At 39.9% G+C, this 576,716-nt stretch overlaps 2 protein-coding genes across 2 annotated transcripts; one reads left to right on the top strand and one right to left on the bottom strand.

Annotated features, from left to right (window-relative positions):
• Positions 1-120,681: 120,681 nt before the first annotated feature.
• PDGFD (platelet derived growth factor D) lies at positions 120,682-399,871 on the bottom strand. The gene is made up of 7 exons (XM_036260183.1): positions 399,550-399,871; positions 203,786-203,990; positions 199,444-199,624; positions 150,002-150,064; positions 145,976-146,174; positions 133,242-133,456; positions 120,682-123,636 (listed from the first exon to the last, which is right to left on the bottom strand). The coding sequence occupies exons 1-7, from the start codon at positions 399,671-399,673 to the stop codon at positions 123,511-123,513; spliced, it is 1,113 nt and encodes a 370-aa protein (XP_036116076.1). The 5' UTR covers positions 399,674-399,871; the 3' UTR covers positions 120,682-123,510.
• Positions 244,291-245,439, top strand: DDI1 (DNA damage inducible 1 homolog 1). The gene has a single exon (XM_036260182.1). It carries the CDS (start codon positions 244,291-244,293, stop codon positions 245,437-245,439), a length of 1,149 nt encoding a protein of 382 aa, XP_036116075.1.
• Positions 399,872-576,716: the final 176,845 nt, after the last annotated feature.

Genomic DNA, 576,716 nt, shown 5'->3' with positions numbered 1-576,716 from the left:
ATCAGCTGTGCAGGGGCCCAAAACACAGAGCAAGCTTTACTTCAGCAGGGCTCTGGTACCCACTGAGTCCACTCATTGAGTATGTCACTTGTGGAAGTGGTTGGGTGGTGGTTCTTTGATATGGTCTGAAGCTGTCCACTTGATGTGCTGGCTCTGGGGCAAGGTCAACCTCTGCCTGTGTTCTACCCAGGGCCACCCGATATAAGCTACAAAATTATCTGCAGATGGCTGCTTCTTGTGCTGTGCTTAAAGGTGCCCAGGAAAAGCCAAGTTGTGAACCAAGGCTGGCTGCTTTTAGTGCCAGGCCTGGGGCCACTTAACAAGAGGTATGGGGGAGAGGTATGGGACCAGATACTGAGACGAGATGCTGCTTGTTTGAGAGATTTTAGGAAAACTTGAAGCAGGATCCAAGACAGGCCAATCCTATGGTAAAGTTATTAGAAACAGCTTGGGTGGGCCCAAAGGTTGGGTGGGGCAGGGCCTCAGGGAATCACCAGGGTGGGGAAAACAGTGTGAGCCAGGTTGCTGGAGTCCTAGATATGATGCCCCTTGTCTGCTGCCTAAGGGAAGGGCTCAAAGGCCTCCCACAGCAAGTCTGACTAGGAGAAAGCTGCCTCTCCAGCTCTCACCCTGATGCCAAACAACTCAGTTCTTCCACATATGTCTCTGGTACCTTTCAAGCTGCCTCTTTAATGCTGGAGCCCAGAAGGAGTGAGTCTGAACAAGTCCGTGCACAGACCCTTTAACTGCCTGGGACTCTAGAAACTTCAGACTCCCTCAGGCTCAGTTCCTGCTGTTTTTTATAAGCAGACATTATGGGGACTTCTCTTCCTGGCACTGGAAGCCTCAGCTGGGAGCCTAGTGTGGGATGGGGACCCCTCACTCATCAGGGAGGACCTTTACAGTGGAGGTGTCCCTCCTGATTTTTATTTGCCACATGTTCCCACTTCCACCCTCCTACTTGTCTCCATGTGGCTTCTTATTTAATTTCATAGTTGTAGGACTTCCATTCATCTCGACGTCAGGCGGTTCTGAATGATGGTTGTTCTGCAGTTTAGTTGTAACTTTGGTGTGGTTGTAGGAGGAGGCAAGACCATGTTTACCAATGCCATGGTCTTTAAGATTTCATTCTTTTTTAATAGTTGAAGAATACATCACATTTTCTTCATCCATTTATTCATAGATGGACATTTAGGTTGTCTCCCTATCTTGGCTATTGTAAATAATGCTGCAATAAACATGGGGGTGCATTTATCTTTTCAAATTAGTGTTTTTGTTTTCTTTGGAGAAATATGCAAATTCCACACAAATTTTAGGATTGTTTGTTCTATTTTTGTAAAAAATTCCATTGGGATTTTATTTTTATTTTTATTTATTTATTTATTTATTTTTATGAATTTTTTATTTATTTTTTTGTTACAGATATTTTACCTTTTTAACCCATTGGCACCCCCCACCCCACCCCACCTCCGCCCCGTCCCCGGCTTAGTTGTCCATGTCCATTGGTCATGCATACATGCATATAAGTTCTGTGGTTTATCTCTTCCCACGCCCCCACCCCCCCACCCCCTCTTCTGAGGGATGTCAGTCTGTGCCCTACTTCCATGTTTCTGGGTCTACTGTATTCCTCAGACTGTTATGTTCATTATATTCCGTATATAAATGAGATCATGTGGTATTTGTCTTTTTCTGCTTGGCTTCTTTCGCTTAGGATAATACTTTCCAGGTCCCTCCATGTCGTCTCAAAGGAGAGGAGATCTTTCTTTCTTACCGCTGCATAGTACTCCATTGTGTATATGTACCACGGCTTTTTGATCCATTTGTCTACTGGTGGACACTTGGGCTGTTTCCAGATCTTAGCTATTGTAAATAGTGCTGCTATGTACATGGGGGTACATATATTCTTCCTGATTGGTGTTTCAGGCTTCCTAGGGTATATTCCCAGCAGTGGGATCACTGGGTCAAATGGAAGTTCAATTTTTAATTTTTTGAGGTAGCACCATATTGTTTTCCATAGCGGCTGCACCAGTCTGCATTCCCACCAGCAGTGAACTAGAGTCCCCTTTTCTTCGTACCCTCGCCAACACTTGTTGTTTGATGATTTGTTGATGGCGGCCATTCTGACAGGTGTGAGGTGATACCTTATTGTTGTTTTAATTTGCATCTCGCGAATGATTAGTGATGTTGAGCATTTCTTCATATGTCTTTTGGCCATTTGTATGTCCTGTTTGGAGAGGTGTCTATTCAGCTCCTCTGCCCATTTTTTAATTGGGTTCTTTGTCTTCCTTTTGTGGAGTTGTATGAGCACTCTGTATATATTGGAAATTAACCCCTTATCTGATATATCATTGGCAATGATGTTCTCCCATACAGTGGGTTGCCTTTCCATTTTGATGATTGTTTCTTTTGCTGTGCAGAAGCTTTTTAGTTTAATGTAGTCCCATGTGTTCATTTTCTCCTTTATTTCTGTTGCCTTAGGTGATGTATCAGTGAAAATTCTGCTCTGTATGATGTCCGAAATTTTGTTGCCTACATTTTCTAAAATTTTTATGGATTCACGGGTAACATTTAAGTCTTTTATCCATTTTGAGTTTATTTTTGTGTATGGTGTAAGTTGATGGTCTAGTTTAATTTTTTTGCATGTAGCTGTCCAATTTTCCCAACACCATTTATTGAAGAGGCTGTCTTTACTCCACTGTATGCTCTTGCCACCTTTGTCAAATATTAATTGAACATATTGCCTTGGGTCCATTTCTGGATTTTCAGTTCTATTCCACTGGTCTATATGCCTGTTCTTGTGCCAGTACCAGGCTGTTTTGGTTACAGTCGCTTTGTAGTATAACCTGATATCTGGTATTGTGATCCTACCTACTTTGTTCTTTTTTTTTCAAGATTGCTGTGGCTATTCGGGGTCTTTTTTGGTTCCATATGAACTTTTGAAGTATTTGTTCTAGTTCCATGAAATATGTCGTTGGTATTTTGATGGGGATTGCATTGAATCTATAGATTGCTTTGGGTAGTATGGACATTTTAATGATGTTAATTCTTCCAATCCATGAACAGGGTATGTGCTTCCACTTTTTTATATCTTCCTCTACTTCTTTTTTCAATGACTTGTAGTTTTCTGCAAATAGGTCCTTTACTTCTTTGGTTAAGTTTATTCCTAGGTATCGTAATTTTTTTGGCGCGATGGTAAATGGGATTGTTTTTTCAGTTTCTCTTTCTGTGAGTTCATCATTGGTGTACAAGAATGCCGTCGATTTCTTGACGTTAATTTTGTATCCTGCTACTTTGCCAAATTCATTTATTAAGTCTAATAGATTTTTGATGGAGTCTTTAGGGTTTTCTATGTATAATATCATTTCATCTGCAAATAATGACAGTTTCACTTCCTCCTTTCCAGTTTGGATCCCTTTTATTTTTTCTTCATGTCTGATTGCTGTGGCTGAGACTTCCAGTACAATGTTAAATAAGAGTGGCGAAAGTGGACATCCCTGTCTTGTTCCTGTTCTTAATGGAAATGTTTTTAGTTTCTGTCCATTGTGTATGATGTTGGCTGTAGGTCTTTCATATATGGCCTTTATTATTTTGAGATATGATCCCTCTATTCCTACATTGCTGAGCATTTTTATCAGAAATGGATGCTGGATTTTGTCGAATGCTTTTTCAGCATCTATTGATATGATCATGTGGTTTTTATTCTTCATTTTGTTTATGTGGTGTATCACGTTTATTGATTTGCGAATATTGTACCAGCCTTGCATCCCTGGGATGAATCCCACTTGGTCATGGTGAATAATTTTTTTGATGTATTTCTGGATCCGATTTGCTAATATTTTGTTCAGGATTTTGGCGTCTATGTTCATCAGGAATATTGGCCTGTAGTTTTCTTTTTCGTAGTATCTTTTTCTGGTTTTGGAATTAGAATTATGCTGGCCTCATAAAATGTGTTTGGAAATCTTCCTTCTTCCTGAATTTTTTGAAATAGTTTGAGGAGAATGGGTGTTAGTTCTTTTTTGAATGTTCGGTAAAACTCCCCCGTGAAGCCATCTGGGCCTGGGTTTTTGTTTGCTGGAAGAGTCTTGATTACCTCTTCAATTTCCTTAGTTGTTATTGGTCTGTTCAAGTTTTCTATCTCTTCCCAGAATAGTTTTGGGAGATTGTGTGTTTCTAGAAATTTGTCCATTTCGCTTAGATTGTCGAATTTGTTGCCATATAGTTGTTCATAGTAGTTGTTAACGATCTTTTGTATTTCCGTGGTGTTGGTTGTTACTTCTCCTCTTTCATTTCTGATTTTGTGTATTTGGGTTCTCTCTCTTTGTTTCTTGGTGAGTCTAGCTATGGGTCCATCAGTCTTGTTTATCTTTTCGAAAAACCAACTCTTTGTTTCATTGATCCTTTGAATTGTTTTTTTGGTCTCTATGTCATTTATTTCTGCTCTGATCTTTACTATTTCCTTCCTTCTACTTGCTCTGGGGTTTTCTTTTTGTTTGCTTTCTAATTCTTTAAGTTGTGAGGTTAGACAGTCAATTAGAAATTTTTTCTTGTTTTTTGAGGTAGGCCTGTAGTGCTATGAACTTCCCTCTCAGAACTGCTTTCGCTGCATCCCATAGATTTTGTGTTGTTGTGTGTTCATTTTCATTGGTTTCCAGGAAGTTTTTAATTTTTTCCTTGATCTCCTCGGTGACCCATTCATTGTTTAATAACATGCTATTTAGCCTCCATGTGTTGAAATGTCTTTGCCTGTTCTTGTTGCAACTGATTTCTAGTTACATGCCATTGTGATCTGAGAAGATGCTTGATATGATTTCAATCTTCTTGAACTTGTAGAGATTTAGTTTGTGTCCTATCATGTGGTCTATCTTTGAGAATGTCCCATGTGCACTTGAGAAAAGTGTGTATTCTGTAGTTTTGGGGTGTAATTCTCTGTAGATATCTATTAAATCCATTTGGTCTAGTGCTTCATTTAGAGTCTCTGTTTCCTTGCTAATTTTTTGCCTAGAGGATCTATCCAGTGCTGTCAACGGAGTGTTGAAGTCCCCTGCTATGATTGTATTGTTGTCGATTTCTCCTTGGACATCCTCCAGAAGATTTTTAATATATTTTGGTGCTCCTATATTGGGTGCATATATGTTTATCAAGGTTATATTTTCCTGTTGGATAAATCCTTTCAATATTATATAGTGGCCTCCTTTGTCTCTAGTTATGGTCTTCATTTTGAAATCTATATTATCAGATATGAGAATTGCTACCCCAGCTTTTTTTTGCTTTCCATTTGCTTGGAAAATTTTTTTCCATCTCTTCACTTTCAACCTATGTGAGTCTTTTGTTGAGAGGTGGGTCTCTTGTAAACAACATATAGATGAGTCATGCTTTCTTATCTAATCAGCTACTCTGTGTCTTTTTATGGGAGCATTCAATCTGGTAAAAATCCATTATGTTTAAGGCTTCTTGGAGAATGATGTAATGTAAAGCCAAACTGGAAATGCTTATCTAGCTGTAAATAAACAAAAACTTTTGACTTGTAAGAGAAGCCTTGTTTTAACCCTTTGAGCAATTCCCAGTAGAAGATTTACTCCTTTATAATGTGGGAGGCTGGAGAAACTCATGGAGTCATTCTTCTTGTAAATGTTTTTTTGAGGGCTACTACCTGTCAGGTGCTGTTCTAGATCTGAAGATATAACAAACAAGGTCTGTGTCTTCCTGATGATTAATATTCTAGGTCAGGGGTTAGAACACTACAGCTCACAGGTCAAATGTGGCTTGCCACCTGGTTTTGTACTGCATATCAACTAAGAATGTTTTTGTTTTGTTTTGTTTTCTATTTCTAAATTCTTGAAAAAAATAAAAAGATGCATAATATTTTGTGATGTGAAAATTATATAAAATTTACATTTCAGTGTCCATAAATAGAGTTTTATTGGAACACAGCCATCCTCACTTGTTTATATATTGTCTTTGGCTGTTTTTTCAAAAGCAATGTCAGAGTTTAGCAGTTCTAACAGATGTATTGCCTGCAAAGCCTAAAATTTTTGCCATCCAGTTTTTTACAAAAAAATTTGCCAGCTGCTATTCTGAGGGTAGAATAGATAATAAATAGATTATCAATTAAGTGAGATAATTATGAATTGTGATAAGGGCTTAGTATGAAAGCTACTGAATGATAAAATTTCTTAATCATCATTATTTAAAAATACCCAAGAAGATATTAAACTGTTAAGATGATATTTCAACCAAGACTGGAAAGAAGAAAGGCAAAGAGGAATTTAGTAAATTCACTGCACATGTAGGGGAAGAAGCGTTCCAGACCAGGGGAGCAGCACGAGCAAAGGCCCTGTGTCAAGTGCGCGCTTGAAATGCTTGAAGATCAGCAATGAGGGGACAGATGCAAAAATGAGATGAGGGTGACAGAAGGAGCCCAATGTTGTAGAGCTTTGAGGGTCCTAGGAAGACTACACTTTTACTCAGTGAGATGTGTGCCGCTGAAGGGTTTGAGAAGCCGGGAGCAGTAGGAGCTGAAATACATCACAAAAGAATAGCACTGAAAGATTCTAGGCAGCAAGGGCAGGTAGTGAGGGACCAGCAGAGAGAAACACAGCAGGGAAATCAAGCAAGAGCTCTATTTTGAACATGTTAATTTTAAGACCTCTACCTAGTTTATGCCTGAATATAAAACAGCTCTAGAATAGAACTCAACTTCAAATAAAAGATGATATTTTCCTTTTCCCAGGAAGAATATCTACTACCCTTAAAAAATATTTTTGGCCAACTTGTCTATATATTTAATCTAATTTAATTTAATTAAACACACATATTAAAAATTACATATCAGGGTGGTGGGCATACAATGCAGTATACAGATCATGTATCATAGAACTGTGTACTTGAAATTCATATGACCCTATTAACCAATGTCACCCCAATAGATTTATTAAAAAAAGAAAGTCACATATTATATAAAATACTTTAAATAAAAAGTGTAACTTTAAAATAAAATACATAAAATTTACAAATTCTTTTACTAGGTCCATGCTGGTTTTTACTTTTACAGAATCAAACATTTTATTGTGTAGTAGCAATATTATTTACTATTAGGGATTTTGACTTGAGAACTATTTTCTCAAAATCTTCAAAGACATAAATGTAAAGTGATTTCCTTTTTCTTCTAAAGTATGATTTTGGGCAATCACTAACTAGGTGAAGGAATCAATCAATCAATTATCTCATTGTTCAGGCCCATACTGTAACCACCCGAGAGTGGACAGCAAAGATGCTGGGAGGGCCAGGAAGAAGGCGGGAGCAGTCAGCATGGGCGGGCAGTCATGAACACTAAGTCCAGCTCCGGGAGGTTGACCAGCAGCATTCACTGCCCAGCAGCAGAGAGGGGCTCATCCAGAGCAAGGGTTTTGCTGCCATGGTTGAGAGCCGGAAAGAGTTCAAGTTTGAGGGCATTGGCATGAGAGTGGTTTTAGATGATAAAAGACCAAATGGTTGACAGCAGAAAGAGAAAACCCAAAATGACTCAATTTCTCTTTCCTCACTTCCCTGGGCCAGAATTATAGGAGAACCTTGGGAGAGCTGGTAAGTCAGTCTGTCAATCAGCACAACAGGGCACTGGAACTCCATCAAAAAAACTTGAGTGACAGGACCTGAGCAGATCTAATCTCAGCTCAGCACTCAGTTCTCATTTCTAAAAAAAATATTTTTAAATTGAATTTTAGAGAAAGAGGAAGGGAGGTGGAGAGAGATGAAGACATTTCATGTGAGAGAAAAACATCGATCGGCTGCCTCCTGCACACTCTGTACTGGGGATCGAGCCCACAATCCAGGCATGTGCCCTGACTGGAAATTGAACCAGCAACCTTTTGGTGTGCTGAACAGTGTCCTAGTCTGGCCTCTGAGATGAGCTGTAGAAAGAGGCCTGGGGGGGCCTCAAGGCTGAGGGGCTGGCCTCCCCTCCCCCACAGCCCATCCATTTCTCCCTGCTGCCTCTTCACATCCCTGTTTTCCAAGAGGCGGTCCTATAACTCATGGACAAGTTATAGTTCACCATCATAGCACACATATGTGTTTGTCTCCCTGACTGCACTCAGAACCCTTAGCAGGCAGGGTTAGTGTCTTCATTTACTTTTTTAAAAGATCAAAAAGCAGAAAGAAAGAAAGACTGAGACAGAGAGACAGGGGTGGGTATAAAGAGAGAATTTAAAAATACATTGGAAAGCTTACAAATACAAAAGAAAGATGACATGTATTTTTGTGAAGCCATTTTTCTGTGCGTTTCTTTTCCTCTGCATACCCAATTTTGAATCCTACTTTTTTCTTTTAATTTCTTTTTAAAGACATTATTTTAAGAACTGCACAGTTTTCCCTCTAATACTCAGTGATATTCCATCCCTTCTGTGCACTCTCACATGTGAATGGGAAAGGGAAGCTGTGGCAAATGCCCCCAAGGTCCGGGAGTGCGTGGCAGCACGCTGTCCCGCACGGAGCTGCCACGGCAAGGACCAGAATGCACACCGTGTCTTCACGGTGCCCTGCCCAGAGCTGCTGCTCCCTAGCTGGCGTCTAGAATCACAGCAGGCAAGTGCCAGAGGGAAAAGAGCATGGCCCTTGGGGGGCAGCCAGCCAGCGTTCAAACCCAACACTACTGTTGTTTTCCACACGACCTTGACCAATTTAGTTCACATCTTTACTTCTGTGTGAAAATTATGTAATACCTATGTAGAATAGACTCTAAAGTGATAGTTTTTATCATTACTATTATCCTAAAAAATGATGACTTTGCTGATAGTTGTTCTAAACACAAACTTCAAACATGGCTGGCATCCCCGAGTGGGGTATGTATATCTGTAAAGGGAGGAGGTTGGTGAATCAACGTCCAATGTCTGGTTGTACCTTGCATAGGAATAGGTAATGGAGAGAATGAGAAAACAGCCAGTTCTACTTCGCCACTTTTATCTGAGAAGGTTTTAGTCATCCTCCAGAGAAGGCCAATAGCTGGGGAATTTGAGTTAGGGGACAGGGTGCAGGAGAGGGATGGAATGGGTGGGGAGCTGGGGTCACAGGTACCGAGGGTGAAAGGAGGGCAGACAAGTGTATTGCTCTTCCTTTTTATTTACACAAGGTCTATGGTTCACTTCTTCATGAATCATTTACCTTATTAATTTGCATGTTCCATTTGGTTGAGGCAGCAGCAAGCAATACTGGTGCATTTTATATTTCCAGACATCATCAATCCTCCAGTGCTTTCAATCTTTGCTGAGTAATGCAACTTTTCCTCTTATTTCTCATGTGGGGCTGAAAAAAGTAAACTAAATTATGCCAACCTGTGTAGGGAAGACAACATTTTGTAAGCAACAATCATTTAACCACATGGCTATTTGGTAATAATTCTTTTTAGGAGCAGATATTTATATTTGTCTAATCAGAGAGACAGTATTACACTTCATTGACTGACATGTTAAAATTACCTATAACTTCTACCTCTTCTACTTGGAAACCTAAATGTTGGATTAAGCTAGGTTCAGTGACAATCTGGCCAAATGAGTTATGTTTTGCAATAAGCAAAAAGAAAGAATCAGGCAAAAAATAGTCTTCAGAAGTAGGAAGAGTAGTCTTCAGTTCTCCTTATATCATTTGCTAGTTTTGCAGCCTTGGGCATCAGGCTGAGTTTCTCATCTCTAAATGGAGTCCTATTTACAGCCTCTCTCAGGATTGTTGTGAAGATTAAATGAGATTATTATACATAAAGCACTTAGCACAGTACCTGGCATACTACAATTGCTCAGTAATTGTTAACATCCTATTTCCTCTCTTTCCCTTCATTCTTTGCAGTAATCTCTGTGCTCAAGACCATTTGGCTGCCAGCAGAACTGAGGAGCAACAACGTCAATGTCAGCAGACACAATGTGACAACTTTTATTGGGATGGACTTGGGCCCATGAGTCACCTCTCTTAATTTTTCTGCCTGTACACAATGAGGATTGGTATTCTAGCATTCTAATTGATGAGACATCATTGGATCAAAGAAGTAAGGAGTGATAATGTACCTTTTAAATGGCAAAACCCTAATATCTGTATTTTTTTTAAATCCTCACCTGAGGACATTTTTTGCATATATCTTCAGATAGAGCGGGAGGGAGAGAGGAGGAAGAGAGAGAGAGAGAAACATTGATGTGAGAGAAACACATTGACTGATTGCTACCCACACGACCCCAACCGGGGCCAGGCAAAAACTGCAACCGAGGTACATGCCCTTAGCGGGAACCGAATTCAGTTCTTTCTGGTCTGTGGATCAATGCTCTAACCATTGAGCAAAACTGGCCAGGTCAGTACCTGTAATTTTTTGAGTAATCACCCAGGGAATAGAAAAGTAGCTGATATTTGTTTTTATCACTAAATGTTTATGTCCCCCTAAAGTTGTAGTTGAGCCCTACCCCACAATGTGATGATATTTGGAGGTGGGGCCTTTGGCAGATAAGTAGGGTTAGATTAGGTCATGAATGTGAGGCCCTCCCAATGGGATTAGTGGCCTAATATGAAGAGAAGAGGAAGAGAGAGAGAGATCCCTCCTCTTTCTGTCTCTCTCACCCTTTCTCTCTCTCTCTCTTACACACACACGCACGAGGATAGTCCATGTGCAGACATATCCAGAAGTCTACAAGCCAGACAGACCGGACAGATCAGACAGACCAGACAGATCAGACAGAGGGCCTCATCAGGAACTAAACACACACACACACACACACACACATACACACTCTGAGGATAGTTCATGTGCAGACATATCCAGAAGTCTACAAGCCAGACAGACCAGACAGATCAGACAGAGGGCCTCATCAGGAACCAAACTGGCAGCACCTTGATCTCGGTCTTCCCAGCCTCCAGCACGGTGAGAAGTAATGTCTGTTGCTTAAACCACTCAGCCTGTGGTATTTTTTATATTAGCCTGAGCTAACTAAGCATATCACTCTTTAAATTGCCAGTCATTCCCAGAGAAGTTCTTTCAAGGAAAGTCTCTAATGGTTAGAAGTCGAGAGCAGTGGTTCTCCACTTTGGCTATGCATTGAAATCACAGGGTGCTTTCCTAGAAAACAAAACAAAACAATGCCTGTGCCCCAGTCCCATTGGTCTGGAGTGTCCCCTGGGCATGGAGCCATGTAAGAGCTCCCAGGTGTGACTGTCATGCGCAGTCAAAGCCGAGGAGCATGGTGCTAGTACAATCTAGCTATTGCTTAGAGACCAGTGCTTCTCACACTTTTAACGTGTATATGAATCACCCAGGCATCTTGTTGAAATGTTGGTTCTGATACAGAGTATTTGCAACAGAGCCTGAGAATCAGCATTTCTAATGAGTTCCCATGTGATGTCAGTGTTGTTGGTCTGTGGACTACACTTTGAGCAGCAAGAGTTTAACAGAGATTAACAAACAAGTCCACAGGCCAAAGCCAACCCATTGCCTCCTTTTGCATGGCTTGTGAGCTAAGAACAGTGTTCACATTTTTTTAAAATTTTAATAAATCACTAGAACAATATTTCTGTCACATGCAAATTTTATGCAGTTGAAATGTTAATGTCCCAAATGAAGTTTTACTGGAACATAACCACCCTCATTTATGTTTTTGTATATGGTTGCTTTCATGTTATAATGGTAAAGTTGAGTTGCTATGACAAAGACTAAGTGACCCACAAAGACTAAAATATTTACTCTCTGGCCCTGTACAGAAAATGTTTGCTAACTCCTGGGTTAGAGGGTACTTGGACTACTTATAAGGGAGTAATGTTATTCTCTAGAGGTTGTGGTTTTGTTTTGCTTGCTATCAGTTTCTCACACACCAGCCTTCTGCTTGTTGGCAGCAGACAAATACACTGGCCTTCTCCCTCGTCAGGTTCGCAGCACTGTGTATGTCAGTTTCTGCAAGGCTCCTGCGGTGGGAGTGGTTGAACAGGCCAGGCCTTTCCTCTTGGAGCCCACACCAGGCTATCGTCAGAAAGTTTGCGTCTCCCCCAAATTCATGTGTTGCGATCCTATTCCCAAAGGTGACGGTACTAGGCCCTGGGGCCTTTGGGAGGTGATTATAAAAGAGACCCCAGAGAGCTAGCTCGTCTCTTCCACCATATGAGGACATAGCCACAGTCAGCATCTGGGACCGCCAGCTTTCAGACTATAGGACATACATTTCTGTGCTTTACAAGCCGCCCAGTCGTAGCGTTTTGTTTAAGCAGCTCTGACAGACCGAGGCATACTCATACCATTAAGGTTTTCACACACACTCAGCACTTGTCTAATGTGCAGAGAAAACAGTGATTTAAAGCTTTGAAAACAAAAACACATACTTCTATTTATTAATCAACAATCCATTAAAAGTAGACATCAAAACCTACATCTTTCTGCCTAAAAAACAGATGAATCTAACCTACTTTAAAGTAAAATAATAAGTCATCTGTGGAAATTTTTCGTCAGTGTAGGAGCTGGTGATCTTCAGCTGGGACACTTACACCTAGTTCCTTCTCATCATGGAGGGTCCATTTTACCTCATGAGAGAAAATGATTGAAGATTTCCACCCATCTCTCACACCAGTATTTTAATATCTAATATGTTTAGAGAAGTCTGCAAGCCTGAAGTACTCAAGAACAAACTGTAGTTGATAAATAAATGGAAAAAAATCTGTAAAGCAGAAGTGAGAAATGTACTGCAAACACTCTGTAAGACCGTGCCCTTGAGGTTACAGAGAACTTGGCAATGGGCACACAATAGTTTGTGTCTTCCGCAGTCAAAAGGATGGCGAAAGCTATTTCTTACCAAGTGGTTATCTTGAAAATAGTTTAAAAATTTAACTTATGAAAAGTCTTGAACCACATCCAAGCAAATAAACCTACTTCTTCCTAATGGCCGAGGTTGAGACTAGTCAACATAATCATCTCCGGTTTGGGGACTGTCAGGAAACCATGGCTGCTGGCTTCAATGGTGAGTTCTCTATTATTTTTGGCTTTCAAAACCATAGCTAGTCCAGACATGCTGCACCAAGGTAGCCACAATAACAGGGCAGCTTCCTTTCAGTTCAGCAACTGTAACATCTACGTGCCCAGAAGGAGACAGTGCCCGTGTCTTTCTCTGAGAACTCGTTTTCCCAGACACGCCGCTCTTTCCTTGTTTCAGACACTTGTGCCATTAATAAGAATAATAGTTTCAAAAATAAATAAAGTAAAAACAAATAAATATAAATTTAAAAAGCTATTTATTAGGTAATTCACATCCTCATTTGCTATAATAATACAATAAAATAAGTGTGATTATTCCCAGAGCAGTTCAGTGACTGAAGAGGCAAAATTCAAACCCCGAGCTCAAGGGCTCCAGAACAAAACTCAGTGTGAACCAACATTTGCTCCTTCTCACAGAGTATCTCCCACATCCTGCATTTGGAGTCTGTTGTCATGGAGATGGGAAGTTCTGCAGATTGGTAATGTACATTACCTTCTTGTAGACTGGTAATGTACATTAGCCTAGTGACGACTCCAGGCTTCTTAGTGACTTCTCTGTATAAATCTATTTATATTTGCTTAACTCTGCACTTCTTAAATTTATTTCTCCATGGACCCCAATCCCCCCTTTTTCACATAACAACTATTAACAATGTGCAAAACACACATTGGGAAATGTTGCATTGAATAATTCATGATCTGGTGCTGATGCTGTAAGAATTTGAAATCAATTGAGAAAATATTCCAGGACAAAAATGAAACAAAGAGAGAAGAGAGAGGGGGGTTTAGAAGATGAAAAAGAAAAAGAGGAGGAGGTAGAAGAGGAAAAGTAAGAAAAGAGGGGAAAAAAAAGAAAAGAAAGAAAATGGTATATTCTGAATGAACTGAACACAGGATGAGAAATATTCCTTTGTTAAATCATTCATGGACTTGAGAGCATCTTAGGAGAAACAGATTTTTAATATGCCAGTGTCATGAAGCAATTAAAAAAAAGGTTTTGGAAAGCAGCCAAAATATCTGCCAGCATGTTTTGAGTTCCTTATGGAGGACACCAGGATTCAGAAGCTACTGTCTCTCTTCTCTAGGGCTCATAAAATATTAGGGTATAAAAGAAAAGATGCAGATAGTATTAATAGCACTGAGTGCATGACAAGTGCCTTGGGTATGTACAAGGCACGAGCCACAGTAGTTCAGGGGGGACTTCCTTTGGACACATGACTGTAAAGGATTCTGGTTCTTACAAACTGCTGCTTAGAACTAGATTCCAGGGGCTCCATCTCTTAGCTGTGTGCCCTTAGGCAACTTAACCTATTTTGCCTCAGTTTCTTTACCCGTAAAATAGTGATAATAAGAAAGCCTACTTCATAGGGGCGTTGTGAAGATTAAAGTGCTTAGAACATTCCTGCACACAGTATGATTTCTAAGCCAGTTATTATTATGTCTTAAATTACTATTTTGAAATGAGTTGGCAACAAAATAGAAATCTGAGAAAGGGAGAAAAGCCCTGAGAATGCCCTGGGAGACCCAGATGCACAAAGTTAGAAGTCACATTTTGTCCTGAACTATGTGCAGAAGAGAAGGAAGGGAAGGTTGGGGGGAATTTAGGGTTTGAATGGCTGGAGATAGGCATATCGTTCCAGAATGGGGGTTTGGCCACTCATGGAAGGTAACTACCATGATCAAGTATCCCAAGGACTGTAGTTAGAGTTGTGAGCAGGTGACATGGAGGGCAATGGGTCATTAAGAAACATCAGGCCTATAAGAGCCAAAGCAAGCAACTGGGGTCCCCCACCGGGACTTCAGTCCAGCAGCCTCGTGCTGTTCCCAGCTCACTGCATTTGTGTAAGAGAGGTGGAGAGGGATGCAGAAGGAAAAGGCCGCCGTTGGTAGGCATGAACGTGGTAGAGGATTGATCCTCTGAGGATTGGAGGATTGGTCTGATTCCATCTCAAAACCAAGAAATACGTTCAGTCAAACTAAAATGCTCTTTGTATCTTTTGTTGGCAGAGGGGTGGCTTATTATTATTTGTCCCACAGATGTGTTTGGAAGTAAAAATGCACAAGGTTAGCAAAATTCGTAACTCATTTCCCCCCAAATGTACTCAATATGCTGTAAATGAGCTTGCTTTCAAAAGTTCAGTAAAGTATACAGATTCCAGTTACTGGCAATGACTTAAAATAAGGCAATAAAAATGCCACAGCTGAGTGTGGTTTTGCCCTTTACTCTCAGTTCTTGATGTGGCTCACTAAAAACTGTAATTGAAATTGACTGGATGAGTTATGACTGCCCAAATCTGTCTTTGTTAACGTAAAAGTAAGCGAAGGTGTGGGGGTAGGGGTTGAGAGAAGAGGGGTGCTGGGGAGGGAGCAGGTTGCTGTGGATGAGGGAGAAGACTCACTTGTTTCTGGATTCCTCATCATAATTAATGGTGGGTAAATCCCCAGGGCTTTTGGACAATCTGTTTCATGAAGATTGAGATTAGAGTCTCTCACATCAGCTAGTTCACACTATAACTGCATTCCATTTAAAATATCTCCACTTGAGCAATGTTACCAAACCTTGTGACATAAAATTTACAATAATTGTAAGAGGAATTTGACTATTTCTCTATCCACATGGGTTCATATATCTGAAGAACAAATTAAAGAGAAATTTATCCCAGGAGATTTTGAAATAAATTGCCAGAGAAAAATGGAACAGAATGCTGAAAGTAACACAATAGAAAACTCCAAAAAATGATAGTTAAAGAAGGCTACTCTAAAAAATATGTAACCAGGACACAAAAACCGATGCCTCCAATGGTTCACTCCTTTGTCGTGGTTCTCTATTGGTCTCAGGTGGGGGGAACAGGGTTACTGGCGTCTGGTGAACAGAGGTCAGAGGTGTTGCTTAGCCAGCCTCCCACGGCAAAGAGTTATTCCATTATCCACCCCAAAACATCAAGCATGCCAAGATGGAGAATTCCGGCTTCATATTATGCAAGATTTCTCCTTGTCCAGTTTTTTTCTAGCTGAAGAAAATGATTGCTGGTACATTGCCCAAATCTTTCACAAACTTTTTTCCCCTCTTTTAACAGTATTGGGTAACATAATATTATAGAGAAATTAAATACAATATGAATTTACAGATTAATGAACTACTATGTAGTGAACACTTACATAATCACTACCCAGGCCAAGATATAAAATATTGGCCCTGGCTGGTTTGGCTCAGCAGTTTGAACATCCACCCGTGGGCCAGAGTTGTGAGTTTGATTTTGGTCAAGGGCATGCACCTCGGTTGCAGTTTTGTCCCTGGCTCTGGTCTGGATAATGCAGGAGGCAACCAATCAATGTGTCTCTCTCATGTCAATGTTTCTCTCTCTTCCTACTTCCCTCCCACTCTATCTGAAGATAAATGGAAAAATGAGTGAGGATTAAAAAAAAGATATAAAAATTGATGATAACCTAGAACTCCCCTTCCAACCCCAGTGCTCCTTGCCAGTTGGGGCCCTTTCTCTCCTCTCATTCTCCTGACTTGGTTCCTAGGTTTTCTTTGTAAATTACCAGCCAATATTTACTCTTCAACATTTTAGTTTTACCTACGTTTGAACTTTATATACATGAACACATAGCATGTATTCTCCTGTGTCTGTTTTCTTTCACTGATAATTTTGGTGAGTTCTAGCTATGCTATTGAATGTAATAGTGATACGCTTACTTTAATTTCTGTGTTACATGCTATTATGTGATCACAGTTCATCCCTTGTGATGGCATTTGGGTTGTTTTCCTTTTGGAGCCGTTGCAAATGGTGTTGGTGTGACCAATCCTGTATATACCTGCTGATGAACACACGCACGCTGTTCTTTTGGGTTTATGCTTAGGGGTAGAATTCCTGGCTCACAGTGTTTAAGGACATTAGTAGATAATGTCCAGTGCTTTTCATAAGTGGTTGTAAAAAGTTGTGGTTAAACATGCTGTACTCGAGAATACGAGTTATTATACATTTTCTCCAATACTTGGTATTTTTAGTCTTTATAATCCCAATCTGATAAAATTGCAGCTTTAATTTAATTTATTTTTTTCCTGATTACTAAGAAAGTTTAGTACTGTTTAATGTTTATTGACCATTTATATATATTTCTACATATCAATGCTTTTTTGTACAGTGTCTCTTTCGGTTCCTTGCCTACTTTTCCACAGGGATATCTTTTTCTCTATAGTCCTGACCCGTCCCGCAGGTCGAGCAAGGAGGACTCTAGAGGGGGAGTGAGGATGAGGAGGGACAAGAGACACGAGAAATGGAGACAAGACAGGGCTCTGATCAAGTCTCGTTTATTCTGGGGAGATCCACAGTATATATAGGGCAAGGAGCAGAAAAACAAGAACATTTGTTGCCAAGCATGTCTGTGGTGACCACCCCAAAGCAATTTCAAGTAAATATCACATAAATATCCCGGGTGGAACAAATGATAAACAGAGCAAAACTGGCTGAGTAAATGGTTACTTAAAGGAATGCAGAAACATTGTATGCAGAGATGCACACAGAGATATCCTGCCTTGGGGCAGGAGATGGCAGAGCAGATTTTTGCAAAATGGATGCCATGCAAACAGTCTCCCACATATCCTTTATATAATCTTGACATAAGCCCTTTGGAGCTTATTAAGCTGCATGTATTTTCTAACCATTGGTGGCTTGCCTTTTCACTCCCATGATTGTGTCTTTAATGAATAGAAGTTCTCAATTGTGGTCAGTCAAATGTATACATCTTTCTATATCTTGTTTAGACATTTTTTTCCTGACTTGCAATCGTGAAGACAATCAGTTACGCTATGTTACACAAATTTTATTATTTTGCCTTTCATTTTAGGACTATGCTCCACTTTGAGATGATTTTGATTTATGGTATGAGATAGACGTTTGTTTGTTTTATCTGTTTATTTCAGGGCACAGTCTCAGCAATACTCATTGAAATAGATTCCTTTCGTCACTGCTTGCAGGGACATGATAGTCATAAATCAAATGTCCATAAATATGTAGGTATAGTCTTTTGATCTTTGATTTAATTCTGTGGCATGTTGATTTTCAGCTAATCTTGCATTATCTTAATGACTGCAGCTTTATAGTAATCTTAACGTCTGTAGAGCAAACCCTGACACCTTCTTCTGCAAGAATGTCTCAGCTCTCCATAGCTTTTATATTTCCTCAGAATCTTAAAATCAGCTTTTCAATTTTTTACACCACACATTTTAGAAATAATAATTTTATTTTATTTAATCTATAACTTTTCAACACTGAGTTTTCCAATCCATTACACAATATATCTCTCCATTTAGGAATACATCTTTCCATTTAGAAATGTTTAGTTTATCTCATTTGCGTTTTATAGTTTCTGTTTAGGTCTAAGATAACACAAAGGGTAGAATTGTCAACACAGACCCACACACAATAACAAACATTACTAATAATTTAATAGTGAAGATTACTAGAATTCAAAGGATACAGGATCAAGAATATAAGAATCAGCCTGGCCTGTGTGGCTCAGGGTTAGAACATAGACCCATGCACCAAGAGGTCGCCGGTTTGATTCCCGGTCAGGGCACATGCCCAGGTTGTAGGCCTGATCCCCAGTAGGGGGCATGCAGGAGACAGGCAATAGATGTTCTCTCTCATTGATGTTTCTATCTCTCTCTCCCTCTCTCTAAAATCAATAAAGAAAAGGAAAAAAAAAAAAGAATCAGGCAAAGTGCCCTTCCTTTGGAAAAGCCCCAAATCATCAGTACAGATCCCTAAAGATTCTTTCTCTTCTGTGGTAGGGTGTGCTCCGGCTCGGATTTTACATGTGGTATCTAACCGATGCATGTGAAGTATTGCTCGCACAAAGGGAGCCATTTGGGTTAGAGATCATCCTCATTTTGAACTCAACACATTACACAGCTTATGTGAAATTCTCCAGCCTGTCATGCCTGCAAAAGGCATATGCTCCATGTTTTCTTTACAAGAGGTAAATAATGCTCAAAGCATTTTAGAAAAGGACTCTCATTTATCTTTCTGCTACTAAACGCCAGTAGCATGCTTACAAGGAGGTGGGGTTGCTGGCATGCTTGCTAGGGGATTGATGATGGCCATTCCCTTTTCTAGGCATTTCTAGAAAAGAGAGGGGATTATTTACAGACCTGTCATTACAATTTTCTTCCCAAATATCTTTGTTAGATATATTTCTAATTAAGTGATTATATTGGTGCTGTTTTAAAGATATATATATTTTTTAGTATCACTTGTTCATTATTGGTATATAGAAATATGATTATTTTTTATATTGATTTTATTTTCAGTAATCTTAAAAATGCATGAATTCTAATAATTTATCTGTAGATAATGTTATATTTTCCACTACCTGGTCATATCATTTGCTGTGATGAGAACTTTCTTTCTTCTTCCTTCAATTCTTATTTATTCATTCATTTTTATCAGATTTCACTGGCTAGGGCCTCAGTACAATGCTGAACAGAAGTAGTGCTTCCTTCCTTATTGCAAAGGAAAATGTGTCAATGTTTCATCATTAAGTCTGATGCTTGCTGTAGTTTTTCTTTAGACAACATTTATCAGATTAAGGAAGGTCACTTCTATTCCTAATTTGTTAAGACATTTTATAATAAAGAGATGTTGAATTTTCAAATTTTTTTTTTTGGTACCCATTAAGATGATTATATATTTTCCCTTTATTTTATTTATGTTGCATCATATTGATAGATATTTTTAATATGAAGACAACTTTACATTTCTGGAATAAACTCAACTTGACTATGATATTAAGTACTATCACTGTGAGGAATTGAATTTGCTAATATTTTGATAGCAGTTTTGCATCTGTATTCATGGGCGAGATTGCCTGTCATTCTGATTGTTTGTTTGTTCGCATTACTCCTTATGAGGCTATGGCAGCTGCATAAAATGCATTGGGTAGTTCTCTTCTCTCTTTCTTTCTTTCTTTCTTTCTTTCTTTCTTTCTTTCTTTCTTCTTTCTTTCTTTCTTTCTTTCTTTCTTCCTTCCTTCCTTCCTTCCTTCCTTCCTTCCTTCCTTCCTTCCTTCCTTCCTTCTTTCTTTCTTTCTTTCTTTCTTTCTTTCTTTCTTTCTTTCTTTCTTTCTTTTATTTTTGTGTATATTGTTATTATTTCTTCCTCATGTGCTTGCGAAATGGGCTGGTAAAAACACCTGGGTTTCACAGCCTCTTTAATCTAAGCTTCCTAATGTCAAGTGACTTCAGGGCTAATCCAGTGATGTAACTATATAAAGCAATAGGAAATAACTATATAAAGCACCACCAAAATTAAAAGTGGTGATCATTGCAGTTAATTTGAAAATATCTCAGTGCATTTAAGAACAAGTAAATTTATAAATAGGCACATAAACATACAGATGGATGGGCAAGTTAGTGACCTTTGCTAGTAGTCATCAGTTTTGAGTTCCTACTTTAAGGTCTCATCATACAATCAATGCAGCCTTGTAGTATTTATAGTCTTAACCAAAATTTTTTGTTTTATCTCACTCTACATAGCACATTCCAACCTATTCCTAAACCTAGATATTTCAGCAAGAATTTCATTCTAAATGATCCTTGTGAGACTAAGACTAATGTGGATGGGATCTTCTAAGACTTCATTACTTTTTATGCCCTTTTGAGAAGACAGAACCAAATTCAAACAGATAAGAACTATTGGCTTTCATTTTTAATTTGTAAAACCTTTTTAGATATGAGCTCCATGATCTCTTCTGTCCATACCATCTATACTAACCATAGTAATGCCCATACAATTAAAATATTCTTCATACTTCTTCTTTTTTTTGGTGGTACGTGCCCCTTGCGGGAACCGAACCTGGGACTCTCTGGTCCACAGGTCGACGCTCAACTGCTGAACCAAACTGGCCAGGGCTCTTCATACGTCTGAGATTGCCTACACCAAACAGCAAGTAGATGGTGGTATAATCACGCAGAAACTTCATTTCTTTAATAAGACCTTTTCTCTTTCCTTTCCTTTTGATTCAGACTGAACCTTGACTCACCTGCCTCCTCTCCTTTGCACATCCACTTCCTTAATCATTAAGCCTTCAGGACAGTGAGGTTCTGGTTGACATCAAATAGTCTTAGGAACAAAGCCTTGAGTTTGTTGACCAGAGACAGAGTTTTGGTCAAACTAAAGATAACCTCTAGGCCTCAGTTGTGTTTCAGCTCCAGACCCAGAAAAGTGGCAAAATCAGATGAAGTGATGCCATGGCTGACATCAGGACCAGATACACTGGTCAAAGACCCCCTACCCTAGTGATGACCAATCAGTAGAGGCCACGACTCTGACCATGACCCTGACTCCCTTAGTCATCATGATTATTGATTTTTTTCACCTACATAAAAGCCAGGTCTTTGAGCACCTTGGGCCACTCCCTAAAAATAAACCCTTACTTTGCTGGAAGTCTGTTTGTGTCTTATTGGGCTTTGATGTGCACAGGTAAACAGGCGCCTTTAGTCCTGTAACAGAGGTATGGCTAAACCCAAATTATTTGACCCAGCCCAACAATCTTTCCAATAGAATCCTACTGCTTCCCTGACCTTCCTGACATTATACATTCAGAGGCCATCAACTGGCCTAATAGGAAGTTAGTCCTGACATAAAATTCAAGGGAAGTATACACAGTGAGAAATGGAAAAAGGAATTATTGAGTTGATGCATAAGGATTATACTTTATGTCTTCCATGGTACAGAGAAAGAATCTGAGCATAAAGAGACTTTTCTTCTGAGAAATATACTTTCTTATTTGCCCCAGGGAGAAACACTCTTATCATTTCTTCACTAGCAGCAAAATTAAAGAACCTAAATGAAGACAATCACTTCTCAGAACTGACAATAATTCCTTCCATTTTGATAAGCACCTGGTTTCTAGCTGCAAAATTCTGTCCTTTAGCCTACTATTAGATAATTTTAAAAATAAAATAACATTCTACTAATATATGAGATGGTTTGACTCTTCATGTTAAGCTGGCTTCTTCAGCTTTCTCTTTGAACAATTATGTCAATGACTGGAAAAGAAAGTGAGATGCAGAGGCAGCTTGTAGGTGCGCAAAGCACCTCTGATCAATAGTGGAATAATCAAAAAATAATCACAAAACACCCATAATGAGGTTTTAAAGAGCCTATTCATGAAGTGGAATCTTTCTGCACCAGACTCTCTTACTAAATTCTGCAGCAGGCAGTGGAAACTATATTTATGACTCATTAATAAAGATGGCTTTTTAAAAAGCATGTCTTTCACATAATCACAGAGATGAGGAAAATTTTTAAAGGAATAATATCACTGAAAAAGTGATTGATGTATCAGCAATGATTCCATTCTTAACTCATCTGAGATTTTATTTTTGAATAATTTCTGCAAGTATATCTTTTATGCAAATATGTTTTTGATTGGTCATGAATGTTACTAGTTATTTAGTTTTTAGCCTACAGACTTATCAGATCTGATCCTCTGTCTTTTATATGTAGCCTTGATTGGCATTCCAAAAATTCATGTTGGGAGACCACAAAAGAAATTGTCTGACATACCACCTGAGGGGACAGTGTGAGGAAACTGCATCACTGGATGAAACAGTCACTCTGGCAATTATGGGACGTGAGAAAAATATGCTTCTCTGTGCTTGAGAGCAGTGAGAGAAATTGCTTTTCTCTTTCCTACGTGATGTATTAAAATGGATCTCAGAACCTCTCAAAATCTCCTTCCTGTTGATCATTTTGTGAAATGGTACCATTAAAAAACCTTTGTTAATATTTCCAAAGCTGTGTGTATCTGAAAAATATTCCCAAACTAAAAAAAAATATATGGGTCATTGATCTTGACATTTGACTGTCAGGATTTCTAGGCTGTTAATGCTTATCTGTAAGATCCTCATGGTCCCCATTATTACTATCACTGTGGCTACCACCCACAGGACCATTACCTGCTGCCATTATTAGGGGCTCACCGTGTACAACATAGCGATGTGATTTGTAGGCATTGCCTCATTTAATCCTCATGATACATGGATCAATATTCTATGGACCTTACATGTGAGAAATCGTATTTAAACACATTAAGTAGCCTGAATAAGGTAACCCAGGTAAAAAGTTGGCAGTGCCTGGGATTGGACCAAGGCGTTCTGATTTCAAAACTCAAGGCTTTTAACCACTGAGATATTCTGCTTCTAATCAGGTGGTCAAGCTCATGAGAATTGTATCTAAGGGTAAAATACATAAGTGCTGCATTTAGTTTAAGACATTATCCTGAAAGCAACATTTCTGAGCTTTCCAGTAGTGGTTTCAGTTATTGAAGAAGGCAGAATTATTAGGTCTACGAAATGATATGTAAGATAGCTTTTAATACACATTACTACTTTTCAGACATGTGTATTTAAACATAACAATAGATTTAAAAGCAGTAATAAATGTATAATCTGTTTTATTTATTAGCAGAAGGGAGCATCTTATAGCAGTTTGGTTAAGCACACAGACCCTGGAGCCAGATGTCCTGGGTTCAATACCCAGCTCTATCACTTTGCAGCTGGGAGACCTTGCTTAAATTATCCAATCTCTCAAGTCTCAGTGTCTTCATGTATAAAATAAGTTTAACAATAGTAAGTACCTATCTCAGAAAACTTTGGTGAGGATGAAATGAATTAAATTTGTAAAACACTTAGAACATTGAATTCCCATAGTAAGCTCTTTGGGTTCTGTTGGGTGCTAAATGTTAAATTGAAAACAAGGTCTGCAACTATTTATTTGATTAATCCAAAAACTTTGAGAACCACTGCTCTGGAACAGATTCACGGAGACAACTTTTAGCATTTTTATAAGTTCTTCTTTGTGTTCTGGGTAGTTCAAAACACGGGGAAAATACCTTATAGTGGGATGCTACTCGGAAGCCGTTAGGAATTCACATACATAGAACTTGCATGTGAGTGCGGAATCAAAGCCAATAACAAAAACAACATCATCTCTGGAGATGAGCTTCTCATGCAGAGGCAGCATGACAGACACCACCTAAATACAATGAACAAAGAAACAGTTAACAAACTATATTCTTTTCTTTTTTCAGTGTTTTATTTTTATGTTAGGCCAAGTCCTAGATGATTATTGTCTCTTTTTTAGGGGGGCGTTTCATTAACCCAGTTTGTACAATCTACTCCTCTCCCTGCCCATACATACACACAAATGTACAAATAAATAACTCTCTCATTATGTGAATTTTGAACTTCTTGAGTGAAAACTGGTCTATGTTCTGAATGCTATTTGATAAGCCCCTGTATTTATTTGTATCCAAAGATTCTGCTGCAGACTTCTTAAAGTCATTTCTTGGCAGCCTTGGGTAATTGCAGATGAAAAAGCTGCAAGTATAATTTTTCCCCTACAGGAAAGTAAGGAAGTATCCTTGCCAAAGTTAGGCAGAGGATTCCAAAAAGGAAATAATGAAGGGTGGGAAGACATTGTGGCTCTAGCACACACACACACACACGCACAATTTTGGAGCTAACAAAAATGAAGGCAGCAGTTAGTTCAGACATCACGTCCCATAGCCTGAGAACCGAGGCGCCAGTTTGTACAATTCTCCTTCAATCAAATGGCGTGTCCTATGGGGTCTGGCCTGTAAAGCCTGAACAAGGAGCAGGAACTTGGAGGTGCCACAAAGAAAATGCTAAACATTTCCTGCTTACATTTTCTCTCACCTGAAGGACAATGCACTCATCTTTGATCCAGGAACAGAAAACAAAAATGTGAGTCTGACGTACATACAAAAGCAATGTCCAGCCAGCCTGTGTGTGTGGCACCGAAGTGGACAGTGCCAACACCTCCTTTGTCTTTCTGGTCGCTCTTTACAATTGTTTGATGGTTACCTAGATGACATTCTTTACGTCCAAAGGACATTTATTGTCCACATTCCACATGTAGCAGTTTCCCTTATCCATGGTTTCACTTTCCAAAGTTTCAGTTACTCACAGTCAAGCTCAGCTAAAAAATTATCAAGTGGAAAATTCCAGAAATAAATAATTGATAAGTTATAAATTGTGTGCCATTCTGAGTAGCATGATGAAATCTCCCACTGCCCTGCTCTGTCCTGCCTGGGATATGCATCACCCTCTGCCCAGCATCTGCTCCCTGCCCAGCATCTGCTCCCTACCCGGTAGCTGCTCCCTGCCCAGCAGCTGCTCCCTGCCCAGCATCTGCTCCCTGCCCGGTAGCTGCTCCCTGCCCGGTAGCTACTCCCTGCTCACTAGATTGGTTATGAGAAAGAGAGAGAGATAGAGAGACAGACAGACAGAGAGCACAATTACATCACTTTTATTACAGTATACTGTTACTATTGTTCTATTTTATTATTATTGTTATTAAGCTTTTACTGAGCTTAATTTATAAATTAAACTTTATCATAGGTATGTATGCAGTATGAAAAACCATAGCATATACAGGGCTCACTATTATCCACTGGGGGGTCTTGGAATATATCCCCCTGGGTGAGGGAGGACTACTGTACCACAGGGAAAAAAACAGGGTTGACTACTTCCAACCAATTTCTTATGCATCACCAAAAGCTTTTTATTTTATTTTCTTTTAAGAGCAATGGTTCTCAAAATTGAGGGTGCATTAATCACCTAACGTCTTGTTAAAATAAAGCTGCTGAGCCTCCTCCTCAGGGTTTCTGATTCAGCAGGTCTCAGGTGGGGTCTGAGAATTTGCATTTTTAACAGGTTCCCAGGTGACGCTGATGCTGCTGGTTGTAGGATTACACTCTGAGAAACACTGGAGTAGAGATTTATGCTAAGGGCACAGAGATTTCCAAACGTGTATGCACTTTGGAATTATCTAGAGAGCTTTAAAACTACTGACCCAACCCCACAAGTTCTGATTTCATTGTTATGGGGTGTGACCTGACCACTGGGATTTTACAAAGCTCCCCAAGTGATTCTAAAGTGTAGCAAAGTTTGGGAACTGGTATATTAGGCTATACTTCTCTCCACCTCTCCTTGTAATTAACATCTAAGAAAACCCCGATCAAAATCTTTAATGTACTTATTCCCTCATTCTTTGTTTCACTCACACTTAGCTGGCAAAAATCCCAAGCTTGGATTAGTCCGTTAGCTGCATTTCTCATTTCTTCATCCATGTTGCTGTGCCCACCTGCAGGAAATAATGCAATCATGGGCACGGATGCCTTGCAGCACTGCAGATTCACTCTTACAGATCAGCAGGGTCCTCAAATGTTTCTAATTGTCATTACATAAAACCTGATTCAGTTCATTTACCATCACACATTCTCTCTCACATATGGCTCTCTTTCTTGCTTTCTCATTTCTCATAATATTTTTTTTCACGCATTCACAACATCTTAAAATCTATCTCAGTAGTGCTCAATTTGGGAAAATTTTGCCCACCCAGAGGACATTTGGCAATGTCTGAAGACAATATTGTGGTGACGGCTCGGTGCAGAAGGCTGTGCCATTCACATTTAGTAAGTAGAGGCCAGGGATACAGCTAAACATTGTACAATGCACAGGACAGACCCTGCAAAAAGGAATTGTTCATCCCCAAATGTCAGTGGTGCTGTAGATGAAAAACACTAGAACCTCTACACCACCTCTCCCAACCCTCAGCAGACAACCATCACTTGAACTTCACAAAGAAAACAGGAGCCATTGCCCCTCAACTTTCACACTCACCTACCTAGACACACTCTATTCTGCTTGGCTTATTGTCTGTGGACAGGTGAGTCCTCTCCAGCTAACAGTTGCACAGGTGTTCCTCCTTCAATTCTTAATCGTTCTAATCATTTCTGGAAGCTAAAAAAGTTTTTAAATGAGTACTCTTTTGTTCATTTATTATTTTATTTACTTGGGGAATATTTACTACGTGTCAGGTATTGTGCAAAGTACTAGGAATATAATGCTGAAGAAACTACTTAAAGTCTGTCTTATTTGATCTTAATGTCTGATAAAGGAGACACATATTAATTAAATAATTCTCCAAACAGCCCAGCCAGTGTGGCTCAGTGGTTGAGCATTGACCCATGCACCAGTTGGATTCTTGGTCAGGGCACATGCCCAGGTAGGTTGTGGGCCCAATCCCCAGTGGGGAGCATGCAGGAGGCAGTCAATGGATGTTCTCTCTCATCGATGTTTCTCTCTCTCTTTCTCTCCCTCTCTCTCTCTCTAAATCAATAAAGAGAAAAAAAAATTCTCCAAATGTTAGTTACCAAATGTGATCAATGCTAAGAAAGCCTCTTAGTGGTGAATTTGACCTAGTATGAGGGATCAGAATAAGCTGCTTTGAGATAGTGTTGGTTTCCGGTTGTGTTTGGTTAGCTGGGCAGCAGGGGTGGGGGTGGAGAGGAGGCCAGGCTCCAGGTGGAGGGTCAGCATGCACTGAGGTCTTGAGGTCTGTGTCTGAAGCATGTCTCACTGGAGGAGGTAAAAGAAGGCCAGTGCTGCTGGAGATGGACGAGAGGGGAGGAATGCGCAGAGAAACCTGCAGAGCAAGCAAGGGCTAGTTCTTCAGTTCTTTCATTTATTCAACAAATAAACATGGACTATTTGTTGTGAGCCAACCCTTGCTATAGACATAGATTTAGCATTTGAGTATATTATTGTGTGTGACACAGATCGTAATAAACAAAAGAAATGAGAAAATGTGTTGTATATTAGATAGTGTTTGCTGCTGAAGAGGTAAAAAAATGTGTTGTATGTTAGATAGTGTTTGCTGCTGAAGAGGTAAATACGTTGAAGAAGAGAACCAGGGAATGTGGTGGGTAGTAAGTTTCTGTTTTTACACAGGGCGGTGACATTGGCTGTGCCATGTCACCTGAGGAGAGTGGGGAGCAGGCATTGCAAGGGGAAAACCCTTCCTGGCAGAGGGACCAGCGAAAGCCAAAGCCGAGGGGACACATGCCTTCAGTTTGAGGAAGGGCAGGAAGCCTGTGCGTCTGAGGCAGAAAGAGTGCAGGGGAGAACAGAGGAAGGAATGGATGAAAAGGTAAGGGAAAAGAGATTGGCAGAGGGAATTAAAAACAGAACCCAACCATATGCTGTCAGAAAACCCAAACACCATACTTTATTTATTTATTTATTTTATCCTCACCCGAGGACATTTTTGTTCAGATAGAGTGGGAGGGAGAGAGAGGAAGAGAGAGAGAGAAACATCGATGTGAAGGGACACATCGAGTGGCTGCCACCCGCACGACCAACCAGGGCCAGGGACAAACCGCAACCGAGGTACGTGCCCTTAGCGGGAACCGAACCCGGGTTTCTCGGGACCGCAGGCCGACGCTCTAACCGCTGAGCCAAACCGGCCAGGGCCAAACACCATACTTTAAACATAATGATAAAGGCAGGTTGCTAGGGAAAGGATGGAAAAAGATATATCCTGCAATCATTCATCAAAAAAAAGCAGGAATGGCCCTGGCTGGTTTGGCTCAGTGTTTAGAATGTCGGCTCGTGGACCAATGAGTCCCGGGTTCGATACCAACCCAAGGCATGTACCTAGGTTATGGTTCGTCCCCAGCCCTGGTTGGGGTCGTGCGGGAGGCAACCAGTTGATGTGTCTCTTTCACGTCAATGTTTTTCTCTCTCTCTCTTTCTCTCCCTCTCTCTCTACCTGAAGATAAATAAAAAAATATCCTCAGGTGAGGATAAAAAAAAAGCAGGAGTGGTTACATTAATATAAAGTAGACTTTGGAGCAAAGAAAACTAGTAGAGACAAAGAGGGATATTATATAATAATAAAAGAGTGAATCTACCAGGAAGACATCCTACATGTTTATACATCAAACATCTGAGCTGTGAGATTTGTATATGAAGCAACAAGTAATTTAACTAAAAGGAGAATAGGCTTGTCCACAGTTGTAGGTGGAGACTTCAACACCCTTTCTCAACAACAAATAGAACAAATACTTTAGGACATCAGCAAGTGTGTGAAAGAACTCAGCATCATCAACAAAGATCTTATTGACAGCTATAGTAAGCTCCATGTAACAACAGAATGTACTTTATTTTCAAGTGCTCACAGAAAGTATGAACCCAGATCAATCATATCCTGCATCAGAAAACAAACCTCAACACAGTTAGAATAATTGGAATCATACAGAGTGTGTTCTCTGACCATAATGGAATTAAACTATAAATCAATAGAAGAAGGATAAAAGACAAGTTTCTAAACACTTGGAAACTAAAAACACACTGCTCAATAATCTGTAGGTCAAAGGAAAAGTCTTAAGAGAAATTTAAAATATGCATGGAATTTAATGAATGTAAAAATATCAGACATCACCATGGGTGGGACAGCTGAAGCATTGTATTCATACATTAGACAACAGGAAAAGTCTCAACTTAGAAACATAAACTTCGATGTCAACAGCTTAGGAAAAGTGCAAAATAAGCCCCAAATCAGCAGAAGGAAACTAACAAAGATAAGAGCAGAAATCAATGATGGTAAAAACAGAACAATAGGGAAAATCAAGGAAATGGAGTTGGTTCTTTGAAAAGATCAATAAAATAAACAAACTTTCGGTAAGATGAACAAAGAAAAAAAAAAGACAAAATTTACCAGTGTCAGGAATGAAACAGGGGCTATCACTACAGACCTTGTAGATATCAAAAGATAGTAAGGGAAATGCTAGGAACAACTCTATGCATGTAAATTTGACAATTTAGATGCAATGGGCAAATTCCTCAAACACACAAACCAGTATAATCTTCCCAATATGAAATAGATATTCGAATATCTCTATAACTATTAAGGATATTTAATTCATAACTTTGAAACTCCTATAAAAGAAATATTTAGACAAAGATAGTTATGCTAGAGAATTCTCCCAAATGTTTAAAAAATAACCAACACCATTCTAATAACTAACACCAATTTTACACAATTGCTTCTAGAAAACAGAAGAGGAAGGAGTATTTCCCAATTCATTTTATGAAGTTATTACTTTGACACAAAACCTAGATAAAGACATAAATCCCTCTTCACACTCCCAATCAAAAAAAAAGGAAGAAAGAGAGAAAAACCATGGATCGATCTCTTACATGCATATGGCGTTGAACTCCTAAATGATTAATTTCTTATCTAGCAATATGTAAAAGAAATTATACAGCATTATCAAGTGGGGTTTGTTCAAGGGATGCAAGGCTAGTTCAATATTTGAAAATCAATCAGTGTAATTCCACCCTGTTAAGAGGCTAAAAAAAAACATCACCTCACCATGTCAATCAATCCAGACAAAGCATTTGACAAAATTCAACATCCATTCATAATAAAAACTCTTAGGAAATTAGGAATAGAGGGAAACTTCCTCAACTTGATAAAGGGTAAATACAAACATCTTACAGGTAACATTATACTTAGTGTTGTGAAATTGAATGCTTTTCCTCCTAAGATCAGGAACAAAGCAAAGATGTAGCTCTCATCACCCTTATTTAACATAATACTAGAAGTTCTAGCCAGTGCAATAGGACAATACAAAGAAATTTCTTACAACCCCATGTGAATCTACAATGATTTAAAAATGAAAACATTTAATTAACAATGTATTATCTATGCAGCTATAAAAAAGAAGGATCTCTTACCCTTTGAGACAGCATGGAGGGAACTGGAGAGTATTATCCTAAGTGAAATAAGCCAGTCAGAGAAAGACAAGTATCTTATGATCTCGTTTATATGTGGAATCTAATGAACAAAATAAACTGATGAACAAAATAGGTCCAGAGACATGGAAACAGGGAACAGATTGAGGAATTCAGAGGGAAGAGGGGAGGAAGTGGGTGGGAAGAGATTAAGCAAAGAATTAACATGCATATATGCATAACCCATGGACACAGACAACAGTTGGGTAGAGGCCTGGGCAGGGTGGGGCAGCAGGGGGGCGGAGGAGGTCAACAGAGGGAAAAAAGGAGGACAGCTGTAATCATTTCAGCAATAAGATAATTTAAAATATATTATCCATATATTAACATATGAGTATGTTGACACAGTTTCTAAATGGCACAATGATTAGGTAACAAGTCTCCTGCTACCCACCTCCGTCTTCTTCATTCTCCTACCAACAGAAGCAGAGGTTTGCTCTGAGGTACTGCTTCCCCACTGTAGTTTCTCCCCAGACGCCCATTGCCTGAAACATGAAAGGCATGTCAGTCCCCTGAGATGGGATCCTGCAACGCATTGTTATTAGAATTGACCTTAACTTTACTAAAAACTGAGAAAAAATTAAAGCAATTACTTATTTTATTTAGAAAATCTTGACCTTATTTTTTTTAACTTTTCATTTTCAATATCATGCTGTGAGAAAATAGTCAGATAATCTGAAAGAATAAATAACAATAATATGGTATTTAAACTTCAAACAATTTATTCTTTAGAGCTAGATGTCAGCCTGTGTTTTTAAAGAAAATGAGCATAGTGGTTGTTTTGCTAATCATTGTATGTTTGGAAAGACTAGGTTGTCCAGATGATGGTGCTAGAACAGTGTTCTTCAGTCATGTGAGAATAGGAAACTCATTCTGGGTCATTCAAAGTCAAAGATGGATTCTTAATAAACACAGAGTAAAATGGGTTCCAGGCCGGTCATCATGGCCATCATTTCCATCGCCAGATACTTATCGAATACAGGCTATGTGGCTTTCACAGCCCTGCCAGAAATCCTTAAAAGACCAAGTAACCCTATTCACACCAGGAATTGTTACAACAACTTTCATTTATTCATGAAGTACCTAGTTAACCTATTAAAAGGACCTACGCAAAAATAAAAGATTAAGTTAAAAATACCAGCTAATCACCCCTACTATTATGCAAATATTTTTTAGAGTTTATGAGAAAGGTTTATAGCCAAGTGATTTTTTTTCATATAGTAAAGTAGTATTTTTAAGCTTATAATTATTCATACAGTGAGTAAATTAAAATGAACGAAAAGTAAATTCAATTCTTTCTTACAAAGAGTAGAAGGAAATATGTGATACTCATATTTTATATAACCATAGTGCAAAACAATATGGTCAAAGATCCAAATAACACCAAATGTAGCTATGATTCTGCTCTGCTTTATAAAAGAATGTTGACCTTGAGACTTCTAGAATTGAAAAAAAAGAGAGAAAACACACACACACACCATGAAGAACAGAGAACAAGGAATAGGAATAAAAGTCTTTTTTTGTTGAGTGTCTTTAGTTTGCACAGTGTACTTTATCATCTCTCACCTGGGTGTTAAGTCTTGTGTCGAGCTGAAGAGCTATTAGAGAGAAATTCGAAGAAACAGCTTCTCAAGGAGCAAACTTCCTGAGTGCTTCTGAACACACACCTTGTAGGTGCCAAATTACAACCACAGCATAGAAAAGTAACCTTTCACAAAACATGAACTTTTCTCAACTCTCAGAACTGAAGGGAAATTGATTGTTTTCACACTGAATACTGAAAAATAAATTCTCATTCCTTCCTATTCTCGCTCTCTCTCTCACACAGCATTGCAGATCATTTAATGTCTAATTTTTAGTTACCATTGCTTCCTATAGGCTACAGTTTCCTAGTGGCTTATGATCCAGAACAGAGCTCTAATGATCACTTTACACTTTACATTCACAAAGCATTTCATATATTTTGAAGGCTTCCTAAATGTATTGTATTTGTTGCTGACAGCACATCTCCTGCACGGGGTGAAAACACTGGCCTGGTTGAAGGATGTCAGCCAAAGTGAAGCGAAGTGAAGTGTGCGGCACACAAAGTGTAGGGTCCTCTGAAGGGTGGTTCTCTGAAAGGAAAAACCACAGCTGAAGACATGGTCTCTGAGGGGACTCTAAGGTCCCACCCCAGACTTCCCTCCTGACCTTGCAGAGGCCTGGCTTTGGAAATGCGTGCTGGGTAGCTGCTTCTGCCTAGCGTATCTGCATCTGACCCATGTGCCTAAACCTCACATAGTAGCTCTTCATCTCTGTTTCCCACCTTGTGTTCATTTGTAGCACCTTTCTCCCTAGAACCCAGATGGGAACCCCAAACCCTTTTGGACTCTCTGTGTGTTTATTTTTACATCTTGTCCAGTCAACTGTCTGTTCCTGCAGATCATATTCTTTCTCTATAAAATATCGTCCCTTGCTTTCCTCATGGCCATCCCCACAGCTATCTCTCGTCTTCCAGGCCTGTGTTGCTTCTCATGTCGATGGTGGTAATCTCGGTCTCCTCTGCTGTTTCCGTCCACGTGCTGTTGACCACCCTCCTCATCGATACCTTCACATCTCTCCATCAGCTACTGAGTTAAGCACAATGGTCATCCTCGTGATCAGCGTCCTGGCTTATCTTTCCTTCACACCGATCCACATCCACTCTAGCTTTCTGTAATCTTGACTTTCTTAAAACTCACTCAAGCATCTTGCTGACTTCTGCTCTATTTGTGGATGAACATACCACGCCCCTCTGCCCAACTCCTGTTGAAATTCATCCCCGCCTTAGAGACTGGTTTCTAATGCCACATCATCCATGAAACTTCTTCCCACCCCCTTCTTATCCCCCCCATGCTCTATCAGATTGTCTCTAATGGTACTTTCCCTCATAGGACAATCATTTGTGTAGGTGTCTTTTCCTTCCTTCTAGATTGTAAGTTTCTCAAAGACAGAAACTTAAATTTATCATCATGTTTTCTCAAACATCCAGGTCTAAGAATTTAATATAATGGAAAGTGTATATTTGTTTAATTGAAGTATACTGAATTAAAATGGAGATAGTATTGAACATATTTAAATTTTATCTAATGAAGTCACCTTCCTCTTGTTCAGCTTTCAAAAACTGCTTCAAAAACCACTGCCTAACTGGTACAAATACACATCTTTTAGTTTTCTGGGAAGATTATTATGTTTACGTATATGTATATAAAGTTGGTTAAAGCTGGGATATCAGTGATATCAACAAAGGGCAGGAAAACATTACAAATACAAGTGCTAGTTTGTATCATCAGCAAATACACATTTGTTAACAGTGTTAATCCAAACAGACTATCTAATGTAAATCAATAATTGGTTTGGGACCAAAATAGAAATAAAATTAAAGCAATTGTCAAGTTTTTTCCTGCTACTAAGCTATAATTTTAGTTTTTACCTACTATGATAATTTCTACCCTTAATGCCTAAGAACAATTTCACAATTGTTTACCTGTCATTTATTTATTCATACTCCCTCTTACTTACCAAACATTTATTGGGCAACTGGGCACAGGGGCTCAAAATTTATCTCTATTTTTGCTCTTAAATGTGCTACAGTTTGACGGAAAGATAGACTAGGAGCTCACTCTAATAAACACATGTTAAGTTTTCCATGGATGTAGAGATGCTCAAAAGACTACAGTTTATGAGGGAAGAAGAATGGACATTATTCTAGGGAAGACAGAAAACTGTTCCGAAATGCTGCAACATTTGAGTGGAGAATTGAATTTTGAGTTTTCCATTTAAACAAGGGAGGTAATCGCATTCCAGGGAAAAGGAGAAGCATGTGAACTGGCAGAGGGTGGTGAGGCACCCTGTCAAACTTGATGACTGGCTCTGCACAGCTGGGACCCCAGCAAGAAGTGGAGGAGGTGAGTGTCTGCAGGCTGGCTAAACCAGCTCAGGAACGACCTGGTACAACCTGCAAAGACTTTTGAATTTTGTGCAGGCCTTGAGATAGGGCAAGATCCCAAGCAAGGGGATGCTTCAGATTTTCTTCTAGAAACAACACTAGATGGTGTTTGGGTAACAGGACAGAAAGGGATGAGTGAATGTGCCCATGTCTTAGCAGTGAATCAATGAAAAGTCCATTCCCACTAATGGTAGGTCAGTAGCATCAACAAATAACTCTTCATTCAGGATTTCCATTCAGGCCAAAGCTTTAAGGCAGAAGAGAATAAGTTCTATCCCAGTGACATTCAATCATTTTTAAAGCCTGAAATGATTCAAGGACTGATCCCAGCTGGGCTATAGAGAATTCACCCATATGGGTAATGCCTGTCTGTGTCCCAGACAAGGTCAGAGGAGGAAGTGCCACTGGCTTGCATGGTCACATAGACCTTTGTCTGGAAGTCCCTTTGGTCTAACCTAAATTTATTTTTCTGTAGTTTAAGCTCATTTCCTCTTTTCCATCCTTGGGGAAGGTAGAGAACAGATGGTCATAAACCACCAGATAATGACCCTTTATAGACTGAAGACACATTAAATCATCTCTCAGCTATCACTTTCCTGAGCTGAACAATTGAAATTCTCTATCAGTTTTATTCTTAGATTTGCTTTCCTAAACTTTTGTTTTCTTAGAGCGACTGTCTAGCTCTTTCGCATCTTGATTAGATGTTTATCTACAAATAGAACAAGATCTTCACGTGCACTGGAAGATTTCCTCTGGGATCTCTGGTCCTGTAATAGTCACGTGTCACGTTACATTAAAAACCAAACAAAACCAGCAGCAGCATGTTTCCGACTAACATCTTGCGTCCCCCAGGATGTCCACACACTTTTGGTGAATTTATTTGGAGCCAGTCTTCCCATCTTCTGTTTGTAAACTCTAATTTTAAAAAATTGCACAGCTAATTTGCTTCCTCTGTCCCTCGCTATTGAACTTTATTTTTTCTTTCTCATTTCTGGCACTTTTCTCCTTTGGCATTGCTTGACAATTATTTATTTTACCTTGAGTTACAGTAAGAAGTAGTTCAGATATTCCGCATCTCTGCACGTCTGAAGATCTTAGAACTCCATGCCCTTTGGAAAGTGGAATGGACTTCCCCTTGGTACCAGGCCTCACCGAGCAGGCAGAGGCCTTGGATGTACTATTCCCGCATCCCACCTGCCACCATCTCTTCCACCCTCCCTACAAGAAATGCTGAAGCTGTTGCTGTGACGCTCAGGGAGCCCTCACCCGGGCCAGAGGCTGGGATGGGCTGAGGGAATGATGGGAGTTAGCTGATCTCCAGGAGCTCACAGCCCTGGGCTGGAGGGGCTTGTCTAGCATGTTCTGCTCAGGGATTGGATGCAGCAGAATATCTCAGCAGCTTACACTCTGGATGGTTGGTATTTTCCTGAAGTTACCCGATGAGTGAGAAAACGTTAGATTTCTACCTACTTCTCCCCTGAGCTCTGACTGCATGCCTCCTTAGAGGGCTATTAACAACTATAATTTAAACATCTGTTAAACTGTCAGTGTGGTGATTGCAGGGTGGCTGAGGGGAAGGTGGAAGAGGGCATAGAGGAGATAAATGGTGATGGAAAAAAAGAAGTTAAATGTACCTCAAAGTGCTTGGGAAGTTTTTATATTTATAACCCTCAGTTAAACAGACTGGGTAGGAATGTTACCAAAGTCAATTCTGCGGAAAGTTATTTTAGAAAGCAAAAAATTCTACTCTATTGCAAAAAAAAAAATTAGTTAACCTAGGTACTCTTTTCTCATAAGATCAGCGTTTAATAAAACATATGAAATGGGAAGACAGTTCTGGAGTGAATGGTTGAAACACGCTAAGCATAAATGGTAGGGCCCCTATGTGATTATTAACCAAGCATTAAAAGAGAAAAACAAAATCTACACTTTTGTCCCCTTAATTCTCACAATCTCTCTGGATCCTTGTGGTCTCAGACATCTGGAAAGAGCCCCAGGAGAGAGCGTTCTCCTAGCCTTCCATCACACCAGTGGACAGTGAGACCCACAAGTTCCTCCTCCAGAGAGTTCATTAGGACATAGGCAGACACTGTGCTACAGACTTGGCATCTATAGCGAACATTCATGCCCACTGGAAGCCCAATTACAAGAGAACCTGATGAGTTTCTCCGTGGAGAACTCATCCTAAGAGAAGATGGTTCGCCCAGGCCGGTTTTGCTCAGCGGTTAGAGCATCGGCCTGCGGTCCAGAGAGACCAGGGTTCGGTTCCCGCTAAGGGCATGTACCTCAGTTGCAGTTTTCCCCTGGCCCTGGTTGGGTCATGCAGGTGGCAGCCACTCGATGTGTCCCTTTCACGTTGATGTTTCTCTCTCTCTCCCTACCACTCTATCTGAACAAAATATGGAAAAGTGTCCTCGAGTGAGGATTTAAAAAAAAAAATAGAGAAGATGGGTCAGACACAAAGTTTTCATCTGGGAAACAGGCGTCAGGTCTGAAGGGGTACAGGCACTTGAAATACAGAGGATTTGCCTTTGACCTGGAGCTGTTCCTAATCTTACGATGGGACTATGTCTGTATTCCAGGAAGAAAGAGAACTAAAGAAAATGATAGTTAAATCAGTAGAAAAATCTTAAGAATTTAAATGTAAGCAGCCCTGAGTACCCCCCTAACAAAGTACAATGCAAAGAGCTAAAAAGAGGCCATCGCAGTGCTGTCATCTTGCTCGGACCAGAGTGAGTGGGCGCGGGAGAAACCGTGTCACGCGCAGTCACGCACTGATCTGCACCACAGAATCTGAGGAGCGTAGGCGAATCTCATTTTACAAGCGAGGCTTGGAAAGTAGTTGCTAGCAAGTGGCACCGCTCCAGGGACCTTTCACTGTATCTGCAAGAATGGTGCCCCCTCTGCATAACTGGGGCTCTAGACTTGGAACTTAGGTCTGGTAGAGTCCAAGTTCATCCTGTTGAGGAGCCAAGGTCTGTCTGGATTTGAACCTCCTCGTTCTTCTGGAGCTACCAGACCCAGAGACTGACCAGAGCTCCGCAACCAATGGGCCTTCAGGGTATTTGTCAAGTCAATGCTACTAAGGAAGCTCTGTTTCCTCTGGTCTTGGTGTGGAGATGTTTATCCTCACCAAGAAGTGGGCTTTGTTTCAGGACATCTCAGCCTTGAGTTTTGTTTGCTGGTTTCTTTCCTCCCCTGCATTCTTGTTTAGCTTCCCAGCCATACTTCCCGCTTTGCTTATTTGCTTAATTGCCTGAGTCATTTCCTTCACCTCAGGCACAGCCTTTGGTTTGTTTTTTTCCCTATGGCCTAGGGTACTGTCAGGGCCTGTGATGTGGGGACACCGGAATGCAGCAGGCTGACAATGGGGGCACCAGCTGACCTAAAAGCAGTAGACACTTAGTTCCTGAACAAAAACAGGCCCAAGTTTCTGCTGCAACTGGCCAAGATTCCGTGAAAGGAAACATTCACACATTCCTGCATGCTGCTTGTGTGTTTGGTGTCCTCGGTAACTCAAGTGCACTTTCCCACTGGGTCCCTTTTCACCCATGTTGCTGTTTCTGCAGTTGTTTCCTTTTTAATAAAGGTCACAATTTATTAAGACAAGAACAACTTCTGGTTTTTTGAGTCTCTTGGCTCATCTATTGTTCTAAGGCCATTTGAGTTCAGCTTAACATCTTTTAAACATAAATTCTAATATAATTATTTTCTTATTACAAAAATTTTAACATATTCATTATAGAAATTCTGAAAAACTAGTAAGTATAAAGAAAAAAAGTAACCTCTAATACCACTACTTGAACATAATAGCTACCATTTAAATTTATACTTATATATTTTCTTTTTAACTTATCTTTATTGTTGAATGTATTACAGATATCCCTCCTTTTCCCCCTCTCAACCCCCTCCTCCCACTCCCACCACCCTCCTGCTTTCCCCACCCTATTGTCGGTGTCCATTGGTTATGTATATATGCATAGAAGGTCTTTGGTTTATCTCATCCCGCCCTCCCTCCCCACTTCCCTTTGAGGTTCCTCAGTCTAACAACCAATTTGTACTTCTTAATCCCTTCATCTTTTGCACCCAACCCTCCATCCATCTAGCAACCAACAAAAAGTTCTCTGCATCTATGAGTCTGTTTCTGTTCTGCTTGTTCATCTGGTTTGTAGAACCAGTTGTTGATATATATGTATTATTGCCATTTTATTGTTCAAATTTTTTTATCTTTTTTTTTTTCTTCAAGAAGACCCCTCAACATTTCATATAATAACGGTTTGGTTGTGATGAACTCCTTTAGCTTTTCTTGTCTGGGAAACTCTTTACATGGCCATTGATTCCAAATGATAGCTTTGCAGGATAGAGTAATCTTGGTTGTAGGTCCTTGCTTTTCATCACTTTAAATATTTCTTGCCACTCCCTTCTGGCCTGCAAAGTTTCAAATTTTTTCTAAGGTATAGGCATGTATATTTGCCATAAAATGGAATGATGTTCTTATAATTTTATTTCAATAGTTTACTTGTTTTAACTGTTCAGATTTTAGGTATTTAAAAAAAAAACATTTTATAGAGAAATTAATACAAAGTTTCACTCTATTCTTAATTAAAATATTACTTCCATATAATAGAATGTACCAAGTCCCAGTATTCAAATTGAGGGCATCAGGAAAGAGATGAGGAAAATTTTGTCTATGGCTGCCCATGAAATTATAAGTGGCCACCTGACTAATCTTGGAAAGAAACTTTAGCTGATACAACTTCCTCAGGTCACAAATTCTGGTATGAGACTTATTGCTTTCTCTGTTTTCCTAACATTGGACTTAATTTGTACCTTGAGACCTAACTTTGTAGGCTTCTCTAGGGCAATTCAGATCACTCAGTGATTTCTCCATCATTCAAGATGCAAACTCAGCCAAAGGCAGGAACTCCACCTTGCACCAACAGAACATACAAACCAAAACCCTGCAGCATTGGTAAGAAGAGGAAATAAGTAGTTTCTCAAATATTTTATTCCCAAATCTTTATCTCTTTCACTTGGATCAAAGCTTTTGAGCTTACAATTAAGAAGAAAAAATTGGTATCTTGGTTCTTCTTCCTTCCACCTCGAGTCTCCTAGTTAACGGGAGGGTTGTAGGATTGGGCAACACAAGAAAGGTTCCACATTTCTTGGTGGTATTTGTCATGCATCACCTCATCAGATAAGCCTGACTAAGGCTTATAAAGGTGACGTGAGGATGAGCAGGCGGAGCTACAAGAGGTATCCATGGCCTTTCTTGCGCTTCCCCCAGATCTCTCCACTTCTCTGATTCCTTGTGGAAGAGACTAGGCTTTCGCTGGTTCTCCCAGAGATTTCCACAAATGGGAGAATCTGTGTTCCTTTGTCACCCACTGTCTCCAGGATCTGAAGCCTGCTTTGTCTAGCACAGGCCAGAAGACAAGTTCCCACCTAGACTTCCTCCTCCATAATTCCTCCCCTCGCGTGCATTCACCAGCCAGGTTCCTTTGCCACATCACCTTTAACATCCTTGGGTCTAGCTCTTTGCTTCACCTCCTTCTGCATCAAGATTCCCATATATAAGTTCTGTACTTTCTAAATACTATTATTTAATAGATTTTTATTTTATAATCCTCCTTATCTATACTTATACTTTTGGACATATTGCCGTGTTTTCTACATAATTTCATCTGATTTTGACATCAGAAGAATATGATGTTGGCATGCATTTTGTAATTAGTTGTTAATGTATCTTTTTCTTCAACTAGATGGTAAGTTCCTAAAAGGTAGCGACATCACTGGAATTCAGCACCCTGTGCAGAGGCTAACACACAGTGCATGTTTAATGAACAATTAAGGAATGTATCCTTTCTGCTAATAAAGAAGGTCAGGTATCTTTTTTTTAAATCCTCCCTGAGGATATTTTCCCATTTATCTTCAGATAGAGTGGGAAGAAGAAGGAAAGAGAGGGGGTGGGGGAGAGAGATTGATGTGAGAGACACACCGATTGGTTGCCTCCTGCAGGACCTTGACCAGGGTTGAGGAACAAACTGCAACTGAGGTACCTACTCTTGACCAGGGCAGATATCTTTTTAAAAGACTCATCTGCTTATAGTGCTTGTACTTAAGGTAGAGTCAAAGGCAATCTGCAGTGATTTAAATAATGTATTGCTGATTTGCTGTAAAAGGATATGTTGTTTGATCTCCTTCCAAGCAATGATACAAAGCCTGCAGATCAGGAGACTAGATTCCTACCATAAGAGTCAATCAGCTTCAGTCCATCAGAAGCTACTGATTTATTAATATCACAACAGAGCCACAATAACAAAACTGATTCCTAAGCCACACTATAGTTTTTCTCCTATCATGTAGTACTGACTACATAACAGGTGTTAGGAACTAAATTGGCTGTTTTCTGTGCATCTATTACCATACTTCACAGAAATCAAAGGGAGAATGCAGCAGAATGTCACGGTCCTCTCCCAATGTTTTCACTGTGACTTAATTAGAGGAATTCTAAGCACTTTGTATGTTCATAGATCCCTTTGAAATTTTTTGAGTTATACATTAACTTTAACTTACATTTGAATAAGCTAGCACTTGTATTTTGACAAATTTGTTCAGTGTCACATATTGTAAGTAGTAAAGAATAGCATTTGAATTCTAAAAATATAAAAATTTGTCTGATTATATTGTCTCTTGAAAGGCACTTACACCAGTGATAAAGACTTTAAAGTTGTACTTCCAGAAGGAATTAAAAATCAGTTGAACCAAGTTTTCAAATGCAGATAATTTTAGAAGACACAGGAACAACCAGCCACTCACCAGCTCCAAAACTGTAACAACTGTGAAAGTTACTGCAAATGCTTACAACTCGTGATTCTCATTGTGCTTTAGTTTTGCATTCAAATATTCACTGATCACTACTGATTCCCTCATCCTGAAATAAGAAAAGGATGTGACTCAATGCCAAACCCAAGCTGAAGTTAATTTAGCCCATGAAGTCCTGTTAAAAAAGGCTTAGTGAAATATTATTCATATTCAAAATGTTAATAAACACCAACTGGCCTTTACTAGGGTGAAGTTAGAGATAATAATGTTACATATTAATACTTTTCTTCCAACGATGAATAAAAGCTAGTTTTCACCAACTAAAGTGACATTACTCAAAGCAGGAATTTAGTTGCAATGTTTAATAATTTCTCAGACTATGTCAACGAAACAGTTGGAATCCATTGGTATTTGTGTGACTATAAACAATTTTGGAGTTATCTCAATAGTCAGTCCCCCCAATGCAGTGCCATTATTTACTCTGTCTGACCTGTCTGTTAAGACTTGTCTAATTTGAGCACACTGGCTTACAAGAATATTCAGTCTCCTCTGCCAGGACATCACAAAGCACACGCATGTAGCAGAGCTTAGTGGTCTGGAGCCTGGGTGTTCTTAATCCCACCTCATCACTTGACTGGCTATGTGGTTCCAAGCAAGTTGCTTAATCTCGCTGAGCCCTACTTTTCTGACATGTAAAATGGGGTTAAGAATCTCTGTTAGGATGAAATAAAATAAGTGAAGTGTTTAGTATAAAGTTAATAATTAATAAATGTTATTTAGTAAGCGATTTTGATTGATGATATGTTTTCAGGTTGTGCCTCTCGTTCTACATCTCGACAGACAAACATGGCAGTGTTTGGTGTCAGCATGAAACACCAAGAGCAGGGAAATAATTCAACTCATGACTTGAGAGCAGTTATGTTAGATAGACAAGGTCGATATTAAAAGATGGAAAACAGGCGTGGAAATCTATAAGGAGAAAGGGTTTTATAAATATCTAAGAAGATTTTCATCTAAGATCTTAATTTTAGAGCAAATAGCTATTGGGAACACCCATGTGCAAGGCCAGACACTGTAAGATTCATACAGAAATGTGTTCAGTAAATGTTCGCTATGTGTCGGTCCCACTTGGATTCCCGGTCAGGGCACATGCCTGGGTTGTGGGCTTGATCCCCAGTAGGAGGCATGCAGGAGGCAGCTGATCAATGTTTCTCTCATCAATGTTTCTATTTCTCTCTCTAAAAAACTAATAAAAACATTTTAAAAAAGGAAAACAAGAAAGAAAAAAATGTGTAACTGTAAAACAAAGAACACTAAGAGATTGCGGAAGGAACTCATGGTGTTAAAGAAACCTGAGTTCAAATCCAGGTTCTGATTACACATTTGGACAATAGGCATTTTATTAGAGGCTTATATTTTCATCTGTTGAAAAAGGCATAATAATAACTACTTTATAAAATTGTTCTAATGACTAAGTAAAATTATATAAATCCTTTTATAGAGTGCATGGATACATGCATGTCCCTCTTTTCTTTATCCTCACCCGAGGACATGTTTATTGATTTTAGAGGGAGAAAGGGAGAGGGAGAGAGGAGAAAGATCAATATGAGAGAGAAACATCCATCAGTTGCCTCCTGTATATATATTGACCAGGGACAAACCCTCAACTTAGGTATGTGCCCTGACCAGGAATTGAACCCGCGAATTTTTGGTGATAAGACAATATCTTATCACCCTCGTTGTCAATTCAAATCTGAACACTCACATCCTATTAGATATTCTTTTAAAAAAGTAAAATGCGCCCTGGCCGATTTGGCTCAGGAGTTAGAGCATTGGCCTGAGGTCCGGAGAGACCCAGGTTCAGTTCCCACTAAGGGCACATACCTCGGTTGCAGTTTGTCCCTGGCCCTGATTGGGTTGTGTGGGTGGCAACCACTCGATGTGTCCCTTTCACATAGATGTTTCTCTCTCTCTCTCCTCCTCCCACTCTATCTGAACAAAATATCGAAAAATGTCCTCGAGTGAGGATAAAAAATAAATAAAATAAAATGCAGTAGATATCCTCCCCAACCCTCTAGTTTAAGTGTTGCATTTATGGCAAGAAAAAACAATTCTGAAACGACCAAAGGGAATGAAAAACAAAGGCTATTTTTCAAAAATATAATGGCATTTTGCAAAATGAACTGACTTGATGGTGCCATCTGGAAAATGCTTTGTACTCCCGATACAGTGCACTGAGCAGAACTTAGAGTTGACTAACCAGCTCTGAAATGTTCTATTTCCTCACATATGGATGTAGCCTACAGGAATAAATGTTATTCGTCCTTGGACAGGACATCTGGTGTGACTCCTCAGCAATAAGGTGTGCAGTTCTTGGGTGAATTCAGCAGAACACAGCAGCCTAACTTTGGAAACTTTTCGGGGTTGAGCCGGTCCCAGTGACTGACCATGCTCAGAAATGAGGCGTCCACACCATCTCCAGCCGAGGAGTTTCCCTCGTTCCTGCTGCTCTGCCCCCTTTCCTTCTTTCCTTCTTCCAACATCTACAGAGTGTCTGTGTGTAATGCACTGCGGTACACTCGGACAGCATTTCAAATGGATCTGCACCTAAGATGTTACATCACAGTCGGACCTGTCAGCTCCCAGGGTTGGCAGATGTTCCTCACAGTTTCTTCCTAAGTAACAACAGTCCTTTCACATAATTTATTGTAATTGGATAGTGGGATTATGGGCAGAGAAATTCTCTCCTCTCTCAAATTTAGTAATGGAACCTAATTGTGACACCAGTAGAAAAGATTTAGAAGCTCATAAATGAAAGAAACTTTCATTAATTTGAATAGGAATTAAGCTGAAGTTAACTTTGCTTTATACAAAAAGCCGCCAATAAAATAGTCTTAGCACTTGCATAGAGGAACACTTAATTTGCTGAAGAGAACAAATTGCTTTCAAACAATTAAAAACACCAATTTATGGATAAACAACCAGTGTGGTAAATACAAATTATTCTTCTCTATTTATTGAAGCAGCTTCCCAACAATTTTACTTGATAATGCTTAATTAGCCAAACTTGAATCACTTTATTTAATTGAAATTAATAAATGTTTCCTATAAAAATTATTTTATTGAGATTGACTCCCCCATTTGATCTACATAGTGAAAATTAATAAAGTTGCTTTTAAAAACAATTATTTTTTTCTTTGTACTTTACAATAATGGTCAACATATATGAGGACTGATTATTTGATTGACTAGCTGTATGGGCATTTTGCCTCAGGCTAACTGACTTTTTTTTTTTTTTTTTTTTTTGGTGAGGGAAGAGTATACTTCACAGACAACACAAAGTACATCTAGTGAGTTTGGCCAACATTCAGCTACAGCGCATTTATTGAGAAATTGATATGTGCCAGGCACTGTTCTAGGGGCTTAATACATATAAATCCATTTAATCCAACCATCAAGCCTACGAGGTAGCTATTTTAATAAATGTATATCACGGACGAGGAAAGTTATAGAAAGGCTAATTGACTTGCCCACAGTCACTCAGCTGGCCAGTGGAGCAGATTGGGTTCTAAGAGAGTCAACCTAACCAGATACCAACTGCAACTGGGTTGTCACCTATACTGACGGACAGGCTATAAGTTGGGGTTCGTGGGTTTGATTATTTGCTAGAGCAGCTCATAGTAGTCAGGGAAACACTTCCATGCACGTACCAGTCTGTTATACAATAAAGGATATTGTGAAAGATACAGATGGACAGACAGATGAAGAGACACATAGGTGATATCGGGAAGGTCCTGAGCACAGGTGCTCTGTACTCATGGAGCTGAGATGCATCACCTTCCAACCCAGAAGCCGTTGCAATTTGGGGATTATGAAGCCTTCATCACACAGGCATGGCTGATCATTAACTCAGTCTCCAGCCCTCCTCCCCCTCCAGGAGGATGGGGGATGGGGCTGAAGAGTCCAAGAGTCTAATCACGGCTTGCTCTTTCTTATGGCCAGGTCCCATCTGGAAGCTATCCAGGGGAGCCCACCAGGATCACCTCATTAGAACAAAAGACACCCTTATCCCCCAGGAAATTCCAAGGGATTTAGGAGCTCTGTGTCAGGAAACAGGATCAAAGACAACACGTATTTTTCCTTTTATTGAACAGCTCCCAGTTCTGTCTCCCAGCCCGTCAGATTCATGTACTCCACTGCCTGCTTATTAATATCATATCTAACAGGCAACGCAAACTTACACAGCCAATAACCGCACAGTCGATTTTTCTCCTTTAAATCTGCCTTTCCCTTTAGTCATCCCCGCTCAGGAAATGGCACCGCCATAAGCCCTCTGTCATGATGCCAGTCTAGGATTGCTGACCCCACACAAAGCCCACACGCCCTGCGGACTAACCTGACTTTGCTCCCTTGCGCTCTCGCAGCCTAGTCCTGCCACCACCTCTCCAGTTTACTGCAGCAGCCTCCTAACCTGTCCCTCAGCTGCCTCTCAGACCTTCCAGGGAAATCTCTGTCCACCTAGAAAGAATGTGCTCATTTTATTTTTATTGTTATTATTTTTTAATCCTTACCCGAGGATATTTTTCCATTTATCTTCAGATAGAGTGGGAGGGAGGGAGGGAGAGGGAAAGAGAGAGAGAGAGAGAGAGAGAGAGAGAGAGAGAAACATTGACATGAGAGAGAAACATTGACTGGCTGCCTCCCACATGACCCCGACCACGGCTGGGACCGACCATACTGAGGTACGTGTCCTTGACAGGAATGAATTGAACCTGCGACTCATGGGTCCGTGGGCTGTCGCTCTACCGCTAAGCCAAACTGGCCAGGGCAGAATGTGCTTATTTTAAATGTAACTCAGATCAAGTTACTTTCCGCCTTAAATGCCTCAAGTGCCTTCCCCTCATATTTAAATTAAACTCAAACTTTTCCCATGATTCATAAATCCAGCCTCTGCCAAATTTGCCCACTTCATTCCAACCACTTCTTTCCAGTCCATTGTCTCCAACAACTTGGATCTGGGTCTTACACCCTCAGGCTCACCTCAGTCGTCCCCCTATCTAGAAATATGTTCTCTTTGATCACTCAGTGGCTGACTCCTTTATGTTACTTCAAATGTCCACTTCAGAGTCACCTCCACAGAGGGGCTTCCTAATCACCCAGTCTGAAGTACTTCTATCACTTCACCTCTAAATTCCCTACACTGAGCCATTTATTATCTGATACTGGTTTTTATTATCTGCTTCCTTTTCCAACAACAGCAACAATACCACCAACAACGTGCACACATGTGTGCATGCATACCTAACAATATAAGCTCCATGAGAGTTCAGATCTTGTTTAGAGTAACTAATATAAGGTTGAATTAATGAATGTATTACATTATAGTTGCTATTATTAATGGTCCTTCTTAAGGTCAAAGACAGTTTGCCTCTTCCACACCTTTTACCGCATTCTGTAACAGGACTGGGTTTGATGCAGTGACCACACCAGGTAGACTGAAATATACAAGAGGGGAAACAGACTATTTGTAGAAACTGAGCAGCCATCTAGACCACTACGCGGAATTCAGCATCTGGTAAGAGCAGCTGAAAAGCACAAGTGATATTTGGTAAATAATTAGCACCTGTATTCCCACTTGAAGTAGTGGTAGTCCCCAACCAGTGACAAGAGCCTGGTGATTGAGAATTAGCGCCCAGTGACATTGGGAAGTGCATATAGACAGGCATGCATGACCGTCTTCGAACAGGAGCCCAGACTGCTGCCTGGGGTTCAGAGGTCACTTTGCAAGCCCAGGCAGGAAATAGAAATAACAAACACAAGGGCAGGGCCTCAGTTCTGGAAGGAGCAAGCATTATACTTGCTGACAAATTTGAGAAACCCAAGCTCAAAGAACAGAGCAGGGTTCCATATAGTAGCATAAAGCACAGAGGAGGGATGTGGCTCAAGAAAAGGCAGAAGCTCACCCTCAGGGTGGGGCAGGGTACAGGTGACTTGATGCTGAGTATCAGGCTACCCGGGGCCTGAGAGTAACAGAGGTCACATGGTGAGGCTTTGTTTTAAGCAGTGGCAGTCCAGTCAGATGGACAGGCTCTACTGATTGCCTTTCACCGCATCATAACACTGTCAGACGTGAGACCTGAAAACCCGTCTTTCTGTTGCTGTTCTTGATCAATATGATAGATCTTCCCTTCAGAGGCCTGTCTGAATCCTATTATTCTGCCTACACACATGTTGAGCTAAATTAATGATGATGACTCAGGGGCTTCAGAGCATCTGTAAACTGTTATTATTACCATCTACACCAGCACTTCATTGATCTCCTCTATTAGACACTGACTCAGTTTATTATCATACTTTTTTCTTTCTACCAATAGTTAGGGCAAATGTAGACCCAGTCAGGGGTGGTCTGTCTTTGCCTAAGTGCTAGACTAGTGACAATGATTATTATAGTTGTGTGGATTTAGGTATATCTAGTAAAACCCGAACTCCCTTGATATTCTTTCCTCAAGGGTCAGGGCAAAAGGAATTTACTTGAAGATAACTTTATCACACTGTTATGTGAATTGAATTTACCAAATGATTAAATAAAAATTACAGCTTGTTATGACTATACAAGAACAAATTTAGCTTTGACCACTGGTAACACTTGGTGCACATTTTGGGTAACATTCTCTAATCAAGGATGATTAGAAAAATATTTCAGTCCTGTTACTCTGAATTGCTATAACCTTTAGTTTTGATGTTTTCTTGTGAGATTGACAGGGGCTTGTTGACTCCCTCTAGTGACTCAGTGCCTAGTCATTTATCATTTCAGTTAGGCTTTGGATGCCCTTTCTGCAGACTCGAATGTCCTCTTTTTCATAATGAGCCTCAATCAGTAACTAGCACACAGTAAACACTCCAGAAATAATACTGAAAGAGTGATTGAATGCTCTTTCCTTGGGAACGGTAACTCTCCACCTCACATACATGGGACTTCCATGATCACATCCCTGGCCTAGGGTTTTGTGAGCATTGGAGAGATGGAGCTGTCCTGGGGCTTGGCAGGGCAGGCAAATGCAGTGCTCAGAATCTCCCATAACCACATCAAAATTACAACCAAATTAGAGAAAAACCATCATTCAGAGCTTCCTGAAATTTATCTGGACAGAAGTCCCATAACTAAGAATATAAAAGAAGCCGCATTGAGCCTGGTAGGAGGGGCAGAGACTTGGAATGAGCTGGTCCCACATCCATGTGTAGCAGTTAAAAATTGGGAGGAATATCTTCTTGCTGAGGGGTACCCTCCAAGGAGTAAGAGTTTTCGGCCCCACACCAGGCCCCCCAGCCCAGGGTTCCAGTGCCAGGAAGAGCAGTTTCTGTAACTTCTGGCAGTGAAAATCAGCATGGATTGTGTCTGACTGAGATGGAGGGTTTCTAGAGTTCCAGCTGTTCCTCTTAAAGGGCCAACACACTGACTTACTTGGACTCACTCCCTTTGAGCTCTAGCACTGGAGTAGCAGCTTCAAAGGCAACAGAGAGAAACTGAATTGTCTGGCTTCAAAATAAGAGCTGGAGGGGCAGCTTTCTTTTAGACAAAGGTGCTGGCAGAGGCCATTATTCTTTGCTGAACCTTCCCTCACCTGAGCCAGCAGGTGGGCATCATATCTGAGTCTCTATCAACCAGGATAACACTGTTTGTTCTGTCCTAGTGATTCCCTGAGACCCCAACCAACTTGTAGGCCCAACAGAGCCATTTCCAATAGCTCTCCCACACAAAAGGCCCATTTTGGCTCATGCTGTTGATTTTCCTAAAATTTCTCAAAGGTTCACAAACCCCAGAGAAGCAGCATGTGGCCTCAGTATGCCCTGTACCTCTTACATCAGGCCTGGCAATAGTGTCAGCTTGCCCTCTCCTGTGCACTTCCAAGCCAGAAAAAGTACCAACCATCTTCTTCAGATCACTCTGTAGTTCATATGGGTGGCCTCAGGCAGGGCAAAGACAGTGACTGATCTTGGCCTGCACCTCCCAGGAGGCCCCCAGAGCCAGCAAACCCAGTAGTCAGCTTCAGACCATGCTGGAGCACCATCCAACCACCTTCATGATTGACACACTCAAGGGGCAAACCCAGTGGACACCAGAGCCCTGCTGAAGTGAGTCCTGTTCTGTGAGGTTGGTCCCTGCACAGCAGATCTTCTGCTGTGGTCATTGCAAGTCCTCACAGCTAAGCAACCTGGGGGGAAATCCTTCCCACTGATGTGTCATCAACAATCAAGGCTCAACTGCAATAGGAGGGTACACAGAGTCTACCCAGGGGTTGAACCTGGAGCATCAAGTTTGGGTGACTGAGGAGGCTGCACCACTGGGCCCCTCAGGACACCTACTACATAAGGTCACTCTGTCAAGTCTTGGAGACATAGCAGCTCTACTTAATACAAAGAAACAAACACAGGGAGGCAGCTGAACTGAGGGAAAAAAGCACAATGTCCCAAATGGAAGAACAGAACAAAACTTCAGAAAAAGAACAAAATAAAATGGAAACAAGCAATCTACTAGATGCAGAGTTCAAAACACTAGTTATAAGGATGCTCAATGAACTATGGGAAGAGTAGAGGAACTTAATGAGAAATTCAACAAAGAGATAGGAAAAGTAAAAAAGGAGATAGAAAGCATAAAAAAGAACCAGTCAGAAATGAAGACTCCGATAACTGAAATGAAGAAACATTATAGGGAATCAATAGTGCAGTGGATGAAGCAGAGGATTAAATCAGTGATTTTGAAGATAAGGAAGCAGAAAACACCCAATCAGAACAGCAGAAGAAAAAAGAATCCCCAAAATGAGGATAGTTTTGGGGCAACGTTAAGTGTACTAGCATTTGCATCATGTGGGCAGCAGAAGGAGAAGAGAGAGAGCAAGGAATTGAAAACCTATTTTTAAAAATAATGACTGAAAATTTCTTTAATCTGGTGAAGGAAATAGACATACAATTCCAGGAAGAGTCCTAAACAAGAGGATTCTAAAGAGGCCTACACAAAGACACATCATAATTAAAATGCCAAAGTTTAAAGACAAAAAAGAGAATCTTAGAAGCATCAAGAGAAAAGCAGTTAGTTACCTACAAGGGACTCCCACAAGACTGTCAGCTGATTTAGCAACAGAAATTGTAGGCCAGAAGGAATTGGCATAAAATATTCAAAGTGATGAAAAGCAAGAACCTATAGCCAAGATTACTCTACCCAGCAAAGCTGTTATTTAGAATGGAAGGACAGATAAAGAGCTTCCCACACACAAAAAAAGCTAAAGGATTTCATCACTACTAAGTCAATGTTAAAGGGTCTTCTCTAAGAAGATGAAAAAAAAAAAAAAGATAAAAAATATGAATAATAAAATGACAATAAAATACATATCATCAATAATTCAAATGCAAACAGATTAAATGCTCCAATCAAAGACATATGGAGGCTGAATGGATAACAAATAAGACCCTTACATATGCTATCTAAAAGAGACTTATTTTATTTTTTAAAATGTTTTTATTAATTTTTTAGAGAGAGAGGAAGGGAGAGATCAAGATAGAAGCATTGATGTGACAGAGATACATGGATTGGCTGCGTCCTGCATACCTCCTACTGGGGATCGAGCCTGCAACTTGGGCATGTGCACTGACCAGGAATTGAACCAGGATCTCTCAGTCAATGGGGCAATGCTCAATCCAGTGGGCCACACCAGCCGGACACAAGAGACTTACTTAGATTGAAAGACACACAGACTGAAGGTAAAGGGATGGAAAAAAATCATAAAAATGAAAACAAACAAACAAACAAAAAGCTGGGGTAGCAATACTTATACTAGACAAAATTGACTTTGAAACAAAGGCTATAACAAGAGACAAAAAATGATCCAGTAATTCCACTTCTGGGTATTTATCCAAAGAAACCCAAAACACTAAATAAAAAAGACATATGCATCCATATGTTCATTGCAACATTATTTACAATAACCAAGATATGGAAGCAATCTAAGTGTCCATCCATAGATGAATGAATAAAGAAGTGGTGCATGTATACAATGGAATGTGACTCAGCCATAACATAGAATAAAATCTTGCTCTGCAGCAACATGGATGGATCCAGAAGGTATTGTGCTGAGTGAATAAGTCAGACAGAGAAAGAGAAGACAAATGCCATATGATTTCATTTATGTGTGGAATCTAAAAAAAAATAAAATAAAATAAACAAACAAGCAGAACAGAAACAGACCCATAGATAAAGAAAACATTTTTATAGTTGCCATATGGGAGGGAGGTTGGTGGGGATGGGTGAAAAAGTGAAGGGATTAGGAAGTGCAACTTAGCCATGGCTGGTTTGGCTCAGCAGTTAGAGCATTGGCCCTTGAATCTAAGGGTCACAGGTTCAATTCTAGTCAAGGGCATGTACCTGTGTTGCAAATTTGATTCCTGGCCCCAGGACGGGTGGTATGGAGGTGGAAGAGGGCATAGAGAAGATAAATGGTGATGAAAATAATAAAATTAAATTAAATAAAAAAATAAATGGAAGGGTAGGACTGTGTGATGTTCATTCTTGTCATTATATCATCTCTCCCACATGGCAAAGAATCATTGGTTATAATCTAATTCACATGCAGTGATCTAGGGAAGGCAAATAATTTTCAACTTGCTGTTCTTTTCAGCTATATCTCACTTCTCCACTTTTTCAAACACAGGTCTTTTCTCAAAATTCAATATTTGTAAAAACATTTTAGAAGAAAACCAAGTAGAAGAATTTAAGTGTATTTGGATACGAGGGAAAAAATCTAGAGGACTTCCCCATTACGTCCAAGAGGATTGGAACAGATGAGATGCCTTTTTGCGGGGGGTAGCAATGATGAAGCCATTAGCAAATAAAGGGATCCAAATAAGGGAAGATGGAAAAGCAGCTTTCAACCTAATGGGATGTGTAGTCCTCATCTAGCCAATGACCTACTTCATTGAAACATCACCTCTTACCTAACAGGTCATTTAAACATTCTTCACTTTTAAAAAATGTGTATTTCATTGATTTTAGAGAGAGAGGAAGGTAGAGGGAGAGAGAGACAGAGAAATATGGACCAGCTGCCTCCTGCATGCTTCCTACTGGGGATCGAGACCAAAACCTGAGCATGTGCCCTGACCGGGAATCAAACCAGTGTCCTTTTAGTGCACAGGATGACGCTCAACCAACTGAGCCACCACTGGCCAGGGCGGCATTTTCTACTATTTGAGAAAGTGCCAATGTATATGCTAGACAGAGAGATGATAACATTACCAAACATCTACTTCTTTGGAGATTTTCTGTTGTTAACTTTGAGTGGTGAATGATAAGCAGGGAAGCTCAGATGTTATATTCTATTTAAGCATCTGTTCAGTCAAAATGTGATTACATATTATAAATCTGATTCAACCACATTTTCAGTGTTGTTTTCATAGTTTGAATCTAAGAAAGCATATTTAAATTATTATCAACTGTTAAGCCCTTTTGAGTTTTTGCTGTGGAATGTCATATAATGGATTTTTAAGATTAAAAAAGGTTAATCATTAAAAAAATAATCTAAAAACTAGGGAAACTAAGAAACTAACAGCAAATTATATAATCATTCTTTTCCTTTAACTTGTTCAATATATTAAAAACAAAAACTTATGTTATGAGATAACTACTGAATAAAAATAAACAGAACACATTAATCTGTCCTCTTATTTTTCTTATACCATATCAGATTGAAAATATTTTTATTAACTCTATACACTTTTAACGTTTTTTGTTTTTCTACTGTATTGTTTTGCAGAAAGTATACTAATTTGTAGGATTTGCTCTCCTTGCTTACTAGTCAATAATGACATCGACAAGGTCTCACAGATAAACCCAAGTGAAAGTCTTCTACATCATGGGCCATCAGCCCTTTATTAATCATCAATATCAAGATCTAGGAAAATACTTCTGGTCAAGATGACGGTGTAGGTAAATGCGGTACTCACCTCCTTCCACAACAATATCAAAATTACAACTAAACTGCAAAACAGCCATCATTCAGAATCACCTGAAATTGAGCTGAATAGAAGTCCTATGACTACAAAATTAAAGAAGCAGCCACATAGAGACTAGTAGGAAGGGTGGAGGCACAGAGGAGCTGGTCCCATACCCACATGTGGTGGATAATACCTGGGCTGGGAAGATCTTCCCCGAGGAGTGAGGGGTCCCCATCCCACACCAGGCCCCCAGCTCAGGGTTCCAGTACCAGGAAAAGAAATCCCATAACATCTGGCTGTAATACATTCAACAATACAGATACATTTAAAAAGAAAAACAGATTTTTTTTTTTCTGTCACTTGGGCTTGATTCTTTGGTCAATTTGTATAGAAATCATTAGAACTTTTCTTGTTACTCTCTAAATAGATTTTTCTTATATCTTTTTTGCAGAAAACGGGAATCATTTTATGTTGGAATTTGCTGTGGACACACAGGAAGTGTGAAGGCGAAAGGAAAGTGACAGGAGCCAGTTCTAGTGAGAGGCACGTCTGCAGAGTTTTAAATCTGATGAGGAAAAGGAATCAAAGCTCTTTAACGAAACAAAGAAGCCGAAAAGAATCTGACGACCGAGAATCAAAACATTTTATTAGACTTTTATGAAAGGAAAGTGTATTTCTGTCTGAAGCCCATTTTTTTAGAGTCAAAGAAACCATGGATTTCATTTCTATTGAAGATGACCTTGAAGATGACTGAGGACTTGGGGAGAGCCATCTTCAGAATGAATCATTTCTGTCCTTCCCTGTTTGTGAAAAAGGACAATACTCACGTGTCGTGAAGGGTCTCAATGCTCATTGCGTTCTGTAGTTTCCTCAATCGAAGCTTAAATTATCCAGTATTTACTTTTAACTAAAGAACACTGCATTTTATCATTTTTAAGGAATCATTTTCTCATAGGTGGAAAGTACATTAATAAATATTTCTCCTCTCTCAAATTCCTTCTTGCCTAAGCAACTGTCTAGTTTCTCAAGCATGATGTGTATTACTGATTAATTCTCTCTAACCCCAAGGGGAAGAAATAAGGAAAATGTATGCATACACACAGGTTATACACAAAAGTTCACACACACCCACACCCCTTGGGTATAAATACTAATAAAGCAAGGATGTTTTGGTGTGCATGTATAACTAGCTTATTGGATAATCGAAACGTGCTCAGTTTCAAGCAGATAGCAACTTTCCTGTTTGCCGTAGCTTTTGCTTTAGACCCCCTTTTCCTTCTCTTTCTCTAGATGAAATCTTAGGTCCCAGAGCACTTTCAGCTATATTTAGATATTAACAAATTGTGTTAAAATCCAGATCATTATAATACCTCTCTACATATTCTTATCAATTTAAAGCTCTTTCCTGCCCCCAGCTTGCACCTGACTCAGTAAAAAGGAAGGTGTGGTCACCACTCTTTCCACAGACTTGCCCTTCCACCACTCTCTGTCCACTCACCAACTGCCCCAGACTCTACAGGGTGGGACAGGACAGGTAGGGGCAGGAGGATCATGTCCAACTAGGCAACCTGTGGCTGACTCTGGGTCCTCCACTTATGAAGGAGGTCAAAATGCTAGTTTTTGCCCCAGCTGGTTTGGCTCAGTGGTTATAGTATCTCAGCCCTCAGAAGGGTCTTGAGTTTGATTCCTGTTCAAGGGCATGTACCTGGGTTGCAGGTTCCATCCCCGGCCCCTGTTGGGGTAGAGCAGGAGGCACCAATCGATGTGTCTCTCTCACATTGATGTTTCTCTCTCTCTCTCTCTCCCTCCATCCCTTTCACTGTATCTAAAACATCAATGAAAAAATATCTATAGGTGAGGATTAAAAACAAACTACTAGCTCTTTTTTTTGGATGATTTTGGAGGATTTTTAGACTCAAAGTCATTGAGAATTTTGTAACTAAGAATCACTGAGGAGGCTGTCTCGATGTCTCCTCAGCTGGTTCTCACAGATTCCCCCTCAACTTTACTGTAGCTCATCTACTCCACACAGAATCCCTTGCTGGATCATCTAATCTCTCTTGGGCAATGTCTCCTTTGGGACAAACCAGATCCAGTTTTTCTTTTTCCAGCGAGAATGTAGCTCCCACCCTTTCTATCCCCCTCTCCCCTCTCTGCTAACTCTAGGTGGCCTCTCACGTTAATACTTCTGAGCAGGAGCGCTAAATCCTTCTATTCCTCAGCTCCAGGGGACACCTGGGAGCTTTTAAGCGATCCTTTGATGTCCCACTTCTTGACTTGTGAGGAAAGGGAAGCTTGCTCTCACTGATCTTCCACAGCAACCAAATTCATGCTTAATTTCTGTTCTATGTCCTGGAGGTGACCTGACTACCTGACGTGGAAGTCCTGTATATGGTAGGAAGAGACAAGGAACAGGCCTCCAGTTCCTTTTCCCCCTGTACTGTGGAGGTGGGGAGATGCTTCTAAGAAAGAAAGGAGGTTGCCCAGTTGACCGACGTCTTGGAAAACATTTGCTTGCAGGAGAGTCTTTACCAATGGCTGATTCTAGCAGCGTATGTGATCTCGCTAGGATTACTTAAGGGAAACAAACCTGGAATACGTGCATCAGGCATAGTTTCTTGGAAATGTCATTTAAGCTAAATAACTACCTGAATTTAAAACAGAGATATTTCATGACCGAAACAACACCTTTCTATGTAAACAATATCTCTGCACACAAGATTTTAAAACCTCAGCAGGTAATCGGGGCCAAAGCGCATCTTCATGCAGCAGGAAGGGGCCTGAAGCCCTGCACGGCAATCCTGGCCCCTCCTCTGCTCTGGCTCGGCCTGTGAGCACTTGTGTCCTTGAAATTAGTAGTAAACCTTGAATCTGTGTAAGATTTCCAACTCATAAGGGCCTGGACTGACAATCAACCTTCTGTGTTAGTTCAGTGGTCTAACCCTTTGCTTCAAAAGATAGGGTTAGTTTAAATCTGTTTTTTAGGTTTGATGCCTAAGAACAATTTATCTCTGCTAAACATGCCTACCTGTAGGAAATAAAAGGGTCAAGAAACTTTTAAAATTTTCTTTGGTTTTGGTTGGTAGCTCAAATCTGACAGGCACTTCCTGGACATAAGTTATTTCTTGATTCTAACATAGAGTGTAGCAAGTCTTGAATGTGGTCACTGTAATTGCTCTCCATTAGATGATGAATTCCTTAGGGTGAGGACCATGTGTAATTCATCTTAGGATCATCGATGCCTAGCACAAAGGTGGATGTTCAAATAAATGAGTAGTGATGATTTAGGTTGGAGTTTAGGGCTTGTCCCTTGCTGGAGTTTATGAATGAGAGATGGGCTGAGCCAATATTTAATCTTGATTTAGGGCCTTTATTTTTGGCTGCAGAAGAAGGTTGTGGCACAAGCCTGGGGGGAAAAAAGGCACCAAAGAATAGCTGATATATGTTCTCTCATCAAACTTCATGCATAAATTCCAGCCTCATATAGAAAAGGAAACTGTTTTTAGGAGGTGATGGTGAAACATGGGCCTTAAGTCATTTTGCTTTGATTACAAATCATGTCCCAGAGGAAGGGAGGAAGGCATTCTTCCGTGTATGCTTGGAGCAGTCTTACTCAGACAGCATGGCGACAAAAGGGATTACGCAGCATCCACAGTCAGTTTGGGTGTTTGGCTGCTTTGGAAGAACATGTAAACCCAGTCTTGGCAAAAATCAGTGTTCTCATGTAGAAAGCAGTGGTTACAGGGACGGTGCTGTCCTCGAGTGGTGTGGCAGACAGAAGATGCCAATAGAAACGACATATTGGATTATTTATGACCAGGTGGAAGAAATGTCTGAAGATATAAAACACAAAGATGCAGGGCCTTGGATTCGGTACCAATATGATTCTAAGACCTAGAGCACTAGTCATTGCCAAGAATGCTCCAATAAGCTGCTAGCTGAGCAGAGGAGCCAACGGGACACCAGCCTGCACGGCAGTTAGGGACAAAGACTTTTGGAAGAACTTGGAAGTGATATAGATATATATTGATTGATCCATTTTTTATTTTGTGATTTCTAATTTAGTATAAAAACCTTTTAAAAAAGATTTAAATGTTTGTGGGGTTTTTTTTTTTTTTACATATACATATATATTTGTTTATCACATTAAATCCTTCATAGTGCTTCCTGCCTATATTTTTGTAATCCAGAAGAAAATGAGTTTCATTGTGTTCAGTTTTAAAAAATACAAAAATGAACATGGGTTACATGTTAATATATGGAGCTGAGAAGTGCACGCAGACTGGAGGACCCGCTGATGGGGCGGAAGTGGGCCAAGGTCCTGCCCCGGCGGGAGGGGGAGGCGAGAGTGAAATGTGCGTATTCAGTCCAGGTGCCCTAGGCAGAGCTGCTGGGCTCTGGGCAAGTATTGATTATAAATATTGACCACATAAATGGAAAGCTCAAATTGTTTACTTTTCTAAGTCTGATATAATAAAATATGTTTCAGACCCACCGTTAAGGCAGATATTTATGCAAGAAAAAGTTACAAATGTACCTGCTGTGTTTTAGACAACATTCCTTGGTTCCCCAAATAAACAAGATGAAACTTGGTTCGTTTTCTCTTTCCTTTTGTTCTATTTTGGAAGGAGAGCTGGGGCGGTGTGATCCGGGGCTGGGAGTGCCCTCTGCACGAGGTGGCAGGTGGCGTTGTCGCTGGGAAAGGCGGCAGGCCAGGGAGCGGTCGCTGACTGCTCCGACCGGCTGCGGTGTCAGTGTACGGGCGAGGATGACAGGGATCGCGAGGCTGCTGGATTTCCCATCTCCGTGTACCGGGGTAAAGGGCAGGAAGCGCTTTGGACACAACCCTGCTCAGGACAGAATTTATTTAGTATAATGTTGCTTTCATAGTATCTCAGAAGCTAAGCTTGACCAGAGATGCTAAAGGGTGTTAAGAAACTGGGAACACTCGTTGAAAAGAAATGGAACACAAACCCTTAGCTAGCGGGCTGTGTCCTGAGGGAGTGGACCCCAGCTGGGGGGTTTAGCATGACTGCAAGGCTGAGGAAACCACGGTGCACAGACAGTTCACCAGTACGTCCACATACATGCAGTCTCAAACGTAAAAGAAAGCCAACTCGTTCACAAGAAGACCCTTCCTATGAATGTTTCATTATTCCAGTTTTTGGCTTTGACTGAAAATACCATGAAGAAATTAGGCTACTATATTAATAAAGTATAGGTAAAATTTTAAAAATAGTAAAAGTTTGGTAGTATTTTATTTTTTTAAATTAAAAACAATTTTTTTTTTTTTTTTTTTTTTTTTTGCTTTACTGATTTTAGAGATAGAGAAATGAGAGGAAGAGAGAGAGAAACATCAATGAGGGAGAACACCGATTGACCGCCTCCTGCATGCCCCCTATCAGGGATTTGGCCCACAACCTGGGCATGTGCCCTGACTGGGAATCGAACCAGCGACATCTTGGTGCATGGGCAGATGCTCAACCACTGAGCCACACCGGCCAGACAAGTTTGGTAGTATTTTAAAGCTTGGGTCAAATGAATTAGAATTTTAAAAAGATCAGCTAATAGATTAACATCTAACTTAAATTTTTCTTTCTTCTTCTTCTTCTTTTTTGGCCAGGATTCTTAAAGAACTTTGTTAGATGAAATTGTCCAAAATGTCACCACGAGTGCTCAAACTCCGATACATTGCATTCCTTTTGTAAGATGAGTGGAGGAGACTGAAGCATCGTTTCCATTATGTGGACTGGAGAGCCATGGGGAGAGGTGCGGTGAGTCACAATGATAATTGCTAGTGAGGAGCTGCGTAGGGTCGGCGTTGAAAGTCCTCTACTTTCATGATAGCTAATCCTCACAACATTGCCACAGTAGATATGTTTGTCCCCTTTTATGACTTGGGAAACTGAGACTGAGAAGAGGTGAAAGCAATTACTAGCAGATGCAAAGCCAACAATACTGGAAACAGCATTTAAACCTAGGCTCACGTGATTTCAGAGCCCATTTTTTCCAGTACACCACGTAGTTATCACCAAGACACTGCCATTATCACCAGACACCGCTCTGCTATCACCAGAACCGCCAACGGAATCAGCCTTGATATTCAGGTCAGCAGATGACTGACTTGACCACAATAAATATCTCTCCTAGCACACCTATATCTAATGTCCTTCTCTGCTTGGATTTCTTCCCTTTCTGTGTTCTTTGTCCTATTCTCTTCAATCATAAAGGCAGCTGCAAGGCTATTTCTTGCCTTAGAAAACATACTGTTTCCATTTGGATGGTGGATGTGACTGCTCTCTCAGAAGAAACTCTCCCGTTGCCCAAAGACGTTCATGCAGCATCTTGATGCATACGGCTCTGCTGACCGAGAGCTGGCATGGGCCAGGGACCACCAGCCTATTGCTGCTGGAGGTGGCCTTCCTAGTCCGACAAGTTTAGATCAACAGATCTAGACTTGCGTAGTTAAATTGTATAATTGGAACTTAGAAAACATTACTTGTTTGCAAACTGATATTCAAGTGCTGTCAAAGATCGAGGGCAGGTAGGAGAAAAACAGTTTTTGGCAGTGCAGAAGTAGGGAACAGACTGACACACCTCAGAAGGAAGAGTGGGGGGGCAGGAAAAGATAAATCAAAGAACTTATATGGACACAGACAACAGTGCAACAGTGAGGTGAGGGTGGGGGTGGGGGCGGGGAGGAGGGTGTCAATAGGGAAAAAAAGGAGGGACATTTGTAATACGTTCAACAATAAAGATATTTATATATATATATAAATTACTTCTCATACATGTGCAGATTGTCTTCCAAATTACTATTAGGACATTTTCAGTAATCTATTCTCTAATTTTGAAGCTAGCATTACTGAAGTGCCTTAAGCCTAAGACATTACTTGGCAAAGACTTTCATAACTAAGGATAGCTTCATCAACAAGAAGAATCAAAAGCCTCCCCAGGCTCAAAGACATAACTAACAAATCTGTTGAATGTCATTGCCTGGTCTCCCAGGTAACAGTGAACTTCCCAATGAGGTCATCAGTGGTCCCTAAGCACAACTTCCAAACTCCCTCCTACACAACAGGATTTCCTCCTTTGACAATGAAGATACGCGTTAAAATACTGAAGTCATGTGGATACATTTATTTTTCATTTTAATATTATTAAATAGAAAATATACAAATACCTAGCTGACTCCATGGCTTCCATTGCATATGGCAGGAAACAAGATTTTAAAAGTGATATTCATGACAAGATATTATGATGTTTGTAAAAACATCAAAGGAAGGGAGCTATTGTAAGAGGTTTTGTCTGGAGAGTGGTCACTGGGACGCACTCATCACCGAGAACACCTGCTTCGGCGATAGTGCTTCAACATGCTTGCTGGCTCTCTTATTGGCAACAGATGCTAAGACTGCAGGAGCCAAACAGCACATATGTTCGTTACTACTCTTAAAATTTCTGAAAGTGCAGCATTCAGACACTTGTCCTTTGAATGACTGTCTTGTTCTCCATAATAGTTATTGAGCAAAATCCTTGGGAGACTGTATATCCGGAGATTGGCTGCTCAGGGGCAGACATGGTAGTGAGCCAAGGACACTAAAAGCCAGAGCGCAAACCCAGCACATCAGCCAGGAGTTTTAATTTCACTCAAAAACTTGGAGGTAAAAATTTAGGCAATTTAACCTGTTATTAAACTTGAATCATTTTTACAATAAAACAAGTAAAGACATATTGTTGGAAAGTAGTTACAATTTGGATGCTTTTTTAAAAAGAAAACTTCAGAAGTGTCTATTCAGGTCCTTTGCCCATTATTAAATTAGATTGTTTGTTTTTTGGTGTTGAGTTGCATATGTACTTGATAAACCTTGGAAATTAACCCTTCATCAGATGTACCACTGGCAAATATCTTCTCCCATTCAGTGGGCTGTTTTTTCATTTTTTTGATGGTTTCCTTTGCTGTACAAAAACTTCTTAGTTTGATGTCATCCATTTGTTTCTTTTTTTTTTCTTTTTTATTTCCCTTCCTTGGGGAGATATATCAGAAAAAATATTGCTACGAGAAATGTCTGAGATTTTACTGCCTATGTTTTCTTCTAGGATTATTACGATTTCACGGCTTACATTTAAGTTTGTAACCCATTTGAGTGGATTCCTGTGTATGGTATAAGGAGGTGGCATAGTTTTGTTTTTTGCATATAGCTATCCAATTTTCCCAACACTATTTATTGAATAGACTATTTTTACCCCATTGTATTTCTTGCCTCCTTTGTCATATATTAACCAACAATAAAGGCATGGGTTTATTTCTGGGCTCTCAATTCTGTTCCATTGGCCTATATGCCTGTGTTTATGCCAGTACCATGGTGTTTTAATTACTATGGTCTTGTAGTATAGTTTGATATCATGTAGCATAATAACTCTCCAAAGCACAAATTAAAACCACAATGAGATATCACCTCACATCTGTCATAATGGCTATCATCCATAAACCAACAAACAAGTGTTGGTGAGGATGAGGAGAAGAGGGAACAGTCATGCACTGTTGACGGAAATGCATATTGGTGTAGCCATTATAGAAAACAGCATGAAGTTTCCTCAAAAAATTAAAAATAAAATTGCCTTATCACCCAATGTTCCAATTTTGGGAACATATCTGAAGAAAATCAAAACACGAATTCAAAAGAATGTATGTACCACTATGTTCATTGCAGTGTTATTTACAGTAGCCAAGATTTGGAAGTAGCCCAACTGCCCATCAGTAGATGAGTGGATAAAAAAGCTGTGGTACATTTACACAATGGAATACTAGTTGGCTGTAAAAAAAAAAAAAGAAAATCTTACCTTTTGCAACAGCAAGGATGGACTTGGAGAGTATAATGCTAAGTAAAATAAGCCAGTCAGAGAAAGACAAGTACTATATGATTTAATTTATATGTGGAATCTAATGAACAAAATAGAAATAGATTCAGATAGTGAACAGACTAATGGCTGTCAGAGAGGGGGTTTTGCAGGCTGGGTAAAAGAGATGAAGGGAATAAGCAAAAAAAAAAAAAAATCAGATGTGGACAATGATACAGTGATTGCCAGAGGCACAGGGGGTGGGGGTAGGTAGAAGTGGACAAAGCAGGGAAAAATGGGTGAAAGAGATTCGACATCAGGTGGTGAGTGCGCCACGCAGCGTGAAGATGCTGTGCTACAGAGTTGAACACTTGAAATCTGTATGGTTTTATTAACCAATGTCACCACCAAAAAAGTTCTTCATGTACCTGGCTATGTATTAACTAGTTATACTGATGTCAGCTCTATTTCAGATAGATGGATGACTTTTAAAAGTGTAGTATTTATACATGATGACTATTTGATTAACGGAAACTAGTATTACGTGTATTCATAATGACATAGTGGTCATGTTTGAGGATGGGAGTAGAGAGAATAGGGTTTGCCACTCATGCAGGATTAGAGCAGAAGATGGAAAACATACCCACAAGACTGTGATGCCAAAAAGATGGAAGCAAATATTCAATCATTCAATTCAATATGTACAAAATAAGAGACTGCTCTTCTATGTATTAATCACCATGCAATGTACCACCAGGCATTTACACATTACGCACTCATCCAAGTGATCTGAACACATTCCCAGGCAGTGTTAACACACACACACACACACACACTCACTCACTCACACATAAACATAAAACTTTGGGTGTCAAATAACTTTCACATTTTTATCCAACCTTTTGGGACTGGACTTCCAAATCCCTTACACTGTGTCCCATGGTTTTTCGAATACTTTCCTCTGTGTAGACAGAAAGAGTTTGAAACGTACTTCCTGAAGTTATTCCAAGATTAGAAGACAGTAGATCTTCTTCAACAATGAATCTGTGTTAGTATCTAAATGAACAAGCCAGGACACTCCAGAGTGTTGACTCCAATTAGGGATTGACCTGTTACTGGAAAATAACTTGTTATTTTTCTACATTAGGACTGTTTCACTTTCAAAGTTCTGTATACCTGGGCAATGAATAATCAGTAGGAAGGGAGAGTTTTTTGTTTTCTTTTTAATCCTCACCTGAGGATACAGTCTTATTGATTTCAGAGAGAGAGGATGGGACAGGGAGAGAGAAAGATAGAGAACCATCAATGTAAGAGAGAAACATCCATCAGTTGCCTCCTCTACATGCCCCAACTGGGGATTGAACTCACAACCTAGGTATGTGCCCTGACCGGGAATCAAATCTGTGACCTTTTGGTGTACAGGATGATGCTTCAACCAACCAAGCGATATTGGCCAGGCTTTCTTTATTGATTTTAGAGAGAGAGGGAGAGAGAGATAGAAACATTGATGAGAGGGAAAATCTATTGGCCACCTCCTGCATGCCCCCCACTGGGGATCAAGCCCACAACCTGGGCATGTACCCTCCCTGGGAATCGAACCAGCGACCTTTTGGTGCACGGGTTGACACTCAACCACTGAGCTAAATAGGCCAGGCTATTCCAGCACATTATTTAAGACAAATGACATGATCTGAGGAATTTAAAGCAGTGGCGTCTGCGTCTGTGTCCTCATTCATAGCATGCGGTGACACCCCTTGCAGGGCCACGAGGGTTCAGAGAGGTACTTCAAGTCATTTTGGACACTGTCTAGTAGCAGACACTCCATAGATGGGAACCACTGTTACTATCATTGATATCTACTTGTATGAAAACTATATTGACTTACATGTGGCAAAATAAACCCAAGGGTTTAATGATCCATGTAGACAAAGGGTGAAAGCTGTCAATAAGACACCAGCAAGGAACCACCCAGAGGGCTCTGTAAAATCTGATGCCACAGGGACCCTCAGCATGCCAAGTCTTGCGTGGGCCAGTGTGCAGCCACAGATGAACCAGATGTCTTCTCCTCCTTTTTTTTTTTCTTTTCACCTGCTCAGTCCTCATGTGGCTTCTGGCCATCCCCTCCCCTGAACCTCAGTGAAACAGATGTTCTTCCTTAAAATTTCCAGAAATCTAAGAATGGTTTTATCTATAACAAAATCTCCCTTTTAGTAAGGATATCTACCTATGAAGCTATACAACACTGCGAATTTCTTGCTGAGAAAGTTGCTGAATTTTTAATGGCTCACATCTGCTCTGCATTAGCCCCCAGCAGCAGGCCACATGCCACTCTTTTCCTCCCAGTCACAAGGGTGGAAAGCCCTGGCCCGTGGGCACAGTCTGTCCTTATCCCAGTACTTCTCAAACGCCAGTGTGCTTCAGCATTGCCTGGGGGTGCAGTGAGCATGCGCACTGCGACTCAGCAGGTCTACGGTGGATCCTGGAGTCTAACAACTCGAACGAGCTCTGAGGTAGGTGATGACATGATTGGTCTGCAGAGCACATTTTGAAGAGCAAGGCCCTAGACTCAAAGGCAGGTGAGCTGTGTTTTAGCTCATTAGTTACGTCTTCACTTCTTGAGTTTGATGTCATCTAAAAGCAGCTCCAACAGAACTCCTACATCAGCCCCCAGGAGAGACCAACATAGACCAAAAAGGCCCAGCTTGCCCACCTGCAGGGGGCTCTGGATGCACACTGGGTCGGCTAAACTAGTGGGCGTGTGGGATTTGCTCATCGGTGAACTCTGCCCTTATATCCGCTTACAGGAAAAATGACCTGCATGTTTTATGAAAACACCCTGAATTATATCTGTGACTACAAAAGATTGAGGAGAAAGTCAATTCTAAAAACTAATGTTTGTTAGCTACAAAGAATTTAGCTGAATCACTTCTTTATTCTTCATCTCTTTTATCTTTTGGAAAAACTCACCCAGCCAACCACACAATGGCTCTGGAGCCTCCGCTGTCAGCATGGCAGGAGACGGTCTTCTCCTCACAAGCTGTCCTTTCTTCCAAAGGTACTCATTTCAAATCTCTCTCTGCTATTTTCACATCAACCCTGAAGTTGTTTTCCAGCAGAGTGTATATGCATTTTAATCAGCATTATATCAAGAGGAACTGCTAGACTCTAATTAATGGCTCAAGAAATTGTGCTAAGTTAACCATCACCTGAAAGTCATAGCTTTGTGTTAACTGTGCGATTGCTGTTCGTGCTTTGTTTATTCAAAAGTCATGTTATTGTCAGGTGCAGACATTCAGCATTTACTCGCAGCACAGAGCACAACCAGGCGGTGCCACCAGGCCAATGACTTGTTTAACACGTCGCATTGCAGCGTTTCAGCCGCCAGTGCAAGGGGATCGTGCTTACTCGGTGTTACTCTGTGTGATGTAGATTAAGAGAATGACAGGTTACATTTTGCGATGCTTCAGGAAATGTAACAAATTAAAGGGAAATCATGGTGTGCCCAATATATTCTATAAGAATACTTGCCCTGTCTCTGTTCTTATTCTTCTCTATTTCAATGTCACATTAGAGAAACTACCTCTGGCCCATGGTGAATAAACATGCTGGCATGTAAAACATCAGAAGGCAACATCATTTACCAGAGCTGCCCCGAGCCACGTGGAAGCCTAAGGCAAAGGGGAAGGCAGTGATACTGACACTGGCTTTATTTAAAATTTTGATATTTTGTTCACTATGGATTTTGGGGCATTAATTGTGATGTTTTCAAAAATTACATTAAAATATTATTTATCTTGATTACTAGTTTTTTTAAAAAAATGCTAACCTCCCCTAAATTTTGTGCCCAAGACTGGTACTTCACCTTAGTTTGGCCCTATCATTTGAGGGGAGATTATCTATTTCACAGCCAAGAAAAGAACACCTATGAAGAAAGGCTGAGTATGTCACCACATGCTGAGCAAAGAGAAAAACATGACAGGTGGGTTTCACGAACTGGAGATCAAAGTAACAGGTGTGGATATTTTCTTGGTTCTAGGAGCTGCAGCAGCGGAGGAAACACTTCGAGCTCTTTCTCAAAAGGCTCTTCTGTGTCTAAACTTAAAAAAATCATCTTATAAATTGAAAGCCCTTGTTGAGATCTGACTTTATGAAATTAGTTTATTTGGGTTTTTTTTTAATCTTAATAGGTATTCTATGTAATCATTTTCAACTTTGATCAAAGTTAAACTTTTAGTGCATGTAACTGAAATGCTGAGAACCAAGCATGGCAGTTACAGGCAGTGGACATTCGCCCGAATCCAGCCAGTAGGGCTGTGCGCTTGCTTTCCTTTCTCCTGCAGCAGCCTCTTCATTTCCATCTCGAGATGTTCTCTGGGACAAGCTTACTTAAGAAGTTGGGTTTGGTGGGGAAAGCACTGGTTTCTTACTCACAGTTAACATGATTCTAGACAAGTTAACCCATAAGTTCACTGAGTTGTTTCTTTCATGTTACATGACAGAAATCATATATGACTGACACACATACCTTATTGGGTTGTTTCCAAAATAATTCACAGTATGTTGCTTTATAGAACATGCACTGCCATATTCAATATCACAGGTTGACCATAAATTTGCTAAGAGTTATTCATATGTTGAAAATTGTAATTAAGGAATACATATAGTTGCAATAAAAGTATAGTAATTTTATCTATCATCTCTCATCATCTCCTGTCTCTAGTCAACAGAAATATAGATGGGTTCACCAAGCATACTCAATCTATACCTGGCATTAGTTTAGTGACCAAGCCCGCCACGTCGTCCCCCTCCTACTAGATCGTTGCAATGGTCCCCCACTCTGGCCAGCCTGGCTCCACCTGAATACACATACCTCCCTCACTCCCAGTTCCCAGCCCCCAGCTCTGCGGGTCATTTCTTCTTAACCTAGCAGTCAGAAAAATGATTTTTAAATGCAAGTCAAATCACATCACGCTGCTGTTCAAAACCCTTCGATGGTTTATCATTTGTCAGCATAAAAGCCAAATTCCTTCCAATGGCCTATAAAATTTTCCAGAATCTTCTCTCATTACTTCACATTCATCTTCTAGCATCTCCCACTTATTCCTTGTGTTCTGTCACACAGGATTCTTCACTGTTCCTGTGTAAATTGCTTTAGTTCTCAGTTCCTCACTTTCCTCATCTATAAAATGGGTATAAAATAGTAAGAACTTCAAAGAATTTTTGTTAAAATTAAATTAGTTAAAATACTCACAAAAGTGCTTACACATAGAGGTAAATGGTTCAAATTATATTAATATCATGATTTGTGTTCCCTCCATGTGATTTGACTCCTGCTCTGACAATGCTCTCCAAGAGGACCACGTTGCTGATTCTCACGGAGCGTCTGTAGCACGTTCCTCCCTCCACTGCAAACGGTAAAATGCACTCACTTCAAACACTGGGAAGTGTCCCTGGCCTTGAAGGTATATCTTATGGGATTATAGTTTTCCCTGAATTCTCCTTTCTTTATTCTTTAGAAAAAAATATTTCATTTTCTATTCTCTCTTTTGTTCTTTTTTAATTTTTATTTTTGTTACAGATGTTTCTCTTTTTTCACCCCATTGACACCCTCCTCCCCATCCCCCCCGCCCCGTCCCCGGATTTGTGTCCATGACCATTGGTTATGCATACATGCTTATAAGTTCTGTGGTTTATCTCTTCCCACCCCCCACACACCCTCTTCTGAGGGTTGTCAGTCTGTACCCTACTTCCGTGTTTCTGGGTCTATCCCATTCCACAGACTGTTATATTCATTATATTCCATATATAAGTAAGATAATGTGTTGTCTTATTCTGCTTGGCTTGTTTCACTTAGGATAATACTTTCCAGGTCTCTCCATGTCATCTCAAAGGATAAGAGATCTTTCTTTCTTACAGCTGCATAGTACTCCATTGTGTACATGTACCACTGCTTTTTTATCCATTCGTTTACTGATGGACACTTGGGCTGTTTCCAGATCTTAGCTATTGTAAATAGTGCTGCTATGAACATGGGGGTACATATATTCTTTCTGATTGGTGTTTCAGGCTTCTTAGGGTATATTCCTAGAAGTGGGATCACTGGGTCAAATGGAAGTTCAATTTTTAATTTTTTGAGGCAACACCATATTGTTTTCCATAGTGGCACCAGTCTGCATTCCCACCAGCAGTGTATTAGAGTCCCCTTTTCTCCACACCCTCGCCAACACTTGTTTGATGATTTGTTGATGACAGCTATTCTGACAGGTGTGAGGTGATACATCATTATTGTTTTAATTTGCATATCTCTGATGATTAGTGATGTTGTGCATTTCTTCATATGTCTCTTGGCCATTTGTATGTCCTGTTTGGAGAGGTGTTATTCAGCTCCTCTGTCCATTTTTTAATTGGGTTCTTTGTCTTCCTTTTGTTGAGTTGTATGAGTACTATATATATTTTGGAAATTAACCCCTTATCTGATGTATCATTGGCAATGATGTTCTCCCATACAGTAGGTTGCCTTTCCATTCTGATGGTTGTATCTTTTGCTGTGCAGAAGCATTTTAGTTTGATGTAGTCCATGTGTTCATTTTCTCCTTTGTTTCTGTTGCCTTAGGTGATGTATCAGTGAAAATTCTGCTGCGTATGATGTCCGAAAGTTTGTTGCCTACATTTTCTTCTAGAATTTTTATCTATTTTGAGTTTATTTTTGTGTATGGTATAAGTCAATGGTCTAGTTTCATTTTTTTTTTTTTTTTGCATGTAGCTGTCCAATTTTCCCAAAACCATTTATTAAAGAGGCTGTCTTTACTCCACTGTATACTCTTGCCACCTTTGTCAAATATTAATTAAGCATGGAGCCTTGGGTCCATTTCTGGGTTCTCTATTCTGTTCTGCTGGTCTATATGCCTGTTCTTGTGCCAGTACCAGGCTGTTTTGATTACAGTCACTTTGTAGAATAGCGTGCTATCTGGTATTGTGATCCCACCTACTTTTTCAAAATTGTTGTGGCTATTCGGGCTCTTTTTTGGTTCCATATGAACTTTTGAAGTATTTGTTCTAGTTCTGTGAAATATTTCATTGATATTTTGATGTGGATTGCATTGAATCTGTTGATTACTTTGGGTAATATGGACATTTTAATGGTGTTAATTCTCCCCATCCATGAACGGGGTATGTGCTTCCACTTTTTTATATCTTCCTCTATTTCTTTTTTCAATGTCCTGTAGTTTTCTGCAAATAGGTCCTTTACTTCTTTGGTTAAGTTTACTCCTAGGTATCTGAATTTTTTTGCCGTGATGGTAAATGGAATTGTTTTCTTAGTTTCTCTTTCTGTGAGTTCATCATTGGTGTATAAGAATGCCATCGAGTTCTTGAAGTTAGTTTTGTATCCTGCTACTTTGCCAAATTCATTTATTAAGTCTAGAAGATTTTTTGATGGAGTCTTTAGGGTTTTCTATGTATAATATCATGTAATCTGCAAATAATGACAGTTTTACTTCCTCTTTTCCAATTTGGATCCCTTTTATTTTTTCTTCATGTCTGATTGCTATGGCTAAGACTTCCAGTAAAATGTTAAATAAGAGTGGCAAAAGTGGACATCCCTGTCTTGTTCCTGTTCTTAAGGGAAATGTTTTTAGTTTCTGCCTATTGAGTATGATGTTGGCTGTAGGTCTATCATATATGACTTTATAATGTCAAGATATGATCCCTCTATTCCCACATTGATGAGTATTTTTATCAGAAATGGATGCTGGATTTTGTCGAATGCTTTTTCAGCATCTATTGATATGATTATATGATTTTTATCTTTCATTTTGCTTATGTGGTGTATCACATTTATTGATTTGCAAATATTGTACCAGCCTTGCATCCCTGGGATGAATCCCATTGGTCATGGTGAATAATTTTTTTGATGTATTGCTGGGTCTGATTTGCTAGTAATGTTTTCAGGAATTTGGCATCTATGTTCATCCAGGATATTGAACTGTAGTTTTCTTTCTTTGTAGTGTCTTTTTCTGGTTTTGGAATGAGAATTATATTGGCCTCATAGAACGAGTTTGGAAGTCTTCCTTCTTCTTGCATTTTTTGAAATAGTTTGAGGAGAATGGGTGTTAGTTCTTTTTTGAATGTTTGGTAAGACTCCCCCGTGAAGCCATTTGGGCCTGGGGTTTTGTTTGCTGGGAGAATCTTGATTACCTCTTCAATTTCCTTAGTTGTTATTGGTCTGTTCAAGTTTTCTATCTCTTCCTGGTCCAGTTTGGGAGATTGTGTTTCTAGAAATTTGTCCATTTTGCTTAGATTGTTGAATTTGTTGCCATATAATTGTTCATAGTAGCTGTTAACGATCTTTTGTATTTCTGTGGTGTCAGTTATTACTTCTCCTCTTTCATTTCTGATTTTGTGTATTTGGGTTCTCTCTCTTTGTTTTTTGGTGAGTCTAGCTAAGGGTCTATCAATCTTGTTTATCTTTTTATTGATCCTTTGAATTGTTTTTATTTTTGGTTTCTATGTCATTTATTTCTGCTCTGATCTTTACTATTTCCTTCTTTCTACTTGCTCTGGGGTTTTCTTTTTGTTTGCTTTCTAATTCTTTTAGTTGTGAAGTCAGACAATTAGAAATTTTTCTTGTTTCTTGAGGTAGGCCTGTAGTGCTATGAATTTCCCTCTCAGAACTGCTTTCGCTGCATCCCATAGATTTTGTGTTGTTGTGTGTTCATTTTCATTGGTTTCCAGGAAGTGTTTAATTTCTTCCTTGATCTCCTCGGTAACCCATTCATTGTTTAATAACATGCTATTTAGCCTCCATGTGTTCCAATGTCTTTGCATATTCTTTTCGCAATTGATTTCTAGTTTCATGCCATTGTGATCTGAGAAGATACTTGATATGATTTCAGTGTTCTTGAACTTGTAGAGATTTAGTTTGTGTCCTATCATGTCGTCTATCTTTGAGAATGTCCCATGTGCACTTGAGCAGAATGTGAATTCTGTAGTTTGTGGGTGTAATTCTCTGTAGATATGTATTAAGTCCATTTGGTCTAGTGCTTCATTTAGAGTCTCTGTTTCCTTGCTAGTTGTTGTCTAGAGGATCTATCCAGTGGTGTCAATGGGGTGTTGAAATCCCCTGCTATGATTGTATTGCTATAGATTTCTCCTTTGGAGTCCTCCAGAAGATTTTTAATATATTTTGGTGTTCCTATATTGGGTACATATATGTTTATCAAGGTTATATCTTTCTGTTGGATAGAGCCTTTCAATATTATGTAGTGGCCTTTTTTGTCTCTAGTTATGGTCTTTATTTTGAAATCTATTTTATCAGATATGAGTATTGCTACCTCAGCTTTTTTTTGCTTTCTATTCGCTTGGAACATTTTTTTTCCATCCTTTCACTTTCAACCTATGTGAGTCTTTAGTTGTGAAGTGGGTCTCTTGTAAATAACATATAGATGAGTCATGCTTACCTACCCAATCAGCTTCTCTGTGTCTTTTTATCACAGCAATCAGTCCATTTACATTTAAGTTGATTATTGATATGTACTTATTTATTGCCATTTTTGTTTACTTTGGTTATATATTTTTTTCCTATTTTTTCTACTAATTACAACAGTGTTTTTAACATTTCTTGTAGTGCTGGTTTGGTGCTAATGTATTCACTTAGCCTTTTAGCCTTTATTTATTTATTTATTTTGTCTGGGAAGCTCTTTATTTGACCTTCTATTTTGAATGATAGCCTTGCTGGTTAGAGTAGTCTTGGATTCTGATCCTTGTTTTTCATGACCTTTATTACTTCATGCCATTCCCTTCTGGCCTGTAGTGTTTCTTGTGAGAAGTCAGTTGAGAGCCTTATAGGGTATCCTTTGTAAGTAACCTGTTGCTTATTTCTTGCTGCTTTTAGAATTCTCTTTGTCTTTAATTTTTGGCATTTTAATTACTATGTGTCTTGGTGTGGGCCTGTTTGGGTTCTTCTTACTTGGGATTCTGTGCTTCTTGAACTTGAGTGCCTTCTTCCTTCACCAAATTCGGAAAGTTTTCTGTCACTATTTCTTTGAATATATTCTCTAACCCTTGCTCATTTTCTTCTTCTTTGGGGACTCCTATGATGCGAATATTGTTACGTTTCCAGTTGTCCCACAGTTCTCTTAAGCTGTCTTCCTGTTTTTAATCATTTTTTCCTTTTGGTTTTCTGATTGGTTGATTTTTTCTACACTGTGTTCCAGTTCACTGATCCAGTCCTCAGCTTCCTCTACTCTGCTCTTTAGACCTTCCAAAGTGTTCTGTATTTTTGATATGTCACTCTTGATCTCTTCTTGGTGGTTTTTAATTTCCATTTGGTTTATTTTCAGCATCTCTATGTCCTTACTCATGCTGTTGAGCTTCCTCAAGGTCATGGCTCTGAATTTTAGCTCTGTTAACGTGCCTAACTGCTCCACATTGATATCATCTTTGGTGGAGGTCTCTTGTTCTTTCATTTGGCTTTTCTTTCTGTGTTTCACCATTTAGGCTATCGCAGTGGGCTTTGGAACCATCCAAGTTTTCCCTGTGGGTATTGGTGTTCTGCTGTTTGTGGCTCCCTCCCCTGAGTTTAGATGAGCGAGGGAGGACCCACGTTAAACACCACTGTCAAGAGTTACTTTCCTGGTTAGAGTTGCTAGGCCAGCAATGGTACTATTATCCTCTAGCTTTTTGCCTGGAAGCTAGCAGTTGAGGTTACTTGTAGAGTTTTGGGTTGTCAGTTAATTGAAAAACTTCCTCAGATGCTCAGCATAAGGGGATTTCCTGAGGGTGGGGCAGATGCTGGTTGTTAATGAGCCTCAATTTGCATTTCAGTGGCCCACAGGGTGGGGTTGAATCTCCGAGGGAGGGGCTGCTGCCTCTCCCCAGAGCCCTGGGAAGGAGCAAGATGGCCACTGTCCTGGGTGGCTGCAACTCAGCAAAAGCTCTGACTGCCCTCCAAATCCCAAGTGTCCCCTCAGTTTCAGTCCAGTCTGCCCTCCCTGTGCCGCAGCCCAAGGTGAGTGGCTGTGTCTATTTTAGCCTCTGTCTTGCTCTGCGCTGTGAAGTCTCTTGGAAATTTAACCCAAGGGCGCTGCTCACAGCTAAGGCCGCTACCAAGCTGCGGACCGTGGGCTCCCAGCACCCCTCTTGCGCCTTTGCAATCCTACCAGGATCGAGTCAGTGTCCCTGGTTATATGGTCCTTGCAAGCTGCTATTCTGTTGCTTTTTCCTGTTGATTTGTCTGTGTTTTAGTTGTAATTCCAGTTTGGTCCTGGGAGATGGTCTGTGTAGCTTCCATTCGCTCCCCTGCCATTTTGGAATCCTCTCTTTTGTTCTTTCTCTCCATTTCAATGTAATGGCATTTTCCATTTGCTTCACGTTCCCAATCCAATTTCCCCTCATCTGGCGCTCTGCCGCCCCCCCCCCCCATCTGCAATTCTCTCAGCATCTTCATTTCACTGCGCCTCGTTTGCGCTCTCTTGTAGCAGCAAGGGCAACTTGCTGCAACATTTGTTGAAATCCTGTGACTTGGTGGGCAGAGCTTTCTGGCGGTGAGCACAGAGCACCTCCTGGAAAGATGCTCCATGGGGCCAGACCCTGGAAAGATGCTCCATGGGGCCAGACAGCAATCCCATGGATGGAACGTGGGGACAAGGTGACGGCGGCATCATGAGGAAACTAGAGACTCACTGGGTCCCTGTCCTGAGTCACAGTGAGTGGAGCAGGAAGGCTGACCTGATTATAACACAAATCCATCAGTCTTTCTGTTTTCTTGCCCAGGAGGAAGACTGGAACTGAATGGGAACTAAGCCCGTGGGTGGCGGTAAAGCAATCAGCCGCAGGCAGGAGTGCAGAGGGCAGAGAGTGCTGGAGGGACAGGTGAGAGCAATGAGTCCGGGCTGTCACTAAGTCACTTACATTTTGTGGAAGAGTTTAAGCCTTATAATGTTAATAGTCGGGTCTGCATTCAATTTTTCAAAAGCACAGTCAAGAGGGGGAAAAAGCCTCCTCAGTGGCTTGTTCCTATATGAAGCCAAATGGTTTGAACCAAAATACTTTTATCAAGCACCAGCCACAACCTGTACCAATAAAACTACAAAGATAGAGAAAGCAATGCAGAGGACAGAGCATCGCTTGGGGAGAGGACTTACACGTTCCCATGCAGGCATGCCTTGGAGACGTGTGAGTTAAGTTCCAGACCTCCCATAATAAAGCTAATATCGCAGGAAAGTGAGTTATAGCCTCCTTGCTGGTGGAGGGTCTTGCCTTCCATTTGTAAAAATGCGACACCTGGGAAGCTCAATAAAGCAAAGCCCAGTGAAACAGGGTATGGCTTTACAGTGAGAGTGCATGTGCAGTATTTACCGTCTCTGCTGCTTCTGTTCAGCAAACCGCAGCCTCTAGTTTGGTTACCTCTAAGTCAACTGATTAGTAAACACTGGACTAGTAGCCCAGCAGGCAGAGGCCCACCCACAGGTGCGCAGGAGCAGGGATGGGAAGCGTGGCAGCCATCTGAGAATTCTGCCTACAACAATGCCCATTAAATGATTTCTATTGATTTTTGTTACTGAGGCATAAATTAAGTAGACTCCCTGGGTGGGGACGCCGGTTCTAGTCAGTAAGAGTTCTATATTGTGTGGTGAGGTATTCCAAAGAAGTAAAACATGTACATAACAGATTCTCATAGCTAAGGACAGCCTGTACCAATAAAATTGGAAGGACAGAAAAGCAATTTGGAGGACAGAGAATCACTTGGGAGGAGGTCTTACAAATTCAAATGCAGGCATACTGAGGAGATAGTCTGGTATAAAGCAGACACTCCATAAATGGAAGCCACTTTTGTTATCATTGATATCCACTTATATGAAAACTATATTGACTTCAATGTGGCAAAATAAACCCAAGGGTTTAATGATCCATGTAGACAAAGTGTGAAAACTGTGAATTAAACACCAGCAATGAGCCACTGTGAAGGGGATTAGGACTTCTTAATTTAGAGGTCTGAGAGGTGACTTAATGATCACCCAACAACAGTATGTGAAATAATGTTTGGCTTCAAAATCCACTGTAGGCAGAAAAGGAGAAAACCATTGAACTAGAGCATACAATATGGTATCCTCTGGAGGGAGAGATAAAGTTAGGTATAAAGATTGTAAAACTAAACTTAGTTGCCAAAGGAGCTGCTCTGTCTCTGTGTCTAGAACTTTTCTGAACCAGGACAAAGGACCTGGACTGGAGATGGCTTTGGGTCTAGTCTCCCTAAGGCCAGGGGGGAGGAAGTGTGGCATTCTCTTCACCCAGCGCTGACTCTGTGCCCAGGGGGTGGCCAGCCTACTGAATCAGACCTCTGCCAGGATCTATCATAGCACTGAACTGTGCCTGGGAGGAAGACTAGGTATAAGTCAGGTTCCTGGATGAACACCAGTTAATGCCAACACCGGAAAGTCCATGTACTGCCAGCAGAGTTTTGGCAGCAGTAACAGAAAGAAGAAAGAGCTGTAACAGAATAACAACAGAAATAATTTCTGGTCCTGCCCCCCCACACCCCCAAAACCCATTTGGTGATGTGAGGATCAGAACCGCGCAGAGCTTAGATGATTTGCTCTCACATGTCATTGTTGTCTTGAACCTTTCCAGGCGTGTACAGAGCCCATTGCTCAGGAGATTAACTTTCCAGAGCCAAATGCTTCACCAATTTGAAATCTATTTGTGGAATTTATTATTTTCATCATTGAACCATGAAAAGTAAATTCCACAAATACCCTTACCCATCATAAAATATCTCAAACTTTTTAAAGTGTCCAAGAGTTAGAGAGAGCTGGCAGATATATTATTGTCTTAGTCTGATTACATAGATCAGGTTTTTTTGGTATATATATATATATATATATATATATATATATATATCTGGAAGGTTTGACTTAAGAAAGAGAAATTGGTGTTATGATTACTGTCAGTATCTCTGGATAATGTGGTGGACTCACCAGCAACCTTGAATACTTTTTAACTTGATAGCAAAGAGAAAGCATGATAGTTTTCTTTCACAACACTTAGACAAAGTAAACCATAAAGTAGTAGAACAGGAAACACTGTATATAGGGAACAAAAGAGCTATGCTCATTTTTGTGGGGAGGGGTGGAATGTGTTCCTCCTGAGAATTTTCAGCATTTGGAAAATGAGTAAAAAATCCTTGGATACATTTCAAGAATCACCTTGAAAGTGAACTTTTTATTCTAGTCATTTCATAAATAAGGTGAGTGCAAAAAGGGGGTAATGTGTGTGTGTGTGTGTGTGTGTGTGTGTGTGTGTGTGTGTATTCCAATAAATAGTTTCAGGTATACAACATAATCATTCAATGTTTGTATGTACTGCAAAATGATCATCACAATAAGTCTAGTTAACTAACACCTGTCGCCATACATAGTTACAAAAAAATTAATACATTTACTTTTTAAATTTAAAATTTTCAATTATAGTTAACATTAAAAAACATTTTTCTTATGATGAAAACTTTTAAGCTGTAGCAACTTTCAAATGTATAATACAGTGTTATTAAGGATAGTCATCATAAGTATATTACATCTCCAGAACTTATTTTATAACTAAAGTTTGCTCCTTTGACCCCCTTCAGCCATTTTACCCACCCCCCCACCTCTTGTCTCCGCTCCCTCTTCTGTGAGGTTGGGGTTTTTGTTATTGTTGTCTATTTGTTTAATATTCACCTATAGGTGAGATCATACGGCATTTGTCTTTCTCTGTTTTGATTCTAATGAAGTACATAATTTTCTCCTACCACTGAAAATTAAAATATCTGGTCTTGAACTTCAACAAGTATTTTTGATTTGTTGATCTACTTATGGAGCTAAAAGAATATTCTGACAAATATCGTCTGTCTTTAAGTAACTCATTAAAGAGTTAAAGAAAATGGAACACTAATGTGATCACGACAGTTAGTGAAAACTTGTGAACACTGAAGAGTCTCTGGATAAATGTCCAACAACAAAAGAAGGGTTATGAAGATACTTCAGACTAATGATTTACTGGGTATTCTGGAAATACATTGCTTTGACGGTGGGTCCAAAAGGAAAAATAGCTAATATTGGTAAAATATCTACAGCCTATAAAATCTCTTTTTGTTTAGATCTCCTTCTTTATTGGAAGGACGGTCAAGGAAAGAATGCTTATTGAGAGCCAGTGATGTACTACACATTCTGGCCCTTTTCAGGGACCCTCTCAGGTACCACTAATTTCTCACATTGATCCTATAAGGGGAGGTGTGACCTCAGCTTTGTAGATAATCTCCCAGAGTCTCAAGTCATGTGAGTTGCTGTTCAGATTACTATTGCTGCATAAGAATTTGCCCCCCAATTTAAAAGTTTAAAGCAACTTCTGTTTTTTCTCTCTCTCAAGATTTGTTGATCAGGAATTTGGAAAGAGGTGGGCTGGGCAGTTCTCGCCTAGTCACTCAGGTGGTAGCACCCAGATGTCAGAGGGCCCCAGGCCTTGAAGGCTGCCCTGGGCTGGGCTTCCCAGATGGCCAGGCATATAGCGGCAGAGGTTACTGGCTGTCAGGTGGGAGCTCAGAGCTGCCTGTTAACCAGCAGACCTACCTGTGGCCTCTCCAGTATGCTGATCTCAGGATAACTGGACTTTTTACATGATGGTCGGCCCCGCCTAAAATGAGTGCCCTACAGGACTGAGTAGAAGCTACATAAGCCTTTCTGACGAGCCCCAGGGATCACCAGCATCACTGTCCACCATACTCCATTGGTTGAAACAATCAGAAGCCCACCTAGACTTTAGAAAAGGAGCCATAAACCTATCTTTTGATGAAAGAAATGTCAAAATACATGGGAGCAATTACAAAAATTAACATACTTGCTCAACAACAGACATTAAGAGCCCACTAAAACTTATTATAAATGAAACCTCTGGTTGCAACTTGGGGTATAGAGTGAAGGAGTTTTTAACTTTGCAAATGACAGAAACTTAACGCTAATGAGGTTAAGCGTGAAAGGCTCTAGGTTTGTGAATCAGATCTGAGGGCAGGCAGGATGGACCTGGCTCCGGCAGAGGGGGACCAGGTGGTCCTGTGGAGCTTTATCCTCTTACACCGCACCTGCCTCCCTCTGCGTGTGGGTCCCGCCAGGCCCCTGGGGCACTATCTTCACAGTTCTGGACCAGCCAGTGCCACCCAGAAGGAAGGCGCTCTTGCTCCTTCGTTCAAGTTTGACATTTTGTAGGGAATGATACGAATGCCCATGGTCACATACGCATACACCTGTCCGACCCGTGGCAGGTCCTACTTCAGTGATGAGGCTAGAACACTCTTTGCTAGAAGGTTGAGAGCTGAGAGAATGGGAGAAAAATAATGAAAAAGTTTTCACTGCATAGAATCAAGAGAATTTACAGTAATTAGTGAGTGACCAGTTTCTTGGCTGAGATCTGCTTCAGGAAACTTCTGTAAACCTTGCACAGAAAGGAATCAGCATTTCACTCTCAGCAAACCTTGTGTTGTCAAGACAATCCATGGAAAACTGGGTGAGAGGCTATTTGATTTAGGTGGTAGGGCAATGCACCAGGAGTTAGAGCTAACACACACACACACACACACACACACACACACACACACACTGCTTATCAAGTATTTTCACTTGATTATTGCATTTATTCACACAATAGCTAAGTGTTATAAGGCAAGTTTTAGCTTCAATTTGCAGGTAAGAAATCTGAGACCTGAATTTTAAGTGACTTAATCCCAGTCACGGAGGGAATAAATGGTAGAGCTAGGGCTCACACTTCGATTTCCCCTCCTAATCCAGTACTCGGTCCACTCTGCTGCAGACTCTCCGGATGCAAGCCTTCAGGTCCCTCGATGGCAGGATAGATGGGACAGGTATGCTCCCCTGGAGGATCCCACCGCTCAGTGATTCAGTCTTAGACTAGCTGCCAGTTGGAGCATTTTGGCTTCTAGAGAATAAATTAAACCTGCCATTTTTTAAAATGTAATTTATAAAAGTAAATTTCTCTTACCAAGATTATCCTTTTCAAACATGTCATCCCCTTTCTTAGACACAGTCAATAGCCTCCCATTGTGCACAGAATAGAGTCCAATTTCCTCAGGAAGGTTTACAAAGCCCTCACCATCTGATTATAACTCACTGTCAAATTTGTTCTCCTATCCGTATTTTACCCTCTCCCATAGGCCAACCCACAATCTAATGTCTCAGTGGAAACTCAAGCTTTCTCTGTATACCCTGTTGACGTAGTAAGCTCTACCACCCGGAAATAAGTTCTCTATATAAGTTAAGAATTGACTGGGCTTCAAGAAAAATAATTGGATAGTATGCTTTGAGAGGGGTCTTCTAAAAGGAAGAGCAAACATTTTATTATCACACCTGAGAGCTCTGTTTTCTTGACCCTTGCTCATTGCCTTACCTTCTCATCTGCTTTTTGTTCGCATTTGACTGAGGTGGTGAGGTATGCCTGGGATGCCTTTTGTCTAGGACGGATCCCTGGAAGACTTAGCAGGACCAGAACACAGTCTAGGAGAGAAGGCATGGAGAACAGTGAATGTCCTGCATCATTACAGCCCTGGCACTAGTTCACCCCTCAACCCGCCCTCCCAGGAATTGGTAGTAAAGACTCAATGCTGTCTTTAGCTCCTTTCATCCTCGAAGTTCCTACTAAAACATCTACTCTTCAGAGTGTTACTGAGGTAGACACCAGTGCTGTCCCTGCTCTTGCATTTCCTTCATATTCCCTTGTCTATCATATCCTTACAGTGACTGCATCAGAGGGTGCCTGAAAAGTTATTTAGATGAAAACCATACTTGATACTTGAAACTCCCAAATATTATTACCAAATGCTCACCCAGTGTAATAGATGATTTGGGGGTGTCTTCCCAGCACAAAGACCCAGAATGTCCCCCTCTGTCTACAAGTTGTTAGCCAACCCAAGTAGGACCCCAAGCAGATGACTGTGTACAACATGACTCCTCACCACATGGATGCTGATTGGACTGGGCACCGAGCTGGTCCAATTGGAGTCCCTCCCTCCACAGCAAAGAATGAGAATAAAGTTAATGCAGTAGCAGCCTGGACTGTTCTCTTGAATGGAGTCGATAATCTTGGAAGTGGTGGTGCATCTACCTTCCTCTGCGAGACAATCTACAAAAGTAGAACTATAAAGCAGGTGTGCAAAAAGGAACAGCGATGAAATGTAAAGAAAAGAGTACTCCCTGAATTTCCCATCTGTTTTCAATTACTGGTTCTAATTCTCAGCTGAACCTCCACATCTGTGTCAAATTAGCATCTTCACTAGTTCCTCCAGCCTGTGCTTACACAACTCTGGTGACAGAGAGCTCACTACATTTTTCTCCTACTATCTTGGACAGCTCCCTATTCTTTCCTGTCCTTCTCAAACTCTTTGAGTTCAAAGAAATACTTAGGATTCAGGAGTTGTTCCCCTTTCCTCCAGTTGGGGTGAGGTGCAAGAAGAGATAAGGAGAATAAGAGTATTTTTCTGTATTTCTGCTGGCTCTTTTTGAGTTTATTTCTTGCCAATGGCATATTGTTTCTCACTTCCTATCCAGGATGACTGTCACAGTTATATCCATTCTCTGCAGCATTGGTATAGAAAATGGCAAACATAAACCCACAACCTAATTGCTTTGCAGTTAGTCATATAAGTGGAAAGAATGGAAATTTTAAAATAGCAATGAATGGTAATATTTTCAAGTGTATGCTTTAAGTTTTCTACTTAATTGAACCAATCCTCTAAGTTTTTAGGTTGTGCCAAAGCATGTCTTAAAATCATGGATTCTCAGACAAAATCAAATGAATACTGTATTACTTAAAGTTCACTCAACTGTAAATCACCTGTTTCTGAATCTCCTGCCGGATGCAACTAGGAAATTACTACCAATAAAGCCTTAAAAAATGGATTTACAATTGGTAGCAATAACACCTTAGTGGAGCCTGCAAATTTAGTACAGCAGGTCCTCAGAAAATGTTATTTTATTCAACTTCATTTGATTATGATGTTGATAAAGAAACAATGGCTTCCCGTTGGGGGTCACTGTCTGTGTGGAGTTTGGACATTCCCCCAGCACTGCATGACTTTCTCCAGGTACCCTGGTTTCCTCCCTCGTCCTGAAGATGTGCCCGTTAGGTAAACTGGCATGTCTAACTTGGCCCAACCTGAGTGAGCATGGTGAGGGTGTGAGTGGCCCTGTGATGGAAGGACATCCTGTGTCCTGTCCAGGGTTGGTCCCGCCTTGGGTCCTGAACTGTGTGGATGACTATAGCCACCTGCGACCCTGAGCTGGAAAATAATTCTGTTTTTTTTCTTTTTTTCATCCTCACCCGAGGATACTTTTCCATTTTTTGTACAGATAGAATGGGAGGGAGAGAGAGGAAGGGAGAGAGAGAGAGAAACATCGACGTGAAGGGACACATCGAGTGGCTGCTACCGGCACGACCAACCAGGGCCGGGGACAAACTGCAACCGAAGTACGTGCCCTTAGCGGGAACCGAACCCGGGTCTCTCTGTACCGCAGGCCGACGCTCTAACCGCTGAGCCAAACTGGCCAGGGCGAAAATAATTCTGTTTTTATTCATCATTCTTAAGTTTATGTGTAGCTTCCATGTCGATGTTTAATATTAGAAGTGCTTTGGCTCTTTATTTAGACATGTGTGATGTTTTTGTGACCAGAAATATGTGACAGAAACTTAACCTTTATTTATCAATTAGCCTGTGTTAAAATTGGTTTTGTTACATGTTGTTTCACTTTAAGCCGCAGTTTCTAAGAAACTATCAAAGATGATAAGTGAAGAAACCCATGGTTAGGTTTTGAAGTGTCTTTTGCCTGACCTGACGTGAATTGTCTCCCTCTTTCCTGCCCCACCTCCACCACCCCACCCGGAGGGTGACCTTGGAGGCCAGGTCTGGTGGTGCCATTGCAGGAAGGGCCTGGGCAGCCCGTGAATAAAGGGTGTCAGGAAAGTTAAGTGATGGGTGTAGGGAGCTCTAAGGAATGGAGGTCTCCGGAGCCAAATTAAAATTCAACCTCTGTCATTGCTGTGCCCTGACCTGGAGCATGTGGATGGGCATCAGAGCCCACCATCCCTCTGTCTGTCTAACATGGGCCATCATGTACTGGGCAGTAGAGAACCGGGCCCACCCAGGGTGAATAATGAAGTTCTCCTTAGAAAGACAAAGGGTAGGAAGTTCTCTTCAATATCCTCTCAGAACATACTTACTAGCTGACCTTGGCTGATGACTTTCATCCGCCTCATTCGGGTCTCCAAATCTTTTCCTTTAAATGAGCTCCTACTACATGGGCACTAATGGCTGTTATTTATAGAGCTGTCTCTGTAGTGGTCCTTAAAGTGTGGTCCCTGCATCTGCATCAACCCCATGATCTGCAACCTGACAGAAAGGGAAATTCTGGGCCCTCCTTCCAGATCAGCGAGATTAGAAATTCTGGGTTTGGGACGGAGCAGCCTGTTTCAACAAGCCTTCCAGGTGATTTTGACGCCAACTGAAGCGGAAGACAGTGCTCCAGAGACCTTAAACTTCAGCCAGGAAGTCTCTTCAGTCCAGCTCCTTGAAATGAGACAATTCCCCATTAGCTGTACAATGATGAATTATGTTGGCGCTTAAGGCACAAGTTAAAAATCAATACATTAATTCTGTCTTATTTAAAATTTAGATATTTTTTTTAGCATGCATTTTTGCCCTTAGTTTTGATTTTTTAAAATATCTGTCCTGATTGTTGAGATTTTTAGTGACCCCCGAAATTTTGCATCTGGGATGAATGCCTGCTTGCATACCCTGGCCCTGCCCCTTGAGAAAGCACTCACGTCAGGGGGAGAGAGCAGACAGCACCGTCAACCTGATGCCACCCTGAATTAGGGAAGGGCAGCAGGGGAGCCCTTCTGGTGGTGGGCTTGTAGGACGCGCCCTCAGCACAGCTGTGTGGTCAGGGTGGAACTTCTGTAGAACTGCAAGGTCAAGGAGATACTTTTTCAACTTCAGGGATTTAAACAATATTTTCCAAAGTAGTCATAACATCCCTCATACCTCCCTCCATGTGAGCACAATTTCAGCCAGAGGTGATTACTAGTATATTTGTGTCTGAGTGAACTCATGTATTTATTTATTTTTTTTAGTTTAACAAATATTTATTTCCTTTAATTGATAATAATAGAGTCATCACTCTTTCAAAAAGATCAGCTTACTTTCATGGTTCTAGTTAATTATATATATATATATATAAAACAGTAACTTATATATATATACATATATATATATATGTATATATATATAACAGTTACATTCTCACCAACACTTACTACTGTCAAACTTTTTTATTACTTTTTTATTTTAAGAAATTTTGTGGATGAACAATAATTTGCTGTAGTGATTTTTTAAATGAGTAGCTTCTTCTGAAATGCCTATTCTTATCATTTGCTCATTTTTTTTACATTTTTATTGACCTTATTGGGATGACACTGGTTAATAAAACCAAAAGGTTTCAAGTGAACAACTCTACAACGCACTTTCTGCGTATTGCTTTCTGCACTTACCACCCAAAGTCAAGTCTCTGCCCACTACCATTTATCCCCCTTTACCCTTTTCCACCTTCTGTGTCTATGAGGTTTTTGTTTTTTTACTTTTTTTTTTTTTTTGCTTAATCCCTTCTTGTTTTTCACTCAGCTTCACAACCCCCCTGCCCCCTGACAGCTATGTCTGTTCCCTATATCTACGAGTCTTTCTATTTTATTTGTTGGTTTATTTTGTTTATTATATTTCACATATAAGTGAAATCATATGGTGTTTGTCTTTATCAGACTGGCTTACTTCACTTAGCATAATACTTTCCAGGTCTATTGATGTTGTCACAAAAGACTTCCTTCTTTTTTACAACCAAATAGTATTCCATTCTGTACATGTACCAGAGCTTTTTATCCACTCAACTGATGGGTACTTGGGCTGCTTCCAAATCTTGGCTATTGTACATAACACTGCAATAAACATAGGGGTGCATGTATTCTTTCAAATAGTGTTTCAGGTTTCTAGGAATATATTCCCAGAAGTAGAATTGCTGGGTCACAAGGCAGTTCCATTTTTAATTTTGAGGTAACTCCATATTGCTTTTTCACAGTGACTGCACAATCTACATTCTCACTAAGAGTGCACAGGGTTCCTTTTTCTCCACATCCTCTCAAACACTTGTTGTTTGTTGATTAATTGATGATAGCCATTCTGACAGGTATGAGGTGCCATCACATTGTGGTTTTATTTTGCATTTCTCTGATTAGTGACATTGAACATCTTTACATATGTCTGTTGGCCATCTGTATGCCTTCTTTGGAGAAGTGTCTATTTAGGTCCTTTGCCCATTTTTAATTGGATTGTTTGTTTTTTGGTATTGATTTGTATATTTTTATAAGTTTTGTAAATTAACCCCTTATCAGATATATCATTGGTGAATATGTTCACCCATTCAGTGGTTTGTCTTTTCATTTTGTTGATGGTTTCCTTTGCTGTGCAAAAGCTTTTGTTTGATGTAGTTATATTTGTTTATTTTTTCTTTTGTTTCCTTGTCTGAGGAGATATATCAGAAAACATAATGCTATAAGAAATGTCTGAGATTTCACTGCTTATGTTTTCTTCCTGGATTTTCATGGTTTTGTGACTTACATTTAAGTCTTTATTTTCATTTTTAGTTTATTCTTGTGTATGTTGTGAGGAGGTGGTCTAGTTTCATTTTTTGAATGTATCTTCCAATTTTTCCAATACCATTTATTAAATAGACTCTCTTTACCTCATTGTATGTTCTTGCCACCTCTGTAAAATATTAATTGACCATAAAGGCCTGGGCTTATTTCTGGGCTCTCTATTTTATTTTATTGATCTATATGCCTGTTTTTATGCTGGTGTCATGCTCTTTTGATTACTATGGCTTTGTGGTATATCAAACTATATATAACTATAGTTTGATATCAGGATGAACTAACTTGATTTAATCTGAGTATCATATGTACCCATAGTTACTTTCAATTTTCTTCTGCAGTCATGGATGATTAATCACTGAACTGTGACAAGTGAGAGGTGATTAATGCTGTAGGCTGGGAACTCATGTCAAACTTTAGTTATATCTACAAAAGGGCAGAGTTGCCAAGGACAGGGCCTAACACCCCAGTACTCAATAAACCACTACCTTCTTTTCCATCTTCCTTCTTTTAAAAAAATTTATCTTTATCATTGAAAGTATTACAAATGTCCCTCCTTTTTCTCCCTGCTTCCACTCAACAGACACTGTTGTTTGTGTCCATTGGTTGTGCATATATGCATATAAGTTCTTTGGTTTATCTCTTCCCACCACCCCTTTGTCCCCCTTCCCTCGGAGGTTTGTCAGTCTGTTCCCTACTTCCATGTCTCTGGATCTCCTTTGTTCATCAGTTATTTTGTTCACTATATTCTTTTCATTCCTCTTTGATTCCAAACTGCAGGATCAAGAAGAAATAAACTAAATGGCTCTTTCTCACTAAGTTTTTATTCTGGAAAGATGCAAGCTCTCAGTCCTTTACCTAGCTAAGCTCGTCTTCAGGCACTGAGGACATGGAACCTACTGGCAGTATGTTCTGTAGGACATGTCTTAGTTATTGGAGTAGTAAGCACGATGGTTCCCCCAGTCCTACCTTCCTTGCTTCCTGAAAGTTATTTCTCCTGAGAGCCTCTTCCCACACTCCAGCCAGGTGGGTATCTCAATATCTGTTGCCAGAGAATCCAATCTAAGTACCAGAGGTGGTTCTAGGAAGCCAACTATAAATGGCATTTTAGAGATAGATCATTCACTGGCTGTCTGGCAATGAGGACCCCATCACTAGTGGTTGGTGGAGAATAAATAGCCCTTGTAGCACTGCAGTTGTTAAAGGTGTCACTGGTGGTGATCTGGGATAGATTTTGGTCAAAGAAGGTGCATTGACTGGTACAATATTCCTAGTTCAGGAGAACTATGAAGGAAATGATAGCCATAAGAACCATGGAATTGAGTGGTTGGTGATGTCTGTCTGACTTCATCACAGGCCTAACTGGTGACTCAAATGGAAACATGCTAGGTATCACCACCCCTGAAATTTTCAAATATTTAATGGTGAAATTGACTTCTGTAATTTCCTAGGAATGAGGTATTGCTTCTAGTTTACTGTTTTGATGGAGAGGGAATATTCCAGGGACTTTCACTTAGTCATTCTTATAATGACTCTTACCTTAGGTCAGAGAGCCAAGCTGCAGATTAGCTGAGCCTACTGTAAGTCAGATTAGAACTATGTCTTCATGTATTATTTGATCATTATAAGCCTCCACTTTGGTTGTTGTGCCCTAAGGGCATTTTGAGTCTTCAGGAATTAGTATGAATTCAAAATTATTGTCCAATGATTCCTCAAAGACCAGGGGACCATTCTTTAGGCAACAGGATTCTTTTTACAGTAGGTGCTTATAACAGTAGTACAGGGTCCCTCCTCAAGTTAATTTGTCCTCTCTTTCAGTCCAAGGGCTCTGGGTCTATGAATTGACTAGGGTCTAGAAATTTACAGAGAGACCATGATTCTTCACTGTGGTAACATGAGTCAAGTTTTGTCTCCAGATCCAGAATTTTTTCTGTTATATTGGTCAACAATTACTCTAGTAGTTTATCTATCTGTTTAATTCCTAGGGACACCATGATCAATTAGCCCACTGCCTAATATCATTGTGGGTCAAAGCATTTTGATTACTGGTAATAGTATCTATGTTACCCTTTAGGGTAAGTATTTCCACCTTGGCTTTGTAGCGAAGTGCTGCCCTTGATCTAACACCCTTAGAATTTACTTCTGCTCGTCTCCTCAGGGTTCCTGTTCATATGGAAGGGAAAGTTTCGCAATGATTTTGGTGTGCCAGCTATGTTACTCTTGGTTACAGCCTCTCAGCACATGGCAAAATTTGACCATGGGTTTCATGGCAAGAGAGGATGGTTGTGGGGTATATTGAGGAGAATGAGAATTCCTTTTAAAGGCTTCTTCCCCAAGTGAGGTTATCACAGTATTTTCAAGCAAAGGTAGGCTGTTCTTCTGAGACACTGGAAGGAAAGCTAATTCTAGTGGTAAGGGAGACTCAAGATTGTTGGCTTTATATGTGCTTGAGCAGATGTCCCATTCTAAGCTTCACGATTCTGTTCTCTCTCTTTTTTTTTTATCCTCACCCGAGGACATTTTTCCATTTTTTTTGTACAGATAGAGTGGGAGGGAGAGAGAGGAAGAGAGAGAGAGAGAGAAACATCGATGTGAAAGGGGCACAGCGAGTGGCTACCACCCGCACAACCAACCAGGGCCGGGGACAAACTGCAACCAAGGCACGTGCCCTTAGTGGGAACTGAACCCGGGTCTCTCTAGACCGCAGGCCAACGCTCTAACCGCTGAGCCAAACCGGCCAGGGCTGTTCTCTCTTAATATCCAAAATTTCACTTGAGAAACATGATAAGTCTGTGAATTTAACTGCTGCTGCAATTCTTCATTCCTCATAATTAAATGTTGCATTTTTATTTTAGGCAATATTAACTTCATGACTATAAGTAAAAGGGGACCCATTTAAGGCTGCCATGGAAGCTCTTAGCAACTGAAGCTAAAAGTTGAAGGAACTGAGATGTCATTTTCTTTTTGTAAATGCTCAAGTGCATTGAAAAAATTATTCCCAAATGTCAGTCCTTGTAGTCATCATTACTGCTACAGAAGTCAAGTAAACAACCACTTGAAATCCTAAGGCACTTGTTTCAATTGGTATTTCATCAAAATCAAACACAGGTTATAGCTTAATTATAATGCCGCTGTGTGCCATGGATAACCACTATCCTATTCCCACTGCCAAGGAGCTCAGCACTGCACTCCAGCCTAAGGACATGGCCACACCAATCATTAAATTCCACCTTTGTGGGACTGCTCCCTCTACCAATTCTTTACCAATCAGGTTCCTGTTTGGAGACAGAAGCCACACAGGGAAAGCTGAAAATAAAGCGTTATTTACTATAATATGGGAATAACCATAAATGTGTAAAGAGAACTTTGAAGAATCCTCTAGGACTGAGAAAGAATACCTAAAGGAGGAACAAACTTAGAATAGAGGCCCCATGCCTAATGCTAGGATGTCGACATTACTGGAGGTTAAGGTGTAGTTTCCATCTACTGGATGGAGAAGAAGTTCTCTTCGTTGCTCCAGGACCAGGCAATCAGCAGACACCCCCTGGCGTGTGGCTGGTTGACGCTGAGGATGGGCAAACAGAGGGAGTCCAGGGTGGGAGCCCATTCACCATCAGGACATCGTGAGTCCTGAGGTGCATGTTGTCCACATTGAGAGGTGGACAGAGAGATGATCCCCTGGGAAGGGTCAGGGCTGGAACTGCAAACTTGCCAGGGGACGAGCACTCTAGAAAAGTGGCTGGGGAAGAGGGCCATGGGATTTTCCTCACTGGTATCACTGGCAGCCTTGTGACAGAAGCAAGAAGGAGACAAAACAGCAGCTTCCAGAAGCAGAAAGAGAAGCCCTTCCCTTTGTAATACCCTCTCACCGCCATTGCCCTTGACCAACAATGTCGTGCTCTCTGCAAAAGGGAAATGCTTAACAAGGATAGAGCTCCACTATCGCTGAAGCAGGTGATACATGGCAGATTTAGAGCTGAAAACCGGCCTGTCCTTGAACTTGCTTTTTGCTGTAAGGTTGACATTTCACACTTTCCCTCGCTTCCCTCCTCCTCTTCCCCATGCTGCCGCGACCTTGGTCGGCCACACGACGGCTATGCACAATCACTGCTCTCATTGTTGGTCTGATAACACCTGGAAGGGGAGGTTACAGAAAAAGTAGATGGAGGGAGGCCCAACATATGAGCTTATTATTTTAAATATATCATTTCATTTAGTGATATTGAGACTAAATCAGTGGTAAACATTTAGTTGTGATCTTAATCATCTTTTTCCTCTATTCCTATGCTGTACCACAGATAATACAGTTTGAAGGAACTGAAGATACCCTTTCCATTTCTTCTGATTTGCAGCAGCGATGATTGGAATTTAGCCCAGAAAGTTACAATTACCTGGTCCCCAGATGGCCTATGGAAGTGTTATCAATTTAACAAGAGGGATTCTTTTAGGACGAGCAGCCTGTGTGTGGGGGCCCAGCGGACCGGTGGGAGTGTTTGCCTACACCTAGTCTGCACGTGAGCTGGCTCAGTGCAGAGGGGTCACTAACCTTACATCACTTGATTGTGGGGGGTCATCACTGAGAATAGCTTGCACATTTCTGGGACAAGTCTTTTCTGCTAAACTGTGGTCATTTCAACTGCAAATAAAAATTTCCAACTTTTGAGTCAATAAACAATATGGATTTCTAGCAGTGAAACCATTGTCTTGGACTCCCAAGCTGAACCCCTGCTGTTTCTAGGTGTGCACAGCGCACGCAATGGCCCTGCTGGCGAGGGCAGTGACGCACCTGCAGAGCGGATGCGGCAGGGAGACAGCGATGCTGAACTGCGGGTTTGTGCTGTGGTTTTCATGGGTGTGGTCCTGGCGAGGGTTAAATGCATAGCCATTTTTTTTCACTGCTCTTTTAGTTCAAGTGGTTCATACGATTTTGTATCAGTTGCAATTTTTGATGGCTAACTACAAAAAATGTCCAGCAATCTTGGCTCAAAAAGGGAGTATGTCGGAAGGGTAGCCCAGACTCACAGGGCTAAGAGGAGACTAGAACCCCAGACTGAGAACGGGAGCGGACACCAAGGTGCTCCAGAGGTTGGCAGGAAGCAGTTGATGTGCTGCTGCTGGAAGAGACCTCTGGCCTCCCGGGAGGCTCCGTGTCATTCACTGCAGACTCACAGTTGTAGCAGTGAGTCTGACACACTGAGCTTAAGGCACGTGCTGCCACCGACGCAGGGGATGCAGAGAGCAAAGGGCCTCTGCCTGCCTTGGGAGTGAAGGACGCTGGTTCACTCCGGCCTCCAGTGTGTGGGGTTCCTGAGAGATCCCAGGGCTCAGAGGACCGAGGGCGGCATGCTGGACAGCCGAGACTGAGCAAGCTCCCTGAAGCCGCTCCTGTTTCTCACCCGCTTTCAGGTGTCTGGAGGTACAGGCTCCAGGAACTGCGCACTGAAGCCGAGGTGTGGTACATGCGAAAGGTGAGCTGAGGCACAATTCCTAATTGTTTATTTAGTCAGTCAGTCAGTCCGTCAGTCCGTCAGTCGTCTCTTCACGAACACGCAGTGTTTGGGTAAAGTGCAAAACCCTGCCCTGGAGCAGTTAAGTCCCTGGTGCCCATTGGCAAGCACGCCTGTCCTTCTCCCCCTCCTCTCATTTTCCTCTTAGATTTTTAACAATTTATATCCTGACCCCAAAATGTCCTCAGTTACTGAGTCTCTGAGGGTACCCTTAAATTCCCCATCTCCCCAGCACCCTCCCTGCAGCTCCCCCATTCCCACCTTGGTCATTGGGAGGTGGTCTCCCCAGCACCCTCCCTGCAGCTCCCCCATTCCCACCTTGGTCATTGGGAGGTGGTCTCCCCAGCACCCTCCCCGCAGCTCCCCTGGTCCCACCTTGGTCACTGGGAGGTGGTCTCCCCAGCACCCTCCCCGCAGCTCCCCTGGTTCCACCTTGGTCATTGGGAGGTGGTCTCCCCAGCACCCTCCCCACAGCTCCCCTGGTCCCACCTTGGTCATTGGGAGCAGATCTGAACCTCTGTTCCAGGAAGGACAGGAAGGGAATGAAGTAAACTCAGACACCTCTCCAGACTCCTTTGGACAATTCTAGTGGGATATTATAACACAGGACATCACATTAAGTTCGTTTTATGCATTATTTTGGGGTTCTGTGACCTGTGTTCTCCCTGGCCCAGTCCTGAGAGCTCACTGGAAACCGGTGGGACACAGGCAGGCAGCGTGGCCACGGGCAGAGCACCAGGCCAGGGGCTCTGGCTACGCCTCTACTGACTGCATGAGCTGTTGTATTTTTTTAGAAAACATGGTGAAGTATAATGTGTGCACACAGGTATTCACATGTGTGTGCCCATGCATGCTTATATGGGTGCAAAGCAGTATAGGGCAGCAGCATTTAGCATGTGGGCTTTGGCTTCCAGTGGACCTGGGGTTGAAATCTGGCTCCAAATTTTGAGCAAGTCTCTTACCTTCTTTATCCATTAATTTCTGCAGATATAAAATGGGAATGATTATAGGACCTATTTCATGGGTTGTTGCAAAAATGAAAAAATACGCATGCAAAGCTCTGCATTTACACTGTAATTGCTTAGCATGTAACAAGCACACACAATAAACAGTAGCTATTATATATATATATATATAATATATTTCCTTAAATTACTAGCTTGTAACCTTGAACAATTCCCTTATCTCTCTGAGATATCTTTACACTTTAATATTAACCACCTTCCAGGTTTGTTGTCAGGATTAAAGAAAAGAGTAGCTAATGTTTATTGAGCCCTTATTACAGTATATGAAAGAGCTTCATACAATATAAAGGACTTGGAGGTAGAAGATATTACAGTGCAAGCAGCTACTTAGAGGATTCTCAACAGAAGAATGAAGTTCGCATTCCTTTCACAATCACTTCTGATTAAAATGCCACTTGGGAAGCATAGACCTTTCATTCTGAAATGATCCACGTTCCAAACAAAAGGTTAGAAAGCAAGTCACCACTCTGACTTTGCAATCAAAGGTAAGATCAATCTGTCGGCCTGTATTTATGAGGGAGCGACGGAGCACTGACAATACTCTGAAATGAAGTTCACCTTATTCTAGAGACACTTTTCTGTGGAACACTGAAAACCAACAGTGTAAGTCTCTGGCACCGCTGAACTCTCCCTCCAGGTGAGAAGGGCCATGAAGTAACTCAGGGACCATGCCAGGGTCTGAGTGGGGCTGGGGGCAAGATCCTGAAAGAAAAGTCTTTCAGTCTGTGTTTCAAGAGGAGTGAAATACTACTAAATACCAGGTCCCAGAGCTGGGCTCTGGAGTTGTCGGGGGTCAGTATACGGAAACACCAGATGCAGGGACTGTTCACGGAACCTTATGGAACCTTATAGATTAGAAGGGCAGGTAGGGGAGCTAAGCAATGATTATGTGGGACCAACAAGCAGGCTGCACAGTGCTGGGAGGAACCCAGGGCATCGCCTGTGTTTGCAGAGAAAGCAGCCTTCCTCCTTTAACCCAGGGGAGCCTGGGAATGGTGCCAGGGAATAGAAGATTTTCATTCCTCTCTACCCTGGGCAACTGGTTAGTGGCACTGGGAAGACGCTTCCTGCTCTTCTCTCCAGGAAAGGGCTGATGCTGTGACTAACTTGAAGCCTTTTCTCTCCTATAAGTTGTCCATCATCTTAACTCTAAGGTCAGTAAAAGTGGTGGCATAATAGTCAGGTGTATTAATTAGAGTTCTCCAGAGATAATCTAATAGTATATCTATCTACCATCTATCTATCTATCTATCTATCTATCTATCTATCTATCTATCTATCTATCTATCATCTATCTATCTATCTATCTATCTATCTATCTATCTATCTATCTATCTATGTAATGTGTATATATTTAAAGAAATTGGCTAATGTGATTGTGGGGACTTGGCAAGTCTGAAATCCAGTGTGCAGGCCAGCAGGCTGGGAATTCAGGTAAGGGTGGTGTTGCGATCTTGAGTCTGAAATCTACAAAGTGAGCCTAAAGGCTGGAAACTAAGGCAAGGTTTCCATGTTCAAGTCCTGAGGCAGAATTTCTTCTTCTTTGAGAAACTTCAGTCTCTGTCTTTAAGGCCTTCAACTGATTAAGGAGGACAATCTGCTTTATTTAAAGTCAACTGATTGCAACCGTTAATTGCATCCACAGAAACATGTAGGTTAGTTTGAGCAAACAACTGGGCACTATTGCTTAGTCAGGTGGACACATAAAATAAACCATTATTGAGGGGAAGAATGGGAACTAATTTTGCTGGGGATGGTTAAGAAAATGCATAGAGAGGGTGATGATATGAGATTTAGTCTTTAAAATGTAGTAGGAGAAGTTTGTTCTCTAAGAAAACAAAAAAAACAAAAAGTTCTTGTTAGAAGGAGCCACAAATCCAGAAGAGGTATGACAAAGAGAGCGTGTCTAGGAAGAGGTGACTTCTCAGTGTGGCTGAGTAGGGCCGCTAGCGAGCAGAGGACAAGGGGGCTGGAAAGGCTGGAGCACATCTAACTGTGAGCTACTTGGAAAGCCATTTCACCAGATGGAGTTTGTTTTACATGCAGCTGAAAATCACTTACAGTTTTCGTGCATGAAAATGCCCAGTTACCAAGTTCTGTAATAATGGTTCTCAAACTTGGCGCACGCAAGAATTACGTAACTGTTGATATAAATGACAATTCTGGATGTTCACCCAGGTTTTCCTAGGCTATAGGGCCTGTTTGAGGTCTAGCTGTCGAACAGATTTTTAACAAGCAACTAATTATTCCTATTCAGGTATTTTGGAAACCACACGTTGAGAAGCACTGTTGTAGAAAGGTCAATCTGGCAGTCGAATGAGAGAAGAGTAGGTGAGCAGGACAGCAAACTGTTCAGGCAATGGTACATAGTGTGCTTCATTCGTCTCAGTGTCTTACAGAATGGTCAGTACCACCACCCTCTGAATTTTTACTTAGAACTTACCCTCTAACACCTAAGTCCCCGGAAGGACAAGGACGGGAGGCAAATCCAAGAGGCAGAAAATATGCTGAAAGCAGAATCCCTACCCCACATCCAGCTCTGTCCAAGGTTTTCATAGCATAAATTTGCTCCCAGATTCCTTGGCTCCTGATACAAACTAGTTCCTGATGGTCCTTCTCTACTAGTTTATCGAAAATTACCAGATGTTTCTGAATTCCACTGGGGAACTAGGTTTCAGCAATTCACAGCCCACATAAATACCAGTAATTCCACACAGTATGTGGTTAATGGGTTTGTCCTCTTGTCTTTTCTTAGAACCATTGGTCTTCATACTTAGAGCCATCTGGTCTAAGTATGAATCTGAAAGCTCAGATCCACATCAAAGTTAATCTTGCTGCCACTGTCCCTAGGATGAGCCCTCAATATAACTTTAGTCTTCTCTCTCACCCCTACCCCCATGGTCAACCAATTGTTGCTTAAGCCTTGGCTTGCTGAATGGCTCTCCAATTCGTTCTTGAGACTGGAGCTCTGCTCTGAATTACATCCACTTACTTGGGCCTCCACTCACAGCCTAGCACTCTTCAGCTCCCTCCCCCACAGGCTGGACTCTGCTCCAAGCCAAGGGGTTTGTCCGTCTCCATGCTGTGATCTGCAGGTGCTTGTGTGTCTCACCTGTCTGGGGCCAGACCAAATTAGAGCTCTTGAATGGTGATTTGTCTTAGGTTAAGCCATGTGTTTACTTGTTCTTGAGGATATTATAATTTGCATTTCTAGTCAACCCACTTCATAGTCACATTAGTCCCCAGAACAAGCTCTGCCCTTTTCCAGCTCTGTCCCTTACAAGATTATGGAGAGATGTTAATGGGTTTCAATTCTAAGTCTAACTAGGATGTGGCATTATATAAAAAATCAAAATGCTGTGCTTATTCAAAGATGTTAAAGTTTAATATTATATTTTAAGTATTCTCATTATTCAATCATTTAATGATGTACCTTAAAGAAAATCCAAACTTGTAAATTGTTTTTCTGGGAATATGCTAGCAGAGCTACCTCTATTCCTGTTTGAAACTGGGCAGGTACCCCAGAGTAGACGTTCTCTGCAAACCTAACTGTCTTAAATTTAGGGGAGGAGGAAGAGGAATCTCCAGACTTCCTGGTCTGTATCATGTGCCCCAGCACAGAAGTTGTTAATAAAATGGTAGTTTCCCTACTGTTTGGAAATTGTTCTTTGTGCATCCGGCTCTTTGGGTTAGGACCCCAGAGAGAGATGGGGTCAGTGGTAGGATCTGAGTACTCAAAACCCACTGTGAACTCTGAGATTATGTTTGTGAATGTAATTGTGACCTTCAAAGCACTCTTCAAACTGTGATGTCACAGTTGCTTCAGATTCAACATAAACACACCAAGAATAGTCAGTCTGTCCTTGACACTGTCGCTCTGCAAGGGTTTGGCTCTGCTGCTTAACTCAGCCTTTGGAAAGGAGGAGATCATCACTTCTTTAGGAGTCCGAGAGAAGGTATGGAGCAAGGAGACTCTGGTAATAAGTGCTGTGAACCCTTTGGCAGAAGGCTACCATATAAATATCGAGTTTCATTTTATTTTCCAACATTCACAAAGGAAACACCTTTGCACTATCACCTTAGGGGCAGGGAATAAGCAACCATTTTATTAGCACCTGTAAGTCTGCCACAGAAACTTTCTCCTGAAAAGCTGTTGCATTTTGATAGACCATCAGTCTCAGATCTTGGGCAATTGGCTTCCATCTATGCTGATGTGGAAAATCAATCTTGATTCCCAGAAGCAAAGCAACTGTTACCAAAGGTCACAAAGCAATTGCAGTTGCTTTTCTGTAGCAGCGAGTGTAAAAGAACTTCCATCAGCCTTGGGAAAATTTATTTCTGTGCTCTGCTTCTAGCTCCTCTCCTGGTCAATGCAGGAAAAGGAATGGTGGAGTCTAAATCACTGACGGTGGGAAAGTCAAACAAAAGGGCCGTCATTTTCTAAAAACTACGACAGAGGTTAAATTGAACTTAGAAATATGGAAAATTATGCTCTTTCAAGTTTCTCACATATCTGCCATGGATTCAGCCTAAAGCCAAATTCAACACATTTCAGCTTTCTTGAACACTGTAAGTTCTGACAGGAGACAGTATCATTCCAGCAGGGCACTTACAATCAGCCGGGGCTTCATCTCCATACTTCCTGTCCTTAACCCAGTAGACTGCCGATTCTGCCCCTTTTCTCCCCTCCAGGGCATCTCTCCCATGCATCCCTTCTGGTGAAATAAAAAAACTAGAATTGCACCTAGATTATTGAAATAACTTATATAAAGAATCTCTGCTTCAAGACTCTCCCCTCCAATCCATTTCTTTAATTCACTATCACAGGCCTGCTTTGTGCCAGGCTTTTCCCTCCACAGCTCAAGAAGTACATATTCTATGACCACTTAACTGAAAATATTGAGGCTCAGAAAGGTTAACGTGTAGAACACTCAAAGTCACATACCTAATACGTAGCAAGGCAGACTTTGACCCTGGATTTGAGGATGCCAACGTCTGCTGTTTTCTATTCGAACACAACTATATCCCTTCCAACTGACTTCCCTATTTACCTTCTCCAACAAAGTGCTTCCTGTTTCACAACCCAACCAAAGCTCCGCAGTGCCTTCACCGTTGCCAGATGCCTGTCTGCCAAAACCTGGTGCCACAGTATCCCAGAGATTTTGTATTCCTTTCCTTTGCTTAGAAACGTTTCTCCTGAAAAGCTGGTCTACAAGTCGCCATATTGGACAGTTCATATATTTTGTCACTACTAGACCATTGTTTTCATCATTTCTGCTTAATTTGAAATGTTTTTCCAACTCCGTATTCCTATTCAATTCATACTGATTTTTGAAGGTCAATCTTCATCTCACATCTTCCTAGAAAGTTTATGATTTTTCTGATTCCTAATGACTTTTCCTTACTGTGAACTCTGGAAACACTATTGTACAGATGGCAGGATTCCGTTTATACAGACTCGGTCTCACTGTAGGTCTCTCTTGGGATTAATCTTGCCAACAAATCCTCACTGCCCATAGGGCATCTCTGTCTGAATAGCTTGATGTTACTTGACAGAAGGTGGACTAATTATTTCCTTCCTAAACCCTACTTTCTGCATTTCTATAATTTGCTCCTTTTCTCATGGTATGTTTTTGGCTGATTTCCATGAGGCTCACTCACACGAAATCTCTTGGAACTCTTGGGATTCTCTTTCTCTTTTGTTCCCACTTCTAATTCATCTTTAAATCCTGACTTCTCTCTTTATGTTTTAGTCTCTTGTTCCTTCTGTCTTTTTCCCAAGCCTTTATCTTAATTTAAGACCCTTTTACTTTACTTAGACACAGCATCTGCCATCTAATCTCTCCCTACTTTAATTTAATTTATGCAATATATACCAGCCAGAGGAGTCTCTCTCTGTGATGTGTTTTGTTTCTTTTTATTAAATTTATTGGGGTGGCACTGGTTAACAAAATAATACACATTTTAGGTGCACAGCTCCACAACACACATGATGATTTATTCTATTTACAGTCTTTTCAGGTGATTTGGTTCACAAGTTTGAACAAGTATGCAAGTCTCATCTGATAAGAGTGAATTATAAATTACATGTGACCTTTTTTGCTAACTTTCAATCAAATGGTTCATGCTTTATTAAAACCTGTTGCTTGGGTGAACACCATTCTCATCATTTCACTACTCTCTTTTTTTTAAATGTTTTTATTGATTTCTGAGAGAGAGAGAGAGAGAGAGAGAGAGAGAGAGAGAGAGAGAGAGAGAAATGTCAATGTGAGACAGAAACATCAATCAGCTGCCTTCTATATGCCCCTCACTGGGGATTGAGCCTGCAACCCCGGCATGTGCTCTGACTGGGAATGAAACCAGAACCTCTCAGTTCATGGGACAATGCTCAATCCACTGAGACACACGGGCCAGGCTCACTGTTCTTCTTAAAGTCTTATAGTATACCCATTGCCCATTTTAGTATGACATTTCTACTTGCCGAGGCTCATTGTTAAAATCAAAAACCAATTCTCTGTCTTGATGTTTCTCAGTCACGAATTGGCACACCCCTTTCACATTTGGTCCTACCATAACCTCACTGCTTCAATTCAGTGACTCTGTACACTCTTACTTAGCCTAGTCCTAAATCTTACCCAAGAGAGCCTGCATTTTCCTCTCACCTGGATAAGTAATTGCTACGAAATAAATATTTGTGTCCCCCCTGCCCCAATTCATATATTGAAACTGAATTCCCAAAGTGATGATAGTTGGCAGTGGGGCCTTTGGGAGGTGATTTGGTCATGAACGGGATTAGTGCCTTTATAAAAGAGACCCCATTGGATCCCTTGCCCCTTTCTACCACGGAGGACGAAGGAAGAAGATGGTCATTTACGAGGAAGTGGTCCTCACTGGGCACCAACATCTGCCACTGTATGACCTTGGACTTCCCAGCTTCCGAGCTGTGAGAAATACTTTTTCGTGGTTTGCATGCCTCTCGGTTTACGGTATGACTGCTGCAGCCGACCGAATGGATTCAGGCACTGACGTTCAGGCAGCGTACGCGGTAGCAGCTGTGTGCTGTGTGGCAGTGCATGCCGAGCCTGAGACGGCAAGCCACAGTGAAACACATACTGCAATGTAAAAGCACACAGGAGCTAAAAGTGACAAAATAGTTTTTTTTCACTTTCTCTCTCTTTTTTAAAAATTAATTAATTAATTTTTGTTACAGATGTTTCTCCATTTTCCCCCACTGATGCCCCCAGCTCCCTGCCCTGTCCCCAGTTTTGCTATCTATGTCCATTGTTCATGTGTACATGCATATAAGTTCTGTGGTTTATCTTTCCCCCACCACCCCCTCTTCTGGGGATTGTCAGTCTGTACCCCACTTCCAGTATCTGGGACTCCCCCATTCCTCAGACTGTTATGTTCATTATATTCCACAAATAAGTGAGATCATATGATACTTCTCTTCTCTGCTTGGCTTGTTTCGCTTAGGATAATACTTTTCCAGGTCCCTCCATGTTGCCTCAAAGGATAAGAGAGCTTTCTTTCTTTCTTTTATTTATTTATTTATTTATTTATTTATTTATTTATTTATTTATTTATTTATTTTTATCCTCGCCCCAGGATATTTTTCCATTTTTTGTACAGATAGAGTGGGAGGGAGAGAGAGGAAGGGAGAGAGAGAGAGAAACATCGACGTGAAGGGACACATCGAGTGGCTGCCACCCGCACGACCAACCAGGGCCGGGGACAAACTGCAACCGAAGTACGTGCCCTTAGCGGGAACCGAACCCGGGTCTCTCTGGACCGCAGGCCGACACTCTAACCACTGAGCCAAACTGGCCAGGGCAAGAGATCTTTCTTTCTTACAGCTGCATAGTACTCAATTGTGTATATGTACCACTGCTTTTTTATCCATTCATCTACTGATGGACATTTGGGCTGTTTCCAGATCTTAGCTATTGTAAATTGTGCTGCTATGAACATGGGGGTACATATATTCTTTCTGATTGGTGTTTCAGGCTTCTTAGGGTATATTCCTAGAAGTAGGATCACTGGGACAAACGGAAGTTGAATTTTTAAGTTTTTGAGATAACACCATGTTGTTTTCCATAGTGGCTGCACAAGTCTGCATTCCCACCAGCAATGTACTAGAGTCCCCTTTACTCCACACCCTCGCCAACACTTGTTGTTTGATGATTTGTTGATGGTGGCCATTCTGACAGGTGTGAGGTGATACCTCATTGTTGTTTTAATTTGCATCTCTCTGATGATTAGTGATGTTGAGCATTTCTCCATGTCTCTTAGCCATTTGTATGTCCTGTTTGGAGAGGTGTCTATTTAGTTCCTCTGCCCATTTTTTAATTGGGTTCTTTGTCTTCCTTTTGTTGAGTTGTATGAGCACTCTCTATGTATTGGAAATTAACCCCTTATCTGACATATCATTGGCAATTATGCTCTCCCATACAGTGGGTTGCCTTTCTATTTTGATGGTTGTTTCTTATGCTGTGCAGAAGCTTTTGAGTCTGATGTAGTCCCATGTGTTCATTTTCTCCTTTGTTTCTGTTCCTTAGGTGATGTATCAGTGAAAATTCTACTGCATACAATATCTGAAATTTTGTTCCCTAGAGTTTCTTCTAGGATTTTAATGGATTCATGAGTCACATTTAAGTCTTTTATCCATTCTGATTTCATCCTCATGTATGGTGTAAGTTGATGGTCTAGTTTCATTTTTTGCATGTAGCTGTCCAATTTTCCCGACACCATTTATTGAAGAGGCTGTCCTTACTCCACTGTATGCTCTTGCCACCTTTGTCAAATATTAATTGAGCATATTGCCTTGCGTCCATTTCTGGGTTCTCTGTTCTGTTCCACTGGCCTATATGCCTGTTCTTGTGCCAGTACCAGGCTGTTTTGATTACAGTGGCTTTGTAGTATAACCTGAAATCTGGTAATGTGATCCCTCCAACTTTGTTCTTCTTTTTCAAGTTTGCTGTGGCTAATTGAGGTCTTTTTTTGGTTCCATATGAACTTTTGAAGTATTTGTTCTAGTTCTGTGAAATATGTCACTGGTATTTTGATAGGGATTGCATTGAATCTGTAGAATGCTTTGGGTAATATAGACATTTTAATGATGTTGATTCTTCCTATTCATGAACAAGGTATGTGCTTCCACTTTTTAATATCTTCCTCTACTTCTTTTTCAATGACCTGTAGTTTTCTGTGAATAGGTCCTTTATTTCTTTGGTTAAGTTTATTCCTAGGTATCTTAATTTTTATGCTGCAATGGTAAATGGGATTGATTATTTAGTTTCTCTTTCTGTGAGTTCATCATTCATGTATAAGAATGCCACCAATTTCTTGACTTTAATTTTGTATTCTGCTGTTTTACCAAATTCATTTATTAAGTCTAATAAATTTTTGATCGTCTTTGGGGGTTTCTACGCATAGTATCATGTCGTCTGCGACTAATGACAGTTTCACTTCCACCTTTCCAATTTGAATCCCTTTTATTTTTTCTTCCTGTATGATTGCTAAGACTTCCAATACCATGTTAAATAAGAGTGGCGAAAGTGGGTATCCTTGACTTGTTTCTGTTCTTAAGAGAAATGTTTTTAATTTTTGCCCATTGAGTATGATGTTGGCTGTAGGTCTTTCATATATGGCCTTTATTATGTCAAGATATGATTCCTCTATTCCCAAATTGCTGAGCATTTTTATCAGAAATGGGTGCTGGATTTTGTCGAATGCTTTTTCAGTGTCTATTGATATGATCATATGATTTTTATCATTCATTTTGTTTATGTGGTCTATCACATTTATCGATTTACGAATATTGTACCAGCCTTGCATCCCTGGGATGAATCCCACTTGGTCATGGTGAATAATTTTTTGATGTATTGCTGGATCCGATTTGCTAGTATTTTGTTCAGGATTTTGGCATCTATGTTCATCTGGGATATTGGCCTGTAATTTTCTTTCTTTGTAGTGTCTTTTTCTGGTTTTGGAATTACAATTATGCTGGCCTCATAGAATGAGTTTGCAAGTCTTCCTTCTTCTTGAGTTTTTTGAAATGGTTTGAAGAGAATGGGTGTTAGTTGTTTTAAATGTTCAGTAAAACTCCCTTGTGAAGTTATCCGGGCCTGGGCTTTTGTTTGCTGGGAGAGTCTTGATTACATCTTTAATTTCTTCTGTTGTTATTGATCTGTTCAAGTTTTCTATCTCTTCCTGGTCCAGTTTTGGGAGACTGTGTGTTTCTAGAAATTTGTCCATTTCGTTTAAATTGTCAAATTTGTTGCCATATAATTGTTCATAGTAGTTGTTAATGATCTTCTGTATTTCTGTGGTGTCAGTTGTTACTTCCTCTCTTTCATTTCTGATTTTGTGTATTTGGGTTCTCTCTTTGTTTCCTGGTGAGTCTAGCTAAGGGACCATCAATCTTGTTTATCTTTCCGAAAAACCATCTCTTTGTTTCATTGATCCTTTGAATTGTTTTTTTGGTCTCTATGTCATTTATTTCTGCTCTGATCTTTACTATTTCCTTCCTTCTACTTGCTCTGGGTTTTCTTTTTGTTTGCTCTCTAGTTCTTTAAGTTGTGAGGTTAGATAGTGTATTAGAGATATTTCTTGTTTTTTGAGGTAGGCCTGTAGTGCTATGAAGTTCCCTCTCAGAACTGCTTTTGCTGCCTCTCATAGATTTTGTGTTATTGTGTCTTCATTTTCATTGGTTTCCAGGAAGTTTTAATTTCTTCCTTGATCTCCATGGTAACCCATTCATTGTTCAATAACATGCTATTTAGCCTCCATGTTTTCAAATATCTTTGCATGTTCTTGTTGCAATTGATTTCTAGTTTCATGCCATTGTGATCTGTGAAGATGCTTGATATTTTAATCTGCTTGAGCTTGTAGAGACTTAGTTTGTGCTCTAACAAGTGGTCTATCTTTGAGAATGTCCCATGTGCACTTGAGAAGAATATGAATTCTGCAGTTTTGGGGTGTAAGTCTTATAGATATCTATTAAATCCATTTGATCTAGCACTTTATTTAGAGTCTGTTTTTTCTTGTTAATTTTTTGTCTAGAATATCTATCCAGTGATGTCAGCGGGGTATTGAAGCCCCCTACTGTGATTGTATTGCTGTTGATTTGTCCTTTGAAGTCCTCCAGAAGATTTTAAATATATTTTGGTGGTTAAATTGGGTGCATATATGTTTACCAAGGTTATATTTTCCTGTTGGATAGATCCTTTCAATATTATGTAGTGGCCTTCTTTGTCTCTAGTTATGGACTTCATTTTGAAATCTACTCTATCAGATATGAGTATTGCTACCCCAGCTTTTTTTGCTTTCTGTTTGCTTGAAAGATTTTTTCCATCTTTTCACTTTCAACCTATGTGAGTATTTTATTGTGAGGTGGGTCTCTTGTAAACAACATATATGTGAGTCATGCTTTCTTATCTAGTCAGCTACTCTGTGTCTTTTTATCGGAGCATTCAAACCATTCACATTTAAGGTGATAATTGATATGTACTATTTATTGCCATTTTTATTTAGTGTGGTTCTATTTTTCTTCCCATTTTTTCTACTAATTACAGCAGTTCTTTTAGCATATCTTGCAGTGCTGGTTTGGTGTTTATATATTCCCTTACCCCCCGCCTTTTTTTTTTTCTCTGGAAAGCTCTTTATTTGACCTTCTATTTTGAATGATAGCCTTGCTGGAGAGAGTCGTCTTGGATTCAGATTTTTGTTTTTCATGACCTTGATTATTTCATGCCATTCCCTTCTGGCCTGTAGTGTTGCTGTTGAGAAGTCAGCTGAGAGCCTTATGGGGTTTTCTTTGTAGGTAACTTGTTGCTTATCTCTTGCTGCCTTTAGGATTCTATCTTTGTCTTTAATTTTTGACATTTAAATTACTATGTTTCTTGGTGTGGGCCTGTTTGGGTTCTTCTTACTTGGGGCTCTCTATGCTTCTTGAACTTGAATGCCTTCTTCCTTCAAGTTAGGAAAGTTTTCTTTCACTATTTCTTCAAATATATTCTCTAACCCTTGCCCATTTTCTTCCTATTTGGGAACTCCTGTGATGCGAATGTTATTACATTTCCAGTTGTCCCACACTTCTCTTAAGCTGTCTTCCTGTTATTTATTTATTTATTTATTTATTTATTTATTTATTTATTTTCGTTTGGTTTTCTGATTGGTTGATTTTTTCTACCCTCTTTTTAAATTTACTGATCTGGTCCTCAGCTTCCTCTACTCTGCTGGTTAGTCCTTCCAATGTGTTCTTACTTTCTCCTATTTCATTCTTCATTTCCACTTGGTTGGTTTTCAATGTTTCTATATCTTTTCTCATGGTGCTGATGTCTTTACTCATGCTGTTGAGCTTCCTCAAGATCATGGCTCTGAACTCTTATCTCTGATAATTTGCTTAGCTGCATTTTATTGATCTCATCTTCGATAGAGTTCTCTTGTTCTTTCATTTGGGATTTGTTTTTTGTTTCACCATTTTTGCTATCTCAGTGGGTTTTGGAGCCTGCCAAATTTTACTTGTAGGTGTTGGTGTTCTGCTGTTTGTGGCTCTCTTTACTGGGTTTGGAAGAGCCTGGGTGGGCCCATGTTAAACACCACTGTCAATTCTTATTTTCCTGCGTAGATGTTCAAGCCCAGAAAATGTTCTGTTATCCTCTTGCTTTTTCCTGGTGGCTAGTAGTCTCAGTTACTCAATGACTTTGAATTTAGCCCTATATTTCTGCATAAGACGATTTCCAGGGGGTGGGATAGATGCTGGTTATTAATGAGCCTCAATTTGCATTTCTTTGCCTCACCTGGAAAAGGCTGAATCTCCGAGCGGGAGGAGGGACTGCTGCTTTTCCCCACAGCTTGGGGAAGGAGCACACTGACCACAGTCCTTTGTGCCCCCAACTCAGCAAAAAGTCTGAGTGCCCTCCAAATCCCGGCTGTCCCCACAGAGTTCCAGCCCTGTCTGCCCTCCCTCTGCCATAGCCCCCAGGTGAGTGGCTGTGGCTATTTTAGCACTCTGTTCCTGCTCTCTGCGCTGTGGAGCGGGCTTGGTCTTTATTCCCTAAGGGAGCTGCTCACAGCTACGACTGCTGCTGTCTGTGGGCTCCCAGCCCGCCACTCTCTCGCACCTCTGCAGATCCTACTAGTGTCCCTGGTTATCTGGTCCTGTCCTGCTGCTTTTCTGTTGCTTTTTTCTGAGGATTTGTCTTTATTTTAGTTGTAATTCCTGTTCCGTCCTGGGAGATTTTCCGTGTAGCTTCTGCTCACTCTGCCTCCATTTTCACATCCTCTAAGTCTATCTTGTGAGCAGCTGGGTCACACAGGCCTTCCTGGTGCCCCCGCACCCTGCAGGTCCTGCGGGTAACTGGATCGCACAGTCCCTTTGGGGTCCAAGCTCTATGCCTGTGTTATGGGCTGCTGGGTCGCACAGGCCTCTCTGGTGTCCCTGCAAGCTGCAGGTCCCGCGGGCGAGCAGCTGGATTGCACCAGTCTCTCTGGGACTCTGGCTTCCCACTGCTCTTGTGAGCTGCTGGACCACACAGGCCTCTGTGGAGCCCCAGGTCATGCAGCTTGTGGCTGGGGAGTGCGCTGCCCTGTGGGGCTCAGCTCCTGCTCAGCTTTCGCTGTAGTTTTTGGGGATGGGTCTCAGCTGCTGGTCTGTGCTTCTGTTCAAATGTGACAGAATTTTTATGTTATGTATATTTCCTTTTAACTCAATTAAGAAATATTCAAACTGATAACTTGGTTCAAGAACCCAATCCTCAAACTAAGCAGAATAGAGTCACATATTACCCAGGGGTTATGTTGTAAAGAGAGCATGTAAGGTAGAAACTATGCAGAACATTTCTTAGAAAACGTGGGGCTGACTTTAGTAAATTGGACATGGACATTTTTTCTGGTGTTTTTTTGTTTTTAATGAGGAACTACAAAAGTGTTTGGCTTGAGTGTAGGGGACATGTTGTAGAAAAAAACTGTGACATTAAATAACTCTCATCATTCAGCTCAGCAAAAAGCTCACATTGTTAAAGGCACATGAAAAATAAACCGGCCTTAGCAAACGCAGGTTTACATTTATTTTAGAGCCTAAATTCATTGTCAGAATGGAAAGCTCTGCCCACTTATCATGTTGCATGGAGACTCGACAGCTTCTTTTTAACAAAGCACCATGCAGATGACAAAGCAGGGACTCAGTAAGTGCTTGAGCTTAAATTCATTCGTGCACTTGAGGACTCGAGTCCCTCCCTGCTCTCGCCTTCTTGCCCTCAGTTCCCCACCTCTGTGCCATCAGGCACCTGACTGCTGTAGACCCCACACTGCCGTGGCACACAGCATTGCAGAACGCTGAGGGCCGAGCCCGGCGGGAGTATTCCTGTGTGGCCTGGGGTGATGGGGACACGTGCACTAATATTTTTCCTTCAAAGCAAGAAGAATTGGAGGCCCACTCAGTTAGACTCCAGAGGAACGTGCTTGCTAAGGAGAGAGTGTCTCAGGGAAGCACCGCCTGTGACAAAGCTCTTTAGTAATATCACAATGCTGTAGGTCTTAGAAAAAGCACGCCACCCTCATGTGAGCGATAAAAGCCCATGGAATCTTTAAATTTCCTAACAATGAGCAGTATTCATGTAGTGGTCACACCCTTACATTTTCATTAAGCTGGAAAAATGTATGTTCTTGTTATATGTATATAGGCGGTCCTGAATTTATAAATGGAAGAGTCCCAAAAATTTACTTATAAGTCACTTCTTTGGAATTTGGAACTATTTCCCATCAGAACAATGTCACCCATGATAGCTCAGGTGCCAGGCCAGCCCACAGTTGGCTTTTTAAACACAATATAAGTAAATAAGGTTGTAATAAATAAAATTTAGTTGACATACAGAAGTCCTTTTTGTTTGTTTGTTTTGTTTTTTATCCTCACCCGAGGACATTTTTGCATTTATCTTCAGACAGAGTAGAAGGGAGAGAGGGGGGAAGAGAGAGAGAGAAACATCGATGTGAGAGAGACACATCGAATGGTTGCCACCCACACGACACCAACCAGGCCAGGGACAAACTGCAATGGAGATACATGCCCTTAGCGGGTCTGCGGCAGATTCTCTAACTGCTGAGCCAAACTGGCCAGGGTCACACACAGAAGTCTTTTAATACATAACACCTAATTATTATTATTACAATAACTATTTACCTACTGAATTATATAAGAATTTAAAACCTTAGGCAGTTTTCACAAGCAGACAGTGTCACTCTTGTGGAATTTCTGTAAATTTAATGTATTAGGTATGAAGCCAATGCACAGTCAGCCCTGGAGAGGAAAGAACAGAAAGAAACACTTGAAATGCAAAAGATGCATAGTGTATTCTCTTCCCTGAGGACAACTCTGCTGACCTTGCTAATGATGAGCAGTCTCTTGAATTGAAAGAGACTGCCCTGGTCAGAAGACAGGCTCTGAGTTGTTGCTCCATTAGGGGCCCGGGTTGACCAGAACCCTCTGTCTTCATGAGGTGGCCTATTATTGAAATCATCAGTGAAATAAAGGTGCTAAACACATAACCCTGTCTCATTCATTCTCAACATGATCTCACCTCATCCATTGACCTACTGGAGATGCTGCCCAGGCCTACCTTCTACATGATAACTCTAGCTGCATGGAATTTTCAGCTTAGCCTCTTTGACTTACAGGTTTACCCAAACTGTCACATAAAGAAAACCTGTGGTTTTCAGTTGTCCTGTGTCTAGGAGTCCTGGAAGCTACAACTGTTTCCAGTCATGCACTGTCTGCTGCTCAGAATTCTAAGCCTGACTTTCTTAGTTCTCTATCAATCTGGCCCTTCATACAACCTTGGAGACCGGGCCATTGCCAGAACAATAGGAAGAGCCTTAGGAATCAACTAACCAGTGCAGCTGAAGTAGACGCTGGTGACCTGCCTCTTTCACTGTTTTAAACTTTTACAGTTGATAACTGAGAATCTCATGGCACATGGATAACAGATCTATGTCATGAGGTGGTGTAGAGTAACAGACAGCATACTGCCCACGGGAAAGTGGACTCTGAGCCTACCACTACTTAAGGTGTGACCTTGTACTTATGATTTGCTGGACTTCAATTGCATTATCTCAAATAGAAATAATAATACCTGCTCCAACTATCTCTGTATCATTTTCTGAATCAAATTAAATACCGGGCAATGATATATTTTGGAAAGCATACAGCATGTTAAGCAAACACAATACATTATAGTGTTGATCACCGTCATTATAAACCTATTCCACAGCCTTTTAGCAGCTCTGAAGACATAAGCCGTGCTGGCCTCCACACATGCCAGTTACTTTTCCAAAGGAGATGCTGACCTTTCTGAAACAGTTTTCTATTTTTTGGTCTACTGTATTCCTTGTGTACTGGCCCATGTCCTGCATTGTCAGGAGTAATCAGCTTTTAGCTCTGTGTCTAAATGTCTAACTCCACTTATTTTTTTTTTCTTAGTATATATTGGCATCCATTTGTAAATGTTTATTGAGCACCTACTATATGTGTTAGACACTTTACTAATTCTTGAGAATGCAAAGATGACTAAGGCACAGTCCTTGAACTTAGGAAATTTCTAGTTGCTCTCAGGTTGCTATAGTAAAGGGGGAAACAGAAGGTTCCTTGGGATATTCTCAAGGGCTTCCTTGGCTCCTTACAGTCTGTTGATGAGGATCCAGTGCATTACCCCGTATAGCAATAAAGAAGGCTGGGAAATCTATTCTTCCTATCTGTCATGGAAAAGAAAAATGCGCTAGAATGTGCTGACTTCTTAGCATTGTCTCTGACATGTGATCGTCTAATAAAGATGGTACTGGTTGTAGTGTGTACCTATGACCAAAGGAGAAGAGAGGATGCAGGGGTTGGGGAAACTAACATTCAAGTGGAGCCTTGAAAGATGAATGTCCTTTGCTAGATGAGTAAAATAGAGGAAGGTACTTCTCACAGGGAGAGAGTGTGGGCCATTGTTGAGGCCTGGCCATGCATAAGTTTTCTGAGAAGGTAGAAGATTCATTAAATTTAATTGCACAGCTTCACAGAATATGACCAAACATAGAACTGGAAAGATAGGTTGAAAGTAGATATCCAAGGCCCTTGGATGCTGCACCTTTGCCTGGTAGGTGAAAGTCCTTCACCCCTTTAACACCTGCGGTCAAATACAGTATGTCACTTTCTGTTCACCTGCTCTCACGGTCTGGAACACCAATAGGCATCTCAAGGTTCCTCACAGCAACAGGCAAATTAGTATTCAATAATGCTCCTGGTTATAGCTGTTTTTCTCTATTAACATACCAGCCTCTTTTGTGGGCCTGTTGTGTATTTTAAACTTCATACTAGAGTTGTAAAATGTGGGGACTTAATAAACATCCTTTAAATAAAAGATGGTCACTAAATGTCTTACCTAAGTTCCTGCCAATGATCTCTGGGGAACTGAATTTTCTTTATTTTTATTTATTTATTTTTATCCTCACCCGAGGACATTTTTCCTTTTTTTGTTCAGGTAGAGTGGGAGGGAGAGAGAGGAAGAGAGAGAGAGAGAGAAACATCGACGTGAAGGGACACATCGAGTGGCTGCCACCCGCACAACCAACCAGGGCCGGGGACAAACTGCAACCGAGGTACGCGCCCTTAGCGGGAACCGAACCTGGGTCTCTCAGGACCGCAGGCCGACGCTCTAACCGCTGAGCCAAACCGGCCAGGGCTGAATTTTCTTTATATAAACAGCCACCCCCTCATGAAGATGGTGTCAGATGCTGCTTAGGCTGCAGGATTTGCAGCTGGGTGTTCCGTTCAATAGCTTGGGGCTGGTTCTTCACTTCTCATTGGCTAATTCCCTCCTGGGAGTGTGAGGTGTGGGGAGAGCTGCAGCTGTCTGTCTCCAGAGCTCTGCAGAGTAACTCGGTGGCAGCTGCTGCATTCAGAGCTGCTATGGGCTGCTGTGCTGAGCAGCTGGAAAGGAAGCTGCTGAAAATTCTGACTGTGGTTATTCAACATGTTATGGGTCTTCAAGTCCCGAGTCTTTGGAGAAAACATGAGAGGAATACAAATCGTTGACATCACACTTAGATCTCTTACAATCTTTCAACATTGCTTTCAAAGCAAAACATTTTCACTTCATGGGAATCTGAAGCCAAGTGTGAAGGCTGGTGTTCTCATTTGCATGTCAGTCCCAGGATGCTTTTCCAGCCTCAGCTCTGTGGAGTTGGCTGTTTCAGGCAGAATACAGAAAAGGTTGAGGTGCCCCTGTGTCTTTTCAGTTTTGTGTACATTTACCTCTGATATGCAAACAGGAGGCTGGCCCTTTGCCCTAAGTGTAATGGGACTTCTAATGAAAACGTGAGAGTGTGGAACAAAGACAATGGTTACCCTGTTCCCACATTACTGTCCTGAAACAACCTTTGAATGCTTGGAGTCATTCAGTTTCTTATCTCTTCCAGCTGCATACATCATGGTTTCAGAGCGGAGCCTCCTTATCTGTGTTTTCCATCACCCGATTGCTGGATGAGAGAGGTCAGCCGGGACCACCATTTCTCACTGGCTCAGGGGCCAGTAAGGACTTTTGACCATTCCACCAACAACTGCCTTGCGAATGTACAGCTTCAGAGCCATGACATCTCCTGTCTCTGCATCCACAGAAGTAAAACATAAACTTTTTTGGTCTTGATTGTTATTCTCAAGGCAATAAAACAGGCCAGAATGGGTAAGGTTTCCCCCAGGTTTTATAGAAAGTTGGCAGCAGAGTTCATATATAAACTCATGTCTCTGATTCTGGAAGGTGACTGGGAGCACCTGCTTTGTGCCCATCACTGCCCCAGGCGGGGGATACAGCAGTAACCAAGGGAGAGAGAAAGGGAGCTATGCCTTCCGAGGGCTCTCCTCCCGCAGCAGTGCAGACATAAGTTACAAGTAATTGCAATCAATGTGAATGAACGGTGTTATCAGAGTTGAAGTCAGTCTTATTTTTAAAATTCTCATCCGAGCATATTTTTCCATTTATCTTCAGATAGAGTGGAAGGGAGGGAGGGGGGGGGATGGAGGGAGGAAAGAGAGAGAGAAAGAGAGAGAGAGAGAGGAACACTGATGTGCAAAGACATATCTACTGGTTGTCTCCTGCACGACCCTGACTAAGGCCTGAGAGCAAACTGCAACCAAGGTACGTGCCTTTGATCAGAATTGAACTGAAGACTGTTTGGTCTGTGGGCAGATGCTCTAACCACTGAACCAAACCAGCCAGAGCAAAATAAGCCATTTTTGTAATCCTTCAATTTCCGGAAGGGAAAATTCTCCTGCATTTATTTTTCTTACAGGCATCCAGATAAAGTGTCTAGTTGGTGAAATATAATGTTGGCAACTCAAGTGCCAAGGAAGACAATGCTTTTTAGGACATTTAATTGATTGTTTAATTAATGCAGTTTATGGACACTTTTTATTTGTCACGCACTGCATTAGGCATTGTGATTTCAAAGGAAATAAGGGTAGGCTCTCTCAAGGGTGCAGAACACCCGGAGAGCTGCGTGAACGAATGGATACCTGGGATGAAATGTTGTGATCGCTGCCGGAACAAGGTTTGCAGAGAATCAGTGGCAGAGCAAGGCGGACAAAGAAGACAAGGTAAGGTAGTGGTTTCAGGTGACTTGGAACGATGTGAAATGACCCACCCCACAGAGAAGGGTGAGTGCGTGAGCTTCACACAGGAAGAGGCAGCAGGAGAAACCGGCAGACGCGGGGTTGTCTGCAGTCCCCGAGGGGTCCGCAGTCCACCCTCTGCACCCAGCTGCTAGCCCTGGCCAAGCGGCAGAGCCCAGGGACACGGCCTCCTCTCAACGTCTGTGTGGCGTGAAGCGTGGTGGGTAAGAGCACAGGCCCCCAAACCACACCTCCTGGGGTTAGTTCTGGCGGTGAACCTTTTGAGCTTTGTGACCTACAATTTTCCTTCCTGGTTTTCTCATCTTTAAAATGCGCCTGCTGGAAGAATGAGATTTTTGTTACAGAATGAGTGGTAAGTACTTGAGCAGTTCCCGGCGTGTTCTCAGTGCGTGTCCGGGACTGCTGCGTGGCCGGGATTGCTGCGTGGCCGGGACTGCTGCGTGGCCGGGACTGCTGCGTGGCCGGGACTGCTGCGTGGCCGGGATTGCTGCGTGGCCGGGACTGCTGCGTGGCCGGGACTGCTGCGTGGCCGTGCTGAGAGCTCCCGGCAGGGGATGGTCCTGTTCGCCGGGTGCGGACGAGTCTTCCCCAGGGCCCAGCAGGGAGAGGCCGGCTAACGAGGCGGTCAGTCCGCGGGCTCCGAGCGGACACGGAAACTGCTGCTGCCTCCACCTGGGCACCGGCTGGGGGAGGTAGGAGTCTTCCCCCCTCCCCATTTCTATTTTAGCTCAATGTTTTCACCAACATCTGTTTTCAGTGTGAAAATATCTGACTCAGATGTGTGGGCAGCCCGAGCGCCCAGTGGAGGGGAGCTGGGTGCAGGCCAGGCCTCCCTGGCCACTGTGGGCTCGGTCAGCTTAAGGGGGGACCGAGGCTGCCCGCCCGCGCGTCCTCCGGGCTCTCCGAAGTAAGGCCGTGCTTGGTGTGGGCTGGCCATTCTGATCCCGCCTCCTGCTGTCCTGTCCGCAAAGGGCAGCGGCTTCCTGCCAGTCTGCCGGCTGAGTTCCTCCTTGGCTTCCGACAGACTGCTATCACAGTTGCCCTCCGGAGCCGACTTCAGGGTCCTCGGGCTGGTCTGGGTGCGAGCTGTCACCGCACCCCCCATTTCAGTCTGGATCCTCGGCGCTCCGTCCTCCTCCCTCCGTCCTCTCCACCCAATGAGCCCGCACAATCTTCCTGACCAGATCCACGCTCATGAAAATTACAGTGACAACGGTTTTCTTCCCGTCTCCTAACTTACATTAGATGGAGCTACTTTTTCTGAATTGATTTTTAAGTTCTTCATAAATCCATCCACAACAAAAGGAGAGCAAATAATTTTTTTTAAAAAAATTCACTTTTTACCAACAATAATTTCCTTCTCTGGACAGGATACTTGAAAAGCTGATAACCTACTTTCTTACAAGTTTGTCAGCTGCCCCATACATTTGGTCCCCAGCCACTGGCTCTTCTCAGATAAATGTTGATACAACTATTAGCCTCTCTACAGATTAAATTCTTGGTCTTGGACATTTTAGGGATGACTCTAAATCAATATATAATTTTGTGAAGACTGAATATTTATCTTTTCAGAGGATTTGAAGCTATGCTTATATACGAAAGATTGGTCGACCATAAAAATACTGACAGTTTCACACAACTGTATTTCATCAGCAATACAGAAACCCACTCTAATCCTGCACACACAGTCTATCTGGAGAGATAACCTTGCTTTGTACGTTACAGAAAGCTTGCCTGTTCATTTTCTGTAAGGAGGTGAGTACTCTCTCACAGGAAAAAATGCAACTCTTTATACAAGATAAGTTTGGAAGAAGTAGCATCTTTGAAACAATGATGAATCACATAACTGGTAAAAAAAAAAAAAATGATTAAAGGACTCAGAAATAATTTTCAGAGCTCCTTAAGCCTTGTAGTTCCCAACAGAAGTTTAAAACCACATTTTGTCAAATAAACAACTTCAGCATTCAATGTTGCTCTTGTTCCCTAAAGGTGACTTTCAGGGAAAGGAAAGGAAGGAAAGCTTAATAGATTTCCCAGGTAGACGAACTTATCATGGGGCCTGTGAAATCAGAGATATCACACACACACACACACACACACACACACACACAACTCTAGCACACAAAGCATCGGATTCCCAAAGCTTAACTTTTCCAACTTCCGTTTTTTCTATGACTTGCAAGTCCCACAGGGATTTCCAAAGTTTGGTTCCATAACCAGCAACATTAGCATCTCCAGTGGACTTGTTAAAAATGCAAACAATTAAGTTTAGTCCCAGATATATGTAATCAGAACTCAGTGGTAGGGCGCATGATTCTGGTTTAACAAGCCCTCCTGATGATTCCAATACCTCCTCAAACTATCTAGCCCCAAGTGTCAATAGATCTGAGCTTGAGACACTGTCTAAGGGGGGTGGAGAGCCCCTGATCTCAATGGTTCTGAAAGTTGCTTCAGATAATCAATGTTGTACTACCCCTCAGTAGTAATCAATGATGTACTACCCCTCAGTAGTAATCAATGTTGTACTATCCCTCAGTAGTAATCAATGATGTACTACCTATTAGTGTTAGACTACAAGTACCACAAGGGCAAGAATGAAGATGGTGTTATTGGCTCATCCCTAGCACCTTGTACAGTGCCTGAAACACAGTAGTTTCTCAAAAAATGATTGTTAAATAAATTAATAAAATTTTTTTATAAGACCCTAGATATATATTCTAGACACAATACTATGATGGTGATTAGGCATTGCCTTGCTTCCTTTATTCTGTTTTAAAATCAAATTTAGACCTATGCTATTCACAGCTCTGTGGCTTGTAGTCTATTTTTGATTTCTGTGAGAAGAAAAAGGAAAGTCACCTTAGTTCCAGTCTCGCTCAAAAGCTCATCCATTTCATTAAAATGTCTGCTGGAGAAATATGTTTCCTCCTATGGATTAAACAGGAAATGATTTCAGTTCCTGTAAAACCTAATGGGGTGAGCTTGAGGTTTTGGAATTCAGAGAACTATTTTTAGTTTGTTTTTGAAAGCATGTTTTTGGTAAATAGTTGACCAAAATATTTTTTGTCCCCCCCCACCCCCCATTAATCCGCCTGCTGACTTGGTCTGGGTTTGTCCCCTGAGGCAGGCGTCCGGTGGGTGGGGGCTGTCTCTGCAGAGCTGCTTTGTTCATCCGGTCACCGCTTCTGGTCAGAGCTCTGTTACACGCCAGTCTTCATTTACACACGTGTGCGTGCAGGGCAAGCAAGCAAGCAGTGCATCACACACACCTTCCATTTTTAATTAAGTCATAACCATAGTTGTGATTGGTGTTAAGATCATGTTTAACTGGGGGGAAAAGTGTTTTTTTTAATAAAATGAGGGTTTTGGTGAGTAAGTAGGGTGACTTACTCCTACATACTGAGGGCACACTTTTCCAGGAGACCAGAAATCAACATTAAACAAACAAACAAAACAATCCCAGATCTAGGAGTTAGCAAAAGGCTATGGAAGTCTGAAGAAACTGCTGAATCTTTCACCCCCAGCCCTCCTTCAATCACTGTCTTCCCATTGTTAACAGATGCTAGCATTAACCTGGGAGTCTGGGCCTGGGTCCTTGAGATGTCCGTGACCCCTCTCTTCCCCTTACACTCTAATTCAGAGCTTTGCTCTCCAAATGCACGCTGAAACGGCTGCTTCCCACCTTCTCTGCTTTGGCCTTCCTAGATGAAGCTTCGCTCTCTCCTGAGTCTGCTTCTTTAAGCTTCTTCCACTAGTGAGAATTGCACAGTGAGAATTTTTTGGAACAACTTGTTACATTATTTCACTTTCCTGCTCAGAACTAGAGACTTCCTAACACAGAATCTAAACTCCTTACCATGACTTGGAAGACCCTATGTAATTGGCACTGCCTATTTCTTTCACCTCTGTCTTCTCACCAGTGAGCTCCTTGCCCACTCCATCCTACCCCTCTCTCTGTTCCTGGCACCATCCCTAGTTTGTTTTTGCCTCAGGGCCTTTGCACTTGCCATTCCCTTTGTATGGAATGTTCTTCCTCCAAATAGTTCCACCCATTATTTCCTCTCTTCCTTTAGATCTGAGCAAAATGTCACCTCCTCAGAAGAGAGAACTTCCTTAGCTTCTTTAACTTGCTTTTTGTTCTTTTAGCACTTATCACTATGTGAAATTACAGGTGTTTATTTTCTGTTTCTACCTTGGTGTAAATTCTAGTAAGCTAGAACATTGTTTAGTGTCCCTGGTGACTAGAATTGTGCTTCCCTTATATTAGATGCTTACTTATTATTAATTAAAGGTCATGAAGCTTGACCAGAATGTTCAATGACCTCAGGCTCTATGCTTCAGATTAGAGGTAAGAAAACTTTGCAAAGAAATTCTTTCTGCCTCCTGTCCAGTGACTTGGACCGACCGATGATGTCACTGTGTGATCAAGGATGTGGGCTGTAGATGAACTGCCTGGAGTTCACTGCTTTTGACCTTGGGTGACTTATTTGAACTCTCCTTGCTTCACTTTCTCTTTTCTTTAAAAACTTTTTATTGAATTTATTGGGATGACAGTGGTTAATAAAATTATAAAGGTTTCAGATCACTTTTTCATCTTTATAAAACATAATAAATAAAATAATGTTGCTTTACACTTATTTTAAATAAATTTAAATTTCAATAAATGTTATTCTTAAATCAATGAAAAATATTTTTTTGACTTCACAGAACCCATTTATTATTGAATTATTATGAGAATTAAGTGAATACATGGAAGCTTCACAAAAATTCCTAGTGCATCGTAAATACTCAATAAAAAGGAACTATTGTTATAGTCAATATCCATTATTTGCAGTTTTTGTATTTGCAAATTTGCATACTTCCTAAAATTTATACGTAACTTCAAAATGAATAGATGCAGTGTTTCATTTTCTGTGTGTGTGTGTGTGTGTGTGTGCATCTGTGTGTGTGATCATTCATGAACATTCGCAGATTGGTAAAAGTTTGAGTTGTCCAAGACACATGTTCCCAGCTAAGGTCATTCAAGGTGACACTCTACCTCTGTTTCAGCTCATAAACAAGTCTCCTTCTAATGTCCTATTTCGTGCCATGTTTTCTCACGTATGTGTGGGTTTAGTGATTTTGCCATTTAGAATGGCCTTCACGGGTAGTGCTGAAGTGCTGTGTGGGTTCCTAAGCACAAGAAGGCTGCGGGGTGCTTGTGGGGACACCCGTGCGTTAGATAAGGGTTTAGGCGTGAGTTCTGGTGCTGCTGGCTGTGAGCTTGAGGTTACCGATTCAACGATATGTATTAAATAAGGTGTCATTAAACAGAAACACACACAAAATAATATTGTGTGTGGACTGACTGAGATACATATTGTGACCGGAGGCTCCCAGTGACCTAACCTTGTGCTTTTCCTAGGAGCTGTATTCACTGTTGGCATTGGAGTAATGTTATAGAACATACACTAATTACTGTGAATAATGAGAATCAGTTGTATCTCTCCTCCCAGTCACGAATCAGCTTCTCCAGAAAGTAGTTGTAACTCAAAACCTCCATCTCATCACGCTTCCTTCCACGGTGTTTTATCACCTCACCTTTACCTGGCATCTGAGGCTCCAGGAGGGGGTCTGTCCAACATCAGCACCCCGGGAAGCAGGGGCCCCCTCGGGCTCTCAGCTGCTTTCTGCAGGTCGTTGTCGCTCTTCCCTCTCCCCCTTTGCAGGGTGACTTTCTCTGGGCCAGTTGTTCTCATGGAAGGAGAACGGTCGTCATCCGACATTGATTTTTACATCCTGCCATCCAAATAGCCAAACAGAGATTGTCGGTTCTCTTCTAGGTTCTATACATCCTAAGGAAGACTTAGGTCCCAGGCTGGATCAGGTGCTGCTACCTTGACACCCAGTTGAGGCCTGTGTGTGTGTGTGTGTGTGTGTGTGTGTGTGGTACTGTGAAGTGGTGGTTGTGCCTACAGCTCTGTGGGCGATGTCTAGAGTGTATAAACTGCCTTGGCTGATGCAGTAACAATGGCTCATAATGTGGTTATTTACATTTAAATATAAATTAATTAAAAGAAGTAAAAGTCCAGTCTTCAGCTATACCAGTCACATTTCAAGTGCTCAATAGCCACACAAATTTAGTGGCCAGGGTACTGGGACAGTGCAGATATAGGACACTGTCAGCATCACAAACTTCTATTTCACACAGTACCACTGTAGCTAAGGGCTTTTCCTAGAAAAGGATGGAGGTGAGCATAAGGAGGGGCGCTTGGGACAGTTAAATCAGTAGGTGTCTTCTACAGCCCCTGCAAATACTTGATAAAACTCGCCCAGTCCCTTTCAGGCAGTTTCTTCCTCTGGCACTCGGATATTTTTTACACTTGCAATTGCCCTGTGATCCTTTCCCCCTCCCCTAAGTGACTCAACCATTCCTATGGCATTAAATAGCTACATGTTAATGACTCCCAAATTTTTATCTCATTCCCAGACCCCTCTCCTAAGCTCCAGACCCACAGACCTGTCTATTTAATACTCCAACTGGATGTGTCCGAAGCCCACTGGCACTGCTATCTCACAAGGAATCCTCCATCTTCCCCAAATCTCCTCCTCTTCCCAGGCCCCCCATCTCAGTAGATGGCATCTCTACCTGCCCAGATTGTCATGCCAGAAGCCTTGCAAAAATCCTTGGTACCTTCTTTCACCTCCCTCTCAACACCCCTCTGGTCAATTAAACATTCAAACTATTTCTCTAATCCAGCCACATTAAAAACATTTTTCTAATGCCACCGTCTTAATGCCACATTCTCTTCCATGTTCCCCCTGGTTAATATTTACTCAACACTCTGCTTCTGCTCCAATGTTATCTTCTTAAAAAATCCCTCTCCACCTCTGATCTACATTCTACCTTTTAATGTCATTCCATGTTATGCTTTTGCTTTTCTCAAATATAATGGATTATGTGTTTCATTATTTAATGTCTAATCTTTCTTCTCTAGTTTGATAAGAGCAGAGAACATGGTGGGTTTATTGTTCTCTAAATCTGTACTACCCCTTGGGAAACAGCCCTTGCTTATTTACCAAACTTTAGAAGATGTATCTGTGAGCTTTTTGAATTCCTCTTTTTGTTCCTTTATCTGTGGTTGAAGATGTCCTTTGGTTGTTTTTATTTTCTCATGGTTTCAGTTTCTTCACTCTGAAGATGACTCCCAATCAACAGTATACACCTTAGCTCTTCTGAGAGACCTGATCTCGTCTCTAAAATTAGCCTCTCCTTTCCTGCCTCCTCAGCTTTCTGAGGAGAACATGTTCTCTCAAAATTCCAACTCATAATGATTCTGCCCCTAGGACAGCACCCAGACTGACCTCCCCTCCAGTCACCGAGACCTCTGAGTCCTCTTGTTCACCTTGGGATCTTAGTCCTTGCAAACAGCACCTCCGAGGGATGTTCAATGCACAGTCTGCCCAACCACAGGGAGCCTGCATCCTTCCTGCCTCTGAGGTCTCACGTCTGTCTGTCTTATTGCCTGGACCTTGGAGGAGCTCCCTAATTCATATCCCTATCCCTATCCATATCCTTCCGACAGACTGTCGTTTCCCAACGCTGCAAAACTGTTCTGTTGAAAAGAACTAATCGAATATTGTACTTGTCTGATTTTGTAAATGAAGAAACATAGGTACAGAAAGGGGCAGACTTGTCACTCAACCCAAAGCCTTCTTCCTTATACCAGTAGCCCCACTAAGCTCAGAAAGCCTCATGGCTTCCTCTCCTACATGTAAAAGACAAAACTCTTTCTAGCCATTCACACGAGACTTCATATAATCAGGAGCTCATCTACCCCTCTATTCTTTGAATGCCTTACATTCAACATATATATATATATATATATATATATATATATATATATATATATATATATATATATATTTGCTGGAGGATCTTAGGTCTTTTTGTTTATCCTGCCTGCAACATCCTTCTCCAGGTGTATCTGCTGTGGACCCTGGGTTTGGAACCCCAGAACATGCCTGTTAGTGTACTTAATACACTTTGTTATTGACTAACTGAAACATTTAATCACTTTCCCCATATTGAATGTGGCTACATTTCCTTTAATAGAAGTCAATAAATATCCACATATTCTAAAGTTTGTACCAAAATAGAAAATACTGGGAAACATTCATGTGATGTATTCAACTCTCAAAAAGCAGTCATTTCTTTACAGTTGGCAGTTTTAACCCTGTCACTTGTTCACTTGAAAAACCATGCATTTGATCTCCTGATCTCCGCAAGGACCTCCTGTGCCTTCCCCACGTAGACGTCGATCCTGATCCTCTCTGACCTGAAGACTGGGGGGTAGAGATGAGCGAGGAGGAGGAGAGATGTGGAAGTAATAGGGAGAAGATAGGCTAGAAGGTACTAGGAGACAATGGATTTGTAATATGACCTCAAACAAAGATATAGGTTAGAGAATATGACCCAGACTTTATTTCTTAAAAGGGATTTTGTAATATAAGCATTATTTAAAATACAAATGGAATCCAAGAGTGATTTTAACATTTGATTCGTGGCCACTAAAGCTGGAAAACAATATTCAACAGTTTAAAATAATTAGAAAGTCAAGTGGTTTTACTAGAAAATGAATATTCCTTGGCCCATAACTTGCTTGCAGAGTACATTAACCTTTATTAGGGACTCAATTCCATTCCCTTTTAATGTGATCTGCTAAAGAAATTTTAGAACTCTCTATAGAAATAAAATTTATTTTTCAAAAAGATACCAGTTAATTTGTAAATTCAGAACTATAATATAGACAGCAAATATAAAGTCTTAAATTAAGTTGTTAGTTGCTTATCCATTGTTGATGTCTAACTGTTATATTTGGGAGATATTCCAGGATGTTTGTTATGTTAAGTTTTGAAGGCCTGTGTAGTCTTTAACTTGATCTCTAAAAAAAACAGAATTTAAGTGAATGTCAATAAAAGCAGTGAATTATAAATATTCTCTCTTGCAGCATATTTGACCAGAGCTGTCGATAAACAAAATCGTATTTCCTAGGATTTCAGGCATGAATACTAATCTATACATGTTAATTTAGTGCTCTACCAGAGAATATAAACAATTTAGACATCTGTTGAGTAAAACTGGACACATGAACATTTCAATAAATGAAATAAAATTTGTATCTGTCTTAAAATATTGTTTCTATATATAGCTAGTATGATTTTTTTTTACACAAAAATCCAAGTGATCTGAATTAAGTACTAAGTACAGCAGTATTTGACCCAATTAATTCTTGCCACATGATACATATGTTTCTACTACTTTTCCCCAAACAACCTAAAACCACTAACCTAAATAAGTGGTCGGGTTTCATCCAACACTGTGCAGCTGCTGTCCAGTCTCTGGTGGCCTGATGATAAAGACTAAGCTACAAGCAAAAGCAGAAACTCTGTGGTGAGAAGAGCTCTCTTTATATTGCCCCCCAACCCGAATTATATACGGAAGTTTAGAGGAGTGTAGCCCCTAAACTGGTCTCTCTAAGCTGACACCACTGACCCACGAGCTGGGGTGTCCATCCAGATGGGAAGAGGTGTGAGGGTGGACAAAAGGGAAATGTGTCTCTGAGGTTTTTAATTTCAGGTGCAGGGGGAAGAGATGGGCTGTCAACTCTCTTAAGTGAGCAATGTTAGAGAGGACTTTATCTCATTAAAAGGCCGGAGGGGAAACAGTCATACAAAGAAGCAACAACAGAAACCCAAGTCCCACCTCGTGGCTGGGCTTCAGAACAGGGACAGAGTAGAATCCCACTGTCAGGGAACAAGGTTCTACTCTTTCAACATTCTAGAACCAAGCCTTCAGATATCCAGTGCCTCTGTGGTCACTCCCAACAGGAGTATGCATTTGCAAAAGCAAGTCTGTAACTTGCACAGAGGAGTACGAAGCAATGGAGTACTTTTGTTGAAAGCAACATTTATTTTTCACAAAGATAAGAGGCATATTACATTTGCTATGAGGGGGAAAAGCTGCATGTTACCGATATGACAAAAACAAAAATTCTACTTTTGAAAGTGTTTTGCCCTATAAGAACATATTGAATGAAAGGCATAATTTCAGGTGGATTTATTAGGGTTTGTATTGAAATGCAGTTTGTACGGTGAATGTTTGATTCTTTTCATGGGAATAAAACAGATTTATTGGAAGTGTGATAGATAGCAGATAACCAAAGGAGAAGTTTTAATAAAACAGGAAGGAAAGAAAAAAAGAAAAGTGAGTGAATATGCCTTCTTACATTTCAGCGAATAAATTAAAAGCACAGATAGGGCTTTAACTGAAAACCATGCTGGTTATTGCTGCCTGGAAGGTTTATTGAAAATTGGGTAGAACACTCTCATTTTTCCTCCTTACAGACACGGTGTAAGCCCAACAGGTTAACATGTGGCAACGCATTTTGATGTGGGTACAGGAATCCGATGTTTTCATAGGAAACTTGCAAATGGTCATGAAGGGGAATGTCTGTCTTAGCTTTTGCTGACTCTGGGATTCTGGACAACTGAACAATCTTTATTTAATTTTACTGCTCACCTCTGGACACAGTTTGAAAATATATCCTCAATAAGCATTGACCTTTCTTCTCAAAGAGCTGAGAAGAAATGAGCTCAGGATAGTGGAGAATTTGGTCCTGAGAGCACCATGCTTAGAATTCCAAGTACATTGTGGCCACTCATCTGGCACAGGGGCTTAACAAGCACCTGTCACACACCCCTCACGCAGACTGGTTTTAGTCAGTAGGGGCCTGGACTCAGGAAAGAAACCAGCTCTCCTTTCTTCATTCAAAGCAGCAAGAAAAAGGTAGTTCTCTGTGAGCAGCCCCGAGCTATCTCGATTCCGGTGTTGCTCTCTTCAGAGCCTTGCTTCGGAGAATGATGGATCACTTTTCACTCCTGGAGTCAGTCCCCTTGCGAGCAGACAGTAAGGAGCCAGAGAAGAAAAATTACTGTAAACACCAGTGGTAACCACAGGTGCAAAAACCGTTTCCTAGTGGCAGAGCGGGGCCAGGGTCATGCTCCCACAATTGCAGTGGGCTCCTTAGGACGGGGTCCCTGGGGTTGGAAAAGAACCTCAGGCCCCAGATCTGATTCACTGAGTTCAGAAACAGGGCTCAGAGATGGTGCGTGAGAACATAATTAGAAATTTACATCCATAAATTTGGGTTGTTTTAATACACAAAAGCTTTTAGGCTCTAAACCTGTCTCCAGGATGGCTTGTCAAATATAAAATGCCTTGTAAATCCATGTCTGTATATCAAAGAGACAGGAAGACAATAGCAAAATACATAAAATTAATTAGCATAGTTTGGAGAGTTTGAATCCATTATTAAATATGGATCCTATCAAGTATTCCATCCAATTTCCAGTTAGGTTAATACTTCAATGCCTAATGTTTTTACTTTCGCCTACCAAGTCTCTCAATGGACAGTATTCGGAAAGGCTCATGTAGAGACCCACGCCACTCTCCAAAAAAGTTACTTCTGTGGAGGGGTTTTTGGAAAGAAACAATGAAAATTTCTTGTACAGTTTATAAATGGTCTATTGTAGGATTATAATAATAGACCTTTTGAGAATTTCTTTTTAGGCTGGTGTTAAATGAATTACATGCCTCAGCAAGATGCACAGAAAGATGACTTCATGGCCGCGCTCCTGTATTGATTACTGTGGCATGCACTTGGAGCAGGTGTTTCCTGTCTGCATAGGCACGTCGTGTATCTCACAGGGAAAATGGTTTGGTTTGTGCCTTTTCCCCAGAAGCCTCATTTTTCCTTTCTTAGTATTAAGATGTATATATAAGAAAAGCTCAGCTATTGGTTTTTAATATAAAATCTTGCACTTCTTTAAAGAGCAAGATCCAAAATTGTTCTGTGATTCAAAATTTAAAAATAAATTAATCTTCCAAATATTCCCAAGACATGTTTCACGTATTTAATATGTCACTTATTTTGTCAAAAGATTTTAAGGCTCTAAATGACTCACCTTATGTAAGTTCTGGTGTACCTGGTTACCTGGTTATATATACTGAATGAACCATATGGCCTATGTACATGTAGACATGGATATACCCGCAGACACTATTAGTAAATGCAATCCTATATTCTTGGATATAGAGGTTGATGATACACCTTTCTACTTGCCACGGCACTAACAAAGCGAGGCTGAAACTCAGCAACCACTTGTATTCATTGCTTTGCAGGCGAGCAGTAAGTTCGGTTGCTGGTGGGAAAAGGATCTCCTTAAACTAAAGGATCTTTCATGCTTAATGAACGTGCACATTCTTTTATCGAGGTGGCCTGGAGCTGCAGATGCAATCGCACCGCTCGTGGTGATCCAGCTGGATGTCGACGATGGCCATGTACTTCGATCTGCCCCTCCTCCTGAAATGGCCAGGCTCGAGCTTCAACACCTAGGACAGTAAGCATATTCCCTGTTAGAAAGCCCTTACAGTGCAACTCAGTAGGCACCGCTCATTCTCTGGGACAGCTGGCTCTTAATGCTTTAAGAATTCACACATGTAAATATTTTTACAATCATCAACTCCTTGAAGTGGAGGGGTCAACTGATCACAGGGCACCACCTCCCGCATTGCTTGCTTGCGGTACCGAGATGACCGCAGGTGGCCCGGCGGATATTTATTGGTAGCTTTCTAAGGACCCACTTTGTCTCAGGTACTGTCCTAAACATTGTCATAATGATTCTTCTGCCAAAGCATATGTTATGGATAAATAACACTGAGCACATTATTATTTCCGTAGACAGCACAATGAATAAAGTCATGAACGTAATATACCAGTATGGCTAAATTTTTGATTGATGTAAAACATTTTGCCCTAATGAAGGTCATTAGCAGCCAGCCATAAATAAATGAAAATGTGTTCATGTTCTTACATATATGTTACCTTTTATAATACAAAACAAATCAGGTTCCACTAACATTTTTTTACATTGATATTTATGTATCAATACAGCATTTCTTAAATTAATAAAGTATATGCTCATTTTTTAAAATTAGTAAGTTTAAAAATATTTTTTAATTAATATGTTTAAAAAATTTTTTTAATTAGTATGTTTAAATAGAAGCTAACTCTTCTTCCCTGCTGTGGCCTTCGTTGAAGTCAAACAGTAGTCACATCACACACACTTGGAAAGTTGTACACTTGCTCTTATATACACAATGTGGTCACTTTAATGGCTCCTCTTTGTGTCCTCAGTTTTGGTTAGCCTTCACTCCTAGACTCGAAACTCTGTCGTCGTCCCACCATTTACTTAGGTGACATCTTACAGTTTTCAAAGAATGTGCACAGATGCACTATTTCTTTTTCCTCGGATGAATCTCCTCACACACTGGAGGAGGTACCCTCATTCCCATTCATAAATTAGTGCACGGAGACTGTAAAGAAGGCTAAGGGTCTTCTGGGGCTTGGGCGTGGGAGCAGGGCTCTCTCCCCAGGCCCCCAGCCCACTCTGACCCCAGCCTCTCCCATGTGCCTGGTTTCCTTTTCTGACTCCTCAGGTAGACCAGACCCATCTGTGTCATAAATGACACCATTATAAGCAACTTTGGAAATACTAAATTATTTTGACTTTGTTGCAACATTATTTGGTACTATTAGTCCTTTATTCATTTTGTTCATAGATAAGAAGAGAGAGAGATGAAATGACTTGCCCAAAGTCACAGAGCTAGTAATAGGTAGAGCCTGAATCTGACTTCATGCAGGCTAGCTCATGCGCTTACCTATGAAACTTTGTGGAGCTCGGCAGCATGCTGGCAACACAGTGGCTGCTAAAGAAACCTCCTGGGTGAAGATGGTGAAAACTGCCTCAATGCAGGAGGAGTGCATGTGCACGATCTTCCTTTTACCTCCTCCCTGCATCCCCTGGTCTACCCCCCCAAACACAGGGGCAAAGCAAACAAGCCAGGAAATAGAGCTGAGGCCAAAAAGTGGCCCATGCTTTGGACTACTTTTAATCCTTTCATATTTTTGAAATAAAAATTTAAAGTACTGAGAGCAGCCCTGGATAGTGTTGCTCAGTGGTCAGAGCACCAGCCTGTGCATGGAAGGGTCACGGGTTTGATTCCAGGTCAAGGGCATGGAAGGGCTGCAGGTTCGATCTCAGTCTTGGTTGAGGGGTGTGCAGGAGACAACCAATCGACGTGTCTCTCCCACACTGATATTTCTCTCTGTCTCTCTTTCTCCCTCCCCCTGCCCCCGCCCTCCTTTCCACTCTCTCTAAAAATCAATGGAAAAATATCCTTGGGTAAGGATTAACAACAACAACAACAACAACAACAATAACAAGGTACTGAGAGCAGAGTTACATTGACATTTGCCCATTGTTCCCATGTTCTCTCCTATTGGGTAAGTATAGAAAAGAAAAGATGTTGCTTTTCTGTGGAAAAATAAGCAAAAGAAGCCATGGTTGAAGAATGTATTACTTACCTTCCGAGGTATTCAACAGCCCTGCCCGTGACAGATAGGAAAGCCATACTGTGCCCTATTTGGTCAGAGTTCCTAACAAGGGGTTCGAGGCTGGGGTCCTACAGCTTTGCCAACATGAACTGGCTGCTGCTGTCCAAGACTGTCTGCATGGAAACCAGATTTGGGAGCTGGAAGATGCAGGGGAGATCAATGATTTCTAAGAAGATGAGCATATGATAAATATTCTCTGTTTAAAGAAGGCCATCGGGAAAGCCAAGGATACGTTGTAATGAGCGGCGCCGGTAAAACCAGCGCTCTGGTGATTTGCTTTTTCATTTGATGGCAAACAAAAGAGTGTGCTTTGGGACGAAGCAGAGCCTGGGCAGTTTTTCTAGCGCCTTTCCTGACTGCTCGGGGACTTTCCCTGTGTTTTATATTAAGCAATGTGAGCACAGAGTATATGTGTTTTGCTGATAAGAAGAGAAAAATGAATTGGCAGACACTTTCCCAGACAAGACAGGAAGGCGCTGTTTGAACAAAGTGGAGATTGGACTGCTTTGCTGGCTGAGCCCAGCACTGACGTCCAGAGCTTTCAGACCATATAATAGTCTTAAGTTCAGGTACACAGCACTGAGAGGAGGAAGAGCGCAAAGCTGATCTGAGAGACGGCGGAAAGTTAAAGGAAAAATGAAAAGCCTTTATCTGAGAAAGCACACTGGCGAGTTACAGGTTATCTGGCCACCGTTAAAGGGAAGGAACCATTGAATTAATTACAGCCACTGTTGGACACTTGCTAATAGGAACCATCACAAAATGATTTCCTATTTACTGAGTGATGACTCACCGCTGCAAGCACACACTGAAATACAAATTCACTGACGAGCAGCCGGCCATGTCTTATCACCTAGGGTGGAAAGAGGGCTCTCAGCCTCTTCGCCTCCTGGAGGACCCCGGGCAGCCAGGGACACCTAACTTTTACCACAGGGAGAATGACGGGGCCGGGTGGCAGTTTTCATACCACTACACAAAGCCAAAAACGCTCCGTTTGCAAATCACCATATCGCAGAAATATTTAACCACAGTTCCAATAAACCACCGAATGAGTCACGGCCATAAAGCTATTGCACTAATAAAACAATACCAGGCAGAAAAGCTGTCTGCTAAGTTGGGTTTTTGTTTATTGGGAACATTAAAAAAAAAGGTTGTTAAGGCCTTGTAACAGTTCTCAAATCAATGGCTGACACAGGAAGACAAGTACATATTTCAAGACAAATGCAATGTATAAACCTGAATCATTAGGAGTTTATTTCAAATTCTACCCAACTGCTAAAGCAATCACCGCTCAGTACACATACGGTTTCTCTTCTTAAGAAATAAAGAAACCACTTCACATTTTTGTTTCCATTCTGACTTCATTCATGCTTACAGACTATACAAAAATGTGCAGAGAGTTATCACTTTAAGGGCTGGTAGTCAACTTTTCTGAAATCTAAGTGACTACTTTGACAAGGGGTAACATTATTTTCTACCAGGGTAACGGCTCCACTCACAGGCAAGTTACCAGCAGAGGTGAACTTGTAGTGGAAAAACCGATAATATATCACAAAACACATCATTCAATAAAAAAGACACAAGTGACAAAAAGTTCAACAACGTTTTGTTGACTAAGTGTGAGGTAACCAAAGGCTGAGGTTACAGTGAGGGCCTATAAATCTCTCATAAAATTTAAAAATGCAATCTTGACATCTGTAGACATTTACTTTGAACAGAGGTTTCCGGGAGCACCCTGGGATCACTATCGGTGTACTTAGGGGTAGTCCCCACCTTTACAAAACTCAGTAGTCAAGCGATTTCGACAGTGCTTTAGAGAATTGTGTCTACATGTTCAGCCTGCCCACTGCAGAAAAGACGACGGAAGCCTAGCTGGGCACCAGGTTTCGAGCCTGGCATTGGCACTGAGAATCATTCATGACACAGACAGGTCTCGGCCACCTGAGGAGTTCCATGGCCCAAGAAGGGTCGCTAACTTTTGGCTGGAAGGCCTGATGGGAAGCTGGATCTGGACAGGAGAGAACGTGCACCTTTCGTAGGACTTCTGAGTGGTCCATTCACTCAGTAGGTGAGTTGTCAGGGCTCCGAGCTGAGGAAGCCAGACAGACTCTCAGAAAATTCCACTCACATCTGTTTTGTGCTTTATAGTCTTGAGATGCTTTTGTTCACTCAGCATCCCCAGGAGGTCAGCAGCACAGGTGTTATTATGATGAGTGAATTAACTTTTCTATACACATTAACTGCTCCAGCTCATATCTGTATTCTTTTGCATTAACTTAGCACTTCAACCAGCAATTTGTTTATATTCCTTACACAATTTCAGTAAGATGAGCTTTGGGGGCTAGAAAAGAGTGTAACAGTTAATGGATATCATGTATTTCAGGTCCGTCTGGGAACTTGGCATTGTAGGTTCTCAGGGCGGAAGCTGAGGCCCTGGGAGGTCTCACTTGCCTGGCCCTAGGCTGCCTCCCTGCAGCAGAGCTGGGACCGGAATCCATGGCCCTCTCATCTGTTCACACGGTTGTCTGGCCCTACTGCCCTGCCTCTCCCAGGAAGCACAGAAACAGCCTGAAAGAGCCATCTCAGCTTTCAGTCAAAGAGGAAGAAAAGGAAAGTATCAGGGGACTATACATAAACTTAGAAATGATAGTTCCGGAAAAAGAATGGAAGAGATTTACTAGACTTTTGTTATCAGTTATATCAAAACCCCAAATCTCTCTGCCTTAACCATAGAGTAGAAACTCTGAAAAAATGCTTTTCTGTCTTCTCGGTTTTAATTTACAATTTTAGCTAAATTTGTTTCAATAACAGATACTTAAAGCATGTAAAACCGGAAAGTATTCTTCTTTTAGCTCAAGTCTGAAGCTCAACATGTTATTACCTCTGATATTTTGATTCCTATATAAATATCTGTCTGTATCTCCAACTCAAACTGTAATAGCGATTTTTGATATCAAATTCTACATTAAAATACAAAAAGTCCTGTAAAGTCATTTTTAGTTGTGTGCAGAGACAAGAATGATTCTGGAAGATGTATATGTCAGAAACAGGCTTGTGTGTTCACTGTAGTTGCTGTTAGCCATTACATGAAAGTTAGTTAAAGGTAAATACAATGAAAATGAGGCTGCTTCTGTGCCTCACGCAAATATCAGGTGCCCTAGAACCACTCGTGATGAGCACGCTGGACAGTGCGGAGGAGAACAGCCCCATCACCACAGAATGTTCTACTAGTGTAGGGGTCATATCAGCTCTGTGACAAAATCTGAGAGAAAGGGCAAAGAAAATTAATTTTTATCTTTCTCTCTCTGCTGCTTCCTAAGTTTTTATTTATTTATATATTTATTTATTTATTCCTCACCCGAGGACGTTTTTCCATTTTTTGTTCAGATAGAGTGGGAGGGGGAGAGAGAAAGAGAGAAACATCGACGTGAAAGGGACACATTGAGTGGCTGCCACCTGCGCGATCCATCGAGTGCCAGGGACAAACTGCAACTGAGATACGCACCCTTAGTGGGAACCGAACCCGGGTCTCTCTGGACCACAGGCCGACGCTCCAACCGCCGAGCCAAACCGGCCAGGGTGCTTCCTAAGTTTTTATTGGTTGACTGAATGGACACAGAAGACCAAATGATGATAAACAGTAAATACTAAAAAAAGGTCACCGTATTTCTAGGGAATCTCCTACTCCTTCACTCTGCATTTTCAAGGGAAGATGAGAACTGATATATAGTATCCGCTGTCTACATAACATATGTTCTGGAACCTTCCTTACCTAAAAGGCACTACCTAAGGTATCTTTTTAAAAGAAATGTTTTTAATGACTTTTGAGAGACAGAGAGAGAAACATCGTGTGAGAGAGAAACATGGATCAGCTGCCTCCTGCACACCCCCTAGTGGGAATTGAGCCTGCAACCTGGGAATCGAACGGGGACCTCGCAGTCCATGGGACAACGCTCAATCCACTGAGCTACCCTAGCAGGGCTAAGGTATCTTTTTTATCCTATATATTCTAAGATGCATAACATAGTTGTTAGGGAAAAGAAAAAATAATAGGAGACCTACAAACTTTTGAGAACAAAAAGTAATAAAAATGCCAACATTGTACTGCACAGTGAAGAAGGCTAAAACCCCTACAGGAGAAATGCATAACCTGTGAACAAAGCAATGAGATTAGCTTCATTAGGAGCTTTATAATTTCTCAGTTTTATTCCTTAAACGCTGAGCACTGAAGTATTTGTGGAGAGTCACACTGGCCTGCTTAGGTGATGAGTTCCAGTCACCCTGAAGGGGCTCATCTCTCACAGACTCATTTCCCATCTCATCAATTATAACCAGGGGCTGAGGAACCTGGGCTTTCATTTCTGAGTCAAGAGTACAGACACAGAACCAATAGAACAAAGGGTGAGGATTTGCCCCTAATGAGCCTAGCCCCAGCGACCCCCACTTCTGGAAATGGAACAAGACTTTGCTCCTTCCTGCGGGCGCTGGGCAGGGATCGCTGTGACATATCCCAGGGTATTTTAGGGGTTCAGGGGAAACGGCCGGAGCTTTGTGTGGTGGCTGACTGAGTGATTGATGCTCTTGTCCCTTCCTTCGGCGCTTGGCAGGGTGATTTTGTACAGAGCTCTGCAGACTCCTAGAAGTGAAAATATTATGACACATTTCGAAGAGATGCTTCAGACAGCAGTTTCAAAGATGCCAAGATTTTTGACCTGTGTGTGTGACTGAACAGGCATCAAGGGCTTCCCCTTCTAGATATTAATTGTTTACAGGAATTTACAGGTAACAGCTATCGTGGACAGAAACAAGAAAGGAACTAAGAAAAGGACCCCATCAGGGAGGCGAGAGTCCTGTTGCGCGTACCTTTAACTCCCCAAGCCCAGCCGCACCTTGTGTCTGAGCGGAGACAAGATGGGAACCCCGCACGCTCCAAAACGTCAGAGGCTTTGCCTCCGTCACGCTGAGGCAGGGACCTTGTCACGCCCTAGATTATGTTAACTCTAACCTGATCACTGCATTCTGCACTCATCTTTCAGTTTTAACTAAACGTCCAAAATTCAGGTTCTTGACCTCAAGAACACTGTCCAATCTGAAGTTCATCAGGTCGTACAAAAATAAAACACAATGAACACAGACGACAGCATTCTCTGGATGTGAGGGCTTGTTTTTCCCTTTGACAACTGTGGGGTGGTGTAAGAAATTCTGTGACCAAAGGAGTGTGTTCTAAGAAGGTCTGCAGAAGGTGCCTTCCCGTCGGAGGTGGGCATGCTCAGGCCACGACTTCCTGCCTTTCCCAGCGGAAAACACCACTTATGACCTAGCCAAGAAATTCAACTCGGGAGTTAGCTCCTAACGTATTATTACTGTTTTATTGTTTTCAGGATAACAAGGCGGATTACAAGGCTGGAGGTTTTATTTAGGGAGCAGCACCTATTGTTTTGTTTTGGTGGATACGGGTAAAAACCAACCCAAACAGTACTTCCTAGCAATACTGTTCGCTTCACATTTCAGTTTATATTTTTAAACACATTTCTGTTTGATGCTTCACATTTTAAAAAACACATTTCATATGCAGTATATTATTTGATCCCCAGAACCACGCTGTAAGGGATTATCCGATATATTTCCTTAGTCCCATTTCACACATGTGAAAACTGAGTCTCTAAACTTGAGCGACTTATACATGCTCCCATAGCAGGGCAGTAACAAAGCTGCTGTCAACGTCAGGAGCCACTCGAATTCCCCCAAGTCTACTCTTTAATGCTCAATAAAATGCTATATATTTTATTTTATTTAAAAAAAATTTTTTTCAGTTTTATTGAGATATAATTGACAGCATATAAGTTTAAAGTGTACAGTAAAGTGGTTTGACTTATATATGTCATGAAATCATTACCATGATAAGTTTAGGTAACATTCATCCTCTCATGCAGATACAAAAAAGGTAAACAATTTTTTCAGATTTGCTCTCTTAACAACTTTCATATATACCATACAGCAATGACAACTGTAGTCATCATGTTGTACATTATTATACCCCTAGAACTTAATCTTATAACTGGAAGTTTGTACCTTTTTGTTTTTTTATAGTTTTTTCTTTTATTTATTTTTTCTTTTTTTAATCCTAACCTGGGGATATATATATATATTTTTACATTTATCTTTAGACAGAGTGGGAGGGAAGGAGGGGGAGAGGGGGAGAGAGAGAGAGAGAGAGAGAGAGAGAGAGAGAGAGAGAGAGATGAGAGAGATACATCGACTGGTTACCACCTGCATGACCCCAACCAGGGCCAGGGACGAACCACAACCAAGGTACGTGCCCTTGGCTGGAATTGAACCTGGGACTCTTTGGTCCACAGGCCAATGCTCTAACCACTGAGAAAACTGGCCAGGGCAGTTTTTTCTTTTATTAATTTATTTTTGTTACAGATGTTTCTTCTTTTTCCCCATTGACACCCTCCTCCCGATCCCACCCCACCCCCAGCACCCCCAGCATTGTCTATGTCCATTGGTTACACATACATGAATATAAGTTCTTTGGTTTATCTCTTCCTTCCCTCCCCCCTCCTGCTCTTCTGATGTTTCTCAGCCTGTGTACTTTAAAAGAGAGAGCACAGTGTTACTATTAATAAGAACCGATTCTGGAACCAGTTGATCAGAGTGTAGGTCTGGGCTCTGTGATTTATCAACCATGTAGCACTGGTCAACTTACTGGTCTTCTTAGGCCTCAGTTTACTTTCCTATAAAAAGATAATAAAAATAGCATTTCCCCCTCCCCACCTTTACAGCGGTGTTGAGAAACTGCTAAGTGAGTTAATGACTACTTATAATAATATCTGGCACATACTAAATTCTCAGGAGTGTTTGTTACTATAATTATTATTAAAGGTTACTGCTCTCTCAAATTTTTGTTCTTCATATGTCTTTTATTATTTGTATTTATTTTTTCATAATTTCAGAGCTGGTTCCCTAGGTAGCAGTCAGTAGTATTTAGGAAAAAATTGGTATTTCTAAAGGAAAAATACTTTTATGTTTACAGAATGAGAAATTTTCTGACAATGCATATTTTCTGACAAATCTTTTGCTATCTTTACACTGTTTGATTTTAATGACTTAATTGAATTAAAGTTTGGCTCTTAGCATCTTCTGAAGGGAACCTGGATTTTGCAGTCAGACTCTGTAAATAAATACCACCACATTTCCACAAGGAGGCAAGTAAGCTCCGAAATTACGCCACCGTCCATTTGCTCATACACTTATTCTAACAAGGCTGTTGTCAACCTACCGGGTATATTAGGAGGGTTAGAAAAGGGAGTCCCTTCTTCAGGACGAACTTAGATCCCCCCAGGGCATTTAGCGCGACACAGTCAGCACAAGTATGATTTCAGCTCCCAGTCATCCCCCTGGCTGGGTGCCCCTGGGCAGTGAACGACCTGAAGACTGTGAGCAGTGGTCCTGCCGTCCAGCACCCAGATTCCTGCCTTTGCAGCGGAGACCGCCACCTGAGGCACCACAGCGGAGACACTGGAGAGCGACATACCTCGTGGTACTTTTTCACAGTCTTCCCCGAACTGCACCTGCAGGACTTCCAGCCGGCGCTGCCGCAGCCACAGTTCCCCCCGCAGCGCTGCACCAGGAGGCAGCGGGGGAAGAAGACCACGCTGCTCAGCTTCAGCTCCTCTCTCACGTTCACCGAGTAGTTCCTGGGCGTGCAGCTGTACCGCTTGACATCGTCGTTGAGCCTGTCCAGGTCAACTGTAAGAAACACACTGCGTGAGCCGCGCTCCTGGAGGCACACCTCCGCACGTGTGGTGGGAGGGCGGGAGATGCTGTGAGGACGGCCTGACCCAGGCGCTGAACATGTCCTTGGGCCTCAGTTACTACTCCAAACCCAGGGGTGAAAGTCTAAATTTTCTTTGGATCCTCTCTGCCCTTCTAAAAAAAAAAAAAAAAAAAGCAACAACAAATAAATACAAAAAAACTCAAAAACTTGGCTAAATCTCTATGTTGGCTCAAATTTTCTTGTATCATTTTTTTAATACAAAAAAAAAAAAAAAATAGTGTCCTGAGGGGGGAAAAATAATCAGAAATTTAAAATAATTGCCTTTATCTCCTTGATTCTAAATAAATCCTGACTCTAAGCTATTACTTAAATATAATTTGAATTATATCAGGCACACATTAGGAGGACCATCATTCTAAAATATTTAATTGGCAATGAAATTTTACAAGTAAATATGAGAAAGAAAAAGGTTTTAGCTGATTTCAAATCACAGGTTAACCAAATCGTCAGAAGAAATGGTATTTTCTCGGTTGTGAATATGATGATATTGGTGCACTGGGTCCAGAGAGCAGGATGACTTAGTGGTTAGATTCTTGGGCTCCGTGGTAAAGTGGCCGCTGCCTTCATATCATGGCTGCACCTCCTTTTAGTTAGAAAGTTACTTAACTGCTCTGAACGACTGCTTCTGCATCTATAAAATGCAAATAGTATACCTATTTCGCAGCAGTATTTGAAGGATTGAATCTAGTGTGCATGGCTGTTTATTATTATTCCTTTCGGTTTCTCCTGCATATTTTCCTTTTAAAGTCAGGTGATCAAAACTTACAATGAAAAAATTCAGGCCTTTCTTTTCTATTTCTTTCTTTTGGCCTTTACTCCACATACATGATTGCCCAAGGGGACGGCTACTGGGCTTCTGTGAACAGGAGCACCACCCTACCTTCTCATGCTTCAGTCACAAACATGTATAAGAATTACATTTGTATTATTATATTATATCAAATACATTTTAATTAGTGGTCTCAAAATCCATCTAATCATCCACTTGACATCCGGATCCTCCGAGCGGTGAGCACATTCATGACTTTGTTCTCAGAAGAAAGTGCCTTGTCCACACAGGTCCCACCCCCTTTGCTAGTGCATCTCCCCTGCCACCAGAGAGGCCGCCACAGGAGTCATCAGGCTGACTCTGGACTCTAGCCCCAAGTCCTAGTCCTCAACCAAAACCGCTTGACGGGCAGTAAAGAGAGCTCTTTTGGGGTGGAGGTCAAAGGCTAAGGATGCTGTCAGTAAAATCCATCTGAGGGAAACCAAAACAAGGCACTAGTGGGTGAAGAGTCCTCTTAACCCCATGAAATCAGCTGAAAGACTGGCCAGATGGCTGCATGACCCCTTGAATAAAGAATTAAATGGTTCTTGGATTGGTGCCCTGGCCCGAGTGCCTTTCATATGTGCAACTACGCCCTGGTTCTCAAGGGCAGGGGCTATTCCCCAGGGTTATATGCTCAGCTCAGGACATGGTGGGGACTGAATAAGTGCTAAATAATTGCTGTGCATAATTTACTGCTGTTTTTTTTTTTTTTTTTCTGTTTCCTTTGTAAAGACGTCCTAAGTTTAGCTATAATCAATCCAGATTTAAATTGAATGAACTGTGTCTTGGGAAAGGAACCATTTTTATCTGCTAAAGCCTTGCAAATAACTGCAAGCAAAGCAGGCAGGATTACATAAATGGATTAAGAAGTGCAGCAATCATCCATTACAAGTGTCACCCTGAGATAAACGCTGATGCTGGCCTGTGCATCACCGGGCCTGTGGACAGGGCTGATGCAGAGGCCAAATCTGCCGCTTGTGATAATGGGACGATATTTCATCTAGCATAGCAGAGTAAAGAGGTGCAATTAGCAAGAAGGGGGTGTGACGTGCGGGGAGGCAGAGAGGAGTAGGCGGGAGTATCGATTCTCCCTACTTCCGCCCTCCGGTAGGCACCTGTGACTCCTTTTCCTTGTTCCTGACCCAAAGTGAAAGGTAAGTGGGAAAACTGGAATCAAAACCCTTTCCCCTTTTGCTCCGTAATCTTTGTTATAACAAGTAGAATTGTAGGCACCCAGCAGCTGAAGGAAGGGCACCCCATCTCGTGCTGTATCAAGCTCTTTTGTAGGCCGTTGGACTAGGACTGGGGTGCTGAATGGCTATATCCTTATCTCCAGAATGTATCCAAGCCAAATTACAGTATGTGTCCCCTATAGGAATGTAGCCAAACCCCAAAGTGCCCTCAACAAACCAGAATAAGGTATGTATGTCTTACCTGTCTTAAAACACAGCTCTGCACATTGTTCCAGTTTACTGACTAGCACCGGTTCCTTGCGTTTCCCACCCGCTGCGGACAGATTTCCCAGGCTGTCAGTCTCGTGCATCAACTCCCTGATGTGACTAAGAACCGAGGCCAGTGTGACTGCTGTAGAATCCAGCTGCCCTGCTTATCAGGGGATGGAAACCACCGAGGCACTCAATTTAGAACTAGAACTAAAAGGTTCTTCGGACTGGATGCAAATAACTTCAAAGCAAGATTGCAGCCGCTCAGCAGGGGTATTGAGTTTCCAGTCAAGGAGACTGATTAGCAGGCAGCAGAGCAGGAAGCCAGACCCCGGCTGGGCTGAGCGGCTATGCACTGAAGCTCTGGTGGCACTTCGTGGGAAGGGGACTCTGTGAGCCTGCTGGGAAGGAGGAAGCCAAGAGGTACAAACCCAGGGAGAAGGGCTGCCTTTCCCTGTCCTGCTTCAGTCTCCATGGCAGAACATTATAAGGATGTTCCAGATTTAATTCAAGGGCCCATTAATTTTATGTAATTTCCCCAGTTCATCCAGGGGTGCATCATGTTATAATTCCTCTTTTGCTGTTCTTTTGAATTGGAGTCTTCTTGCCTTTTCACGGCTCTTTAGTGTCAGTTAAGCTTGGGGGCTATGCACTGAGGTTGGCAAGGCTGAGGTGGTGTCACCGTCTCCAAAGCTTCCTCTGGACACGTTGATCCAATGTGGGCCCCGCACAGCGCGTGGGAGCACCCTTCTATTTGCAGCGGGCCTCGCACCGCCCAGTCACAGACGTCTCCTGGGCTGTGATAAGGGCTCTGAGCCCCGGGGTGGGAATGTGGGAGGCAATGGTGTATTGGAGAAGGCACACCCTTGTTCAGTTTCTAATCTGTTAAGGCTTAGGTGTGGGAGAAAGGAGAGTCAGATCCTGGCCACCTATATTCCTAAGTACCAGGAAACATGAAAAGTTCTGCTCATGTATGATTGCATGAAAGCCCCATAAATGCAATGAATTACATACCACTATTGCCCTTATTTTTCTAGTTGAGGGAAGGTTGAGAACAAAAGTTGTCCAAAACCACACAATCAGTAGGTGGTAGGGCCAGAGTTTGATCCCAGGCTTTTTCATGCCTCTTGTACTTACGAGCCCCAGTCTGAAGATCTGAAGGAGGGTGCAAAGAGCACCTCCCATGAGCCATGTTGGGGCCACCCCTGGAGGCCACTGCTGTCCGAATACCTGGCTGCTTAGGTGAGCTGATAGGCACTCACCTGTCATTTTCAAGATGCTGTCCACTACATATATCCAGGCACGTGCTCCTGTGCACGCACATCTATTGAATTCTACTGGAAGTGAGTGAACCATGTTCTGACTAATAAACCAGGCAAATGTAAGAGAGCATGTTGTTTTCTTTTATATTGAGCAATATAATGTATTTCATCTTTTTCACCTGAACTCAAGAGACCTTTGTCTATTCATGATCTTCATTTTGTTTTATCATCTTCTTTATTTAGATGTGTCTGTTCCACTAAACTGTAAGGTTCTAGGAAGCAAAGAGTTAACCATCTTTTTGCCCCTCTTCCAGTGCTCTGCCTGCTGGAAGGACCAATGTAGGCCATTTAAGGCCACCTCTTCTAAAAACCACTTGGTCTCAACGATGAGAAGCAGGGGACTGGTGAATGAAACAGTCTTTGTAGTCTACCCACATGGGCCATTTTAGAATATTTGATACAATCAATGAAATCCAGTGTAGAAAACTGAAGTCATTATGTACCTGTAAGACAAGTGTTTCTGATTTTCTTTAAATGCCTATCTTTTGTGACTCTGAACGAAAACCCAGAAACTTAAAATCAAGATTAGAGAGCCATGGGCAGGAGGCCCAGTTAGTTGGAGTGTCATCTCATACAGCAAAAGGTTGCGGGTTTGATCCCCAGTCAGGGCACATACGAAGACAACAGATCAATATTTTTCTCTCACATTGATGTTTCTGACTCTTTCCCTTCCTCTCTTTCTGAAAATAACTGCAAAAAACAAACACATATCCTTGGATGAGGATAAAAAAAAAAAAACATAAAAAAAAAAAGATCAGAGGAAGTCTCAGCCATTTATAGCTCTACTAAGCAATCTAAATTTTCTTTGCAAGGAATAGGTCCTCAATAGCTACTATCTGAATAAATCAAACTACTGGCGGTATTAGGTATGAACCAAGATGATTGTGCCGAGACCCAAGGGACCTACAAGCAGTGCCCAACAGGCCAGAGGACGCATCAGAAAGGCTGGTCCCTCTCACATAGCTCAAGCTGCTCAGGAATATGTCCTTTGCCAAATTAAAAATAATGTCACAATCTGTCACGTAAAGTGCTCAGATTTTGACTTTGAAGTTACAACACTAGATTTATGGTGTTTTGGGTGGAGCTGGGAGGTAAAGGGAATATATAAATAATTGTAGTACGTTTATATTAAGCAACTAGGGTGATCTCAGCCTTTTTTCAAGGTTCGTCAATTCTCCAGGAGAAGTTTTCATCTTTACAGACATTACAACCTCACTGTAATTTTCTGATTCCTTTTTCTATAAATCAGCACATAATTGTGAAAACTGTTTTCACATTTCAACCCTAATTTAGAAGTGCAAGTAAATCTGGAAAGAACAATTATATTATAACTTTTAACGAAGGAATATCAAGATATTTCAAACTTAAAATCCCGAATTCCATGACTTCATTTGTTGGTTTAATTTTTAAAGAATGGTAACATTTACCATTTATATTTATAGAAATCAACGTAAATCATTTAAAAAGTTCCCAATCAGATAATTCCTAGTTTTCGGGGTTTGAAAACATTGTTAAGCAAGGAGTGAGTGGAAATTCATCGAGTCCCCACTGTGTGCCTGGCACTGTGGGACCTGCTTTCATCAACTCCAGTATCACTGAACCCCCTAAATTGCCTTAGAAACTCCATCCCACTTGATAGTGGGAACTAAGATGCAGAAGTGAAGTGACTTGTCTAAAGTCACTGGACATACAGTGGGCATTTGGTAAATATTTGTTGAAAATGAACGGATGAGTTCAGGAATGTCTGCAAGGCACTGAATTAGGCGTGAAAGCAGCCTCCACCATCATACGATAATCCTCTGAACTCTAGGAACTCATGACCTGGGGAGGAGTATGAAATACATCTATGAAATGAAAATGAGAAAACAAGTTAGGAGAAGACAAGAATCAAGGAGATCCTAAACGTCCCTCTTCTTCTCATTAGACAAGTCTCTGAACTTTAAACACCAATGAGTTTCCCACAGTATGGGAGATGCAGCCAACAAACCCAGATTAATGTCATGGTCCTCTACACAGAAAGTTTCTGAATTTGTTTATTTTACCATGTAAAATGGGAGTAAGAATACTCTCTTGCTAAGGAATTGATTAAGATAGAATGAGTTAAGCGTGTTTAAAGCATAGGTCCAAATCCTAGCTCTCAATAGGTAATGTTGACATGAGTAAAACAGATCAGTGAGGTAAGGGTAAGAATAGAATCACCCAAATAGCCGAGGTTCTGCAATCGATGATCACTAAGAAAAGGAAGGGCATGCCCACCTTGATCTAAATGTCAGAAGGCAGTGATCGTGTGTGTTTAGTTTGAGTTAATAGGACTTAAAATAGTCTTATGCAAGTAAAGACTCTCAGTGAACCAGATCTCCCACCACCAGCAGTTTCAGCACGAGCTTGTGCTCCAGGAAGGTGCACTTTCTCCGTAAGTCCATTTGGGTCATGAGAGAGAAGGTGCTGGGGGTTCCCCAGTGCTTCACAGAAAACACAGGCACAGGCTCCACAAGGCAAACCCATTCATCTTCAACAAGAGCGACCGTCATGGAAAAGGCGCGTTTGCCCACCCAGACGCTAACAGCTACTTAAGGTTTTCCACCTCCAAATGGATTTTTCTAATCAATTTGCATTTGAATCACAGGCCTAGATTGGAGGAATGACTGTGATTATGAAAGTGAGGTTAGAATACCACAATGATGGACAACCTCAACCAGGAGAAGGCTGCACAGTAGTGGGAGGGGATCCTTGTCCCTGCACTGAGATTTTCTTCAAATGTTGTCATGCCTGTGCCCTCATAGATGTGCAACATGATAGACAACTACCTTTTTAGTGAGGCTTTCTGGAAAACAGAGTGAGCGGGGACTCTAGATACCTACATATCCTATGGGTCATAAACTGTGCCTACAGCATAGAAAGGAAAGGTTTGTAAAGGAAACATCCAGTGAGCAAAATGGTACCAGAATGTTTCTGGGTAAATAGTATCATAGAAAAGTTTAGTCCTTGGCAATCATTTTGTAAACTTTTAATGAGTATATTGATTATACAGATACTTAAATCTGACCATATTTGTATACTCTGTAGGAGGTTCTCCAGATTACTGATTAGTATCTTAGAGCCTCCCAGGGAACAGAGCAGAGGGGTTCACAGAAATACCTTGCTTCTGTGCAGACTTCTGTGTTCAAGCAATAATAGTAGCTATCATTTATTGAGGGTCCACGAGGTGTTATACACTCTGCTGTTATTAATCCTAACATAGCTTTTCAAAGTGGTTATAATTCGAGACACTCACACTGCAGAAAGCAGAGGCTTGGAATCAATGAGTGACCTCCTCAAGGTCACTAGTCGTAGGATCTGAGTTAGAATTGTATCCCAAGTTTACACTACTACAAAGCCCATGCTCCTCCCACTACGGCATTCTTTCTTTTATGCTACTTCTAGCAATTTTGTGGTAAACACATTTAATATTAATAAAGAAAGTGTTTACTTGGTGCATATCACACGGTTCAGGAAAGTCAGTGAAGCTAGCCCTCATTCAACATGAGAAATTAGAAAATAAAACCATTCTGATATAATGTGCCCAGTGCCTCTGTTTGTTGCACGCACACGTAGATAATGACAGAAGAATGACATCTCAAGACGGACTGACCTGATTCATCGCTAATGTTGGCTGAGGGCTTTTTGCAAATTCTTACCCAGATAATGTTACAAGCACTCAGCTTGTGGTGGCTTTAGCGTGTTTCTAAAATATGTTCATCTTACAAGCTCTGAAATTACTTACCACAGTCTACATCACAACTGAAAGAGCAAAACTTATATCTTCTTGGTTAGCAACCAGGGGAATGACAGAGACAGCTGTAAATGACTAATTTAAAAATAAAAGGTATTCTGACCTAAGAGAACTCAGAACTATTTCATACACTTTGGTACTCAACACATTTATTTCATTTAATCATCAGTTTATTATGCCAGTTATTTACCTATAAATAGTTGGCAAATTAAAGAGTTGAGTGTTTTAGATTTTAGAGAGAAATCACATAATTGGTATTAGATTCTCAGAAATGGGTTAATAACTGTCTCAGAGTAACAACATCTAACCACGTAGAATCTGTACAAATTATATATTTCAAACCCCATCACTTGGAATCAACTACTATTAATATATTTGCTCTACTCAATACTAAAACACTGATTTTTTAAAAGAGGGGTGCGTGCGAATTTTGGTATGTGCGCCAAAAAATGGCAACTCTTTTTTTTTTTTTTTTCAGAGTAATTATAGTTCAGAACTATTCGTATGGACTACCTCAACAATTATCTCCATATTTTTATCACAACACAAACTGCGAAAGCAGTCTTCCCCTTTGCTGTTATATATGTTGAATTTTTCTATGCTACAGACACTGTCATTCTGGAAAGTCAAGTTCTCCTGGAATAAGTAAAAGAACGTATCTCACAACATTGTTAATCCCTATAAATTGCTTCTCAAGTGATGTCCAGTCTAGTAGAACTTAAGGCCAATCATTTAATTTAGAAATGTCAAATTCTAGCCTATGATCTTGAATATATAAATACTGCCCTTATGTTTAAAGGTACGTATTTGAAAGCTATCATAGAACAGTTTCAGTTAAATGTCAGCAGTCATACAGTGACTCAGAGGGTAACTGCATAGCTCGTAGAAAGCCATATGATTTTTCTTACCTAATTATGTGCACATCTGTGGTGATATTTGAAATTTCAGAGTAAGGAAATAAGACTTGAACTTGAGACAATTTTGTAAAACTTTTGAACAGCTTTGAGGTTGAAAGCATGAGGTTGAAATCATTGGCAAAAAAATGGGTTTTGGAACTACAGTTATCTACAGATTTCAATTATCCATACTACCCTTTTCTCCATTACCCCCTGAAACACTGAAAGCTGAACATATTAACTTTTTTAATTGATTTTTTTAGAGACAGAGAGAGAGAGAGAAACATCGATATGAGAGAGAACATCGATTGGCTGCCTCCTGCACACCCCTACTGGGGATCGAGCCTGCAACCCGGGCATGTGCCCTGCCCAGGAATCGAACTGGGACCTCTCAGTCCATGGGACAAACTCAGTACACTGAGCCACACTGGCCAGGCTGAACATATTAACTTGTAATATTATCTTTAGTCCAGAAGTACTTACAGACAAGTTGGAGTTTATCTATTACTTGTGAATTTTTAAAAAGTAGATCTTATGTGCTGAATTTCTGGCTTCAGTACTTGGCAATGTTATCTGTCTCTTTTCTCTCCCTCCTCTCCCCAAATTTTTACTGCCCTCTTCCTTCCCATTTTCAACTCTTTTGTTAAAGAGACCTAAAAACTCACTGTTGCCTACTCTCCCTTCAGATAAACAACAGAAGCAAAGCATATAATTTAATTTTAAATATTAACTGTTTCTACCTCATTCATAAGTTCTCCACCAGTGTTTGTGTTTTATTTTAGAGTTTATTAAAGCCTGTGTTCGACCCTTTGACCATAAAGGGTCATCTTAGAGTCTTGCTCCTTGGTATCAAGAAAAATGCCACTTTTGACTAGTCTGGGCAAATCAGAGGAATGGATGTTCAACAGATATTTATAAATAGTGTTTGCTTCTGCACACCATCATTAACAGTTATCATTTGGATAATAGAAAACCTTTTAATGGATCATATAAAGTTCACATTTTATTTGACACCTATTGGTATCACCTTTGCTTTTGTGATACATGTAGGTTCAGCATCAGTGGGACGATCAACAATCATATGAGCACATTTACACGAGCACAGACTGGTGACTTGCCCATGTTAAATGAAATGGCACAGCTCTGCCTCAGAACCATTTTAAACAAGAAATTAAGAAATAGAATTGGCCCTGGCCAGTTTTCTCAGTGGTTAGAGCATTGGCCCGCCAATCGGAGAGTCCTGGGTTCGGTTCCCGCCAGGGGCACGTACCTCAGTTGCAGTTTGTCCCGGGCCCTGGTTGGGGTCGTGTGGGTGGCGACCACTCCATGTGTCTCTCTCATTGATGTTTCTCTCTCTCTCCCCCTCCCTCTCTCCCTCCTGCTCTATCCAAAGATAAATGCAAAAAGGTCCTGGAGTGAGGATAAAAAAAAAAAGAAATGGAATCAAAGCTAACAAGGAGAGAAATGTTTACTCTGTCAGAAAAAAGTAGAATGTCACCTTGAATGCTCCTACAAGGTTATTTCAGCAACCAAAGGCATTCTTCTTCTTCTTTTTTAAATCCTCACTTGAGGATAGGTTTGTTGACTTTAGAGAGAAAGGAAGGGAGGGGGGAGAGACATGCTGAGACATGACTGGTGCCTCCCGCAGGCACCCCGACCCCCCGAGGTGGAACCCACACTTTGTGGTGTACGAGCCCAGGCGCCAACCGCGGGCACCTGGCTGGAGCAAAGGCAGACAACACAGCTGTACTCCTTAGTCTATGGCGTGGGTTTCTGTAAACTTTAGAAGTACACGAACGCTGGGTTATCAATATCGTCAATTCCACACACATGAACTGAGCGTGTAAGTGTGTCGGAGACTGACAAGTGCTGCAGATGCAGCTGCCGATCTCCGAACGGTGGCTCCCCACGGGCCGCCTCTCGTGGTCAAGCTCAGTCCCCGGGAGCCATGAAGTAGCATCAGCACCAGCCAGCCCGGCTTCGAGACTCAGGCAGGGGGTGCTCCTCTCGTGATTTACACGAAGCCCGAGTTGCTGCCCTCAAGCCTGGGATTGAGTACCCCTCTAGGGTACACTAACCGTGCCGTGGGAGGACCCCACGCGGTGCTTTCCCGAGTACTCTGAACTTTGGGGTGGTGGGGTTCGGGGCAGGACAAAGGGGACGAAAGGTTGCAGGGGGAAGTGATGCAAACGTTCCCATTCTGAGTGCTGGCAGCTGACCTTTCTGAAACACGGCCGGGCCAGGGTTCCTCTCTGGCACCTACAGTCCAGGAAGCGGGATCATACACGCTGCCCACGAGAAGCCGGCCGGGAAGGGTCGATGAAAAATCACAAGACTTGCAAGTGGCAGGGTTAGGATTTAAGCTCAGATACCCTGCCTCAAATGCAACACGATTCCTGGGGGGGAAAAGTAATGGATTTAGGTGACTTTTAAATTATAGTATTTCCAAAAAAATACTATAGGAAGGGCTGACACTTGAATAGCTGTAGTGATTAAGATAGTAATGACAGAGTCCTGTTATATCATTTCTTTGTTCAGTACCATTTTAAATAGCTTTTCAAAACATCGTAGATATTTTACTTTCCTTTAAGTTGACCTAACAGAGATCCAGAGACAACAACACCTTACAGAAAAGTAATCTGTCCTGCGACTTGAATGGAGTCTGAGGCCCAGGGAGGTGCAGTGTGAGTCAGGGTGACGAGCATGTGGAACATCCCTGTGACATTAGGGCCGCCAGTGACTCCTGCACCTCCTAAGGTATGCATTTTAAGTATGTGAGATTATCACTCAAACCATAGCAGCAGACTGAGGCAGGACTTAACAAACTAGTCGTTTTGGTCCAGATGTTCTTATAGGTTGTGCTTAACAGAAACATTGTCTTTTATTTATTTATTTAAAAATTTTTTTTTTTTTTTTATCCTCACCGAGGACATTTTTCCAATTTTTGTTCAGATAGAGTGTGAGGGAGAGAGAGAGGAGAGAGAGAGAAACATCCACGTGAAAGGGACACATCAAGTGGTTGCCACCAGCACAACCCAACCAGGGCCGGGGACAAACTGCAACCGAGGTACGTGGCTTTAGCGGGAACCGAACCCGAGTCTCTCTGGACCGCAGGTCAACACTCTAATCGCTGAGCCAAACTGGCCAGGGCAACATTGTCTTTTAAAGTAGCCCAAGTTCTGTTCTTAAAAGTACTCCTGATATTACAAAGTATAGGAAATAAACTCTATTTTAGCTAAATGCCTTCACATCTATGATGAAAGCCAGCCTTATAAGACTTTTAGAGAAAATTTTAATATAAATCTTATCAAATAAAGCAAGGCGATAACTATAAATCATAGTTTTAATCAAGAAGAGAAAATTGTAAGTTATTTCTTTAATAATTTCAGTTAAACATTCAAATGAACATTCTCATCCCAAGTTCATATCACTCAGATATAGGACTAGGATGTTTGTTTTTTAAGAGTTTAAGTATTATTGTTTTAACTCATGTTTTCTCTGCCTATATGTTCCTCTCTTCTCCTCTCATTATACTTTCTGAACCTTACCATTGAAATGTGTGCCCTCACCCACCTCCAAACTATCCCAGACTTCTTTGCTTCTTCCTTGGGATATTGACATCCTATGAACCACCCAGGATGCCAAGCACATGGTAGACCCTCATAAAAATGTTGTAGAATGGACACTGAATGAGTACAGTTGACCATTGCTCTACCAGGAGCCTCTCCACCAACACACCGGGTCCTGGGCTAAGTTAATATTCACCAGAGAAGCACAGGCTGCCACTAGAGATAAGAGACCATAATTCTCATTTCCTCTCCACTGCTAAGCAGACACACAGGCCTTGGCCAATTATTCACCTCCCCTGACTTTGGTCACCTCCACTGTTTACAGTACCTTACTTGCCTCGAAGCACAAAGCTCATCGGAATAATTCTGTGAGGTCTCTTCTAGCTCCAAACTATGACATATCTTTGGTTGAATCAAACCTTTCTTAGTCCCACACAAACAGCAGGGTTTGGGAAAAACACAGAAAATCATATCAAGGTGCTGTGAAAAAGATATGTGATAATGGACTGACAATAATCATCTGATTTAAGTGGATTAAATAGGTTGCATTGCTCATCCCTGATTATGATTACAATTAATACTCATCTGCTTCTGAAGAACCTACAACACTGTTTCTTACCTTTTGAGTTCCTGTCATGGTATGACCGGCCTCGATAATGGGGTGTGTCCAAGTACAGATTCTCCAGATCTTCTTGCCATGATTCGGGACTGAAGTGCTTGAGCAGGTCTTCCACCTTATCAAACTGTGCAACGGTTTTGTCCAGAGCATCCGCCGTGAGAGTGGGGTCCGTTACTGATGCAGAGTGATAGGATACCCCCTAAGAGTGACATACAGCTCAGTGAACTCAGAAAAAACCCATTGCTGTGAAATACAACAGTCAAACAACTACATGGAAGAAACATACACAAGATTGTGATTATAAGATACCATGTGCATAAATATTATGCTACAGTACTATTTCTAAATAAGCAAAATTAATTGGTAAATGACAGTCAATCACTTTTTTTTGCAAATCCAAACCAGGCAGATTATAAAACCTCCACTTCATCGGAATTGTAATCATTAAAAAGGACACAGGCTAGATGGAAATATTAAAATTAGGTCATCCGATTTCTGGTTCAATGTCCCACATCATTTATATCAACAACCAATGGTAAACAATTAAATTCTAAACTCCTCCCACACAAGTTTGCTCATCGGGGGATTCTCTGGTTCAGCCTCGTGCTGGTTTACAGGTCACCCAGCATTGCCAGGGAGTGTGAGTGGGGTTTGAACACTCAGGAGACATCTTGATAAAATTCAGCACTTTAACCAGCTTATTCACTGTCAATAAGGATAATTAGCCGTGAAACTGGCTCTCTTGACTTAAGAGGGGAAGACTCACTGGGAAGCAAATGTACTTTTTTACAGTGCTGTCCCTGCTAGTGACCCGGGTGCCATGAGACCTTGTCGGGAGTACTTCATAAACGGGGAGCGCACGTCACTGGGAGCCTGGGAGGGGTTGTGTACTTTGCTGCAGAATATATCCCCATGTAAGTTTCCAAGCACTTACTTCACTAACCCTTGTACAATCTCGAGGTAAATGAGCCTTGATTCAAATATCTCTGTAAAAATTCATGACCCATTAACAAGGAAATAGAGAGCGCAGTCTCGAACAGTTTCTAAATGTTAACGGAACCACCAAACAAGTAAGATTCCCCCAGGGCAAAATGTCCTATCACTACAGGAAGATGGAAATGAATGAAAACCTGGGTTTCTGCAGCCTAACTGCAGGACCGCGCTGAGAAGGAGGGGCCCCAGAGTCAGGGCGGAGCTGGCCACCCTCCGTCTCAGGGACCCGTCTCTTTCCAGCCAGGCCAGGGGTCTGTGCGCGACGCCACCACCGCTTGCACTTGCTCTGACAGGTGAAGTCTCTCTTTAGCAAAATGAAGTGTGTAACACTTTCCACAATAAAGAAAAATTAAAAAAAAATTTGTTTTAAATGTCTGAGAAAAAAAGACCAAGTGTGTAAACAAAGTCAACTACCACTGGCGTCATTGGGGGGCGGTTTTCAAACATGCCTTTTGGGCAGAGTGAGTGGCGGGGACATGGGGCTTGGGAGCAGGGTGGGGCTCATGAGACAGACGGGGAAGGCGAGGCCTCTGGTCACACTAGCGTGTGCGTGTGTCTGATGTAAGCTGAACCCTGACTGAAGCCCCTCCTTTCCCGTTCCCGTCCCTCTTCACATTGCATGCTGGAGGGGGCTAATACTGGGATTCAGTACCAGGATTCCAAATTCCCATTCCAGTCGTGCTGTCTGGAGAATCTGCTGTCTACCTGGCTCATAGTCACCAGATGATTTACAATTAGCCTTGTATCATCATCATGTGGGTCTCAGTCCAAAAAATCAAAATAAGCTGGTCAACATTCATTGTATGGGCAGCACATAAAAGCTTTGAAATTAAAATGCTTCCCAGGGTTTTAAAAATAAAAGCAGGGATATCCATCAAGCCATTCCACACAGACAAAAGCTTCACACAATGGCTCTGGGGAGCTCCAGGCAAGGGGTTCCTGGGGTTGCTCCTAACTGTGCCTGGAATGTAGTGTGTACCCGGATAGCTCCTCCAGAGCAAGCTGTGGGGGGGCTCTTAGTCCCTGAGGGGGGAGGAAATGGAATCTCTTTAACATTAGTCTGAAAGGCAAACCCAGCCCACAGACAAAAGGTAAGATCGCCTTATGTGTGAGCTTTGCTGCTGTTTTCAAGTTTTGACTCAGGACAACGGACAGAAACACAGATGATGGCGAGGAAGATGTTTATGAGTGACTGGATGGCCGAATCAACCCATGGGATCATTTTGTTTCTGAGGTAATTATTTAAAATATATTTAACAAATTCTAAATCTAACTGAATTACCTTAAAATGATCATTTGTAAAAAATGCTTGCCCTGACCAGTGTCGCTCAGTGGTTAGAGTGTCAATTCCTGGTCAAGGGCATGTACCTGGGTTGCAGGTTTGATCCCTGGCCCCGGGTCAGGGCATGTGCAGGAGGCAAAACATTGATGTGTCTCTCTCACATCGACGTTTCTTTCCCTGCCCCCCTTCCACTTTCTCTAAAAATCAATGGAAAAAATATTTTCAGGCAAGAATTAACATAAAAATAATGCGCTGAGGACTGTAAACGACTTTCAACAAAGACAAATTATGGTTCACGCAAAAGTTAATGGTAGTCCAGGGGCCCTTGCTCCTCCTTCGGAGGTTCTTGAGAAACAGTGCTGATGAAAGGAGTCTTGTCTGTCTGTCCTGGAGGACTGCTCAGAACCTGGGTTAGCAACTCAGCCCGGGGAGTTTCCAGCGGATGTGGACCTGGGCTGGGCTTCCACAGAAACTCCGAAGAGATGGGGAGACCCCCTCTTTTAGAGGACCTGGGTGGTCCTGCATTAGCCAAGGGGCCCTGTAAGCTTGGTTGGGCACTGCAGGCAGCACTGGGTAGATAGCCCCGAGCTACCCGGTGTACGAAGCTTCAGAAGTGGGAGGACCTCTGTGCAGAGCAGCACCCTGTGTTCTGGCTGCAAAGCTGCCTCCAGCATCCGCCTTGAGCTGCCAGTCTCAGGCTCTGACCGTCCAAGCCTCCTGCTCGGCCTCCCAGCTCCGCAGTCTCACCTGCCTTGTTTTTGTCGTCACCTGCCTGGCAGTGATTTCTTACACTTGGCTGGGTTCAGAGTGCACACTCTGGACTGTCAGACCAAACAAAAAACACTCTTAAGGCCACTCTCAGAGGCCTCACTGGTCTCTGGCTCTCACCATGTGGCTCCAGCAGTCACACAGCGGAATTAAATCCCCAGTCTCCATAGCTGAGGAAGTCCTGCCATCTGAGGGAATTAAAAAAACAAATCCCCCAGAGAGCTTAGCACTTTTTTTGGAGAAAAAAGTCAACTCCAGTGACTCGGCCACACGGAGCCACTTTAGAACCATGGAAAAGCTTCTCCATGCTCCTGACCTTTCAACGAACAGCTGCATTTATTATCTTGTACTTTATTGCTACATAAGTGCTACCTATAGAATTGGTGAAAACATGGCCTGTTCTTTCTGTACAAAGTACATAAGTAGACAGAATACTGAGAAATGACTGAATTAGGAGAAAAAATAGGGGCATGAACCATTTTAGTTTCAGCATGAGTTATGTGTTATTTCCAAGTCAAATAGAACACATGCCTGGTTTGCACTTAAGTTATCTTACTGTAAACATTGGAATTTTTCACATCTAAAAAGGTCCTTGAAAATGCAAATGTTAACAGTTTCTCCTGGAATATTAAAAAAAAAAAAAAAAAAAGATTTCAAAATTCCCCTCTTGAGCTTGGGCCAAGTTTGATACATTTGATGTGTCTGCACAGACCTTTCGTTGGAATGTTCTGCTTTGAAACTGATAAATACGTAAGCCATTGTCTATTCCATGTTCCCGTATGAGTACTGGCATTTCCTGAAAGCTTTGTGAAGAGGGGAAAGGACATCTGACAGAGCCCAGGGGACCTCCGGAGAGAGAATACATCATGCTTGGAGTGTGGCTGTGGTCAAGCTGTCCGTCCTTACTCCTGCTGCTGTCTCTGGGCTGACCGGAGCTGCGCCATCAGGCTTTCTCACTGGCAACAGAAAAATAAATTACTTACTGAGATAGAGCTTGTGACCGACTCCCAGTTGGTTTCTGAGGCTGCTGCGGGTTGGAAATCTTCCTAGAAGGCAAAGGAACATCCGTGTGAGTCAGTCATTCCTCCGGTCAGTTCATTATGTGCACAATTTCAACATCGCAGCCATCGGAATCTTCTCACTCAGAGAAGCAGGAACAGGGCTGCATTCCCACTGCCCGGTCACCACTGGTCTTGAGCACCTCCCCTCGAGACGCGGCGGCGGCACCCGCAGCCACCTGTGGGCTCTGGTGACAGGGAAGTGTGCAGGCAGCTCAGGTTTCACTCGGCCATCCACTGGCTGTGGGGCCTCGGGCACCCTACTCAACCCCTCCAATCCTCCTCCTCATCTGTGAAAGGCTGGTATGGGGCACTTACATCACAGGGTTGTTTTGAGAATTGATTCCATTAATTATGTAATTATAACCAGCACTTAATAAAGTACTCAAAGAACAATATTAGTTATTATCAGTATTAATATTTATTTGGTTCGATCATATTCACTCCTGCCTGCTGAGCTAGTGTACAATATCAGTGATCTTTTTCAAGATAAATTAACTGACAAAGGGCTATTCTTGCCTGCATCGAGAAATGTCAGGAAGAATGACGAGGGAAGAAAATGACCGTGGGGGTGACAACATGCTCTGCCCTCCGGAAAGGAAGGTAAAGGGCAGACGTGAGAAAGTTATTTATCTCAGGGAAGCCACAAAGGACATGTGGTAGCAATGGACCTCAGAGAAGGAAACTTCTCTTAAAAGGCAAACTCTCTCCACTTTGTATATGACTTTCATGTTAATTACTCCTGCACCAGGAAGTTCAAAAAACACAATGGGAAGAAAAGCTGATTCTACCATTTTTACACGTCACACACAGTTTCTTGATCTTGCTAACATAAATCATCTTATTTCCTCCAGCCTGGCGAGGGGGTGGAGGTATTTTGAGATATTGCTGAGAACAATTCAACCACCAAACATGTCAACTCATTTACCCAAGTATGGTCACTGAGTGAGAACAAAGTATCAAGACTCTATTCCATTAACGTTTTGAGGAGCTGAAGCACATTTGTTACTGGTGTATATACAAATGTCTGTGATGTAGAACATTTTAACTGTTTATCAGTTACGAGTCAAGTGTGGGGTTAAAGGAATGAACATCATTATTGTAATCTCAACCTCATGGAAGATGGGAAAGAAAGAAAACATGGGCTCTGCACTCTGCAAGACAGATTGGACACGAAAGAGGACACTGAGTTCCCACAGCAGAAGGCTGTGTGCAAACAAATGAAGGTCAGAATTTTTGGAGTCTTCTAAAGCAGGTGAGCCGGTGAGCCTGGGTAAGGGCCAATGACTTCACGTCTTGAAGGGACTGTGGGTAGGAAGGCATATACTGGATAAGACCAACATGAGCAATCCTTAGATTGTAGAATTTTCATTTTCCCTCACTGATTCAGTAGTTGTTAATCACCTACTAGGTGATACATTCTAAGCTGAGGATAGACTCACAAAGGCATAAGAAACTATCCCCATGCTCAAGGAGTTAAATATGTAAACATATAAAGAGACAGGTGCAATAGACCCATGAGGGTGCTCTGATATCAGACTAATCAGAATACCATGGAAGGTAGTAGAAAATTCACTTGGAGAACAAGTGGGCTTGGAACAAGTTTACATTGGAAGGTGACTCTTGATTTGAGTCTTGTAGGTCAGATAAGTAGATAAGTAAGTAGACGGTTACTTGCAAGAAAGGTGGGGTACCAGACTCAGTCAAAAAGAGGACAATTCTAGACAACATATGGAAAATATACAGAAAAAGAAGCAAGTTACTGGGGAAAATTAATGCAGAACATAGTGTGTTTGAGGTGTCTATATGATATCTGGGTAGAGATGTGTAGGCCATTTGCAATATGAGAAGGGACCTCATGATAGACTTGCACTTCAGATGTAAATTTAGTAATTGTCATCACAATAATGGCAATTAAAGCAAGTCATGGATTATGATAACCGTGTAAAAATCAGAAAAGAACAATCTAAAGGACTTGAAACTGGAAAGAATTTTAGAATTCTCTAGTCCAGTCTCTTCATTTTAATGATTAGAAAGCCAGTTCTCAGAGAGATAAATGATGTGCTCTGTATTCCACGGCCCGCCTGGTGAAGCTCGGACCATCAGAGCTTATTTTTGAGTACAAGCTGCACGGTCATGTTGACATCATTACAACTGGCTGGAAGGAAAGTGTCTACAAGAGGAGTGAACAGAAAAGCAGGACCCACAGAAAGCAGAGTGCCTGCCAGGGGAAGGTTCTGTGATGATACCCTTCACAGTATTCTTAGTTATTTAGATTTTTTGTGTATACTTAGTAAAAAGTCTGTGACTTCAGCTTGATTTTCTTGCATAGACACATGATAAAAATATTCTGTTAAACATCTTAAATATAAAGGGCCTTTCATGCTTGTGAACCTCAATAAATTACACAAAGAACTTTTAGCTTTTTCATTATCTTGACTTCAGGATTCCAGGGACAAATTCCAGGATTTAATAGAGACAAACGATAAAAAATTTCATTAAGATCCAGATAAAATGTAAATTTATCTTCTTTTAGCAACAGGGATATTAGACATTCAAAAGAAACCAACCTTTGTATGCTATTTCAAAATCTGTCATTATTTATAATGACATTTAAAATGAACTTATGAAAGAGAACAATATCTCTTTTAAGAATAAAGCACAGAACCTCCAAATTTTAGCCCTGAAAGGGGAATCTTGTCATGGGAAGGAACATAGCAATTTTACTTTCTAATCTATCCTTAATATGATCATTTCTCATCTCTTCCATAACCACCTCCCAAGTCCAAGATACCAGCCATTTTCCCAGCTGCCTGTCAGCTTTCTCCATACTTCACTTCTTTCCCTAGAGTCTACTACGTTCTACATGACAGCCAGGTGGTCTTCCCCCTCTGCTGTACTGAGAAATAACTGACATAAAAAATTGTGTAAATTTAAAGCATATACTGTGATAATTTGATACATATATATTGCTAAATGATCAATTACCAAAATAAGTTAATGTATCCATCACTTCACATAACTACAATTGTATGTGTGTGTGTGTGGTGAGAACATCTACTCTCTTAGCAACTTTCAAGTATATAATATAGCATTGTTAACTTTAGTCACCACGCTGTACATTACATTCCCAGAATATATCCATCTTATAACTCGAAGTTTATACCCTTTAACCAACATCTGTCAATATTCTCCACTCCCCAGCTTCTGGCAACCATGAGTTTAGGTTTTGTTTTTAGATTCCACATATAAGTGTCTGGTTCATTTCACTTAGCATCATGTTCTCAGGGTCCATCCTTGTGGTTACAAATGGCAGGGTTTCCTTCGTTCACATGGCTGAATGATATTCCATGGTGTATATTACATGTAATATGTATCAAATTTTCTTTATACATTCATATAAACATGGGGGTGCAGATATTGCTTAGAAACAGTGATTTCCTTTCTTTGGGGTGTATATCCAGAAGTGGGATTGCTGATCATTTGGTAGTTCTAGTTTTAAATTTTTGAGGAACCTCTATGCTCCAATTTCTCTGGTTTCTTGTGTACATTCAGGGATGATGTTCAGCTCCTTCCTCTCAGCACAGGTAAAGCTGTAGTTTATAGCCAGAGTCATTCTGATAGGTCAGTGTCTATGTCATACTCTTTGCTTCATATTTTTAATATCATTCAGGGTAAACAGCTTGCTTTTTCAAGCTCCACACTAATGGAAGACAAACTCATTTTTGTGTGGGTGCCCTTAGCATTACCTAAGAGATGCTAAAACAGAGTGAACACTGAATAATCACTTAAAATGTATCATAAACAATCCAGCTTAAAAAATACATTTCTGTTCTTTGTTACAGTAATTTCAGATAAATTCTTTAAAAATCCATGTCCCATTCTTCTGAGGAGAGACAGCTACTTCCAAGAGATAACTATTTCCAAAAAGTTGGTACAAATTCAGCCTGAATTTCCTTGCCTCCTGTCCATGAACTGTACTTTTAGAACATTCCATACTAAAAGAAAGAAGCTGATACATTGGTTACTTTGTTCCCATTGTCCATGCAGGGAATATCTGTACTTCGGTGTGAGGCTGTCTAAAGGACTCCTTTGAGAGAGGAGCAAACTGACACTCAGCCACACAGAAGGCCCAGGATCCCCAGACTAATTATTACTGGAGTCAGGACTAGAACCCCATAAACTATTGTGCATCTCTTAGTCACATGTTCTTTTCTAAGCACAAATGCAAAAGTCAAAAACATAAAAATTGGCACACCTCACATATACAAATGTTGTGCAAATCCAAAAATACCAAAACAAAATTGAAAGCACAGTGACAAACCAGCAAACATACTTGTAACAGATATAACAGCATTTTTAAAATAAAATAAATTCACAAATCAAAAGTGTATAAAAGAGTATGTTCTACATCATACAATTTTGCTAGAAAAATGTACAGATATCTGATTGAAACAGGACTCAAACATCCTCACACACTTATTGACATTGTCGGCAATGAATGATGGGTGACTTTTTTTTTCCTATTGTGAAAATTATTAAAAGAGACCTCAACCAAGAAGAGCCTGTAGGGGGAGCTCTCATGCCCTACCACTCATCCCTGGTTGCCTGGAACTGGAAGAGAAGTGCTGTGCATCTCCAACAGGAAGGTGTTTTCTACTCTACAGTACTACCCCAGGAGGAGGAATGAAGATTTTCTCCTCCCACGGCAACAGCCCAGCCAATAAGAGGCTGTCACAGCCCACCTAATGAAAAGCCACTACAATTCAAACTCCCAGTTACCTCCAATGGACTCTCTGTTTATAACAGCCCCTCCCAACGTGCCCTTTCTGCTGTAAAGGAATGTTCCTCTCATTTGTTCTCTGGACTTGCCTGTGGTTTTTGCCATAGCTTGCATATCCCGAATTGTCATTCTCTGCTGTTCCTGAATAAACCCAGTTTTACAGTAAAATAACAAGGTTTTACTTTTAAGGTCAACACTATATACATGTTCTAAAATTTTCATAATAAACATCTTGTTTTAATAAGAAATGGTAAACTTCTAAAAAAACAATGGAAAAGAAAAAAAAATTGATTGAAGTGTGTGTGAACATTTACACCTAAAGCCTTATATGTTATATTATTATAATGAATGATGTTACCTATGTATTCTCTAGTGGAAAAGAAAAGTCTTCTTGTGGAAATCCTTTCCACCAATTACTAAATATAATATTATCTAGAGATTTGTTATAAAGAATTCTAGAATGATCACATTTGGCTCCACCTGAAACTTGGATAATGCAACACAACTTTTTAAAATTGATTAATTGATTGATTTGAGAGAGAGAGAGAAAGAGAGAGAGAGAGAGAGAGAGAGAGAGAGAGAGATGTTGTTCTACTTATTTCTGCATTTATTGGTTGATTCCTGTATGTGTCCTTACTGAGGATCAAACCTGCAACCTTAGCATAGCAAGACAATGCTCTAACCAACTGAACTACCTGGCCAGAGCATAGTACAATTATTGATGTCTTTAAAAATAGTTATGAAGCCCTGGCCAGTATGGCTCAGCTATTAGAGTATCAGCCTGCGGACCGGAGAGTCCCAGGTTCGGTTCCTGCTAAGGACACGTACCTCAGTTGCAGTTTGTCCCTGGCCCTGGTTGGGGTTGCGTGAGTGGTAACCACTTGATATGTTTCTCTCACATCAATATTTCTCTCTCTCTCTCTCTTACTCCCTTTCTCCTTCCCACTCTATCTGAAAATAAAAATGCAAAAATGTCCTTGGGTGAGGATAAAAAAAATAAAAAATAAAAATAAAACAGTCATAAAAACATGTGGTCAGCCATCAGCTCAGGAGCAGACAGGCATTTGTCTGACTCTGTTTCAGGACAGTTTACTCACAGGCTGAAAGCAAATATAGTGAGGGATAAAATAAAACTATAGATAATGAATATTTGGAATAATAATTCTTATTAAGAATTAAGATATGAATGGGATTTCCATTTTCAGAAAGCATTTCACCAGATAACCCTTCCTGCCATTAGCCCCTGAGCCCATCCCAGAGTGCAAGTGGTATATTATAAGCTCACAAGTGAATAATCCACTCATTCCTCCACCAAGGGTAGTCGGCATACATTTAATGATTGAGTGCCTGCAATAGATGTCCAAACAAATGCCTCTCCTATCCTTTGATAGTGGAGCTGGGGACACTTGTCTTTTGAGTCTTTGGAGACAGCTGTGGCCAAGCCCAAACAGTATTGCAAACACTAAGGATGATTAGTTGTACCAGCTGTTCCCAGATCTCACGGAGAATGGCTGTTCATTTTTATCCTAGGTACTTATGCTGTATGTGCGGAGATGAGCCATAAACTGTGCACTGCTTACAAGGATGTATTCCACTGTCTCTTAAAATGTATGCAGTTACTTGAGATTTTAAGAAGCTTTCAACCAAAAAAAAATCTAACTTACTAAGGATGACTTATTTGGGGAAAGTTTTAAAAGACATTTGTCAGAGTATTTTCCCTAACTTTGAAAAATATTCTCTTCTGTTTGCTGTTTCATATTAATTTTTCAGAGGAAAAAAAAAATCTCTCCTAATTGTATCCGTGCTTCTTGACTGAGCTAATGCTTTGTGAAATGCACAAAAAACATAGAGGGACTTGTTAAAGTTCATAAAACAATACAAGCAAATACACTGTCAACATTTATTCTTTCAGTGAATTCTTCATGTGTGCATGACACTGTTGTGTACGTGGCTCACTGAGGGACACTCAATGCTAAGCTCAGAGTCCTGTGCCCTGGGATCATTCCAGGGGGTGATCTTAGAGCAAAGACTTTTGATACTTCAGTACATGAATTTCTGGAATGCAGGCCAAGAAATATACATAAAGTAATAATATACTGCTGTCCTGATGTCTATAGGAACAGAATAAAGCAGAAATTGAAAACCCTCAGGATCAATCAAACTCTGTGATCCAACAACCCTTCTCAAGTATATTTCATGACATGCTCATCGTCAGTCCAGCTCTTTTCAAGTAATATGGAAAAGACCTTGGCTGGAGACCAGCTTTTATTGGCAAGAACATTTAATACAAAGATATCAAGTATTCAAGAATCAATAATTTACAAGAATCAAAGAGCATCTTTCAAAGTTAGAGAATTTGCCTGTGAAATTCAATAACATATATTCTTAGTGCTATAAGAAGCCCTGAACATGAGTCATCTATTATTGGAAATATAATTTTAATAAAATATAAACTATACCTTCATAACAAACAGCCTCTTGGATAAGACACTACCTGCCGATTTCCACTGGTTGAAGAGTTTATTTTACAATGTTTTCATTTATTGTTATAGACAATAAAATAGTTTTTTTTTTTAATCCTCACCCGAGGACATTTTTCCATTTTTTGTTCAGATAGAGTGGGAAGGAGAGAGAAAAAGAAACATCGACATGAAAGGGATACATTGAGAGGCTGCCATCCGCACGACCAACCAGGGCCGGGGACAAACTGCAACCGAGGTACGTGCCCTTAGCGGAAACCGAACCTGGGTCTCTCTGGACCGCAGGTCGATGCTCTAACCGCTGAGCCAAACCAGCCAAGGCTAAAGTAGTTTCTTAACTGGGAACTTCTAGGATTCATCAACTAATAATACATGCAATCTTGGTGCTAATGTCAAAATATTTTTCAAAAGTTCATTTTATTTCTTATGTTGTGAGACAAGGAATTTGTTTATACTTATGAGTTTCAAGTTCTTTAGACAGAGAGAACTTAGTCTGGGAAATTGTTCCCAATAGGATAAGCAAAGATTAAAGCAAACACTATTCCAATAGGAAAAGAAGAAAAGTTCCTTCAGTGAGCAGAGAGGTCATCAACCAGGAGGATGTCATGCGAGCCGTACCTGAGAGCTGCAGAGGAATGGAGGTGAGCTTGCAGACAGAGAGAGGGTTTATTCAGGCTGAAAAGGATGAGCAGCCTACAGTTATTGCTTGGGTACTACGACCTGAGGAAACATAGCGCTCCTGGAGAGGAGAGATGGATGGTCAAGAAGGCTGATTACAGCCTGTGTGTGCCAAACAAGGATGCCTTAGCACAGCCCTTCACAGAAAACTGTAAATTGCAAAATATAACTTTCTCAATATCTTTCATTGCATTTAACACAGACCAAATAATAAACAAATACTTAGTTTATATCTCCAAAAATGCTGCCAGAGGTCTCTCTACAATGTGTTGTTGAAAGCTAGTCGCAGATTTATTTATTTTTTATCCTCACCCGAGGACATTTTTCCATTTTTTGTTCAGACAGAGTGGGAGGGAGAGAAACGTCAATGTGAAAGGGACACATCGAGTGGTTGCCAACTACACGACCCAACCAGGGCCGGGGCGAAACTGCAACCAAGGTACATGCCCTTAGTGGGAACCGAACCTGGGTTCTCCAGACCGCAGGCCAACGCTCTAACCGCTCCAAACCGGCCAGGGCTAGTTGCAGATTTAAATTCTGTGAATAGCTCATGTAAACACAATAAAGTTTAATTATTAAGAAAATGGCTGCCCGGCAGTGTGGTTCAGTGGATTGAGCATCAATGGACTGAGAGGTCCCAGTTCCAATCCCATTCAGGACACATGCCCAGGTTGCAGGTTCGATCCCCAATAGGAGGCATGCAGGAGGCAGCCAATCAATGTTTCTCTCTCGCATTCATGTTTCTATCGCTCTCTCCCTTCCTCTCTAAAAAATCAATACAAACATATTTAAAAGAAGAAAGAAAGAAAATGGCATGATTATTTTGTAGTGATAGCTGTCTTTTATGGAGCCTAGATGATGAGCCCGGCACTATGTGAAACCTTTCAGTATATTATCTCATTCATCATTTCTGCAGCTTTGAGAGATGAGGAAGCAGGGAGAGGGGATGGTTAAGCAGCTTGCCCATGGAGGCAGCCTGGTTATTAGAGGCTCCATGCACATCTGAACTTGAGGTTGACTCTCGGTGCTGTCATCTCTGCTGAACTATTCCTCCTTTTATTTATAAAGATTGCTTTTATAAGATAAACAAGCACCCTTGATTTATGCTAAGTACAGGTTTTCATACATTCCATAAGTGAATTTGAAAAGAACATTTGGTTTAGTTTACCAGTAGTCTGAAAATTATGGAAGACTGTACTTTTGATATTAGTAAACTAATCTTTTTTTTTTATCCTTACCCGAGGACATTTCTGCATTTATCTTCAGATAGAGTGGAAGGGAGAGAGGGAGGAAGAGAGAGAAAAAAACAGTGATGTGAGAGAGACACATCCACTGGCTGCCACCCACACTACCCCAACTGGGGCTGGGGACAAACTGCAACCGAGGCACATGCCCTTAGCAGGAACTGAATCCGCATCTCTCTGGTCCTCAGGCCAACACTCTAACCACTGAACCAAATCAGCCAGGGCTAGTAAACTAATCTTAAAAACTATTCACACTCCCAAGGTAAAATGGATGGCTGAGGAAATTATTTTGCTACCTTAGGAAAATTGCAAGTGTAAAATAAAAGAAGATATACTGAATTGAATTAATCACATTTCGTTTCCTTGCACTTAGCACGATGCTTGGTACACAGTAAGTACTCTTTGTTCTGCTTTTGTTGTTGTTGACGGAGGAGACACTGTTTCATACTCTAAATTGAACAAATCTTTTCATTCTTATTGGTTGACTCTGTACCAAAATTTACACCCCTAAAAACTTCCAAATTTCTCTATAGTTGAATGGCACTGCATAAATGAATTTTCCTCATCTTGGCCAAAACCTAGTCATATTATTAAAACCAGTATTAGAAAAAGTTCAAATAATGAGCACTACTAAGATTAAAACCATCTCACCAAAATCCCTTGGCTAAAATAACTTCCTCAATGAATTCAAATGATTCCATTGCCCATTTCCTCAGATCTGACATTAGGGAGAAAATACCATCTGAAGTCCAGTAGACAAAGCCATTGTCCACATAGCTTGTCGCACTACCAGGGAAAAACGCACTCAGGAAACATTATTTAGCAAGTGGTAGGTTTATAAAGTAAAGGGGAACATCTTATGAGAGAACCAGGCACATCAGTTACAAAGCATTAAAACAGCAGCTCATTCTTTTAAAAATAGGAATATGCCTCAGGACGTGACTGTGTTTTTGGTGACACATTTTCCCCCGTACACATTCATCCTTAACTGTGCCCTGGACCAGTACACGTTCATCAGAGCTGCCACCCGTCATAATTACCATTTGGCATTGCAGACGACACCAAATGCAAACTATTTAACAGCCATGTTAATATGGCAGAACTATGTAAATGAAGTAACAGTTAATTCGAAGGACAGCTTATTCTTGACCTGACTTTAAGGGGATTTCCAGGCTCCTTTATGTGGTTAAACCAGAGCACTGGTTAATGTAAAGTTTGAAAAAAAATGTAGTACTCCTACCCATGCAAATCACTCCTGACAGAGGGGAGATGAGCACATTCTGACCTTGCAGTTCCTCTTTTCCCTGCCCACTCAACTAGCTGCTACTCAAAGTCGTTTTTGGGCTTTGCATCTCAAAAGCAGGCTTGCTGTCTGGACCCATTAGCTGAACTTGCTGGAGCTAGGTGCCAAGCACGCAGGTTGTGCGTTTCATTCTGATGAGAGCTGGTAAAACTCTGCACGGAGAAAAACTCGACTGTGGCCAGACTGTGGTTACAGCCAGTGAAGAACAGATGTGCAGCTCAGTCCATATAGCCTCCGCATCATTCCTCAGCCACAACTCTTCGCCTACCGGTTGGGAAAATCATTTCTAAGTAGGATAAATGGTGTTTAAACGAGAGATCCTGCAATTTGAATCCTATTGTTCCCATCGATGGGCTTTTACAATTCCTTTTTACTTTTGGTTATCATCAGGTAACAGCAGCATTTTTCACTTTTGCCTGTTATCACATTAGCAGTATTCACCAGTGGTTTCAGTGAGTAGAAACACTAGGCTTTGCACCACAAATTTTAAATACTAGATTGGCTCTTTTTGCCTCTGCTATACTTTTTTGTATTATTACATACTGTGTACTTAGTGGATGCAAATTCATGGCTGCATTAATCTAACTAAGCCAAATACAATTACAAAGGTAATGTATGATGCTAATCAATCAATCAATCAATCAATCAATCAATCAATCAATCAATAAGGCAATGCATTCCAAAGTCAAAGAGAAAATATTCTAGAGATTGGGTATTACTTTTCCTGTACTGGACTGGGAGAAGTCAGAGCCGACTATGTTGTTGCTCAGGCCCAAAGTTTAGCGGAGATAATCCCTGCACGTGGACTATCCTTCATATCTTAGACAATATGAGACATCCTTCATATCTTATATTTACACCTTATACCTATTTCTTTATTCTTAGCAGCACAGTTTTGGAGATGAAGGGATTACAGATCACTAAGTTCAGAGTTCTATTTCTATTTGACTGAGAATTTTAAATGACCAAAATATGTAACTCCCTGTGCTAGGCACTGGGTAATGCATAGACGCATAACTTGTACAACTGCCCTCGAGGAACGTATCATCTAGATTCATTCTCATTCCCTACCCTGTCATTTCCTTTCATTTCAGCAACATTATTTTCTTAATGGGGTAGCATTATGTGAAATTATTGTGTTCACTTGTTTGTACTTGTTTCGAGTCTGCGCCTCTTCATTAGAATGTCAGCACCTCATGGGTGGTATGTTTTCTACCTTTTTTATTGCTCAACTCACAGCACTTATAACAGGGTCTGCTAACTAGCGTGCCTTGAGTAAGTAGCAGCCAAGTACAAAAATACAGAGTCACTGGATTGCTGGGAGGGGATGACCGTGCAAGGCCCTAGCTTTGGCTCATGCCTAGTTGTGTGTTAATAATTATCTGTGGGATGAATAAATTAATACTATTAGACCTATTGAAGTAAATCCTCTATTAGGGCTATAAGCAAAATCTGTTTGTCTACAAAGAAAGGAATGATTTAAATCTATCTAGGAAGTCTGGGGGAAGGTCTCAGAAGAAGTGGCCTTGGTGTTGACACTTGAATAATAATTAAAGCTTTTGATAGGCAGGGGATTAAACAGGTGGAGAGAAGAGTGGGTGTAGGACTAGCATGATCTTGGACCTATGAGTTGCCTTGTGCCCACAGTATTAGGCAGGACATGAGGCTGAAGAGGAAGAAGCAGGACATATCAGAGGGTCTTCAATGCAGGCATGGCCTTTTTGTTGTTGTTGTTGTTAAGTAGGGCATTTAATCATCATTCAACAGGTTCTTATGAACCTCCACCATTGCTGACTACAGGTTGAAGGTGTTGAAGATTTGAAGATGCAGAAATGAAAAGGTCAAGGTCATTGCTCTCAGTGAGCTTTCGTGTTGACTATCCTCTGCCTACATACATGAAAACCAAGCCCCGGAAGATCAAGTGTCGGCATCACGGGCAGATCTGGTGCCCAGAGCCTAGGTCTCTAGAGACACTGTGCTGCGTTGCACTGACTTGTAGAGAGCTGGTTTTCAATTCAGCCCTGTGTCACTCAGCCCTGTTCACGTGCCTCCCTTTCTGTGTGTAGGAGAAAAAGGAAAAATGTCCTGTCATCTTGACTTTAGTGATCTTAAATAGCATAATGGACTTCCTAGAAAACAAACAGTAAACAACAAATAGCTATTCTGAGAGATGAGAGCAGTGGAAAAAGTGAAGACAAGAAATTCAGCACTGTTGCTTTGTAGAAATTTTTCAGAATGCCCATAATCTTCTAAGGCAACTTTAGAATGAAAAGTGATTCCTTTATTTTGGTAATCAAACCCCTAAAAGGATAATAGCATTCTTCACTTCCTCACTCAAATACAATTTAGTTTTATCTTATCCCTCAGCAGGGGTACAAAATTACCTTTTTTCTTCAAAGAAGAGTTAGAATGTTTGCCTGACGAGAGGATTCAGATTCAATAGATGAGAATCCCTTAAGTACTTGGTGATAACCCCCAAGGTTGGTCAGCAGGGATTGATTTGGTGGGATTACTAAAAGCTATCTCTAAACCCAGCAGGGATCATAAAAATGCTAGAATACAAATGGGTCTGGATGGCTTTCATCAGAGGATGTCTAAGTACAAATAAATAAAAGCAAGCTTCATGCCTTGAAATGAAGAGCAGAGGAGTTCAGACACTCTTTTGCTACTCACCTTGCAGTAATTTTGGTTGGTGGGAACATTTCATAATCAGTGAGTTAAAACATTTAAAAACTGTGGTTTTCGTGACAGAGCACTCAGTGTTCAATGCCACATTGAACAGTGACTGTGTGACCTTGGGCAAGGTAAATTCTCTGTTAGACATTCCTGATTTGTAAAACAGAAAACAAATCCCTACCTCCCACCCCACCCCCCAGGTTACGTGAGGATTAAATTAGGTAAGTCATGTGAAACTAACTGGCCCAGATGGACATTCATTGCATTCTTTCCCAAACTAATACACTCTTTCCAATAATATATGATCTTCCTACTGGACAGATGGTATATTAATGCCTGCACAGAGGGGGGATTCACCTTGACAGTTCTGGAGGCAGACTCTCCGGATCCAGTCCCACTCTACCACTGACCAGCTAGAGTCCTGGTACCCATTACTTAGTTTCTTTGTGCATCAATATTCTTGTATGAAAATGAAGATAACAGTAATTTGTATCTCAAAGGGATGTTCTGAGGATTAAACAGATCATTATGTGTAAAGCTGGTAGAAAAATGCTGATACATAGAGTCTTAGATTTAACACATTTTCACATTTCTTTCTTTGGGAAAAAATGTTGACTGGTCCATCCAACATATAATGGCCTAACTTACTATCATCTAAAATACACAATGAGATTTTGAAATTTTCAGAAAGCTATAACACCTCTCATCTCATTTCACTCCCCCTACCACCACAGAAACTGGGGATAGGCAGAGATACATTAGATAAAACCATTGTTTGGGTCTTTTCCTTCTCAAAGAGGAGATCTGATTTCCTGATTGCTCAGACTGCTCAATAGGCAAAGGGATGTATAATCTCTTCTTGGGCTTTTTCCCTGGGGATGGAACGCATTCCTCCAGCTTCACAACTATCTCTAGTGGCCTCCTCACAAAAGTAGTTCTGTCCTATTCCACAGCAAATGACTGAATGCTTACTACTTGCTGGGCACTGTTCTAGGCATTGGAAATACATAGTAAACAAATCAAACATGGTCAATTTTGTCATGGAGAAACAGATGAGATAGAACAGATTCGACAGCTGACAATTATCACACATATGTAAAGGACTGTTATTTATATATTCTGAAAAAAAAATCAAACAAAAAATTTTAAAGGGTAATAGCTAACTTTATAGATAGTTGAAGAAATTTAAAGATAATAACTATATATGTATATGCAAACTACTAATTCATGTAGGAGTTCAGCCCATTCTTGGACTGGGTCATTTTTTAACCAGCTTCCTATATCTTGGAAAAACATGTCTACATCCAAACTAATTATTGTTCTTTATAACTCATGAATTATAATTTGTAATGTAGAATGTAGGTGAGACTTTACAAATCATTGACAAGTGCTTTAAATTTACAGGCACTGTGCTGTCTCTCTACTGGCTCTCTCTTTTCAGGGCTTCTGCCTGGTGCCCAGCTCATTGGAGAAGTGTACTTGATGTACACTAACTTGATGTGCACTAACTTGATGTCAGGCTTGGCCATGGCACTGCCTTTGACCAACAGAATGTGAAGTGAAGCTTTAAAAACACTTTGCAGATGACATGATACTGTAAATGGAGAACACTACCAAAAAACTATTAGAACTGATAATTGAATATAGTAAAGTAGCAGGATACAAAATAAATATCTACAAATCAGTTGCATTTATATACACCAATAATTAAGTACATGAAAGGGAAAATAAGAAAACAATCCTATTTACAATTGCATAAAAAATACCTAGGAATAAATTTAACCAAGAATATAAAAGGCCTGTACTTAAAAAATTATAAGACACTGAAAAAAAGAAATTAAAGAATATACAAATAAGTGGAAGCATATACCATGTTCATAGATAGAACTAACATCATTAAAATGTTCATATTATCCAAAGCAATCTATAGATTCAACACAATTCCTATCAATATACCAATGGCATATTTCAAAAAACTAGAACAACTATTTCAAAAATTTATTTGGAACTACAAAAGACCCTGAATAGCCACAAATCTTGATAAAGAACAAAGTTGGAGGAACCATGTTACCTGATATCAAACTGTACTACAAGGCTACAGTAATCAAAACAACATGGTACTGGCATAAAAACAAACGTAAAAATGAAACTAGCCCTGGCCAGGTGGCTCAGTTGGCTGGAACATTGTCCTGTGCAACAAAGGCTTGGAGTCCAATTCCTGGCCAGGGTCCAGGTTTGATCCCCCATAGGGGTGCATTTGGGGAGGCAACCAATCAATGTTTCTCTCTCTTTCCCCCTCCCTTCTTTCTGCCTCCTTTTTTAAAAATCAATAAAAAACAATCCTTGGGTGAGGATTAAAAGAAAAAAACTAGACCACTTTCTTACACCACACAAAAGAATAAACTAAAATGGATTAAAGACTTAAATGTAAGTTGCAAAACCATAAAAATCCTAGAAGATAACATGAGCAGTAAAACCTCAGACATTTCTCGTAACAGTGTTTTCTGATATATCTTCTTGGACAAGGGAAACAAAAGAAAAAATAAACAAACAAGACTACATAAAACTGAAAAGTGGTTGCATAGCAAAAGAAACCATCAACAAAATCAAAAGACAACCCACTGAATGGGAGAACATATTCACCAATGATGATAAGGGGTTAATATCCAAAATGTATAAAGAACTTATACAGCTCAACACCAAGAAAAATCCAGTTAAAAATGGGAAGATGACCTGAATAGACACTTCTCCAAAGAGGATATACAGATGGCCATTAGACATATGAAAAGATGCTCGACATCACCAATCATCAGAGAAATGCAAATTCAAATCACAATGAGCTATCACCTCATGCTCATTGGAATGGCTATCATCAATAAATCAACAAACAACAAGTGCTGGTGATGTGGACAAAAGGGAAACCTTGTACAGTTGGCAGGAATGCAGGTTGGTGCAGCCACTGTGGAAAGCAGTATGGAATTGCTTCAAAAAATTTAAAATGAAACTGCCTGATGACCCAGCATTTCCATTCCTGGGAATACCTCTGAAGAAACACACAATACTGATTTGAAAGAATACATGCACCCCTATGTTCATCACAGCATTATTTATAGAAGCCAAGATTTGGAAGCAGCCCAAGTGCCCACCAGTGGATGAGTACATGTACACAATGGAATACTACTCAGCCATAAAAGAGAAGGAAATTTTACCTTTTGAAAGAGCATCGATAGACCTGGAGAGTATTATGTTAAGTGAAATTAGCCAGTCAGAGAAAGACAAGTACCACATGATTTCACTAATGTGTGGAATCTAGTGAACAAAATAAACCAACAAACAAAATAGAAATGGACTCATAGATACAGAGAACAGACTGGCAGCTGTCAGAGCAAAGGGGAATTGGGTGGGAGGAGGCTGGGTAAAAGGATTCAGAAAAAAACAAAAAACAACTCTCATAAGCACAGACAACAGTATGGTGTTTGTTTACTAGAGGAAAAGGTGTGAGGGGAGGCAGTGGAGGATAAAGAGGGGATAAATTATGGAAGGGGATGTGACTTGTGGTAATGAGCACACAATTCAATATACAGATGACAGATCGTACATCTGAAACCTATATAATTTTATTAACCAATGTCACCCCAATAAATTCAATGAAAATTTAAAAAATTAAAAAATATTTGTGTGGTCCCACTGTTGATTTTTTCCCTCTGCTGCATGTCCCCAATAGAGAGAATCCTTTAGCTTTAATCCCCACTTGAAGATACATGGAGCACAGACACAAGTGATTAGTAGCTGATTGTAATATAAGTGAGAAGTCAACATTTGTTTACGTAAACCACTGAAATTTCAGGATCATTTGTTCCTGCAATATAACTAAGCACCCCGTGCCTATTTCAAGAATCCATGCCCAGAGCGATTACTTTCCAGCGGGCACACATTTAACTCATGAGAAAGCTAGAACAAGATGCCAGATCTTCTGACTCGTCTAGCATGTTTTAAGAAAAGAGAGTCCTTTTTAAAATTGTTCTTCACACCTCGAGAGGACTTCTAGTCACACATTTTCTTCTTCCCTAAATCCACTGGTGGCAAGCCACAAACCTGCCCTGGCCTGTTGTGCCCTCCCAATCTCTTCTCAACTTTGCCCCAAATCTGTCAATGTTGAAGGAAGAGAAAGCAAAACATGCTGGTTTCAGAGGCAACTGGCAATGCTGGAAGGGTCAGCAGATGTCCGCCGTGAGGTGCACAGGGAGCAGGTGAGGCCCACGTGGAAAATAGCCAGAGGCAGTGGAACGCCTTGTCCTGGGTGCGAGTGAGGTATGCATCCACCTTAATCCAAGCTACTTCAAAATGTATCCCAGTCTGAGTTCTCATTGAAGAGACAGCTGCAGCACAGTGTACACTTCTCATGTTCCAGCTGATATTATCTTAGGTAGTACTTACATTTATATTTTAAAAATGTAGAAATAGTACCAAGGGTGGAAGAATGGATAGGGGGCATTCTCATACTAGATGTATTTGAAAAACACTAATTCTTCTTCCAATATTAGAACAACAACATGAGTGCAAATTCCCTCAAGGAAAAACCACTGGCATTAAAAAACACAACAACCTCTATAAAGGAAAACCTTATTTTACATAAAATGGTACGCAAGCCTCGACAAAGACACTGAACTGCATTCACTCTGCTCTCTCTGCATCTGGTGTGTGAGAAGCCAGGGGAAACTGTCGCTTAGGATACTCTCTGACAAGCATCTTTCAAAGTAATCTTTTAAAGATAAACACTTACTATGTAACTGTATTATCTTCCCTTTAACATAACATATTAAGTTAGGGAGGGCATTAGGGGTCATCTAGTTCACAGTCCTACAAATTGCAACAACTGTTTATCATTGTCAAAGTGGTCAGCCAGCCCTGGATAGTGTGGCACATTTGGTTGGGTGTCCTCCCATGCACCAGAATGCCACTGTTTCGATTCCTGGTCAGGGTTGCTTGGGTTGCTGGCTCAGTCCCTAGTAGGGGGCATCTGATTGATGTTACCCTCTCACATGAATGTTTCTCTCTCCCTCTCCCTTCCTCTCTCTCTAAAATCAATAAACTATTTTTTACAAAAGTGGTCATCCAGGGGTCTTTATTTCCAGCCATGGAAGCTCTGTTTTAATATAATTCCAACAGTTGTACAATTTCCCCAAGTTTTGTACAACATTGTGAATACTGCTATGTTAATGGGATAATTATGGGTAAATACGACACATTTAAAATGTAAAGTTCTTGTCTACATGCAGAAGAGAACCCGGTACCTATGGAGGTGCTGACAGAGGGGCTGGGGGTTGGGGAGAGTTAATGATCTAGCTCACGTTACCTACTGTGTTCAAATGCTGACCATGTTGTCTCGATCTTGGTGCCAAATTCACGGCCCTTCAGAGGTCTCGGTGAACCCCTGTCACCCTGACTGACGGGCTTAGAGGAGGCCTCCTCCGCCACAGGAACACAGGCTCAGAGAAAATGGGAAACTAACACTTCAGCAGCTCCCTGATGTGCAGGTGGGGGACAGAACAGCCCCCTCACTGCTCCCAGCACACTGGAAAGTAGCCCTGCTCCTGGCTGGTCTTAGAGTCTCTCCCTGAGCCTGACTCAGCAAGTTTGCAGAACTGAGTGTTCTGCCTTCAGCACTCGGCTAATTGCACAGAGAACGAGAGAAAGGAGGACACCTTTCTCCTATTTCCTCGTGACATGGGGAGAGAATGTAAGAACGTTTCACGTATGAAAGCCGAAAACTGCTTGGATCAGGCAAACACCGTCTAATTAGAACTGCTTTATTCTCAGCGATGTCTGGGAAGTTTCCTGTTGAGTTATGGAAGACAGAAGGAGGGTGGGAGAGGGAAGAGAAAGATAGCTTCAAGCAAAATAACATCGTATTTAACTCTGTCAAACAGTGCTGGGCTAAGAAAGACGGATGTTCGCTTCACTGCCTCTACGGTTGCCTTCATTTCTGCTCCCTGTCTGCGGGGCTCGCCAAGCTTCACCGCGCTGCTCGGCCAAGGCGCGCATTAGATTTCATCTGGGTAGATAAAAGAAAAACATCCCCAACTCTCCTGTTTAAGTGGAAGATACTATCTTTTTAGGAGCATCAACAACAACAAAATAGCCATAAACTTTTACCGACGATACGAATATAAGTTAACAAGAATCTTTGCTCTCAAGAGAACACTGTTATTCTGCCAACTTCTTAGCTTACTGATGGGATAGAGGGCTGATGATTTATTGTACACAGTAAAGAATATTGCTTTTGGGAGCTGTTTTAGCCTGTACTCCATATTCCTTTCAAAATAAAAGGAAACTTTAAATTGGATTTCTGAAACTGGTTGAGTGTTTTCAGTCTAAAAACTATTGAGCAGATTACTTTTAAAATGAGACACCATAAGAACAATATCAGTTCTGAGCAGCTACTGTTTTGTGATGCCTTTTAGACCTGTGCACCCCTGGGGACAAGCACTCTGGAAGCCCTCCTGAGCACCCGCTCCTGGTCTCCGCCACCAGCTCCCTCTAGGCTGCCAAGGAGAGCTGCCACGCTGGGAGCTGCCAGGCAGGGAAAGGTGGGCAGGCACCTCTCGCCTAGCACTTCCCAACCACTGAGATGCATATTACAACTTTTATTGGTTTTGAGAGAGAAAGGGAGAGGGAAAGAGAGAGAGAGAAACATTGACGTGAGAGTGGAGAGTGCTACATTGATCAGCTGCTTCCTGCACGCCCCCTACCGGGGATGGAGCTGGCAACTCAGGCATGTGCCCTGATGGGGAACTGAACCAGCCACTTTGGGACCACACTTAACCAACTGAACCACACCAGACAGGGCCCAACCACTGAGATATATACCTATTCCTATACCTATACCTGTACCTATACCTATACCTATACCTATACCTATACCTATACCTATACCTATACCTATCTATATCTATCTATATATATAAATATGTTTTTACTGATTTTAGAGAGGAAGAGAGAGATATAAACATCGATGAGAGAGAGAAATATTGATGGGCTGCCTCCTGCACGCCCCCTACTGGGGCATGTACCCTGACCAGGAGTCAAATCAGCAACCTCTTGGTGCATGGGATGACACTCAACCAACTGAGCCACACCAGCTGGGCACAACCACTGATATTTTTAATATAATGCATTCATATGGTCCAAAATCTAAAAGTTACAAAAGGGATGCCACTCAATGGCAATCAACATGATCAATTTCTTATATGTTATTTTAAAGATATTGTAGACATATACAAATAAATACAGGGTGGGGCAAATGTAGGTTCACAGTTGTGAGTATGCAAAACACAGAGCTTATTCCTGTATTGTTATTTATTAATTATTGTATTATTTTCCATATGAATAACTGTAGACCTACTTTTGCCCTATCCTGCATAATCAGTGACCTCCTCTGAAACCCAGACCACTGAGCTCTTATTCTATTTTTACTTTCTATATCACTGTTTCTATTGCAATCCTGGTCACTTCTCCACATTCACTAAAGACACAGCATCTGTGTTCCTGTATTTGTGTCCACCTCTTGTTCCCATCATCCCGGATGTCAGTGTACCTGCAGACATCCTTGTTACAGCCCTTTGACTCCTTCAACTAGACCGACCCTTCTTACAAACCCCACTTCGCTCTTGATCTGTTAACTGCACAGTGCACTCTGTGACTCTGCCCTCCATATCCTTGCACGCCCTTGAATTTCTTATTGCTCTCCCTCTCTCCTTAACTTCTCGGAGGCCACCACACTTAACACCTCCATGTTTCTCGAGTTATCAGCCTTCTGTTGATCTTAAAGTTCTCACAATTCATCCCTTCAAGTCTTTTCTTAGCAATACTCCCTTACCACCTGGCTGCCCTATTGCATATGCCCTGCAGAAGCCCAACCAGAGCAGTCCAATCATTCTTAAACATCTAGACTCTCTCATCTGCATCTCTGCTGGAGAAAAATGAGAAAACCAGCACCCCGTGTTGCCTTCATTTCTCCTGTATCTTTACACTTTCCCTCCACTTGTCTGTCCCGTGCAACCTGTAATAAAAGTTTGATTCTTTTATTAGTCTGAAAAATTACTTCCTTGATTCTAACTTCCTCTTTGGGTATCATTTCCTTAAATCTGGAAATGCACTCAAGCTTCTTGAAATAATTCACACATGTTATTTACTGCAATTTTGATTCTTGCTCTGTCCCATGCAGTGTGGTTTTTGCTCTATCACTCTGACGAAAAGACTCTTATTAATATTTTTAGTAGCTTCTGAATTACCAGAACCAATGTACCCTTTCCAGTCTTTGTTGCATGTGACCTCTTCCTCACACTTAACATTGTTGATGGCTCCTTCCATAAGTCTCTCTATCTTTGGCTTTTGTGACATTATGCTCTAGTGTTCTCATTTCATTTTTTTTATCTGCCTCTTCTCTGGATTCCCTTCTTATAAGGACTTCTTAAGTGTCAGTGTTTCCCAGGACTCTGCTACTTGAGGCTTGGCACCTGCGTAAACTCATCACATTTCTTAGCTTTAGCAATAATTTACACACGAATGATGCCTGACTCCATATCCCAGAACCAGAAATCTCTGCTGAGAATCCAGTTCATTTTGCCCTGTTCCCTCTGGCCACCTCCCATTGGATGCTGCAGAGCCCCCTTAAATTTAACATGTCCAAATGGTACTCATCAGTTTCCCTAGCAAACCTGCTCATTTTCCTGTGTTTCCTTTCCCGGAAAAATATAACCACTTTCACCTAATTGTGTATATCATACATCTAGGAGTCATACTAAAATACTCCTCAATGTATTAATTCACAAGTTCATGGCATTTCTTCTATATTAATATAACAGTTATGGTTAATATAACGAATCCTTCTATATTCTTGCCCAACTGCAAACTGTCCTCCATTGGCCTGCCATATTGATCTTCAAAAGTCATATCAAAATAAAAAGTGGTAGGCCCTGGCCAGTTTGGCTCAGAGGCTGAGCGTCGACCTGCGGACCAGAGAGTCCCAGGTTTCGTTCCCGCTAGGGGCATGTACCACAAACAAGCAAACAAACAGAAAGAAAAAAGTGCTAGACCATCCATGTAGCTTCCAAGCTTCAAATCCCCCAGAGTTTCTGAATAGACCGCAGTCCACTGATGAGCACATCGAAACCTTCCTGATCGGGCTCCTGCCTTCCTCTCTAAAATCATTTCCTGCCAGTCACTCATGTTTCCCGCTTTCAGAATTGCTGCATGGGGCATCAGCCCTCTTACATTTTCAGAAGCTGTTCCCCTTGCTTGCGAAGTACTCCCAACATGTTCCCATTTAGCTAACTCCACCTCATCACTGAGAACACCAACGAGATCACTTCCGTTGAGAAGCACCAGTAGTTCTCGTGTAGATGCTCTCTGTGCTTTCAGAGTCTAGGAAGACTTTTTACAGGACACTTTCCCGTTGACTTTCGTGCTTCCACAGCAGTCAGTATGGTGCCTGGACGCACTAGACTCTCCGAAGACTTGAAGAATGCCTGGCTCTGAGCATGATGACTTTCTTTCCCAGATTCTTCACGAAGATCCATTATCAGTCTGCTGGGAATTTAATCAGTAAGTTTAAAGACCACATTTTCAGGTGGCCAACTAATTTTTAAACTATCTTTATTCATAAATGTGGCTTAAAGTTAAAGATTGCCTTCTGAGTTAATGATTATTTCTATTTTAAAACATTCCTAAATGTGTGACAACTAAAGATTCTACAAACCATTTCTTGGCAGCAAGACATCAGTTGACATTTAGTTGTATCTCCAAAGGTGTTTTTCTTCCTCGTGAACTATCGAGGTGCCCCCCTGGCGGGAATGCTCTGCAGCGGGGGGGCAGGGGACTACCTCAGTTACTTGAGGCCCATGCGAAACGAGTGCCTTCTCTCTCTTTCTGCCCGTGGCACAGAGCTGCTCCTTCAGTCGCTTTAGTACTGAAATTGAAGATACTGCAACGATTCTCACAGGTTCAACTCTGATAACACGGCCAGAGTCTTTTCAAATGTATTCACAACCTATATTTGGCTTATTTTAAGGTGAAAATATTGACATTGTAGCAACAAAATATTCAGACAAAACAACAACAGTATTTTTCATAATACTGTTAGTTCTGGAGATGAAAAACTCTAAAATTTGAACATTGTGAAAAGGAATTATCATCTTATAAAACAGAACATTTATATTAAGACAGTAAAGTCATAGAAATTTAAGAGAGTTGCCCTGATATATAGGGTCATGCCTGATTTTAAAGAAACAGAAAAAGAGAGCTAATGATACACACTATGTTTTTCAGAGGGGTTATTTACCCGGTGAAGGTACTTCAATAACTTGTATATAATGTATGCATGCATAGGGCCATTGTGGGGCATATTTTAGTCACTCTTTATATGGAAATGTGCATATTATATTAGACACAAACCATCTCAGAGTTGAAAGAACAAAGGATTAGTGAAATTATTTCTCTAAATATCAATGATCAATGCAAAGTGGCTATTAAGATATATTCTCTGTAGTAGAGAGTAAATGCTTTTTAATAAAAAGCTGTTATAACTTCTTTGGTATCACTGAATCTAGAAATGTAACTACCTTGGCAGAAATTTTAAAGTAGAAAGTCCTATTATGAAAGAGCAAGTGATCACAAGCACAGCAAGAACTGTTAAGATGTCTCGAAGTGACGGAGCGCAGACGCCTGCAGTCCGGACCTGGGACTCAGCGGCTTGTCGGTGCAGGGCAGCGGACAGACAGGCTCAGACACCAATCATGTCATCAGTACTTTAACGTGCGATGCTGACAAACTTGTGGGAATTTAGAGAACTGACTAATTAGCGGGATGAAGAAAATGACTTATAAGACAAGATTATCCAAACCCAATGTGTTGTGCACCAACAAAGGAATTAAGTACTTGATGTGCACCGCATGTAGAATTTTTCTGAGACTGACTTAGGGAAACATGATATAAATTTCCAAGAATTCAAAATGCATACCACGAAGGGAAAGAATTGTTTAGGAAACTCCTCGGGGGCAATAACTAGAAGTCAGGGCATGAAATCAAATAACAGAAAGTGTAGGCTGTGTAGCTGCTATGTTGTCCCAGAAGTGGCCTCTGTTAAACCGTGGGACAGCCTCATGATGGGAGGAGGGGAAAGCCATCCTGTGAGTCCTTCCACACCAGAGTGGACGGCGCAAGCAAAGATGTGCCGTTGAAAAAAATCAGCAGCACTGCGGTGACACACGGGTGACGGACGTGCCAGGACTTTCCGTCTCTGCTTCAGGAGTGCCCGTGTTTCCCACTGAGCAAGTGTTTTCTGCTGTGAATATGTTCACATCATAGCTTTAGTTTTATGTTTATTATTTCAATCTCTTTTTTATTTTATTTTTCTAAAGGGCCTCTAGTTTGTAAATGCTTTGGTTTGCCTGGACTCTATTTTGTGAAAATCCCATTTGCAGTTAATATCCTGAGCTCCCTATAAGAAATCTGCTCTGAGGACAAAGCAATCAAAGCAGTTAGAATGCTAATCCGTTCTATGCTGCATCTTGACATGTACACATTCGGTCCTAAACGCATTGCCTTTGAAAACTAATGAGTAGAAAAAAAACAAAACACTGTATTTTATTGCTATAAATCCCATATTAGAAATCTTCCCTTTTAAGCATTTATACATATGTAACTTTTTCTATATTTTGCCGAATCCCCATTTTTTGATTTTGGGTATTTATTAATGCCAATTTCTCTCATATAAAAATTTATGAGGATAGAATTAAAGACAATGGATATAAAGAGAAGAAATATTTTATACTTTTTGTACATTGAAAACAGATGCTTAATGATTTACACTAATTTTATTATGCAGTATATATATGTATGTATGTATAAGTAAAATAAAATGAAACACTTGAGTAGGTTAAAGAATTTATTGTAAATTATAAACTGTCAAAGAAATTACAATCTAGGAACTTGTCCTTGTATATGTATTAATATTTCATCTCATGTGTCAGACCCATTCAAACTATTAAGGAAGTCTCTCACTCACTACACAGCTGTTTCTCACTTCACAGTTACTATAACAGCAAAAGAACACTTTAGTTGTACCATTTGCCAAACCTCCAGGTACACTGTTAATTATATCAGCTTCAGATTGCCCACTTTGGGAACTCACAGTATGGACATAGAGTGCAAAGAGAGCACATTTACAGTGCAGCCCGAGAGGCTGTGGTTTGTGCAAATTTCCCTCCGCTTCCTCTTACATTACATCGTCTTTCCCCTCCCCACCTCCTTGTTTAAGTCCAGTAGGTCCTCTGTTGTTCTCCATTTTTCCTCAAACCTCCCTCTCCAGGAAACCACCAGGGACTTGGGCAGGGACGTGTGTATACAGGGCTTACAGCAGGTTCCTCGACTCAGCAGTCCTGACACGGGGCCGCATCTCTCCTTCCTGGGGCCAGGGGGGCGTGGTCTGTCCACTGCAGACTGCTGACCAGGATTGCTGGTGTCTACCACTGGATGCTAACCCCTTACTGGTTAGGACAACCAAAAGTGTTTCCAGATATTGTCCAATACCTCTGCTAGGAAGAGCGGGCAAGCTCATCACTGCTAGAGCAAGGCGAAAGGGCAGGAGGAGCCACTGGGCTCACATGTCATTCTTCCTCCTTTCTGTCTCCAGGGTTCTCTGGAGAACACAGCTGCAGGGCAGCTGGGCTGGGATTGGCTGTCAAGACGTTAGGTTGCTATGCTGGCCACACGGCATCAGGGAATGAGATTCTGAAGCTCAGTTTTGTGAAAACTTGACAAGAGTATAGATAGGCTAATGTACCACCTCCCTGAGAGGAAGCCCCCCCGTACCCTTACTGGGAACGTGCCAGTGATGGGTTCATATCTAATTTTCCAAGCCAAGGATGGGATGTGCAGTGAGATGGTGCAGATATTAATACCTGTTAATGTACATATGCTTATAGTGAGAAAATGTTGACCTGGAAGTCCACTCTCTAGCAGCGTGTGTTGGTATACTTCCATTTTATGGACTAGAGTATTCTCGACCGCAACTTACGGATGTTGTACGGAGAATTCTAAAGTGTCTGCTTAGCTTCAATGAACTGGCCAATATCAAAAGAAACTTATAAAAGTCTGGCAATAACCATTTATTTGACCAATATATACAATGTGAGCGCCAAGCCTATGTCCAGGCGCTTGACCTTCCTTTAGGCTTACAGGCATCAGTGCGATTGCGCTCCCAACTCTCGGGTTAGACTAACATGTAAACAAATGCGTGTCATCTATCATTATAGATGCACAGCAGTAGAGACCACTGCGAGGTATGCAGGAGGAGGTGGTCACTTCTAACCGGGGCCCAGAAGAGGCTCCAACATAAGAGGGAAGGAGTTTGAAGGGTCAGAAGCAGGTGGCCATCCTGCCCAGCCTCTGCACCGGACACATGATCTCTAGTCTTGGTAAGGAGAATGCAACTCTCTCTTTGCACTTTATGGGAAAACCCAGGCTTGGAGAGTGGAAAGGCCTCACTGAAGGTCCTACTGAGTAAGGAGCAGGATCTGGGTTCCAATTCCAGAGCCTCCTCTGAGCAAAGAAAGCAGAAACAAATTACCGTGTCTGTGAACAAGCCCCACCTGTTTGTGGAAATAGATGTGCTCAGTGTCGCTGGGAACAGTGAGAGATGGGCCAGGGCAAAGCAGAGAGAGGGGAGCAGGCAGAGACAAGCATTACATGCTCTGTTGCCACACTAGTTTGGCTTTTATCACAATTAATGGGGAGCCACTGAAAGGTTTTAGGAAAAGGAATAGCGTATTTGTTTGGATTTGAGCCTTAGAAAGATCTCTTATGCTGCTGTGGGGAAATGGGGTTCAATGACAACCCTACCTGCAGAGAAACAAGGGAGGGAAGAGATTTTTGGGCATTGCCCAAGGACGAGGGCATGGTAGTCACATCTAGACTAACAGAGAAAGATATTAAGGCTTTAGGGAGGTGCTCAGTAATAAAGAAAAATCACTGCAATTACCCAAATAAAAAAAGGCAAGGTCTATACTCTCATCTTCAATATTTCCTTCTGCCTGAGCTGCCCCAGGATGGAATGGGGATAAAAGTGGTGGACACAGAGTCCTGGGAAGCAGGGCCCCTCTCCTGGGTAATGCGCCTCCAATGAGAAGCACTCTGTCCACCCCTCAGAGTGACCGCGCAGCACTCTGCACGTCTTCCATGACCACTGTCCCGCCCTGACTAATAACACAGCAGGTCCTTGAATAACACTCTGTTCAACATTGTTTTGTTATAATGTTGATGAGATGCTGTAGCAATTTAACTCTCATTTATATCAATTAGCCTATGGTAAAATTGGTTTCCTTACACTTCATTTCATTTAAAGTCACAGACTCTATTGACCGCGCTAGGTGAGGACTCACTGGATTGTTGAGTAGTATTCTAAATTTTCTTAGTAGTATTCTAAGGCTGGGCAAGGTCTCTTGAATCCCCCACAGTACCACGCACACAGCAGGTTCTCCATAATTACTTGTTGAATCAGCCCCTTCAAATCTCTCCTGGTAGTTAAGGCATGAGCATATATAGATGACTAAACAATGTATGCATTACCTTGTTCTAATTTGATTCAAATATACTAAGTATGTCTAGAAATAAGCCTTAAAGGCAATCCTGCACTTATAAAGAGGGGGAGGGACAGCGACCTCCTATGTGGCTGAGGACAATGGGATCCATTATGTATAAAGATTGTCCTTTTCTTTAAAAATATGGTTGCCAAGACTACCAGTCCAAATAATAAGATGAGGCAGTAGTCATTCAAACTGAAATGTTTTGAAAAGCAGAGTTTACAGAGATGAAAGCAGAGGTTATAGAATTACTAGGACAGGGGAAGGAGGCTGATACAGTCTGATGTGAACTCTCATCACCCCATAGCAGGCAGGATAGGGAGAAGGGGTAGGTGGGCTTCCCTCTGGTACCACATCATTGCTAACAGCTGAGCAAATAGCCACTGGTAAGGTTATTTTCTCCAAGCAAAGTTTTTTGTTTGTTTGGTTTTTTTAATTGCAAAATAGAAGGAATTTATCTTAACGTAAGGTTGAAACAATGTGTCTTCACAATGAAATCTGGTTTCCCGAGAGAAGAAAATGGGCAGTGTGAGGGGAAGGTGTTTGTGAGGTGAGGGACAGGTCAGAGCCTGAACGCTGTCTTTCATCGTGGCCGCTGTGTGCACACCCTCTGCTAGTGCCTCCAACCAGAAAACTAATGAATGGAAGGTGTGAACCAGGGGCTGTTTGAGTTGAAGGGAGTGTGAAATGAAGAGAACTTATTAGTTAATAGGTTTCCTTTTATGGGGCTTAAATATATTTTCTTAGATGGGTATAAAATGTGAATTCAGTGATTGAAACACTTTAGCCTACAGAGCTTTTTAATGGAATTAAGAAGCACACTCAGTAGTTTGTTACAATATCTCAAACTTTGTGGGACATTTACATTGTACAAAGTGTGTTCTCATATCTTATCTTATTTGATCCTACTATGTGCTAGTGTTCACAGATGTTCCAGAATCTTTCTGAGCATAAACATTCATTCAATCAGGAACATTACTGGGCAACCATCACATGCCACTGTGTTAAGTGATGGTGTCTGGCCACAGACACAATTTTTTTCAGTTCCTTTTTTTCCCCATCACCATTTATCCCCCATCCCCTCTTCCACTTCCACTCACCCCTGTCCCCCTGCAACCACCCCGCTGTTGTCGTGGCCATGAGTTCTTTCTCTCTTTTCCTCTTTGAAGTGACACCTTCACACGAAATGTCACCACACCAGTGTTCTAAGTAGCTCTGGTGAACTCAATGCTATCAAAGCAGTGCAATGAGCAGTAGGGTATGGTTATGGTCAGAACATAGTAACATTCTTGGCTCTGCTTTATAAATTAAGAATTCTTTTCAAAGGAAACTGTTCTTAATAGGCCAGCACATCAGCATCGGAATAGCTGAGGAGCTTTTTAAAACAGAGATTTTCAGGCCCTTTCCCTGAGGCGTTAATTCAGTAAGTCTGGGGTAAATTCTGGGTTCCTTATTTACAAATATACACATACATATACACATACACATATATATATACACAGACATACATCTGTATCCTTACATGGTTTTAATGTAAAAAATTGATTAAGAATCATTTTCTTGGAACCGCGATGCTTCATGCTATCTAAATTATACTCTATGGTTGAAGCCTGAAATGCCTTTGGCTGATTTTCTTCCTTTAACCTACAGGATTTATTACTTTTAAATGCAAATCACTTGGGATGGGTAAGGCCTTAAAGTGTTATCAGTCAGTAACTCATTTTGCTCCCTTTGCTTGGATTGAAGGACTCCCCTCCTTGGTCAGCTATCCTCCCTCTGTAAATCATTTCCTGACCAACTTCTCTTTCCCGTGACACAATTACTTCCTCTCTTCGCCCCTCCCACAACCTCACAGCTTGTATTTCAGTGACTGCTGACAGCGTCGTGTCTGCCTAACTTGGCTGTCTTAGGGGCTGGTTTCCAGTCTGATTCACACCTCGCTTGGAACTGGACATAGAAGTGGAGATCCATGAAAATCTATATAGAATGAATAAGTGATCAAATTAATTAGGGAATTAATTGACAGCCTGGTCTACATGAGAGATGCTAGTCATGTTGATTCGTGAGGAAAGAACGTTTGCACAGAGGCAGTGCTGAGCTGGATGGGCCAGAGATGCTGATGATTCCGAGAGAGGACACAAGAACTTAGGTCTACTTCACCACTCTGCCCAAAACTGACCTTAGGAATAAACCTTTAATTTTCATATCGATACATATTATATATTTTTGTTACACAAGAGAAACACTTACAAAAGGCACAGAAGAAAACAGGATCATTTGTAATAATAACAATAGTTTATTCTAACTAATTGTACCATTAAATCAAAATTAAGTGATGATTTAAAATAATAATTTAGAGCTTTGCCTTTATAACAGTAATTTTCCTTCAGAAATAATTTCTTAGTTAAGACTTTGTCATCATATTTATCCCTCATGGCTAAATGAAATGCTTCTATTACTCATTTATATTTCTTTTTTGTCTGTTACAGAGATATTTATTGTAGAGATTAAAATATTATGGGGTTTTAGTGTCTTTTTCTCCTTATAAAAATAGCTGATTTGAGCATTTCAGGGGGGAAAAAGCCAGTACATCACACTGAGCACTTGTGGCCTTGAACAATCAGCATTGCAGAGACCTGGCTTGTTTTTGAGCCAAAGGGATATTTTTAGGGCTCCTTGCACAGTGTTTTGTCGAATTAGATGAGGAATGAATGTCTTTCTATAGCAAGGACACCAAGGAACTTTTCAAATCCAACCATACTACTAAATTAGAATCTTCATATTTCTAGATATTTTCATGAATAGTTCAAAAGCAATGAAGGGAGGGTACATCTAATGCAGCAGTTAAATGGAATGAGGATGTTTGGCTTCCTGTCCTATGAAAACTGCCTCAGGTTTTGGGTTTCCAGCTGGGAACTGGAGTCATACTACATAAATGCTCCTAAGCCTGACCTTACTCTTAGTCCAAAGGTCTCGCCAGTGTTCACCTGGTACCAAGAGGCTGTAAATTGACTGTGTCTCTCGAAAATTAATATGTTGCAACCTAACCCCCTGTGTGATAACTAGGAGGTGGGGCCTCTGGGAGGTGATTAGGTTATGGGGGTAGAACTCTTATGAATGAGATTAATGCCCGTACAAAAAAAGGCCCCAGAAAGCTCCCTCACCCCTTTCGAAATGTGAAGTTATAGTAAAAATATGGCCATCGGTGAACCACAAAGCTGGCCCAATGAGACACTGAATCTGCCAATGCTTTGAAGTTGGATTTCCTAGCCTTCAAAAATGTGAGAAACACATTCCATTGTTCATAAGGCACCCAGGCTATGGTATTCTCTTACAGCAGTTCAGATAGACTAAGACACAACATGCGTTAAAAGACCTAGGACACAGCTAATTTGATTCTAAACCTCCAAAAACATTTCAGTGAAAACAGCAATAATAGTAGTCCCATCTGCTGTACACAATGTATATCAAATACATATATTTTAAGGTAATCCTTAAACGGCCTTGTGATGCAGGGAGTCCTTCCCATTTTACAAATGAAGAAACAGTAGCTTGCATAATTTAAATGATGTATCCTGGGTCTCATAGATAATACATAAATTGAACCTGACTGTTTCTGACTCTATATGCTCTACTGAGTCAAGAAAACCTCAAAAATAAATAAATAAATAAATAAATAAATAAATAAATAAATAAATCACCAACCTTACAACAAAAGACTCACATATGTTGAAAGTGAAGATATGGAAAAAAAAAATCTTACAAACAAACGGAAAGAAAAAAAAAAAAAAGCTGGGGTAGCAATATGCATATCTGATAAAATAGATTTCAAAATGAAGGCCATAACTAGAGACAAAGAAGGCCACTACATAATATTGAAAGATCTATCTAACAGAAAGATATAACCATGATAAACATATAGGCACCCAATATAGGAGCACCAAAATATATTAAAAATATTCTGGAGGACTTCCAAGGAGAAATCAACAGCAACACAATCATAGCAGGGGACTTCAACACCCCATTGACACCACTGGATAGACCCTCTAGACAACAAATTAGCAAGGAAACAGAGACTCTAAATGAAGCACTAGAACAAATGGATTTAATAGATATCTACAGAGAATTATACCCCAAAATTATAGAATTCACATTCTTCTCAAGTGCACCTGGTACATTCTCAAAGATAGACCACATGATAGAACAGAAACTAAATCTCTACAACTTCATGAAGACTGAAGTCATATCAAACATCTTCTCGGATCAAAATGGCATGAAACTAGAAATCAATTGCGAAAAGAATATGCGAAGACGTTGGAACACATGGAGGCTAAATAGCATGTTATTAAACAATGAATGGGTTACCGTGGAGATCAAGAAAGACATTAAAAACTTCCTGGAAATCAATGAAAATGAACATACAACAACACAAAATCTATGAGATGCAGTGAAACAGTTCTGAGATGGAAATTCATAGCACTACAGGCCTACCTCAAGAAACAAGAAAAATTTCTAATTGACTGTCTAACCTCACAACTTAAATAAATAGAAAGCAAGCAAACAAACAAAAAACCCCAGAGCAAGTAGAAGGAAGGAAATAGTAAAGATCAGAGTAGAAATAAATGACATAGAGACTAAAAAAACAATTCAAAGGATCAATGAAACAAAGAGCTGGTTTTTCAAAAAGATAAACAAGATTGATGGGCCCTTAGCTAGAATCACCAAGAAACAAAGAGAGAGAACCCAAATACACAAAATCAGAAATGAAAGAGGAGAAGTAACAACTGACACCACAGAAATACAAAAGTTCATTAACAACTACTATGAACAATTATATGGCAACAAATTTGACAATCTAAGTGAAATGGACAAATGTCTAGAAATACACAGTCTCCCAAAACGGACCGGGAAGAGATAGAAAACTTGAACAGACCAATAACAACAAATGAAATTGAAGAGGTAATCAAGACTCTCTCAGCAAACAAAAGCCCAGGCCTGGATGGCTTCACAGGGAAGTTTTACTGAAGATTCAAAAAAGAACACCCATTCTCCTCAAACTATTTCAAAAAATTCAAGAAGAAGGAAGACTTCCAAACTCGTTCTATGAGGTCACCATAATTCTAATTCCAAAACCAGAAAAAGACACTACAAAGAAAGAAAACTATAGGCCAATATCCCTGATGAACATAGACGCCAAAATCCTGAAAAAAAATACTAGCAAATCGGGTCCAGCAATACATCAAAAAAATTATTCACCATGACCAAGTGGGACTCATCTCAGGGATACAAGGCTGGTACAATATTTGCAAATCAATAAATGTGATGCACTACATAAACAAAATGAAGAATAAAAACTTCATGATCATATCAATAGATGCTGAAAAAGCATTTGACAAAATCCAGCATCCATTTCTGATAAAAACACTCAGCAAGGTGGGAATAGAGGGATCATATCTCGACATAATAAAGGCCATGTATGAGAGACCTACAGCCAACATCATACTCAATGGGCGGGGAACTAAAAGCATTTCCCTTAAGAACAGGAACAAGACAGGGATGCCCACTTTTGCCACTCTTATTTAACACAGTACTGGAAGTCTTAGCCACAGCAATCAGACATGAAGAAAAAATAAAAGGGATCCAAATTGGAAAGGAGGAAGTGAACTGTCATTATTTGCAGATGACATGATGCTATACGTAGAAAATCCCAAAGACTCCATCAAAAATCTACTAGGCTTAATAAATGAATTTGGCAAAGTAGCAGGATACAAAATTAATGTCAAGAAATCAACGGCATTCTTATACACCAATGATGAACTCACAGAAAGAGAATATATTAAAGAGAAAGAGAAACTGAAAAAACAATCCCATTTACCATCACAGCAAAAAAATGAAGATACCTAGGAATAAACTTAACCAAAGAAGTGAAGGACCTATTTTCAGAAAACTACAGGATATTAAAAAAAGAAATAGAGGAAGACACGAAAAAGTGGTAGCACATACCTTGTTCATGGATTGGAATAATTAACATCATTAAAATGTCCATATTACCCAAAGCAATCTATAGATTCAATGCAATTCCCATCAAAATATCAACGACATGTTTCACAGAACTAGAACAAATACTTCAAAAAGTTCATATGGAACCCAAAAAGACCCCGAATAGCCACAGCAATCTTGAAAAAGAAGGACAAAGTAGGTGGGATCACAATACCAGATATCAGGCTATACTACAAAGCAATTGTAATCAAAACAGCCTGGTACTGGCACAAAAACAGTCATATAGAGCAGTGGAACAGAATAGAGAGCCCAGAAATGGACCCAACACACTATGCTCAATTAATATTTGACAAAGGAGGCAAGAGCATACAATGGAGTAAAAACAGACAGCCTCTTTAATAAATGTTGTTGAAAAAATTGGACAGCTACATGCAAAAATAAATGAAACTAGGCCATCAACTTACACCCTACCCAAAAATAAACTCAAAATGAATAAAAGACCTAAATGTGACCCTTGAATCCATAAAAATTCTATAAGAAAATGCAGGCAACAAAATTTCGGACATCATATGCAGCAGAATTTTCACTGATACATCACCTAAGGCAACAGAAAAAAAAGAAAAAACGAACACATGGGACTACATCAAACTAAAATGCTTCTGCACAGCAAAAGATACAACCATCGGAATGGAAAGGCAACCCACTGTATGGGAGAACATCATTGCCAATGATACATCAGGTATGGGGTTAATTTCCAAAATATATATAGTACTCATACAACTCAACAAAAGGAAGACAAAGAACCCAATTAAAAAATGGGCAGAGGAGCTGAATAGACACCTCTCTAAGCATGACATATAAATGGCCAAGAGACTTATGAAGAAATGCTCAACATCACTAATCATCAGAGAGGTGCAAATTAAAACAACAATGAGGTATCACCTCACACCTGTCAGAATGGCCACCTTCAACAAATCATCAAACAGCAAGTGTTGGCAAGGGTGTTGAGAAAGGGGGACCCTAGTACACTGATGGTGGGAATGCAGACTGGTGCAGCCACTATGGAAAACAATATGGTGTTACCTCAAAAAATTAAAAATTGAACTTCCATTTGACCCAGTGATCCCACTTTTAGGAATATACCCTAAGAATCGTGAAACACCATTCAGAATATATGTATCTCTATTTTCATAGAAGCACTATTTACAATAGCTAAGATCTGGAAACAGCCCGAGTGCCCATCAGCAGACAAATGGAAAACAAAGCAGTGGTACATATACACAATGGAGTACTATGCAGCTGTAAGAAAGAAAGATCTCTTATCCTTTGAGACAACATGGAGGAACCTGGAAAGTATTATCCTAAGTGAAACAAACCAAGCAGAAAAAGACAAATACCATATGATCTTACTTATTTGTGGAATATAATAAACATAATAATCTGAGGAATAGGGACAGAAACATGGAAATAGGGTACAGACTGACAACCCTCAGAAGATGGGTTGGTGGGGGGAGGGAAGAGACAACCACAGAACTTATATGCATGTAGACATAACCAATGGACATGGACAACAATGCCAGGGACGGGGTGGGGTGGGGGGATGGGAAGGAGGGTGTCAATAGGGTAAAAAAGAAGAAACATCTGTAACAAAAATAAAATTAAAAAAATAAAAATAAAAATAAAATAACCTTAAAAAAAATATCAAACTAATGGCTTTGGAGAATCTTAAAAACCCAGAAAGCTCTTGAGGACTCAGCAATGAGGACTAGACTCAGAATCTCAAATATATTTTTACAACTATGAAGAAGCCCCAAGTCTTTCAAAGCTGCCAAGATTCTCCATGAGAAAGGGCAGCTAAGCATCTACATGAACAGAAGACCCCCACCAGGTCTTTGATGCTGTGACAATTACATCCTGAAGCAAGAGTGACTGAGGCCAGGTTGTTCCTGATGCAATCATATACTCCTTGAGGTTAAAATGTAGCATAGGCAGATTTTAGAATCAGACAGCATGGTTTCACTCCACAATCCACTGACATCTGACCTGTACAATGGCTCTCACACCTCCGTATCCTCACCCCTAAGCCCACCTTCCCCCACCATTGCCTAGTGAGTGCTGGATCAAAGCAGCTAAGATTCACTGGTATGTTGGTGTGGTTGCAGCATTAAAGTGAGAGGGAACAAGTCCTTCAAGTCCTAACTCTGAAAAAAACATAGTCAGTGGTCTGTTAGGATATCTTCTCTTTACACATCATTGGGTAGTGCTTTTATTGATTTTATTCCCAACTATCAGATCCATCATAGGCACTCAATGAATGTTTGTTGGTTCAGCTCAAACATTTTGACACCTCCCTGGTACAATGCCCTGTGATAGACCCTGCAGGAAGAAGGCCACCCTCTACTTTCGAGGGCCTTCCCTCTGACAGAGACAGTGAGACATACATAGGTTTTATGGATTAAAAAAAGACTGAAAAGAAAGGTGCCCAAGTGTCCATAGAGGTTGCATTTTGAGTGATAAAAATTATGGGTGTTTTTGGGTCTTTTTTACTTTTATATATATACTTAAAAATATCTGGTATATGTGCACATTAATTTTTCTTTGAAAACAATATGTTGATAACAACAGCAGTCCGAGTGCCTGATGAAGGGACAGAGTGTGTGGTTGAGGCGTGAAAGACAAGCAGAATCCTGGACATGAACGTGTCTTTCCCAGATAGAGAAGGGCTTCGATTCTTCATTCTTTTTATCTATAAATTAATTGCCAGAGATTAGAGGTGGACAACCATGAGGTGGTTGGGCTATCAGGGAATAATGCTGTTTCCCCGGGGGGAAAACAAGTATAGGGAGAAGGAAGAGTGGATGCTAGGACATTAGGTTGGGATCAGAGCACAGACGGCTCTCGGTACCAGAGTGAGTTGTTGGATATGGCTCCACAGGAAACTGGAAGTCATTCACAAGTCTTCAGTCGGAAGATGATTTATCACAGTTCTAATTTGGCCAGCAACCAAGTGAAGAACAGACTGAAGGTAGAGGAAGATGGGGGTTAGGGAGACCAATCAGGAAGTGATTAGCAGGGCCCAGCCAAACAGCAATGACTACTTGCTTATTTATTCCTGTATCTCTATTTTTCAGAGGTGACTCCTTTTTACTCTCTCTCTCTCTCTATTTATTTTTGCCTATCAGGTTTTGATTTTCAGTGGCAAAAAATGGAAGTCACTTTGTAGCTCAATTTTCTCACAGGGGACAGAAGCAATGTTGAACAGAGGTCAGCCTTAATCTGTCACATTCACACTGATAAAGGGAATATTTAGGACAGTTATTATTTGCAAGGCTAGATGAGTCCTGTCTTTATGATTGATTTCTAATTATATCTTTCACCTGAGAGAAGAGACTGGAATTTCTCCCAGTTTCCAGGGATTTTCGACTTCCCACTCAGAATAGCCGATTCTTAGAGAGAGACGGAGCAAGTCAGCCAGCTGTCCTTAGAACCACAGGTGGGCTGGATTAAAGGACTTCTCCAGGCGACCAGTGGAACAACAAAAGCATAAAAATCACTACAGGGACTTCAGGTCAAAATGGTGGGTAGGTAAACGCAGTATTGCTTCCTCCCACAACCACATCAAAATTACAACTAACCTACAGAACAACTATCATTCAGAACCACCTAAAATCAAGCTGAATGGAAGTGCTACAACTATGAAATTAAGAAAGGAGCCCCATTGAGACTGGTAGGAGGGGCGGAGGTGGATGGGCTGGTCCCACACCCATGTGTGGTGGATAAAAATCAGGAGGGACACCTCAGCTGGGCAGGTCCTCCCTGAGGACTGAGGGGTCCCCGTCCCACATCAGGTGCCCAGCTCAGGGTCCCAGTGCCAGGAAGAGAATCCCCATCACTTCTGACTGTAAAACCAGAGGGAACTGAGGCTGAGGGAGGCTGTAGCTTCTGGAGTCCCAGGCACTTCCTCTTAAAGAGCCCACACACAGACTTACTCAGACCCGCACCCTCTAGGCTCCAGCATCAGGGAGGCAGCCTGAAAGGCACCAGAGACACATGGGGAGGAACTGAGTGGTTTGGCATCAGGGCAAGAGCTAGAGAGACAGCTTTCTCCTGGACAGATGTGCTGGTGGAGGCCATTGTTCCTTTGGTGAGTCCTTCCCTGGGGCAGCAGACGGGCATTATATCTGGGACTCAAGCAACCTGGCTCACACTATTTGCCCCACCCTGGGGTCCCCCCACCCCCAACTTTTTGGCTCTCCCAAGCTATTTCCAGTGGCTTTACCATAGAATTGGCCTGTCTTGGGTCCTGCTTGAGATTTCCTAATTTATCTCAAATAAGCAGCATCTGGTCTTAGTGAGCCCCATACCTCTCACTAAGTAGCCCCAAGCTTGGCACTAGAAGCAGCCAGCCTTGGTTCATAGCTTGACTTTGCCTGGGCACCTCCAAGCCAAGCACTGGAAGTAGCCAGCTGCAGATCACTTTGTAGCTTATGCCAGGTGGCCCCAGGTAGAATACAGGCAGTGGCTGACCTTGCCCCAGAGCCAGCACACCCAGTGGACAGCTTCAGACCATATTGAAACACCACCACCTAACCACCTCCACAAGTGACACACTCAAGGAGTGGATTCAGTGAGTACCAGAGCCCTGCTGAAGTAAGTCTTGCTCTGTGTTGTGGGCCCCTGCACAGCTGATCCTCCAAAGCGATCGGTGGGCACAGCAAGTCCTTGCAGCTGATCAGCCTGAGTAAATCCCTCCCACTGACATGCCAACAGCAATTAAGACTCAATTATAACAGAAGGGTGTACAGTCCATACAAGGGGTTCACCTCAGGGGCCTAGCTGGGGTGACCAAGGAGACTGTGCCACTGGACCCTACAGGACACCTACTACAATTGGCCACCCTATGAAGCCTAGGAGACATGGCAACTTTACCTAATGCATAGAGAAAAACACACGAGGCAGCCAAAATGAGGAGACAAAGAAACATGTCCCAAAGGCAAGAACAGAACAAAAACAGGAAAAGAACTAAACAAAAAGGAGATAAGCAATCAATCAGGCCCTGGCCAGTTTTCTAAGTGGTTAGAGCATCAGCCTGCAGGCCAGAGAGTCCTGGGTTCAGTTCCCGCTAAGGGCACGTACCTCGGTTGCAGTTTGTCCCTGGCCCTGGTTGGGGTCGTGTGGGTAGCAACCACTCGATATGTCTCTCTCACACTGATGTTTGTCTCTCTCTCTTTCACTCTCTCTCTTTCACCCTCTCTCCCTCCTGCTCTATCTGAAGATAAAGGCAAAAAAAAAAAATTGTCCTCGGGTAAGGATAATAATAATAATAATAATAAAAAGCAATCAATCAGATGCAAAGTTCAAAACACTGGTTATAAGGATGCTCAAGGAACTTAGTGAGACCTTCAAGGAACTTAGTGGGAACTCCAAGGAACTTAGTGAGAACACCAACTACATAAAAAAAGACCAGTCAGAAATGAAGGATGCACTGACTGAAACAAAAAATAATTCACAGAGAATCAATAGTAAAGTAGGGGAAGCCAAGAAGCAAACCATAGATTTAGAATAGAAGGAAACAAAAAACACCGAATCAGAAAAAGGAATAAAAAGAAAAAAATGAGGATGGTGTAAGCAGTCTTTGGGACACCTTCAAGCATACCAACATTTGCATCATGGAGTGCTAGAAGGAAAAGAGAGAGATCAAGACATTGAAAACCTACTTGAAAAAATAATGACAGAAAACTTCCCTAACCTAGGGGAGGAAATAGACATACAAGTCCAGGAAGCACAGAGAGTCCCAAACAAGATGAACCTAAAGAAGTCCACACCAAGACACCTTATCATCAAAATGAAAAAGGTTAAAGACAAAGAGAGAATCTTAAAAGCAGCAAGAGAAAAGCAGTTAGTTACCTAGAAGGGAGCTCCCAAAAGACTGTTAGCCGATTTCTCAAAAGAAATTTTGCGGGTCAGCAAGGAGTGGCAAGAGATATTCAAAGTGATGAAAAGCAGTGATCTACAACCAAGATAACTCCTGCAAAGCTGTCATTTAGAATTGATGGCCATATAAAGAGTTTCCCAGACAAGAAAAAGCTAAAGGAGTTCATTACCACCAAACCAGTATCACATGAAATGTTGACAGGTTTTCTTGAAGAAGAACAACAAAAGTACGAACAATAAAATGGCAATAAATACATATCTATCAACAATTGAATCTACAAACAAAATGAGCAAGCAGAACAGAAACATACTCATAGATACAGAGAACTTTTTGTTGGTTGCCAGATGGGAGGAGGTTGGGGGGATGGGTGAAAAAAGGTGAAGCAATTAAGAAGTACAAATTTGTTGTTAGATTGGTGAACCTCAAAGAAAGGGGGGAGGGGGTGGGAAGAGATAAACCAAAGGACTTACATACATACATATATGCATAACCAATGGACACCGACAGTAGTGTGGGGAATGCAGGAGGGGGGTAGGAGCGGGGAGAAGGGGATTAATGGGGGGAAAAGGGGTGGCCTCTGTAATACTTTCAACAATAAAGATAAGTTTAAATAGAAAAAAATAAGTATGGGCTTGGGTGCTATGGGCACAGGAATCTTTTTTTGCTCATCTATAGTAGGAAACCCTTCCCTCCATATCTCTGCCTCAGCTCATAGATACGGATACATCAACATTTTCGGTCTCTTTCATCATAAATTTCTTCCCTTCATCATTTCTTCCATCCTCCCTTCCTTCTTCTATCCCCATCCCATGTCCACATTTCTCTCCAGCTGCCTGCTTCTGACTCCAGCCACTGGGAAGGGTGTTGACTCCTTCACATCCCAGGTCCCTCGGCTGAGCGCAGCAAGGTTTGGGGCAGGCTTTCCTCACTGACTCTGCTGACTGCTTGTGATTATTTGTGACCAGACCTGTGATCTTTTAAGCAGTGAGAGGGGTGTGCAAGTGTACCCCAAGTCTGTTTTATAGACCCCAGACCCCTCAAAATAATCCTTGGGTCTGAAATTACATCACTGTGGTAGTACACCCCACTGGGCTTTGGGTCCCAGCCAAGTTCTCTGTCTACTCTAGTTTTACAAGAGAGTCCTGAGCTTTGGCATTTCTTGAAACCCCCCCCCCCTTTTTTTTTCATTTATCTTCAGATAGAGTGGGAGGAAGATAGGGAGGAAGAGAGAGAGAGAAAAACATCAATGTGAGAGAGAAAAACATCGAGTGATTGCCACCCACATGACCCCAGCTGAGGTTCATAGTTTTTAAAGAAAGAAAGAGTCATATCTTTATTATGCAAACCATTAATGGTCAAATGGCATTTTTACATCTTCATTTTTTTTTCATTTTCTTGATCTACAAAAATATTAATTTATCAAAGAGCACAGTTATAGAAAGTTATATTTATACAGAGAGGCACAGTCTCTTAAAATCATGATATCTTTCTGGTTTTCCAGGATAAAAGTTGACTTGCAGCATGTCTGTGTAAGCCAATGCTTGAGAAACGAGGACACTGGGCTGGCCAAGTGTCAACCAACAGCATCCCTCTCGAAGTGCACATGTGTTTACTTTGCACATGGAAAGTCATCTGCTCATGCGATCGGCACATGGGGTTTACAAGGAAAATTAATTGCATAGTAAAGTATTATTTTAAACACATGCTTGTGTTGGAAAGGATTAGTCAGCATGAAGAAAACATTCCAAAATCAAACAACACGCAGAGACAATATGTGTGGGGTTTACAGCAGCCTCTAAGAGGACTCATAGGACATCATAAATGAGATCCCTGATGTTTTATGCAACATTTTAGATATATTATTTTTTCTTTGAGGCTGATCCACAGCTTTTGTATCTCACGGATAACATGTAAATATGATCTCTGTGACCATAGGCAAACTCATAACTTCTCTGTGTTCACTTTTTAAATTGTGAAGTCACCTAACCTGTGTCTATTGCTTCACTTGTAAAATAAGGTTGGCCTAGACACTAGATTTCTAAGACACAGAAGCTCTAAATTCTATATATTTTATAAACCAGTATACATATAATGCATAATACAGCAGCAGCAGCAGATTATTTTTGATATGCCAGGCACTGCATTAAACATTTCACACACATGGTCTCATACATTGAATCTTTACAAAATCCAAAGGAGTCAATGTTATATTTTTTATAATTTTTGTTTTATAATATATTTATTGTCATCCTCATCACCATAATTAGGACTGTGCCTAGAAAATTATAAGTTCTGCCCTGGCCGGTTTGGCTCAGCGGTTAGAGCGTCGGCCTGCGGTCCTGAGAGACCCGGGTTCGGTTCCCGCTAAGGGCACGTACCTTGGTTGCAGTTTGTCCCCGGCCCTGGTCGGTTGTGTGGGTGGCAGCCACTCGATGTGTTCCTTTCACGTCGATGTTTCTCTCTCTCTCTCTCTGTTCTTCTCTCTCCCTCCCACTCTACCTGAACAAAAAATGGAAAAATGTCCTCGGGTGAGGATAAAAAAAAAAAAAAAGAAAATTATAAGTTCTGTGATGGCAGGAACCTTGGCTGTTTTGTTCACTATATCCAGTAATTATCATAGTGCACGGAACATAATATAGGTGCTTAATAAGAAGTCTATTGAATGATGCACTGAAACAAATGCATAACTAGCAACAATGCCCTGAATTAGACAGGGCCAAGTAGTATTATCATAGGATTTCATTTCACCTCACTCTTTTTTTTTTTGGTGGTATGTGCCCCTAGCGGGGACCGAACCTGGGACTCTCTGGTCTGCAGACCGATGCTCAACTGCTGAGCAAAACTGGCCAGGGCTCACCTTACTTTTTTGTCTCTTTCTTCTCCCTTAATCCTTTTTTTTTTACCCACCTCCTCTTCTTCTGTCATTACCCCCACCTCTTCTTGCAAGAGCCCACTTTGTCTTTATTCGGCTTACCCACTATCATTTGCTTCCAGACCTAGCCATACCGTTTATCAAATTATTCTTTGCTCCAGGACTACATTAGTTTCCTCTTACCTATCTCCCAAACTCTATTAAAGCTCTTGTTATGTATTCAGGTTTTAGGAAATTAATCTGATTAAAATAAGTGACTCATGAAAACTTTCCAACAAGACTCCTAGTCCATCAAGTGGTCTCTGTAATTGGTGAAATTTTAGAACTTTGGTAAAAGTTTAGATAAGACCACTTACCTCCCCTTTCCTATAAAATGCTGCAGCGATGAGACTGTCCCTCAGAACGCATGCCTCAACCATCACCTTATGAGGCTCTAGGCTTGCAGACTTGGCTGCCCAGCGCAACAACATTGACATAGGGATGTCTGGGCAGACCTTGGCCTCTCTTGCTCTGCTCTCCTCCTGTCTGACCCTGACCATGTTCCTGGTTTTTTTTTTGGTTTTTGTTTGTTTTGGTTTTGTTGTTGTTTTTTGACACAGACTTCATTTGCTATCTTTCTGATACTTTCTTAGTATCTGGCCTTACCTGACTCTCTGCTTTAGCTACAGTCGGCCCTCGTTTATCGCGGTCAGTCAGTTCCAGACTCTACCATGATAAATGAATTTCCACGAAGTAGGATTCTCTGTTTATACAGTCGTCCCTCGCCACTTGGCGCTTCCACTTTCGCGGCGCAAAGGTCAAAGTGGCGAGGGGCGACTGGTCGGTCTCAGTGCTGGAACTCTTGAGACACCTAAAAGAGGGGTGGGCGGAGAGGAGGAAAAGAGCTCTCCGCTCTCTCTCAGCCGAGAGTCGTTAGGTAGTGTTCTGCTTCACTCTCATGTTTGCTTTCTTCCAGCAGCCCAAGTCCTAAGACATCAAAAGAGTCATTACTTTCAAAGGAAAGGGCTCTCTTTTCTATTTCAGGGTCTTGGCATTTGCTGCTCTTCTGCTTCAAGCACTCTTCTGTCATCGCTTCTCATGGGTGCCTCCTCCCCTCCTTCCGGTCCCCGCTAGAACGCCACCTGCGTGGGTCTCCTTCACTCGGCCGGACTGAGCCCTTCCCAGTCCTTCTCCATCACCCTACTCTCTCTAAGCTTCTTTCTAGCTTTTACTGAACTTTAGATTATTTGTTTGTATATAAGTCCTCACCACCTACTTCCTTACGTTTATCGTGTGTCCTCCCACTGCTGTGCGAGACCCTGAGCACAGACACTCTGTGGTCGTGGCTGGTCTGCCTCACTGCGGGCACTTCAACAACAATATTGCAGATCACATAGCTCCCAACCGCCAGCGGGTATTTTCAAAAGGAAGACATGAGGTAAACAGATTTTGCCGTGCGGATCCCCACCCTCACCTTGACTGTCCTTTGCTCTGTCTCAGTCCTGCCTGAAGTGGCGGCAACACCGGTGGGTGCTCCGAACAAGTGCCTGTTTTTACCTGGGTAGGCAGTTAAGTGGAACCCTCACACACTCACAGAGAAAGGCAGTGGGGTCCTCCTTCACTCCCTAGCTGGATTCAGTGTAGGACAATGAGGGTGACTTGCCTACCATGATTTTGTTGGTGGTGATTTTGTTTCACCAACTGCTAAGTTTTAGGGAAATACAATTAGAATTTGCAAAGGCCATGGCCAGATAGCTCAGTTAGTTAGAGTGTCATCCAGATACACCAAGGTTGCGGGTTCAATCCCTGGTAAGGGCACATACAAGAAGCAACCAATGAATGCATGAATAAGCAAACAACAAATCCACGTGTCATTGTTTTTTTCCCTCTTTTTCTCTTCCTTCCTCTTTCTCTCTAAAATCAATTTAAAAAATCTACAAAAGTTGTTATAATTGAGATATGATCTTATTTAACTCCTTGGTTCTAATCTTCCTTTCTCTTTCCTGTTTTTCCATCTTTCTTAGTTTATATAGTTACTTATAATGCAAAACCATGATGCATGTAGAATTTTAATCTCAGTGGAAATCTAACTGCACCACTTGAAGTTAATTCAAACTGCAGAGATAGACAATCAAGTAGCTGGCCTAATACAACTTTTGTTATTTTAGCAAGTTTTTATAATGGGTATTAGCTTATTTCAATTTATAAAATAAACTAGCATGTTAATAAAGCAAGAAAGTTTTTGAATAACTTTAAAATTGTTTTTTATTTTTGAATTTTGAAAATGCACCTTCTATGAAGCACACACAAATGTTGTGTGTTTGTTACAGTTACAATAACCTGTGTCTCCCTTGGGCGAGGGAGTGAATCATAGTCAGAGGAGCCTGTACCTGCACACAGGTGCGCACTGACAACCGCCACTCAACAGGCTGGGCAAGTTCACCTGCTGCCTGCTATGTTGATGATGACAGCAAGGACAATGATAGTAATAAGAGCAGCAAGTACTAGAGTAATTAATAACTAGTCCAGGTAGAGTACCTTACAAAAGTTATCTAAGTTAGTCCTCACATCTGCTTAATTCTAGGCAATATTATCACCATTTCATAGATGAAAAAACTGAGCCCTTAGCCAGTAAACAGCAGAGCTGAAATTCATACTCATGCTGCTCATTTTCTGCATACCATCCCTTGGAGCCTTGTAATTGGACACCTTTCCAATAACCTACTTAATGGCCTTCAAAAAATATCCATCTAGCCCAGGCTGGTTTGACTCAATTGTTAGAACATTGACCCTTGGACCGAAGGGTCACAGGTTTGATTCCCGGTCAAGGCATGTACCTGGGTTGCAGGCTCCATCCCTGGCCCCAGTGGGGGTCATGCAGGAAGCAAACAATCAATGTGCCTCTCTCACATTGATGTTTCTCATTCTCTCTCTCTCTCTCTCCCTCCTTTGCACTCTCTGTAAAAATCAATAGAAAAAATATCCTCAGGTGAGGCTTAACAAAACAAACATACAAAAATATCTATTTATTCATAACCCAACAAGCCAGACTTGAGGTGGGAAAGCCTAATGTACTTACACAATCACATCTTGCTAACACGTGTTTGATAATATTATCCATTCTGCTTAATTGTGCTCTCTGAAAGGATCTAGTCTCCTCAATGGAATACATTAGAAAAGAAGGCTGAGCAGGTGAGCAAGAAAATGAAATTAGGCAATCCTTATTATATATCATATATTCTTAGGAAAGAGTCAATTCAACACACACACTATCTAGCCATAGATGTATAAGACACTCTATAAAGTATACACAGGAATAAGATAGTGTCCTACCTGCCAACAAGTCATTACCATTTATCTGGAACAAACAGATATGTACACAATTATTGATGATAAAGTAGGATCATTATCACTAACATTTATTGAGCAGTTTGGTTATATCCTAGTTGCTATTCTAAGTATTTATGATTATTTTAAAATCTCACACCAACTCCAATTATTATCCCCATTTTAGAGTTGTAAAAGCAAAGGAGGGTAAGAGACTTGTTCAATATCACACTAGTAGTAACCAGGAAAACTTATTCAATGCAGAACGAGCTTTACAGCACTGTTCTGGTCTCTGTGGCGGCCTTGGCCGAAGAGAGACTGTGACAGGGGCTGTAAGAAGGTAGAGATTGAATTCCGAGCACATGAAACAAAATTGTAATATAAGAATCCTTCTCAGCCAAAAATAAGTGATCTTGATGTTATCTGTTTATCTCATACACTTTGATAGACTGAGAAATTGACTAAAAATGGACCCCAAACTGGAATTGGTATTCCAAAAACATTGTACGCATGAACCATGTAGACTAGCTCATGAAAGAGGCTCCTGTGGTCTGTACACCTGTAACTTACAGTGTCAGGGGAAGTCCTTATACACCTGGAGAGTCACTGAGCAAGGATGAGGAGAGAATTTCCATGGGAGGTAATCTTGACCCATCCAAATAGCCACTTGCCATTTTCCAAAGAGCAACTGACTTCTCAAAGTATATTCTAAGGTTCAAATTTACCTGGAACCTACCATTCCTTAAAGTTGGAGTTGCAAAGCTGGAGAGGTTTTGTGGGCCTGTGTTTTACAAAATATTATTTATATACTTAAAGAAAGCTTGCCATTTTTAATCCCTCTCTACCTGTTACTTTACACCTGGCCCATTTTGAATTTTAAACCCAGACTCTATACATTTGAGTTAATAAACTCTACTTTAATGTCTGTCCAAGTAAAATTTAAACATGAATAAAATGATCTTTCCAACACATTGGTCAATCCATACTTGACCTTCTATCTCTGTGGAGCAAGACTCAAATAGAAGAGTTGTATTAAAAAAAATCACAGAGATCTGGAGTCGACCCACTGCTGAAAGTGAAGCTCATTCTACCTCTTGGAATTCAGCCATCGAAGCACTTTGACCCTAATTGATCATATTCCGTGCCAGAATCCGATTGGGAGTGGAAAGAGAGCCTAGAGCTATTCTCAATGAATGAAGACCAAGTGGCCAGTGGAGAAATACACAAAAAAAGTTATAACTATCATCATTTCTGAAAACACGATCGAATGTACTGGTGGAGGAGAATGAGTGCATGGAGTGAGGCCACACAGTTTCCATTCGAAGCACAGAGACTGCACATCGTGTCACCTACCACGGCTAGGGGGTGAGCGATGAGTCTCCACCATAGTGCAGAACCTCTCAGACAGGAGTACCCAGTCTTCCCGAGATTCACACCTGTACTGCCTTTTCTATAAAAAGACATATTTTTGCTTTAAAGGCATTGTATTTGAGTTAGGGTGTTTCTAACTGACTTTGGGCCATTCAACTCTGTCACAACCAAAGCTTCACAATAAAAGTATATACACTCACACTAACAGCACTTGAAAAAAGGGGAAGACAGGTCCTTCATTAAGCCTATCCATCACCATTCCAACACGGCCCAGCCTGTTTTTTCCATGAACAATTGAGAACACATGCATCACTGAACACATTAAAAGGCAAAGAAATGTAGAAAGCAAAGGCTCACACTTCAATCTTAATGACCAGCATTGCATGAGTTTGTAATAATGTAAATTCTTGATGGATTATTTTCAAATTAAAACTGGAACCAATGTCGCCACGTGCTATTTCCTTCATTTACAATGCTCTGATGTAGAATTCATTTAGTATTTAATGACTCTCAATAATGCAAAACAAAAAAATCCATTAGTTTACAAAAAGCAAGGTTTGTTTCTATTCTAAATTTAACTCATAAGAGGAAAAAAAGACATAAATTCATTCCATTTATAGTGCTGTGGTCTATTTTGGCACCCACAGTTTGAAAAGGGACAGAAACAAACAGAATGAGAGTGAAAATATGTTGCTGAGAGAACAAAAGACAATACTCTATGCACAGTTAAAGGATTCAGGAATATTTAAGATAATACATAGGCAAAACTGTTCCAATGTCTCCCTGGGCTTGATTGTAGCACCCAGTACTTCTGTCTTGATACTCATCATTCTCAGTTGTTACCCCTTCTTATTAAAATTTTTTTTTTTCCTTTATTGATTTTAGAAAGAGAGGAAGTGAGAGGGAGAGAAAGAGAGAAACATCAATGAGAGAAAACATCGATTGGCCGCCTTCAGCATGCCCCTCACTGGGCATGTGTCCTGACTGGGAATTGAACTGGTGACCTCTTGGTGCATGGGTCAATGCTCAACCACTGAACTACACCAGCCAGACAGTTACACCTTTTTAAAAATCCTCACTAGAGGACATGCTTATTGATTTTAGAGGGAGAGGAAGAGAGAGAGAGAGAGAGAAAAACATCAATTGGTTGCCTCCTACAAGGGCCCCAAATGGGGGATAGAACCACAATCCTTAGATGTACAGGATTATGCTCCAATCAACTGAGCCACACTGGCCAGGGCTGTTACCCCTTTTTAATTGTCATATTTATTAAACTATAAGCTCCAGGAGAAGGTCAAGAACCTGTCTTCCCTGCTTACCTTTGTATCTACTACACCTATGAAAGTGTCTAACAACAAGCAGGAACTTTACATAGTTTTATGAATGACTGATAGACTAAAGAACTGACTGTGATTGAGTGTGGCCCAACATGTAGAATTAACTACTATGTCAATTTTGGTTCAAGAAGAGGGTAGACCTTTTCTAACAGTCAGAACCATTTAAAACTGGAAACGGCTGCTGGGGTATTGTAGTAGAGGAGATATCACAAATAAGCACGGGTGTAGTAAAGAACCAAACCCGGGGGCCCTAAATTACACCATACAATCTTTAAGGAGCTCGCTAACTCTGAGGCTCTGTGATTATAACGTAGACCCTTCCCAAATTTGGGAGGTAATTTGAACTAAAATCAAGATCCTTTTCTGTGATCAGAAATACACAGATAACTTTCAAATAAAAGAGATTCAACTCTCACTTACCTTCTATTTGGCTATACATTTATCTGCTTCAGTTGAATCAAAGGTAATATGGTATCTGCATTACTATAAACTTTTACTTTTTCTATTTCCTGTGTTTTCTTTCAAACTGCCTGGGCCCAAGGGTTGACTTAATAGATTCAAAATGGCATTCCTTACTAAAAAAAGCTTTAACATTCTGGCCATAAGTAGGAACAAAGTATACCAAAGGGAATTAATAAAGTCCCTTCACCCTCACACCACTGTATTTAATCATAGAAATAATCTCTATACTTCATGAAACCAGTGTCTTTGTTTAATCACAGCAGGGGTAATCCACTTACCACAAAAGAATAATGGATCTTGAATCCAGGCTTAGCCACAAAGTAGTCATCAGACTTAAATGTTATTTTGATTTGGTTTGTTCTTGATGTTATTCTTGGAGGAACTTCCTTGTGTCCACACCATCGTCCTCTGATAATGGTACTGGTTTCTGATATATCTTCAACTTCCACAAAATCATACCTAGTATCAATTTAACAAAAATAAACACATTTTGATTAATGTAGACCTTGAGATTCATACTTTCACTGAGAAGTTAAAACCAACATATGTGATTTTTATGATCTACCAGATGAAATAAAAATTATAACCTATAGACATTTTATTTTTTTTATTATTTTTAATATGTTTTTATTGATTTTTTAGAGACAGAAAAAGGGAGAGAAAGATAGAAACATCAATGTGAGAGAGAAACATTGATTGACTGCCTCCTGTATGCCCCCAACTGCGGATGGAGCCACAACCTGGGCATGTGCCCTAACCAGGAATTGAACTGGGACCTCTCAATCCATGGGGTGACACTCATTCTACTGAGCCACACCTGTTTGGCACCTACAGACATTTTAAAAACAAGGCTAGCTTTTGGATTAGGTTTTCCAAATTCAAACTTCCACAATTTATTCTGAGAGAACCTTTATACACATTTAGCCATGACTGTTCTCAAATCATTAATAATCAAAACAGGCTACTTTCTGAGCATCTGGCTTATAAAGTTTTCCCGGAAAAACTAATAACTATACTCTATCATCATATTTGCAAAGATGCAGCTCTAATTATATGTCCAAATATTTACTATATTTAGTTTTTAAAACAAATTCCCATTAATTTACCACATTCAGTACTTTATTTAAAAAGGAAATGATCTGTATCTGTAGAGCACATAGAATCAGCACTTTCATTACACAAAATAAATCACTAACTTCTCTTTTTGGAAACTTTCTCTTGAAAGGATAATATCATAAAACATAACTTGTATCATAATGGAAAGCATATGACTTGGGTAGGGATGTGTGATAACCAACACTATAAATATCTGGGCTAGTTAAACCAGGGTGTGAATAAGCTTAAGACCATAGGTTCCCCTTTGGCACTGGTCAGAGAAACAAGAATGCCAGGATTGAAAAAGGCAGGAGAGACCTCTTTAGATATTCCATGTAACCATCTGATCCTTGAAGTCCCTCCATCCCACCCCCCTTTCCTTTACTCTACCTCTGCCCACCTGACTTCTCAATGCAAATAATCTACATTCACAGTGAACAGTAGCAAGTGAGGCAGATGAGTAAGAAGCTAGGAAAATTCTTTGACAGGTGGAAATACACATTCCAGACCATGCTTGGGCACACCCTCCTCAGTCCAGGTCCCTCTCTGGTGATATTCTTTGCAGGTGAAACTGACCAGAGAAAGACCCTAATCCATTTATAAGTTCATTTTGATACACTGCCATATTAAAGGATATACCTGGAAAGCTAATGAATAGTCTATTGAGATCCTCCTCTGAAACCTCCCTTAAAATCCCCACCTTTAGCCCTGGCTAGTTTGGCTCAGTGGTTAGAGCATCAGCCTGTGGTCCAGAGAGACCCCGGTTTGGTTCCCACTAAAGGCATGTACCTCAGTTGCAGTTTGTCCCCAGCCCTGGTTGGGTTGTGCGGGTGGCAGCCACTCGATGTGTCCCTTTCACATTGATGTCTCTCTCTCTCTTCCTCTTTCTCCCTCCCACTCTATCTGAACAAAAGAAAAAAAAAAATGTCCTCAGGTGAGGATAAAAAAACAAACAAAAAAATTCCCACCTTTAGAAAAGAGATAAAAGCCCTTAAGACAAAGGACACAATGCACGTTTTCCCTGGAACAAACCCTTGCCCCACCCCCAGTTTCCTTCCTGGGGCAGCTTTCCTTCTCCTAAGTTCTGTGGGTTCCCAGGAGACTTGCAACCAGGGAGCAGTGGGCAGTGGCAGCTTGTCCTGGGCTTACCCTCTGAACCTGTCTCCAAGGGCCCTCCGTTTGGCTCTGTAATTTGTTTCCTGAGTCCATGCAGCCCAGCTGGCTCACTTCTCCCTCTGTGACTTTCTTCCTTGAGGGCCAAGGCAGCAACGCCTAGACTTGACTCTTCCTCATTTCCAAAGGACCAAGGTTGCTCCACCCAGGCTCACTCCTGTTGCTGTGGTTTTGCCTCTTCTATCTTAAGTCCTTCCTTTGTTTCACTGTCCCCAGCTTTAATAAACCTACTCTCAGAATCACCTGGGCTCTTGTCATGAAATCTTTCCTGCGTGAAGTCAAGAACACACACATTCCAGACCGTGCCAGGGCAGACCCACCTCGGTCCTGGTCCCTTTCCAGTGACAGCAGCAGTCTCTCAAACATTTTATATTTTTCTGTCACAACTGCCAAAAGGAGTTGGCATAAAAAACATCACATCTAAATATGAGGAAAATCCAATATGGCTTTACTGGTCTTACCCGTGTACCTCAGACCTCTTTTGAGTTGGGCAGGGTAGTCTAAGGAGAAGGCGAACATGATAATATGGTGATCACATTTTGTTGGCAGTGATTTGAGGTTCTTATGTCCTTTGCCTCAGTTTCCTTACGAGCAGAATAAGAAGGTTTAAACAATGTTACCAGCTGGTTATCTCTTGGGCACTGTGTAAACTATGTACTTATAAAGTTTATATGGCGCTTGGAGGGTGAAAAGCACTAACAAAGAATCATTACCCAAGCCATAAAATAATACAGTGTAATCATCAAGGAGGCTTTGTACCAGATGGTAGAAAATCAATCGCGCTACATTTTTATATAATATGTGTAAATCATGTTTACTGCACAAAGCAAGAGTACACTTGAAACTTTGTTAATAATGCAATTGGTCATTTTTGTTTCATTTTGAAAACACATCATCACTGTAATGTTTACTCTGATGTCAAGAGTTTCCCTGGGAGAGTTCTGAGGCCACTCTCTGACCCTGCCTTTCCCTTCTTCCTTCTTCCCTTTCCACCTCTTACTCCTCTGCATTTTGAGAGGCAACTAGATCTGATGTAGGGCCAAAAAAACAAACTATCTTAAGTTCCTCTTCTGTTTTTAAGGCCTGGATGCCAAAGGAGCTCACTGACTACCAGAATCAAAGCCCTGCTCAGTAGTGGAAGACTGGCTTACCTTCCATTTCATCACCTTTAACAACCTTTTAATCGTGTTGTTGTTTTTTCTTTGTTCTCTCTCTCTCTCTCTCTCTCTCTCTCTCTCTCTCTCTCTCTCTCTCTCTCTCCAGCACAGAAAATTTAGTTCTCTCTTTCAAGGTTGAAAAGACACAAGATTTGCTCTAGTTCATTCTCTTTGTAAATACTGACTGGCTCTTCCTGCATGTATTTGAATCTGTTTTCGAGCATTTGTTACCCTCTATGGTCCTAGGAAATAATAGTCACTGCTATTATTCCTGAAAAAACAAAAACAAAAACCAGCAACATAATAAAACCTGTCAGCATAATAAACATGCAACAAAGGACAGCCAAATTTGAGGCACTCTCTTTATTATTCAAAGGAAAATAAACCTGCTGAAGGAGTTAGCAGCTCAGGAGTTCATTGGCAATGCAGAACAGTGTGTGCAGTTAGGCACAGAGAGGACAAAATCCTCCCTAGTCTTCTACGTGCTAATTAAGTGAATAAGATGCTGTGAGCAGACAATTCAAAAAACAACAGCCAGGGCTTTCTTTGATAAATATGCTGAAAAGGGAGATTATCAGCCCTGGCTGTCATCTTCTGATGCTGACTCAGAAACTGCAGGAACCAGACCATCTGAGAAGCAGAGTCCCAGGGGTTTCCTTCTTACACACACCTCGGATCTTAAAACTGTGATTTCAGGGTAAGGTCCCGTGTTCGCCATCACCCTCTCCTGGTGCTGGGGCAACCATCAGTGTGCACAGGTTACAATCCTCTGGATTAGTTCCTGGAGCCCAGCAGGGTGTACACTCTAAGCCCAAGGCAGACTTGGGCCGCCGCCACAGGACTTGGCTGCAGGTGATCTGGGGTTGGTTATCTGGCTGCAGCCATCTGCTCACCGACTCTGTTCTAGGCCTGGCCTCCAGACTCCCCCTGTTTGGGGCTGGGGGGTCATGCAGGTCATGCAGACTGGCTCTGACAGGTATGAAAGTGAGTCAGCCAGGTTACTTGATTCTGCAGCAGCTGGCTATGCTCCAATTTCTTTGGTCTCCTGGGACTGACATGTGGCTTTTTGAAAAAGAAGTGGTGTCTTGAGTAGGTCCAAAGAGCCCCAAGGGGAAGTTTATCATGATGTTTTCTAAATTCATCTTTTTTTCACCTTGGAAGAGTTCTCTAAAACGGATTATTTTTCTTCACTTACCTACAGATATCATTTTCTGCTTCCTCTAATCCAAACTGATTGTCAAAGGCCAGCTGTATCCGGGTTTTCTCCTGGGAACGGAGCCGCCAGGTCAGGAGCAGGTTCCGGGGGTAGCTGTTTGGGAAGCGGGGACTCTGCACATGGCCGTTTCCAGTCACCTGGATGGTTTCGTCTCTTCGGTACAAGTCTGTGAGGTGATTGCTCTCTGTTAGTAGTCACAACTTGTAGAAATTAGTATGTTGCTCCAATTACAGGAAAGCAAAAAGAGAACAGTTTAAAACAGTCACATTTCAAAGCACTTCTTGATTTCGTTTAAAGACATAAGACCAAAGGGCAGCCTTCTGGTTAAACAAACAACATATATATTTCTCCTATTATCCCCCAGGTCCTCAGATTCCTCACAAATCTAGACTTGGAGCTGAACACTTTGTATGTGGGGGGCTCTGTTAACATTATATTTGATACGCAGAAATTAATAATTACCTCAGAACTCAGGTTCATTTTCACTGGAATGAAAATAAGCATATAATTTCAAATAGTTCATTCTTCCTCTTTTCAATGTAATATAAATAATTGATTTTTTTTCTTTTGCAGGGTTAGTGTAATATTATATCGTCACTGATCACCACAGGAGGTAGATAATAAATATTGCTGACTAAATGAACAAGTGAGTAAAAAACAAATTTTAAAAATCTAACGGTGTTATGACCATATAACTTCCATTCAAGTGACGTTTTTCAGTGGTTTCTCCATCATAAAAATCATAATTTTTTGCATTAGTTTTTAATGACTTCAAATTGGGCCAATTCATGTTTTATTTTCTGTTTGTTGTACAGTAAAGATTTTGTCTGGTCTTTGTCCTGGGTTCCTGAGAAGAAGCTTCTAAACCCTTAGAATTTTGCAAGTAATAGAAGTGTTCTTTTTCGCAGTAGGCACCTGGGACCACATCTGAGTTCATGCTAATGAGGCAATCTACTGGGAAGCCCTAATTAGTTGCAGAATGGGTGCTGGCCACCACGGAAAGACCAACATGTGATTACGAGACAGGCCCATAGCCAGGATGAGCGGAACAGGGAGACCGAGACAGATAGTTAAACAGCAGTTTGCAGCCACCTGGCAAATCCTATCTTCCCTAAACCAGGGACTCCTAAGAGTAAATGGTTTGCAAGTCTCCCCAACCAGAGGGTAAATAGCTTAAATCACTCTACTCAGGGAGACAGAGAGCAGAATCCAATTAGTGCCATTTGCCAACCACATCGAAGGACAAATGAAGTGAAGAGAATAAACCTCACTTTGGTACATCAGCATAAAGCTGGTGAATATTCTGCTGAAACCTTCCCCTGAGACCTCCCGTAAGATTCCCACCTGCAAGAGAGAAATAAAAGCCTCAAGACAAAGGGCCCATGGAGCGCTGTCCATCCCAGGAGCATGCCCTTGCCCACGGCCTCCTTCCCCCACAGGCACATCTCCTAGACTCTAAGGACCCCAGGAGGCTTGCAACCGGGGCGCAACGGAGAGCAGCAGCTTGTCCCAGACAAACCCCCTGACCCTGTCTCCAAGGCCCCTTTTCTCTGACTTCTTAGAGCCAAAGCAGCCCAGCCTCGGCTCATTTCCCCAGCCCTTCCTTGTTTTATTGTCCTCAGCTTTAATAAAATTCGCCTAGATGCATTGTAAATTTTTTTTCCTACCCAAAGTCAAAAATCCACACACTGCCAGTTGGGCTGAGGCAGACCCACCAAGGGCCAGTTCCCCTTTCCGGTACCAATGAGAAGATCTGGGCTCTGAGCCTTGACATCAGCCTGACCTCCCAACATCCCCGGAGGCAAGGACCATGGAGATGGGGTCCAACCACACTGCTGGGCATTCAGTCAATACTGCCTGCAGGATGAAACCCTAATACAAACTCTGGTCGCTGGGGCGGGTGAGCCTCCTAGTCGGTGACACACTGTCGTGCTGGGAAGGTCACCTGTCCAAGGAAATAAAAAGCTTCATGTGTGGGACCCTTCCACACTTGCTTGCCATGTATGTCTCTTTATTTGGCTGGTTCAGATTTAGTAAAACTGTAATTTTAACTATAGTGCTTTCTTAAGTTCTATGAGTTGCTGTGTGAATGAAAAGAAAAATAAAAGGGTTCTATGGAAAGTGGCCTCACAGGGTGACATGGTCACGGATTCCTAAGTGGGCCGGTCATGGTGGGTAGTCAGGCCCCAGGCATACCACATTTTAGTTAAAAAGTTTACTTCTGCCTTAAGCAAGGCCTGTTCATTGGTTCTGGGCATCTAGGTTAACTCACGTTTGAAGTGTCACAACCACCCTCAAAAATCACATACTCTTGTTAACTGTGCTGTAATCTGGAATCTCCTTGCCTTTCCCACCTCCATGTAATCGTCCTTAAATCCCTTCCTCAATTTAAAATGCATGAAAAAGATATATTGTTCCCCAGCATATATCTTCAGTTTGGCTCAAATAAACTCTCACCAAAATTCTCTGCAGGTTTGAGGCTGGTACAATATTCGCAAGTCAATAAATGTTATACACCACATAAACAAAATGAAAGATAAAAATCATACTATCATATCAATAGATGCTGAAAGAGCATACGACAAAATCCAGCACCCATTTCTGATAAAAATGCTCAGCAACCTGGGAATAGAGGGATCATATCTCAACATAATAAAGGTTATATATGAAAGAGCTACAGTCAACATCATACTCAATGGGCAAAAACTAAAAGCATTTCCCTTAAGAACAGGAACAAGACAAGGAGGCCAACATTCGCCACTCTTATTTAACACAGTACTGGAAGTCTTAGCCACAGCAATCAGACAGGAAGAAAAAATAAAAGGGATTCAAATTGGAAAGGAGAAAGTGAAACTGTCATTATTCGCAGATGACATGATACTATACATAGAAAACCCCAAAGACTACATCAAAAATTTACTAGACTTAATAAATGAATTTGGCAAAGTGGCAGGATACAAAATTAATGTCAAGAAATCGATGGCATTCTTATACACCAATGATGAATTCACAGAAACAGAAACTAGAAAACAATCCTATTTATCATTGTGGCAAAAAAAAAAAGATACCTAGGAATAAACTGAACCAAAGAAGTAAAGGACCTATTTGCAGAAAACTACAGGTCATTGAAAAAAGAAATAGAGGAAGATATAAAAAAGTGGAAGCACATACCCTGTTCATGGATTGGAAGAATTAACATTATTAAATGTCCATACTACCCAAAGTGATCTATAGATTCAATGCAATCCCCATCAAAATATCGACGACATATTTCACAGAACTAGAACAAATACTTCAAAAGTTCATATGGAACCAAAAAAAGACCTCGAATAGCCACAGCAATCTTGAAAAAGAAGAACAAAGTAGGAGGGATCACTTTACCAGATTTCAGGTTATACTACAAAGCCACTGTAATCAAAACAGCCTGGTACTGGCACAAGAACAGGTATATAGACCAGTGGAACAGAACAGAGAACCCAGAAATGGACCCAAGGCAATATGCTCAATTAATATTTGACAAAGGTGGCAAGAGCATACAGTGGAGTAAAGACAGCTTCTTTAATAAATGGTGTTGGGAAACTTGGACAGCTACATGCAAAAAAATGAAACTGGACCATCAACTTACACCATACACAAGAATAAATTTAACATGGATAAAAAACTTAAATGTGACTCATGAATCCATAAAAATCCTAGAAGAAACTGTAGGCAACAAAATTTCGGACATCATACGGAGCAGAATTTTCACTGATCCATCACCTAAGGCAACAGAAACAAAGGAGAAAATGAACACATGGGACTACATCAGACTCAAAAGCTTCTGCACAGCAAAAGATACAATCATCAAAATGGAAAGGCAACCCACTGTATGGGAGAGCATAATTGCAAATGATACATCAGATAAGTGGTTAATTTCCAAAATAAAGAGTGCTCATACAACTCAACAAAAGGAAAACAAAGAACCCAATTAAAAAATGGGCAGAGAAACTAAATAGACACCTGTCCAAACAGGACATGCAAATGGCTAAAGACATATGAAGAAATGCTCAACATCACTAATCATCAGATAGATGCAAATTAAAACAATGAGGTATCACCTCACACCTGTCAGAACGGCCGCCATCAACAAATCATCAAACAACAAGTGTTGGCGAGGGTGTGGAGAAAAGGGGACTTTAGTGCACTGCTGGTGGGAATGCAGACTGATGCAGCCACTATGGAAAACAATATGGTGTTACCTCAAAAAATTAAAAATTGAACTTCCATTTGACCCAGTGATCTCACTTCTAGGAATATATCCTAAGAAGCCCGAAACACCAATTATGAAGAATATATGTACCCCCATGTTCATAGAAGCACTATTTACAATAGCTAAGATCTGGAAACAGCCCAAGTGTCCATCAGTAGATGAATGGGTAAAAAAGCAATGGTACATATACACAATGGAGTACTATGCAGCTGTAAGAAAGAAAGATCTCTTATCCTTTGAGGTGATATGGAGGGACCTGGAAAGTATTATCCTAAGCGAAACAAACCAAACAGAGAAAGACAAGTATCATATGATCTCACTTATTTGTGGAATATAATGAACATAACAGTCTGAGGAATGGGGTACTCCCAGAGACGTGGAAATGGGGTACAAACTGACAAGCCCCAGAAGAAGGGATGGTGTGGGAGAGATAAACCACAGAATTTATATGCATGTATGCATCAACAATGGACATGGACAACAAAGCTGGGGACAGGGCGGCGAGGGAGGGGGAGGAGGGAAACGGGGGGGGGGGAGAAACAGCTGTAACAAAAATAAATAAATTAATTAAAATAAATAAATATATAAATTTAGAAAATATTTTCCAAACAAAAAAAATACTCTGCAGGTTTGAACTGTTCTTATATCAACACTAGCAATTTCTCACACCTGAGGGGCTTGTGGGAAACTGAGTGTGTAGCCAGTAGGTCAGGAGTATGGGTAGCCTGAGGCTCTGAGTTTGTAGCTGGGTCTGAAGTTGTGTGGTCGGGACTGGCCCTTCCCCTGCAAGCTGAGGGAACTCTGGTAGCTCACGCCAGACTTACATCGCACAGTGGATCCGTTTCTCATTTCTCCCAATATCCAGAGTTCTCTGCCCTTTACATGATGGCTTTTTAGGCCTCTGCATAAGCAGACTTCCAGCTACGGTCTACTTCTCGTCGCCGCAGACCACTGACTAGGGCCTGTGTTCAGCGAGCAGGTCGGGAGCCTGACTTGCTGGGGAAACCACTGCGGGCTGGGATGTGAGGGAGGCCCTTACAGTTTCCAAAATGAGAGCAGGAGGGTGAAGGATGGATCAGAATGTGAGTGTTCAGTCTCCTCTCCTTTTACAAACGTTCTTGTGCACACGGAATTTCACCTTTGATTACTCATTCTGTATTAAAGTGGTTGTGCTCGCCCAGTTCAACTGTCAGGGAAAGTCCTTGTCAGAGTGCAGGTGGCTGAAGGGTGCACACTCCCTGCTTGCACACCAGGCCGCTGGCTCTGCGGTCCTGTCGCCACCTCCGGGAGCTCAGTAAGGACCAGGCCCAGAGACGGTTTTGCCGGTTGACCCTTTCCCTTCTCTTCCCTTGACCTGACACTGAAAACGCAGCCATGACAGTGACCTGTCTGCTCATGCAGCGCACGGTGGCGGCTGCTGCTGGGGACTACTGCCAGTGAACAAGCATCCGTCAAGCACCGACTCTAAGCAACGCATGGCAGCATTTTCAACCCTTTATCTCTTGGTTATTCCTTTCATAATTATTGTCATAGTTTTTTTTTTAAACCTCCATTACTATTACTTACTTACGATTTCTCTAAATTAATATTTTTAATCAAAAGCAGATCTATTCTAAAATAAAACTTTATATCAATAATGTAAATAGCAACTGGATACCATGTGCCAGGAATAGAAGGTAACCATAAATGTAAATACATAACTATTAAATTTTAAAGTAACCCATTTCAGCCCACTCGGTGCAGTTCAGTGGTTGAGCATCGACCCATGCACCAAGAGGTCGCCTGTTCAATTCCCAGTCAGGACACATGCCCAGGTTGTGGGCCAAATCCCTGGGGGCATGCAGGAGGTGTCAATCAATGTTCTTTCTCATTGGTGTTTCTCTCTCTCTCTCTCTCTCTCCCCCTCTCCCTTCCTCTCTCTAAAATCTATTTGATATAGTTGGAAACAGGAAAGCTCTGGAAAGGGTAAAAGGCTTGTTGAAAGGAAGATGATTAGCCTCTTGGTGCTGCAAAGGATGACCTGGAAGGAAAGCACTTGCATGGACTACCTCCTCGGAGGCACAGTAGTCCCTCCGGATCTGCAGGGGTACATCCCAAGACCCCCAGTGGAGGCTCGAAATGGGATAGTACAGAGCTCAGTATGTGCTCTGTATTTTTCCTACACGCATATACTTATGGTAAAGCTTAATTTGTAAATTAGGCACAGTAAGAGATGAACAACAACTGATAATCAAATAGAATAACTGTAACAACATACCATAATAAAAGTTATGTGAATGTGGTCCCTGATTTCGGGGCGTCGCTTGTTGATGTTTTCATGCAGATGCTTTGCTTTCTGGTGCAACACGTTGCCATCAATCAAAACACGTTTTCTATTCATGTCTCCACCCATATATGTAATACCTTTTACATCTCAACTCAGGGCTTATTACACACGGTGGCTATAAGGTTTGCAGTTGGAGGTACAACAGTAACTAGCACACGTTGATTTTCCCTCCTTACAATTTCCCAGACATGATTCCTTCTTACAGTAGATCTGAGCACCCTTGGTATACAGCTCTCTCTCTCCATACGGAGAATTTAACCTTCCACTTGAAGGAAGCACTTCGGGGCCTGTCTTTGGCACATCTGAATTGCCAGTATCACTACTCTTGCACTTTGGGTCACTGGTAAGTAAAAATAGGGTGACTTGAACATCAGCACTGGGATGCTTCCCTTCGATCTGATAACCGGGCGGCTGGGACTTCACTCCCAGGCGGAGCGGCTGCAGCGTGAGAACTGGGCAAAGGGATGTCATGTCCTGGGGGATGGACTTTTATTACACTACTCAGAATGGCGTGTGTGCCATGGAAAACTTAGCAATTGTTTATTTCTGAAATTTTCCTTTAATATTTTGGGACACAGTTGACCGTGGGTAACTGCAGCCGTGGAGAGCGAGCTCTTGGATAAGGGCTGCCAGAGACGAGGCTGGTGCCTGAGCAGGGCTCCCCTTGTCCCTTGCTTAGGGGCCTCTTCCCTACCCCCTATTTTCCATTTTGGTTTTTTTTTATTATTATTAAACTGACAGGAATTTTTGTGTTTTTATATTGACTCTGTGGCACGGGCTCTTTAATAAAGCTAGGCTACGCCTTTGGTGCAAAGAAAAAGGTTCTGACCTAGAATGCAGGCAGCGGTGCGTCCACGCCAGGGAAAGAGACTCAGAGGAACTGGTAGTTAAGAAAGGACCACAGAGGGATGAGTCAGAGGCAGGACACCCAGCTCACCCACGACCCCGCCCTGCGTGGCCCAGCAGAATGGGGAGGGTAGACAGACGTTTTTGAAGAAATGGTGTTTGGTTCTGAGTGGCAATGAGAAAGCCAGGTGGACGCCTTGGCAGGCTTCTGAGGTGGGCAAGGAAACAGAGCAGCTCGGCGGAGCGGAGAGGAGGTGGCAGTCCCCGAGCCCCGAGCCCCAGCGGTCTGCAGAGGGAGGCTCAGCTGCCGGGGGCGGGGGGGCGGGGGTGCTGACCAGAGGCTTCCTGGGAAACCAGAGGAGTGACGTCTGGGAGCGAAGCAGAGGACACAGCACTGCCACGTCTGGGTCAGGTTGCCCAGAAGAGGCGATTTCAATGACAGGGAGGTCAAGGCGTCAGCACACAGAAGACCACAGAATTTGTCAATAACAGAGTCACTGGCTCCTTCATACGTGCACTTGTAGAGATCTCTGCAAGTGAAAAGGGGGCTTATTTTTCTCTGGAACATTTCTGAAGATTAGATTGTCTTAAAAGTACTAACTCTGCTTTTAAATGGAACATCAATTATGCTTTTAAGAAAACTGTGGTGGGGTTGGTGGGAGGAATTTTCATTCTTAACATAGTTTCATAAGAAAAAAAAAACTTGTTTCCAGTTCTATGAAGTTACCACAGACCTGTGTTGCAGTAGATTGAACAGGAGGCCAAACAACCAAAAATCTTGTTTTCTGATTTATTTTCCCTTCAAAACAAAATACTGCCAAAATCTACATACATACAAGATAGACATGAATACCAGCAAACACTTTCATCGTGCTTGTTTGTGCAAGGCACTATTCTAAACACTCTGGACGCTTCATTTACAGAATCTAAACTCTTTATTAAATATGACTGTGTGTGTGTGTGTGTGTGTGTGTGTGTAACCATATATACTTCAGATCTCAGAGGGGAGGTGGGTGCGGAGGATGGAAAGAGATTAGCCAACAAATTTATATACATATATACAAAGCCCATGGACACAGACAATAGTGTGGTGAAGGCCTGGAGTGGGGCAGGGGCTGGGTAGAGGGAGGTCAAGGGGGAGAAATAAGGTACATCTGTAATATTCTCAACAATACAAATAATAAATTTTTAAAAATTCAAGTTTATTATTACCATTTGACAGAGGAAGATTCTGAGGCACAGAGAGGTCAAGAAACTTATTCAACTCTGGAAATATTCAACTATGGAAACTTATTCAACTACGGAAATATTTGAGAGCCGGGCAAATATACCTGCATTGAATATAGTTGGAGTTGATATAGTCACTGAGCTGGTGAAGGGTAGAGTCGATACAAATCCAGGCAACCTGGTCCCTGAGCTGAGTTCTTAACTTCTGATCTATGGACGGTATTCTTCCTTCTTGGTCTGAAATTTGCTAGAGGGAATTTTAGATTCTTTGCTCTCTGTAATCCACTTTGACTTTTGAATCACATTGTTTACATATAATTGATAACTTCATGCCAAGTCAGTGCTATTCTTAACTGAAGAGTTATAATGAATTATAGATACACAGAGCAACCTATAAATTAAACCTGAGATAACTACCAAGTATTGTATACAAAGTCACATTCCTGAATGAAGGTATTTACTCCGGTGTTGCAATAATAGCAAACATTTATAGAGCAATTATTATGTGCCAGGTACACCAATAAATAGTTTAAAGACCCTACTTCATTTAATCTTCACAACAACCCTACACAATTAATATCTGCAATTTACAAAGGAAGCTCAAAGAGTTTAATAAACATGTGCCCTCAGGGCACAAACTAGTAGTGGGCTCAAGATTTGACCCTAGGCAGTCTGTTCAGAACACACATAACTAGAGTGCTGTACCATCTGCATGACTACAAAAACATGATGTACACCATTTTTTATAGAATTTATATGTATGTTTATATGGCCAAAATGTAAGTTCTTATTTTGCATTTTAATACAGACAGAGGTTTATGTCTTCAAAAACTGAGTTGTGCATTTGACATTATTTTAAAAAGGCAATTGGAAAAAAAAAGCCAAAAAGTCATATCTGTCTGTCCTGTCCCCTTGAAGCAAACTAAGCTCACCCAACAGCATATTCCAGGAGCTCAAGAAAAGTCACTACCACTGTCCCTTATCTCTGGAATTCAGCTAAAAGAACCATTCTCAAAATGTGGTCTCCAGACCAGCATGATTAGCATCATCTGAGAGGTTGTTAGAAATGCAAATTTTCAGGCTCCACCAAGACCTACAGAAGCAGGGATGCTATGGGGGGAGCCCTGTACTATTGTTTTAATAGCCCTCCAGGTGATTTCGATGCTCCATAAGTTTGAGATTCACAAAGCATCTCATATTTTCTACTATTTTGCTGCTTCTTCTACACTTCTTCCATTCCTCCACTCCTTGCTTTAAAATAATAATAATAATTTATTGATTTTTAGAGAGAGAGGAAGGGAGAAGGAGAGAAAGAGAGAAACATTGATGTGACAGGACAATATTGATTGACTGCCTCCTGCACTTCCCCTAACAGGGATCAGGCCTATAACCTGGGCATGTGCCCTTCACCAGAATTGAACTGGCAACCTCCTGGTGCAAAGGACAATGCCCAACCAACTGAGCCACACCGGCCAGGGCTCCACCTCCTGCTTTGACCCCATACTTCATGTCTGATTTCTGATCTTACCTCCCAATTTATGGCTCATTGTGGGCTCTCTCTCCTGTCTTTTACCTTGGAACCTCTTCCAGGACATCAGTTGTGGTAAACAATGACCTAGGGTCAGAGACTACCGACCTTTGACACTGAATACCTGGGTCTCACCCCTTAGTTAGCTTTCCTCATTTCATGGAACAGTCATTCTAGGTCCCCAAAGAACATATTTGATAACCCACTGTCACATATTGTAATGTTTGAGGAGAAATAAAATTACAAATAAAGCTAGTATTTATTTTTATTTTTTCTCAAATGATATTATCTATGACAACATAAGATGCAAAGGACAGCTGAGTTGTTGTAGTAAAGATTAAAATATCTCATCGGAGATTCCATAGGAATGACGTAGTTGCAAGCTGCACACCTCACGCAGATTCAGTGGAACAGTGAAGACACTCGTTTGCCCCTTTGTCCCTGTAGGACATCCAGGGGCCGGCAGCTTGACCGGCCCTGTATTCCACAGCTACAAGCCTGAAGCAAAGAGTGGTCTTCGAGTCAGGAAATTCCCAACTTGCAAAGGGATTTCCTACAAAATTTCATTTGTAAAATGTCTGTTCTTTGATCATGCAATATATCGAACTGTGTATGGAAAGTAACCTCCCAGGGTGATCTCATCATAAATTCCCAAACTGAGCAGGTCATGGTGGGTAGTCACATCCCAGGCCTATAACTTCTTTAGTGAAAGTTTTTAAGCCAGCTCTGTCCATTGTCCTTGTGCATCTAGGTTGATACACCTTTGAAATGCCAGAAGTAATACCCCTCCACGGGAGCATTAACCCTCGAGAGCACATCATCTCGTTACCGATCTTGCAATCCAATCGTTGCTTTGCTTTCTCCATTCCTGCTCACATCCCTTTTTAAATTTCAAATGCATAAAAGAATCTGAAAAACTGCTATTCTGTGGAACATTTAAGATCTTGCTCCCTGGCATATGTCTTTAGTTTGGCTGAAATAAACCCTTACAAAAATTGTCTAGAGTTTTCGACCTTTCTAACACTGATCATAGACACGAGGTTTGCCCAGAAGGTAGTTGAATGATATATAAACCAGTCTCACTTCTGCTGCAAAACAGCAACCACAATGTGACCACCTAATTTTTATAGGGTGCAGTATATTTCATAAGCCAATTTTGCAAGTCTACCATAAATAATTTGACAAAAAAGTAGGCAGTAAATATCATTGTTCTAATTCTGTTTTTTTCTTTTAAATCAAATTTTGTTTTGTTCCTTTAACAGACAGAGAATCAACACAGAGAAGTTAAACTGACTGGCTGCAAGTCAAAAGAAAGAAAGGCTGGTATATGTAGGAGGGGAATCTTGAACTCAGCTCTATCATGTTCTAGTCCTGGTGGCTTTCCCCCATGAAAACAAACAGCAGCATCAGACACACCATGTCATCTTTCTGCTTCTATTTCTCAAACTAATACTTTAGACAGCTGAATAATGTAGTATTTAAGAGTTCTTTCAGGTCCAAATGACATGACCTCTCAACAGTTTTCTTTTCTTTCGAGGGGACAGAATTGCTATGGTCTGAAGGTTAACAGACACCAGTGAAGCAATAATGGGAAAAAGGAATCTGAAATCCAGTATCTTCAGTGGAGTATCTAACAATGGTATTATATATAGCTGTATGCTCTCACCTAAAATAAGAGAATAAATGGGTGATTCCAACAAGTGGGTCAAACTCATGTTATTTAATAAAATATTACTGCTAGTAAACCAGAAATGTGTCCTAGACATACAATGGTCACTATGCACATCAGTTTGAACACATTATAGAGGAAGTTAAATAAATTCTTTCATGTAGAAACAATGTAATTTATCTTTTGCTTTCCCCCCCTTTTTATTGATTTTAGAGAGAGAAGAAGGGAGAGGGAGAGAGAGATAGAAACATCAACGAGAGAGAACATGGATTGGCTGCCTCCTGCATGCCCCCTACTGGAGATTTGGCCCACGACCTGGGCATGTGCCCTGACCAGGAATCAAACCAGTGACCTCTTGGTGCATGGGCCAATCCTCAACCACTGAGCCACACCAGGCTATCTTTTGCTCTTTTTAAAGTAGAGGTTTCTTTCTGAGGTTGGTTAGATACAAGAGATAAAAACTGAAGATATTCAAAGTGCTTTATAATTTCTTTGAAAGTTTCAGAGGAAAGTAAAAAACAGAAAATCATATGTAGAATATGAAATTCTTTGAGGGAAAGAACTATGTTTTGCTCCCTAACCTGACTGCAGTGACTTGCCAGTCTGTGTATATGGAGACACTCAAAATATGCAGTATTCTGTCTTATCCCTGGGGGATACTTTCCAGCCCCAAGACGTACAGTGTGTGAAGTCACAGATAGTACATAATCCTACATGTACTATGATTTTTCTATACATGCATACCTATGGGGACTACTCTCACATCTGTTGAGCAATCAGGTGACTGACTAGATCCCACAGCTTCTCCAATTATTATTGTTATTATTATTATTATTATTATTATACTGAACTACCTCATATAAGCTTTGCACCCTCCCTCAACGAATAACAATTGGTATAAAAAAATATTCTAGGTCACAAAATAGTACCTTTTGGTGAGACATAGTGTGGTGTAGTGTTGAAGAGTGAAAAGAAATGAGGGAGAGATAGAGAATATAAAAGAGAGTCCCTAACATTACAGTGGAGAGGTCATTTTGTAGAACAGACCCTAAAATACACAACTGGGATTAAAGTAAATGTAACTAGATAATTTTCCATAAATTATCTCTTAACTTGAAATGCACAGGGTTGGAGTCTGACCATGTGAATTGCTAAAGGTAAACATGAGACTCTGTTAACAATGTTAGTTTAAAAATCAGCCTGAAAGTATGTCAACATCTTTCCCCTCGGTGTTTCCTACTGCAATGAAGCTTGCCATCAATTAACGCAGCTCCTCCTGGGCTGTTGGGGACCATCTTCATCAAGGAATTTAGGGTCACTGACACCTGGTGAGTGTTCTTAAGGCCAACTGGTCTTCCGAAAGCTGAGATCAGCTAACAACTGTTACCTGTGCTCACTCTGCTTTTAAGCAACTCAAGGGCAAAACTGATTTTATTTAGAATTATCCAGCACAGGCTTTTCTAAGAACTCAGCAGTCAAGAAAACCTTGCTGTTTATGAAAATTTGGGGAGGAGGGAATTGGTTGACAGATATATATATATATATATATATATATATTTTTTTTTTAATTGTTTTTAATTTTTAGAGAGAGAGAGAGAGAAACATCTATGTGGGACAAAAACATCTTTCGGCTGCCTCCTGCACACCCCCTACTGGGGATCAAGTTCGCAACTCAAGCATGTGCTCTGACCAGGAATCGAACTGGGACCTTGCAGTCCATGGGACAACACTCAATCCACTGAGCCACATCAGTTGGGTGTATAACTTTTCTTTTTTTTTTTTTTTAATTAAAGTTCCTTTTGGTACAGACCCATATGTTAATGTTTCATAAACAACCTTCCTCATAGTACAATTTGGAGATAATGTTTTGGAGAATCATCATTTGATAATTCCCTGAGCTGAAAATTCTTCTTCTTTAAGAATCTGAGTCCATCAAAACGGAAAAAAAAAAAAAAAGCACTAGAAAGTCCTTTTGACAATTTGCCAGAAAGAGTCACCAGGAGCAGAGTAATTGTCTGGTGTAGTACCCTGGTACTTGTTACTCCTCAGTCTATTTTCATGTGCAGGATTTGCTTCATTATTGCCCAGCACTGAGCAAGCATACTCTGTCCTTCCAAACAGCTTTTATTTATAGATGTATTACAGAAGTGATATATATATATATAATGTACTTTAGTTGTATCTCTTATAATATCTATGAATACTTCATGTATATTTATTATACTTAAATGTTTATTAAACTATGTCTTTAGTGCTATTTATAAAATTAGTCATTTTTCAATACCAAATTCCAGAAATGTTTTTACATATTAACATTTCAAATAGGAAAATATGACTATTGTGAAAGGTGGCTCTCTATTGTGAAAGGTGGCTCTCTATTGTGAAAGGTGGCTCTCTATTGTGAAAGGTGGCTCTCCATCGTTAGGAAGTGGAGCAAGTGGGGACACAGTTGTCGTAATGTGTGTGCGAGCTTAGTCCTGCTCAGGAGAAAACTACTCATCTGATTTCAACCGCAGATATTTTCACTGGTAGCATGAGATATGGATGATTTGTAACTTATATTTGAATATCTAAGTGTCACTTAAAATGCTTTTATAAAATTTGTACTAAAAGAAAGTTTTTGTGCATGTAAATGAATATAAGAGATTGATAATGCAAATATAATAAAAATAGATAAAACCTATCTCATCTATAATCTCTTGTAAAGACATAATCAAGTGCTTTATAGCACCAAGGCTGAGTTAATGAATACAAGTAAATAAAGCTGAATTTGGTTGGCCTTTGAGATTCAAAACACAGGTTCCCTTCCCACCTCAGACAAAAAAATGAAAAGCAGTAAGAATTACCATATATCTCAGACTAGGTCAAATAACTGTCAAAACTATAAGATATGAATGCAGATAATCCATGCACTGTGATGGAGATAAACATTGATTTGTCAAAAGCTGACAGTTTTCAAGAGAATTGTTGAACTCTAGTGATATGTAACTCATGTAAGCTAAAAATGATATGATAATTATAGAAAATACAGATGAATTCCCAGTCTTCTTCTGTATTCTTTAAAATTTTGAGCCCTTAAAAGTACCAAGCTAAGCAAATCAACATCACCCACTCACTGGTCATGGAAAGGTCATGGTACCTTGAAGCTGTGCGTCAACACTGAAAAAAGAAGTGATTTTGAAGACTTTTGAGAGTGAACTAAAAAGAGGCTTGAATTTGGACTTTCACTGGGACAATGAGATAAAAGAGGTTATACTTTTATGAATAAATTAATACTATTATCATTTTATTAATAAAACATTTTGTGTCCTTTCTATGTGGACCTTTTTCTGACAACAAAAGCCAAAAATCAATGCTGAATTTTACGATAAATGGCATTTTAGAAGGAAACGAGCCTTTGGTTCCCTTGTCAAAGCTCATGCTAACAAGTCTGTTCAATATTGTTACTTTGTCTCATGAGCTTCCTCTGCGGATTCTTCCCTGTGCTATGCAAGTCATAGAGTGGTCTTAGTCAGGAGAGGTTAGATTACGCTAGCCCAAACCTCGGTGGTTTTAACAACACAATTTTATTCCTTGCTCATACTGCATGTCCACGTTGGGTTGGTGAGGCTCCGCTTCCTGTTTTCTCACTCTGGGACCTAAGCTGAGGAGGCATCATCGAGGCAATGTTAACAGTCAAGGCAAGGAAATCAGGAGATGAATGATTGCCCATTGGCGTGTTAAGTGCTTATGCTTACATTTCACCGTTCAAAGCTAATCATCTGGCCAGGACTAACTTCTAACAAGGTGGATGCCCGGAAGAAAAGGAGAACTGGAGACTGATGAACAGTTCTGGTGACTGCTGCAATTCTTCCATGCTTCCCACACACTCAAGTGAAGGCTTGTCTTTTTGTTTTCTAATTGGTAGCGTCATCTATCCAGACACTGAATAACATCTCATTATTTTACTATAAATCACTGCTATGTTGGTGGGAGAGACGGTCAGGAGAGGAATGGAAAGGGGAAGAGCATTCATAGATGAAGATTTGATGACAACAGAGGAAGAAAAATAGTGCTAAGATGCCAGAAAACTATATTTGAGGAAGTGATCTTGATGGTTATTTAGAACGTGTTGTCTTGCTAGAGATGGCAAGTAGTTTACCCAGTAGGTAAACTCAAATGGCGGTGGCTTCCTGTGGTACTGTCGTGAAAAGGATTCCGAGCCTGTGTCTATATTAAGTGAGGAAAATGGAAATGATTAACAGTGTCTGGCAAAGGCCCAGAAATACAGAGACAGAAGCATGTTTTTGCCATCCCTTGTTTATATCACTCATTTTAACACTGAATCATAGTCTATGTCTCCTTGTTTCTCTACATTTAGCTCTCCTCTTGCCTGTTCAACAAGATTACACATCTCTAGATAGCACTATTATTCACAGTGGGTACCTAATAAATACTTGCTGAATGAATATTTGCTTGGAAGTAGCACAGAAAAATGGGTGGTTTACCTGTCTAGAAGCAAAGAAATCTCTGGGCAAATTAAATTTATGTAGCACAGCATTTGCATATTCTTCAGAAGATATATGAATGTAGGTTAAAATAATAATTTTTACAAAAGCAATATTTACTAAATATGTCCAGGTACTAGAAGAGCTGAATGTTGATTGTTCTATTTGAAGCTCAAAGGAAACTTATGCGTTAGTCCTCATCAGTCCACTTACTCAGAAACAGGAACTCGCTTATGTGCAACAGAGACTAATTTCATTCTATTCTTTATTTACTGACAACATGACTTATTTTGCTTGCATCACCTCCTTGAACTTTAAGTAGCAGACAATCAGATATCTATAACCAGTGAAGCAGATCAAGAGGGAAGGACTGAACCAATGAGGTTAATATCCACTAGATTTCATTATTCTCCTCATCTCAGTTCTTTACACGACCAGTTGTTTGGGTGCTGGTCACCACACAGACAAGCTTGTGCATGGTCCCAGCGTCATGCAACCATTCTCTAGCGTCTAGCAGATGTTAATTTCGTGTTTGCTGCAGGGGTAAGTGAATGAACAAATAAAAACTTATGAGGTGATACATGATATTGCAGAAGAGATTGTTTTCCATCTCAAGATCAGCCTGCTTACCCTCTTTAACCATAATTTTATTGAAAATAAATTTTTTTATAAATTTAATTTTTTTTTTTTACTGATTTTAGAGAGAGAGGAAAGAAGAGGGAGAGAGAGAGAGAAACATTGATGAGACAGAACATCGACTGGCTGCCTCCTACATGCCCCCCACTAGGTATTGGGCCTACAACCTGGGCATGTGCCCTGACCGGGAATCGAACTGGTGACCTCTTGGTGCATGGGTCCATGCTCAACCACTGAGCCACACCAGCTGGGCTATAACCATAATTTTAAAACAAAAATTTAACAACAAATAGCATTATCTTTGATAAGCAAGCTAAGTTAAACAACAAAGGCATGGCCATATGTTTAGAATATATATACATGATAGAGTCAGACTGTCAAATTTGGAACTTGCAAATATTCTAATACATATTACCCTTTAGAGAATATTAAAAATGTTTGCTATATACCATTGGCTTATGAAACATATGTCATCATAAGGCCAGCTAAATATCATGTTAAATCACTGTGGTAATCTAGAATCACTTTTTCCCAGATTCAATAGAAGAAAAGACCTGGCCTTTAATAAAGAACAATTCATATAATCATTTAGTAAATATTGAGAATGGTGTAATCGTATGTACATAAATTGCTAAAAGGAATATATTTGTATCCAAATAGGCAAATTCAGAGGCCTACTGTAGTTTATGCTAGAAAATGGGAGAGTATATAGAAAAAATGATAAACGATATACCAGCATCGGTCTGGCTTCCCTGGAAACCTATATTCAGGGGTGGGCAAAAGTTAGTTTACAACTGTAATACACAAATACTACAATAATTGATAAATAATAATACAAGAATAAACTGTTTCATGTACTCACTGCTGTAAACCTACTTTTGCCCACCCCTGTACTAATAGTAAGCGGATAATCTGTAACATGACCAGTAGAGAAGAAATCTGAGGCTATTTTCTGGGACAAGCCCCAGAGCAGTCCGCCGCTCTGCAAGCTTTACTGAGATGGTGGAGTGCCTGATGGGAGCAGGTACGGAGGTGGACAGAACAGGTTCATGGTCCGTATGATGCCCCCAGGCACAACAGGCAGGGTCTGGGTTCTTCTGTTATTCTTGTTCTTGCAAAGGAAAACATACATAACTTTCTATTTCCATCATTTTAAGGCTTCTAGAATATTGCCAGTATATCTGTTGAGCTGAACTGTTATTTTATGATATTCTAATTTTATTCATAAACCATGAGTAATTGTTTTTAAAATTTACAGGATTTTATTTATTTGTTTATTTTTTGAATCCTTACCCAAGGATATTTTTCTATTTATCTTCAGATAGAGTGGGAGGGAGGCAGAGAGAGGGAGAGAGAGAGAGAGAGAGAAAGAGAGAGAGAGAGAGAGAGAGAGACAGACAGAGACATCGATGTGAGAGAGACACATTGACTGGCTGCCTCCCGCATGACCACCGACCAGCGACCAGGGCCGGGGATGAACCACAACCGAGGTATATGCCCTTAACTGGAATCGAACCCATGACTCATTGGTCCATGGGCCGACGTCCCAACTGCTGAGCCAAGCTGGCCAGGACGGATTTTTTTTCTGAAACAGTCTCAGTAAAATTCTAACTTTTAAGTTGAGCTAGAGCTCTAATATACTGTGAGATTGTTACAGATACTGCGCTATGAAAAGCCAGTGACTAAATAAGTTCTATTTTCTTCTTAGATTAACTGCCTACTGCTTGACAAAGAAATACAGATTTCATTTATTCCCAAGGGGTCTCAGGTGTGCACACAGCTACATTTAGAGTTATTCTTAAAAAAACTCCAATTTCAGAAGCACAAAGAACTAGGAGCCATCAAAAACTTCCTGAACTTCAAAATAAAAGAGTAAATGCAGCGTTACCTTGGCATATGGACCATAAAACATGCTCGAAAGCACCTGTGCACATAGAAAAAAATATCTATTTAAAAGTTTCCTTAAATAAAACAGTACATCTAAAAGCATGATTTTCTAACTATTTTAGGTGTCTACATTAGACCTAGAGATAGATACATAATAAAACAGGGTTTGGGAAAGTGTGAAAACTGAATACATTAAAAATTACCAAAGGATTAGTATGCACAATCCTATCCAGAAAGGCGTATTTCACCAGATTCTGATACTGCGTGAGAGTGCTGCGTGGTTGTCCCATTGAGCCACTCACCCGTTTCCATTTCCACGTTCGCTCTGGTCAAAGGCCCGAGCCTTTCATGTGCAGGGAGAGCTCGCGTGAAAAATACATTGAACACCAGCTGGATTTTACTATCCGTTTCATGTCTGTGCTACCGAGTCCAAAGCATCATTAAAAAAGCATTCTCTCCTGATTTATCAGTTTTGGAAGGGTCGTCAGTGCTCAAGAATCATTTGCCGAATGAACCCTCCTGACGTTCTGCGGGCAGGGAGAGGCCTTGCAGTTATTCGTGCAGAACCGCACATCAGCCGCCACCGACCTCCCCGGTAATCGAGGCTGCAAGAAACCGGCGAGCAAACGGACGTGACCGCAAGCGCACGCGCCCACCGAGGCAGCCTGCGGGGAGAACGCCCCGGGCTCCTGAGCTCGGGCTCTGCGACCGGACAGGCTCCAGCTCTCCGCTCTGCTGTCCGGGCTGTGTCGCAGCTCCAGCCAGCTCGTCCTCACGGCCTTGGCTTCGGAGGCCAAGAAAGGGCTTTTGTCCCCATGCAGCTGTTTTAAGACAGCAGAAGCCTGGAAGCCCCAGGCCCACCCCAGCGGGCTTCCCTCCCTCTCACTGGACGGCACTGGAAACAGTCCCAGGCTCCAGAGGGCGCAGCATTGCCGCGACTGGCTCCCACGCGCAACGCACGTCCTGCGTGAGGGGGCGGGGCCTGCCCTGACGCCACGCCCGCCAGGGCTCTGTGCGCGAGGAGGAGGAGGAAGGCGCCGGTGCCGCAGGTGGCCCTGACTGAACAGCTGCTGGGCCTGTGTTTCTATCAAGCTTTAGTGGCCGCCTGAAATGTATTCAGCCAGCGTCTTCGGGGGCCGCGTGCTTCTTCAACCGAGACGCACCGCCGCTCCTGGAAGGAGAACGTCGACGTCACGCGGTCTTGCTCTGAACGGGTGTTTATAACATGTTCGGGGAAGGGAGGGAGGTTGGCAGAAATCCGTCCGTCCGTCCGCCCTTCGTGTGTAGCGCCACTTACGAAGTATTGGTCACGTTCAAGTGAATTTTAGGAAGAAATCTGGCATTTTCAGCCCTCGGGCATCTCTGTCCCTAGACTGTCCGTCCGCACCGCGGGTGTTTCCTGTCTGCTTTGGGAACTGGGGCACAGAAACAGAAAGCAAAGGTGTCAGGCAGGAAGACGGGACGTGTCGTGGGCAGTCACTTCACTGAAGCGGCAGCCCTCGCCTCCCTCCGCAGCGGCGGCCCCCGGCGGCTCGCCCATGAACACCAGGCCGCTGCGGGGCTTTCAGAGGCGGCCTGAGGAGGTGCCAGGCGGCCTGCACTCCTCCCAGCGAGGTGTCCTCTAAGCGAATCTGTTATTTTTCAGAACTTAGAAAACAGAGAGAATGGCAGGACAGCCCTGACCATAGACGTGTGCGACGCAGCCCCTCCCGCCTCCGCTCCCTCGGCTCATCGCCAGCTGCCTGGCTTCTGTACTTGCTGGCTCTCCCCCGAGGCCAACAAGAAATGCCAGTTGCAGAAATTTGTAACAAGCCTTCTATAAAATAAAAGTGTAGCTGAAAGTCGAGGCTGATCTCCGGGAACTCGGGATCCGTCGCCGGCCAGCTTTGCTCTCCACCTGGCTTTAATTTGGCTCTTGGGGCCGCTGGGTTCTGTCAGCCACAACACCGGCTCAGGTTTGTAGTCTGGCACTCAAGGGAGTCTTCATGCTGTCCCGTCCACCCCTCGCCCACCTCGCTACCAAAACAGCGGTCCATCCAGTTAGTAATGTTCGTACACCCCACGTGCTTAGACATGAAAGCGTCCCATCAACAATAACCGCAGTGTGAAGCCTGGATCTTGGTCCTCCCCTGTGGGACCCCTGGAGGGTGTCTGACACATGTCTCCCACAGACCGTTCAGCTGACACTGCCTGCCTCTTGATTATGTTACCTATAACTTTTGTAACTCATTGTCATTTATATCTCTAGGGAGAGTTGGAAACTAGTAGAGTGACTGTTGCTATTCTCACTGGTAAGCAAATATGGGACAGAGGGAATTTTAGATTAAGAAAACTAGCAGAGTACCTTATGATATGGTAAGTGGGCTGCAGGGAAGAGAAATAACACTTCTGGGGTCAGGCATTGTGACAGAAAACACGCGCCACGTTATTAACTTTGCCCGAAACACTCCTCTTACTGTCTTCCACTCCCCAGACTGGAAGCTTCTGAAAAATAACTGTCATTCATTGTTGTATCAGGACCTTCTGGGAGGTCATAGGAGGCATTCCATAAATATCTGTTGAATGAATGAAATTCAGACTCTTCTGGGAGCAAGACATGTATGTGCATTTATATACAAGGAAGCAGTACAGGAGGAATGAACAGATCAGCCTATTTGTTGAATAAGTAGGTTTATTTGCAGTTTTGAAGACAATATTCACAAAACCTTTAGACTGCTTCTGTAAACTAAGATGTCTTTTGGGGGTCTGCTCAACTCATGTGACACCTCCTTCTCTGTGAAGAGTAGTAATCCAAGGAGTTCCCACCTGGCCCCCATTCTTCAGGGGTGAGCTATGGCTAACAATGTTTGCTCCCCATCATTGGACCTCTGGCCTTGCACATTTTGTCTGCCATGGCATTCCCTTTTCTGTCTTCTTTTCATGCCCCAGTGAATGAATTCATCCTTGAGTCTCAAATGCATAACAGTGCCTGGCACAAGGTGAGGTCCAGTAATATCTGAGAAATAAATTATTCAATGATGATAAAATTTTTTAAAAAAACACCCTCTTTCTTATAGTCAAATTCTACCACATCATGGCTTGGAGCCATTTAACCATAAACTATTAATATATTTATTTAGCACTTACTAGTTTGTGCAAGGCACAGTGGTAGATATTACAGGACACAAATACAGAAAACATGATCCTAACATAGTAATATATAGAAAGGGAACATCACATGCATTTAATTCTGAAGGCCAACTCCAAAAAATTATGACACTTTTCCAAAATAGTGCACTGAGATTTCTTTTCCTTTGTTTTTTTAATTTATTGGGGTGACTTTGGTTAATAAAACCATAAGGATTTCAGTGCAACAAAACATCATCTGCACACTGTATCGTGAGCTCACCACCCAAAGTCAAGTCTATTTCCGCCACAGGTTATCCCACTTTTGTCCACTTCTAACTCGGCACCCCCATTCCCTCTGGCTATCACCATACTGTTGTCTATGTGTATCTACCTTTTCTCAGCCAGCCTCCAACCCCCTCCCCTCTGACAGCTGTCAGTCTGTTCTGTATGTCTGCGACTGCAGATATGCTCGGAGGGAAAGGGTGTCAAGTATAATTATTAATATCTATCTTCAGACTGGAAGGTGGATAAATGGTCATGCACACATTACATTTACCACCCCTATTTCAAAAGGGTTAATATAAATGAGCTGCTTTTTTTTTTTTTTTTAAGTATATTCAAATGAGTGTTGTGTACTACTTTCTAGCTTTGTGTCTTTGGGGGAAAAACCCACTGAATCTAGGTGGCAATTTCTTCATCCGCAAAATTATAATGGCATTAACTTCTCCATGGAAGTGCTATATGGACAAAAAAATAAAACAAACAAACAAACAAACCGTGGACTTTCTTTACAAAATTTAAAGCAGAAATGAGAGACATATCATTTAGTTAAGCAGACACACAGAAAAGTAACCGAAAGGAGTAAACAAACCATGAAGTCTAGGCAGCAAACGGTTTAGGAGCTCAGAGGGGAAGAGGAGTTTCTCAACACAATCTATTGCTTCGGAGGGTAGAAATGACACGCGAAATAAAAAATGTAGAGATGGTGACATTTACTTAATATTTGGCTTTTCTTTCTAGAAATGTTATGTCCTGGAGCTAATTCATTAATTATTTTCTAATAAGTTTGAGGTGACTGTTGACATAATACACTGAAAATATAAATCCCATAACGTGTGATCTAACTTTATCCACTTAATCTCCCAAAGATCTTACAAATAGTTTATTGATAATTGCTAAATGGAAATAAAAATGGAAAAATTTCCTATCTAACAAGAGCAAGAAAATACGTTAGACACGGCAGATAAGGGTCAATAGAAGCAATACTTATTTTTATTATATCACAGCTAAATTTTTATATGTACCTTGTATACATTAGGGAATACAATACAAGTTTCTAGAATATGTTGAAAAAGGCAGTGGAAAATATAATTTTCTATTTAGATCTAGGGACATTGCTATTTTAAGAGAATTGGGCTTAGGATATGGTCATCTTAATAGTACTCCATTTCCTTAGGCCTAAACATAACTGCCAAGTTTCATATATGTCCTAATATTACACTATTCCCTGCATGAATCTGTACAGCTAATGGAATCATTTCCAACAGACACGCCCATTAATGCCAGTATACAGGCATTGAATTCATTGTTTTAATTTAATTTCTAGGGATTTGTGTATTATTTATAATTAGTCAAAAAAAATCAAAATCTTGGATTAAGGAATCCATTTTTCTAGACAAGTTCTAGGGTAACGCTACTCAATGTGCCTGACTGCTATGTGATAAGGAGGTTGAGCTGGGTTGAAAATCAACATATTGCTTCCGTCATTTAAAATTTCTTGCTACAAAAAAACAATTTGCAGCACAGTAAACAATGTTCTTTGGGTCATGGTTAATCTACACTGGGTGCAATTTCCTAATCTTACTGTGGATCAATAACAAAGGATCCATAAGAATGGCAGCTGGTCCATGGATCACATTTGAGCTACACCAGTCTGGGGAAAACTAGAAATTGATTCTCTTCAGCCTGATCTACTGAACCACTGGCATTTTCAGTTAGAGAGCTATTCTGGAGCTTCCTTGCACAGCATTGATTTGAAAGAGAAAAGGGTACTGGGGTCCATTATAAAGATTTTATTATTGTTCCAGTTTTTCATCGTTCCATGGTTTCCTCATTCTTTGCCATAAAACTTTCTAGTAGTTCCTCTGGAGTCAACCACTTCCATTTCCTCTCCCATGGGTTCTGGGCTCGGAAATATGACTTGATTAAGACAATAGAACACAAGCAGATGTCTGGTATGCTGACTCTCAGTCTGGGCGTTAGGAGTCATCTTGTGTTTCTATTCAACCCTCTTGTGCTTCTGTTATTGCCATGAGAAGCACATGCATGGGGTAGCCTGTTAGGCCACGTATGAGAAAGGATGATGTAGACCCAGGTGAATGTAGGAGCCAAGAACATATAAGCCTTGTCTACATGTGTCAAACTCCATTTCCCAGACACATGAGTGAGAATATATAATTGTTGTTTGAAACCACTGTATTTTGGGATTGTTGTTACACATTGTATTCTGCAAAGAGCTAACTAATGCATGCATGAAGGGGAACTGCCAAGAGTCAAGGCAATAGATAGCTACTGAAAGGGACAGTGTTGGAGAGGGTGCACTCCACCCTGGCTATGGCCATGGAGGAAGAGGTACTAAGATTTATAAGGAGAAAATGCAGGCAAGTGTTAAAAACTCCCAATCTTACAAGTGCTGAGAATCTCCATAAGGGTTCTGATGCAAGGAAAGGACCATCCTTCCTTATTTTCTTCCCCAGTTAGTGTGGCAAAGAACAAAAACAGATTGTAATGCACAAATACCAGAAATGTGTTAATGAAAGGAGAATATTTAAACTGGGCTATAACAGACTTTGACCATTTACTAAAGAGGAGACATTTTAAACTAATAATAGAATGCATGTATGCTGACATATATAAAGTTACACTATTCAGTTTGCTTTCTTAGAATAATTATGCTAAAGTAAAAATAGAGTTTTTATTCTACAGTGTGGACTCAACTAATTTGCTACTATTCTTTGTATTTTCCTTTCAAGTTATAACTTAATGGACACCATCAGGATAATGCTCAAGATGGATATTTGAACTGAAGAGCTTAGAGAGATGACTGCATTAATTTGTGTAGCTTTTGTGAGCAGACGGGACAAACATGACTGCTCATAGAGTAATGTTTTAATAAGTATTGTTTAGAGTGTGATATTACAGCAATATATACTTTGCATAGCACGAGTAAAGAATAGCTTTTACTCCTCCAATTTTTTACATAAAGCATTTGATGCCAAACATACCATGCGGAAGAAAAAAAATCTGACCTTAAAATTTACAAAAATAAAAGTGAAACAATATTTTATCTTGTTTTCTAGTTTTATAATGTTAAGCCAGAATTTAGTATATATATCTGAACCTTAAGAAATATTTAATTAAATTTAAGTATGTTCATGCACACAAAATTACAAAATTTACAGGCCATTTTAATAGTTATCAAAGTTTCCTGGGTACCATTTAAGTAATAACTGTACAAAAATGTAAAAATTGCTTTTATTTATTTAAAGGTTTATTGGTTTGTCCTTCCAGTTAGTAAAACATGAAAACTATGGAACAAAAATTGCCCAAAGGAGCAAAACAGATACATAAATCTTTGATTTAGTAACCACAGCCAAACTCTGCAGCAACTCACTTAATAAGGAGGCGACAGCCATTCTGGGGGCTTCCCAGGGGTAGATATTCCACTTTGTATATAATTAAAAATCTGCCTCAACTATGACCTTGAATGTACTCTGGATTAAGGTACAATTAAATAACCAGGATCTCTAGTCAGTAACAGCTGCAAGATAAGCAACAAAAATCTTTTCTGAGCCCTGTTGTATTTACATCTTCCGAAACCATGAACTTCTTTGCTCCAGTGCCTTTCAGGTAGAATGTCAGCCTTCCTGTCTTTCCAGGGAGCACCTGATCTCAAAATATTCAATCATTCTTTTGCAATTAATAAGGCAAAGTTACTTCCATCTCATTCAATTCACCCAGAACAGACTTATATAATCATTCTAGAAATGCAGCTACCAACTTGGCAGCATTTAAGAAGTTGCTGATTTTGAGTACAAGGAAAAAAGATGGCACTGACTATTCTTTTATCAATAGTCTGACTTTTTCATAAAGAGACACACTATGGACCCATTCTTAGTAAACTTCATAATTTCTCCTAATGTTCACTCTTGATATCATGTAAAGATAATCCACTGTTAAGAAAAGTCACATATCTTATCCATGAAAAACATTATGCAGCTGTAGAATAGAGATTAAGTAAACATGACCACAGTAAACATTGAGGAAGTACAGATGTATTTCTCTTCCAACAATGAACTAGTGTTAGAACCATCACGGACTCTCAAGTGCAATTTTATAGGTTGTCAAAATGCCTATTACAACCTACACATTTACTGCAGAAATTTTCTTAGGAACAATTTTCCTCTAAAAGTCAAAATCAGGGTGAAATAACCTCAACCTGTGTTTCTACCATTAGCCGTGTTTTCATGTATAAACTCTGTTAACCTAAGAAAAAAAGGTGTACAAACTCAGGACACTGTGACTAGTGTTGATCTGAGCTCAAACATTTTTTCCAACATCTTCTTTGCTTTTGACAGCCTCTTATGAACTTAAACACGCATGTCATAGTGAAACATTAACTAAGACGTGGAGGGGGGATCCCTTGAGTGAAGCACTGATTTCCGTTGGGACCCACATGAACAAAAAGGTCTCAAAAAATACATAATTTGGCATTTAGTGTCCAGGTATTTTCATTGTGGACTAAAAATTTTGATGATAAACTAGGTAAATCAACAGGATTAATATCTCCAAGTATAAACAAGAATTTATTTGAATATGATAATATGATGCAAAAAGAAACAAAACAATGCATTCATTAGTTACCATGCTGCTAGTCTACACACATTTCACATGTAAGAAAAATTGTTCAGAGAATATGAATTTTCTTCAAAGAATTACAATAAATGGACTGAAATGCATACAAATAACTGAGACTTAAGTCACTGTCTCTCTAATGTTTGCTAATAATGTCAAAACAATGAGAGATGTGCAGAAGGCTGCTGTCAAAAGTTTGCATACAAATTACCTATTTGCACATATAAGTGTCAAGCCCACACAGGATCTACTGAAGAAGTGATCTCAAGAAGTTGTGGGCAGAATACAGAACTCAGCTTTAACCAAGTATCATAACATGATTGACGCCTGAAAAGAATCCCCAAACCAAGGCCAGCTGGACTTCAACACGAGAGCCTTTAAAATGTGGAGATTGATGCACAGAGCTAAAGGAGTCAAAGCAGGGGACTGAACCTTAATGTACCCAAAGCCCATGCCCTCAGCCTCAGGTCCAGCTGTCTGCCTGATACATGTCAGTATAGATTGTAAATACTAAATGTAACTGACAGGGTACTTCTGAGTGTGAACCAGCCGACTTGGAGCAACAGCTGAGAACATGGTTACAGGACATACAGACTGAATAAAAGCCACATGAATCCCTGATCTAGGCACCACGATTTTAACCAGATGGTCTGAGGTGTAAATTCATTGTGTTTATGTTTTTGTAAATCTACATAGTTGCTTGGGACTCTAGAAGAAATAATTTGGAGACACGCACACACACACACACACACACACCACAACAGACACACATGAAACCTCTGCAATTTATTTATGGTTGGTTTCTGCTCAGACACTAACACCAGTTATGTGCACAGGTAGGCTTTATTTGGGATTTTAGCCTGGGAAGCACCAGTGAAAAAGTGGATAAACTGAGACAAGACAGAGAGAAATCTAAGGAACACATTATTGCTATGGGCAACTTCAGTGCAACCCCTCCGAGGAACCACATGGAACACACTTTAGAATTGTCCCCACAGAAAGATGGAGAAGCTGGTGGTGCTTATCCCGATTTCCACCTCTTCCTTTTGGAGGGTTGATCCTGGGGACATTGAAGCCCAGCATGTCCAGGCTGAGGAGGTCTGAGCACGCTCCCCAGGGGCAGAGAAACCAACACATGAGAACAGAAATGGGAAGCTGTCAGCATGCCAGGAACCAAGTGTGGGCTCAGGGAGATGAGCCAGGGCGGCAACAGTGTTTCTTCAGAAGTCCAAGCATCACAACATCTCAGCTTTCTTTATTCAGTAGCACACTCTTTCTAAAGACTGATCACATTTCCCAGCCACTGGAAAGCCAAGGTAAAGTATTTCTGGCCCTGCTTTCTGATTTCCCCCCTTTCGCTTAGACCCACCCTCACCCGCTGACTGTCAGGTCCCACATGGACTCTCTCCAGAGGGCCTCAGATGCCCTGTGCATGTTGCCCCATACGGCAGTACTGTAGGTGGGCACCGAGGGTAGCTGGGTTGTGTTCCTGCTGCTCCTGCTTTGCTGCTTCAGTTCAGGCTCTGAGGCTCTGGTCAGCACACTGTCTTCTCCTGACCTCCACCCAGCTGAGCGCTGTGAGGAGAGGCTGGTGTCAGCCGGTGCGTATGCCATTGCACTGCGGTTCTCTGCAGTGTCTCCCAGGGCCACGCTGGGTTTGGACTCTTGCCCTGTTTTAATCCCAATCTCTGCCCTCCTGAAAGGGTGCCTGCCTCTTGGCCATCTGTTGAAAGCATCAGAGACTTCACTGTTCTCCACGTCTCAAAAGTGATGTTCTTGCACCTCAAGAGCCATTGCTTAGGGCAGGAAAAAACAGGAGAAATTCTATTTGTATTTATTTTAAATGATGAATTTAAAACATCTATCCTTTTCATATTTTATAACGTTACATAGTATTATATATAGTTCATAAATATATACATATTGAGCGTGTGATCAAAGTTTCCTTTTTTTTTTTAAACTAATGTTTGATGGTCCTTCTCTGAGAGATTGCATCTATTGTCCCATGGCCACAGGATCAATGACCCCTGTCAAAATAACAGTTCTTCAAAGAAACTTTTAGGTGGCTGCTATTGATTGTACTAAGTTCCTGCGTTTGCAAACCTTGTGTCCTTATGGTTACACTGTCCAGTCCAAAGGACTGGGCATCCACTCTGAGTGATTTCCTCAGCTTATGTTTGCTCTCAGGGTTTGCTTAATAAAGAAAACAAAAAAACTTTGAAGAAAGTGTCTTGTAGAACGAGGTACTATCATTGTTCCATTTAAGACATAACTGTCCACAACAGTGATTCTAAATCATAATTTATGGGAACAACCATACTCACATCCTTGGTGTCAAACGCAACAGTTTGGTTGCACACAATATAAGCAACACTATCTTGATTTACTATGCAACACTTCTTCGGTTTTAGCTATGGCGTATAGATTTTCTTTTCACTATGTTCGGTCTCCTCAATAATTCTATAAGTACCTAATGAGCAGGGATCTTGTTGTCTACCTTTTTTTAAAACTAACAAAAACACCTTACAGACTGTTGCAGTTAAAAATGACGTGAGCCCTGGCTGGGTTGTTCTGTTAGAGCGTTGTCCCCGTACGCCAAGGTTTCTGTGCAGTCCCCGGTCAGGGAACATACAAGAAGCAATAAATGAAAGCATAAATAAGTGGAGCAACAACATAGATATTTCTCTCTCTCTCTCAAATCTATAAATTAAAAAATCTCATGAATAAATTGTTGACATGATGCACGATTAAGAGATTTACTTATTCAAGTTTGTTTTTTTTGGTACGTGCCCCTAGCAGGAACCAAACCTGGGACTTTCTGGTCCACAGGCCAATGCTCAACCACTGAACCAAACCAGCCAGAACTACTTATTCAAGTTTTGAAGGTTACTTCATGGTTACAGACTTGATGATCACGTCTTGCTACTATTCTGGGCAAGCTTGAAGGGAGTAGGAACAGTTCCAAAGCACAACAGCACCCAATTAAAATTAATAAAGGGTTAAAATTAATCTACATATTTCCTTCAGAATTTATAGATTCCTTCCTCTCTTCTTACTTTTCCAGGTTGTTAATTATTGTGTGTACTTATATGAGGACATTCAGTACAGTGTTTTTCCATTTATAAGACAAATTCAAATGACCCATTAAGTCCACACCAAAATCCTATGGAAAAGAGACTGGCACCACCCCCATTTTATATAAAAGATAATCAGGCTAAACTGAATTAATTTGTCCCAGGACATTCAGGTAATAAATGACAAATTCAGGGAACTAAAACCCTACTTTTATGACTTCAAAGATACAACAGGTTTTCTCTTACTGATCTGTATACAGTATCCAGTTCTTGTGTGTGTGCGTGTGTGTGTGTGTGTGTGTGTGTGTGTGTGTGACTATTTTTCCAGAATTGCAGGTACAGAATACTGTTGTTTTATATGAGGATAGAATAACATATCTTGACTAAATTTTTGATACTAGTTGTTTAAGATGTCTGTATTTTGTTGACATTCTTTTTTGGTCACAGAGGCAGACTGAGTGAACATTTTCAAAGAACAGAACATACAGTCTTCTTTGTAAGAAGTGATTCATTTAGAGTCTATTTTATTAAAAGCACAGCATGATTTTTTTTCCCTCTAATTGATGCATCTTTCTATCTAGGATGATCCTAATTATTTTAGATGAAAAATTCAATACCATAAAGAATTGATCTTACTTAGGACTATAAAAGAGGAGGTGGACACACCTGAGAATAACCGTTAGGTAAATTTGCTACATATTCATCCCACAAACACAAATTACCTATTTTTTTTCCAGGTTGGCTTGCTGCAAATTCCAGATCTAATGGTCCTGTTTGCTTTAAACTTTTCTATAAAGATATAGTCTGAGTTCTCAGTTTTAATATCAGCAACCATGACTACAGCGGCGCTCCACTTTCTGACATCAATCTAATGCTGGACGATTTCATGTTGTATAAGCAGTAATTTACATGTTATCTTGAGGACATTTGGTCTAAGTCTCTCAGCCACAGGCACAAAGAGCCCACCACAACTATGTTCTAGATGAAAACACTACAGTAAGAACATTAAATAAAACCAAGTCTTTGTTCAAAATTAACAGTACTTTAAATTGTTTTGATGAAAAAGAAGAAAATAAAGAAAAGTAAAAGACTCAAAAACAGTTTTGTTAGGGTTGCCTACACATTTCTGTTCCATTTCATTTACAGTTTGTTAAGGGTGGGGGAGGAGTCAATGATACATCAGAAAATATGTCTCTCGCCCTGGCCGGTTTGGCTCAGCAGTTAGAGTGTTGCCTGCGGTCCAGAGAGACCCAGGTTTGGTTCCCTCTAAGGGCGCGTACCTCGGTTGCAGTTTGTCCCTGGCCCTGGTTGGGTCATGCGGGTGGCAGCCACTCGATGTGTCCCTTTCATGTCGATCTCTCTCTCTCTCTCTCTCTCTCTCTCTCTCTCTCTCTCTCTCCCTTCCTCCCACTCTATCTGGAAAAAAAATATATAGAAAAATGTCCTTGGGTGAGGATAAAATTAAAAAAAGAAAAAAAAAGAAATATGTCTTTGATTCTGAAAGCCGAAGCATGTAGTCCTTGCCTTCTGGAGGCCTCCAAACAGAGACTAATGTTCTGGGAATAAGCACACTGAATAATTTACCAACACATGGTAAACAGGAGGGTATAAGCAGTTAAACACATTTTATAAGCTGAGTAAAATAGAATATTCATAAGTGAAATGGAAATAATGGAACAGACATGGGCACAGGAGTTTCACGTCTCTCAGAATAGAGAGGTGGCCCACAGAGACAATGACATTCCCGAATCATTCCAGAGACACAAAGGAAAATGCTGGGGACCTGACGTTGTTTCGACAGTCTACAGAAAAAAATTCTCATTGCATCTAGGCTGCTAAATTTAATGTTTCTGAAAAAAGTAGAAGATGAGTTGATTTCTCTTTTATTTGTTTATTTGTTTGTTTTAATAAAGCTTTTGTTTATCAGGCTTTGTTTCTCATTTTCATGGCTGGAACACAATTCAATTCTATAGACAGATGGGTTTTAGCCATGCTGATTACCATGGTGATCAATTAACCCAGCTGCTGTGTAGAATAGAGAAAACTATATAAACAACAATCTGGAAAATTTCCCTCTCATGAGACAGTTGTAGAAACATCATCTAGCATGCATCTAATTCAGGAAATACCCAATCAACCCTGTCGTGGTGCCATGGCTTTTCACATATTTGAGAGCTCACTATATCTTTGCCCTGTCAGGAAACAAGAATACATGCATGCTGCAAAGACAGTTAACCCAAAGTGTCATCATAAGTATACTGACTTGCCACGTAGCTGGCTTTTGGCAGGGCCAGGGGCTGGGGACATCAGATCCCCTGTGCGGGTAGACTGCATGCTGGTACGCTGTGCCCTGTAGTTAGAAGTCTCTTGTGTCTGAGGTGAATGTGTGTGGCTAATATGAAAACTGGTTACATTCAGAAAGTTCTGCATTGTAACATAAATGTGTGTGTAGTTCCATCAGCACCTTCTTTAAAATTAAATATGATATCCACTAATTGTATACATTTACATGAAATGCTCCCACAAGGAGTTTTGGGAACTCCTGATACAACCTCTACTCATTTTCTAATATCTGCACAGGCTAGAGAGTACCATGAGCTAAGGCTGGTTGGCTACGTATGCCAAGGTCTTGAAGGAATCTTCACTAATTAAAATAGATGCAGGTGAACTGGGAAAAACACCTACATAGATTTTGATTCAGGAACTGCCTCTCAACTAGCCAGGCTCTGTACCAGAAACAGACATGGGCATTCATTCTGCTTGTCTGTGTGGGCGCCTGTGTGAATGGGGGGGTTTCGAAGACCGTTCAGAAGGCAACACCACCGTCCTTCCCTGCACCAACCCTACATCCTACAGCATCTGGTGATAGCATCTACGAGAAAAACACGAACAGTAAAATGTATGTTTGTGTGCAGAGAAGGGTGTTGAGTGATTGGTATGATACCTATAGGAAAGGATTATCCTCCAAACCCGGGTAAATAAAATTTAACCATGGCTGTGATCAAATCATTCTTCAGACTCAGTTCCATGCGCATTCTGCACACCGCTATCCGCCCCTGCACACCCCCATCAGAACATGTAACCACTATCTCTTCTAAGCAAGCACAGTACTTTTTTAAAGGTCTTTTTTAAATTTTATTTTATTTTAAAGAGAGAACCCTGGCCAGTTTGGCTCTGAGCACCAGTCTGGGGACCAAAGGGTCACAAGTTCGGTTCCCAGTCAAGCACATGTACCTCGGTTGTAGGTTCAGTCCCTAGTCCTGGTCAGGGTTGTGCAGGAGGCAGCCAACCAATGTGGGTCTCTCACATGGATGTTTCCCTCTCTCTCTTTCTCCCTCCCTTCTACTCTATCTAAAAAAAAATCAATGAAAAAATGTCCTTGGGTGAGAATTTAAAAAAAGAGAGAGAAACTTGTTGTTCCACTTATTGATGCATTCATTGGCTGATTCTTGTATGTGTCCTGACTGGGGATCAAACCCACAACCTTGGCATATAGGAATGACACTCTAACCAACTGAGCTACCTAGCCAGGCCTTAAGCAAGCACAATATTTTATTTACATATCTATCATGACTCATATTAATTTCTATTATGTAAAATAATTCTAAGGGCATGAGTCCTATCTCCCCTAGTGGATATCTTGTTCTTTGAAGGAGGTGGTGTCTCCTATCCATCCTGCTGTCCTCAAAGCCCTAGTCCACTGACTTGCTCATAGGAAGTAGTCATGAAATATTTACTGTGAGAAATTATTAACAAGTTTCTGTGCTCATCTCCAACTAGCAGAAAACTAACTATGTAAATACAAAACAAGTCTATAACTTTCCAAATATATATACTTCTGGGCAATTAATAAAACCAAACCACGACACTTTCAAAGAATGATGCTGCCCTCCACTAATTTCCCACTGGGAATGACTATCCTGGAAGGACGAATAGCACACACAGAAATTAGACCTAAATAAAAAACAGATACAAAGTGGTTTCCAACTTTGCAGAATCGTCCTGGCAACAGTGAGAACGGACGCATGGAGGTCTAGAATTTTATTGCTACTCCTTTATGTGGCTTCTGTCCAACGTGTAGGCCAATGGTTATTTTGCCAATCATTCAGACATTTCTGATTATGTATCATGATCAAGACACTGTGTTAGGAACTTTGGAGTCTCAAGGTTAAATAAAATAAGGTATCTGACATTAGAAACGACTATTAGAGCAAGCATCTCATGCAAACAGTTTTAATAAAAAGAAGAAATGGAGACATCATTTCTAAAATAAAAGTATAAAAAAGATTTAATAAAGGTGCTTTCTCTAGTTTGATATTTTAGTCTAATGTACACTATTGTTCTTGAAGATTAAGGAATGTGCTCATCAGTACATGTCTTTTCTATCAGTTATCCTAAGAGAAGATGCTCAGAAGTTAATACTTTGCTGATTAATTACTAACACCACAGAAACCAGCTAATTCTCTCATTTTCAGGATAACACACGATCACCTAAATGCAATGATAAACTCATGTAGAAACAACCATTGATATTTGACAATGAAAATTTATGTAGACGTTATTAAAGTATATTTGAATGCATGTATAGGTAACTATGGTATTTTTTACCTACAGTGACATTCTTTTTTAAACGACTTGATTACAAGTTAATATAAAATAGTACACAATGAAATTATTTAAATGACTTTCCTCAATCACAGCTGAATTCAAAACATAAGGTCCTATAGTCATTACTTTTACTATTTTGTGTTACATGGTTATTCTTCACACAGCAGAAACAGAAACATAAAAAATTCCTTTTCTAAGGTATATAAGAAACAAGTAACTGTCAACCCACAAAATCATAAGTTGTTTTTATTCTGTTTTCAACTTGTTACACTAAATTGATTTAATCTATAATCTATTGTTTCTCTCACAAATTGTAAGTAATCTTTAAATCTTCAATAACAAAGCATGTGGCTCACAGATCAGAGTAATTTTTATATGAGAAAGACATTAGCAGGGATCATAAGGCAAAAAATTACAGCAGTAGACTTTCTTAAAGATAAGTAAATACACATAAATATGCATTTAAACTCAGCAGATATACAGGATGAGACAAAAGTAGGTCTACAGTTGTGAGTATGTGAAACAGTTTATTCTTGTATTATTATTTATTAATTATTGTATTATTTTCCATACAAATAACTGCAAACCAACTTTTTACCCCACCTTGTATATTTCTAAAAAGCCAAAAGTTATCAAGAGATTATATTATATATTATTATTTTCTACATGCAATATATAACTTAAAATGCATTTCTTTTCATGGTACAATGTTAAACTAAAGCAATAAATGAAATATACAATAAAAACATTCCCTGGTGGAAAATGACAAAATCTTTCAATTACACTTTCAAAGTAATTGAAAAGATGTCCTAGCTGTATACCTGTTCACTCTCTACTTCTTCCTCTCTCCGTGTGTGTGTGTGTGCGCGCGCGCGTGCTCTGTCCATATTCTCTCTCCCTACAGTAAAGGAAAACTACTCGCTGAGGTCCTGGCAGGTTCATACAGAATACATCTTAGGTCTCCTGAGTTTCCTCAACTGCATATCTAAGAGGACATGATGGTGTTTAAGCTTCAAAGATGGGTAATTCTGAGCTTTTCCATGTGAGAAACCTCCAAACATACTAACCAAAGGTTGAACTTATATTAGAGCATTTTAATGTATCTATTAAATAATAAACTCTCTGCAAAAATAAATGTTATTCATTTATGACAGTTCTAGCACAATATATTGCATTATTATAAAGCAAATAAGACAGTAGGAAAATTAATTTTTTAACCTAAGGACACTGCTTTAAAAATTCTGCATCTTTCCTAAACTGCATGGAAAATCTCAAGTGATGATTTAACTGTCTGAATAAGTCTTCATTACACTTTATTTTAAAAGTAATATCAGTCACATAAAGGAAGTAATACAAATACTGTAAGCTAATACACTTGCTTAACATGTTTTAATTATTGTGAATGCTACATAAAGACACTTATGCAGCCACTTTTTTTTTTTTTTTTTAGAAAAGGCATTTACTTTGCTCTGTAAAGCAAGAGATAGTACTTTAAACATCAAATGACTGTACTGAGTGGAACCATCAATTATCTGAAATTTTGCTGCATTAAGTTTTTTTAAAGAGACAAATTATAAAAGGTATTATTGTGGATTTATTCCAAAAATATAACTTTGAGGTTACTTACTTGGCCAGTATGAAATCAGTGCCATCTTTCCTATTTTCTGGGTATTTAGGCTACACAATGAGAATTGATTTTCTGAGTGATAGCCCCGAGAACTTGCAGGAGTCTTACTTATCAAAGAAAGATTCAATTATGTTCTTATATTGTACTGACCAAGGAAGAAAGTAAGGGAATATAGTTCACAAAAAGCTCCTCAAGCAAAGTTGCAATAACCTTCAGTTACCCAGATGAGCACATCGAGATAATTCGGAGCGCCCACTGCTCAGGGGTCAGTGCAGTATGATCTATGGTATAAGAACATTTTACTTTAGCAGTATCTGTATATATTCCCCATGACCCTCCAGTTTATTACACAATCAAAAGAGGTTTTAATTAAAATTTTGAATGATATACAGGGTGGGGCAAAAGTAGGTTACCAGTTGTGAGTACATGAAACAGAAATTATTCTTGTGTTATTATTTATAAATGATTGTATTACTTTCCATAAAAAAAAAAATTGTAAACTCCATATATGGTAGTTGAATTACCCATCGTGCTGACTAAAATTAGAGAACCAAACAATATATAAATAGAAGTACTAAATATCCCCAGGAGGCCGTGTGTATCTTTTCAGATTCCAGGCTGCTTTGCAACAGAGGTTTGAGGCCTAGATGGGTGGCTGAACTAGAGGATCCAAAGGATCTTTGCCAGTCATGACATCGTGTGATCCATGGAATGATGACAGCTAACTGGCCAAACCTTGAGGCTCTTTGATTTCCTTTGTATGTTCTCAGTAAGGAGTAAGTTAGTACAAGGCACATATGTATAAAATGCCACCAACAGTCAAGAATTACAGCAGGATAATAAGACATACTGCACGATGTTAACTATCAAGGAAGGCAATGGTGTCATTAGTGTGCATATATAAACATATCTTAGCTTCTTTGGATGTGAACCCTGAATTCTTGCTTAGCCAAAATAAATTTAATCTATAAAAATAATTTCATCCAAAGAGAACTCTCATCCACTATTGGTGGGAATGTAGATTGGTGCAGCCACTGTGGACAAGAGTATGAGATTTAAAATGAAACTGCCTTATGACGCACTGATTCCACTTCTGGATGTATATCCAGAAAAACCTAAAGCACTAATTTGAAAGAATGTTCATTACAGCATTATTTATAGTAGCCAAGTTATGGAAGCAACCTAAAAGCCCATCAATAGACAAGTGGATAAAAAAGGTGTGGTATATATATATACAATGGAATATTCTTCAGCCATAAATAAGAACAAAATTTTACTATTTGTGACAGCATGGATGGACCTAGAGGGTATTATGTTAAGTGAAATAAGTCAGTCAGAGAAAGAAAGATCATGTGATTTCACTTATGTGTGGAATTGAAAGAACAATATAAAGGAACAAACAAAACAGTAACAGACTCATAGACACAGAGAACAGTCTGGTGTTGGGGGACTGGGTGGAAAGGGTGAAAGGCTGGAGAAGTACAGATTGGTGTTTACAGACTAGTCATGGGATGTAAAGTGTGGTATAGGAACATAGCAATATTGTAATAACTCTATGTGGTGCCAGTTGGGTACTGGACATATCGGGGGACACTCTGCAAAGTGTACGACTGTCTAACCACTATGCTGCACACCTGATATAAAGTAATATTGAATGTAAACTGCAACATTTTTTAGGTATTAAAAAAATAATTTCATCCACTGTTAAAAAACACACACACACAACAACCTTAGTATTGTCTCCCTAACTTACTGAGATTTTCAGAGCAAGAGATCCGAGGCCGGTGGGACAGCAGCCGGAAGGGAAGCTTGGCTGCCCTCCATCTTCTGCAGCAGGCACTTGCCTGTGACCTGCCTCATGTGAGAGTTGTCCCCAAACTCAGCAGAAACCATTATGGATCCCTGATGGACTTCTCAGGATGTTAAGAACTACAGAAGAAAGTTATCAAGCGAATATTTTGGGGGTTAAAGGGCCATCCATTTCCATAGATAGTGAAAACTAGATCCATAGGACAATGGCAACGCTAGATTTTTTCCCCCCTAAAATCTTGTGAAGTCCTCCCTACCATGAAACGCTGCCTTCCAGTGACAGATCTAAGTCAGGCCTCTCTCTTCTCAGCCTTCATTTCTCACCCTGGCCCACACCCATTTGGTTAACTTCCTGTTACCTCTGTAAGCCTGAATCTTTCTGGAAGCATTCCCTGACCAATAACCCTTGTCGCCTTCTTCATTTGTTCTCCAGACACAATTCCTTTCCCCTGTGCTGTGCCAGCGTCTGTGGTAATGCTTTAACCCCCAGTTCGTGTGTGTGTGCTTCTGCGTGTGTCTTTTGGACTGTGAACTCCTTTGACAACACAGCCCAATTCCTGATGTGTTGCTTTACTGTCATCATTACAACTTAGTTCTACTCCCCAGTCTGCTGGAACTAGCTGGGAGCTTATGCAACTAGGTCTGTCTCACAGATGAAGGTGCTGGATGAGATGATAATTAAGATATACAATAACTATAAAATTCTATGATGATCATGAAAGAAAGAACACAGCCTACAAGTCACATTACTCGTGTGTGTATTCCTATAAATGCAGAAGACTATGCAAACATTATGATAATTAGAGCAATGAGTAAGATACAGTTTTCATGAGATGGCAAACACACGGGAAACAGATCACACACACACACACACACGTGCACGTGTGCTTTAGGTTGATATACATCCTCCTCTAAGGCGTGGTGCAGGTCTTCTGACAAACCTTGAACTAGGTAGGGGAGGTGGTGAGGGCCAGGTGGAGGATACTATCTTTAGGCTCTTAAGCAGGTGAGCCTGGGAAGACCAAGACAGGGAAGTATGAGCCCTTCCCAGTGCCAAACACTTTGTGAAATATAGAGAAAAGAAACTGGCACTCAAGGATTGGCACCCCGTCACTAGTTGTCCTGAAGGATATCTGTACCCTTACCGTGTGAGCCTGCGGGTTGGGCCCTGTGCCCTCGAGTCAGAGAGCCTCCAGTGTGGCATTCCCATGCATTTTATGCAGAACGAATGCCAGACTGGTCTCCTCAAAGGTTCATCTCACTCCTCCTCCCAAGGTAGTGAGCGGCCCATCTCTAAGTCTCCCTCTCTGTCACCCCCACACACGCCCTCTTTCACACTCCCCACACCCAGGGGGTAAACATGTCCTGTCCATTCCGCTCGAGAAGCACGTTGGCGCCTCACAGTGCCGGCTTGGCTTCCGTCTTCCTGCTGTTTCGTGGTCTAGGAACAGCTCCCCTCTCAGCTGCTGAGAAAGCCTCCAGTTGTCCCTGTTGCCACCATGACCTCCATGTGTTGCAAAAACAAACATAAAACCCTTCCTTAAGTCCATTAAATTAAAAAATCACAATTACCTGCTTTAAATCTTTAAAATTTCTATTTCCTTTCTCTTCATTCACATTTTATTCCCTCCTTTTTACACTTTTTTAAGGAAAAAATCTTGCTTATTGACAATATTTAAATTCCTTGGATTCATAGGCGACTTTATAAATCGGTTCAATTCAATATTTTTCCAGCTTCCTATATTCTGCCATTTAAGATCATACATACATTTCTCTTCTCAATTGAATATTTTACTTTTCATAGGAAATAACAGGCACTGTCATGGGTTTTTACTTTTGTACATGTAATTCTTTTTGTCTGGAGTGACTCTCACCATTTTTGACATGGCAAGTATCCTTCAATATCCTTCAACATCCTGCCTCCTCTTTAGAGTTCATGCCTTTCCTGCGCTGAATGTGTCTTCGTAAAAGCACTTACCTCCACCCTAGGGATTGACCATCCACCCCTCGACCATCCACGCCTCGAATGGAAGCCCCTCGGGCGGACCCACGCCTGACCTCCCCGTCACGCCAAGCACGCAGCGTGATTCTAGCCACTAGGAAACAAGCTCGCAGTGTTTGGGGTAAGCAGAAGGATGAAGAATACAATTCTCAAATCGACACAATGATTGTTAATATGTTGTTCAGGAAGAGTTGAAATCTTTTTCATATCATTTAAATAAGCTTTGAAGGGCTAGCCTTGGAACCTAACGGACCGAAATAACTTGTTCCTATGGGAACGGCATTCTGAGTTCCAAACAGCACGCGTGCGGATGAACTTGGAACACGGCAGGCTGCCTCACGGCTGGTGCGCGCCGGCCTCGCTGAGAGGTGACTGAACCTCAACCGAGGTCCCCAGTCTGAGGAGCAGCTGAGCCTCCAACAGAGACCAGCCCCAGCCCCCAGTGACCTGTCGCTGTCTGCCCACATGGCCCTCCTGCGCGCGCGCCATGCTGCTCACTGTGTACTGTGTGCGAAGGGACCTGTCCGAGGCCACCTTCTCCCTGCAGGTCAGCCCTGACTTCGAGCTCCAGGACTTCCGCGCGCTCTGCGAGCTGGAGTCCGGCGTCCCGGCTCAGGAGGCTCGGATCATCCACATGGAGCGGCTCCTCACCGACGACCACTGCCCCCTGGGCTCCTGCGGCCTCAGGGACGGCGATGTGGTTGTTCTCCTTCAGGAGGAGAGTGTGGGGCCTCAGCCGGACTTCCCAAGGGCCACGCCGGGGACCTCCAGCTCGCGGCAGCCCCCTCGGGCACAGCCGGCCCCGCAGTCCCGGGGCTCCGGGGAGAGGCCGTGCGGCCAGGGCCTGGGCAGCCCCGCCTTGATTCGCAGCCTGCTGCTCTCCAACCCCCACGACCTGGCCCTGCTGAAGGAGCGCAACCCCACCTTGGCGGAGGCCCTGCTCAGCGGCAACTTCCAGACCTTTTCTCGGGTCCTGAAGGATCAGCAAAGGGAAAGCGCCCTGCGAGAGCAGGAGAGGCTTCGCCTCATCTCTGCTGACCCATTTGATTTGGAAGCTCAAGCCAGAATCGAGGAGGAAATCCGGCAGCAAAACATCGAGGAGAACATGACCATAGCCATGGAAGAGGCGCCAGAGAGTTTCGGGCAAGTGGCCATGCTCTACATCAACTGCAAGGTGAACGGCCACCCTCTGAAGGCGTTCGTGGACTCGGGTGCCCAGATGACCATCATGAGCCAGGCCTGCGCCGAGAGGTGTAGTATAATACGGCTGGTGGACCGCAGGTGGGCCGGCATTGCCAAAGGAGTGGGCACTCAGAGAATCCTTGGCCGCGTTCACCTCGCTCAGATTCAAATCGAAGGTGATTTCTTACAATGCTCCTTCTCTATCCTCGAGGAGCAGCCCATGGACATGCTGCTAGGGCTAGACATGCTCAAGAGACATCAGTGCTCCATTGACTTGAAGAAAAACGTGCTGGTGATCGGCACCACCGGCACCCAGACTCCCTTTCTCCCTGAGGGCGACTTACCGCCCTGCGCTAAGCTGGTGAGTGGGACTGGGCAGGAAGAGCCTTCAGACAAGCAGGTAGCAAATACTATTCAACATTCGGTCATGGACTCCGGGCGGAAAAAGCATTGAAACAGGTCATAAATGAGCCACCAACCTCAGGTTCTTGGAAATGATAAGACTTAAGCCTACTGGCAGTGTGATCATTAAAAACATCAGTAACAATATACCTGGCCTTGGAATCTTAGGTGTGTAAGCGTGTAAGTTGTGATCGCCTGATTTGGGCCCTGCTTCCATTTCCCTCGTCACAGATACTGAACCACATCCTGGGGGGCTCTGGGAGCTCCCACCAATCTGCAAAGAGTCAGTGAAAGGCCAGGCAGCTTCTTCCTTTAGGAACCCTGTCCTATCAGATGACAAGGCAGCTGTTCCACACCAGTTGCTGTTTTGTAGAATTCGCTGAAAGAAGCCATTGCTGAAGACCCCACAAGGCATCTGCACAAACCTATTTGAAATCACATTAACGTTATTTATATTCAAGAAAATATGTCTATTTTCAAAGATTTTGCGTTCTTTGGGAAAGTTATTAAAAATAGTGGGTCAGTTATACTCTTGAGTTGATTAACATGTATACATGTTTGTTTCGCACACATTAAGGTCTACTTCCTCACATTTCACACCTTCCCTGGGACCCACCTGGAGTCCTGCTCACTGCAGTCCACACCCCAAGGCTATCTTGCTGAATATGAGAGAGCTGATTTTTCTCCTAGGATACTTTAAAACAATTTTCTCTTTCCCCTGAATTCATAGAAAGCCTAGTTATAAAACAAAGCAATCAAGTAGATGTTCTTATTTTAATGATGGTGCTTCCTGGGAGCCCAGGGGTTTGACTGTGGTGGGGGTGGGAGGTAGGGGCAAGCACTCTAGGCCCCTTAATACTAATTTCAGCTAGATCGTGTTTTAAAATCTGCTTTATATATTAAACCGCCACATAAATCGTGTTTTAAAAAAAATGTTTTCACTGTTAAAATAACACTGGAAAAGTTCGGAATGAGCAGGTCTCCAAGGCTTCATTCAGCTCTCTGATCCATCTGACCAAGCTACCCTCCAATGACGGTGGGAAAGGCGAGGTCCTAGACTCAACTACAACCATGGTGGAGACATGAGAGAAAAGAAAGGCTCAGCTGCCTGAGGCCACCACACTCAGGGAAATGTTTCGGGGCATTAATCCATCAACACTGGTGTTAAAAAGAGTGGATTCAAAGTCAAGGAACGTATGTTCTAATTCCAGCTCTCTATTATTTAGGCAAATCAGGTCACATGTCCTATAACTCAGATTTCTCATCTATAAATTGTCTCAAAGGAGAGATTCATTTCAAGTACAAAGATTATATTATGATCTACGGTATCTTTTAAGTTTTCTATTTTCTCAAAAAGATCTAAAACCACTCAGAACACTCTAAAATGCTACACAAAACAAAACAAAACAAAATAAACTGCCCCTATAATGGCCACAACCTTTCATATCCCTCTCTTGATCTGCTTCTTGGTGAGATGAATCATCTCCTTCCAGAAGGGTCAATTTTTCCCACACAGCCACCGTCAGCCCCCCTCCCTGTTTCCTTCTTCCGTATAGTTTTCCTATGCTCATATTCCCCACCCCCGTCTACGTGAGCACCAAGTCTCACACCCAGAAGAACTACTAAACATGCCAAAAAAGAAGACTTTTTTCCTACTTCCATTTTAATAAGGTACCCAGGACAAATGTAGTTAACAAAATGAAGAAACAAATTCAGAGTCAAGTCAGGAATGAACAATTAGATGCTTGTGAATTAAGTGGAACTGACTTGATAAATGTATGAATTCCTTCACAGATAAAAATATGCAAACTCCTTAGCCTCCTCTACTGGACTCGGTATGCTATAATGTACTTCACATATACTAGTACCATCAATCCTCAGAATCAACCTTCAAAATAGAATTAGCCACATTTTACAGATGGGAAATTCAAGGCTCAGAATTATTATGAAACATAGAAATATCCACTAGCTTAGTGTGGTTTTTTTTCCTATCTTTATTTTACAATAATCCACATTTTAGATTGTGACCACATTTCACAATCACACACACACACACACACGCACACAAATGTACATACACATTGGTCAATCTCTGAAACAAAAAATAAAATGAAATAATATGAATTGTTTTATCTTTTCCTAGTATATTTCTTTGAAAAATTATACTTTATTATTTACAAAATATGTTAGGCATGCCCCCATTGTATCCCACCAAGGTGTCCTGATCCACAATTTGAAAACACTGACTGACCTACCAGGTTGCTCAATTCAAGTCTCTCTGATTTCAAATGCCAAATTCTTTTCATTTTGTAACCTTCTTTATCAGACACATTTAATTCTAGAGACTTGTGCCAAATTGTTACAAAATGTTATTTTGTGGAAACTACCAAGGCACTACCAGTAAAAATGACAAAGAATAGTAGTAATCAGAACACACTCAATAATTACTTACTGAAAACCCATGAAATAAGTACTGAGACAGATCTGTAAACATGGAAATGAGTACGTTCTAGTTCTAACCCTCAAGGTGACTCCAGCCTGGTAGGGGCAGGAGAAAATCTTGTAATCAACTAAGAACAAAATGAGTGGCCATGAAATTAGTAATATGTGAAAATGAAGGGATACATTTTAATTTGGAGGTTATTTTTAAAATAAGAAATAAGCCAGTAGAATGCACTTTAAATATGTCTAAACTGACCATTACTGATGCTAGGTAAAACAAACATACTTTCCTCTTACAGTTCAGGTTGCTACTATATAATCTATAAGTATTTGCTATTGGAAATTAATTACCATAGAAATGATGAACAAAATCTTCATTTTCTTTCTTCCCATTAGAAATTATGATAAAGTAAACCACATGATGAAACAGATCTAACCTGTTTAAAATAACTAGCCATTTAGAAAATCTATCAAACCTTTGATTTCTCTTAGTGCCCTTTGAAATACCCACCTTACCTAAAAGAAGCACTATCATTGATAAGCATGTATTTAAAAACTACAACAATGCCTTCTGCTGCAGCTCAGCAAGAAGACTGCTGTTGTTTGACATTAGGGGAGCACGGGGTCTTTTCTTTCTTAAAATATAGGTCATAACATTTATCTTGTTTCTGCGGGATAATCCACTCCCCTGAAAAGAAAAAGATGAATGTCTGCATGAATTCACCTTCGCTGCAGGTAAAAAATGTAGCCCTTGAAAGGGAACACTGCACTCCTTTCAGAGGGCCTTTTGCTGACACCAACATTCCCCAGAGAAACACTTGAGTAACTAATTGGGGAGTGGTCTGGGACTCACACCAGGGAGCTGTTGGTGGCTGGTGACGGATGAGTCAATGCTAACATTCCCTGAGATTATCAGCAGCCTGGAAAACCAAGGAAGAGGAACAGTGGTAAAGAGAAGTAGAGGAGGAAGGGAAAAAAAGAAAAAAGAAAAGAAAAAGAAACCTAAAAATCTGGGTTGCTTTTAACGAATTCGCTTTTGGTTTAGGTCCTGTTTTAGAAAGTGGGGGGTGGGGGGACTGCGCTGAGATTAAGGATTAGCTACCATTCCACAATACTTTATTCATTACAGCAAGTTATATAAAAACTAAAATATTTTTTCATTAGAGCCTCAGTCAAATGTGCTTTTGGACCTATTTATTTGCATGTCTGGGTCCCCCTGTTAGAATTTGTAAGGATCCCTTTTCAGAAAATTGGGGTTTGGGTCCTGCTATGGTCTCTGTGTCTTTGCCACAGGGTCCATTTGAAAGGCTTTGAAGATGGACACACCTGGGGGCTTTGTTTCTTATCACTCCACTATGTGTGTTCATGATTACTTTCTCTCATTTTGAGGCAGACTTTCATGAATCCAGGTTTTCTGTATTTCTAAGCAGTAGGCTTATTTTAAGACTACCATTTGAAAGATCACGAAATGATTTCCTCCCATGTTAAAGTTCATAGGAGGCAGCATGGACCTGTGAAATGGGTATTTTCCTTCTGTGAATTGATACATTGATGTTGTTGTCAAATAAAATACACGACTGACAACATGAGCAGATTCCAGGTGAAATAATCACATCTGCCACATTTCTACCCTGCAGCATGAGTCGTCATCCTAAAATCTCACTCTACCAGCACTTGGCCACAAGGACACCTTGAGATATAGAGAAAAATTAATTTAAAATAATATTAATTCATATATTCTCCCTTCCAAACTCATGCCATGTCTAGGGATTCAATTAGTCTATCAGTCAAAAAATATCAGTGTTTTGCATTCATCCATGTCAATAAAAGTGCAATATATATTTTTATGAGTCTTGTAACTGCTCTTTGTCATACAAAGAGACAGGAAATATAAGTTACAGTCTTCACCTTTAAAAAACATAGTCAAGTTAGAGGAACTAGAAAAAAATACAAAGTAAACAATTCAGAAATAATATTTACTTCAGTGCTGAATCATGAAACACTACAGTATATGAGGCCAGGGTTCCTGTGAAGTCCTGCTTCCCGTCTGGGATGCTAACTACGGTCCTACACTGTAGGGTTTACTGAGCAACCTCACTGAGCACCCGCCGCGTGTCGGGCACTGTTCTAGCTGCTGAATTTCCTCAATGCAGCAGCAATGTTCTGGTGCTCAACTTGGAGCTGCAAGCCAGCATAGAGGAAATTCTGTCACTTTCTGCAAAATGAGTCGTTCAAGGTCACTTTGAGATGACTCAAAACCAAATCAGAGGTAGTATATGGCATACTCAAGCTAAGCTTCAAGGTAAAGTCTGTGGTCTATTTCTGCCTCGACCCACCCACAGTGGCACTATGCTCAAGCTGTTTCCATTATGGGCTTAATCCTGGAGCACAATTCGGCAATTGTAAACAAATACTTCTCTCACAGAGTTAAAGGAAAGGGTTTGGGGCCTATACCATGGATGAACAACCCCAATACAGGCGGAAGAAAATAACTGCTGGAGATGAGTCAAATTGATGGAACATTTGTCGTATACTTGAACTCCAGGGAATAGAAGAACAGGGGTTCTCACAAACAATGAAATAGCAACCAGATGGCAATTATAAAAATGTTTGGGCATTTGGAAAACCTAGAATGGGGCCCAAAATTACTAACAAAAATCTAGTAGGTGCTGAGATTTTCTGGAGAGATAATAATCTCCTTGTCCATACTATCTTTAGTCTTTACCCTTTTATTTGAGGCCAACAGTATCTGCTTAATAAACACGATTATGTGAATGGACAGAGTTCCACATTAATAAACTGACACAGTGAAAGTGTGACATTTTATATAACTTAAATTTTATGTACAAATATGTGAGGTAAACTAAATCATATCTAGATGGTAAGGTTATCTTTGTATAATTGAGATAAATGTGTTTTGGGTTAATAACATGACTGATATTTACACATATAGATTTAAAAGTAAGTGATCCAAGAAATAAACTCTCAATGTACTTTTAATCTGGTAAATTTGTCAACAGTTCCACTCTTAGGGCAATTTAAATAGTATTAGCAGTGGTCAAATCATCCTAGTTTACCTGGGGCCGTCTGGTTTTCACAATGAAGGCTCAGTGTCCTGGCGGCCTCATCGGTTCCAGACAAACCAGAACATGGGTCACCCTGTGAGTGTCAGAAGTGGATTTTAATTAAGGCATTGGTTCTGCTGTGGGCACCTCCAAACAATAAACAGGCCTGAGTGATCAATGATCCAGTTATCAGCAGACGCCCAAATGTTGAAAGGAGAATGTCCTAATCTATTTTGTAAGGGAGAAAAAGCCTCACAGAAACTCATTTATCAAATATTTCTGGGCTAGAAAGTTAATCATTTAAAAAACTATAAGAAAACCACACTATAAATGTTAGAAGTGGATTTTTAATTTAAAGCATGTGGGTATGCTGTGGGCACCCACATAAAAGAAATGTTAAAATAATTTAATGAAAGAACACTATAATTTTTTTCAAGACAATCCACAGTATAACTGAATTTGATGAAACAGCTTTAATTTTCAAGACTCCTTGGAAGTGGCATACTATATATCTATGTGATTAAAAATGGAGTAGAAATTGACTTTAGAAAATGGGGTCACAAGATACTAAAAATAAATATATAAATTATCTATGATCTTGGGCGATCCAGAAAAAGCACTGATAAAACGAATGTATACCACGTTTACACTTATAGTAAGAAGAGTGATAGACTGAATTTAAGTCTCAAAGTAAATCCCAGGTTTTGAGTTTTTAAGAGAATATTTGAACAAAGGAGCGGAAACTTGAGAAGAAGCACACATCAGTGATGATGTTCCCTCACAGTGATTGCATGTTGTCATGCGCTGTGGGAAGGTCAAAGTGCAATGAGAAGAACATGAGGTAGGGCTGCAGGCGGGGGTGGGCTTGGACAGCTGCGGTTGCAGATGTGCAGGACGCCTAGGAGCAGCAGCTTTGCTGAGCAGATGTTCGAGCGAAAGAAACATGGAGGGCTCATGATTCTTCAGTAGGAGCTGTACAGACCAGGGGCTGGGAGCTAAGGAGAGGGATACATAACTGGATGATGATGGAATCAGAGGCCTGAGAAGGTCCTGAGGAAAAACAGGCCAGCCACTAATGTCCGGTGTGTCTAATATTTTGATGGGAAGCAAAATGGCAAAGTGAGACCTTTGCCTTTCACAGGAAGGACTGTAAACCTGGGACAAGGGATTAGTTTTCATAGAACTGATGAAGGGTTGCACAGAGAAATTGATGACATCGATAGAATATCAGAAACACAGGCCAGGCAGCTTTGGTTCCCAGTTGAGCCAGCTTGTCAACCCACTGTTTAATAACTTCCCTTCCAGCCTATCCCATTAAGAATTTATACTTACATGATATTAAGAAAATTTTTACATAAATATATTGAAGCCAGTGCTACAAGCTTCGTTCTATCAGAAATAATTGCAGAAAGTTGAAGCAACAGATGGGCAGTTAGAGTAAAACAGAAACAAAGATATTTTCTGTTCAAACACTGCCAACTGTCATCCCTTGGTCTCCAAAGCAGGAACTGGGAACAGTCTCAGTAATATGCCACGAGCTCTGGGAGGTTACGTCCCATACGGCAGGGTTTCACTGTCACAGCCTCGTTATATCAAGACTCTTAAGTCTGGTCCCAAAGTGTCTTCATTAATACAAAAAACTAAAAACGTGCTTGCTCTTTTCATCTATTGTTCTATAATTAAGGAGTTGGTCTAAGTTTTATGAAAAATGCAAAAACCTATCCATGTTTTCCAACTATCTCTCAGGGGCTCAGGTCAGATTATGTTTTACTTTAAGCGATTTAGCAAAAATTCAAAGAACAATGAGAATATACTTAAATTTTTTTCTCCTTTTAAAAACATTCCCAACATATGTCAGGCTGCAGCTGAGTGTTACAGAGGCACACATGGAAATTTCCAGTTTGCATTTGCACTATAACTTTCCACCTGTGAAGGTCTAAAAACTTGGCTGCAACTAAATGGGTGCATTCACATTCTACAGGAAGTTCAGAGAATGGGTTAGTGATTCAGGACTTTACCTGTGATGCTATGAAGAACTGGTGAAGCTGACTGGTCAGAATAAATGCATCATGTTCCTTTATGGTTGGCCAAAAGATTCTAACACATTGCTAAGGAAAATCTGTATGTTTTTGAAACTAAGAAGCTGACTTATTTCAGTCAACCAAGATACAAATAAATAATCTAAATATTAAAAAAAAACACAAAAACACAGGGATTCCTGGACACCATATGTACTATCTCATCAATAAAAATCTATATTTCTTTTATAGGAACATTTTCTGTATCCTATATTTTAATAATTTGATACTCAGAAAATACAGGCATTCAAAAGCTCTGTTCCTAGGAGAGCCTGCTTCATCCTGAGGGCAATTTTACTGACCCAGGGGAATCTGGCAAATTCTGTAGAAATAAATATGCAACTCGAAATAGAAAATGTTAAAGGATATACTTCTCAAGAACATTAAACAATTTTAGGAGCAAACAGGTGAAGCTAAACATTAAAACCCCAATTCTAATAGTCATTCTTTTATTTTTCTGCCATATTTTTCCTTGAATGAACAAAGCTAGATCTTTAACTTATCGCTGCTCTGTCTCCTGCTTCACCCCAAGTATTTTATACCTTTGGGTTCTTACCATGGAGCCCATGTAAACGGAACCAACACAAACCAACCTATTTTGAGGGCTTCCAAAATCCTACTAATAGGTAGGCAGACGTGAGTGACTTATTTTCGAGTATTCTAAGTTGAACCTTTGTACTGATAAAGGCCATTCTCAAAGCTAATATTTTCAAGCCACACAGGTACAATTTGAGAGTATGCTGAGACTTGAGTCCAATTAGTAGCAAATTATTCATTCCATAACTCCATACTGAGAGTCAGCAATACACCAGGCATCATTACTGCTCCAGGTGTTAGAAAAATAGTGGCACATACAAGAATGTCAAGGTAGTTGTCCTTCTGAAGTCTATTTTCCAGTGGGGGTTTCAGACAATGATCAAAACAATAATATATTATCTAATCATTTATATAGCGCTTCTCAAATAAGTCATCTATTCTAAGTCTGTTATACATTTTAATTCATTTTATCTTTATAACAATCTATCAGAATAAAAAAATGACCCCATTTTAAAGGTTAGGACATTGAGGAACAGAGAGATTAAGTTAGCTGTCGAAGGTCACAGAGCTAGTAAGTGTCTGTAGCCAGCAATTTGGGATCCATACATGAATAAGAGTGAAACACTGTAAGGGAACCGAAAATGGTGCAAGAAGAAAGGATACTACGTAAACACTCAGGGAAGGCATCTCAGAGGACACGCTGTTTGAGGAGAAGCCTGGGTGGTGAGGGAAAGGAACTCTTGAGAAGATCTGTGCGGAGCATTTCAGAAGGACCAGCCTATGCAAAGTCCCTGGGGAGAAACAGTAAACATGTCGAGCACAGGCAAGCAAGTCAGTGGTTAGGGTGGAGCAAAGGAATCATCTAGAAGGGTTAGGTTATATGAGGCCTTGTGGTTGTAAATAAAGGGTTTGGATTTCAGTCTAAGTGTTATGGGAAGCCATTTAAAAGGTTTCAAGGAAGGAAGAGACATTTGATTTATTTTTTACAGCTTTCTCTGGTTGTTTTGTTAAAAATAGAAGGGCTGAGGATTGGGCCCTTAAGAAGTACAGTATCTACAGCTGAACAGAGGAGAAGGAGCCTCAGAAAGAGTAACCAGTGAGAGAGGAGGAAAATAGAAACCAAAAGGAAAACATGTCCAAGAAACCAAATGCAGAGAATGTTTACTGAGGAGTGGTGTTCACTGCACCCAATCCTACCAGGAGGCTAGGGAGGTGCCCAGAGGTCATGGTGTGGTCACTGTGTCTAATCCTACCAGGAGGCTAGGGAGGGTGCCCAGAGGTCCTGGTGTGGTCACTGTGCCCAATGCCACCAGGAGGCTAGGGAGGGTGCCTAGAGGTCATGGCTGGGGTTGCAAGGTAGAGGTTGTCAGTAACTTGGACAAGAGTGACTTTGTGAGGGGTGGGGGTGGGGACCAAGAGCTTAGTCTGAGGAGGTTGAGTTGATGGGAGTGAAGGAGGTGGTGAAATCAAGCACTGACCCCTCTCTCAGGACAGGACATTTTCAGGGGGGTGGAGAAAACCACAGTATATGAAGGAAGGGGCCAGGAGAGCCCTTCTCGTACCGTGAAGGCAGAGCGTTCGATGTGCTTGTATGTAGATGAGCACAGTGCAGTGGAGGGAGAGGCCTGAGAAAGGAGGAAGAACAGGAAACTGAGGCAGCACAGGAGGGAGGACGTTCTCAGGCAGAAGGAGTTCGTCCTGGTGCCAGGCGGCCGGCAGAGCACAGCCTGTAGGCGCTGGGGGGCAGGAGGGCTGAAGGTGCGGGGAGGCAGGGGGACTGTAGGCGCGTGGATGGCCTGTAGGCGGCGGGGGGCAGGGGCGCTGAAGGTGCAGGGATGGCCTGTAGGCGGCGGGGGGGGGGGCAGGGGTACTGTAGGTGTGGGGATGGCCTGTAGGCGGCGGGGGGCAGGGGCGCTGAAGGTGCGGGGATGGCCGGTAGGCGGCGGAGGGGGGGTACAGGGGGCTGTAGGCGCGGGGATGGCCTGTAGGCGGCGGGGGGGGGCAGGGGTACTGTAGGTGTGGGGATGGCCTGTAGGCGGTGGGGGAGCAGGGGGACTGTAGGCGCGGGGATGGCCTGTAGGCGGCGGGGGTCAGGGGGACTGTAGGCGCAGGGATGGCCTGTAGGCGGCGGGGGGGCAGGAGGACTGTAGGCGCAGGGATGGCCTGTAGGCGGCGGGGGGGCAGGAGGACTGTAGGCGCGGGGATGGCCTGTAGGCAGCGGGGGGGGCAGGGGGACTGTAGGTGTGGGGATGGCCTGTAGGCGGCGGGGGGGGGCAGGGGGACTGTAGGTGTGGGGATGGCCTGTAGGCGGCGGGGGGGGCAGGGGGACTGTAGGTGGAGGACTGTAGGTGTGGGGATGGCCTGTAGGCGGCGGGGGGGCAGGAGGACTGTAGGCGCGGGGATGGCCTGTAGGCGGCGGGGGGGCAGGGGGCTGTAGGCGCGGGGATGGCCTGTAGGCGGCGGGGGGGCAGGAGGACTGTAGGTGTGGGGATGGCCTGTAGGCAGCGGGGCGGGGGATGGAGGCTGTAGGTGTGGGGATGGCCTGTAGGCGGCGGGGGGGCAGGGGGCTGTAGGCGCGGGGATGGCCTGTAGGCGGCGGGGGGGGGCAGGAGGACTGTAGGCGCGGGGATGGCCTGTAGGCGGCGGGGGGGCCGGGGGACTGTAGGCGTGGGGATGGCCTGTAGGCGGCGGGGGGGGCAGGAGGACTGTAGGTGTGGGGATGGCCTGTAGGCGGCGGGGGGGGCAGGAGGACTGTAGGTGTGGGGATGGCCTGTAGGCGGCGGGGGGGCAGGAGGACTGTAGGTGTGGGGATGGCCTGTAGGCGGCGGGGGGGGGCAGGAGGACTGTAGGTGTGGGGATGGCCTGTAGCGGCGGGGGGGGCAGAGAGACTGTAGGTGTGGGATGGCCTGTAGGCGGCGGGGGGGGCAGGAGGACTGTAGGTGTGGGGATGGCCTTAGGCGGCGGGGGGCAGGAGGACTGTAGGTGTGGGGATGGCCTGTAGGCAGCGGGGCGGGGGATGGAGGCTGTAGGTGTGGGGATGGCCTGTAGGCGGCGGGGGGGCAGGAGGGCTGTAGGCGCGGGGATGGCCTGTAGGCAGCGGGCGGGGGGGGGGGCTGAAGGCGCGGGGGGGTCAGGGGCTGTAGGCGCGGGGGGCAGAGGGGTTATAGATCGTAGACGTGGGGGGCTCTGTAGGGGGAGGAACTGTAGGCATGGGGGGCCCTGTAGGGGGGAGGCCTGTGGGGGGACCTGTAGGCGCAGGGGTGGGTGCCTGAGGCGCTGGAGGTCGTGGGGGAGGCTGTAGGCACGGGGGGGGCGAGGGGGACTGTAGGTGTGGGGAGGGCCTGTAGGCGGTGGGGGGCAGGGGGCTGTAGGTGTGGGGATGGCCTGTAGGCGGGGGGGGGCAGGGGCTGTAGGGTGGGGATGGCCTGTAGGCGGCGGGGGGGCAGGAGGACTGTAGCGGGGATGGCCTGTAGGCGGCGGGGGGGGCTGGAGGCTGTAGGTCGTGGGGATGGCCTGTAGGCTGCGGGGGGGCAGAGGGGACTGTAGGTTGGGGATGGCCTGTAGGCGGCGGGGGGGGGGGCAAGGAAGGCCTGATGGGGGGGGATGGCCTGTAGGCGGGGCCGGGGGGGCAGGGGACTGTAGGGTGGGGCATGGCCCTGTAGGTGCGGGGCGCTGGGCGCGGGCAGTCGAGGACTGTAGGTGTGGGAGATGCCTGTAGGCCGGCGGGGGGGGCAGGAAGGACTGTAGGGTGTGGGGATGGCCTGTAGGGCGGCGGGGGGGCAGGAGGCCTGTAGGGTGGGGATGGCCTGATAGGCAGGCGGGGCCGGGGGGGGGGCAGGAGGCTGTAGGTGTGGGGATGGCCTGTAGGCCGGCGGGGGGGGGCAGGGAGGACTGTAGGCCTGTGGGATGGCCTGTAGGCGGGGTGCGGGGGGCAGGGGGGACTGTAGGCCGTGGGACATGGCCCTGTAGGCGGCGGGGGGGGCGGAGGACTGTAGGTGTGGGGATGGCCTGTAGGCAGCTGGTGCGGGGATGGAGGCTGTAGGTGTGGGGATGGCCTGTAGGCGGCGGGGGGGGCAGGGGGCTGTAGGCGCGGGGATGGCCTGTAGGCGGCGGGGGGGGCAGGGGGCTGTAGGCGCGGGGATGGCCTGTAGGCGGCGGGGGGGCAGGAGGACTGTAGGTGTGGGGATGGCCTGTAGGCAGCGGGGCGGGGGATGGAGGCTGTAGGTGTGGGGATGGCCTGTAGGCGGCGGGGGGGCAGGGGGCTGTAGGCGCGGGGATGGCCTGTAGGCGGCGGGGGGGGCAGGGGGCTGTAGGCGCGGGGATGGCCTGTAGGCGGCGGGGGTCAGGAGGACTGTAGGTGTGGGGATGGCCTGTAGGCAGCGGGGCGGGGGATGGAGGCTGTAGGTGTGGGGATGGCCTGTAGGCGGCGGGGGGGCAGGGGGCTGTAGGCGCGGGGATGGCCTGTAGGCAGCGGGCGGGGGGGGGGGGGCTGAAGGCGCGGGGGGGGGTCAAGGGGCTGTAGGCGCGGGGGGCAGAGGGGTTATAGATCTGTAGACGTGGGGGGCTCTGTAGGGGGGAGGAACCTGTAGGCATGGGGGGGGCCCTGTAGGGGGGAGGCCTGTGGGGGGGACCTGTAGGCGCAGGGGTGGTGCCTGTAGGCGCAGGGGGTCCTGTGGGGGGGAGACCTGTAGGCACGGGAGGGGGGCTGCACGTGGGGGGGAGGCCTGTAGGCGCGGAGGGGGGCCTGTAGGTGCAGGGGGGGCGGTGGGCGCGGAGGGGGCCGGTAGGCGTGGGGGGGGACTATAGGCGCGGGGAGGGGGCCGGTAGGCGTGGGGGGGGGACTATAGGTGCGGGGAGGGGGCCGGTAGGCGTGGGGGGGCGGAAGACTGACATTGTGAACTGAGCTGGTTTCCCTCCATCTTCTGTTTTCACAGTCAAGTGGGGAGCAAAGCTCCAGCCCTGAGGGACAGGAGGACGGGCGCTGAAGGACGGAGGGAGGAGAAGGTATGAAACACATGTAAGAGCAGAAGAGAGTGCATTAAGTAGGGAAGGTGACTGAGTTTCAGGCCAGGGCTGAGGGGCCACTTAGAATTCACGGAGCTGGCTGTACTGGAAAGTGGACGAGGGGAGTGGCATCTGGTTCTAGTACCAATTTTGCCACTTCCTGGACAGGTGCCTTCAGGCACATCTCTCGGGGTCTCAGTTTGCTCATCAAGTAAAGTGAGATGGTTGGATCTGTGCCACTTGGAGGCCCCCAGAAAGGTGTGGGGTACTTTGGGTTGTCCTGGAGACCGCTGGCATTTAGAACTCCAGGTCTAGGGGTGTTCCATGTCTTCAGTGTATGGAATAATCCTGTACGACAAATGACTGTCCCTCCTCCCAGGCCCTAGCAGTGCCCACCCCGGCGAGAAACACTGGGCAGCGGATCACACCCAGTGCCCTCCCAGATCTAAGATTCCAACTGTCACTTTCGGTGTTGATGTCAGGGAAGCTAGCTTACAGAGGGATCAACTGTACATCCACTTACTTCACAGGTATCAGTCCCTGCCCTGGCCCCTAGACTGAGAATGGGTGGCTAGCCAGGCAAAATGAACAAGTAGAGGTACTGAACAGCCAGGGACAGAAAGAGCCAGAACAAGGTGATCCAAAATGAGACATCAGCCTTCCATCACTATGGAAACTGCCATCATTAACTATCGTAATAATTAACAGAAGTGCTGTCAGCAGCAGTGCCTGCTAGTTGCAAAGAAAGCCTGGCACTCGGGTACTGCCAGTGTAGGGCTGGAAAACATCTCAGCACCACAAAATGACAAAAATTAATTTTAATTGCATTGACCATGAGGCCCCCAACATGCACTGAGAATCGGTTACAAGGACAGGGCAAGTCTTCAGGGCAATGTATCAAATTCTGCCCGAATGATCAGTGATTACGGTGCTGTAGGATTGCTCTTAGCGACCCTTCTATTGATACCTTCCTGAATTGTGTGCAAGAGGGAACCAGCATGGGGATGGATTTTCAAAAGTGATTCTGCTGTGGGAGTTATTCCAAGTGCAAGCCTCCAACATCACAGTAATAACTTAAACAGAAAATAATACAGAGCTTCCTGGGAAGATTTAAAACTGTAGACAGGCAATTACCCAGTGAGATAACACAGAGGGGAAAATTCTAGGTGAAAACTTAAATAGTAGAATAATGATTTCTTTAAAAAAAAAAATCAGCAATTATACAGTTCTCAAATAGTTTCATTAAAGACATTTATTAAATAAAAATGCCTGTCAGATAGTGTATATATGTATGTGTGTGTGTATATAGTGCTGATATAGTTTCATCTATAGAATGTAATTAAATATGGTAAAAGTACAAATAACGAATGTGCCTTTTTTTTTTTTTTACTGTTTAAAAAATTAAACATTTTGGTGCATTTTTTTTTAGGTGAAACTCATAACATAAAATTTAAAAATTTTAACTTCACAATGCAGTGGCCGTTAATACCATCGCCATGTGCCGTGACCACCAGCTCCATCTAGTTTCGGACACTGTCATCGTCCCGAAAGGAAGCCGTGCACACACAACGCACTTGCTCTGCCTTCACTCCTCCTAGCCTCTGGCAACCACCAATCTGTGCTTTTTCTCCATGGACTTCTGTGTTCTGGATATTTCATTTAAATAGACTTGTACAATATGTGCCCTTCTGTGCCTGGTCTCACTCACTTAGCACCATGTTTTCCAGGCTCAGGCTCATCCACCTCCTTCCTTTTTATTTCTGAAAAAGTTCCAGGCTGAAGCCCATGTGCTTTTGAACTCCTGTACAATGTTCATTTCAAAGCATGGCATGTACCTACCTCCCAGTTCTGAGTGACAACAAGAAGAGAACCCAATAGAAATTCAGCAAAACCCAGCCTGTCCTGATCAATACAACTCTCAAGATGAGTAAGAAAGAACTTATTTTATTAATTTTTGCTACCAGGAATCATTCATGAAATGGAAAATGTTACTGTTAGAAACTCCTTTCTTCACTTAAGTAAAATTTAGATCTTTACCAGTGAGAGATAATAAACACTCATTAATCACTGATGAGATGGCAGCCTTGGAATTCCCTAGCTAGGATGTAGAAGTTGCTCAGAAAATGTCAGAAAAATGTCTGTTGTGTGAGTTGCAGTGGGAATCAAATAGACTGTGTTTTTTTTTCACTGTTCGTTTATTCACCCTTTTCTGTCCAACTAGGGCTAACACCATATGGCTGACATGAGCGGAGGGCGTTCCGTTTCCAGTGTCAATTACATTGATTCTCCAAGTTACCATGAACCTGCTTTGAAACAGGTGGCCAGATCCACACTAGGGCTGGTGGAATAGGTTGCTTTGGTATGAGATATCCTGAGTAGACTGTAGAACAGTCAGAGAAGCTCTTTAATCTCCATCTCCATCCTCCGGGATCTTTATTCTAACTACCTCTAGAACAGAATTTCTATGTTTTTATTTACGTTCCATGAAAAACACAGTGAAATAATTTATGAGACAGAATATCGGTCTTCACTGTGGTTTTCCATGTTACAATTTTAAGTCAAATTTTTCCTATTTTTTGGTTTATATTCCTATGATTTAATTGAACAAGTACTTTCTTATTATGAAACTGAAATAATGAACTCCTTTTAAGAACTTGAGTTCAATGAACTGAAGTAGAAAAACAATCTAACTTGATTTTGTAATGATACCTTTGAGGAAAAAAACAGGCCCTTTTTCTATTGCAGGAGTTTTCAGAAAGAATACTAAGAAGCCTAGAGACCATTTACAATGTATAAATTTTTCTCCAAGGAGACATTATTTTGTTCTCTCTTGTATTTTAGATAGTTGGACAAAAACACTATGCAAAATAACTGAAATTTAACTCTTTGCTTGTGCTTGACTTTTTATAAATGTGTATATTAAAAATTGTGGTTATTTTCTTTTCACTTAATTTAAGCGAGATGGCAACTCATTCCTGAAGAAATTAATATTTTCCCAGAGCTTCTAGAACATAATTACCTTATTACAAAAATGATCCAGATTTGTATTATCCCTATGAAAATGAGTTAAATTACTAAAATAGATCTAAATGGAAGATAAGTTATTTATATTATTTAATGTAATTTCAGTCACCTATAAAAACCAATTTGCATTCACATAAAAATAAACTTTTGGGAGCCTATTCAGTTATTTAGAACATACTCTGTAACAGAAAGCCCAGAACAGGAAGCACCTCTATTCAACAGAACAGGATTTTATAAACTGTGTAATTCAGAGAAATCAACCCACGTATGATGCTGAGACACAAAACAACACATGCTCAGCGTAAAATTTGATGAATCTATAAATCCGAATAGAGCAATGCCCCAATCTCCTGAGGCTTCCAAACTGCAGGGCAGTCTTGGTTATAATGGCACTGCACATAATAGAGAGAAAAGAGATTTACAGTGTAGCAAGAGGCAGAACAGAGACAGTTATGAAGGTAGAAGATTCGTGAATTATAGAAGAAGCAAAAGAGGCCAGCAAGAAAGGAGGCAGGGGGCTTTTCACAAGATCAGCTGGCCATCAGGAGCCCACGCTGTCCATCCTCCCAACACAACACCACGAAACAGACAGCAGTCTCCGTATCAAATACTGCAGGAGCAAACAGTGCCATACACGGATTACTGCTTCCTTCATAACTGTAGTTTGACTGTTGGGAAATGATTACTGAAAAGGAGGAAGAAAGCTGTATGCTTCTGGGAAATAAAGCTGTTCACAGTTTGATTGTTCAATATTCTTATCCACACACACACTGTTGATCTTTACCAGTAACAGCATGTTGGTCAAAGAGTGATGAAATAATCTATTTTCCCCATTAAACACATGAGAGTTTAAAAGAAATCGGATGACCATAACAGCAGCAACAACAAAACATAGGCAGAAATCTTGAGCAGGCAACACAAACATATATATGAGAAATAGGCAAGCAACATGAAATATTGTTCAATCACTTGAGAAATAAAATGAACACACGGGCAATGAGGTATCAGATTGCCACAGTCATTTGGGGCAAAGCACCTTGAGTACAAAGGGAGAAAACAAGATTAAGAAGGTGAGGAACAAATAGGAGGAGAAAGTAATGACAGTGAATTCAGAGAATGTTTCCAAAGGGTTTGGTTTCCGAGCAAGGGAAACAGAGCTAACTGGAGGGCACAGAAGGACAAAGGGAGAGGGCTTGTCTGTCGTCAGATGGGAGACACTGGAGCACGTTGAAATGCAGTCAAGGTTAGAGCCAGGGAAGAGAGAATGGTACCAGGTGAGAATCCTGGAGAGGAGATGCCATGGAACACAGGTGGAGGGGTGTGTCTTAGGCCAGAAGAGGGCAGCTTCAGAGGCAGCTGGTACCTAACAGCACTAAGCCCGATTTCTCACCTGTAACTAAGAACAATTATAGCTATTCTCAGAAACAATTTTGCAACTAGCATCTGGCATATCAATGTTTATTTTAATTTAAAAATTTTAAAACAAACTACCTGTTAACTACCAGTGGCTTTTGTGCAAATATTGAAAAGCAAATCCCTGAAATGTCCTGAAAAGCAGGAAAAAGGAAGTGCTACTCTATGGCAACACAAAATAGCAATTCATTTAAAAGACTTATCATAATAAATTAACATATAATTAACATATACAACATACGAATAACATACTATTTAATATATAACTAACATACTTACATATACAACAACACACAGAATCTGGCAGGCAGAGTCAGATTTCGCAAAAGTTATTTACCAGAAAGAATGTAGATCTTAAAGTTACAGAGACTTGGGTTTAATCCTACCCATCAGTTTTCAGCTCATTCTTATTCATTGCTGTATGTTTGACATTCAGTACAATGGCTGGCTTAATAGATATTTGTTGTAGGAATAAATAAAGTTTCTTGAGTTCTTGAGCTTTAGCATCCTTATCTGTAAATGAAACTTAATAATACCTCTAATTCAAGTGTGCTATGGGAAATAGAAATAACATTAAAATAGTAATACAGCTGCACCAGTACAGGTGACAGGGAGCCGGTCCTGTTGTGGCTCTTAGGCCAGAGAACTGACCAGAGATGAGCAGGGACTCCTCTAACTCTCGGCGCAGAATCAATCTGTCTCTCCATAGATGGGGAACCAGTCCACAGAACCCCGAGTTACCCCTTTTGGGATGCATATTCACCAACTGGGAGAAATTTGACCCTGAGCACCTCAAGCTTCTTTTGCAACATAGCCTGGCCCCACTAGGAAGTGGGCAATGGAGAGGACTGGCCAGTTACTGGCACCACTAAGTTCAATACTGTCTTACAGCTACACCTGTTTGGCCATTCCCAGGTAAGGTGATGAAGGATGAAGCCTCTGTAGATCAACGTGTGTTTTCCATACATGCAAGTCATTGTGGCTCTCAGAAGTGACCCACAGCTATGTGCCACCAGATACTGGACCTCTCTGTAACTGCTACAGAGCCTGAAAGAAGCATATACCTACATGGATAAAGACCTCAAACATGCCAAAAATGATGGAATAAATCTGTCAGTCCTTTGCCAACATTTGCCAGTCCTTGAGGTATTAAAGATGACTGTCCTTGCCCTACAAACGAAGTCTTTCCAGGGGCATGTCTCCAGAAACAAGTCAAAACCCACCAAATCTTAGCTGAGCTATCTTTTAAAATTCACCTTCATGGGAGGTAATCCTTATTGAAAGAAAAGCAAACAAAAAACCCTTAGCCATCTAAACAGATCAAATTAACTTATTTCATTTGTTAAATATTAATTGCTAGACAAGTCTTAAGTGCACCTTCATTGGACTTTTATTACAAAAAGCTAGAAAATAGCTTTAGAGCTGGTACTTACTTTCAGTTGTCACCCCAGCCCCCAAACCAAGATTTCTAACATTTAAGAATTTTAAATTATTTGGAAAAAAATTGTATGCTTTTGGTGATAGAAGGTATAAGGTATGGAGATATATTCTAAAGGAAAAAAAGAGAGTTTTTCTAAAGTTGATTATTTCTTAATGGGTAAGAAGTTTTGTGAAAGCTGTAGAAAGGTTTGTGAAAGTTATAAAAGGTTTGTGAAGAGAAATCTTGAAAGCATAGATTATCTAAATAATAATTTTAATTAAGTCAATACATTTAAAGATGTAAAATAAGCTAAAACAGATTTAGAATTTGTTTTTTCCCCCCACTTTGTTAAAAGAAAAAGTATTTTCCTCTTGCTTTCCAGACACAAGGAGACTTATTTTTTATAGCAATTTGGTAAATTGTATTTTTCTCCCTACCTAATCCCTCCAGAATTTGAAAACTCGAGTGAATATTATTTTCTTGGCAATATGTTCGTTTGCATGAATCCACTAAGAATAGGTTCTCTTTATAATAGGATACATGAAATCTGGTTCCAATTGTGGCTTTATTATCCAAGACTTTGACTGGAATGTCATGTCTGAGCGAGACATGCCTGGCTCTGGATGTCACCAGAAAGCCTTCGGAATGAAGACCGACTTTGAAGGCATTAAGAGTCCTTTGGAGAAATGGCCTGGTGCCTTGCTTGGTCACATGGTCATGCCAGTCTTTCCGGGTGAGGAACAAGGCTGCTCTCCTGACAGATGGCGAGGAAGGAACCTCAAGACATGTTGGAAATCTCAACAATTTGAGGAATGCACCCAGTGTAGAGGTGCTGCAGACAAGCCTGAATGCAACTAGGCGGCCTGGCCTGTTTGCCCTGAGGGGCTACGTAAAGCTCAGTCCTGAGAGTCCAGCAAAGCAGATTTAAAAGAGTCTATATAATGAAGTGCTATTCTTATTGTTTGTGCAAATAACCAGGCCAAATTGAAATTGGACTTAATAGTAAATAAATTGATCTTAATTTGGCTCTTTAATCAAAATGAGGGTAATTTTAGGGGGGGTTGTGTTTCAATAGTCTCTAGAGTACACATTGGTGAATACTACATTTCAATTCAATTAATTGTCTTTATTTTTCACCTATGACTTGAACTGCATCCTGAATTAATCTAGTTTTTAAAAAAAATTTGGCTATACCCCACCAAACTAATGTTTTATTTTTCTCCCATTCTTTTTAAAAAAATTTTTTTTTCTTTTCCTTTATTGATTTTTTAGAGAGAGAGGAAGTAAGAAGGAGAGAGAAACATTGATGAGAGAAAACATCAATGAGAGAGAACATCAATTGGCCACCTCCTGCATGCCCCCGACTGGGGATTTGGCCCAGAACCTGGGCATGTGCCCTGGCCAGGAATCGAACCAGCGACCTCTTGGTGCATGGGTCAATGCTCAACCACTGAGCTACACCAACCAGACTCTCCTTTTTGACTTGGAATTAGTGAGAACTAAAATGTTTTTCCCTTCCACTGGACTATTTGTCATAATTCTTGTCATTCTAGCTTTTGCCCCAGTGATACTGAGATTTGTAACACAGTTTGTCTGCAGCCGGTTATAACCCTACTCACACTCAAGGAATACAGCCCTAGGCTCCCTTGCCACTCCCTTCCCTGCCAAGGCCTCACCGTCCCTCTGGCAGAGAGCCAGTATCCTTGCTCTGAAGGGAAATTGTGTCCCTCTTCAATGAGAAGCCACTACAGAAGAGACCCTGCACCTCTTTTCTCTGAAAGAATTCAGAGCTAAGATCCTTGAAGGGGTGTGGGTTGTGGTAGGAAGTTAGACATAAGCAGAGCAGGGACTATGGGCCAGGTACAGAAGGTCACCAGGGTGGAAAGCCGCAGGTGCCAAGCAAAGGACAATTGTAGGGTGGGACTTCGTCCCCAGGGTAACCGTCCTCCCCTCGCATATCCCTAGTCATGCAGTTTGGACCCCTGACCTTTCCTCCCTAGAGATAACATCTGGGCCTCAGCTGCATTTCAGCTCCAGGCCCAGAAAAGCAGCAAAACCAGACAAGCGAGGCCATGGGACACCTGCACTGAGTAATGACTCCTGACCCTGGTGCTGACCAATCAATCAGAGGGACCCCAACTATGAAAGGGCACACCTGGAAAGCAGCTAATCACTCTATTGAGATCTTCTCCTGGGACCTCCCCTAATGTACACCCTTAAAACCCTTAGGACAAAGGATCCAGTGTGCTCTCTCCTACGAGAGCACACCCATACCTTTCTCCTGTTGTTCTAGCTTTTGCTAGAAAATGTATTGCATATAGGGATCTGCTCCTCTCTCCCCCTCCTCATCTCCCTCCCCCTAGGCACATCACCTTTACCTTTCTCACTTCTAAGCTCCAAGGCCCTTCTTTTTCTTCTGTAATTTCTTTCCTAAGCTCATTTCTCCTATGAATTACTTCTTCTACCTCTGTGACTTTCCAAATAAATGTTCTCTTATAGTTTGAGTCTTAGCTCTGAATTCTTTCCTAGCTATCCTCAAGTACCGAGGTTGCTGAACCCAGGTCCGGTCTGACCTCACTGGTCTAACACCTGGTGCTGCTCTCACTGGCCTCAAGGAAACAACATAGCATTTGCATATGCATATAAGCTGCAGTGGGCTATGCCTACACATCACTTCATTCCTGTGCATTCCATGTAGTGCTCTGCTCATGGCAAATTCCAATTTTGCTTTTTGGAACTTTCTGTGCTTTGTCCCCTAAATATTTTAATCAATGGTTGGTTGAATTTTCATATGCAGAAACCCACAGGTACAGAGGGCCTACTGTATTTTAAAATCAGTTACATAAAATCTAGTTTTCTAATTCATTGAGTGTTTCCAATTTACATTGTAAAAATCCCACTATATAGCGGTTCCCTATATGCTATATATTTTTTTCTTCTGAAAGCTTTCAGCCTAAGGAACTACAACTAATCCTTCCAGACTGTTCAAACAGCATTCCTCCTTGAATACTCTGCTGCTGTGTCATGTTAACTTACCAATTTCTCTTCTGTGCTCCAGGGCATCTAATCCATTTTCAGGATTCTAACATTTGATCTTCTACTAAAATGAGAACAGGAATTCTAGTTCATGTATCTTTATTTGTCCAACTCTTAGAAAAGTGCCTAATACCTAGAAGGTGCTAAATACTAGTGTGCTTTGAAAATCAATAATTTTTTTCAGAATTTATCTTAAAAAAATTTTTTTTCCTTAATTGATTTTAGACAGAGAGGAAGTGAGAGGGAGAGAGATACAGAAACATCGATGAGAGAGAACATTGATTGGCCTCCTCCCATATGCCCCCTCTTGGGGATCGGGTCCACAACCTGGGCATGTGTCCTGACTGGGAATTGAACAGGTGACCTCTTGGTGCACAGGTCAATGCTCAACCACTGAGCCATACTGGCCAGACCCTAATTTATCTTTATTGTTGAAAGTATTACAAATATCTCCCCTATGTCCCCCATTGATCCCCTCCTGCCCATTCCCACCCCACACCTGTCTTCACCACACTATTGGTTGTGTCAATTGGTTATGCACATATGAAAATAGTTCTTTGGTTTATTTCTTTCTGCACCCACCTTCCCTTTGAGTTTCATTAGTCTAACAATCAATTTGTGCTTTCTCATCCCTTCACTGTTTTACCCATCTCCTAAACCCCTTTCTATCAGGCAACCAACAAAATGTTCTCTGCACCTATGAGTCTGTCTCTGTTCTGCTTGTTAATTTTTTTTGTAGATGCAGTTGTTGATAGATATATATTTATTGCCATTTTATTGTTCATATTTTTTTATCTTCTTCTTCTTCAAGAAGACCCTCCAAAATTTCATATAGTACTGGTTTGGTACCAAGATACATCATAATGAAAATGCAAAAGGTTAAGAAAAATAGAGAATTTTAAAAGCAGCAAGAGAAAAGCAGTTAGTTACCTACATGGGTGCTCCCATAAGATTGTTAGCTGATTTCTCAACAGAAATTTTGCAGGCCAGAAGGGAATGGCAAGAAATACTCAAAGTGATGAAAAGGAGGGACCTATAACCAAGATTATTCCATCCAGCAAATTTATCATTTAGAATCGATGGGCATATAAAGAGTTTCTCAGATAAGAAAAAGCTAAAGGAAAATAAATCACTTTGAACATCAGTTGTCATTGTACTATATGGGAGGTTTAGCCCCTGCAACAGATTGGCCTAAATGGGGAGATAGTCCAAGGAAAAACTTCAGAATGAAATGGCATTTGAAGGACAATAGACTAAATCTTAATTTTATTTCTCTTGCCTACCATTTGTTTCTTTTACATAATGGCACTGTGCCATCCCCAAAGACATACCAATGGAGGTTTAGCATTAGAAACATGTACTGTTACAGCTGAAAAGGATCATACAGGTCCACGACATTATGAATCACATTTTGACTCTGTCCTGTCATCTTCACTTCTAGATCTGGGTTTTACCCAGATCAGCAACCCAGAGAGGCTCCATGTGTCTAAGTGTCTTTGGGTATAATTGCACATTTCAGACCTTACACATTCAGGATGACTGCATTCTGACCTGCATGGCTTCTTCCTACCAGAGTCAGGTTTTATCATCTCCTATAGACCAGGTGATAATGGTTTTCTGGACCATATACCTGGCCCAGAAGCCTGGAGGAACACAATTCTGTTTATACTGGGCACAAGTACCCATCTAGGTAAGATGAGTCTGGAAGAGGTAGACTCTCTCCCAATGCAGGGATGGGAAGGGCTGAAAGATTCCCTCAAGGTTTCAGATTCAGACCTAATTACACTGCTAGTGGTTAAATTTTTCAAAGGTCAGTAACAAAGAGGAGTTCTAACAGTCCCACTGGGAGAGATGCCTACACACACTTCTGCATGTCCAGCTTATTAGCAGGCAATAAATAGTTAATGCTTATTTGTTAGATGAATGAACAAACCTAATATGTGCCAAGCCTGACTCAGAAATCACATTTTCTAGATGATGTATCCAGGTGTACATTTTTGATGTTTTACATTGAGTTGTTCTGGTGTTTTGTTGTTTTAAGTATTATAACTTGAATATCAACATGCTAAATTGCAGTAGGTACTGATCTCTCCAATCCTAGTATGATTTAAGCTTGTGTATTGCCTCTATTTTCTGTTCATATTCTTTGGCATGTTTCATAGAATGGTTTCTGTGGACCGCAGGCTGACGCTCTAACCGCTGTGCCAAACCGGCCAGGGCTAGAATGGTTTCTAATTGAGAGACCATTCCCTTTAAACAAAGTTAAGCTTTTTTAAGGCAGGGGAAGAGGTAAAGGGGAAGCTTTTCAAAAACACTTTGTTTCGGCCTGGCGAATAAGGGCTATCAATTGCTGACTCCATCCCCCACAGTGACAATCATCCACTTCCCAGACAGCTCTCAATGTTGCTCTGTCTCATGAAAACAAATACTTTCAACAAGCCTTCCAGTTAGAACCTTGGGCCAATTCTTCCTGGGATGGTTCTCATTCCTCTTGCTCTTGGCCATAGAAAAGGCAAACTCTTCCACCTGTTTTTTCCTAAATTGTCATCCGATCTGGCTCTGTGCATCCTTCCTCCATTCAATAAAAAATGTTTTTTTCTGAATTCAAATAAAATATAAGAAATTGCATAATTGATATTATCAACTTGACATGAAATGGCCCACTAAAGTTTTTTTTTAATTAATTTGTTTTTGTTATAGATGTTTCTCCTTTTTCCCTCATTGACACCCTCTATCCGATCCCACCCCTCCCCATAGCATTATTGTCTATGTCCATGTACATGCATACAAGTTCTGTGGTTTCTCTCCCTGCCCACCCCCCTCTTCTGAGTTTTGTCAGTCTGTACCCTACTGCTATGTTTCTAGGTCTGTTTTGTTCATCAGCTTGTTTTGTTCATTATATTCCAAAAATAAGCAAGATCATGTGATATTTGTCTTTCCTTGATTCACTTGTTTCGCTTAGAATGATACTCTCCAGGTCATCTCAAAGGATAAGAGATCTTTATTTCTTACAGCTGCATAGTATTCCATTGAGTAAAAGTACTACAGCTTTTTTATCTACTCATCTATTGATGGACACTTGGGCTGTTTCCAGATCTTAGTGATTGTAAATGGTGCTGCTATGAACATAGGGGTACATATATTCTTTCTGATTGGTGTTTCAGGCTTCTTAGGGTATATTTCTAGAAGTGGGATCACTGGGTCAAATGGCAGTTCAATTTTTAACTTTTTGAGATAACACCATAGTGTTTTCCATAGTGGCTGCACCTGTGTGCATTCCCATCCGCAGTGTACTAGAGTCCCCTTTTCTCCACACCCTCACCCGCACTTGTTGTTTGATGATTTGTTGATGGCAGCTATTCTGACAGGTGTGAGGTGGTATCTCATAGTTATTTTAATTTGCACCTCTGAGATGATTACTTTGAGCATTTTTTCATATGTCTCTTGGCCATTTGTATGCCCTATTGGGAGGTCTAGGTCCTCTGCCCATTTTTAAATTTGGTTCTTTATCTTCCTTTAGTTGAGTTGTGTGAGTACTCTATATATTTTGGAAATTAACCCCTTATCTGATGTATCATTGGCAATTATGCTCTCCCATACAGTGGGTTCCCTTTCCATTCTGATGGTTGTTTCTTTTGCAGTGCAGAAGTTGTTTAGTTTGATGTAGTCCTATGTGTTCGTTTTTTCCTTTGTTTCTTTTGCTTAAGGCGTTGTATCATTAAAATTCTGCTGCGTGTGATGTCTGAAATTTTGTTGGCACATTTTCTACTAGCATTCATGAGTCACATTTAAATATTTTATCCATTTTGAGTTTATTCTTGTGTATGGTGTAAGTTGGTGGTCTAGCTTCATTGTGTTGCATGTAGTTGTCCAATTTTCCCAACAACATTTATTGAAGAGGCTGTCTTGACTTCACTGTATGTTCTTGCACCTTTGTCAAATATTAATTGAGCATAATGTCTTGGGTCAATTTCTGAGTTGTCTGTTCTGTCCCACTTATCTATATGCCTGTTCTTGTGCCAATACCAGGCTGTTTTGATTACAGTGGCTTTGTAGTATAACCTGGTATCTGGTATTGTGATCCCTCCTACTTTGTTCTTTCTTTCCAAGACTGCTGTAGCTATTTGTGATCTTTTTGGGGTTCCATATAAACTTTTGGAATATTTATTCTACTTCTTTGAAATATGTCATTGATATTTTGATGGGGATTGCATTGAATCTATAGATTGCTTTGGGTAGTATGGACATTTTAATGATGTTAATTCTTCCAATCCATGAACAAGGTATATATTTCCACTTTTTTATATCTACCTCTATCTCTTTTTTCAATGACTTGTAGTTTTATGCAAATAGGCCCTTTACTTCTTTGGTTAAGTTTATTTTTAGGTATCTTACTTTTTTTGCTGCAATGGTAAATGAGATTGCTTTTTTAGTTTCTCTTTCTGTGAGTTTGTTGTTGGTGTATAAGAATGTCGTTGATTATCTGACATTAATTTTGTATCCTACTACTTTGCCAAATTCATTTATTAAATTTAGTAGATTTTTGAGGTAGTCTTTAGGGTTTTCTATGTACAGTACCATGTCACCTGCGAATTATGACAGTTTTACTTCCTCCTTTCCAATTTGGATTCCTTTTATGCTTTCTTCATGTCTAATTGCTGTAGCTAAGACTTCCAGTATTATGTTAAATAAAAGTGGTGAAAGTGGGCATTCCTGTCTTGTTCCTGTTCTTAAGGGAAATGCTTGTAGTTTTTGCCCATTGAGTATGATGTTGACTGTAGGTTTTTCATATATGGCCTTTATTATGTCGAGATATGATCCCTCTATTCCCACATTGTTGAGTGTTTTTATAAAAAAAATGGGTGCTGGATTTTGTTGAATGATTTTTCAACATCCACTGATATGATCATATGGTTTTTACCTTTCATTTTGTTTATGTGGTGTATCACATTTATTGATTTGCGAATATGAGTGCTGAATTTTGTAGTATGTTTTAATGATCCTTTGTATTTCTGTGGTGTCAGCTGTTACTTCTCCTCTTTTGTATCTGGTTTGGTTTGTTTGGGTCCTCTCTTTTTGTTTCCTGGTGTGTCTGGCTGAAGGACCATCAATCTTGTTTATCTTTTCAAAGAACCAGCTCTTTGTTTCATTCATCTTTTGAATTTTTTTTTTTTTTTTTTTAGTTTCTATGTTGTTTATTTCTGCTCTGACCTCTACTATTTATTTCCTTCTATTTGCTCTGGGTTTTTCTTTTTGTTTACTTTCTAGTTCTATAAATTGTAGGGTTAGAAAGTCAATTAAATTTATTCTTATTTCTTGAGGTAGGCCTGCAGTGCTATGAACTTTCCTCTCAGGACTGCTTTTGTTGTGTGCCATAGATTTTGTGTTGTTGTGTGTTCATTTTCATTGGTTTCTAGGAAGTCTTTAATTTCTTCCTTGATCTCATTGGTGTCCCATTCATTAATAACATGCTATTTAGCCTCCATGTGTTTCAATTTTTCCAGTAATTGATTTCTAGTTTCATGCAATTGTGTTCTGAGAAGATGCTTGATATGATTTTAATCTTGAATTTGTAGAGACTTACTTTGTGTCCTAACATGTGGTCTATCTTCAAGAATGTCCCATGTGCACTTGAGAAGAATATATATTCTGCCACTTTGGGGTGAAATGTTCTGTAGATATCAATTAAGTCCAACTGATCTAGTTCATCATTTAACAACTCTGTGTCCTTGTTAAATTTTTGTCTAGAAGATCTATCCAGTGGTGTCAGTGGGGTGTTAAAGTCATCCACTATGATTGTATTGCTATTGATCTCTCCCTTGAATTCCTCCAGAAGTTTTTTAATATATTTTGGTGACCCTGTATTTAGTGTGCATATGTTTACCAGGATTATATTCTCTTATTGGATTGATCTTTTTAATATTATGTAGTGACCTTTTTTGTCTCTTATTATAACCCTCGTTTTGAAGTCTATCTTATCAAATATGAGTATTGCTACACCAGCTTTTTCTCATTTCCATTTGCCTGGAAAATTTTTTTCTATCCCTTCACTTTCATCCTGTGTGAGTCTTTTGTTGTTAGGTAAGTCTCTTATAGACAGCATATATATATATATATATATATATATATATATATATATATAGTGTTTTCTTATCCAATCAGCTACCCTATATCTTTATTTTTCTTTGTTGATGAGAGAGAGAGAGAGAGAGAGAGAGAGAGAGAGAGAGAAAGAGAAAGACATTGATGAGAGAGAACTTCGATTGGCTGCCTCCTGCATGTCCCTCACTGGGGATCAGGCCCACAACCTGGACATGTGCCCTGACTGGGAATCCAATAAGTGACCTCTTGGTGCATGGGTTGATGCCAGCCAGGCTAACTTATGTCTTTTGATTGGAGCATTTAGCCATTTATATTTAAGGTTATCACTGATAGATACTTATTAGTTGCCATTTTTATTTTATGCCTGTGTTCCTCTCTCTCTCTCTCTATTTCTTCTTCTTCTTACAGCAGTCCCTTTAGCATTTCTTGCAGTGCTGATTTCATGGTAGTACATTCCTTTAGCTTTTTTGTTTGTGAAGCTCTTTATTTCACCTTCAATTTTTAATGATAGTCTTGCTGGATAGAGTAGTCTTGGATTCAGACCCTTGCCTTTAATTACTTTGTATACTTCATGCCACTCTCTCTGGCCTGCAGTGTTTCTATTGAGAAGTCAGCTGACAGTCTAATGGGAACTCCCTTGTAGGTAACTTTCTGTCTCTCTCTTACTTCCTTTAAGATTCTTTCTTTGTCTTTAATGTCGGCCATTTTAATTATAATGTGTCTAGCTGTGGGTCTTTTGCGGTTCATCTTGCTTGGGACTTTCTGTATTTCCCGGACTTGTGTGACTTTTTCCTTCACCAAATTAGGGAAGTTTTCTGTCATTATTTCTTCAAACAGGTTCTCTATTCCTTTCTCTGATTCTTCTCCTTCTGGTATCCCTATGATGCAAATATTGTTACATTTTGTATTGTGTCATAGCTCCCTTAAACTCTCCTCCTGCCTTTTAATTTTTTTCTCCATTTGCTGCTGTATTTGGGCATTTTTTTTCTACCTTGTCTTCTAACTCGCTGATTTGGTCTTCAGCTTCTTCGAATCTACCACTGAATTCTTCTAAGGTATTTTTCATATCAGCTATGTCATTCTTTATTTTCTCTTGATTTTTGTTCATAGCTTCTACCTCTTTTTTTAAGCTGATATAGTTCCCACTGAGTTCTTTATAATTCTCAGTAAGTTGCTTGTAGTTCTCACTAAATTGTTTGAGCACCATTAAAATCATTGCTTTGAATTCTTTATCCAACAAATTGCTTTCTTCCATTTCATGTTATTTCTTTTCTGGTGATTCCTCCTTTTCTTTCATTGGGTGTTGTTTCTTTGTCTCGTCATTTTAGCTGTCTGGTAGCTCTAGGTCCAGTGAGGGATGTTGGGATGTGTAGGCAGGTTGGTGTGTATCAAATAGGGCTGCTCTGTCCCCAGACTGTTTGGGTATGTGGCACCTCTAGGGCTGCTCTGTCCCCAGACTGTTTGGGTATGTGGCACCTCTTGCCTGCTGTGGGTCTTGGAGGATTAACTACTGGTGGCTGGTTTTGTTCTGTCATGGTAGATGCTGCTGGGGCACTCAGGTCCCGCTAGTGTGCAGCTGCTAGGGTGCACGAGTCCCATACATTGATGCATGTCTGCTGGGGCAGGTGGCTGCTGAGGCATGGGTCCTACCTGCTGGCACGTGACTGCCTAGTGCGGCTCAGCTCCAGATCAGTCTCTGTTGCTGGGGGTGTGTCTTGGCTCTGATCAGGCTGCTGCTGTGGGAGATGGTGCTGAGCTCTGAGCCATCTGTGGCTTCCGCAGCAGGCACCTTGATAGCACCACTCCAGTGTGCTGGTCCACATTGACATAGCAGGGTCCACTGGTCAGATGGTGCAAGGTGCACTGGTGGGCTCAGGTTGCTGGGCCCTAGCTGCTCCTGCTGCCTTCTCCCAGAGAAGACTCGGGATCTTCCAAAATGGTGGGGCCTCCAGCATGCAGGGAGAAGCACCCTGACAAGCCGCTTACTGTGGTAGTTGGCTGTTCCCAGTCCGCAGCACAGGAATCCTCTGCCCCACGTCTCTGCACTGCTTGAGGTTGGTCATCGACACTCACATCCATTCACACTCTCTCTCACACTCTCACACACTCACCCTCACTCCAGTCCTGCCCGCTGCCATCTTCTGCCTACTTTGCCACTAACGTTTTTAATTGAATTATTTTATTCTGTTAGAGTGAAAAAAATATCAGGGTGGCAGCTCAATACCTCAGACTACCCTAGAGATAAGTACTTATATTAAATATGCTTATCTACCCACTTAAATCTTCAGCTTACCACAGTACCAACCAGTTGCAAATCAACATACAAAAAGAGTAAATCATGTTACAACAAACATCCTCTAAATGGCTGCAATAAGAAAGTAAATTCAAACCTATTTCTGAGGACAAGGGGCATGTTTGAAAATTCATATTAAGGGGAGAAAACAAAAGTGTCTTCAATCAGATTAATCACCATTATCCACAAAAGATATACTAATGAGTTTTTTGATCAGATATACTGGCTTCTCCAGAGGTACAGAGACAGAGATCTGGCTGTGCTATTAATTTTACCTCCCACATATTCTTACAAAACTTTGTAAACATCTATCATCCTTGAACAAAAACCAAGAACCCTATAATTTTAAACTTCCATGTATTTAGGTCATATAACTGCTTTATGAGGAGCTCCCCTGAGATCCAGCAAACTAGGGCAGCTGTCCCAGGCTCCAAGCTTTGAAAATGACTATCAGTCATCCATTCAATAATGCTGCTAAATATTACAGAATGAGGGTGAAGAATGGTGGTCAGGCTGCTGGGGGTAAGGAAGGTAGTTTTCTCCCAAAAAATCTTGATGCCCTTCTTTAAATACATGTACTCAGGAAATAGACTCCAGCATCATCATTAACATAATATAAAACAGAACACTTCTCAGCAAGTCCCTTAATGATTGTCTTTCCTTCTATGCTGCGTGTGTGTGTGTGTGTGTGTGTGTGTGTGTGTGTGTGTGTTTGAAGGAGAGATTTGAAAGAAAGCGAGAGAAAGGGAGTTCTGCAATAATTAGATAGAGGATCCTGGGAATATTACTGAGTCAAAGACTCCTCATCCTTAAAATATAAGTGGATTTTTTAAATTGTTAAACCTGGCCCCATTTAAAAATCTATGTTGCCTCAAAGGGCAGAAGAGGAGCAGAGTGGAATACCAATGAAGGGAGGGAGAGAAACACAGAAAGAAGCAAGTTCAGAAAATGTAGGTAAACTCCTCAGTGCTTTATGGTAAGTGGTGGGGACTGAATTTGGTGTCCAGGCAGCTGGGCCTCAAAGCCTTCATTCTGAATCTACCCCATGCAGGCCATGACTTTGTGAGTACCTTAACAATATCCAAAATATACCATTCCTGGTCAGTTTTAGTATGTGTTTATAGGACAGAAAATAAAATAGTGTTGTCCTTTCCCACTGAGTTCAAACACTTCACAGACATCACTTAAAACTGACCAGGTTGATGTGTTGACTTTATTCATTACATTACCATGGAGTAGACATCTTGGCTGGGGTCACAAGGCAATCCAGTGGAAATGTTGAAGAATATGCTATCTGACAGTTTTCAGACAGATGCCTAATGTCCTACAGAGCACACGGGGACATTATGGAACTATTCTTTCAGCAAAGCTCAAAAACACCTTCACAGGCAAAGACAAAATCAGTGAAGATGTTCAATATGTCAATGCAATACGTAAAAGAGACAGGCAAAGCACTTTCTATAACTGGGGTTTTATTCCCAAGAACATAGTTTGGATTTTGACAAGTTTAGAAGATTGTATTTGCAAAGTGAAAAAGGCAAAAAAAAAAGAACAATAAAATAGATATGTGAAATGGAGGAAGGGAAGGAAATAATAAGAGTGGACATCACTCTACTGGAGACATGGCTCTGGACCAACTGCCATGTTCATGTCACAATCCGTGCTCACATTTAATCCTGCAGACATTGCCTCTTGTACACTGATTGCATATTTTATTTTATTTATTTATTTTATTTAATTTAATTTTTAAAAATCTTTATTGTTGTGAGTATTACAGATGTCCCACATCCCCTCCCCTCATTGTCTCCCTCCTCCCATTTCCCACCCTGACCCAGACCTTCACCAGGCTATTGTCTGTGTCCATGAACAATGCATATATGCATATCAGTTCTTTGGTTAATCTCTTCCCTGTCCCCCACCCAGGTTCCCTTTGAGATTCTTCAGTCTAATCCATATTTCCATGTGTCTATTTCTATTTTATTCATCAGTTTATTTGTTTATTATATTCCATATATAAGTGAGCTGGTGATATTATAGACTGCTACAGCTACTGTGGCAAACAATATAAAATTTCCTCAAAAAATCAGAAATTAAACTGCTGTTTGACTCAGTGATCCCACTCTTAGGAACATATCCTAAGAATACCAAAACACCAATCAGAAAGAATATATGCACCCCTCTGTTCACAGCAGCACTTTTCACAATAGCCAAGATCTGGAAACAGCCCAAGTGTCCATCAGTAGATGAGTGGATGCAAAAGCTGTGGTACATTTACACAATGGAATACTATACAGCTGTAAAAAAGGATCTATTACTCTTTGAGATAGCATGAAGAGACCTGGAGGGTATTACACTAAGCAAAATAAGTCAGTCAATGATTGCATGTTTTAATTTTGACTTCAAACTGAGGCACTATAAACTGTTCATGCTGCAAGTTTACAGAACCTAAAGTTCCTATAAAATACAATTACCAAGGAACTAATTCCTGACATCAAATGTTCATTTCTTTAAATTATTCAACAGCTTCAGCAAATTATTGTTCTACCCTAATATCTTACTAAAGGTTTACATTTCTTTATAATTTTTTTTTTAGCATTAAAATAATTCTCATTTGGGAGCATGGAATTTTAAACTACTTATAAACATATTTTATAAAGAACTAATCTCAGGGCTACTGGTAGAAAAATATAAATAAAAATAAGAATAGAATATAAAACTTCTTAAATAGAATTGGATTTTTAAAAAATGTGTCAAAATTCAACTGGCAATTGAAACTTGTTCATTGTCATTCACCACTTAATCAAGTTCAATATGGTAGGGACTATTAAAACTTCAACAGCTGAGATCAGCAAATAACGTGTACAAATGCAAATACCTGACCTCTTCTACACATTCTAGATGAAATATCTGGCTGGTTAACTAAAATGTTTTAATTTTCACTGGGAAAATATGACATCATATATACAATTCGCACAACCTGGCAGGAGCTAGAGGTGCGAACGGGCTCGAGGTGGAAACACAAAGAGCAGCGTAGCCAGTGCAGAGGGGAAGCGGCTGTGTGAGGCTCGCTGGCTCTTGCTCATCTTCTAGGGCCTCTGACGTCCCCTGACAGGAGCGTCACCACGGGCTGTTCACATAAACTAAAACCCTCTCTCAAGGCTCCGTAACAGAACCATACAAGAACACTTTAAAATATTGAAAAAAAAACCACCCCAGTCGAATGTAATTGAATGGTAGTTTCGTCACATACAGTTGTAGAGTTAGAAATAATCAGATGCATCAATAGATAAAAAGTGCTAATAGTGTATACCTCCCAGGAGTCTATTCTGGGTCTTTCAGGAGTCTTGTTAATGTAAAATCTGAAATGTGAGTACTCAGTAAAAACGCTAAATAAAGTGATACAAACACTGTCTAGGAACTTTCAGACAAGTATGAAGAAATAATCCTTCACACAGTAGGCAATAAACTCCTGAACTCACAGTAAAAAAAAAAAAAAGTGTTTGGATAAATTAATACCTGACATATGGCTCAGAGTTTACAACTGATGCTGAGGGTATCTGGAGCACATCTTTAAGCAAATCGCAGAGGGGAGTAACACAGGACCTCTGGTATGAAGCGCTGGGCTCTGTGGGCCTCACAGACTGATCCCAGATGGTATTGACATAATTCATATGATCAAATCATTCCCCAAATTCTACTCACCATTTGAGTATTAGTGTAACCACAGAACCAGCTTCAAATGACCCATCTTGTTGAATGAGATACTGAGCTGCTTTTCAGAGACAACAGATCCAAATACAAGCCATGCAGCTGAGAAGCATGCCCAGAAGAGAGAACTGTGACCTCCAGCTACACCTGGTGCCAAAGTCTCGCCCCCCCCCCCCCCCCCCACACACACAGAACGAAAGGACTGGACCAGAACTTGAACACTAAACTCCTTTCAGAAGCTGAGGGCCCTTGTACAGGAAGATCCTGTGTTGACGCTCCTTACCATAATGGCCAAGCTCCGAGATCCTCCAAGACTTGCCCGCCAGCACTTACACATACCTGTTCTCCCCACCTACACCATTAAAACCCTCCCTGAGCCCTGGATCTGGGGGTTTGGGCTTGTGAGCATCAGTTTCCCATTTTCCTGGTGCCCACGCGCAGTAACATGGCCCATCTTCTCTGCAGCTCTCCGCCTTCAGTGTCTGCTCCACCAGTGCTGGGTGGGCGGGCTCGCTTCTGTAACATGAGCTGCGATAGTCCCTTTTTCAGGTGTTGAAGCAAAAGTTCAAGGAGAACTGGGTTTGTACATCTCCACATACTTATTCTTCCACCCTAAGTTGTCTATTCTAATTCTTTCCACAGGTATTGAGGACAAAATAAGGACCGAGCATAGTGCTAGGTGCTAGCAGGTAAAGGTGACTGGAAAACAAAGGTGGTGTGTCTCATCCCAAGATTTTGAAGACAAGGATGCTGTCATTCCTTTAGTCTTCTCCACAGAGTATATACCGACTTGATCTGTGTATGGTAAACGGGACGAAATGTGTGCAGCAGTAGCCGGCAGCTGCCACGATCATATATGCGCACATTCAAACATTTCTCTAGAGACAAAAAATATCTTAAAGAGATATTTCTGTATGTGCACATTCTGGGCAGTGAAACAGCTTTTCGTGAGGCAGAATCAAAAGAGACCTTATGCTGTTTCCAATTACACTTTGAAAGCCATCTCTTTTCCAATAGATACCTGCTAAACATTTCATAATGAATTGAATAATTGTTCTGACAATATAAAACAGCCAGTTGAAAAGTAGACGTTTGCTTCATAATGTTAAGTAAACAAAGTTACTTTAAAATTAAAAATATTTTTATTGGGATTTAATCAACTTCACACACACACACACACACACACACACACACGTGCATGCACCTTTAAATTCTATCCCACGTACTACCAAAGGTACCATAAGAAATCTGATTTCCCATTAGTCAGATGTAAGGGCAAGGAGGTCAGCCAGGTGCACTATCTCCTTTAGCAAACCAGGGTAATATTAGATTAAAGTAGGAAAACAGAAATTTTAAAATGTTTGAAGGATAATGGCCTCTGCTCATGCTTGTGGCTTAGCTAGAACTAAATGAATTTTGAGCCTTGAATTTCCTGCAGTCTCCTCTCTTTGATCAACTAAAAGATTTTGAATACATAGTGCAGCTCTGATCATCTGGTATCTGCAGCAATGACAGATAAAGAAAATGTACGAAACCTGAGTTAATTAACATGCTTTTGCTTTAGTTCTTTGGTTGTTTTCACGGGAATAATGCCAATAAGAATGCAGAGGAGAGAGAATCATGTGGGTAAAACTGCCAGGGAAAGTTCAGCTAAACGAAGGGGAATCGCGTGTTATCAGACACTTCAACGTTCATATGTTAAAGAGTAAGTTTCTTTCGCATGAATTGTTTTTAACATCTGATATCAGAAAGCAGCTGACCTGATTGTGTCCTTTCTCTATTTAGAAAAACGGAAGCAATAATAGTAATGGTAACACAGTGCTTCTCTAGGTTATGTGGTTGAACCGCACCCACGCCCCGTCTGGTCGAGATCAAGTCTGCATTTCAAAGGGTAAGTAAGTACAGAATCAGCATCTGGACCCACATCTGTCTTGTTCCAGAGCTTTGTAATGAACCACCAAACTGCTTGGTTTCTTACTACCTTCCAAAGGCAACGGACACATGCTTAACTCCAAAGAAGGAAATATGTTTTCATGGAAGTATCCTCAAATGCTAATAATTATTTTTCTTCTTTTGCTGTGACCACCTCTAGAATGTAGATTTTGTAATTTGGGATTTACAAAAGTCACACAATTTAAATATCCCTCAAAGTTCCCAATACCACAATAACATAAACATCTGGGGATATTAATGGAAAAAGCATTAACCATACCCAGGTTATAATTTACTGAAGTGTTTGACCTTCACAAACCTGTGGCCCTGTGCATCTTCCAGCAATGACCAGGGGCAGGCAGCAGCTAGTGGGCAGTGGATGCCTCTGGCAAAAACAACGGCTTTAGCAGACAGGGTTTCTGGGGAAACCCTACTCACTTACAAAAAGTCCCTTCACTCCAAAAGTAGAAAAAGACCTTGGCTACCTAAATTGGGCCCAACCCAAATCCCACTCTTTAGTTTAATCTTAGTAGCAATTGGTAAATACCTATCCAGGCTATTATATACTTTCCTCATTTCATATAGTGTTACATTTGAATTCACCAATACTAATTAATTCACTAACTATATTGATGAGCAATGGGAAAATATATATTTACATACTTGTGGATCTATCACTTTTTCAAATATTTGGATATAATTTGAAATTTTCAGAAACAGTACAAAGTATTTGTGAATACTCCTTCACAGATATTGACACTTTATAACATCTGCTTTATCCTTCTCTCTCTTTTCCCTTTATGTGTATTTATATATTATTCCCCTAAACTCTTTCAGAGTACCTTGCAGATGTAATGTCCCTTTGCTTCTATTTCAATGTATAGTTTCTAAAAGCAAGGAATTCACTTATGTAATCACAGTACAATTGTTAAAATCGGGAAATTGACATTGATGTTATAGAGTTATCTAATCTACAGATGTTACAAACTTGATTCAGTTTCTAAGTTGCCTCAGTGATGTCCCTCAGAGCAAATGAAAATCCAGGACCTTACTGCATTCAGTTGTCATGTCTCTGTAAGCCCTTTTAAAATTTGAGATACTTTCCAAGTCTTTCTCCTTTGTGACACTGACATCTTTGAAGAGCACAGGCCAATTATTTTATAGAACAAGCATCGGTCTGTGTCTGTCTGATGGTTCTTCAGGATTAGATTCCGTGCGTGCACTCTGGCAGGGATACTGAGTGGCGCCTTCCCGACCCATCGCTATCTGGAAGCCGATGCTATCAATCAGACTCACCACTGACACCGCTATGTTTAATTATTTGGTTTAGGTGATGTCTGCCATCTTTTTCCACTTTAAGTTATTGCTTTATCTTTTACAATTAATATATAGCTTATCAAGAAATATTTTGAGACTATATAAGTTTCCTCTTCTTAAACCTTCACCTATTTCTTCTAGCACCTGTTGATTTTGATTTTTGCCAGAATCAGTTATTATGATAAGGACTGACAAATGGTGTTTTCTAATTCCATCATTCATTCCACACTTATCAGATCACTTTCTACTGAAACAGCAACTTCTGCAGATAGGGTCATGAATTCTATTTTATTTAATAGTTATATCCTCTAATATCATAATTTTGACATTCATGTTATCTCAGATTTGGCCAGACATGTCCCCATCATTCTTTGAACACTTCCTTACCTTTTGACATACAAAAATTTCCAGGCTAATTTTAGACTTTTTCTGCCCCAGACCTAGAATCAGCCATTTCTCCAAGAAGCTCTGGTCCTTTTAGTAGAGAATGGTACATAGAAATGAAGAACCAGATACTAAATGTGTTCATGTTTATACAGTGTCATGAATTTTAGGCCTTTTCAGAAAACAGAGGTGTCCAGCTATCTGCATTACAGCCTTTGGTTCACACTGAAACCTCAAAGAGAATTACAAAACCATGGGGTCATTCTGTCCTTCCTCCTTTCTGGATGTGTAACCCCTCTTCAAATGTGAGAAGCCTGGCTCCCATTAGCCACAGTATTTACTTATTTGCTCACTTTGCGTTAATAGAAAGCAGTTTTATAAGGTACAATAAGCGTTAATACTTGCTTTAAAAAATATGTGGCTGGTTGCTTGCATTCATCTTACCTACACTAGTTAGTGCAGCCCACCCCCAGAGGCCCTAGCTTTGGCTGATGGACCAATAGCAAACTTGACATGGCAAAGGCATAAAAAATGCTTGCACCTTTCAATGGCCTCTTTTGGAGTCCTGTTACCACCATGTCAACAGGCCTGGCTAGTTTGCAGAAGGGCGAGTTCAGCAGTCCCAGCTGGGTTGGTCCTAGCTCAACCAGTTGGAGGCAACTCATCATCTGGCTACAGATACCTGCCTGAGCCCAGCTGAGAACAGTCAATCCAGCTCAGATCAGCAGAAGCATCCAACTGGCCTGTGAGGATAATGAATGGTTGTTAAGCCTTTAAATTTTAAGGTAGTTTGTTTTATTGTAGCCACTGACAAAAGTGCCTATAATTTCCTTTAAGAACATTTTAAATATTTCTTGGTGTCAAGATCTTGAAAATAGGAGAAACACCTGTAACAAAAATTAATTAATAAAAAAAAAATCTTGAAAAAGTGGTGCTATTTTCAGCAGAGCTTTTTAAATAGACCTTGATAATGTGATTATAAATTGCCATACCTAAGTAAGGAACCCCAAATATACCTGTGAAGAAAAGCAGAGATCAAGGCTGATTACAAAGAAGTATGGTACAGGCTCAGGTACACACACCCAAGCCAGGAAGAGTGGAATAAGTTGCTAAAGTAGCAGGCAACATTATGGTTGAATCTTAGTAAAACAACACTAGATAAAAAAGATTGTACATAGTACAATACTGTTTTATATAATAAGAAACTTATAACACAATTATATGAAAGAGGAAAGAGAGGCAATGGTGAGCAGGAGACTGAAGATGCTGATTACCCGGGGTTGGCGTAAATAGGCGGATGAAGACATTATATAATTAAATGTAGGTCATTGTAAAACTTCTAGCTCTTGTTTTGTGTGATGGGTTCATAAATTCTTATCCCATTATTTAAAAACTAAATAAACTAATTTCAAGTAAACTAATGAAAAGTAGTTCAGCCCGGCCGGTGTGGCTCAGTGGACTAAGCGTTGTCCCATGGACTGAGAGGTCCCAGTTTGATTCCCTGTCAGAGCACATGCCTGGGATCAATCCCCTGTAGGGGGTGTGCAGGAGGCAGCTGATCGATGTTTCTCTCTTACATTGATGTTTCTATCTCTCTCTTCCAAAAAAAATCAATAAAAATATATTTTAAAAGTAGTTCATACATGGTCCACAATATGCAACATATACTGATCTCCATCTAATTTTCTCTTAATGACCCAGGGGGATCATTTGTGACATGGTAACATGAAAATGCAGCTTGTGAATATGGCTGGGATAGAAAGCCACTGGTCACAGGAGGGGCTTGTAATTAGCTCTCTTAAATAATCCATACATCTTGGCCATTTCTTCTCACACACAAATAATTAAGTGAAGTATGCTATTGATCAGTTTGCAAACTTCATTGCTCTAATGAACCACTAGCTGTATATGGCTTTATGAGCAGAAGCCTTTGGCAAAATAAACTGTCTGAATTCACCATTAGAATCTTTAGTTTTTTAAAAAAATTCATACTAAGTCTGAGGAATACTCCTCTTTCTTCCTAGTTGTTACCTAATATGAGACTGTGCTTATGTGGTACAATCATTTCAATATTTTAAAAACTTTGCTATATGTCCCCAAGCCAAATACACCTGTATTTGTCCCTGCCAAGCTGACTGACAGGGTCTGTGATGTCTTTCTCTCCTAGACTAGCTCCATGATGGTTTCTCCATGCCTCATCTAGCCAGATCGGTAGCATTTACTACCTAGATTATTGAAAAGGCCTCTTAGCAGGACTTCCTCCTAATAGCTCTGTGCTCTCTGCATCCACCAATAAAACTATTCCCAGACTATTTTCAATAAGTATTTTTATGATAATAGTGATAATGATGATGATGTATAATACTTCCCATCAGAGGACAGAAGAGTGATTCTGCTTCCTGCAGAAACAAGTGTCAGGGGTCTGCAGTTCTCTATAAGAATTTTTAGATTTTGTGTCTTCATTGCAGATTCATCTTTGAAAAAATATAAACATATTTTGAATTATTTATATCATTTTTTCTTAACCTTGCATCATACTGAAGTCCTCAAGGAGGTGCACACCCAGATATTCTGATGTATCGCACTTAGGAGTTTGGACTATATTCTCTAGGTACTGGGTGTTGTACAGGGATTTTTAAAGAAGGGGCTAGACAAAAGTAGAGCTACGTTTGCAACAGCTCTGTGGATGATGGATTGCCTGGAAGCCACGGGCGGGGCCAAGAAGAAGACCCTGAGGACAACCAGGTGGGAGGTGAAATGGGCTGGGTTTAGGCAGTGTAAGTGGGGTCAGAGTAAATTAAGAGAGAGAGAGATGTGCAGGAGTTGAAAACAAAACAAAACAGAGTTAGAAAAACGCTGGTTTGGGCAACTGGTAGTCTAATTTCCCCTCAAAAGAGCACAGGAGAATAAGTGGGGGTTTGGAGAGAGGTAAGTGAGAAATAATGAGTTGACTGCTCAATGAAGGGTTTTTGACAAGGCTGTGGGACTTCCAAGTGCAAAAGTCCAGAGTTGAGCAGTAAAATGTATAGAGAAATAAGATTTGACTTCCAGTGTGCATGAGTGGACACACTATTGTAGTTTCTTTCCTTCTCTGTAACTATTCTAGGTTTTCCTATGATCTCCCATCCAGAGGATAGCAGGAGAAATTCTTCCATTAGTTAAATATATTTCAGGGTTTGTAGTAAGAGCATTATTTTGTTGTAATCAAGCTATTATAGGTAAACAATTAATTCAAAGTTTAGATTCCTTAACAACATTCTTGAATTTTCTGCACCCCCGTCACCCCCTTTCAAAATGGCATCTGGTTGAAGGGAAACATTTATGGGCCTTGGGAGCCAGGCTGGGGGCTGATCCATGCTGTTCCATGGTCTCTGTAGACATGCCTCCTGGCCCTGCTTGTCTTTGAACCCTGGGCACAGGGACTATGCTGGTGATGCCCTTGGTCCTCTCTGGCTTATTCACATAGGTTTGCATATGCACTGTGGATTTAGGAAATTGTCATTGTCTTTAGTCTCTAAGTCTGAGTGACCTCAGGTCTGCACCAGTTGGCCAGTAAACTAAAAAGGACCTTGAATCCATAGCCAGGGTACTAAGTTGGTGGCTGTGTAATGGGGGACTCTTACATCTAGTGCATAACACATGTGAACCATATTACCAGAAGCATTGACTCAGGCTAATTAACAGACTCCTCATTTCAATAGTGCTTCATTATTTCTCTGAGAGCTGTTGGACAGCGTCTCTCTAACAGGCGAACACACTGTGCCCCAGGGAACCAGCACTAAGTACCAAGTTCTCAGATTATGCCCTGTCTATGAAGGCTGCCTCTAATCTTAGGGCTCCCCCACCTCTTTCTCACTCCCTCCCTTACCCCATCCTGTCTCCCACTCTCCCTGAGTCTGACCTAGTTTCACTTCTCCCTTATGTCTTACAGGAACTCGCCCATATTTGCCTCCTTCCCAAAGTGGTCTTTCCCCTCCCCGCTCCCCGGGGCCACATGGTACATGAGGTACAGGAAGGAAAACAAACCTACCCATTGACAGAGAAGGCCTGGGAGGTATTTCAAAATGTTAGAATATCCTTACCACACTCACAATAACTCTAAAGGTATTTTAACCCTCATTTTACAGAGGACGGCAGTAGGTGTGGCAGATTTTCAAGGTGATTTATTTCCACAGCTTCATGCTGTTTTTGGAGGACCACAGAGGTAGCACATGACTGGCTCTGCCACTTCCCTAGATACACAAGGAAGCATCGCATCTTCAAAAGGACTTAGTATGGAACTTGCCGCCACCCTCTTACACGAGCATGTGTTGACACACACAGTTAAAATGCACTATGCCTTCACGGCCCTAGCATTTTAGTGAAAATCTACTCTCTTTGGAAAATTACTCTCTATTGTAAAAGCACGTATTTCTTTTTTGTTTGTTTGCTTATTTAAATTATAGTTGATGTTCCATAATATTTTTTATTAGTTTCAGGGGTACAGCATAGTAGTTAGACATTTATATAATTTACAAAGTGACCTGCCCCCAATAATTCTAGTACCCACCTGGCATTATACATAGTTATTACAGTATTACTGACTGTAGTATGTAATGTGTTCCCTATGCTGGGCTTACATCCCTGCGACTATGTCGTAACTACCAGTTTGTACTTCTTAATCCTGTCACCTTTTCTACGCATGCCCCCAACTGCCTCATTGTTTTCTTTATCTATGAGTCCGTTTCTGTTTTGTTTGTTCATTTATTTTGTTCTTTGAATTCCACATATAAATGGAATCGTATGGTATTTGTCCTTCTCTGTCCGACTTATTTAACTTAGCATAATGCCCTCTAGGTTCATCCATGTTGTTTCAAATGGTAAGAGTTCCTTGTCTGGCTGATCGGAGTCCGGTGTAAACATGTCCTGCGTCTCTTACCATCACCACTGACAAGCACTACGGTTGCTCCCCTGTCTTGGCCATGGTAAGTAATGCTACAACGAACATAGGGCTGCACATATCTCTAAGAATTAGTGTTCTTGATTTCTTTGGATGAATCCCAGAAGAGGAATTGCTGGGTCATAAGATAGTTCTATTTTTAATTTTTTGAGGCACCTCCATACTGTTTTCCACCGTGGCTGCACCAATGTTCTCAAGGGCCCCTTTTCCCCACATCCTCACCAACACTTGCTGTTTGTTGATTTATTGACGATAGCCATTCTGACAGGTGTGAGGTGATTCCTCACTGAGAATTTAATTTGTGTTTCTCATTTCATTTTTTCAGGGTAATTTATTATGTATATGTGTGATTTAGCTCCTCAACCTGAAATTCCAATAAAACCTCATCTAAAATGAGTATGCAAATGTGGACTAATCAATATGTAATTCACATTTATTTTGGAAGTGGTCCAACAAAATAGTATTTCATTTTAACAAGTTGATTATATTTTGATAAAAATAGCTTTAAATATAGATGATTATGTCCATAGTATAAAGTATTTAATCTTTAGGCAGTCAGCTGCTTACCAGTGAGGGCAAAGATTTCATGAAAAGTCATATTATTTATTCACTTCACATACTTTATATATTTTATATATGTTTCCAGAGTAAATATAAGATTTAACATTGTCTAGGTTTCCCTGTACTTTAAGAAAGATTTCAGTTAGCGATTTGGAAGATTAAGAAATATTTTTCCCTTTAATGATTTTCAAGGTCTACTTTGAATATTGCTTAAAAATAATTGCTTAATTGCTATTTTCACTTTAGTAGATGCATAATTTAATTTTTCTCACTTCTGACCATATCAAGCATAGATCTAAAACAAAAAAACCTTTCAGTGAATTCAAAACCAATGTACAGCTGAATAAATCAGGCTCCACTGCCCCCAAAATAAAGCAAGCAGTGCGCCTTAGTACCCTCCTGTGTTTGATAGCCTGAGAGGTGTGGGTGGAAGCTTCTGCTACGGAGCTGCAATGAGCCGCTAGGCAGCTCGCTCTCCCTCTGAAATTATCCCAAATTCTTGGACTGACATGCTCATTCCAGACTAAGGGAAACTTTCCATCTCAATCTGCAGTTCCCCTTCCGAATGCTCGTTCCAGTTTTCCCAACACATGGATAGTGATAGAGTAGTTGTAACCTGAAAAACCATCCTTGCCCAAATACCTCCCTATTACCACATGCATTGAAGAATTACGAATGGCAAGAACATAAAGAAGAGTGTGGAAAACAGGATTTATGGCAAAATGCATACTGTAAACGTGCATTGCTGAGCACAGCAATAAGCATCTGTAAATGTGCACATTGTGTACAAGCTCTGGAGTACATATCATTGTCTTTGAATTAAAAGATAATGGTGTTGCCCGGCTGGTGTGGCTCAGTGAACTGAGCATCGTCCCATGGACTGAGAGGTCCGGGTTCGATTCCTGGGCAGGGCACATGCTCGAATTATGGGGTCTGTCCCCAGCAGGGGGCATGCAGGAGGCAGCCCATCCATGTATCTCTCTCACATCAATGTCTCTCTGTCTCTCTCCCTATGCTGCCTATGAACAGAAGGTGGTGGAGAAGCCACCTGAGGTGAGCCACTGAATCTGCAGGACCCGGGGTAAATGGTGTGAAAAAGGGCTGGTGTAGTGTGTGCTCTATTCAGAGCGAACGAGACTTTTCAATCTAAATCATCAAAATCCATGGTTAGCACTGCACTGACCTGAAGGCAGAATTTCCAAAGGCTACAGTTTTTTCTTTACCACTATGGCCTTTTGATGCTACCAACAAGGGACTACGTATGATGCAAGTGCATATCACCAGTAAATAAACAGTAGTTAAGTCAAAAAGACGATCCCTCAAGCATCAATCATCACCAGATTTGAACTACAGGCCATAAAGTCAGCTACTTTAAAAGCATGCATGGCATTCAGCACTTCAGTTATTATGTATGATCCATCTAACTCATTTGTTCATTGAACAAATATTCATAAACATCTGCTCTATTCAGGCACTGTATTAGATGCTAGGAATATAAAGTTAAGCTCAAAAGAAGCTTACAAAGGAGTGAGTCTAATGAGTTTCCAAAATAAACTATTTTGGTAGTTCACAACATGCACAATCAAATGAATCAATAAAAATATACTGTATTTGCTGTTGCAGGGAGTCTAAATAATAACCTTTTCTTATAATATCTTATTGTTTAATTATGAAACAAAGAAATATTTAAGGATGTAACAGCAAATTCTATAAAAAAAATAACAAAGAGTGATCACTGGTGTTCCTTCTTCATAAATACAACTATATGACTAATATTTTTGTCAATAAAATCAATAATGATGAGGATTGTAGGAGAACAAAGAACCAAAGTAGCAAATCTTCAATGTATTAAAACCAATTACACTCTAAATTAAGATCAATGAATGACACATTACAGAGTTGAATTTTTTAATTTGTGAGTTTTTTCTTCCTCAAAGTTAATATAGAAAAGCAGGGAGATGAAATGCCCAACTTTCCTATCTGACAGCTTACCACAGTCAGATAACAACCAGTAATAAGTTACTTACTGAGCACAGATTTATTCTATTCACATTCATTCAACAAATCATGACTGAATCTCTCCTGTGTTACTGTGACATTTGATGGATACTAGTAACTGTCAGGAAAGGAACAGAATAAAAGCCATGGAGAAATTTCAGACAAGGCTGTTGTTACTTCTAACTTAGCATTAACCTCTCTCTCTTTTCACAACCCCATCCATCACATGGTTCCCACCGCTTCTCGAACTTCCATAGCAAAGAATCATTGAAGTTAGAGGAGAGTAAATGTCTAGATAGCCTGACCTAAATCTGGTCTCTTTTTATTTTTATTTTTAATTTTTTTCTTTATTAATTTTAGAGAGAGAGGAAAGGAGAGGGAGAGAGAGAGAAACATCAATGAGAGAGAACATCGATTGGCCGCCCACTGGGGATCGAGCCCACAACCTGGGCATGTGCCCTGACTGGGAACTGAACTGGTGACCTCTTGATGCATGGGTCAAAGCTCAACCCCTGAGCCACAATGGCTGGGCTAAACCTGGTCTTTTTTAAAAGTCTCTTAGAAATCTCATTTAAGCCCTGGCAGGTTTAGCTCAGTGGCTGGAACGTCGGCCTGTGGACCAGAGAGTCCCGGGTTCGGTTCCCACTAGGGGTATATACAAAAAAAAAAAAAGAAATCTCATTTAAATCTCATTTGACTCAATTATATACCAATGATGTCTTAATAGCAAAATGAGGGCTTGAATACCTTCCAGAAAACAAATAGAAATTATGCCATCATTTTGGTTACTACGCAAGAAGATATACTTGCACTAAGTCTAAAATGTCTGGAAATGGAGCTAAATTGAAGAGATTTGACATTCACTGCAGATCAGATCCAGGATCTAGAAAATTTCCTGTCTCCATGTTGTATTGCAATATGTCATCAGTATACTCTGACATGTGCTGGAGTAGCAGCCTCCAGTGAGCTCCTCCACCGTGATCCTTGCTTACTCCTCTGTGTAGTAGCCTCACACATCAAATAAAGGTGATCAGTGTGACAAACAGATATTGAGGACATGATGTTGTGTGATTTCTGAGAATGTGCCATAAATGACATTGCAGCTTCCATGCTGGCCTCTCGTATTGCTCACTCTAGGGGAAGCCACCTGCCACGTCATGAGAACACGTCAGCGTGCCTAGGCAGAAGCCCACATGGGAAAGACTGAGGCCTCTAGTCAACCACTGCACCTACTTACTAGCTATGTGAGTGAGTCAGTGGGAAACAGAGCCTCAGCCCCAGGTCAGTCTGCAGACGACTATAGCCTTAGATGATATTCTAACTGCAATTTCATAAAAAAATTAAGAGTCATAAATGCCCAGCTAAGCCACCCCAAACTACAAACACTCTAATGGATACTATATTTCGTGTGTGTGTGTGTTGTTGGTTTTTTAACCAATACAGGATGGGGCAAAAGTACATTTATAGTTGTAAGTATGCCCAACACAGAGGTTATTCTCGTTTTATTAATTGTATTATTTTCCATACAAATAACTATAACCTATTGTTCCCCACCCTGTGTAGTTTAACAATAAGCTGCTGGAGTTTTATTTTCAAGCTACTATTGACAGAAATTCATTGAGTTAATCTTCTTGGTAAGAAGTAAAGTTGCTTGTTTTATGTGACAGATTAAATATTCTCTGAATCTCTGTTCAGCTTGTTTTTTAATGTCTTGGACAAATAAGTTGTCAAAAGCTATTTTCCTTTCACCAAGAAACTTGTAATTTCCGTCAGATCCAAACGAACTGAAAGCCACAAAGGATACGATCAACTCTCCTCATCCAACCATAGAATTTTATTTTTATTACAGTAATGTTGATAGAAACAGTAAAAAAACCCACCACCAACAAAAACAAAAAACAGTTTGGTTTTTCAGCTATAGCTGTTGATAAGAATATTGTTATGAAAATCTGTAATTTATGAGACCATTGAGATCAGCCATTTATCCAGGTCTTTGCCAATTCCCCATCTTTTTCAAAGAAAAGCCACAATTCAAACCCAATTTGAACATTTTAGCTATCTCCCTCACTTGAATACATATATTTAAAGAGTAAGTTTTGAATTTATCTTAAACTCATTACAAATGTGTCTAAAATAATAGGTACCTGAAGCAATTCATTTTATAAAATAATTTTTTTTCCAACCATTCCATTGAAAACCATGAAAGAACCATGAGCTAAAGTCTTTAGGGCAGTTAATTCTTATTAACTACAGCAATGACCTGAATGTAGTCTACTGAGTTCCCAAAGTTTTGCTTTTTACAAAGCTGTCAATTATTGCCAAACTTTTTTCCACGTGCTTGTCAACAGGGCAATGTAAAATTCAAAGTCTCTTTGCGGATACCATTATATAGATGTAAACAAAGTGGATTGAAGGGTTAACTTCCATAGCTCTAGAATCATACAGACACACAGGCAAGAACTCAAGCTCTCAACTAGGTGTTCAGGTACATTCTCTGAAGTTAGATGACAGTGGTTTTTCAAGTGGCTACCTGTTTTTGATGCAGAAGAGTTTCAACCTTATCCAAGGTTTTAAATATCTTCTCCCAGTAAGTAAATTTCACTTTCAAAAGTCATTCTAAAATTGACCTTGAAGGAAGTTCCAAGAAAATTATTATTTTCTGGGTTTGGTTTAATTTTACCATCTAGATTATAGTAGTGAGTTTTGAATTTTATTTTTGGTTACCAAAAATACCAATAACTTTTGTTCCAAATTTGCATTGTTAAATTTTGGCTCATCTATTGTAAAGATCAGTTAAAAACACTATGGTTTAGGCTTATTTGTATCATCATGGTTCATTAAAACATGTAAATAGGTTTTAAAAACATCCTACCAATGTCTTTAATAAAAATATACTAGTTGTGGTTGACTGTGAACATTTGCTGGGTCCTCTTTTTTGTTGGTTATGAACCTGTATATTTCAGGTTGCTATAACATGTCCATATAAAGTATTGATTTTTATGTTACTTTATATTTATATGGCTAGTAGAAAACAAAATCCATGAAATTTTAAAAAGTTAGATGAAGAATTATATAAAATTTTCAAAAATATCTCAGCATTTTGGTCATTTTTTAAGGAACTGCAGCGAGAAGTGGAATGAACAATAGATCGTGGTTTGCAGACAGAATATTTGACCTGACCAGAGTGGAGGAAAGCTGAAGTAATGTGTGGGAGCAACATTTTAAATGAAGTTTAAAGTACCTCACTTATAAGAGACAAAAGCATTATTCAGAAATTGTCTGGGAAGATTTCTGAGAACATCCTAAGAAATGATACATTCCACAATATACAAGGGTCCCAGTATCTTTTATTTTTCTGAGCTCTGATGACTTCTACTCTACAGCTTATCTTAATGCCACTACATTTTCTGATGACACAAAAGTTATCAAATTTTCCAACTGCTGATTGCACAGAAAATTTTCTATTCTCTAGGCTTCCAAACAACCAGAAAACCAAACAAAATATGTCATTGTCCCAGCATAGAACAACTGGATCATGTTGACTTAATTAGAGATGTCTATGTCAAAACCTTGGAAGATTCTAAAATCTTAAAACAGTTCTTCAAACTTGAATTTCAAAGTTAAATTTGAATTTCAGACAAGTAATAAGTAATTATTTATTTTAATTATGTCCTAAATATTACATGCTATAAATTACTCACTGTTTATCTAAAATTTAAATTAGTCTGTGTGATGTTTAATTTTATGTATCAACTTGACTGGACCCCGGGGTACCCAGTTATTTGGTCAAATATTATTCTGGGTCTCTCTGTGAGGCCGTTTTGAGATGAGATTACAACTGAATCCATAGACTAAGCAAAGTGGACTGTCCTCCCCGATGGGCACGGCCACATCGGTCAGACGGAGGCCTGAACAGAACAAAAGGCTGACATTCCAGCAGGAAGGGGAAGTCCCTCTTGCCTGACTGCCTTGCAGCTGAAGGCATCTGTCTTCACTTGTCTTTCTCTGACAGCATCGGTACGTTCCTGCCTGCGGACTCCAGCTGAAAAACAGGCTCTTCTTGGAGATGAGGCTCTCGCACAGCCTGGAGCCCACCGTCGGCATTCCGAGGTCCCAGCTGCTGACCGCAGGTCTGGGGGCTTCTCAGCTCCCACAGTCACGGGAGCCAGTTCATCATACTGACTCTTTATCTATGTACACGCAACCCACTCGCTCTGCTTCTCCAGGGAACCCCGACCGGAACAGTCTGGGTGTCCTGTACCTTTATTTGCGTAACCTTACAACTCTATCTGTGAGTCTGCATTCTCTTCAATAGTATTAAGTTTTGAAACAATACTAATAACACAAATACTTCTATTAATGATACGCTTGAAATCACTTCTTTCTGGCTTCCTCAGAAACCAAAAATATAGCCATCTACTCTGCTGGGCAACATATTTTACAGTAGGGACTTCATTTTAGGAAGCTACAGGTTCAGGCACACTTGAGATCCAGGTATAGAAGGTAAAAGAAAAGTGGCCATTCAAATCTAAGTGTTACCGCAGGATGAACTGGTGTGTGTGGGGTGGGGGAACTTCCCCAATCTCTCCCTGGGTGAAAACTTTAAGTGAAGGAGAAGCACTGGTCAGGGGATCCTGTAAACAATGGCAGTTTCGAGCCTTCTAATTCACTGCAGCTCGACTAACAATGATCACATTGAATAGGGCTAAGGTGCACTTTGTCTCAAAGTTGAATGTTTCCACTGTGGTGTTCATCATAGTCAACATCTAGAGGAACTTGCCTGAAACCAGGTGTGTGATCGTGAGTTGAGACAGACTAGCCAAGGTGAACTTAACTGCATGAATTACTGTTGCATGGAAACTTAAATTATTTTTGTTTGGAGTGTCACATAAATTAATATCTTTAATTACACAACGATCACTCACTAATCTAGTACTGGAATAAAAGACAAGACTATTGAGAGCAATAAAAAATGCCAAATTAGCCATTGGAATGTGGAAATGAGAAGAAATACAGTGATACCTCGGTTCTCGAACGCCTTGGATTTCGACCAAATCGGTATTCGACCAGGAGATTCGAGAAACTTTTGTCTTGGAATCCGAACAAATATTTGGAACTCGAACTTCCGAGATGAGCCGAGTTGAGCCGAATGGCGTTCATTCGGCCCAGCGCGCCTTGCTCGCGTCATCAGTGTGAGTGCAGAGAGAGAGTCACGCTTTGTGGAGAGAGTCACGCTTTACACTGAATTTAACCCTTAGACATACTGTACACTTTTATTTCTTGTTGAGACTTATGTTTTTCTACATATTATATACAAATTAGGCCAGTAAATAGGCATTTTCTGGGGCTTGGAACGAATTAATCCAGTTTCCATTATTTCCTATTGGGTTTCATTGCTTCGGTTCTCGAACAATTTGGTTCTCGACCATCCTCCTGGAACAAATTATGTTCGAGAACCGAGGTATCACTGTAGGTCTAAATAATTTATACATCAGAGAAAAGATATATTATTGAATGACAAGATTTTTAAATCAAAACTTTCCAGATTATTTCCAAAGTAATGTGTTTTCTGTCAGAAGACATGATTGTAGTGATAACAGACAACACAACCCACCATGGAATCATGTTATTTTCCCTCACACTGTCTTTTCTAAAAATTTAAATGAATTGACAATAAGTATTCTAAATTGATCGGTTTCACCAGAGTTCTAGATTCTTGGTCCCCATGAGAAATCTGGCCATTATGATCATTTTCCTGTCATGCTTTGGTCCTGCCTGGACCCTGCGGGAGTCTGGGTTCATAGTTCCTAAGTTTTATATGAGAGGCAATGCAGTTAAAGCTTCAGAATTCTTCAATGTGTTTCAAAAGTACACTGTCAATTCTGAAGGTGCCAATGAGGTCAAGATCCCTCACTCAGGTTATAAAAATTAACCGCGAACTGAGCCACTGAACCCTCTAGACCTGGGGTGCATGTGAAGAAGGCCAGGCCTCGCCCTGGGCTGGGAAGTGAAGAAGAGCATGTACGGATTAGCGGTTCACTCAACAAGCATGTACTTAATTCCAGTGGTATTGCACACTGCTCTCTGCCGTGCTCACAGGGCTCACAGCCTAGGGCACGGGCAGCACCCAGCTAGGAAACAAGACATGCTGGGCGGTGGGAACTGTTGGTGCAGAGACAGAGCAGGGAATGAGGGCCATGGCCCCAAGCCGCTCCCCCGGCCGGGCAGGGAGCTGGACGACAGACAGCAGTGCTGGGACTGTTGACTCAGTCTGGGAGCCCCGATTTCCAGGGAAAATTAAGGTGGGACAAAAGCCGTCAGCCAGGCAGAGGAAGGCAGGGCAGAGGACCAAATGCGACAACAAAGGGCTGACGCTGGCAGGGGCTGTGTTCATTCATGACGATGCTTCTCAAACGTTTGTCCTAGGAGCTCCTTCACACCCATGGAGAAAACACTGTACATGCAATACACACGCATAACATAGAATGTATGTAATGATATTGTATGCAATATATATACTATGATATGTAAATACAGTACCCTCCTCCTGCTTCCCACTATGATAACACCTGACATAACCACAGCACGTTTCAAAACAAGGAAGCTAATGTTGGCAGAATACTGTTGACTCAGATACAGGTCTTATTTGTGCGTATTTCCATCAAACTGCCTACCGTGTTGATGTGTGTGACCAGTGCCCCCCACCACGGAACTCCTCGGGCATCACAAACAACGTGCTCCTTTGCCCCTGCAGCCCCTTTCTCCGGCTGAACCTCGGGCCTGATATGCTGTCTGTAATTCTCTCACCTTGACAATGTGACCGTGTCATATGAACCGGCCCTTTGGTTTCTCTCGGCGTCGCGTCCTGGAGACCCGGCCAGGAGGCATGTGTTGACAGTTGCCCCTTTTCCTGGCCGAGGCGGCTGGCACAGAGCCCGCACTGCTGGGCACCCAGGCACCCACTGCAGGGCGTCCGTGTTGCCCTCACACTCTTCCTGAACCCCAAACAGCTTTTAGTTACACGTGTTATATAGATAGAAATGTACCATGTGAGCAATGAATAATCAGAGGATTTAAAAAATATTTATAATTCACTTAAAATAGCAATAACATAGAAATAACCTATTTTATGAGAAATAGGTATATTTTTCCAAACCAAAAAAAGAAAATCAGTTAGAAGAGGGACACTGTTTTATATGTGTGCAAATATGTTTATTGCCTGACTTGAACAGAAGACTGTGTATTCTCACACCTGCTCTCATATTCAGTGGTTTTGAATATCACAAGTTTTGTGTCCTCTGAAACCTCCTGTGAATGCTCTTGAGAGGACGAGGGAGAAAAAGTAAATAATATTTTTGTACGATGATGATGACAAGCTTTCTGACTTTGTGGACCCCCCCTGGAAAGGTGTCAAAGGCTCACAGGATTTCTTGAACCACTGAGAACCGCTGAGTTAGTGTCTTGGATGATAAAGAGGTTAAATTTTAAGTAAAAGAAAGTTTCCTGTAGAGTTATAAGCCACGAATGACATGATTTGATTTATAAGAGACCACTTTTTGAAAGACAATTTCCTTGGCTTTGATGTGCATAATGAATGTCTGGTGACAGCAAAGAATGTCACAAGAGGGCCGAGTGGCGGTGGGGGATCGACTAGGAAGCTACAGATGCTCTCCTGGCCAGGTACAGTGTGCACTACAGAGGTGGCACTGAAGATGTCCCTGAAGTAGCGTGCCTTGGGGAAGTGGAATCCACAGGTCTTGGTGAGAAACAAGACATGGGGGATGAAGGAAAGGGGGAAACAGTGATCGGTCATATAGTTTGCACTTGTGCTGAGGTATGCATAAAGCCTGGAGCAGCAACACATTGCAGGGTGAATTTGGTAAAAGAGAAAAGTGTGTGCACTTAATGGGGCATATGCTTTTTTCTTTTCCTTTCTCTTTTTGCTTCTTTCAAAGCTACTATTAAATTGATAGTATACCTTGAAATAAATGACATCTTATATTTAAGGTATCATACTTCTCTATTCTACTCTTATCTTGACATGGGTTAGAACTAAGTATCGATGCAAGAAATGCACAAATGTTTAATGATTCCATTTTCCTCTCCATGTTGCTGGAACCTTAGTTAGAAATAAACGTGGTGGAGTTCAGAGCAAAGGATATTAACTCTAGGTAAACATATCATCCACACACTGTAATAATAGTCACTTTTTTTCAGATACTCATCTTGCTCAATTCCCTACAGGATACTATATAAACAAAATACTTTATTGAAGTGGAAAGTGAGGCATATGTTTGGACCCAGATGTAAACAGAGATGCCTCAGTATCTCAGCAACAGATCGTTAGAGTGTCCCTTGTGTGCCAAGTAATGGTCTTAGACTCCAAGCCATGGGTGAAGCAGTGTCTAAATCCTGCAAGGATAAATTATAAACAGAGTTAAAAATATTGGTGTTTAGCTTATAGTGCAGTGCCCATCACACAGTTGATTTAGAGAGAGAAGAGAGAGATGGAACAGAAGAGCACAGTTCCTCTTGCATCTCAGCTCTTAGGCATCCTTTTTTCCTTCATCATTTCAATGCATCTGACACACAGCGTCAAAAACCAAAGTTCATTCCTACATTATCTTATGATCATACAGACTCCAAAGGCACGTCACTTGCCCACAGATTACCACTGTTTGCTCACCACTGCTTTATCTTCTGAAAAATGATTCACTAAGATACAGGTTCAGGATGCCCAAGGACAACTTTAGAAATACTTTACCCCCAACACAAAGAAACATCGTTTCTATTCAGGGACTTGGTCCATGCTTTGGTGCTGTGTCCCAGCCACGTAGGTATTAATTACATATTTATAAAACATCTACAATGCTTTCATTTGGAATAATAGGCAGGGAGACCTAGACTAACTTATAATGAAGTTCCACGATGCAGCTTCTTACATACCTGATGTCCCAGTCATGCTCAATAACGTATTCTCTGAGCCTTTCACATCAAGCACCTGCTCAGTGAAATCTTAATTTTCCATCTAAAGGAAACAGAAGCTTCCCATTTTGGGGGAAGACATCTCTGTCCTCCACAGAAGTAATCAGTTTATTTCTATGCTAACAGTTGCCCTTGACCATACTCAATGAGTACAGTGAGGAGCCTGAGGGCCTTTGGCAGGGCATGAGTCTGGTTTATCTCCGTCGTCTGCAGCTAATGCAAGCTCTTGTGCATGATGGTGCCCAGCACATTTTCAGTGAAAACACACATGCACACAGGCAGTTTTACAAACTCATATTACAGTTAATAAACATTTACAAGTGTATCTGTTTATTCTGCCTTATACTGAAAGTTCTCCAAAGGTGGTAGTTACATAAACCAAGTGTCTAGACATACCTCCTAGGGCTCAGTGGATCACTTGTTTATTAACTGCTTCACAATTTACTTCTCAGCACTCAATTCACCTCTTCACACCGAGAATCTTTATTACGACAAAGAGCAAATGCATAGATACACAGAAGAACTACCTAAGAGATTCTGAAATGTAACGGATACCATCTTGTTTTTGTTTTTTTGTTTTTTAATATGGCATTCCAAAATTAAAATTCTTGAGTTTGGACTCCTTGTCTAAATATTACAACTTGGGAGAAGCTATGCCTGAATACAAGCTGCTGTCCCCGGGCAGGCTGCCCCAACGAAGAAGGCAGCTTTGGGAAGGACTTAGCGGGGACAGTGGCGGAAAGGGTGGGACAGTCTTAGACCAGCAGCCAGGTCCAACACACCAGCCTTGGGGAGGAGGGAGCCTGAGATACCGGAACAGCCACGTTACTCTCTGAGCTTCGTAAGCAGTAGGAGAACTCATCGATCCGAAATTCTTTCCTCTACATCCAGGAAAGTTCTAAGGGTGCAACTGTTCATTTGTTCCTTCAAGGACGCATGAGCATCAAAGTGGCTAAAGAACTACAGAGAAAATTCATCGAGAAGTTAAACAAAATAATTCTAAAATACTACTATCTTTAATAAATTTGAAAAGCTACAGTTAGGCAGGAAAGACCAGTCAGATGATAGACGGGAATAAACATGAATCTGTGAGTGGCAAATTATAAATTGTGAATCAAAGACTGTCTTCAAACAGGAAGCAGACAATGGGCTTTGGAGTAATCAGAGAATATTTCATGAAGAGATTAGGTTTTGAACAGAACCTTGTAATATAAAAAAAAATCTGAATAAGTGACAAAAATGGGGTTCGGCCCCACAGGTGTGGTTCAGTGGACTGAGTGTTGTCCCATGAACTCAGAGGTCCCAGTTTGATTCCTGGTCAGAGCACATGCCCAGGTTGTGGGCTCGATCCCCAGTAGGGGCTGTGCAGGAGGCTGCCGAGTGATGTCTCTTATCAATATTTCTATCTCTCTCTTTCCCTTCCTCTCTCTCTTAAAAAAAATCAATAAAATATATAAAAATTGTAAAAATGGGACTCATTTAGGAGTCAGGAAATTAATGTACACTGGATTTGGAACCACAAGAATTAAGAAAATCAGGGTTTTGATGTTGATGAAGGTTTGATGTTAGAAATCCTAAGTTTATAGAAATAAAAATTCAATAGTAAGATCTGAATCAAAACTTGAATCATGAAGCTCAAAATTCAGAGTTTACCAAGTGCATTTACAAGAATTACATCAATTGACCTTCACCAAACCTCATGGGAAATGATCATCTCCACTTTGTCGATGAGGAAATGGGTCTTGGCACTGGGAATAAGTATCTCTGTGGTCTGCCAGCCAATGAGAGCAGCTGGATGTGGAATGGCATTCATTTTCCCACCCAAGTTGGCATCCTTTTAACTTTACGAATTGACCGAAGAATGATGAAAACAAAAGCCACCCTGATACATATGAAGCATAATCTATTTGTTATAAGAATTAATGCAACTTATCAGTAACGTACCCCTATCAGAATACAGCAAAGAAGGCACAAATTGTACAGTCTATTAGAGTTGCCCACTCACACTAGATACAGAGATTTAGTCAGCTCACCTGTCTTAGATCCTGACAGTAGAGAGCAGAACAGGCAACTCCCTGCCCCCCAATTAATTAAGATCAACAATGAAAAACTATTAATGTCCCTATCAATCAAATCTGTAATTTCTAGAAGACTGATTAAAGTCTCCCATGTCTCAGGTAGGCCCAGAAGCTAAAAAGTACTTTCCCTCCAGTCTGCTGGAACGTGCCGAATCACAGATGTCCAGGGTCGCGCCCAGGATCAGTTCTCCCAGAAGCCGCAGTTGCCACTGTGCCTGTAATGCCATTTATATTACAGACATACTAACTTGAACAGCCACTAGTCTCCCAGAAGTCCCTTAGGCACACACCAGGTCTAACCCCGAAGCTCTAAGGCATCCCCCGGGCCCCTAAGCTGAAACAACAGGGTTTGTACAGACACACAGCTGGCGCCTGAGGGGTGAGAACAGAAGCACTGCAAATGGGAATCCAGTCCGGCAGTCCTTGGACCAAACCGTGCCTGCTTATATGCGTATGAACACACTGTTGTTTTATAAATTGGTTTGAAATCATGTTAGTTTATTTTAATTTGACTTACTTATTTTTAAATTAATTTTCTTTTTGTTACAAATGTTTCTCCTTTCCCCCCCACTGATACCCACCTCCCCCTTCCTCCCTGCTCTGTCCCCAGCTTTGTTGTCCATTCCACTGTTCATGCATACATGCATATAGTTCTATGGTTTATCTTCCCCCCACCCCCTCTTCTGAGGATTGTCAGTCTCTACCCCATTTCCACGTCTCTGGGACTACCCCATTCCTCAGACTGTTATGTTCATTATATTCCACAAATAAGTGAGATCATGTGATATTTGTCTTTCTCTGCTTGTTTCACTTAAGATAATACTTTCCAGGTCCCTCCATGTCGTCACAAAGGATAAGAGATCTTTCTTTCTTACAGCTGCATAGTACTCCATTGTGTGTATGTACCACTGCTTTTTTATCCATTCGTCTACTGATGAACATTTGAGCTGTTTCCAGATCATATCTATTGTAAATAGTGCTGCTACAAACATGGGGGTACATATATTCTTTCTGATTGGTGTTTCAGGCTTCTTAGGGTATATTCCTAGAAATGGGATCAGTGGGTCAAATGTAAGTTCAATTTTTAAGTTTCTGAGGTAACACCATATTGTTTTCCATAGCGGCTGCACCAGTCTGCATTCCCACCAGTAGTGTACTAGAGTCCCCTTTTCTCCACACCCTCGCCAACACTTGTTGTTTGATGATTTGTTGATGGCGGCCATTCTGACAGGTGTGAGGTGATACCTCATTGTTGTTTTAATTTGCATCTCTCTGATGATTAGTGATGTTGAGCATTTCTTCATATGTCTCTTAGCCATTTGTATGTGCTGTTTGGAGAGGTGTCTATTTACTTCCTCTGCCCATTTTTTTTTTTTAATCCTCACCCAAGGACATTTTTCCACTTTTTGTTCAGAAAGAGTGGGAGGGAGAGAGAGGAAGAAAGAAAGAGGGAAAGAAACATCGACGTGAAAGGGACACATCGAGTGGCTGCCACGTGCACGACCAACCAGGGCTGGGGACACACTGCAACCGAGGTACATGCCCTTAGCGGGAACTGAACCCTGGTCTCTCTGGACTGCAAGCCAACGCTCTAACCACTGAGCAAAAACTGGCCAGGGCCTCTGCCCATTTTTTTTTCTTTTTTATCCTCACCTGAGGACATTTTTTCCTTTTTTTGTTCAGATAGAGTGGCAGGGAGAGAGAGGAAGAGAAAGAGAGAGAAACATCAACGTGAAAGGGACACATCGAGTGGGTGCCACCCACACGACCCAACCAGGGCTGGGGACAAACTGCAACCGAGGTACGTGCCCTTAGCGGGAACCGAACCACCGTCTCTCTGGACCACAGGACGATGCTCTAACCGCTGGGTCAAACTGGCCAGGGCTGTGCCCATATTTTAATTGGGTTCTTTGTCTTCCTTTTGTTGAGCTCTAAGAGCACTCTATATATTTTGGAAATTAACCTTTTGTCTGATGTATCATTGGCAATGATGCTCTCCCATACAGTGGGTTGCCTTTCCATTTTGGTGCTTTTCTTTTGCTGTGCAGAACCTTTTCAGTCCCATGTGTTCATTTTCTCCATTGTTTCTGTTGCCTTATGTGATGTATCAGTGAAAATTCTGCTGCATATGATGTCTGAAATTTTGTTGCCTACAGTTTCTTCTAGGATTTTTAAGGACTCATGAGTCACATTTAAGTCTTTTATCCATTTTGAGTTTATTCTTGTGTATGGTGTAAGGTGATGGTAGTTTCATTTTTTTGCAAGTAGCTGTCCAATTTTTTCAACACCATTTCTTAAAGAGGCTGTCCTTTCTCCACTGTATGCTCTTGCCACCTTTGTCAAATATTAATCGAGCATATTATTGTCTTGGGTCCATTTCTGGGTTCTCTATTCTGTTCCATTGATCTATATGCCTGTTCTTGTGCCAGTACCATGCTGTTTTGATTACAGTAACTTTGTAGTATAAGCTGAAATCTGGTAATGTGATTCCTCCTACTTTGTTCTTCTTTTTCAAGATTGCTGTGGCTATTCGGGGTCCTTTTTGGTTCCATATGAATTTTGAAGTATTTGTTGTAGTTCTGTGAAGTATGTCATTGGTATTTTGATGGGGATTGCATTGAATCTATAGGTTGCTTTTGGTAGTATGGACATTTTAATGATGTTAATTCTCCAATCCATGAACAAGGTATGTGCTTCCATGTTTTTATATCTTCCTCCATTTCTTTTGTCAATGACCTGTAGTTTTCTGCGCATAGGTCCTATATTTCTTTGGTTAAGTTTATTTCTAGGTATCTTAATTTTTTTGCTGCTATGGTAAATGGGATTGTTTTTCCAGTTTCTCTTTCTGTGAGTTCATCATTGGTGTATAAGAATGCCATCAATTTCTTGATGCTAATTTTGTATCCTGCTATTTTGCCACATTGATTTATTAAGTGTAGTAGATTTTTGATGGAGTCTTTGGGGTTTTCTACATATAGTATCATGTCATCTGCGAATAATGACAATTTAACTTCCTCCTTTCCAATTTAGATCCCTTTTATTTTTTCTTCCCGTCTGATTGCTGTGGCTATGACTTCCAGTACTATGCTAAATAAGAGTGGCGAAAGTGGGTATCCTTGCCTTGTTCCTGTTCTTAACAGAAATGCTTTTAGTTTTTGCCTATTGAGTATAATGTTGGCTGTAGGTCTTTCATACATAGCCTTTATTATGTTGAGACATGATCCCTCTATTTCCAAATTGCTGAGTGTTTTTTTCAGAAATGGGTGCTGGATTGTGTCAAATGCTTTTTCAGCATCTATTGATATGATCATATGATTTTTATCTTTCATTTTGTTTATGTGGTGCATCACATTTATTGATTTGCAGATATTGTACCAACCTTGTATCCCTGAGATAAATCCCACTTGGTCATGGTGAATAATTTTTTGATGTATTGCTGGATTTGATTTGCTAGTATTTTGTTCAGGATTTTGGCATCTATATTCATCAGGGATATTGGCCTATAGTTTTCTTTCTTTGTAGTGTCTTTTTCTGGTTTTGGAATTAGAATTATGCTGGCCTCATAAAACGAGTTTGGAAGTCTTCCTTCTTCTTGAATTTTTTGAATTGTTTGAGAAGAATGGGTATTGGTTCTTCTTTGAATGTTTAGTAAAATTCCCCCGTGAAGCCATCCGAGCCTGGGTTTTTGTTTGCTGAGAGAGTCTTGATTACATCCTCAATTTCTTTTGTTGTTATTGGTCTGTTCAAGTTTTCTATCTCTTCCCTCTTTTGTTTTGGGAGACTCTGTGTGTCTAGAAATTTGTGCATTTCGCCTAGATTGTCAACTTTGTTGCCATATAACTGTAATATTTGTTAACAATCCTTTGTATTTCTCTGGTGTCAGTTTTTATTTCTTTCATATCTGATTTTGTGTATTTGGGTTCTCTCTCTTTGTTTCTTGGTGAGTCTAGCTAAGGGTCCATCAATCTTGTTTATCTTTTCGAAAAACAAGCTCTTTGTTTCATTGATCCTTTGAATTGTTTTTTCTTTTTTTTGATCTCTATGTCATTTATTTCTGCTCTGATCTTTACTATTTCCTTCCTTCTACTTGCTCTGGGGTTTCCTTTTGGTTGCTTTCTAGTTCTTTAAGTTGTGAGGTTAAAATTTTTCTTGATTCTTGAGGTAGGCCTGTAGTGCTATGAACTTCCCTCTCAGAACTGCTTTCGCTGCATCCCATAGATTTTGTGTTGTTGTGTGTTCATTTTCATTGGTTTCCAGGAATTTTTTAGGTTCTTCCTTGATCTCCATGGTAACCCATTCATTGTTCAATAACATGCTATTTAGCTTCCGTGTTTTCAAATGTCTTTGCATGTTCTTGTTGCAATTGATTTCTAGTTTCATGCCATTGTGATCTGAGAAGATGCTTGATATGATTTCAATCTTCTTGAACTTGTAGAGACCTAATTTGTGCCCTAACATATGGTCTATCTTTGAGAATGTCCCATGTGCACTTGAGGAAAATGTGAATTCTGAAGTTTTGTGGTGTACTTCTCTGTAGATAGCTATTAAATCCATTTGATCTAGTGCTTCATTTAGAGTCTATGTTTCCTTGTTAATTTTTTGTCTAGAAGTTCAATCCAATGATGTCAGCGAAGTGTTGAAGTCCCCTACTATGATTGTATTGCTGTTGATTTCTCCTTTGAAGTCCTCCAAAAGATTTTTAATACATGCTGGTGCTCCTGTGTTGGGTGCACATATGTTTACCAAGGTTATATCTTCCTGTTGGATAGATTCTTTCAGTATTATAGTGGCCTTCTTTGCCTCTAGTTATGGCCTTCATTTTGAAATCTACTTTATGAGATATAAGTATTGCCACCCCAGCTTTTTTTTCCTTTCTGTTTGCTTGATAAATTTTTTTACATCCCTTCACTTTCAACCTATGTGAGTCTTTTGTAGTGAGGTGGGTCTCTTGTAAACAACATATATGTAAGTCAGGCCTTCTTATCCAGTCAGCTACTCTGTGTGTTTTTATCAGAGCATTCAATCCATTCACATTTAAGGTGATAATTGATATGTACTTAGTTATTGCCATTTTTGTTTAGTGTGGTTGTATTTTTCTTCCTATTTCTTCTATTAATTACAGCAGTCCTTTTAGCATATATTGCAGTGCTGGTTTGGTGTTAATATATTCCCTTAGCCTTTTTTTTTTTTTTTTGGTCTGGAAAGCTCTTTATTTGACCTTCTATTTTGAATGATAGCCTTGCTGGGTAGAGTACTCTTGGATTCAAATGCTTGTTTTTCATGACCTTGATTACTTCATGCCATTCTCTTCTGGCCTGTAGTGTTTCTGTTGAGAAGTTAGCGAGAGCCTTATGGGGGTTTCTTTGTAGGTAACCTGTTGCTTATAGTTGCCTTTAGGATTCTCTCTTTGTCTTTAATTTTTGGCTTTTTAATTATTATGTTTCTTGGTGTGGGCCTGTTTGGGTTATTCTTACTTGAGGCTCTCTGTGCGTCTTGAACTTGAATGCCTTCTTCCTTCACCAAGTTAAAAAAGTTTCCTGTCACTATTTCTTCAAATATATTCTCTAACCCTTGCCCCTTTTCTTCCTCTTCAGGGAATCCTATGATGCAAATGTTATTATGTTTCCAGTTGTCCCACAGTTCTATGAATTTGTCTTCCTGTTTTTTAATTGTTCTTTCCTTTTGATTTTCTGATTGGTTTATTTTTTTACCCTGTCTTCTAATTCACTGATCCAGTCCTCAGTTTCCTCTACTCTGCTGGTTAGTCCTTCCATTGTGTTCTTAAATCTGCTATGTCATTCTTCATTTCCACTTGGTTGGTTTTCAATGTTTCTATATCATTACTCATGGTGCTGATGTCGTTACTCATGCTGGCGAGCTTCCTCAAGATCATGGTTCTGAACTCTACCTCTGATAATTTGCTTAGCTGCATTTCATTGATCTCATCTTCAATAGAGTTCTCTTGTTCTTTCGTTTGTGATTCATTTCTTTGTTTCACCATTTTGGCTATCTCAGTGGGTTTTGGAGCTTGCCAAATTTTACTTGTGGATGTTGGTGTTCTGCTGTTTGTGGCTTTTTTTTTTTTTACTGGGTTTGGATGGGCATGGGTGAGCGCACGTTAAACACCACTGTCAATTCTTACATTCCTGGGTAGAATTGCAAGCCCAGGAAAGGTTCAGTTATCCTCTAGCTTTTTCCTGGAGGCTAGTAGTCTCAGTTACTCAGTGCCTTAGAATGTAGCCCTGGTGTTCTGCATAAAAGGATTTCCAGAGGGTGGGATAGATGCTGGTTGTTAATGATTCTCAATTATTATTTCTTTGCCTCACCTGGTAAAGACTGAATCTCTGAGGTGGGGGATGCTGCTTTTCCCCACAGCTCTGTGAAGGAGCACTGAAGGAGCACACTAGCCACCATCCTTTGTGGCCGCAACTCAGGAAAAACTCTGCGTGCCCTCCAAATCCCGAGTGTCCCCACAGAGTTCCAGCCCAGTCTGCTCTCCTTCTGCGGTAGCCCCCAGGTGATTTGCTATGGCTATTTTGGCACTCTGTCCAGGCTCTCTGTGCTGTGGAGCAGGCTTAGTCTTTATTCCCCAAGAGTGCTGCTCACAGCTTAGATTGCTGCTGTCCCTGGGCTCCCAGCCTGCCACCTTCTCCTGCCTCCACAGATCCTACCAGTGTCCCTGGTTTTATGGTCCTGTCCTGCTGCTTTTCTGTTGCTTTTTTCCGAGGATTTGTCTTTATTTTACTTGTAATTCCCGTTTGGTCCTGGGAGATAGTCTGTGTAGCTTCTATTCACTCCATCTCCATTTTCACATCCTCTATTCCTATCTTGTGTGCAGTTGGGTCGCACAGGCCTCTCTGGTGCCTCTGCACCCTTCAGGTTCCACTAGTAATAGGATGGCACAAACCCTTCTGGTTTGCACAGGCCTCTCTGGTGCTTCAGCACCCCACCGGTCCCATGGGTATCTAGATCACACAGTCCCTGCTAGGTCACAGAGGACTCTCTTATGCCCCTGCACCCTGAAGGTCCCATGGGTGCACAGCTGGATCACACCAGTCTCTCTAGGGCTCTGCCTTCCCACTGCTCTTGTGAGCTGCTGTACCACACAGGAATCTATGGAGCCCCAGGTCCCACTGTTAGTGTCTGGGGAGTGCTGCTGACCTATGGAGCTCAACGCCTGCTCAGCCTTTTCTGTAGTTTTCGAGGATGGGTCTCAGCTGCTGGTCTGTGCTTCTGTTGCCTGGGGATGGATATCTGCTCCCCAGCCTCTGTTCCTGGGGGTATATCTCGACTCTGATCAGGCTGCTACTATGGGGGATGGTACTGGGCTCCTAGCTGTCCACGGCTTCCGCGACAGGCACCTCGACAGCTCCACTACTGTGCACAGGTCTATGTTGACACAGAGTGTTCACTGGTCCGATGGTGCCAGGTGCACTGGTGGGCTCAGGTTGCTGGGTCCTAGCCGCTCCCACTGCCTCCTCCCAGGGCAGACCCGGGATCTTCCAAAATGCTGGGACCTCCCGGCGGCACAGGGAGAAGCATCATGAAGGGACGCTTACTGTGGTAGCCGGCTGCTCTGTCCACAGCACAGGAACCTTCTGCTCCGTGGCTCTGCACTGCTCGGGTTTGGTCGTCCACCTTCACGTCCACTCACACCCTCTCACACACTTGCTCACTCTCTCACACACTCACCCTCCCTCCAGTCGTGCCAGCCGCCATCTTCTTAATACCTATTATCACTTTCTTAAAAAATAAATACTTAATACTGAAGAATCAACTAGGAAGCACTTTCTTTATTTTAAAGGACAGATACCGTAAGGTCCTTACTTTGTATCTAAGGAAGAGAAGCTGCCTCCATTCCATGCATTTCCCTATCTCAGCCCTCTCTGCCCCTGCATGACCCAGACAGCGCTGGTCTCAGCAACACTTCCCCCCGTGAATGAACAGACAGCTGCTGTGTGTATTAGAAACTGGCTCATGTTTCATTCAGTCCAGCAACAGTGCTCTGGAGAGGGCTGTGTACTTGCAGGAGAAAGGCTGACAAGCTGTCGCTCACCAGTCAGTTTCCACCGCTTGCTGAAAGGCTTCCCGACTGTGCTCTTCACAAGGAGTAGCAGAAACTTACTCCTTCGGAGTTAACTGTGATGTACTTAGAACACAGCCTCGCTGTTTATATAATAAATAACAATGATCACCGTTGTATAAATAATTATCTTGATTTTTGACTTGTTCCTAAATCCACATCTCCTTGCAGTAATGATCTAATGTTCAGTGACTTGTATGTGGAACAGACCGGAGGACTGGGAACCCACAAAGTACCCGGTCTGTGTCAGAACAGACACATCCTGGCTGGCGGAAAGGACGGACTGATGTTACACAAGCACCCCAGCAGCTGTTCGACAGTGTATCTATGATGCCCTTGCACAGTTTCCACATGTTGTCCCATGGGATTGTCACATCAGCCCTGTGAAGGAAGGACGACTATTTCTCATGTAGAGATGAAGACACTAAAGCTTAGAGGAAGCGGAGGGCCCTGAGCCATACGGTTAAATTGGCCACGGCTGAGAGAGCAAGGCGACATTCCTGAGATTACACGGGGGGTGTCAGCACCATGATTTGGGTCTCTGGAAGTCTGACTCAAAAACAGAGTCTTCAAGTCTCCTGCGTGGCCTCCTAATAGGTTCTGTAGCTTCTTCACCTTTCACCTGGCTTATGACCACTGCTCGCCAGGCAACAGCCCGAGTGTTGTGCTATATTAACTCATTAAATCCTTGCAACAACCCTATGAGAGGTAATTGTATTATTCATACCTTTCAGAAGATTAAGTGCTGGTGATCACACCCAGCAGAACTCCCAGAGCCCACTCCTTAACCTTGGCACTATTCTGAGCCACCACATACAAAGACAGCAGAACAGACTGCAAATCTGACCCATTACTTTGAGCATTTAAAAATCATTTAGAATGATATTCCGAAAAATAATAGGTTTTCTCACAGACTAGATAATGTCACAGCAAAATGACATATTTTTATAATTAAAACAGGTCTGCAGAAAAAAATACAATAATTCTGATCTTCTTGAAAGAAGTGATTGCATATCCCACAGAGTCGTGTCATGGACACACGCATAAGTAATCATCAAAATTTGGAGAAACATAATCCCTTTTTTAAAAGCACACCACATTGTTGGCTTTTTCTGACACATTTAAATGTGCAGAATTACATAAAAAGTAGTGATTAACCAATAGTGATTATAGGAAAAACAACAGAACACAATCATCTTGGGATTTTAAAAATGTGTCGGGCACTGAGATTGACTCTCATGTTTTTAAGGTTGACCCAAGAAGAGAATGAGTCACTCCACTGGGAGGCTGAGAACATGGCAGAGACTGTAAATTAAATTTTTTTTCTTTATTAATTTTAGAGAGAGAGAAAGGGAGAGGGAGGGAGGGAGAGATAGAAACATCGAGTGGCTGCCTCCTGCATGCCCCTCACTGGGGACCGGGTCCACAACCAGGGCATGTCCCATGACTGGGAATCGAACCAGCGACCTGTTGGTGCATGGGTCGACGCTCAACCACTGAGCCACGCCGGCTGGACCACGGCCTGTGACTTCAAACAACAGCTTAGAAAAAGCAAGTTCCACCTACGATACAATTTTAGAGTAGACAGTCCTGGCCATGGTTCGGCTCCCACTTGCTTATGAGTGACTCTCTTCTGCCCTCTGTGGTCTTCCAGGTCCCATGTGTGAATTCATCCTTTCAGTTACCTGAAACCTAAAAGCTTCCAAGTTTCCAAATGGAGTACTTTGGAGCCTGGGGGTTTCTCTGGGGCTGCCCCAGTCATGTAGAAAAACTGAATGGACAAACTGTTCCTCCTCTCTCACCCTGAAACAAAACATCTCTTCTGTGAAATATATCTCAGATGGGTGCACATCCCATAATATTATCCTGCCAAGCTCGCTCCTTTGCTCTCAAGCCTCCAAAGCCCTTCACCCCCACTGTTCAGCCTTTCTTCCCTGAGAAGGAGAACCCATGAGAGGTGGCACCCTCATCTGATTACCTCACCAAATTACAAACTGTAACGGTTCTCCTCGCACCTTCTCCTTTCTTAACCAAGGCCCGTTCCTCACCTCTGCCTCCCACTCTTCAATCCTCGTTGCCAGGTCTTTGCTCTTTGGCCCAGCCCCTCTCTTCTCATTCAGGCATCTTCCCTATTTGAAAGCAGGCTCCTCTTCACCTCAGCCTCCTCCAGCAACTTCCCTATCCCAAATCTCTGCTCTTTCTCAGAGAAAGTCTGTAAAGAGGTGTCTGAGGCTACCGCCATCTCTCACTCCCCAGTTCATCCCTCCCCTCTCTGCAGTTCCCGTCAGCCTCCACCCCTCCCTCAGCTCTTCCCGGCTCCCTCCAAAGGACCTGCACCTTGTCCGATTTAACTGGACATGCTTGGGTCCTCGAATTACCAGCTTTCTCAGCAGCACTGGGCACATTATCCACCCCTTCTATCTTAATATCGTCTCTTTCTTGGTCACCAAGTCAGAACAACTGCTTTTCCACGAGCCTTTCTTGGCTCCCCCTGCGTCTTTCAGTCGCTTCTGCTGCGCTTCCTCCTGTAACCAAACTCGAATGTTGGGATTCCTTGGTGTTCCATCTGGGCCCTCTCCTCTTGCCTCACTACATACAGTCTCCTTAGGTTGTCTCATCCATACATATAATTTCTATGCCAAGAATGCCGAAATTTCTACCTGAGGACCAGAATAATATATCCAAAACTCTATGTGAGATACAAGCCTTCCAGACTTTACTTTTTAAAAATGAAACTCTTTACCTCCCTGCACAAAGCTTATCTTCCTGTCCAGTAAATAACATTATCATGTATCCAGTTGGTCAGGACAAAAATCTAAGGTTCAACCTTGAGATATCTCTCTCTGTCACTTTCCTCATCAAATTGTTGGCATCTTGTCCAATCTATTATCATTACTATTTCTACATAGAGTTTTTAAGTTTTTTTTCTCTAACAGTACTGCCAAAACTTGAGCCGTGACATCATCCCTCACATGACAAATGCAAGTTTCCTTCCTACCTGGCATCTCCCATGCACTTTTCTCCCTCCAAGGATATTCTCAAAATATGCATGAGATCATGACAAACTTCTTGTTAAAACCCTTTCATGGCTTTCTACTAAGCTGAAAACAGAATTAGAACAAAGTGTGCTCACAAAACTGCATGCTCTGACTCCCACCTAGGTGTCCATCCTCCTCCCAGATCACAGCACCCAGAATGGTTTCCTGCCAGTCACTCACACACATCAGGATCTTCCCTGACTCCTAGTTCTTTTTCTTGTAGATTCCTCAACTGGAAATGTCTTCTCTCTACTCCTGACCTCACTCCCTCGCCTTACTCTTCAGATCTGTTTACATAGTATATCCTCAGATGCCCATCTAACCACCCTCCTATCCTAAATCAACCCGGTATTCTCTTATTACAATGTATTTATTTATTTGTTTGTTTTAAGTTACATAAGTAAATTACAATCTCTATGATCACAAGATATTTATTTCTTCAATAGTGTATATCCAGCACCTAGCACAGTGCACACAGGAGGTACTCAAGAATTATGTGTAAATTAATAAACAAAAAAGACTTTGACTATTGAAAACTAATCTTTCCATTGAAGTGGGGCAGCCCACTCAAATCCAATCTTAGCCCTATAAGTAGGAGGGTGAAGACAGATTTACAAACTCCTGCTTTCATTCATAGTGAGACTCAGTCACCCATGCCTAAACTCCCATTACAACATCAATTTCTCTTCACAGTGGCACTAGAGATTTGAAAAAAAGACAAAAAGAAAATGAGAGGCAAAGAAGAGGAAGGAAAGAAAGAAGAAAGAGTAAAATATTTAATTTCTTCAATGGAAGCACATTTGATACGTAAGAACTATTCTCAGTCTTCCCCTTTGAAAGTTAGTCTATATAGCATGCTCCAGCGAGAACTGTCACTGCTGTAATGAACACTTGCACACACAGACCCCAATATTGGGAATGTTCAGAAAGACCAGATATACAGCCCCAATCTTTAGAAGAAAGCATCCTACAAACTCTAGTTTTTTTTTTTATCTCTTTATATATTTCATACTAGAAGTAAAATCCCTCTTACTGATATATGAGGAGATAAAAATGCAAGTTAGCCCTATCAGTTCTGGAGCAGATTATTTCACAGCCTACACTTTGAGACAATATGTCACTCAATTCCACCCCAGCATAATGAAAGGATTAATACAATCTGAAGATGTGCCAAAATATATCCCCGAGAGAATCCGTTAGGCACTTGGAGAATCTGGCATTAACTCTAAATCTCCTGTTATCGTTACGGTTGTTTTCTGCAATGTGTTCCTTGAAAAGATAATAATTTACATCTAAAATTACTAACTGTAGTTTATGAAATGAGCCACAAGTTGAGTTTTCTCTAAGGACTTGCTCCATATCCAAATGTCCAGTAACTGTGTTATTTTCTTGCAAAACAAAACAAAACAAAACAAAGCAGAACAAAAAAAGAGGCTACATGATTGCAAAACAAACGAACAAGTGAATAAACAAAAAAAGCTCTGTTATCTATAGCTACCATAACATGGGTATTGCTCAAAATAATATTAATGATGAAAAAAACAGAAATGAAGAGCTTTACCTTTATTGTGTAATTTAAAGCCAAGTTAATGAGAATAAGAAATGGCATAATGCATTTATTCAACTTTTGATTTCATCCTAGATTGAGGAAAAAGAAGTAATGAACAATTTACAGTTACCGATACTTTTCCAAATTCTATTTCTTTATTCAGCAAATATTTTTAAACTCTACTAAACACAAGGCACTCAGTTTGGAGAGAGGATACATAGAAGACTCAAGTCCTTTCATTCAATATGTATCATGCATGTAGTCACTTAAAAAAGGAAACTCAGAGGGAATGAGGGTGGTGGACAGAGATTGACCAAAGAATTTATATGCATATATGCATAATCCATGGACACAGGCAACAGTAGGGTGAAGCTTGTGGTGGGCAGGAGTGGGGTAGAGGCGATTAATGGGGAAACATCTATAATACTTTCCATGATAAAAATAATTTTTTTAAATTTAAATCACACACACACAAAAGAGCATCTCTTACAAATATCTTTTTCTGTAGAGGTTTGTGGGATCACTGATTAAGTTGCCTCATTCAAGATTGGCAGTCTGTAGGAACGTGGGCAGTGCATGCCATCAGGTGTAACGAGGCACACACCTGAATATGAGACTGGCACAGAATGGAATCATAGGAGGAGATGTCCACGTATAACTTCAAACTCCTCCAAAGGTATGAAACTTGAGTTGTGCTAAAAGGAGAGGAATTACATGATTAAGATGAATCACATGTTGATTTAAGTGAGATCGCTATTTATTTCTTTTTATCTGGAAACTATCGCTCCTCCACGCTTGACAGAGAGGGTGAAAGAGGTCGAGAGCGTGGCCCCCGATCTCGGCCACAGCAGCTCGCCCAGAGGAGCCGTTGATTGTTGCGGTGGTGCTTCGGTGATAACCCAGCGGGTCTGTTTCAAAACAAAGCCATAAGCACCCCAGGCCAAATACGCTACATGTAATGAGCTGTTTATTAGGGTGTCAGTACACCAACAGTTTTCATGTAACAGCAATCACAAAGAAAATTTGATTATATTCTGATTTGTCACATGTATTGGCATTTTTGAACCTTTAAAATGCAGTAGTCAGACATGAACATTTTTCTTATCTTTACCTGAAGATATGTACATTAATTTTTAGAGAGAGGAAGGAAGAGTTTGTGTGTGTCAGAGAGACAGAGAGAGAAATATGTGAAAGAAAAACATTGATCGGTTACCTCCAACCAGGGATCAAATCCACAAACTAGGTATGTCCCTGACCCGGAATCAGACCACACCTTCTTTTGTACAGGAAAATGCACCACCCACTGGGCAAACCCAGCCAGGGCATGAAAAATTTAATGCTAACCAGAAAAGGAGACTTTGCATTCCTTTTTTTTCTTATGGATCATCTGTGACAAAGAGATAATAATATCTACCAGTTAGTGTTGCTGGGAAAAGAACAAGAAGCATCTAGAACAATCCCGGGCACAGGCAAGGTTTGGCCAGAAAATGGTCGGGATCCAGGCTCTGAACAGTTCTCAGATTCTAATGTGATATGGAAACAACTTTAACCCTTCAGTAATGACAACATATCTGCATTGTTTTCCTCAATTGTGCTAAGTGATTTAACAAATTTTTCTAAGAATGCTCACACCAAAAGGAACTGTTGTTATCTTTATTTTACAGATGAAGAAACCGAGGCTTAAGGATACTAAGTAATCTGTCCAGCTGGTAAAACGGGGTTTTGGCCAGTCCCAGGTCCGCTCTTACTTTAAACATAACCTACTACTGCCTCCTCCAAGGGCAAGTGATTCCTGGGTGGGGACTACTGCAATTCTAGAGCAAATTGCAGACATTTAAAATAGTGGATCTATCACTAGAAAGAAAACTCCGACCTTGCTCTCCGAAAGCCGCAAATACCTTCTTCTTGCATAATAACTGCTCTCAATCGTTAGAAAAAAAATTCCCCCTTAAAATGCTACCACAAATAGTGTTCTGCATGAAAAATTTTATCATTGTTAAGATGATAACAGGCTAATTCAACCACATAATTTGTTTGAATATTTAACAAATATAAAAGTATCTACGTGGTGTACGTGGTGTCTACTACAAGCCCAACTCAGGGCTAGGCTTTTGTTTGGTGAGAGAAAAGCAAAGGTTAGACATGTTGGCTACTCCTTTTCCATTCCCATACCTCTCTGCTGGCCTTGAGGCTCCCTGAGATACCAAGAAACCTGGAGCTCCCAGAACAAATGAAAGAAGAAGAAGGGGAAGGAAGAGGGATGCATGGCACGTCCTGGTAGGACTCAGTTCCCTTTACCTGTCACTATTACCTGCTTTGATAAGAAGCATTTGTTAATGCAAAGTGTGTTAAAAGGCTGTGAATTATGTATATGGAGGGGAGATATTTTAAATCTCTTTTTCTTACTTTTATTTATCAAATACAAAAAGAAAGAAAATTCACAGAAAGGAGCAAGTCACACAAAAATTATAAAATCTGTTGGAGATTTTTGTCCTAGTTTTGAGAAACTAGGTTAAATTCCTCATATAAATTATAGAGTAATTTTTAAAAAGTGTCTTTTTAATAAAAACAACTGAAGATAATAAAATAAAAATACTTAACTTCCATGGAGGGTTTTCTCAGAGCCAGTTCTCACAATGACACTGGGAGGTGGATGCATTAGCGTGTCTGTTTCACAGAAGGAACTGACACATAGGTCTCAACTGATTTGAACAGCAACACACAGCTAGTCATCAGCAGAGCCAGAATTTGGACCTAGATTGTCTTGACAGAGGGAAGAACCTGAATTCTTAACAGGATTTCTGAAAATCATCTTGCTTCTTAATTTACACAATCTTGAAAAGACACTAATAAATAATCAATCAAACACAAAATTATAATTATAACTACCATCTGGAGTGGAAGAAAAGGTGAAATATGAATTTTATAGGATTCCAAATTTTTCTTTTTAATGCTCTTTCCCTTCCAAGTGCTTTCATAAGGAAACAGATTACCAAAAAGAAAAGTGAAAAGATAAGAAAATCATGTAGTTACTCAAGTTCACTTGTCAGATACTTAGATATTTGAAACAGGCCCATCTTTTGTCCACGGTTGCAGTGTAAATGGAGGTCAACAAACAGCATGTCTAAATATTTAAAAGTATAATTGTTCAATGAAACAAATTTTATCTTTCTACCTTGAAAATATAGCTTAATTGCTTTATTAATATTTTGAAATCTTAATTAAAATGTATTTAATATTAATAATTATTATAAATAGAACTATTTTCTGGGACATAGACTGGTTTATCCACTATAGAAAATAGTATGAAGTTTCCTCAAAAAATTGAAAATGGAAGTGTCTTATGACCCAGCAATTCTACTTCTGGGTATATATCCAAAGAAACCCAAAGCACTAATTTGAAAAGATATATGCATACTTATGCTCATTGCATCATTATTTACAGTAGCTAAGATATAGAAGCAACTTAAGTGCCCATCAATAGACGGCTGGATAAAGAAGCTGCAGTACATATATAGAATGGAATATTACTCGGTCATAAAAAAGAATGAAAATCTTACAATTTGCAATAGCGTGAATAGACCTAGAGAATATAATGTTAAGTAAAATAAGTCAGACAAAGAAAGACAAATACCATATAATTTTACTTGTATGTGGAATCTAAAGAACAAAATAAACAAATAAAACAGAAACAGACTCACAGATACAGAGAACAGACTGATGGTGTCAGAGGGGAGGGGTGTTGGGGAGCTAGGTGAAAAAGGTGAAGGGATTAAAATATACTAATTGATACTTAGAAAATAATCATGAGGATGTAAAGTACAGCATAGAGAATATAGTCAATAATATTGTAATAACTACGTATGGTGCCAGGTAGGTTCTTGAAATATTGGGGGGAGGGACACTTTGTAAAGTATCTGATTGCCTAACCACTATGCTGTACACCTGAAACTAACACAAAATAATTTTGAATGCAAACTATAATTGAAAAACAAAATTTTTAAAAAATGAAAAGTCAGTGAATAAATATTTGCAAACTTAGTACTTCATGTCTCTTTAGCCGCCGCTGTGGGTGCCATGCCACACGCACATTGTGTCTAAGCTTCTATGTATATTTTTGAAAATACCAGGGATCTTTTTATTTTGCAAAATGCTAATTAGCATGTTCTAAATACCACACTAAATCATTGCTACTTCTCTAATCTCATATTGGAACATGAAGAGAAAGAAGAAACCAGATGCTTCAACACAACAGTCTAGTGCATGGTGCCACCTGAGAACAGGGTGTGATGGCTTGTTAACCTCTTCCCGTGCGGAGGCGCTGCCACCACCCGAATCTTCAGAAGCAGCGGCCGCTGCGTGGGCCACCACACACCGCTGGGGGGTCCAGCGGGGGACGCTCTGCTGAGGAATCGGGGCTGCAGATGCCCTGAAGCGGCCGGGGCCAGAGGGCTGCAGGCCGGACTTCACCAGCACAGCCAGATGCTCCTGTGATGTGTCATGTGCTTTCCTGGGTGTGTGTGATTGGCTGGGCCCACTCAAACGTGGTATTATTTGGAAATACATGGAATGACCTTTTATTTGAAGTAGCGTGTTGACTAAACGCAAAGTTTCTATAAGGCTTCAGATTCATGTTACCTATAATCGGTTAGATGGCGCAAAACAAGTCACTTATCTTTTCTGTGCCTCAGTGTCCTCACTTGTAAAATGGCAATATTAATAATAGTGTCCACCTCACAGGGTTGTTTTATGAGGATCAAATGAACTAACACACGTGAAGTGATCAGATGAGTGCTGGCATCTTGTACTGACTACATAAATGTTACCTGTTTTTCTTTAGAAATGTAACAATTTCTTTTTTTCAGCCCACTATACAGGTCTGTTAACATCCTTTTTATTTTTTATTTTTCTTTTATTGATTTTAGAAAGAGAAGATGGGGGAGGGAGAGAGAGATAGAAACATGGATGAGAAAGAACATGGATTAACCGCCTCCTGCATGCCCCCCACTGGGGATTTGGCCCACAGCCTAGGCGTGTGTTCTGACCTGGACGTGAACTGCCGACTTCTTGGTGCATGGGTTGATGCTCAACCACTGATCCACACCTACTGGGCAAAATCCTATTTGTAAGAATCCATTTTTGTATCTAAATCTTTCTCCTAAACAAATTTCTTTCCCTTTTTCAATAAGCAAACTATCCAAATAAAAATAAAAAATTATGTGCATGTATGTGTATAAAAATCTATCCAATATTGTGAAAATATCCCATTAATGACTTACCACATATCTATCTACACAAACTCTTCTCCCAAGAGCTGCTCTAAGCCTCCAAGTGCTACGCATCACTGGAAACAGGTGGTCCTATTCCAAAGTCCCTTGTAAAACAGCTGCTTGTTACCTCCAACTCTGACTCCACATGCAAATTTACATCCATCTACAGAACCGCCATGCAGGAAAACTCGAGTTGTTCACTAATAAGGATTTCCTTCTAGCTGCTCGCCCTACACATCATAGGTCAGCATCATAAAAAATAAAATGGAATGATAATAACAGTTAACACTTAAGGAAAGTGACTCTGGGGTCTGTCACGGTGTTAAGCACCCTGCCAACCTCCCAGGGGGCTCCAGGACGAGCACTGCAGAGGCCGAGGAAACGGGGTAAGACCGCCCATATGGCAACGTGTCTGAGATCACGCAGAGCCGACAGCTGGGCCGCCACTTGGACCTAGGTCTTAATTTCAGGCCTGTGCTTCCCCGTGCGCAGCTACAGCAAGAAGAGGGGGAGCCAGAGCTATGCCCACACCTCTTAGTTCTCATCATGAGTCCCTTTCACTGTATCATGTTCTGTGACCGACTGGTTTTCTCAAACTGCATGAGCTCATTAACAAGTCGATGCCACTAAGAAAGCGCCTGCTGGATAACGTTACTCACGTAGAATGAGACCAGACTGAGACAGACCACGGGGGTTAACGAAATAAACCATGACTACGTGAGTAATGGAGAGTATCGGTCAGTTATCGATCTGATCCACATACAGGATTGTTACGGAAAAATGATGTTTGTCTCCAGTTATTCAAACTGGCTTGCTATAAATTTTACATTTCTAAATGCTTATTCTGCTTCACGTGCCCTTTTCTCTGTGGAGCCCGAGTTGCTGTGCACAGAGGTGGCCCATATGACTCAGCTGTGCAGGCCCACGGATTCCAGAAGGACAGTAGGGAAGTGATGTCACAGGAAGAGAAAGGAGAGGGGTAATGAAAGTGAATCAAGTGCAAACTTATCACATAAAAGAATCCCTAAAAATTCTTCTTCTGATATAGAATTCATAATTCTTCAAAGAAAAAGTAAAATTCTCAGTTTGCTAAAAATAAGCTGTTTGTATATCATGAATTAGAAAAGTGAATTTAAATTTAGACAGGACTACAAAGAAGTCCAGAATGATATATATGGTTGTCAGAAATTCCTGATACAATAATTGTAAATGGAAAAGTGGGGGGGGGGGGCATAATGTTTATAAAAAAGTAACTTTAGAAGTATTGTGAAATATTCATTTAAAAATTAAGCTAGCACCACAGGAATTTTTAAAGCATACATATATTAGAAGCTCACATTTTTATACTGAGGAGCAGAAAAATTCCTTGGTAGATGACTTGGAAGCGTTCAATGTGCCTCGGTGAGCTGTGCAATCTCAAACTTCCACGCAGGCCAGTTGTAAACAAGATGAGGTCATTTCGATTTTCGACATTTTGGCATTGTTTGTTTGCAAAGTTCCGCACGAGCCCATTAATTGACTGCAAACACTTACATTTTTCAGCTCTGAAGAATGTCAGCATGCCACAGAGAAACACAGCCAGACTTATAACATATATGCTGTTTTTCCCCCCAGGGCCTGAATCACTACATTTGAATTAGCATAACTTCCAAATAATGACAGCAGAGACCTCTGTTTCTGTTTCCAGAAATAGACTTAATTTGTATTTATACTGATCACATGCCAGCACAGATGATGGGTGAGATACTGCATTGACAAAGAAAAGATAAACATTCCCCACATAGTCACTCAGCTAATGTTGCCCACCTATCCTGTGCAAGGCATTTCATTGTGTGGGCAAAGCCAAGCCTCTTAGTTCTAGGCTTTCATACACTCAGTCCTCCTTATTATAAGTTGTGGAAGCCAGAATTCCATGATCAATGTCTTCATCTAATCCCCTCCCCTGGATGTGGGCAGGACCAATGAAGATGAGGGGATATCACTCCCACAATTAGGCTACAGAATATGATAAGGGTAAAAGAAGTTTGCAAATATAATAAGGTCCCTTATCAGTTGACTTTAGATTATCCCCCAAAGGATAAATCAGATGAGCCCGTTATGAAAAGGTCAAGAGCTAAGAGACAAGCAGCAGGGACACCGTCTCCTGGTCTTGAAGAAGCAAACTGTCATGTCATGGAAAGGATCCTGTGGCAAACACTGGTGGTGGCCTCTGATTGCTGAAGACCTGGATCCTACAACCACAAAGAACCAAATTCTGCCAACAACCAGTGAGCCTGGAAGAGGACCCCACGCCTCAGATGAGGCTGCAGCCCCAGTTGATCCCTCAGCCTGCATTTGAGCAGAGGATCCAGCTAAACCTTGACCAGCCTCCTGAGCCACGGGCGCTGTGAGATAACATACACATTGTTTTAAGCCACTAAATTGGAGACTATTTTGCAAAAACAGTAAATGAATACATGTTAGTGTAAATTAAAAATGCCCTGGAAAAGATAAAGTCCTGTGAATTTTAGAGAGATTAAGACTGTTTCACTACAAACACAAAATCCACTACTATTAGAGTAAAGCACTCTGGAGTCATTTAATAGCTGTGTGAATGTTGGAAAGTCACTCAGTCTCTTTTTGCCTCAATTTCTTTACCTACAAATGGAGATAATATGTAGGTCTATGCGGGTTGAGTGAGAGAACACATTTCTAATGCTCAGAGCAGCTCCTGCCACCAATCACGCTCTCTAAAAATTATCATTATTGTTATTGCTATAATTATTATTAGCATTACTAAAACAATTTAATTACAGAAAGCATATCTATATTGTCTACTACATACCTAATCTCTAGCCCATGCTGAAAAAAAATTAATGAACAGGACAGCATATTTTAATGGATTCATGGCAATTACAGATGACTGTGATTTTGGCAGTCAGCAATACTTTTAAATCATTTATCCATTAAAACAAAATTATTTAGCCCTTCAGAATCCTTTTTATTACAATGCCCAGCACAGGTACTACTAAAGGAGAGCTCTTGACACTTGAGATACAACTTACACGTCGTAATGTAACTAGTGACTGGATTGAGATAGAAAGCCTAAAGATTGGTAAGGATCAAACAACAGCTTGGTCATGTTTTTAACAGGCATAAGAAACCATGAGCCAGGCCCTCCATGCTATGTCTTTCCTCCAAGCCCTTACCCGCTATTCTCTAAAACTCATTGAGTCACTTTACGGTCTTCTAATGTAGTATGCATCTCAAGGAGTGACTGTGATTTTCCCTGGAGACCAGGGAAGACAGTTGACCTCTCCCTGGCCCTATCCCTATCTTGTTTCAAGTCACCATGATCTTCCGGGAAGGAGCTTGTACACACCTGGGGTCCGAGCTGTTGCAGATGCCACCTGAGGGATGCGCACCCAATCGCCTGGTTCTGCCAACAGTGCTTGTATTCAGGAGTCCCACAGGACTGCGGCAAATAAAAAATAAGTTCCTAATGGGCTCAAGAGTGCCCCTGCACAGCTATCCATCTGGCTCCAGCACAGGTGATGATGAAAATGCCCTGGAAGGCCTAACTACATATTTTCCCAGCTGCTGTCCGAGGGTCCAGTTTTCAACCAGGCTGCATGTATGTACTGACTGCAATCCTCCTCTTTGGAACACTAATGAGTCTTGGCACATTCAACTACAGGCGCCACTAAGATCAAGGAAGGCTGTCTGGACAATCACAGAGGTTTGAGAAATAATAAGGAGCAAGGTTAGGCTGACTGATGAGGTCCATCTCCTACACAAGGCAACTCTGTCAAGACTGGGAGAGATGGCTATTTTACCTAATGAACAAAAACTAACAAGGAAAAGAAAAAACAAACAAAACAAAACAAAACAAAGGAATATGTGCCAAACAAGAGAACACGATAAAACTCCAGACACAGGTTTTAAAACAAAGATGTGATCTATCTGACAGAAAGTTCAAAATGATGTGCATAAAAATGCTCACCAAAGTCAGGAAAACAGTGCATGAGCAAAGTGAGAATTTCAACAAAGAGAGAAAATATTTAAAAACTACCAAACAATGAAAAGAGTTAAAGAACTAAAAAGTCTAATAAAAGGATTCAACAACAGACTAGATCAAGTAGAAGAATCATGAACTTAAAGACAGGACAATGGAATTCATCCAATGAGGAGCAAAACAAAAAAAGACTGAAAAAGAGTGAAGATAGTTTAAGGGTGTTACAGGACACAATAAAACAGAACAATATATACATCTTATAGAGGTTACAGAAAGAGAAGATAGAAAGTGTGAGAGCTTATTCAAAGAAATAATGGCTGAAAACTTCCCTAACTTGGATAAAAAATAGATATTCAGATCTAGGACACAAGAGAGTTTCAAATAAGATGACTCCAAAGAGACCTATAGAAAAACATATTATAATTAAATTGTAAAATGCTAAGACAGAGAGAGAATCTTAAAAACAGAAAGAGAAAAACAAATTGTTATGAACAAAGGGACCCCAATATCGGCAGATCTTTCTCTGTAAAAAAGACAAGAAGTAACGAGTGTTGGCAAGCATGTAGACAAAAAGAAATCCTTGTTCACCATTGGAATGTATACTGTTTAAGTACTGTGGGGAAAAGTATGGTGCTTCTTCAAAAAGTTAAAAATAAAACTACCATAAGATCCAACAATCCAAAGGCAATGAAAACAGGATACCGAAGAGATCTGAATTCCCACGCCCATTACAGCATTATTCACACTAGCCAAGATACGGAAACAATCTAAGTGTCCATCAAGAGATGAATGAAATAAAAGATGCATATACAGACAGATGGATAATGGGATATTATTCAGTCATAAAAGAGAAGCATGCCCTTTGAGAAAACATGGTCCTTGAGGGCATTATGCTAACTTAAATAAATCAGACAGAGAAAGACAAATACTCTATAATATTACTTATATATTAATCTGAATAAAATTGAATTTATAGAAATAGACTAGAATAGTGGTCACTATGGGTTGGTGAGTAAGAGACAGAAGGAGATGTTGATCAAAGCGTATAAACTTCTAATAAAATGAATAAATCCGGAGGCAATGTAAAGCTTGGTGATTATTGTTAATAATACTGTATTATATACTTAAATGATGCTGAAAGAGTAAATTTTAAATGTTCTCACCACAAAAAAAAAAAATAGTAATTATGTGATATGATGAAGGTGTTAACTAATGTTATGGTAGCAATCATTTTGCAATATGTTTATCATTGTCCACTTTAAATGTACACAATGTTATATATCAATTATATCTCAATAAAGCTGAATGAAACAAAATAATAAGGTTTGCTGCAGTGACGCTACAGAACTCGGTCATGGCGTGGCGATGCAGCGTCTACGAGGCTAATTGCTTGGTCTACCTGCATTTCTGTTCCCTTTCTCAATGTTAAGAAGATTATGAGAGTTTTCAGAGAGATTCCAAGAATAACTAGAAATGCAGGATAAAAATTGTTAAAGCAACCAGAATGAAAGAGGAATAAAAGTAAAAATTAAAAATTCTTAACCATTACATGCATCACCAAAAATGCTTTTTTATCCTGGTGAAAACAGTTTCAACTCATGCAATATATTGCTTCTTTTTATTGAATAAAATCCTATAGGAGGAAACTTTTCCCATGGTGGTTATTACTTAAAAGTAAAAGAATTCTAGCTATTTATTAATATAACAATGACTATAACCAACCACACAAACAGCATGATTCCTATTAGAGTCTATGTTTATTTCCTACTTTTCTCCAGTTCTTAAAATCCCCATGTAGAAGGAACTAAAATTCTACACATGAACTGCATTAGTAACAAATCCATCCTACTAAGATCTGGTTATTTATTATTTTTCCATGAACAATTAAATCTCATTTTCCACTAGTCTAGGTTTGGGATAAATTAGGCAATATTCTACTAAAAGAAACTCAGCCTGGGAAAAAAATGAAAAATGCTGCTGCTGATGAGAAAAGGGCACATTTGAGACATGCTCATTCTACAGTTTAGATAAATTATCCATTCTGAGAGTTATAGAGAGGTAGGTAAAACACAGATGACTTCTTAAAATATAAGATCCATAACTGAGAATTATAAAATGAAACACAAAATTATAAGCCCTGGGAAACAACTCAGCCATTTAAACATCTATTATTATTGCATCTAATTCTACTTTAAGACGTAGTTTGTAACCTGTATAACTTACTACAAAAATGTACTTCTATACATTTCTGGTCCTCACACTAAGGATTTTATTGGCCAGATCAATTTCATATCAGTCTCAAACAAGAATGTAAGATCACTGTGCCTTTCTAGCAATCTTGTCATCTGCATGGTATCTTGTCATTTTATAGAATTATAAATGCAAAGATATTATAGGTCCTAATTAAATTAATGAACACAATGTAAAGCAGAAAGAGTAAAATGATACCCCTTGATGTGATTTAAAAAATAAAGAACAGGACTTATAAGTGAAAGAGAACTCTATCCAGTTGGATGTTTGACTGGCATTGGCATCATCGTTTAGAAGGAGCAATTTAAAATTAATTTTACGGGGGAAATTGTTTATACCAAAGATTATATGAGTTCCCCAGAAATCAATAAGGTATTGTTAATTCATTTTTCTATCATTAAAAAAAAAATAAGGAAAACTTTGATTGAGCACCTTTGCCTGACACCATACCGGGCACAAAGGATGTAGCCATGTACATGCCGCAGCTCCAGCACGAAACATCCCTTCCACCACATAACTTGCAGACCAGTCTTTAAAAACGATTGCTAGAACATGGTGGCCTGTGCTAAGGAAGACCCTTGGCAAGTATACTGAGAGAGAAACAGGGAGGGAGGGAAGGACATCTATTGATTGATTGATTGATTGATTGATTGATTCCAACAAGGAAGATCAAGAATGACTTGAAGAAGGAGGTAGCATTACGCAGACTGGAACTGAACAGGGTTAGGGAATGACAAAGGGTGTGTCAAAGACTCCCTGACCATTCTTTCTTTAACAGGAATTACACACAAGAACAACAGGTGTGTAAACACACGGACAAAGAAAAGAGCAAGGCCCTTTCAGGGAGGAGCAAGTAGTCAGCTGTGACTGGCAAGAAGATCACCTCTGAGGGGAGGGGAAGGTGCTGGGAGGTCCTTCACTGCCTCCCATGTGATCCTAGACGGAGACTGAAGAGAATTCCAGGCCGCAGCCGCTCCACGGCCCCTCCGCAGCTTACCAAGACAGAGCAAGCTCTCAATCCAAAGTGGCATCGGATGCGTATCTGAAACAGGCTTTTCACAAAGCGCATTTCCAAACTGAAGGAGGACAGGTGTGTGCTCCACATTAACAAATCTGTTGGCCTTAAATTACAACATATTCTAGGGAAGTTATTTCCAAGTGATAACTCCACATCTTGCTCTCATTTAGAGTTTTCCAAAATTTTGTGTCCTGAGATTGCCAAATTTCCCTGCAATTTCTCCAGGCCCCACATCACTTCCACCAAAGAAAATCTTCCCCAAGCTTCTCACCAAACTTGGGGAATTCTATCTGCAAGAATTAAAAATCCAAGTAAATTAGTCAATTGCTTATACACGCTATCAACAAATACATATAGGAACATTTAGAAATACTGAATAAACTATCAGTCCAGAGGGAAAACACCTATTCAGAAGTAATGGAACATGTCCTCTCCCTGGTCTTCATCATCCTTAGCAGTGAACTGTGGCAGCTGCTTCTGCTGTTCTGTAAGTAGCACCCAGCTGAGAGGCATCGCTCAGGGAAATCTCCCATTCTCAGCTGAATGAAGGCTCTGATCAATCTCTCTTCTTTCATTAAAAATTTTGCTGCGTCTTCCCCCCCCCCCCATTACAGGAAACATTGTTCTCTATTTTTCCTTTATCTTTAAAAAAATATGATGCTTAAACTTTGCTAAGTGAAAAATAGGTAGGAATGTGCAAAATGATCTATTTTAAATCAAGCTATGGCTACAATAAAACAAATGAAAAAAATCCTGAAAAGCAAAGAGAGACCCCTGTACTGAGGACACTGAGGACATCCATCTTCGTTGAATCCAGATAAAGCACCTAGGAAAGCTTCTTCAAACGGGAACAGGCCTGAGAATTCTACCCTTGTGTATGGTTGGGGCTTTCAAGGCTGAGGAGAGCAGCCCATGGGAATACATTTTTTTGTTTTAAATCCTCACCCAAAGATACTTTTCCATTTATCTTCAGATAGAGTGGAAGGGGGAGAGAGAGAGAAACATTGATGTAAGAGAGACACATGGATTGATGGCCTCCTGCACAAGCCCAACCAGGGCCTGGACGGATCTGCAACGAAGGTACGTGCCCTTGACTGGAATGGAACCCACAACTCTTTGGTCCCAGGGCTGATGCTCTAACCACTGAGCACCATTTAGGGCGGGAATAAATATTTTGACCATGGGCCCCGGCTGGTTTGGCTCAGTAGTTAAAGCATTGACCAAAGGGTCTTGGGTTCGATTCTGGTCAAGGACTCATAGCTGGGTTGTAGGTTCGGTCTCCAGCCCAGTCTGGGTTGTACAGGAGGCAACCAGTCGATGTGTGTCTCTCACATCGATGTTTCTCTCTCTCTACTCCCCCCCCCCTTCACTCTATCTAAAAATCAATGGAAAAATATCCTCAGGTGAGGATTAACAAAAAAATAAAATAAATATTCTGATCATGGAATATGACCCATGTTTCTTAGTTATATGGATATATTTGGAATTTTAAATTACAGGTTGGAAAACTTCAAAAACAAAAGAATTACAGAATCGTGCCAGTGTGTGGAATCATGTCTTATCAGAAATGTTTTTACTGAGAAGCAGACAAAGCTTAAGGGTCCCTCCCTTGCAATGGCTCCTTCCAAAGCCCTGGGAGAGGCCCTAATAATGTGTTTACCAAGTCATATGTTTTGGTACAATTTGAAATGTCAGATAGTTTGGATGCAATCCATGAGGGCTGTGGTCTCTTTCTGTTCTTTTCTACATTCCACCCGGCTCACTCCCTCATGCCGGGTGAAGGTGGAGGGTCAGAGGCATCTGAGTCCTGCTGAGGAACGCTGGCTGGGAAAGCGTTCAGTTTGGGTTTTACGGGCTATACTTACGTATACTATACGTCCCTGCAGAGTCAAGACACTGCCTATGTCCGGAGGTAGGAATGGCTTCCAGAAGGATCCTACCACCCACCATGCTGACTCACATGCCTTCTGTCAGGACAGAGTTGCAAGACCAGTGGTTCTGCAGCGACAGGGAAAAGCCCTCTGTGCCGGTTTCCAAACAACAGAAGCAGAGAAGGAGAGTAGATTTGAAATGTACCGAGTCAGCAGCTGGACTCTGACAAAAGATTTCAAATGTTTCAGTTCGTATAAGAAAGACACTTGATGGAGATTTGCAACAACCTTAAAATTTTACATGACATGGCTAATAACAAGTTGTGATGCTAAGAGAAACTTTTGCAAACTATCAATAAATGAAAAGAAAAATTTTGATTAGCCATACTAGCAGAAATCCTGCATGCTCTTTCCATTCTTTTTACAGAAAATGACATGTCACAGTCATGGCCATATAAACAATCCAAGAATATAGGGTCAAAAATGTAGAAAAGTATTATAAAGACATGTCAGCCATTTAATTATTAACAAATTATATATGATTTTTCTAGTTTTATAGATACCAGTGGTACTTACTTGCTTTTTGTTTGTAATTTGTTGTTCTTAATTCTCTCATTCTAAATACCTATTCACTTTCATACCTAAATTTCTTTTAAACAGAACCCTCCAAATTGTATAAGCTTGCACCCACACACAATCTGTATTATTTGTTGACCTCAGATCCATTTATGGTTCATATCTCTCTGATGACTTCATATTAAAAAAGTCTGATGGATAATTTTCTTATATATATATTTTTTATCCTCACCAGAGGACATTTTTCCATTTTTTGTTCAGGTAGACTGGGAGGGAGAGAGAGGAACAGAGAGAGAGAGAAACATCGACGTGAAGGGACACATCGAGTGGCTGCCACCCACACAACCGACAAGGGCTGGGGACAAACTGCAACCGAGGTACGCGCCCTTAGCGGAAACCAAACCCAGGTCTCTCAGGACCGCAGGCCGATGCTCTAACTGCTGAGCCAAACCGTCCAGGGCTGATGGATAATTTTCAAAATATTTTTTGTGGCTATTTAGATAGTAGAGGAGTGGGGGAAACGGAGAGATTTGTACTGACAAATCTATTAACAAACACTTTGGGAAGAGAGCATTATTCCTGAGCCTGGGCAGGGGTAGGGTCTGCCTTCTCCTGGCCGCTGGACTGGTGTCGCTGTGCCTGAGTCCAGGAAGGAGGAAACAGCAGTACCGTGTCTGGTGAACACCTGCCTGTGTTCCTTTTCCACGCTGCTACAACATATTACTATGAGTTTTGTGGTTTAAAACAACATAAATTTATTCCTATAGTTCTAGAGGTTAGAAGTCCAAAAAGGGTCTCGCCAGGCTCAATTCAAGGTATCACAGAGCTGCAAATACCCAAGGCTCTGGGGGGCACCATTCCCAGCTGCAGAGGTCTCCTGCGTGCACTGGCCCAGGCCTTCTCCATCTCACTTCAAAGGCAGCCAAGTTGGGCCCAGTTTGTCTCATGCTCCATCTCTCTGGTTCTTGATCTCCTGGCTCTTTCTTCCCCTTATAGGGACCCTGATGACTACCCTGAGCTGCTCAGACACATCAAAGCTACCTCTACTCCAAAATGGCAGCCGAGTGAATGGAAGCTACACAGACCGTCTCCCAGGACTAAACTGGAATTACAACTAAAATAAAGACAAATCGTCAGGAAAAAGCAACAGAAAAGCAGCTTGCGAGGATCATATAACCAGGGACACTGACTTGATCCTGGTAGGATAGCGGAGGCGTGAGAGGGGGGCTGGGAGCCCACAGTTAGCAGTGGCCTGAGCTGTAAACAATGCCCTCAGGTTACACTCCCAAGCGGCTCCACAGTGCAGAGTTGGGAAAGACGCTAAAATAGCCACAGCCACTCACCTGGGGCTCTGGAAGAGGGAGGGCGGACTGGACTGGAACTGTGTGGGAACAATTGGGATTTGGAGGGCACTCAGAGCTTTTGCTGAGTTGCAGCCATGCAGGACAGTGGCCATCATACTCCTTCCCAGGGCTCTGGGGAGAGCAAGTGTCCCTTCCCTCGGAGATTCAACCCCAACCAGGTGGGTCATTAAAATGCAAATTGAGGCTAATTAACAACCAGCATCTACCCCACCCTTGTAAAATCTCCTTATGCTGAGCACCTGAGAAAGTTTTCATTCAACTGAGAAACCAAGGCTCTTCAAGTCACCACTACTGATAGCCTCCAGGAAAAAAGCTAGAGTTTAACTGAACCATTCCTGGGGTAGCAACTCTAACCAGGAAAGTAAGACTTAACAGTGGTGTTTAACGTGGGTCCTCCCTCGCTCATCCAAACCCAGGAGAGGGAGCCACAAACAGCAGAACACCACCACCCAAAGGGAAAATTTGGCAGGCTTCAAAGCCCACTGTGATAGCCAAAATGATGAAATGCAGAAACAAAAGCCAAATGAAAGAACAAGAGACCTCTACCAAAGATGAGATGAATATGGAGCAGTTAAGCAAGTTAACAGAGCTAGAATACAGAGCTATGATCTTGAGGAAGCTAAACAGCTTGAGTAAGGACATCAACACCATGAGTTAAGACATAGAAATGTTGAAAACCAACCAACTGGAAATTAAAAACCACCAAGAAGAAATCAAGAATAATATATCAGAAATAAAGAACATATTAGATGGTCTAAACAGCAGAGTAGAGGAAGCTGAGGACTGGATCAGTCAATTAGAAGACAGGGTAGAAATAATCAATCAATCAGAAAAACAAAAGAGAAAAACAATTAAGAAACAGGAAGACAGCTTAAGAGAACTGTGGGACAACTGGAAACGTAATAATATTCGCATCATATGAGTCCCCAAAGAAGAAGAAAATGAGCAAGGATTAGAGAATATATTCGAAGAAATAGTGACAGAAAACTTCCCTAATTTATTGAAGGAAGAAGGCATTCAAGTTCAAGAAGCACAGAGAGCCCCAAGTAAGAAGAACCCAAAACAGGTCTACACCAAGACACATAGTAATCAAAATGCCAAAAATTAAATACAATAGAGAATCTTAAAAGCAGCAAGAGAGAAGCAACAAATTACTGACAAAGGAACCCCCATAAGGCTCTCAGCTGACTTCTCAACAGAAACACTACAGGCCAGAAGGGAATGGCATGAAGTAATCAAAGTCATGAAAAAGAAGGATCTGAATCCAAGACTCCTCTACCCAGCAAGGCTGTCATTCAAAATAGAAGGTCAAATAAAGAGCTTGCCAGACAAAAAAAAAAAAAGACTAAGGGAATACATTAACACCAAACCAGCACTGCAAGAAATGATAAAAGGACTGCTGTAATTAGTAGAAGAAATGAGAAGAAAAATATAACCAAACTAAACAAAAATGGCGGTAAATAAGGACATATCAATAATCACCTTAAATGTAAATGGATTGAATGCTCCGATAAAAAGACACAAAGTAGCTGATTGGATAAGAAAGCATGACTCATCTATATGTTGTTTACAAGAGACCCAACTCACAACAAAAAACTCACATAGGTTGAAAGTGAAGGGATGGAAAAAAAAATCTTCCAAGGTAATGGAAAGCAAAAAAAAGCTGGGGTAGCAATACTCATATCTGATAAAATAGATTTCAAAATGAAGGCCATAACTAGAGACAAAGAAGGCCACTACATAATATTGAAAGGATCTATCCAACAGGAAGATATAACCTTGGTAAACATATATGCACCCAATATAGGAGCACCAACATATATTAAAAATCTTCGGGAGGACTTCAAAGGAGAAATCAACAGCAATACAATTATAGCAGGGGACTTCAACACCCCGCTCACATCACTGGATGGATCATCTAGACCAAAAATTAACAAGGAAACACAGACTTTAAATGAAGCGCTAGATCAAATGGATGTAATAGTTTTCTATAGAGAATTACTCGCCAAAACAGCAGAATTCACATTCTTCTCAAGTGCACACGGGACATTCCCCAAAACAGACCCAGGTGTTAGGACACAAAATAAGTCTCAACAAGTTAAAGATGATTGAAACCATATCAAACATCTTCTCAGATCACAATGACATGAAACTAGAAATCATTTGCAACAAAAACATGCAAAGACATTAGAACACATGGAGGCTAAATAGCATGCTATTAAACAATGAATGGGTTACCATGAAGATCAAGGAAGAAATTAAAAACTTCCTGGAAAACAATGAAAATGAACACGCAACAACACAAAATCTATGGGATGCAGCAAAAACAGTTCTAAGTTCATAGCACTACAGGCCTACCTCAAGAATCAAGAAAAATTTCTAATAGACTATCTAACCTCACAACTTAAAGAATTAGAAAGCAAACAAAAAGAAAACCCCAGAGCAAGTAGAAGGAAGGAAATAGTAAAGTTCAGACCAGAAATAAATGACATAGAGACCAAAAAAACAATTCAAAGGATCAATGAAACAAAGAGCTTGTTTTTCGAAAAGATAAACAAGACTGATGGACCCTTAGCTAGACTCACCAAGAAACAAAGAGAGAAAACCCAAATATACAAAATCAGAAATGAAAGAGGAGAAGTAATAACTGACACCACAAAAATACAAAAGATCGTTAACAACTACTACGAACAATTATATGGCAACAAATTCGACAATCTAAGTGAAATGGACAAATATCTAGAAACACATAGTCTCCCAAAACTGGACTGGGAAGAGCTAGAAACTTGAACAGACAAATAACAACAAAATAAATTGAAGAGGTAATCAAGACTCTCCCAGCAAACAAAAGCCCAGGCCTGGATGGCTTCACAGGGGAGTTTTAGCAAACATTCAAAAAAGAACTAACACCCATTCTCCTCAAACTATTTCAAAAAATTCAAGAAGAAGGAAGACTTCCAAACTCGTTTTATGAGGCCAGCATAATTCTAACTCCAAAACCAGAAAAAGACACTAGAAAGAAAGAAACCTACAGGCCAATATCCCAGATGAACATAGACACCAAAATCCTGAACAAAATACTAGCAAATCGAATCCAGCAATACATCAAAAAATTATTCACCATGACCAAGTGGGATTCATCCCAGAGATGCAAGGCTGGTACAATATTTGCAAATCAATAAATGTGATACACCACATAAATAAAAGGAAGAATAAAAACCACATGATCATATCAATAGATGATGAAAAAGCATTTGACAAAATCAGCATCCATTTCTGATAAAAACACTCAGTAATGTGGGAATAGAGAGAGGGATCATATCTCAACATAATAAAGGCCATATATAAAAGACCTACAGCCACCATCATACTCAATGGGCAGAAACTAAAAGCATTTCCCTTAAGAACAGAAACAAGACAGAGATGCCTACTTTCGCCACTCTCATTTAACATTGTACTGGAAGTCTTAGCCACAGCAATCAGACATGAAGTAAAAATAAAATGGATCCAAATTGGAAAGGAGGAAGTGAAACTGTCATTATTTGCAGATGACATGACATACCTAGAAAACCCCAAAGACTCCATCAAAAATCTACTAGACTTAATGAATGGATTCTACAAAGTAGCAGGATACAAAATTAATGTCAAGAAATCAACAGCATTTTTATACACCAATGATGAACTCACAGAAAGAGAAACTGAAATAACAATACCATTTACCATCACAGAAAAAAAATTAAGATATTTAGGAACAAACTTAACCAAAGAAGTAAAGGACCTATTTGCAGAAAACAACGGGACATTGAAAAAAGAAATAGAGAACAATATAAAAAAGTAGAAGCACATACCTTGTTCATGGATTGGAAGAATTAACTTTATTCAAATGTCCATATTACCCAAAGCGATCTATAGATTCAATGCAATCCCCATCAAAATACCAACAACATATTTCACAAAACTAGAAAAAATACTTCAAAAATTCATATGGAACCAAAAAAGACCCCGAATAGCCACAGCAATCTTGAAAAAGACGGAGAAAGTAGGTGGGAAAACAATACCAGATAACAGGTTATACTACAAAGCTACTGTAATCAAAACAGCCTGGTACTGGCACAAGAACAGACATATAGACCAGTAGAACAGAACAGAGAACCCAGAAATGGACCCAAGACATTATGCTCATTTAATATTTGACAAAGGAGGCAAGAGCATTCAATGAAGTAAAGACAGCCTCTTTAATAAATGATGTTGGGAAAATTAGACAGGTACATGCAAAAAAATGAAACTAGACTATCAAGTTATACCATACACAAGAATAAACTCAAAATGGATAAAAGACTTAAACCTGACCCATGAATCTATAAAAATTCTAGAAGAAAATGTAGGCAACAAAATTTCGGACATCATACACAGAAGAATTTTCACTGATACATCACCTAAGGTAACAGAAACAAAGAAAAAAAATAAACACATGGGACTTCATCAAACTAAAAAGCTTCTGCACAGCAAAAAAAAAAACCAAACAACCATCAAAATGGAAAGGCGACCCACTGTATGGGAGAGCATAATTGCCAATGATACATCAGATAAGGGGTTAATTTCCAAAATATATAGAGTACTCATATAACTCAACAAAAGGAAGACAAAGAACCTGATTTAAAAAATGGACGGAGGAACTAAATAGACACCTCTCCAAACAGGACATACAAACGGCTAAGAGACACATGAAGAAATGCTCAACATCACTAATCATCAGGCAGATGCAAATTAAAACAACAATGAGGTATCACCTCACACCTGTCAGAATGGCCGCCATCAACAAATCATCAAACAACAAGTGTTGGTGAGGGTGTGCAGAAAGGGGACTTTAGTTCACTGCTGGTGGGAATGAAGACTCGTGCAGCCACTATGGAAAACAACATGGTGTTACCTCAAAAACTTAAAAATTGAACTGCCATTTGACCCACTGATCCCACTTCTAGGAATATACCCTAAGAAGCCTGAAATACCAATTAGGAAGAATACATGTATCCCCAAGTTCATAGCAGCACTATTTACAATAGCTAAGATCTGGAAACAGCCCAAGTGTCCATCAGTAGAAGAGTGGATAAAGAAGCTTTGGTACATATACACAACGGAGTACTATGCAGCTGTAAGAAAGAAAGATCTGTTATCCTTTGAGACGACATGGAGGGACCTGGAAACTATTATCCTAAGTGAAACAAGCCAAGCAGAAAAAGACAAATACCGCATGATCTCGCTTATTTGTGGAATATAATAAACATAACAATCTGAGAAATAGGGTAGACCCAGAGACGTCGAAGTAAAGTACAAAGTGACAACTCTCAGAAGAGGGGGTGGTGGAAAGAGGGAAGAGATAAACCACAGAACTTATATACATGTACGCATAACCAATGGACATGGACAACAAAGCAGGTGACGGGGTGTGGGGGATGGGGAGGAGGGTGCCAATGGGGTGAAAAAGGAGAAACATCTGTAACAAAAATAAAATTAAAAAAAAAAAAAAAAGCTATTTCTAAGACAGCTGATGAGCAACTTTAACTCCAAACAACCCACCCAGAACAGGACCTTTAAATGATAGGAAGTGGTGTTTTTGAGAAGTGAATCATTTCCCTAATCTAACAAGAGCAACTGATGACACAAAGTAGCTGCATACTTCACCATCTTTGGAATCTGTTGCTTTTCATTAATAAAGAAGCTTTCAATTGAAAGAGATTAGACTTAAAGAACAATTGAAAGTTTACTTTGATTGTCAACAATGCAGAAACATACTTTTTTTTTTTTGCCTTAGACACCTTAACATCCTTTTAATGCAGATGACTATGTGAGGAAATATTGAGGGTTACCTATTTGGAGTTTTAACTCAAAGGGGCCATTTTCACTAAATCAAATGTTTAAAAATTATCTGTAACTATTGTGGGTATATGTCTCTGAAGAAAAGTGTATAGCTTATCCAGAATTATAAATACTTAAAGCTAGAGAAAGTGTATCTCAGAGATCATCTGGTCCAGGGCTCCCCAAACTACCTGTGGTGAAGAACTAGTTTTTCTTTTTTAATATTCAGTTTATCATTGACCATTTGTATTATTTGTAAAACAGAATGAAAATGAATCACTAATACATAAAATAATGAAAAAGCTGAATATATAAGAACATAAGCTCTAATTTGTAATCATTAGATTCAACAGAAAAAATTCTGAAAAATTATATAAATTTATAACACACACTCTCAATTTCTGTACTTACCTCGTCACAGATGAGTTAATTCATTGGTCATTTCTGGTTCCCCAACCAGACCTGGTGTGGTACTGGCAAAGTGCCCTTATTTTATAAAAGAGCAATGTGAGAATCATGATAGTCTCTATCTTTCTCTCTCTCTCTGTCTCTCTGTCTCTATCTTTCTCTCTCTCTCTGAGCACTGATTGCATACTGAGCTGTGATCTAGATTCTTCACATATACTCTTTTATCTAGTCCTCAAAAAATCCTTTTCAAGTAAACAATAGCCTTGTATTACAATGGAAGAAGCTGATGTCCATAAAATGTAGTTCACCTAACAACACAGCACAAACCCTGGGCTGTCCAAGTGTCTTCCTCCTGCCCTACTTGATCCTTAGAAGACAACCTTCAATCAACATAATTGGTTCTTTTTTCCAGCTAATCAAAAGGCTTATGAAAAAGAAAACTCACCCTTTATTTCAGTTTTTATACTACTAATCTTGGAATTTGTACAACTTGGAATTGTACCTTGCTCCTGATGATTTTGTGTATCAGAGAAACATGGAACAAAAGACTAGATGGAGAAAAAAGTGACAGAGAAGGAAAAATCACTTGTAGAACAAGCTGGGGCCCATACTGACAACAGTTGTTGACCCTGCATCTCCTACACACTCTGCACAGCTGTGTTTATCTATTTTTTCCCTACCAATGTTAATCCCAACAAGGTAAACCACTGGGGAGTTCGGTTATTTCTCTCCTTTTTTTGAAAGAATGTTTTCCTGGGAACTTTCACGATAGTGAATATTTATTAAATATGGTATCCTGGTTGGGAAATAATTCACTCTTGTCTAAAAAAAGCTGTAAACAAATACAAACATAAAATTAGTAAAAGACTGCCCTGGCCAGTTTGGCTCAGCGGTTAAAGCGTCGGCCTGCGGTACAGAGAGACCCGGGTTCGGTTCCCGCTGAGGGCACGTACTTCGGTTGCAGTTTGTCCCCGGCCCTGGTTGGTCGTGCGGGTGGCAGCCACTCGATGTGTCCCTTCACGTCGATGTTTCTCTCTCTCTCTCTCCCTTCCTCTCTCTCCCTCCCACTCTATCTGTACAAAAAATGGAAAAATATCCTCAGGGTGTGAATAAAAAAAATAAAAAATAATAATAATAAAATTAGTAAAAGACTAGCAGCATAGCATTTGCAAACTTCTGATCATAACAGTGATTATTTGATACCTGGGAACTAGTGCTCGGGTTCTAGTTACTAGCCTAAGTGCTGTTTCTCAACAAGGTGCTGTTTTTGTTTTTCTATAAAGTGGACTTTACATAATAAAGAAAATTTTACATTCTCTTTGTCTGTATATGAAAAGCAAACAGGGCACCAGGGATATTATGTAGACAATTCAAGTAAAAAGTTCTTGAAATGTCTAGTTAACCACCTCAAACCATTGTTTTATTTGTCTATGGAGACAAAAACTATGGTTGCTTAGTGAATGTTAAATATGAGTGTGAGCATCTAGTATTAATAAGTGTTCTATCAATTTTAAAGCTAGTAAACTATGAGTCAATAATATCCTGAAGCCATGAATTCAACTAATTAAATGTTTAAAGTGGAATTTATTTGTCTTTATTCTGCATTTATGAATTCAAAGGAAAAATAACTTGTTAGCAAAGCTTTCAATTTTAATGCAGACTTTGAAAGTTTTTTCAAATGTCCTTTGTTTTGTATACACCTGTATTTTGCTGTTATAGTCCTTCTGGGGTCTGTTATTTCTCTAGCCCTACTTTTCCCTTTCCTTTTCTCTGGTTTACTATCTACTGTAGACATTAGGTGCTTACTGCAAAAAATAAAGAAATGTCATAAAATAGGTGCTTCTAATAGGCAAAGCCCACTAACTAACACAATCCGTCTGCACCTATCCATCGTATTAGACTCTGGGGTCTTCTCTCTTCTTTGCTCGGGAAAAGCTAAAGTAATCCACCAAGGCTTGGTTCAAAGACTGATCACTGATTTATTCACAGTTGCTGATGCTGGAGAAACAGAGGTGAAGAAGTTGTACCCGACTCAGTTGACGTTCATACCCCAGAAGGAAGACAGTGTGTTACAACTGCACCCGCAGACGAGGGTGCAAGGTCCTTAAGGACAGCCAAGACAGGGCAAGGGTATCCTGCAGAAGTCAGTGTGTGTGAACGATATACATCAGCAAGGAGTAGGGAATAGTCACGATGAAAGTCCTCATCTGAGCCTGGGGGAAGGACAAGAGAAGAGAGCCTGGAGCTGGGGTGTGTGGGACACTCGGTGACGCAGGCCGGAGGGAACAGCAGTTTGCACTGTACGGGCTGCAGCGGGCCCGGAGACGGAAGCTGCAGAATCTGTTTAGAAGATGAAATGGCGTTTATTGACAGATGAGATACTGAGAGGGAAGAATCAATCAGGCTTCTCAAATATCAAGCTCAAGTGGTTGGCTGAATGGTACAGCCGCTCAATAAGATATAAACATAGAACACATTTGGCAGGAAAAAAAAAAGATTGTTTTTTGTTATTGTTGTTAATCCTCATTCAAGGATATTTTTTTCCATTGATTTTTTAGAGTGGAAGGGAGGGAGGGGGAGAGAGAGAGGAGAAAAGAGAAAGAGAGAGAAACATTGATGTGAGAGAGACTCATCGATTGGTTGCTTCCTGCAGGCACCTGATTGGGGCCTGGGATTGAACCCACAACCCAGGTAAGTGCCCTTGACTGCAAATCAAACCCATGACCCTTTGTTGCTTGGGCTGATGTTCTAACCATTGAGCAACAACTGCCAGGGCAAAAAAAAAAAAGATTTTTTTTGTCATGCTGAATATATATGACGTAATTAAATTTATGTGGTAATGGTGAAATATACAAGGAGTGATGTCCACTAAACAGTAAGAACAGGAACACCTAGGAATCAACAGTGAACAGATGGTAATTGCAGTGATGAGCATGAATACGATCATCCCGAAAGAAAGTGTGCAGAGTGGGCAGAGCAGAGAAGAGGGCTTGGACAGACTCCTAGAGAACAGTGACCTTAAAGGTATCACGCTTTTCCTGTAGTATGTTAATAGTGCTTCCAAGTGGACCATGCCAGGCTCCACATGCTGTGTTTTCACAGGTATTTTGTTTGCAGCTCAAGCCAACTAAAGTCCTCACCTTCCTCCTCCCAGCTCATCTCAGCCACAGAGAGCCGCTGTGCCAGTCTCATCCGGCACGAATACAACAAGTATAAAGGGCCAAGAATGACATAAACACCAATCTATTTTAAGAGTAAGGAGGGAGAAAAGGGTCAACTTGTGTATCCAGCTGTTGTCAGAGCAATCTATACGCAATTCTAGGAGGTAAATTCCACTTTAAGGCATGAAAAGACTTTCTGACCATTAAGTGAGCAGGTGTGAAAAGGCTGCATGACATCGTGCTGAGTCCGCTTCACTGAAGCCTTATCCACAGCCAGAAGACGGGCTGAGACGCCCACGGGGGCAAGTCCAGCAGAGTCGTAAAGCCCTCATCTTCCCTGTGGATAATTGGTATAAATGTTTATAATCATTAAGTCAGCGGTGTCCATGTCCATTTGTTTCTCATTTATTTAGAAAAGATGAATAAAATTCATTTTATTTATCAAAGTGGCTAGAAAAAGTTTAGATGCGTTTTACTAGTTTAGAGCGAAGCAATGTTTTGACAGGCAAATGTAATCGTTTTAATGACCTAATGAATCCCTCTCAGTTTTGGCTCCAGTCCACACCGTACCCTTTCCTAAAGGCTCTACAAAATGACAGTTTCCCTCTACAGGAAATCTGCAATCTACACGTAGTCTTTCCTGTTCACATCAACTGCTCATGAATTTAAAACAAAGGTTCTTAAAGAATCCAGACAAATTACTGAAATAACTTAAACATCTTCAAGTAGAAAACAATAAAAACTGTCACTGAGCTAGCATTTCTTTTAAATCTGATAAGTCAGAAACACTAACTTTTAGACTTTGACTTTTACTATTAAATTGCTACAACAGCCCGGCCAGTGTGGCTCAGTGGTTGAGCACTGACCCTGCACCAAGAGGTCGCCAGTTCGATTCCCAGCCAGGGCACATGCCCAGGTTGTGGGCCCGATCCCCAGTGGGGGCATGCAGGAGGCAATCAATCGATGTTCTCTCTCATCAATGTTTCTATCTCTCTCCCCCTCTTCCTTCCTCTCTCACTAAAATTAATAAAGAAAAAAATTTAAAAAAAATTGCTACAACAAAGAGGCACTTTGATAATGCCCATTTTCATTAACAAGCTCTTAGTATTGACGAAAGGATTCCAGTTTCAGCTGTAGGCTGTGGGCAGCCCTGCTAAGTTGCAGGGACAGCCAGACCATTTAAAGTAGTCACGTAGTCAGATGGGAGAGGACTAAGTATAGATAACGAGCCTCGGGGATGCTCAGAAAACATGCCTCCTTCACAGAACGGCTCTGATGTCAAGCAGCATGTGCTTTGGCAGCTGAACTTCCTGCATACCAGCTATTTGACCTTGAGCAAGTCAACCTTTCTAAATTTTGTTATCTGGTAATAGCACTAACTATATACCACTTAGGGTTGTTTTCTGTATCAAATAAAATAGTACATATAAAGGGTTGAGCATAATAAGAAAATACTCATGCACACTTTTTATTTGTAACATTATACTTTGAGGATTTCTACCTCAAGTGTTTGTGAGAGATCCCAATTTCAGATTTTTAAAGTTGCTCATATTAAAATTATCAGAGACATATTTACTATAAAGTAGTAATTATATATTATATGTATTCAGACCAAGGTTCAAATAAAATCACATGATGTTATCCTAAAATATTTCTTTCTTGTTTACAGACTCTCAAGAACATCCCACTAGGAACATTTTAAGAATAAAATTACCAGTTATTACATGACTGTGTATTTACCAATGACTTTTCATAACAACACAAACATTCTCATAATTTTATTTGCAAAAATATCAAACTCCCTATAATTTTGTTAGTAAATGTCCAGCATGAGTACTCGTGATGCAGAAGGCAGCCGGTAGATGTTCTCGTAGGCGGTGGGTAAATTGTTCATACATGGACAACAGTGACACTGTCCCTGTGCAGTTAAGGTGGAGGGTGTTCATTCCAAAACCTAGAATGACGGTGACACCATTCCAGAGGGAGGGCAGTCCTCTCCCATGCATACCACACAGTGAAGACCAAAGCTCGAAGGCTGAGGGTACAGCACCACAGAGTGACCAGTCCCGTGATTGGGGAGGGTTCTGAGAGGAATCCTTTTCCATCACTCCAGATGTTTTCTTCCATGAGCAGAGAGCTCCATGAGCATCCTGTTCCTAGTCTCTCACTGCTCCGTTACTCATCCTCAGAGAAGAGTAACTTGATTGACACTTAGTTTGACATGAAGAGCTGGGAATGCATAGAGTTCACTGCGGCAGGACGCTGAGAAGGCCTCCCCCAGTGTCAAAGTGCTGGGATCTAAGGCTGGGATTCTGTAAGCGCTAAGAAACCTTACACTTAAGAGACATCCTGCAACACCAGTTTTACCAGTGTTATCTGCCTTGCCCTTTTGCTTATTTCACAATGGTTTCAAAAACCAGCTGCAAGAGGCAAGTTCTAGTCACAGGGTCTCTTTAAACTCAAACAAGTTAAATTGTTACTCAGTTGACTTTTAAAGAAAAAAAACCTTTGTTGGGCACATATTATGTGACAGGCATTAGTACACTAAATGCAAAAGAAATAATTAAAATGCAATTCCTGTTCTTAGGAATATTAAGGTCTAATAAGAGAGGGACACATATGAGAAATATATTAATTTAATGTGACATCTGCCACTCATGCCAGTCATTTGCACCTGTCTCTGCTAATAGAGGCTGAGATACGCTCACAGCTACAACTCTATCCTCTTCCTCCTGCACGGCAATGCGTACTATAATGCACATGAAAAGGGTTCTAGGAACACCTGTCAAAGAACTCTAATATATATATATAAAATTCTTTGCAAACTACAGTACCCTTGGAGTAACAAATTATATGAACTCTCTCAACCTCACAGTAGGCCTTGGCTGAACGTCAAGTGCTACGGCAGGTTTCCACTCTGCTCTTTGGAGTTTTTTGGTGGAGGAGGGGTGTTCTTGAAGACCTTCAGGGGCTCACACCCTCTAATAGCATGAACCCCAGGCCCACCGCCACCTAACTCTAACTCTATGTTTTTCCTCTTTAGAGTCTGGATTCCACAGAGGAATTTGTCTGATCAACCAACGAACAAAAAAAACACTAAGATCCCTGGTCGGTTTGGCTCAGCGGTTAAAGTGTCGGTCTGCGGTCCAGAGAGACCCAGGTTCTGTTCCCACTAAGGGCATGTACCTTGGTTACAGTTTGTCCCCAGCTCTGGTTGGGTAGTGCGGGTGGCAACCACTCGATGTGTCCCTTTCACATCGCTGTTTCTCTCTCTCTCTCTCCCTCCCACTCTATCTGAACAAAAAAATAGAAAAATGTCCTCCGGTGAGGATAAAAAAAAAATGAAAACACTAAGAAAATAGGACAATATTATATAGAACTTAAGTATGAGGTAGGAAGTGTCAAGATCTGAGGCTGGAGTGGGAGTTGGAGGCCAAACAAGAAAGCCTATTGGCTTTTAGGTGAGTGATCCCCAAACTCGTGCACACGCTGGAATTGCCTGGGCATCGTAAAAAAATATGAATGCCCAGATCGCACCCTCAGACTTCCTCATGTAATTACTATGGGTATGATCTGGACTTTAGGATTTTTGACAGTTTCCAGGTGACTCTAATGGGCAGCAAGTCAGAGAACCACTGCTGTAGAACTTGCAGACCAAGGTGACAAACCGGACGTACTTTTCACAAAGGTCAAATCCATGCTGTGTGGGAGCCTTGACTCTAATTTGGGTCTAACAAGCATTTAACATTAAACACGTATAAAATTTCAAACTATCTATGCAAAGGTAACCACACGGATTAGCTTTAAATGTCACGTTTCAGTCCTGGTACACTTGCATACTAGCCAAGATTTGGTTAGTTGGTTTTATGAGCAATGAAAATGATTATGGTTCAATTTTTTTTTAAAAATTGTGTGTGTGTGTGTGTGTGTCTGGCCCTTGGGCCATATCAGGCCTGTAAAATCCATACCAGCTAACGTCACAGCCTCACCCAATGAGCCTGACCAAATAGAGCAGGCTAACTTTTTTTTTTTTTTTCTACGTGCCCTGAGCGGGAACCGAACCCAGGACTCTCTGGTCTGCAGGCCGACACTCCAACCGCTGAGCCAAACCTGCCAGGAACAGAGCAGGCTAATTTTTAAGTTGATAGTTTTGTATGGCCCGAGACTGCTGTTATAAATATCCAAAAGGCCCTTGGCAGGAAAAAGGTTCCCGCATCGGGAAGAGTATGTATATGAAATGCTATATGGCATAGCGTGTAGATGACACAGGAGAACTGAGAAACTGGCAAAAGGATATGTACAAAACACTGCTAAGACTCCGGGGAGCTCTGAGCGCTTCTGCACAAACGTCCTGGGGCCGTCTGGTTGCTAGCACTGCCGCCTAGTGATTCAGTACTATTACTAGTTAGTATTCCTATACATTGAGTCTCGCGCCTCCCTTTATTCCTGTTACAAATTCCAGGCAAAATAGTTACTAGCCCAGCTTGGGTCACAGAACTCCCTGGATCAGTTGGCCCTGACCAGAAACTAAACTCAGAGAACTATCTTAAGCTGTGCAATCTTCTCGCCTCCCAATACCTTCCCCCGAGCCACGGCTTCTGTCCATGCAGCCCGTTGAATTCCACTCTGGCACACCTGAGAAGCAAAGGAGCTATAAAGGGACATGGGGATGTTAGCTGTCGCACTGATAAAACATGGTATAGATTGAGCTACCTCATTAAGCGCTATGACATCTGATATGCAAGGCAAAGGAGGGAGATTAAATGGTGGTCTACACAGAAAGGAACAAATCTATCAAAAAGTGCATCTCAGTTTAATTTAAAATGTGTGCCCAAACTAAGATGTGCCCATTTACCATTGCAGCAAAAAAATTAAGATACCTAGGAATAAACTTAACCAAAGAAATAAAGGACCTATTTGCAGAAAACTACAGGTCATTGAAAAAAGAGATAAAGGAAGATATAAAAAAGTAGAAGCACATACCCTGTTCATGGATTGGGAGAATTAACATCATTAAAATGTCCATATTACCCAAAGCAATCTATAGATTCAAAGCAATCCCCATCAAAATACCAATGGCATACTTCACAGAATTAGAACAAGTACTTCAAAAGTTCATATGGAACCAAAAAAGACCTCAAATAGCCACAGAAATTGTGAAAAGGAAGAACAAAGTTGGAGGGATCACATTACCAGATTTCAGGTTATACTACAAAGCCACCGTAATCAAAACACTCTGGTACTGGCACAAGAACAGACATATAGACCAGTGGAACAGAACAGAGAACCCAGAAATGGACCCAAGGCGATATGCTCAATTAATATTTGACAAAGATGGCAAGAGCACACAGTGGAGTAGGGACAGCCTCTTTAATAAATGGTGCTGGGAAAATTGGACAGCTACATGCTGAAAAATGAAACTAGACCATCCACTTACACCCTACACAAGAATAAACTCAAAATGGATAAAAGACTTAAATGTGACTCATGAATCCATACAAATCCTAGAAGAAACTGTAGGCAACAAAATTTCAGACATCATACGCAGCAGAATTTTCACTGATACATCACCTAAAGCAGTAGAAACAAAGTAAAAAATGAACACGTGGGACTACATCAAACTCAAAAGCTTCTGTACAGCAAAAGATACAATCATCAAAACGGAAAGACTTCCCACTGTATGGGAGAGCATAATTGCCAATGATATATCAGATAAGGGGTTAATTTCCAATATATATAGAGTGCTCATACAACTCCACAAAAGGAAGACAAAGAACCCAATTAAAAAATGGGCAGAGGAACCTCTCCAAACAGGACATACAAACGGCTAAGAGACACATAAAGAAATGCTCAACATCACTAATCATCAGAGAGATGCAAATTAAAACAACAATGAGGTATCACCTCACACCTGTCAGAATGGCCGCCATCAACAAATCATCAAACAACAAGTGTTGGCGAGGGTGTGGAGAAAAGGGGACTCTAGTTCACTGCTGGTGGGAATGCAGACTGGTGTGGCCACTATGGAAAACAATATGGTGTTACCTCAAAAAATTAAAAATTGAACTGCCATTTGACCCAGTGATCCCACTTCTAGGAATATACCCTAAGAAGCCTGAAACACCAAACATATGTACCCCCATGTTTGTAGCAGCACTATTTACAATAGCTAAGATCTGGAAATAGCCCACATGTCCATCAGTGGATGAATGGATAAAAAAGCAGTGGTACACATACACAATGGAGTATTATGCAGCTGTAAGAAAGATCTTTTGTCCTTTGAGACTACACGGAGGGACCTGGAGAGTATCATCCTGAGTGAGGCAAGCCAAACAGAGAAGGACAAGTATCATATGATCTCACTTATTTGTGGAATATAATGAACATAACAGTCTGAGGAATGGGGTAGTCCCAGAGACATGGAGGTGGGGTACAGACTGACAATCCCCAGAAGAGGGGATGGTGGAGGAGAGATTAACCACAGAACTTATATGTATGAATGCATGAACAGTGGACATGGACAACAAACTAGAGACAGGGCAGGGAGGGAGGGAGAGGGGGGAATCAGTGGAGGGAAAAGGAGAAACATCTGTAACAAAAATTAATTAATAATAAATAAATAAATAAATAAATAACATGTGTGCCCAGTCAGAGCTCCACCCAGAGAGCAGATGTCCTTCTCCTTGGCCCAAGTCCACTGAATGCCAGGGGTGCCCTCTCTTCATCAGTCATCAAAGCAGCCCGTGTTTTCAAACACCTCTGGGGTAGTAGTGCCACCCTCAGTTGCAACCCTCTGGGTACTTTAAAAGGCCGGAACACGAGGATGACTACATGCACGATTATGAATGTATTCCCCGTCCTTTCACAAGCCTGCCATGACCAATCAATAAGAGATATTTACCATAGCCCTGGCCGGTTTGGCTCAGCGGTTAGAGCGTTGGCCTGCGGTCCGGAGAGACCCGGGTTCGGTTCCTGCTAAGGGCATGTACCTCGGTTGCAGTTTGTCCCCGGCCCTGGTTGGTCGTGCGGGTGGCAGCCACTCGATGTGTCCCTTTCACATCGATGTTTCTCTCTCTCTCTCGTCCTCTCTCTTCCTCCCACTCTATCTGAACAAAAAATGGAAAAATGTCCTTGGGTGAGGATAAAAGAGATATTTACCATAAAAATACTGATTCAGCCCTGGCCGTTTTGGCTCAGCAGTTAGAGTGTCAGCCTGAGGTCCAGAGAGACCGGGTTCACTTCCTGCTGAGGGCATGTACCTCGGTTGCAATTTGTCCCCAGCCCTGGTTGGGTCGTGCAGGTGGCAGCTACTCGATGTGTCCCTTTCACGTCGATGTTTCTCTCTCTCTCTCTTCCTCTCTCTGTCCCTCCTGCTTCTATCTGAATAAAAAAATGGAAAAATGTCCTCAGGTGAGGATAAAAATATATATATATATTGATTCAGAAGAGGCGGTATAGAAGTGTTTTGGAATGAGAAAAATCTGTTTTGGAATTCTGGATTCTCTTGAGAAATTTAATTGATTGAACTCTAAAAAGAGGGTAAAAACCATCCACACCTTTACAATGAATACTAAACGAGATGGTGCACATAGATAACTTCTTGGCATTGTCCTACCACATTAAAGAATGTGCAACAAATGGTGTCAATGATTATTCTTGACTTTTCTGCTATCGTTGTTTATAATTCTTAGTTACAATGCTGCATTCAGAAGTTAAATTATCCTGTGATGACCTAGAAATGCAAAATCTAAACAGTCAGTGATTCAGCAGAGTTTCCAGATAAATGCTGTGACCACCGGTTTTATAGTCATCACTGCAAATATACTGCATGTATATCTTGAGAAATTTGGAATAAACCAGAAACCTGCAGAAATCTTAAAAATATAAGAAACAGAAAACTCCAAGGAACCTGGCAGGTACATGCAGAAAGCCACTTCCAACTCGAGCTCCATGTCTGCAACAAGGAAGGCCTCACTCTGCCATTGTCATCTTTTGCATTTGTTTACTTTTCTTTCTTTTTTCGGCAACTTCAAAAGAACGGTTTAATCTTTCCAGGTAGCACTGGGTGGCAGCTGTGCAGGCCCCATGGAGGGCGGCTTAGTGATCAGGAAGCCCTGACACGAGCACCTTCCATCTTCTGAAAAACATCACGGCTTGAAGATTTTTTGCAGCATCCCCCTCGACCTGCAGTGTCTCCTCCTGAGGTCATCTTGAGTCATGAACAGACACATGAAAATAACTACGTGCCTTCCCTGGTATGTCCCTGGGAACATGTTCTTTTTACTTTTCACTTGTAACATAGGGGAGAAGGAAGACAGGGTAGAGTAGGACCTTGTTACTGTGACTGCACCGGAAACCAACATCGGGTGCAGAACTTACCACCTTCATCGCTGGCACCAGAGTTCCTCCTGGAGAAGACACTTCACGTGAAATGCCTTGATCAGTTTCTCAGAGGGGGAAGGTGGGAGTTAAGGTAAGAGTTTAAAGGAGATAATCAAAGAAGAAATAGCTAAACCATTCAGCACAGGAAATTAAAGGTCGGGCTCTCAGAGGGGTAACACTATGGAAGAGAGAGAATGAGGGAGAGGAGAGAGACAGGTGAGAGCTAAAGTGTGTAATAGGAGGGTGCAGTCCACAGAAACTCAGGTGGATGGAGGCTTATGAAGGGCATACCATGAAGATACTCTACATTCAATTTCATTTCTCTACCAAAGCATGCCATGAAGTCTAATGCCACCACACATCCCTGTGACAAGTCTGTGAGGGAAGGTGTTATCAAGCAACAGCAGGAACAGAAGCTTGCGGCTGCTGATGAGGCAGCTGTTTGGGTCTCTAGGTAGTGACCTGCCACAATGATGACTAATGGCCACATCAGTTCTGGGAGTAGCACCAGGAAGCAGCAGAACTGAATGGAGGTGGGTTGAGATTAGCCCACTTCTCTACAAAGGCCCAGAGAGGTGATTTCAGCTACCAAAAGATGAGAAACATCTGAGCTGCATAAATTAACGTCTCTGGGTGCTGAAGACAGAAGTATTCTCACATCAGCCTTTCCACATTCAGCTATCCCACCCTCCTTTGCTGGCTGAAGAAGCCACGTGCCTTCACCCTCAGGGCCTTTGACCTGCGTCACTCATCCTGAAACGCTCCTCTTGGAGCCTGGCTGATGCTCTCCATCGGCCTTGGCTCAGACATGCTTCAGTGAGACATCTCAAGCCACCTCTGTAAAGTACCTGCCCTCCCTCAACCCAGCCATTTTCCATAACTTCATCCCATCTTACTATTTTCATAGACCTCATAACTACCTTATATATTTTTGGTTTATTAATTATATTTCATTGACTCCAAAAGGCAATTGATTATAAAATGCACTTTTATTTTGTGTATTCCTAACAAAGCAAAATGCTGGCAATTAAACTAAAACAATATTTTCTTACCATTTCAAGTTCTGATTATACACTTAATGAAGGGTCTCTTTTAGTCTTATTTAACGACTGATTTTTATCATATATCACTCTTTACATAAATAGGATATGTCATTTATAGTCTTGCAGTAAAATACTAAGATATAATCTTTCAAAAATTAATATTAGCTTCATTAATATCAAAGTTAAGTTCTCTCCTTCTGACCTTTCTGCAGCAATAATAATTTTTTATTTTAAAGTCAAATAATAGTATAATTTTCTCAAAAATTTTTACATGGCAAGTAAACTCAACCTGTGTACACACAACACAACTCAATTAGCAAAAATAAGTAAATAAATAATGCCTCTTTTAAACAGTTTGGACATAAGCAAGAAATGACAGTTTTGTTGGACTGCTACCTGGCCAATAGCAGGAAAGACCTTCAACTGTAAGCTGCATCTGACTTAAATTTGCTAAAGTGTAAAAGAAAACGTGTATTTTGGAATCCGCGCAATAGGCTGATTACTTACCATCTCTCCCACAGCCTCTCCATCATTAACACATAATCTCTATGACATCAGGAACCTTGCCTATAAATATCCCTACAGCCTAGAATACAGTAGGTCCTGAAAACAATATTTATTCAAGGAATGAGATGTGTCCTCTTCTAGCTGATGCTTTGCCTTTCGAGAGATGGAGGATGGAGTGGCAGCTATTAATGCCATTTCTCTGTCAAGTTACAGCAACTGGCATTTCTGGTCTAGTAATTGTGCCTTAAAGGTTTGCTGCCACCAATGAAAAGAAAGACCATCTAATCTCCTTAGACAGAGACACTGTCCAGGTGTTTTCCTTTACGTATCCTAGACTACAATGAATTGCAAAAAAATGAGCCCCTTGGTGACCTGCTGTTGATGAGATAACCTCTAGGCTGAAATTCTCATTCGCAGAAGCCTGGCACAGTAGAGATAAAACTGACAAGTGGCACCAGGATGAATTTGTGGATGTACATACACAGAGGCATCATTAGAAACATATGAGCCCCATTCAGGTTAAAGAAATCTAGAGATTTAAATACCCCTCTGATATGGTATACATGCCAAGAGAGGAAAGTATCAGAAATTCAGGTAGCATTAGATAAAACTCTCATCCTTTTATCCAAGTGGATGATTCAATTCACACTACTGTTCTCAGATCACCTTCTCATTGTTTTCTTTGATGTTCTTTCTTTGTACTTTCCTCATTATAGTATACTGAGCAAACAGACAAGAGTTCTGATAAAATAAAATTTTAAAACATGCATCTTTTTAAAAAAAATTCTGCACAAGTAACATAATCTTGACATGTACAAACATACCTAGATGGACTGAAGATATTACTCTCATGACTTTTCTTTTTCCCCTGCTTTGTATAGAGCTGTAACAATATGCTCACCTACTGTCCTACAGAAAATGCTTCACGCCCTCAGCCTGGGTTCCCTGGAGCCTCCTTTGCAATCTCTTTACATGGGGCTCCTCCTTCATAGTGATTTTTTTCCCTGGTGTCTCCTATTTGTATTATTTTTTAAATTATCGTTATACTCTAACAAGAAGAAAGCAGGCTTACAAAGCCATTCTGTAAGGACAGTAGTCTACTAAGCTAGTTACTATAGATAATACACTTTTGTACAGTGCTATTTTAAAGAATTCTTTATGCTGAATATTTATGCTTTTGTTGAGACCATTCCCTTTTCCTCATGTAACCAATCATTAGTCTTACACAGAGACTGTAAGAGTACAATGAGCTGATTTATCAAAATAAAACATATCCGTAATGCTAAACCTACCTTTCCATGATGTTCTGAGAATATACCAAACGAACAACGTGACTGCACAGTACGTATGCAGTCATAGCATTACTCAGAATAGTAACAAAATATGCTGGTACTATCATTTATTTTGTCATAGTAACAAAATAACCTTGACATCTCAGTAGCTTAACTGAAAGTTTGTTTCTCACCCACATGAAATCCAAATCGTCTGGGTGGCCCCCCCTTGTAGTGCCACCATTTGGAACCCCAAGGTTGATGAAGTAAGGCAAGAACCTTATGGAAGAGACGCACTAACTCTTAACTGCCTCAGCCCAGAACTGATACACGTCACTTCAACTAGAAATAGTTATGAAGATCAAATAAACAAATAAATAATAACTCATAAAGTAATGCCTAGCCTACAGTATTATTTAATGATGTTTAGTTATATTAATATTATGTTTAAATATTACCATTTCATTATTATGTCAATATTATTATTATACTTAACAATTCCATTTTATGATAGATTTTTGAATCATTGTCATTATTATTATTTTTTGTTAATTCTCACTTAAGATATTTTTCCATTGCTTTTTAGAGAAAGTGTAAGGGAGGGAGGGAGCGAAGGGGGGAAACAGAGAGAGAGAGAGAGAAACATTGATGTGAGAGAGACACATCAACTGGTTGCCTCCCCAGGACCCTGACCAAGGCTGGGGATCAAACCTGCAACCCAGATACATACCCTTGACTGAGAATTGAAATTGTGACCCTTTAGTATGCAGGCCGACACTTTAACCATTGAGCCAAACCAGCCAGGGCTCCTCATTATTTATTTATTTATTTATTTTATTATTATTTTTTTATTTCCATGTTCATGAAATTATTTATTTTATTTTTTAATCCTCACCTGAGGATATTTTTTCTATTTATCATCAGATAGAGTGGGAGGGAGAGAGGGAGGGAAAGAGAGAGAGAGAGAAACATTGACGTGAGAGAGACACATTGACTGGCTGCCTCTCGCATGACCCGACCAGGGCTGGGGACTAACTGCAACTGAGGTATGTGTCCTTGAATGAAATCGAACCTGTGACTCTTTGGTCCACAGGCCAATGCTCTAACTGCTGAGCCAAATCAGCCAGGGCTCCTTGTCATTTTTTTTTTTTCTTTATTAATTTTAGAGAGAGAAGAAGGGAGAGGGAGAGAGAGATAGAAACATCAATGAGAGAGAACATCGACTGGCCGCCTCCTGCATGCCCCCCTCTGGGGATCAGGCCTATAACCTGGGCACGTGCTCTGACTGGGAATCGAACCAGCAACCTCTTGGAGCATGGGTCGATGCTCAACTACTGAGCCACACTGGCCGGGCTCTCCTCGTCATTTTTAATATTATTTCCATATGTAATAAAAGAGTGAGTAATATGCATAAAAATGTTTTTAAAATCAATGACACATGTTGAATAATAAACATATATATAAGTTCTTCAATTATATTCTTTGTTAGTAAACTACAACTAACAGGAAAAAATATTGTATAAGTACTTATAAATATTAACTAAATTGTTTTTTTTTTTCAAATTGATTATCTTTATTAAGATCTAGAAGCTATTGAAGAAGCCACTGGTATAAACTGCCGTAATGAACTCTGCTGTTTTCGCTCTCATTCTACTTATTGCTGTTTTTCTCTTTATTACGTGACCACATTTTCTTTATCAGTCAGTCAGTTGCATCACAATGCTGGTGTTACTGTCAAATAATGATAAAGTGTGAAAATCCACTCCCTTTGTAAAACAATCTAATTAGGCGACCCAAAAACAGACCTAAAAGAAAGATCTGCCGCGCCCTGGCCGGTTTGGCTCAGCGGTTAAAGCATCGGCCTGTGGTCCACAGAGACCCGGGTTTGGTTCCCGCTAAGGGCACGTACCTTGGTTGCAGTTTGTCCCCGGCCCTGGTTGGTTGTGCGGGTGGCAACCACTCGATGTGTCCCTTTCACGTCGATGTTTCTCTCTCTCTCTCTCTCTCTCTCTCTCTCTCTCTCTCTCTCTCTCTCTCTCCCTCCTCCCTCCCTCCCACTCTACCTGAACAAAAGATGGAAAAATGTCCTCGGTTGAAGATGATTAAAAAAAAAAAGAAAGATCTGCCGTCTACTAGTTCTCTCTCCACGTGCACCAGTTTCTTAAGGCTGCTGTTACGCATTACCTTAACTTTTTTGTCTTAAAGCAACAGGAATTCCTCTCTAGTAGATTTGGAGGCCAGAGGCCAAAATCAAGGTTGTTTGGGGACAATGCATCCCAATGGCCTCCGGTGGTGCCAGCGTTCTTTGGCTCAGGCTGCCCCAGTCCAATCTCTGCCCCTGACTTACACTGGTTTCTCTTCTGTGGGTCGTCTCTTCTGTCTCATCTCCATCGGCCGCTCTCTTAGAACACTTGTGATAACATGTAGGGGACACTCAGAAAATGCAAAATCATCTCCTCATCTCTTAACACAATCACATCTGCAAAATTTTTACCATAGAAGGTAACACTCCCAGGTGTCAGGGGTCAGGGCCTGATAGCTTTCGGGGGACTCTGTTCAGCTCATGAGACCATGCCCATGTGTGGGATTTCTTTCTGCTCTCCTGCCTTCAGGTGTTTGCACAGACCGTTCCCACTGCCTGGGACACTGCTTCTCCCAATCTGCACAAAACCTGTTCCTTAACATAATTTGGGTCTCATTTCAAATGTCATTTCCTGAGAGTTTAGCCCTCTCCAACCCAGCGAATATTGACACCTATCTCCCCACTTAATGTCACACCTCCCTGTTTTATTTTTTCCAAGGTACCTCCGGAGACAATTTTGTTTATTTATTAGTGTCTGCTGCCTCTTTCTCCTCACAAAGCTAGTTACATAAGAGTGGGGACTTTGCCTTTCATGGCCATTACTGTATACCCAGGACCTAGAAAAGTGCCTGGCACTATGATCAGCAGTCAATTACTTACTAAGTAAATGAAAGATTAAATGGTTACCAGCATCCAATTAAATGGCACCCTAATTTTGATTAATATATTGAATCTTTATAAGTCACAAATAATAAAATACTAACTATAAATACTTTCATCAAGATTTTATAAACTGTGGATGTTTTTAAGAACTAAAGAAACTTCTGTAGCTAAACTTTTGGGGAGTTTTTTATAAGTCAAAATAACAAATTTGAAGTTATTATTATATTTCCAGCCTCTATGCTGAGTAGAATACAGCAGAGATTCCCAAATACATTTACAAACTTGGAGATGTCTAGTATAATTAATTCAGTGTGATGGTGTTATCTGTGACAAATGCTCTGACTCTGAAAATGCGACCCTCTTTCAGAGCCTTACTACCATGTTTTACTACGTACATCCAAGTTTTCATTCATGGCAACATGCTTTTTTCCTTGAGTTAAGCAATACTAATAATTACTAGTATTTATTGAGATGCTACTATGTCATGTCATGCACCAGACTACACTAGAAATATAATGCACGAATGAAAATCAGTGTTATGAATTCCGTTCTGTGGATTAAAAAAAAAAAAACACAAAAAAACCAAGCCCGGCTGGTGTAGCTCAGTGGTTGAGCATCAAGCCATGCACCAAGAGGTCATCAGTTTGATTCCTGGTCAGAGAGCATGCCCAGGTTGTGGGCCTGACAGGAGGCAGCCAATCGATGTTCTTTCATCAATGTTTCTATCTCTGTCTCTCTCTCTCTTCTTCTCTCTCTAAAATCAATGAAGAATAAAGAAAAAAATATTAAAAGAACAAACAAAAATAACAACAACAAAAAAACACATACAAGGAGGTTCAAAGAGACTGCCTAACCTATTGTATGGTCGAACCCTGAGTCCTGGTGTGCCCTGCATCCAAGGTCTGTGCATATCATTTACCAGAGACAAGATCTGGTAAAAACTGAAGATACCTAGCAGCCATCAGAATGAATAACTCTTAACTACTAATATGACCCCACATCAGGCTAGACAGCTGTGTGGATCACACCCATGCTTAATCCTTGATTCTCCTAGTGAATCTCTGACAACCACATGCATTTCTGTAACATTAATCATTCTTATCGCCTTCTAATGAAACATACAGGAAGCATGAAAGTAGCAATAACATTTTTAAGAGTTCTGTTTTCAATACCCTTTGTAAGCATAAATCCAGCTGTGTGTATATGAATTGATGTTTAGGGGTTACACACACATAAACAGACATATATACTCACACACATGCAATACCATCTTTGGAGTACTACATACCAGGTAACTGCTGCAAAGTCAGTAATGGATTTTATTAATTTTGTAATCAATAGATTACACACATTAAACACTATCCTTAATTTTTTTCAGATGCTAATTGTCTCTAAGGAAATACATCTGATTAACCACAGTTAGAACATACTAAATATACTATTAAAATAAATGATTGTGTTAGATTAGAAAATGTATCACATATACAAATGTAATTCTAAATTGGGATAATAAGCCTCTTAACAAGCCCAATTAATTCAAGTGGAACAACACCAGGGACATTAGATATAAAGTCACACTATGGCTTTGACCATTGAAGGTACCCAGTCCAAAGGATTGATGGATTGATTGATTGATTCATTCATTCATTCACCTGTTCTTTAATAAGCACCTCCAGTGAAACAGGCCATATGCTAAGCTCTGAGAACCCACACTCCATGTCCTTAAGAAACTCATGGTCAGTATTTTGTTAAGATCAATATCTTAATTAAGGATAATTTGGTTTAAAGCAGGAAGTGGAACCCACTCTTTAAGTTTAGGTAAAAAGGGAAACTTGGGGGCAGATGCAGAGAGGTCTCCTGAAGCCTAAGGCAGTATGTTTTCTCAGGCTTCAGGAGGGGCCGGGAATAATAACTCAAAACAGAAGCCACTCTATGCCAAGTGCCCTCAGGCCCCATGAGCTGTCATCTCCAAGCTCTTTTCTCTTTTCTGACCCGCTTTATGCACAGCATGGAAAGTAGTTATTCCTCTCAGCTTAGCTTTCAGTGACCTCCTTATCCCATCAGCATTTCTCAGCCCAGACTAAGCTTTCTGTGGGCGGGAATCTGGTGGACGCAGGCTGAGGCAAGCATTTGTCCTTGTCCAACATCCTAAGGCCAGGGGGCAGGGCAGGAGACCCACCGCCTTCTCTGCAGGGACTGTGGATAAAGCAGGCAGACCGACTCGACCACTCTGACTGTTACATTAGTCATTACACAATCACGTTGAGATGGCACGATAACCATAAAACACTTAGTACAATCCCTGGAACAAAAAAGTCTAAATAAATGTTGGCTATACTTTTCAGTGCCTATTATATCACACAGTGTTAGGTGTTAGGGGAAAACTAAGCCCACCGATTTGGGGCAGCCAATGCAGGGCCACTGGTCTCAGTTCTGAGAGCGTTCAGAAAGGCTCGCAAGAAGAGCAGGTGAGAAAGAAGGACTTGTACAGGGAAGTATGGGAATCTGTGTGGGAGGTGAAGGACATGAACTATTCAAAATGGTGCAGCACATATGACATCCCGGGGAGAGGGACATGCTGTTTTCCAGAAGTAGCACAGAAACTGCTACGATAGTAGCGAGAAACCATGTTTGTATGTTTGTGCAAAGGCTGGGCAAGATGAGGCTTGAGGAGTGTAAAGATGTCAGAACCTGGGCCTTACTCAGAATTCAGAACTCAGTGATGCTCAAAAATTCTAATAAGAGAAGGACTGATCTGATTCCCACCTCTCCCTGCAGCGTGGAGGCCTGTGGATTAGACGGCAGCAGGAAGGGGGCTGGGGAATCTGTTAATAGGAGCTACTCACCAAAATACAGCTGACCCAAGGGAAAGCCACTTCTGAAAGGCTGGGCTGAGTTTAGTTCTGTGCTTGATGAACGTGAGGCACCTGAAGGACAGCTATGAGGTGTGTGCAGGGAACTTCAGGTGAGGGTCTGCCCTGCATAGACAGGCCTCGAAAATGGGTGCAGAGCTAATGAGGACCTGCCAGGTGGGGCAAAAGGACATTAACAGTTACGAGTCCATGGTTTGTTACTGTATTATTATTTCTTAATCATTGCATTATTTTCTATGCAAACAACTGTAAACCTACTTTGTCCCACCCTGTATATAAAACACATGCACCAACAGACTGCAGGAATAGAAAAGGGAAGCCATGCATGCTCGGGGAGGCTAGGGAAGGCTTCTCAGAGAAGGCAGCAATGGCTTTGAGTGGGGAGGAGACAAAGGGACCTCCAGGTGGAAGGTACCAGGGGCTGGGGAGAAGGGAGGGGCATTTCCACCCGAGAAGTGCAACTCTGTGAGCCTGAAGATACAGGCACACTCAGCTCTCTTGTGCAGAAGACCTAAGCCTTTCTCCATGACTCGGTCCTTGGAGACTGGGCAGCCAAGAGAGCCAAGGCAACATACGACTTAATGATCTAGCTACCGTCTTCCAGGGGCTCTACAGAAACAAACATGAAACATCTCAGAAATGACATCTGCAGGCCCCAGCACAGCATGACCGACTGAACAACATGCTTCCCTTCCCTCCTCACAAAAGCCACAAAGCGTCACCTCCCAGTGCAAACAGCCCATAAGTGATGTCTGAGGCGGATAAATATGGAAACAGCAGTACATAAGGAGAAATAATGAAAAAACTGCCAATTAAAGGGAAAAAACAAACAGAGTGCTCTGGGAATTGGGACTTTGGAATGAAAAGGGATGATTAAGACCATGGTCCATTATTACAAACCCAAGAGGCTTCTGTTTGATTTTAAAACTATATACACGCATAAATTTGGAAAAAGTAAACATTTTGTAAATTACATGAATAACATGAAAATGAAATTCAGCTTGCACATACCCTTTCACAAACACACCTTTTCCAATAATAAATAACACGGAAAGCATGATTATGTCACACTAAAGCGACCTCAACATTTGCTCTGTCGGGTGTGTTCAGCCTGCACCGGTCCTAATCTGTCATGCATTTTATGCTTTACTGCAGATAAAATATAAATAATTATCCTGCCTGTCAGACTGAGTACTTTTAAGAAACATTCAAACACTTGTGTCAACATCCTAAAAGACTTTGGTCACAACTTCCTTACGTGCATCATACAATTTTAGAACTAGAAGGGACTTCGAGTCTGTCTGGACCAGTGTCCTCATTTGCATAAGGAGAAAATAAGTCCAGACTAGAGAATCTACCAGAGGTCGAAGGGCTGAGCCGCTGGTGCTGACAATCCCGAGTTCTTCCTTCCAGTCTCTGCTCCACTAAGCCCGCCTTCCTCCAGCCCTGGTCTACTGAACGCAGGCTCCCTGGGCCACAGTCCCGCACAAAATATTAACACCGTTGTCAATAGTAAGTACACTTTTAGTCTGTGTGTTGTTTGCAGTTGGGACATTGGCATCACAGACGGCATCCTGGAGAAACGACAGGCCCCGGTGACCCAGCTGAGCGAGACCCAGTCCGCGCCCTTCACAGCTGTCAACACGGGCGAGGGGGATCACACACAAATGTAGTCTAGTGGGGTGACTGGCACCAAAAACACTTGCTGGGAACTGGAACGTTTTGAAAATACTGTATGTCTATGGACACAACGTTCACAGTTGTTTCTGGAACGAAAGAAGCGAAGCATATTAAGTTTGACCAGCGGTCCAAGGGAAGGCGCCGCGTCTGAACGCAGCGCGCCCGCCAGGCCCCTTCACCGGCTGCCGTGGACTTGATGAGTCCCACCTCGTCCCGCGGGCCATCCTGGCGCGGTGACGGGTCACTGATGGATGGACCTCCCACGACACACTCTGTGGTGCCTGCCTGCGGCCTCCACTGCACCTGAAATCCCTCTCCGCGCTTCCTTCCGTCCTTAATGTCTGAGATGCTGTCTGCACTCCCGCCGTTCCTGCCTCTCCCACAGGCCCGCTAACACCCAGCCCCAGCTGCCTTCTGTCACCTTTGCCACCACCCCCCTGCAGAGCACAGAGCCTCCCCTACTCCAGCAGGAAACAGCTCCGGAAACAGAAACCATGTCCCTTCACCTTTATCCGCCACATTTGCAAACACCTGCCAGACTGGAGGCCTCCCGCGGCGGGGTAAGTCTTTTCTGAGCATTTCATTAAGAACAAATGCTCTATATCTATACATTGTAACAGCTAATGTACTGTAATAATTTTATGTATGAAAGAAAAAAATAAAATGATGTATATTGTTTCCCAAGTTACCATATTTATTGAATAGAGAAAAGTATAGATAATAGATTCTAATTTATACATAACTTTTCATTTAAAAGAAAAATGCTTTAGCCCTGGCTGGTTTGGCTCAGCGGTTAGAGTGTCGGCCTGTGGTCCCGAGAGACCCGGGTTCGGTTCCGCTAAGGGCACGTACCTTGGTTGCAGTTTGTCCCCGGCCATGGTTGGGTTGTGTGGGTGGCAACTACTCAATGTGTCCCTTTCGCGTCGATCTCTCTCTCTCTCTCTCTCTCTCTCTCTCTCTCTCTTGCTCTCTCCCTCCCACTCTATCTGAACAAAATATCAAAAAATGTCCCCAGGTGAGGATAAAAAAAAAAGAAAAATGCTTTAAAGAAAACCCAAAGAAGAAATCCACATTTACAAAGCAGTTATTTTAGACAGAAATTTGCATTACAAAAGGTATCACTATATAGTTCTTTTAAACAGCAAACTCTCTGGTTAAATTAATTTTGTTTTTCAGTTTTTAAAATACTTTGATTCTCTAATTGGGTTAAATAAGTTGATATGTTTCCTTCCAGCCCTATGTGTACTAACAAGAAAGTATTTGGCCCTGGCCGGTTTGGCTCAGCGGTTGGAGCGTCGGCCTGCGGTACAGAGAGACCCGGGTTCGGTTCCTGCTAAGGGCACGTACCTCGGTTGCAGTTTGTCCCTGGCCCTGGTTGGTTGTGCGGGTGGCAGCCCCTCGATGCGTCCCTTCACATCGATGTTTCTCTCTCTCTGTCTTCCTCTCTCTCCTTCCTGCTCTATCTGAACAAAAAATGTCCTCGGGTGAGGATTAAAAACAAAAAAAAATAAATAAAAAAAAAAAAGAAAGTATTTGGGTCCATAGGTGTGTCTGTGTGTGTGTGTGTGTGTGTGTGAGTGTATACTTTCAAATTCTTCTACCATTTCATCAGGGAGAAACCTGAATTAATAAAGCATAAGGTCTTCAGTTTCCTACTACTATGTGGTCAGCAAACCAGCAGCATGGACATCGTGTAGAAGCCTGTTAGATGGGGAACCTCAGACCACACAGACCTCCTGGATCTGCAGAGTCTGCATTTCAACATGATCCCCAGATGATTCACATGTGCAATAAATATTTAGACGCACAACTTTAGTCCATGTACCTTTCCTTCTTTGTGATTGAAATGTGTCACTTCAAAATGAAATAACTGAATATCTAGTACTGAACATAAAGTACAGTTACACTGTGCATTTTATGGTATTTTAAAATTTTCAGAGTACTTTTAAATACATGTGATGCTCTTTGATTCTTTCATTATCTGCTCTAATAATATTACAGAAGTTCTTAACAATTGGCAGGGGACTTGTATGGTTAGCAAGAGCGATGGTCACAGAGAATAAGACAGCTAACCCTAATGCAGGACTCTGGTGTGCCGCACCGTCCTCTGAGCACGAGGGACAGAGAGGATATAACTCTTACTGCAAATCGTTGAAAAGTAAAATGAGTAAAAATAACAGACAATAAATGGGAAAAGGGAGCACCAGGTTCCCCTGGAGAAATTACCATCTGATAAGTGGCAAAAGAATGGGTTTACATGGATCTGAACTGAACTAGAAATAAGCTCTGGGACAATAATCCAGTCACAAACACTAATGACTAACACAAAAGTTATGTGCAGAAGTTACTCTTTCCATTGGACAGAGATAATCTAGTGATTTTTCACCTGAAACAACACAAAGCTCACGTAAAATGACATGATTGGAATCAACTGCATATCTCCCTGGTGAACGAAGAAAAGCCTCTTCCCTAAAGACCAGTGTTAATACGACACAGTGACAAAGCACGGGGCTTTTGCCATGTCTTAATAAATAACTTTCTCTGAACAACAACAAAAAAAGTAAAGAAAAGAAATATCGGCTACACAATTACTCAGGCTGGTGGGCAAATTAAATCCTAATTAAACTATTTGAATATCAAAACAAATATAGCACAAAATTGAAATGCCAAGGAGCATTTTGTATGTCAGTCATTACCATAAAACAAAGTGCAAATATAACCATGTTATTTTAATGAGGTCATAATTGGAGCAAATGACTTTAGCACAAAATGCCGAATGTCATAGGTCAAGATGCACACACTGCTGTCCCCGTGGAGATGACATACAGAGATTGAGCTCACTTACAGTTGGTGCGGGAGAAATCCTGGAAATTAATGATCCTCTCTGTCAAACATACACCATTTGAAACATGAAGGAACATACGTAGAAAGGTTAGTTCTCTTTTTCTTTCCACTAACATCTAAAAGAGGGAATCCTCTAAGATGGTAACTATGGAGTTCTCTTCTCCCCCGTCCCTCCCTTTCTTGCAGAGCCTCACCTCAGTGGGGTGCCTGCGACGCCAAACTCTCCTAGAGACCAACTCTACATTTCTAACCGCAGCCCCCTGCACCATACCGGCAACTGGATATCCAAATCCAACCGTAATTCCTACCTTCTAGTTTCCCTACTGCTGTTAACGTGTCCTAAACTTTCCCAGTTATCCAGGTAGTTGGAAATCTCCTCAGTGGAATCTAAAGACAATCAGTTCCAGTCTCTGTTAATTGATGTTATTGTGACATACTTGTGGCTAATAGTTGTATATAGGCTTTGGTGATGTCTCACTTAGGCTATGTTAATAGTTCTGTGGACAAAAAAGGGCCCCATACTAACCTCACGAGCTGCGGGAAGGCCTGCCTGGCAGCCTTGCAAACTCAGAGACCCAAAGTAACCATGAGGGATGGTCTGAAATTAAAAAAAAAACAAAACAAAGAAACACTTTTCAACTAAAAGCCGTTTATGGCAGGTATTCATGTCTTAGGCTAGAATCCTTTCTGACAAAAGCCAATCTTTACCTTAACTAAGCCTGTGTATTGTCTTACGCATCAATAACATTCTTTTGGAATGTCAGGGTAACTCCCCTTTTTCCAGACCCCTCAGAGCACAACCAAGGCACCAGGGCAGAAGCCATAAATCTTTTCACTGTTATCATGTTAGTTGTTAACCATCAACTATCCTGTACCCACCTATGTAAAAGGTGTATTTGTCTATCATTTTATTTTTTATCCAATCCAGAGGTGCCCCCCAGTTTTTCTTTCTCCGGCCTCCCTAATCTGCCACCAGTGGATTTCATGTAACACACTTCTATCTCCTCATTTGATGAAACATATAAAATAAGTTGCAAAAGTGGCATTCTCGGGAGCATTAGCTCAATCCATTGCGAGTTTGCTTCCAGACAACTGTCGACAGTTTGGTTCAAATAAACTCACATTCTCAAATAAAAAAATAAAAAAAAAATTAAAAAAAAAATAAACTCACATTCTCTACAGCTTTGAATGTTTCTTATGTTGACACTTTCTATCTGGTTCCCACTCATCCTCCAGTTCACTGTGAAACGGCTGGCCAGAGCAAAGGGCCCCCTCGGCCTGGCCCCTCTGATCCTTGCTTGCTTCTCTCTCTTACACACGGCTGCGCCAGGTGTCCTCCATGTTACCCACGTGCCTTCTGTCTCCTAGAGAAGATGTTCCCCGCATCTCTGCTTAGTCCAGTTTCCCAGCCTGTAATGCTCTCCCCAAATTCAGATTGTAAAAAGATTCTCATTTGTAGTAAATGGTGGTCCCCAAAAGATGTGTCTACACTGAAACTTGTGAATATTACTTTATATAACCCAAAATGTGACTAAACTCAGGATCCTGAGTAAAGGAGTTTACCCTGGATTATTCGCATGTCTGCCACACAATCTCGAGTGTCCCAGTCAAAGGGAGTCTAGGGGTAGTTGACACACAGAGAAGAGGAATAATGTGACCATGGAGACAGAATTGGAGTGACGCAGCCAAAGCCAAGGACCGCCAACAGCCAAGAGAAGCTGTGGCGGACTCTCCCCCAGCCTCTGGCGGGTGGTGGCCCTGATGACATCTCCACTTTGGACTTCTCCCCCAGAACTGTGGCAGAATACATTTCTGTTGTTTAAGCCACCAAGGTCATTGCAATTTGATCAGCAGCCCGACTGTAATAGGACAGCAGACAGTTAGGAAAATTCCAGAGGAATAGGGTGCAGCCACCTAGCAAATCCTGTCTTCCCTAAACCAAGGACACTTAAGAGTAAATGGTTTGCACTTTTCCTCCTCAACCAGAGGGTAAATAGCTGAAATCACCTCCTCAGGGAGACAGACAGCAGAAATCCAATTAGTGCCATTTGCCAACCACACCCAAGGACAGAGAAATTAAGAGAATAAATCTCATTTTGGTACATCAGCACAAAGCTGATGAATATTCTACTGATCGTCCCCTAAGACCTCCCCTAAACACCCAGCCTTTGAAAACCCTGAAAACAGCCCGGCCGGTGTGGTTCAGTGGAATGAGCATCTCCCATGGACCGAGAGGTCCCAGATCCATTCCCAATCAGGGTACATGCCCGGGGTTGTGGGCTTGATCCCCAGTAGGGGATGTGCAGGAGGCAGCCGATAGATGTTTCTCTCTCACATTGATGTTTCTCTCCAACAATCAATGAAAACATATTTTAAAAACTCTGAAAACAAAAGTGGAAGCACCAGCACGCTCTTGTCTGTGCCATTCCCTCCCCCCTCCTGTCCCACAGGCAGCATCCCCCAAACTCCAAGGGACCCCACTAGACTTGCAACCAGGGGAGCTTTGGGCAGAGGCAGCTCCACCCAGGCTAACCCCCCGAACCTGTCTCCCAGGCCCCCTTCTCTCTGACTTCCCCGTGAGCCAAAGCAGCCCAGCCTAGCTCTCCTGTTGCACCTTCTCTGCCCTTCCCAGCCTCAGTGTCTAAGTGTTTGCGGCGGCCAATACATTCGTGCTTGCTCTTCTGTGCTTCGTGTCTCGATGGAGATCTTTCCTTGGAGAAGACAAGAACTGAGGTCTGGTATCTCTCCAGTAACAGGGGGACACTAATGTAACATCTTTATCGTCAGGTTCAAATGCCATTTCCTGTTCCATAAAAGGATTCTTGACTCTCTGGATTTGAAAACCCTCCCCAGTTAGAACTGTTCAGTCACTATGTTTTAATATATACCATATTAATTAGCACTACCACATTAATGATGCCATATATATTTATATCTTGCATGAGTATATTTATGATATGTTACATGACATATCTGAAGTGCATGTGTCTATACACATATATGTAAAAATTATACATCTGGGTATGTGTGTGTTCGCATGAATACACAGAATATTTCTATCCATAGATGATCTAACTGGTTGTTTACTCTCCATTTTCTCCAGCACAGTACCTTATTAAGAAAAGATACTCAGTAAATACTTGTTAAATAAAAAAATATATATTTGAGTCCCCTGTGTGTTCTCTTACGAAGTCCCCAAGTTCTTGATGTAGTTACATGAGAATCTGAGATGTGACTGATCATATTTTATTAAAATCTAGGGCCCTAAGGACTTATCTATGGCTAGAATAAGGAAGAGGGTTCCATGAAGGGATGGCCATTCTTCTAAATTTCTCTAGAAAATGCAGACTGTTCATAAGTCACCCAGCATGGCCAACGCCTTCTGTGAGATTCAACAGACGATGCATCAAGGAGCAACACCAGAGGCCTGGGCGCTGCACCTCCAGAACCTGCCCTCCAGGTGTTCGAGGTGAGGTCAGGAAGTCATTCCTGTCACCACAGGAAATGCCTCAGGCAAGACAGTTGCTCACTGAAACCAACTGACCCCAGCTTCCTCCCTGGGGCTGAGATCACAGTGTGCTCCCAGCTCCCGGAAAGGCCTTGGATGGCTTCATTTCAACCAAGCTCTGGGGGCTTTCCTTACATTGCTTATTTCAAGAATAAGGTTTTATTATCATTAATATTTTATAAGAAAAATAAATTGCTTTCTCTATTAAACATGCTGCTTTAAAAGGTCCACTGTGTTTTTCTATATGATTTTTTTTTTATAGGAAGCTACAACTTTCTCCTTGATATAAGGAACACCTCGAGATCAGGAATAGTTTGCTGGGGCTATTTCAGGAAATCATTCATTAGAAAATAAGATTAATACTGACACCAATATCTGTGTTAGCCTGCAAATTTCTGAACATGCTAGAGCGGAGCAAACATGAACAGAAAAGGTTCTTGAGTTAATGCTTGTAGAATAAAGTGAAACCACCCTTCTTGGAATGATCTGATTTTGGCCTCCATGAAAATACAAAATCCGGCATCTGATTGGACTTTAAATGCTTGCCTAACCTATCTATTTCAGTTCTTGGAGGCGTTACATTTTACAGCAAGTCCAAGTTCTTTGGGGGAAGAGGTGCTGGGGACCATCCCTGTGGGGGTTCAGCAATGGAGGCCCCTCCTCCGTGCTGCCAGGGCACGTTCAGCTTACTCTGATGCATACAATCTGCTCGCCTCAAGCGTCTCCCCACCGGACCGACAACGGCAGTGGACAATCACGTCCCTCCCTCCAGCATCCCTCTTGCAGCTCCGTGCCTGGCACACGCAGACATTCAGTCAAGGACCGGCGGGTCAAGCAAAACTCGCCCCCAAAGTGCTGCTGTGAAACCGGGAAAGGATTTGCCTTTTTCCTTTGGTTACATTACGACTGATTTGTCTACTTTTCAAATCCCGCTATGATTATTTAAGGCAGCTTAAGATTCTGTCCTTTTTCTTAAAACTACTTTGTATTTGCATACATATTGCTTTTAGACTTTAAAGAAAGCTCTGCGTGGCAACTCAGAAATAGACTTCATCCTGGTTTCCAAGTTCATTTGGATTCATGTTTTTATATACAGAAAACAGATTGCTAAAAAGTCTAGCCTCTCCCGAACAGGCTACAGATTGGTTTGATCTACAACTTGAGCTTGAATACACTCCAGTAAGCTGAACACTGAAAGTTGAGATTATAGATAAAATAAAAAAACACCAACACAAAGTGGAAGAACCACAAATTCTCAATTCTTATCACTGCTTTTTAGTTCAAAGTGCTATGTGTGTGTGTATGTGTATATATAATATTTACCATAAAAATACCCCAAATCAACACAACTTTGGAGGGGAAAAGTAGACATATTGATGATACAACCAGTAGAGTGTTGGTGAAGCCACTTTCTTTCATTCCTATCACTCTCGTTACTGAGGCTGGCAACTGTCATTCCTAACAATAGACAGGAGGCATCTGTGATCCTTTGGAAGGAACAACAGGTGAGTAGCCAAAAAAACCTTGTACTTGAATGTTGACCCTGTAGGCAAGTAATGGCACTTCTCTGTGCCATGGTGCTGTCAACCACAGCGCGAGAAGATGGCTTAGACGACCCCAAGGAAGCCTTCCAGTGCCAAAACATAACGCGTCTATGAGATCGTCAAACAAACTTCCCGTAGACACAACCATTATTACCACTTACAGTAAGGTGCAACTTTTGTCCTGCTATGAAAAAGTGCTGAAACACTAAAAAAAACCTGATAAACACCGTAATGTGGACATCTAAATGCCTTGTATTTTATAAGGGCTAAGAGCTTTATAGACAGTGAATATTTAATCTTCATAGTCTATAACATAGGTGTTTTTCTTTTTTGCTTTTTGCTTTTAATTTCTGAGGCCTGAAAGGGGTTGAGTAATTTCTCAAGAATACATAGCTAGCAAGGGTAGGAAGGAGCAGGATTTCAGCTGAGCTTCTGATATCCTTAATCATTATTCTACACAGCCTCTCATCAAGTGAGATTTTCTTCTTGTGTTAATGAATTTCATTAACCTCTGTTGGTATAAATTAGATGCTCTATTATATAATACATGGGTCTCTCTAAGAAATTATTTTTTTCTGTATACACATCATAAACCCTCTTGCTCGACCAAATTGAAACAGTACTATATTGATCAACTAGAAATGCCAGTTAAAATTGGGAGTTCCATATCTTATTTTAGCTTAACATATATAAATGTGCATTCCTGTGACCGAGTTCTGATGAAGTACAAAGATCTTTTCTTTTGAGTGTCTCACACTAATAAGAGTATTTGTAATCTTTCTTGCATAAGCCATGTCCATAACTTATCCATACTTTCCAATTTCTCTGTTTTGAAAGTAGAGAAAAACAGAAAGACACATGTGAAGCCATTTATACATGGAATCCTTCATGCTTTATAGATTTATTTTATTTTCACTTTTTGTAGAATAGTTCAGTGGTCTCCTTTACACCAAACTCAATATACTTTTTAACAACTCACTCTTAAAGTTTAGATAGAGTGTTCAATTAAATAAGATTTGAAACAAAACTCTGATTTACACTCATGTTTTCTTGTGTCACACAGTACTTGATTCAGTTATGTGATGACATTAAAATGTATAACAGGAAGACATGTTTGGGAACAAAATACAGTAGCCCCTTGGAAGACACATGCATATCTGGGTGGTGGAGCAAAAATTAGTCCAGGGCCTGACGGGGCATTGCAGTCATGAAGGCGCCCGTCAGCCAGAATGCCCGAAGTTGAGATGGACGTGAGGTTGGTTCGGCTCTTGGGGTAACAGATCTCCTGTCACATTCATTTGTTCATCTGATGGAGGATATTTTCACATTATCTTCAGAGTAAATCTCATGTGACAAGATATCTACCTTAATACCAGGGAATGATGAGATTTTATGGGGTCTGATGCTGATACAAATTGGGATACTCTTTAGGAAAAAGAATACCAAATTATAAACATAAAATTAGATAACAGGACCATGGTAGGGAGCGGACCTGAAGCTTCAGCCTCATTGCATCCAAGTATGTCTCCACTGCTGCCCACAGACACGTTCCTCTTGCTACAAGTTTGAGTTCCACCTGAGCTGCACGTGGCTGATGTACAGTCAATCATTCGGCAAGTATTCAGTGAGCACCTCCTACAACACCAGGTGCCTTCTAGGAGCCACGGGTGCGGGAGGAATAAAAGAGAGGAAGACTCTTCCCTAACACTGAGCTTTCATCCCTGGGAGAAGACAGTACATACACAAATAAAATGAATGATGTCCTGGCCAGTTTTGCTCAGCGGTTAGAGCATCAGCCTGCAGACAAGATAAAATCCAGTGGTTCTCAACCTTCCTAATGCAGCGATCCTTTAATATAGTTCCTTATGTTGTGGTGACCTCCAACCATAAAATTATTTTTGTTGCTACTTCATAACTGTAATTTTGCTACTGTTATGTCTTAGGTGACCCCTGTGAAAGGGTCATTCAATCCCCAAAGGGCTGATAAGCCCTAGGTGATTTGGCTCAGTTGTTAGAGCAACAGCCCACTGACCAAAGGGTCACAGGTTCAATTCCCGGCCAAGGGCATGTACCTGGGTTGCAGGTTCAATGCCTGGCCCTGGTTGGGGTCTTTCAGGAGGCAACTAATTGATGTGTCTCTCTCACATAGTTATCTCTCTCACTCTCTAAAAATCAATGAAAAAATATCCTCAGGTGAGAATTAGGAAAAAATAAAAATAAAAAATAATAAAATGAAAACAGATAAAAACGAATGATATAATTTCAGGTAGAGAGAAGGAAGAATGGGCAACTGTATCAATGTTGATATAATAGTAAAACAAAATATAAAACACATGCTAAAAGATTAATTATTTTTAAAACCACTTCTTTCCTAAAAATGAAAAATTTTGATGAATAAAAAATTTTCAACAACAATGGAGTCATGCTGTGTCTTTGACACTCACACACACACGAGAGACAGAGAGAGAGACAGAGAGATAGAGATTGAAGAGACTCTGAGCTCATGAAGCAGTTCCTTCCTTAGAACAGCCTTTCTAATCGTGGGTGTTGGTTTTGAAAACAAGGTACACTGTGCTGAGGTCCTTCCTGGGATAAGGCATCAAAATGGGCAACTCAGGTTGTGCCCCCCAGTCAAAGAAGCACCTATTAGGGCAGTGAGGTTTGGTAGGGCTTCGTGACATATGAGCCTCTCACACGAGCACGATGCAGGGAGATGTTTCTAAACCCAGTGAAGGAGAAACAGGACACCCGTACAAGCCACTCTACTGAATGCTTTGACTTCCCCAAGTTATAAACAAATTAAAAGGCCATGCCAGTAAACACAAAACCAAAAGCTTGGTAGAAATATGTCAGCAAAAGTAAGCATGCTTTATATTTCTGTAACAATTTTTATCAATCATCCATTCTAGGCACAGCGTAAGTGGTAGATCTGGAGAATTAAAATGCAGAGCAAAAGATTTCATAACATTTAATCTTCCTAAAAATTCATGTCCCCAGATTAGGTTGTCCAAGGACTCTAACTTCAAGAGGAAATGGATAAATAAATAAGTATCTTTATAAAATATATAATAGGTTAAACAGCACAAACACATGGCTGGATCTTGTTTTTCACAAATCTTTTACTGATCAGCCAGAAAGAGTAATTTTAAAAAATGGCCAAGTGATAAAAGATAATGTTATCGTTACCGAAGTCAAATTAAGCTGTAAATGAAAAGAAAAACCAATGCTGGATAAACACAGCTTTTTCCCATCCATGGCAGAGAAATGAAGTACCAGCTGCTGTTTTCATAAGAAGCTTTCTCAAATATCAGAAATTTTGCACCTGGCATATAAACTGAGTAGCCTGGTTGACTGAAAGAGTATTAGATGACTGTAATTTTTTTTTAAAGGGAATACATGAAAATAACCAGAGAGATATATCAACTGTATCAATGTTGATATAATAGTAAAGCAAAATATAAAACTTGCCCATTCTGGGTTATTAAGCCCCCTAAAAAGCGACTCAGTCAGTTTAAACAAATTGCAACAAAGCGCTACAAAGAAGATGGCGATGGGCAGGACTGGAGGGAGGGTGAGTGTGTGAGAGAGTGAGCTAGTGTGTGAGAGAGTGTGAGTGGATGTGAAGGTGGACGACCAAACCCGAGCAGTGCAGAGCATCGGAGCAGACGGTTTCTGTGCTGTGGACGAGAGCAGCCGGCTACCGCGGTGAGCGGCCCTTAGGGTGCTTCTCCCTGCACCTCGGGGAGGTCCCCCCATTTTGGAAGATCCCGGGTCTCCCCTGGGAGGAGGCAGTGGGAGCGGCTAGGGCCCAGCAACCTGAGCCCACCAGTGCACCTGGCACCATGGGACCAGTGGACACCCTGTGTCAACACAGACCAGTGCACAGTAGTGGAGCTCCCAAGGTGCTGGTGGGGGAAGCCGCAGATGGGGCCAGGAGCCCAGCACCATCCCCCGCATTAGCAGCCTGATCAGTCGAGATATACCCCCAGCAACAGAGGCTGGGGAGCAGACATCCATCCCCAGGCAACAGAAGCACAGACCAGCAGCTGAGACACATCCCTAAAAACTACAGCAAAGGCTGAGCAGGATCTGAGCCCCACAGGGTAGCAGCACACCCCAGCCTCCAGCAGCAGGACCTGGGGTTCCATAGGGGCCTGTCCAGTCCAGCAGTTCACAAGAGCGGTGGGGAGTCGGGACTCAAGACAGACCTGTGCAATCCAGCTGCCCACAGGATCTGTGGGCTGCTGGGGCACCAGAGAGGCCTGTGCAACCCAGCTGCCCACAAGATAGGCAAGGAGCCAGGTCTCCAGGAGGTGCTGTGCGATCTAGCTCCCCACTTGATCAGTGAAAAGTGGGGGCTCCAACCAGGCCTGTACAACCCACCTACCCACAAGATCGGCGGGGAGCCAGGGTTCCAGTGAGGCCTATGAAACACAGCTGCCCACAGTACAGGCAGGGAGCACGGCTCCAACAGGGCACCAGCGACCAGCTGGGAACACAGCTCCAGAGGGGCCCGTGTGATCCAGCTGCAGCACCTACCAGGACACACCAATCCCAGTAGTCAATTCTCCAGGATCCACAGCAGGCAAGAGGCGACATGCAACAAAGCAATCTGGGAGGCACAGTAGCCTTATTTAATATACAGTGAACTGCCTACACATCCAAACATCCCTCACCGGGTCTAAGCTACCAGACAGCTAAAATGGGGAGACAAAGAAACAACACCCAAAGGAAAAACAAAGATGAATCACCAGAAAAGGAACTACAGGAAATGGAAGACAGCAGCTTGTCAGATAAAGAATTCAAAGCAATAACTTTAAGGGTGCTAAAACAATTTGGTGATACCTACAAGCAACTTAATAAGAATTATAAAGAGCTCACTGGGAAATACTTCAGCTTAAAAAAAGAAGTAGAAGCTATGCATAAAGAGGTAGAAGCTATGCATAAAAATCAAGAGGAAATAAAGAATGACATAGCTGTTATGAAAAATACCTTAGAAGGATTCAATAGTAGATTAGAAGAAGCTGAAGACCGAATCAGTGACTTAGAAGACAAAGTAGAGAGAAACACCTAAATAGAGCAACAAATGGGAAAAAAATTTTAAAAGGAGGAGGAAAATTTAAGGGAGCTGTGGGGCAATACAAAACGTAACACCATTTACATTATACGGATACTGGAAGGAGAAGAATCAGAGAAAGAAATAGAGAACCTGTTTGAAGAAATAATGACAGAAAACTTCCCTAAACTGGTGAAGGAAAAAGCCACACAAGTCCAAAAAACACAGAGAGTCCAAAGCAAGATGAACCCCAGAAGACCCACAGCTAGACATATCACAATAAAAATGGCAAACATTAAAGACAAAGAAAGAATCTTAAAGGAAGCAAGAGAGAGACAGAAAGTTACCTACAAGGGAGCTCCCATTAGACTGTCAGCTGATTTCTCAATAGAAACGCTGCAGGCCAGAAGGGAGTGGCATGAACTGAACAAAGTAATGCAAGGCAAGGGTCTGTATCCAAGACTACTCTATCCAGTAAGGCTATTATTCAAAATTGAAGGAGAAATAAAGAGCTTCACGAATAAAAAAAAAAAAAAAAAACTAAAGGAATTTACCACCACAAACCAGCACTGCAAGAAATGCTGAAGGGACTGTTGGAAGAAGAAGAAACAGGGAGAGAGAGAGAGAGAGAGAGAGGTGTGCAAAGGCATAAAATTAAAATGGCATCTAATAACTATCTATGAATAATTATCTTAAATGTAAGAGGCATAAATGCTTCAATCAAAAGACATAGGGTAGCTGATTGGATAAGAAAACATGACCCATATATATGCTGTCTACAAGAGATCCACCTCACAACAAAAGACTCACACAGGACGAAAGTGAAGGGATGGAAAAAAAATTTCCAAGCAAATGAAAATGGAAAAAAATGCTGGTATAGCAATACTCATATCTGACAAGACAGATGTCAAAACAATGGCCATAATAAGAGACACAGAAGTTCACTACATAATATTAAAAGGATCAATCCAACAAGAGGATATAGCCCTGGTAAATATACACACACCAAATACGGGAGCACCAAAATATGTTAAAAAAACTTCTAGAGGACTTCAAGGGAGAGATCAATATCAACACAATCATAGTGGGTCGCTTTAACACACCACTGACACCACTGGATAGATCTTCTAGACAAAAAATTAACAAGAACATAGAGTATCTACAGGACAAAGTAGATCACTTGGACTTCATTGATATTTACAGAACATTTCACCCCAGTGTTGCAGAATATACATTCTTCTCAAGTACACATGGGTCATTCTCAAAGATAGACCACGTGTTAGGACACAAAGCAAATCTCTACAAATTCAAGAAAATTGAGATCATATCAAGAATCTTCTCAGCTCACAGTGGCATGCAATTAGAACTCAATTACAATAAAAACACACAAAAACATTCAAACATTTGGAAGCTAAATAGCATGTTATTGAACAATGATTGAGTTACTAATGAGATCAAGGAATACATTAAAAAATTCCTGGAAACCAATGAAAACAAACACACAACAAAAAATCTATGGGAAGCAGCAAAAGTAGTCCTGATAGGGAAGTTCATAGCACTACAGGCCTACCTCAAGAAACAAGAAAAATTCCTAATTGACTATCTAACCCTATAACTTAAAGAACTAGAAAGTAAACAAAAAGGAAATCCCAGAGCTAGTAGGAGGAAGGAAATAGTAAAGGTCAGAGCAGAAATAAGTGACATAGAGACTAAAAAACAATTCAAAAGATCAATGAAACAAAAAGCTGGTTATTTGAAAAGATAAACAAGATCGATGGGCCTTTAGCCAGACTCACCAAGAAACAAAAAGACAGAAACCAAATATACAAAATCAGAAATGAAAGAGGAGAAGTAACAACGAACATCAGAAATATACAAAGGATTATCGAAACATACTATGAGCAATTACACACCAAAAAATTGGACAATCTAGGAGAAATGGAAAAATTTCTAGAAACACACAGCCTCACAAAACTGAACCAGGAATAGATAGAAAACTTGAACAGACCAATAACAACAAAGAAAATTAGATATAATTAAGAAACTCCCAGCAAACAAAAGCCCAGGCCCAGATGGCGTCATGGGGTACTTTTACTGAACATTCAAAGAAGATCTAATATCCATTCTCCTCAAACTATTCTAAGAAATCCAAGAAAATGGAACACTTCCAAATTCATTTTATGAAGCCAGCATAATACTAATTCCAAAACCAGATAAAGACACTACAAAGAAAGAAAACTACAGGCCAATATCCCTGATAAACACAGATGCCAAAATCCTTAAAAATAGTAGCAAATCGCCCTGGCCGGTTTGGCTCAGCGGTTAGAGCGTCGGCCTGTGGTACAGAAAAATAGTAGCAAATCAGATCCAGCAATACACCAAAAAAATTATTCAACATGACCAAGTGGGTTTCATCCCAGGCATGCAAGGATGATACAATACTCACAAACCAATAAATGTGATACACCACATAAACAAAATGAAAGATAAAAACCATGTGATCATATCAATAGATGCTTGAAAAGCATTCGACAAAATCCAGCACCCATTTCTGATAAAAATGCTCAGCAATCTGGGAATAGAGGGATCATATCTCAACATAATAAAGGCCACATATGAAAAGCCTACAGTCAACATCATACTCAATGGGCAAAAACTAAAAGCATTCCCCTTAAGAACGAGAACAAGACAGGGATGTCCACTTTCATGACTCTTATTTAACGTAGTACAGGAAGACTTAGCCACAGCATTTAGACATGAAGAAAGAATAAAGGGGATCCAAATTGGAAAGGAGGAAGTGAAACTGTCATCATTTGCAGCTGATATGGTATTGTACATAGAAAACCCTAAAGACTCCATCGAAAATCTACTAGACTTAATAAATGAATTTGGCAAAGTAGCAGGATACAAAATTAACGTCAAGAAATCGATGGCATTCTCATACACCAATGATGAAATCACAGAAAGAGAAACTGAAATAACAATCCCATTTACCATCACAGCAAAAATAAAATAAAATACCTAGGAATAAACTTAACCAAAGAAGTAACAGAACTCTTCACAGAAAACTACAGGTCATTGAAAAAAGAAATAGAGGGAGATATAAAAAAGTGGAAGCATATACCTTGTTCATGAATCAAAAGAATTAACATCATTAAAATATCCACACTACCCAAAGAAATCTATAGATTCAATGCAATCCCCATCAAAATACCAATGGCATATTTCACAGAACTAGAACAAACACTTCAAAAGTTCATATGGAACCAAAAAAGACCTCAAATAGCCACAGCAATCTTGAAAAAGAAGAACAAAGTATAAGTGATGACATTACCAGATTTCACGTTATACTACAAAGCGACGGTAATCAAAACAGCCTGGTACTGGCACAAGAATAGAAGGATAAATCAGTGGAACAGAACAGAGAACCCAGAAATGGACCCAAGACAATATGCTCAATTAATATTTGATAAAGGTGTCAAGAGCATACAATGGAGTCAAGACAGTCGCTTCAATAAATGGTGTTGGGAAAATTGGACAGCTACATGCAAAAAAAATGAAGCTAGACCACCAACTTACACCATACACAAGAATAAACTCAAAATGAATAAAAGACTTAAATGTATCTTGTGAATCCACAAAAAATCTAGAAGAAAATGCAGGAAACAAAATTTCAGACACCATATGCAGCAGAATTTTCACTGATACAACACCTAAGGCAAGAGAAACAAAGGAAAAAATGAACACGTGGGACTACATCAAACTAAAAAGCTTCTGCACAGCAAAAGAAACAACCTTCAAAATGAAAAGAATCCCCCTATATGGGAGACCATAATTGCCAATGAGGCATCAGATAAGGCATTCATTTCCAAAATATATAGAGTATTCATACAACTCAACAAAAAGAAGACAAAGAACCCAATTAAAAAATGGTCAGAGGATCAAAGTTGAAACCTCTCAAAACAGGACATAAAAATGGCCATGAGATATATGAAAAAATGCTAAACGTCACTAATCATCAGAGAGATGCAAATTAAAACAGCTATGAGGTATCACCTCACACCTGACAGAATGGCCGCCATCAACGAATCATCAAACCACAAGGCTGGCGAGGGTGTGGAGAAAAGGGGACTCTAGTATACTGCTGGTGGGCATGAAGACTGGTGTGTAGCCACTATGGAAAAGACTATGGTGTTACCTCAAAAAGTTTAAAATTGAACTGCCATTTGACCCAGTGATCCTACTTCTAGGAATATACCCTAAGAAACCTGAAACACCAATCAGAAAGAATATATGTACCCCTATGTTCATAGCAATGCTATTTACAATAGCTAAGATCTGGAAACTACCCAAGTGCCCATCAGTAATGGAGTGGATAAAAAAGCTGTGGTACATGTACACAATGAAATACTATGCAGCTGTATGAAAGAAAGATCTTTTATCCTTTGAGATGGCGTGGAAGGACCTGGATAGTATTATGCTAAGCAAAACAAGCCAAGCAGAGATAAATATAACATGATCTCACTTATTTGTGGAATATAAAGAACTAAAGAAACTGATGAATAAAATTGACCCAGAGACATAGAGGTGGGGTACAGACTGACAAGCCTCAGAGGAAGGGGAGTTGGGTAGAGGGGATAAACCACAGAACTTATATGCAAGTATGCATGACCAATGGACATAGACAGCAAAGCTGGGGATGGGGTGGGAGGGATGGGGTGGAGGGAATCAATGGGAGAAAAAGAAGAAACATCTGTAAGAAAAACAAATTAATAATTTTAAAAAAGAGCTAGAGAAACAGATTTCATGAATTAAATATACATTTTTTTATCTTGGAAAAAAAACAATGATAAATTGTGCTGGGTCTAAATAAATAATTTAAAAATATTGTGGTGTCCAAATTGGCAATGATTAGCCACATTGTGGCTACTGAGTGTTTAAAATGCTGCTAGCCTGAACTAGCATGTGTTGTAAGTATAAAATGCCTATCATATTTTAAAAACTCGGTATGATAAAAAGAATATATTTTTATAAATCACATTTTAAAAATATTTCTTAAACATTAAAATGATAATATTTAGATACAGGCTTAAGTAAAATATATTAAAATTAATTTCATTTTACTTTATTGTGTGGCTATTAAAATATTTTAAATAACATTGGCTGCATTATATGTCTATTGGACAATGATGGCTTGGAGTGACAAGAATTGGGTTCAATTTCAGTTAAGGGAACTAGGCTTAGAAATTCAATGGGAATTCACTGATCCTGTCCTAAACTCCAAATTTCCAATAGTCCTAATATTTGAAAATATTTTCTCTAATATATATCCCTTTTATGTTCCATGACATAATATATAAATCATCATTGCACTAACACATATCATATTACATCAGCATACTCTCCTCACTAAGTACTTTGTGGGTGGTAGCTATGATCACATAATTATCCCATGCTCAATTAACAAAGTAGTTATTATCACATCACTTATAACATTTTGCTCCAGACCTAGTATAGAAAGTGATAGTAGACTCAACAAAAGTCTGTGGAATAAACAGATAAATAAATGTATGAGCCAACAAATGCATAAATGACAGATTTGGGTTAAAAGAATTTTTTTTTCTATCCTCACCCGAGGACATTTTTTTGATATTTTGTTCAGATAGAGTAGGAGGGAGAGAGAGAGAGAGAAACATCGATGTGAAAGGGACACATCGAGTGGTCGCCATCCGCACAGCCCAACCAGGGCCAGGGACAAACTGCAACCGAGGTACGTGCCCTTAGTGGAAACCGAACCCAGGTCTCTCTGGACCGCAGGCCAATGCTCTAACCGCTGAGCCAAAACAGGCCAGGGCGGAAATTTTTTAAAATCAATGAAAACTTAATGAAATGGTATCATTGTCCTTTTCATCATGTCAGGCCTTCATTTTATCTGAAACAACAGATAAGATTTGGAGCCAGAATTTTCTAAATATTCTGATATAGAACTAGAGCCAATGTAAGGCTTCTCTTACTAGAAAATTCACGAAGGCAGAGACCTAAATGCACCACTAAATTATCAATATGGATTTACTGGCCAGTGAAATGTTATAAATGGGTAGAAAGTTGGGCTCAATAAACTAAGGAGTTCCATCTTTCATATCAAAGACCTTTATTAGATTTCTGTTGGTACTGCAAAATAACACATTGCTACAAACTTATTGGTTTAAAACAACATACATTTATACTCTTACAGTTCTGGGGGCCAGAAGTCTGAAATCAGTTCAATGAACAAAAATCAAAGTATTGGCAGGGTCATGCTCCCTAGGAGAGAATGTGTTCCTTGCTTCTTCCGGTTTGTGATGGCTGCTGGGTTCATTGGCTTGTGGCCACATCACTCAAATCTCTGCTTTTGTGGTCACATTGCCCTCTCTTATTCTGCCTGTGTCCAATCTCCCTTGGTCTCTCTCCTATAAGGACATCCAGGTAATCCAAGACAATCTCCCCATCTCAAGATCCTTAGCTAAATCACACCTGCAAAGTCTTTACCAGATAAGGTAGAATTTAGAGGTGCCAGGAGTAGGACATAAAAATCTTATTTTTTTATTGTTTAAAGTATTATAGATGTCCCCCATTTTTCCCCATTGACCCACTCCTTCCTGCTCCCACCCCACTCCTGCTTTCCCCAGCCTAATGTCTGTAGGACATAATATCTTCGAGGGCCATTACTCAGGCTAGGACATATCCCAATACACAAATTTCCAATCTGCACTAAGGCATTCACTACAATGGTCATTTTTGTACATCACTTTGGATAAGCCAAACAAAATCTTATGCAACAATTATGTGGCCAATGCACACCTGTAACTGACTGCTTTTCATCTTGGTGGTGAGCTACAGGTTTAATTTTCCTACAATTTTACATTCTCACCACTCTGCCCCATGTCTCCTAAAAATCCCAGAAATGTCAACATTCTCACTTCTGATATCATAATACTTTTGTCTCCCAAAAAGTAACTTATTTTTGATAAACGCATTCACCTGGCAAGTAATAAGGAGTATCCAGGGGCTTTCTACAAGTCTAGAGTGGCCAATAAGCTGGCTCTGAACTCAAAGGAAATCTGTCAACCAATGGCTGTACACATGCACCTGTTGTTCAGAAAATGATTTTCAACTAACCAATGTTTCCAAATTGCATTTTCATAAATTTTACACATGCACACAAAGCAATAAAATAGCCATGTAAATTTTTCAACATATTTTAATTATTTCTAAAATGTATTGAGAACATATAGACTAGAATAGTTGTATATTAATGGCAGATTATTATTAGTCATAATTTAAAAAACGTATCTGGGAAATATGAAATTTTCCTAATTTAATTTACATTCCCATCCAAGAGAGGAAGTAAAAAAATATGACACATAAAGCTGACTTTTTTCTACTGCCAATCGGTGATCATATAATCATAATGCATATCAGATAAAGGTTAAGTCATACTGGGTTGGTAAGTGGGCCCAGATATTTATATTTATGGTTCAGGAATATTTAGCCTAATATCTGAACACAAAAGAAAAAATTAAGAAAGTATGACTCACTGTACCACAATTAAAAGTTACTTTTCTGCTCAAGTTTTAATTAGTATAATAATAGTAAAAACTAATAAGAGATTTGTCTTTCAATCTTGAAATAATATTGTGCTCATTTTTTTGGTAGGAGCTTGGAGAGGAAGAGAAATGGTGTAGATTTAATTAGAAGGCAATACAACAGCCCTGACTGCATGGCTAGTGTAGAGGGAGCAGGGAGGAGTTAAAGGTAACTTCCCGTTATATAATTAGGTAGAGGGCAATTAGGTAGAAAGCAAACAAGAGCAGTTAGGAAGAAATTATAATAATTCAGGGAAGAAATGATGGGGGCTCAGACATTCATTTGTTTATTCATTCATATACATTAAGAATCTGCTATATATTTGCCACTCTGTCAGCTGTTAGCATTGGTTGTTGTTTTTTTTACCAAAATTATTGAGATAAAAATTTCAATTTATTTATTTTCCTTTTACATTTATCTTTGTCAATGTCATTTTTTGAACTAAATATTAGGATAGATGAGGTATGGTTATACTTTGGTGTACAGAACAGAGTCTTAAAAAAAATCCACCAACAACTAGAGACTAAGTTGGCTAAGTTGTGTGACTCTGGGGTGGGGGCCACCCCCCCATCCCCCCGCCACATTACCCAAAGCCTGACTGGCACCAGTCCCTTACGGGAAATCCATTAGCCCCATCCCCCTGATTCCTGGCAGCTCCACACTGCTGAGCTCTGTTTCCTCCTGGGAGAATCTAGGACAGACTGAGCTGTGGAGCACTAAGACAGGGACCATTTTTCCTGCACATGCCCTACTGGAGAAGAGCCTTCCCTTCAGATGGCCAAATGTTGGTCTGCTTGGGTCTGATATACTCTGCTGGCCTCATCACAACAAACCCCTGAGACCCCACCCCAACACAAAGGGGTGCAAGGACTCAGTGAGTGGCAGCTAGACTTGGTATACACTGGGGAAATTTGCTGAGTGGCCTCAGTCCAAGCACTGGTACCAAGTTTTAACCTGTATTAATCTGGTGAAAATAATTTTCTCCTACCTGGTAACTCACTAAGAACCTACCTCATGCAACTTGAGTACTGCCAGAAACTGTTTCAGTGATTGAGCCTAATAGGCATCAGGCAGATGGAGGCAAGCAGAGGTGGACCTTGGGGTGTGTTAGGACTTTTGCTGACCTGCCCTCAGGCCCAGTGCTGGTAAAAGCAGGCCTCGGGGCACAGCTTGATCCTTCAGGCCCAGCAGAAGGAGCCACACACTGTGGATCACTTGTAGTTCCAACAGGTTGCCCAGGTCCAGTAACAGGCAGTGTCTGACATTGGCCTGCACCAGAGTCCCTCCAAAATGTCCCAGAACCAACACACAAGTGGCCAGCACAGATCACATCAGTGCAGGATCCAATAAGCTTCTCAAGTAGCAAATCCAAAGGAGATCTCAGCTGGGATCAAGCCCTGTAAGGTGAATTCCACTTCATGTAGTTAGCAACTGCAAAGTAGTTTGCACACCATGGTCAAGGTTTAGCCTTACAATCAGCCCGCTTGAGTGTCAATCCCATGCAAGAAATGGCCAATAGCAATCAAGACTCAATTATAACAAGAGGGCCTAGTAACCCACATGAGGAACAATCCTGGAGCACCCAGCTCAGGCAATAAAGTGCACTGTACCACTGGAACCCACAGGAAAATTACTACATAAGGCCACCTCACCAAGACTGAGAGTCAGAGCAAATCTATTTAATGCATAGAAACGAACCCAAAGAGGCAGGCAAAATGGGAGACAAAGAAACACACCCCAAATTAAAAAACAGGCAAAATCTTCAGAAAAAGAGCTAAATGAAATGGAGGCAAGCAATTTATCAGATATAGTTGAAAGTAATGGTTATAAGGATGCTCAATGGCATGAGAAAGGACATGGAAACCATAAAATAAAACCAGTCAGAAATGAAGAATACAATATTTGAAATTAAATACACTGGAAGGACTAAACAGTAGGTTGGATGAAGCACAGGATCGAATCATAAATTTGGAAAACAAGGTAGATTAAAAAAGAAAACACCCAATCAGAGCAGCAAAAAGAAAAAAAGAAAGAAAAAATGAAGATAGTTTGAGGGAACATCTGCATCATAGGGGTACTAGAAGAGAATAGAAGGAGCAAGGAATTCAGAATTTAGTTAAAGAAATAATGACTATAAACTTCTCTAACCTAGTGAATAAAAAAGACACACAAGTCCAGGAAGCACAGAAAGTCCCAAAGAGGTCCAAAGAGGCCCACACTAAGACATATCATAATTAAAATGGTAATGGTTAAAAACAAAGAGAGAATCTTAAAAGTGGCAAGAGAAAGTTACTTAGATGGAAGCTCCCATAAGACTGTAAGCTGATTTCTCAACAGAAATATTTCAGGCCAGAAGAGGTTGGTGTGAAATATTCAAAGTGATGTAAAGTAAGGACCTACAACCAAGATTACTTTATACAGCCATACTATCATTTAAAATTGAAGGAGAAATAAAGAGCTTCCCAGACACGAGAAAGCTAAATGAGTTACCTTCAAATTAGTATTACAAGAAATGTTAAAGGGCCTTCATGAAGAAGAAGAAGAAGAAGAAGAAGAAGAAGAAGAAGAAGAAGAAGAAGAAGAAGAAGAAGGAGAAGGAGGAGGAGGAGGAGGAGGAGGAGGAGGAGGAGGAGGAGGAGGAGGAGGAGGAGGAGGAGGGGAAGAAGAAGAAGAAGAAGAGGAAGAAAGCAACAATAACAATAACAGAACAGAGTTAAAGTAATGAGATGGCAATAAATAGGTACCTATCATTCATCACTTTAAATGTAAATGGCTTAAATGCTTCAATTGATAGACATAGGGTAGCTGAATGGACAAGAAAACAAGACCCGTATATATGGTCTCTACAGGGGACCCAACTCAGAACAAAGAAATACACAAACTAAAAGTAAATGTATGGAAAAAGATATTTCATGCAAATGGAAAGGAAAAAAAACCTGGAGTAGTAATGCTTATGTCTGACAAAATAGACTTTAAAACAAAGGCTATGTAAGAGACAAAGAAGGATACTACATAATGATAAAAGGAACAACCCAACAGGATGAGGTAAACTTTGTCAACATTTATGCACCCAACATAGGAGCACCTAAATAAGTTAAACAAATCTTGATAGACATAAATGGAGAGATTGACAGTGATACAGTCATAGAAGGGGATTTTAATATCCGACTGACATCAATAAATATATCTTCCAGACAGAATAACAAGGAAATAGTAGTCTTAAATAACACAACAAATCAGATGGATTTAATTGATATCATCAGAGCATTTCACCCCAAAGCAGCAGAATATACATTCTTTTCAAGTGCACATAAAACATTTTCTTGGATACCTCACATGTTAGGCCACAAGACAGGTCTCAATGAATTTAGGAAAAATGAAATCATATCAAGTGTCTTCTCTGACTGTAATGGTATGAAACTAGAAATCAATCACAAGAAGAAAACAAGAACATATAAACACATGGAAGCTAAATAACATGTTAGTAAGCAATGAATGGATTAACAATGAGATCAATGGAGAAATCAAAAGATACCTTAAAACAAATGAAAATAAAAACATAACAACCCCAAATCTATGGGACACAGCAAAAGCAACCCTAAGAGAGAAATTCATAGCATTACAGGCCTACATCAAGAAACAAGAACAACCTCAAATAAACAATTTAACTTTACACTTAAAGGAACTACAAAAAGAACAACAAGCAAAGACCAAAGAGAATAGCAGGAGTGAAATAATGAAGATCAGAGCAGAAATAAATGAAATAGTCTTAAAACAACAATACAAAAAACAAACAAACAAAAACAATAGAACCAAAAGTTGATTCTTTGAAAAGATACACAAGATTGACAAACTTTTAACTAGCCTCATCAAGAAAAAAAAGAGAGAAGACCCAACTACATAAAAATAGAAATGAAAGAGAAGTAACAACTTATACTAAATAAATACAAAGGATTGTAAGAATATATTATGAACAACTCTAAGCCAACAAATTGGAAAATCTGGACAAAATAGATAAATCCCTAGAAATATGCAATCTTCCAAAAGTGAAACAAGAAGAATCAGAAAATCTGAATAAATCAGTTACAACTAATGAAATGGAAGCAGTAATAAAAAAAAATTCCCAACAAAAAAATGTCCTAGACTAGATGGCTTCATAGGTAAATTTTACCAAATATTCAAAGAATTAACACCTGTCCTCCTCAAAACATTCCAAAAAATTCAAGAGGAGGAAAGACTCCCACGCTCATTTTGCGAGTCAAGCATTATCCTAATTCCAGGACCAGATAAGGACACTACAAAGAAAGAAAATTATAAGCCAATATCTATGGTGAACATAGATGCTAAAATTTTCAACAAAATATTAGCAAATTGAATCCAACAATACATTCAAAAGATTATACACCACGATCCAGTGGGCTTTATTCCAGGGATGCAAATTTGGCACATTATCCGCAAATCAATAACTGTGACACACAACATAAACAAAATTAAGGTGAAAAATAACAACAACATGATCATATCAATAGATACCAAAAAAAGCATTTGATAAAACCAGCACTCATTTATGATAAAAACTCTCTGGAAAGTGGGAATAGAGGGAACATTCCTCAACATAATAAAGGCCACATATGACAAACCCACAGCCAACATCATACTCAATGGAAAAAAATGAAAGTCTTTTCCTTAAAATCAGGAACAAGACTTAGATGTCCACTTTCTCCACTCTCATTCAACATAGTACTGGATGACCTAGCCACACAATCAGACAAGAAGAAAAAACTAAAAGCATCCAAATTTGAAAAAAAGAAGTAAAAGTAAAATTGTCATTATTTGCAGATGACATGATATTGTATATAAAGAACCCTAAAGATTCCACCAAAAAACTACTAGAACTGATAAATTAATTCATTAAAGTAGTATGATAAAAAATAAACATCCAAAATCAATTTCATCTTTATACACCAATAATGAACTATCAAAAAGGGAAACTAAGAAAACAATTCCATTCACAATTACATCAAAAATTAATAAAATACTTAGGAATAAATTTTTTTAATTAATTAATTAATTTATTTTTGTTACAGATGTTTCTCCATTTTCCCCCACTGATACTCCCCACCCCCTCTCTCCCCGCCCTGTTGCCAGCTTTGTTGTATATGTCCATTGTTCATGCATACATGCATATAAGTTCTGTGGTTTATCTCTCCCCCTACCCTGTCCTATGGGGATTGTCAGTCTGTACTCCACTTCCACATCTCTGAAACTACCCCATTTCTCAGACTATTATGTTCATTATATTCCACAAATAAGTGAGATCATGTGATATTTGTCATTCTCTGCTTGGCTTGTTTTGCTTAGGATAATACTCTCCAGGTCCCCCCATGTCGTCTCAAAGGATAAGAGATCTTTCTTTCTTACAACTGCATAATACTCCATTGTGTATATGTACCAAAGCTTCTTTATCCATTTGTCTACTGATGGACAGTTGGGTTGTTTCCAGATCTCAGATATTGTAAATAGTACTGCTATGAACATGGGGGTGCATATATTCTTTCTGATTGGTGTTTCAGGCTTCTTACGGTATATTCCTAGAAGTGGGATCACTGGGTCACATGGAAGTTCAATTTTTAAGTTTTTGAGGTAACACCATATTGTTTTCCATAGTGGCTGTACCAGTCTGCATTCCCACCAGTAGTGTACTAGAGTCCCCTTTTCTCCACAACCCCGCCAACACTTGCTGTTGGATGATTTGTTGATGGCGGCCATTCTGTCAAGTGTGAGGTGATACCTCATTGTTGTTTTAATTTGCATCTCTCTGATGATTAGTGATGATGAGCATTTCTTCATATGTCTCTTAGACACTTGTATGTCCTGTTTGGAGAGGGGTCTATTTAGTTCCTCTGCCCACTTTTCAATTGGGTCCTTTGTCTTCCTTTTGTTGAGCTGTATGAGCGCTCTATAAATATTGGAAATTAACCCCTTATCTGATGTATCATTGGAAATTCTGCTCTCCCATAGAGTGGGTTGCCTTTCCATTTTGGTGGTTGTTTATTTTGCTGTGCAGAAGCTTTGGAGTTTGATGTAGTCCTATGTGTTCATTTTCTCCTTTGTTTCTGTTGCCTTAGGTGATGTATCAGTGAAAATTCTGCTGCGTATGATGTCTGAAATTTTGTTGCCTACATTTTCTTCTTAGGAATAAATTTAACCACGGATATAAGAGACCTCTTTTTAGAAAATTATGACACCGAAGAAAGAAATTGAAGAAGATACAAATAAGTGAAAGCATATACTGTGTTTATGGACACAAAGAATTAACATCATTAAAATGTCCATACTACCCAAAGTGATCTATAGATTCAATGTATTTCACAAAACTTAATTAAATATTTTAAAAATTTATATGGAACCACAGAAGATCCTCAATAGCCACAGTAATCTTGAGAAAGAAGTACAAAGTCAGAGGGATCACTTTACCTGATATCAAATTATACTATAAGACACAGTAATCAAAACAGCATGGTACTTGCATAAAAACAGGCATATAGATCAATGGAACAGAATAAAGGACCCAGAAATAAACCTACGCCTTTATGGTCACTTAATATTTGACCAAGGAGGCAAAACATACAATGGGGTAAAGATGGTCTATTCAATAAATGGTGTTGGGAAAATTGGACAGACACGTGCAAAATAATAAAACCAGACCCCTTCTTAAACTATATTAAAAAATAAACTAAAAATGGATTAAAGACTTAAATGTTAAACTCAAAACCATAAAAATCCTAAATAAAAACATAGGCAACAAAATCTTGCAAAATTCTTGTAGCAATATTTTTTCTGAAATATCATATGAGGCAAGATACACAAATGGGACTACATCAAACTAGACAGTTTTTGTACAGCAAAGAAAACCAACAAAATAAAAATATAACCCACTGAATGAGAAAATATAGTCGTCAATGATATATCTAATAAGGGGTTAATATCCAGAAGTTGCAAAGAACTTACACAGTTCAACACCAAAAAACCAAATAATCTGATTAAAATGAGCAAAGTGCAGACACTTTTCCAAAGAGGACATCCAGATGGCCAATAGACACATGAAAACATGCTCAATGTCACTAATCATCAGAGAAATGCAAATTAAAATCACAATGAGATATCACCTCACACTTGCCAGAGTAGCTACCATCAATAAGTCAACAAACAACAAGTGTTGGCGAGGAAGTGGGGAAAAGGGAACCCTCATGCATTGTTGGTGGGAATGCAGATTGGTTCAGCCACTGTGGAAAACAGTATGGTGTTAACTCAAAAAAAAAAAAAAATGGAACTGCCTTACGACCTAGCAATTCCACTTCTGGGAATATACACAGAGAAACCTGAAACAGTGATTAGAAAGAATATATGCACTATGTTCATTTCAGTGTTATTTACAATAGCTAAGATCTAGAAACAGCCCAAGTGTCCATCAGTAGATAAGTGGATAAAACGGTGGTACATATACACAATGGAATACTACTTGGCCATATAAAAGAAGGAAATCTTTCCCTTTGTGACAGTATTTAGGGACCTGGAAAGCATTATGCTACGTGAAATAAGCCAGTTAGAGAAACACAAGTATCATATGATCCCACTCATATGTGGAATCTAATGAACAAAAATTTTTAAATGAAAAGAAAAACCATACTAGGTAACATAATGGCAGGTCCGAGGTGGTGCACCTGCCCTATAATTATTCATGTACATATTTATCCTTTTAGTCAAAGTATCAGTTTAACAGAGTAGAGACGGCCCTGGCCGGTTTGGCTCAGTGGTTAGAGCGTCAGCCTGCGGTCCAGAGAGACCCGGGTTCGGTTCCCGCTAAGGGCACATACCTCGGTTGCAGTTTGTCCCCGGACCTGGTTGGGTCTTGTGGGTGGCAACCACTCGATGTGTCCCTTTCACGTCGATGTTTCTCTCTCTCTTCCTCTCTTTCCCTTCCACTCTATCTGAACAAAATATCGAAAAAATGTCCTCGGTGAGGAAAAAAAAAAGAGTAGAGACAGTGCCTTAGGCTTAACTGCTTCTGCCTCAGTGCTTCATACAGAGCTTTGCAGTCAGTACTCAATACAAATGTATTGAACAAATGAGCAGTGATTACGTTTATTGCAGTTGGGTTTGGTGAAAAATACACTGAATTTTAGTGAACTAAAGGACTGAATCAATACAACAGAAAGCCACAGAGGCTCTTCCAGGGCTATCTAAATAATCTCCCCTTCTCTATACTTAAACTAAATTCCAAATAGCTCTCATTCCATTCTCTTTTAAAAAAAAAAAAAATTATTGATTGATTTTAGGGGGGGGGGTGAGAAAGATTAACATTGATTTGTTATTCCACTTTCCTCTTATTTATGCATTCTTTAATTGCTTCTCTTTATTTATTTATTTTTGTTGTTGTTCAAAGTATTACTTCTCTCACCTCCCTCCCCCCCCTTTGGTTGCTTCTTATATGTGCCCTGACAAGGGACTGAACCTGCAACTTTGGCAAATAGGGAAGGCACTCTAAGCAACTGAGATACCTAGCCCAGGGCTTATATTGCCTGTCTTTTTAAAAAGTGATACTGTCTAAAAATCCTTTATTTCCATGTTTAGCAACTTCATCATTGACTTTCTTGGTTTTATAGGAATGTTCCATTCAATAGCAACTCCCTTGTTTACTCCCAGTATAATGACATATAGTGTGAACATGTTCTCTTTGTATGAATAAATCTTTAAACAGAATGGAGATGAATTCATCTTCCCTTAGCCTTCTAGAGTTAATCATCGAGATTCAACCTTAAGAATTATTTCCTGACCCTTACTTTATTTACTTCTTTCTTTTGAACTTTTATTAAGTAGTAGAAACTTCACATAAAAGTTCTCAATTACTAATACTGGAAAGGAAAGGTATACTAAAATGGATTCATCCTAATCAGAGCATATGTGGGGCTTATTTGGGGAAGGTAGGGTGGGAAAAGACAGTGGAAAATTCTCCACAGCTCATTGATATAAGTCCAAAATTAACTGCAACATGTCATGCTTATGCCTAGGCAGCATGTAAAAGTATGTGTGATTTTTGGCACTCTTAACAAAGTCTTTTGGAAATATAACCAACTGTCTCCACCAAGGCACTGTTTATAACAGCTAGTAAAGCACTTTGCTTTGTTATGAGTACTCAAGAAATATCAGCTATTATCATACACACCCACAATCAGAAATATCAGTTACATTAAAGACATGATAGTTGATTATTCCATGTTTACTCTGCACATATTTTATGCAAATACGCCCTTCTCTCTTGCCCCTGCCTCCAGAGTTCTACCCATGAACATTGCACAAGTTCCTAGAGAGTTGTGTCCACAGGTTACTTTTCTATTTCCATGACCTCCCCTTATCTGCTCTTCCTCTTCTAGTCCCTATCCTATTCAGTGATATAAATAGTCACCAGACAATTAACAGAAACCTAACAGTCACCCCTGACTGAAAGTTTAAACATCCCTTTCCCCATTCATTTACAATCTGATAGTGAGAAGGCTAATAATCAGTTATTTTTAAAAAGACAGTGATTGGCTGATTTCCTGATTCTTCAAACCTCATGGAGCTACTTCTACATGCCAGGCAATGAAATGGACAATGAGGATGCTGGACTGTATTGAGTACAGAGACTGCTTACATTAACAGATGTTGGATAGGTAAATAAATATTATAGACTTTATGATGGAAAAGTGGAAAAAATAAAGGAGTAGTCAATTCTAAATGGGGAGGGCTGGGAGTCAGGAAAAACTACATAGAGTGGTGCATTCCTTCTAAAATGTAACATCTGGTTAGTACACACACTCAACAGTTCATTCAAAAACAATTCTGTGTCTGGAAGAATAACAACTGAAAAAATATTACTGTTTAAGATGCACCACTGGATGCATATCCTGATATTTTAAAAACTGGTATTATTTTAAAAAATTAAAAGCAATAGAAAACTCATTATTTTACTCCAAGGCCTACTGAATTGAAGAGCTTAGCTTAAATACCAGTGGGATCACCCACTGTAGACCTCAAGTAGTGAAGTAAAAAGACAGGTGCACAGTTCAGTGAGGAGGCAGAAGCCAGACACGGAGATTTGCAGCACATTGCAAGTGAGCGGCAGTTGACCCTCTGGAAAAAACGAAGATCCTCCAGTGACTATCAGGGACAAAGTGGAAAGATAAGGCTAAGGTCAGAGCCTAAAAAAGGTACCAGTATTTATAGGGTAGACAGGAAGATGAAGACCCAGCCAAGGAGAGAAGAAAGAAATCAATAAAAGAATAAATGATGATGGAGAAAAATCTATGTGTGTTCAATGTCATTTTCTATTGTTATAAATATCATTCTATTATTTTAGCTATTATAAGTTATATATGTATTTATACATATCTACCTGAAAATATTACAGTTGTAGAACTTGACAGGTTATACTATGACATTATTTATTAACTTTGAATGCCCTTTCCTTTTATATTCACAAGATCCTCCATACATTCTAAGAGATTTCACTATCCATAATGGTTACAGGGACAGAACAAACTATAAAAAACACTTTTTAAGGCCTTCTCTAATTTTGCTACACCAAAGAATCTAAAATAAGTACTCAGTTAGTTCTGGTTTTATTTCTATTACCATTTAAAACATGTCATTTAGGAGTAGCTAAGGCACAAAAGGGGCAGTGTCGAGCCAAGGGAAGAGAACATTTTAAGAAAAGACTTTCTGATCACAAAGGTGGCTGCAAATTATAGTGGCCTCAGCCAGTGCAACCCACCGGGGCAGCGAAGATGACTGAATTGCAAAGGACAAAGGAGAGAGGAAGTGGACAGTGAGCTGCAGTGAGACTGAAAAGTTAATATGATGATAAAATGAAGAGAAAGAGTAAAACATCTTGTATATGCTGTGGAGGATGCAAAGAAAAAAGCATATGAGTTCTTTTCAAAGCCTGTGAGAGGATGGGGCCAATAGGAAGGGACAGTTTAAAGGCCGGAGTAGCAGTAAACTCTGTGGGTTCAGGTCTCGGGGTTGAGGGAATCAGAAAGAGGTACAGAGTCGAGAAATCAAGAGCACACCACCCACATACTGGACTGACTCTGATCCTGTGATGAATATTAATGCGAAATACCAGATTCACACTGTGGATGTTATTGTTGGTTAGCAACTATATCATTTGTCAAAGCATAAGCTGTGTTCAACTAAACCAGTTAGGAGATAAAGAAAGGTATAGATATAGACTCGATCTATCTAATCTATCTATTATCTTTCTATCTATCTATCATCTATCTATCTATCTATCTATCTATCTATCTACCTACCTACCTACCTACCTACCTACCTACCTATCTAACTATCTAAACTGTTATTGCATAAACTGGTGTTAATTCAAGTTATTTCATTCCATAACTATGTAGTTGCTCTTATTTTCTAGCCAAAGAGCTAGATTTTGCATTTATCCCTGTTGAATTTCATTAGGATAAGCCTATTATTTCAACCTAAGAACATGTGGATTCTCTAATTTGCCAAACAGCAAACTACAGTCTGCAGGCACACTGCCTATTTTTGTAAATAACGTTTTATTGGAACACAGCCACACCCATTCATTTATGTAATTTCTATGGCTGCCTTCAGGTTACAATGGCACAGATGAGTACTTGCAACACAGAACTTAACGGCCTAAAAAGCCTAAAATATTTGCTATTTGGCCCTTTACAGAAAAAGTGAGCCAAACTTGGCATGTAATCCAACCTATTAAGTATTCTTTCCAGTTAAAATATGCACGTTCAGAAGATGTGTTTTCCATGTCTTCATTCAAGTTATTAAATATTCTAATCCTAATAGGATCTAATCCAAAATACTGATAGAAATCCCTGCTCACCTCTCTCTTGACTAACACAAATCTGTCAGTTACCACTAAAAGAATGATAACAACAATTTATTATCATCCAGGTTACAATTGTTCTTTTTCACAAGGCAGTCAAAATGAACACTGTAAATTTTCTGGTTGAAATCCATATATGCTTAAGCTAAAACCGATTTATGATCCTGGTAAACCTATCAAATATACAGTCTAAACTTGCCTGTATGACTCAAGGACATCATTAAAAATATCAGCAATTTTACTGGGCTGGAACATAATGAATGTTTCCCTGGTGACATAGGGAAATAGGTTGTGTCTTAGTCCATTTGGGCGGCTAAAACTAAACACCATAGATCGAGTGGCTCATAAATAGCAGAATGCATTTCTTACAGTTCTACAGTCCAAGACCCAGGCGCCAGTAGATTCAGTGCCTTTCACTGCATCCTCAAGGGGCGGAAGGAGGGAGGGATCTCTCTGGAGTCTCTTTTACAAGGGTACTAATCCCCTTCATGAGGACTCTGCCTCCTAAGCTAATCAATTCCCCAAAATTCCACTATCTAACATCATCACATTAGAGGTCATAAATTCCAAGGTAAGAATTTAGGGGGCAACACAAACATTCAGTTCATTGCAGACTGGAACATTTTTCACAGTATTCAATAAGAAGCCTAAGACAGCTGTGCTTAGGTCTTAAGAATGCTTTCCAAAGCCTGAAAATATAAGAGGAGGCAGCAAAACTACTACTAGCTGTCACTTCTCAACGCTAATAGTGTGATAACTTGAACCAGTCGTGTTCTCTGACCTAACAGCAAGCTCCCATTCTGCAGTGGACGTGGAAACCACGTAAGCAAGTGGGGCGGAATTACATGGAAAGTAAAGGCAAATCGTCTCTTAATGTCCAGCACATGAACTTTATGAACTCATTTTTATACTTTGTGACACTAATTTTGGCTTTTAAGGGAATTTGTTGCATATTTATTAGTTCATTTAGATGTGTTTTACATAGCTGAGGTTGCCAAATAACTAAACTCTATAAAAGTAGGCTGTTGCTGCCCGGCTGGTGTGGCTTAGTGGTTTAGCATCGACCCATGCACCAGGAGGTCCCCTGTTCAATGCCTGGTCAGGGCACATGCCCAGGTTGTGGGCTCGATCCCCAGTAGGGGGCATGCAGGAAGTAGCCAATTGATGTTTCTATTTCTCTCTCCATCTCCCTTCCTCTCTCTCTAAAAATCAACAAAAACTTTTTTTTTTAATTAGGCTGTTGCTATATTGCTGATTGAATGTTTCAGTGAAATACAAAACTTGTCAGCAGCAGCTTCTTGCAATTGGGTCTGAAATGACTTGTCCAAAATGAACACATCGCATTCAACCCGTGTTCATAGCTCACACCAGCAACGGTCACTAAGCTCCCAGTCCAAAAAGGCATGCTGAATTCCCAGTCTCAGAAATCATGAATCCTAATACACAAGCTTTCAATCCTGTTTGGCTCACTTTTACAGGCAAAGTACTATACCCAAAACTATGTCTTCATAAATACTCGATTATACAAAAAAGTGCTCAAATGAAAAACGCAATATCCGAGAAAAGATCACTCCTCACAATGAAAGCAGTTCATGTGCTATGGTCCTTCCACAGACCTCTCTGTCTCCTGGTTATACAGAAACCACTGATTTGCACACGGCAAAAACACAAGAAAACACTCTATTCATCGGTCAATATTAGAGTTAATAAATAGGTGTCTGCATATCAAGGTGAAGAGCAGATAAAAGACATATTTTTATATGCATCATCAATGCTTATAAGAAACAAGATTTGCTTCATTCCTGTTCTGAAAAAAATCTTGGAAGAAAATATTTCCTGTCGATGCACTTGTACACTCTAGTGTCTCCTGGGCTTCTCCCTTTATTTATGACTTATATTTGGTCCTGAAATACTGTGTGGGGAGGCAGAGCATTTCTGCTGCAGCATTTGTCTTGGATTCTTTCTATTTTGCTGTTATATATTATCCCCTTGTAGTTTTTTTATTGAAATGGTTCTTCTGTCAAAGAGTTCATGTACAAATGCTCCCTTTTAAATTGCATTAATTCTGAAGTGTAGAAATTTGAAATAACTTAAAATGTTGTCAAGCACCAGCCAGGTTACTTTCATGATTTACATTACCCTAATGAGACCTCAGATGCAGTAAACAATTTCTAGTATCTGGGGTGCTGAGTTTCAGAGGAGTAGCGAGGGCGGGGGACCTCAATGATGTCGCGAGGCACTGGGCACCTAATATCTGGAGACTTTGGACAGGGAAAGTTAGGCATTTCCTCCACTAGTATATTAAAAACCAATTCTGTTTCCTTGTCTCGCAGGCAGTAGAGGTGCAGAAAGACTGGTCTTGATCACAGCACGGGCCTGGCTGACTTCTCAGAAACACTACAGCACTCAGCATTCAAACACAGAACAGGCCACATTTTCCCCTAAATTAAACCTCTCTGTGGCTTTCCATTGTCCTCAGCTGACTGCCAAACTCCTTAACATTGCTTCCCAGGCCTTTCGCTCCTGAGCACCCCTCTCCTATTCCTTATCTCCAAATCTTGGCAAAAGCTATTCTCTGCACCAGAAAACTCAACCCTCCTTCCTCAGTGCCGCCAACTTCTTAACTCCTGCTCATTCTTCATTCCCAGTTTCGACATCACTTCCTCCAGGAAGCCTCCTCCAATCCCTTAATCTACATTAGGTCCTCCTTGTGAATTCCAATACTGCTTGTGCATTTCTTTTATTAAAGCGCCTATCACACTGCACAGTGGTTTCATGGATTTTAAACCTGTGAAATACATTTTCCCCCCCCAAACAAAAATCTTGGAATGAATTCACATAGGTGAAACAGTAATGTGGAGATACATGGGATTGTTCTGTTGAGGGAGGGGTAGAGAACCTGAAGCTATACATGTTCAGCCTCCCCGACATGCCTGTGCTGGCCTCGAAGGTACTTCTTGAGAATACGGGGACTCTCCAGAATACTGCTGAACACAACCACAGCACACTGGAACTAAGTACTTATCTTTCTATATTGCTCACTAGACCATAGGCTCCAAGAAGGCAGGAACCATGTCTGTTTCATTCATAATGTGCTTGATAACTGAGCATCTGGCCCAGAAATGGGCTGATATGAGATGCAGTAAGTAATTGTTGAATAAATGAATAATAGTTCCAGCAGGGTCAGCAGCAGAGCTCAGCATAAAGAACTCTTTGTCCTTTCATCTTTAGACAGTCTGGATCAAGTAAAGATTGACCCAAAAAGAGGTCACTTTAGAAGAGATCAAGTAGAACAAAGGGTAGCTCGTCTCTTCTCCAAAGCCATCTTGATCTTTTGCAAAGACCACTGCATCACAGAAATGACATGGCAGAGAAGAATTAGAAACATCCTATACCTGGTGTGCTTAAAAAAATGTTTCTATTTTAATACAAGGGAGAATTTTATTAAGGTGTTCAGGAAGTGCCTTTTTATGCTAATCAGATTATTTCAGCAAAGAATGTTCAAAAGTTCCAGAAAGAAAATGATTTGCATTTCGACTCAGCTCTCCAGGATGGTGATATAACTGTGCACATCTTTCCAGACTTTCAGAATGATGGGATTATCCGAGATCAGTTATGCCCAAGAGTCTCCTGTGAGACCATGCTTATGGCTGGTCATTAGATATCAGTAACTCTTGGGGACATTGCTCCATTGTTTGACCCTGTTGTTCTGAAACAATAAAGTTTTGCTTTCATTCACTGAAAGGGAAAATGCTATAGACAAAGATCACTGTCATTTAATAAACACAACATGGTCATTACCATAACTAACAATGTAGTGGCCTCTTATATAGATACCTGGCTGAACCAGCCTTTTTAAAAGAACCTCTATTAAGCAATGGAATCTGTGGTGGCAAGTCAAAGCTATGTTGCAATTAAAATATGTAATCACTACTATTCTCTATAAGATTATGAGGCTTTAATACTCTTTGAGTTGAACAGAAATATGAACACAGAAGAATATATGATTTAGACACTAATCTGTCTCTTAACTTTCAAATACTTCAATTTGTTTACATGGTCCTCTATTTTATTACCTTCCTGTAAGTTCAGATCCTTGCACCAAAATCAATGTGCTGTCTTCAACGAGGATAATAGAAATCCACATTATGCAAGAAACAAGCTTGAGTGCTTAAAAATCTAAGACCACAATTACTAAAATTGCAGGCCTATCACTAGATAATGATAATGGAATAGATGATTCAAGTACTGGAATATTAAACAACCCAACAAAACTAAATTCAGAATCACTCACCACAAACACCTGTACTTTCTGAAAGCAACAATAGGTCAAGAAAGTGAAGAGTGATTCTGTATTCTTAACACCCCATGCAGGAAGTTCCATCTAGTTTGATTTAAAAATAAGTAAGTAATGCTGTAATGCTGTCAGTTAATTGCTACCTTTATACTTCTTGATCCACACTCTGAGCAATACCAGTTCTGGCCAGTTATTATTACAAAAACACCAAGCACAGAGGCACTAAAATTAGAATATGTGGATGCTTTTGCCAAATGAAGATCCTTCTCTGTGCCAAGAGGTGAATCAGGAAGGGATACCAAAATTAAATTTGAAAAATAATAATATATGTGATATAAGGAAGTATAAATACTCAGTTAAGTACTGCAAATCATTGTAACCCTTCTTGGTTGTAGAATCTAGTTTCCTCTTGGATACTGTCCTCCATTCAGTCACCTTTAGCCATTCTGCAGGTGCTGGGAAGAGTTCTCCAGATATTCGTTTTAGGACGATAATACAGTTGACTCTTAAACACCTTGGGTTTGAACTACACAGGTCCGTTTATACATAGATTGTTTTTCAATAAATACTATAAATTTATTTTCTGTTCCTTATAATTTTTAATAGCATCTTTTCTGTAGCTTTCTTTACTGTAATCATATAGTACATAATACATATAACACAAACTATGTGTTAATTGATTGTTTATGTTATCAGTAAGGCTTCAAGTCCACAGTAGGCAATTAGCAGCTAAGGCTTTGGGGAGTGAAAAGTTATATTTGGATTTTCATTTGATGGAGGGTCAACAATCCTAACCCCAAAGTTGTTCAAGGGTTAACTGTATAATTTAATGAAGAGTTCTGGAAGGACAGGAGAGAGTAGCAGATCAGCCTGCTACACTGGACAGAATAAAATATATTATTTGTCAACCTTTACACTTTATTTCTGTATATTTCTTAACTACTGCAGTTATCTGGAGCTATTAAGTACAGGTAGATAAAAAACAAGTTGTTTTTTTAAAAATCAGGTTGGACAGGATCCAACATGCCTCATGACCAGTACAGGATACCTGCCCTCTTTGTTCCTTTATTAACCCTGACATTAGGTAGCAGCTAACAGGGTCAGCAGGGAGATATGGATGGCAATCAAGTGTAATGATAGTTCTATCATTAGGTAATGGTTTCTAAAACCCCTATTCAAGGGTCACATCTAATTTTTTGGTTGTGATTTCTTACCTTTTGTAATCTGCGGGCCAGATCTCCTAGAGATCCTCAATTAGTGTTTGGAAACTTTTACCTGGTATATTTTCCCTTTATTACATTCCATGTCCCTACTCTTCCCAAGCTTATACCCTCTTAATCTGATAGTCAAAAGATCAAGAATACTGTCTTCTTTAATAAGGCACTAGGAAACTTTGGGACAGCAAGTTGGAAATGTCTGGAATCAGAACAAGGGTTTAATTTGATAAGTTATTACTTTCTTTCATCAGCTGAACTGTTGCCATGAAGATTTTCCAGACAATGTCTAGACTCTTTCAAAGACCCTTTATTCTACTCTCTCCCCAAAATGCTATGACATTATTGTCAATGACCACTTAAGGAGCTTTGTTAGATTTTTTTTTTCTGATCACATCCCCTCCTTATGAAATAGTAACACTACAGATAGACTGTTATGTGTTTATGTGTACTGGCCCTTTAGAGCACCACAAACCATTGTAATAGCAAAGACTTTTTCACCTCCTAAGATCCAGTTTTGACCCTTTGGGGTAATATTGTTTTTGAGAAGGTATGCTCTATAACACTTAAGAGTAAGCTGCCTTTTGAAAACTCCCCAAACTAACCATACATTATGAGAATTAAAATGTTTTCACTCCGCATGTGGCAATTTTCTTTTAATCTAAATACCTTTTCCCCTTTCCTAGTCTTGTTTATAGAATGAGATTGACAGTGAGGAAAGTACTGAACAATCTAACTAATCGGGGTGTGTGTGTGTGTGTGTGTGTGTGTGTGTGTGTGTTATTGGAGTAATGGCAAAACAGCTTTAGCTAAAATATAAAGGAATAAATCCAGGGTAGTTTTCAAAATTCTGATAAGACAAATCATTTGTCATATAGACTAGATAGATGTACAGAGTTTCCACACAGAACAATATAATAAGATTATTCTTTTTCCAAAAAAAAAAAAAGAGCTGCATGACTTGGTTTTAGCCAGAATCTTGGTTTAATGGGCAATGGTTACATATTTTCACATTCTGTCCTTGACTTCTTGTAACCGATACTGGGAGGCCAAGGATTACAAAATTATGGCTATGAAGTCATGCAAATTAGAAATGCATCTTACTCCCTGCAGCTGAGAGGGCATAAAAAGTGCAAACATCGACAAATCTAAACACTCAGCTAGAAGACTTCTTGATGGAAATATTAATGAGAAAAACAAAACTATAAAAGATTGTTCTTAAGCCTAAACCTTTTTTAAAAAAAAGTTTAACAAGAAAATTGTGTGCTTTAACTAAGTTGGAAAGTTATCAAAAAGGCACTGATAGCACATTTTACATAAAACAATGTAATGAAGTAATTCTATAAATATAGGGGACTCTTCCCGCCAGGAGTTGACTCTCTGGCTTCCCTGTATCCTCCACACACATACATCATTTCAGAGAATTTGAATATACTGAAATCTGCAGTCTTCTTGTCATCAGAAAATAGAATAAAGATTTTTTGTTTGTTTCAAAGTTCTAAAGCCTTTTGGTGAAGTCCAAGCTAAGTACATACTAAGAGAGAAGCTGATAGGATGGCTAATAAGAATTTTCCGGAGAGTAGTCAGCTGTTCCCAGCTCAAACAGTGAAGACATTATCATTAGCTTGGGATCTCCTTAGATGTGTCCGAACTTTATGCAAGCAGAGGAAGAAAAAGATATTATTGATCATGGAAAAAACAAAAACCTATGGCTCACTTCAGGTAGATGGCTGAAACAGCTGTAAAATCCTGGCAACATCAGCTGTAGTTGAGAATTGAGAAATAAATCAACTTCAGATCTTGGCGGAGGCCCAGAAAATAAATAAACTCAATTAAAGTATCTGGGACCCAAGGACCCAGGTGTCCTCCGGAGTAAAAGAAAACAAACAGATCTGCTTGAGACCTTGCTTAGGATCGCTGTTGAAAGAGCTTTGCTTTTTGCAAAGAGTTGAAAAGCCTTCTGTGCAAGGAAACAAATAGCAGAAACCTGGTTCTCCTGTGGTACACATGGAACCCCCACACCCTGAGTTTCTGAGCCACTTTGAATCCCAGTGGGTAAGTCACTCTGGGGACATAATGGGCACCCAACCATCTTCTCAAAATAAAATATATATATATATATATATATATATATATATATATATATATATATATAATGGTGTCGCTGTCCCAGATGTGACTGAGAGATTGAAATGCACATTCCCTCTTCCTCTACTAAAAAAGTAAAATATATCGCCCAGAGAAAGTCACTCTTGAGTCCCTCCATCTATTATAAATGCCCCATCTATCTGAGTTTCAAGTTCAAAAGGTTAAGAGCTTGACCGATGGGCGGCGCAGCCTGCAACTTTCTGCAGCGACCTGGTTCTGGTATCAGTGACTACTGGACACCAAATTGACTTCTCTGGAGGGTAGGGACATGAGCCACCTCACCCATTTGATCTCTTCTGGCAAGCATCCCACACCTCTCAGTCCTATTCCGGAAAAGGGGGGTCTCTGAGGCAGGAACCCCCCATTCTGCTCCACCACAATGCCTTCACCAGGATTCACATGAAAGGTTGAGAAAGAGAGGGAGAGAGGAAGAGAGCGGGAGTGGGAGGGGGGAGCGGCAGAAAACGCTCAATAACAACAAAAAAAGTGATGTTTTTAAAAAAAAATCAAAAAGTAAAATCTGAGCCTCTTACCATCTCGCCTGATGTTGGCGTTGCGCAAAGCTTTGATGGATGCGCTCTGCGGAGCTGCAGAAGCGTCCCGATAGCTGCAAAAGTTTGCGCAGACTAGAGTGTAGACGAGGATGAGCCGGTGCATTGGGATCAGCGACCCAGGGTCAGCGTCGCTCCAAGAAAAATCCGGGACAGGCTCCCGGGACGGCCGCCGCGCCGCGCTCTCCGCCGCTGCCCCGCTGGCCCGGGCTGCTCTAGTCGCCGAGCTGTCCCCAAACTTCCTGCATGCTGAACTTTCCGAGCGCCTGTGGGTGCCGCACTTCCTTGTGGTGCTGAGCTGATAAATGCGTCGGACAAACAACAGGTTGACGTTTGTTCGCCCCCTCCGGCGGCCGGCAGCTGCAACACAGGCTGCAGGGGGCGGGCGGCGCGCGTCCCGGCGGCGAGCAGAGCAGAGGCGGCCTCCGCCCCCGAGGCTGCGGCCCCAGAGCTGCGCGCACTCGGGCTCCCAGCAGCGTTCCAGCAGCCCAGCGCCCCAGGCCTGGCCAAAACCCGCTTGGCAACTGAGCATGCCCAGTTTGAAAGAAGGCCAGGACTCTTCCCCCCACCCCGGGCTTAACCCTGGACATTAGATCAGACTGGGAGCGGACAACAAGGTAGCCGGAGGAAGTGGGAGAAGGTAGAATCCTAGTACTTCTCCAGAGGTGACTGGCTCATTCCCCTACAAGACTTAGCTCATGCCTTGGTGAGAGTGGGGCTTGGAGAGGGGGCTGGCGTTGGAAGTGTTTAATTGGTAATAAGTCTTAACTACTACTTAGTCAAGATTTCACTCCTTGAGAAGGTGGGAAAATGCAAATGCAGAGTAGCTCTGTTCTGTGCTTCCTTTTGAGCTTCAGTGGGTATGACCTTAGCTGAGTCGAGGTTAATTTCTCAAGGGCAACAGCAGTCCGTCCTTCCGTCCTTCCTAGCTTGCCGGGCTCTAGTAGTCATGAACCCATGTGGTGAGTGTGCAATAAATGATCAAGGCTGCTTTTACATGCCCTATCCCCACCCCCTGCACAGTGGAAGAGGCTAGAGATCAGGGTGGGGTTGAGGAGGGTACAGCCTGGCCAGGTGAGGCTCCTAGAGAACATTGGGTTCTTTGCCTTTATGGGCCCTAGGAAGAGGCCCTGAACATCCAGGCCTATGAGCCGCCCTACTCTGAGCATCTGGCAACTCTGAAGGCAACTCTGAAGTCAGGAGGAACTGTCTCTGGATTCGGGGAACTTCTACATCGTGCGTCTGTCTCCCGCTTAGGGAGACTGTTTGCAACAAGAGTGGATCTAGACTCCCACTGCTCATTGACTTGGTCACCTTGAGGAAGTCATTGGATCTCTTGAACCTCAGTTTTTTAACTTATAAAAGGAGAGTAGTCATTAGTTTGTATGGTTGTGGTGAGAATTATATGAAATAATTTTAGTGTATTGTTTTATTTGTAGCTGAATCCAAGTACACATTTACATACTTTCTCAGCTGCTCACCCCTGAGATCTAGAAAAGACATTTTCCATTCTCTTTCAGGCCTTCTAGCTTCTGAAAGTCTGGGGTATGAAAAGTAAGTGACATCCACATATAGAGAGCTGGAAGTGGCCCAGAAGGTTAAAAAGTTCAGGGAAAGACAGACTTGACAATTACACCATCCAGTGCTTACTAGGTACATGTGTTCTTTCTACATACTCAAAGATTAATGTGGTTCATCTCTTGTTATTTTTGTCTAAAACAGTATTTTACTAGCTGCAGTTTTGTGGGTTGTGAAATCAACTTCAAGACAAGCATTAGTATTCATTTTTTTTTAATACTTTATATTTTAGAGCAGTTTTATGTTCACAGCAAAACTGAGTGGAAGGTACAGATTTCCCATATAACTTCTGAGCCCACACATGTGTAGCCTCTCCCATAATCAACATTCACTACCAGGGTGGTACATTTGTTATAATTTATGAGCCTACATAGCGTACTAAAATCTCCAAATTTACCTGATGGTACACTCTTGGTTACCAATGGTATACATAAAGTTTACGTTATGGTTTACTCTTGGTGTTATATAATATTTTATGGGTTTTGATAAATTTATAACCATATATATTCATCATTATGGTATCGCACAGAGTATTTTCACTGCTCTAAAAATCCTCTGTGCCCCAGAATTATTATAAATAAATAAATAATATGGAATACATAACTTAGAGATTTAGTTATCAGGGTTCACCGCAGATAATAGGAAGTGTTGTTTCATGAGTATTTTGTTTCAAACACAAACACACACAGGGATATAACAGTTATTTTTGTGGGGCATGATACAAAATGTTTGAAAGTCACTGAAAAACATTCTGATCACTCTGTCTAAAAATAAAAGCAATCCCTGGAAGAGCCACCAAGAAAAACATAAAACTTGGGTTTGCATTCAATCATTTATTCATTCAATAAGTATTAATTAAGCATTATATTTTCCCTTTGTTATGGCCTAATCTAAACATTCTGGGGAATAAAATAGTGAAAATTGGAGATAATGTCTCGAATCCATTAGAGTTTACATATTATTGGAGGGGAAGGACACTTATTAATGTAGATATTAATAAGAGGGTCAGATATTGATTAGAGTGGATTGTGGGGTTAAAATATATGATATCATTGCCCTGGCCACTGTGGCTCAATTGGTTGGGTATCATACCGTACACCAAGAGAGTGCAGGTCAGACTCCAGGCCAAGGACACATGCCCAGGTTGTGGGCTCCATCCCCAGTGGGAGGCATGCAAGAGGCAGAGGATTGATGTTGAGCTCTCATGGTCAATGTTTCTCTCTCTCTCTCTCCCTCTTCTCTCTCTAAAAATCAATGAACTATTTAAAAGAATAAAATATATTATATCATTTTAAAAAGGTGGTTGGAAATGCTCATTAAAATTTCATACCTACCTCCTCCTGACATGAGAATATAGGACAAATGAGAAAAATAACAAGTATCAAACTGCTAAAGAGCATTATTTAAATATCTTATATTAAATCTAAATTTAAAGTATTAAAAGTAGTGTATCCAAGATTCTAATAAATACTGTGTATTCACAAGGCATTGTAAATTTATACTGTTAAATAATTTAGCTAAAAATAGTAAAGGACATCACATATAATCAGCATGTTCTTGATTATTTTTAATGTCAGTAAATATCCAAAATCAACGATAAAACCAAAAAATCAGGCATCTAAGCCTAACCAATAGTTCTGAACCTGGTTTTAGATGTTACGTAATAATTAATTCTTACAAATTAGATTGATTATATCTACTAAGGTATTATTGTATACAGAATAGTTTCTTAATAAAGATATATTAAGAGAGTGGGAAGTGTCTAATACAAAGATAAAATGTAAGACTGTTTCACCTTATTTTTCACAGGTATCTCATACTAACCTACCACAACACTGAATTTTCCAGTACATTATAAATACCTAAAGATAAGTTAGAAAGACATGAGCCAACAAAATGAAATCAGATTTATAAATATATATTACTACTTGGAATAATATAAATCAACTATTCCATATTTAGCCATTGTTGAGTGACATTCATATAACTATAAAAGATACCTCTACTGTTTAGAAACTAAAAAAATAAAAAATATGAGGGCAACTTATAACAGATTGGTTTAAAATGGCATTTATCCCAAACAAATATTCTAACAGCACTAATTTGATAAAAAGGGTAGGTTAGGATGTGACATCATTTTTATCATATACCCTTTTCCTTACACTATTAGGATATAAGAATGATGTTTTCTATTAAGTTTTCAATACGCTTGGTTTCTTTTCCTAATTCATAAAAGTTATGATGGAAGGGAGTGAGACAAGTCTCTGAAGACGTCCATTTCTGCAAGTGGCTCATATCAGAGCCTTTTCTAAAAAGTAACCTATACCTTACTTATAACCAATTGCAGAACCTTTTGCTCAATGATTGAAGTCAGTTGTGAAGCCTACTCCATTCAAAGAGGATGTCCTTCCATTATTCATCCTCCTTTGTAGATCTGGAGAAAGTAAAACACTGAAACATAACATCCTAAATTCTGCTCTCTTACTAGACTATTGAGTTTGGTCAATATTTAATTTTTATGGGACTTAGATTACTCTCATAATGGGAGCATTATAATGAATTACCTTAAAATGGGAGCAATATAATGAATTACCTTCAAGACCCTTTAAAAAATCTGATTATTTTATTTTTTAAATCTTGCTTTCGCTCATAATTTTTTACCACATGTTACATGTAGCTTTAACAAACTCAAATGCATGTTAAATAGCTGTTAGAAAGTCTGATTATATACAAGAACAACATTTTTTACAAATTTTAATGAGCTGATATTTTAAAATTCCAATAACTAATATATAGTAAAATGATAGCTCAAAGATTGGTTTATCATTTAACTAACGGTTACTTTTATTTTCAAAATGACATTTTCATTTTTAAAAATTTATTTTATTGTTGAGAGTATTACAGATGTCCTTCATTTTTCTCCCTTTGCTCCCCTCCATCCATCTCCCATTCCACCCCATGCTGCTTCTGTCTATAGTCTGTCCATGGGCTATGCATGTGTACATATAAGTTCTTTTGGTTAAGTATTTATTTATTTTATTTATTTTTTTTCCTTCGTGATCTTTTTTAGAGAGAGAGAAAGGGAGAGGGAGAGAGAGATAGAAACATTGCTGTGAGAGAACATCGATTGGCCGCCTCCTGCGCACCCCCCACTGGGGATCGGGCCCACAACCTGGGCATGTGCCCTGACTGGGAATTGAATCAGTGACCTCTTGGTGCACGGGTCGACGCACAACCACAGAGCCACACCAACCATGCTAGTTATTTATCCTTAAAATTGTAATTTCACGCTGGCTGGTTTGGATCAGCGGTTAGAGCATCAGCCCACTGACCAGAGTTGAGGGTTAGATTCCAGTCAAGGGCATGTACTTTGGTTTTGGTTTAGTTCCTGGCCCTGGTCTGGGTCATACAAAAAGCAGCCAATCAATGTCTCTTTCACACTGATGTTTCTGCTCCTCCCCACTCCCACCCTCCCACTTTATCTGAGGATAAAGGGAAAAATATACTCAGGTAAGGATTATTAAAAAAAAAAAAAAAAAAGACAAAACCTTGTAATTTTAATGTTTGTTTCTTTTTGGTAGACTCAAATGCACACCTAATTTCTTTTTTCTTAAGTATTTTTTTCTTTATTGATTTGAGAGAGAGAGGAAGGCAGAAGGAGAGAGAGAGAGACGTTGTTGAGAGAGAACATCAATTGGCCGCCTCCTGCAAGCCCCCCACTGGAGATTGGGCCCACAACCTGGGCATGTGCCCTGACTGGGAATTGAACTGGCGAGCTGTTATTGAATGGGTTGATGCTCAAACACTGAACCACACCAACTGGGCTGCACACCTAATTTCTGTTTTTTAGGTTCTAATAGTACATGGTAATAAAAACATAAGCCTAGGTATATCCAATTTTTACTACACTGCATGATTTACTCTATACACAGTGTATATACAAAATTATCATATTTAATCTGGAATCCCACATAGCATGTCAAATACAATTTATCCAGCTATAGTGCTGACTTGTTTTGAACTGTAACTTTCATATTTGATCTTTTATTTTATTTTATTTTTTATCCTCACCTGAGGACAGTTTTTGCATTTATCTTCAGATAGAGCAGGAAGGAGAGAGAAACATCGATGTGAGAGAGACACATTGACTGGTTGCCACCTACACAACCCCAACCGGGCCAGGGACAAACTGCAACCAAGGTACATGCCCTCAGCGGGAACCGAATCCGGGACTCTCTGGTCCGTGGGCCAATGCTCTAACCACTGAGAAAACCGGCCAGGGCTCATATTTGATCTTTTAAATGTTTGTAGGTAAGACGACTATCAGTTTCACTCTTTGATAACAGCTCCAATCAGTCAATCAGATAGTCTATTCTGTCAAGCATTAGTTTCCCCCTAGTTCAGTTAATTAACCAGTTCAATAGAATGAATCATTAAATTATAAGTCTACAATGTAAAAGAATCCCTGCATCTATCTATAATTTTTCTTCAGCTTAGTATATTTTTATTTTCACATATCTGTCCTTTAGATGCATTATCTAAATTTAAGGCTTAAAAAATGAGTATGTTGCCTATTCTGCAGGATTTCTTCCTTAATTGATCTGGGATGTCTACCAATCTCCTTTAGCACTCTGCACTTTTATCTTTAGAAGATGGGCTATATCCAGTGAACTGTCGCACTGTGGTTCTCCTCTTACCTTGCCATTTTTAAGTAACAAATTGGTATTCACATCCTGAAATGTTCCTTTCCTTGAGAGAGACTTTGATTTCATTCAAGAAAATCTTTTTTTATATTTATATCTTTTGCAGTTCCAAATTATACATTTATTATCCTTTTTAGTCAAATCAATATTGAAGTTTTTAATAAGATAAGATTTAAAACTTGAGTGTATATTTAACACTTATTAATGAACAGATTTTATTTTTCTCCCTGACTAAAGTAACCTACCTAATGAGTATTCTCTTCCATAAAGTTGTTACTTTTAAAATTCTGACACTGAGGCCATCTTTTGCACTCTAAAATCTTGGTTATTTTTTCAGACATTCCTCTTTATAGTTTACTAAAGAAAATAAAATTGCACTGCGAAAGAGAAATCAGTATTGAAAGTGCTATGCAAAATGAATAATATAGTTTACCTTGAATAAACTAATTTGCAGTAGAAAAATAATCTCATCATTAGATACTGACCTTGAATCTTCTTTTAGATTATTCTCTTTTGAGGCCACAAGAAATTTGTGTCCTGAGTAAAGATTGAAAAAGTGTCCCATTAAAAATTTAAACTTAAAAAGAGAGACTGCTTTGATGAAGAGTAGATAATATTCACTTGTCTCATTAGCATAAACTCACAAGTGAGTATTTCTTTTAGTATTATATACTGATCGTCTAATTAATGAATCCTCAAATGAGTCTAAAGTGTAATATAACGTGGCTTTTTGAAAGGTCATGACATGTACTTTATGGTTATATTTTTGAGCATAAGCCACTTTCAAAGCTATAAAAAGCCACCTCTGGTTCAAGCTGTTGTTGAGCATTTCTGATTTAGAGCTGGCTGGTGTGAAACTCTAAACCTCTCAGGAAACTTTGAAAGAATAAGCAAGTGTTTTGACTTTATGTAGCACAATCAATGAGCTGCAATCTCAAGAATGGAATGCACAAAGTAAAAGAAAAAAGAGAGAGAGAGAAAACCACAATAAAAATGTGACAAAGAAAGGATGTTGGAAACCATGGGAAAGAAGTAGGTCATTTCAAGGTAATGAAGGTCAAATAAAAAATTCTGTCCAACTTATAATTCCTTAAATAAGTTAGCTTTACACTCTGTCTGGACACCATATATAAATGTAGAAAAACTAATATGCATACTGATGAAGTTACAAAACAGAGAAGCATCTTGTAAAAATTGTATCTTCTTTTTTTAAAAATATTTTTTTCTTTATTGATTTTTAGAGGAAGAGGGAGAGAGAGATGGAAACATTGACGAGAGAGAACATCGACTGGCCATCTCCTGCATGCCCCCCACTGGGGATCGGGCCCAAAACCTGAGCATGTGACCTGACCGGGAATTGAACTGACGACCTGGTGCATGGGTCAACCCTCAACCACTGAGCAACACCAGCCGGGTGAAATTCATGTTCCAAGAAGTCTGAAGGTAACGGCTTAAGATGTGTGGGAGTGCAGATGGAGTTGGAATAGGGGCGAAGAGTGCAGAGAGACACAGACTTTACCTCTGAAAACTTGAAGATTTGAAAATCTGTTAAATGGAAGAGTAAACAAACTGTTCTTCCTCTATAATGCATAGATAATGCTCTTATTAGCAGGCACATTCTAAGTAATTCACTGATTTAAAAAAAAAAAAACTAATTTGACGTGTTCAAGAGCAGAATGAGTTTTATCTTAAGACAGAGTTGTTTTTTTTCCTTTTAATTACTAAAAGCATTATCATGGGGACTGCATAAGTATCAAGAGTATTGAAAATGGAGAAGTTTTAAAAGGCTTTAAAAGTTTTTTTTTCCCCAATTCTAAGATATTTTATTTCTATGATCATATCTCCCTCAAGATTATTTAGTTTTGAACAATAATCTTATCATATACAGTACAGCTGGGGATTTGTAATAGTTCTATTTCACATCCTTTTCAAATGCTTTTAGTTGGAAGTGTTGTCTAACCCCCCATAAGGCACAGCAGCAGACAATATGGTTGTAAGGCATAGACAAGGATGGTCTCCTTATATTGAGACTAAAAAATATGTAAATCAATTATCTTCTTAATTTGGCCAACATGTTGAATAGTGAGTGCTGTGACTGCACATATATTTTCCCCTAATGCATTCAAGTTGATGTAATCGTTTTTCTAGCACAATATAAATTTTCACAAGCTCATGAAACTTGTTGAATTTACTCTTGAGGCCAAACATTACTGCAGAAAATATGAAAATATTGAGGCTGATAAAATCTAATATAACTTATTTTCATGTTGTTTCAAAAATAACTTATTCAGCAACTTGAAGGAACTGCAATAAAACAAAGGAGAAACTCTGAACACCCAAGCTAGGTGTTCGAAACCCTGTTCTGGGGTGTCTGTGTACTTCAGTCTAAGGGAACGGCCTAGGGCCTAAGTCAGAGCCAGCTTGATCTCACTTTGTGTGCAATTTTAACCAGCTCAAACATTTGGTGTCTCTATTAAGTAGCAAACTGACTAATAACGGAGAATTGAGAGTATGGGAGGATTTTTTTTTTTTTTTAATGTATAAAAAGAACCTAAAATTCAACATGGCAGCCTGTGATTATTTACTATGTTTCCAAATATCCTGATATATCTTCTTGGGGCTCATGGATATCTATAGAATGCTTCATTAATTAAAACATATAATAATGATGCTAAATTATCATAAGGTTTAAAAACTTCCACTGGCTATATTCTATTTAGTAGAGTTTTACACTGCCTATATGGAAATTTACTTTAAAAACAATTCAACATTAATAATGAGCCATATATGTATGGGTATATAAGTTAACTCCAATTTAAACTCAAGCAATAGTTTGTGAGCATTTGTAAAAAAATCTTTCTCAGAAATTAACATTGCAGAAGTTGAGTGTCTTATCCGAATTTACACGGGGTGGGAGGATGTTAATTTACACAAGCAATACTGGAAATATTAGTTCATTAGTGAAATGAATAGTATGTCCTATGTATGTGGTGGGTAAGAAATATTGATCAGACCCCCCTCTTCTTGAATGAAAGAGATACAAGAATTCAGCGAGGTCAGCAGCTGGATGTCTTCGGTGCAGAGCTCAGTCTGCCTGGCACCCTCCTTTGGACAGGTACCCTCCCCCTTCGCAAAGAGCCTGCCTCCTGACCGTTACAAGGTCAGCTAGTCCTGCTGCCAGACAACTACTGTGTTCACCTCTGAGTGAGTCTGTCATGCCAGGTGCTGGTTGGAGTGTCTGAGCTGAATTGGACTGTCCCAGGTGCCAGAGCAGCTATAATAATTGGTTATTTGGTTTTTTTACTTGTTTGCTAATAATATTTATACATTTGGCATATATGTGCTTATACTGTAATATAAAAACTAATAGAAAAGTTGTGAGGAAGAGAACATTTAGCCTTCACGTACCTTAAATGCCAGAGATGACCAATATTTACAAAAAAAAAACCTTAGAATCTGCCTCATGGTCATGTGGGCTTAGGCAGGGCATAGCACAAACGTGCTAGCGGACTGTGTAACCATTCTAGATGCTAGCAGGCAAATACAGCTGTGCTTAAATAAAATTCCATCACCTAACATGCACATGATGACCATCTTCTTCTTTGATAATACTGGATAAATATGGAGTTATCTGTATTAAAATTACATTCTACTCTAGATGTCCAGAAATTTATAGCGCCATATAGCAAAGACAAGCCGCTACAAAGAACCCTACAAAGAATATTAGCTAACTGTAGAAATATTTTTCCAAAGAGTGATCCTCAAAGCACAAAAGTTATATATTTCTAAATAACTTTTAGAAATGCTACATGATTTGTCACACTTAGATGATCACGATATACATCAATATGTTACAGGTTTTGAAAAAGTTGTATTAAGGAATCCCATTTCTATGGAGAGGGACACTGATAAACTACACTAGATATTTAGGAAGACTACCAGAACGATGCAGCCAGTGAAAATACTGAAACAACAGAACAGAAGACATCGTAGAATACAGTAGTCCCCCCTGATCTGCAGTTTGACTTTTTCTCGCCAGTGGTCAACCATGGTCCAAATATTTTAAATGAAAAATTCCAGAAATAAACAATTCATAGTTTTAAAATAATATGACATTCTGAGCAGCATGATGAAATCTCATGCCATCCCACTCCATCCCACCTAGGGTGCGAATCTTCCCTTTTCCCAGAGTACCTGGCTGTACACACTACCCATCAGCTAGTCACTCAGTTACCAGATCCACTTCAGTGGTATTGCAATGCTGTGTCCCAGTAAACCTTATGTTACTTAATTATACCACATTCATATGACCCCTACTACAGTCTATTGTTATAATTGTGCTATTTTATTACTTGTTATTGTTGTTAGTCTCTTACTGTGCCTAATTTATAAATTACACTTTATGGATTTATATTATGTCTATATAGAAAAACATAATACATCTAGGGTTTGGCACTATTCATGGTTGCAGGCATCCACTGGGGATCTTGGGACATATCCCCATGGATAAGGCAGGGACTACTCGACATGTAGAAATAAGCTTTTTGTCCATAAAATGTCGCTGCAAATAGGAAAAACACAAACTACTTGACATATTCGGCAAATAGTATAATATATATCATCAATTCTAAGCTGGATCTCTCTTTCTCATTTTAAACAAGTCTAAATTAGAATAAATCTTTTCTTCTCTCAAACATGCTCAGCTGGGACAGTCATCACAGGGTTGATGTCACTTGACACCTCTGGTAAAATTAAGAAAGTCCAAGCATCAAAACTTACAGAATGGTATTGTTGGATAAGAACACTTCAGAGATTGTCGTAGAGCACTCTTAACAAATGCTGTGTCAATACTCTTTATGGCCCAGAAAATAACATTATGTGTAGACACACAAAGTTTAATGATTCTTAACCAAAAAATTATTCAGAAGAGTTGGATTCTGAATGAGAAGTTGTTTCAGAAAAACTATAATCTGAAAAATATATACATTCTTTATTATTTATTATATATGTCTTCTTTTATAAATCAGCAATTTTTCACATTTTTCTTTTTATAAGGAATTATTAAAAATGAAAACCCTATATTAATGGAGTTAAGCAAAAGTATTTGCTAATGTTTTTATTTTTTTTTATGCACAGGAGTAATTTTAAGAACTGTGTATGAATCAGTTTGTAAGAGTTCTTTAAATAAGCATAACATTTTTTTTTTTTTTTAACCCTCATCCGAGGACATTTTTCCATTTTCTACTCAGATAGAGCGGGAAGGAGAGAGAGGAAGAGAGAGAAACATCGATGTGAAAGGGACACATCGAGAGGCCGCCACCCACACGACTCAACCAGGGCCGGGGACAAACTGCAGCCAAGGTACATGCCCTTAGCGGGAACCGAACCCGGGTCTCTGTGGACCGCAGGCTGACGCTCTAACCGCTGAGCCAAACCGGCCAGGGCTAGCATAACATTTTTAAAGATAACAAAACATTGATTAGTTTAATAGTTTAAGTGACGGCCTTTTTTCCCCTTTATCAAGGGTATACAAAATAATAATATATCTTAAGACTTATATTAGCTATATTCAACTATGTTAATTCTCCAGTGGATGCTAGAAGTTGAAAATGTTCATTTTGGATCAAATTTATTAGAAGAATTTAATCATTCATTAAATAGGTTGTATTTTCTACCAGATACACATGTGTGTTAGAACCGATAGTTTTCAGTTTGATACTTTGCATAAACTATTTGCAATTCAATGGATTATTTTCTTTATGTTGATTGATACTTGATAGTGATGATGATGAAAACAATAAAGTTGACATAAGAAAGGGTTAAAGAATTATTACCATATGAATCTGCAATTATCTGATAAGCTCTTGGCTAAAAATCTAATGTGAGTTTCCATTCTAAGATCTGTGATGAGATTTTTGTCCACAATTAAACATTAAATGACTGAAGTTGTTTCCAGGTTTTTAACTTTGTTATTCTTTCTCATCACCCACTGTTGGTTGCTCCAGTTCAGTAGATTTGATATTCAATAGTAGAAAAACTATGATATTAAGAATATATACATTTTTTCAATGTACTACATTATTTCCTCTTTTATAAATCAGTACCTTTAACTTTTTTTCTTTTCACAGGGAGTTATTAAAAATGAAAATCTTACCATATATTAAGGGAGTTATATTTTAGCACACTATGACTATAAAACACATATTCATCTCTAGGGAAGGTGATGAATTAATAAAAGTGATCTCATAATCCAGTTTTTCAGCTTCCCCCCCACAGAGAGAACACTGTGAGGCTCAAGTTTGCTCTAAAGAAAGTGGGGATTTACAGAATATTACCTCACCAGATTGTTGGTGAATTGTGAAGGAAAAAAAGCATTTACTTTGAGAGTCATAGGAATTAAAATATTTATTAAAGATCAGAATTTTGTTCTGTCTAGATGCTACTGTCTCTTCATAAGCAATGTCTGACTATGTCAGTCTCAGCGAGAGAAACATGATTAATTTGGAAAATATTAAATTATCATGATTTTTTTTATGGCAGTCTTTTCCATTAATGTCAGGTGGCTTATCTTTAGTCTTTATGATTAAACGGGGCACAAAGGTGTCATAATATAACTGCAGATGTCTTTGTCCTCTAAAATCTGTATTGTCTTTATTGTGTCATCCTATGGATACATCTACCCGACAAAACTTCAAGGGAAGGTGTTCGGCACATGTGATATTGCCTTTAAACTATGCAAAGAATTTTGCCAGATTAATGAGCCAATTGTTCTATTTTGAAACAAAGAATTGTCCAATTTTTCTGCTGACATTAACTGCAAATAGTGCTATAACTCTTAACACTGGCTTATATGCCACATTTTTACTTAATTAAAAAAATTTTTTTAATTGATTTTAGACAGAGAGGAAGGAAGAGATGGAAACATCAGAGAACATCAACTGGTCACCTCCTGTCTTCTCCCCCACCCCCCCGCCGGGATTTGGCCTATAACCTGGGCATGTGCCCTGACTGGGAATCGAACTGGCAACCTCTTGGTGCATGGGTCAACTGAGCCACACCGGCCAGGTGTATATACCACATTTTTAACTGGTGTTGGAATCTGAGGTTTGTTGAACTATTGAAATACCTGAGGAAGAGAAATATGCAGAAAAAGAGAAAGAGGGAGAGATTTTGGAATTCAAATGACATAAAAACTACATAGATAAAATCATCCCTCCATTAGAGAAACTTTAGGAGAAGTGCAAATATAAGATGAGCTTTAAGATAGAGGTGTGAAATGAAAGAGCCAAAGCTGGGACAACCGGGTGAGAAGCCATGTAACACGGCACTGGTGCCGGTGGGTAGAGCATGATTTACGGGAATAAAGCCCAGCCCTGGGGCAGGCTGAGGAGGGTAAAAGAGTGATCACTAGACATGATCTCAGGCTGCTCACTGTAAAGTGGGAAATAGCATTATGTTAAAAGTTAATCACATTAGTGCTCCTCACGTGGAAGATGCTATAAAAGTGAAAACTACGATTTTTTTTTAAGTACACTTCGGGGATTGGTATAATTTTATTTTTTTATTTAAAATAATCATACTTTATTTGTTTGAGAAACAGTGATGTTGAATATAAAATCTTGTACTTGAAATAAGCACAGAAAAGAATGCTCAAGATCATTAGTCACTGGGGAAATGAAATTAGAATCACAAGGTATCACTACATATCCAAACCTACCATTTTAAGAGCCAACAGTTTTCAATAGGTTTTAAAACCTACTATTTTAACAATCCAAACAATACTAGGTGGAAAACTGTACTTTTTTGAGGTCACGTAAAGGTATTTGGCATGTTTGTTTATGGGAAAAGAGATTGGAAAATATGAAGGAGAGAACTGGAGAAAATATTAGAAGTAAATTGGATGGATTACAGGGCCTCAGGAATTCCACGCTTACTTCTTAGGTCATTCAGGCAGCATTTGCTGAATGCCTGCCGTTGTCTGGCGCTGCTCTGGACGCCACACGTACAGTGGGAACAAACACTGGGGGAAGACGTTCAGACGTGGGTAACACAGCTAAGCATCGAGCGGGAGAGAACAAGAGCGAAGGGTAGAGACTGGAGCCTGGAGTGTGCCTCTGGATGCCAGTAGTTAAGGGGGAAGGGCAATGTTGACATTTTAGGCACGATTTCTCTGAGAAAGTGGCTTCTTGAGTAAAAATCCAAAAGAAGTGAGAGAGCAAGCCACGCGTATCTCCCCGGGCAGCGCCGTCCAGGGAGGAAATGGCAGGGGCAGAGTCTCTGGCGGGAGTGTCACAACATGTCCCAGGAACTGGGAGGAGCCCACTGTGGCTGGAGGAATCAGTGGGGCAGTTGAAGGACGTGGTGGCCTTGCGGCCAGAGTATTGCAGCCTTTGGGGGCATAGCACAGATTCGGCATTAACTGAGTGGGAGGAGTCTTCGGGTCTGGAGGGGTAACATGTTTGACTTGTACTGTAACAGGCCACTGTGGCTGCTGCAGTAAGAACAGCTCAGAAGGGGGTGGGTCAGTGAGAAAGCTTTCGGTCATGCAGGAGAGAAATGGGTGGTGACTAGGACTAGAGCAGGAGCATAGGGGGCGCAGGAAGTGTTCAAGTTTAAACACACTCAAGTAGCACCAGTGCATTTGTTAGTGGGTGGAGTGAATGCAGGTACATGAAAAAGGAAAGAGTCAAGCATAATTCCAACAATTCTGACCACTGGAAAGATGGAGGAGACGGAGGAAAATCCAGTCTGGAGGTGCATCAGGAGTGCAGCCCCAGACGTGACAAACTTGAAATCCTTCTCAGACATCCATGTGGAGAGGCCAGACAGACAGTCGGATGTACCAGCATGAGATGGATAAGATTGCTTATGGAGGAATTCTGACAGGTAACTGAAAATAGCCAAGGACTGAGCCTTGCGGATGTCAGCACAGAGGTTGCGCAGATGAGTGAGGACCGACAAAGGCTGCTGAGGAGGACCGGCCAAAATGAGAGAGAAAAGCAGGCAAGTGGGTGATCTAGAGGCCAAGTGAAGAAGACATTTCATATTCATTATCTGAATGGGGAAAGCAAAGTTGCAGTAAAAAATGCTAAAAAAAAGTCAAGAAAAAATGTATTATTTCTTAGTGGAAAACAATAGAGGAAAGGATGATGAACTGGCTGAAGGCCCTGTTAAAAGGAATTAACGAGAAAGAACAGGGACCTGCAGCAGGTTCTCACGGGGTATGAGGCATGACCATCTGCACCAGATCACCTGAGCTGTTCATTAAAACTTACAGACACCTGAATTAGAATTTTTCATGGCAGGCGGATTTGTATTTCTAGAAATCCTCACAGGTGGTTCTTTTACACATTGCTGAGGTTAAAAACAATTGGGAGATTACTTTAGGGGAAGAAGATGGTGGCGGGCAGGACCTGAGGGAGGGTGAGTGTGAGAGAAAGTGTGAGTGGATGTGAAGGTGGATGGCCAAACCCGAGCAGTGCAGAGCCTCAGAGCAGAAGGTCCCTGTGCTATGGACGGGAGCAGCCGGCTACCACGGTAAGCGGCCCTTCCGGGCGCTTCTCCCTGCGCCATGGGGAGGTCCCACCATTTTGGAAGATCCCAGGTCTTCCCTGGGAGGAAGCAGTGGGAGCGGCTAGGGCCCAGCAACCTGAGCCCACCAGTGCACCTGGCACCATCAGACCAGTGGACACTCTGTGTGAACACTAACCAGTGCACAGTAGTGGAGCTCCCAAGGGGCCGGTCATGGAAGTCACAGACAGCCAGGAGCCCAGCACCATCACCTGTAGCAGCAGCCCAATCAGAGTCAAGATATACCCCCAGAAACAGAGGCTGGGGAGCAGTCGTCGATCCCCAGGCAACAGAAGCACAAACCGGCAGCTGAGACCCATCCCCCAAATCTACAGCAAAAGCTGAGCAGGATTGAGCACCACAGGGCAGCAGCACTCCACAGCCACCAGTGGCAGGACCTCGGGCTCCACAGAGCCCTGTGCTATCAAACAACCCACAAGTGCAGTGGGAAGCCTGAGCCCCAGAGAGACTGGTGCAATCCAGCTGCCTGCCTGCGGGAACGACAGAGTGCAGGGGCACCAGAGAAGCCTGTGCCACCCAGCAGGGACTGCACAATCTAGTTACCCACAGGGCCTGTGGGGTGCTGAAGCACCAGAGAGGCCTGTGTGACCCAGCAGCCCATAACATAGGCATAGAGCCTGGTCCTCAGAGGGACTGTGTGATCCAGTTACCCATGGGACCTGCAGGGTGCCGGGGCACCAGAAAGGCCTGTGCAACCCAGCTACACACAAAATAGGCTTAGAGGATGTGAAAAAGGAGGTGGATTGAATAGAAGCTATGCAAAGGATCTCCCAGGACCAAAGAGGAATTACAGGTAGAATAAAGACAAATCCTCAGAAAAAGGCAACAGAAAAGCAGCAGGACAGGACCATATAACCAGGGACACTGGTAGGATATGCGAAGGCACCAGAGAGTGGTGGGCTGGGAGCCCACGGACAGCAGCAGTCTTAGCTGTGAGCAGTGCCCTTGGGGAATAAAGACCAAACCTGCTCCACAGATCAGAGATCCAGGACAGAGCACTAAAATAGCCACAGCCACTCACGTGGGGGCTATGGCAGAGGGAGGGCAGACTGGGCTGGAACTCTGTGGGGACACTCAGGATTTGGAGGGCACTCAGAGTTTTTGCTGAGTTGCAGCCACAAAGGACAGTGGCCAGTGTGCTCCTTCCCTGAGCTGTGGTGAAAAGCAGCATCTCCCCCACCATCAGAGATTCAGCCTTTCCCAGGTGAGGCAAACAAATGCAAATGGAAGCTCATTGGCAACCAGCATTTATCCCCATCTCTGGAAATACTCTTAGGCAGAACACCAGGGCTACATTCCAAGGCACTGAGTAACTGAGACTACTAGCCACCAGGAAAAAGCTAGACAATAAATGAACCTTTTCTGGGCTTGAAAATCTACCCAGGAAAGTAGGACTTGACACTGGTGTTTCACGTGGGCCCACCCAGGCTCATCCAAGCCCAGTAAAGGGAGCCACAAACAGCAGAACACCAACACCCAAAGGAAAAATTTGGCAGGCTCCAAAACCCACTGAGATAGCCAAAATGGTGAAACAAAGAAACAAATACCAAATGAAAGAATAAGAGAACTCTACTCAAGATGAGATCAATGAAATGCAGCTAAGCAAATTATCAGAGGTAGAGTTCAGAGTCATGATCTTAAGGAAGCTCAACAGCATGAGTAAGGACATCAGCACCATGAGTTAAGATATAGAAACATTAAAAACCAACCAAGTAGAAATGAAGAATGACATAGCAGAAATTAAGAACACATTGGAAGGACTAACCGGCATAGTAGAGGAAGCTGAGGACTGGATCAGTGAATTAGAAGACAGGGTAAAAAAATCAACCAATCAGAAAACCAAAAGGAAAGAACAATTAAAAAACAGGAAGACAGCTTCAGAGAACTGTGGGACAACTGGAAACGTAATAACATTCACATCATAGCAGTCCCCAAAGAGGAAAAAAAATGGGCAAGGGTTAGAGAATATATTTCAAGAAATAGTGACATAAAAATTTCCTAAACTGGTGAAGGAAGAAAGCATTCAAGTTCAAGACGTACAGAGAGCCCAAAGTAAGAAGAACCCAAATAGGCCCACACCAAGACACATAGTAATTAAAAAGCCAAAAATTAAAGACAAAGAGAGAATCCTAAAGGCAGCAAGAGATAAGCAACAGGTTATCTACAAAGGAACCTCCATAAGTCTCTCAGCTGACTTCTCAACAAACACTACAGGCAAGAAGGGAGTGGCATGAAGTAATCAAGGTCATGAGAGGCAAAGATCTGAATCCAAGACTACTCTATCCACCAAGGCTATCATTCAAAAGAAAAGGTCAAATAAAGAGCTTCCCAGACAAAAAAAAAAAAAAAGGCTAAAGGAATATATTAACACCAAAGCAGCACTAAAAGATATGCTAAAGGACTGCTGTAGTTAGTAGAAGTAATACAAGAAAAATAGAACCACACTAAACAAAAATGGCAATAAATAAATACATATCAATTATCACCTTAAATGTGAATGGTTTGAATGCTCCAAGAAAAAAATACAGAGTAGCTGACTGGATAAGAAAGCATGACTCCCATATATGTTGTTTACAAGAGACCCACCTCACTACAAAAGACTCATATAGGTTGAAAGTGAAGGGATGGAAAAAAATCTTCCAAGCAAATGGACAGCAAAAAAAAAAAAAAAAAAAAAAAAAAAAGCGGGGGTGGCAATACTCATATCTGATAAATTAGATTTCAAAATGAAGACCATAACTAGAGACAAAGAAGGCCACTACATAATATTGAAAGGATCTATCCAACAAGAAGATATATCCTTGGTAAACATATATGCACCCAATATAGAAGCACCAAAATACATCAAAAATCTTTTGGAGGACTTCAAAGGAGAAATTGACAGCAATACAATCATTGTAGGGGACTTCAACACCCCGTTGACATCATTGGATTGATCTTCTAGACAAAAAATTAACAAGGAAACACAGACTCTAACTGAAGCACTAGATAAAATGGATTTAATAGATATCTACAGAGAATTACACTCCAAAACTGCAGAATTGACATTCCGCCCCAGTGCACATAGGATATTCTCAAATATAGACCACATGTTAGGACACAAACTAAGTCTCTACAAGTTCAAGAAGATTGAAATCATATCAAGCATCTCAGATCACAATGGCATGAAACTAGAAATCAACAGCAAAAAGAACATGCAAAGACATTTGAAAACATGGAAGCTAAATAGCATCTTATTGAACAATGAATGGGTTACCATGGAGATCAAGGAAGAACCTAAAAACTTCCTGGAAACCAATGAAAATGAACACACAACAACACAAAACCTATGGGATGCAGCGAAAGCAGTTCTGAGAGGGAAGTTCATAGCACTACAGGCCTACCTCAAGAAGCGAGAAAAATTTCTAACAGATTATCTAACCTCACAACTTCAAGAACTAGAAAGCAGACAAAAAGAAAACCCCAGAGCAAGTAGAAGGATGGAAATAGTAAAGATCAGAGCAGAAATAAATTACATGGAGACCAAAAAACAATTCAAAGGATTGATGAAACAAAGATCTGGTTCTTTGAAAAGATAAACAAAATATATGGACCTTTAGCTAGACTCACCAAAAACAAAGAGAGAGAACCCAAATACAGAAAATCAGAAATTAAAAAAAGAGAAATATTAACTGACACCACAGAAATACAACGATTGTTAACAAATATTATGAACAATTATACGGCAACAAATTAGACAATCTAAGCGAAATGGACCAATTTTTAGAAACATATAGTCTCCCAAAACTGAACCAGAAAGAGATAGAAAACTTGAAAAGACCAATATCAACAGAAAAAATTGAAGAGGTAATCAAGACTCTCCCAGCAAACAAAAGCCCAGGCCCATACGGCTTCACAGGGGAATTTTACCGAACATTCAAAGAAGAACTAATACCCATTCTCCTCAAACTATTTCAAAACATTCAAGAAGAAGGAAGACTTCCAAACTCAGTTCATGAGGCTAGTATAATTCTAATTTCAAAACCAGAAAGAGACACTACAAAGAAAGAAAACTACAGACCAATATTCCTGATGAACATAGATGCCAAAATCCTGAACAAAATACTAGCAAATCAAATCCAGCAATGCATCAAAAAAATTATTCACCATGACCAAGTGGGATTCATCTCAGGGATGCCAGGCTGGTACAATATTCACAAATGAATAAATTTGGTATAGCACATAAGCAAAATGAAAGATAAAAATCATATGATCATATCAATAGATGCTGAAAAAGCATTGGAAAAAATAAAGCACCCAGTTCTGATAAAAACTCTCAGCAATCTGGGAATAGAGGGATCATATCTCGACATAATAAAGGCCATATATGAAAGACCTACAGCCAACATCATACTCAATGGGCAAAAATTAAAAGCATTTCTCTTAAGAACAGAAACAAGCAAGGATACACACTTTTGCCACTCTTTTTAACATAGTACTGGAAGTCTTAGCCACAACAATCAGACAAGAGGAAAAATAAAAGGGATCCAAACGAGAAAGGGGGAAGTGAAACTGTCATTATTCGCAGATGACATGATACCATACATAGAAAACCCCAAAGACTCCATCAAAAATTTACTAGGCTTAATAAATGAATTTGGCAAAGTAGCAGGATACAAAATTAACATCAAGAAATCAATCGCATTCTTATACAACAATGATGAACTCACATAAAGAGAAACTAAAAAAGCAATCCCATTTACCATCGCAGCAAATAAATTAAGATACCTAGGAATAAACCTAACCAAAGAAGTAAAGGTCCTCTTCACAAAACACTACAGGTCATTGAAAAAAGAAATAGAAGAAGATATAAAAAAGTGGAATAACATACCTTGTTCATGGATTGGAAGAATTAACATCATTAAAATGTCCATATTACCCAAAGCAATCTATAGATTCAATGCAATCCCCATCAAAATACCAACGGCATACTTCACAGAAGTAGAACAAATACTTCAAAAGTTCATATGGAACCAGAAAAGACCTCAAATAGCCACAGCAATCTTGAAAAAGAAGAACAAAGCAGAAGTCATCACATTACCAGATTTCAGGTTATACTACAAAGCCACTGTAATCAAAACAGCCCGGTACTGGCACAAGAACAGATATATGGACCAGTGGAACCGAACAGAGAACCCAGAAATGAACCCAAGGCAATATGCTCAATTAATATTTGACAAAGGTGGCAAGAGTATACAGTGGAGTAAAGACAGCCTCTTTAATAAATGGTGCTGGGAAAATTGGACAGCTACATGCAAAAAAATGAAATTAGACCATATACAGGATAAACTCAAAATGGATAAAAGACTTAAATGTGATTCATGAATCCATAAAAATCCTAGAAGAAACTGTAGGCAACAAAATTTCAGACATCATGCATAGCACAATTTTCACTGATACATCACCTAAGGCAACTGAAACAAAGGAGAAAATGAACACATGGAACTACATCAAACTCAAATCTTCTGCACAGCGAAGATTTGGGAGAGCATAATTGCCAATGATATATTAGATCAGGGGTTAATTTTCAATATATATAGAGTGCTCATAGAACTCCGCAAAAGGAAGACAAAGAACCCAATTTAAAAATGGGCAGAGGAACTAAATAGACACCTCTCCAAACAGGACATACAAATGGCTAAGAGACTTATGAGAAATGCTCAACATCACTAATCATCATTGAGATGCAAATTAAAACAACAATTAGGTATCACCCCACACCTGTCAGAATGGCCATCACCAACAAATCATCAAACAACAAGTGTTAGCGAGGGTGTGGAGAAAAGGGGACTCTAGTACACTGCTGGTGGGAATGCAGACTGGTGCAGCCAGTATGGAAAACAATATGGTATTACCTCAAAAAACTTAAAAATTGAACTGCCATTTGACCCGGTGATCCCAATTCTAGGAATATACCCTAAGAAGCCTGAAACACCAAACAGAAGGAATATATGTACCCCCATGTTTGTAGCAGCACTATTTACAATAGCTAAGATCTGGAAACAGCCCAAGTGTCCGTCAGTGGATGAATGGATAAAAAAGCTGTGGTACATATCCACAATGGTGTATTATGCTGCTGTAAGAAAGAAAGATCTCTTATTTTTTGAGACAACATTGGAGGGACCTATAAAGTATTATCCTAAGTGAAACAAGCCAAGCAGAGAAAGACAAATATCACATGATCTCACTTATTTGTGGAATATAATGAACCTAACAGTCTGAGGAATGGGGTAGTCCCAGAGACGTGGAAGTACGGTACAGACTGACAATCCCCTGAAGAGGGGGTGGTGGGGGAGAGATAAACCACAGAAATTATATGCATGTATGCATGAACAGTGGACATGGACAACAAAGCTGGGGACAGGATGGGGAGGGTGGGGGAGGGGTGAATCAGTTGGGGAAAAAGAAGAAACACTTCTAAAAAAATAATTCACTAATTAAAAAAAAACTAACTAAATAAATAAAACTATGAAAAAAAAAAATGGAAAAGTGATTCCCAAGAATAGTTAAAAAAGTTTTGTATAAATGTGCAAAAGGGGATGAGACTATGGAGATGAAATCACCAGGTCACAGGTCCCCCACTGGTATCCTCCATTTCCATCCAAGAATAGGATTAGATTATAGCCACACAGGGAAGAAATAAATTTCTTCATTTTCAAACTTAATATCTTTTCACACTAAATATGTTACAAAGCTCAAATGGACAACATTTATTTTTCCATTTCACTTCATGCTCTGTGGGGGAGGAATCAAAAATTGAAACTTGCACGGTCTCTCATGTGTTTGCCTGTGCCTCCAAGGCACACAGACAACAAGGGCAGTAGAACTGTTCATTACATTGCTCATCATTCCATTATACAGTGATTTTATATGTCAAAAAGTATCCCATTCCTCTATATAAGCAACACACACACACACACACACAGATTCTGATGTATATGCAGTAGCTACAAAACCATATGTTGGGTTTGTGGAAATCCATTTCAGTGCCTCATGGGTAATTTTTGTTGCACATATGTCAGAGTAAGCTTTTACCCCATCTTTAGGGTCTTGGGAGATCTCCATTATTAAAGAGTTGGTCAGCAAGTATTGAGTGTCCATGAGTTGTACGCTCTGCAGAAGCATGACTGAAAACCATAAAGTAGCTTCCTAGTTCAGAAAACTCTCATTGTATCTAGAAAGAATAGAAAGGATGAAGGGAGGGGAGTAGGGTACACATTCAAAAGTAAGGAATATGGAAAGAGCCTCTAATATTTATCTTTTCCTCCAATATTCCAAATATTGTTTGCTATGTTTTACATTCATTGTCTCATTTGATCCTGTCAGTTCTATTAGATAGAACTGATGAAAATTCCAAAGCTCATTTACCCACAGCTAGTAAGTGATGAATTAAAATTGTATAGAGGTCTGTCAAATGGTAACTTCTGTTTCTTCACTGTGCCATCCAAGCCCTTTTGGAATTCAGTGTTACTACTGGAATTGCTAAATTGTACTATGTTACACCATTCAGATGCTAGCATCTTAAGCATGCAGAAAATATCTATGAAGCATATCATGGCAGAAATAAGTATAATGAGCGATCCATCTAGATTCTTAAGGTACAAGAGTAGCCTTCCATTGTATAAGAAATTCCAACGTACAAAACCATAGGGAAATGAGAGGTAGAGTATCCTTACAGATACCCTTTTCCCAACTTACCATCTCTAGGCATCTTATCTGATCCTGGCCCCTCCCTGTTGGTTCTAGATCACTTGGCCTTCTTTTTTCTAAAGAATTGATGGGATAGTTTCTAGTTAGGCTGCTCCAGTTACCTTCCCTGGCTGAATTTATGCTCGTTAAAGTGGTACTCTAAAGTGTTATTAGACCATTTCCTGTATCTTAACTCTCAGTGATTGTTTTCTTTCTTTTTTGAACTTAGTTCTTCTGTCCACAAACAAATACATTGTCAGCTGTAGGTCTCTTTGTCATCCTTGTCTCTCCCCCACTAGAGGTAGAATTTTCCTACACAGTAGAGGAATCCAGCCACAGGATTCCTCTTCTCCTGAAACTTTGGTAGTACTGCTGTTAGGTTTGAAGAGATGTTCTGAGATACCGGCAAATAGAGTGAATAAGCAAGAAACAGAGGTTTTAGTCTAATTCCTGCTATTAACTCACTGTTGAGTCCTTGGCAGATCATTTACCTTTCCTGAGCCTCAGTTTTCTCATCTTTAAAACAAAGTATTTTGACTAAGTGACCTTCATCATCCCTTCCCATCTAACATCCCATTATTCTGTGATGATACACCCAGAGCATCTTGTGTTTTTCTTGCCTTTTTTCTGTCAACAGCCAAACAAGGTGTACATACAATACACTACTGGGGTAACCCACCATAGACCATCTTTATAAAAAGCAAAAAGTTTTGAAGGCAAACTTCAAATGTTTGCTTTTGTTTTCTTTTCTGATTATAAGTGACACATTACCCTTGCACAAAAATCGGAAAACATAGCATATAGAGAAGATCAAAATCATAGAATTCCTCGACGCAGCGATGATCACTGCTTACGTGGCAGTGTTCTTGTTTGATTGCTGGCTTTGTTTTCCCAGTACAATTTGGGCCATTCTTTATTTGTTTACTGATTTTTTTCCCTTTCCACATATTATTCTAAGTATTTCATGTCTCAATAAGTAATCTTTGAAAATATCATTTTATTTCTGGATAACGTTCCATATTATCATTGTACCATACTAATGCAATGATCTCCCATAGATGCATGTTAGTTTATTGTCAATATTGCATTATTTTGAATAATAATATATGAATATCTCTACATATGTATGATCAATGATTTAATCAGTATAAATTCCTAGAATTTCGTCAATATATATTACCTAGTCAAATAGTATAAATGTGTATTAAGCCTTTAGATACAGCCATCAAATTAATCTCTGGTAAAGCAGTACATATTTTCACTTCTACAGGAGATTTGAGAATATCTATCACTCACTGTGCTCCCCAACAACATACACTATGATTGAATTCTTGCCAATTAAACAGGTAAAATCTTTACTCATTATAGTTTTACTGTACATGCACGTCTTCATTCGTGACATTATATTGAAAGTATATTTACGGCTTTAGTTGTCTCATGTGACTTGGACCTTCTTCCTTTTCAACCCCCTTTTCTATTACTCTACTCTGGCCACGTGGATATTGCTGTTCTTAGAATACACTACGTTTGTCTCCATCTCAGAGACCTTAATCATGCTGTTGGTTTTATGTAGCTGAAATTTATCCCTGTCTTCAAATCTTTGCAAGCTCACTCTCTCATTCCATTCTGGTCTGTTCAAATGTTACCTCCTCAGAGAAGCTTTCTATATGCCCCTCATCCAAAAATTGACTCTTACCCCAGTATAGCTACTTCATCTACTTTCCTAAAACATGTGTTTACCAACTGAAATTATTTATTTAGGTAATTGCCTCCTGTTTTTTATGCTGTCGTCTTCTCAGTAGATTAGAAACTTTCTGAGATGAGGGTCTGTGACTATTCTTAAGCATTCTGGTATTAATTTTCACCACTTAGAACCCTGCCTAGCATATACTAGTTGCTCAATAAGTATTTGTGTAATGAATTATCTGAATTTGACATTTACCCATCTGTTTTAATTAGTCTGGTTTCTATAATAAGAAATGCCATAGACTGGGAGACTTGTAAACATCAGAAATTTATTTCTCACAGTTCTGGAAGCTGGGAGTCCAAGATCAAGGCAATAATCGATTGTCTGAGGACCCTTTTTTTGTTCATCTATAGCTGTTTTCTCATTGTGTCTGCATGTGACAGAGCAATCTGGAGTCTCTTTAATAAGGGCACTAATCCATCTATGAGCTCCTTCTAATCAACTCCCAAAGGCCCCGCCTCCTGATACCACCAGTTAAGTCTTATGATGTCAACAAATGAGATCATATATTTTAGGGGAACAAAAATAGATAGTCGATCACACCATATTTCTATTTTGATGTTATTATTTTTCTTATAGAGAAGATTGTAATAAAATAAGAACATTTTGATCCCTTGTTGAAAAAAATATCCTACCCATATTTTTCTTTTATTTTTTATATCCTCACCCGAGGACATTTTTTCATTTTTTGTTCAGATAGAGTGGGAGGGAGGGAGAGAGAGAGAGAGAGAGAGAGAGAGAGAGAGAGAGAGAGATCAACATGAAATAGACACATCGAGTGGTTGCACCCGCACAACCCAACCAGGGCCGGGGACAAACTGCAACCAAGGTACGTGCCCTTAGCAGGAACCGAACCCGGGTCTCTCTGGACCACAGGCCGACACTCTAACCGCTGAGCCAAACTGGCCAGGGCTACCCATATTTTTCTTAATTAGTTGTTTGTATTTTGGAGAGATGCATATTGGAATTAAACATTTTGGCAAAAAAAATGCAGATAGTCATATTTCTTTTTATGGTTTCCTTCTATAATATTATCATCAGCAAGTCTTTCTGCAGCCCAGTAATTAATTAATATTCACGTATTATTTCTTCTAGCTTCTTTATTGTTTTATTGCTTAATTCTCAAATTCTGGAATTTATTTTGATGTATGTTATTTGTTTTATTGCCCTTCTTTAAATTAAATACAATGAAATCCAGAAATAATTTTAATAAACTAATCACTGACAAAGAGTTGCAAGCTGAATAAATCAGAGAAAAGTACTGCAGCTGAAAAATTCCTTTTTCTTAAGCGTTGGTGCCTGCTACAGATTACAGATATGTTTCCTTCTCACTGGTAACCCCTGGAACCATTCTGATATGTATGCAGGGACAGTAGCCACCTTCAAGATCTTACTTGAAAAGCCCTGAAAACCTATTTTATAAAATGTGGCTGCTGTTCCTGGGAAAGTGTTTGAAATATCATTCTTTCTACTGAAATGTGATCCAGTATGTGTTACTAGTTTTGCATATATTATCTCACTTACTTCCCCCAGGAACAATGAGTTAGGGTATTAATTCCATTTTAATGCTGTTATAAAAAGTTAAATAACATTCCTAAGCTTGTACAGAAAGTTAGCAGCAGAACTGTGGGATGTTTGATATCAAAGCCAATGATAAAAATTGCCATTGAAATGTTTAAGTGACTACTATAAGCCAGTATTGAACCAAGTCTATCACACAGCTTGTTTTGTTGAATATTCAGAGAAACCTATTACATCTATTTGATACATAAGACAATTAAGATTTAGAGACTTCTTCAAGGCCACACAACTGCTTTGCTGCACTGCTTCTAATCGTTCTGCTTCAAAATGCCCTAGTCTTTGGGTAAAAGTAATTTTAGTTAAAGATATGTATAAACTAGAGTAGGCTAATTCTTGTAACAGTGAAACTCCAAAATTTATAATGGCTCAAGCTCAATTAGGGTGTTTCTACAAAAACTCAATGCATCCATTCTTTATAAACAAACACTACCCGACCAATGTGTCTCGGTGGTTGAGCGTCAACCCATGCACCAAGAGGTCACTGGTTCCATCCCCAGTCAGGGCACATGCCCAGGTTGTGGGCCCAATCCCCAGTGGGGGGCATGCAGGAGGTGGCCAGTGTTCTCGCTCATCGATGTTTCTCTCTCTCTCTTCCTTTATCTCTAAATCAATAAAGAAAAAAATTAATAATAAATAAGTTCCCTGTTTAGCAATCTTATATGAGCTAATTCATTGAAGCAGAACAAATTCGAGTGGTCCATATTTTCCTCAAATAACAGTACCATTCCAGTGAACAGGTTAGTTGCGTTGTCCTATTCCACCTGTTCTTCTCAGGAATACAGACTCGTGGATGCTTCCAAGGTGGCCTTGGCAAGATCTCCATTTTAGCCAATCAGGAGGAGACAGAGCTCTGGGAAAATGTCACGAAAGACTTTCCTGGGCTAATCTTTGAAGAAGAGGAGCTTATTGTTTCTTCCCACATCACGTTGTCTGAAATTTAGTCATATGGCCACACATATTGAGATGGATCCTAAGATATGTGGTCATGTACCCAGAGAGATATATCCAGGTATCCAGGAAGAAGGAGTATGGGTTTGGTAGCCAGTGGCAATCACTTGTGCCACAAAATTATAGTAAGAACTGACTTTAGTGCAAAGCCTAAATCTATGTGGCTACTTTCAACCAGATAATAGGCTTTGTAGCCCCATAAACACAGACTGTTTTTAAAGGGTCTGTTACAGTATTATTTGCCCTATACAAAGATGTAAATGAGGTTAAAGCCTCATGTTCTTGGAAGGGTCAATCATCAACATTTTACTGAAGGCAAAAATGTAATTCCTATTGTAGGAAAATATGTCTTTACCTTCACCATCTTTTGTTGCAGAACCTTGTATTCTACTACCTTTAGTACTGTAATTTCAGAGAGGAGGCAGCATGACAAATGAAAAGAACATGACGTTAGGTCAGAGAAATCAGGATTTAAATTCAGACCTCATCATATTTTACCTGGGTGATTTGGGGCCAAAGGATTGATTATACTGCACCTAAGCTTTCATCTGTAAGAATGGGTATGGTAATACCTACACCATACAGTTGCTGTGCAAATTCAAGGAAGTCACTTTTATAAAATGCCCTGGCCGGGTAGCTCAGTTGGTTAGAGCATCATCCCAATGCTCCAAGGCTGTGGGTTTGATCCCCAGTCCGGGCACATACAAGAGTTAACTAATGAATGCGTGGATGAGTGGAACAGCAAATCAATGTTTCTCTCTCTCTCTCTCTCTTTTCCTCTCTCTCTAAAATCAATCAATAAAAAAAAAAATACGTTAGGTAGAGAGGGAGAGAAAAAGTGGCAGCGGAGTGAATGGAAACCACACAGACCATCTCCCAGGACCAAACTGGAATTACAATGAAAATAAAGACAAATCGTCAGGAAGGGGCAACTGAAAGGCAGCTTGGAGGACCACATAACCAGGGACACTGACTCAATCCTGGTAGGCTTGCGAAGATGTGAGAGGGGGCCGGGAGCCCATGGTCTGCAGCGGCCTGGGCTGGGACCAGCAGACTGGGCTAGAAGCATTGCACTTGGCTGGGTCCTGTGGCCTCGGCTGGGACCAGCAACCTCAGCTGGAAGGTGTGCACTCGGCTGGTCTGGTGGCCTCAGCCGGGACCTGCGGCCACCTCAGCTGGGTGCTGCAACCTTGGCTGGGTGCTACACCCTCAGTTGGGACCAGCGGCCTCAGCTGGGTGCTACACCCTCGGCTGGGAACTGCCTCAGCCTCAGCAGCCCTTAGCTGGGAACAGTGCCCTCAGGTTAAAGTCCCAGGCGGCTCCACAGCGCAGAGCCCGGCCAGAGGCTAAATTGGCAGCAGCAACTCACTTTGGGCTCCGGGAGAGGGAATGCACACTGGACGGGAACTGTGTGGGGACACTCGGGATTTGGAGGGTGCTCAGAGCTTTTGCTGAGTGCGGCCACGCAGGACTGTAGTGTAGTCATCTTACTCCTTCCCAGGGCCCTGGGGAGAGGCAGAGGCCCCTCTCTCAGAGATTCAACCCTACCAGGTGGCCATTGAAATACTAATTGAAGACCATTAACAGCCAGGATCTGTTAAAAAAAAAAAAAAAGGTTGGTCTTGCTGGTGGCAGCCACTCGATGTGTACCTTTAACGTCGATGTTTCTCTCTTTCTCTCTTCCGATCTCTCCCTCCCTCTCTATCTGTACAAAAAATGGAAAAATGTCCTCGGGTGAGGATAAAAACAAACAAACAAAACAACCAGCATCTGCCCCACCCTCTGGAAATCCTCTTACACTGAGCACCTGAGGGAGTTTTTCAGAAACCAAGGTTCTTCAGGTGACTGCTACTAATAGCCTCCAGGCAAAAGAGCTAGAGGATAACTACCATTCCCTGGGCTAACAACTCTAACCAGGAGAGTCAAGATTTGACAGTGGTGTTTAAAGTAGGTCCTCCCTGCCTCATCCAAACCCAGGAGAGGGAGCCACAAACAGCAGAACACCAACACCCACAGGGAAAATTTGGCAGACTCCAAAGCCCACTGTGATAGCCAAAATGGTGAAAAACAGAAAGAAAAGCCAAATGAAAGAACAAGAGACCTCTACCGAAGATGATATAAATGAGGTGCAGTTAAGCAAGTTAACAGAACTAGAATTCAGAGCCATGATATTGAGGAAGCTCATCAGCATGTGTAAGGACGTGAGCACCATGAGTAAAGACATAGAAATGTTGAAAATCAACCAGATGGAAATTAAAAACCACCTTTAGGGCCAAAGAAGAAATGAAGAATGACATAGAAATAAAAAACACATTGGAAAGTCTGAATAGCAGAGTACAGGAAGCTGAGGAATGGATCAGTAAATTAGAAGATAGGGTAGAAAAAATCAGCCAATCAGAAAACCAAAAGAAAAAAAATAATTAAAAACCAGGAAAACAGCTAAAGAGAACTGTGGGACAACTGGAAATGTAATAACATTCGCATCATAGGAGTCCCCAAAGAAGAAGAAAATGGGCAAGGGTTAGAGAATATATTTGAAGAAATAGTGACAGAAAACTTCCCTAATTTGGTGAAGGAAGAAGGAACTCAAGTTCAAGAAGCACAGAGAGCCCCAAGTAAGAAGAACCCAAACAGGCCCACACCAAGACACATAGTAATCAAAGTGCCAAAAATTCAAGACAGAGAGAGAGTTCTAAAAGCAGCAGAAGAGAAGCAACAGGTTACCTACAAAAGAACCCCAATAAGGCTCTCATCTGACTTCTCAACAGAAACACTATAGGACAGAAGGGAATGGCATGAGGTAATCAAGGTCATGAAAAACAAGAATGTGAATCCAAGATGTCTGTACCCAGCAAGGTTATCATTCAAAATAGAAGGTCAAATAAAGAACTTCTCAGACAAAAAAAGGAAAAGGCCATACATTAGCACCAAACCAACACTGCAAGAAATGATAAAAGGACTGCTCTAATTCGCAGGAGAAATATGAAAAAAAATATAACCACAGTAAACAAAAATGGCAATAAACAAGTACATATCAATAATCACCTTAAATGTAAATGGAGTCAATGCTTGCATAAAATGACACAGAGTAGCTGATTGGATAAGAAGCATGACTCATCTATATGTTGTTTCAAGAGACCCACCTCACTACAAAAGACTCATATAGGTTGAAAGTGAAGGGATGGAAAAAAATCTTCCAAGCAAACAAAAAGGAAAATAAAGCTGGGGTAGCAATACTCATATCTGATAAAATTGATTTCAAAATGAAGGCCATAACTAGAGACAAAGAAGGCCACTACATAATATTGAAAGGATCTATCCAACAGGAAGATATAACCTTGATAAACATATATGCACCCAATATAGACGCACCAAAATATATCAAAAATCTTCTGGAGAACTTCAAAGAAGAAATCGATAGCAATACCATCATAGCAGGAGACTTCAACACCCCGTTGACATCACTGGATAGATCCTCTAGACAAAAAATTAGCAAGGAAACAGAGACTCTAAATGAAGCACTAGACCAAATGGATTTAATAGATATCTATGGAAAATTACACCCCAAAACTACAGAATTCACATTCTTCTCAAGTGCACATGGCACATTCTCAAAGATAGACCACACATTAGGGCACAAACTAAGTCTCTACAAGTTCAAGAAGACTGAAATCATATCAAGCATCTTCTCAGATCACAATGGCATGAAACTAGAAATCAATTGCAAGAAGAACATACAAAGAGATTTGAACACATGGAAGCTAAATAGCATGTTATTTAACAATGAAAGGGTTACCAAGGAGATCAAGGAAGAACCTAAAAACTTCCTGGAAAACAATGAAAATGAACACACAACAACACAAAATCTATGAGATGCAGCAAAAGCAGTTCTGAGAGGGAAATTTATAGCACTACAGGCCTACCTCAAAGAACAAGAAAAATCTCTAATAGACTATCTAACCTTACAACTTAAAGAACTAGAGAGTAAACAAAAAGAAAACCCCACAGAAAGTAAAAGGAAGAAAATAGTAAAGATCAGAGCAGAAATAAATGACATGGAGACCAAAAAAACAATTCAAAGGATCCATGAAACAAAGAGCTGGTTTTTCGAAAAGATAAACAAGATTGATGGACCCTTAGCTAGACTCATCAAAAAACAAAGAGAAAGAACCCAAATACACAAAATCAGAAATGAAAGAGAAGTAACAACTGACACCACAGAAATAAAAAAGATCGTTAACAACTACTATGAACAATATATGGCTACAAATTGGACAATCTAAGTGAAATGGATAAATTTCTAGAAACACATAGTCTCCCAAAACTGGAACAGGAAGAGATAGAAAACTTAAACTGGCCAATAACAACTAAGGATATTGAAGATGTAATCAAGACTCTCCCAGCAAACAAAAGCCCAGGCCCTGATGGCTTCATGGGGGAGTTTTACTGAACATTCAAAGAAGAACTAACACCCATTCTCCTCAAACTATTTCAAAATATTCAAGACGAAGGAAGACTTCCAAACTCGCTTTATGAAGCCAGCATCATTCTAATACCAAAACCAGACAAAGACACTACAAAGAAAGAAAATTACAGGGCAATATTTCTGATGAACATAGATGCCAAAATCCTGAACAAAATACTAGCAAATCAGATCCAGCAATACACCAAAAAAATTATCCATCATGACCAAGTGGGATTCATCCCAGGGATGCAAGGCTGGTACAATATTCACAAATCAATAAACGTGATACACCACATAAATAAAAAGAAGAATAAAAACCTCATGATCATAACAATAGATGCCGAAAAAGCCTTTGACAAAATCCATCATCCATTTCTGATAAAAATGCTCAGCAATGTGGGAATAGAGGGAACATATCTCCACATAATAAAGGCCGTATTTGAAAGACCTACAGCCAACATCATACTCAATGGGCAAAAAATAAAAGCATTTTCCTTAGGAACAGGAACAAGGCAAGGATGTCCACTTTCACCACTCTTATTTAACATAATACTGGAATTCTTAGCCACAGCAATCAGCCAGGAAGAAAAAATAAAAGGGATCCAAATTGGAAAGGAGGAAGTGAAACTGTCATTATTTTCAGATGACATGATACTATACATATAAAACCCCAAACACTCCATCAAAAATTTACTAGACTTAATAAATGAATTTTAAAATGTAGTAGGATACAAAATTAATGTCAAGAAATCGATGGCATTCTTATACAACAATGATGAACTCCCAGAAAGAGAAACTGAAAAAACAATCCCATTTAACATCACAATAAAAAAACTTAAGATACTTAGAAATAAACTTAACCAAAGAAATAAAGGACCTATTCTCAGAAAACTACAGGTCATTGAAAAAGGTAATAGAGGAAGATATAAAAAAAGTGGAAGCACATACCTTGTTCATGGATTGAAAGAATTAATATCATTAAAATATCCATACTACCCAAAGAAATCTATAGATTCAATGAATCCCCATCAAAATACCAACGGCATACTTCACAGAATTAGAACAAGTACTTCAAAAGTTCATATGGAACCAAAAAAGACCTCAAATAGCCACAGCAATCTTGAAAAAGAAGAACAAAGTTGGAGGAATCACATTACCAGATTTCAGGTTATACTACAAAGCCACTGTAATCAAAACAGCCTGGTACTGGCACAAGAACAGGCATATAAACCAGTGGAACAGAACAGAGAACCCAGAAATGGACCCAAGGCAATATGCTCAATTAATATTTGACAAAGGTGGCAAGACCATATAGTGGAGTAAAGACAGCCTCTTTAATAAATGGTGTTGGGAAAATTGGACAGCTACATGCAGAAAAATGAAACTAGACTATCAACTTACAACCTATACAAGAATAAACTCAAAATGGATAAAAGACTTAAATGTGACTCATGAATCCAAAAAACCCCTCGAAGAAACTGTAGGCTACAAAATTTCAGACATCATATGCAGCAGAATTTTCATGGATACATCACCTAAGGCAATAGAAACGAAGAAGAAAAGGAACTCATGGAACTACATCAAACTCAAATCTTCTGCACAGCGAAAGATACAATCATCAAAACAGAAAGGCTACCCACTGTATGGAAGAGCATAGTTGCCAATGATATATCAGATAAGGGGTTAATTTCCAATATATAGAGAGTGCTCATACAACTCCACAGAAGGAAGACAAAGAACCAATTAAAAACTGGGCAGAGGAACTAAATAGACACCTCTCCAAACAGGACATACAAATGGCTAAGAGACATATGAAGAAATGCTCAACATCACTAATCATCAGAGAGATGCAAATTAAAACAACAATTAGGTATCACCTCACACCTGTCAGAATGGCCGCCATCAACAAATCATCAAACAACAAGTGTTGGCGAGGGTGTGGAGAAAAGGGGACTCTAGTACACTGCTGGTGGGAATGCAGAGTGGTGCAACCACTATGGAAAACAATATGGTGTTACCTCAAAAAATTAAGAATTGAACTTCCATTTGACCCAGTGATCCCAATTCTAGGAATATACCCTATGAAGCCTCAAACATCAATCAGAAAGAATATATGTACCCCCATGTTTGTTGCAGCACTATTTACAATAGCTAAAATTTGGAAACAGCCCAAGTGTCCATCAGTAGACGAATGGATAAAAAAGCTGTGGTACATATACACAATGGAGTACTACGCAGGTGTAAGATAGAAAGATCTCTTATCCTTTGAGATTACATGGAGGGACCTGGAAAGTATCATCCTACGTGAAACAAGTCAAACAGAGAAAGACAAGTATCATATGATCTCACTTATTTGTGAAATATAATAAACATAACAGTCTGAGGAATGGGGTAGTCTCAGAGACGTGGAAATGGGGTATAGACTGAGAATCCCCAGAAGAGGGGGTGGTGGGGGAGAGATAAAGCACAGAACTTATATTCATGTGTGCATGAACAATGGACATGGACAGCAAAGCTGAGGACAGGGCAAAGAGGGAGGGGGAGGGGCGAATCAGTGTGGGAAAAAGGAGAAACATTTGTAACAAAAATTAATTAATAAAAAAAATAGTAAAAAAAAAAACACATTTAAAAAAAGACTGAATAAAAGGCCAAAAACTTTGGAATCAGAACAAATTTTTAAAATGCATTTAAGAAAGAATAAAAAGGCCAAGAGCTTTGGAATCAGAACAAAGGAGGGTTTTTTTGTTTGTTTGTTTGTTTGTTTCCTCACCCGAGGACATTTTTCCATTTTTTATCAGGTAGGGTGGCAAGGAGAGAGAGGAAGAGAGAGAGAGAAACATTGATGTGAAAGGGACACATCGAGTGGCTGCCACCTGCACAACCCAACCAGGGCCGGGGACAAACTGCAACCGAAGTACATGCCCTTAGTGGGAACCGAACCCGAGTCTCTGTGGACCGCAGGCCGATGCTCTAACCACTGAACCAAACCGACCTGGGCGAGGGTTTTAATTCTGGATGTGCTGCTTACTATTCATGCAGTTTCTCTAAACTTCAGTTTTCTCACCTACAAAATAATAATAATAATAATAATAATAATAATAATAATAATATATACCTTCTCTCAGAATGGATATATATCCCCCAATAATGTGCCTGATGCTGCCACCTATTTAACAAATATTCATCACCTGCCTATGGTTGATTAGTGCTCTGAGTTTTGGGGAGGTAGCTTTAAAAGGAGAGTGTCCATGGCTTTCAATGGAGTTCCCTTCCACTTGGAATTGAGAAAAGGAGGGATATATAAAAAACAAGTAAACAAACAAAGAAATAAACTTTTCGCCCTGGCCGGTTTGGCTCAGCGGTTAGAGCGTCGGCCTGCGGTCCGGAGAGACCTGGGTTGGGTTCCCGCTAAGGGCACGTACTTCGGTTGCACTTTGTCCCTGGCCCTACTTGGTCATGCGGTGGCAGCCACTCGATGTGTCCCTTCACATCGATGTTTCTCTCTCTCTCTCTCTCTTCCTCTCTCTCCCTCCCGCTCTGTCTGTACAAAAAATGGAAAAATGTCCTTGGGTGAGGATAAAAAAAAAAAAAAAGAAACTTTTCAACAGCAATTTAAAAACATAAACCCAGTAATAAAATGAAGAAAAAGGCCAATGTGGCAGACATATACTTGCAAGCATAATTTTTCTTCCAACCCCAGGCTCTTTACATTGACTCATTCCTCTGCCTGAAAACCCCTCTGAGTTTCAGTTATTTTATCCTTTATATCACTTAGTTTTCAGTTCAAGTATCACCTCCTTGTAAATGATTTTAGTGATCATCCTAAAAAAGTAGCCCTACCCTAACTCAAGTCATTCTTCATTTTGTTACTGGGTTTGTGTTTTTGAATTGCTGTTGAAAAGTTTCTTATTTCTTTGTTTGTTTACTTGTTTTTCATATACCCTCCTACAATCCAGGTGAGAGGAGAGAAGATGATGCTTTCAATCAGGAAAACAAGACGAGAGATGGGAAAGGGAAAGCAGAAACAGGGACACGTTTGGAGGTACACTGTTGGAGTGTATGAGCGCTGAAAGAAAGTGCTAAGTCAAGGATGACTGCTAGGTCGTGGAAATGAGCAACGTGAATGACAGACTGCATGTGGTAGTGCATTCTACATGTCATCATAATTATATATCACAGCTGTTTTCATAAGTGAAGGCATGAATAATCAGGATATTATTTTTCTTTTCTGAATAGTTCCTCCCTTTCTCTCTTCCTTCGTTTCCCCCTTCAGCTAGTAAGGACCCTTGGAAGTGTAGGAGGTCAAATGCTTTCTTTTTCTTCTCATGTTATTTTCTGCAGGGAACTGGGGACATTGTGGAGTAAATGCAGAGTGCATAGAAAGGATAAAGAAACGCAATAAAATAAGGACCTCACAAGGACAATGATGTCAGTGCCACGAACCACGACGTATTAGTTTGTTAACCCCCTGTACCTGAAGTTAAAAGTAAAGAAGGTAAAAATGAAGTAGTTCTTGAATTTTCTCTCAGTGTCTTAAAAATTATGCCTCTACTATTCAGTCTTGCAGTGTCCCAAACCTAAAATTCTACGGTATTCTAACCAAAGAAAAACAATAATTTTTCCATCCTTGTCCTGATAATGGCATGCCATTGAAGGACAAAAAATAATTAGTCTGAATATACTAAAAAAAAAAAAAAAAAAAAAAAAAAAATTGTCTTCTTTATGATTTTTCCATCTGCAACATTTTCTTACTTTTCCACATTTGACCAAAGGAGAAAAGTAGCTCTAAATGAGGACTAATGGAAAGCAACATTCAGGTCCCACAAAACTCTCTCGAACCCTTGCCTTTTGCTGTGCGTCTAGGGCATGCTGTTATCTTCAAAACACTTCATCATGCTAAAATTTCTCTCGCAAAAGAAATGTTCCAGTGGTCAGATAAATGCAATTATAGTTGACTATGAGAGGGACAAAGGGAACAAAAGATACTTAATTAGGCAAAATAAAGTTTTGTTATTGCCTGAAGTCTGCTCCCCACAGTCCACAGAAGATAAAACAATCATAAAACACACTAATATAATTCAACGTGGCCCTTCAGGGTTAATATAAATTTTAAAATAGCAAAGCATTACCTAACTTCTTTGAGCAAGTTTAAATGGAGAATCAGCAAGTCCATTGCAGGCAATCATGCAGAAATATCCACAGTATATTCAACCATTAAGAATATCACCCTAGAAAATGAAAATGAAGCACCTGTCTGGTCCAGATAATTGGATCACTTAACATGCCAGAGAGTCAGGCATTCAACACAGATGAATATAAATTATTTATGCCTAACTCAGTTAGGGTCTCCGAACTACAGCTTTATCTTTAAAATCATAGTTTCTTAGAGGGCAAAAAATATGTATCGGCTTCAAAGCTATGCACCTCATAACACTTTGTAATAGATGTCCGTGTCTTCATTTTAGATAAGCAGTACATATATGTTATCTGGAAGCAATTTTGCAGTCTTCCAGAATTTACTATTAAGTTGGTAGGCATAAAGCTTAGCGATTGCTATTTATTTCAGAGACGTTTATCCTTCTATATCAAATTGTAAAAACAAATGCCTCTTTTGGGTCAATGACCTTATTATCATACTTTTGATAAGTTCAAAATCCATTGTATTATTAATTTAAGTCCATGAACTATCTATGCTGATTATCAAAGAGTACATTATGAAAATATCTTGGTAACCACATTCCTATGATTTTATTCTGTTTTTTAAATTCCTTTAAAATCAGAGAGAAATTGGGGTGAATAGATCCCAAGTTGTAGAATCAAAAAATGTCCCATAAAAGCACCTGGGACTCCCTGGAACTATTTCAGGGTAGGGTGGTGGTGAGTAGGGTGGGAAGTTGGGCAGGAGTGGTGAGGATACTTGGCCTACGTCCGCTCACCTGGGCAGGAGGCTAGGATCACGTCAGGAAGGTAAGGTCAGAACAAGTGAGGAGTGACATTGCTGACTTAAAGTTTTCAATTTATGCACTCAACAATGCATCTTATGGCAAATATGCTATTTCTTTTTATTTCCTTTTATAATAGGAAACATTTAATTCGTGTTCTCATTGATGGTGTGTAAGACTAATCTATACCTAGAAATAAACATTGTGGGGCATAATAAACTACTGTTTTCCTTAAGTTTTCATGGTGAATGGTGCTGAGCGGGGACTTGACTGCTAAGGTATTTGCCAATATTTACAAATAATACAACACATGGATCAGCTGGCGTCAGCCTGAGAAACAGTATGATAAACATCTTCCTATGCTTTTTGGTTTGGAAATGATGATACATTATACATGTATTGATGGATAGTGTCAGGACAGTCCACGCAGTACGAGATTAAATATTTATTTAATAATATGTATTAACATTGCTTTCATAAAGTCATGTCTGGGGACTGGACTAGTTACAATACTGGCAGGCTGCCCTCAGCTCCCGCCCTAAGACGCAAGGCATTCCTGTGTACCTCGTGCGTGCCGCTGGGGACCCGCACCCCGCTAGGGCTGTGGAAAGACAACCTCGGTTTGACTTGTTTCTTAACTTGTTAGTAGGATAATTTTTAAAAAGTCAGTTAACCATTTGGGGTTCCAGTTTCTATGTTTATAAAATGTTATGTCACATAATTTGGTGTATGTGTAAGCACTTCGTAAACTATAAAGCATTACTCACAAATTAGATACTTTTACTCCCTTTCAGGAGGTAGATAGGGAAACAGTTAGACTGTCTAATTTGATTCCAATGCTTTTCTTATACAGATATCATCTATAAATGGATAACCTGTTGTCTTAAAATCATTAGCGGATCAAACAATATAATTATAGCTATGACGTGCTGTGAACTCATTTATCATGGCTTGTAATCGTGTTGCTGAACAGAAGGGATTTAAAATATGTATCTTGGGTTAATTTTCTCAGGCTCATGCAACTGTTTCCACAATGTTTTGTGAAAAAAAAGCACATCTAACAGGAAACAAAAAAAAAATGTCTGACACTTTCTCTTCTCAAAGAGAAAATTGTTCCTTGTTAGTGGGACCAGGTAACTGCTAAATACACAGTGCTTTGCTTGGTTAGGACAGATTTAATCTTGTCTCCATAGTAACCTAGAATATTCAACTACATGGTTTCATTTCTGAAACTGACATCTTTGCAGGTCAAAAAGGATTTACAAGATGATTATGAGAATACTCTTCAGCTAGAATTATTTATAGCTAATAACTGGAGACTATAGCTCCCTATCTTAATGCTATTTCTTTTCCTATATTTTGAGTTAACCATCATTTGTTATTTTGAAGCAGGATATGGGACTAGATGAGCACTGATTCATTCTTCATGCTTTTACTGATTTGCTCAAGATATCATTTCCCTAAACAACTATAGAATGCTGGGTGTGAAGGAGTGATCACTGTTGACTGGTGTGTGTTCCTGTGGAGGGCTATGACTGGGGGGCCATGGAGGCCCCTGCACAGATGGAAGTAAGTGGAACTCCTTGGCCTTGCCGTGAAGGGTTAGAAGGAAAGAGATTGCCACAGTCTCACTAGAGCAGAGGTTCTCAACCTGTGGGTTGCAACCCCTTTGGGGGTCGAATGACCCTTTCACAGGGGGTCGCCTAAGACCATCAGAAAACTCGTATTTTCGATGGTCTTAGGAACCGAGACACCGCTCCTCTATCCATCTCCAGGTGGGTCTGCCTACATGCAGATACAGCCACATACAGATACACCCACATACGAGTACCCAGTGTAATGACATCATCGTGCCAACCCCATCACATACACCCTGTACAAATACAGGTGTATGTGACAGGGTCGGCGCCATAATGTACTTATGCAGACCAGTCACACATGTGTAGAGAGCAACTACTGTGTAGAAAGCAGCTACTCTGTTAAAAGCAGCTACTGTGTTGAAAGCAGCTGTATCAGAGGTAAAATGACACTTCATGAATTATAATTACTGTATAAATGTAAAATCATGTACTGGAAAATCATCAACTACTGCAAAAAAAAAATCTGTATCATGGGAACTTAATCTAGATGATAATCAGTCTTTTTATATTCAGCTGTGGTTGATGTGAATACTGCCCCCTAGTGATAGTCACAGGTATGTAAAAAAAATTACACGGAGAATGGTAAATCATAGGAAACTTTAATGAACTGTATTGACTAAACTATGCCATGTATCATCTTTTGTATTCTTAAAGCTATTGTTATATAGTGTTTTCATTAGCAAACCATCCCATGACAATAGATCATGTAGAGAAGAACGTTAAGAAAAGAAAATATAATGACGGTTTTTTTACGGTATGGTTTTACCTCAATAATTACAGCAGAAATTGAGAACCCTCAATGTATTATTTGTTGTGAAGTTATATCAGCTGAGTCTATAAAGCCAAACAAACTAAAACACCATTTTGATAGCAAGCATCTGAGCTTTGCTGGCAAGGACACCAACTATTTTAGAAGCAAAGCTGATGGACTCAAGAAAGCCAGACTTGACACTGGTGGCAAGTACCACAAACAAAACATAGCAGCCATTGAAGTTTCATATTTGGTGGCACTCAGAATCACCAGAGCTATGAAACCTCACACCATTGTGAGGATTTACTGTTGCCAGCTGCCAAAGACATTGAGTTATGATCGAAGATGAATTTGTTACGAAATTGAGTGCAATTTCCTTATCTAATGACACTGTTTGCAGAGGAATAGATGACATGTCTGCTGGTATTCTTGATCAGCTAATCCAGGAAATTAAATCTGCTCCACTCCCAATATTTAGCATCCAGCTTGATGAATCTACAGATGTTTCAAACTGTTCACAGGTACTGGTTTATGGGAGGTATATTAATGATGGTGACTTTAAAGATGAGTTTCTTTTTTGCACACCTCTTGAAACAACGACTACTATACATGTGATGCATTTGACACAGTTGGTTGATTTCTGAAAGAGCATAAGATCTCTTGGGAAAAGGTTTGTGGTGTTTGCACAGATGGTGCTCCAGCTATGCTAGGATGTCGATCTGGATGTCAACGTTGGGTACTGAATGAGTCACCAAAAGTCATCGGAACTCACTGTATGATTCATTGGCAAATATTAGCAATGATGCTGCTGCCACAAGAGTTACAAGAAGTAATGAAAAGCATCATAAATTCTGTCAATTTTTTAAAGGCGAGCACTTTAAACAGCTGACTGTTTTTGCAACTGTGCAATTTGTTGGATGCGCTGAACAATGTTCTGCTATTTCACACTGAAGTGAGATGGTTGTCAAAAGGAAAAGTTTTAAAATGTGTTTTTGAGCTTTGTGATGAACTCAAATTGTTTTTTAATCAGAAAGCAAGACTGCAGTTCAAAGCACTTTTCAGCAATAAAAGTGAACTGCAGAAAATAGCTTACTTGGTTAACATCTTTTCCATCTTCAATGAGTTAAGTTTATCACTGCAAGGACCAAATGCAACATGCCTTGATTTGTCTGAAAAGATCCAATTATTCCAAATGAAACTTCAGCGTTGGCAAAAAAAAAAAAAAAAATGGATGAAAATAAAATTTACATGTTGTCTACCTTATCTGCTTTCTTTGAGGAACATGACATTGAATCGGACAAAAGGATTATGATGATAATTTCTGTGAAAGAATACTTGCACATACTTGCAGACGAAATTTCCTCATACTTTCCAAATCTACCTGACACCCCATTTGCACTTGCCAGAAGCCCATTCACAGTCAAAGTTGAAGATGCTCCTGAGACAGCACAAGAGGAGTTCATTGAACTTATTAACAGTGATGCAGTGAGAACTGATTTCTCTACAATGCCAGTTACAAAATTCTGGATCAAGTGTTTGCAGTCATACCCTGTTCTGTCTGAGACTGTGTTGTGCCACCTTCTTCCATTTCCAACAACATATCTTTGTGAAACAGGGTTTTCCAGCTTGTTGGTTATCAAGTCTAAATACAGAAGTAGACTTGTGTGGAAGATGATCTTCATTGTCCTCTTGCAAAGACTGCCCTGAGAATTTCTGATCTGGTAAGAAAGAAGCAATCTCAACCTTTAGACTGACGTTGGCTTTTTTATTTTTATTTTTAATCCTCACCCGAGGACATTTTTCGATATTTTGTTCAGATTGAGTGGGAGGGAGAGAGAGAGAGAGAGAAACATCGACGTGAAAGGGACACATTGAGTGGTCGCCACCCACACTGACGTTGGCTTTTTACGCATACTGTCACAAAATACAACAATGTAGTTTACTGTTGTTATATAAGACTGTTACCAACGCTACACCATGCTTCAAGACAAAACTTTATTTATTTGTAATTAGAAAGAAATATTTGACAATATATAATTACATATTGTTTAATTCTGTTCAATTTGTAACAATGAAAATACATCCTGCATATCAGATATTTACATTGTGATTCATAACAGTAGCAAAATTACAGTTATAAAGTAGCAACAAAAATAATTTTATGGGGGTCACTACAACATGAGAAACTGTATTAAAGGGTGGTGACATTAGGAAGGTTGAGAACCACTGCACTAGAGCACAATTTTTTTTTTTTAATCATCACCCGAGTACATTTTTCCATATTTTGTTCAGATAGAGTGGGAGGGAGAGAGAAAGAGAGAAACACTGATGTGACAGGGATACGTCGAGTGGTTGCCACCCGCACAACCCAACCAGGGCCGGGGACAAACTGCAACCGAGGTACGTGCCCTTAGCAGGAACCGAACCCGGGTCTCTCTGGACCACAGGCCGACGCTCTAACTGCCGAGCCAAACTGACCAGGGCTAGAGCACAGTTTTATGAGTTGACGTTCAACCTGTAGAGACAAGTTTGCTAAGTTGTAACACTCTGGTTTTACATGTTTTAAAAAATTTATAATTACTATGAGGGGTTGGTTTAAAGATCTTCCAAACTGCCATTTTGATTGGAAAAATTTTTAACTATGCTACTTTATTCAAGTTATAGATTTTGCTGTTATATTGTGATAATAATGATGGCAAACCAAGGTGAAAAAAAATAAAGTGAACAACAGAAAATTGAGAAGGGCAGGGGAAGGAAAGCCACCACCAAAGTGTGAAGGACTAAAGGTTTCAATCGCATAAGTGAATACAGGATCCTCAATAAAATGTGTTACTTGTGATGTAAAATTGACCCAATATAATAAAAACAATATTACTTTGTTATAAAGTTTATTGTGGTGCAATGTGACTTGGAGTGCACGGGGGAGACAGCCCGTGGCTGCCTGCCGTGGTGGCTGTCCCTCCGATGGGCCGGCGCTGCTCCGTGAGGTGCGGCAGGGCTCCGGGACCCCTTGATTCACTCCCAGCAGTCTCTGCACTTTCCTTCGCAGGACTTATTGGCCTTCTTGGGAGTAAACCTTGAACTGAGTCCCAAATGTCCTTTTTATCCTCATTGATCCTGGATCCAAACACTGGTCTGGTTGAATACAGTTACTGAAGGTTTATTCTTCTACAAGAAGTATTGAGAGAATTCCTGGAAAAGGTCCCCATCCTTTCCTGCTTTCAGCAGTTCTGTATGCCAGGGGCAAATCGAATTTTGTTTTGCTCTGATATACATTTTTTGCTTTAGATGAATCGCTAAATGAACACATTTTTTTTTCAAGATCATATTTTTCTTGAAGGCAAACATAATTCATTTTTGTAAAACAGAAGCAGGGAAACTAGGAGCTGAGAAAAAATTCTAGCTAGATGCTTTATTTAATTTAGGCTGGGGATTCCTAGAAATAGGGACCTATGGCTGACCTCTGCATTTTAAGTAGTGTCATTGTTACTTACTTGTTCAAATATGTGGATGGTGGTGTGGTAGTAGGGTAATATGTTCATGGACCTCAACACTGACAAAGTTCTGAGATATGTTTAGCTACTCTATATTATTGCTTACTATTTCTATGTGGCTGGCATCATTCTCTAACAACAAAGCAATTGAGTAAAAAACAAAACAAAAAACAACCCTCCTTCTCTGTTAGTAATTTTAAAAACAGTCAGTCAATTTAACTCTGATCTTTATTCACAATCCAACATGTATAGTGCACTAGTTTGAAAAAGACTGAAGATAAGACATAAAAGCACAGAAATCACGGTCTCCGTTTAAATGCTTCTGTGACTTCCCTTTGCACTTACAATTGAAATTTCTCGATGTGGCCCCAGGCACTGCACCATCTGGACCCTGCCTGTCTCTCCAGCAATGTCTCTGCTCCTCCGTGTCCTTCCTCACAACACTCCAGCCATCAGGGCCTCCTTTTCTTCACATGGACATGCTCAGCTCGTACATGCCTTTTATCTGCCTTCCAGCCTTTTTTGTCTTAACATGGTTGCGATGTGAAGTTCCCTGGCTAACACTGAATAGATTCCAATCTTTCTCTTCATCATTATCTTTCAACTTTTTTAAAGGGTTATGTGCCAATGAAATGTAAATTTTAATCATTAATTAGAATTTAGATTTCAGGGAAACACTTTGATTCATTTTGTGATGTGTATAAATGTTGGAAGGGGCAAGTTAGGAGAAAGATGTCTGTAAATAAATTATTTAACAGAAAAATTTTAAATAAAAAAATAAGTTTTTAAATGGAATTTAATATTCTGACCTATAAATACAATGTACAGAAAATACTTAAATGTCAGTTTTTCTAAGCAAAATGCATTTTTACAAATAGTAATACTTCTTTATATATATGTATATATATATATGTAATAATGTGTTAAGATGAACAGTTTGATGTTAAAGAGTTAATAAATGAGTATAGAGTTCACTACTTATTTGCACATTAAAGTTCCCACTCCCCCCACCTCCTCCCAATGTATTAAAGAATCAGACAGGTAGATTATTTGGATATCAATTTCTCAATGTTTAAACGGTGAGAATTTCTTGTGATTAATTTTTTTCAAAATACTGAAAGCAGCCCTGGCCAGTTTGGCTCAGCTGTTGAGCATCAGCCTGCAGACCAGAGAGTCACAGGTTCGGTTCCCGCTAGGGGCACGTACCACAAAAAAAAAAAAAAAAAAAAAAAAAAAAAATATATATATATATATATATATATATATATATACACTGAAAGCATATAAAATATCATCTCTGCAAAAGTGTGAATGAGTTAACATATGCAAATTAATTAAAATAGTATTTGACCTATAATAACATCACAACAAATTTTAGCTGTTATTATCAGATTATTGACTATGTGAATATCCAATATTTTGAACAAGTTTTAGCTACTAAATAAAATTTGTAAAATGAATGAATGAATGTCACAATCAAGAGAAATGTGAAGAGCTCTGGCTTGACAATCAAAACTCCTGGGTGTTAGGTTAATTTCCATCATTTTGTTCTGTGACCTGGGATAAAAGGCAACCTTCTTTCACCCCATCTAATCAATAAATCATATATTTGAAGCAGATGATCTTTAATCTCCTTCCAGTATAAATATTTAATGATTCTATAGCAGTCATGTAGACCATGAGTCTAATATTTTGCTTCCCTTAGAATTTAAGAGTTCTCTACAAAGACTTAAAACACCCATCCTCCCCCAATCTTGCCGGATACATAAATGACCTTTGATCATCTGGAATCTTCCCTAGGCAGACAGACAGAGCTTCACTTGATGAAGTGCATCTGAAGGACAGTCTTATGAAATTTTCTAATGATTGATATGTAGTAACATCACAACACACAACCAATGAAAGAAGCCAATATTTTCTAAATGACTATTCCAGTTTTTACTTAGGGTCTTTCACATATATTTTATCATTTAGTGCAACATCTCTATGACATAGGTATTTCATGTCCATTTTACAGATGATGAAACCAAGGCATGGATTATGCAACTTGCCAAAGCTGGAATATGAATTAAATTCTTTTAAGTCTGTGTTTTGTTTTGTTTTGGTATTTTATTTTTTACTGAAATACAGTTGGCATGTAACATATCAATTTCAGATGTATAGTATAATAATTGTTTGTATATATTGAGAAATGATAATCACAATATGTCTAGCCAACATCTGTCACCACACATTTACAAATTTTTTTTTCCTTGTGATGAGAATTTTTAAGATATACTTTCTTAGTAACTTTCAAATATATAATACAATATTATCAACCACAGTCACCATGCTGCACATTACATACCAAGGAATTATTCATTTTATAACTAGAAGTTTGTACCATTTGACCCCCTTCACCCATTTCATCACCATCACTTCCCCCAACCCCACTACAACCAACAATCTGTTTTCTGTATCTATACATTTATTTATTTATTTTTAGATTCCACATGTAAGTTAGAAAATATGGTATTTGTTTTTATCTGTTTGACTTACTTCACTAAGCATAATGCCCTCATGTGGTCACAGGTGGCAGGATTTCCTTCATTTTATGGCTGAATAATATTCATATATATATATTAATATAGATAATTTTCTTTATCCATTCATCCATTGATGAACATTTAGGTTATTTCTATGTCCTGGGTATTGTAAATAATGCTGCAGTGAACAAGGGGTGAAATATATCTCTGAAACATTTGTTTCCTCTGGATAGATTCCCAGAAGTGCAGTGGCTAAATCATATGGCAGTTCTATGTTCATTTCTTTGAGAAACCTCCAGGCTCTTTTCCATAGTGGTCGCACCAATTGACATTCCTCCCAACAGCGCATGGAAGCTCCCTTTTCTCCACAGCCTTGCCAACACTTATTTCTTGTCTTTTTGGTAAGTCATTCTGACAGCTGTGAGGTAACAGCTTATTGTCTTTTTGACTTATATTGCCCTCATGCCGGTTTTTTAATCAAATTGTGTTTTCTGCTATTGAGTTGCATGAATCCTTTCTATAGTAGGATAAGACCCCTTATCAGATATATGATTTGCAAATGTTTCTTCCCATTTGGTAAATTGACTTTTCATTTTGTTGATGGTTTCCTGTACCGTAGAAGCTTTTTAGTTGGATGCAGTTTTACTTGTTTATTTTTACTTTTGTTGCCTTTGCTTTGGAATCAAATTAAAAAAAGAGAGAAAATTCACCAAGATCAATATCAAGGAGCTTACCATCTGTGTTTTCTTCTAGGAGCTTTTAGGGTTTCAGGTCTTACATTCAACTCTTTAACCCATTTTGAACATTTTGAAGTTAATTTTTTTTAAGATAATAGCCCAGCTCTTTTTTTTTTTTTTTTTTTTTTTGGCCTGTGGCCATCCAATTTTCTCAATAACATTTACTGAAGAACCTAACCTTTCTCCATTGTATAGTCTTGGCTTCTTTGTCATAAATTAATTGACAATATAGTGTGGGATTTCTTGGTTCTCTATTTTGTTCCATTCGTTTATGTGTCTGTTTTTATGCCAATGCCATACTTTTTGGCTCAGTTTGACATCAGGAAGTGTGATGTCTTCAAAATTTTTATTTTTTCTCAAGATTACTTCAGCTAGTCAGGTTCTTTGTGGTTCCATATGATTGTTGCTTCTATTTTTGTTTTTAAAAAAAGTGATTGGAATTTTCACAGGGATTACTTTGAATCTGTAGATCACTTTGAGAAGTATGGACATTTCAATAATATTAATTCTTCCAAACCATGAGCATGAACTATCTGTTTATTTGTGTTATCTTTACTTTATTTAATTCATGTTTTACAGTTTTTAGTGTACAGGTCTTTTGCTTCCTTGGTGAAATGGAACCTTTGAATTTGAATGAGAAAATAAATAAGAACAGAAAGGAAGGAATGGACTAAATAAAGTACTTCCTTTAAGGACAGCAGTTGATTAAAGTAAATTTTCAAAGGGAGGCAGAAAATTTATTTTTATTGAGTTCAATGACTCTGAATACTCAATTTTCATCTCACTTCATTTTAACCATCCCTATCCCTTTGAAATGACTCTTGAAAGTCATGCCAGATTTTCTATGTGAGAATGCTAGGAGCAAAGCACCAGAGAATGCAATTTCAATAAACACTTTAGATGATTCTTTTTTTTTGTTGTTGTTGTTGTTAATCCTCACCTGAGGATATTTTTCCATTTATTTTTATTTTTTATTTTATTTTGTTTAATCCTCACCCAAGGATATTTTTCCATATATCTTCAGATAGAGTGAGAGGGAGGGAGGGAGAGAGAGAGAGATATCGATCTGAGAGGGACACATCGACTGGTTGCCTCCCGCAGGACCCCAACCAGGGCAAGGGACGAACTGCAACTGAGGTACATGCCCTTGACCAGAATCAAACCCATGACTCATTGGTCCATGGGCCAATGCTCTAACTGCTGAGCCAAACTGGCCAGGCCTAGATGATTCTTATATATCCTATAATTTGAGATCCATTAATCTAGTCTTATAGTTTCTTTCTTTATTTTTTCCTACCTTCCTTCTTCCCATCCAGTTTGATTCCACTTCCAAATTTACCCAGCCTTGAGGAAATATTTTATTGTATTACAAGCTCTCTTGCCTATATAGAAATTCAACATTTTGTCCTTTGTCTTTTTGTTTCATACTCTCATAGAAGGTAAATCAATGTCACCAGCCTTGTCTTGCTCATACACATAATCTCATGGATATTGTTCGAGGAGTTTCCAGCTGGGAGGATAAAACTCACTAATAAGCTGTGACCACCAAGCCAACTACCTGCTCAGAAATCCTTTTATTCATCCTTAATCTATTCTGCTCCATTTTCCATAACTTTTTAATGCAGAAGCATTTCCTCTCTCTGTAGGACTTCTCCTCTTTGCCACCTTCTTTCCAGAAAGTGCAATGCTTGTTTGTAACCTTAAGAGTTGGCTCCCTCTGCCTGAAGTGCTCAGACCTGGCCTCCTTTCCCGGCTTAGAGCTACTTGCATTTTATATTCACTTGAAATATTTCCTCTGTATGAAATCTCTTCTGACCTCCTAAGACAGAATTAGCCACTCAGTCACTTGAAACAATATTAATATTTCTATTACAGCACTGCAATTATGATTAAACTTAGGACACTTTAGAAAGTGAAAGGATGCTAGCAAAAATGACATTATCCTATAGGTTTAAATTGGGACTGTCCAGAGAGAAAATTATGATGTGTGGTTCCTCTACATGGCTGTTTTCTCCTAATAAGATCCTCACCGACAGTGGTGTATTTATCATTTGACTCCAACTTCTAGGATAGTCCCTGGCACCTAGTCCCCAGTTGGTTGAGTGAACGAATGAATGAAGGTCAAAACTGTCACTGACATCAAAAAACAGAGCAAAGTACTGGAGTCCAGTCACCCTCTGAATCAGAGCAGGGAGGTTTTCTCGGTTTCTACCACCCATTTTCTTGCCCCTCACCTCTGCTCTGACACAGGAATCATTCTGTTCATTCTTCTGCATTTTGTTTTTGTTATTTTCTGTTAAGCTGGATAGCAGGAGTTGAAAAAGATGTAGTCAGAGGCAGCTCTTAAATGTCAAATAAAATGTTCCTCTCCTGAGGATTTTCATAACATCGAGTAACTTCTTACTTTTGTTCTCCTTTACTAAATAGAAGATAATGAAAGATATTTTCCTGAAAGTTAGTATGTCTAAACATATTTTTTTATTTCTTTGCTTGATTTGAAGCAAAATTATCTAAAAATATGCTGTTGATCTTGATCTCCTAATACAAGCTCAGTTAATAATTATGAAATAACTTAAACTTTTAATTTTTTTTCCTCTTTTTTTATTCTACCATACTGTCGTCCATTTGCCAATTTTGCATGCGTTGAGTACTTAAGGTAGGACCCCGCTGTAGGTGAAAGGGATTCAGAGATTAACAAGAGATAAGTCATACGTCGCAATGAGTTTACAATTAAGCAATAGTTGTACCTGACAGCTTAAACCACTTACCATAAAACACTGCTTTACACTGTGTTAGTGTTTATGCTTCATGTATTTTCATCACCTCTCTCCTTTTCACCCCATTAGAACATATCCATCAGCTGGGACTTTTGTCGAAAATGTTGATGGGAACTGACATATAATTCACGGTAATAGCTAATAATATCTGTGTTAATTTATATAAAGGCTAAGGGGCCCTTACAAAAGAGTCTATAAAATACAGTAGTCTTCCCTTGTCCCTGGGGGACACATTCCAAGACCTCCAGTGGATGCCTGAAACCATGAACAGTACCAAATAGTGGCATTTTGTTCAGCGTTGTTTTGTTACAATGTTGATGAGATGCTGCAGGAGCTTAGCTCTGGTTTCTATTGATTAACCTATGGTAAAATTGATTTTATTTGCACCTCCTTTCACTGCAGTTCCAAGAACCCATCAATGATGTTAAATGAGGACTTACTGTGTATGCTATGTTTGTTCCTAAACGTACATACCAATGATAAAGCTTAATGCATAAATTTTTCAGCTAGAGATTAATAACAAATACTAAAATAGAACAATTATAACAATATATTATAATGAAAGCTACATGACTGTGGTCTATTTCTTTCTTTCTGATAAGCAGTCTGATAAGCCAGATGGCTCCTAAGTGCCTCACATGTGGGTCATGTACACAGCTCAGCTACACCGGACAGAGGGATGATTCACACCCCAGGCTGCTCACAGCTGGACAGCACAAATTTCAAACCCCTACTTAGAATGGTGCACGATTTTATTTATTTCTGGCATTTTCCATTTAACATGATTGATCATGGGTAACTGAAACTCAAAAACCAAAACTGCAGATATAGGAGAACTACTGTACAGTGGTTGCCTGGTGATGGGGGGAGGTCAACAGGAGGGCACCAGGGAAAGGTTCCAAGGGAGCACAAGGAAACTTTGGGGGATAATGGTTTCATTCATTATTATGATTGTGGTGATTGCTTCACAGGCATATACATAAATCAAAGCATATCTAATTGTATAGTTTAAATACATGCAGATTATTGCTTGCCTATTTCTTACATCAATAAAGCTGTTTAAAATACTGTAGCCTAAATAAATGTTTATTTCTTTCTCATGTGTTTGTTCTGTGTAGTGTTTCATAGAAGTTCTACTTCTCAGATCTTCAGGGACTTAGATTCCTACCATCTTGTTCTTCTTTGCCTCCCTAGGGTGTTGTCTCCATCTGCATGGTCAATGTTGGTTTGCTGCTGTACCTTCTGACAAACTTCATGAGGAGAAAAGGCCACTCTCCAGGGAAAGGGAGTCATCTTAAATCAGAGATAATGTGAGAGTATGTATCCCTTCTATTCATACTCCTGTTCCCAGATTTAATTACATAAACACACTTAACTGCAAGGGAAACTAGGAAATATGGACTCGAACCAGATGGGTTGTGTCTGACTGAAACTCTAATAGGAAGAAAGAAAGTGAGAAAGAGACTTGGCAAGACAACTAGCCATCTGCATAGTAACTTTATTCATTGAATGCATACTCTGTTCTATGCCCTGTGCTAATTACTTTATTGTATTAGCTAATCTGTTCTCTTCTTTGAGAAAGATGTAATTATTGGTCTCACCTGGAAGATGAGCAAAATACACAGAGGCATTTAGATTGTATACTGTGTAATTCCATGGTCATCAATCACATAGACTATCAAATGAATGTTGTCCTGGAGTTATATAATAAATGGTTTTCATAGCTAAACCCTGTGACGCTGTCTAGGCTGTAGGAAAGTTTATGAACCTCCCCAAGTTTCTTGCACAGCTGGTAAGTTGCACAGCTGGGGTTTGAACGCAGCGTGGATGGCCCAGAGCTTGTGCCCTTATTCGCCACGCAAAACTGTGCGCTAACGTGTTGAACAGTAACTGTGCCTTAAGGAATTACCCATCTCAGCTAACTAATTGTCATTTTAATTGAGCTGGTTGGCAGTATTTTTTCTGTAAAGCTCCAGGTAGTAAACATGTTAGATCTGTAGCCCATACGGTCTCTGTCACGAATACTCAACTCCACCATCAGGCTGTGAAAGCATCCGTAGACATTGCATTCAGTGAAACTCCATTTTCAAAAACAAGCAATAAACTAAATTTGGCTCATAGGAAGTAGTTTACCATCCCTAGATTACACAGAAATGTTAGGCCAGTGGAGAATGCATTAGGGCAGCCTGGGCATGGGCACTCCTGGTGTCCAGTGACAAGGACTTTTGTTGACACGAGCTCCCACATGGAGCCACTGCTGACCTGGAGGGAAACAAGCCAGCATTACAGCTGTTACCCTGAGCCATTCCATTCTGTACCCAAGAGCTTAACTCTCAAACTGTAAACATAATTTCTAGATTAGAAACATTACCAAGCAAACCTGTTAAGTCTTTTCCTCTAAATATCAATAAATGATTGCAAGAAATTAAAGCTCCTAAGAAATTGAGATAATGTGAGTTACTTTTCTATTATTATTTGCACTATCCCTCCCAGCACACCCTATACTCTGTCAGCAATTTTCAACCTTTTTCATCTCATCGCACCTATAAACTAATTACTAAAATTCTGAGGCACACCAGAAAATATATTATAATTTTTGCCCATCTGACAAAATTAGGTATAATTTTGATAGATTTACAAAAAATAACAGTGGTGGTTTACCACCCTTTTTGCTCCAAAATGTCTTTAAAAATTCGTGCCTAAAAGTGTATATGAGGATTTCTGGAACCAAGAATTAACCAATCAGACACAACCTTATTATGCAACATGATCGAAAAGATGCCACTCTATTATATGACCTATAAATTTATGGTTCAAGACAGGGCATTCACACCAGATGGCCATGGTTGTGTTGGCTGCTGTCATTTTTTTATTTGACAATCTAAGGGAAAAGAGGTCAGTTCCCCTCGCTAAATAGTCAGGTATCGCATGTTTTATTTTTATTTATTTTTAGATAATTTTTCTTTATTGATTTTAGCAAGAGAGAAAGGGGAGAGAGAGAGAGAGAGAGAGAGAGAGAGAGAGAGAGAGAGAGACATTGATGAGAGAGAACATTGATTGGCTGCCTCCTGCATGCCCCACTCTGGGAATTTGGCCTACAACCTGGGAATGTGCCCTGACCAGGAATCAAACCAGTGACCTCTTGGTGCATGGGTCAATGCTTAACCAGTGAGTCACACCAGCTGGGCAGGTATTGCATGTTTTAAAAGTTCTTGTGACATACTGCAGCACACAGGTTGAAAATCAGTGCTGTATGTCCTTGATAGCAAATTAAGTCTTCAACAGACCACACCCTCTCGTGTGTCCACTAGCCCATAGCTATTGCCATCACCCCAAATTAGAAGACATAGCCTCTCCTCTCTGCTTAGTCAGTCTGAAGCCCTTTAAGTCCTGGAGCAAACAGCACCTCTTATCTGAGGTTTCTATAACTGACCCTTCCTTGGGCTTCAAAAACGGATTGTTTTTCCCTTATCTTTATTCTTATGGAATTTCTTACTCTCTCACTGAATGAGTTGTGCATTTTCCTGTCCTCTTGAGGAATAGTGGACCTATTGACAAGTAGAACTGTGGTTGTTCAGTTTCCTGTTTCTTACCTGTAGGACAGTCCTGGCACAGAGTGAAAACACAGAACATACTGCTGAATAGATGAATGAATGATTTGTAGTTAGCAATTTGCTGAGGCATCTTAGTGATACAGATGCAGTGGTTGTCAATAAGTGCTTATGAAATGGCTTCATTAATCTTATAAATTCTAAATGAGTTGCTAATCTTTATTAAAGGGAGTTAAAATGACTCAAGTGTTAACAAAAGAGGTGGTGAGTGCCACTCTCATTTTGTTTGCAAAGGAAAATTATATGTAAGGGGTAAACTTTGAAAGTTTTATCATTCTCTAAACTAATTCTGATCCTGTTCTTCACTGTTTAAAACCCATCAATGGTTGCTCATTCTCTGTCAGGATGAGGGCCAAACACTTTAGCACAGTGGTTCTCAACACTGGCAGCATATTAACATCATATTAAAATATAGCTTGCACCCCAACTCAGATCAATTAAATGAACATCTCTGGGAAGGGGACCCAGCATCAGAATGGTTTTACTCTCCCCAGGAGATTCGAATGTGCAGCTCAGATTAACAACCATTTAGCATAACCTATCATTATGGTTCTCACCCTTAGTTATTTCCCATGGTAAAAACTTTGAATTTTAACTTTAATGTAATGAGAAGCAACATGATCAATGTTAGGTCTTAAAATTATCAATGGCTGTTGTGAAGCATGTCAGGGGTGGGGAACCTTCTTTCTGCCAAGGGCCATTTGGATATTTATAACATTGTCCATGGGCCATACAGAATTATCAACTTAAAAATTAGCCTTCTATATTTGGTCAAACATTTAATTAACTCATGTGATGGCTGGAATTGCTTCTCTTTTGTGAGATGTGTGATATTAGCTGGTATTGATTTTGTGGGCCTTATATAGCCTACGGGCTGGACGTTCCAAACCCCTGCTGGTAAAGGGACAAGAGTGGATGATGAGTGGGCTGGCTGGGAGGCTCCTGATATAGTAAGTTATAATCGAAACAGTTAATGATTCTAGAGAAAAACATGTTTCTTCTTAATTCTCAGTTACCAGATAACTCCATGAATGAGAAGAAGACAGTTTAGAGCATTCCAGCCCACTGCAGTTTTATTATGCATATATGTCACATTGTCACGCCACATATTCTTTTCAAATTACTGAAGGACCTCATGCACACTAAGCATAGAAGCTCTATGTAATTATATCTGATGTGAAAACATCTCGCATGTGTAATCTGAGAAAGTTACTGCCTTATAAACTTTTATGGTGCATTTTAAGGCATGTAAATTTTAATATGATTTAAAATAATCCCTTTCATTTAAAATTGTCATAGTTTATATGCACACAAATTAAAGTTCACCAAGAAGGTAAATGCCTGGTGAGCAGAGGGGCACAACAAAACGTTGCTGAATTAAGAAAGAAACATTTTATTATCCTTTGTTGCTGTTGTGTGACTTCTGCATATTGATGCTGGCAGCTGGTCTTCCTGACTCTTTTTTTTTTGAATGTTGAACAACAATAGACATGCTTACTCTCCCCACAGGCTCACAGGTGTGTGTATGCTTTAATTGTTCTTCGAAGAGAGAGGAAGGGAGAGGAAGAGAGAGAAAGAAAAACATCTATGTGAGAGCAAAACATTGATTGGTAGCCTTGGACCAGGGACCAACCCCGTGACATTTTGGTGCACAGAATGACACTCAGCCAAATGAGACACACTGACCAGGACTGGTCTTCCCAATTCTTAAATGCCTGTCAAGATGTGTCATGAAGCTGCTTCTTGTCCTCTGCAAGTCTGCATGAGGCTTCCTCTAATAGAAACATTTCTGTGGGACGCATGAATATCCCATTCATTTATTCACCAGGCAAATAACACCTACTTTATCTGCTTCCCTGAACCAGGCCCTATCTTCAACAAAATTAGCATAATTTTTACCTTAACAGAAAACAGAATCTAGAGAATATACAGTCTGGGAAATTCATGCATTTAACAAACATTTATTGAACCTTTATTATATTCAAGCAATGATTGGAAGAGCTTGGAAATTTAAAATTGAATCTAGCACACACACAAGCAGTTCTCAAATAACATAGGATAAGGGAGTTAAAGCAAGTATGGGAATCGGTGGTTCATAAAGTCAAAATTGTTATTCATCATACGGCATGGACATGACAAGGGCTATGCAAGTACAGAGGAGGGAGAGACGGCTCAAGCTGGAGGCCTGGGGGAATCAGGGTGAGGATGGTCCCAGAAATGAGTGGAGTCCCTTCCTTTCAAAGCACCCACCCGAACAAGGCAGGGAGGCAGAGCACAGGATTAAAGTGATACTGTGTATAAGCCTAATAAAAATGTGTAACTTAAAATGCAGTCTTATTTCCTCCAAGGCACGATGCCTTTAATTGAGAACTAAGTATAGGATGGTGACAGTCTTCTTGGGAAGTTCGACACTTTAAGAAAAGGGGCTTACATAGAAACAGCCATCTCCCCAAATAAGATTTGTTCAGAATTATGTCAGGTCAGCTCCTTTGTCCCTAAATTGTCAATCAACAGATCTGAGATTGCTTAATTTTATTGTTGACCATAACCTAATAATTCTCATGCAGTTAGGCTTATTTTTAATTTTTTTATACTTACCCTTATTTTTGTTTCTGAATATCCTTCAATATTGAATTTATCCCTTAAGGTAGGGGTGGGGAACATCAGGCCTGCAAAATCATTTGGTCTGGTCCTGCCAAGGCAACCACAGAAGGGACTTGAAATTCAATAAATCTGGGAGCTTTTTCATAGCAACATAAATTTATATTAAATGAATCATAGTAATAACATAAATTTTGAAGGACAAGGAAGGAACATCCATTACGGATAGACAGGACACATACGAGTATAAGACGGGACAGACACACATGCTTCTCATCAGCTGCTGAGTCCCGTCTGCCTGTATTGGTGACTCAGAGGACAGTCAGGCAGGCAGGCTGGGAGTGTCCATGCTGTGAAAGTGTTAACACACTGTGGTGAAACTACAATGATCTGGTGATGCTGAGACGAGATGTGATGAGATGACTCCTGGCGATGTTGATGACCTTGCCTCCCATGAATGACGATGATATTGTTGACTTCTTTGTCCACACAGATGATAACTCCAACCCAACCTTTATCGTCATGTCCAGGATCAATAATCCTAAAAAAAACTGAACCTCAGATGAAGATTAAGGAAATCACAGTACACAGGAAAGACCTCAAGAGTCGATGATGTGAACGTTGGTTATGTTTCAAATCCAAGATGCAGGATTAGAAGAGCAATCAAAGTAAAATAATCATGTTACTGGCGACACACACACTGGACAATTATTACAACTTAAGGGATGTGACATCCTGCACATGATGACTGCAAAGAAAATGAAAGTTGATGCAGAGTGTTGATCTTTCCAAGAGAAATGGACAAATAATTATTTTTTGTTGAAGTCACAGGCAAACCTGTGCGCCTAGTTTATGGCCATGCTTGAGTAGTATAATGAGAAAAGCCAATCTGGAGCGTCTTTGTAGCTCAAAACATGCTAAACTCAGTGAATTGGGAGGCCAAATGCATCTGGAGAAAACCAATGCTGTTCAATGGAGTTTGGAACCACAACAAGCCGCTTTCACTGGGCCTCGTGACAGACCACGCGTCTCAGTCGGTTTATGCAGTGAGCGAGCTAATCACAAAGAAGCTGGGGCCTCGTGTAGAGGGAGAGTCTGTGAGAGACGCGTGGTGCCTGCTCGGAGCTGGTAGCCCCAGACAGAGTGAGATTGTTTCAGGGTGTTAGCTCCTCTCCGAGAACCATCTCAGATTGGATTACTCATTTAGCACAAGATATTGAAAAAACAATGAAGGATTCTGCAGGAGATTTTCAACATTTCTCTCTGGCTTGTGATGAGAAAATGGACATAAAATATATTGCCTAACTGGCTGATTTTGTTTTTGGGATATTGCAGAGTTTGACACATGAGAGGAATGGCTGTCACTGGAAGCCATGCATGGCACTATAAGAGGTGAGGACTTGTTTGAGAGACTTATTTTTTCAATGAAAAACTTGAGCTAACATTTGAAAAGTTAAGTGGCCTCCTACAGATGGAGCTCCAGCCATGGTTGGCTCACAGAAAAGGTTTATTGCATTTGTCAAGAAAGAACTGAATCATCTCAGTCTTGATTCAAGTGATTCTGACACCAAGAAAGTCTGTGTGCACAGTCATTGCAGCTCAACAGTATGACGTCAACAGTAGTGTCATGCACACATTTTGTCAAAAGCAGAGGGTTTAAGGAGTTATTGGCTGACCTTGACTCTAAGTAGGTGATCTTATTTATCACTGTGAAGTGCGGTGGCTGGGTCTCAGGAACACGCTCATTAGATTTTACAAACTTTGGGATAAAGTCAAGCAGTTCATGGAGAGGAAAGGAAAACCTGTCAGGGAACTCAATGATAGCAAGTAGCTGTGTGATTTAGCATTTTTGGTAGACATTACCAAGTAAGTACCTCTCAGAGATGAATGTCAAGCTGCAGGGCCCCAACCAGCTTCTCAACTCCCTGCTTTCAAACATAAAATCATTTGACGCTAAATTAAGGCTATGGAAAGTGCAACTCAAAAGGAATAACATGGTGCATTTCCCCACTCTGAAAGGGAAAAAGTCTACTATGACACTTGTGTGTGCTGGTGAATGTGTGAAACTAATTGAGGCATTTAATGAAAGATTCAAGGACATAAAAAATAAACAAGTGGAATTAAGCATCTTTGCTACGCCATTCAATGTTGGAACCAACTGATATGCCTGATAACCTACAATGCAAAATCATTCAGCTGCAAAGCAATGATGACCTGAAAGGTAGGTACAACCACCTCCCACAGCTTGAGTTCTATAAATGTTACATAAGCAATGATGAATTTCCCACTTTGAAGAGACATGCATTGAAATATATATCTGTGTTCGGAACAACTTACTGTTGCGAGCAGTTCTTTTCAAAACTTCCCATCGCAAAGAGTCAACTGCACTCCAGACTGACAGATGCAAACCCAGAAAAGCAGTTGCATGGAGCAACATCATCAATACCAGCTGACATCACACACCTCACCACAGAGCAGCAGTTCCAGTCATCACCTTAGGGGTGAGTTAATTCAGTGTTTGAGCAAATATAGCAAGCTAATTTTTAAGTTGATAATTTTGTATGGCCTGAAAATGATGTTATAAATATCCAAATGGGCCCTTGGCAGAAAAAAGGTGCCCACCCCTGCCTGAAGGCAAGGTAGTCTAGTCTCCTTTTTGTTTTTGCACTCTATAGTCAGTCCAACCAGCATCAGAGAACTGAAGGGTATCTAGGAGTTAACTGAATTATTCAGTGCAGAGTTGATGTTTGGAACACGTGGCACCTCCAGGTAATCATAATAGCCACCTTATTGTAATATTTCCTACCTGCAAACAATCTACAGAGAACTTGCCATCCATGAGCATAGTTAAACCTCACCTTAGCCAGGTGAAGTAAATGACTGTTTTATGTCTCATTTTTCAAAGAAGAATACTGACACTCAGCTCAAATGTCTTTTACCAAGGTCACACAATTAGGACATGGTTAAACTGGTGTTCCAACCATCTCTACAATATTAGGTTATTTCTCATGTGAGCTGAAGCACTTTTCAAAGCTCCACTCATTTGCCTTAGTCCAACTTCAGGTCTCTGTATAACAATGCCCAGATTCCCTATGGGCACACGTCTTCCACAGTTGCTCTGTCTGGATGCAGTATCTCTTGAGACTGAAGCTAAAAAGGCCGTTCTCTAGGGCAAGGAAGCATTGGGAAGAAGTAAAAACTCATCAAACAAAAGAAGCCTTAAGTAAATCAACAAACTGATGGCCTGGATGGGTGTAAATTGTCATATTCTAGTAGAACTTCACAACAGCAATTGTATTGGTCCCTGGAATACAGCAACCTCGGCAAGGGAGAATCTGAGGTTTGAGGAGGGGGCATGAATGATGTCTAGAGTCGAGATCATGACAGCAATGGAATGTTGGACAAACAGCAGCTGACAGAGTCTGCAGATGCTTGTAGGATGAGGTTTTATATTTCTGCTGCTGTGTTTCTCTGGGCATGTAACAACAGCTTTCCAAGTAGCCAACAGAACTCATTAGCAAGAGAACACTAATCAGGAGACATAAGAGGACAGGACACAGTTATCATGATCATACCAAAAAGAGAGCTAAGGCTTGGGATGAAGTAGAGCCCAGAAGAACAGAATCATGGGGATTGTATCCAATAGCCTCTCCACCTGAACTCCAGTCTTCCTGAGTCATGCAGTGTGCAAAAGAGGGGCACTAGGTGACCAGTTCTGCTCTGCCATTTTTTAGCTCCCACTCACCTGGATATCAACACTATGATTGGTCTACATGGCAAACCAATTTAACACATTCTAGTCTACCATTTCTAGTCAATTTTGGAAGAAGCTCAAAGGGCTTTAGAAACAACATAGTTAAGGGAAGGAAATTTGTTTTTAAGAAAGTGATATTTGTCATTAGGAAAATATTTTAGAGTCTGAGGTCAGTCTGGCAGCAGAACAGTTATCAAGACATCAGCATTTCCATGTCTAAGAGGAAATCAGAGTTACAGAGGGAAATACTGGCCCATTTCTGCCCTGCAATTTTATTGAACTGAGTTAATAACTGTTTATGAGTAAAGTGAGGTCAACTCTGAATTCATGTGACATCCAAGGGTGATGAAAAATAAAGAGCTGGTGAAAGTATTTTTCAAACTCTAGAAAATAATATTTGTACCCCAAAATTGTTTTAAATAAAATTTTAATGAATATACAATACTAACATATTCATGTACACTAACTAAATAAAGGAAGTGTTTTTGTGTGTTTATACAATAAAATCACATTCATAGGAAATGCCTAAATAAAATAAGTGTTTTTATGTATTTAAAAATATAAATGAGCTACCAAAGAACACTATCACTGTCCGATAGGACGCATAAGAACAGCATGTGAGGCCATGACCTGTACACCCGTGAAGCAATCTGATGTGTAACCGAGGCATGCAGCTAGAATTGCGGAGCAGATGTGGGTGTTAGGGAAGTTTAAGGTTGATGTGCTAGTGTGGTTTGGGCAGGAAAATGTGCTATCATTTTGAGTACCTGTGTGCTGAATAGAAAAAAATCTATTTATTCATTAGTTAATCCTGGCTTTCCTTTGCTGACCAGCATTGTGTGTCCTAGAAGAGCTTTAGGTTCTGCCTTCAGGACCTCTGGACTAGGAGCAGTGTCAAGCTGCAGGTGATTGGAAACATGTTAACCTGCTGCTTCCCACTTCTCATCTTCCTTCTGTATTTTCCCCCTCAAGTATGTAGCTTGAATTCTTGAAGTAATAATATGGGACATGTCAGGGTCATGGAAACTCTCAGGAGTGATAGCATGAGCATTGGTGAACCGGTTTTTCACACTAAATTACTCTATATTTTTCTCTACACACATTGCCCATGGAACAACATTAATGCATTTGAAATGGTAAGAAATGGAAATTATATATCACATTTGATTTTTATCAGATATGGTCATCCATCCATATGTCAGAAAAATATAGTCTACTCTGCTTAAGAATTATTTCATAGTCTTAGAAAGAAGAAAGCTAAATCAGAAAATGCAAGAGTAAAAATAAATAGCATAAAAGCAACATTATTGTCTGTTCCAGTGAAGTGGTTTATAATAATAATGAAAAATGCCAGACACCACTAATGCATGCAAAGCTATTTTGCTGTTGCACCCTAATTATTTTCAGTGTGGCATAACTCATTAATAATGGGGAGCTGGTTTAAACATCCAAATGATAGCCTTGTTTATATTTGAAGCATGAGCCCTAACAACTTTTGTCTTGTGATTAAACAAGAGAAAATTTACTCCTGAATGATGTTCCTTAAAAAATGATCAAAAGACATATGTGCAAACTGGGACTGTCCACATAAACTTTTCCAGAGGAATAAAAATATGTAAATAACTTGGCTAGATAGAAATCTTCAAGTTGTTAAAAATTATTATCTTTCAAGTCAAAGAAATTACAAAAAATACAAAACTAAAGGATGGGATTTCAAATAAATTAATTCAATTTAATAGAAAAAATATATATATGATCAGTGCTGAGCTCATGTCAACATTTCTCTCTGTACTTTATTTAGATGGTTTGATTTAAAAATATCCTTCTTCGCCTGGCTAGTGTGGCTCAGTGGACTGACCGTCGTCCAGTGGACTGAGAGGTCTCGGTTTGATTTCAGGTCAGGGCACATATCCAGGTTTTAGGCTCGATCACCAGTTAGGGGGCATGCAGGAGGCAGCCGATGGATGTTTCTCTCTTACATCAATGTTTCTATCTCTCTCTTCCTTCCTCCCTCTCTAAAAAAAAATCAATAAGACTATATAAAGAAAAAAATAAATAAAAAGATCCTACTTCTTCACAGCCCTACAGATGCAGAAGAGACACTGTGAGGCTGAATTTACTGTTGAAAGTCATGGAGAAACTAAAAATGATTGTAGGCAATTATACTGAATAACAGAAAAATAGAATAACAGTAATAAAACAAAGGGAAACTTTTCTTAGTAATATCATGTTGTATTACTGGGAAACTACTGCGAACTGGGTAAACTTACCTAAATATGTTTGCATCACGGAAACATAAGAACTTACGGTACTCAGGAGTCTACCACTGCAACAAAAATGCCCCGGCATAGACCATTTTCTTTTCTGCATTAGTTAATACACTCTCTTTACTGGAGTATCATCCCCTTTGGTTTCAAATACATCTTGTTACTTTAGTGGGTATTAAAAATCTCAGGTGACTCCATTCCGTAGACCAATAGATAACCCAAGAAGGTCAAAAGCCAGATGGAAATAACGTGGGGAACAATAACAACGAAGAACAGGGCAAAGAAGATGGATCAAGTCAGCTGCTGCGGGGCCTGAGTTTACTTTTACTGGTGATCTCCCTTGTGGTGCTCAGCGCCCTTTATTTAAAGGCAGTTGTTGAGTTGACGACTGAGCCACTAGTGTACTGCTACTTTTCCCTATGATTTTTTTTTTGTGGCTGAAATTAATGGCAACACTTGCTTTTCACAAAAGAGAGGGATATATTACTTCTTGAAACCATTATAAAAATAAAACAGGTAATTTGACATTAACATATAAATGAGTCTCCTCCCTGAGCCTCTAGTGTAACATGGTCACCTTAAGAATGGGTCAATGTTCTTATTTGTTTGTTTGTTTGTTTTATCCTCACCCGAGGACACTTTTCCATTTTTTGTACAGATAGAGTGGGAGGGAGAGAGAGAGAGAAACATCGACGTGAAGGGACACATCGAGTGGCTGCCACCCGCACGACCAACCAGGGCCGGGGACAAACTGCAACCGAAGTACGTGCCCTTAGCGGGAACCGAACCCGGGTCTCTCTGGACCGCAGGCCAACGCTCTAACCGCTGAGCCAAACCGGCCAGGACGGGTCAATGTTCTTAAATAAAACACATACATCTTTTCCTCCTTCCTGAATCAGTTTAATGAATACTGTGGTGCCTCCTCTGGGCTAAGCGCTGAGCTGCGCCCCGGTACCGGTACCGGTACTGGCAAAGCAGACATGCTGATCTCCTGGAACTAAAGGGAACTACTCAATCCCAATGAGATGCCCTTGTTCTGCATTATTCACAAACCCATACTTTATGACTATTTTTTCTTATAATGTTACAATTCCCTTCTAAATAAATCTGAACTTTATGGAATCTTTTTTTAACATTGGTTTTCTCTCAACCAAGTAGTTAAAAAAAGTTTCCTTGGGAAAACACACAAGTGACTCATGAAACCAATAAGGTATGGTTGAATTTCCTAAATCTCACTGGAAAATTAAACTGAATGTACCCTGAATTGTACTCCTGAGTTTATTTGTCAGGCTGCTCTATAAGTTCTGCTGAAAGGCTGAATAACTTACTTATGGATCAATAATAAAGTTCAAGAAAGATAGATGTTAATGAAGTGGCTGACAATAAAACACTCCAGAAACCTCAATAATGCTATAAATGTGAATAAAAATATCATACTTTGTGGTGAAATGTATTAGCAAAAGAACTGATCCAGAGTACACTTTGGGTGGCCATTATCAGCTCCTAGGTGTTGCTAGATGGAATTCAGTCAGTCACTTAGAAATATATTTACATAGTTCACCCTTTTGTATCTTGATTTCTTTTCAACTGACCTTTTCTCCTCTCTAAACAAAATATGTAGCATTTTACCTGCTGAAGAAAATTGAGGTAATCATACATTAATTTCATCTCTTTATACAATGTTTCCTGTAAACTTACTTTACATATGCATTTGTTTCTTTTTCATTCATGTTTTTATATACATACATACATACATACACACACACACACATTTTTTTACTTATCCAAAAATACCAGGTTCACATTCCTTATCTATCCTTTATCCTTTGGCCACTTAATTACAGCAGGTAAAATGGGTAGGTGAGCAGAGTTGTTAAATTAAGAGTAATACTAATAAAAACAAGTTCTTCCAGCATATCTTATTACTGTTACAAAATAGAATATATACATACAACCATCAAGAATAATTATACCTTTGTCTTTTGTTAGATTATGACATCCTGACATAGGCAGGTCCTGGAAACGCTGAGGCCAAACAAGCCTGCACATACGAAGGGACGTTCAGAAGGAGACTGATGAAGCCATGGGCATATCGGGTGAGGCCTGGTAGAGTGATACGCATCCATTCATTCGCACCGATTCTCTGGTTGTGAATGGCCCGAGTTCAGCTGTCCTCATAAGATAAAACCATGAGGAGCCCTGGGGAATCACTGAGAGAGATTTCCTAAGTTAGGTTCCCCATAAGCAGATGCTGAGGAAACAGTTTGGGAACAAGACGTTTATTTTGGGGCATGATTCTTGGAAGTTCCAGGCAGGGAGTGAGCTAGTGAATAGGAAAAGAAGAAGAGGTCAATAAAGTGTGAGTTATTTTGTAAGTCACTCCTGTGGACAACTGGGGGACTCATAGAAGACACTATAGCATATGCATCAGTCACCCAACCAAAGGGTAAACATGTTGGCATTTTTTTCAGCTCCTCAGCCTGTCATTGGTTTGATGGCTGCTTGCAGGGACATTACTTTGCTGGCACTTAGGCCAAGCATGACCCCTCAAACCAGAACAATGAAAATAGCCCTTCAGCAATTGCAGTAAGAAAATTTCATTACTTAGAGGTGATTTTTGAGGGGTTATGAGCAGTGATATCACAGTATCTACAAGGAAGCACCAGCTTAATATATTTTGTCCAATAATGTACAATACAAGAAAGATGGATTAGAGCTGGCTAGGCCTGGATTTGAATCTTGATCGGTTTGCTTATCAGCTGTGTAACCTTGATTAAATTTCTTAAATTTTTATAGCCTCGGTGTCTTCATTTATAAACAAAGACAGTGCCTGCCTTAAAGGGCAGTTATAAAGATGAAATGAGACTTGGGTATGGAGGTGAACACAGAGGTAGACACTCATTAGTGCCTAATGATCAGAGTTGGTTGTTGACTCACCCAGTCAGTAAATACTTATTAAGTATGCACTGTGTGCAGGCTTATGGTAGATATTAGAGACACAGAGATGAATAAAACAAATCTAATACCTCATGTATTCCACCAGGACAGATACATAATGAATAAACACATAAATATTCAACCTGCTATTTTTTTAAGACCCTCTCTTGTGCCCTGTGTTAGCAGGTAAAACAATCCCCGAGTTTCTCCTCACTTTCTAGGGTGCTTGTCCCTTTGGTAGATCCCCCCCAAGATCTCCCCTGGAACTTGGTGCTGCTTCTCTGTGGCTCAAGCCCACTCCAAGTGTCCACCCCACCCCATCAAAGCATATACACAAGTTTTATTTTGTAGGGAGGTACTTTCAGTGTATTTGTTATATGGAAAATGTACGAAGAAACTCATTCTAACTAAGGTGCCAACAGATGGTACAGTTTAATACAGTACCTTCCCTACAGACTTTTCTGAGTTTAGAATTTCACGTTGGTAGAAGTGGCTATTTTTATCAGGAAGTCCTTCTGGTGATTGCCTACACTGTCTGAAGGAATGGGGAAGAAGAACATTTTAAATACTGCTATTGGATGGACACTGTATCTCACTGAGTCCTCATAATCACCCTATGAAATGGCTATTAATATCAAGTACCCATACCATATGGATAAACACGCAGACAGGCATTGCTCAAGGTCACACAGTCATGAACTGTGAAAATAAGAATTTAAATTCAGGTCTAACTCCAAAGTATGTGAGATTTTTACTGCAGACAGCACTCGAGACAAGCTTCTGCTTTAACTAAACTACTCAAGTAAGATGATTATGTGACACGTCTCATGTGGGGACCATGGAGACATGAGGTCTTGGGAGTGAGTAATTGGAGTGCTTGCCTGCGTGGTGATGCTGGGTGTTGGAGGGGTTGGGTGAAGGTACATCCTATATCTTGTACCTAATGATTTTGATCATTTAGTTATAATTTGGAGGATTAAAACTCTTTGACAGAAGATATGCAAGTTAAAGGAGACATATTTTCCTCTTAAGCATCAGAGATGTCACTTTGGTATAATATCTAGACACTGTTTCCCCACAAGTCAGACAAGCAAGTTGCTGATGAGAGGACACTTGGAAATATGTGCTGTTTAATTATCTTCAATTTCATCCACTAGCACTACTAATAGGTGAATTGGTGAGAGAAGGAACGCGAGACACAGAGAAGACAAATCAGCCTAAAACTGTGCTTTCATTGTACTCGCCTGTGTGATCATACTTCTTTCACTACTTGATTCTAAGTTTTCTATAAATTAAGATTACATTACATCTAGCCATTATAAAGACCACACTTTGACTGCATGTACATTACTTAGCTATTTCCCAGCTTGGTTAAAAAATGAAGTCAAATAAACATTTATAGGACTTTTGCTAACTTCTTTGTTCCCTGCCAATTATTTTCTGGACTCTTCAAGTGGTGTCTTTCGATCAATCATGCGTCAGCCAAAGCTGCCACTTGCTATTGACTTTGGCCCTTTAAACCGCTACCTCTGGCCTCAGCTATTCCAACAAACTTTCTAGATCACATTAATATTTCTGGAGTAATTATAAGATAACAGTCACTTTAGGAATGAGAAGAAGGGACTCTTCACCTTTCCAAGTGGGCTTTGTTAGGAGAGGTCCAATGTCAGGGCTCCTCTGCCAAAAAAGTTTCACAATCAGTGTGTACAGTCCATCACCCCCACTCCCACCTATTTCTCCAAAATCATGCTTCCTAACATCATTTACATCACAGGGTCAAAGGTGGCAGAGCCAGGATTCAAAGTTCAGTGTGATTCACAGAGCCAGAGCTCAACGCTCAACTCCACTTGTCTAACAGTTGGGGGCGGCCTGTTGGGTGAGATACAGCATGGAGTTCTACAGACAACCGGAACAGAGCCCTCGGCCTCTCCCACAGGGCACGTGATTGCAGAAGCACTTGGCGCAGGACTTGCCTCTAGCACTGGCAGGTGGCATCTCACCTCAGTGGCTCCCTTTATTCCCTGCAAGTCTCGGTTTCTGTTAGCCAGTGCTGGGCTCCAACTCAGACCATTGCTTTTGCTGTGTTCCTATTCCTTCCTGCAATATTTCTTCCTCACACTAGCCAAATTAAAGTAACAGCTCTCCTCTATAACAATTTTCACTGTCTTTATGATCACCACCCCTTTCTAAATCCAAAATTTTATCCTTTTATTTCATAGTCCCCTACTTGAGGGAATCACGTTTCCCAAGATAAGTATTAGATTCGTGCAAAAGTTTGACTTAGGACTGTCAACTTCTTTCTTCTACAGAAAACAAAATGAATGCCAGGGTAAGATTCCGGCACCAGGAGCCAGTTCTACTTAAGGCAGATATTCTTACAAAATCTAGAGAAATTTGTACTGAGTGGGGTTAATCTTAGATATGTAGGTCAATTCCTGGGCACGCCCTGGGCATCAGTCACAGAACCACATACCAAAACAAGGGTGCATTTTTAGTCTTGAGGTAATTCTCTGGGCTCTGCTCCTAAAACTCAACTCAGATATTTTGCTCTTTGTCCTTACATGGTTTCCTCTCTTTGACTTTTATATGTCCTGAAGGCCTTCATATCAAATCCTGAAGGTCATATTAAAAACTTGTTTGGACTGTGTGCATTTATTTAAAATTAAATTTTGGGGGCTGACATGGATTAATATGTTTGAAGTGTCCATTTCTATGATGTATGATTTGTATATTGCATTGTATGCCCACTACCCAAAGTCAAATCATCTTCTATCACCATGTATTGGCCCCCTTTAACCTTGACTACCACCCACCCCTTCCCTCCCTCTGGTAACCTCCACACTACTGTCTGTATCTATGAGAAATCAGTCAGTCTGAATGCTTATATTTTTAATTCGATCTTCTCAAATATACTGCCTCTCTTAGATCTTAATCACTACCCTGAGCCAATCTGCCAGGATAGTAGTAAGTATTACTATTTTTGTTGGTATTGTTATGTTTCATTATGGACCATGGACTGTTCTAAGTGTTCAGCCCACAAACCTCCTTCAGGCCACATCACATCTCACTCAGCAACACATCTGGCTCTGCACTCATTTTGCCTCTTATTTCTCAAATAAGCCACTGAATTTGGCAACCAAATGTTAGATTCCCTGCTCCCCTATATATCTGATTTCCACTTAGCCTCTTTGATCAGGTGACTTGAAATTTTAGAATGTTCTTCATACACTGTATCATCATGTGACAGGTACTCTAACCCTTTTTCTCCCCAACTTGAGGTGGTATATTCCTTGCTTCATCTATCAGCCCAGGACAGTTGGCATTTGAAGAACAATTTTGATTTTCTAAGGGACAATCCTTCGTCCAGATAAGGGCTTACACTGTTTTCAGTTTTTCTCCAGAGGTGGAGGGGATTATATCAACCTCTAGCTCTTGGTCGTTCCTCCAGCTTCCAGTCACTGAGCTAATATCCAGCTGAGCCTAATCTGGCCCCTTTAGGAAAGACTGTGATGACTGCCAGGCAGGAAGCATTGTCTCTGAGCCTATGGAGAGGTGGAAGAATACCAAGGTCAGTGGACATAGTCCCAGTCCTATAGGAACTTCCAATCTAATAAGGGGGCAAAAGCTCCTGGGATGCTGGGCAGGGTGAAGAGCGAAAACTTTCTCCCTCACTGATTATGTGATTCTTGAAGAGTAAGTAGATAAGAACACTAGTTAACACAGATAGTATATAATATAGTAAAGTTTGAATTCAGGTGATCTGACATCCTATGCCTAGTTCTTAACCACTGAAGTCTAATGCCTCTACATAATATTTAATAGTCAGAGGCAAAGGAAAATTTCTTCTAGGAACACATCAGTGAAAACAGACACAGAGCGCAGAGTGTGCTCAGTATGACAGAAATAAGTGAAAAGCCGTTTGAAATAGCAAGAGATGAAATTAGAAAAATATTTGGGATTATTGAGATCTTTGAATGGTTTGATAAGTTTGAGAATAATTTAATCCTTAATTGTCTCAGCAAAGTTGAGGCATTAAGAATGCATTAGTGAATAAAACAGTGTTAAGCAAGTGAGCAGGGGAAACTTTATGACAGTAATTTTATTTCAATTGTCAGGAACAAAAACCAAATTTGAGCTCAATGAAACTAAGTGGTGATGTGACATATTATTCTCTTAATAAATAGATAATGATGGAAATCATAAAGATAGGACAGTAACCAGATGAAGCTTGAATGATGAAATTTGGGGGAGGGTGGGAATTTGTAGACTGAAAAGTAAGAGAAATTGGGAAAATAAATCAAGTAAGAGTGGGAATAATTCAAGAGACACTTTTATTTGTTTATTATTTATTTTTAAAATATGTTTTTATTGATTTCTTAGGAAGAGAGGAAGGGAAAGAGAGAGATAGAAACATTGATGTGAGACGAAACATCGATTGGCTGCCTCCTGCACACCTCCCACTGGGGACCAAGCCTGCAACCCGGCATGTGTCCTGACTGGGAATTGAACTGGGCCCTCTCAGTCCATGGGCAATGGTCAATCCACTGAGCAACACCAGCTGGGCATCAAGAGACGCTTTTATAGGATATAATGTTGAGCAGGTATGAGACTACGGACTTAAAATTGTACAGGTAGAGGGCTGAAATAGGGGCCAAGCAAGGGATGGGCGCATGAACTGCTGAGACTTGTTCTGGTCCCAGTTTCACAACTACAAGCAGATGTCAAGAGCTCACAGGCATCTCATGAACACTACACTGACACAAGACAAAGAAAAGAATGATCTGAGAGCATGTGGAGCAGCACAAGATGGAAAGGCAACTTCAATACTTTCATCTTTCAGAAGAGCTGCAGGCAAGGAAAAGGAGCCTAAAACAAAAAGAATACAACGTGTTAACTGGACAGTCAGCAGTATGTACTCTGAGATGGCTTTGACTTTTCTGCTTTAGGATACAGAGTGCAGGTTTTACACGTTTGAGTTATGAAGTGTCACATCAATGCAATATGGTCCTGAAAACTAGGACACTTTCTGTGAACAGCCCTGGACTTGTCACTACTCAGCACGATTGACCAGCTGAAAATGGCCACCAGGGTCATCAACCTTTTGGAGCAGTTTCCCTCGCTTTATATACCACACCCTCTTCCTTCCCCAGCTTTTCCTTCATCGCCCTTTCTTCCTGTCTTATTGCTGCTGCTGCTATTATCCACACATTTTAGTTATGCTATGATCATTACTGTAGAGATTATAATTTTTTTTTTAACTTTTTGTTTGTTTGTTTTAGAGAGAGAAAGAGAGAGAAAAACATTGATGAGAGACAAACATCAATCAGCTGCCTCCTGCACGCCCTCTACTGGGTGGGGATAGCGCCTGTAATCTGGGCCTGTGCCCTGACTGGGAGTTGAGTTGACCACCTCGTGCATGAGAAGATGCTCAGCCAACTGAGCCACACCAGCCAGGGCAAGATTACAACTTCTTAATTGGCTAATAGCTACAAGATTATATATAGTAAGACAATTACAGAGCTTCACTTCTTGATAATGTATAGTATCGCTGACAGTAATATTCATAAGCCATTAAAAATCATAATGTAAAAATTAAATGAAGAGCAGTTCATACATTAAAGTACAGAAGTTTACACATACTATATCAAAACCTGCGACCTCTTGGTGCATGGGACACGCTCAACCAGCTGAGCCACACCGGCTGGGCAACAATGTATATGTTAAAGGGAATCATAAATCTCTGTCCAGGAATTCCTTTAGTTATACTGCTGGATTTTTCACACTTTGAGCACTGAATTTCTGAGTCAACTTTTTATTTCTTACCAAGTTGATCCAACATTCTCAGTAAATTTAAGTTTTTTCTCTAGATCAGTGCTCAGTCCTATTACACTTAATGTTCTCTTTTGATAATAATTACTTTTTATGTCTGCTTTACAATTCTGAAATAAAATTAAAAGATAATAACTTAGCCCAGCCGGTGTAGCTCACTGGTTGAGTGTTGACCCATGCATCGCTGGTTTGGTTCCTGGTCAGGGCACATGTCCAGGTTGTGGGCCTTGTCCTCAGTGGGGGGCATGCGGGAGGTGGCCAATAGATGTTCTTGCTCATCAATGTTTCTCTCTCTCTCTCTTCCTCTCTCTCTAAAATCAATAAATAAAAAAAGATAAATTATCTACAAGCAATATTTTCAAAATTCAACATAATGCTGTAACTGTATTCCAGAGATATAACTACTCTGTATTGCAAAGGAAGTTGGTGTTTTGCCTGAATATCAGGAGTTGTTCACTGTTTTTTAAAATCACATCACCAATGGAATTACTACTTGTAGTATTTGAAGAGGCAACACAGCTGTAGCAATTTGCTTTTGAAGTCATATATGGATTCAAACGTTTGACTAGTGTCATAAGTGTAGTTATGTAAGAATATTTACATATTTAAATGCACATTATGTTACATTCAATTATCTCCTTTTATTTCTCCTTTGTATTTATAGTTAAGGCATTTCACTGCATTTTTGCAATTTTGCGTGTAGATGGGTTACCAATTAATTTGATTTCAGAGTAGTTGCAGGCCAGAATTCTAGTCATCTCAAGACCCAACTGGAGCTGAAGGATCCGCTCCTGTGGTTCCAAGGTTTGTTCCTTGTGGACTGCTAGATTCGGTGTCTGCCGTGCTGGCCTGTACCACCATGGCAGCTTCATCCCCCAGATCAAGTGATACAGCAGAGGGAGAAGGAGGAAGAGAAACAGAGAGAAAGCCAGAAAGAGCAAGGGCAGGCACTGAAGTTGGAAACGAAAGACTTTTATGACCTTGTCTCTGAAGTGACATCCCTTAATTTCTGTCCCATTTTATTCACTAGATACAAATCAGTACTTCCAGTCCTCACTCAAGGGGAGGAAGCTACACAGAAGGTGAAGGTAATCAGAGCCACCTCAGGGCCTGCCTGACACACGTGTCCTTGAAGTACTTCCAAAGCCCTTCCAAAGAAAGAAAAAGGAGGATGAAGCTCACGTCTTCTTTCGCCATCTCCCTGTACCTAGCCTGCTTCATGACCCTTGGTTTTGCTCATTCTTTCTTCTCTCACATTTCATTTCAATTCATATCAGCCAGCTCTTTTGAATATATTCCTTCTCTGCCTTTCTCTTTCACGCTCTCGTGCTGGCCTTAAGAAATTCTCTCTCCAGTTTTATCCCTCTTTTTTTTTTTTCCTTGTCTTGATTTATAAAAGATTCCATCTCTCCTTTGGTCTGTGTGGCTCAGTGGTTGAGCGTCGACCCATGCACCAAGAGGTTGCTGGTTCGATTCCCGGTCAGGGCACATGCCCAGGTTGTGGGTCCAATCTCCAATGGGGGGGTATGCAGGAGGCAGCCAATCGATTGATGTTTCTACCTCTCTCCCTCTCCCTTCCTCTCTAAAAATCAATAAAGAAAAAAAAATAAAATAAAAGATTCCATTCCTCAATAAGGCCCTTGTCCTATTATTTATTTGTCACTATTAAGAAAAATAAAAGAATAGATTCATATTTTGGAAAAAATCAAATAAAAGAAACACTGTTATAACCCCAAATTCCCATTTCAACTAATGTCCTTGAAAATTCATGGAAGAACCCTTCAGACTCTGCAAATATTCTCCAGCTTGCTCATCTTTATTCAACTGAACACACGCTTCTCAAAGTCTTCTTTTTAGAAACAGATATCAAATATCTCATCTGATCTGTTTTATTTAAATGAGTCACCACCATTCCATTATTTCCTAACATAGTTCACAGAAAATGTACAATACTTGCTGAAAGAGATTTGGACATCCCAAGTAACTTCATCAAAATTTATGAGGTAATTTATTGTGGCAAAATTAGTCCTACTCTGGCAGCCCAAAATTTTGAGTTTTAATGCCATTGCTGCTTATTACTGGTCCACTCATGGCTCACGTTACCTTGGTTGGGCAAGTCACAACATTTTGTGACAGAGCTCCTAAAACCCTTGTAGTTTTCCAAGCGACAGGGGTGCTAAAAACATCTGTTGTTCTAATAACTGGTCTATAACCATGGTTCCCGTCACAAGGATATCGAATATCCTAAGGACCTTGGAATCTTCAGAGTGAGGAGTTTCTTTTGGTATGCAAATAAAGCAACTGGTGTCTGGGAGCCCCTAGATTGCTTCAGGATGGGGACTGCTCATCAGAAAGACACAGAGAAGATTCAAGTTTGGAATGCTCAGCCCCACCCTCCATCCTTGGAGAAGAATTATGTGGCTGGAGATTGAGTTCATAATTGAGCATGTTTATGTGATGAAGACTTTATAAAAATCCCTAAACTATGCAGTTTGGAGAGCTTCTGGTTTGGTGAACACATCCATGTGCCAAAACGGTGGTGCACCCAAATCCATGGTGACAAAAGCGCTTGTATTCAGGATCCTCCAGGACCTCATGCTACGTAGGTCTTTATCTGGCCATTCATCTACATCCTTCAGAATAAACCAGTATACATATGGAAATTTCTCCTCATTTCTGTGAGCTATTATAGAAAATTATAGAACCTGAAGAAGGGGTTATGGGAAGTCCTGATTTACAGCAGTTGGACAGAGTGCAAGTGACAACCTGGGACTTGCTATCGGTGTCTGAAGTGTGTGTATGGGGGCAGAGGGTAGGTGTACAGTCTTATGAGACTGAGCTCTTGATCTGTGGAGTCTGTGTTTATTCCAGAGAGTGCCATAATTAAACTGTAGGACAACCAGCTGGTGTTGGGAGAGATGAAAAATTGGTCAGTGTGGGAAATCACACCAACTTTTGGTGTCAAAAGTGGTCTATGGGTAGAGGGATAGAAGTGTTTCCTTTTAATCTTTCAGCCTGTTTTTGATCATTTATATAAAGGAAATCACAATAATAACATAGATTTCTTAAGGGTTCCTTCCAAGATGGGTTAAAAAATAGTTGTGAAGATACTTTTAGAACTCTGACATGTTAGACAACCATAAGTGTCATTATTATATATAACGTCGTTTCTGTGAATGGAGGCCTGCCAAGTTCAACGTAACTCTCATGTAAATAAACCTGGGAAAGCACTCCATTAGTATGTTGGAAATTTCCCGTATTTAAAATTTATGTTTATACAGTTAAAATTGAGTACTTCATACATAAGTCCTGATAATGAAGTTGATATGAAAATATTTTCACTTTGATTACATTTTAAAATTTTGCCTGAATTATTTTTCAAATTAGATTCTCATGCCATTGAAATAGACAAGACAGAAGAAAGGGAAGTGAAGCTACAAAATCTGCCAGTACATAAATATGACTTCAGTATTATATAGAACCTGAGTACCACAGTATATACAGTAGGCAATTAATACATGTCTTTCATGTAAGGCAGAACAAGCTTAAAGTTGCAACTATATAGCCATAGAAAATTTAATATGAAGTATAGAAGAAGCTACTGATTTCTTAGTTAGCTGAGCAGCAACAAAAAAATAAAACTAAAGCAATTAGGCACAGTGAGCTCTCAAGATAGCCTTCAATATAGACAAGTCAATGCCAATACTTGTTGGTCCTCACTGTCTTCATATTCTAAATCAAATCATTTTTGAGTACTCATGCATACGATGGGTTGTGTATATCACGGAGAGCTTTTAGATGTTATATGGTAATGACACTTCCTTGAAATGCAACTTGACTATAAAGTTAGCAGGGAGCAAATTTATTGGCTCTGCAAGAACCTGTGTGGTTCATTTGCACAAACCAAGTTTTAACAATCTGAACTATAGTTTTAAAGACTTTTGGTGTTGAATATACAATGCAAACCTGATTAACAACTCACTACTGATAATTCAGATTTCATTTGGATGTAAGATACAGGCAGAGAGCAACAAATTAACAATACTGGTCAAAATATATGCTATGTGATTGTCTAATCACTAAGCTGTACACCCAAAACCACTACTATATGTATATATGCTAAGAATTTTTCACTATCATGACCATGATCATCATTATTGTTACCATTACTACTAACCATGTAATCCATGAAGCAGTATGTTGTTCTGGGTTGTGCAAATAGGCCTATTGACTAACAATATAAAATACGAAATTAATTTATAGACAAATGATGTATATGGAAATGTTGGAGATAAATGAATTTTATTTTAATAGGTACATATTGAAGTAAGACTGGAAGTTAAAATGAATAATAACATTTTTAAATTTAGCTTGTGTGGACCTATTCATTTTCAGGACTGCTGTTTATATAGACAGTTTCTTTTAACTTTTCAATTTCTTCTCTCCTTCCATCCATGCATGAAATATTAATGTTCAGGGTCAATATTTTATTTTCTCCTTCTTCTATATAATCTCTTTAATGCATTCCCATTATTTAACTTCCTGTTTGGACTTACGCAGGCAATATAATTCCTAAGGGCCATTTGGCAAGCCTCCCCACCCAGGAGAACAGAGACCAAACTTCCTGCCACAGGAGAACTGGCCAGACAAGAAATGCCTGGCCACCAAGAACCAAAGAAGCCCCCAATTGCACATTTGCATTCCTATAGACCCAACCCCCTGCCGCAAATCATTGACCCAACACCCCATGATTCAGTGATGTGTAGCCCTTCCCTTTGGATATCCCTAACCCCCACCCTCTTTTCTTTAAATAAACCCAAATTTTCTTTATTTACCACCTGAGATTGCTGTTTAGCATGCCCTCGCACCTCGAACCACCAACTTTAACCGTTCACTTCCATTCTGTTTTTGCTAATACCAAAATTTCTAGATCTATCCCAGACATCTCTCCAGACCAGCATATTTCATTGGCCATTATGACTCTTCATCTATAACGCTTAAACCTGTCATTCATTTATGTGGACTGAGCATACTTGCGCCTCCTATCTTGCTGCCTTAGAAATTAGAGAAGAGATATTTTATAACAGAGTTAATCTCTATTAATGTGCAAAAATAAGAAAACAGGATCATGAATAATATTTGAAAAATTTCTGAAAGGCAGAAGTTGACAGAGTGATAACTACTATAGCAAATTGTTGAAAAAGTCAAAAAGTGTTCTCAGAGTGAGCCAAGTTTAGAGACTAAGAATACAAAGGAGAGGAGAGAGCCCAAGAGCAACTTACATGGTGATTTCTTGAAAATTTGATTCATAGCAGATAGTATATATTGGGCCTTTTAATATCTTTTTCGACATCACTAACCTCACCTCCTTTCCAATCATGCTTAAGTCAAATGATGAGCTTCAGATGGACTTACAGTCAACAGAAACAATGAGCATAGTTCTTGTCCCTGAGAGAAACAATGAAGAATCCAATGGATAGAAAATGAGCTAGCTGCACCAATGTGGTTGCTAGCCCCAAATTCCATCTCTTTTGCACAATACTGAAGGTAGGCTGTATAGTTAATTTTTAAAAGAAATTTATCAGCACACTATAAAGAAGCTCATAGAATGAATATGAGACTAGAGACCCACTATTAGAAACAATAAAAACCAGGACAAAACAAGAGGAAAAACAAAGAAGAGATGGTACATTCAAATGAATATGCTCCACACCTTTCTATTTTCTGATTCCCTTGAGTCAACAGTTATGTCGTAGGAGAGATAATATGATTTGCCTACTTTAAACCATATGTCTACTGCTTGGTGAGGAGAGGGTATAGACCTTGACTTATGGTTCCACAAAGTCTGTATCAAACTAAACTTGATGTGTTAGGAAGGTAAGAACATTCGGGTGTCAGAAATGCAGAAAATACCCACAACATCCATGAAACAAAACCAGGAAATTATGAAAAACTAGTGAATGAGAATTTGGAAAAATATGATCATCAGTAGTTTTTGTTTTTTTGTTTTTTGTTTTTAAATGAGAAATACACTAAAGCAGAATGGACAGTTTAAGAGCGAATTTTTGAGTTACATGATTGGGCCAAGAAATTCTCCCAGAATGTAGTCCTAAAGTACAAAAGGATAAAAAAGAATATATTCCAAACCCCACCTAATAGAAGTTATAGAAACAGAGATAGAAAATGGTAGGGAACAAATAATTAAGATGATTGGATGATGTTTTCATTACCATTTCAATATATTTTCTAATTTCCATTAGAAATTAGAATGTTTCTCTAGTTAGATTTGTTATTCAATTTCTAGCTCAATTGTATAATAGTAAAAGGAATTCCTCTGAATGGCTTTCAATTCCTATAAATAAGATTGAGACTCTTCTCCATTGACTAGTATATAGACCACCAGACCTTATAAATGTTCTGGGTGTACCTAAAGAGAATATCTGCTATGTAGTTGATTATATATATATATATATATATATATATATATATATATCCTAATTTATTAATTGTGTAGTTAAAATTTACATCCTTATTGATTTCTTTTGTGTCAATTTTCATTAGAACTATGTTAAATTTTTGCACTATTATTTGTATGTTATAGTTTTCAGTGTACATACAGGTTTACATGTATTATTTACCAGATTTATCCCCATAATATTTCATATTTTTGAAGCATTGTGAAAGATATGATTACACTTGATCTTAGCCAAAAAGCTGAGAAGCAATAAGATACTTTTAACTATAATTTTCATTATTCATTTCTTATATATAGAAATACAATTAATTTTTTGTCTATTCATTTGATATCATGGAAAGGTGTTCAACTTATTTATTAATTCTCTCTAGTAGCATTCTAGTTGATTCCATAGGATTTTCCAAGTAGAAAATCATATAATCTATGAATAAAAAAAATTAACTACTCCTTTTCAATCTACATGCATTTTGTTTCTATATTCATTGTACTTCTAGTACAATATTGACTAGAGATAGTGAGAGTAAATTCCTATGTCTTGTTTCTGAATTTTGGAGAAGATCATCTGGTCTTTCACTGTTAAGTGTTATATTAGCTGTAGATTATAAAATAGATTCCATTCCCCTTTTCAGATTAAGGAAGTTTCCATCATTTGAATATTTTTCAAATGATTTTTCTGCATCTATACAGTGTTCATTGGGTTTTTATTTTGAATCTATCAATGAATGTACCGAGTTACATTGATTACATTTCAAATGTTAAATTATTTTTGAATTTCAGGTATAATCTCTACTTGGACATGATACATTATCTTTGAAGATACAGTCATATTCTACCTGCTTAAATTTTAAAGTATTTTCATCTGTATTCATGAGGGATCTTGGTCTAGTTTTCTTTTCTTTGAATGCTTCCATCTTGTTTTGCATTAGAGTAACATTGGCCTCATAGAATGGGTTTGCAAACATTCCCTCCTCTCCATTTTCCTGAAAGACTTTGTAATGTAGGTCCTCGCCAGGTGCCTCAGTGGGCTGAAGCATTTTCCAGTATAGCAAAAGGTTGTGGGTTCGATTCCTAGTCAGGGCACGTACCTAGGTTGCGGGTTCAATCCCTGGTCAGGGCATGTATGCGAGGCAACCAATCTGTTTCTCTCTCACACTGATAATTTCTCTATCTCTCTTTCTCTCTTTTCCTTCTTTCTTCTCTCTCTAAAATCAATGGAAACATATCCTCAGATGAAGATGAAAAAAAAATGTTTGTGATAGGTAATTTACTTAATAAATTTTCTACTGTTTTTCTGTTTCTATTTCATTGATTCCTACTTTGGGTTTTATTAAATTATTTGCATTATTTTTATTAAAATGTTTGGTGGAAATCCCAGTGAGCCTATCTAGGACAGGAGGTTTTTGTTTTGTTTTAAATAGGAAGATCATTAATTACTAATTCAATTTCTTTAATAGGGCTATTAAGGTTATCTATATTTTCTTGTGTAACCTTTATCCAAGAAATGTGTCCCCTTCATCTAATTAGCCAAATTTATTGAATATGGTTGTTCAGAATATTCCTTGGTTGTTTTTAAAAATGTTATAAAAGATGTAATGATGTCACCTATATACTTAACGATTTTCTGTCTGCTTGTTCTATCAATTATTGGGAAAGTGATATTGAGATATCCAATTATAATTGTAAACATGTTTATTTCTCCTTGCATTTCCATCATTTTTTATTTCATTCTTGACATTGGCAACTTGTATCTTTCTTTCTTTTTTTAATGGCTAGTGATTTACCAATTTAATTGATCTTCTAAAAAATATCACATTTTACTCATTATATTTTTTTATTTTTTTCTGTTTTCTATTTCATTGATTCTTAATTTCAGTTTTATTACTTTTTTGTTCTGTTTACTCTAGGTTTCAAACATTCTTTGATATAAGGTTAAAGCTGATGTCATTTATTTGAAAACTTTCTTTTCTTATAATATAGATATTTATTGCTATAAATTTCTCTTTCAAGACTGCTTTAGCTGCATCTCACATATTTTTTTTTATCCTCACCAGAGGACATTTTTTCCATTTTTTTGTTCAGATAGAGTGGGAGGGAAAGAGAGGAAGAGAGAGAGAGAAACATCGATGTGAAAGGGACACATCGAGTGGCTGCCACCTGCACGACCCAACCAGGACCTGAGACAAACTGCAACTGAGGTAGCACTCTTTTTTTTTTTTCTTTTTTTTTTTTTTTTTTTTGTTCAGATAGAGCGGGAGGGAGGGAGAGAGAGAGAAACATCGACATGAAGGGACACATCGAGTGGCTGCCACCCGCACGACCAACCAGGGCCGGGGACAGACTGCAACCGAGATACATGCCCTTAGCGGGAACCGAACCCGGGTCTCTCTGTACCGCAGGCCGATGCTCCAACCGCTGAGCCAAACCGGCCAGGGCAGAGGTAGCACTCTTAGTGGACACCGAACCCGGGTCTCTCTGGACCACAGGCCGATGCTCTAACTGCTGAAACACACCAGCCAGGGCTCACACATTTTTATATGTTATGTTTTTATGTTCATTAAATGAACAAAAAACTTTCTAACTCCTCTTTTGATTTCTTCTCTATAGAAGGGTGTTATTTACTATATCATTGCTTGGGAGTTTTAAGAGGTACTTCTTTTTATTTTATTTTATTTTTGTTACAGATGTTTCTCCTTTTTTGCCCCATTGACACCCTCCTCCCCATCCCCCCTGCCCTGTCCCCGGTTTTGTTGTCCATGCCCATTGGTTATGCATACGTGCATATAAGTTCTGTGGTTTATCACTCCCCACCCCCCCACCCCCTCTTCTGAGGGTTGTCAGTCTTTACCCTACTTCCATGTTTCTGGGTCGACCCTATTCCTCAGACTGTTATATTCATTATATTCCATATAAAAGTGAGATCATGTGGTATTCGTCTTTCTGTGCTTGGCTTGTTTCACTTAGGATAATACTTTCCAGGTCCCTCCATGTTGTCTCAAAGGATAAGAGATCTTTCTTTCTTACAGCTACATAGTACTCCATTCTGCATATGTACCACAGCTTTTTTATCCATTCGTCTACTGATGGACATTTGGGCTGTTTCCAGATCTTAGTTATTGTAAATTGTGCTGCTTTGAACATGGGGGTACATATATTCTTTCTGATTGGTGTTTCAGGCTTCTCAGGGTATATTCCTAGAAGTGGGATCACTGAGTCAAAGGGCAGTTCAATTTTTTAACTTTTTGAGGTAACACCATATTGTTTTCCATAGTGGCTGCACCAGTCTGCATTCCCACCAGCAGTGCACTGGAGTCCCCTTTTCTCCACAACCTTGCCAACACTTGTTGTTTGGTGATTTGTTGATGGTGGCCATTCTGACAGGTGTGAGGTGATACCTCATTGTTGTTTTAATTTGCATCTCTCTGATGATTAGTGATATTGAGCATTTCTTCATATGTCTCTTGGCCATTTGGATGTTCTGTTTGAAGAGGTGTCTATTTAGTTCCTCTGCCCATTTTTTTTAATTGGGTTCTTTGTCTTCCTTTTGTTGAGTTACATGAGCACTCTAAATATATTGGAAATCAACCACTTATCTGATCTATCATTGGCAATTATGCTCTCCAATACAGCGGGTTGCCTTTGAATTTTGATGATTGTATCTTTTGCTGTGCAGAAGCTTTTGAGTTTGATGTAGTCCCATGTGTTCATTTTCTCCTTTGTCTCTGTTGCCTTAGGTGATGTATCAGTGAAAATTCTGCTGCGTATGATGTCCGAAATATTGTTGCCTACATTTTCTTCTAGAATTTCTATGAATTCATGGGTCACATTTAAGTCTTTTATCCATTTCGAGTTTATTCTTGTGTAGTGTGTAAGTTGATGGTCTAGTTTCATTTTTTTTGCATGTAGCTGTTCTTTTTCCAACACCATTTATTAAAGAAGGTATCTTTACTCCACTGTATGCTCTTGCCACCTTTGTCAAATATTATTGAGCATATTGCCTTCAGTCCATTTCTGGGTTTTCAATTCTGTTCCATTGATCTATCTGCCAGTTCTTGTGGGAGTAGCAGACTGTTTTGATCATAGTGGTTTTGTAGTATAATCTGAAATTTGGTAATGTGATCCCTCTAACTTTGTTCGTCTTTTTCTAGACTGCTGTGGGTATTTGAGGTCTTTTTTGGTTCCATATGAACTTTTGAAGTATTTGTTCTCGTTCTGTGAAGTATGTTGTTGGTATTTTGATGGGGATTGCATTGAACCTATAGATTGCTTTGGGTAGTATAGACATTTTAATGATGTTAATTCTTCCAATCCATGAACAAGGTATGTTTTTCCACTTTTTTATATCTTCCTCTATTTCTTTTTGAAATGACCTGAAGTCTTCTGAAATGACCTGAAGTCTTCTTTATTACTTTGGTTAAGTTTATTAGTAGGTATCTTAATTTTTTTTGCTGCAATGGTAAATGGGATTTTTCAAATTTTATTTTTTTATTTTACATGCCATTGTTTATTTTGAGATGTATCAAAGAGTTGTGTGAATTGAAGTGCCCTGCAAGTATAAGATAATTACATACAATAGTTTATCTTTCACAGCTCAGTGTTAGAACAGTGAGACTCTCTTCTGATTGTCAACCCATTTTCTGTTTCCTTGAAGCCAAAAAGAGGACTAATGGCATTCAAAGGTTATCATTCTTCAGATTCCACAACTGCCCTTAAGGCTCAGCTTTCTTGTTTCTTTCCTGCTCCAGAAATATTTATTTCTTCATTACATAGTGGGGAATCCACTGTATAGCACAGGTAGTTGTAGAACAGAAGTCTTGGTAAAATGAAACTTTGATTCACTTGTTAGCGATATCATGAAATCTCATGTTGTTTAACAGCGTATTGTGTGGGTAACAGAATATAAGGCTTTATTTATATGGGACAGGATTTGCAGGGATGCCATAGCATGATTTCCATCAGCAGGGTTTTGTGCCAGGCTCGAGACTGCACAGAAACAGTTTTACAAAATGTAGAAGATTGTGATCCTGTGGCCAAATGGCAAACATGAAAATGGAGGAGTTGATTTCTCAAGGTTCCCTCCAGAGCTGAAGCCCACGACTTTTTCTTTAGGCTAGGAAATGTCTGTCTTGTTTTATCCCAGCAGATCACACTAAGATGTACTCAATTCAGACCAATTCTGGTAAGCTGCATTCACTACCGATGATGGAATAGATGGAAATTACTAGAGATTTTGGTCCACTCGTCTTTCCACCACCGTGTTCTGCAGTTCTATCACCTGTGGGCCACGACAGTGCAGTCCCATAAGGCACAGGAGTTCAGGAATACCAGCTCACCAGTTGTAAATCACGGGGTTTTGGGGGATTGATTTTTTAGTTTCTCTTTCTGTGAGTTCATCATTGGTGTATAAGAATGCCATCGATTTCTTGACATTAATTTTGTATCCCGCTACTTTGCCAAATTCATTTATTAAGTCTAGTAAATTTTTGATGGCGTCTTTGGGGTTTTCTATGTATAGTATCATGGCATCTGCGAATGACAGTTTCACTTCCTCCTTTCCAATTTGGATCCCTGTTATTTTTTCTTCCTGGCTGATTGCTGTGGCTAACACTTCCAGTACTATGTTAAATAAGAGTGGTGAAAGTGGACATCGTTGAGTTGTTCCTGTTCTTAAGGGAAATGATTTTAATTTTTGCCCATTGAGTATGATGTTGGCTGTAGGTCTTTTATAGATGGCCCTTATTATGTCGAGATATGATTCCTTTATTCCCACATTGCTGAGCGTTTTTATCAGAAATGGGTGCTGGATTTTGTTGAATGCTTTTTCAGTGTCTATTGATAAAATCAAATGATTTTTTATCTTTCATTTCGTTTATGTGGTGTATCACATTTATTGATTTGCCAATATTGTACCAGCCTTGTATCCCTGAGATGAATCCCACTTGGTCATGGTGAATACTTTTTTTGATGTATTGCTGGATTTGACTTGCTAGTACTTGGTTCAGGATTTTGGCATCTATGTTCATGAGGGATATTGGTCTGTAGTTTTCTTTCTTTGTAATGTCCTTTTCTGGTTTTGGAATTAGAATTATGCTGGCCTCATTAAATGAGTTTGGATGTCTTCCTTCTTCTTGAATTTTTTGAAATAGTTTGAGGAGAATGGGTATTGGTTCTTCTTTGCATGTTCATTAAAATTCTCCCATGAAGCTGTCCAGGCCTGGGCTTTTGTTTACTGGGAGAGTCTTAATTACATCTTCAATTTCTTTTGTTTTTATTGTTTTTTTCATGTTTTCTATCTCTTCCTGGTCCAGTTTTGGGAGACTATGTTTTTCTAGAAAATTGTCCATTTAGCTTAGATTGTCACATTTGTTGCCGTATAATTGTTCATAATATTTGTTAACAATCCTTTGTATTTCTGTGGTGTCAGTTATTATTTCTCTTCTTTCTTTTCTGATTTTGTGTATTTGGGTTCTCTCTGTTTCTTGGTGAGTCTAGGTAAGGGTACATCAATCTTATTTATCTTTTCAAAGAACCACGTCTTTGTTTTATTGGTCCTTTCAATTGTTTTTTTTTTGGTCTTCATGTAATTTATTTCTGCTCTGATCTTTACTATTTCCTTCCCTCTACTTGCTCTGGGGTTTTCTTTTGGTTGCTTTCTAGTTCTTTAAGTTGTGAGGTTAAACAGTTTATTAGAAATTTTTCTTACTTCTTGAGGTAGGTCTGTAGTGGTATGAACTTCCCTCTCAGAACTACTTTTGCTGCATCCCATAGATTTTGTGTTGTTGTTTGTTCATTTTCATTGGTTTCCAGGAAGTTTTTAATTTCTTCCTTGATCTCTATGGTAGCCCATTCATTGTTCAATAACATGCTATTTAGCCTCCATGTTTTCAAATGTCTTTGCATGTTCTTGCTGCAATTTATTTCTATTTTCATGCCATTGTGATCTGAGAAGATGCTTGATATGATTTCAATCTTCTTGAACTTGTAGAACTTAGTTTGTGTCCTAACATGTGGTCTATCTTGAGAATGTCCCATGTACACTTGAGAAGAATGTGAGTTCTACAGTTTTGGGGTGTAATTCTCTGTAGATATCTATTAAGTCCATTTGATCTAGCATTATATTTAGAGTCTGTTTCCTTGTTAATTTTTTGTCTCGAAGATCTATTCAGTGATGTCATCGGTGTATTGAAGTCCCCTACTATGATGGTATTGCTGTCAATTTCTCCTTTGAAGTCCTCCAGAAGATTTTTAATATATGTTGGTGCTCCTATATTGAGTGCATACATGTTTACCAAGGTTATATCTTCCTGTTGGATAGATCCTTTCAATATTATGTACTGGCCTTCTTTGTCTCTAGTTATGGCCTTTATTTTGAAATCTACTTTATCAGATATGAGTATTGCTACCCCAGCATTTTTTTTTGTTTGTTTTCCATTTGCTTGTAAGATTTTTTTTCATCCCTTCACTTTCAACGTATTTGAGTCTTTTGTTGTGAGGTGGGTCTCTTGTAAACAACATATAGATGAGTCATGCTTTCTTAGCTGCTACTCTGTGTCTTTTTATCGGAGCATTCAAACCATTCACATTTAAGGTGATAATTGATATGTACTTATTTATTGCCATTTTTGTTTAGTGTAGTTCTATTTTTCTTCCGATTTCTTCTACTAATTACAGCAGTCCTTTAGCATATCTTGCAGTGGTGGTTTGGTGTTAATATATTCCCTTACATTTTTTGCATGGAAGGCTCTTTATTTGACCTTCTATTTTGAATGATAACCTTGCTGGGTAGAGTAGTCTTGGATTCAGATCCTTGTTTTTCATGACCTTGATTACTTAATGTCACTCCCTTCTGACCTGTAGTGTTTCTAGTGAGAAGTCAGCTGAGAGCCTTATGGGGTTCCCTTTATAGGTAACCTGTTGCTTATCTCTTGCTGCTTTTAGGATTCTATCTTTGTCTTTAATTTTTGGCATTTTAATTACTATGTGTCTTGGTGTGGGCCTGTTTAGATTCTTCTTACTTGGGGCTGTCTGTATTTCTGGATTTTGAATGCCTTCTTCCTTGACCAAATTTGGAAATTTTATGTCACTATTTCTTCAAATATATTCTCTAACCCTTGCCCATTTTCTTCCTCTTTGGGGACTCCTATGATGCGAATGTTATTACATTTCCAGTTGTCCCACAGTTCTGTTAAGCTGTGTTCCTGTTTTTTAATTGTTCTTTCCTTTTGGTTTTCTGATTGGTTGATTTTTTCTACCCTGTCTTCTATTTCACTGATCCGGTCCTCAGCTTCCTCTACTCTGCTTGTTAGTCCTTCCAATGTGTTAATTTCTACTATGTCATTCTTCATTTCCACTTGGTTGATTTTCAATGTTTCTATATTTTTACTCACGGTGCTGATGTCCTTACTCATGCTGTTGAGCTTCAAGATCATGGTTCTTAACTCTACCTCTGATAATCGCCTTAGCTGCATTTCATTGATCTCATGTTCAATAGAGTTCTCTTGTTCTTTCATTTGGGATTTGTTTCTTTGTTTCACCATTTTGGCTATCTCAGTGGGTTTTGGAATTTGCCAAATTGATGTTGGTGTTCTGCCATTTGTGGCTCCCTCTACTGGGTTTGGATGAGCCTGGGTGAGCCCATGTAAAACACCACTGTCAAGTCTTACTTTCCTGGGTAGATTTGCAAGCCCAGAAAGGTTCAGTTTTCCTCTAGGTTTTTGTCTGGAGGCTAGAAGTCTCAGTTACTCAGTGCCTTAGAAACTAGCCCTGATATTCTGCATAAGAGGTTTTCCAGAGGGTAGTATAGATGCTGGTTATTAATGAGCCTCAATTTGAATTTCTTTGCCTCACCTGGGAAAGGCCTAATCTCTGATGGGGTGGGCTGCTGCTTTTCCCCACAGCTTTGTGAAGGAGCACACTGGCCACTGTCCTTTGTGGCCGCAACTCAGCAAAAAGTCTGAGTGCCCTCCAAATCCCGGGTGTCCCCACAGAGTTCCACCGTTGTCTGCCCTCTCTCTGCCATAGCCCTCAGGTGAGTGGCTGTGGCTATTTTAGCAGTCTGTCCCGGCTCTCTGCACTGTGGAGCAGGCTTTGTCTTTATTCCCCAAGGGCACTGCTCACAGCAAAGACTGCTGCTGTCCCTGGGCTCCCAGCCCACCACTCTCTGGTGCCTTCACATATCCTACCAGTGTCCCTGGTTATATGGTCCTGTCTTGCTGCTTTTCTGTTGCTTTTTCCGAGGATTTGTCTTTATTTTAGTTGTAATTTCCACTTGGTCCTGGGAGATTGTCTGTGTAGCTTCTATGCACTCTGCCTCCATTTTCACATCCTCTATGCCTATCTTCTGTGTGGCTGTGTTGCACAGGCCTTTCTGGTAACCCGCACTCTGCAGGTCCCGCAGGTAACTGGATTGCACAGTCCCTTTGGGGACCTGGCTCTAGGCCTATGTTATGGGCTGCTATGGTGGTTCAGCACCCCATAGGTCCTGTGGGTAACTAGATCACACAGTCTCTGCTGAGTCGCACAGCCCTCTCTGGTGCCCCTGCACCCTGCAGGTCCTGCGGGTGGGCAGCTGGATCTCACCAGTCTCTCCTGGGCTCTGGCTTCCCACTACACTTGTGAACTCCTGGACCGCACAGGCCTCTGTGGAACCGCAGGTTCCGCCGCTGGCTGCTTGGGAGTGCTGCTGCCCCATGGGGCTCCACTCCTGCTCAGCTTTTGCTGTATTTTTGGGGATGGGTCTCAGCTGCTGGTCTGTGCTTCTGTTGTCTGGGGATGGATGTCTGCTCCACATCCTCTGTTGCTGGGGGTATATCTAGACTCTGATAGGGCTGCTACTATGAGGGATGGTGCTGGGCACTGGGCTGTCTGTGGCTTCTGCAACCAGCACCTTGGGAGCTCCACTTCTGTGCACTGGTCTGTGTTGACACAGGGTGTCCAGTGGTCTTATGGTGTCATGTGCGCTGGTGGGCTCAGGTTGCTGGGCCCTAGCTGCTCCCACTGCCTCCTCCCAGGGAAGACCCGGGACCTTCCGAAATGGTGGGACCTCCCCGAAGAGCAGGGAGTAGCTGGCTGCTCTGTCCACAGCACAGGAACTTTCTGCTCTGCAGTTCTGCACTGCAGGAGTTTGGTTGTGCACCTTCATGTCCATTGACACTCTGTCACACTCTCGCTCACTCTCTCACACACTCACCCTCCCTCTGGTCCTGCCCACTGCCTTCTTCTCTGATATCGTTGTATTTAAATGAACTATCTTGCTATTTGTTTTTTATTTATCCTATTTGCTCTTATCTTTTTCCTCTCTTATTTATGTTACTTGAATCCAACTCTTTGTTGTGTATTTTCAGTGGTTGCTTTTAGGGTTTATAGTATATATCTTTAACTTCTCACAGTCAGCCTTCATGTGATATCATACCATTTTACATATAGTATGTGATCTTTATGACATTGTATTTTAATTTTTCCTCTCCTGGCCTTTCCACAATATTCTATTATTATTTTTGCTTTAAATCAATTATATTAATTTTTTTTTTATAAAAAAAACTATTTTATATTTACTCATGTAGTTACTATTTCTGGTGTGATTTATTCTTTTGTATAAATTCAAATTTTCATTCTCTATTGTTTTTCTTCAACCTGAGGATGTCCTTTTACAGACGTAAATGTCTGCTGGTCATGAATACACTCATCTTTTGTATGTCTAAAATTTTATTTTGCTTTTCTTTTGAAAGATATTTCAAACAGAAAATAATTACTATTTAATTGTTTTTATATTCTTTTCAATATTTTTAAATATTTTCCAATATATAAGATTGCATTGTTTTCTATTTAAAAGCCTGTTTTCAATTTTTCTTTGCTCCTCTCTATCTAATGTATCTTCTTTCCGGCTTCTTTTCAGTTTTTCTCATTAACCCTAGTTTTATGCAATGTAATTATCATGTGCTTTGGTGTTACTTTGTAAAAATATTTTTTTGTGCCAGGGCCTGTTGCATTTCTTGGACCTTTGGGCTTATAATTTTCATTAAATTTAGGTCAAAAAGGTTATTATTTCTTCAAGTATTTTTTGTCCTCCTTCCATACCCTGCACTGCCAGTCCTTAAAGGATTCAAATTTTAAATGTAGTGTCTACTTGAAGTTGTCCAAAGGTTATAAGGACATGTTCATTTATTTTTTAATTTTTTTTGTCCTTTTAAAGTCCTGTTTTTATTTTGGCTAGTTTTTATTGCTATTTCTTCAAGTAGATTCATCTTTTCCTTCACAATGTCTAATCTGTCTTTAATACCATCCAGTACATTTTTTCTTTCCATTTTACACATTATAACTTTCATCTCTAGAAGTTTAGTGTAGGGCTTTTTATTCCTTCATGTCTTTAATTACATGTTTCTTAAACATAAACAATGCAGTCATAGTAGTGGTTCTAATGTCCTGCATATTAATTCTATTATTTTTCTCTTCACTGTGGGCTATATTTTCCTACTTACTTATTTTCTTTGTGAGGTTTTATTGAAGGCCAGATGTTATTAATTTTACCTTCTTATGTGCTGGGATCATTACATCCCTATCCATGTTCTTGAGCTTTATTCTGGGACAGACATGATCAAGTTAGTCGCAAAGAATTTTCTTTTCTTTTTTTGAGGCTCAAGGTAATTTTTTCTAATTTATCCTGAAGTAACAGGTAAACACAAAAGCCCACATCTTACAATTATAACAACTTTTTTTCTCATTTATATTACATGCCAGCTATAAGTACGCTATATTCCTGCTTCATGCTCATTCTTCATTCTGGGTCATAGACAGACATAAGAACCAGGTCCTATATAAGCACTGGGGTTCCTGTAGAAGAGGGGTAGAAGGGAGCAAAGAACTATTCAATGGCTCTTAAACTTTCTCCTCCAAAACTGTAGACACCAATACTGCTCATTTTTCACTGGCTAAATCAAGTCACACGGATTTGCTGGCCATCAAGAGATAGAGAGATAGAGACATCGACGAGAGAGAACATCAATCAGCCTCCTCCCGCATGCATGCCCGGCACTGGGGGAATTGGGCCCACAACCTGGGCATGTGCCCTGACTGAGAATTGAACCAGCAACCTCTTGGCACATAGGTCAATGCTCAACCATTGAGCCACACCAGCCAGGCAGAATTTTATTCTTTTTTAGGGAGGAATAATATTCTATTGTATGTATATATTGTATCTTGTTTATTCACTCATTTGTTAATGGACACTTGAATTGCTTTTACCTTTTGGCTGGTGTGAATAATGATGCTATAAACATGTGTGAACATCAAATTTCTGTTTGATCTCTACTTGAAGTCTTTTAGAGCAATAATTTTAAACCTTTTTAAATCTCATAACACGCATACACTAATTATTAAATTCTGCAGCACACCAACTGAAAATCGTTGCTTTAAGGTACAGGCCCAGAAGTGGAATTGTTGGTTTAAATGGTAATTCTATTCCTAATTTTTTTAGAAACTGTACACTGTTCCCCATAGTGGTTGCACTATTTTACATTTGTACCTATAGTTCACATAAATTCTACTTTATCACCATCCTTGAAAATACATTTTTTAAAATAATACTTATCTTAATGGGCATAAAGTGGTATCAGTATTGTTTTTCTTCTTTTTTTTACTTTTTAAAATAGTTTTAATTTTTAAATAATTAATTAATTTTTATCCTCACCCGAGGACATTTTTCCATTTTTTGTTGAGATAGAGTGGGAGGGAGAGGGAGACGGAGAAAGAGAAAGAGAGAAACATTGATGTGAAAGATCTAGTGGCTGTCTCCCACATGACCAACCAGGGCCAGGGACAAACTGCAACCGAGGTACATGCCCTTAGCAGGAACCAAACCAGGTTCTCTCTGGATCGTGGGCCGATGCTCCAACTGCTGAACCAAACCAGCCAGGGCTAAAATAGTTTTTATTTTTAAATTCCTACTGACATATAATATTACATTTATGTATGTAACATAGTTATTAGACATGTATATAACTTACAAAGTGATCACTCCGTTAAGTCTCGTACCTATCTGACACCATGTGTAGTTATTATAATATTAATGACTATATTTTCTATGCTGCACTTTATATCCCTGTGATTGGTTTTATAACTGGAAATTTTCACATCTAATCATTTCTTCTTTTTCACCTATTCCAGCAAATCCCCTCCCATCTGGCAATTATCCAAATGTTTTCCATATCTATAAGTTTGTTCATTTATTTTGTTTTTTAGATTCCCATGTAAGTAAAATCATACAGTATTTGTCTTTCTCTTATTTCACTTAAAATAATACCTTCTAGGTACATCCATGTTTCACAAATGGCAAGATTTAATTCTCTTTTATAGCTGAGTAATTTTCCATTATACATATATACCACCTCTTCTTTATTCATTTATTGATAAACACTTAGGTTGCCTCCATATGTTGGCTAAACATAGGGATGCACATGTCTTTTCAAATTAGTGTTTTGAGTTACTTTGGATAAATACTCAGAAGTGGAATTGCTGGGTCCTTCTTTGGCACTTGTTATAGCCTTTGTTTTAAAGTCTATTTTATGTGATATAAGTATTGCTACCCCATTTTTTTAAAATTCTATTTGCATGAAATATATTTTTGCATCCGACTACCTTAAGTCAGTGTGTCTTTTGATCTGAAGTGAGTCTTGTGCAGGCAGCATATGTAAGGATCTTGTTTTCTTATCCATTCAGCCATCCCATGTCTTTGATTGGAACATTTAATCCATTTACATTTAAAGTAATTATTGATAGGTATGTAGTTATTGCCATTTTATTATTTATATATTTTAAACATTTTTTCTTCTCTTGTAAAGTTCTCTTAACATATCTTGAAATAATGGTTTGGTGGTGATGCACTCTTTTATATTTTTCTTATCTGGCAAGCTCTTTATCTATTCTTCAATTCCAAATGATTGCTTTGCTGGGTAGAGTAATCTTGGTTGTAGATTCTTCCTTTTTTTTTTTTATCACTTTGAATATTTTGTGTCAATACCTTCTGGCCTGCAAAATTTCTGCTGAGAAATCAGCTGATTTCTCAGTTATCTCTCTTATAGGTAACTAACTACTTTTAATTTACTGCTTTTAAGATTTTCTCTTTCTCTTTAACCTTTGGCATTTTAATTATGATGTGTCTTGGTGTAGACCTCTTTGGGTTTATCTTGTTTGGGACTCTTTGTGCTTCCTAGACTTATACATCTATTTCCATCATCATTTCTTCAAATATGTTTTCTGTCCCTGGCTCTCTCTCTTCTACATCTGATACCCCTATTATGCACATGTTGGTATGCTTGATGATTATCTAGAGGCACCTTAAACTACCTTCATTTTTAAAATTCTTTTTGTTGCTCTGATTGGGTGTTTTCTTTTACCTTGTCTTCCAAATCACTGATTGGATTCTCTGCTTCATCTAATTTGCTGTTGATTCCCTTTATTGTAGTTTTCATTTCAGTTACTGTATTCTTTTTTTTTTTCCACTGGTTCTTTTTATGTTTCCTATCTCTTTGTTAAAGTTCTCACTGAGCTCATCGACTCTCCCCTAAGTATATTGAGCACCCTTATGACCAGTGTTTTGAACTCTGCATCTGGTAGATTGCTTGCCTCCATTTTATTTAGTTCTTTTTTTTTTTTTTTTTTTTTTTTCTGGAGTTTGTTCTATTCTTTTATTTGGGATGTTTCTTTGTTTTCTTTGTGCCCTCATTTTGGCTACCCCCATATTTATATTTTTTATTTTTATGTATGTATGTATGTATGTATGTATGTATGTATTAGGCAGAGCTGCTACATCTCTCAGTCTTGGTAGAGTGGCTTTAGGTAGTAGGTGTCCTATGGGGGCCAGGAGCACAGTCCCTCTGGTTACCTGAGTAGGGTGCTTCACATGTGACCATTGTGTGATTTGTGTGTGTCCTCCTGCTGTAGTTGAGCCTTGACTAGTGTTGGCATATCAGTAGGAGGGATTGACTGTCAGGAAGATTGGTTGTGAGCACTGGCCATGACTATAGTGGAGGAGCCATCACAAGGGGCTGACCTCACAGAGCAAGATTCACTTTAATGGGGCTCTAGTACTTGCCCAGTTATCCCTTTGGGTGTGTTTTTGGAGGTAGTTGGGTGGTGCTCTTGTGAAGTCTGAAGTTGGCCACCTGGAATATTGTTTCTGGGGTCTCTCTAGAGAGGCTCTGATGTAGGCCAAGGACAGCTGCTGCTTGGGCTATTACCAGGATCACATGGTGTGAGCTACAAAGTGATCTGCGGATGGTTTCTGTTTCTGCTGGGCTTGAACTCAGGTTAAGCTGTGAACTAAGGCTGGCTGCCACTAGTGCCAGAATTCAGGCCACTTAGCAAAAAGTATGGGGGACTCTGAGACCTAATGCTGCTTGTTTGGGGTTTTGAACCATTGAGAGATTTTTAGGAAGGTCCACAGCCAAGACAGGACATTTGTGTGCAAAATCACTGGAAGTGGCCTAGGTGGGCTCACAAGTTAGATGGTGTACAATCTCAGGGGACCACCAGGGCAGGGCGAACAGTGTGAGCCTGGTTGATGGAGACTCAGACTTGTTGACAGCCTGTGCCTACAGGCTGATTGCGGGGAGGGCTCAACAAAGGAATAATGGTTTATGTCAGCACTTTTGTCTGGGAGAAAGCTGCCCCTGCCACCCTCTCTTTGGTCAGATAATTCAGTTCCTCCCCGTATATTCCTGGCACTTTGCAAGCTGCTGCCCCAGTGCTGGAGTTCAGAGTGTGTGTTCATCAGTGAGTACATCCAGAAATCCCCCATCTCAGTCAGCCCCAACCCACTCAGCCATAGTACTAGTTGGTTTTCATAGCCAGAAAATTTCTCTACCTGACTCTGGATCCCTGGGCTGGGAGAACGTGAGGCTGGGACCTCTCATTTCTCAGAAGGGACCTCCACAGTTGAGATATACCTCCCAAGTTTTAACCTCCACAGGGGGATGTGGAACCAGCCCATTCCTGTTCCTCCTACCAGTCTGGACATGGCTTCTGCTGTGTATCCTTATTTACCGGATTTCTGTTTAGTAAGCCTTCAGGCGGTTCTCAAGGATGATTGTTCTGTAGTTTGTTTGCAATTTTGATGTGCTTGTGAAAATAGGTGAGCACTACATTCACTTTCTTTGCCATTTCTGACTGGAAGTCTCATTATGGTTTTGATTTGCATTTTCCTAATGATTAGTGATGTTGGGCCTCTCTTCATGTAATTATTGGCCATTTATATATCTTTTTTGAAAGAAATATCTATTCAAGTTATTTTCACATTTTCAAATTGAGTTGTTGGTTTTTATGTTATTGAGTTGTAGGAGTTCCTTATATATTTTGGGTATTATTCTTTTATCCGAAATTATATTTATAAATATTTTCTCAAATTCCATGGGTTACCTTTTCACGCTGTTGATAGTGTCTTTGATGTACACATTTTAAAAAATTGATGTAGTTCAATTTACCTATTTCCTTTTGCTGCTTAAGTAGTTTTTTCTAAGACAAAGGAATTAAAAGGAAAAAAAAAGATTTATTTATATAAGCTTTACTCGGCACTTTTTTATCCTGAAAATTCATCTAAACATTTAGACTTTGAATGCAATTGTGTCTTAGTATAGACGAATTTTCATGGTGGCATTTAGCATGACCAAAAATGTACCTTGATTTATCCATTTTTCTGCCTTTTCATGATATTTAACACAATGAAAATGAAAACACTTAAATTTCCTTTGGTATCACACTGTTAGATTTTTGGTGTTCTGACAGGGCAGACAACTGTGAATTTCAGGATGCCTATAATTTTCTAGCAATTTGTTTAGAAGGGCTTAATTTACTTAATCTTTTCCTTCATTCCCTGATTGGAGTATAAAATTAAATTGGCAGCATATATAGTTGATATTTAATTTTAAGATGAGGCAGGGGACTCCTAACTCTTGCCCTTTCATTCATGTGCATAGTATATACTGTAGTTTTTTTGTTTGTTTGTTTTTGTTTTGTTTTTATCCTCACTTGAGGACATTTTTTGTTTCTTCCATTTTTTGTTCAGATAGAGTGGCAGGGAGAGAGAGGAAGAGAGAGAGAGAGAGAGAGAGAGAGAGAGAGAGAGAGAGAGAGAGAAACATCGATGTGAAAGGGACACATCGAGTGGTTGCCACCCACACGACCAACCAGGGCCAGGGACAAATTGCAACCAAGGTACGTGCCCTTAGCGGGAACTGAACCTGGGTCTCTTTGGACCGTAGGCCAACGCTCTAACCGCTGAGCCAAACTGACCAGGGCTATACTGTAGTTATTTTTTAAGGAATAAAAAAGTAGGAAGACTTTTGGTATTGTAATAGCATCAGTTGTAAGGGTACTTAGAGCTAATGTTTCTGCTGGTAAATAATAGAACTCGAAATATCATGTACGTTCTCATTATTTATTAAAAAACTGCTCCCTTGGGAAATTATTTTTAGAAGGCACTAATAAGAAGAGACTGTTTTATACATTAAGAAATTATAGAGAAATTTATGTTTTTGCCAAGACTATACTTTTTTTCCCCCTGAAATACAATCTTGCTTGTTCTTTTTGATAAATGTTATTCTTTGCCTAAAATTTAAGCAATAATGCCTATTGAAATGCTCCTATATTCTGGGAACATCCTTTGTTCTTAAGACAAAGATGTAACGTTCGGTTACACATTTTCTACTCTTAACAGCCAATATATCATAAGCCAGTGAAGGATGGCAGAGAATAGAGCAATTGGCATGTAACATGTAATAGTTAGGAGGTAAAATGTTAAGTTAACTTCCTTGTTTTTCTCTTACATTAAAATCTATGGCTCAGAGAAGTTAGGTTAGTTAAGAAAAGGGAACCAGCATAGCTTTTAACCTTTCCTTTCATTTCACAGTTAACCTTTTCTTTATATGGCTCTTGTACATGAAATTTGTACTATAATCAGACTTAAAAAAATTTTTATTGATTTTTTTTTTTAGAGAGAGGAAGGGAGAGGGAGAAAGAGATAGAAACATCAATGAGAGGGGACATCAATTGGCTGCCTCCTGCATGCCCCCCACTAGGGATTTGGCCCACAACCTGGGCATGTGCCCTGACTGGGAATCCAACCGGTGACCTCTTGGTGCATGGGTCGATGCTCAACCACTGAGCCACACCAGCTGGGCTAACCTGATTTTTCTTAAAAGAATACTTTATTGATTTTTAGAGAGAGAGAAATGGAGAAGAAGAGACAGAGAGAGAAAAACATCAATGTGACAGCAGAACATCAGTGGGCTTCCTCTTGCACACCCCAGCCAGGGATTGAGCCTGAAACCCAGGCATGTGCCCTTGACCACGAATCAAACCTGTAACCTCCTGGAGCATGGGGCAAGGCCAAACTAACTGAGTCACACCAGCCAGGGCTAACCTGACTTTTTACTCTTTGTTTTGGAAAACAGATTTCAGAATTCCAGAAGTAAGTTCCAAAAGAAAATTAGCCTAGTGACTTAAGATCTGAACCAGAAATGTTTGAGTGAGTTAAGCAGCAGGAGTAAATAGTTAATCAAATTTTTTATCTTACAATTTCATTCCTAAATTTGTTTTTTGTTTTAGTAATGTCACTGTCTTAAAAATTATCTCCAGTAAGTGAACATTCCCTAATTTGTTGAGCTATTTATTTGAATTCTAAGCATCTTGCATTTCACTCTCAGACCAGTCCTTGTGTGGCTTTGACAAGTGTTGAAAGTGTACTTAGGTGTGAAAATAACCAAGCTCATTTTATCTTAAACACTCATTTTATCTAATAATATTAATCTGAAACAGATGTTTGCCATTATTAAGACAAAATTAGAGGGAAATATGATCCCCAAATGAAAAGAAATACTACTTTTCTTCCCATCTTACATCCTTGGTAAAAAAGACATAAATATAACAACATAGTTCAAGAAACTGTAGTTACTTAACTCTGGTTATGAGTAAATTTATATTAAATAATTTTCTATAATAAAATAGTGCTACTAGAACATCAAATACTTAAGACATATTAACATTGAATATAAAAAGAATTCATCATTTAAAAAGGGCAATAAAAATAGGTTTTTAAAAGAAATAAATGCCATTTAAGTTAAAGTTTTAAAGTATCTGATATTAATATTTCTTAATTTAGAAAAAAAGTTGTGATTTATTGAATTAGTAAATATATTGTTTTATATTATTTAATTTGACCTAACAATAGAAAATACATACCTATTGCTTAATGTACTCGATATTGTTTAAGTGCTTTGCATATATAAATCACTTATTCTTCATTATAACCCCATGGTGAAGGTGCTGTTTTTATTCCCAGTTACAGAGGAAGCTGAAACATTGAAAACGTCAATACTTTGCTCAGGGCCATATACATGGTGGCATAGGATGTGTACCACACAGCTCCGGGGCCACCATTCACATAGATACAATGGACACAATATTCAAATTCTATGCTTTTAGCAAGTACATTTTTGCTGCCTCTTATACATAAATTGCCAATAATTAGAAATCAATTCAATTGCTATTTATTGTATATTACTTTAAAAATATTACAGTACACATCTTCCAAAGTTTATTTGATACCTCAAAGTTTATTTGATACCTTAAATTATATATATATATATATGTGTGTGTGTGGGTGTGTGTAATTAAATCTTCACTGGAGGACATGTTTTTATTGATTTTAGAGAGAGAGAGATAAAGGAAGAAGGAGAGACAGGGAGAGAGAAACATCGGTAGGTTGCCTCCCATATGTGCCCCCACCTGGATGGAGCATGTAACCTGGGTATGTGCCCTGACTGGGAATCGAACCTGCAACATTTTTTGTGCATGGGACGACATTCCAACCAACTGAGCCACACTGGTGAGGGCTATTTCCTGATATTTTAACAAGTAATTTCCACCCATTATGTGCCTGACACTGTGAAGTCACAGTTATTCTGTGGTATATACAAGACATAACTATAAACTATGGAGCTGATTTTTGCATGCATATTGTAGAATTTCTTCATATTGCCTGCTTGTACATACTTTCAAGATATAACTCAGAATATCAAATTTTATTTAAAATATTTCTCATGGTAATGTGTTTATGTTTCACATATAATACATAAGACATTTATTTTTTGTTATTTAGAAAAGCTTATAATTTGCTACTCAATAAAGGTTTCACATAATAAGGAGAAAATCCACCTCTGAAATTCATTTGTCCTCTTATATGCTTAAGCATTGTATTCTTTGGTTAAAAGTATATAACTAAAGGTGTCAAGTTTTCCTGTTTAAATTTAAGTGGCTGATACATTCTCACCAAAACACATTTATTATTAAATACTGCACTTTTATACTTGCTTTCAGAACTATATTGGTTCCTAGTGGTACCCATGAAGAGCTGTTTCATCCCCATGCAGAACTTCATCTCTAGTACCATATCTCACATTTAGGTCAATCAGTCTACTACAGGCTGGCTTGATTCTGACCATGGGCATATTTCTAGTCCTCTTGTTTGTGTTATATTTGGCCCCAAATATGGCAAATAATAAAAGCTAAGGATTATTAACTGCATAGTTTTACTTCTCAACTTCTGACTCCTTGTTTATAGAAGGTAATCCCATTTACTTTACTAGGTTTTTGTGAGATTGGTCAATATAACATGCTTAAAATATATGCTATATATAAAAAAGTGCTGTATTAGTGTATTATTTCCTACAACTGCTGTGACTTAAAACAACACAAATTAATTTTCTTAGAGTTCTGAGGGCCAGAATCCTAAATCAGCTTCAGTGGGATAAAGTCAAGGTGTCGGCACAGTTGGTTCCTTCCACAGTCTCCAGTGGATCATTCATTTCCTTGCATTGTCTAGCTCCTTTGCATTCCTTGGCTTGTGACCCATTCCTTGCATCACTTCAAACGCTTGCTACCTTTCTCAGGGCCCCTACATCCTCTTCTGTAGTCAAATCTGTTTCTGCCTTCCTCTTATAAGGGCACTAGTGATTACATTTAGGATCGACACAAATACACATTGATAATATCAACAGCTCAAGATCCTTAACCTAATCACATCTGCAGCCCTCCCGCCCCCATATAAAAAGCATTAAGGATATCCAGGGATTAGGACATCACTATCTTTGGGGGACATTATTCAGCCTACCAGGCAGTTTTTAAATTCTCTCTTTCTTATTCTTGCAAATATAGACTTAGCTGGGTTGACTTCAGAGTAGCACACAGAAAGGCTCATCTCTGAAAAGTGTCCCAGAATTTTCCAACATACTCCTTTTAGGAAAACACTTTAAAATCATATATAAGATGTTGTGGAAAAAAAATGGCAGTGGAGTGAATGGAAGCTAGACAGACCATCTCCCAGGATCAAACTGTAATTACAATGAAAATAAAGACAAATCATCAGGAAGGGGCAACCGAAAGGCAGCTTGGAGAATCACATAACGAGGGACAATGACTCAATCCTGGTAGGCTTGCGAGGACACGAGAGGGGGCTGGGAGCCCACGGTCCGCAGGGGCCTGGGCTGGAACCTGTGCCCTCGGCTGGGACCTGCGGCCCTGGGTGGGACCTGCAGCGGCCTCGGTTGGGACCAGCAGCCTCTGTGGGAAGCTGCGCCCTCAACTGGAACCTGTGGCCTCAGCTGGGACCAGCGGCTGTCTAGGCTGAGACCTGCAGCGGCCTCAGCTGGGACCTGTGGCCTGGCTGGTGCTGTGACCTTGGCTGGGTGCTACACCCTCTGCTGAAAGCTGCCGCAGCCTCGGCTGCCCTTAGCTGGCAGTGGCGCCCTCAGGTCAAAGGACCAGGCGGATCCCCGGTGCACAGCATGAACAGAGGCCAAATTGGCAGTAGCCGCTCACCTTGGGTTCCGGCAGAGGGAAGACACACTAAACTGAAACTGTGTGGGGACACTCGGGATTTGGAGGGTGCTCAGAGCTTTTGCTGAGTTGCAGCCACACAGGAATGTGGTCATCTTACTCCTTCCCAAGGCCCTGGGGAGAGGCAGCTACCCCTCCCTTGGAGATACAACCCCACCCAGTAGCCATTGAAGTGCTAATTGAGGGCCTTTACCAACCAGCATCTGCCACAACCTCAGGAAATCCTCTTACACTGAGCACCTAAGGGAGTTTTTCATTCAACTCAGAAACCAAGGTTCTTCAGGTGACCAATACTAATAGCCTCCAGGCAAAAAAGATAGAGGATAACTACCATTCCCTGTGCTGTCAACTCTAACCAGGAAAGTAAGACTTAACAGTCATTTTTAAAGTGGGTCCTCCCTGCCTCATCCAAACCCAGGAAAGGGAGCCACAGACAGCAGAACACCAACACCCACAGGGAAAATTTGGCAGGCTCCAAAGCCCACTGTGATAGCCAAAATGGTGAAACAAAGAACCAAAAGCCAAATGAAAGAACAAGAGACCTCTACCGAACATGAGATAAATGAGGCGCAGTTAAGCAAGTTAACGGAACCAGAATTCAGAGCGATGATCTTGAGGAAGCTCAACAGCATGTGTAAGGACATGAGCACCATGTGTAAAGACATAGAAATGTTGAAAATCAACCAGTTGGAAATTAAAAACCAACAAGAAATGAAGAATGACATATAAGAAAAAAAAAAAAAAAACATATTGGAAAGTTTAAATAGCAGAGTAGAAGCTGAGGACCGGATCAGTGAATTAAAAAATAGGGTAGAAAAAATTAACCAATCAGAAAACCAAAAGGAAAAAAACAATTAAAAAACAGAAAGACAGCTTAAGAGAACTGTGGGACAACTGAAAACGTAATAACATTCGCATCATAGGAGTCCCCAAAGAAGAAGAAAATGAGCAAGGGTTAGAAAATATATTTGAAGAAATAGTGACAGAAAACGTTCCTAATTTGGTGAAGGAAGAAGGCATTCAAGTTCAAGAAGCACAGAGAGCCCCAAGCAAGAAGAACCCAAACAAGCCCACATACCAAGACACATAGTAATTAAAATGCCAGAAATTCAAGACAAAGAGAATCCTAAAAGCAGCAAGAGATAAGCAACAGGTTACCTACAAAGGAAACCCCATAAGTCTCTCAGCTGACTTTTCAACAGAAATACTACAGGCCAGAAGGGAATGGCATGAGGTAAACAAGGACATGAAAAACAAGGATCTGAGTCCAAAACTAACTCTACCCAGCAAGGCTATCATTCAAAATAGAAGGTCAAATAAAGAGCTTCCCAGAAAAAAAAAAAAAAAAAGACTAAGGGAATACATTAGCACCAAACCAGCACTGTAGGAAATGTTAAAAGGACTGCTGTAATCAACAGAATAAATAGGAAGAAAAATATAACCACACTAAACAAAAATGACAATAAATAAGTACATATCAATAATCACCTTAAATGTAAATGGGTTGAATGCTCCAATAAAAAGACACAGCGTACCTGATTGGATAAGAAAGCATGATTTATCTATATGTTGTTTACAAGAGACCGACCTCACAAGAAAAGACTCACATAGGTTGAAAGTGAAGGGATGGAAAAAAATCTTCCAAGCAAACAGAAAGGAAAAAATGCTGAGGTAGCAATACTCTTATCTGATAAAATATATTTCAAAATGAAGGCCATAACTAGAGACAAAAAAGGCCACTACATAATATTGAAAGAATCTATCCAACAGGAAGCTATAACCTTGATAAATATATATGCACTCAATATAGGGGCACCAAAATATATTAAAAATATTCTGATTGACAGCAATACAATCATAGCAGGGGACTTCAACACCCCTCTGACATCACTGGATAGATCCACTAGACAAAAAATTAGCAACTAAACAGAGACTCTAAATGAAGTACTAGACCAAATGGATTTAATAGATATCTACAGAGAATTACACCCCAAAACCACAGAATTCAAATTCTTTTAAAGTGCACATGGGACATTCTCAAAGATAGACCACATGTTAGGACAAAAACTAAGTCTCCAGAAGTTCAAGAAGACTGAAATCATATCAAGCATCTTCTCAGATCACAATGGCATGAAACTAGAATTCAATTGTAACAAGAACATGCAAAGACTTTTGAACACATGGAAACTAAATAGCATGTTATTAAATAATGAATGGGTTACCGAGGAGATCAAAGAAGAAATTAAAAACTTCCTGGAAAGCAATGAAAATGAACACACAACAACACAAAATCTATGAAATGTAGCAAAAGCAGTTCTGAGAGGGAAATTCATAGCACTATAGGAATACCTCAAAAAAAACAAGAAAAATCTCTAATAGACTATCTAACCTCACAACTTAAAGAACTAGAGAGCAAACAAAAAGAAAACCCCAGAGCAAGTAGAAGGAAGGAAATAGTAAAGATCAGAGCAGAAATAAATGACATAGTCCAAAAAAACATTCAAAGGATCAATGAAACAAGAGCTGGTTTTTCGATAAGATGAACAAGATTGATGGACCCTTAACTAGACTCACCAAGAACCAAAGAGAGAGAGCCCAAATACACAAAATCAGAAATGAAAAAGAAGTAACAACTGACACTACAGAAATACAAAAGATTGTTAACAACTACTATGAACAATTATATGGCAAGAAATTTGACAGTCTAAGCGAAATGGACAAATTTCTAGAAACACATAGTCTCCCAAAACTGGACCAGGAAGAGATAGAAAAGTTGAACAGACCAATAACAACAGAAGAAATTGAAGATGTAATCAAGACTCTCCCAGCAAACAAAAGCCCAGGCCCAGATGGCTTCCCGCGGGAGTTTCACCGAACATTCAAAGAAGAACTAACACCCGTTCTCCTCAAACTATTTCAAAAAATTCAAGAAGAAGGAAGACTTCCAAACTCATTATATGAAGCCAGCATAATTCTAATTCCAAAACCAGAAAAAAGATACTACAAAGAAAGAAAACTACAAACCAATATCCCTGATGAACATAAATGCCAAAATCCTGAACAAAATACTAGAAAATCGGAACCAGCAATACACCAAAAAAATTATTCATCATGGCCAAGTGCGATTCATCCCAGGGATGCAAGGCTGGTACAATATTCACAAATTAATAAACGTGATACACCACATAAAAAAAAGAAGAATAAAAACCACATAAATGCCCAAAAAGACTTCGACAAAATCCAGCATCCATTTCTGATAAAAACACTCAGCAATGTGGGAATAAAGGGATCATATATAGACATAATAAAGGCCATATATGAAACACCTACAGCCAACATCATACTCAATGGGCAAAAACTAAAAGCATTTCCCTTAAGAACAGGAACAAGGCAAGGATGCTCACTTTCGCCCCTCTAATTTAACATAGTACTGGGAGTCTTAGCCACAGCAATCAGACAGGAAGAAAAAATAAAAGGGATCCAAATTGGAAAGGAAAAAGTGAAATTGTCATTATTCACAGATGACATGATACTATACGTAGAAAACCCCAAAGACCCCATCAAAAATTTACTAGACTTAATAAATGAATTTGGCAAAGTAGCAGGATACAAAATTAATGTCAAGAAATCGACGGCATTCTTATACACAATGATGAACTCACAGAAAGAGAAACTAAGAAAATAATCCCATTTACTATCATAGCAAATAAATTAAGATACGAAGGAATAAACTTAACCAAAGAAATAAAAACCTATTTGCAGAAATATACAGGTTATTGAAAAAAGAAATAGAGAAAGATATAAAAAATTGGAAGCACATACCCTATTCATGGATTGGAAAATTTAACATTAAAATATCCATACTACCCAAAGCAATCTATAGATTCAATGCAATCCCCATCAAGATACCAACGACATACTTCACAGAATTAGAACAAGTACTTCAAAAGTTTATATGGAACGAAAAAAAAAACCTCGAATAGCCACAGCAATCGTGAAACAGAAGAACAAAGTTGGAGGGATCACATTACCAGATTTGAGGTTATACTACAAAGCCACTGTAATCAAAACAGCCTGGTCCTGGCATAAGAACAGGCATATAGACCAGTGGAACAGAACAGAGAACCCAGAAATGGACCCAAGGCAATATGCTCAATTAATATTTGACAAAAGTGGCAAGAGCATACAGTGGAGTAAGGACAGCCTCTTTAATAAATGGTGTTGGGAAAATTGGACAGCTACATGCAGAAAAATGAAACTAGACCATCAACTTACAACCTATACAAGAATAAACTCAAAATGGATAAAAGACTTAAATGTGACTCATGAATCCAAAAAACCCCTCGAAGAAACTGTAGGCTACAAAATTTCAGACATCATACGCAGCAGAATTTTCACTGATGCATCATCACTTAAAGCAGAAAATGAACACATGGGACTACATCAAACTCAAAAGCTTCTGCACAGCAAAAGATACAATCATCACAACGGAAAGGCAACCCACTGTATGGGAGAGCATAATTGCCAATGATATATCAGATAAGGGGTTAATTTCCAAAATACATAGAGTACTCATACAACTCAACAAAAGGAAGACAAAGAACCCAATTTAAAAATGGGCAGAGGAACTAAATAGACACCTCTCCAAACAGGACATACAAATGGCTAAGAGACATATGAATAAATGCTCAAAATCACTAATCATCAGAGAGATGCAAATTAAAACAACAATGAGGTATCACCTCACACCTGTCAGAATGGTCGCCATCAACAAATCATCAAACAGCAAGTGTTGGCGAGGGTGTGGAGAAAAGGGGACTCTAGGACACTGCTGGTGGGAATGCAGACTGGTGCAGCCACTATGGAAAACAATATGGTGTTACCTCAAAAAATTAAAAATTGAACTTCCATTTGAGCCAGTGATCCCACTTCTAGGAATATACCTTAAGAAGCCGGAAACACCAATCAGAAAGAATATATGTACCCCAATGTTTGTAGCAGCACTATTTACAATAGCTAAGATCTGGAAACAGCCCCAGTGTCCATCAGTAGACGAATGGATAAAAAGCTGTGGTACATATACACAATGTAGTACTATGCAGCTGTAAGAAAGAAAGATCTCTTATCCTTTGAGACAACGTGGAGGGACCTGGAAAGTATTATCCTAAGCGAAACAAGCCAAACAGAGAAAGACAAGTATCATATGACCTGACTTATTTGTGAAATATAATGAACATAACAGTCTGAGGAATGGGGTAGTCCCAGAGACGTGGAAGTGGGGTACAGCCTGACAATCCCCAGAACAGGGCATGGTATGGGAGAGATAAACCACAGAACTTACATGCATGTATGTATGAACAATGACATGGACAACAAAACTGGGGACAGGGCAGGGAGGGAGGGAGAGGGTGGAATCAATGGGGGGGGGGGGGAAGAAGAAACATCTGTAACAAAAATAAATTAATTAATTTAATGTTGTGGGCATATTCTGTTCTCTATTCCAAAAGTTAGGAATATCTATCCCACAAGCACCCGTGTTTAGATCTTTATATAATATTCAACACATTTTCCCAAGGGGCTATTTGATATCACCATCTTAAGGCATATAAGGGACAGAAAAGCCAGGGAAGATAGTATTTTTCCTTCTATACTAGGATACCATTTTGAGTAAAAGATAAAGTATTAATAACTATGATGGTATAATAAACTTAAACCAGGACTAATTAGAAACTATAGCTTTTCTATCCAAAGGGTCCAATCATTGTGAGTCCCTATATTGGTGAAAATAAGGAATATACTTAGAAAAACCACTTTACTGTGTCATTTTGTTGGTTCTTTAGCCTGGTTAGGAAAATGTCTTGCATAGGATTCTGAAACACTGACCATAAATAAAAAAGCATATACTAATTGGACATCAACAAAATTAAAAACTTCTGTTCTTCAAAAGGCACTATTATGAAAATGGAAAAGTTAACCACAGGCTGGAAGATAATATTTATAATACATATATATGACAAAGGGCCTTAGTATTTAAAATAAGTTCTTGCAACTTAATAATAAACAATCCAATTTTTAAAATGTACACAGAATTTTAATAGACACCACAAAAAATATATACAAAGAACCAATAAACACATGAAAAGATGTCCAATACCATTAGTCATTAGAGTAATAAAATTAACAAAGAGATACCACTACACACTCACCATATGGTTGAATTTAGTAACATTGACAATGCTAAGTTTTGTCAAGAATGTGTATGTAGGGACTAGAACACACACACTGGGAATGTGAAATAAGATAATAGGTTTTCAGTTTCTTATGAAGTTAAACATATAGATATAATTGATAACATTCCTAATGCTCATAAACAGGTAAATAGATAAACACATTATAGTTTATTCTCACAGTAGAATCTCAAGAAATAAAATGAATGAACCACTGATACTGACAACACAAATGACTCTTACAAACATTTTGAGAAAAACAAACCAACCCAACCAGAAACAAAAGGTACACACAGTATGACTCTAAAACTCAAGAAAGGAACAGTCTAATCTCCAGAAAGAAAATTAATAGTTGCTTGTTGGTTGAAAGTAGAGGGCTACTGTCTAGAAAGAGGCACAAGGATGATGAAAATATCATAAATTGGGATTGTGGCCACAAGAGTGTATAATATACTCATCAAAACTTATTGAAATGTTCACATATAATGGTTGCATTTTATAGTAATGCATATTATATCTAATAAGGTTTATTTCAAAACACATTTGTATCTATTTTTATTACAAAAGTTATTTATATTCATCGTTCTTTGTGAAAATTTTAGAAAATACAAAAAGGTAAAGAGAATGTGAGAAAGAAAGAAACCTGTCCTTCAGAATAAACAGAGATGCAATCCAAGAGCATAAAAAGATAGTCTGCCTGGGCACACATTTTGTCTTTTCTTTATTATTTATTATTTTCAAAAATATTTTTATTGATTATCAGAGAGAAAGAGAGAGGGAGAAGGAGAGAGTAAACAAAACATCAATGTGAGAGAGAAACATCCATTGGCTGCCTCTTTCTCACCCCCTACCTGGAATTGAGCCTGCAACCCATGCATGAGCCCTGACCAGGAATTCAATCAGCAATCTTTTGGTGCAAGGATGGTGCCCAATCACACAGTCTCGGGCTTGTCTTCCTTTAATCTTCACTCCCCATTTGTTGGTTCCTGAACTGTATTGTTTCAATCTTAAATTCCTAAGGACAGAGGCCTTCCCAGTTGTTACACAAATGTCATCTTTTCTCTTAGAAAAGTAAACCTAGAGTAAGGCCCAAGATTCTGCATTTCTGACCAGGTCCTGGGTGGCATGGATATTGCTTGTCCAGGGCCCACACTTTTGAGTAGCAAGGCCATAGGATGGACAAATACACGTTTTTAAGCACATAAACTCATAGACTCACCTCTTGCTAAATAGATTTGTATCAAGCACTAGATTCTAGAAGTCTGTGAGGCTGCTCCTATCTGGTTCTTTGCAGGACTTACAAATGCTTCCCAGATAGACAAAAGGGAGAGTGAAATGGTTTCTGAAGCTGTGTGGTGAGAGTTTGAATCACTTTTATTTTTGTAATTTGGTATCACTGATAAAATTAGCATGAAGGATTCTAAAGTATGCTTCTTACTTCACTGATAATAGTTGATAATATTATTTCCTAAGTTGCTACTTAACCTGCTTACTGCTTCGTATTTTACCAAAAATAATAAAAATGTTAACCATATGGGTAGTAAATAACAGTAAGTTAATTTCCAGGCTGTTCAGAAAAGTGAATTCTCTTTTTTTGCACTTTGTTATAAGAAAAGCAAACAATAAAACTTGTATGTGTTAAAAAATATATATATAATAAAATTTAAAAATGAAGGCAAGATCTGATTTCCAGTTTAATTTGAGTTTCTCTCCCTCATTTGTGAAATGGGACTTCAAATCGACATGATTCAATGACACCATTACCAGGTACATTTACCAATTGTCACTTTTATACCTTTAATTGCTTACTTTGTCTTTAACTCTAATTTCACTGACAACTCTTTAGCTTTATTCATAAAATTAACGCAAACCCTTTGCTCAGGAGTGACTCTTAACTTCATCTCCATTCTTATCCCTGAGTTTAACAGATCATGGCAACAGGCATCTTACACTCTTTTTGGGGTGATACTTTACAGCTAATTGAAAGCAGAATTGCTGTAGTTAAGTGTATTCATTAGGTGATGGTGGCAGAGTGAAATGAAGCTACACAGACTATCTCCTAAAACAAAACTGAAATTACAACTAAAATAAAGACAAATCATTAGGAGAAACTAACTGAAAAGGAGCTGGAGAGAACTCGTACAACCAGGGACTGGAAGAGGATGCCAAATTGAGCCTTGTAGGAACTGCGGAGGCATGTGTGGGTAGACTGGGAGCCCACAGACAGCAGTGGAGGGCTATATTAGCTGAGTGCACTTTCTTCTGAGAAAGTGAGGGTTTTAAAAAGCACCAAAATCAGCTATACCACTCACCTTTGACTCTGGCAGAGGGAGGACGGACTAGACTGGAACTGTGTGGAGAGAGTCTGGGGCTCTTGGCTCAGGAGAGAGCTGGACAGGAGGATCCCAGGAGTTTTCTGCTGAATCAATCCCTCACAGGAAAGTAGCCATATTATTCAAAGAGCCCCTCCCCAGAGCCCTGGAGAGAAGCAACAGCCCCTACCATAGGAATTTAACATCACCAGACCAGGCCAGAGAAATGCAAATTGAGGCTCATTAATATCTGGTCTGATAGCAAGCAAGTGGCTCATCCACTTGAGATCCTCTTATATCTGAGTAATTTTTTTATTCAGCTGAGGGCTACAAATCCAGGCTTATCATTTAATTGATACTAATAGCCTCTAGGCAAAAAGATAGAGGATAACTGAACCATTCCTTGGCTTGAAAATCTACCCAGGAAAGAAAGACTTGAAGGGATGTTTAATGTGGCTCCTCCAATACTCATCTAAACCCAGTAGAGGGAGCTACAACAAGGAAAGCACCAACACACACAGAAAATTTGGCAGGCTCCGAAACCCACTGAGACAGCCAAAATGTTGAAACAAATCACAAATGAAAGAACAAGAAAATTCTGCAGGACAAAAAATAAATGGCATAGAATTCAGCAAAATATCAGAAGGAGAGTTCAGAGTAATAATTATAAGGAAGCTCAACAGCATGAGTAAAGATATAGAAACACTGAAAACAAACCAAATGGAAATAAAGAATGAAATAGCAGAAATAAAGAACACATTGGAAGAAATAACCGGCAGAATAGAGGAAGACAAGAACAGGATCAGTGAATTAGAAGACAAGATAGAAAAAAAATCACCCAAACAGAGAACCAAAAAAACAAAACCCCAAAACAATTTAAAAAACAGGAAGACAGATTAAGATAACTGTGGGACAATATGGAACACAACAACATCTGCATCATAGGAGTTCCAGAAGAAGGAGAAGAAAAAGAGCAAGGGTTAGAGGAGACAGAAAACATCCCTAGTTTGGTGAAGAAAAAAAGGCATACACGTTCAAGAAGCACAGAGAGCCCCAAGTAAGAACTCAAAGAGGCCCACACCAATACACATAATAATTAAAATGCCAAAAATATAAGACAAAGAGAGAATCTTAAAGGCAGCAAGAGATAAGCACCAGGTTACTTACAAAGGAACCCCCATAAGGCTATCAGCTAACTTCTCAACAGAACCACTACAGGCCAGAGAAGAATGGCATGAAGTAATCAAGGTAATGAAAAACAAGGGTTTGAATCCAAGACTACTTCATCCCACAAGGCTATCATTCAAAATAGAAAGTGAAACAAACAGCTTCCCAGACCAAAAAAAAAAAAAAAAAAAAAAAAGGCTAAGGGAATACATTAGCATCAAAGCAGCAGTTCAAGAAATGTAAAAAATGGACTGCTATAAAGAGCTAAAGACATAGGAAGAGAAACATAACCATAATAACAAAAATGGCAACAAATAAGTACATATTAATAATAACCTCAACATAAATGAATTAAACATTCTGATAAAAAAAATAGAGAGTAGCTGAATGGATAAGAAAGCATGACTCATATATATGTTCTTTATAACTGACACACCTCACAACAAAAGATCCATATAGGTTGAAAGTGAAAGGATGGAAAATACTCTTCCAAGCAGATAGAAAGAAAAAAAAGCTGGGGTAGCAATTCTCATATCTTAAAAAATAGACTTCAAAATAAAGGCCATAACTAGAGATAAATAAGGCTACTACATAATGTTGAAAGGATCTATACAACAGAAACATATAACCTTGGTAAACATATATGCACCCAGTATAGGAGCACCAAAATACATTTAAAAATTTCTGGAGGACTTTAAAAGAGAAATTAACAGCAATACAATCATAGTAGGGGACTTCAACACCCTGCTGACATCACTGGATATATCCTCTAGACAAAAAATTCACAGGGAAACAGAGACTCTAAATGATGCACTAGATCAAACAAAATTAATAGATATCTACAAAGAATCACACCCCCCCAACTGCAGAATTCACATTCTCCTCAAGTGCACATGGGACATTCTCAAATACAGACCACATGTTAAGACATAAAGTGAGTCTTTACTATTTCAAGAAGATAGAAATAATATCAAGCATCTTCTCAGATCATAGTGGCATGAAACTAGAAATTAATTACATCAAGAACAAGCAAAAACATTCAAACACATGGAGGCTAAATAGCATGTTATTAAACAGCAAATGGGTTACCAAGGAGATCAAGGAAGAAATAAAAGACTTCCAGAAAACCAATGAAAATGAACAAACAACAACACAAAATCTATGCGATGCAGTGAAAGTAGTCCTGAGAAGGAAGTTCATAGCACTACAGGCCTACCTCAAGAAACAAGAAAAATTTGTAATTGACTTTCTAACCCTACAACTTAAAGAACTAGAAAGTAAACAAAGAGAAAAACCCAGAGCAAGTAGAAGGAAAGAAATAGTAAAGGTTGGAACAGAAACAAGTGACATAGAAACAAAAAGCAATTCAAAAGATCAATGAAAGAAAGAGCTGGTACTTTGAAAAAATAAACAAATTGATGGACCGTTAGCTAGACTCACCAAGAAACAGAAAGAGAATACCCAAATAAACAAAATCAGAAATGAAGGAGGAGAAGTAAAACTGATAACACAGAAATACAAAGGATCATTAATAAATACTATGAACAATTATAAACCACCAAATTGGACAATCTTGGTGAAATGCACAAATTTCTAGAAACACACAATCTCCGAAAACTGAATCAGGAAAAGATAGGAAACTTGAACAGACCAATAATAACTAGGAAATTGAAGATGTAATCAAGAACCTCCCAGCCAACAAAAGCCCAGGCCCAGATGGCTTCACGGGGGAGTTTTACCAAACATTCAAAGAACTAGTACCCATTCTCTTCAAACTATTCCAAAAATTCCAAGAAGGAAGACTTCCAAATCATTATACAAGGCCAGCATAATTTTAATACCAAAACCAGATAAAGACACTACAAAGAAAGAAAACTACAGGCCAATATCCCTGATGAATATAGATGCCAAAATACCTAACTAAATATTAGCAAATCAGATCCAGCAACACATCAAAAAAAGTATTCATCATGACCAAGTGGGATTCATCCCAGTGATGCAAGGCTGGTGCAATAATTGCAAATCAACAAAAGTTTATATGGAACCAAATAAGACCCCAAATAGCCACAGCAATCCTGAAAAAAAAAAAAAAAAAAAAAGAACAACGAACGAAGGATATCAACTTATACTACAAAGCCATTATAATCAAAACAGCCTTGTACTGGCACAAGAATAGGCACATAGATCAATGGAACAGAACAGAGAACCCAAAAATTGACCCAAGTCATTATGCTCAATTAATATGTGACAAAGGTGGCAAGAGTATACAGTAGAGTCAAGACAACCTTCAAGACAACCTTCAAGACAACCTCTTCAATAAACGGTGTTAGGAAAATTGGACAGCTACATGCAAAAACAATAAAATGAAGCTAGACCACCAACTTACACCATACACAAGAATAAACTCAAAATGGATAAAAGACTTAAATGTGACTGGTGAATCCATAAAAATCCTAGAAGAAAATGTAGGCAACAAAATTTCAGACATCATACACAGCAGAATTTTCACTGATACGTACCTAAGAGAAAGCAAGGGAAAAATAAATAAATGAGACTACATTAAATTAAAAAGCTTCTGCACAGCAAAGGAAACAAGCACCAAAATGGAAAGGGAATCCACTATATGGGAGGACATAACTGCCAATGATATATCAGATAAGGCATTAATTTCCAATATATATAGAATGCTCATACAATTCAACAAAAGGAAGACAAAGAATTCAATTAAAAATAGCAGAGGAACTAAACAGACACCTCTCCAAGCAGGACATACTGATAGCCAAGAGACGTATGAAAAAAAGCTCAACATCACTAACCATCGGAGAGATGCAAATTAAAACCACCATGAGCTATTGCCTCACCCCTATCATAATGGCTGCCATCAACAAATCATCACACAACAAGTGTTGGCGAGCATGTGGGGAAAAGGGAACTCTAGTACACTGCTGGTGGGAATGCAGACTGGTGCAGCCACTATGGAAATAAATATCGTGTTTCCTCAAAAAATTAAATATGGAACTGCCATTTGACCCAGTGATCCCACTTCTAGTAATATATCCTCAGAAGCCTGAAACACCAATCAGAAAAAATATATGTACCCCTATGTTCATAGCATCACTATTTATAATTGTTAAAATCTGGAAACAGCCCAAGTGACCATCAATAGATGAGTGGGAAAAAAAAGCTGTGGTACATATACACAATGGAGTACTATGCAGCTGTAAGAAAGAAAACTCTCTTATCCTTTGAGATGACATGGAGGGACCTGAGGAGTATTATGCTAAGCAAAATAAGCCAATCATGGAAATACAAATATTAGATTATCTCACTTATTTGTGGAATATATTGCACAAAATAAGCTGATGAACAAAATAGACCCAGAGACATAGTAGTAGGGTACAGACTGACAAACCTCAGAAGAGGAGGATGGGGACTCGGGAGGGAAGAGATAAACCAAAGAACTTATAGGCATGTATGTGTAACCAATGGATATAGACAACAATGCTTGGGGGTGGCAAGGCACAAGATCGGGAGGAGTGTGTCAATGGGGGAAAAAGTAAAAGCATCAGTAACAAAAATAGTAAAAAAAAAAATGTAAAAAAAATAAAAAGGCTTGTTTTCTAATCCCCTCAGATAGTAGTAGTTAACTTAAACATTAAAGAACATCTTTTATTATAAAAAAATACAGTTGTGAAATATTCCAAAATTGTGGCAGAGTAAATGGAAGCTACCCAGACCATCTCCCAAGACCAAACTGGAATTACAACTAAAATAAAGACAAATTATCGGGGAAAAAACAACAGAAAAGCAGCTTGTGAGATCATATAACCAGGGACACTGATCCAATCCTGGTAAGATTGTGGAGGCACTAGACGGGGGCTGGGAGCCCACAGACAGCAGCAGCCTTAGCTGTAACCAGTGCCCTCGGGTTAAACTCCCAAACGGCTCCACAGCACAGAGCCCGGACAGATGCTGAAATAACCACAGCCACTCACCTTGGGCTTCAGCAGAGGGAGGGCAGACTGGACCGGAACTGTGTGGGGACACTCAGACTTGGAGGGCGCTCAGAGCTTTTGCTAAGTTGTAGCTACGCAGGACTGTGGCCATCTTGCTCCTTCTCAGGGCTCTGGGGAGAGGAGGTGGCCCCTCCCTCGGAGATTCAACCCCACCCAAGTGGATCATTGAAATGCAAATTGAGGCTCATTAACAACTGGCATCTGCCCCACCCTAGAGAAATCCCCTTATGCTGAGCACCTGAGGGAGCTTTTCATTCAACTGACAACCCAAGGCTCTTCAAATAACCACTATTGATAGCCTCCAGTCAAAAAACTAGAGGATAACTAGACCACTCCTGGCCTAGCAACTCTAACCAGGAAAGTAAGACTTTTTTTTCTTTTTATCCTCAACAGAGGACATTTTTTCCATTTTTTGTTCAGGTAGAGTGGAAGGGAGAGAGAGGAACAGAGAGAGAAAGAAACATCGATGTGAAAGGAACACATCGAGTGGCTGCCACCAGGGCTGGGGACAAACTGCAACCGAGGACCACAGGCCGACGCTCTAACCGCTGAGCCAAACTGGCCAGGGCAGGAAAGTAAGACTTGACAGTAGTGTTTAACGTGAGTCCTCCCTCGCTCATCCAAACCCAGGAGAGGGAGCCACAAACAGCAAAACACCAACACCCACAGGGAAAATTTGACAGGCTCCAAAGCCCACTGTGATAGCCAAAATGGTGAAACACAGAAACAGAAGCCAAATGAAAGAACAAGAGACCTCTACCGAAGGTAAGATAAATGTGGAGCAGTTAAGCAAGTTAACAGGACTAGAATTCAGAGCCACGATCTTGAGGAAGTTCAACAGCATGATTAAAGACATCAACACCATGAGTCAAGACATAGAAATGTTGAAAATCAACCAATTGGAAATTTAAAACCACCAAGAAGAAATTAATAATGACATATCAGAAATAAAGAACACATTAGAAGGTCTAAGCAACAAAGTATAGGAAGCTGAGAACTGATTAATGAATTAGATGACAGGGAGAAAAAAAATCAAACAATCAGAAAACCAAAAGGAAAAAAACAATTAAAAAATAGTAAGACAGCTTAAGAGAACTGTGGGACAACTGGAAACGTAGGAATATTTTCATCACAGGAGTCCCCGAAGAAGAAGAAAATGAGCAAGGGTTAGAGAATATATTTGAAGAAATAGTGACAGAAAACTTCCCTAATTTGGTGAAGGAAGAAGGCATTCAAGTTCAAGAAGCACAGAGAGCCCCAAGTAAGAAGAATCCAAACAGGCCCACACCAAGACACATAGTAATTAAAATGCCAAAAATTCAAGACAAAGAGAGAATCCTAAAAGCAGCAAGAGATAAGCAACAGGTTACCTACAAAGGAAAACTCATAGGCTCTCAGCTGACTTCTCACAAGAAACACTATAGGCCACAAGATAATAGCATGAGGTAATCAAGGTCATGAAAAACAAGTATCTGAATCCAAGACTACTCTACCTAGCAAGGCTATCATTCAAAATAGAAGATCAAATAAAGAGCTTTCCAGATTAAAAAAAGGCTAAGGGAATACATTAGCACCAAACAGCATTGAAAGAAATGTTAAAAGGACTGCTGTATTTAGTAGAAAAAAATAGGAAGTTAAAATATAACCAAACTAAACAAAAATGGCAATAAATAAGTACGTATCAATAATCACCTTAAATGTAAATGGACTGACTGCTCCAATAAAAAGACACAAAGTAGCTGATTGGAAAAGAAAGCATGATTCATCTATATCTTGTAATGTAGTCATATAATCTAAAACTAACACCTTTTAAAGAGAATGAGGAGAGTGAAAAAATGGACACAATGAATTAGGTAAAAAAACGTTGGAGAACCAAAAATTATCATGACTTCATTTATGCTAATAATATCTGGATAGGTAGATGATAGATGGATGGATGGATGGATAGATAGATAGATAGATAGATAGATAGATAGATAGATAGATAGATAGATACATGATAGACAGACATGTGATAGATATACAAACACTTATACACATAGGTTTAGGAAAAATTTCAGGAATTGCAACTGTTAATGGTGAGCTCTGGAAAATGGAAATGTGAAAAGGTATTTCATTTTTATTGTTTTAAATTTTTGTTTGTTTGAGTTTTACAATGTAGAAGTATACATTTGTAATAAAATATTAAATAAATAACCAATTAAAATTAAAATGCTACTTTCAAATGCCTAGATTATACTGTATTCAGCCATATTATATTGTATTTAAATGCATTACGAATTGCCAGAAGACCAGAGTTTGAACTGTGGAGCCTGCTGCACTGGACCTAATGACTTGGTCTCAGTGGTCTCTCTCACCCTTCTGCAAAATCTGCACGTGAATCTGAACTTCCAGGCATCCAAAATACTCATAAGTACAGGAACAAATCCTACAATTGCCTTTTTTGCGTTTGCTACTCTGGCATGCTATCTTGGGAATTGCTTTCCCTTGTCTTTATCTGGATGAATACTAAAAGCCATTCAAAACTGTGCCTCAATATTAAATTGTCAAGTCTGTCTCAGAATCCTGAATTAGACACCCCTTGTTCATGGTCCAGTACCAACTGAGCATACATCCACCACAGCATTTACCTCTATTCTGTCATTCTTATGTAGCTGTTTTACTACAACTATATTATAGGGAGAAGGAATTATCTTTTAATTCTGTATCACAGTACCAATCTCAATAAGTATTTTTTTCAACTAATTGAATAAAAATCTACAACTGGCTTAAATTTTACATTTGGTTCCTCTACCAGTTATAAGAAGGTGTGAGATAATCTCGATTTTCAAAATAAGTTATTCTATCAGACTTACATATTCAAAAGATCTTGTCAATAAAAATGTAGCCAAGGAATACAAAAAAGGTCATTGAAATACACGAATTAAAGTAGCTGGGGACTCATATTAGCTTCTGTGAAATAGAAATAATAAAAATTACTTTTTAGGATTCTTGTCTGTGTGAAATAAAGTGTTGAATATTGAAGTTCTATGTAAATTATTGTGAAATAAGATATCACTATATTTAATACTGATAATATAAATGTAAGATAATTTAGCTATTCCTTAAGATAACTTGTACAAAGAATACAAATATATCTTGCTTATTATTTAATGTAGGCCTTTCCCTATTCTCCCAAATTCTGTAGTTGACAATTCTTTTGAATTTCTAAAATTTAATTCTCTAAATTGGCATTATTATAGTATCAGATAGTGAAACAGAATTGTTCAGGAAATTGACAATAATCGTTGGAGAAATGAAGTCTAATTACTATGCTCTGCGCATTTAGCACAATATTGAAAGCTCTGACAAAACAACTTAGGAGATTTTCTCATCACAGCAGAAACAATTTTCAAATTTGTTTTGCTTTTCTGAAAATATAACCACTCAAGCACAGTTAATTTAACTTGAGCAGAATAAAAAATTATTTTTTAAAGGAGATGCAATTAAGCTCTAAAAATAAAATCAGGTTAAATAATGATAAGCACAGTTTAATTCATTTACACATTAGAAAACACATTTTGAGTTATAGAAAACAAGTATTTGTCTACAAAATAAGAAAAATAGCTAGTGGAATATTTTATTACTTTTTGCTGGTATCATTCATTTGAAATCCAAGATAATTGGCATAAGTTAGTAACATTCTCTGCTTATATTATGACCTCAATAACTGCTTGCTGGCTATACCGCATCTACTAAAGTGGCACATTTAGGATGATTAATTTATCTAACTTAAAATAAATATGCTTTTTCTTAAAGAAATCCATAAAGTCCAAATGAAAATTAGGGAATATATAACAGTATCTTTGAAATTAAAAATATTCAGGCTGTATTAATCAGCAACTATAAACAAATAGCAGAGCTTAAACATGAGATGATAATATTTGAGCTCAAAAATTACTTTCACTGGAAAGTTGTGTGTCCTGGCACTTCAATCGGAAATTATATGAGAAAAATTAAAAATGTTATCTATGTTCACTAAGATTCCCTTGATTTTTCTTTTATAATTTTTTTTGTTTATTGATTTTAGAGGGAGAGAGATAGAAACCTCGATGAGAGAGAACGTCGACTTGTTGCCTCCTGCATGCCCCCCATTAGGGATTTGGCTCACAAACTGGGCATGTGCCCTGACCGGGAATCAAACCTCTTGGTGCATGGGTCAATGCTCAGCCACTGAGCCACACCAGTTGGGCTGATTTTTCAAGTTATAAATTATGTATTCTTAAGTTTTAAATAGCTTGTCTACATCAGCACTTCTACTCCCTGACCTTTGCACTGTTCCTTGTGCCTGGAACTTTCTTCCCTCAGCTTTTTACCTGATTGGCTCCTTCTCTTCTTTTAGTTTTTGATTTGAATGTTTGCTCTCTTAGAGGCCTGTCTTGATCATACTATCCCAAATCCTTCCCTCCTCCCACCCTAGGCGCTCTCTCTTTCATTAACTTGCTACATTTCTTCAGCACACTTTCCATAATATAACACAGAGAAGAAATTAATAGTCATAAAATGAATGGATACATGAATGAATGAATTTTATAAAGATGGTGCCCTATAATTATAGTCTATGAGTACATATATCCTGCTATTCTTTGAAAGAAGCAATTTAAATAAGTGATATTTATTGAGTGCCTTCTATGAGCTCAAGATGCCAAAGTATATAAAATTTTAAAAATTATCTTTTATGTCCTGGTTATCAATGTTCTGATGAGTTACAGGAAATGATAGCAAACAACCGAAAATTGCATCAAATTTTACTGTAGTTAACAGTTAAGAGCAAGTTCATGGAAAGAGACATCGGTGAGGGATAGTTCAGTCACTGAAGGCTTGATGGAGGTTTTAAGCATCCTTTACACTTTAAAGCACTAGTGGACTTTGTCTTCTTTTGTATGAGCACCCAGAAATTTAAAGAGGTTTAGGAATCTCACTCTATTTTAAAATATATTCTTATTTTAATAGGCCAAATTCCTCTGTATAAGTAAAAAATTCTGAGAGATAGCTTAGGATACATAATCCTCAGCCATTATGTGCCCTGCTAAAGGCATTTAAACCCTCCATAATTTTATTCCGTGGACGGAGCTTTATTCATCCTGGATTCATGAAGGACCAGGAGTGGAAAAAGGACACATTTTGATGCACTATTCAAACCAGGCCCAGCTTGGTGATGAAAACTCAGGTTACTGCATGGCCTTGCGGTCCCGAAGGGGTGTTCATCACACTGCGTCTGACTAGCAGAAGGTTCTAGATGTTTAACATTTTCGTCAGTCTGAAGTCTTTGATAATTCATTTTATCAAGAGGTAACAAAACAACACATACATTAAATATTGGTATTAAATCATGGAAAAATGCTTAGAGAAATAATGTAATGGTCACATGTATGCTTTCTTTTACCTATATTGAAAGGAATTTCTGTTTCAATAAAGAACAACAGTAAAATAGCCTACTAGAATTATTAAATGCCAGGTATAAATTTTTAAAACAAATTCTTTGTTTAAAATTATTTAAAAATTCATAAATTTTATATATTCATACTAAGTTGGAGTGGCCTCCAATTGAACCAAAGGAGTCACTCTTTGAAATCAATTGATTATTCACTGAGAACTATAATGTTCTGAAAAAGGCACAGAAGCAAATTAAACAATCTGGTTGGTGATCAGATACTTCATTTACTGAACAATCTATTCCTTTATATAATTCTATGGATTTTATATGTGATGTGCTTCAGTGTTCATAACAGTTTTGTTATGCGTTGGTAGGCAGAAATGGTGTTTCTCTCATTCAGGGGCCTGAAACACTAATGGATTCATTTGAAATGGATGACTAGCATGCAAAATTAGGCTGTCAATAAGAAAAAATGTAAATTCAAGTTTTTTCACACCTCAATCTTGTGAGCTTTCTTCTGTAATGCAGCATAGTCAAAAGATGATGACCTTTGAGGTCTGGTCATAGATCAAATCCTCTGTCACTTACATCACATGTGATCATCATTAAGTGACTTCATTTTTCTGAGCTTTGGTTTCATTGTTTATAAAACAAAATAACATTTTGAAAGAGTAATACCCATTTCTGACTGAGCTTGTATTGAGGTTGTAAGAGCTGGGCATAAATGAGGCCCTCGGGAATGTTCACTAGCACTGCCTGCCTACAGACTCAACCCCATGATTATCTCATCTAACCAAGATGACACATTACAAAGAAATTTGGACAGGGAGAAGTGAATTTTGGTCTATGCTCTGTTACTAATTTGGTCTTTAATCTCAGACAAATATATTCTGGATTTCAGTTGCTTAATGTGTTCATAACAACCCATGCCTCTCAGCTAAACATTCATCCTTCATTGTCTTGCTTCATCATTAAAACATTTTCCAGATAAGGAAACTGAAGGTCAATGGTCAAGTAATTTTTCTCATTAGAGGTACACACAAGTAGAAGGGGACACTGTAGCTGGAGCACTAATATTTTTGAGTTCTCAAATATTCTTTTCTAAGAAATAGAAAACTTATTTGAAATCAAGCTTTCCATTCGTTTTCCCTCATAAAATATTTTGTTTTATTTAATTATTATTCTGGAACTCTCCCTGATATTTTACCTTAAATATAGTCATGAATCAAAGATTAAAACCCCAATGAGTATTGGGCACTTCAGATAACTTAAATGGTTAAAACCAAAAAGTGCAAGATGGGAATGAACATGACTGTGTAGTCCTGGCCTAATGATATTCCAACCCAAACATATTTAAAAACTATTGTGGGGGTCAAACACTGACCACTGAAAGGTCCCAAATTCCCAAGTGCATGTGACTGCAAAGACATGTTAACAGAGCTGTATTTAAGGTAGCCATTTCCACATATCAAAATCAATTTTTGTTTTCCTTTGAAATTTCAGCTATTTGTGGTATAACATGCTTCTGTGACAGGCTCCACAGTGTGGAAAAGGAGTGAGATGGAGTCACCGGGGTGTGGTGGATGCTCCCCTTTCCTGACAATTTTCTCTTCTGCTCATTCATGCTGCCAGTCAGTGGTGGGGAAGACATCCATTTAGAGATCCATCTGACTCCAGTCTCATATTCTTTTCACTAAAAACATATGAGGTAATTTATGGAAAGTTCTTTGTAGATTGAGTAAGGCTAAGCACACACAGATGACAAATTTGAAAATACCACCAAGTCCAAGACAGAGAAAGCTAAGTGGCCCAAAGAGCTCAGAGAAAGAGGGGTGCCTTTAGATTGGGAAAATCGAGGAAAGCTTAAAGGAGCTGATGGCCTTTGAGACTGGCATTAAAGCTTTAAAAGATGGAGTTTGGATAGAATTAAAGGCAGAATGAACACATGGACTGAAGAAGGAACATCTAGACCATGTTATTTAAGACTTACAGTGTGTATCTAGATGAGAAGATCAAGCCGCACAGGTGAACTGGAATCACAACAGCGGCTGGAAAGTTTATGAGCAGGGATGTAACATGGCAGGATCCACTCTTCAGGGAAAATCAAGTGATGCTGTGACTGTGTCAGGGGGTTGAGAGAGAGCCTCAGGTGTGAGATGAGATAGGCCTGTGAGGTCAAAAGGTGAGAAAGAAACAAAGATTATATGAATACAGATATATTTTATTTGAATTAAACATTGTAATTTCTCAGCATACGATGTGTATGTTGTTATACTTGTAGCACTTGCCTGTTAAAATATGAAGTTTGCATCGTCATTCTGGATTTTATAATTCTTTGAAATCAAAGCTCCAGAACAAAATTCAAGAAAAAAGAAAAAAGAGAGGCGTGTGTGTGTGTGTGTGTGTGTGTGTGTAGAAATCTTCAGTATGATGGAACTGACTGAAGTCACCACAACCTTTGAAATCATCAATGGAAAACTAAAAAGAGGAGGTGGGTGATAAACGTTGGAAATATACATATTTAGGGATTTAGAGGGGGCAGTGGAGCTAGAGAGAAAAGTGAGAGCAGCAAATTTGGAATGGAAGGACAGGACAGTGTGTGATAATGAAGTTGAGGGAGGAGAGGGATTTATGTTGAAGCTTGGGACCAGCTGTTACATTTGATGACATTTGAAAATGCAGCTTTAGCAACTGTGGAGGTAGACACCAGATTGCAAGGGATTAGGTTGTTATTGAATGGTGAGGAATCAAAAGCTGGGAGAAGAGCCTGGATTTTCAAGAATTCTGAGAATGAAATGTAGAAAGAACTAGGGCAAAAACTTGCTAATTTGTAACATCAAGGGATGATGCTTTTAAGATAGGAGAGATCTGGTGTGTTCAGAAACAGAGAGATACTTCTCAATAAATATTTTGATGTGAGAAAGGACTGATTGATACAAGAGTTTAGCTGAGGGATACTGTGGAATATTTGGAATGGAACTTCCTATGGCAAAAGAAGTAAGCTCTGTCTCCAAAGCCTTTTTCAGAACAGAGTATGTGTGTCCACTTTGGTAAATTTATTTTAAGCTGATTGGCTTGTTTGTTGAATATTCTGTCTTTCTTCATCTCATGATCTTTCAACTTTTTAAAATTAAGAGCACACACACAGACAAAAGAAGAGAGAAATTCTGAGATTTTAAAATACCCATTAAGTCCAAAAGATCCAGCTGTGCCCTTTAAATAAGCAGAAACTGTGTTGTTCAGCTGGCTGACACCTGGGGACAGCACCCTATGAGCCAATGTCTCAGTCTCCAAACTTCACAGCAGAGAGCATTCTTTAGAAAACTGAGGTCAGGCAATGGCATGGATAACCTCCCTGGAAGGCTCTTGGTAGAAATCCCTTTTCTTAAAAATAAATGCCTTGATGGCAAACTCACTATTAAATGTATGCTGAAAGTGCTTGAAAAATGCTGTTCCAGTGGATGCAGAGATGAATCAGTGTTTTAGTCCATACAGTTTTCATCAACCAAACTTCAAATGTTTTGTGGAGTGCTTGGTGTGGCTCTGGAATTATGCCTGGCAGCATGCATTTCTACTAAGCAGGGCACGTCTTCATTACAGTAGACCTAAAATTGCAGTCAATTCTTTGGAGTTTCCTTCAGGTCAGTAGAATGATACTAATGCTTGGTTATTAATGACGGAGTAAACTATTGCATTGTTAGAAATCTGTTGGTTTTCTGCATGTTACTTTCTTATTTAGTAAAGTCTATCAGTTAAGTAGAAGAATGAGTTAATTCGAGGGAGTTCTCTATTCTGTTCTGGGCTTACCCTAGATCAGAGAAGCTGGTGGGGTGTGTGTGTGTGTGTGTGTGAGAGAGAGAGATGTGTGTGCATGAGAGATGTGTGTGTGTGTGTGTGTGTGTGTGTGTGAGACGTTACTCTACCAAAAAGTGACAAAAGTTTCTTTTGGTATATATTTCCCATTCCTCTAAGTGGGCCTCCTTTCTGGAGGCAATAGAAGATTGGTGATGGACAATATCCCACAAAAATTCCAGTGTTTATTTCATGACTGCTTTTTTAGGAAATCACTCATCAGACAAGCAAGCTGTCCTTCACCAATGTCAACTTGAGTTGTTCTTTCCACTTGAGAGTATTTGGGTGATGTTTCTTAGATAAGGAAATCAGATGAAAGCCAAGAAGAAAGGCTCTTCATCAGATCTTAAGTGGCCAGGAGTAGGTGGAATTGCAGGGACAGCACGTGGACGAGGCCAGGTCCTCTGCGGTCTGTGCATTATTGGCTATACAGACGTCTTCCTGCCCCATTGTGCCATGGCTACCATTACTTGTCCACCCTTTAATTATCTGTTTATTTTGGAAACTGCATTTTCTTTGTGAGAACTTTACAATACTACTGAATCTTCTTTGGCTTATTTTAGAGACTTTTTTTTTTAAATTTTGGCCTTTTGTCCAAAGCTTTATTTTATAATTTCTTTTCTTGATCTATAGTTGAACTTTTCAAAAGCTGCCACAACTCTAGTAGAATTTAAAAGTAGAACTTAAAGGTTCCAGAATTGTTTTAGAATCTGATCCGGCTGTCACAGAGATCAGACCATGAAACTTCATAAAATAAGGCTTATGGTTTCTCCCATAACAGGAAGTCTAGAGGCACCCAGTCTAGGGCTGTGCATCAGAGATACAATATCTACATTCCTCAGGCTCCTTCTCCCTTTTCTGCTATTCTAGTGTGTGGAGATATGCTCATGATCACCTATAGCAACAAAATGTCACAGGTTCTTCCCATCTATTTCTACTACTCAGGAAGAAAAATAAAGATATCACAAGGAATGGTCATATATTGTGACCATTCTGTACTTTCCCAGAAATCTCCCCCCTCCACCCCCCATCTCACTAGACTGTGTTGTTACATGGCCAGTCCTCCAAGTAAGAGAGGCTGGGAATTCAAGATTTGTGAATTACATAATGCTATCCCAAACATTATCAGAGTTCTTTTCATAAAGAAGGGATTTGTGTTAAGAAACAACATGGCCAGTATCTTTTATAAGATATATGTATCTTAAAAAGCATTTTCTTAAAAATGCTTTTATCTTAAAAATGCTCCTAAAAAGCATTCTGTTTCAGGTTAGTTAACAGGTAAAATCATATTTCATAAGAATATAGGAAGAAACAAAAACAAATCAGAGGGTCTGATTATATTACATTATGTTATATAATATTATAATGGACAATAAACTAGATTAGACCCATCAAAATATAAGAAATCATACTGATATTTTTTTATTAACCATGTCTGTGGCATATCACTTTTCAATAACATGTTATGATTTCTACCTTGAGGGACTTTCCAGATAAAATGACATTCTTTGGTTCTTGAACAGAATTTCCTCTGAATTATTACTCATTTCCTTGACTTCTGAACTCAAAAGCTTTCAGGAGTGGCATTCAAAATGAATGCCACTTTTATCTGACCTAACTGGGAGCAGTACTTGGTACATTGTTTAAAAGTGTTTTTTAAAAAAAGAAATATTTTTTTTTCTTTTTATTGAATTCATTGGGGTGACACTGGTTCACAAAATTATACTGGTTTCAGATGCACAATTCTACAATCATAAACATTATGCATGATCTCCTAAAAACTATTTTTTTAGCTTTTTATTGTGAAAAAAATATATATATATAAAACAGACACTTAACCATTTCAATTTAACTCTTTGTATATGTACAATTCAGTGGTGTTAAGACTCTTAAAATACCGTGCAGGGATAACCACTATCCATTTCCTGAACTTTTTCTGGAAATTTTTCATTATCCCAAATAGAAATCTTTACCCATTAAACAATAACTCCATATTACCTACCTCATCAATTAGCATAATGTTTTCAAAGTTCATCCATGTTGTATCATATATCAGAAGATTATTCCTTTAAAAGTTGAATAATATTCCATTGTATGGATATACCACTTTTGTTTATTCCTGCTGATGGACATTTGAAAATGTATGTTATAAATAATACTGCTAAGAACAGAGGTGTGCAAGTATCTGTTTGAGCCCCTCCTTCAATTTGGGTATATACCAAGATGAATGTCAGATTGTATGGTATTTCTCTGTTTAACTTTTCAAGAAACTGCCAAAATGTTTTCTATTGAGACTATACTAATTCATACATTCTCCGCAGTGAAGCACAAGAAGTCCAATTTTTTCCACATCCAACGTTTTTTATTTTCCATTAAAAAAAAAAAAAAAGTAATTCTAATGGACGTAAAGTGATACTTCGTTGTTGTTTTGCTTTGCATTTCTTCAATGACCAACAACATTCATCATCTTTTTTTATGTCTTTATTGGCCACATGTATATGTTCTTTGGAGAAATGTCTATTCAGGCCCTTTGACTTTTAAAAATCTGGATTGTTTGTTATTATGTTGTTGAGTTTTAGGAGTTCTTTAGGTATTCTAAATATTAACCCCTTATCAGACATGATTTATAACTATTTTCTCCTATTCCATGTCTTATCTTTTCACTTGGTTGATTGTCTTTTGATGCAGAAAAGTTTTTAATTTTGATATTGTCCAAATAATCTATTTTTCTTTTGTCGATTATGTCTTAAAAACTAATTTTAATAGGTTATATATAAATATATAATTTATTTATATATATATAAATAAATAAAATGTACATGACTTCATGACTTAGTCAAACTTTGAACAAAGAAAGCCTTATTATTGTATTTGGATTGTAGAGAGGCTCTGATAAATCTGTACCCAATTCATTATTTCTAGTGAAATAATTTTTTAAAATCAAAGGAAAACTGTGAAGTAATCTGGAGGCAGAATTCTATATTTAAAATTTACTTTTTATTCTCTCCTTTTCTTGACCACACCTAATTTTATGCTGATTTCTTAGCAACTCATGAAAAAAAATCTTTCTAAAGCATTTAACTTTGTTTTCATGGGATTAAAAATCTTATGTATACATTTCAATAGATTACAATGGTGCTTCTAAAAAGATCTGTAATAAATGACCTTCCCCCTCCAATCCATCTCAGACTGATGCTTTTGTTAAACACAATAAAAATGAATTATTAGGAAAATGAAATAAAATGTATTTTTTACAAGATGCAAACTCTAACTTTTTATTACTAGATTCAGCAAACATGAAATTAAATTCCAATACATATAAACCAAACAAACATAATATAGGGAAAAAAAGAATTATAAATTCTGTACAAAGTGTTCATTGAAAATATGTATATAGACAATATGTAAAGCACTATTATGTTCATAACTCTTTGTCATCCCACAATTATAACTTAACAAAAATTTGGAAGGAAATAATAATTGTGTATGTTAAGTGCCTAGATGCACCATTTGAATGGACCTCCTACATATTGATATTTACAGTTTTAGTGTGATAAATGTGCTTGATTGTTGGTTTAATATATTTTGGATTGACATTAATGCTATTCACAGACAATAATGTGTATCTACAAAAGTTTATGTTTTGTTTCAAAACACAAGGAATAGAAGTGGTTTTAAAACAATTTCAGTGAACTCATGATATTCATTTTTAATGTTTTTCCAAAATGATTAAGTGGTGCTGCATTTTCAAAACTTCATCTTCAATCTTTCGGCAGTATAGTTCCTGCATGTCCTGTGGAGGAATGGGTAAACAATCTTTCACTGAAGAAATAGATCTGGATCCATGAATTGATTATAAATGAATCTTAGATTCTTTTAATGGAAAATTCAAAATTTTAACCAAATTGTTATGCTGTTTGTTAACTTTTTTTTATGTGTGCAATATTGAAGAGATCACCCTAGTCCATTAACAAATGTTAAATATTGGAACATATAACATCTCTAGAAATTCCATTAATTCAAGTTTCTAATTTTCATTTTTGCCCTTACAGTGCTATCTTCCATTGAAAAACATGTTACATTTGCTCTATGTGTGGAAGTGTTATGATTATTATTACAAGCAAAAATATCAGATAAACATGTCTTTTGCCACAGTTGGAATCAAACTAATTTTTAAAAAATGTATAGAACACTAACAATTTTTCGTAGTTCAAACATTCCCAACTGAAATTTTCTTCTCAGTAACCATTGTATCTCAGCAAGAAATGAACATGTTTATAATCAACTTCCATATTATCACTTGATTAAAATTTTTTTCAAATTTAACTTGTTCATCTTTCGGTAATCCACAATGTTTACCTTGCCAATAATCACACTGGTTTAGTTCCGTTTTTTTATTGCAAGACCTTCTTGATAAAGAAAGCAATATGTCGATTTACTTTCTGGCATTAATTTCTGTTTTGTTTTAATCCTCACCTGAGGATATTTTTTCATTTATCTTTAGATAGAGTGGGAGGGAGGGAGGGAGAGAGAAAGTGAAAGAGAGAGGGAGAGAAAGAAACATCGATGTGAGAGAGACACACTGACTGGCTGCCTCCCGCAGGACCGCGAACAGGGCCAGGGATGAACCGCAATGGAGGTACGTGCCTTTGACTGGAATCAAACCCGAGACTCTTTGGTCCAAGGGCCAAGCTCTAACTGCTGAGCCAAACCTGCCAGGGTGTGGCATAAACTTCTTAGTCTTGGTAACTATTTTAAATGAGTTTCAGTCACTACTTTTAAGACATCAGAACATATTTCTTCACAATATGTAAATGCCAAACCATACTTGCTGAGCCTGCTTCTATGTTTGGTTGCTGTGGCTGTGTCGCACTGCTGTGGCTGTGTCGCATTGCTGTGGCTGTGTCCCATTGCTGTGCGGGACTCCAGGCGCTCGGTTTCTGCTGACCTCACTGCCAGCCGGTGCAAGCAGGACGCAGTGCAGTCGCAGCCGCACGCCGGCTGAGTAGTGCTGTGTTATAGAATATTTAAGTAAGTTACCTGATTGTAGTAACAAGTCAAACTGGACCAGCTCAATGAGAAAACATACACTTGTGATCTCCTGACTATAGGAGGGAACTTAGATTTCGTCTCCTGATGGAAGGACAAGCAAAGAATCTGGAACTGTTTTTCACTTATGGCAGTACACAGTCCAATGACAATTATTTATATTCTTCCTACATGCAAACTAGGTTATAACTTCCCAAGATTCTCATTTCATTGCAGAGTCAGACTCAAAGTCCAGGTTCTCATCATCTAAAAAAGTCCAGTTGCAGATGAAGGTCTATGGTTCATATGAACTAAAGGGAAGTAATCTGCCTTCCATACACCCAAGATAGATATGGTGTCACAGGAACAGAAGAACTACAATCAATATTCCCATGTAAGAAGTAGAGATAGAAGGTACATATTAGTTCCTCTTCCATAGAAATTACAAAATCCAGCAAGTTGTGCTAATAGAAGTCTACTGATCTGGAGTAGGAAGTGGTTCCCTTACTAGGACTCATTCTGCCCTAATGTCTTTCTCAGCACTTCTTGGTTCTGACTGCAGAGCTGTTCTTCTTTTTCCATGAGAAATCAAGCCCTTGAAGCCAAAATAACCGTGAGAACGTAAATCACTGGAAACACACACACACACACACACACACACACACACACACACGGCATGAGGGTAGCAGGTCTGAGCTGTTCACTGGGTTACAATTTACCCTCCACAGCAACCAATGTGTTATCTTCTAGATCAGAAACACTTTATAATGTTTGCTGAATAAATTCCTGGATTAAAGACAATGATCTCTATACGGCATGAAGTACTACACCAAATCACTTTGTATTTGTCAAAAGTATTAATATTAATTCTCCATTGATTGTCCTTTATACAATATTGCATTGAATTATTAATTTAATAACTGTTTGTGTGACATATTTCTTTTCTCACTCCATAGAGCTTTGGTCTGTTTAAACAATTTATACCCTCATCATATAATGCAGAACTGATTTAGTGAAAAATTGATTCCTTACCTTTGGTGAGGTGACAGCTTTGTCTGTCTCTGGCTCGAAGACATTACGCCATCCTTTTCTTTCAGTGAAATATCTATAAGAAAGTGTCATGTTTAACATTGATACATTGTATGAGGAGTTATAGTCAGAAATTAAGTCAGCACTTATTTAAGACATCACAGCTTTGAGATTAATTGTGACATCTTGTACCTAAGCTAATACCAGACTATCTATCTATCTATCTATCTATCTATCTATCTATCTATCTATATATATATATATATATATATATATATATATATAAAAATATAACTATGGGCACTGGAGAATACATACTTTTTTCTTTATAGTTCTTTTGAGCCAGGATAAAAATAAAATAATCTCTCTGGTTTTCACAATCCCAGATTCTGGAGATAAAGGTCATAGGTTTTAGCTTTTGGAAGTCTCGGGTTTCCCTTAGTATTTGTCTGTTCCTTCTAAACACACTCTTACCTTCTCTTGCCTACCAGGAAAAAGAGTAGGTTTAAGTATGTTTTGCATTTTTTCTCCCCTACCCAATAATTAGTGAATTAAAAATAAAACTGATCTTATCTTCAAAGACAACTCAACACTCAGTTAAATTAGCTGTAATTTGATATCTAGTTTGTATTGACAGAAAAACTGAAAAACTAAAAGATGTTAAGCAGTTATATCGGTAGATTTTATGAACTCTATGCCACTGATGGGTCAGGACTAGTACATACAATGTTAGTTTCTCATTCAAAATTAAAAGAACCTGCCAATCAAATTTTTTTTTTTTAAAAAGTTAGCATTGGTTTTAGGCAGTAGTTGATACAGAGAATATACTGCAGCCGAATAAGTTGCAATAATGAAAGAAATGCTCATTACCTGTATAGAAATAGAAAGTCTCACTCATTTAGTAGAGAAGCTGAAAAAAAAAGAGAAGTAAGGATTCCCACTGGAAAACTGATCCTAGCAAACATAAATGCACACACATCAACCAGAGAGAACTGACCCGAGACAGCCGCAGGTGTGCCTCTGTTCACTGCCTGAAGAACTGAAACGGATTGCACTGTCCTTAGGCACTGAAAACCATTTTATGTTTTCATTTTTTCTTTTCAATTTGTAAAATTTGCACATTTTCAAAAACATAAAAGAGTAGTTTTCTCCACAAGATATTGAAATATGAGAATTAAAGGGCTGGTTTTAGTATTTATGGAGCCATTTTGTTGAAAGGAAATGAAGTTCAATAATTACAACTGTGTTTCCATGGGATCTGATTTGATTACATCAGAGTTTAAAATTACGAGGCAATGAAAACATTAATTTCCATTTATCTTCAGGATAGCCTGACCGAATGCTGTAAATCTAGGTAACAGATACGCTAGCTAAGGCTATTAATGTCTTGCTTTGTTACTAGGTGATTGTTTCATTACTATTGTAAAACACTAAGATATTTGATCATGTCTATTTGGGATAGAGTAAAAGATGACATGGCATTGGAATAGGAAAAGAAATATGAGATCCAGAGAAGGACCCAGAACAGAGTAAAATAAATAAGCAAAATCAATGTCTAAAAATGAAGAGGTGATTTACTATATTGTTATTGATAAAAGTTCTATTTTCTTCCTGACCCTATACTAATTATTTGCTTAATTAAAAATTTACCATATTGATAATATGATATTAATACTCTTTTGAGTATCCAGTGGTAAATGAGGATGCAGCTTTTAGCATCTGGCATCACATGGGTTAAAAGTACTCTGGAATCTGGCTTATTCAATTAAATTGGTCATATTTATAAAGAAAGATGTTTGTTGTAACTAAGCTAAATATACAATTTGCTCTATATATAACATACAGTTGTATACATAACATATATACTTATATATGTTGTTATAACTTACTGTTATAACAGTTCAGCTATTTGTCTCAAATTAATAAAAAGTTTTATTGAAATATAATTTACACACAATAAAATGCACACATATTTATTTAGAGTACAGTTCAACAAGTGATAAATGTATAAGCCTGTGTAGGAAATATCAAAATAAAATACAGAACACTTCCATGAGCCCTGAAGACTATCTGTGTCCTTTATAATCTATTTCTTTTTTTTTTTTATCCTCACCCGAGGACATTTTTCCATTTTTTGTTCAGATAGAGCGGGAGGGAGAGAGAGGAAGAGAGAGACAGGGAAACATCTATGTGGAAGGGACACATCGAGTGGCTGCCACCCGCATGACCAACCAGGGCCGGGGACAAACTGCAACCGAGGTACATGCCCTTAGCGGGAACCGAACCCGGGTCTCTCCGGACCACAGGCAGACGCTCTAACAGCTGAGCCAAACCGGCCAGGGCTATAATCTATTTCTATTATCCATTCCTGGACCTAGACAATCACTAATATGCTTTCTATAAGTATAGAATGAACTGCTCACATTTTGTATATTTTCCCATTGTTTTGTCTATCAGTAATACATTCCTTTATATTGTGTAGAAGTCATCATATGGATACAATTTGTTTATCCATTCACTTATTGATGGACATTTGGGTTCTTTCCGATCTTTGTTATCATGAATAAAGTTTCTATAAATACACAAGCACACGTCTCTATACGCTTGTATGTTCTCATTCCTTTCAGGTAACTACCTAAGAATAAAATGGCTAGGTTATATGGTCAGTGTATTTTTACCTTTATAGTAAAATGCCAAAGATTTTTCCAAAGTGGTTGTGCAATTTTGCAGCCCCAGTGGATGAGCTTTCCAGTTGTTCTGTATTCTCATTGCCCCTTAGTATTGCCAGTCTTTTTATATTGACCATCAAGCATATAGTGGTGTATCACTGTGGCTTTAATTTAACTCTGATCACTAATGATGTTGAACACCTTTGCATGTGCTGATTGGGTATTATTTTATCTTCTTTTGTGAAGTATCTGTTCAAACTTTTTGTCAATATTTTAACTGGGGTGTTTGTCTTCTTCTTATTGATGAGTTACAGATATTTTCTCCCAGTATGAGACTTGCCTTTTCATTTTCTTAAAATTTTTCAAAGAGAAAAACTATCGACAAAGTCCTTTTCACCTTTTTTTTTTGTTCACTCATGGTTCCTACCTTTGATGTTCTGTCTAAGAAGTCTTTGCCTATTCCAAGGCCGAAAGATGTTATCCTGTTTGTTCTAAAAGTTTCACAGGTGTAGCTTTTACATCTAGGATGCATTTCATTTAGTTTTTGTATAGGACACGAGGCAAGGGTTGAGATTCATTGTTCTCTCTGTGGCTGTTTACTTAGGGTAACCCAGTTGTCGAAAAACTAGTCATTCGCCATTGAATTATGTTGGCACTTTTATTGATAATGAATTGACCCTGGCATGTGATTATATTTTGGGCTTGTCTATTGTGTTACATGGATCTATATGCCTATTCTTAAGCCACTATCTTATCAGTAAATAGTGAGTTCTGTTCATGTATATTCTCTAATTTGTTTACCTTAGTCAAAACTGTTTGGTTATTCTAGGTACTCTGCATGCTTATATAAATTCTAGAATCAGCTTATTAATCTTTATAAAATGATATCTAAGTGAATATGTAGAGAATTGACATGGTAAAAATATATATTCTGCCAATCTAAGAATATGATACACCTTTTGATTTACTTGTCTTAAATAATTTCTCTCAGTCATGTTTTATAGTTTTACTTTGCATGTTTTATACTTCTTTCCTCATTGATATTTGTGTATTTTTATATACTATATACTCTGTGATCATAAGTGCACTATTTTAATAGTTCTTTATTATTATTTTTTAGTAAATTCATTAGAATTTCTTTGAAGAAAATGTGTCCAAAGTAGTGAGCAAGGAAATTCAATCTAGTTTCTTTCTTTCTTCTTTTTTTGAAATAGCCTAGTGAGGGGCAAATATTCAGGTTCTACTAATTTATTTGTTAAATCTAACTATGCACCACCAAGAATTTCCAGGTGATAATGTTGTATGTCCCGGATTCTTTTAATTTCCCTTGGGAACTGAAGGTATTACAAATAAGTGTTTCATTTGTTCCAACTAAATCTGTTCCCATGGCTGCAATAAAACTTTGACTGAGGATGTCTGTCTGCTGGCACAACTTCCTGGGCAGCAAATGCTTAAGGTTAAAGACATACCTTTATGCCAGAACTGTACATGCTGCTTTCTGCCTTAGTGTTTTATCAGGAAGAGAAAAGAAGTAGCCTGTGTATTGTTTCCATTTTTTTTCTCTAACATGTAGACAATGAATGTTTCTGATTTGAGCTGAGAATCAACACGGAATTACAATACAATGAGAAAAAAATCTTGTGCTTTTTTCTGCCAACAATCACAAATGAGAATCACAGGTGGCTGTGAAGACCAGTGCAAAGGACATGTAGTTCTATTGCTTACATGTTCTCATTTGCAATATAATTAAGAGGCTGAATTTTACATAATAGTCTCATATTGAATAAACTTCTCCCAAGTCAACATAAACGTTTACTCAGAGTAGTCACCTGAAAACTTCCGAAAAGCTTTCAAACAATGAGCATTTACCAAATCATTTACCAAAAGAGGTGTTTCTATTGTCATCATTCAGTGAAAGAGATGTCCACTATGATGAAGGGATTTTCTGGCTCTTCCCTTATTTAAGTTACCTCTATTAAATATGCCTGCATTGGGGGACAGATGAACCACAGAACTTATATGTATGTATTCATGAACAATGGACATGGACAACAAAGCTGTGGACAGGGGGGTAGGGGGGTATCAGTGGCGGAAAAAGGAGAAATATCTGTAACAAAAATAGATTAATTAATTAAATAAAAAAATAAACAAAAAATAAATATGCCTGCATTTCTTCTCATGAACTACCTATTGTATATGTTTACATGTTTGCATGAACTGTTTCAAATAAAAGTGCTGAAGAGTTTTGTATGTGTTTGACCATTTGATATTTCAAGTGAAAATGTGATGATCTACCTTTTCCAGGACACTGAGAAATTGGAGAACTGCTCAGAATAAAGAGAGGAGAGGGTGACTGTGAACTGGGATCCCACATCTACAACTGCAGGGTCGGGAGCAGCGCCTCTGTGCTGCCATTGTCAGAGGAGCCCGGCTTCGCTTCTCGCTTCTCGCTTCAGGCAGTAGGCAGTGTTCCTAAACTTCCCAGATCACAAATATCACATGAAAAGCTTATCAAAATGTAGGTTCACTGGCCCTACTTCACGTCTTCTAAAAAAAAAAAAAATCAGTATTCAAGCAAGGATGCGAAGCACTATGGGAAAAATGCTAGTGGATTACTTTGCCATTTCTTCCTTAATGGTATTGGAATGTAGAGGGCACAGGGGATTAAAGTGGAAAGAGAACATAAGGGCAGATCTTAAAACACAGAAAATGATCAATAAAATTGAATGGGGTCATGGACAGATGGGTGCTGGGCTCAAAGATCTGTGAACGCTCTTTGAGGCTATTTAATATTAAGAACTTCACATTGATTTTCAGGTTCACAGTGATAATAATCTAACATGTGTAACATTTTTCATTTGGAGAATTGTTGTACATATATAAATTGTCCTCCATAGTTGTACTTTGTTTATAGTTCACCTTCAATAGTCACTATCATTTATTAATTATTTTCTCCTAAGGACATACATACTTTCTTCAATAAGAACTTTTCTAATTCAGTATCAGTTGTTTTCATTCGTGTTTTCCTGTATTTGGGAGTTAATATTAAATAAGACAGAACAAAGAGAGGAAGTGGAGGATCTGACTTTGCAAATATTGTTTTGTGAAAAATGTATAAGCAATATAAAGGGATAAAATAATATGGTGCAAAAATGTACAGTGCATTGTTGAAAACACTTGCTTTTTAGTTTCTGGCAGCATTTACCTTAATTCAAAACAATATAGATTAAATTAAAATTATGGATTTGAATCTATAAAATTACGTACAATATTTAAAAAAAAATTTTTTTTTAAGTGCTAAGCTGAAATGGATAGTGATAGAAGTTCCGAATCCAAGAAACACCAAGTGAGATCACCAGCCCAGGGAGGTGACATCAAGCATCACAGCTGCCTGAGGCCATACACACTGCCTAGAGACCCTGAGCTTCCGTTTAACAGCCTCACAGTGACAAGAGGCACTCTGGGCCCACTCACGGTGGGTTTTCTGGTCAGGGACTGCATAAATGTGGGCTTCCAAAAGCTTTGTGTCCAACATGAAAAATGGTGAACTTGCAGAGAGAAAAATAAAGCACATTACATAGGGAAATAAGAAGAAAACAAATCTTTGCCTTAGCACTGAGTGATACAATAAAAACTACATCCTAAGCTCGTCTTTATGCAGACTTGAGACCTGAAATATCAGAGGGAGAAAGAAAACTAGAATGTGATCTACAAATACTTGAGGTATTGGTATTATTTACATACTTTATAATCATGTGTTTAATGTCTTAAATAAAGGCGAAATTTAAAAGTATGAGTAAAACAACTAGAAGCATAATAATTAGCCAGGCAAAATGTTAAAACAAAAACAAACAAAACTTATGGAAATGGAAAGTATAATAAGGTGATAAGAGTGAGGGCAATAAAAGTGTCCTAAAATTGATTGTGTACAACTCTATGACTATATTTAAAAGTATTAAATTGTACACTTTAAATGGGTAAAGTATATGGTATATGAATTATATCCTAGTAAAACTGTTGTACTTCCTTTTGCAGTTCTGTAAAATGTATCCCTCTATTGCTAATGTGACGATCTGTTTCCCAGAAGAGAAACTTGATAGAGACAGAGAGAGAGAGAGAGAGAGAGAGAGAGAGAGAGAGAGAGATAATATAGTAAACAATTTGAGAGGAATTAGATTCATTTGAATTGGATTTTCACTACTGCCATAGATGGGAGTTTAATATTAGGAAAGAATGTGCTGCATAGAATATACTTGGTCTTTTTGGAAGATCAATATAATAGACTAGGGAAAATTGGATGAGTTTTTGGAAAATCCAAAATTCTTTTGGAAGCAACCTTTTCTTATCAATGCTTGGAATATAAGTTAGGGTGAGCAAGTGTATGGTGAGCCAGAATAAGAAACAAATTCACTGGATTCAGAACGCAGAAGAGTTCATTATTTGCACTAATTCTGTATCACAGGGTTGCTATGACATAAAACAGCAAATTTTTCAACTTTTTAGAACTTTGAAGTATAATTTTTATTAAAGTAAATACACAAACATTAACTTTATAATTTGATGAATTTTGACAATTGCCCTAAGTCTTACACATACATTAAGATACAGGTGATTTCCACTGCCCCAGAAAGATGGCTTGTGCCCCATCCCAGTTAATTCCACCGTGAAGCAGAAACATCCAGTTTTCTGAAATCTTTCACCAGAGATACGTTTTTACTTTTCTACTTTTGTCTTTGGATGTGAATTTCATGTAAATGAAGTGCAATAATATAGAATGCACTTCTTTGTGTAAAAGTTCACTCACTCAGCATATTTTTGAGATTCACCCATGTTGCTGAGTAGTTCATTTCCCTTTTTTGCTGGGTAGTATTCTATTACATGGAAATACAGTATGTTTATTTATTCTCCTGTTGATGAACACTTAGGCTACTTTTTTGTTTTTGATTAGTTTGAATAAAGTTGCTCAGAAGCAACATATTCCAGAGCTTTTCTGTGTTTATAAGTTTTCATGTCTCATAGATAAATGAGGACTACATTTATGAGAAACTACTAGATTGGTTTCCAAGTTGGTTGAACCATTATACATCCCAACAAGCAATTGATGAGTGTTTCAGCCACTCCCCACTATTTGCCATCACTGGATGTTATTATGAACAGAAGTATCACATTGTTGCTTTAATTTGCATTTTTCTTATGACTAATGATGTTGATCACCCTTTCATGAGCTTATTAGTTATTTGTATATAAACCCTAATGAAATGCCCATTTTTTACTTAGGTTTTTTTTTTTTTTAGTCAGTTGTAGAAGTTGTTTATATATACTTGAAGTTTTTCAAAGTTATATTTATCACATATTTTGCCCAGTCTCCAGTTTGTATATTCATGTTTTCAACAATGTCAGCAAAATGTTTTAATTTTGATACCATTAATTTTTTTGGTTAGTGCTTTCTGGGTCCTGTTTATGAACCATTTTGTCCAACCTAATGTCAGCCAAGGTCATGAAGGTGATCTAAATTAAAAATTAAAAAATAATGTTTAGCCCTGGCCGGGTTGGCTCAGCACTTAGAGTGTCGGCCTGTGGTCCAGAGAGACCAGGGTTCGGTTCCCGCTAAGGGCATGTACCTCCGTTGCAGTTTGTCCCCAGCCCTGGTTGGGTCGTGCGGGTGGCAGCCACTTGATGTGTCCCTTTCACGTTGATGTTTCTCTCTCTCTCTCCCCTTCCCGCTCTATCTGAACAAAAAATGTCCTCAGGAGAGGATTTAAAAAGAAAAAAAAAATAATGTTTATAGATGCAAATTAAAATTACAATGAGGTATTTACCTCACACTTACCAGGGTGATTGCCATCAACAAATCAATACACAAGTGCAGGTGAAGGTATAGAGAAAAGGGGACTCTAGCCCACTGCTTGTGGGATTGCAGAGTGGTGCAGTCACTATGGAAAACATTATGGAGATTCCCCCCAAAATTAAAAATGGAACTGCTGTTTGACCCGGTGATCCACATTCTGGAAATATATCTTAAGAATCCTGAAACATCAATCAGAAAGAATATATGCACCCTTATGTTCATAGCAGCACTATTTACAATGGCTAAGATCTGGAAACAGCCCAAGTGTCCATCAGTAGAAGAGAGGATACAAAAGCAGCCTACATTTACACAATGAAATATGTGATTGTAAGAAAGGAGGAATTTTTACCCTTTGGGATGGAGGGACCTGAAGAATATTATACTAAGCGGCCCTGGCCGGTTTGGCTCAGCGGTTATAGCGTCGGCCTGCGGTCCTGAGAGACCCGGGTTCGGTTCCTGCTAAGGGCACGTACCTCGGTTGCAGTTTGTCCCCGGCCCTGGTCAGTTGTGCGGGTGGCAGCCACTCGATGTGTCCCTTTCACATCGATGTTTCTCTCTCTCTCTCTGTTCCTCCCCCCCCACCAACTCTACCTGAACAAAAAATGGAAAAATGTCCTCGGGTGAGGATTAAAAAAAAAAAAAAAAAAAGAATATTATACTAAGCGAAATAATCCAGTTAGAGAAAGAAAAATATCACATGATCTCCCTTATATGTGGAATCTAATGAACAAAATAAATGGATGAACAAAATAAGATCAAAGGCATGGGTACATGGAACAGACTGACAGAGGTCAGAGGGGAGAGGAGTGGGGGGGACAGGAATAGATTAACCAAAGAACATACATGCATATATCATAGCCCATATACACAGACAATAATCTGGTGAAGGCCTGGGTTGGGGTGGGGCAAGGTGGATGGGAACAAAGCAGAGGAGAAATGAGGGACATTTGTAAAACTGTCAACAATAAAAAAATGTTTACAATGTAACATTTTGCATTTAGGTCTTTGATTATATCTGAAATTAATTTTTTGTGTATGGTGTGAGGTATGGCTTATGATCCTTTCCCCCTCATATGTAGAGTAGGTTGTTCCAGCACCATTTATTCAAATAATTTGCTTTCCCCATTTTACTATTTTGACACTTTGGTGAAAACAATTGTATTGCCTGTGTTAGTCTTTTTAAAAGCGTTTATTCTTTAAATTGATATATTTGTCTATGCCTTTGACAATACTACATTTGCTTAATTGATGTAACACTATAGTAAAAGTTGAAATGACATAGTGTACGACTTCCTTTTTTTTGTTTCTTTGCAAAAAGTTTTTGGCTGCGCTAGATCCCTTTGCTTTTGCATATGAAAAATTATTTTGTGTATATCTATTACAGAGAATTTGTCTTGAAACAATATTTGAGTGTAATAATCCATCGACACAGTATATTTTCTCTATTGGCATTTTGGGATTTCTCTCTTTATTTATTAACTAGTCTAGTTTGTGGTTTATAAATTTAGATTTCATTGGGTTTTCTCAATTGTTCATCCATTTTTATTTGATTAATTTCCACTGTTACCTCTTTTCTTTCCTTCATTCTGCTTACTTTGTTTTATTTTTTTAATTTGCTCTTCTTTTTCTAGTATCTTAAAGTAGAAGCTTAGATCATTGCTATTAAACCATTATTCTTTTTCTAATAAAAACTTTGTATTAGTTTTCTAGGGCTGCCATAAAAAAGTACCACAAACTGGATAGTGTAAACAACATAAATTTTTTTTTGTCGCACAGTTAGTTCTGGAGTCTAGAAGTCTGAGATCAGACTGTTGGAAGAATGTGTTCTTTCTGAGAGCTATGAGGTAGAATTTCCTGTAGGTTTCTCAGTCTCTGGTGGTTTGCTGGCAATCTGTGACATTCCTCGTCCTGTACTCACATCATACTATTCTCCACTTCGTCTTCAATGGCATTCTTCCTGTGTATGTGCTTATGATCCAGATTCCAATTTTTTTTTTCAAAAATTTTTCCTTTATCGATTTTAGAGAGAGAGGAAGTGAGAGGGAGAGAAACATTGATGAGAGAGAACATCCATTGGCTGCCTCCTGCATGCCCCTCCTCTGGGGATTGGGCCCACAACCTGGGCATGTGTCCGGACCGGAAATCAAACCTGAGACCTCTTGGTGCACGGACCAACACTAAACCACTGAGCCACACTGGCCGGGCCCAAATTCCAATTTTTTGTAAGGACATAGTTATGGGCCCACCCTATTCCAGTGTGATCTTAACTGGTTACATATGCAGAGACTCTGTGTATAATAACATCATATCTGAGTACTGTAGTTAGAATTTTAGCATGTGGATTTGGGAGGGAGTACAATTCAATCTGTAGCAAGCATTAATTCCCTTCTGGGCACTTTTATACTTTATCTGAAATATTTGGACATGTTGGATTGACTATCATTTAGTTTAAAGTATTTTCTAGTTTCTACTGTTATTTCTTCATTAACTCGTGGATTTTAAAATATTGGATGTTTAAGTTTTAAATTATTTTTTGTTTTCTTAGCTTTATTATTTTTATTGATTTCTAATTTATTTCTATTGATACCAGAGAAAATACCATGTGTAATCTATTTTCAGTGGTTTTATTCAGGTCTAATTAACATATGATACTGTGCAGGTGCTGAAAGTGTACAATTTGTTAGGTTTTAAATATATACACCTTTACTAAAATCTATAAACCTTTACTAAAATCAATATAATGAACATATCCACCAACCCCCAAAGTTGTCCCTTTGTCATGTTTTTCTCTCCTCCAATCACCAGGTAAACAGTGATCTATTTTCTGTAACTAGAGATTAGTGTGCACGTCCCAGAATTTTACAAAAATTTTATCATACAGAATGTACTATTTTTTTTATCTGGTCTGGCTTCTCTCCTCCACCATAATTATTTTGAGATTCATCTATATTACAGCATGAACAATAATTGATTCTATTTTATTATTGACTACTTAATCCATTGACCAGTGGATATGTATTTAGGTTGTTCATAGTTTTTGGTTATTACAAATAAAGCTGCTATAAAAATTTTTGAACATATTTTTATATGGGCCTATACCTGTATTTATTTTGTATAAATATATTGAAATAGAATGGCTAGAACATATGGTACCTCACTACAATATGCTAAGGTATATATTTAAGTTTACAAAACCTGCCAGACTGTTTACCATAATGTCTGTACAGCTGATATTCCAGCCAGTGGTGTGTGAGAATTACAGTCACACCACATCCTGTCAACATTTGTTATGATCAGACTTCTCAAGTTTAGGCCAGAATGATAGTGTATAGTGGTGCCTCATGTTTGGGCTTTAATTTGCATTTCCCTAATGACTAATCATGGTGAGCATGTTTTCTTTTGCTTATTTGTTACATTTTATATATATAGTGACTTTAATCTCTTTTGCCCATTTTTAATGGGTTGCTTGTATTTTAATTAAGTTTTAAGAGATATTTATGTATTCTGGACACAGATATGTATTTTCAAATAATTTCTCTCAGTCTATGACTTGTTTATTTATTTAGTAGTGTCTCTGAAGAGCAGAAATTCTCAATTTTAATGAATCCCAATTTATCATTTTTTTCTCTTATGGATCATACTTTTCATGTTATAGCTAAAAACTCTTTGTTTAACCTTAGGTCACAAAGATTTAGGAGAATTTAGGAGAAATCTTTGTGATGAAAGTTTAAACAAAGTTTTCTTCTGTATTTCATTCTAGAACTCTAATAATTTTATGTAGCAATAAAATGTTAAGTTTTAAGTTTACATTTACTTCTTTTTTTTTTTTTTTTTTTGAAATTTTTATTTATTTATTTTTTTGTTACAGATATTTTACCTTTTTACCCCATTGGCACCCCCCACCCCACCCTCACTCTACCCTGTCCCCAGCTTAGTTGTCCATGTCCATTGGTCATGCATACATGCATATAAGTTCTGTGGTTTATCCCTTCCCACCCCCCCACCCCCCATCCCCTCTTCTGAGGGATGTCAGTCTGTGCCCCACTTCCATGTGTCTGGGTCTACTGTATTCCTCAGACTGTTATGTTCATTATATTCTGTATATAAGTGAGATCATGTGGTATTTGTCCTTCTCTGCTTGGCTTCTTTCACTTAGGATAATACTTTCCAGGTCCCTCCATGTCTTCTCAAAGGATAAGAGATCTTTCTTTCTTACCGCTGCATAGTATTCCATTGTGTATATGTACCACAGCTTTTTGATCCATTCGTCTACTGGTGGACACTTGGGCTGTTTCCAGATCTTAGCTATTGTAAATAGTGCTGCTATGAACATGGGGGTACATATATTCTTCCTGCTTGGTGTTTCAGGCTTCCTAGGGTATATTCCCAGCAGTGGGATCACTGGGTCAAATGGAAGTTCAATATTTAATTTTTTGAGGTAGCACCATATTGTTTTCCATAGCGGCTGCACCAGTCTGCATTCCCACCAGCAGTGTATTAGAGTCCCCTTTTCTCCACACCCTCGCCAACACTTGTTTGATGATTTGTTGATGGCGGCCATTCTGACAGGTGTGAGGTGATACCTCATTGTTGTTTTAATTTGCATCTCTCTGATGATTAGTGATGTTGAGCATTTCTTCATATGTCTCTTGGCCATTTGTATGTCCTGTTTGGAAAGGTGTCTATTCAGCTCCTCTGCCCATTTTTTAATTGGGTTCTTTGTCTTCCTTTTGTGGAGTTGTATGAGCACTCTGTATATATTGGAAATTAACCCCTTATCTGATACATCATTGGCAATGATGTTCTCCCATACAGTGGGTTGCCTTTCCATTTTGATGATTGTTTCTTTTGCTGTGCAGAAGCTTTTTAGTTTGATGTAATCCCATGTGTTCATTTTCTCCTTTATTTCTGTTGCCTTAGGTGATGTATCAGTGAAAATTCTGCTCCGTATGATGTCCGAAATTTTGTTGCCTACATTTTCTTCTAGAATTTTTATGGATTCACGGGTCACACTTAAGTCTTTTATCCATTTTGAGTTTATTTTTGTGTATGGTGTAAGTTGATGGTCTAGTTTCATTTTTTTGCATGTAGCTGTCCAATTTTCCCAACACCATTTATTAAAGAGGCTGTCTTTACTCCACTGTATGCTCTTGCCACCTTTGTCAAATATTAATTGAGCATATTGCCTTGGGTCCATTTCTGGGCTTTCAGTTCTGTTCCACTGGTCTATATGCCTGTTCTTGTGCCAGTACCAGGCTGTTTTGGTTACAGTCGCTTTGTAGTATAACCTGATATCTGGTATTGTGATCCCTCCAACTTTGTTCTTCTTTTTCAAGATTGCTGTGGCTATTCGGGGTCTTTTTTGGTTCCATATGAACTTTTGAAGTATTTGTTCTAGTTCTATGAAATATGTCGTTGGTATTTTGATGGGGATTGCATTGAATCTATAGATTGCTTTGGGTAGTATGGACATTTTAATTATGTTAATTCTTCCAATCCATGAACAGGGTATGTGCTTCCACTTTTTTATATCTTCCTCTATTTCTTTTTTCAATGACCTGTAGTTTTCTGCAAATAGGTCCTTTACTTCTTTGGTTAAGTTTATTCCTAGGTATCGTAATTTTTTTGGAGCGATGGTAAATGGGATTGTTTTTTCCGTTTCTCTTTCTGTGAGCTCATCATTGATGTACAAGAATGCCGTCGATTTCTTGACGTTAATTTTGTATCCTGCTACTTTGCCAAATTCATTTATTAAGTCTAATAGATTTTTGATGGATTCTTTAGGGTTTTCTATGTATAATATCATGTCATCTGCAAATAATGACAGTTTCACTTCCTCCTTTCCAATTTGGATCCCTTTTATTTTTTCTTCACGTCTGATTGCTGTGGCTAAGACTTCCAGTACAATGTTAAATAAGAGTGGCGAAAGTGGACATCCCTGTCTTGTTCCTGTTCTTAATGGAAATGTTTTTAGTTTCTGTCCATTGAGTATGATGTTGGCTGTAGGTCTTTCATATATGGCCTTTATTATGTTGAGATATGATCCCTCTATTCCTACTTTGCTGAGTGTTTTTATCAGAAATGGATGCTGGATTTTGTCGAATGCTTTTTCAGCATCTATTGATATGATCATGTGGTTTTTATTCTTCATTTTGTTTATGTGGTGTATCACGTTTATTGATTTGCGAATATTGTACCAGCCTTGCATCCCTGGAATGAATCCCACTTGGTCATGGTGAATAATTTTTTTGATGTATTTCTGGATCCGATTTGCTAGTATTTTGTTCAGGATTTTGGCGTCTATGTTCATCAGGGATATTGGCCTGTAGTTTTCTTTCTTCGTAGTGTCTTTTTCTGGTTTTGGAATTAGAATTATGCTGGCCTCATAGAATGTGGTTGGAAGTCTTCCTTCTTCTTGAATTTTTTGAAATAGTTTGAGGAGAATGGGTGTTAGTTCTTTTTTGAATGTTCGGTAAAACTCCCCTGTGAAACCATCTGGGCCTGGGCTTTTGTTTGCTGGGAGAGTCTTGATTACCTCTTCAATTTCCTTAGTTGTTATTGGTCTGTTCAAGTTTTCTATCTCTTCCGGGAATAGTTTTGGGAGACTGTGTGTTTCTAGAAATTTGTCCATTTCGCTGAGATTGTTGAATTTGTTGCCATATAGTTGTTCATAGTAGTTGTTAACGATCTTTTGTATTTCCGTGGTGTTGGTTGTTACTTCTCCTCTTTCATTTCTGATTTTGTGTATTTGGGTTCTCTCTCTTTGTTTCTTGGTGAGTCTAGCTAAGGGTCCATCTATCTTGTTTATCTTTTCGAAAAACCAGCTCTTTGTTTCATTGATCCTTTGAATTGTTTTTTTGGTCTCTATGTCATTTATTTCTGCTCTGATCTTTACTATTTCCTTCCTTCTACTTGCTCTGGGGTTTTCTTTTTGTTTGCTTTCTAATTCTTTAAGCTGTGAGGTTAGACAGTCAATTAGAAATTTTTCTTGTTTTTTGAGGTAGGCCTGTAGTGCTATGAACTTCCCTCTCAGAACTGCTTTCGCTGCATCCCATAGATTTTGTGTTGTTGTGTGTTCATTTTCATTGGTTTCCAGGAAGTTTTTAATTTCTTCCTTGATCTCCTCGGTGACCCATTCATTGTTTAATAACATGCTATTTAGCCTCCATGTGTTGAAATGTCTTTGCATGTTCTTGTTGCAATTGATTTCTAGTTTCATGCCATTGTGATCTGAGAAGATGCTTGATATGATTTCAATCTTCTTGAACTTGTAGAGATTTAGTTTGTGTCCTATCATGTGGTCTATCTTTGAGAATGTCCCATGTGCACTTGAGAAGAATGTGTATTCTGTGGTTTTGGGGTGTAATTCTCTGTAGATATCTATTAAATCCATTTGGTCTAGTGCTTCATTTAGAGTCTCTGTTTCCTTGCTAATTTTTTGCCTAGAGGATCTATCCAGTGCTGTCAACGGGGTGTTGAAGTCCCCTGCTATGATTGTATTGTTGTCGATTTCTCCTTGGAAGTCCTCCAGAAGATTTTTAATATATTTTGGTGCTCCTATATTGGGTGCATATATGTTTATCAAGGTTATATCTTCCTGTTGGATAGATCCTTTCAATATTATGTAGTGGCCGTCTTTGTCTCTAGTTATGGTCTTCATTTTGAAATTTATTTTATCAGATATGAGAATTGCTACCCCAGCTTTTTTTTGCTTTCCATTTGCTTGGAAAATTTTTTTCCATCCCTTCACTTTCAACCTATGTGAGTCTTTTGTTGAGAGGTGGGTCTCTTGTAAACAACATATAGATGAGTCATGCTTTCTTATCCAATCAGCTACTCTGTGTCTCTTTATGGGAGCATTCAATCCATTTACATTTAAGGTGATTATTGATATGTACTTATTTATTGCCATTTTTGTTTAGTGTGGTTCTATTTTTCTTCCCATTTCTACTGCTAATTACAGCAGTCCTTTTAACATTTCTTGCAGTGCTGGTTTGGTGCTAATGTATTCCCTTAGCTTTTTTTTGTCTGGGAAGCTCTTTATTTGATCTTCTATTTTGAATGATAGCCTTGCTGGGTAGAGTAGTCTTGGATTCAGATTCTTGGTTTTCATGACTTTGATTACTTCATGCCATTCTCTTCTGGCCTGTAGTGTTTCTTGTGAGAAGTCAGCTGAGAGCCTTATGGGGTTCCCTTTGTAGGTAACCTGTTGCTTATCTCTTGCTGCTTTTAGGATTCTCTCTTTGTCTTTAATTTGTGGCATTTTAATTACTATGTGTCTTGGTGTGGGCCTGTTTGGGTTCTTCTTACTTGGGACTCTCTGTGCTTCTTGAACTTGAATGCCTTCTTCCTTCACCAAATTAGGGAAGTTTTCTCTCACTATTTTTTTGAATATATTCTCTATCCCTTGCTCCTTTTCTTCTTCTTCGGGGACTCCTATGATGCGAATATTATTACGTTTCCAGGTGTCCCATAGTTCTCTTAAGCTGTCTTCCTGTTTTTTAATAGTTTTTTCCTTTTGTTTTTCTGATTGGTTGATTTTTTCTACCCTGTCTTCTAATTCACTGATCCGGTCCTCAGCTTCCCCTACTCTGCTTTTTAAACCTTCCAATGTGTTTTTCATTTCGGATATGTCATTTTTTATCTCTTCTTGTTGGTTTTTAATTTCCATTTGGCTTATTTTCAGTGTCTCTATGTCCTTACTCATGCTGTTCAGCTTCCTCAAGATCATGGCTCTGAATTCTAGCTCTGTTAACAGGCCTAATTGCTCCACATTGATCTCATCTTCTGTGGAGGTGTCTTGCTCTTTCATTTGGCTTCTGTTTCTGTGTTTCACCATTTTAGCTATCACTGTGGGCTTTGGAGCCTGTCAAGTTCTCCCTGTGGGTGTTGGTGTTCTGCTGTTTGTGGCTCCCTCTCCTGTGTTTAGATGAGCGAGGGAGGACCCGCGTTGAACACCACTGTCAAGTCTTACTTTCCTGGTTAAAGTTGCCAGCCCAGGAAACATACTGTTATCCTCTAGCTTTTTGCCTGGAGGCTAGCAGTCTAGGTTAATTGATCAGTTTTGGGTTGTCAGTTGATTGAAAAACTCCCTCTGGTGCTCAGCCAAGGGGCTTTCAGGAGGGTGGGGCAGATGCTGGTTGTTAGTGAGCCTCAATTAGCACTTCAATGGCCCACAGGGTGGGGTTGGATCTCCGAGGGAGGGGCTGCTGCCTCTCCTCAGAGCCCTGGGAAGGAGCAATGTGGAGAGGTCCCGAGTGGCTGCACTCAGCCAAAGCTCCGAGCGCCCTCCAAACCCCGAGTGTCCCGACACAGTTCCAGTCCAGTCTGCCCTCCCTCCGCCGGAGCCCAAGGTGAGTGGCTGTGGCTGTTTCAGCCTCTGTCCCGGCTGCGCTGCGGGGCCGCCTGGGAGTGTAACCTGCGGGCGCCGCTTATAGCTCAGGCCGCTGCCGAGCTGCCGACCGTGCGCTCCCAGCCCCGTCTCGCGCCTTCGCAAGCCTACCGGGATGGAGTCAGTCAGTGTCCCTCGTTGTATGGTCCTCGCAAGCTGCTTTTCTGTTGCTTTTTCCTGTCGATTTGTCTGTGTTATAGTTGTAATTCCAGTTTGGTTCTGGGAGACGGTCTGTGTAGTTCCGTTCACTCCGCCGCCATTTTTCGGTCTCCACATTTACTTCTATAATCAGTCTTGCAGTACGTTTTCTATATGATGTGAAATGTAAATTAAAATTCTTTTTCTTTTAATTTAATTTTTTTCCATCACCATTTATCCCCTCTATGCCCTCTTCCACCCCACTGCCTGCTATCAGCAGAAATTCACTTTTTTTTTACATAAGGGTATCTAATTTTCTCACTTATTTTAAATATATCTTGCTATATTCTAATACATCTTTTTAAAACTGCCAGACTTCCATTAAAAAAAAATTTAACAGGGTGTCATTGGCTTTGGTTCACATAAGCAGGTCATTTATTAGGTGATAAGCTGATTGTTCTGAGGCTGTTTTTAACCTTTGGTTGGATGGGTCTATAGTAGCATTTGCTGTAAGTCTAGATTAGCTCTTCTCCCAGGGACTTTTCTTTTCTATAGGTTTCAGGTGTACAGTTCTATAATTCATCATCTGTATACTGTGTTGTGTGTTCACCACCCCAAATCAAGTCTCATGTCTCCTCTTTACCTTCTTCTACCCCTCCCCTCCACCTCCCAGTAATCACCATGCTATTATCTGTGTCTATGAGATTTTTTTTTTTTTTAATTCTTTCACCTTTTTCATGTAGTCCAATAGCATTCTTCCCTTCTGCCAGCTGTCAGTCTGTTCTCTGTATCTATGAGTCTGTTTCATTTGTTAGTTTATTTTGTTCATTAGATTCCATATATGAGTGAAATCAAATGGTACTTGATTTTTTCTGACTGGCTTATTTTACTTAGCATAGTTCTTTTCAGGTCAATCCATGCTGTTGCAAAGGGTAGATTTCCTTCTTTTTACGGCTGTGTAGTATTCCACTGCAAATTCCACAGCTTTTTATCCACTCATCTACTATTAGGCACTTGGGTGCTTACAAATCTTGGCTATTTTATATAGTGCTGCAATGACAACAGAGGTACATATATTCTTTCAAATTAGTGTTTCACAGTTCTTTGGATATATTCCTAGAAGTGGCATCACTGGGTCATAAGGAAGTTTCACTTTTAATTTTCTGAGGAAACTACATACTGTTTTCCACAGTGTTTGCACCAGTCTGCATTCCCACCAACAGTGCATGAGGGTTCCCTTTTCTCCACATTCTTGTCAACACTTGTCCTTTGTGGATTTATTGATGATAGCCATTCTGACAGGTGTGAGGTGATATGTCATTATGCTTTTAATTTGCATTTCTCTGATGATTCATGACATTGAGCATGTTTTTATATGTCTATTGGTCATCTGTATGTCCTTTCTGGACAAGTGTCCATTCAAGTCCTTTGTCCATTTTTAATTGAATTGTTTTTATGGTGTTGAGTTTTATAAGTTCTTTATAAATTTTGGTGTTTGACTAAAAACTGAAAGTAATATCCTATGAAGATTCTGCAACTCTCACTGTCTGCACAGTCTCCTTTTTCCTGAGACTCAACCCCCAAAATTCCAGTCTCTCCAGAAGCCCTCAACTCCGATTTCTGTCTATTGGACACCATGAAACCACTGTATTACGTCTGAATGGCACTTCCCGGTACTTAAACCTAGAAAGTGGCTCCAGGCAAAAATCAGAAGCTATTGTGGAACTGAATTTTTTCTCCCTTCTTTCCAGGTTTGTCATTTTGTACTCCATGCTGCAAAACATCTGAAAACATTTACTTCATACACTTGGTCCAGCTTTATAATTGTTTATGGTTGGGGAGATAGTTACTTCATCATTGCTAAGATAAGTTGAAAACAAGTTTTAAATCAAATTGTTCAAAGTTTCTGTGCTGAGTCAGGGCTCATCTTTCCCTTCCAGGCCCTTCTAATTCTTTTCTTAGCACCTTCTTTCAGCCTCTTTCAACCTTAAGATAGAGGGTACTTTTATGGATCTGACTCTTTTTATACATTTCTCTTTAACCAAGATTCACTCTTCAGATTTGTTGCCAACAGCTACCACTGAGTCAACATTTTGTTTGTTGAGCAATTTGTGTTTTGGCCTAGATTATGGATAAATGAACCCTATAATGTCAGATGGAATGTTCTAGTTAGATATCGTCTTTGTTTTTGCAGGTCTTCTTTTCTAGGTAAGGACCTGTCATGGTAAGAGATAATAAGCAGTCCAATAATCTTAAGAACTAACTAATAAAACACATTTATAGGGTTCGCAGGTAGGGGTAGAAAAGAGGGGAGAGGTGAGCTGGAGTTAGTCACAGGATTCTAGTCTTGGCAGTGATCGGTAGGGAATTATAAAGCGCAAGTTGCTGGAACATTTAATGGTCTTATTTTTTAAAATTATGGATCTGTATGGAGTTGATGTTAGATCACTTTGCCTGTAATATTATCTTGAACCATATGGGTTTAATTTAACTGGTAATAAAGGAGTTTGCAGTTAGCCTGTAATGTCTATCTTGATGTGGCCTGGCACTACTGACGTGTTTTAAGTCAGGGCACACTGTGTAAGTTCATCACTCCATTGCCTAAAGCCCAGAGGTCAGAAAAGCCTTTTTTGTTTCATCCACATGGAAGAATTACCAACTGTATTCTAGGTATTGGATAATGGAATTTAATTCCAAAGCTAAGAAAGAAATGAAGTATAACCAAATTCAGAATCTCAAGAATATGTCCTTGTGATTAATAATATTAATTTTATGAAAGCAGTTCAGAATTATATTCCCAGTAACAGATGTTTATTGAATGGATGAATAAATGCAATTTTTAAAAAGGCTGTGAGATAAGAGACAAGAATGGCAATGTGCATAATCTTTCATTCTTGTAGGCATAATTAAATAGAACATAATATAGATACCTGAAATCTATAATGTAAGAATCTATACAAAATTAAGATGCTTTAAAGATAACTTCTCATGTAAGAGGTTTGCATCATTAGAAATTATCTATTGATTACAGATCTACTGGAGAAGTGTACACAGCAAGGTATAGGGAATTATATACACACTGGTTATCAGCCTGGTAGTTCTATTATTAGTTGTGACACCTTTGGGAAGTAATGATTTCTTTAGTCTCAGTTTCTTCATCTGAAAAATGAGAAAATTATTATGGATGGAAGGTAATTAAATGATTACTACATATGCTAAGCATATTTTAGCTGCTCCTAAAATAATATTCAGTTTCTCCTTCCCTTTTCATCATTACAACCAATATATACGTATATTTAGGTAATACTATACTTGCTGATTATAATTATTTATTTGTTACTCTGTTTAAATGAGGCTGGTTAGCAGTGAGGAACAGGACCCTGGGAAGGGAAGGCCGAGACAGGCAGGGAGTTTGGGAGGACTTGGAGCTGCTGGCCGGCAACCCAGTACACAGCATGTCTGGAGGTTTATTCTTACTCTACATATCTCAAAATAAAAACTAAAATCAACCTGGCAAATTTTTGCCTTCAAAGTCAGAAACTCCCAGCCCCCATTTATAGAAATGCAAATTAGAAGCTCCTGAAAGGAGCACAGGTCAATTACATACCAAAAAAAAAACCCCAAAAAACAAAAACAAAAACAGAAAAGGGGTTTCAGACAAGGTGGGGAACAGCAACTGATTGTGTAATTCCAAGGAAATTGATTTATAAAGAATCTAGTGCTGGTGATTCTGCTGGGAGCAAGGCAACAAGATTGCTGAATGATTAGATTTGGGGGAGAAACCAAAAGCAAGCATAAGGTTGCTCTAAGGGTGTTTCCCCTCCTCCTCACTAATAGCCTGGTAGAAGCTGAAATTATCATAAAAAGGGAAGTCACTAAAGCCCCTATAGATAACCTAGGGCTGAACCCAGAGAGGTGGAAAACACAAGCTTGAAAATATATGGATGTTGCTAAGACAAATTCCTTGCAAGGACCCTTCAGAGGCTAGCAAAGTATTTATCTACCCCACAACAGAGTCCCCAGGGCAGCCCACTTGGGTCCCCTCCCCGCTGCAGGGACTCTATTTTTTCTTTCTTTTTTATTTTTATTAATTTATTTTCTTTACACGTTTCTCCTTTGTCCCCCATTGACACCCTCCTCCTGATCCCGCCCCCCTCACCCCAGTATTGTTCTCTATGTCCATTGTTTACACATACATGCTGTAAATTTGTTGGTTTATCTTTGCCTCCCCACCCCAGTTCCTGCCTCCTGTGTATCCCTATTCTAACGTTTGTCATTGTGTACCCCACTACTATGTCTCTAGGTCTATTTTATTTATCAACTTATTTTGATCATTATATTCCACAAATAAATGAGATTAAGTGATATTTTTTTTCTCTCTGATTGGCTTATTTTACTTAGCATAATACTCCCCAGGTCCCTCCATGTCATCTCAAAAGATAAGAGATCTTTCTTTTATTTCTTTTTTAATCCTCATTCCAGGATATTTTTACATTTATCTTCAGAGTGGAAAGTGGGGGAGGGAGAGAGACAGAGAGAGAGAGAGAGAGACATGGATGTGACAGACACACAGTGGCGCCGAGGGCAAACTGCAGCTGAGGTACGTACCCTTGGCCGAAATTGAACCCAGGACTCTTTGGTTCACAGGCCAACATTCTAAACGCTGAGCCAAACCGGCCAGGGTAAGATCTTTCTTTCTTACAGCTAGATAACATTCCATTGTGTATATGTACCATCGCTTTTATTCCACACTCATCTATTGATGGTCACTTAGGCTGTTTACAGATCTTAACAATTATAAATAGTGCTGCTATGAACATAGGGGTACATATATTTTTCTGATTGGTGTTTCAGGCTTCTGAGGATATATTACTAGAAGTGGGATCACTGGGTCAAATGGCAGTTCCATATTTAATTTTTTGAGGAAACACGATATTGATTTCCATAGTGGCTGCCCCAGTCTGCATTCCCACCAGCAGTGTACTAGAGTTCCCTTTTCCCCACATGCTCGCCAACACTTGTTGTGTGATGATTTGTTGATGGCGGCCATTATGATAGGGGTGAGGCAATACCTCATGCTGGTTTTAATTTGCATCTCTCCGATGGTTAGTGATGTTGAGCGTTTTTTCATATGTCTCTTGGCTATCAGTATGTCCTGCTTGGAGAGGTGTCTATTTAGTTCCTCTGCCCATTTTTAATTGAATTCTTTGTCTTCCTTTTGTTGAATTGTATGAGCTCTCTATATATATTGGAAATTAATGCCTTATCTGATATATCACTGCAAGTTATGCCCTCCCATATAGTGGGTTCCCTTTCCATTTTGGTGCTTGTTTCCTTTGCTGTGCAGAACCTTTTTAATTTAGTGTAGTCCCATTTATTTATTTTTTCCTTGCTTTCTCTTGCCTTAGGTACGTATCAGTGAAAATTCTGCTGCGTATGATGTCTGAAATTTTGTTGTCTACATTTTCTTCTAGGATTTTTATGGATTACGAGTCACATTTAAGTTTTTTATCCATTTTGAGTTTATTCTTGTGTATGGTATAAGTTAGTGGTCTAGCTTCATTTTTTTTGCATGTAGCTGTCCAATTTTCCCAACACCATTTATTGAAGAGGCTATCTTGACTCCACTGTATACTCTTGCCACCTTTGTCAAATATTAATTGAGCATAATAACTTGGGTCAATTTCTGGGTTCTCTGTTCTGTTCCACTGATCTATGTGCCTGTTCCTGTGCCAGTACAAGGCTGTTTTGATTACAATGGCTTTGTAGTATAAGCTGATATCCAGTATTGTGATCCCTCTTACTTTGTTCTTTTTTTTTCAGGATTGCTGTGGCTATTTGCGGTCTTTTTTGGTTCCATATAAACTTTTGGAGCATTTGTTGATTTGTGATTATTGCACCAGCCTTGCATCACTGAGATGAATACCACTTGGTCATGATGAATACTTTTCTTGATGTATTGCTGGATCCGATTTGCTAATTTTCATCAGGAATATTGGCCTGTAGTTTTTTTTCTTTGTAGTGTCTTTGTAATGGTTTTGTAGTGGTTTTGAAATTAGAATTATGTTGGACTTGTATAATGATTTGGAAGTGTTGCTTCTTTGATTTTTTGAAATAGTTTGAAGAGAATGCATATTAGTTCTTCTTTGAATGTTCAGTAAACTTTCCCATGAAGCCATCCGGGCCTGAGCTTTTGTTGGCTGGGAGTTTCTTGATTACATCTTCAATTTCCTTAGTTGTTATTGGTCTGCTCAAGTTTTCTATCTCTTCCTGATTCAGTTTTGGGAGACTGTGTGTTTCTAGAAATTTGTCCATTTCACCATGATTGTCCAATTTGGTGGTGTATAATTGTTCATAGTATTTTTAAACGATCCTTTGCATTTCTGTGGTGTCAGTTGTTACTTCTCTTTCTTTTCTGTTTTTGTTTATTTGAGTCATCTGATTTTGTTTCTTGGTGAGTCGAGCTAAGGGTCCATCAATCTTCTTTATCTTTTCAAAGAACCAGCTCTTTGCTTCATTGATCTTTTGAACTGTTTTTTTTTTTTTTTTTTTTTTTTTTTAGTTTGTAGGTTGTTTATTTCTGCTCTGACCTTTACTATTTCTTTCTTTCTACTTGTTCTTGGATTTTCTTTTTGTTTACATTCTAGTTCTTTTAGTTGTAGGGTTGGAAAATCAATTAGAAATTTTTCTTGTTTCTTGAGGTAGGCCTTTAAGTGCTATGAACTTCCCTCTCAGGACTGCTTTCACTGCATCCCATAGATTTTGTGTTGCTGTGTGTTTATTTTCATTTGTTTCCAGGAAGTTCTTAATTTCTTCCTTGATCTCTTTGGTAACTCATTCATTGTTTAATAACATGCTATTTAGCTTCCATGTGTTTGAATGTTTTTTTGTGTCCTTGTGATTGATTTCTAGTTTCATGCCATTGTGATCTGAGAAGATGCTTGATATAATTTCAATCTTCTTGAACTTATACAGAGTTAGTTTGTGTCCTAACATGTGGTCTGTCTTTGAGAATGTCCCATGTTCACGAGAAGAATGTGAATTCTAGAGGTTTAGTATGTAATTCTCTGTAGATTTGGATGAGTGTGGAAAGACCCACTTTAAACATCACTATCAAGTCTTACTTTCCTGGGTAGATTTGCAAGCAAGCTTGTTATCCTCTAGCTTTTTGCGTGGAGGCTATTAGTCTCATTTACTGGATGAGCCTCGATTTGTAGCCCTCCAGTGAATCAAAAACCCCTCAGTTATAAGAGGATTTCCAGCAGGTGGGGCACTTGCTTGCTCTCAGATTGGATGTTAATGAACCTTGATTTGCATTTCTCTGGCCTGGCCTGGTGGTGTTGAATTCCTGGGGGAGAGGCAGTTGCCTTTCCCTGGGGTCCTGGAAAGTGGCTACTGTCCTGAGGGAGTGATTCAGCACAAAACTTCTGGTGCTCTCTTGTCTAGCTCTCTCCGGAGCCAGGAGCCCCAGACTCTCTCCACACAGTTCCAGTCTAGTCTTCCCTCCCTCTGCTGGAGCCCAAGTGAGTGGCTGTAACTGATTTAGTGCTATTTAAAACCCCCACTTTCTCAGCAGAAAGTGCACTTAGCCCTCCATTGCTGTCTGTGGGCTCTTAGGCTGCCCTCACGTGACTCTGTAGTTTCTACCAGGCTTGATTTGGCATCCTCTTTCTGTTCCTGGTTGTACAGTTTGTCTCCATGGCTTTTGAGTTGGTTTCTCCTGATGATTTGTCTTTATTTAGTTGTAATTCCAGTTTGGTCCTCAGAGTCAGTCTGTGTAGCTTCCATTAACTCTGCTACCATTTTACACCTCCTCTGTCTATTTTTTCAAGGAAACTTTCCTATTGCTTACTCTGAGTTTGTGAACTCATTCTTTGATTTTGCAACAACGACCCTGTCATTGCTACTTGGTTTCACCCATACAAGAACTTTTGAGGAGTAATAAAAAAAGAGATAAAGGGGTAAAGAAAAAGCAGAGAGGGAAAGTTTCAGCAATAATTTTAGCCACAACTCATGTCCCAAATTTTAAACTAAGTAGAAATAAAAAAAAACATTGGAGAGATAAAGTATGCTACTTAGTTTTTGTGTGTGTGTGTGTATGTGGTATTCATTCATGTACTTTATTCAACCTCCATTTGGCAATAACTTACCATGTGCCAGACACTATGCAAAATGACAACAATACAGAAAGTAATTGGAATGAAATAGACTTTGTCCCTATAAATCTTACAGTCTAACCGGAGAGATGCACACAAGTCATGAAGAATCTTGTTATGAAGAAGAGGAGCTGTGGCCTTGGGGACATACAGTAGGGATTCCTAAGTTACAAGAGGCCATCTGGGAAATCTTCTGTGTGAAGAGATATTTAAGCAGAGACCTAGCATTAGTAAAGTTTTTAGGTCACAGGGTGGAGTGAGAAGCAGTGTGGGGATAGCATTCTAGGAGGAGTAAACATCTCTGCAAAGATCTTGAGGAAGGAGAAAGCATGGTTTGCACAGGGACTGAAACAGAGCTAGTATAAATGGAATTCTTTGTCCACAAAAGAGAGTGTGAACCAGGAGACCTAAGGTGAGGTTGAAGGAAGTCCAGGAATAAATAATATAGGTTGTCATCTGTATGTAAAATATTTTAGATTTTATGAGCAATATGAAGCCACTGAAAGCTTTGAATCAGGGCAATGCAATTGATATGTTTGGAGGGAGCAAACTTCTGCCACCCAGAAGCTACTTTTTGGGGATACTGATTGTAAGCTGTTTATTAAGAAATAATGTTATCGATGGAAGTGGAGTTCTTGGGGTGCCATGAGGAAAATAATTTCCTGAAGCACGCATGTGAGGATGGGGTTTTGTAGAAAGCTTAACTGAAATATTTTTAGCCTCCACATGTTGTAAGAAAATCTTTTACCTTTAATGAGATGAATATGTTTGAAGAGGAAAGAGTGTTTATGCAGAAAAAGCTAGAAAACTGGTTGGTTCATGCAAGGCGGATACGTTGATGATTGGCTTAGTATGGTGGCAGTATGGTAAGTAGACCTGGATAAATCAGGGAAGTAGTTAAAAATTAGTATCAGCAGAATTTTGCCCAGCAGGCAAATCCTACTTCCAAAGCCCTCCCAAACACACATATAACCTATTCTTTTTTTATTTTTTAAATTTTTTTCTTTATTGATTTTTTTTTTTTTTGTGAGAGAGAGAGAGGAAAGGAGAGGTAGAAAACATTGATGAAAGAGAACATCGAGTGACCACCTCTGGGGATCGGGCCCTAACCTGGGCAACTGCCCTGACAGGGAATTGAACTGATGACCTCTTGATGCATGGGTCAATGTTCAACCCCTAGACTACACCAGCTGGGCTGTACCCTCTTCCTTACCTGGAGAGGTTCTATGCATTCTTTACATTTACAGTCAAGTGCTACCTGCATTTTGATGGCTTTCCTCCCTGGCGCAGAGTTAGTGGATTACTATAGCACCTGGCAAATGCATCTTTTTTTTTTTTATCCTCACCCGAGGATATTTTTCCATTTTTTGTACAGATAGAGTGGGAGGGAGAGAGAGGAAGGGAGAGAGAGAGAGAGAAACATCGACGTGAAGGGACACATCGAGTGGCTGCCACCGGGGCCGGGGACAAACTGCAACCGAAGTACGTGCCCTTAGCGGGAACCGAACCCGGGTCTCTCCGGACCGCAGGCCGACGCTCTAACCGCTGAGCCAAACTGGCCAGGGTGGCAAATGCATCTTTTAAAGAAGTAGATCTCCACCCTGGATTCAAGTCATCTCAGGAACTTTTAAATACTACTAACACCTTCCTCCCACCTCAGACCAAGTCTTTAGGAGTCAACACAGAGCAAGATTATTAAAGTTCTCCAGGTGGTTCTAGCCTGTATTCAGGCATGGGAAGCAGCACTTAGAGGCATTTACCTTACTGACATTTTTAGTTGTGCTTTCCTTTTGCAGCGGTTCTCAACCTGTGTGTTTTGACCTCTTCGGGGGTCGAATGGCCATTTCACATTGGTCGCCTAGGACCATTGGAAAACACATAATTTCCAGTGCTCTTAGGAATGAGACAGCACTCTTCTATCCGTCTCCATGCGGGTCCGCCCACATACAACATGAGGAACTGTAATAAAGGGTTGCAGCTTTAGGAAGGTTGAGAACCACTTCTTTAGGGTGTAGCCTCATTGTGGACCAGGACTGTTAACTCACCTTTAAATTCTGAGGGCTTAGCAGTAATGATACATCTTAATTTACTGCTATGCATTTAAATAAATTAAAATATGTAAGTTGAATTACTTTTTACCAACTGAAGCTTCTCTGCCCATGAAAATGACTGGGAATAGTTCAGAGGAGATTCATGAAAAGTCTGCACTAGAAATGCCTTACTAAGGGGGAAGCAGAATTTAAAATCATAATGTCTAACCACTCTGCTATATACTCAAACCTAATAATATACTGAATGTCAACTGTGATTTTAAAATTTTAAAACATCATAATGGAAATACATAAAAAGTGTGCAATTATTGCCAAAATGTGAAAATTGTTGCCCATGGCAATATGTTCTGACGTGGGTTTTGCCCAAGGATTTTTTCCTGACCTATTGAGAAAGATAAACTTTTTTATTATATATATTTCAATAGAAGTATATTGCTCTAAAGTATTTTGACCCAAATGCCTAATCAAAGCCAAGCATTGAGGCAGTCTCTAGTCTTATGGAAGTAGGAAGTACAGAGTGATTTGGGGATCTTTCACCTATGCCCACTTCACCTAGTTTTGAGGGACAAGCACAGCCGAGCTCTCTGAAAAGCCATGTCATATTACCGGTATGAGATGGCACTGCCGTTTGTCTGTTACCACAGTTCATGAAATGGATTTCACTGGCTTGTAATATATGCTTGTTCGGTTTTCAAAGAAGCCATTTGACTCCATTATAAAGTCACTGCTCTGCTTAATAGGAAGCACAGTCAGTTGACAAGGCCTGGAGGGACCCTTTCCATCCTGACTACAGGACTCTGTCCCCGGGAAGTATCTGATTACCTGGTGCTGAATTGAATTAGTGCTATCATTTATACCCCTCACGTTAACGTAATTTGTCCTTTTAGAAAATGGTAGTTGTGTTAAGGAGGTAAAAGAGCCAAGCAGAGACCTTAGCTATGCTGGTTTCTCTGTCCAGAAGGGCAGAATTCAGGTAGGGGCTCCTACCGTGAGGGCTGAATGTTGATGAAAACACAGCTGGACTGCACCCACTGGAACATGAAGCTGAGGTGCAGCTGAAATGTTGTTGGAGAGGGAGGGAAAAATTATAGAGCTAAGGTAAAATCCAAAGCAAAGACTCTGAGGCAGAGGATGGGCAAGAGGCTGAGAGTGAACCTCAAGGGCAAACCCTGAGGGACGCCTTCAGGCCAGGTTCTGACAGAGGGCGGCTCTCCAATAGGACCTGCTCCTGCAACTGCCAATCAGACCAAAAGTGTTTTCCATGTTTGTTTGGTTTTTGTTTTTTAATTTCACAGATCTTCTAGGTCTCATATCTGATATTTCTAATTCTTTTATTTGTTGTTGCTTTTTTTTTTTTTTTATCCTCACCTGAGGACATTTTTTTGTTTTATGTTCAGTTAGAGTGGGAGAGAGGGAGGGAGAGAGAGAGAGAAACATCAACATGAAAGGGACACATTGAGTGGTTGCCACCTGTACAACCCAACCAGGGCTGGGGACAAACTGCAACCAAGGTATGTGCCCTTAGCGGGAACTGAACCCGGGTCTCTCTGGACCGCAGGCCAATGCTCTAACCACTGAGAAAACCCAGCCAGGGCTGATATTTCTAATTCTTGTTAACATTACTTAGATCCAAATTCCTGATCTACCTTGCAGGACTTGACAGCATACAATTTGTTTATTAATCTCATTCTTGATTTTTAGATTAGTTTTCTTTCACCATGTAATAAATTACCACAATCGTAGTGTCTTGAAACCACGCACATTTATCGTGTCACGATTTCTGTGTGTCAGGAGTCTGGCATGGTTTAGCTGCTCTGCTCAGAATGTCACAGACTCCACTGTATTAGCTGCTAGCTGGGCTGCTTTCTCATCGGGAGGCTGTCTTGGGGAAGAACCCATTTCCAGCTCGATTCAGGTTGTTGGCAGAGTATAGTTCCTTGTGGTTGTAAGACTGAGATCCTCAGTTTCTACAGGCCACCCCCACTTCATTTGCTACATGGTCTTTAGGGAAGCAGTTCACCTGGTTGTTTGATATTTTAGGCCAGTAGGGGAATCTCTGCTACTTCTAATCTTTCTGATCTCTTTTAAGGGCTCACCTGTTTAGGTCAGGCCTTCCCAGGATAATCTCCCTAAATAAAGTCATCTGGCTAGAAACTTCTATTTCATCTGAAAAATCCCTTCAGAGTAATCAGGTGTTTCTTTCCACACATGGGAGAAGTGTTTACACAAGAAGCCAACAATCTTGGGACCATCCTAGAATTCTTTCTATTGTAGATAGATCCATTTTATGTTCATACTCTTAATTAAACTTTGACTCATTTTCTTACTCATCTAAAACATGTTTATCTTGCTATCATGTATACATATTTTTAAGTGTATCAATTCTATTTTTGGAACAGAACAGGTTATAAATATATTGTAGTAATGCATTCTTTATATAAAACTATATTGGATTTCAATTTTATAAGCACCCAAATCTATGCAGTTTCAGAAAGGTCAAACGGAAAAATATGCCAACTTTGGTGTCAAGTTGCTTAACATTTCAATGGAAGCTAAGAAATCTGTGCACAGTTCCATGAACATATGGCAGTACAGAAATAGAAAATATGCAAAGTATTAGAGGAGTTCATTTCTTATTGAAGAAAAGTCTTCGTGTAAGAGGTGGCATTAAATTAGACTTCAAGTGATGAGTATGATGTAGATAGATGCAGAAAATATAGGAAGACAAAGAACTGTTCCAGAATAAGGTACAAATGCTAGTAAATGCATATAATGTAAGGCAAGATTTTGATTCTGACTTGAGTCTCTGTGGGCCTGAGTAGAAGTAAAATAAAGGCAAATCCAGATAAGGATATGCTTGAAATTTAGTCTAAGAATTTTATTATAATAACAATTATTATTTCTTGGAGTAAGAAATCGAGTCATTGAAATTTCCAGAAAGAGACAGAATACTTGTAGGTAAAAGACAGTGTGGATTGAAAGCAGGAGACTCAAGAGCAGCGGTTCTCAACCTGTGGTTCGTGACCCCTTTGGGGGTCAAACGACACTTTCACAGGGGTTGCCTAAGACATAACAGTAGCAAAATTACAGTTATGAAGTAGCAACGAAAATAATTTTATGGTTGAGGGTCACCACAACATGAGGACTGTATTACAGGGTCACGGCGTTAGAAAGGTTGAGAACAACTGCTCTGGAGGCATGATGCCTAAGGAGCAGGCATCACTACTAATTAGTAACCAGGCAGTCCTGGTCACTATTGTTGCATAATAAATCACTCCAAACGAAGACTCAACAACAGCTATTTTGTCACCTCTCCTAGTTTATGTGAATCAGGAGTTTGAGGAAGGCTTGGCTGGGTGTGTCTGGCTTGGAGTCTCTCACCAGATTGCATTCAGAAGATGGCAGGGCTGAGCTCCGGGAACTGGAGCAGCCGGGACTCGCCTTCTCTTCCCATGTTCTCACTCTCTCTCTCTCTCTCCCTTCTCCCTGTAGCCTTCGTTGACATAGTTTATTTGAGCTTCCTCAGGGACTAGTTACTTTAGGACAGATTACTGCTTACATGGTGGCTCAGGGTTCCAAGAAGAGGAAATAGAATTTTAGTGAGTGAAATAGAATTTGTGTCATTTTTTTCTAACCTAGGCTATGGTGTCATTTATGGCCACTTTTGCTGCATTTGATTGCATATAAGTGAGTCTCAAACCTTTCCAGATGCAAAGGAAAATGAATTATACTCTAAGGGCATGACAAGATTATTAAAGAACATGGGTACGAAGATGACATCACTACCATTTTTATATAATACAATATGCTACAAGAGGGAAGAGTAAGATTTGATAGTAAAATGTGAAATGTATATCAATGAATGCATGTATATTTAACAAACTATTTAAAATAGAAACATCACGATAAAGGACAATTTGTATGGATTTTGGTATTTTTATGATCATTATATTTACATTTACGGTAGTTTGTTTAAATGTATGACTCTTCCAGTTTAATGATGCATACTCAGGATTGTACATCTAGGACCTAAAAAAAGTTTATGGAATAAATTATTAATTAATAAATTCTGTTAAAAACTGTCACTTTGGAATATTCAGATGAAAACATCTAGAATGAAGCTTTTAAAAAGGTCTAAAATTAAAGAGAGACACTAGGATTAGAGACCTGGCTTTGGGCTTCACAGGGTCACAGAGCTGCCACGGGAAAGCCAGCTCTCTTCTAGGACCTTTTATTTACACCAGAAGGTTTGCATCAGGTTATCTGCACGAATCCGATGCAATTTATAATCATTTTTGGTCTGTTCTGTTTACTTTCCTTCTTATCCAGCAGTGTCACGATGGTTCTACAAAAGGCTATTTTGTATCTAGTGAGAGGCCCAACCCACACCCAAGGCCAGCTCCTCTACCAATTCAACCGCCCTTTGAGGCCAGGGAGGTGGCACTGTTAAATATTAGCTGCGTGACCTTGACCTAGTTATTTCATCTTTCTGAATCTGTGTTCTCATCTGTAAAATTGGAAAATACCTGGCAGAAATGATATGAGATTGTGAATATAAAATGTGAGGCTGTACTTGTATAATAGAAGTTAATACATAGAACTGCAGTTTTCGGGCTCTGTCTGAGTAGTATGATGATTAGAAAAAAAGGCCATTGTAAAAATGCTTTCTAGTCAATGATAAATTAATTCATTAACTGTGTAGCTCCACCTATAGTAATGCAAAGACACTTCTCATATTTTACATTGAATATTTTATTTAATGCCTGTGTGTAGCTATGACCCAAGTGAAATATTGAATGACTTTTTTAATAAAAAAGACACACAGATGACCAGTAGACATAGAAAAAAATGCTCAATGTCACTAATCATCAGAGAGATGCAAATTAAAACCACAATGAGATATCAACTCACATCTGTCAGAATGGCTACCACCAATAAATCAACAAACAACAGGAGTTGGCGAGGATGTGGAGAAAAGGGAACACTCATGCACCGTTGGTGGGAATGCAGACTGGTGCACCTGATACCACTGTAATTAACCTAGTTATTAATACCAAAAAAGAAGCAAAGGGAAGGCCAAATATTATGCATGTCATTTGGGAAGCTTTGCCAGGAAGCTACAACTTTATACTCCCCAGGGATCCAACAGAGGGGAGATACCTGCATGCCCAGTAAAGTTGGTTTGACATAGGGAAGGACTTGCCTGTCAGTCACACCAATGACCAGAATAGGCATGGCCGCTTGCAAGGGAAAAAAAATTGCTATATTTAATTCTTTAAGCAAAGAAGTTCATTCTCTTGGTTTCTCTTGTTGCTCTCTTTGCAGGGGGTGTGCTCTCTCAGCTCCCCTGCATTTACCCATATGGCACAGGGCCATGTGGACACCACACACCATGGACTAATGGATTACAACTAGCCTGATGCTGAACTGGACCAGGCTGCAACGTGGAACAGAAATTCTGGACACTGGCTTCGCTTCTAACTCTACTGAGAGTCCAACTACACTTCTATAACCGGACTAAGGGAAATGAGACTTTGGAAACCCAGGGATATAATTCCATGGAAATAAAAATCGGTCATTCTCCCGAACAAGTCTCAGAAAATTATTTTTTCTCAAGATAACATAATGACTCTACCCCAGCACTCAGAGGGGGAAGGGATAAAGTAAAAAATAGAACTGCCTTTTGACCCCGTGCTCCCACTTCTGGAAATATATCCTAACAATCCTGAAACACCAATCAGAAAGAATATACTCACCCTATGTTCATAGCAGCACTATTCACAATAACCAAGCTGTGGAAACAGTCTGAGTGCCCATGATGAGTGGATAAAAAAGCTGTGGTATATTTACACAATGGAATACTATGCAGAGGTAAAAAAAAAAAAGAAACTCTTACCCTTGGAGACAGCATAGAGAGACCTGAAGATTATTATACTAAGTGAAATAAGCCAGTTAGAGAAAGACAAATATCACATGACCTCACTTATATGTGGAATGTAATGAACAAAATAAACTGACAAACAAAATAGAACCAGAGTCATGGATACAAGGAACAGACTGACAGATCTCAGAGAAGAGGAGGGTAGAGGGGGAATGGATGAAAAGAGGTAAAGAGATTAGCCAAAGAACATACATGCATAGCAGTGGACACAGACAGTAGTGTGATGATGGCCGGAGGGAGAGGGGAGTAGGTGCTAGGTAGAGGTGGGTAAAGGAGAGGAAAATAGGGGGCAGCTGTAAAAGTGTCAATGATAAAAAAAATTAGGTGAGCATTTTGCTTCACTGGAATTAATGCAAATTAGGTAATACACCTGATATAATCTTTGGTCATATAACTATTTTTAGTCCTTAAAATGAATGTAGAATTGTTTTCAGGGCTTCCTTGGGTTTTAGTTCATCTTTTGTATGATCCATAATTCCTCACGACAGATATTACATGCACAGAATATTATTTAGATTGTGCTCTCTTGTGATATGATGCTGAAAGGAACTTAGGAAACTCACTGCATCCACTGGATAATAAACGGCTACTGTGTCTTTTTGCTATGTCTTAAGTCCACTGATTAATATGTATTGCTTTCACTGTTATATATTAGTTTCCCAGACATGTTTATAAAACATCATTTCTTAGATGGCACATATTCACAAAATACTGATTTCTGCCTCTAAGCAAGCTCAGAACAATATTCTAACACTTTAGTTCTCAGTCTGCTCATAAAAAAAAAAAAAAAAAAAAAGAGTTTTTGAAGTATTTAGTCTTTAAAAAGTTATGCTTTCTAATGTTTAAGATCCACATTTACAGGGAAAACAAGATTATAAGCAGTAACATGTTCTTTCTAAATAGACTCATAAAAAAAATTGAAGGATGACATAGTGTCTTCTCAGTGCCACAGACAGAACTTTCCTGTGCATATTTCCTCTGGCTTGCTGACCAGCCACTGCTATTCCACTTCTGCTCCTGAGATTCTGCAAGTTTCACTCATGTCTCAGGCCAGATGTGGAGGCAGCACGCACCCATAACCCTGCCAAACCTTTAGCATAAAAAAAGGAATTAAAAGGAGATTCCAAAATGATGGAAGAGTGAATGGAAGCTACACAGACTGTCTGCCAGGACCAAACTGGAATTACAACTAAAACACAGACAAATCGACAGGAAAAAGCAACAGAAAAGCAGCTTGCGAGGATCATATAACCAGAGACACTGACTCAACTCGATCCTGGTAGGATTGTGGAGGCACAAGACGGGGGCTGGGAGCCCACAGACAGCAGCAGCCTTAGCTGTGACCAGTGCCCTCGGGTTAAAATCTCAAGCGGCTATACAGCACAGAGCCGGAACAGATGCTAAAATAGCCACAGCCACTCATCTTGGGCTCTGGCAGAGGGAGGGTGGACTGGACTGGAACTATGTGGAAACACTTGGGATTTGGAGGGGGCTCAGAGATTTTGCTGAGTTTCATACCAGCCACGCAGGACAATGGCCATCATGCTCCTTCCCAGGGATCTGGGGAGAGGCAGCAGCCCCTCCCTCGGAGATTCAACCCCACCCTTAGGGCCACTGAAATGCAAATTGAGGCTCATTACCAACCAGGCCTTGGGAAATTCCCTTATGCTGAGCACCTGAGGGAGTTTTTCATTCAACTGACAACCCAAAACTCTCCAAGTAACCTACTGATAGCCTCCAGGCAAAAAGCTAGCGGATAACTGTACCATTCCTGGGCTGGTAATTCTAACCAGGAAAGTAAGACTTGACGGTGGTGTTTAATGTGGGTCCTCCCTCACTCTTCAAAACCCAGAAGAGGGAGCCACAAACAGCAGAACACAAACACCCACAGGGAAAACTTGGCAGACTCCAAAGCCCATTGTGATAGCCAAAATGGTGAAACACAGAAACAAAAGCCAAATGAAAGAACAAGAGAACTGTACTGAAGAAGAGATAAATATGGAGCAGTTAGGCAAGTTAACAGAGCTAGAATTCAGAGCCATGATCTTGAGGAAGCTCAATAGCATGAGTAAGGACATAGAGATGCTGAAAATAAACCAACTGGAAATCAAAAACCACCAAGAAGACATTAAGAATGACATATCAGAAATAAAGAACACATTGGAAGGTCTAAACAGCACAGTAGAGGAAGCAGAGGACAAGATCAGTGAACTAGAAGACAGGGAAGATAAAATCAACCAATCAGAAAACCAAAAGGAAAAAACAATTAAAAAACAGAAAGACAGCTTAAGAGAACTGTGGGACAACTGGAAACTTAATAATATTCTCATCATAGAGAAGTCCCCGAAGAAGAATAAAATGAGCAAGGGTTATAGGAATACATTAAAAAAAATAGTGACAGAAAACTTCCCTAGTTTGGTGAAGGAAGAAGGCATTCAAGTTCAAGAAGCACAGAGAGCCCCAAGTAAGAAGAACCCAAACAGGCCCACACCAAGATAAATAGTAATCAAAATGCCAAAAATTAAAGATAAAGAGAGAATCCTAAAAGCAGCAAGAGATAAGCAACAGATTACCTACAAAGTAACCCCCATAAGGCTATCAGCTGACTTCTCACAAGAAACACTACAGGCCAGAAAAGAATGGCATGAAGTAATCAAGGTCATGAAAAACAAGGATCTGAATCCAAGACTACTCTACACAGCAAGGATGTCATTCAAAGTAGAAGGTCAAATAAAGAGCTTCCGAGACAAAAAAAAAAAAAAAAGGCTAAGGGAATACGTTAGCACAAAACCAGCACTGCAAGAAATGTTAAAAGAATTGCTGTAAATAGCAGGAGAGATGGGGAGAAAATATAACCAAACTAAACAAAAATGGCAATCAATAAGTACATATCAATAATCACCTTAAATGTAAATGGACTGAATGCTCGATAAAAAGACAAAGAGTAGCTGATTGGATAAGAAAGCATGACTCATCTATATGTTGTTTACAAGAGACCCACCTCACAACAAAAGACTCACATAGGTTGAAAGTGAAGGGATGGAAAAAATCCAAGCAAATGGAAAGCAAAAAAAAGCTGGGGTAGTAATACTCATATCTGATAAAATAGATTTCAAAATGAAGGCCATAACTAGAGACAAAGAAGGCCACTACATAATATTGAAAGGATCTACCCAACAGGAAGATATAACCTTGATAAACATATATGCACCCAATATAGGAGTACCAAAATATATTAAAAATCTTCTGGAGGACTTCAAAGGAGAAATCGACAGCAATACAATCACAGCAGGAAACTTCAGCACCCCGTTGACACCACTGGATAGATCCTCTAGACAAAAAATTAGCAACTAAACAGAGACTCTAAATGAAGCACTAGACCAAATGGATTTAATAGATACATACAGAAAATTACACCCCAAAATTACAGAAATCACATTCTTCTCAAGTGCACATGGGACATTCTCTAAGATAGATGACATGATGGGACAGAAATTAAATCTCTACAAGTTCAAAAAGATTGAAATCATATCTCAGACCACAATGGCATAAAACTAGAATTTAATTGCAATAAAAATATGCAAAGACTTTTGAACACATGGAGGCTAAATAGCATGTTATTAAACAATGAATGGGTTACCACGGAGATCAAGGAAGAAATTAAAAACTTCCTGGAAACCAATGAAAATGAACACACAACAACACAAAATCTATGGGGTATAGGGAAAGCAGTTCTGAGAGGGAAGTTCATAGCACTACAGGTCTACCTCAAGAAACAAGAAAAATTTCTAATTGACTGTCAGACCTCACAACTAAAAGAATTAGAAAGCAAACAAAAAGAAAACCCCAGAGCAAGTAGAAGGAAGGAAATAGTAAAGATCAGAGCAGAAATAAATGACATAGAGACCAAAAAAACAATTCAAAAAATTGATGAAACAAAGAGGTGGTTTTTAGAAAAGATAAACAAGATTGAGAGAGAACCCAAATACACAAAAGTAGAAATGAAAGAGGGGAAGTAACAACTGACACCACAGAGATACAAAACATCATTAACAGCTACTATGAACAATTATATGGCAACAAATTCGACAATCTAAGTGAAATGGATAAATTTCTAGAAATACATAGTTTCCCAAAACTGGACAGGGAAGAGATAGAAAACTTGAACAGACCGATAGCAACTAAAGAAATTGAAGAGGTAATCAAGACTCTTCCAGCAAACAAAAGCCCACGCCCAGATGGCTTCACGGGGGAATTTACCAAACATTCAAAAAAGAACGAACACCCATTCTCTTCAAACTATTTCAAAAAATTCAAGAAGAAGAAAGATTTGCAAACTCATTTTATGAAGCCAGCATAATTCTAATTCCAAAACCAGAAAAGGACACTACAAAGAAAGAAAACTACAGGCCAATATCCCTGATGAACATAGACGCCAAAATCCTGAACAAAATACTAGGAAATTGGATCCAGCAATACATCAAAAAAATTATTGATCATGACCAAGTGGGATTCATCCCAGGGATGTAAGGCTGGTACAATATTCGCAAATCAATAAACGTGATACACCACATAAACAAAATGAAGAATAAAAACCAAATGATCATATCAATAGATGCTGAAAAAGCCATCGACAAAACCCAGTATCCATTTCTTATAAAAACACTCAGCAATGTGGGAATAGAGGGATCATATCTCGACATAATAAAGACAGTATATGAAAGACCTATAGCCAACATCATGCTCCATGGAAAGAAAGTAAAAACATTTCCCTTAAGAACAGGCACAAGACAGGGATGCCCATTTTTGCCACTCTTATTTAACATAGTACTGTACTAGAAGTCTTAGCCACAGCAATCAGACATGAAGAAAAAATAAAAGGGATCCAAATTGGAAAGGAGGAAGTGAAACTGTCATTATTTGCAGATGACATGATATTATATGTAGAAAACCCTAAAGACTCCATCAAAAATCTACTAGATTTAATAAATGAATTTGGAAAAGTAGCAGAATACAAAATTAACATCCATAAATCTACAGCATTCTTATGCACAAATGATGAACTCACAGAAAGAGAAACTGAAAAAACAATCTGATTTACCATCATGGCAAAAAAATTAAGATACCTAGGAATAACCTTAACCAAAGAAGTAAAGGACCTATTTGCAAATAACTACAGGACATTAAAAAAAGAAATAGAGGAAGATATAAAAAAGTGGAAGCACATACCTTGTTCATAGATTGGAAGAATTAACATCATTAGAATGTCCATATTACCGAAATCAGGCTATAAATTCAATGCACTGCCCATTACAATACCAATGACATATTTCACAGAACTAGAACAAATACTTCAAAAGTTCATATGGAACCAAAAAAGACCCCGAATAGCAATAGCAATCTTGAAAAAGAAGGACAACACCAGATATCAGGATATCTACAAAGCGACTGTAATCAAAACAGCCTGGTACTGGCACAAGAACAGGCAGATAGACCAGTGGAACAGAATAGAGAACCCAGAAATGGATCAAAGATAATATGCTCAATTAGTATTTCACAAAGGTGGCAAGAGCATACAGTGGAGTAAAGACAGCCTCTCTAATAAATGGTGTTGGGAAAATTGGACAGCTACATCCAAAAAAATGAAACTAGACCATCAACTTACACCATACACAAAAATAAACTCAAAATAGATAAAAGACTTAAATGTGACCCGTGAATCCATAAAAATTGTAGAAGAAAATGTAGGCAACAAAATTTCAGACATCATACACAGCAGAATTTTCAGTGATACATCACCTAAGGCAACAGAAACAAAGGAAAAAAAGGAACACATATGACTACATCAAACTCAAAAGCTTCTGAACACCAAAAGAAACAACCATCAAAATGGAAAGGCAACCCACTGTATGGGAGAACATCATTGCCAAGGATACATCAGATAAGGGGTTAATTTCCAATATATATAAAGTACTCATACAACTCAACAAAAGGAAGACAAATAACCCAATTAAAAAATGGACAGAGGAGCTAAATAGACACGTCTCCAAACAGGACATACAAATGGCCAAGAGACATATGAAGAAATGCTCATCATCACTAATCATCAGAGAGATGCAAATTAAAACAACAATGAGGTATCACCTCACACCTGTCAGAATGGCCGCCATCAACAAATCATCAAACAAGTGCTGGCAAGGGTGTGGAGAAAAGGAGACTCTAGTACACTGCTGGTAGGAATGCAGACTGGTGCAGCCGCTACGGAAAACACTATGGTGTAACCTCAAAAAATTAAAAATTGAACTTCCATTTGACCCAGTGATCCCACTTCTAGCAATATACCCTAAGAAGCCTGAAACACCAATCAGAAAGAATATATGTACCCGCATTTTTGTAGCAGCACTATTTACAATCGCTAAGATCTGGAAACAGCCCAAGTGTCCACCATTAGACGAATGGATAAAAAAGCTGTGGTGCATATACACAATGGAGTACTATGAAGCTGTAAGAAAGAAAGATCTCTTATCCTTTGAGATGACATGGAGGGATCTGTGAAGTATTATCCTAAGTGAAATAAGCCAAGCAGAAAAAGACATATATCACATGATCTCACTTATTTGTGGAATATAATGAACTAAACAAACTAATGAACAACATTGACCCAAAGACATAGAAGTGGGGTACAGACTAACAGGCCTCAGAGGAGGAGGGATTGGGGGGTGGGAGTGATAAATCACAGAATTTATATGCATGTATGCATGACCAGTGGACATAGACAGCAAAGCTGGTGTTGGGGTGGGGGGATGGAGAGGAGGGTGTCAATGGGGGAAAAAGGAGAAATATCTGTAACAATAATTAATAAAAAAATAAAAAGAGGTGCGATGTCAGGGAAGAGGCATTGCAAACGAATCGTGCTTCCATCTTCAAAAATATCTTACAGGTTTTAGAGAACTATGTGACCATGTAAGCACCTTGCTAGGGCTCTCCCAGAGCCTTGAGAGAAAGGCATGCAAGTGAGGGGGGTTGGGGGGAAAGCTTCAGTGAAATTCCCACCCTCTACCCCTCCCTAAAGTCCCCTTGTTAGAACAATTACTCCTAGAACCTAAGGACAGAGCCCAGAGCCGGGGGCATTGGTTCTTATTTTACTCTTGCCATTCCTACTTTTTTAGTGAAATTAGTCCCATATCTCAGCCAGCTTGTTGGGGGATCTCTCCTCATGAACACACATTCCAGCTGTCTTCATTCTTGTGCTCACTGGTCTGTAAATCCTGCTTGTGCCTGTATTGTGACTGAGTTTGCCTTATGGACATTATGCCAATTTCACAGGTTGGTTCTGACTTCTTCTTCATCCCATGTTGTCAACATACTTTAAACTTGAAGTCACCCTTGCTTAACAGCTGCAATCTTTTGGATTAAAATCAAACTGTAGTACTTTTTAAACTAAATTACTTACAATTCTCTCCACACGTGGTCAGGGGTTAATCCTGGAAATATAAACCACATACCTGCAATTTAACTGAAAACAATTGAAAGAGGTGAGAGAGAATAACAGAATAGAGAACTAATCATACAGAGATACTAGCCATAGCTATAAGAAATGTTTATCATCCTTTGCAATATTAATCATGGTTGCTTTGTTCTGATTAAAGAAAAGCCCACTTTGACCTGGCTGGGAGGTGTGCCTAGGGAGTTTACCTCAGGAATGCTGTCCATTCTCTTAATCTGAGGACAAGGGGTACTGACAGAAATAATGGAAAGATTATCAGCCTGATTATCTGAACACTGGACCCTGGACCCGTGACTGTGACTCACTGGCGACCAGGTCCTGCAGCCCCCAGCCCACAGTCCCTCCCCTTGCCTGTCCTTGTTTTTCTCCCCTTTAAAAGCAGCTGGCAAGTGATGGGGTGCAGAGCAGATTTTATGGGTGACCCACTGCTCCCCATACTGCCGGCAATATTGAAATAAACGCTCATATGCGATTCAACCTTGTCTCTGCATAATTGGCTCAAGTCGTGACAGGCGGCCTGGACCCATTTGTTGTTGTTTCACAATCACCTCGTGGGTCTTAAACCAGCACAGTGCTCCCCATCAAGATGCCTCCGGCAGGTGTCACTAACTAACCACAACTCTTCTTCCCTACAGTCCTAAATGCAGGATTAAAAGTAGGACTCCCTGCACTTATATGCTAAAGCATTCTGATAATGTTTTATATTCTAGAGAAATTTTACAAAGTTTAAATGATTTTATCTTAACTATTTCACTTTGTAATACATACTTGTCATTACTATATAAAAGCCAATATTAATTTGAGCTTTTACTACAAGCGTGATGATATAGCTGATGTTTAGGGAAGTTAAAACAATGAGACATCCAATTAGGAACTTGTCTCTGTGTCTCATCTCAGCACACATCCTCAAATCACCTTCCCCTCCTCCCACCCTCCCAGCCTGCTTTGGAGGGATCACTCAATCTCTTGCTCTCTTTCTTTAGGTACACACACTCACACACAAACCCTGATTCTCATTCATGGTAGTTATAGTCTATGAAGTTGCTGTGAACACTGAATTAGTAAATATTGATACAAAACCATGATCCTAGAGAAAATACAAGGTTAGGTTACTGTGAGCCTCTGATGGCAAATTTTCATCAACTGATCAGTACATGACTTATTTTTTTGTGTGTTTCAGATTATGAACAGCTTATATAATATATATTTTTGACTCATTAACACTGAAGTCACAGTCAACAGCACTATAGTTCAAGACTGAATGAAGCCAACAACCATATTTTTCTCTATAAGGCACATCAGAGAGTTAGGAGCAATGAAAAACACTCTAGATAGTCTTGGGAGCCACTTTAAATGTGAAATCAGTAACAAAAAGCACATATTTGTGAACAAAAGATATTTGTTTACAGCTTGAAAGCTGAAACAACAAAGCAGACCATTACCTTGTTGGACCTCAGCTGGGAATGTGCACATCAGGTGACAAAATTGTCACCTCTCTGGACATGTCCACAAATGACCACAGAAATGCACTGAGTGAAGCCCAGCTGGTGTGGCTTAGTGGCTGAGCATCGACCCATGCACTAAGAGGTCACTGGTTCGATTCCTGGTCAGGGCACATGCCCAGGTTGTGGGCCCAATCCCCAGTGGGAGGCATGCAGGAGGCAGCCAATTGATGTTCTTTCTCATTGATGGTTCTACCCCTCTCTCCCTCTTCCTTTCTCTCTCTCTAAAGTCAATAAAGATAAAAATTATAAAAAAATAATAAAATAAAAATATCTCAGGTCAGCCCTGGCTGGTAGGGCTCAGTTGTTGGAGCGTCATCCCATGCACCAAAGGGTCTCAGTTCGATTCCTGGTCAGGGCACATATCCAGATTGCAGGTTCGATCCTTAGTTGGGGTGTGTATGGGAGGCAACAGAGCAATGTTTCTCTTTCACATCAATGTTTCTCTCTCTCTAAAATAAAATTTAAATTAAAAAAAAATCTCAGGTCATATTTTATATCTTCTGTTGTTTCAGGGAATGCTAATCATTTAAAGCATGTTGAGCTGAAATTTGCTTTCCTTTCACGTCAGTCTCTGGCCCTGGTTCTCTTGGTAGCTATCAAGAGGAAAAGAATCTCTATTCTAAATTATAAAATATCACATATGTAAAGAATTCCCACTCATCTATGAATCTGTCAACTAAAACCTCCTTTTAACAGGTACCACAGTTATATCATCTCACATCCACTTACACGTGTGATAGTTGGCTTTCTGAACTCAAGAATAGCAGGACTTCATATCAATCCCAGTTTAAAGCTTGTTGGATTTGGTTCCAAACTGTCCAAGTCTTTCTGGACTAGACATAGTTGTTACCTCTATCTGCTCCTTTAATCTGTAAATGTATTTATTGAAATTTTGAACAAAATACTGAAGACTGTAGCATATTATTGAAAACACGAATGCAGCTAGTCCATATGTTGCAAAAATAGAAAAAAATGTGCCTTTTCTTATGACAACAAAAATTTTAATTAGATGACTTTTATAATAGCAATAATGATACACATTTTTACCTCTAATTTTTATATTAAATAATAGAAAATACAAATTTTAATCAAAGTCAATAAGTACATTAAGTCATTTGTGTTACTAATTTTTTGTTGTTGTTGATCCTCACCCAAGGATATTTTTCCATTGATTTTTTTTTGGGGGGGTTAGGGAGAGTGGGAGGGAGGGAGGAAGAGAGAGAGAGAGAGAGAGAGAGAGAGAGAGAGAAACATTGATGTAAGAGAGATACATTAATTGATACACTAATTGGTTACCTCCTGCACGACCCCAACAGAGGCAGGGATTGAACCTGCTACCCAGGTATGTGCCCTTGGTCAAACCGGCAACCCTTTGGTCTGTGGGCTGACACTCTAATTACTGAGCAAAGCCAGTCATGGCTGTGTTACTAATTTTTTATAAAATAACTACATATCTTACTTTTATGAAAACAATAATCTTTATGACATTTTAAATAATCTAAGAGTATATTTTCTTAAAAAAACTGATCACTGATTTAATATTCTTTGTTTTATTTTTACCTTAAACAGTTTTAAAATAAATTTTTATTTTGAAAGTTTATAACATTCTGTGGCAAATAATACTGACAAAATTAAATATATTCCATAAACTTTCAAATTTGCAAAATAATAATTAATAAATTATTGCTGTGAGCATATGGCAATATAGAACAGAAATCATAATAAATATTTTTAACTTTTATGTCTTCAAATGTCTTTACTATGGTTAAAATTTTACTATGTTTAGTAAATCTCAAAGGAATTTTTACTTTTACTCAGCTTTAGTGCTTAATGTCATTACAATTTTTAGAGTTAAAAATGTGATCTAGAACACGAAAAACAATGTTGTTATTTCTGTGTCAGAAATAATTTATTTTAAAGATGAGGTTGTTGTAACCAGTATAAAAATAAATTATTATAAACTTAGTTCTGGGTTATAGATGGATGACCTAGTTTAAATAGTTTTCCTTATTTTTCTGGCATTTTTAATGTTGGAGAAATTGATGTTAATAACCACTATCAGGATGGTTTATCATTTTTTTAGCTGCATATGCATTATATATATTTACATTTATACAGGCATACCTGAGAGATATTGCAGGTTCAGTTCCAGACAACCAAAACAGAGTTTGCTATAATGTGAGTCATAATCTTTTGCTGGTGGAGGATGTTGCCTTTAATTAAAAAAAACAAAAAACAATATCTGTAAGCACAAAAAAGCAAAGCACAAATAAAAGGATGTATGCCTGTATTTTACATATATAAAAAAAATATATAGTCCGGCTGGTTGTGGCTCAGTGGTTGAGTGTCAACCCATGCACCAAGACGTCGCCAGTTCAATTCCCAGTCAGGACACATGCCCAGGTTGTGGGCCCAGTCCCCAGCAGGGGGCATGCAGGAGGCAGCCAATTGATGTTCTCTCTCATTGATGTTTCTACCTCTCTCCCTCTCACTTCCTCTCTCTCTCAAATTAATTAAAAAAACCAATAAAAAAAATATATATATAGATATTTGGCAAATGCAATTTTAGTTTTTATTCAAATAATTTCTTAATTCCTTTGATTGCTATATTGTAGTGATTTTTCAAGCTTTTTCACTCATAGCACACATAAATTGATAACTAAAATTACTAAAATCCTGATTTAAAAATACGTATAATTTTGATGCATTCACACTGAATGGATATTGTTGTGTTGGCTGTTGTCATTTTTTATTTGACAATATAAGGGTAAAGGGGCCAGCGCCTCGACTAAAATGTCAGGTATGGCATGTTTTAAAAATTCTTGCAGCACACCAGTGTGCTGCAGCTCACTGGTAGAAAATCGCTGCTTTAGTGTATTATGTATGTCAAATTTTAGTTCCTATATAATTTTGTTTATAAAAATAAATTTATAAAAGTAACAAGATTGAGGAAATATCTTTCTATTCATAGTATCTGAATGTTTTTTTCAATAATAAGGCCTGAATGTTGTAAAATACTTTGTGATTATTTTAATTTTGTCTTTTTTTCTATTAATATATTATATAATATTAATTGATTTTTTAAAATGTCACACCAATCTTGGATAAATTGAGCTGGGTCATGATATATAATCTTCTTTATGTGTTATTGAATTTAACTGCTTACATTTTACTAAGGATTTTTATGTATGTGTTCATGAGGCATCTTGGACTTTTTTTTCCTAGTAATGTCTTTGTTTGACTTCAGTATCAGGGTAATAGTGGCCTCAAAGATGGAATTGGAAAGTACTCCCTTCCTAATTTTTGTAGAGTTTATGGAGAATTGATATTGATTTAAATTTTGTTTTATTTATTTATTTATTTATTTTTATTACTATTATTATTATATTTTTCCTTTATTGATTTTAGAGAGAGGAAGGGAGAGGGAGAGAGAGATAGAAACATTGATGAGAGAGAACATCGATTGGCTGACTCCTGCATGACCCCCACTGAGGATATGGCCTACAATGTGGGCATGTGCCCTGACCAGGAATCAAAGTGGTGACCTCTTGATGCATGGGTCAATGCTCAACCACTGAGCTACACTGGCTGGGCTAAATTTTGTTTTTAATAGTTGATAGAAATGATCAATGAAGTCATATGGTCCTTCGGTTTTCTTTATGGAAATATATTTTTTAAATTATTTCAATTTCCTGGCTTGCTTTATGACTAGTCATATATTCTACTTCTTTTTAAGTTAGTGTTGATTATTTGCATACTTATTAAAAGGTATCTGTTTATCTACATTTTCTAATTCAGTAGGGAAAAATTTGTTCACAGAATTTACTTATAATACTTTTAATTGTGGTTGGTTTGATAGTAATGTATCCTTTCATTACTGATTTTAATGTGTCTTCTTTTTTTCTTTTTCTACTTGGCTAAAGCTTGTCAATGTTGCCAATCTTCAAAAACTATCTCTGAGTTGCATAAATTTTTTTCTATTGTTTTTCTTTATTCTGTTGCATGTCATTCCGTCATCGTAGCACCTCTGACAACAAAGCCCAAAAAAATACATGAGGCAAACTTGATACAAGTGAAAAGGGAAATATACAATTCAACAATAATAATTGAATATGTCAATGCCTTACTCTCAAAAACTGATATGTTTATAATTACTATATTAGTGATAAATTGATTATTTTAACATTAAATAATATTCTTTGACTCTACTCATATATTTTATCTTAAAGTTTATATTTTTGTGTTAAAAATATCGCCACTTCTGCTCAGTTACTTTTTTGTGTAGTTGAATCTAAATTGTGCCCTTTAATTTTGGTAGGTTTGGCATAGTGCATTTATATTTATTGTTATTGTTATTTTATTACAGTTAGATTTATACCTACCATTTTGCTATTTATTTTTCATACATCTCGTGTAATTATTTCCTTTGAACTTCCTCTGTGCCTTATGTCAAATGGACATATTTTAATGGCTCATTTAATTCAATTTTTATTGTATTTTTATGATTTTCTTAATTGTTGCTAAAGTGATTACAATATACATTTTAATTTGGCACAATCTATTTTAGGTTAATACTAAGTTGATTTGAGAAAAATATAGAAAGTTAGTTTCAAAGTAGTTCCAATTCACCTCCAACTTTTGTGATATTATCACATCTATCACATCTATATGTGTTATAATTCTAGCAATACAGTGTGGTTTTATGCATTCAACAACATTATGTCAATATTTGTCCTTTTTTTTTGAATAGTCTCTATTTTACAGCAATGACAGTTATGTGTTTTCTTTATATCAAATTTAAATTTTATATGCTCAAAATAGTAAAGTTTGATTTTTTATTTCTTGTATTTAGTAAGTATACTTGATAAATGTTGACAACCCTTATATCCATTTTTAACCTTTATTTTTTTCCATTTCCATAGGATATCAATATAACAAAAATATGTACAAATTCTTTGGGTGGAATAAACTAAATAAGACACAATAATTTTATTTACCTTTGAAAAAATTCATGTTATTATATTTCTGAATACTCTCAATCTATATTGTCTTTTTGAAAGTTAAAACATTTTACTTGAGTGTTCCATCATTTTTTATAAAAATTATATTGCTATGTAATGGGATCTGTAAAAGTCAATTCTTTTCCTCTTTATTTTATTATGTCACATTAGTCCTTGAGAGCCATCTTCAGATATTATATATTTTATAAAAATTTCTTGGTTCTGAATAGACTCACCAATTTCTCTCTTTTCTGAACTTTTAAAGACTCGCTGTGCTACTTACTGGTTATTAATATGCTACCTCATTAGTAATTGCTTCTTTTATGTTCATGT

This window comes from Molossus molossus, unplaced genomic scaffold, assembly GCF_014108415.1.
Source record: "Molossus molossus isolate mMolMol1 unplaced genomic scaffold, mMolMol1.p scaffold_m16_p_13, whole genome shotgun sequence".
NCBI lineage: Eukaryota > Metazoa > Chordata > Mammalia > Chiroptera > Molossidae > Molossus > Molossus molossus.
Note: the sequence above shows the minus strand (reverse complement) of the source record. Positions and strands in the feature narration are given on the sequence as shown.

Bases quoted from the DNA above. Each gene is read 5' to 3' on its own strand.
- DDI1 (XM_036260182.1), top strand. From the start codon at position 244,291: ATGCTGCTCACTGTGTACTGTGTGCGAAGGGACCTGTCCGAGGCCACC.
- PDGFD (XM_036260183.1), bottom strand. From the start codon at position 399,673: ATGCACCGGCTCATCCTCGTCTACACTCTAGTCTGCGCAAACTTTTGC. The intron at 150,065-199,443 runs GTAAGTGGATTA...TTTGCCTTCTAG, and splicing joins AGATCCATTATTCTTTTGTG to GAAGATTTCCAACCCGCAGC. The intron at 123,637-133,241 runs GTATGTCGCTCT...TTACTGTCCTAG, and splicing joins CTGTGAAAAAGTACCACGAG to GTGTTGAAGCTCGAGCCTGG.